General features: G+C 44.6%; 12 protein-coding genes and 1 pseudogene across 33 annotated transcripts in view; 3 read left to right on the forward strand and 10 right to left on the reverse strand.

Moving 5' to 3' along the window:
* Positions 1–17,011: 17,011 nt before the first annotated feature.
* SMKR1 (small lysine rich protein 1) lies at positions 17,012–20,767 on the reverse strand. Its single transcript, XM_089917074.1, has 2 exons — positions 20,684–20,767; positions 17,012–18,063 (listed from the first exon to the last, which is right to left on the reverse strand). Exons 1-2 carry the CDS (start codon positions 20,765–20,767, stop codon positions 17,869–17,871), a joined length of 279 nt encoding a protein of 92 aa, XP_089773200.1. The 3' UTR covers positions 17,012–17,868.
* A 3,410-nt stretch (positions 20,768–24,177) lies between these two features.
* STRIP2 (striatin interacting protein 2) lies at positions 24,178–78,559 on the reverse strand. Its single transcript, XM_022581268.2, has 21 exons — positions 74,107–78,559; positions 68,638–68,707; positions 65,532–65,606; positions 64,378–64,512; positions 62,906–63,026; positions 62,062–62,130; positions 61,758–61,864; positions 60,905–61,032; positions 59,822–60,025; positions 58,357–58,592; positions 58,040–58,105; positions 57,292–57,355; positions 56,302–56,373; positions 52,312–52,386; positions 51,540–51,637; positions 50,956–51,082; positions 48,073–48,173; positions 44,674–44,740; positions 36,539–36,643; positions 35,443–35,647; positions 24,178–32,945 (listed from the first exon to the last, which is right to left on the reverse strand). The coding sequence occupies exons 1-21, from the start codon at positions 74,257–74,259 to the stop codon at positions 32,695–32,697; spliced, it is 2,529 nt and encodes an 842-aa protein (XP_022436976.2). The 5' UTR covers positions 74,260–78,559; the 3' UTR covers positions 24,178–32,694.
* A 102-nt stretch (positions 78,560–78,661) lies between these two features.
* Positions 78,662–249,594, reverse strand: AHCYL2 (adenosylhomocysteinase like 2). Of its 4 annotated transcripts, none has more exons than XM_022581313.2 (17): positions 249,112–249,594; positions 130,334–130,442; positions 122,279–122,422; positions 121,739–121,839; positions 115,476–115,578; positions 113,451–113,545; positions 110,049–110,155; positions 108,266–108,382; positions 104,382–104,445; positions 103,812–103,900; positions 101,100–101,170; positions 92,879–92,973; positions 85,371–85,469; positions 83,661–83,729; positions 83,460–83,538; positions 82,076–82,196; positions 78,662–81,675 (listed from the first exon to the last, which is right to left on the reverse strand). In XM_022581313.2, the coding sequence occupies exons 1-17, from the start codon at positions 249,577–249,579 to the stop codon at positions 81,669–81,671; spliced, it is 1,938 nt and encodes a 645-aa protein (XP_022437021.2). In that variant the 5' UTR covers positions 249,580–249,594; the 3' UTR covers positions 78,662–81,668. The 4 variants fall into 4 exon arrangements, with proteins under 4 accessions (XP_022437021.2, XP_022437011.2, XP_022437067.1 ...); XM_022581303.2 differs by having other exon boundaries at positions 130,334–130,445; XM_022581359.3 differs by lacking the exon at positions 249,112–249,594 and adding an exon at positions 141,298–141,732.
* A 9,123-nt stretch (positions 249,595–258,717) lies between these two features.
* Positions 258,718–280,510, reverse strand: SMO (smoothened, frizzled class receptor). Its single transcript, XM_022581381.2, has 12 exons — positions 279,643–280,510; positions 268,190–268,395; positions 267,264–267,473; positions 266,847–267,019; positions 266,288–266,507; positions 266,069–266,192; positions 264,694–264,786; positions 263,493–263,601; positions 262,470–262,655; positions 261,884–262,032; positions 261,274–261,408; positions 258,718–261,057 (listed from the first exon to the last, which is right to left on the reverse strand). The coding sequence occupies exons 1-12, from the start codon at positions 279,971–279,973 to the stop codon at positions 260,645–260,647; spliced, it is 2,349 nt and encodes a 782-aa protein (XP_022437089.1). The 5' UTR covers positions 279,974–280,510; the 3' UTR covers positions 258,718–260,644.
* Positions 280,511–296,855: 16,345 nt separating this feature from the next.
* On the reverse strand, positions 296,856–314,565 carry TSPAN33 (tetraspanin 33). Of its 2 annotated transcripts, XM_089917410.1 has the most exons (9): positions 313,891–314,565; positions 303,216–303,273; positions 302,429–302,556; positions 302,034–302,108; positions 300,798–300,893; positions 299,242–299,362; positions 298,894–299,018; positions 298,332–298,493; positions 296,856–298,122 (listed from the first exon to the last, which is right to left on the reverse strand). In XM_089917410.1, exons 1-9 carry the CDS (start codon positions 313,990–313,992, stop codon positions 298,021–298,023), a joined length of 969 nt encoding a protein of 322 aa, XP_089773536.1. In that variant the 5' UTR covers positions 313,993–314,565; the 3' UTR covers positions 296,856–298,020. The 2 variants fall into 2 exon arrangements, with proteins under 2 accessions (XP_089773536.1, XP_022437102.2); XM_022581394.2 differs by lacking the exon at positions 299,242–299,362 and having other exon boundaries at positions 296,863–298,122; positions 298,894–299,022; positions 313,891–314,549.
* A 57,470-nt stretch (positions 314,566–372,035) lies between these two features.
* TNPO3 (transportin 3) lies at positions 372,036–454,762 on the forward strand. The gene is given in 24 exon segments (XM_022581415.3): positions 372,036–373,313; positions 400,401–400,601; positions 401,599–401,672; positions 403,292–403,448; positions 413,062–413,205; positions 415,671–415,846; positions 416,376–416,514; positions 417,959–418,105; positions 420,180–420,287; positions 421,990–422,081; positions 424,237–424,376; positions 426,671–426,862; positions 428,536–428,627; positions 429,515–429,591; positions 431,078–431,138; positions 432,010–432,150; positions 435,059–435,175; positions 436,039–436,133; positions 437,367–437,523; positions 439,057–439,224; positions 444,855–444,967; positions 453,047–453,087; positions 453,090–453,138; positions 454,437–454,762. Coding segments are annotated over 24 exon segments (2,820 nt in total). The 5' UTR covers positions 372,036–373,193; the 3' UTR covers positions 454,456–454,762.
* On the reverse strand, positions 452,300–471,277 carry IRF5 (interferon regulatory factor 5). Of its 8 annotated transcripts, none has more exons than XM_089917420.1 (10): positions 470,443–470,510; positions 468,609–468,712; positions 465,582–465,787; positions 463,409–463,598; positions 462,920–462,984; positions 462,397–462,430; positions 461,949–462,218; positions 461,330–461,722; positions 461,122–461,240; positions 459,955–460,825 (listed from the first exon to the last, which is right to left on the reverse strand). In XM_089917420.1, the coding sequence occupies exons 2-10, from the start codon at positions 468,637–468,639 to the stop codon at positions 460,580–460,582; spliced, it is 1,554 nt and encodes a 517-aa protein (XP_089773546.1). In that variant the 5' UTR covers positions 468,640–468,712; positions 470,443–470,510; the 3' UTR covers positions 459,955–460,579. The 8 variants fall into 8 exon arrangements, with proteins under 8 accessions (XP_089773547.1, XP_089773546.1, XP_089773548.1 ...); XM_089917422.1 differs by lacking the exon at positions 470,443–470,510 and adding an exon at positions 467,545–467,786 and having other exon boundaries at positions 468,609–469,390; XM_089917421.1 differs by lacking the exons at positions 459,955–460,825; positions 470,443–470,510 and adding an exon at positions 452,300–454,693 and having other exon boundaries at positions 468,609–469,406.
* KCP (kielin cysteine rich BMP regulator) lies at positions 467,082–515,374 on the forward strand. The gene is made up of 45 exons (XM_089917414.1): positions 467,082–469,192; positions 473,092–473,222; positions 475,620–475,757; positions 484,769–489,522; positions 491,829–491,995; positions 492,865–493,054; positions 493,143–493,219; positions 493,827–493,998; positions 496,280–496,347; positions 496,563–496,659; positions 496,801–496,883; positions 497,089–497,182; positions 497,990–498,078; positions 500,229–500,322; positions 500,454–500,533; positions 500,610–500,703; positions 501,053–501,138; positions 501,213–501,294; positions 501,542–501,694; positions 501,784–501,890; positions 501,968–502,061; positions 502,739–502,912; positions 503,045–503,127; positions 503,273–503,366; positions 503,873–504,061; positions 504,326–504,496; positions 505,105–505,281; positions 505,995–506,080; positions 506,336–506,426; positions 506,532–506,614; positions 506,697–506,790; positions 507,776–507,949; positions 508,167–508,249; positions 508,820–508,940; positions 509,875–509,954; positions 510,154–510,253; positions 510,759–510,847; positions 511,168–511,270; positions 511,377–511,519; positions 511,778–511,950; positions 512,032–512,143; positions 512,238–512,339; positions 513,127–513,291; positions 513,735–514,041; positions 514,181–515,374. The coding sequence occupies exons 4-45, from the start codon at positions 489,444–489,446 to the stop codon at positions 514,450–514,452; spliced, it is 5,172 nt and encodes a 1,723-aa protein (XP_089773540.1). The 5' UTR covers positions 467,082–469,192; positions 473,092–473,222; positions 475,620–475,757; positions 484,769–489,443; the 3' UTR covers positions 514,453–515,374.
* Positions 515,375–516,182: 808 nt separating this feature from the next.
* On the forward strand, positions 516,183–522,699 carry LOC111178618 (uncharacterized; annotated as a pseudogene). The gene is made up of 7 exons (XR_016394286.1): positions 516,183–516,792; positions 516,873–517,034; positions 517,872–517,939; positions 518,299–518,405; positions 520,022–520,089; positions 520,390–522,059; positions 522,145–522,699. The product of XR_016394286.1 is annotated as an uncharacterized LOC111178618 (transcript).
* SPMIP1 (sperm microtubule inner protein 1) lies at positions 522,077–525,003 on the reverse strand. The gene is made up of 2 exons (XM_022581527.3): positions 524,124–525,003; positions 522,077–522,556 (listed from the first exon to the last, which is right to left on the reverse strand). Exons 1-2 carry the CDS (start codon positions 524,542–524,544, stop codon positions 522,447–522,449), a joined length of 531 nt encoding a protein of 176 aa, XP_022437235.1. The 5' UTR covers positions 524,545–525,003; the 3' UTR covers positions 522,077–522,446.
* Positions 525,004–525,086: 83 nt separating this feature from the next.
* Positions 525,087–527,701, reverse strand: ATP6V1F (ATPase H+ transporting V1 subunit F). The gene is made up of 2 exons (XM_022581511.2): positions 527,468–527,701; positions 525,087–525,572 (listed from the first exon to the last, which is right to left on the reverse strand). The coding sequence occupies exons 1-2, from the start codon at positions 527,623–527,625 to the stop codon at positions 525,371–525,373; spliced, it is 360 nt and encodes a 119-aa protein (XP_022437219.1). The 5' UTR covers positions 527,626–527,701; the 3' UTR covers positions 525,087–525,370.
* A 3,347-nt stretch (positions 527,702–531,048) lies between these two features.
* FLNC (filamin C) lies at positions 531,049–559,287 on the reverse strand. Of its 4 annotated transcripts, XM_022581573.3 has the most exons (48): positions 558,610–559,287; positions 554,010–554,258; positions 552,332–552,429; positions 552,030–552,180; positions 551,817–551,935; positions 551,563–551,640; positions 551,178–551,340; positions 550,828–551,028; positions 549,279–549,416; positions 548,792–548,918; positions 548,502–548,638; positions 548,077–548,270; positions 547,873–547,986; positions 547,085–547,228; positions 546,733–546,856; positions 546,410–546,570; positions 546,099–546,189; positions 545,841–546,010; positions 545,496–545,613; positions 545,136–545,398; positions 543,794–544,391; positions 542,955–543,128; positions 542,681–542,843; positions 542,288–542,448; positions 541,341–541,508; positions 541,138–541,261; positions 540,432–540,588; positions 540,167–540,356; positions 540,046–540,069; positions 539,683–539,930; positions 539,156–539,236; positions 538,740–538,839; positions 538,278–538,418; positions 537,877–538,005; positions 537,625–537,798; positions 536,875–537,036; positions 536,548–536,751; positions 535,955–536,107; positions 535,746–535,868; positions 535,348–535,590; positions 534,906–535,175; positions 534,670–534,807; positions 534,279–534,394; positions 533,491–533,623; positions 533,227–533,403; positions 532,873–533,091; positions 532,044–532,253; positions 531,049–531,937 (listed from the first exon to the last, which is right to left on the reverse strand). In XM_022581573.3, exons 1-48 carry the CDS (start codon positions 558,962–558,964, stop codon positions 531,750–531,752), a joined length of 8,163 nt encoding a protein of 2,720 aa, XP_022437281.1. In that variant the 5' UTR covers positions 558,965–559,287; the 3' UTR covers positions 531,049–531,749. The 4 variants fall into 4 exon arrangements, with proteins under 4 accessions (XP_022437281.1, XP_022437273.1, XP_089773537.1 ...); XM_022581565.3 differs by lacking the exon at positions 539,156–539,236 and having other exon boundaries at positions 558,610–559,286; XM_089917411.1 differs by lacking the exon at positions 539,156–539,236 and having other exon boundaries at positions 537,625–538,005.
* Positions 559,288–564,716: 5,429 nt separating this feature from the next.
* Positions 564,717–576,716, reverse strand: part of CCDC136 (coiled-coil domain containing 136) — a 26,875-nt gene continuing 14,875 nt past the window's right edge. For 3 of the 7 annotated variants that reach the window (XM_022581585.2, XM_022581645.2, XM_089917415.1), the window contains 7 exons: positions 575,686–575,880; positions 574,997–575,221; positions 573,001–573,501; positions 572,404–572,625; positions 571,043–571,324; positions 570,087–570,377; positions 565,071–565,292 (listed from right to left, as the gene is read on the reverse strand). In XM_022581585.2, the coding sequence (XP_022437293.2) occupies positions 565,182–565,292; positions 570,087–570,377; positions 571,043–571,324; positions 572,404–572,625; positions 573,001–573,501; positions 574,997–575,221; positions 575,686–575,880 (1,827 nt within the window). In that variant the 3' untranslated portion in view covers positions 565,071–565,181. Of the gene's footprint in view, positions 568,276–570,086; positions 570,378–571,042; positions 571,325–572,403; positions 572,626–573,000; positions 573,502–574,996; positions 575,222–575,685; positions 575,881–576,716 lie in introns of all 7 variants that reach the window. The other 4 variants (XM_089917418.1, XM_089917416.1, XM_089917417.1 and 1 more) reach the window with 4 other exon arrangements.

Raw genomic sequence — 576,716 nt, forward strand, 5'->3', positions numbered from 1 at the left:
AGGCTCTAGAGCACAGGCTCAGTAGTTGTGGCACATGGGCTTAGTTGCTCCGTGGCATGTGGGGTCTTCCTGGACTAGGGCTCGAACACATGTCCCCTGCATTGGCAGGCGGATTCTTAACCCCTGGGCCACCAGGGAAGTCCCAAGAGTACATCTCTTTCTACAAGTAATCATTCTCATTTTGGTAAAGAGCTCATGGCTTATGTGCCCATTCTAGGCCTGTTTATCATTGGATGTCTTTCTTGCTCTTCTGCTCTGCCCCATAAATCAGAAGGGCTGCTCCCTGAAGGCTGTGTTTCCAGGACTCCTGTGTCAGCTGAATTCTGGCTTTTAGCGGATGGGAGACGCTGTTGCTATCGGGAGATGGGAAGACAGGAAGTAGGGAGGAGTCAACGTATTTCTCCTCCTCCCTCTGTCTCAGGTGATGTCTCGGCAGCAGATGAGTTTCTTCCATGACACCAGCTGGGTAATCTTGGGCTCCAGTTACCCCACTTCCTCTCTGTTCCCCCTCAGCGTAGGGGCAGAGGCGACTTCTGTTGTTACCTCTGGCTTGTTTGAATTCACACCCCTTGTTTGGCTTCGCAATGCTTCTATCACACATGTAGTCAATTCCCTGCCGTTAACTTCTCCCTCCTGAAAGTACTTTAAAGTGGTTTCTGTGGTCCTGCTTAGATCCTGAACTAATACCTTCTTGGTCTAGGTTTGTCCCCATAAAGAGAATCCCAAGACGGGAATATTGAACAAGACGTATTATGTGCCAATGGCTTACCCTCCCTCTTACGGTGTCCCCTGGGGAGTGCCCAGTGCTTCTTAGCTTTTACTTTACATACCTATAACCTGGGGATCTTATTCAAATGTAGATTTGAATTCAGTAGGTGTGAGGTAGGACCCGAGAGTCTGTATTTCTAACAAGCTCCCAAGTGATGCCAATACTGCTGGTGCAGACCTGCCTGAGTAGCAAGGCACAGAGGCATCGAGATCTATATTAGGGAGGGAAACGCCAGTGTCCTTTCGTAGCTCAGTGTCTGGCATCCTCTGTGGCACTACTACCAAGAGGCCTAACACTTACTGAACCTCTGTGTCTCTAAGAGGCAGCACAATTCCACATACGAATGTGCTGTTCTGACCTATTTATTGAGTAGGGGACAGAAGGTGGAAGCCAGCTACCCGGTGGCAGGTTGACTGTGTTCAGGTAGCTGCTAGCATCCGACTCCTTCACTGAAACCTTGCCCTCCCCGCCACGGCCTCTCCGGCTCCAGCTAAATCATCTGTGTGGTGACTCCACGACTGAAAAAACAGCCCATGTCCCGCACTCTATCAGCCTGCTCGGCGTTGCCATTATCCTATGTCACGATGCTGTTACTCTTACTAACATTCCAAACTATAAGGAAAATAAGACCAAAAAATGCTGAAAACTGAGCTGACAATTCAAGTTGCATAAATTAATTATACAGGGGAGACAAAGAGGGGGACCTGCTGGTGCCTGAGTGTCCCCGGGTGGAAAGCTGCCTGCTCATTCCACCAGGGCCTGGAGAAGGTGGCGGGTAATGGGGCAGGAGAGACCCCCACGTTTCTGGCCTCTTCGCAGCCCAGGCAGCACCCACCCGCTACCCCGGCCCCAGCGAGCCTGCCACATGCACAGTGTCAGGAGAGCCAACTGCACACGAAGCCCAGACATGCTGGAGGCAAATGTGTTCTTCCCAGAGCCTCAGGAGAGTCGAGCAGGAGCTGAGGAGAGAAAAGGAAAATAGAGGAAGTGAGGTCAAGGTCATGTCCCAATCAAGGCCTGGGCCTGGCCTCTCCCTGAACCCAGACCTGGCCTTTGGACCTTAGGGGAGGGGTGGGGGGAGGCAGGAACCAGAGGGAGGTGGGAGAGCAGAGGCTGAGAGGCCGAGTGCAGGAGGATGAATTCTTGTGAGTGGAAGAGAGCGGGCTGCCCTCCCGGCCTTTTCTCTTCCCTCTTTGCTGTGTTTTAAAATGAGCGCAGGATCTTGTTTTTATTCAGGTATGGTGAAGCCAACAGACCAGGAGACGACTGCCACTGACAAAAGTTTGTTACCCACAGTTCCCAAGAGGAGGGGTTGCCATGCCACGCAGGGGCTCACAGCGGGGCCCAGGGCTGTCAGGAGTGAGGGGAAAGCCTGGGCCAGAGCCTTCACGGTGGTTTCTGTGGGTGAGGCAGGGCAGGTGAGCTGGGCAGGCTTAGGATGGGATGGCTGGGATAATTTGGGTGGGCTCTGGCTATAGGGATATGATAAAGGAAGAAGCATGGCGGGGATATCAAAGATGTGCTCACAGGCAAGCTGTTCGCTATTTCTAGAAAATAGCTAACCTTGGGAGGGGCAGTTCCCACCCCCAAGGTGTCAAAACATCATAAAATACAGAACATAAAAAGCAGAATGAAAGAACATGCCAGAGCATCTGTGAGTCTTTGCGGGGGCTGTAACCTCTCCGAGTTCCCCACCCAGTGGGGTAGGGCACGAGAGCCAAAGTGGGGACGTGAAAGTCGGATGTGTCCAGGTTCCATCAACCACCCCATTCAGCCTGCAGTGGGGGAAAATTGTGCTTTTCCCCTTTTCTACCGGATACAGTAGGGGGTGGACTAGAGCTCTGGCATCAGACAGACCTGACCTGAATTTCACCTGGTCCTCAGGTACTGCTGTGTGACCGTGGGGAAATTACTTCACCCCTCTGTGCCCGAGAGAATCGTCTTACAGAAGCTTCTCTACTTTGGCTTCTGGCTCTGTGTGTTCCACCACTCCTGCCTCAGAGAGCCCTCTGGCAACAAAATGCAGATATCCTGGCTCCTCCCAGACCTTCTTGCGGCCAGTGCCTGGGCGACACTCAGTACAAGGTAAAGAGATAGCCAGACCAGAAGTGACTGTGTCAGGGAGAGGTTCCAGGGAGCCGGGGGGAGACGCCCGGGCAATGCTGGCTCACTCCAGGCGGGCGGGGGCCCGGCCAGGCTGGGTGAGCCTCATCGCTTAGGCCGGAAGTGGGCTCCGAGGCCCCGGGACACAGAGCATGAGAAGCCCTCCCTGGTGCCACTCGCAGGAGGCCAGCACCCCTCGGCTGGGTCCACAGACTCACTGGAGCCTCAGTACTGAAGTCAGGTGTTCAGTGAACACAGGACAAAGACCCATTTGCAGCTCTGTTAGGCCCAGGATGAGAAATAAATCCACATCCTCAGAGGAAAATGGAAATATCACATCCTTTTCAAGTTCCTGGTAGCACCTGTATAAACTGTGGAGAATGGACCATTTACTTATTTATTTCTTTAAGAATGGACATTTTTAAAAGTAAGCTGATTTTTCCTGGTCATCTTTTCTCAACAAATTCCACGAAGGCTGAAAATCTAGAGTTCATCTCCTCTAATACTCCTTAATCCTGCCTACTCCCAACACAAAGATATCTTTGTATAATTTCTGATGAGAGAGAGTTTCACTGAGGTGATTTCACAGAATTCTGGAGCCGACGTGCTCTCGGCCCCTGTCTCCCAGCTGTGATGGAGCAAGCTCAGACTTGGGGCCCCAGGGCACCCCTGCTTTCTGAAATGCCTGACTCATCCTACCCCACTTCACTTGAAGAAAGTGAAGTGAAATTATACCCTCCCACACTCCTTTAAAAATGTATACTCTAAATTCCAGTTGTCGTAGTAACATCTTCACGCTGCCCTAGTGCCTTTTATATATTTCAGCACCGATGGACCATCAGTTACCATGAGAACAGGAGTGGTTTCCAACACAGCGAATCTTGTGGTGCTTATCTTTGTGTCTTATAAAAAACAAAATCCTCGTCCACAGGGACAGCCTCAGCAGAGCTCAGGTAGTTTACCGATGGAAGGACGCCATCCTCAGTCAGTGGATCCTAGAAACCATTAGAGGTTCACTTTATTTGTTGTCTGAATTGTATTTTGAAGAAAAGGTGTGTATGGGTTTTTTTAAAAGAGTCAGCTACTCTATTAATTATCATTCTTAAGTGAGTAGATTGGTTTTAAATGTATATTCCTACCCTCAGCCTTGAAGACAAATTTATCACTCCCACCCCATAATTGTAATCATTCCCTGAGCCATGCTTCGCTCTACTCCCCCAAGCCCAACCCGGCGACCCACCGGTGACCAGGCAGTGCCAACTGATCAAGTGTTCCCTGCTATTTCAGACCCAAGGTCTGTGCATTTATCTTTTCTTTCATAGCTGAATGTTTGGAAAATGTAAGCCCTTTGAGTTCAAGGACATAACACATGATTCTTCAGAACTCTCTGCACAGTCCTATCTGTTAATTGATTTGACTTTAAGCTTTCTATTCTGATGTACAGAATTAAGTTTCAGCTGAGAATTTTAAGTCATTTCAGAGGATTTGTGTGTGGGTACAAACTTGAAGGGAGGAAGAAACCAACCCCACAGTCTGAATAGCAGGCTGTGTCAATGATACATTCTTTAATTAGTCCTATCGATATAACTAACTTGTATCCTGTGCTTACCACATGCTAGGCACATGGTAAAACACGTGACATGTATTATCTCATTTAATCCTCATAATACCCTATGATGTAAATTCTGTTTTTAATCTTTCATTTAACGAATGAGAAAACAGAGCCACAGATATTAGACAAGTTGACCCAAGTCACACACTAACTACCCAGTGGAGCTGGGATTTGATTACAAGCATCTTGCTCCACAACCCATGCACTCGATCACCAAGCCAAGTAAATCTACGTTCTACAAAGACATCCTCAATCCAAGGCCAGCTGTACATCTGTGCAAACTCAGCAGCACAGAGACCCTATTGTAACTGGTCATTCCCTGCGTTCCGTCTTTCTGTGTTACCACTTTGCCACTCCTGCCTGGGCAGAAGCAAACCAGGCTCCACTACAAGTGTGAGAATCATTGCCCTGTGAATCAATTCCTGGTCTTCTGGGAAACAAGGTGGCCCCTAAAAAACCAAGTCTCCATAAAAGGGTTTCAATTTTTGACCCAATACTCCCACTCATGGGAATCTATTCTAAGAAAATTATTCAAAACAAACCTATAGGGACTTCCCCGCTGGTCCAGTGATTAAGACTCCACGCTCCCAATGCAGGGACATGCGTTCGATCCTTGGTTGGGGAACTAAGATCCTGCATGCTGTATGGTACATCCAAAAAGAAAAAAAAAAGAAGAAGAAGAAGAAAAAAAAATAAGCCATTCATTTTGACCAGAGGCTGAAACCAGAAGGAGAACTTAAGCTGATCCATCAAACAAAGCAAAGCTGGGCAAAGACTTTCTTCTTCCCACCACTGCTCCCATAGTAACTCCTTCCCCTCTTTTCATTGTCTCTCAAGGTCAACAAGTAGCTACAACTTCACCTTCCATATCTTCCTTCCATGATTGGACAGTGGTTTCCATCTGTGCCCATGTGGTGGTAGTGTATACACACACACACACACACACACACACACACGGCCCGGCTGTACTGTAGCAACATAGCAACAGGCTGCTGTCATCGCCTTGGTGGGTTCTTGGAGGTTGACTTCAGCGGTGTGGATGGAGCTCAGAAGAACAGAAGCCTACAGACTGCTGGAGAGTTCAACGTGAAGGGCACAGGGAGACTGAGAAGAGACCAAATGGCTCTGGGCAGCTCAACTCCCACAGCCAAAGGGTGGACCCAGATGGATAGATGGTGCTGTTTATAGCTCTCCTGCTGACCTATCTGTGGCAAGTACAATGGTGACTGTTGCCCCAGAAGCCAGCGACCAGGAGGCCCAAGAAGACAAGGTCTGAGGGGCCCCCGTGGGGGCAGCGGCCCTCAGTCTGCACTCTCCTTGTGCTGAGACTGTCTCGAGCCTGACCTCTCATTCACAGTGTCTCTGCCTCACTTCCCACTAATGCACTTTACATCCTAAGCGGGGAGAGAAAACACAAGGTTGAAATATCTGGGGAAGGCTGTTCACGGAGCAACAGATGCAGGTGCAGATGAGCAGGCAGGAAGTGCAGACTCCAAACTAGGGAAGGCAAGAGCGGAGAGTTTTCTGAGGGAGGTGGTGGAGGTAGATGCGGGGTAAAGGGGAGGGTGGTCCCGTGGCAGGTAATGTGGTTCAGGGCCTGGAGAGCGAGCTGTGCAGGAGGACGCAGAGAGCACTGTTCTCTCCATATCACAAGGAAAAGATGAGAAGTAAGGCTGCTCACAGAGTGAGTGAGCTGGGCGAGGGGCGGTCCTGGAGGGGGGTCATACCTGCTCCCACCATGCCCAGCTGGAAAGAGAAAGTCTTTTGTGGGGGGTCTGCCCTGCATACGCCCTCCCCTCCCACCTCTACCACAGAGCTACAACAAAAAGGGAAAATCCTTGATTTTTGTGGGTTTTATTGGGGTAAAAATATGTAACAGTTATCATTTTAACCATTTCCAAGTCTACATTTTAGTGGCATTAAATACATTCATGGAACTTCCCTGGTGGTCCAGTGGTTAGGACTCCAAGCTTCCACTTCACGGGACACCGGTTCGATCCCTGGTCAGGGAAATAAGATCCCGCAAGCCAGAGCGGATAAATAGATTAATTAATTAATTAATTAATTAATTCACAATGTTGAACAACCACCACCACTATCCATTAGAACTTCTTCATCAACTCAAACAGAAACTCCACACCCCTTAAACAACAGCTTCCCATTCTGCCCTCCCCTCAGCCCCTGGTAACCCCTATTCTACATTCTATCTCTATAAATTTACCCATTCTAGATAACTCATGTAAGTGAATTATACAATATTTGTCCTTTTGTGCCCGGCTTCTTTCACTTAGCAGAATGTCTTCAACATTCATCCACATTGCGGCATGTGTCAGAATCTCATTCCTTTTCCAGGCTAATAATCTGTTGTATGTATAGACCACATTTTGTTGATCTATTCATCTGTTGATGGACATTTGGGTTGTTTCCATCTTCTGGCTATTGTGAATAATGCTGCTATGAACACGGGTGTACAAGTATCTGTCTGGCTCCCTGCTTTCAATTCTTTAGGGTGTATACCTAGAAATGGAATTGCTGGATCATATGGTAATTCTATGTTTAACTTTTTGAGGAACTGCCAAATTTTTCCACAGTGACTACACCATGCCTTGAGCTATTTAAATGAAAAATGAATCTATTCCAAAAGCCTCATGTCCACTTGGCCTGGAAGCATGGTCTAACGTCCAGGTTCCGGAAGGCCACAGCCTCACTGGGCTGTGAAATGTGGGTGCCCCATCTTAACGACAGGGTCAATGGAGAACTGGTGGCATCCAGGAGAGGGTGACCAAGAGGGGTCATGTCAAGTAAAAGTGGTTGATGGGAATTCCCTGGCGGTCCGGTGGCTAGGACTCCTCGCTTTCACTGCTGAGGGCTCGGGTTCAGTCCCTGGTCGGGGAACTAAGATCCCCCAAGCCGCACAGCTCGGCCAAAAAAAAAAAAAAAGTAAAAGTGATTGAAGGGACTGGGCGTTTGGCCTGGAGAAGAACAGGTGCTCCTCTCCACAAGGAGCTGTCTCCAGGCATGTGAAAGGCTGTGACATGGCAGAGTGGAAAGGTCTTTCTGTAGCCATGGAGGGAGAAGTGGGCTGGGAGAAACCCACCAGGAGACCAACTTTGGCTGAACACTGCTCTGAGGGCCGGAGTCCACCGTGGCAGCAGTGCCCACACCCTGGGCAGTGGCGGCAGGTGGGAGAGGGGATTCCTGGGATGGGTCATCACTAAGGCTCCATGAACTTGGGAGGCCAGGGAAGAAGACAGCACAGAGCAGTAGCTCACACTTCCTGGGCTTCTTTCACTGTGGTTGTTCTGCCTTTGAACAAATGGGAAGGTTGAGCTGGGAGGATTTTTTGCAGTTGAAAAAATCTCACACTCTCCTTTTTACACAGGAAATCAGGAAGCACACAGTCTCGATACAAATGTAATTGCTGGATTATGGATTTTGCTTTGATAAATTTAAACACTCAAAATAAACTACTGGGGCTTCCCTGGTGGCGCAGTGGTTGAGAGTCTGCCTGCCAATGCAGGAGACACGGGTTCGAGCCCTGGTCTGGGAAAATCCCACATGCCGCGGAGCAACTAAGCCCGCGCACCACAGCTACTGAGCCTGCGCGTCTGGAGCTTGTGCTCCGCAACAAGAGAAGGCCGCGACAGTGAGAGGCCCGCGCACCGCGATGAAGAGTGGCCCCCGCTCACTGCAACTAGAGAAAGCCCTCGTACAGAAACGAAGACCCAACACAGCCAAAAATAAATAAATTCATTAATATATATATATCTTTAAAAAAAATAAACTACTGAAGAAGAGTCATCTTATTTGAATGGTTTCTCTAGGAGCTGGAGGTGCAGAAGAAAATGGTATCAGAGATAAGAGTTTTGAGACTGAAAGCTGCTTACTCGGGTATCCTTATGGCTTTGGACACCTCTACGGGTGGCTCAATAAATAAAACCTGAGCACACAGATGCAGCATCTTGAGGATGCATTTCTTCTTTTTTTTTTTTTTTGCGGTACGCGGGCCTCTCACTGTTGTGGCCTCTCCCGTTGCGGAGTACAGGCTCCGGACGCGCAGGCTCAGCGGCCTATGGCTCACGGGACCAGCCGCTCCGCGGCATGTGGGATCTTCCCAGACCGGGGCGCGAACCCGTGTTCCTTGCATCGGCAGGCTGACTCTCAACCACTGCGCCACCAGAGAAGCCCTTAACTGTATTTTTAAAGAGCAGTGGCTAACACGGGATTTGTGTGTGGTAAGAAATGTCAGATGGGGAGAAAATCAATCTCTAGTTGGCCCTGACCCGCAAGACAAAACACGGACGCAGCCCCCAAACCCAGCAGCGGTGGCTCTACCTGCAAGTGGACCCAGCCGCCAGGAGCCTCGGGCCACTGCAGTGACCCTGCTGCAAGCAGGCGGCGTCTCGGGCTGTCGCGGCTCAGGGACACACGCTGCATCCTCCCACCACCAGGGGGCGATGAGGAGACGAGGGCTACAGCCTGTCGGGCGGGGCGCAGACCGGGATTCTGACACCAGCAGGCTTTTGTTTGTGCGCCACGGAAGCCCCCGTCCCTCCCTTCTACATTTACTCTCATCTCCTATTTGGTATACCTCCTGAGACCAAGAGGACCCCTTGTCCAACAGATCATGGTCCGTGTTCCCATTCCCCATCCTCTCTGACATCTCTGCAGCGTGCAGCCCCACAGACTCCCTTTCTTCCAGGTTTCCTCTCCCTTCTCGTTCTCCGACTCCATCTGTAACAGTTCCTCTTCTTCCTTCTGCTGCTAAATCAAAGGAGGCGGTCCGCAAGGTTCCCAACTCGCTGCTCCTTTCTTACCTCCGCACTATCCTGACAAGCTCTCGGTCCCAACCACGTGCTTGCACTGAAGTTGCAAACGTCTAAAGCTACACCTCTGGCCAGCCGCTCTCTTCTGAGCCCTGGTCCCCAAATCCCGAGTGCCTGCAGGGCATCTCCCTGAGTTTTCCACGCCACCTCACGTCCCCAGGGAGAAGGTCTGATTCACCTAGCTCATGCTTTACAGCCAGGTGACCAACCCTGGTGCAATCACGGAGGGTGGGAGGTAGTGGGTGGGAAGGGGGCGAAAGAGGTAGAGCGCGCAGCCAACGTGGGGAGGCAAGGGGAGAACCAACATACAGAGACCACAGGAAAAGGAGAAGTAAAACAGATATAGAAGTACAGGCAGAGCTAGAAGGAGAGCCAGGAGCGACAGTGTCAAAGAAGCCCAGACACAAGAGTCTTGAGAAGAAGGGAATGGACGCAAACAGGCTTTGGCAATTACCAAATTCCATCCACTCAAAGGCACTTCCCCACCCCCACCCCCACATTTGAACACAATGTGTCATACAACTGGCGGCATTTCATTGTTAATTGGTGGTGAGTCTCCCACCTCACTCCACCCCGCCCCCGCCTCGTTCTTAGTTGTACAGAAAATGATAGTATGGTTTGCAATCCTTTAATGGAACAATGACATTTATCAAGCAATTTAGCTGGAGCAGTGGAGGCAGAAGTCTGAATGTAATGGATTGAAAAGAGGACATTCCACAAAACAACTGGGTCTAGGGAATTCCCTGGTGGTGCAGTGGTTGAGAGTCCATCTGCCAAGGCAGGGGACACTGGTTCGAGCCCTGGTCCGGGAAGATCCCACATGCCGCAGATCAACTAAGCCTGTGCGCCACAACTACTGAGCCTGTGTGCCACAACTACTGAGCCTATGCTCTAGAGCCCACAAGCCACAACTACTGAAGCCCACATGCCTAGAGCCCGTGCTCCACATCAAGAGAAGCCACCACAATGAGAAGCCCACACACCGCAACCATGAGTAGCCCCTGCTCGCCGCAACTAGAGAAAGCCCACGCGCAGCAACGAAGACCCAACGCAGCCAAAGAAAAAAAAAGGGAACATCGAGGAGTTCCGTGGCCTAGTGGTTAGGATTCCGGGCTTTCACTGTCATGGCCTGGGTTCAGTCCCTGGTTGAGGAACTGAGATTCTGCAAGCGGAGCGGAGCGGCCAAAAAAAAAAAAAAAAGTCAACGTCATAAAAGACCCCCTCCCACCCCCGCGAAAGGGAGGAAACTGTTTTAGATTAACAGAGACTACAGAGACACGATAGCTAAACACAATATGTGATCCTTGATTAGATCACCGATCAAAAACTCATCCAGCTAACTGGGATAATTAGGAAAAAACGAAGATGGACTGTATTGATGTCAATTTCTTGACCATGAAAATCCCATTGTTGTTATAAATGAGAATATCCTTGTTCTCAGGAGCTAAACTATTTAGTAATGAAGGATAATGATGTATGCAACTTACTTTAAAATAGTTCAGGAAAGAAAAGTGTATGTATATATATATACACTTTTACATATTTTAACATTTTGCCACATTTGCTAGGCATGTAAAATACACATAGATGCATATAAACTACATATACATTATATGTATATGCTGCTTTATGTAGAGATCCACAACTTAACAGTTTGCCACATTTACTTACTCTGATTATCTGTATATAAGAAATATATATGTAGATATACATATGTTTACATGTATGTATATATTTGTATTATATATATAATATATACACTTATTATATGTGTATACACACACACACAACAAAATGTTAGTTCCTAAATCTAGGTCAATCGTTCTCAACTGGGGATGACTTTGCCTCCCAGATTTGACGATGTCTGGAGACGTTTGTGTCTGTCTCAGTTGCAGGGGTGCTACCAGCATCTGGTAGGTAGAGACCAGGGATGCTGCTAAACATCCCACAATGCACAGGACAGGCTCCCACACAACGAATTATCCAGCAGCCCAAAATGTGAATAGTGCCATGGTTGAGAACCCTGGTCTAGGTAAAGGGCCTGGGTGTCATTGCACTTTCTTTCAACCTTTTGGTAAGCTTGCAATTTAAAAAAATACAAAGTTGATGTAAAAAAAAAAAAAGCGAGAGAGGAAGAATATGTGACAGAAAGGTAAGGAAGTGAAGAAAAAAGTGTAAGCAGATTCTTTCCAGGATCTTGTCTATAAAGGGATGGATTACAGCTGGAGGGAAAGAAAGAAGGCACTCCTGTCCACCACACTGCCAGTCCCGCCATGAAGAGTCACCCTACATGCCCTGCTTATAGCACCTGACCAGCAGACCTGCACCATCCTCAGGCACAGAGGTCAGACCAGTGGGAGACCCCAACCCCTGATAGCTCATCCACTGGCTACTACCACAGAGCCTGGTCTATGGTAAGACAAGGTGGGTCTCTGATTCTCTCACCTGTAAAGACCCCGAAAATGAGGCCCTTAGGAAGCTAACACTTAGAGGAAGCACAGAAAGAGACCACGGGGTAGAGCTGGAGTCACAGGGCTCACGACAAGCTGAGGTTGCAGAAAAACAGAAACCTAGGGTAAGCAGAACTTAAGAAGTTGAGAAAAGACGTGTGCAGCACGTGGTGGGGGGCGTGGGGACAGAGGTCAGCAGCTGGTAGAATCACTACAGCGGCACAGGAGTGAGGATCACCGCCAGCTGCTGAGCTCCCTGACTCTGACCTGAATCCTGGCCCCTGAGGGTCCCACTGGACCCGCAGGTTCTCATCTCCCATCTCCCTGGTCTCTGTGCTCTTGTTCAGTTCCTGTGACCTGTCATGCTACCCCCCTGCCTTTGCAGAGGCTCTGCCCCCTGCCTAATTTAGTCCTAGTTAACGCCTTCCTAGGACAGATCCAGGTTTTGTGGCACCCTCTTTAAGAAAAACCAACAGCCAGAATACAAGATCAATAGGGCTTCACCAGCTCTCCCTGACACCACCTCTTCCAGTCTCAACTCTAGCATCACTTCCTTGGTTACATCTACTTGCCCTCTCTCCCTCCTCCACTAGGTCAAATCCCTCCATATGTAATTCTGTGCTGTCCAACCCAATGGCCACTGATTACATGAGGCTATTTAAATTTAAATGAATTACAAGTAAATCAAATAAAATATCCAGCTCTTTAGTCTGCACTGGCCATATTTCCCATGCTCAAGAGCCACAGGTGTGGGTGGCCATAGTGTTGGACAGAACGAATATAGAACATTCCCATCGTTGCAGAGAATTCTGTCAAACAGTGTTGGTCCACGTTGTCATAGCACTAACCAGTGACCATTCACCCCCGTCCACCGCAAGGCTGAGCCCCATCACACGTCTGTTGGCCTGACTGCTGTCACTCCAGGGCCTGGCACATAGCAGGTCCTCCATAAACATTCATTAAATGATTTGATGACTGTGCCATTCTTACTGTTACAGGGATCTCCTTTCAAACCCCGTTTCCAGACTATGGTGAGCCCCCATCTCTGCTTTTTAAGGTGGGGGAGCCCTTCCTTTTCTAGGCTGAGGGAAAGGAACTGGCAGAGAGGGAGAGCAGGAAAGTACAGGAGAAAGACCTGTCCTAAAACAAAAATACCCACTCTTGGGCTTCCCTGGTGGCGCAGTGGTTGAGAGTCCGCCTGCCGATGCAGGGGACGCGGGTTCGTGCCCCAGTGCGGGAAGATCCCACATGCCGCGGAGCGGCTGGTCCCGTGAGCCATGGCCGCTGGGCCTGCGCGTCCGGAGCCTGTGCTCCGCAATGGGAGAGGCCACAACAGTGAGAGGCCCGCATACCACAAAAAAAACCCAAAAAAAACCCAGAAAAAAACATATTCTCCCACATGTGGAGATATATTCATATCACCACGTTAAGAAAAAGCCCAAGAATATACCAAATATGCCAAAATGTTGGTAGAGCTTATCTCCAGATGGGTTAATTGGGGTGAATCTAATTACCTTCTTTGTGATGTTTGTTTTTCCAGAGTGTTCCCTGGGTATGTTATTAAAGGGATAATTAAGTAAACTCTACACCCAAAAATGGAAGGGAAGGGATTCAGAAGCCTAGTGGAAGTAAGTCCAAACATGCAGTCTTCCCCGAGGACTATGTGAGGGTGGACAGAAGGTTGAAGGGAACTATTCAGCCCTGAGAGCCTCTGATTCCCCATGAAGGGGAAGAGGAGGTGAAGGATGAGGCTGGATAAGTGGCTGGGACTAGAGCTGTGGTCTCCCTTCTAGCCCCGAGTCTAGTGCCTGCCAGATGGGGCTGCTGAAAATATGTTGTTGAAGGATGAAATGAAGAATAAAAAGAGGATGCAGAAAAGGCCACTGTCCTGGGCACCTGTTCTGGCAACTGGTACCCACCCTCACCTCCTTATCTCCCAGGCTTTTTGGACCTTTGCTAGCTAGCTGTCATCAACTTGTTAAAATGACATATAATTCACATACCGTAGAAATCACTATTTTAAAGTGTACAGTTCAGTGGTTTTTAGTATATTCACAATGTTGCACAACTGTCACCACTGTCAATTCCAGAACACTTTCACCACCCCAGAGAGGAACCCCTACCCATTAGCAGTCACTTCCTATTTCCCTCTCCCCCTAGCAATCATTCATCTACTTTCTGACTCTATGGATTTGCCTATTTAGGACAGTTCACATGGAAAGAATTACACAAGATGTGGCCTTTTGTGTCTGGCATATCTCACTTAACACAAGGATTTCAAGGTTCATCCATGTTGAAGCAGGTATCAGAATGTCATTCCTTTTATTTTTTAAAATATATATTTGGTTGCACTGGGTCTTAGTTGCGGCTCCCTGGCTCCTTAGTTGTACCATGCGAACTCTTAGCTGTGGCATGCGTGTGGGATCTAGTTCCCTGACTGGGGATCAAACCCGGGCGCCCTGCTTTGGGAGCGTGGAGTCTTAACCACTGTGCCACCACGGAAGTCCGTCATTCCTTTTAATGGCCAAGTAACATTCCACTGTATGGACGGACCACATTTTGTCTAGCCATTGTTAATGGACATTTGGGTTGTTTTTACTTTGGGGCTATGTTTATATACGAGTTTTTGTGTGAATGTATATTTTCAATTCTCTTAGGCATATACCTAGGAGTGGAATTGCTGGGTATATGGTTTATAGTAACTCTACTTATAACATTTTAAGGAACTGCCTGTTTTCTACAGCAGCTGCACCATTTTACATTTCCATCAGAAACGGACAAGGGTCACATTTTCTCCACATCCTCGCCTACACTTGTTATTGTCCTTCTTTTTAATTGTCATCAATTTTGCAAGGGGCACTGCCATTCTAAAAAATGCCCTCTCTCGGGAATTCCCTGGCGGTCCAGAGATTAGGATTCTGGGCTTTGACTGCACAGAGGGCCCAGGTTCAATCCCTGGCTGGGGAGCTAAGATTCCTGCAAGCTGCGTGGCTCTTGGTCCTCTCTCCACAGGCATTGCCAAATCCTCCTTCCTGCTCTGGGGACATTGTGCTTGTCCCTGTATTCACTGTTCATGGGGCGCTGCCTCCTCCCCCCACACTTGAGCAGAGCCTTCCTCACAGCAAGGATGCTTCCGCCACAGACCACGTGTGGCCTGTGTGTGGGCTTTCCCATCACAGCTCCTTTCACACGCTCTCCTTTGAATCCTCATCCACAGGAAGGATCAGGATCCTGGCCGATTTGAGTTTGGCGAAATAAAAATAGCAGCGTTCAAGGACCTATTTTATCATCAGAGGCGCTCCAGGTGTCCTAGAAGGGCCGTCCCACCCTCCTCTTAATCACCTTCATCAACTGTATGATGCTTTATTGAAGCTGAAATAGAAATGTAGCTGCTGTCACAATGGAACCTGGGCATCAGCCCCCTTCACCAGGCTGGGAGCACCTGAAGGGCAGGAACCCTGCCTTATCCTCCTAATGCCAAGCATAGGAGATACTCAATAAATTGTTAAAATGAGATAATTTTGTTGAAGAAAGTTTTAAATGGAATATTTCACCAAAAAAATTGAATTTCTCTCGAAGTAAAATGTGCCACAACTTTTATATGGCTTGCGTGTGATAGTTCATGTCATACACACTCACTATACCACCACCATAGCTATTTAATTCAAACTTCCTAACAGCTTCTCAGAACCCCAGCGCTGCAATGAGGACAATACTAAATAGCCTTTAGCCACTCTGCTAAAACCTGGGTGGAGACCCCGAGTGCGCAGCGCCCCATCCAATCAGGTCAGTACTTCTTCTATTCCAATGCTTACAGTCCTTTCTGCTCATCATTTAACCATCTCAAAAGAAGAAGGCATTGCCACCTCCAGATGATCTCCTAAGCCTGTAGAAGTCTGCTGACTGGCATGTCTGTCCTCCCCTCAGCGATGTTATCCTGCTGTGGACAAGATCAGAAGGCAGCAATGCACATGCCACTTCCCCAACGTTCCCATAAACATAACTGCTCAGACACGAGCTCCTGAAACCCAGCCAGGTGAGGCAGAGGAGGGCCTTAGACATCCTACACGTTCCGAGATTCATCAAGTCTTTCAGCATCTGGTGTGGCAGCATGAACTAGAGCAGTATCTCCAAGGGTCTGGTCCAGCAGCAGCGCAACGTGGGAGTTTACCGGAAACACAAATTCTTGAACCCTGCTCTTCCTACTGGGTAGGGCCCAGCAATCTGTGCTTTCAGGAGTCCTCATGTGACCACGGTGCACACCCAGGTTTGAGAAGGACTGGACTAGAGTTGGTGTGTCGACAAACAGAAACTGCTCGGAACCAGCCCAGCAATCTCAGCAGAGTGGGAAGGTGGCCCTGTTTCCCAGGTCTGTAGACAGAACAGAAAAGATCCCTTCAGGTTAAGAGGAGGACCAAGTTTCACCTGAGCTGAGCCAGGGCTCCTCTGGCAACCAGCCAAGGGCTCACATTGACTCCGCACAGACGGTACAGCTAGACAAGTGTCATCCCCAGCAAACTCATGTGGGTTCTGAGCACCTCACTTCTCTGGTACAAAGATTCACGGGATTGCCTTTTTTCTCTGATATTTATAAAATCCTGAGTCCTGGGTTATAGACTTCCTTAGCAAGCTTCATGAACGTTTGAGATCCTCACAAGGCAGCCTGTGACATCGTTATAAGTAATTCAAACAAACTAGATCGTCTCTGGACTGGTGCTGCCTAGAGGAATCAGCTTCAAGCTCAGAATTGTGAATGGAGACAACAGTGCAGGTGTCAGCGCCAGGGGAGGTGGCAAGACGTGCCAGGAAGACAGAGCAGGAGGCAGGGATGGGAGGCTATGTGATTTAGAGATGGTGCTTACACTTAAAAATGCCTTTCCTTCCAAGTTTCACATTTGGGGCTGAGCAGAACCAACTGCAGTTTTCTCTTTTAAGTGTCTCCACACAGGCTGGGGAGATCCCAGAATATCATCAGCAGAATGCCCAAGGCAGGCTTCCCTGGTGGCGCAGTGGTTAAGAACCTCCCTGCCAATGCAGGGGACACAGGTTCAAGCCCTGGTCTGGGAGGATCCCACAGGCCGTGGAGCAACTAAGCCTGTGTGCCACAACTACTGAGGCCGCGTGCCACAACTACTGAAGCCTGTGCGCCTGGAGCCCGTGCTCCACAACAAGAGAAGCCACCACAATGAGAAGCCCGCGCACCGCAATGAAGAGTAGCCCCCGCTCGCCGCAACTAGAGAAAGCCCGCACGTAGCAACGAAGACCCAATGCAGCCAAAAATAAATAAAATAAAATAAATAAATTTATTAAAAAAATAAAAAGAATGCCCAAGGCACATTTCTAGCACCAAATCCAAAACTCAGACTCAGCCAAGTTTAAAAGAAAGTCTGCAGAAGGTGGGAAGATGTAAGTGTGTAGAAAAAGACGAAGAAGAGTCAGGTGAAAGAGAAAGGAGAGAGGGACCAGTGCTGACTGGTCCCCTTCTCCCTGTGCTCCAACCACTGACGCTATCAGCTCATTTGAGCCGCTATTCCTGCACACTAGCAGGTTCAGAGCAGGACTGACAACCCTGCTCTCTACCACTGTCTGTGGCTAATTCGAATCAGACAAGAGTCAGACCTCTGAGAAGAAAATTATAGAAACAAAATATTTATTATTTTTCCAGAAAAAGATGACGAAAGGAAGCTGTGCCCAAAAGAGGGACACATAAGCAAATTCTGTGCTTTTTGCCATGTCTTCTCTAAATAACAGACCCCCTTTGGTAAAAGAAAACAACTCATGCAAGTTAGAACTGCCTTTGGAGAGCGAGGTTTAATTCTGACCCAGACTTATAATAATTTTTTAAAGTCCTATCAATTCCATCACCGTGTGGGAATTACTCGGATTTTTTTTTCCCCTCTTCTAAAAAACCAAAGTGGCTCACCATACCCGGGTTTAGCTGAGGAAGTAAAATGCATTTAGCATTAACTACCACTGAAAAGCACACTTAGCTTGCATCTCAAATTGTCTTCAGTAAAGTCTATTTTGCTTGCAACAGTGGTATTATCCTGATTTCTCTTCCCCAAGTTCTGTCCTCTGTAGTAGAGAGAAGCTGGGAAACGGTCTGGCTTAAGTCTTGTTTTTCCCCTTCTTTGACTTGGTAGCGCCTGGCCAGCGGAAGCCGCGCAGGTGCAGGCAGCCAGCGACGTTGTGGACAATGTAGTAGAGGTTCAGCATCGCGGCGGGGCTGAGGATGTCCACTTCCGGTTTCTTCTGCTTTTTCCCACGGGACTGGCTTTGGCCTTTTCTTTTCCCTTTACCTGGCTTTCAAAGACAGGTATATATACGGGGCGAAAATTAGCTTTTATAACATTGACATTATATAATTTTCAACATTTCCTACCGAACTTAAGAAAAAAAATTCCTAAAAGGAAAAAAACTGTGACAACAAAAACTTGAAGTGGGAAGAGAAGTCATATGCAGTCTGATTCAACAAATGCCTTTTAAGACCCCCAGTTTAAAAGAGATCCAACCTGATTCAAGCGCCCAGAGACTGGGAGAGCAAGGCGGAGAAACTGAGGTACGACTCAACACCTAGATATTGTGGGCTGTGTCATTCAACGAGAGGGTGAACTATAACGAGGTGACCCAGGGCGAGGAGAGAAGGCGAAGGGACAGAGTGCTCCGAGGGGAATGAGTGTACGGGGAAGGGAAGGCTGGTGCCAAGGGTAATTCTCATGGATCATGGCTCCCCAACTCTCACACACCTCCCCAGAGAAGACACTCTTTTAGCAGAGAAGCAGCGTTCTCCTGTTTCCTTTCTTTCAAAAACAAAACAAAACAAAACAAAACTAACCACCCCCTGCCGCCAAGAACACTAAAAAAAAAAAAAGACCCAACCTAATGCAACTAATGTGTGGACCCTGCATTTTGATTAGAACAAACAAGCCATGAAAAGACAATTTTTTAGGCAATTGAGGACATTTGACAATATCGAGTAATTGTTAATTCTATTAGGTCTGACAATGGCATTGGGTCATGGAAGGAAATGTTCCCACATTTCAGAGGTGCACACTAAAATCTGTAGGCATGAAATGAAAGAAGGTCTGAGATTTGCTTTAAAATACTGCACCTTCCTCATCCCCCTCCCCCCCAAATAAAGTATAGATGAAGCCAATGTGGCAAAATGCTTATAATTTCTGAATCTGAGATATGGCTATATAGGGATTCATTTTAGTATTCTATTTTTGTGCATGTATGGAAATTTTCCTAATAAAAATTAAATTAAAACAGATAATTAGGATCAAATACATATTTTGGCATTTGTTATGCGATAGTCTCTACCTCATTAAACAGTCACGAGGATTGAGGCACGAACATAAGGCACTTAGCCCGTGTCTGACACGAAGAAAGCACTCAGTGAAGGATGTTGCCATCACCTTTATCACTGCTAATCCTCAGAGCTGTGTTTCAAGGGAGGGAGGTATCATTTCCGTCTTAAAAATGGAAATGCAGAGGCTCTGCAAGGTCCCAGTGCAAACCAGCATCCACCAGGCTCAGGGGTTGTGCTCTGGCCACAAGCACACTGCCAGGTTAATGCCCTCCCGGCAAAGGAATGGCTACCATCCTAACCTGGGAATAAACTATCTCCAAAGTTTTGCTAGAGCTGCACAAAGCTGAATGGAATTCTCTATATCCTATGACCCACCCATACAGAAAATAAATGATGGGAATGCATTATTGAAAAAGTATCTCTTCTAGGCAAGGGAAAGGAGGAGTGTATAAGTTATCAAGAATGCCTGCAAGGGCTAAATGTTTGTGTAAAATAGATGTCCTGTTCATAGCATCTCACTTAAAAAATGTCCCAAGTTAAACAAAGAGAAACATAGTCAATGTGTTAAAAACACTAAAATACATTTTGTGAAATGAAATGGAGGACACTCCTAGATTCAAAACCCAGAAATGAAGATGAGCTATATCTTGCAACACAGTGGCCCAGCTTCTGTGAGGAAATCCAAATGAAGAGAAACAATATGGAGTCCCATATGATAACTGCATCTCCTGATAAAGCATCACCTTGGGGTGTGGGATGTGCACTGCCATAAGCTCTTAAAGATTTTGAGTCTTGGCTTCCTTTCTGATTTTATACTTTTGCATGTCAAACACGCTTGACCTGGAATAACTGCCCCCAATAATGTGTGTGTTTTAATCTCTAAAACGGTTTGAGAACTAAGATCCACACCAAAGTTTGACATTTTTATTCAAAGTTCTCTTCTTTTTGTAGATGATTCTAAAATTCATATGGAAATGCAAAGAACTCTGAAAAAGAACAAATTTGAAGGACTAATACTACCTTATTTCTAGAGTTATTATAAAGCTTCAGGATGCAGACAGTATGGTATTGGTATTAAGATTAATAGAATAGAGTCCAGAAATAGATCAACACATACACAAACAATTGATTCAACTGATTTTCAACAGAAGCGCCAAAGCAATTCAGCAGAACAAGGATAATCTTTTCAATAAATGGTGCTGGAACAATGAATGCCCATTTGCAAAAAAATGAACTTCGATCCATATTTGCACCATATGCAAAAATTAACTCAAATGGCTCATAGACCTAAATATAAAACCCAAAACTATAAAACTTATAGAAGAAAATGTAGAAAAAAACCTTTGTGACCTTGGGTTAGGCAAAGATTTCCTGGGTATGATATCCAAATTGATGTCTGTGAAAGAACAAATTGATAAATTCAACATCAAAATTAAAACTCGTGCCCTTCAAAAGATATAGTTAGAAGAATGGTAGACAAAGCCACAGATTGGGAGAAAATATCTGCAAATCATACGTCTTGAATGTGGTGATGGCTTAATGAGTGTATGCCTATGCCAAGCTGAAACTGTACATTTTAAATATGCACAATCTACTGTACATCAATTATACCTCAATAAGTCTGTTAGGAAATTTTTGTAAGGGAGTGAAAGTTTTCAGTTTCTGAGCTGGTTGGTTGGTTGAATGCAACTCCATGGCTCTTGACTATTCCTGGGCGCAGAACACGGAGCTCCTGACTTAAAACTCTCCAAACTCCTTAATGAAGACCATTCCTTCTTTCTAGTTCCCAAACTCGCCAAGCTCTTCCCTGATCCCTCCTCTTCCTGCAGATCTTCACAGAGAGCATAATTTGTTTCTTACCTTTGTGCTAGCCTCTGCTCAAAAACCACCTCTTCAGAAAAACCTTCCAGACATCATGCCTCTATTCTATCTATAATTAGGGTGACCATAGAATTTATTGCCCAAAACAAGGCACTTCAACAAACATTAACTGGCACTGTCCCAGGCAAAGGGGGAGGAGGTACAGATGGCCTCTTAAAAACCCTCCCAGGGCTTCCCTGGTGGCGCAGTGGTTAAGAATCCGCCTGCCAATGCAGGGACACGGGTTCAAGCCCTGGTCTGGGAAGATCCCACATGCCACAGAGCAACCAAGCCCGTGTGCCACAACTACTGAAGCCTGTGCGCCTAGAGCCCGTGCTCCGCAACAAGAGAAGCCACCGCAATAAGAAGCCCGCACACTGCAACGAAGAGTAGCCCCCGCTCACCGCAACGAAGAGTAGCCCCCGCTCACCGCAACTAGAGAAAGCCCACGCGCAGCAACAAAGACCCAATGCAGCCAAAAATAAATAAATAAAATAAATTTAAAACAAAACAAAAAAACCCTTCCCAGCAGTGTCACTTTCTATCTCCTTACCCTAAGCATTCACTATTTAATAATATTTTTTGTTTGTGTAGTTATTGTATGTTTCCCTAACCAGAGGTTTTGTCTATGAGTTCATTGAACTTTCAGGACCTAGAACAATGTCTGGCATATTGTAGGGATGAATAAAATATGCTGAGTGAATAAAATGCAACTCAGGGAAAGCAAATGTAGATTTCTCCTTCTCTGGATTTTAAGATGCCTCCTACATTCATTTAACAAATTTTTAACAAATACTTCCTGTGCATGAGGTCTCATGTTAGATGGAGAGAAAAGCAGATCTGGGCTCCCGCCCTCAAGAAACTTACAGTCCAGTGAGGGGGAAAATCACAAACACATTTAGTCACTATCTATGCTGTGAAGGAAGCCCAGGGTACATGGCATTATGATGACATGGGATGGGCAGGGAGTGACCCTCGTCTGGGACATGAAGGAAGAAGGATTCCTGAAGAATGGCCTGTGGGCTGAGGGGTAGGGAATTCCCAGGCAGAGCAAACAACCTTTCAAGTCAAAAGGACCAAAAAAAAAAAAAAAGGTCAATGTGACTGGCCTGTAAGCAACAACCATGGGGGCAGTGAGAGGAGTTGAGGCTGGAAAAGTAGGCAGCGTACAGCTGTGGCCTGTAGGCCTTGCAAGCTAAGGTTTGACCTTTATCCAAGGAGCAGTGAGAAGCCATCAGCTTAAATAGCTTTACTTATTAAACCATTCTGCTTCAGTTTCCTGGCCTCTGAAAGAAAATGGCAGTGTCAACCACGTGAAGTAACCAGGGAATAGCTCTCAATTTAAATCAAGAGCTATTTATTTAGTGCTTTTACACGCAACACACTGGAAGAAACACAGGTTTACCAAACACATTTCTATACTACAGTCTAATGGGGGTGAGGATTAAGACTTTCCAAGAAACAGGCAAAGCACAGTAAGTGAGGTGCAGGAGGCTACGGATGCTTAGGAAGCAACAGGGGAGCAGGAGGTACTTCAGAGGTGGGTCCGTCTTTAAGTAGATTGATCATTCGAGGTGGGGAAGGTGCAGAAGACTTCCAGAAGAATGTAGGTCTATGTGGGATGTGGTTTTGTTTTTGTTTTTTAAAGCAGAGAAGATAATATGGTAGATAAAGCTCAAGAGGTTGAGGCCCCCTTACCAAGGGCTCCCAGCGCCAAGCTCAAGCAGAGCAGTGCCTAGTTCAGCAGACAGTGGAAGTCCCTGAGGACCTGGTCACAGCCATTATGGGTTGATCAAACTGGCAGGGAAGGACAGAGGAGATGGACAGCCCCTGAACAGTGATAGGGGGCTACTGCCAGAACCAGGCAGGTGGTAGTAAGGAGCAACAGTGGCAGGCAGGTCACAAGAGACTGGATGAGGACTCGGGAACAGGAATGCTTTCGAGTTTGCGGCCAGGAGAATGAACGTGCCATTGGGAAGTGCAGAGATGGTAGTGGTTAAAAGAGCTGGATTTTGAACACAGTTTGAAAAGGTTCTCTGATGGAGAGCTCCAGCAGGAAGTTGGAAATGAAGGTTTGGCGTCAGTGAGGTTTGGTTTAAGATGTAGCTCTGTCAGCCAACGACTTGGGGTTCAGATGGAAGTAAGGCAGAAACCCAAGAGCTCCCTGCACAAAAGGTCTCCTTCCAAAGCCTTTCCTCAAACTGAGGTTGGAAGGAAGAATCCACTGTCTACAGCGGGCACTCTGAGTCCCACCAAGGCTTATTTTCTAATTCCGTAATCCACCGAGAGGAATCCCACCTGGGACGCTAGCGGGGGCAGCAGAAGCTAGATGCCTGGCAAGTCGCCGTTGGCACATACTGGCGCCCTGGGCATTTATTTTCTGGGTGTGAAAATTGCTCAACAGAACCAAGGGACTGCAACCAACCAACCTTCTCTTTCTCTCTCTCTCTCTCACACACACACACACACACACACACACAGACACACACACACAAAGGGCTCAGCCTGATTCTGCGGTTGCCATCCCTTTGGGTGGGCGCAGACCACCTAGCAAACCCCTCTCCCACCTCATCTTGACCCAAAGCGTTCAGATCACTGGACTGGACACCACCACCAACGCGAGGAGATAAAGGCACCAATCTCGTGGCGCGGGCAAATCTTAGTAAAGCGTGCCTCTACGACGCAAACGGTATTAAACTAATTTAACAAGAGCCTGGGAACCTCTTACACTTAAATAAGACGTGTATTACCATGGTAATGCTTTCTCAGTTGAGCAGGTGAGTGTGGCATAGATTCCTAATCCTGAAAGAGACCCCAGTTCTCCGCGTCGCTTGGGGTCGGCGCCCCCTCGCCCATTCCTGCGGCTCACGGGACTGCCACCTCCGCTCTCGCCCCCGAACGGCCGCAGACCCGGGACCTCGCCACGCTTCTCAGGAGCCCGCTCCCGCGGCGCGGCGCGAGGAGGCCGAGGCGCTCAGGGGAGCCCGGCGGGGTGAGGGGGCAGTCAGCCACTGGGCCGCCGTCACTACACGCCGGGACACCCACCGCAACGAGTTGCGGGCTGCGCGTCTCTGACGAGCGCGCCTCGCGGGCTGAGGCGCCGGGCTCGTGGGTGCCGGCGGGCGGTGAGCAACACGCCGCGCGGCGCGCGCCGCGGGGGGCGGGGCCGCTCAGTGTTTACCTGTTGCCAGGACACCGGGGCCTGGCGCCCAGCCGTTGGACTGAGCCCGGCCCGCCCAGCCCGCCCGCAATCGCCTTTGTGAGAGCGGCCGCCGTCCCCTGCTGGCCGCGCCGCCCTGGCTGGGCCATTTCACCTCGCGCGACTGCGGCTAAGGTTGCGAACGCCCGGAACCCGGGCTCCGCGCGGGGGAGGCTGGCTCTGGGCGACCGAGGAGGGCGCAGGCGAGCTCCCAGCCAAAGCCGGCCGGGCGGGCGATGCTCCGCGTGTACCGTACTGACCTTGGAGTGGGCGGACTCGGCTGTGCGTGAGAGCTAGGTCACTCACTGGCTGACGTTGGAGAAGTTATCGAAGACTCCATGACCGTTTTTGGAAAATGAGATAAAGCCTTTGAGGATTGAAATGAAAATAACATGGGGAAATGTTTGTAAAAGAGCCTGTAATAATACAAACATTACAAAATGTTTTGGTTTTTTTGCGGTACGCGGGCCTCTTACTGTTGTGGCGTCTCCCGTTGCGGAGCACAGGCTCCAAACGCGCAGGCTCAGCGGCCATGGCTCACGGGCCCAGCCGCTCCGCCGCATAGTGGGATCTTCCCGGCCCGGGGCACGAACCCGTATTCCCTGCATCGGCAGGCGGACTCTCAACCACTGCGCCACCAGGGAAACCCTACAAAATATTTTTTAAAGGCGCCTGAAAAAAGTTCTCATACCCGTCGTGGGATTATGCAAGGATACAGTAGATTCAGTTATGCTTCCAACCTTGAGTTCATCCTGACATCCTCCTCCCCGCAGTTGAATATACTGTTTAGGAGCTGGACCCTCATTCATTTTAATGACTCATTTCTTTTTATTCAAGTTATTAGGCATCTATCATGTGCCTGACACTCAGTTTTGGGCCCTGGGAATTCAGCCCTGAACGCAGAAAAGTTTTTTTGGGGGGGAATGTCAAATGGGGGACGTGGCAGACATTAAAAATGATAGGTGCAACAGGATGTATTACATTGGGTGTATTAAATTGATACGATGATAGCTGACTACTCTTTTAAACTGGTGAATGGGGAAGGTCTCTCTGAGGTTTAACTGAGATTTGGGTGATAAGGAGGAGTCAGCTATGCCAAGGTCAGGGGACAGGACATTGCAGGCCCAGGGCAGGAGGAGGAGACTGGACCCAGAAGCAGGGGTGGGGTCCTGAAAGGCTCTGCAACCAAGGGTAAGGTGTTTTTTTGTTTTCCTTCTTTTGATTGATGACCTCACTTCCAAAGGGGAGTATTTGTGTACCAGGTTCTCATGCATTTGCTTTCTCTAATCATCAACAAAGCAAACCCAAGTTCCAATGACTTTTAATTTGTCTGGTAGTTTTTTTGAGTACATAGGCCCTTGATATGGCAAATTCTCCTGCCTTCTGCCTGTGCTTTCTCCTCTGCTGGCGCCTTACTCCCTGGGTAGGGGTGGTGGCTCACACTCCCTGTGTACACTTCTTTGGGTCATCACAACTCTCTCAGGTTAACCCCTATCGGGCTCACTCCCAAATCTGTCCTAGTCCTGCTTTTCCTGAGTTCCAGATTGGAGGTCTGAAAAAAAAGACAGAAAGCACAAGAAAGCACGATTTGTCAGTGGACAGGTGAAACATAAAATGAACGGTCTAGTGACAATTGGTACAACTTCAATGGCAGCACCATCTTCCATTGACCAAATGGGTCTTCAGCCTTTGCACTGGAGAAAGCCCTAGCATTGACCTGAAGGGAGGTGAGGAGGGCTGCTGGGGGGTGGGGCTGAAAGGCTGACTTCCTTATAACAAAGAACGCAGGTTACTGTTAGAATCAAAGGAAAATGTCATTGACAACATAAGCATTTTTCTTAAACACCAGTCCACTTAAGAATCTCTTAATGTTTAGCACTTAAGATCCGTTTATTCTACAAGAACCGAACAAATCTTCCTGTATAAATTGGAAGATGATGTTAAATTTAGATAACTATTCAAACTCACATTGGAAAAGTACTAGTTAATTTTATGTTTATGAGTACACATCCTTATGTCTTCTTTATAAATAGTAACATTAACTGTGCTGTTCTTTAAAAAAAAAATTACCAGAATTAAAGTGCACATTCTTAGAATATTCAAACTTAGAATATTCTATCACTATCTTTCTTAGAAGTTACATTTAAAAATTCCTATTTATTCCTCTCTACTCCGGTGGTCGCTCTTCCTCCCTCCCTTCCTCCTTCCCTTCCTTCTCTTTTTCTTTTTATCTCATTAAGTTCAACAGTATAGCACTGTTCACTTCACCCAGTATAGCCCTCATTTTGAAGAGGAGGTTACAGAAAAAATAAAATGTTCTTTGTAGATAATCTCTGGTCAGTTACTAGGGTCCCAGCAGTGAGAACCTTGGGGTACAGTAAGACCAGGCGGGGCAGACTCAGGAAACTATCTAGAGCAGGGGTTGGCAAACTCAGTAAATATTTTAGGCTTTTCAGTTCTCATGTCCTCTTTTTTCCAACTACTCAACTCTGCTGATGTAGAATGAAAGCATTTATAGACAACATGTAAACAAATGAGTGTGGCTGTATTGCAATAAAACTATTATGGAAACTAAAATTTGAATTTCATAGAATTTTCATGTGTCATAAAGTATTTTTTGTCTATGGATTTTTCCCCTCAACCATTTAAGAATGTGATAAAAAACCATTCTTAGCTCACAGGCTGTATAAAAATGTTGGTGGGCCAGTTTTGGCCCATGCGCTATAGTTTGCTGATCCCTGAGCTAGAGAATTTAAATGCTATTTATTATTCTTGCTGGGGGATTCTTTAATAGGGAGGGGAATGAGGTGGAAATAACCAGCAATTTTTGAACACTCATGTTTAACAAGCATTATTCTAAGCACTATTATATTGACACATTTAGTCCTTACAACTCTAGAAAGTAGGTAGTGTTATTACCCCCATTTATGGATGGGGAATCTGAGACATAGAGAGATGAAATAACTAGTCAGTTATCACACAGCTAATGGAGGCAGAGCCTGGGTATAACAACTCACCAAGTTGGGTCCAGCACTGTCAATCTGAGCCCTTATGCTGCACGGCCTTTCTGGGTAAAACATCTCACATCTTCCAGCAAAGACATATTTTCACAGGCATCCACATGGAGAATCTTTGTCCTGACAGCTCCATTAAGCATTTGAACAAAAAGTTACAGAATGTTCAAAGTAATGTTTCCATTTGGAGGCAAGGGGACAGATGGCGCTATCTTATTTAGTAAGAAAGTCACAGTCACCAAAGGTGTTTGAGCAGAGGTGGGATGACTTTTGTACTCTTGCAGTTCCTTTGAAAGACTTTATTTTCTTTTCTATAAAAGTAAAAATTTAAAATTCTTCCTTTTTGAAATTTAAATCTGGTTAATTACTGAAGGAGCAAATAGGCTGAACATCTCCCCATAGCCCACTCAGGCCAAATCTCATTCCATTTACAGGATCTGGGGGTGTCTGAATGGCCAGAAAAACTGCTTGTAGGAAATTACATTTCAGATTGCTTTGGCCTATTGCTATGAGAACTGAGTGAATCTCCCTTCACCTCATCCACCACCACAACATACACACATGCAGACGCACACACACACACACCCTATTCTTCCCATCTATACCCTTTCGTATAACATTTCTTCCTAGCTAGAAAATGTCTGAAAGCAGTGTTAGGGAAGAATTATCTGATTTAATTATTTGATATATTAAATTTATAGTCATAGAAGAGAACATTGATATAGAAAAATAGATCTCCAGGATAAATGATAAGAGCAAGAATAGAACAGTACATTGTGCTTCTAATTGTAAAAAAAAAAAAGTCGATGAGGAGGAGATGGGTATTATCATGGGGATTTTCTGAAAGAATAAAAAATAGAAAAAAATATTGGCAGTGATTACTTCTGGGGAATGAGACAAGAGATCTGGGTTGGGAGATTAATTTTTCTTTGTGTACTTTGAAAATCATTTGAATTTTTTGCATGTATCTTAACAAAAACACCAATACATAAATGTATTCTTCAGTTTTACACATGTTCCCACATGTCATATCCTCTACCCAAGCCTAAAACTCTTTCTTTACTTGAATCTCCTTTGACTACATCAATAGCTGCAAGTATTTTCTAGATAAAAATAACTTCCCTGGGTCTTGCCTTAAACCTCTAATACTGATAAGAGTAAATGAATCAATATTGCTATTTGTTAGTGTCTGATGAGTTTTAGTGGGTTGAATGGTGGCCCTCCAAAAGGTATGTCCATGTCCTCATCCCTGAAACCTGTGAATATGGCAAAAGATAAAGATATTTAGATTGCTTCCCTGTTGGCGCAGTGGTTGGGAATCTGCCTGCCAATGCAGGGGACACAGGTTCGAGCCCTGGTCCGGGAAGATCCCACATGCCGTGGAGCAACTGAGCTCACGTGCCACAGCCGCTGAGCCTGCACTCTGGAGCCCACGAGCCACAACTACTGAGCCCACGCACCACAACTACTGAAGCCCACGGTCCTAGAGCCCGTGCTCTGCAACGGGAGAGGCCACAGCAGTGAGAAGCCCTTGCATCGCCATGAAGAGTAGCCCCCGCTCACCGCAACTAGAGAAAGCCCGCATGCAGCAAAGACCCTATGCAGCCAAAAAAAAAAATTAATTAGAAAAAAAAGTTAAGGATATTTAGGTGGTTACAGAGCTCATCAATTATAGCATCCAATGAGATCAAAGTCGTGAGTTTGATTGTTGTATGAACAAGTGTCATTTTTGTTCCAAAAGCACAGGTGAACTTTTTTTTGGGGGGGGGCGGTGCTGCACAGCTTGTGGTGTCTTAGTTCCCCAACCAGGGATTGAACCCAGGCCCTGGCAGTGAAAGCACCGAGTCCTAACCACTGGATAGCCAGGGAATTTCCCCACAGGTGCATTCTTAATCTCAGCTAGTTTTATTGTAAATATGGGTCATCTCAAGAAGGACTAGAGGAATGAATTCTAACTTACCACTACTTGGGGGAAAAACAGAAACCATCAAAACACTTGTCTTTATATAACAATGATTAATAACTGTTAGGCGGAAGAGCCGGGGATCTATGGGCAAGAAAGGTCAAGAAAGCCACACTGCAAGTATCAGCATAAAGCACTGAAATGAGTGTTTTCAAATATTCACTGGAAAGCTGTTGATATTCTCAAGAAGAATCTCTAGGGAGTTCCCTGGCGGCATAATGGTTAGGGTTCCGGGCTTTCACTGCCTTGGCCTGGTTCAGTCCCTGATGGGGGAACTGAGATCCTGCAAGCTGTGCAGTGTGGCCAAAAAAAAAAAAAAAAAAAAAAAAAATGGAATCTCTCAGATAGTCCCACCGCCAATCTCAAGAGCTCCCTGGGAAGCTGCTCTGACTCACTGTCTACCCATATGCAACTTGCCTCCCTATAGGTAGTATGCTTCTCTGGACCAATGTTAGGCTCACCTACGTGAACTGCTTTTTGCCAGTGGACTATGAGCAATTTAACTTGTGCCACATCCAAGCAGGAGCTTTATTTATTTATTTATTATTCTGTGAGTAGTGTTTGTTCAGTTGGAATTTCTTCTTTTTAAAAAAAATATTTATTTATTGGCTGCGTCAGATCTTAGTTGCAGTGCACGGGCTCCAGAGTGTGTGGGCTCTGTAGTTGCAGCACGCCGGCTTAGTTGCCCCACAGATTGTGGGATCTTAGTTCCCCAATCAGGGATCGAACCCAAGTCCCCTGCATTACAAGATGGATTCTTAACCACTGGACCACCAGGGAAGTCCCCAAGCAGGAGCTTTAAATGTGTTTTCGTGGTACGGTTTGGTCTTTTGCTCCTGCCCTTCACTATGAGAACAGTATGTCCCAGGTAAGGGCTATTCCATCAGCCTAGTGCCAGAATGAGACAACATACGGAGCAGAGCTAATCTAGCAAGTCAATTGAGTTGAGTAGAGCTGCAGCTGCTTGCCAGAACCAAGAACAAGAGAAAAATGTTTGTCATAAGCCACTGAGATTTTGCAGTTGTTTATATCAGCCTAGCCCCAGGGAATACTAATGCAAGATTTTATATATTCATCTCTCTAATTATACCCTTCCTTTCTAGATCTAATGTCTTGATTTTCTTGTGTTGAAGAAGTTAAAGACCAAATTTCTAACTCCAGTACAATTCTTTTTATTAAAGTACTTCAGTAGAGAAACAGTGTTATCAACAATCAACACAAACTTTACTGAAATATTCACAAATAAAAATCTTCTACTTTATAAATCACTCAAATAATGTTCTTCTGTGTTGTAACATTAATCACCATTGGAGGTTGGTTACTCTGATTTATTCCTAACCACACACATGTATTCTCAAATTGGGAGATTCAGATCAGTTACTGTAACATATGGGGCTGGCTATCAGTACCTGAATGCTAGTCCCAGAAAGTCAGGAGAAAAATGATGTAATTTGAAACTAATCATTTATCTTTGGTGCCTCAGTTTTTCCATCTGCACTGAGAATTTCCCTTAGAGAAGATTTATTAAAAAATATGAAATGTTAAAGTTTAGCATACATCTATGCCTTGGAAAGAATTCACATGCATTTTTTTTTTTTTTTTTTTTGTGGTACGTGGGCCTCTCACTGTTGTGGCCTCTTCTGTTGCGGAGCACAGGCTCCAGACGCGCAGGCTCAGCGGCCATGGCTCACGGGCCCAGCCGCTCCGCAGCATGTGGGATCTTCCCGGACCGGGGCACGAACCTGTGTCCCCTGCATCAGCAGGCGGACTCTCAACCACTGCGCCACCAGGGAAGCCCACGTGCATATTTTTAAGAGGATAACTTATCTGCTCTTGATTAAATTAAATACTATATACTATTTATTCAAAATAAATAGACTGATATTGTTCTTTCCTTGAAAGTTGTCTTTTCACTTAAATCACATTAAAATCATAGGTTAATAGGGTTCAATAGTGTTCAATAATGATATACTCAGTAAATTACTTTAATTGCAATGAGGACTGCTGTCCTACTCAGACAAAATTTACAGACTATTTTAAGTTTTATCCATTACATACTTACATTCTTCATGACCTCACCATAAAAACAGAAATCCTGCTACCCGTAAAGCACAAAGGGGTGAAATTCAAGCTATAATCAGAATTTTGGTATAGTTCCTTTGAAAATCATTAGCAATCTATCCTGACTTCAAAAGAGACTGTGGTTTACAAAGGATGGAGTAAATAAGCTGATTTTGACTAGACGTCCTGGCACAATTAAAGTGGCCTGGTGCTATCATAAAAAACATTCAGTAGTGTCCATGTTGCAGGGTGGGGGCATTTAAAGTAAAAAAGCTTGAAAGTATGGATGCCATAATTCTGAGGACGGAAGAGAAATAAGATGATCCTGATTGAATCAGAAACTTTTCTAAAAACCATGTTTCGGTTGGGAAGACTGTGATTCTGCTGTAAAAGGGAGAAGTTTAAAGAGGTTGGTACATCAACCCTTACATTTTCAAAGAAATGCGTAATACTTCTAGGTAGAAACAGTATTGCTAAATACCCACATGACACTTTGAAACTGCTAGCAGTAAAAAGGGAAAAAAAATCATTAATCAACATAGGAGACAAAGAAAAATGGTAACCTGTGATGCTCTCGCTGTTCTATTCAATTAAAAAAATAAATCGATCACAAGCACAAATGGACATGCCATCTCAATAAATAAAACCTCCTGTAGATAACTTGTCATTTAAAAATGAATTGGATGAAAAGAATAATTTTCTGCAATGTACTCAAGTCATTTTAAGACTGAAATAGTTTCAGAAAAACATGAAACATCCTTAGAGGAGGCCTGACTGTTTTGTACTGGTTGTGGCAGAGCACTCCATGCCCTATACAGAGTACACAAGGAAATACTTTTCACACTGAACATAGATCTCTTAATAAAGAAAAAACACTACACAATATACCTTTCTATAACATGCAGTATTTAGGTAATAGTAAATCATCATCCTTCACAAAGAAGATGCAGTTGCTCTAAAAATCATCTCAGAGCTAATGATTTTAGAAAGAGGTGAGTGTCAGAATTTTAAATTTAAAATACAGACTTAATTTCAAAGTTGGGTTTGCCAAACCTCTGGTAATCCACGGTGAGCAAGAAGGAAATGTTCTCCCTACTTTATGACCTGCACTTCCCATTACCTATGATGAATGCCATGAGTCAAATGCCATAGTAAACTTATTCTCACTTTTGGGGCCAGCAAAGGCTAGCCTGGTTCTAGGCAAGACGAAAGCAGGGAGCAGTCCCACAAAAGAGCCTGTCCAGGACTGATCCAGCAGGAGATTTCAAGGGCAACTGGGCACCCAAATGACCCCAGGGCAATTAGATCAATTTTTTATCAGTCAGGCTCCCAGCCTTGTATTATCTCCAGGCCTAACTGCTCCCATAATAGTCCTGAACTACACTGGATGTCCTAAGCCTGGGTCACTGCTACCCTGGACAAGCACTCCTAGAGCTGGAAACAAAGGCTGAGTGGGCAGGGTAGGCAGAGCACCATTTATTGGAGCCAACCCCCATCTATCAGATGCCTGTTGACAAGAGCTCAGTCAGTGATTCTGGAGCAGCTCCTCCCAACAGATGGGCTGTGAAAAAACCTCTCTCTCCAGCCAGAGCTCATATGAGTAGTGGAAATCCTCAGGCAGATCCAACCTCTGCCCCAGCACACTCTGCAGGCAGTTATCCACAGGTGAAAACTCAGAGTCCTGGGGTCTGTCATACCGGCGGCTGTTAAAAGCCTCAATGTTGGCCCTCAAGGTGCATTCTTCTGCTTGGAAGTCCCACGGCCTGGCATCGATGTCTGTGTTGGGAAGATTAGAAAGAAAAAGATGTATACACCTCAGGACACTGCTCCTCTTCCCACAGAGCATGGTCTATGGGATACCAACAATGCAACTGCTCAGAATTTCCTTTTTTGTAAAAAGCAGTGTACAAAGTTAAGTATATAACACGCTGCTAGTCAGGTTTAAAAAATATACACATGCCCACATACATATGCTTATATATGCAGAGACTATCTTTGGAAGAGTCTAGAAACTGGTTAACAGTGATTACCGCTGAGAAGGAAATGAGGGCCCTGAGGGAGGTAGACTTCTTTTTATTGTATTTCCTTTCCATTATTTCACTTTCTTGCTAGTTATATGTATTATATTTTCCAAAACAGCATCTCAGTTCCCTTTATTGAACTTTCCTTAGGAATAGGAGTTTCCCACTTGAACAAAATCACAGTTTTCAAGGAATGGTAAGAGGCAGGAAGGGGCACAACAAGGAGAACCAGAATGAACCAGTTACTGAAGACTTTCCTGATTCCATGGAACCTCCTCCAGCACACGAAAAATCTATATGCAGCTTATGTTAAGATTATGAGGTGGGGCTTCCCTGGTGGTGCAGTGGTTAAGAATCCGCCTGCCAGTTCAGGGGACATGGGGTCGAGCCCTGGCCTGGGAAGATCCCACATGCAGAGCAACTAAGCTCGTGCACCACAACTACTGAGCCCACGTGCCACAACTACTGAGCCCACGCGCCTAGAGCCCATGCTCTGCAACAAGAGAAGCCACCGCAATGAGAAGCCCACACACCGCGACGAAGAGGAGCCCCCGCTAGCCGCAACTAGAGCAAGCCCGCGCACAGCAACAAAGACCCAACGCAGTCAAAAAAAAAAAAAAAGCAAGCAGACAAATCCAGAAGGTGGATATTCTGCAGAGCAACTGGCCTAGTTCTTCAATTATGTCAGTGTTATGGGCGGGGGAAAAGAACCCTGCTAGATTCAAAACAAATAAAAGGATATAACAATCAGATGAAATTTGCGGTCCTGGGTTGGATTATGACTTGGAAAAGAATAGCTTTAAAGAATATTTTGGGGCAACTGGGAAATTCTGAACATGGACTTGATTATTAGATAAAATGAAAATGTACTGATATAGAAAGGTAGAAATAATGTTAACTAAAAAGAGAAGATTATACACAACACTGTAAAGCAACTATACTCCAATTAAAATTAATAAAAAAAAGAGAAGATTACAAAATAGCATACACAATTTGCTTTCACTTAAAATGTAGGGCTTCCCTGGTGGCGCAGTGGTTAAGAATCTGCCTGCCAATGCAGGGGACACAGGTTCGAGCCCTGGTCTGGGAAGATCCAACATGCCGTGGAGCAACTAAGCCCGTGTGCCACAACTACTGAGCCTGTGCTCTAGAGCCTGTGAACCACAACTACTGAGCCCACATGCCACAACTACTGAAGCCCACACGCCTATAGCCCGTGCTCCACAACAAGAGAAGCCACCACAATGAGAAGCCCACACACCACAACGAAGAGTAGCCCCCGCTTGCCACAACTAGAGAAAGCCCATGTGCAGCATTAAGACCCAATGCAACCAAAAATAATAATAATAATAAATAAATAAAATGTATGTGTATATGTAGAGGAAAAAATCTGTAGGAACATACAATAAGATTTTGGTGGCAATCTTTGGACGGTTCAAATATGGCATAAATATGGTAATATTGTAAAGTGTTTGCTTCCTTGTATTTTCTAACTGCTTTGTAATAATAAAAGGTTATTTTACTTTTAAAAATCTCTCAGAGAGACTGTCATACACAGTGAAATAAGTCAGAAAGAGAAAAACAAATACCGTATGCTAACACATATATATGGAATCTAAAAAAAGAAAATAAATGGTTCTGAAGAACCTAGGGGCAGGACAGGAATAAATACACAGATGTAGAGAATGGACATGGGGAGGGGAAAGGGTAAGCTGGGACGAAGTGAGAGAGTGGCATGGACACATATACACTACCAAATGTAAAATAGTTAGCAGTAAGCAACCGCATAGCACAGGGAGATCAGCTCTGTGCTTTGTGTCCACCTAGAGGGGTGGGATAGGGAGGGTGGGAGGGAGACGCAAGAGGGAGGGGATATGGGGATGTATACATATAGCTGATTCACTTTGTTATACAGCAGAAACAAACACACCATTGTAAAGCAATTATACTCCAATAAATATGTTAAAAAAAAATCTCTCAGAGAAACCTGCCACTTAAAGGAATGTTTTGAAAAGGGGTAATTATCCCTCAATTGACTTGTTCTATAAAATGGATTTTCTTAGTTTACATGGGACAGGGTACGTGCTGGAATTTGAGGCAGTGCCTTAACGTTTGTTACAGCACCTGACTATAATCATATATTTTCTCATCTAAAATATGTAACAATTCATACCAAAAGAGTAGAGATGCTTGTTTAGTTTTGTTTCAATCCTGGGCAACTCCCAGAGGTCAAAAGCTCTGAGAATACTCACCATTCCCATAAGCCCAGTCATCATTCATGCGGTGGCGTACTTTCTGATAAATGGCTGACATGGTTTTCATGTTGCTTTTCCTCCACTGGCGCCCGAGGTACTTGGTCTGTATTTTTAGCAGCTTCAGCACATAAAGTTGCAGCATGGCCTGTTTGACCTTGAGGGCCCGCTTTAAGATTGGAGCAGATTTAAACACTACCAGCATCTGCCCATTTAAAGAGGGATAAGAATGAAGAAAGATAAGGATCTAAAGTTTCTTTGGAATTTCCAACTCACAGAAAAATTAAGCCAAACCTGGCTAACCTCAGACTACCCTGGGGAGCTTTGGAAAATCTATGGTCCAAGCTCCACTTAGACTTAGTCTTTAAGAACAGAGGAAGCACTCCATTTATATTTCACAATTCAAAATTTCTAATATTCAAAGTGCAAAAAAATTTTGTCAGCCACACATCCCCTTTCCACTGTTACCAGTTTTCTGTGTATCCTCTGGAGATAATTCTATGTATGTGTATGTTACTTTTATTAACAAAAATGATAGCAACTACATACCCTTTCACCTTGTTCCATACCTTGATTTTTTTTGAATTTTATTTATTTATTTTTATTTTTTATATTTTTTTATACAGCAGGTCCTTGATTTTTATTTAACAATATATTTGAAAATTATTCCACAGCAGTACAGAACCATCGCATTCTTTTTAATGATTGTATTAATATTCTATTATAAGGATGTACATAAATAATTTAACCAGTTGGTATTAATGAGCATTTATGTTTTTTCCAATCTTTCATGATTACAAAAACTGCTGCAGTGAATAATCTTAGACTTGTATCATTTGAGATGCATGACTATAATCCAAAATACAATGCTAACTTCCCTACCACAGCTGCCCTGAGGGAGGGTCCATATTCAGCTCCCTGAAAAGAAATGGACCGGTAAATAATTATCATAGAATAAGTAACCAGAATTAGGAGATGCTAAGCCTTATGGAGCATTCAGTGTCTATTAATAAAGCTCGCAAAGCGAGAAGTCCATATTTACTAAAGATAAAAAAAAACCAATCAGGCGGACACCATGATCTGAAGCTCCACTCACCATGGTTCTGGAATGCTTCCATTTGGTCAGTTTATTGAGCAGCCTCAGAAGGTTGATGCAGGAAAAGAGGTTCCTCCAGCAGAACTGGTTGTTGTCTCCAGCTTCCTGCAATAAGGCATGCTCATCATTATCTCAACACCTATAAGGCATTCCTTCCCACAGAAGTATGGAAGTCACTGTTGGTCAGTTTAGGTGAGGCCTTCCATATGAAATGCTACCTCCTTTCCATCCTGCTCTTCACATAGTGAGGCATCAAGGCATGCAATATTCTTCAACTGAAAACACACAGCTGCCAATCCTGGAAGACTCTGTACCTAGAGCAAGTACTGGCTAGAAAGATGGTACATGAACACAGAAACTTCATTTAAGCAAGCTTTCTTGTGTAGCTTTCTGCTTTAACATCAGAAAAGAGATGATAGAATTTTGCCCCCATATACTCTGCACTTAAGTAAGCTATGTTTATAATTGCTAAGAGTTATTCTGGTAGATTTCAAACTATTGGGTTGGCCAAAAAGTTCGTCCGGGTTTTGTAAGTTACAGAAAAACCCGAACGAACTTTTTGGCCAATCCTATATATTGTATGGATCTGATATTCATTACAATTAATTCTTGAAAAAATCAACCTCCACCCTCCTTTATCAAACCATATTGCAGTAAACTGCTTCATTCTCTAGCATGGAAGGAAAAACGGCAGATGGCTTATTGGAACCAGGTGTTTCTCTTGAATGTTTCTTGATAGCTTGTGAGCACCCAACCAGAGATAACAGATGGATGTCAGATCAGAAACAGGTAACTACTCATAGAAACATCTTTCAGGGACAAAAATAAGAGTCTGGGCTTTGGGGCTTGCACCTATATACTGGTGTCAGAAGCTATATAAATCAATTAACACACTTGGTGGTCAAACTAACATCTTGGAAATTTCTCACGTCTACAATGTGAGAGAATGTAGGAGTGGGAGATGTGTAGAAGTGAACTGCTTTCTGGTGAGTGGAAGATTACCCCCTCCTTTCCCAAATTAATTTGAAGCAAGCAAGGCAGACATACATCAACTGTGGAATGAACAGCCAAGACTTTTGAGAATATTAGGCTCTCCTAAGAAAGAAATAAGACTGAGGATCAAAAAGGTGCAGGGAAACTTTTCAGAAGTATTGTTTAGAAATAATGTTCTCCTGTGAATTCCCTGGTGGCCCAGCACTTAGGACTCAGCACTTTCACTGCAGGGGCCCAGGTTCGATCCCTGGTCAGGGAACTAAGATTTCACAAGTCGCACGGCACAGCCAAAAATAATAATAATAATGTTCTTCTTCCTCTAGTAAATGTTCAATATTGTGTTTAGAACTAGTCCCAGGAAAGCTGTTTTTTCTTTTTTTTTTTTTTGCGGTACGCGGGCCTCTCACTGCTGCGGCCTCTCCCGTTGCAGAGCACAGGCTCCAGATGCGCAGGCCCAGCAGCCAAGGCCCACGGGCCCAGCCGCTCCGCGGCATGCGGCACCCTCCCGGACAGGGGCACAAACGCGCGTCCCCTGCATCGGCAGGCAGACCCCCAACCACTGCGCCACCAGGGAAGCCCGCTGTTTTGTTCTCAGAGAGACTTCCATGGGAGCCTCCACTCTAGTGCAAAACAGATCAGGTTTTATAGATGTTACATTTTGTGTGGTTAACAGAGGAGGCAGACTCCTAAATGCTTATGTTTTAAAAAGAAGCAGGGGAAACAAAAACGTGAGAGAAGTAAGTATATTTCAGCTGTGAGCTTTCTTCATCCTGACTTCTAATACGGTAGCTGCATAAAAAGACTTGCATCCCTTGTGGGATATGGGAGTAGTGGCATGGTCTTGGAGAAGCGGCACTGGAGTAGGCACCAGGATACACGGGTTATGGCTTCAGCCCTGGCTGTATCACCTTAGGCAAGTAATTTCCCTGTTTCCTGTAAGAGGCTGAACTAAGATAACCTTTAAGATCCTTTTATCTCTGACCATTCAATAATTCTGTGGCTTACTTTCTCCAGTTGGCTTAAAAGTTAAAGTTTTGAGGGAGAGAATGCTGATTGTGGCTGCCTTTTTCTCAGAGCTGAGTCTCAAGAGTCCCAAGAGCTGCCCCAGTCCCCTCCTGAAGGTAGTCTCACCTGCCCAGGGCCCTTCCCTCTGATAATGCTTCCCTGATGTCTATAACTCCACTTCTTGCATCACCAGGTGCTGCATGGAGTGGGCACTGAAAGCACACATGCTGGTCAGTGGCTCTCCCTGGAGAGCTGAGTCCAGGCTTGTTGTCTTCTTTGCTGGAGCCCTGCTCAAACCTTCTCCCTTCTTCCAGCCCAACAAATAATCTTTTTCCCAGAAAAAGGTCCATGGGTGCCCTTTCAGAATTGCCTGTATTGAGAGTTTTTTCTTTTTATGTTCATTTAAAGCAGGTTTGGGCTTCCCCGGTGGCGCAGTGGTTAAGAATCTGCCTGCCAGTGCAGGGAATATGGGTTCGAGCCCTGGTCCGGGAAGATCCCACATGCCGCGGAGCAGCTAAGCCCGTGTGCCACAGATACTGAGCCTGTGCTCTAGAGCCTGCGTTCCAAAACTACTGAAGCCCGTGCACCTAGAGCCCGTGCTCCACAATAAAAGAAGCCACCACAATGAGAAGCCCGCACATCACAATGAAGAGTAGCGCCTGCTCAGAGCAACTAAAGAAAGCCCGTGTGCAGCAACGAAGACCCAAAGCAACCAAAACCAAATAAATAAATTTATAAAACTAACTAACTAAATAAAGCAGGTTACCTTCTTCCTTCCTCTTTTTTTTTCAGGACTCAGCATATTAAACAAGATGCAAACTTCTTCATGAGGATATATTTTGTGAACAGCAGCACTTGGCTGTATTCTCTTGTTCCTGGTACTTAGCAGTATCCAAAGCAAGACCTTTACTCACTTTCAACCAGCTAAAATTAAAAAAGAATTGCCCATGTTCCACTCTCACAAATAAATATTTGTTTGCATATACATTTGGTCTGAAGATTCAGTTTAGCAACCACATCCTACCCTTTCAGAGCATTTCTAAGGCCCTTCAAGGGTTCTACTCTCAAAGATCCATCCATAGCTCAGCTGAGTGAGCCAAGCCAAATAAAAGCCCACGCTCTGGACTTCCCTGGTGGTCCAGTGGTAAAGAATCCGCCTTCCAATGCAGGGGACGCGGGTTCGATCTCTGGTCGGGGAACTAAGACCCCAGATGCTGCAGGGCAACTAAGCCCGCGCACCACAACTACTGAGCTCTGGCGCCTCAATTAGAGAGCCTGCGTGCCGCAAACTACAGAGCCCATGTGCTCTGGAGCCTGCGTGCCACAACTAGAGAACAGAAAACCCACACGCCACAACTAGAGAGAAGCCCGTGCTCCGCAACGAAGAACCCAAGTGCCACAACGAAGGATTCCGCATGCCTCAACGAAGATCCCGCGTGCCGCAGCTAATACCCGACACAGCCAGATAAATAAATAAAGTTAAAATGTTAAAGAAAAAGAAAATATATTTAAAAAAACAGGCTTAAGACAATTAAGTGGATAATTAACTCAGATGACTGTGGAAAGGAAGAACAGAGTGTTGCTTCCTTTTGTACTGAGGAAATCAGATTGGTTAGAATCTGAGCACTGGAAGAGACTTAGCTGTTCTAGTCCAAGGCTGTTATCCATAGAAGCAAAACCTGAGGTCCAGAAAGAGGAAGGTGGTCTGGCCAAGGTCACATGGTAAGTGCCCCAACCAGGGCTTGAACATAGATTTCCAGTATTTACTGAATTCTAACACTTTGTCTTTATTTACTGTTCATCTTCTGATTAAGTTACTGCTAGGTTAAGGACCCAGATCTAGGTATCATAAGAGTTATGATTCTCAAAAGTGATGTGAGGAGGTATGGAGGAAGGACAAAAGAAAATTTCAGAGTCATTTGGGGAGCTTTAGCAAACTACTTGTGCCCTGGGAGGGACCTGGGCATGTGAGTTTAAAAAATCACCCCATTACAGAAAGGGTGACAACCAGGAAAATCGATAAAATGCAAAAAAACCATTTATCCATGGTTTTTCCTCTGTATAAATGCCTCATGGAAAATGGATATATACCTTATGATATGTTCACATTTTGTCTAGGATAGAGAAACAATAATGCTAACGGTGATATTGGTTTTAAATAGTGATGGTGAATGTCAAAACAAAGACTTTTATTTAAGGAGGTCACAAATCACTGGTTAAATAATGCCTAAAAGGAATGCTAGAGACCTTAATACCTGAACATAAAGAAAACAAAAATAAAAACAATAACAAAAATCTTCTGGAACATCTGTAAATATCTGGATTAGGAAGTCTAATAAAGATAGATGAAAGGATCAGGTATATAAATTCAAGTGATATGAACATATTTTTATAGGTATTTCTGAATATAAATCATACCCAAATTTGAAGAATTTTGCAATGAACTACCTTTTAAGAATTAACTTAATAATTTCACTTGCCTAGATGTGAAAGGAAATGACAAATATTTCTTTGCAAATGGCTAGGTCATGCAAATTCTTACCCTCTGCTTTGGACAACACTTCACCACTCCCCCTGCTTCCATATCAGTAGAGGGTAAGACTGGGCAAGATACTAAGAAACTTCTAGGTCTGATACTCAATGACTCCAAAATACAATGTATATTTAGTTAGAAATTATAAATGCATTGTTGTAATAACATGATATATGTTATAAATTACATATAAAGTAAAAAAGGATATTAATACATACAAAAAATCTAACATATCCCACCCCTAAAGCATCATGTTGCACACCCTATTTTTCATACCATTGCTCTAAACAACCACCCAGATGCTGAGCATCCTACAGTACTTGAGGCCATACCCACTGCCTTCTCTAGCAACCTCCTTCTAAAGACCATACCTAACTTCCACACAATCATACATTCACCATCCTTCTCTTATGTTTGGAATTTAATTTTAATTTTTTCCTAGTTTAGTGGATTGAATTTGAATACAGACTTTTGGAGATCTAGAAATTGTAAGGCTTCCTGCACCAGGTAGGTGAGGAAACTCTTCAGTACATGAGTAAAGATGGCCTATTGTAGAGCTAGATATTTTGACAAGATGAGAAGACGGTAGAAATTAATGTGCCATTAACTTTGCCTTTATTTCATGTCCATTGTATGTGTAGTTGGAATTCCAAATGAAGTTGAACTCAGTTCAAATACAGGAAACTGAGAAAATATGAATCAAGACTACCTTAGCCAAGTAATTCCACTTCTAGGAATCTATCTTAAGGAAATAATCAGAGATGAGGTCAAAGATTCATGCGTAAGGATGTTCATTTTGGATTTATACAAAGAACACTGAAATAAATGCCCAACAATAGTAGAAAACAATCATTTTTTAAAAATTAAGTAGTGTAATATTATATATAGCTATTAAAAATCATGTTCTAAGAATGTTTAATAAAATCATATTGTGAACATTTAAATTTTACTATGTGAATTGAAACATATGTAAAGTCCTTATTTTATTAAATAATTTGTGTGTGTATATATGAGTGAATATATAAATATATATAGTTAACTGTAGCAAAATATTAACAGTGGTTTATTTTCTTTCCCGTATGTTTCTGTATTTCCCCAATTTTCTGCAATAGTATATATCAATTTTAAAGTCAGAAAAAAAAATTGAAATGTTACTTAAAGAAAATCCTATACATTTAAAATGCCAGTACATTTTCTGTGCTTACAATTAATTCACTGAGCCTGAAAAAGACATAAATCTTACTCATATAAACACTACTCCTTTCTGAGTGCAGAAGCCATCAGTTTAGATAAACAAACCACTATACTGAGGATCTATGTGGAGTAAACTTGCTAGTTAAGTCCATGACTGAGCTCAGGGAAATACTTCTAAGTTCAAGTAAAAAATAAAAAAATCTGTGGTTACCAAATGAAACCACCAGGCGCCACTGTTGCTTCACAGAAAGGACAGGAATCCCTAGCATGAATCTGTTTTTCATTAAGAATAGATACATGCTTTTTTTAAAAAAAAAAAAAAAATTTCATTTATTTATTTATTTATGGCTGTGCTGGGTCTTCTTTTCTGTGCGTGGGCTTTCTCTAGTTGTGGCGAGCAGGGGCCACTCTTCATCGCGGTGCGCGGGCCTCTCACTGTCGCGGCCTCTCTTGTTGCGGAGCACAAGCTCCAGACGCGCAGGATCAGTAGTTATAGCTCACGGGCCCAGCCGCTCCACAGCATGTGGGATCTTCCCGGACCGGGGCACGAACCCGTGTCCCCTGCATTGGCAGGCAGACTCTCAACCACTGCGCCACCAGGGAAGCCCAAGAATAGCCCCATGCTTTTACCTACTTTTAGATAACAATAAAGTCTTCTCAGAGGCATAACAAGTATTTCAATAATTTTCTGTTCATATCCCAAAAAGTTAATCAGAAGAGATAAGAAAGTTTAGTTCCCACCAATTCCTACTTATGGGATTGAGAAAAGAGAACACATTGTATCAAGAAATTGATTCAGGTCATAAAAGCTGACTTTATGTTTGTTTGTTTTTGCGGTATGCAGGCCTCTCACTGTTGTGGCTTCTCCCGTTGCGGAGCACAGGCTCCGGACGTGCAGGCTCAGTGGCCATGGCTCACAGGCCCAGCCGCTCCGCGGCATGTGGGATCTTCCCCGACCAGGGCACTAACCCGTGTCCCCTGCATCGGCAGGCGGACGCTCAACCATTGCGCCACCAGGGAAGCCCGACTTTATGTTTTGAAGTACCCTACTAACAGTAGAGCTTTAATGCTATCCCTGTGCCACTGTTTCTGTGAGAAAGTGCATTCTTCATTCCAACTCTGAATGACAGGGCTGCATGTCTCCACCCTGGCTCTGCTACTTTCAACTATAAAGTTTTGGCAGCTATTTAACTTCTCCATCTATAAAACACGAATACCAACCTCATACAGTTGTTTTAAAGATTGAGAAACATCATAAACAGGGTTAGACAACTTATTACCTCTCTCTGCAGAGGTAAGAAGCTCCCAGCTTCCTTGGCTGCTGAGACCACATCTAAGTGAGAGAGGGAATCTCTGCCCCGGTGCTTAAAAAGGTGCTAGACTTAGTGCCTCAGGACATGGGTCCTTCTCTAATTCAGGGTCTGTCATGAGGAGTGGACCTGACGAGTCACTTCATCCACTGGGCCCTCAGGTTTCTCATCTTTGAGATAGGGGGTTTGGCCAAACGGCTCTCAGGTCCCCTCCAGCCAAGAATCCTATGGTTCTGTAAAACTTGTGCCACAGAAGGTACCATTCTACTTTTGCACAGTAAACTTCTCTGATGTGACATCCTGCAGGTATTAAAGTTGGGGGACAAGGGGTTGGGGCACACACAGGTGCCATCATCTGATCATTTATTAAGGTCCTTCCATGTACTGAACATGGTGCTCGACTCTGAGGATATAAAATGAAGATGATACTACCTCTTCCTTTAGGGAGTTTTCAGTCAAATGGAGAAACAGATACACATAAACAATTACAGTGCAACAGGGTGAAGGTATGGGCTGAGGTATATCTAAAGAGCTGTAGAGATGAGATAGACACTTGATTTCAACATGCTGTTCATCAGTCAGTTTCATGGGATTCAGAATAACTGAGGGACTTCTATGATTTGCCTAGAACTGTTTCCAGCATGAGGAACTTTCTGGGTCATCCTTCTGTGGCCATATTGAATTTTGCCTCAGAGAGACCTAGGTAAGGTATTTTCTGAAGTACACACCCCTGGGTATTTTCTGTAGCACAGCAGAAAGAAGACAGATAATTGATTTAGGCTAGACCAGAAGAGATTCTCCTGCCATTTATCACAGATGTTCACACTCAATTTCAGTCCCATTATCTTTCTAAATTTCCTCTCCTCAGTGTTTTTCACTGACCCTTTTCTCTACAAAATGCTATGCTTAGCTTTTCCAAATCTTTCTCAACTGGGTCAGCAGCTCTAAACCCCTACTACCACTGTGCTCTTGCCAATATGCCTCTACTGATCTGAGACTCCCAAACCAGGGCATTAGGGGGCTAGAGAAGAAAAGGAAGAGCAAATGCCAACCTCTGCCACCTGGCAATTTCAAAGGGTATCAAATCCCCACTTGCTTACCAGACTCTCCGTAGTAAGCTCTGGCAAATCCTGGATGGTACAGCATGGGTAATCCAGGACTGAGATACTGCAAGATGCAGAGATAAGGACAGGCTTTAAGTAAATGGCAATGGCAGCAAATGGCTATATCTGAAAGGGCAGGAGGTATTTCTCTTCAGCAGGCTGCATCTATTTCCAAAACTGCTTAGTGATTTCAGCTGAAACTGAGGGTTCTGGTGCCAGGCAACTCCAGATCCAGTCTCCTCTCCTCATAGCCATGAGAGGAACCAACAGAATTCTTTCAGGCTGGCCCCTATCTGGCAGAGGCAAGAGAAAGCAGAAGGAGAGCCTCTGTATAGCCACCTTTCTCCTCCCTTCTTTAAAGGAATACATAAGCTTGTGTGCATTTGTGTTTCTGGATTTAAGTGTATGCTTGTGTGTATGCGTGTACATAAAATTGTGCTCCCAGAGATGCTGCCCAAACTCATCCCAATAATAACAACCTGTGGAAGTGAGAATGAAATGAAGACCTCTCCTCTGTCTCTTACCAGATGTTCCTGAAACTCAGGAGCTCTGGGGAATGATCACAGAAGCCACTCCTACAGGAAGCTTGAGACAGAGGCAGCTTCCTGCAGCAGGGCCAATCTAGTAGCTCAAGAATGGTAATAGCATCTGCCCCCAAAACAGACAGTGGGGAACTGCAAGGGAGCTAGAGACTCTGCGGTGAGCCCAGGGAAGCAGGCATGAGTCAGCAGGGGAAATAAGGCACCACATGATGACAAGGACACGGTCACTCGAAATGACGGCTCTCTTTCTTTCCTTTTCTCCCTTCTTCACTGGTACAATGCAGAATTTAGACTAGCTTATCTCTAATGCTCCTTCTGGTTCCAACATTCCATAGGTTTTAAACACCAATCCATCCGAACCAGAGTAGTTGGAAATGGGTAAAGGATGTTGGCAAAGCATAGGCTATAAAGAGGAATATGGGGTTCTTTCAACCTGTCTCTACATTTCAAAGTCAAAACTTCTATCCAAGCAAAACACAACAATTTATTTGACTAGAAATGTTGACCTTTGTCCAAGAAACCCACAAAGGTAACCTAAGGGAACCAAGGTAGGAGAGGGGAGGGCAGTGGACCTACCTACTGGATTCTCCCAGGGCTCTGCACTACTCCATTAGGATAAACATTCTTGGCTGGCTCATCTACTTATCTACCCACCTCCCACTGACAAAGCCCCATGGCAAAGTAGGTACTGGCAACCAGGAAATGAGGGTGGGAAATCAAGGATGGATTTGTTCCAATCTCATTGTACTGAATTCTAGCCTAAGGGGGCATAAAATAAAGTTACAAGTTTCTAGGATATCTAGATTGTAAGAGCCATGAGGAAACTGCAATAATGAGCTGTAGGTGCTCAAGTTCTCAAGATCATGCAACAGTAAAGCTTACAGGTAACGTATGAGAGGACCACTGTATCCAGGCCAAGCTTAGCAAACGGTGTAGTCTGGCACGACCACTCTTCCAACTCCAAATTGAACCTGATGGACACCTATTGGATTGTCTGCCCCTGCTTCTAGGCCCATGGTACAGGGGGCATTTAGTTCGTGAACCCCACTCCCCAGTCACAGTTGATTGATCCAAGGGTGGGCCTCTAACCCTGGGAATGTGGAACAGGGCTTGAGAGCCAATTCAACCTCTGAAGTGGCACAGGAATATGTTTAGTTCATGTGGGCATATTTCACTAAGTGGCCTAGGAAGCAGACAAAACTATTTGTCAATGAGAGAGGAAAAACTGGAGTGGAGGTACAGAGGCTTGGTGGCCATAGATGGAGGTGGAGAGCTTCCTGGGCTCCTTATGCTACAGACCAACCCTGAGGTCCAGAGCTGCATCTCCGTCCTAGGTTCCTCGAGATGATATACTGCCCATTTTCTCCTAACAAATTCCCATTCTGTGTGAGCCAGGTCCAGCTCTTTTTGGTTCCTTATCACTAAGAGGGTTGACTGATACACACAGGTACCTTCATGAAGCTGTGACCCTTACCCAGCCCGACCTACACTTTCATTTTCCCCGGTAACCCAACTAGTATGTCTTAAGTGTCTTTTTTTTCTGGCCGTGCCACGCGGCTTGTGGGATCTTAGTTCCCTGACCAGGGATCAAACCCGGGCCCTCGGAGTGAAAGTGCAGAGTCCTAACCACTGGCCAGGGAATTCCCATAAGTGCCATTTTTAAGGGGGGTGGTGCCCAAGTCTCTCTGCAGTTAGGAAAAACCCATTCTCCAAGGCTTCCTCCAAACAGGAAAAGTAAAGCACTCTCATCTATGTTTATCTTAACTAATGCTTATAAAAGCTCTATGATATAGTCAGACTAGGTATTATTCTCATTTTAAAGATGAAAATACTGTGTCTCAGAGAAACAAAGTGTCTTACACTTGAGATGACACAGCTAGCAAGTGGCAGATCCAGGTCAGGAATCCAGGTCCCGTGACTTCAGGTTCTGTTTGGGTGTTTTAAACTACATATAAGTAGGCTGCCTCTCCAGGGTGGAGTTTCTGGCCGTGCTGACAGACTGGTGGGGCAATATCTCCTAGCCCCTCTCCAGTCATCTCAAGTGTCAGGTCAGCCTTCTTCTACTTTACGAACTTTGCCTCTGGTAAAGCACTTCTGGTCAACTCTACTGATTATCATGCTTCTAGTTTTTGTGTAAGTAGCAAACTGAGGAACAAGGATCTACTCTGTTAACCTCCCAAGTCCCCACTTGGCTGGAGCAATCCATAGCAACTGTGATCAGAAAGCAATTTATGCTTTAACCCTGCCTCTGCTGCTTACTTAAGGGGTCTCACTAGCATGTTATCCTTAAGTAAGTCAATTAACCTCTCTGAATTCGTTTCCTAATTGGTGAAATGGGAATAAAACTTATTGTGGTATGTCTCAGCACTACTGAGGAGATTAAATGAAATAATGGATGTGAATATCCTGTATTTTTTTAAACTACAAATTGATCTAAGTAAGGTTCTATTATTTATCTTTAGTTACAAATTCTGTATAACACTTTACAAAGTAGTGTGATTGATCCAACTTATGATTTATACTAAAATTAGGGCTGACCAGACAAGTAGGATGCTTCACAAAAAAATATTTTCTGGATCCTTCTGCCACAGGGCTGAAATTTCATCGTTGCAGTTTCATTTCTTTGAGTCATGGCATTTTCAGTTTTCAAAACTATTAAAATACAAATATCTTTGTGAAGAGGCCAAACCATACACCCCACCAGTAGCACTTCAAGGAAATTAAATTTGACAGTGACAGCTCTAAGATAGAAAGGACCAGGGACACCAGGAGAACAGAAAGTCGGCTCTGAGACGATGTAACTTCTCAACCATCCCAAATATCCCTTTGAAATAAACCTGTCCAGAGTTCTTACCTGTTTTTGGCGGTGATGTAGGACAAGATATTTTGATTGAAGAACTTCAGGATCAATGGAATGCAGTTGGCAAATACCAAATGTTGTGATACATATTCAAACTGAATTAAAAGATCAAAGCAGAAAGGATGCTTATTTGGGGGAGAATAGAAGGTCTGTATGAAAAAAAAAAGAGGCAAGTACAATTCTAATATCCATTCCTAAGAATATCCACTGTCCACTTGTGTTATCAGTCTTCCTGTCTGGGAAGTGGGAAGAACCACCTTCAGCCAGCCCATCCTACAGAGGAGGGGACAATCTGCAGTGTGTGTATGTTGCAAGCACCTGACCAAAAGCACAAAACATAAACAAGCCAGAGAGAAAATCCCACTCCAGATAAATAGAAAGAATTGCTGTGAGATTTGTTCCTAAGCTCTACAGGAAAGGAAGGCTCCCTGAGGGAGTTGTCTTCCATACCAAAGCTCTGGCTCATAGGGTTTCAACTGTGATTGATATAGCAGGAACAGGTGCAGCCCAGCAACTGCTGGCATCACTCAGTCAGGATGGATACGGCACACAGTAACCAAATGAACCACTGGAATGTGGGCTCCAGCGTGAGTCTGGTTCACTATATTAGCCCCCATACTTAGAATATCAGTATTTTAATGAATGAATCAACAAGAGTCCTTCAGTCCACAGATACTACACTGAGAATAAGTCCAAGATCTTTTTGATGGGCTGAACACCAGAACATAGGGCTACATTTTGCTCTCTTGAATCTGGATGGGGTTTGCATCCAGGAAGACCTATTGGGGCAGTGTCATGGAGTTGTGTCGCCTGGATTTTGCCCATGATACACAGAGGAACATCAGACACAGTTTGTCTCCAGATCCAGAACCTAGACTGCTGGGAAGTGTAGAAACTGGGTTGAAAAAGCAGAAAACTGTAGTGTTTTAAATCCCTTAGCTCTTCCTGATCACCTAGAAATAGCCATGGCAGCAAGCTAAGCTGCCCTTTGCTCAGGTGTGTGGTTAGCAGTGGGGAGTCAGGTTGTGTTGCCCATTTCTCTCTTCTGCCTTAATACTTTCTCCCTGGCAGCTGACCCAGGGTATTTTCCAAAGCCTCAGATGGAGAAGCCAATGCATACCTACTATCAAGTGATGGAAAACATTTTTCAGTTTGAGACATGTCTGTAGCCTTGTCAGGATGCACTGACCAGGGCAAGACCCATCATGCCACCCACCTGTCTGGCTGCTGATCCACATATTGCCCACCAAAAGAAGCAGACAGAAGCACACATACACAGTTCTCTTTCTACTAGGAGCACTGTTTCTCATCCATCCCTACTTCTTCCAGCGCTGCTGCTGCTCAGCAAACACTGGCAGAATAAGTGTGAGTACTCAGGGCACCTAACACACCCAAAGATGTCTCTGAATGTACGAAAGTGGAGAAATATCCTGGTTGTACAGTCAAACCTGCCACGGACACATACCCTGGAGGGGCTTCCCTGCACTCTGAGGTCCTGCTCTTCTACCAGCAAGCTTGGTTCTGACTCCTTAGGAGGAAAATGAGGCAGAGGCCCTGTGCAGGAATGAGAAGGCTCCCTCTCCTCTCCATGTCTCACCACAGAGAACATCCATTCACTGCCCTCATGTTCTCCTATATCCTGGCAACACCCATAGCACCAAGTCCAAACTTTTTAGCATGGGAAACAGTGCTTTCATAGGGAAGCAGGTTCTTAACCTTTTTTAGCCTCAGTGGAATAAAATAAGACCCAACTCGTAGGGTTGAGAGAATTAAAAGAGATCTTACATGAACCTAACAGAGTGCTGGCCACATTGTAAGTACTCAAAACTGTGTGCTAGCATATGTATTATGATCTGCTCCCTGCCATCCCCTCCAGCTTCATGTATCACCAGACATCCCCACTCCCTCCACTCCAGGCAGAACTCCAGCAACATTTAATTAGTTTCCAAGGTACTCTGCTCTCTCCCTTCTGGACTTTCACAAATTAGCTTTTCTGCTTGAAATGCTTCCTGCTACCTTTCCCTGACAACTCCCATATCCTGGCTAACATCTGTTTCTTTAGGACTCAGGTTAGAAGTCACATCTTCTCCACCTCAGGTTGGATTAGGTGTTTCCATAGCAGCCAATGCTTACCTGTATAACTGCACTTATCACGCCATAATTGGCTATTTATACATCTGTATCCTTTACAAAACTTCAAAGCCCTTAACAGCCAGAAGTGTGTCTTATATAGAATTACATCTCAAATGTTAGAGAAGTGCTTCACGGGACTTCCCTGGTGGCGCAGTGGTTAAAAATCTGCCTGCCATTGCAGGGGACAAGGGTTTAAGTTCTGGTCCAGGAAGATCCCACATGCCGCAGAGCAACTAAGCCCGCGCGCCTAGAGCCCATGCTCTGCAACAGGAGAAGCCCACGCGCAGCAACGAAGAGTAGCCCCCGCTCACCACAACTAGAGAAAGCCTGCGAGCAGCAACGAATACCCAACGCAGCCAAAAATAAAAAAAGTAAATAAATTAAAAAAAAAAAAGTGCTTCACATATAGAAAAGTATGCTCAGCACTCCCCCACTTCCCCTTTTTGTGGCATGCTTGAATCCTGTCGTCCATTGCTTCAAAGCTGGCAGGGCATATTCCCAAGAAGCTAGGGATTCCTATGCACAACCGCTGGATAATGTTCAAAGGACACAGACATTTGCAACTTTCTAGGACAATTCCCCACTTCCCACCCCAAGCTTGTGCAACAGGTATCTGGATTCCGTGAGACAAAGGAAAGGCTGAAAGATGCTTAGCTGGACCTCAAAGGCCCTTTCGTTCCTCCTTTGGGAGACAGGACATGGAGGACACCTGAGACATGTGGAGAAGCGCTCTAAGCTGCTCACCTGGTAGATATGATTCAGTTTGAAGTGTTTGAGGAGTAGCAGGAGCAGGGCAGAGATACTCTTTACAATGATCTCCTTGTGCCTGTTCACATCAATGCCCAACTTCATGCTCTGGAGAACAGTGATGCTACAACGGGGAAAGGAAGAGTCAGTGCAGAGGGTGACCTTAGAGCAAGGCCTACGAGGACCCAGGTATTTGGGTCAGATACAATAAACACAAGAGAGCCAGAACTTCAGAAACCTGAACTGTCCTAGGGAAACCTCCAGAGTTCCCACTTATGAGTCAGGAGAAAAGCTCCTCTCATCTCTTTGTTTCTCTCTCCTTTGGCAAGCTCATCCCTTGGCAATGTCCACCCACATACATGTGCAGCCAGTAACTGGCACTGATGTTACCCTCCAGACTCTCAATTCTGAGCTGAAAAGAGCAGAGCAGAGAGCACTGCAGTGGAAAGGGCTACTGGTGGCAGAGAGGAGATCTCTTTGGAGACAATCCCTGTAAGTGTTAACAAGGTGAGGTGGGGACTAAAGAGACCCTGCAGACAAGGTAGCTAATATTTAGCAGCTGCCCCAGTTGAAGCACTCACGGCATCTCCTCAGGCAGGACATCTGCCAGGATGTTGATAGAGTCTGTCTTAGCCTTGGATGTAGGGGCTGCAGCCAGTAGAATCTTAAGTAGAGCAATCTGGGAGGTAGAAAATGAGGAAATCCCCCCCCCATTCAACAAGGTTATTCTTCCACAATTCAACAGCCCTAAGAGAAATGTTTTAAAGCCTTTCTCTAAGTTCTTCCCTCAATAACCAAATCTGCCCAGCCTCCAGAAGGGCAAACAGGTGCCCTGTCCTGACAGGCTTGCCTGTGAGGCTAAGGAGCCAGAAGGGAGCTTATGGGCTGTCCTGCTTCAAGACTGCTCTTTCCAAAGAGGACTGAAGGAACAGAGTGAGAGGGGCAATGCCTAGAAATTAGGTGGGAAGTATAAGCAAGATCTCCCTCCCCAACCGTTTTCCTTCCTCTACCTCAGACCATCAGCGTCCTCACCATCATAGCCTGAGGCCAACTAGGACACCAGAGGCCACGGCAGACCTCAGGGGGACTAAGGCACTTACTTAGGAGGAGGGCCCCCTATGCATCCTGCAGGGACCCACCTCATTCTCCACCCCTCGCAAAGAAGGACTTGGGAATATAGCCAAGTCCTTCTTCCTCTGGGAGGAGCCCTGAGGAAAGCTCAGGGAATGCCTTGCCTGAAGGGTGAAGGCTCAGGAAGCAAGCTCAAATGACAGATGGTTCAGCTTAAGAGGGCTCTCAGCTCTCTATTCCTCACAGCTGAGAAGGGAAACTCTGGCCCAGCCATCTCCTTACCATGTACTGGGGGAGGCTATACAGCATGCCCTGGTAGAGGATTTCACATGGCGTCTCTGGTACTACCTCTTCCCCCTATGGCAAGAAACATACAGTTTGCCCAGGCCATTTTCCAGTTGACCAAAACCTATGTTTCCTTGGTGGTGGAGGGTGGCAGGAAAAGATCTGAGAGTCAGATCAGGATTCCTACCCTAGCTGTGTTAATGATTCATTGTAGGACCTTGGGTAAGTTACTTTCCCTCTCTGAGACCTAATTTCCTCTTTCTAGGATCAGCGGGCTGGTCTGGATGACCTCTGAGGGCTCTTCCAGCCCTGAGAATCTATGATTTTGGTTGTCCTGTCATCTGGAATCAATCCAGAATTCTTTCTATGTCACTCTTGCTAGGTCAGGAGTCAGAACTCCCAGCAACGCAGTGGTTAAGAATCCACCTGCCAATGCAGGGGACACGGGTTCGAGCCCTGGACTGGGAAGATCCCACATGCCGCGGAGCAGCTATGCCCGTGCACCACAACTACTGAGCCTGTGCTCTAGAGCCTGTGTGCCACAACTACTGAGCCTGTATGCCTAGAGCCCGTGCTCTGCAACGAGAAGCCACCACAATGAGAAGCCTGTGCACCGCAACGAAGAGTAGCTCCTGCTCACCACAACGAAGAGTAGCCCCCGCTCACCGCAACTAGAGAAAGCCCACGGGCAGCAACGAAAAATGCAGCCAAAAATAAATAAATAAATAAATTTATTAAAAGAAAAAAAAAAAGAACTCCCACCAAGGAGTTGGCTCAGACTACTGCTTTGCTGGACATACTTGGGCTTAGCTCAGGCCACAGGTACGCCTGGGACACTGGAACTGATACCCCACACAGAGGCACTTCCTATGGTGTCAATCTGAGGCCATCTGAGAGCTCTGGGCTGCTCTAAAGTCAGAAAGGAGAGGTAGGTGACTCAACAGAGAGGGTTAATAAAGGCCTGGAGAGGCAGGAAGGGGTATTAGCAGGGAAAATTTTAGGTGGAAACTATTTTCTTCCCTTCTCCACTACCCTCTACAACATCCCTTCCTCCTTTCTGACCAGGCTCCTCATGCACAGCTCTGTCCTTGTGATGACCCCACTTAAGCCCTTTATCAGAGTAGCCCTTTATCAAGAGGCTACTCAGGCCACTGTCATCTTTGGCCAGTGCAGTCCTTCCTCCACCCCCAGGTCGCTCTATTACAGGATAAGGGTCACTGCCATGAGACCCTGAGGCAAGGAGGAGTAACCAGGCCCCTTCTATTCTGCTGCTTAAATGGATAATAACCCTGGCAATCCTGCATGTTTGCCTTGCTGTTCTCTAAAAGGCCTATTTCATACGTTCTCCCCTCTCTTCAAACTAATCCCCTCATCCCACAGCCCCTCAACAGTTGCTGACCCTACCTCTCACTTCACGGACAAAACAGAAGCAATCAGACAGGCACAGCCTCATTTTCTCAACACCAGATCTATCAGAGAGTCTCTACCTTCCTTCTTGACATGAAGGATGAACCACCCGTGCTCCTATCAAAGGCTACCCTCCGCTGGTGCTCACACCCTTTTGCTTTATCGAATGCATCAGTTCTATAATTCTCCTTTCTCCTGGATCAACCCTTTTAGGACATAAACACACTCCAGTATCTCCTAGCTATAAAACATTCCCTTGACCCACATCCTCCTTGTGCTACCACCCCATTTCTACCTTCCTTTTCACAACAGAACTTCTACGTGGTTTGTCTATGTTGACTAAGTCTACCTCCTTTCTTTACATTCCCTTTTCAATACACTCCAACTAGGCTTCCGGTCCCACCACTTCACTTGAGGTTGCTCTTATCAAGGTCACCAGTTATCTCTATGTTGCCAAAGTCAATGGGCACCTCAGGTCTTATCAAGCACCATTTATTAGCAACGTTTAACATAGCTGATCACCCCCTTCTTCTTGAAAGACTTTCTTTTTTTAAAAAATAAATTTATTTATTTTTTTTGGCTGTGTTGGGTCTTCGTTGCTGCGCGCAGGCTTTCTCTAGTTGCGGTGAGCGGGGGCTACTCTTCATTGCGGTGCACAGGCTTCTCATTGTGGTGGCTTCTCTTGTTGCAGAGTACGGGCTCTAAGCACGCGGGCTTCAGTAGTTGTGGCTCACGGGCTCTAGAGAGCAGGCTCAGTAGTTGCGGCGCACGGGCTTAGTTGCTCCACAGCATGTGGGATCTTCCTGGACCAGGGATCTAACGTGACCCCTGCATTGGCAGGCGGATTCTCAACCACTGCGCCACCAGGGAAGCCTTGAAAGACTTTCTTTGCTTAGCTTTTATGGCATCACAATCTCCTGGATTTCCTCCCACCTCAGTGAGGGTTTTTCTTTTTTTTGGCTCCTTTCCTGAATCATCCCATCCTTGACATATTGGTGTGCCCCAGGGCTTTGTCCTGGGTTCCATTCTCTCTCTATCTTTACTCCCTCCTCAGGTTATCTCAGCCAGTTCGATGGCTTTTAACACTGCCCATGAGTCAGCAGTTCCCAAATTTATTTCCCTAAGTCAGTCCTCTCTCTAGAACTCTAGACCCATATACCTAATTGCTTGGCTGCTCTGCATGGGTGTCTAATGGACATCTAAATCTTAGTACAACCAAAATAGAACCCTTGATAAGACAGAACTCCTAGGAATTCCCTGGCAGTCCAGTGGTTAGGACTCCATACTATCACTGCTGTGGGACCAGGGTTCAGTCCCTGGTTGGGGAACTAAGATACTGCAAGCCGCACAGCACGGTGCCCTCAACCACAAAAAAGAAAAGAAATGAAAGAAAAAGAAAAACAGGGGGGCAAAAACACATTAAAAAAACCCAAAAAACAGGGCTTCCCTGGTGGCACAGTGGTTAAGAATCTGCCTGCCAATGCAGGGGACACGGGTTCGAGCCCTGGTATGGGAAGATCCCACATGCCGCGGAGCAGCTAAGCCCGTGCGCCACAACTACTGAGCCCGCACTCTGCAACAAGAGAAGCTGCCACAATGAGAAGCCCGCGCACCGCAATGAAGAGCAGCCCCCGCTTGCCGCAGCTAGAGAAAGCCTGCGCGCAGCAATGAAGACCCAACGCAGCCAGAAATAAAAATAAATTAATTAAAAACACAAAAACAAAAAAACAGAACTCCTCATCTTGACAAATGGTACTTATTCTTGATTGCCCTTTATGTCTCTCTATCCACAGCCAATTGAACTGCAACTCCTGTCAGCTGTACCTCCAAAATATAAACCAAATTCATCCACTTCTCCCTATCTCCACACTTCCTACCGCCATCTAAAACACCATCATCTCTCACCTTGACTATTTTAAGAGCTTCCCAACCTCCCTGCTTCCACTCTTTCCTCATCCAGCCTTTACAAAGTAGCCAATGGTTTTTATTATAAAAAGATAGATCATGTCACTCCCCGGTTTAAAATCTCCAAAGGCTTCCCTTTGTCACTTGAATCAACTTCAAGCTCCCTATCTTCGCTTAAATGTCCTGTGTAAAGTGGCCCCAGGCCACCTCTCTGACCCCATCTCAGACAACCTTCCCCCTCCCCACTGTGCTCCAGCCACACTAGCCTTCATCCACTACCTCTAACATTCTGAGCTTGCTCTCACCTTTTTAATAAGTCTGTTCGCTCTGCTTCGAATGCTCTTTCCCCTGATGTTCTTACGGCCAGCTCCTTCTTATACCTCAGATCTTAGGTAATTATCACCTTCTCAGAGGTCTACATACCCTGATTGCCCAATCTAAAATAGTCTACTACATGATATGTCACCCTATTTAAATTTTCTTAACCATATCTACCATTCTCTGAAAGTCTTCTCGTTTCCTTAATTACTTATCGTTTTTCTCCAACTTTAATGTATCGTGAAAGTAGAGACTTTGCTTTGCCTAGCATACAGTAAGAGTCCAACAGCATGCACGCGAGTTATGCGACAGCACTGCAGACAGATGTCCTCCTGTGCAGGATTCCCCTTGACTCACCAAAGACATGGGGCACTTCTCTAGCTCCTCCTCATTCTTGATCTGAACATCTGCGATGGAGATGTACTTGTGCTGGGAAACATAAGACGTCAATAAGGGGCTGAGGGCCTCGATCACATGTGTACCAGTGATCATTTCCCCAATGACAAGGAAATGTCCTGTTTATGGGTCTGTCAGCCCAAATACACTACGCACCCTTTGAAGGCAGGAGCCTTATTTACCTTTGCATCATGAACAGCAGCAAAGTGCTTCAATACAGTGTTTATTCCATATTTCCATGTTTGAAGGGCGCAAACACCTTAGCATTTACCTTCAACCAAAGTGCAAGGGGAGGGACTTCCCTGGCGGTCCAGTGGTTAAGTCTCCGTGCTCCCAACGCAGGGGGCACGGGTTCGATCCCTGGTTGGGGAACTAAGATCCTGCATGTCGCATGGCGCAGCCTTTCAAAAAAAACCAAAAAATTGTGCGAGGGGAAGCCAAGAATAGGCCCTTGCCCCTGGACCACTGCCCTGAGAGTTTTGCTGCATGTGCCTGTATGTGTATCCGTGTGTGTACAGAGTGATGATGATGGGGTGGGGTGGGGATCAAGGTCTGTGCAAGGAATGACTACTCTTACTCCTGCACACACACACTTTGGATACAGAGCAGACTGCTACTCAATCCCGGGCCTGTGGAAGTTAGTGATCCTCTAAGGAAAGAGAAGGAAAGGAAAGGAAGCAATAAGTGGGAAGAGAGAGAAGGGTGGGAGGAGGGAAAAGGAATGAGAGGAAGAAAGGAGAACTTGTTCATCTATCTAAACGTAGGACACTGAGTAGGTACGGAGAGACCTGATTTTTTACCTCTTTGGCCAAAATGCCTGCAGAGGAAGTACAGAATAACAGGTTCAGAACGTGTCTGGTGGAAGAGCACCACCCAGGACCCAGGACCCTAGTCATCCAACTTCCCTTGATGGCTCCCTATCCCTGAAGACTGAGAGCCCACCCTGGTCACCTGCTTGAGGGTCTTCACACTCTCATGGATGGGCCTGGGTAATCCAACCAAGGTATCTGTGTCCCTGTGAAATGCAAGACACACCAGATCATAAGGGTCAAAAGCAGAGAGAGTTACCAATACCCCCTGGAGTCACGTGGACCATGCCACTTTCACCATCTGGTACCCTGGATCTTTCTCTGCAAGTTACCAGGTCCCCCATCATTGCTTCAGGACACAAAAAGAATAATGGTACAGGGAAGTGTCCCTGAAAATTAGGATTTCTGTATAGACTTTTGGGGACTCACTTTGTCTGGGAGCAGGTTCCTACTTAAAAGGGCATGTTGCCCAACACTTTTGACAGTGAAACGGTAGTAACAATGGTTTCTCAGGTTTTGTAGTGACGAGTGAGGATTCAAGAGGGTGGGGGAATGGGGAAAGATCTGTTCCAACCATGTCACTTCTTCACAGAATTCTGGCCCATTACAGAAGGGCTTGCAGGGACCATCTAATAACACTGACAAGGAAATTGATGTTCAAGAGGAAAATGACTTGTTGCTCAAGGTCCTACACCTGGATGAGAACATAAAAGTTCTAGGAAACTGGAAGGAAAAAACTCCATGGCAAGAACCCAAAGCAGTCACTGGGAGCTGCCCATGGCTCTGGGTTGTATAATCACGACCAGGCAACATCTCTCACTCTAGGCCACCCACTCCCGTGGCCCTCTAAAAACCACTCTATAGCCAGTTCTGACCATCCAGTCACTTACTGCCCCAGAGTGAATCCGATGAACTTGTTCCTGCTCATCTCCAAGAAGTGTTCAATGTCCTTCTGTCTGAGAGGACAGTGGAGAGACAAATCCCAGAGAAGGGAAGAAAAGCAAACCTTGAGAGAAGGACCCTTACTGGGCTCCTACTCCTCCAGTTGGAGAACTGGAACAGTAAGGGAAGACAGCAGGGAACTTCAAACCCAGGAGTTCCGACTCCCAGACCAGCTTATTGAGCCTTGAATACATAGACCACTCCACCCTGGGCCTCCAGTGACTGAAACCCCGAAGCTCAGGGTGCTTGGTGTTATCAAACCTACCTGACCTTTGGGGTCCATGGTAGGCCCTTGGGAAAGGCCACCCGCTCAGCAGAGAGGGGTGCCTGTGAGGGTGGAGGTGGTACTAGAGGGTCCTGCTCTAGCAAGTCTAACTCTCCATCCAAGGTACGCTCTCCATCGCCAGCAGACTCCTCTTCCTCCTCTGTGGCTGGTTCCTCAGTCTTAAAGAGATCTCTTTCGTTGTAGATGTCCAAGCTGTCCTGCTTAGTAAGGAGTTGCTGGGGGGTTGGAGGGGAGTAGGTGGAAGGAGAGAGGGAAGGTGTGCAGAGATCTCACCCTGGGCATCCTTGTCTAAGACCACCCCAACCCACAGGCTGCTAGACTTCAGGGAACATGGAAGTAAGAACCCATCTCTAGTGAGACCTTTTCCTTCCCATCTCAACCCTACTGTGCCCACCAGGCCCAATTCCAGGACAAGCAGCTCTCACACAACCACGCCAATGGCTGGGAAACAGAGCATTGATAATCCCAAAGTCACAGTTACTTAGCTTTCAGAAAGCACTGGTGCCTTTTTTTTTTGCCAGCACTTTCCTTCCTAATTATGCTCTACTTAGGTGAACATTCAATTAGTTTGCCTTCTGTGAGCATACACCAGCTGGCTGGCTGAGGAAGAGGAGGACAGAAGCTTGCTGCTAGGCAGAGGGAAGCAAGTCTGGAATTTTAAATCTTGTCACAGAAAGAAAAAAAGATTGGACAGAAATAGGCCAAAAAGTTAACAGTGATTGTCTCTGGTTGTTAAGATTGTGGGTGACTTTTTTTTCTCCCTTCTTCACATTTTTATATTTGCTCTAAATTTTCTATAATGAGTAAGCATTACTTTATAAAACAAAAAAATAAAGGTTAAAAAAATTCACATTGCAGATAATGTAGACTAGATTACTGAGTGTGACTGTCTGAGCCTGTCACCTGTAGCCGGTGAACTCAAGTAGATCAGGCAGGTAAGTTCATGGGAGCATGGTCAGCTCTCAGTGCAACTTGTCACTGTGACCTTTCTAGGGATGCAGACTATAGAACCCTAACCAGTCATCTTGTAAGTGTAAGCCTCTGGTTCCAAGGCCAGATAAGAGCATGGCTGGCTCAGAGTAAATCTTACTGCGAAGACAATGATAAAGTGCCTCAACCAGGTACCTATGCCCAGGATTATACCCCAACTGTTGTTCAGGGTGCTAGGGAACTCCAGGCACTGAGGTCTAGGCCAATGATCCTTAGCAAGACATGGGTCTATGATGTGATATCACAATGTTACATCTTGACAGCCCAGGACCCTGTCAGGGCTCGGGAATAGAGGCTGAAGTATAGACTCCAAGATTTCAGGTTGGTCTCAGGGCCAGTCAGGGGCAGGAGAGCTGGGTCATTTACTGCTCTTTCCTACCATATCCAGAGCTGCTTAGAATCTTGAGTTTTGGCCAGCTAGTGTCACAACACTACTGTCTGCTTTAGTCCATACCCTTCGAGAACCACGGCGGCCTCGCAGTTTGGAGGGTGGTGGTGCCAGCTGAGACTCCCCCAGGTCGAGAGTGTAAGAGGGCGGGGAGGCAGCACGCATGCTCTTCACCACCTGGATACTGTCCTCAGCCAGTGGAGGCAGGCCCAATTCTTCCCGCTTCTGTACTTTGAGAGCCTGCAGCTGCTCAAATCCACCGAGGGTAAACTAAGGGTTAAACGAGAAAGGGGCACAGAAGAGAGGAAGGGAGGGAAGTCAGAGGGAGCAAGGTCAGGGAAGCATGCATGGAGAGGAAGAGCCACAACCTCCAGTCCCCTCAGACCCCCTCCGTAATTAGGAAGTAATAAAACAGGAGGAGGCAAAAAATGTGGTCACCATCCCCAGTCTCAGAGGTGGTTACTAACCCTCAGAGCTCAGGGGTCAGGATAAAGCATTATTTACTAACCCAGGGCTGGAAACATCACCAGAAATAAGGAAAAGGACCACTGGGGGCCTCCACTGAAAAAAACAGGAAAATGTACCCCCTTTTAAGGAGCAGATCTAGATACTATAACCCCCAGAATCACTCAAGGCCTGCCCTGGAGGGTATGTTGTTCAGCCAGTCAGAGGAAGGATAGGGTTGAATAATTAGTAACAAAACTGCAACCATACACTTATGAGGACTTCATTTTTTAAAAGCAAATCCTCTCTTTATCTGGATGGAGAGCAGGCACTAAGCCTCACATTTTACAGCTAGAGAAACTGAGACACAGAGAATTGCCCGAGGTTTCTCAGTATCAGCAGAGGCCAGATCTCCCAACTCTCAGCCAGGGTTCTTTCCATGAAACATTAGCTCTATCAGGGGAAGGTGCAATGACACCCCAACTCAAAAAGTGGCATCTCCCATCAGTCCAACAGAAATAGGTAACCTACTCTGAAACAGAACATCTGATTTCTCTAGGACAGCCTTATTGTCCCTCCACTGGCTAACAGCTGCCCTATTCTTCTGCCTAGCTCCAGCCTCCTGGAATCAGACTAGAAGAAACTGAGGTGGCAGAGGGCACTGCTGATCTGATGAGATGGGAGAGGGGTGAATCAGCCACTCACCATGACTACTTTCCAGAGCAGAAGCAGGACCTTCTTTATGGGGAAGTGGGGAGCCAGGCCGCTGCAGAACTTGGTGACCATAGAGAAAAGCAGAAGGGCAAAAGGCTCCTCATTATGCATGGAGAAGCCTGGGGGTTGTGGAGAGAGGCAAGTGAGAAAGTGAGGATGAAGCAGCTGAGACCCAGTCCCTGTAACCCTGTTTCTGGACGCTGAGGAAGGCACTCACCTTCCCGCAAAGAATCTGAGTACTTGGTCCTTAGAAGGAGGCTTAGAGAGCTCCCAGAGTGAACCCCCCGAGGGCAGGATAAGGGAGGTCATGGAGTTAAAATGGCATAGTTCCCAAAGCTTGGGGGTGGATATCAAACTAGAAGTAACAGTAATAAAGATAATCAACGGTAATAAAGATGCTCCCTGGTTGAGGAACTCAATGCATTTTGTAGATCACAACTCACTTTCCCACATCAACAAATATAGTATATATTTTAAAATCCCAAAGGCCTTCATATCTTATCCCTGACTGATGACAATACCAACTCATATTTTCAAGGTAAGTCAACTCATTTTTTTCATGTGGGATTTGTGATCGAATGGGAGAGGGATAACTATTCCCATTTATAACCAAGGAAACCAAAACCAAGATATAGAGAAGACATATGACTGGGCCTAGCTCATAGACACAGGGGCAATCAAGCCAGACCCTCAAGCCCACCACAAAGTATCTCTGTCCTAAAAGAAGGGATGTTAGTTCTAAAAAACAAAAAAAGAAGACGAAGAAGAAGAAGAACTGTCTGTCTCTCCTAGGCAGATGCTATGCCTCCCCTCTGCCACAGGCACCTCGAGTGCCACTTCTTACTCAGTTCAGTGCGGAAGGTCTCCCGGGCTGTCCTCCACCCGTAGGAGTCTGTCTCTCGCTCCAGGCGGATATTTTCCACCATTAGGTACATGACACTCAGCAGCACCCTGAGGTTATAGAAGGGTCACAAGAGGTTCCCAAGGCAGTTTCCAACCTATAGTCTGAGACCTCAGGGATGGTCTCTGTGGTGGCCCAACCCAGTGGAATTAGCAACTTCTAGTGGCCTGGGTGCGTCTGAAATTTGGGCAAAGGTAACCCATTGCTAACGATCCCCTGTTCCAATCCCATGGGCAGGCCCACTCACCGGAGCTCTGTGCTATCAGCAATGGAGATGGCTGGTTTCCGAAGAGCACTGCTACAGGCCTGGCTGTTGCTGCCACAGGGATGAGGGAGAAAACAGGAACCCGTAAGGCCTCTTTACTCCGTGTTGCACACTTATCATATGCACAAACATGAGTACCTGCCATTCCCTGGCTATGTAGCTAAAGAAACTGGTCTAAGGTAGAGAAGCCCATAGAATTCTCCTGCCACCTAGACAAACCCTTATCTGTGGTGAAGACAGGCAAGGGCAGGGTCTATGATATTTGCTCCTCTTAAAATCTCCGCTGTTTCTAGTACTGTGCTGGACACAAAACAGATGCTAAGCAACACTTGGTGAATAATAAACAGAATTTGCCCCACTAAAACTCCTGGGTGATAGGCATGAGACAATATGAGGGGTCACTATAGTGGTAGCAGCATATAAGGCCACCTCTAGAGCTGTAACCATGAGGAAAAGAACTGGGCACAGCAACAGGAATTGGTCCCATCCATCTTGGGTCATGTTCTCAGGTAGAACAGCTTCCTTCATGGAGTCCACAGTTAGGCTGAGCTAAGAAGGTATTTGGATACAAAAGCCATACAGGATCGGCCCCTGAGGCCCAGGATTGAAGCTGTAAGTGGGGCAGAGCCTGCTGATGAGCCCAACCTTAGGGAGCAGGACAGACTATCAGAGACCATGGCTGGATGGAGGGGGACTGTCAGCGAGCTTTGGAGGAGGTGTGAATAGACCCAGCTTTCACAGAGGGCTCTACAGTGAGGGAACCAGCATAGGAGATGAGGCACCCTTCAAGGAAGGGGGTCGCCAGCCCTCCCCTAAGGCTTCTCACTCGATTTCCATGTGGAGTAGCTCCAGGAAGGCCGAGAAGGTCCCCATCTGATAGAGCAGGAAGCAGTTGTACCTGGACCAGTGGAGTACATCGACTTCTGAATCACATTCCCCAAAAGTGCCTAAAGGACCAGACAGTGCCGCAGGGGTTGAGGAGGAGGGGGTTATCCCAGTTCTTTCCACCCTGCCCCATGATCTGAAGACTATCTCCCAACACTCTGTCCAACAATTAGGTTAACAAAGGACAAGTGCCCCCCAGAACTTCCTGGAATGAGGCAGGGGAGAGGAGAAGCAGTCTCCAGGGTTAGGTCCAATGTGCTCATCACTGGTTTGTCTTAAGTTTGAGTTCCCTGAGAAGAAGATCCAGAGATAAGGATTCAAGTGCAAGTAGTTTATTTGGGAGTTGACCCCAGGAACCATCGGTAGAGAAGTGGGGAAGTGAGATAGGGAAGAGAAGGCAGCCAAGAGCTCAATCCCAAGTGGGGAGAAGCTCTGGAAAACATAAAACAAACAACTCAGAATCATCCCACCCAAGAGGGGTGAGGTGGTCAAGCTGCTCATCCACTAACCCCTGGCAGTCACTGAGGAATGCTGCTGGACTAGGGGAGAACATTAATTCCCTAGCACTTCCTGGCTGCCCCATGTGGGCTGCACAGAAAGCCCTCAGGCAAAAAGATGAAGGTACTGGCAGCTGGAACTTGGCCAGAGTGCCAGACCCAAGAGATAGGCTTGGGCACTGCCTTGTTTACTGCAGTCGTCCCTTCACCAGATGTCCACTCTCTTTCCTCTCCATTTATGATTTTTCTTTTACAGTTTTTTTAGCTCCCAACTAGTTGGTTCTGCCAACAGTCCTCTTATTTCTGACCTCAGGGCTTTCTTTTACTACTCCAGCTAGGCTCATTTTTCTTTCCAACACCTGGCTAATAGGTCTCTTCTGGGAAGCTTTCCTCAGTTAATCTCATTGAGCTCTGATTCTCCAAATTACTCACAGCATCCACTCCTCCTGCTATGTTGGCTTGGACCTTCTAAATGCCAATGAGAAACAATGCAGTGGGTCCACGTGTAAATTGGTGGCACCCTCCCTGCCTCCTCTCAGTGTCAGAACCAGGCCACAGCTGGTAAAAGAAACCTCCATGCTCAGCTGGTGGTACACTGTCAGCTCTGGCCACAGTGACCCTCTTGCTAGTCTCCACATAGGATTACAGCCCAGGCTAAGGAAAAAAAGAACCCTATAAGAAATCCTGGCATGTCTGGAAAGAGAAAGGCCGATTCCAAGGGATCCAGAACAGTACCTACCATCATCTCCTCATCTTTCGCATAAGCACAAGGTTACTTCTAGCACATGACAAGATCTGTCCTCAAGAGGCAGGAACCTTGCTTTCCCAGTGTGGCTTGCCTCATCCTAGTCCTGCTAACACCGTCTCTCTCTCTCTAGTGTCCACCCCTCTCAAGTTGGCAAAGCTGGCCACTCACCTTGGGCCAGGTAGAGAACAGCTCGGGCCACCTTCAGTCGCCGTTCCCTACTGACCACCTCTAGCCGGTCCAGGAGTCCCATCACATAGGCCTTCTGGGCATCCTCCTCCAACTCCAGCCACTCCTTACCCTGCACTGGGAACAGAAGGCCATACAGATCTAGTGTCAGCTGTTGCCTCCCCTTCCTGGAAAGGCTCCTGATGATAGCATATGTACTTCTGATCTCAGCCCCCCAATAAATTCTTCTCTTCGAAAGCTTTCCTTGTTTAGCTGAGAAAGAATAAGGGATGGGAAAAGTAAAAAACCCAAATGTTCTGGCCCACTCCAGAGCCTCATCTTCCTCCACATCCCCTCCATTTCCGCTTCCTCCTCCCCAGCCTATACAGTTCTATCTCTCTGCCTTTCCTCAAGGAGTTCCCTCTATCTCCCTATGTATCCAATTGCTATTCATCCTTACAGGTTCAATACAAAATCACCTCTTTCCCACTAAGGCTCCAGCCAGAAGCTCTGTCCCCCATGATACGTTTTACTTCTCTAATGACACTTCCCATTTTCCTCTTGGCCTCAGCTAGTTTTGTGACGTACACATCTCCCCTCTGCTATCTGACTATAATTTCTTTAAAGATACTGTAAATTCACCTTCACCCCTGCCTCCTGCATCTCTGGCACAAAATGGGTACTCACCACACATTTGCTGAGTTGGACACTGAATTGCCACTGAATTGCCACTGACCAAGTACGGAAATGGAGGTCTGAGTGGATCACAGGGTGGGCACATGAAATTATTACCAGATGCTATGAGGAGTGAGGCAGAATTGGAGACAGGGATTGAAAACTAAGGTCGAAGACTAGGCTGGGCACAGGGTTACCAGGCAGCAGGGAACCAGTCCAGCCCCACCTCCCCATTCCTCTGTTCTCTGGGCCCTTGACATCAGGGAAAGGGACCCAGTTCAGGCTTCTCTTGCTTCCACTCCGTGACCTCTCCACTTGAGATATAGGAAACTCTGTGTCCCATATGCAAAAAGGAATAGAGAAGTTATATGGCTATGGAGAGGATGAAGAAGGATCATACTTTATTTTAGGCTTTTTCTAGATCAGCCTTGAATATCATGGAGAGAAAAAGCAGATCTCTATGACTAAGGGTCTGGGATCACCTTGGGTCTTGAAGTCTTCTTCAAAGCACCTCCTGTTAGTGGTGAATTCCGGGTGTTCAGTGTAGCTGTACAATTCTGTGGCAGGAAAGATAGGACAGAGTCACAAACATTCAGCAGATCCTTATAGAAGGGGCCTGGGGTGGAGAAGGTGGCATGAAAGAGCTAAAGCTTCCAACACATTCCTGTGTCCAATTCAATCCAGAGTCAGCTTCCTCCTTTTCAGAGCAGTTAAAAATAGCCACTTGTGTCCCTGGGTGATTAAACCATCAAACCTGTCCTCCTCCTGCCAGCTGGCTGCTACAGCAGAGAAGATAGGCTCCAACATTTGGTGAGGGCCAGGAGGAGGGCTGGAACAAAGAGGGCTGAATGTCATCACTGCTGGTTCTTAGGGCTGCAACCCCTTCTGCTTGTCAACCCAGACTGGGACTAATCCTGTCTCTAGGGAAAAAGGGGGCAACACAACTCCTGAAGTTTAGAGGCAAGATCCTTGTGCTATTCAAGGAGCCAGTTCATTCTCTCCCTGCTGAGTTTCCTCGAAGGGTACAGAAGTTTATGTTCCTGCCCACGGCCACCCGGGCAGAGGCAGAATCAAACCATACAGAAGCAGCTTTGATTGCCAAAGGGCGGCCTGTGCCCAGGAAAATCTAACTTTGCTGACAGCAGCCTCTCAATACAAAATGCAGACAGCTTATGAGAAATAAAAATGCCCTTTCCTACACACACACACACACACACACACACACCCCAGAACATTACACAAGTACGCTCACCTTACAGAGGACGAAGAAGTGAAGTCATTAAGCCAATAGGTGCTTCCTCAAAACTCTGTTCCCTAACTAAGACCCTTGCTGGAAATTTAACTAGGTCACAGATAATTCACAAAGCAACAGAAATTCACTTATATTCCAGCCAGCTGTCTAATGGTCAAGAAATACCTTGTCTGGGAGCCAGGGCTTTTGAGTCCTGAGTTCCAGAATCCTGGAGTGACCAGAAACAAATCCCAGCTCTGTTTGTTAAATTCTTCAGTCATTAGTGAGTAGTGTAGATATATATATTTTAAGAGTAGAGCACAAACCCAGTTAAAACAGGGAGCAAGGCTCTTAGGTACTGAACTTTGCTTTTGTCTTATTTTTAAAGTTTAGATCATGAACTTTCATATACTACAGGTAAATACAGAGTACATAAAAGACACTGCGTTTATCTTCTACTCAGATTAAACAAATGTTAACACTTGCCATATTTGCTTCAGACAGCTAAAGTCCCCTCTTCCTTCCCAGTCTTATTTTCCTCTCTAGAGATAATCACTATGATGAAACTGGTATGTATGCTTCACATGCCTAGTTTTATACTTTTAGTACATATCTATGTGCCTGTAAACAACACATGATATTGTTCTGTTTTTCAAGTTTTTATCCAAGCAGTATCATACTGTATAAATTATTTTTTCTTAGAAGCATTTTTTATTATGTCTTTCAATAGCTTACATGAAAAGCAGTGTGATGAACACATCCATTCACTTAACTGACACGGTTCTCAATCAAGTGTGCAACTAGACTTCCTAGAAACATCTTTTAGACTTGTGTGTTTAAGCAGTTTTTTTGATGCCTGTATAAATTATTTTGTCACCGTTTCTTCTTCCCTTTAATATATTTTTAATATTTATTGACACTGAAGCATATTGATATAGATCAATTATTTTAATGACTATACAGTAGCCTAATATATTGATATACTGCAGTTTCTCCATTCCCCTACTAAGTTGTTTTCAATTTTTCACAGTGGCGACAATAAACATCTTTGTAAGTGTTTTCTTGGGCCCAAGAATTTCTTTAAAGTGTATATCTAGAATCACTGGGTCATAATACGTGTGAATTCGACTTTGCTAGATATAACCAAACTGCTTTCCAATTCTATACTGTTCCCTCATGCCAAGCCATGTATAAAAAGTACTCATCCATCTGTACCCTCACCAACCCCAGGCTTTTAAATTTTGCATCTGATGATTGTTGAATAATATCTCACCATTTTAATTTGTGTTTCCCCATTTCCTAACATAATTGAATATCTTTTCATATATTTACTGACCACATGGTTTTCTGTTCTGTGAATTCCTATTCATATTCTTTGACCATTTATCTATAGTCTCTATTGGGATGTTCATTTCTTTCTCTCTCTATGTGTGTGTGTATGTGTGTATTCATATTTTGGATTCTAACCCTTGGTTAGTTATTAAACTTAGCTCTCTATTTCTGTCACTCATCACAAAATTTATTCCCTATGTTTATTCACAAGAACTTCTTTAAAAGCGTTTGTCTCTTTTCTCTGAAAAAGCCTGTCTTAAAGTGTCACTTTCATGTGACAGAATATTTAACTTTCACATAATTTCCACCCAAAGCTCATTTATTAATAATTGGCATTTGTAGCACATGTAACGTGGAGGCCCTTAATGCAAGGAGATCACATTTAGCCAAGCTAAAAATCCAGAGAGAAGCAGTCCAGCACTGAAAGAAGAATGGGATCACTCAACCCCAGCTCAGAAACATCCAAGCAGAGCTCCACTGTGATGGATATAGATGACATGTTCAGCTTTGCTCAGCTGGCCAGTTGTCTACACAGTTTTTCTTCAGACATTGCTGAGACTTTAATAAGGGGCAAGTATTAGGGGAAGGGGGTGAGATGGACGTAGAAAAGAAAAGGAGAGAGAGATGGAATGGGAAAGCAATGGAGTGGGTGGCAGAAAGGGGCACCCAAAAGATATGGGTGACTATGGGAAGAGAAAGAAAGGAGAAATGGGGAGAAGGTGGAGAGAAAACAGATTTGAGAGTGCACCAAAAGAGAATTAAAGAAGGGTGAGCAGAAAACAGGGATAGAATGAAAGAATGGAGAATGCCATACATAGCCAGGGAAGCATTCACAGAAAGAAATGTGAAAGCAAACAAAGAGATACTGACCACTGGAAGGTGTAGAGAAGTGGGAATGTGGAGAACAGCCTGTGCTCTATAGCCACTTGCTGAGAACAGACAAGCTGCCAGGGGAGAGCACAGGCATCTTCCCTCTCCTCCTGGCCAACCTTCCACTCTTTACAGACCCATCTATCTCATCATACCTGACAACTCTGCTGCGTGCCCATCTGTGTCTCCATACTCAAATTCCAGGGTAGGGCAGTCCACAGAGCCCTGTAATGGAGAAATCTTTGTGGTAACTTGGGAAAAAGGCTGACAAAAGGAGATCACACCCTCATTTCATTTTCCACCTCTCTTGGAGGCCAAAGTTAGAGGAAGAAGGCAACTAGGAGAGTTCCATCTGGGCCTTTCATCCAAGAAGTACCCTCCTCCAAGCCAAAATTAGAGGCTCAGTGTGGGGCTGGGCTGAAGATTCCTATATAGAATCAGAAACTCTGGGCAAAGGACCAGGATCATGAACAGATATGAAAGCTACAATCTGTGCCCATATCTGATCTACATAAACACAGACCTGAAGAAGATCTAGCTGATCTCTAGAAAAACAAGACGGATGAAAACAAAAGAAGTAAACTGGATTCTGACTTCAGCTCTGTCATTAACCCATTGTATGATTTTGTATGATTTCATTCTGTGGATCATAGTTCCTCATATATAAAAAGATGTCCTTAGTTCCAATATTCCACAATTTTAGGACTGTCAAATAAGGTAGCATTTCCACTTCAAATTGTACTAAAGGCTAGATTTCCTATGATGTTGTATGTAAAAATTTATAATACCCTTTTAAAAGTATTTTTAATATAATCCTACACCCGAACCTCTTTAAGCATTTTGGGATAGATTTTTCCTACCAATATATTAATAAATATGAATTAAAAAAAATTTGAATCCCAGGTCTTGTCACATACTATGTGATCTTGAACAAGTTACTTAACCTCTTTGTGCCTCAGTGTAGCATAAAAAATGTATTTGGTCTTTGCCCCATCACCCACCTTCCTGGCACAGAGCTCTTAAAACCTTTGGAATTTCCTGAGTAGTAGGAGTGCCTGTTATTCATAAGGAGCTCCTGTCAACCATACTTGAGGTTATGCTAATGAGGTGACTTAGAGTGAGAATTTCAAAAAAGGAGCTCCAGGGAGGGGAGGAGGCTGAAGACTGAGTTCAATCAAGTGGCCAGTGGTTTGACCAACCATGACTAGGTAACGAAACTCCATATAAAAACTCTGGGGCTTCCCTGGTGGTGCAGTGGTTGAGAGTTTGCCTGCCGATGCAGGGGATACGGGTTCGTGCCCCAGTCCGGGAAGATCCCACATGCCGCGGAGCGGCTGGGCCCGTGAGCCATGGCCGCTGAGTCTGCATGTCAACAGCCTGTGCTCCGCAACAGGAGAGGCCACAGCAGTGAGAGGCCCGCGTACCGCAAAAAAACACAAACAAAAGAACTCTGAAACAATGTGATTTGGGCACACCAATGTGCTAGGAGGGTAATGCCACAGAGAGGGCATGGAAATTCTGCACCACTCCACCTCCATACCTTGTCCTATGCCTCTCTTCATTTTGTTCCTGAGTTGTATTCTTTATAATAAAATTGTAGTCATAAATATAGCACTTTTCTTAGTTCTGCGAGTTGTTCTAGCAATCTATCGAACCTGAGGGGGACAGTCATGGTAACCCCTGAATCTGTAGTTGGCCAGGCAGAAGTGCAGGTAGTCTGGGGATTCCACTGTGGCTGACATCTGAAGTGGGGGCAGTCTTGTAGGACTGAGCCCTTAACTTGTGGGGTCTGTGCTAACTACGGGTAGTGTCAGAACTGAATTGGTATCAGGGGATTGTTGGAAAATGACGTACTCAGTTTTCTCATCTGTAAAATGAGGATAATTCATAGGGTCATTTTAAGGACTAAATGAGATAATAGAGGAAAAGCACTTAGCACACAATCCAGCACCTGGTAGCACTATGTGGACGGTTACTCCAAGAATTTTACTTACTCTACTTATGATTTTAATATTATATTATAAAGGCATTTTTCTCATACTATTATTATTTTTTTAAAGATAAAGGTTTACTTTTTAAAAAATGAATATTTATTTATTTAGGCTGCGCTGGGTCTTAGCTGTGGCATGCAGGATCTTCGTTGCCACATGCAGGGTCTTTGTTGCAGTTTCCTGGATCATTAGTTGCGACATGCAGAATCTTTAGTTGTGGCATGCATGTGGGATCTAGTTCCCTGACCAGGGACCCCTGCACTGGGAGTGTGGAGTCTTAGCCACTGGACCACCAGGGAAGTCCCTGTCTCATATTATTATAACTGTCACTTTAAACAGCTAAGAGAAGAGTTCCCTGATGGCCTAGTGGTTAGGATTCTGGGCTTTCACTGCCATGGCCTGGGTTCAGTCCCTGGTGGGGGAACTACAAACTGCACAGCACAACAAAAAATTTTATTAAAAATAAATAAACAGCTAAGTGGACAGATGTCTATTGGCTTACTTAACCAATTCTCTATTGTTGAACATTTGTTTTTAATTTTTCTTTACTATATACATGAAGCGGTAATACTCTTATAAATTTTTTTCATATTTAGGATCTTCTCTGACAGATTTTTATAACGGGAATGAATGCATCAAACCTTATGACAATTTGTATGGCTCTTTGTACATGACAAGTTGTTTTCCAAAACCACTTTATGAATTTACACTGCCAAAAAGGTGATTCATGTTTAAATCCACTATAGCAAAGATTTCTAAACTTCTGGATTACAGGGACCAGTAAGAAAAAAAAAGGTGGATGGTGGAGAATGACATAAGGTTGTTGATGTTTTATTTTCTAAGTAGAAACTTTAAAAATCTCTTAAATATATATATAATTTTAAAAAATCGTTTAATGCCCCCAAAATGCAAAAGACAAAATATCAGAATAAGAGCCATTAAAAGCAGTGAAGCTTTTTCTGACTGTAAGTCAAAGTATAAGTAAACTTTACGTCATGTCCCAACACACACAAAACTGGAACAGAAGTTTAACAAAATAATATTTACCACTACCATATGTGATAAACCAGTACTTCCAATTAGTCTATTTCTTTAAAAAAATGTTGGTCTCAACTCACAGGTTACTCCCTACAGTTTGAAAAACATTGTTTTAAATTACATACATCCTTTAAATTTAACGTATTGAACTACATTTTATGAAAAACTCACTTCAATGCCTTGAATTTTCCTCATTTTGCTACAAACCAGTTAAACTTTGTCAAGGACTTTGGGAACGACCTGAAGCAAGAAATCTGGCTGTAAGAGGTCTGAGGTGAATCTTTTGGTTAGGTTAAGAATCTTTTTATTAAGCAAACTCATTCTCTAGCTTCCTTTTAAGGTTAGGATATCCATACACTAAGCCATTGGGAGAGGGTAGGTCAATGGTACCCCTATAAACACAGTGATGTACGAGGCTCTGTTGACTTGTGCCAACAGTAATTCTCTTCCAGAAATTCCTGAAGCCCTAGAGAGGAAAGAAAATCATCCTCCCCAGGACTGTTTTCCACAGGAATGCAAAAGGAGGGAGGGAAGGAAAAGCAGACAGTCATCTATCTGAGAGTCAGCAGAGAGTCTGGCACCTGGGTGTTGTGATAGGGGACGTATTGACAGGTAAGAGCAGCTCTCCTGCTGCAGTGGAAGGTGAAGGAAAGCTAATGTTTCCCGCCAACCTTTCGGCAGGCAATAAGCTCAGATGGTGAGGATCACTGCAGTTGTTCATTTCCACATGAAAAGTGCAGCTGCAGACAATCAGGCGGTAAACTGTGGTGCAGGTGGAAAGCTCTGAGTCTCTGGATACTGAACTCACTGGCAAGAGTAAAACTATCAGCCTTTTCCTGAAGGAAGACTTGATAGGTAGGGAAAAGGCCTCCTGGTTCAAGAGGAGTTTTAATTCACCCATAGAACATATCATTCCGAAATTATTTTATTCACTCCCACACTGTCTCTGCACCCCGACTGTGGAGAGACCGCTGTATCCCTAGCACCTAAAACAGTGCTGGGCATATAGAAAGAACTCAACAACTGCTGAATTAATAAAAGACTCATCCCCCTGCCCCACCCCCCAAAAACCATCTGAACAAGAACGATGTCTCTATGGGGTAAGGAGAAACAGGGTGCCCTAAAAGGCCAGATTCGTACTGAGGCAGGGAGGGAGATGATATGGTGCATAAAACCCTGATCCAGTATGGCAGGAGGGCTGAGCTCTGCCTCTGAAAGGTGGTGTGATTTTGGGCCAGTCTTTTCACCTCCTCCACTTCTCTCTTTTATAAAATGGGATGGATTCCTGCTTGTCTGTATCAAAATGGAAAGCATACATGAAATCCCTTTGAAACTGAAATACAATTCAAATGGTAAACCGTGGACTGGGATGCCTAAGATCTGGCTTCTACTACCAGTTCTGTCCCTTGATGATGATGATAATATAGTACTAAGAGCTACTGTGCGCTAACCAACTACATGCACCGTGCCTGCACTGAATTAAACATTTCATATTCAATTATCTCATTTTGACTTTATCGCAACCTTCTGAGGCAGGTAGTATTAACCGCATTTTACAGAGGAAGAAACTGGAGCTCAGAGGCTGGCAATCTGCCAAAAGTCACACCAAGAGTAAATGGTAGGGCTGGGATTCAAAACCTGCTCTGACTGAACCCAAAGCCTGGTACCCCTGGCTACTGTGCCAGATGTATGACCTTCGGCAAGCTACTTTTGTCTCCCACTTCCTTCAAAGCAAGGGCTAAAACCCGGTGACCTCTACAGACCCTTCCACACCTGACATTTTGTGGTCTGATTCCCCGCTCAGATCCGGTTCTGCTCTTGGCTAGCTGATGGAAGCTGGCTGGATGAGGGGGTTGGAGTGAATGTTAATTCACTCCTTTCATCCTCCTAGTTAGGGTTTCTTTTAAGAAGAGGGAACATTCATACTCCTCTCTGCGGGTCTGTATCGTGGGGAGGGGGGGGTCCATCCACTCGCTCCGGTACTGCCCCGCCTGACTCCTGTATCATTAACCCTTACGGGGAGGGGGCCTGATGTCCGTGGAAAGTGCTCCCTCAAGGGCTCGCCAGCACACGGGGGGAAAGGGAAGGGCCCAAGTCACGCGGCTGCTCTGCTCGGCTCGGGGTGCCTCGGGGTGGGAGGGCGGCTTCCCCCACGCCGGCCCCTTTTCACTGCGGCCGGGCTCCGGCCTCCGGCCTCCCACCCCTCAGGCCACTCACTTCACCTCTCCGCGCCTGTTCCTCCTCCGTAAATCGGCCTTACGAATTACCACTCCGGAGGGCTACAGCGATTAAGTGAGATAAATATGTGAAAGTATCCGGGACGCTGGATATCACGCTCTATCTTCGCGCCCCCCGAGGGAGGCCAGAGGGCTAGAAAGCCCCAGACCCGCGGCAGGAGACAGGCGGAGAGGGTCAGGGGCTGCAGAGCCCGGAGTTCAGGCTGCGGCGTGGCCAGCAGGCGCCCGCTCCGAGAGGCGGCACGGGGCGCGCAGGGGTCTCCCGGCGGCGGAGGGGCACGCGACCGAAACACCTAAGCCAACGCTTCTCGCCCCGGGCGTCTCCCGGCCCCAACTGAAAGCTCTCCGGGCTCCTCACCTCCGACTCCCGCCGCTGGCTTCTGAACGTTTCCCGGCCTTTAGGCGCCGCCGGCTTCCCTTTGCCGCCGCCGTTGCCGTTGCCGTTGCCGTTGCCGTTGCCATAGCCATTGGCAGGCGGGTTCCCGGACCCGGGTGCCGCGGGGTCCTCCATGCGGCTCTCCTCAGCAGCTCCCCTCTGCCGCTCTGCGCTCTCTGCCAGGGGTTACCCCACAGCCGCCGCGCGCCGGGAGCCAGGCCCCGCCCCCTCCACAGCTATTGGTTGAGACCTTTCTCCGCAGCCCCACCCTGCATCGCGATTGGCTGTTCAACCTCTCTGAGCGGGACTTGGAGGGGGCTCATTCAAGGGATTTTTTTTCCCACTCCCGCGGCGTCGCTGGTAGCCTGACACTCCGCGGTCGGCTCTTAGCTCCACCTCCCACGTCCTGGGCCTTGAGCTCTAGGTGGTCAGCTCTGCTTCTCACTAGGTGTCCCTCAGCCCTCACCCCCTCCCAAATAGCGATCGTTTTGGGGAGCTCTAGTCTCCGCCTGCTGCTCCACTGCACTCTTCGTTTCCCCAGTATCACAGACCTCTGCCCCCAAGTCCTGGCTCCTGAATACTTTCCAAATCCCGCTTCAGTCGAAGGGGAGGGATGGCACCGCCGGGTGGCCAGGGACACCGCAGGAAACGAGCGACTCTCCCTCTCTGGAAGCTGAGATTTCAGAGGCGAACTCATTCCACTCGGAGTGAAGGCTTGACTGGGAGACTGGATGTTGAGGGGTGGAGTGGGGCGTTTTTACTTCACTGAAATTGCTGGTGCCTTTCCGGGCTGTTCCTGGCCATCTGCCTTTCTCTGCTGAAGGGGTGCATCTTCCTCATGGTGTGAGCTAGGGAGTAAAAGTTGATTGGAGTACAAATCCCCAGCGCCACCTGTTCCCCAGTCCTTTCCTTCATTCTAAGATCCTTCCTAAGGGCTCAGTGTTACCTGGGGCAAATGAGGCTGTGTGGTTTGCCCACTTTGGAACTTACGTAAAAAGCGTCTTACAGTAAATATGTGTGCAGTCTGGGATAGTAATAGAAGCCCCAAACAAGTTGGGGGGGGATTGTTGAACTGCCACTTTGTTCCAGGCATTGCACTAGACTCTTTCCAGATATATCTCTCCTACAGGTTGTTTTCACTAATCCAATATTACTGACAAGGAAACCGGGACTCTCAGAGACTAATTACTCCTTGCTTGCAGTTCCCAAGGTATCATATTCTAATATCTTGTTTCAGTGTCTCTCACTGGAGGAAACTCTGCTCTTCTCTTGGCTAACTTCTATTCTTCCTTAAAAATTCTATTTAGTCATCACCTCCTTCTCCAGAAAGCCTTTCTTTTGACCCTCATCAACTTACTCAGGCTGTGCTGGTGTCAGCCAAGTCTGCCTGGATCCACAATCCTTATATTTTCTACTACATCCTCAAAGTAAGGGGCTCAAAGGAATTATCCCCCCTTCTTGTATCATACCTCTCCCTCACACTTTCCTCTGCTAATTAGTAGGTGACAGATCAAGGCAGAGTTGAGAGTGAGCACTCCTTCGAGATTTCTGAGTTCCTTTCTCTCCCTGGTCTCCAACATCTCCTTACTGTACCCACCCACAATTTTCCCTTTCCTCTCCCATTCCCACCACCCACCCACCTCAACCTGGATATAAGCTCTCTGAGAGTAGCTTTTGTTCATCTGTGTATTGCTCATTTCTGTGTGTTTAACACAGGGTTTCTTCTGTACTATCGACTGAAAAATGTCGTGGGGAGCTGTTTTGTGCACTGTAGAATGTTTAGCAGAATCCCTGGCCTCTCTTCACGAGATGCCAGCAGTACCCTCCCCCTAACTGTGACAACCAAAAATGTTTCCAGATATTGCAAAATATCCCTGGGTGGGGTTGCGGGGGGCAAAATCTTCTGTGGTTGAGACCTACTGGTTTAAACAGAATTGAATCGATATGAATTTCTAAGAAAGTCTCTGGCTCAAGGCCTAAACTATTTGATTTTGGAATTTTTTTCAGGGTATAATTTTGTTAAACTCTTAAAGATTCATACTCTGCTTTAAAATTCACAACCCACACCTAGCTCATCACTGCTTCAGTGTGGTAAACCTGCCACAGCACAACCCATTGGGGCTTCTGAATAAAATTATTTTCTACCTTCCCTCTTCCCAGTATATCTCCTCCTAAGCAGTCAGAGCTCTAGGATTGACAAGCCCAGAACTTCATATTCTTTTGTGAGCCTAGTCAATCATCAGGATCCCCAACAATGGTGACATACAGGGTGGCTACTTTTGAGGTTTTGTTCTTTTTCCAACCTATCCCTAGGGCCAAGGGAGCAGAGTAATCTTCAGTTGGGAGTAGAATTGAGGACAACAGCTCTCAAGTCCCCTCTGGCCTTTATGTAAAGCCATTTGCTGAGCCTAGAGCTCCATCTGGCTTCACTTTGGGAGATGGGGTTTAAAAAAGCAGTGCTATGGAGATTGCAAAGAATCAACATGGGGAGAGACCTCAATCCAGTATCTTTTCCACACTGCAGTAGAATGGGAGCCAGTAAAGATCAGACATCTATCTAATCATTAGAGGCCCAGACTTTCAGAGCTTATCATAAGGAGCAAGATATCTGGAAACAACTACTGGAAGAAGTAACAAGAAACAACAGATTAACTGAAAACTTTGAAACTCTGGGCCATGTTATTGGCACACACTCAATTTCTTTTAGCTTATTTGTCAACAAAGAAGTGACAGCCAACAACAACCACTGACCACAGAGGTACCCATAAATATACCTTGGAGCTAATTAGGGACTGGTCCACATCTTGCAGCGATGGCTCCAGTGTGGAATTATTTTTAAACCCACACTACCACTTTCCCTTGTCCCCAAACTCAGGTATTCTGAAGCTGCTGGCAGAGGGCTAGAGGTATAAATAGGTATAGTTACAAGGACCAAACATACCCCTTTCCCCATATAAGCACTCCACTTTAATCCAGAGGTTGGTTGGATATGTGATTATAACACCTGGCATTGAAAAAGCTTTAAAATAAGATTGCAGGAAGTCTTAAAATACCTAGTTTTTGAGGGTATCGGGCAGCCAGGATAAAATAGTACAATAGAAAAAGGATAAGAATACCCTCTTTGCCCTATAAAGAGCACATGTGGGTGTAATGAGGCAATTCAGGCTGTAGGGCCCTAGGCTGAGACAAGGAATCGATATTTATGTAGTACCTAGTGTTTGCTGGGTCTGTAAGCAGTATTTTAAAAATTAAATCAGGTCATTAAACCTTTAGGAGATAAGCATTATCCATTTCACAGGCAAGAAAACTGAGGCTCTGAATGGTTATATAATTTGGCCGAGTCACACAACTTGTAAATGGTAGAGCTGGTCAAGTCAGCCTGACTCCAAGCTCTTTCCACAACATCACGAGATTGAGAAACTGCACAGCAGTGGGCAGCCTGGGATTACCCTGTGAATCTGAAATTAAGACCGAGGCACTCAAGTTTCCATCCTTCACAAAAGAGGAGTCAAACCTTGCTGTAGGGCTTCCCTGGTGGCTCAGTGGTTGGGAGTCCGCCTGCCGATGCAGGGGACACGGATTCGTGCCCCCGTCTGGGAGGATCCCACATGCTGCAGAGCGGCTGGGCCCGTGAGCCATGGCCACTGAGCCTGTGCGTCCGGAGCCTGTGCTCTGCAATGGGAGAGGCCACAGCGTTGAGAGGCCCGCGTACCGCAAAAAAACCCAACAAAACAACCTTGCTGTAGTGGAGCAAATCCTGCCAGCTGGTTTACAGGCTCCATGCTAGCTGCTGCATTCTCCTTTGAGAATGGGCCACCTTTGAACCATTACCAATTGCCCAGGCTATTCCAGCCCTGTGGCCCTTAGTTTAGACAAACAGAAGTCAAAGTGGCATGAGATTCTGATAGGGAAGAAAACATCTTGCATACAGGATACAGAACTTGTTTAGGTTGTCAACTAAAGAAAGTAGCTATCTTTAGTAGCTATTTCTCAAAAATGGCTACTCTACTGGTAGAGAAAGAACAGGCAGTTGGACTCATCCTCTGGTTATGATTTACTCAGGCAAAACCTGACTTGGAGACAATTCTCTGCTAGATTCATTTCTTTCTTCTCTTTGGCTGGATGTCATAGTCAGGTCCTGTAGTCAGGGTCTTTTGGTCCCAAACCACAGGAGGCTCCTTTTTGTGCTCTCCAGCTTATGGCAGCACACAGAGGGCTTGGGGGACGAAGAACCAAGCTTTAGTTTCTCTGCCTTAAGCCTATACTTCTCAACTCACCCAGAGTAGTCGCTTTACGAAAGCAGGTTCTTTATACACATAATGGGGTGGGCAGTGGGGGAAGGGTGATATTTATGAGTGGAATGACCCACCATGGAACAAGGGACTCAAGGCTAAGGACACTTAAACATGCCTATTGGTAAGTGCTTCAGCTTTTCACATCCTTGTGCTACAGCAGGCTCTCTAGCCTGTTGCCCAGAAGCCTCTCTCATCTCTAAATTCCTAGTTCACTGAAGCAAGGAATACTCTCAGTACAAGAATCCATTTTAAGAATATTTTATTTATCTTTTGAGATTACATATTCATTATTGCTGATCTAATACAATCACTTAGACATAAAGATTTCCAAGAGCCTCTCAGATATGGCAATCTTTAGAGGTTTTATTTCCTTTCAGTAAGATGACAATGAGAACTAGATGATTTTACATATATATGTATGTATATATAGTTTAGAACTTGTCCACATATAATTTGCTGGTGTTGCCTATTTTTTCCTGTAATTTTCCTTTATTAAAAAAGCTTAATGCAACAATGCATTTTGATTTCTTTTTTAAAACCATGACAAAGTTAATTTTGAGAAAACCACAGGAGCAGCAATTTCAGATCTGTTCAGAGAAAAGCCAAGCAGCAAAAAAGCTTTGCAGGAGTATGTGGCCATGGGGAGCCGTGCTCATATGGGAGGGGAGGACGAGGAGGTCGGAGGGCAGAGGAAAGGTAGACCAGATACTTTTTTTTTAAATGAGAAAAAGAAAACAGTATTTCCATTAAGAAGGCAAAAAACCTTGAAAACTAGCACAAATTCACTGCAGAGAAAATGGTAAGATTCCCCACAGGCCAGGGTCACATATAAAGAGCTAATTAGTCTTCTTTCCCATGCTTCCAGATACCTAGGATGCATCTGAGGTGAGAGCTCGAGGGAAGAAGATGCATTTGTTCTGATTACACGGGCAGAAAGAATAACAACCAAATTCCAACACCAAGGTAGAACCCAAATACTCAGGAGGCCTGGACCTCCTTTTCCTTAATGGTTATGACACAGAGTCCCCAGAAAGAGACGAAGAGTGGTCGCCTGAAACTCAGAGGCAAATACCTCACCATGGGTAGCAACATGGGCAACCTAACCTAGAAGCCCAGTGTGGCTCTTTTTCATTTGGAATGGGTCTCTTCACATTTTCAAGGCAGAGTATGTCCTGTCAGGATCAGCACATAGTAAGCTCCACAGGCAGCCAGGCTTTGCTGAGAAACAGCAGGTTATGACTTTGGCTTAAGAACATAATAAGCTAGAGTCCAGATATCTGCCTAATGGAATCTTCTCTGGATATAAGATGAGACACAAATTTCATCTTCTGAATCTTCTGTTAAAGGGATTCAATTAATTAAAACAAAAGCCAGAACAGGGTGGGCAAAAGGAAGAATTGAATGGCCTAGTGGGATTTTCAGCATTTATGATCTTCTCCATGAAAGAATATAGCCACGCATGTGGCATTTTTCCAGTACTTGCTAAGACATACGGCCTCTGAGGAACTAGATTCTATGGGCTGAGACTGTGTACTATTTAGTGAGGCAAACAACCATTTACCTAAGATCCACCGCCCTACCTCCAAAGGGAAGGTCACTTCCAGACTAGCTCTGTGGGTATATGTGAAGACCAGGAGAAGATGGAGAAGGTAGAAATCGGAGAGCAGAATTAGGGTGGGAAGGTTATGGTGATCGTGGGTGGTCTGGTGTTTCCTTGGGTCACCTTGGTCTTGAGACTTTGAGGCAGACCAGGATAGGGGAAAAATGGAAAAACAAAACTGAGAGTGTTAAACAGGGTTAGCAGGGGGAAAAAGGACTCATTTCATTTAAGATTCCTAGGACCACTCCAGACTTTAACTCTTAGAACAAATCTGGTCCCAATGGAACCCTTAATACCAACAGGTCAGTCTCTAAAAGGAATCCAACTCTTAGGTGGGACACAAAATTTCAGGCTGCTCACATTACAAATTTTTTGTAATGTTGGAGTTACTCAAGAAACTACCTCTGGAATACAGAAACCCAAGATGGCCAGAACATAAAAAGATATCCCAGCAGAGAAGAAAGACCACAGACCAAATTGCAGAGGCATTAGATCTCAGTTTCATATTCAATGGCAATGGCCAAAGGGATGAATGTCTGACGACGTTCAAACTAGCTTTGATCATCTGGATTCAGTTTACGGTGTCATCTCTGTATAGCTTAGCCAGTTAAGCTGCAAAGCCCTTCCCAGGAGACAAATAAATATATTCTGCTTCTTTAGGGTGTTGAGCTGTGGGTCTGAAAGATCTGTCGCATTTCTGAAGCCCTGCTCTCCCAAATCCCTTGGAAAGTAAGCCTTTCCCTGCTCAGTTTCAGAAGGAGTTTTAGGCAATAGGAGGAAGTTTCAGGAAGCAGTGTTTCACAACAAGCCTCCTTTTCTGAGACAGTGCCAATCTGTAGGGAGCTTCCTGGGAAATTATCCAGTTAAATGACAAGGAAGTAAAATTATGGGCCCCAGTGGGGCTGGCCCTCACTTCCTGAGCAGAGGCTAGTTGGGTTAGAAAGAGGGCAAAACAAACGTCTGATAAACATCAGAGCTGTTGAGGAAATAATAGAGGCACATTCCTCTTGGAACCTGAAATTGTTAAAAGGGACATAAATATTCAAGGAGAAGAAAGGAGTCCTGGGTAAGGAAGGAGACTCCCAGGAAACAGAGGCACAGCTGAGTTCTTTGTGTAGCTTGCCAAAGCCACAACACTCCTTCCTTCCTTCCATTTTATAAAGAAGGCAGTGATAGTGATGGTCAAGGCTGGGAACCCAGGCCATGTTAATTCAGTGGCTTCCAAAAGGCTCACCGGGGGAAGGGCCAAAGCTGAGAAAGGCAGCTGCTAAAAATTTATTCCAGAAAACCTCAGAGAAGGAGGAGTCTGGAATCCATGGACTAACTCCTGAGCCTGGACAAGAGAACAATGCCCAGTGCTGAGGATTCCGAGTCAGTGGGGAATGACTCAAAAGATCCACTGGGAACCCCATTTCTTTCCTTCCTCAGCCTGTCCTCTGCGGCTCTCACAGCCCTCAGGACAGCAACCACACTCTGGGCCAAGGCGACATTTATTATTTAGGTTAATAAATAAATAACCTAACATATAGGGTGAGCACGGCAGGCAGCTGACTGGAGAAGCAGCTTGCTGGGTTCTTTCCTGTATAGGAGTGGAGAAAAGACTTGGAGTTCTATTCCTTAAAACTTCTTCTGGCTTGAGTTACAGGAACTTAATACCTGCAGGAAAAAAGAAAGATGAGACTGTGATGTTATCAGCTTGTGGGGATGCTGGGACATGAAGAGCCGGCCTAAAGGTATAACGGGGAGGCAGGGACTTTTCTGCAGTGTATGGTGAGGGTAGATAAATGTGGTGCTTTTTCACATCAATGAAGAAGGCCAGTTTTTCTCCATACAGGGGTAAACATCAAATCAAGAAGATGAAGTGGCAAATTCAGGAAAGGGAACACTGTTTAATGTCTGGAGAAGGCCTCAAAGAATCATTTGGGGGTGGTAGTGAGGGGGAGTGGGTTTATTTTCCTGAGTTCATGTAAATATGGTGATGGATGAAAAGACCAATCCCAGTGCAGGAAGCTCATCACTACTCAGGCTTCCCTATTTTATGGGGAGTCCAAGGCACCTGTAGTAATTGGGCTTGAAGGGCCCATTCTTGTTGAGCCCCAGATACTTGGCCTGTTCATCTGTCAGCTCGGTCAGGTGGGCATCAAAGGTGGGCAGGTGTAGGCTGGCCACATACTCATCTGGAACAAAAGATCACAAAAGACCTGGTATAAGCATTCTTGCCTCTTGTCTGGCTGTTCTCTCCAGCCTTAAAAAGTTGGAAGATACCTTCTAATTCTCGGAGCTGAATGAAAAATGCTTAACTTTTGCTCACTGGACCTCAATTCTAAGGAATGGTTGCTTGAGCTTAAGCCCAGTGCTTTCCAAAGTCATAACATTTCTTCCTCACAAGCTGTTTCAGCCTTGAACCTTTCCTTCTCCCCAGAAAAGTGAGAAATGAAAGAAGCAATAGGCCTTAGAGCCTAAAAGAAAGGATGGGACAGTGGGTGGACTCAAAAACAGGAAACTCCAACTTTAGTTCTGCCTTGTACTTTATACTTTAGGTCACTCAGAAAAACTAACACTTGGGGAGCTCCGAAAGGAGTGACTGAGAAGGACACTACACCCTTAGTTCTTATGGGTTTCTATGTACATTCTCTTACCTGAATACATATTGCTTATTCAGAATTTTGAGTCATTTCCTATGTATTTGTTTGCTCTCCCTAACTTCATTATACATTCAGTTATGGACTGTTCTACTTTTTTATATTCTTCCAAGGTGTCTATTAAAGGGATAATATGTCAACTTCTCACAGTTGCTGTGCATCTAATGCTGAAGCAAAACAAAACCAGAAGCTGATTTATTCCCTGATCTTTGGCTTGGGAGTTTATAAACATACGGTATCAGTTCAGGTGTTTGAAGCAGGTTCGTTAAAAATTTAAGACAGTTTAATGTTTCTCCTATACGAAATGGCCACATAACTAAACTCTTAACTGAAGCTATTCAGAGTCTTTCCTTTGGCCTGAAGCAACAGGGTCAGAGTTAGAAGGTGTAGTATGAAAGTCTTCTTGGTCTGAGAAAAGTTTGGTAGGAGCTACTTAGCAGCCTAGGACTGGAGTAAGTCAGATGTCACAAGGTAGGAGATGATTCCTCTTTCTTGTGGGGGGAAGAGTTTTTTTTTTCCTTTGGGATTTTTTTCTTGTGTAATAGATACTTTGGGAAAATCCTTAAAATTCACATGCAGGTAAACTAAATCACAGCAAAATGTCCTTACTTCATTAGGACAACCTATTTGGAAAACGTGATAAATCAACTGTGGATGAAATCTAAGAATCCTAGCTCCTACTTTACAAGATGAAGATATCTTTTTTCTATCCCTAAGAAATATAATGCCCCCAAACTTCCCTTAGCCTCTGACTCTGAACTACTTGGTAAGGACTGGGATAGAAGAACTCATGCTTACCCATTTTCTTGGGCAACAGGTAGACATCCTGCTTATAGCGACCCTCAGGAGCATTGTAGAGTTCTATCAAGGCAAGAGCCTAGAAAAGCAGAGAAATGGATGCTGACGTGCCATTCACAGCAATCTACCCCATATCAAGTGAAACCCTGATGGGCTAATGACTCTTTCCAGCCCACTGCTTCCCCACTCTGGAGGCCTTACCTGAGTAGTTGCGGTGATCGAGAGCACAAATGTAGGCACTGTGGAGCAGCTTAGGTTTAGCAGACGGCCCTAGAAAGCAAAGGTTAACACACAAATGGGTTGGTTAGATGAAGTCTCTGGCTTTGAGGAGTGAGGGAAGAACACGACAGCCATTTTCCAAACACTTCCCAACTAACATGCTGGACAAAAGGCAGGTGTTCAGTCAGTGGAAATGAACTGATTGACATTTGAGTGAAATGTTAAGAAATTCTGGAAAATCTGATGAAGATAATAAGATAAAAGATCTCTGCGTTTATGTAAAAAGGAATAGAGATAGTCACATGATACTGAGGCTTATGCCAAGGGAGGGTGTATTTCCCTTGAATTTTCTACTTTCTACAACAGAATATCTTCCTTCTGAGGCATCGATATTCCTTCGAAAAACTGTCCTAAACAACGATCTGGTCAAATCCAAGGGCAACCTCTCCAGGTCGTGGTGGGAGACATTTTTTGACTTAGGAAGCGGTGATGGTTTCTGTGCTTTTTCCTCAACCTGGTTCTCCTGAATTCAAGGGCACTTATGTATTTCCAGTGGGTGATTCAGAGAGTTAGAATGACTAGAACCTTCCCCCCAATGCCATTCTTTCCTACTTTATTTCCTAGGAAGCTTGACCACGTTTTCTGCTCAACCATTGTAGCCAAAAACAACTATGGTGCTAGCTTTTGTCACCAAAATTACTAGATGGGACCTGGAAATAAGTTACCAGACAGTGGGCTGACTTTAAAGCAATTAGTGAATATTTAACAACCTGCCAGTCCCCTCCCTGTACACACTCCTGTACATACTTTATAGATGCCCTAAAGTATTTGAGAAGGTGAGATAAGGTGAGAAAAAGTGAAGAGAATAGGAAGAAGACTCAAAAATAAATTTAAAGGCCTCTAGATGAAGACAGTATATGTTTTCATTTTCAGTTTCTTTAATTAAAAAAAAGGCTGAAAATCAAAACTCAAGGAAAGTATTATTGTCCCCCTTGTAATCTTGGTATCTTTCCCTGAAGAAGAGAAAGTGTTAAGGTAAAAACAGGGGGCATTGTTACAGCTGTCAGAAATCTAGGATAGGAAAGAGAAGCTGTCAAGAAAGGAAAAGTGGCCAAACATTGACATGGGAGTCTAAGTGGCCTGAAAGTCAAGAGTAAGGCTGAGCTAGAAGAAGCCAGGAAAGGGAAATATCAATCACACAACCAATACATAGCTGGGTATCTACTACACGTCTGGCTCAGTTTAGGGGAATGGACACTCAGAAACAGGGAATCTATTAGCAAAGACATGACCTTCTCAGAGTTTGCCTAAGATTATCTTAGTTACAGTCAGAAATATCTACTTTGTGCTTCCTGATTAAACCATCCCACAAATGACATTATCTCTTTATAAGCATCACTCAAAGTGGCAATGGTTCTATCCATTAATTCCTTCCACAGTAATAAGCCATTGTCTGACTCAACCTGTAGAGTGACATAGAGAGACAGGATAATTGGTGAAAAGTGGGGAACCAAAATAGTTTCTTAATTGCTGAATGAAAAGACCTTTCACAATTAGATGTAAAATCCATTGGTAAAGTAGTTAAGCTTATTCTTAAGAGGAGTTGAAAGTATGAGAGAACATGAGGGGGAGGAGGCATGGGTACTGCTGTCTCTCCTGTCAGGGGTGAACTTCTCCAGCCTCAGGTCTTACCTCTGCCAGCAACACTATCCTCTTGCCATCAGGCCATATTACATGGTCAACTTGGGATCTCACTCGCTCCCAGGTCAGTTCTGGTGTCCGAAGACTCGCCTGGAACACAATACAGCAAGCACACCATCAGCCATGCCAAGTCCCACTTTCTGGATGGAAAGATGTCGAAGGGAGCCATTTCAGATAGCAAGTTGAAAGAAGCAACCAACATGCCAGATGGAGAATACCTGTCCTGGGCTGGTTAGGACTGTTCCATTTCAGGGAATTTAATCTTAGGCCCAGCCAGGGAGAGATCACTCAGGATGTCATTCCACAACATACACTGTGCGCCCACTCTCTGCTGAGCACAGTAAAAGGTGCTACGGGAAATACAAAAGAAACCAAAGACATGGTTTCCGCCTTCAAAAAGCTCATACTTTAGTTCGGGACACGAAACAATACATATGCGAGGGGATAAAAGCCTTTAATACTTATGAAGCAACATGCAAACAAGTGCAAATTAATACAGTGCAAACTGGATACATAAGTGCTGAAGAGACACAGAAAACAGGAGGGTCAGAGCTGAGTGAGATTAGTTAGAGAAGAATGAATGTCCTACACATAGCATGCCGGGGCCCAAGGTTCTGCTCTCATGTCCCAACATCCCAGGTTCCACCTTCTCAATGATGGTGGTTCACCCTAAAGTTACAGAAGCTTTGTGACCTAAGTGCAAATGTGAGGTAGCCTTTAGAGCAATGCTTAATGGTAGAGTAAAGCTCCCAATGGCTCACCCTCCTTCCATTTCTGTATATTGTATATTCCGAGAAGAGAAGAAATGTTAAGTTTATTAACAGCAGTAATCAAATAACAGTCACAGGGTTTAGACTTAAGGCAACAACTTCCTTCTTCCAAGAGGCAATGCCTAAAATAGAAAGGGAGTCTGTACTCTGAGACTACCCATTGGCTCAAGTTGGTAAAATTGAGAAGTTCTGCCAAATAGTAGTTATCAGACAAATAAAGAGAAACACTTCCGTTATATGACAATCATTTACTGGAGTACATACTGTATGCTAGGCATTATAGCAAAGAACACTATTATAGATAAGACTGTGGACTCCTCTACTAGACTGTGAGCTGTTTATTGACAGGGACTGTATCTTCTTTTCTTTACTAATCTAGTGGGAAAGAAAGACATATAATTATAATTAGATTCAGTATATTCAGGACTTTATTAATGGTCTGGACCATTTCTTTATTAGGTAGATGGGAAATATAAAATCTCTTCCGATGTCAAGTTTCATAAATTAGTTCAACCTTTCTAGAGGGCAATTTGGCAGTAGCTAACAAAATTTCATATGTACCTAATCTTTGACCAATCAAATTCACTTTTAGGGCTCTATCCTATAGAAATACTTGTTCAAGTTCAGAAATATAAGTGCCCACGAATGTTTAACCCAACATTATTTATAATAGCAAAAAATGTAAATCAACATGGGAATGGCTAAGTAAATCAGGATAATTCCATACAATGGAATATAATGTAATTCTCAAAAAAAAATAGAAATTAGTAGATCTGTATTTGTTAACATGAAAACCATACATTATTAAGTGAAAAAATCAAGTTGCAGAAATAATATGCTGTAACCTCAATTTTTTGCTTCTTACTTTATACGTATTTATGTTGCTTGAATTTTAAATTGAGGAAGTACTACTTTAAAATTAAGATTTTAAAAAGAAATTTTATAAATAAATACTATAAATAGAGTTAAAAAGAATTTAAGCAAATAGGCCATTTGGGGACGTTAAGGATATACAGAGTAAATCCCTCAGCCTTTAGAAATATCACCATGGAGGACAATAACCATGTAGAGCCAAGATATACTCTTTGGTAACACTAGCAATTTTTTTATTGAGATAATGGGACTTTAAGTATTTCAAGTTCTTAATGTTTCATACTCCCAATCTTCCATTGGACAAGCAATCTTGATGACTGCAACCAAAGAGCTGACACAATGATAACAAGAGTCTCTTGTCTTAGGAAATATTCCCTGGGAAAAAAGATGTGGTGGAATCAAGGAAAGGGAACTTCTTAGGAACATCATAAAAATGATCAGTGCTTAGTAGAGGCAATTTACTAGAGCACTGGGATGGCTATGATGCAAGCAAAAGACCTGAGGGTTTAAAATGGGGTTTGAAGAGCAACTTGGTTAAGTTATCCCCAGCACTGCCCATGCAGTTCCAATAAACTATTAAAGTCTATTTGGCATTTACACTCCTTGAGAGAAGTGTTTCCTATGGCTAGCACAGTTTTACAAGAATTTCTCTTAAAGACATCCAATGTCTTTTCTGTGGATTTATAATCACTAAGCAATCTACCAGGAAAAAGGTCCCCTATGCCCACTCCCTTCCCAAACTAGGTGTACGTCCCACTGTAAAGCCGAGAACAGCTGTGGTTCTAGTCCTGCGAAGCATGGAGTCAGTAGCAAGTCTCAGGCTGTAATTCTCTGGCTGGCAAAACCTTTTTTTTTTTAATTTATTTACTTTATTTATTTATTACTTTTGGCTGCATTGGGTCTTTGTTGCTGCACTCAGGCTTCCTCTAGCTGTGGCGAGCGGGGTCTACTCTTCGTTGCGGTGCGCGGACTTCTCACTGCAGTGGCTTCTCTTGTTGCGGAACACGGGCTCTAGGCGTGCAGGCTCAGTAGTTGTGGCGCACAGGCTTAGCCACTCCGCGGCATGTGGGATCTTCCCGGACCCGGGCTCGAACCCATGTCCCCTGCATTGGCAGGTGGATTCTTAACCACTGCGCCACCAGTGTAGCCCAGGCTGGCAAAAACTTTTAAAGTATGTGCACATAATGGTTTAACCACCTGAACTGTGAAGCTTACAGTCACACAGGCTGTCTATGTGATATATACGGGTAAGCAGGTTTCTTTTCAAGAGAAAGGAAGTATGTGACAGAGAGACTTGGACAAAAGGCAGCTAAGAGCACATCCCTATCACAGGTCCCCTAAGTATTCATGGTATTATTTTTCAGAAAAAAATACAGTTTTCTAAATGACCAACTCTTTCCATGAGCAATTGCTTCCTTAAAATGCAGCAGTCAACATCTCAAGGTTAGGTAAACTGTAAATTCCTCCACAAAAAAAGATCCTTACATTTTTGATCACTAAAAACTCTGGATAAAAATTTACCAAGTCATTTTCCTTCCCAGTTTTACTGAGTTAACTTACAGTGATTCATCTCTTTTTATCACACTCTGCATCCAATCCATGTAGCAAAGCCCACTGGTCCTACCTTCACAATACATCACTTCTTAATCACCTCCATTGTTTATCCATCTAATCCAAGCTACCTCCTTCTATTGCTGGAAATACTGAAAGAGTTTGCTATCGTCCCTATCACCACTCAAGCTCCAGAAGTGTTTTCTTCATACAACAGCCAAGGTTATTTTTTAAAACATATGTCAGATTTCATCAGTCACCCACTCAAAACCTTCCAATGGCTTCACTTGTATGCAGAATAAAATCTAAAGTCCGTACCATGGCCTACGAAACTCTACATAACCTTGCTGCCTCTTATCCTCATCCCCTTGCCCATTCTGTTCCTGCCACAATGGCACCTTTTCTGTTCCTCAAACACATCAAGCATGTTTCTACCTCATGGTCTTGACTCACCATTCTCTCTGAATAGAATGGTCATTCAAGTTTTTGTTCAAATGTTATCTCCTCAAAGACACCTTCTTTGATCACCCTAATTAAATAGCAACCTCAATGTCCTCATCTTTCTGTTTTACTTTAGTATTAGGCACTAACTGAAAATAACTGCCTATTTTTTTTTGGCTGTGTTGGGTCTTCGTTGCTGCGTGCGGGCTTTCTCTAGTTGCAGCGAGTGGGGGCTACTCTTCATTGTGGTGTGCGGGCTTCTCATTGTGGTGGCTTCTCTTGTTGCAGGGCACGGGCTCTAGGTGCATGGGCTTCAGCAGTTGTGGCGCATGGGCTCAGTAGTTGTGGCTCGCGGGCTCTAGAGTGCAGGCTCAGTAGTTGTGGCACACGGGCTTAGTTGCTCTGCGGCATGTGGGATCCTCCCAGACCAGGGCTTGAACCCATGTCCCCTGCATTGGCAGGCAGATTCTTTTTTTTTTTTTTTTTTTGCGGTACATGGGCCTCTCACTGCTGTGGCTCTCCCATTGCAGAGCACAGGCTCCGGACGCGCAGGCTCAGCGGCCATGGCTCACAGGCCCAGCCGCTCCGCAGGCATGTGGGATCTTCCCGGACCGGGGCCGAACCCGCGTCCCCTGAATCAGCAGGCAGACTCTCAACCACTGCACCACGAGGGAAGCCCTGGCAGGCAGATTCTTAACAACTGTGTCACCAGGGAAGTCCATAACTGTCTATTTAGTAATTGTTTCCCACAGTAGAATATAAGCTCCAGGAAAGCAGGCATATTGTTCACTGTTATTTCTTCAGCCAATTAGTACTTAGCACAGAGCAGAGCGAGTACTCAACACAAATTTGCTAAGTAGTGAATGAACATTCTGGAATCAATGTTTAGTTGAGTTTGCTATTTCCTTAAATTTCACTTTGCATGCCCGACACTACATTGAAAGTTGCATAATTAAACTTTTCCAAAGTCATTCTGAACATCTTCCTTTCTGGACCACTTAGTTTAGTCATATACTTTCTGCTAAGAAGACCACGAAGAGAGTTGAAAGATGGCTCTTGGCTAGTGGCAGTGGCAGATACTGGGGCTACCTAGCAATACCTGCAAAAGTAGGTCTAGTCTCAATGCAGCAGCCAGGGTGACACTTTTAAAATAAAAAATCATCCTTTTAAAACAGAAGGCATAAATCCTACAGTGGCTCCATATTCCTCTCAGAACACAATCAGGAGTTCTTACAATGGCCTCTGAGGTCTTATAAGATGTGGCTAATTACCTCTCTGACCTCATTTTCCACTCTTCCCTGCCCCATGCTCTTTTTTTTTTTTTTTTTTTCAGTACGTGGGCCTCTCTCTGTTGTGGCCTCTCCCATTGCAGAGCACAGGCTACAGACGCACAGGCTCAGCGGCCATGGCTCACGGGCCTAGCCGCCCCGTGGCATGTGGGATCTTCCCAGACCGGGGCACGAACCTGTGTCCCCTGCATTGGCAGGCGGACTCTCAACCACTGTGCCACCAAGGAAGCCCGCCCCATGCTCTTCTGCTCTAGTCATACTGGCCTCATTGTTGATCCTCAAACAGACTAGGCAACTCGCGCATTGGGGCATTAGGGCATTGGGGCTGTTCCCTCATCGTGAAATGTCCTTCACCTAAAAGTCAACATGGTTAATTCCTTCAGATATGCTCAACCATCACCTTATTAATGAGGCTTATACCTTGATCCCTCTATCTAAAATTACAACCCAGCACTCTTGATTTCCCCTTACCATGCTCTGCTTTTTCTTTTTTCTACGGTGCTTTCACCTTCTAACATACCATAGGTTTTACTTATTATGTCTATTGTCCTTTTTCTCACTAAAATATAAGTTCCAAGAGGGTAGGAATCTTTGCCTGTTTTGTGCACTGATCCCAAGCATATAGAGCAAGGCCTGGCATATAGCAATCACACAATAAATATTTATGATTGAAGGTAAAGAGTCTCCTGGCCTTTATCCTGAGAGATTACTTATATCTGGGCTGCCTTTGGAGAAGAGATTACCACCACAATTTGAAGGTAATCTAAAAAGCATGAGGAGATCATAGTATAACATACAGAAAAACAGGGAATTCCCTGGTAGTCCAGTGTTAGGACTCGGCGATTTCACTGCCTGAGCCTGAGCCCAGGTTCAATCCCTGGTCAGGTCAGGGAACTAAGATCCTGCAAACTGTGAAGCACGGCCAAAAAACAAAACAAAAAACCAAACTAAAAAACTAAAAAAACAAACAAAAACATACAGAAAAACAAAAAAACTGGACTTGAAGTCAAAAAACCTGAATTTTGTGCTTCAATTTCATTTTTGAACCAACGGCTATGACTGAACAATGTACTTAAGCTTTTATTTTCCCAAATGAAAATCAGGAATAAGAATACTGCCTCGTGGGGTGGTCAAGAGGATGAAATGAGATAAAGTAAAAATATAAAAATTACATGACTGCATTGAAATTATCTTTATTTTAGAGCTTCTTGAGGGTTTAGAACGGAAATTCCTTCCCTGTTCGCTTACTCAGAAGATTTCACTTCAGCGCTCAGAGCATGACCACTTCCCTTTAAGCTTTTTCCATCTGGGGGCTCTACAAGCAGGTCAATCCAGAAAAGGACAATCATAGGCTAGATAGTTTTAGAAATATTGATACCTTTGACCATTTAGTAAACGGGCAGTATGGCACAAAAGTGAAACTTTACCAAAAAACCAAACCAAACAAAAAAAACACAAAAAATCCCTCAAAACAACAACAGCAAAAAATCCCTCAAAAACACAAACTAAATAAATTACTCATTATAAGCAAAATATCATGGTAAGACAGAGTAATGGAGCCATGCCACTCCAAAACCTCAAGGGTAGAAACAGGCTTTGGTAGGTTGTTTTCCCAGCTATTTTTAATAACAGAAGAATAGAGCACAGAGTTAAAAAGAGAAACCATTTAAAATAGATATCCCACAGGCTCTCAGTATATCAACTGATCCTTACCTGGCAATGCTGAAGCTCAATCAGAGCAGCCCTCAGTGGAGATGAAAGCATGCTTTGCTTGAGCCATTTACTCAGAGAGAAATACAGTTGTGTCAGAAAAATGCCATAAAAACTTAAAACCAGAGTGAAAGTCACACTGAGAGATACTTTGGTAAGTCTGAAAAGAAATAAATAACACTTCTATTAACTATTACTTGAGCACCTTAGTAGGATCAAATGTTCTGTTGGATCAGAAAATTTTAGGTGACTATAATAAAACTAGAGAACCATAGCTATAGGTTTTCCAGGTTTGAGGAACACATGCTACTGAATTGATTGAGTTTGGAAAATATGTTAAGGGGAGACCTAGCCCCATAAAAGAGGGAGAGAAAAGGGAAACCACCATATTTGACAGACACAGTCAATCTTAAGCAGTGCTCTCACCCCAGCCCATAGATTTCCCTCCCTTGACTTGTTTCCTTGGACCAACCTACTAATCTCACCTTTATGGCAAAATCAAATCTCTCCAAAATACTGACTAGCATACTGACTCACATTTATTGTATCCTTTTTGTAGTTTTGAGTTTACCCAGCTCTTAATCCTAATCATAAAGATAAAATGGCTTACAGTACAAGTAGGTATCAAGCTTAGGTGGAAAAAAACCAATCATTTGAAATGATTAAGTTGAGATAAAGAAGCTTTGTAGAATCCATACGCACAAGCCATAAGGCTAGTGAGTGAACAGACTGTGAACAGCTCTACCAGCACAGTCATGTTTACGATGGCTGGTGACCCTGCTCTTTCTTCTTCTAGTTTATGTTTCTTGGGAAGGAGAGAGAAAAAAAAAAACAAAAAAACCAATGATGAGTCACTTGAACTTACCACGTCAATCTCCGTGTTGGAATGTCCCATGTTACAAACGATGCAGCTATTCTTCATACGGTCTAAGTGCTCTCTGGTTACCACATTCTTGTTACCTTAAAAACAGAAGAGATAGCCACATGAAAAGGAATGAAGTTGGACCTCTTCCTCACACCATATGTAAACTTAACTTAAAATGGATCAGAGACCTAAATATGAGAGCTAAAACTATAAAACTCTTAGCAAAGCATAGGAATAAATCTTTGTGACCTGTGTTAGGCAATGGTTTCTTAGATAACACCTAAAGCACAAGCAACCAAAGAAAAAATAAACTGGACTACACTGAAATTAAAAACTTTTGTGCTTCAAATGATACCACTAAGAAAGTGAACAGACAACCTACACAATGGGACAAAATAACTGTAAATCATAAATCTGATAAAAATTCTTACAACTCAATAATAAAATTTATGAAGAACTCTTACAAATCAATAATAAAAAGACAGCTCATTTTAAAAATGAGTAAAGGATCTGAATAGAAATTCTTAAAAGAAGATGTACAAAAGATGTGCCAACACACATGAAAAGATGCTCAACATCATTAGGGAAAGGCAAATCAAAACCACAGTGACACACTATTTCACACATACTAGGATAGCTATAATCCAAAAATCAGACAATAACAAGTGTTGACAAGGATGTGGAGAAACTGCAACTCTCATACATTGTTGGCAGGATTGTAAAATAATGTAGTTACTTTGGAAAAGTTTGGCATTTTCTCAAAATGTTAAAAGTAGTTATCATATGATCCAGCAATTCCACTTGTAGGTATATACCCAAGAGAACTGAAGACATGTCCACAGAAAAACTTGTACACAATGTTCATAGCAGCATTATTCATAATAGCCAAAAAGTAAAAACAACCCAAGTGTCTATCAACTGATGAATGGATATCACTGAAATGTGATATAACCTTAAAATGGAATATTATTCAGCAATCAAAAGGAATGAAATACTGATACACACTACAACATACATGAACCCTGAAAATATTATGCTAGGTAAAAAAAGTCACAAAAGACCACATATTGTATGATTCTGTTTATATGAAATATCTGAAATAGGCAAATCTATAGAGACAGAGAATTTAATGGTAGCCTAGGGCTGCAGAAAACTGAAGAGTAGAAAAAAGAGTGAGTGCTAATGGTATAAGATTTATTTTGGGGATGATGAAAATGTTCTGGAATTCGATAATGGGGTTGTACAACTTTAGTAAAAATCACTGAACTGTATGCTTTATTTTTTAAAGATTTTTTTTGATGTGGACCATTTTTAAAGTCTTTATTGAATTTGTTACAATATTGCTTCTGTTTCATGCTTTTTTTTTTTGGCCCCAAGGCATGTGGGATCTTAGCTTCCCCAACCAGGGATCGAACCTGTCCCTCCTGCATTGGAAGGTGAAGTGTTAACCACTGGACCACCAGGGAAGTCCCTGAACTGTATACTTTTTTATTTTTATTTTTTTGAATTTTATTTTATTTTTTTATACAGCAGGTTCTTATTAGTTATCTATATATATTAGTGTATATATGTCAATCCCAATCTCCTAATTCATTACACCACCACCATCCCCCCACCCCCCACCACTTTCCTCCCTTGGTGTCCATACGTTTGTTCTCTACATCTGTGTCTCTGTTTCTGCCTTGCAAACCAGTTCATCTGTACCATTTTTCTAGGTTCCACATACATGCATTAATATACGATATTTGTTTTTCTCTTTCTGACTTACTTCACTCTGTATGACAGTCTCTAGATCCATCCACGCCTCAACAAATGACTCAATTTCGTTCCTTATTATGGCTGAGTAATATTCCATTGTATATATGTACCACAACTTTTTTATCCATTCGTCTGTCGATAGCTGTTTACGTTGCTTCCATGACCTGGCTATTGTAAATAGTGCTGCAATGAACATTGGGGTGCATGTGCCTTTTTAAATTATAGTTTTCTCTGGGTATATGCCCAGGAGTGGGATTGCTGGGTCATATGGTAATTCTATTTTTAGTTTTTTAAGGAACCTCCATACTGTTCTCCATAATGGTTGTATCAATTTACATTCCCACCAACAGTGCAAGAGGGTTCCCTTTTCTCCACACGCTCTCCAGCATTTGTTGTTTGTAGATTTTCTGATGATGCCCATTCTAACTGGTGTGAGGTGATACCTCACTGTAGTTTTGATTTGCATTTCTCTAATAATTAGTGATGTTGAGCAGCTTTTCATGTGCTTCTTGGCTATCTGTATGTCTTCTTTGGAGAAATGTCTATTTAGGTCTTCTGCCCATTTTTTGATTGGGTTTTTTTTGTGTGTGTGTTATGTGGGCCTCTCATTGTTGTGGCCTTTCCTGTTGCGGAGCACAGGCTCCGGACGCGCAGGCTCAGCGGCCATAGCTCACGGGCCTAGCCACTCAGCGGCCTGTGGGATCTTCCCGGACTGGGGCACGAACCCATGTCCCCTGCATCGGCAGGCGGACTCTCAACCACTGCGCCACTAGGGAAGCCCAGGGTTGTTTGTTTTTTTAATATTGAGCTGCATGAGCTGTTTATATATTTTGAAGATTAATCCTTTGTCTGTTGAATCGTTTGCAAATATCTTCTCCCATTCTGAGGGTTGTCTTTTCGTCTTGTTTGTAGTTTCCTTTGCTTTGCAAAAGATTTTAAGTTTCATTAGGTCCCATTTGTTTATTTTTGATTTTATTTCCATTACTCTAGGAGTTGGATCAAAAAAGATCTTGCTGTGACTTATGTCAAAGGGTGTTCTTCCTATGTTTTCCTCTAAGAGTTTTATAGTGTCCAGTCTTACACTTAGGTCTCTGATCCATTTTGAGTTTATTTTTGTGTATGGTGTTGGGAGTGTTCTAATTTCATTCTTTTACATGTAGCTGTCCAGTTTTCCCAACACCACTTATTGAAGAGACTGTCTTTTCTTCCATTGTATATCCTTGCCTCCTTTGTCAAAGATTAGTTGACCATAGGTGCATGGGTTTATCTCTGGGCTTTCTATCCTGTTCCATTGATCTATATTTCTGTTTTTCTATTTTCTGTTTTTGTACCATATTGTCTTGATTACTGTAGCTTTGTAGTATAGTCTGAAGTCAGGGAGTCTGATTCCTCCAGCTCCGTTTTTTTTCCCTCAAGACTGCTTTGGCTATTCGGGGTCTTTTGTGTCTCGATAACAAATTTTAAGACTTTTTGTTCTGGTTCTGTAAAAAATGCCACTGGTAATTTGATAGGGATTGCATTGAATCTGTAGATTGCTTTGGGTAGTGTGGTCATTTACACAATTTTGATTCTACCAATCCAAGAACATGGTATATCTCTCCATCTGTTTGTGTCATCTTTGATTTCTTTCATGAGTGTCTTATAGTTTTCTGAGTGCAGGTCTTTTACCTCCTTAGGTAGGTTTATTCCTAGGTATTTTATTCTTTTTGTTGCAGTGGTGAATGGGATTGTTTCCTTAATTTCTCTTTCTGATCTTTCGTCGTTAGTGTATAGGAATGCAAGAGATTTCTGTGCATTAATTTTGTATCCTGCAACTTTACCAAATTCATTGATTAGCTCTAGTAGTTTTCTGGTGGCATCTTTAGGATTCTCTATGTATAGTATCATGCCATCTGCAAACAGTGACAGTTTTACTTCTTCTTTTCCAATTTGTATTCCTTTCATTTCTTTTTCTTCTCTGATTGCCGTGGCTAGGACTTCCAAAACTATGTTGAATAATAGTGGTGAGAGTGGACATCCTTGTCTTGTTCCTGATCTTAGAAAAATGCTTTCAGTTTTTCACCATTGAGAATGTTGTTTGCTGTGGGTTTGTCATATATGGCCTTTATTATGTTGAGGTAGGTTCCCTCTGTGCCCACTTTCTGGAGAATTTTTATCATAAATGGGTGTTGAATTTTGTCAAAAGCTTTTTCTGCATCTATTGAAATGATCATATGGTTTTTATTCTTCAGTTTGTTAATATGGTGTATCACACTGATTGATTTGCATATATTGAAGAACCCTTGCATCCCTGGGATAAATCGCACTTGATCATGGTGTATGTCCTTTTAATGTGTTGTTGGATTCTGTTTGCTAGTATTTTGTTGAGGATTTTTGCATGTATATTCATCAGTGATATTGGTCTGTAATTTTCTTTTTTTGTGGTATCTTTGTCTGGTTTTGGTATCAGGGTGACGGTGGCCTCATAGAATGAGTTTGGGAGTGTTCCTTCCTCCGCAATTTTTTGGAAGAGTTTGAGAAGGATGGTTGTTAGCTCTTCTCTAAATGTTTGATAGAATTCACCTGTGAAGCCATCTGGTCCTGGACTTTTGTTTGTTGGAAGATTTTTAATCACAGTTTCAATTTCATTACTTGTGATTGGTCTGTTCATATTTTCTATTTCTTCCTGGTTCAGTCTTGGAAGGTTATACCTTTCTAAGAATTTGTCCATTTCTTCCAATTTGTCCATTTTATTGGCATAGAGTTGCTTATAGTAGTCTTTTAGGATGCTTTGTATTTCTGAGGTGTCTGTTGTAACTTCTTTTTCATTTCTAATTTTATTGATTTGAGTCCTCTCCCTCTTTTTCTTGATGAGTCTGGCTAATGGTTTATCAATTTTGTTTATCTTCTCAAAGAACCAGCTTTTAGTTTTATTGATCTTTGCTATTGTTTTCTTTGATTCTATTTCATTTATTTCTGCTCTATCTTTATGATTTCTTCTACTAACTTTGGGTTTTGTTTCTTCTTCTTTCCCTAGTTTCTTTAGGTGTAAGCTTATATTGTTTATTTGAGATTTTTCTTGTTTCTTGAGGTAGGCTTGTATTGTTATAAATTTCCCTCTTAGAACTGCTTTTGCTGCATCCCATAGGTTTTGGATTGTTGTGTTTTCATTGTCATTTGTCTCTAGGTATTTTTTGATTTCCTCTTTGATTTCTTAAGTGATCTCTTGGTTATTTAGTAACATATTGTTTAGCCTCCATGTGTTTGTGTTTTTTACGTTTTTTTCCCTGTAACTGATTTCTAATCTCATAGTGTTGTGGTCAGAAAAGATGCTTGAAATGATTTCAATTTTCTTAAGTTTACTGAGGCTTGATTTGTGACCCAGGATGTGATCTATTCTGGAGAATGTTCCATGCACACTTGAGAAGAAAGTGTAATCTGCTGTTTTCGGATGGAATGTCCTACAAATATCAATTAAATCTAGCTGGTCTATTGTGTAATTTAAAGCTTGTGTTTCCTTATTAATTTTCTGTTTGGATGATCTGTCCATTGGTGTAAGTGAGGTGTTAAAGTCCCCCATTATTATTGTGTTACTGTCGATTTCCTCTTTTAAAGCTGTTAGCAGTTGCCTTATGTACTCCTATGTGCTCCTATGTTGGGTGCATATATAATTGTTATATCTTCTTCTTGGATTGATCCCTTGATCATTATGTAATGTCCTTCCCTGTCTCTTGTAACAGTCTTTATTTTAAAAGTCTATTTTATCTGATAAGAGCATTGCTACTCCAGCTTTCTTTTTTTTTTTTTTTTGGTACGTGGGCCTCTGACTGTTGTGTCCTCTCCCATTGTGGAGCACAGGCTCCAGACGTGCAGGCTCAGCGGCCATGGCTCATGGGCCCAGCTGCTCTGAGGCCTGTGGGATCCTCCCGCACTGGGGCACGAACCTGTGTCCCCTGCATTGGCAGGCAGACTCTCAACCACTGCGCCATCAGGGAAGCCCCCAGCTTTCTTTTGATTTCCATTTGCATGGAATATCTTTTTCCAATCCCTCACTTTCAGTCTGTATGTGTCCCTAGGTCTGAAGTAGGTCTCTTGTAGACAGCATATATATGGGTCTTGTTTTTGTATCCATTCAGCAAGCCTGTGTCTTTTGGTTGAAGCATTTAATCCATTCACGTTTAAGGTAATTATTGATTTGCATGTTCCTATTACTGTTTTCTAAACTGTTATGGATTTGTTTTTGTAGGCCCTTTTCTTCTCTTGTGTTTCCCACTTAGAGAAGTTCCTTCAGCATTTGTTGTAGAGCTGGTTTGGTGGTGCTGAATTCTCTTAGCTTTTGCCTGTCTGTAAAGCTTTTGATTTCTCTGTTGAATCTGAATGAGATCCTTGCTGGGTAGAGTAATCTTGGTTGTAGGTTCTTCCCTTTCATCACTTTAAATATATCATGCCACTCCCTTCTGGCTTGTAGAGTTTCTGCTGAGAAATCAGCCGTTAACCTTATGGAAGTTCCCTTGTATGTTATTTTTCGTTTTTCCCTTGTTGCTTTCAATAATTTTTCTTTGTCTTTAATTTTTGTCAATTTGAGTACTACGTGTCTCGGCATGTTTCTCCTTGGGTTTATCCTGCCTGGGACTCTCTGTGCTTCCTGGACTTGGGTGGCTATTTCCTTTCCCATGTTAGGGAAGTTTTCGACTACAATCTCTTCAAATATTTTCTTGGGTTCTTTCTCTCTCTCTTCTCCTTCTGGAACCCCTATAATGCGAATGTTGTTGTGTTTAATGTTGTCCCAGAGGTCTCTTAGGCTGTCTTCATTTCTTTTCATTCTTTTTTCTTTATTCTCTTCCATGGCAGTGAATTCCACCATTCTGGCTTCCAGGTCACTTATCTGTTCTTCTGCCTCAGTTATTCTGCTATTGATTCCTTCTAGTGTATTTTTCATTTCAGTTATTGTATTGTTCATCTCTGTTTGTTTGTTCTTTAATTCTGCTAGGTGTTTGTTCTTTAATTCTTCTAGGCCTTTGTTAAACATCTCTTGCATCTTCTCGATCTTTGCCTCCATTCTTTTTCTGAGGTCCTGGATCATCTTCACTGTCATTATTCTGAATTCTTTTTCCGGAAGGTTGCCTATCTCCACTTCATTTAGTTGTTTTTCTGGGGTTTTATCTTGTTCCTTCATCTGGTAGAAAGTCCTCTGCCTTTTCATTTTGTCTGTCTTTCTGTGAATGTGGTTTTCCTTCCACAGGCTGCAGAACTGTATGAACTGTATACTTTAAAAGAGTGACTTTTACAGTATGTAAATTACATCTCAATAAAAAAATTAGATTGTCTTGGTTGTATGACCTTGTGAATTTGCTAGAAAACATTGAATTATACACTTAAAATGGGTAAAATGTATATGGTAAGTGAATTATATCTCAATAAAGCTACTTACAAAAAAAGAGATCGAAGGATTGATGTGAAAAAGAACAGTTTCTTTTTTCTTTTTTTAAAAATAAATTTATTTATTTATTTTTGGCTGTGTTGGGTCTTCGTTGCTGTGGGCAGGCTTTCTCTAGCTGCGGCAAGCAGGGGCTACTCTTCGTTGTGGCGTGCGGGCTTCTCATTGCGGTGGCGTCTTTTGTTGCAGAGCACAGGCTCTAGGGCACACAGCTTCAGTAGCTGTGGCACACGGGCTCAACAGTTGTGGCTCGTGGGCCCTAGAGTGCAGGCTCAGTAGTTGTGGCGCACGGGGTTAGCTGCTCCATGGCATGTGGGATCTTCCCGGACCAGGGATCGAACCCACGTCCCTTGCATTGGCAGGCAGATTCTTAACCACTGTGCCACCAGGAAAGCCCTAAGAACAATTTCTTATGGTTCTTCTTTGCCCCCAGCTCTCCCTGAGACTACAAATAATAGTTTTATTCTTAAATATTCTGATTTTCCTCCTTTAAAATAGAATTATAAAGTAAACCCAATATTCCAATGGCTTATGGTTCTAACATAAAGATAAAATATCTCAGTCCAAGGAAAGTAGACATATCTGCATATTCCTCTCTAAAACTCAAAATCTACATCTTTGGGAATTAACACAACTACCTTTTCCACTTTCTCTAACTAGGAAGAATTTTGCTCTAGCCTTGCTTTAATTACAGGGACTAGAGAGAAATACACATCACTTTTGGAAGTAAAATTTTCAAAACTGTACAAATTTAAGATCTAGCTTCCCAAATAAAACTCACTGGTAGCCATCTCCTAGGTAGCTGAGGATGAATGGAGATATGGAACAGTTAAAAAGACTAGAGAGAAACTTTCCTCTAGGGATGACCTAATGGTATACTTTTGGTCAGAGTTCTAAAGAGGTAGGAAGAATGTGAAAGATTGGTTTTGTGGACTACTATCTCTGGCTTTTAGAGTTTGGTTTTGTTCAGAACATTTCCAGTCGTTTTCCACTTGTTCCATGAAAGTGTTCCCAAGTGCCACCCCATTTTATATGTCATAATCATACCTGTACAGGTAATAACAATATCCACTTGTCGGATGACCTCATTTAATTTCACCAGTCGAAATCCATCCATACTGTAGAAATAAAGCATGATCAATTAACCTAAAAAAGCAGCTGGGGAGCCTTCCGCTACACAACCTCAAAAGCTATTACCCAAGTTGCTTTGGTACCTACATCACTTTTGGTACCTACATCACTTTTTAGTACAGCTGGACTATTCTTAGTGAAAAATTCAAACTCTTTCCTTAGTTCATACAGGAGAGAAATAAAAGGTTCTTTCTATCACTGGGACCTAATTCTTCCTGATAATAGGGAGGCAGTGTTAACCATGAAACCCCAATCAAGTTTCTAGAAAGTGCCATTTTACCTGAACCTACTACCCCATTGAAATTGCTCTCCCCAAGATAATCAGTGATCTCCTGAATGCGAAAAACAATTTTTTTCTTAGACTCTAATATTACTTGATATCCTCTGCTACATTAAACATTATTTGCATTCTTAAGGCTCTATACTCTTAGAGTCCATGATACCGTTTTCTCACTTTTTGATCGCTCCTTCTTGATCTCACTCAACCTTTAAATGTTGGTACTCTGTAGGGTATTCTTTTCTCTATTCTTTCGGCACTTATCCATTCCTTTCCCTTGGCTACAAATGATGCCTCACAGGTGGCTGATTTGCACATTAACATCCAAAGCTTCAGAGCCATAGATCAAATTATCTACTGGATAGCTCCTCCTCATGTCCCACAGGACCTCAAACTTATTGTGCTTGAAAATAGACTCATTACCTTACCCACACCACCAATTCTGTTTCTCTTCTTCTATATTTTCTATCTTAATCAACAGCATTACTGTTCACCCAGCTCTACGAGTCAAATAAACTAGAATGTCCTAGCCTACTGCCTCTCCCTAATTAAAATTGTCACCACATCTGGTTGAGTCTTTTTCCTTAATTCCTTAAAATCTTAATTCTTAATCTATCCCCTCTTTTCTATACGTGCAGGTCTGATGTTCAGGTCTTATTATTTCTTGCTGTAGTAGCCCCTGGCCCCATCTCATCGCCTCTAGGTTTATGTCTCTCTAATTCATTTTGCAGAGTGATTTCCTGAAATGCCATCTGGCTCATGTCACTTCCTTGCTTAAAATACTTTGGTGACATTGTCTGGTATCAGGATAAGACCGAAATACTTATGTTGATATATGATTATACTGACATATGATTCCTACTCAGGTATTACCACTCCCCCAAATTTATCCTATCGGGCAGCTCCATTAAAACACTTCCAGCTTCTTTAATATAAACATGCTGTGCTCTCTCCTTCCTAGGTGACCTTGCATATGTCGCCTGTACCTGGAACATACTTCCAAACTAAGAAGTCACTTAAATAAGTTTTAAGACTCAGCTCCATTGACACCTCTTTCTACCCTCACCGCCCTGCTCTTTAGTTAGATATTCCTCCTTTGTGCTCCTACAGAAGCATGTGCTGTTTATCTCTATCACAGCACTTACTACACTGCACAGAGGTTATTTGTCTGTGTGCTTCTAAAAGCAGGGACCTTGTCTCATCTTTCATCCTCAGCACAGAGCACAGTACCTAACACAGAATAAGTGATCAGTTCACGTCTATAAGATAGTTTCAATCAGTACCTCAGTCAATATTAAAACACCTTCAGGTTTCTCTAATGAACCCTGAAAAAGTGCTAGAATGGTGATAGTTCCCTTCGTGTGCTGGAGCCCTGACTCAGGCAAAGCCAACAACTCTGTTGGGGAAAACTGTGTGTTGATGGCTACGGTGTGTGGGGAGTGGTAGGACAGGGGAAAATGGTTATGGAAACATCTTTATGCCATGCCTCATCTATGCTGGGTGCCTTCCTCTGGAGGGTTAATGGTAAAGATTGGATGGGTTATTCAAGGCTACAGGCATGGGGACTTTGCAGTAGTTTTCAGGGACAGTGGTATTTTATCCTGCTGAGGGTGGCAAGAGACAATTTTAATAATAGCTACCACTTAGTGAGGTATTTATTATGTGACAGCACCTCTATACTTTACATAATTATATATTTATTATATAATGTATAATAATTATATCATTATTTTCTGAACTTTCATAATTGAAGTAGATAAGATTATCCACATTTTTAGATGGGAAAGGAAATATTTTTTTTTTAAACTTTTAATTTTGGAATCATTTCATACTTAGGAATAGTACAAACAACTCCTATATACCTTTCAGTAAGAGTTAGTAGAGTTTATCCTTCATTTAGGTTTGTCTGATATTTCCTCCTGATTACATTAGGTTATGCATTTTGGGGAGGAATGTGACAGAAGTGCTCTTTTCATTGCATCACTTCAGAAAGGATCTGATGCCAGCCTATTTCTTTTTTGATCATTGTTTTCAAAGGGAGAAGGATGGCATGTGGAGCTGATAAGGGGCTACTTGCTCTCTGGTTCAAGGTGTCCCCTGTTACTATTTCCACAGGAGTTCTAAATTGTAGCTTCTGCCAGCCTCCGCTCTCTCAGAGCAGAGCTCCTAGATCTTTGAAAGACAGGTGCTTACAGTTAATAGCAGCCTCTCAGGATCTGGGCAGCTTCTCAGGATCTAGGCCCCTCTAAGATGAAATGCGGCATTAACTAGGCCATTCTTCGGAGGCAGTTAGAAGATAATATGTTAGACAGTGGTGAGAGGAAAAAGCAAATCTCCTTTTGCATGCTTACCAGGCTTGAAGAGCACAGATGGGGTCAATCTCAGTTACATACACAATGGAGCCCATAGCTTTTAAGGCAGCACAGCACCCCTTCCCCACCTGATGAGAGCAGAAAGTACACATAATAAGGAAAGTCACAAAGAAAACAGTTTCTCAAAGCTTCTGGTAAAGTGTACCCCCCTTTCCGCCACCAAAAGGAATTTCACTGAATAGATTCACGCTTAGGGAAAAATCAGAAAAAAAATAAAATGAATGCAGTTCATAAACAAACTCCTAAACCCTGCTTAGCACATGCATGTGCATAAGAACACCCACACTCACGATTTATAATCAAAACACAAGCTAAAAGAACATCACAAACAGTGCACTGGAACAGTCAGAAAATCAACTTAAAGAAAAAATAGCAAAAATGCAATGGGAAAAAGAAAGATTGTACTTTAACCAGAGGGCCTCTGAAGTTACTTTTGTCCCACTTAAAGTGGTAAATGAATGTACTTTTATGTCCATACAAGTGAAAAATTCTAGTATATTTCAGCAAAATACATTTTAAACACCTAATAATTGAAAGGTTAAACCTTACCTCTCCATAGCCACAGACTACCACCTGCTTCCCACCAAACATCATGTCTGTTGTTCTTTTAAGTCTATGGGGGAAAAAAAATTAAATCAGAAAAATCTCTTGTTTCTCGCTTGAGATTAGATTGAGCCCCTTTGTTTTCATGTTTGGGTTTTGTTTTTTTTTGGTTTTGGGTTTTTTTTTTTAAATGTTGAAAGCAAGCCTGGTTTCTATCCTAGAGAAACTATTTAATGACAAGAAAGAAAAGTTCAATAAAATATGTATTTTCTTTTTCTTTTTTTTTTTTTTTTTTTGCGGTACGCAGGCCTCTCACTGTTGTGGCCTCTCCTGTTGCGGAGCACAGGCTCCAGACGCGCGGGCTCAGCGGCCATGGCTCACGGGCCCAGCTGCTCCGCGGCATGTGGGATCTTTCCGGACCGGGGCACAAACCCGTGTCCCCTGCGCCACCAGGGAAGCCCAAAATATGTATTTTCTTATCCATGCTATCCAATCAATTCCATCTCTATGTGAGGCCTTTTTTCTTTTTGTTCCCCTTGTTTTGAGAGTGGTACAGAAGGGAAGAAGCTATAGACCACAAAGTAACTTTTAAATATAAATGTAATTTTTATTTAGGAGGTGACAAAGCTCTGGTTTAATGTGAACGTTGTAGCTTATTGAATTAGACACATAAAATATAATGCTGATAAATGAGTCCTACATTTAGTAGTATCAAAATCGCCAACAGGTGGGCTTCCCTGGTGGCGCTAGTGGTTGAGAGTCCGCCTGCCGATGCAGGGGACTCGGGTTCATGCTCTGGTCCGGGAAGATCCCACATGCCGTGGCGCGGCTGGGCCCATGAGCCATGGCCACTGAGCCTGCGCGTCCGGAGCCTGTGCTCTGCAACGGGAGAGGCCACAACAGTGAGAGGCCCGCGTACCACAAAAAAAAAAAATCGCCAATAGGTCCCACATTAATTCACCAGGGAGGGTAATGGGCAACAAGGTGGAGAAGAGCCTTGAAACACACCAACACTGACTACATGAGGTAGTGAGTTTTCTGGGCTGAGTCCTGCTCAGACATGTTCTACCTCTTTGTCTCTGATTCTCTATGAAGCTAGAATAAAGGTCCTTACTGTTTTCAGGGTCTCTTGGAAGAAGTTGTAGGAGCAGTTTCTGGTTTCTCTGTAGGGTCAGTTGGTCTCCCTTCTCTAGGAAGCCCTGGCTAGGCAGAAGAAACTTCAACTAAAACCTGCCATTCTGAGACAGATGGTTCCGACAAATATTTGTAGGTCTTTCTACTCATCTGTTAACCTCTCCTGTTGAAAAGTCTATAAATGCCCCAAAGGCAAAGTAGAAATCCTATCTTTTTAATGATTTGACAACTCCACTCACTAGGAACTGGTATAACTCCATGAACTCCAATGAAACTCAATAAATATCAATTAAGTGCAGAGGCAGTTTCTGTTGAGTGAAGAGGGTAAGTCTGGCTGGGCTACCACCATACTCAAAAGCCATGGCTTAGAATGGTCCTTGACTGGCTCAGCACAGCAAGGAAATCAATAATCATATTTCTGAGCCTCCTTTGCTTTGACTACCCACAAGCCTTTCTGACTCTCTTCCCAAAGGAAGATGACTCTCTCTTTGTGACTACAAATGACTGTGTGGTGGAAGGGAAACTTCATCAACACCACTACTCTGCAAATGATAGGCTGACAGGGTGGATTCCAGTTAGGCAGTGATTTCCTTGTGATCTGAGGGACCCAGATCTGCCTCAAGGTTCAAGGATAAAGGATAGAAAAGACCTCCGTCAAGAAAGGACTTTTGGGGATGTGAGGGTAAGCTGTCTGGCGGTGTATAAGAGTCATGCCAAGTCTCTGACTTCTCTCTAATTCTTCTAGCCCCAGAACTCTCCAGAAGAGTTCCTGAAATATGGTCTGTTTTATGATCTAAAAATCCTATCTGGGATATCCTTTTTCTTCCTACCAAGTCTTCCTTCCTCAGTCTCCATAAGGCTGCACCTGCCTTGCTTTTTGGCATTGCAGACCAATTACAGAAGTGTCCTCTAGGACTGAGTGGGGCCATTCCCTCATAGCTTATGGTGCAGTGTGCAACCAGCTCAGAGCTACAGAAGCTCAATCCCTAATCCTTTCCTCATATGGACTCTCTATTTTGCAGCCTTCCCTGGAGCATACTTTGCTGCTTCTTTAACTTCTCCTACTCTCAACTCCTCTGAGTCTACGGCTATACCACCCTGAATGCACCCAGTCACATCTCAACTCCTCTGAGAGGAGCAACTGCCCATGACCCAATTGGAAAGTTTTTCACCATCTGAAGATGCCAACAAGCTCTTACTACTACTCAGGTTTCCAGTAGATGGGTGATGTTTTTCCTATTTCTTTATTAACTTTAACTCCAGCTCCACTGCTTCCATCTTACTTTCACTTGCATACATTTCTGATGTTAAAGTATCTTTCTTATCCACAGGGTAAACACTGCTTAGGAGGGACTCTGTCCATGTTTATGAGCTAGTAGAGGTACCTTCATGCATCTTTTACTAAATATAGGCAGATTTTAGGCTCATAGATTTGGGAGTTGAAAAATCTATAAGAAACAGTTGTGGATGAGTAAATATTTTTATGAGTATATTGAGTAAATATTTTTATGAGTATATATCCAAATCATTATTATCAGGTGCAAAGCTGTGCATCACAATAACAGTTATATGTGGACAGAACTAGGGACAGTCTGTAAACAGACTGATAGAGTAAGGATTCACTCAAATGTCCAATCTATCTGATAATACTACTGAATCTATAGGAGTAATAATTAAAAATACTTTGAATTTGCATTGAACACCCCCCTCCGGCCCACAAAAAAAAAAAGATTTCAAAGTAAAAGTCTTCTTATAAGATCTAACTCAATCCTAAACTTACTATATAGGGTTCTAGAAAGAAGGGCAAGGGAACTAACATTGATCCCCAGGTTTCATACCTTATCTCATTTAATCCTCACAATAACTCTATGAGATAGGTCTTACTGTCACCATTTTACAGATGAGGAAATAGGCACAGAGAGGTTAAATAACTAGTCTGAGGTCTTAGAGTTAATAAATGATAGAGCCAATTGTTAAACCAAAGTCCTTCTTGCTCCAGTGCCTGTGGTGTTGCAAATTGCCTGGGGTTCAGACTAGTAATGTGGCCCACAGGCCCTTTCTTCACTTTTCCATTAACTAATACATGATGGAAGCCATTTGGCTTGGCAATATTCTAAACCAACTTAATGGTTTCACATAGGGAATTACTGAGTCTTCCCAGCAAGAATGAAGGAATTTCAGGACACAAGTGTAGAAACAGAAGCTGGGCACTGGAAGAACACAATTTTTGGTATATTATATCTAAGTAGATTTTGTCAGACTTGCAGTCCTTACAGATTTGAAAAACTACAAATGCCACTGGGAAATAACCCTGTGCTCACCACAACTTTCCAGATGGCCAGAGAATTGTATGATAGTTGGTGCTTAAGAACTGACAACATAACCTGGAAGAGAAATACCAGGAACCTTTTCCTAAACCATCAAAGATATTTACCTATTTATAATGACTTTAGTTACTGACTCCCAGGCCTGATAGGGTGACTGTAAAAACTGCCACCAATAGATAAGGGCTGGTCTGACGTTTTAAGTAAAATAGATTTGCTTGAAATAGTGATAGCAATGGTAGCTCTGGGTCATAAAATATTGAGTGTGATGTAAGTGACAGCAATGGTAGCTTTGGGTTACAAAATATTGAGTATGATGTAGCAATAGATCCAGAGGTACTACACAAATCATTTCTAGAAATAACCAAAACCAAAAAATTTAGAACCTCAATTCAACAACTCAAGTTCATCCCAAAGATAACAAAACATTACCCATCAAGAATTGATTCACGGCAACAGTAGAGGTTGTCAAATTTCTGTTTGGTGACTGAGTCATTGACATTCATGGCTGGAACACATAGCTTCCCAGCTTTGGATAGCTGGTACAGCCTGAGGATGAAGGAGATCAAGAAGAACATAAAACAATGAGATATTGCAATCGACCATCAGTTTCATATCAAATTTCACAAATAAGTTAATTGAGTAGGCATGAGAGCCTGAGACACAACTAATTTCATCCTATAAGGTGTATACAGAGAAATAAAGAATACCTTTCCAGAATCTGTATACAGCTTAGAAATAAAGATATTAATCAAAAGGCACGTGGGGAAAATCTTTGACCCACCACTAAATTTTAAGCATTAAAATGTAAAATTTTTAATTGCTTATTAGTTTTGTTTCCCTTTTTAATTATAAAAAGAGAAACTTTAAGTACTATTTTAATCCCACTACTCTAATGCAACAATTTTAACTTTCAAATAGTTTAACTTTCCAATAGTCTCAATTTTATAACTTCAGTACATATACCTATAAATATGTATATCTGTATATAGGGGTTTTATTTAAACTGAGTCAACTAAAAATTAGAACCAGGTGTTTTATTCAAAATTCATCCCTTTCTAAAAGTTCGAAAATATGGGAAAATCCATAGTTTTATACATTCAAAAAGATCACAGTATATTGAAGCAGTGATGGTGGCTTATTCAAAATTTACTTCCCTAAAACTTTCATACTTTCAGTTCTTTCTGGGTAAATAACAGGAAACAGAAATGGTTACAATTTTACTCAGGGAATTAATGCTCATTTGAGAAACAGAACCCTAAATCCTTGTTCTCTGTGTAAGAACATAAGCTCTATGAGGGCCCAGGCTTTTGTCTGTTTTCCCCACTGCTAGATCCCTAGCATGGTTCTTAGAGTAGTTCCTGGTCCACTGAAGAAGTTCAATAAATAGATGTTGAATAAATGAATTCGTCCAAAGAGGACAAGCGGTCATTGTATTACAATGACTAGAAAACATGAGGACCACACTTATTCCCTTAGCTACTCCCCCCTCACTATTTTAAGTTTCCTATTTGTGTTGTTAATTTAAAAAACAAGTGTGCAGGGCTTCCCTGGTGGCGCAGTGGTTGAGAGTCCGCCTGCTGGCGCAGGGGACACGGGTTCATGCCCCGGTCCAGGAAGATCCCACATGCCACAGAGTGGCTGGGGCCGTGAGCCATAGCCGCTGAGCCTGCGCGTCCAGGGCCTGTGCTCCGCAACGGGAGAGGCCACAACAGTGAGAGGCCCACATACCGCAAAAAAAAAAGACAAAAAAACAAATGTGCAGACTCAGATCTCATCATTTCAGATCAGGTTTCAATTTTTAACATAATGTATTCTATAAGTATGTGATTATAAGAATATATATCCAGGGGCTTCCCTGGTGGTGCAGGGGTTAAGAATCTGCCTGCCAATGCAGGGGACACAGGTTCGAGCCCTGGTCTGAGAAGATCCCACATGCTGCAGAGCAACTAAGCCTGTGCGCCACAACTACTGAGCCTGCGTGCCACAACTACTGAAGCCCAAGCGCCTAGAGCCCGTGTTCCGCAACAAGAGAAGCCACCACAATGAGAAGCCCGTGCACTGCAATGAAAGAGTAGCCCCCGCTCGCCGCAACTAAAGAAAGCCTGCGTACAGCAACAGAGATCCAACGCAGCCAAAAGTAAATAAATAAAAATTTGTAAAAGAATATATGTCCAGGCTGCATAAAACTAGGCGTACCCATGTCAAATCTTACCTGTGGACTCCAGTAACACTCTCTTCCACTATGCCCTTGATTTTCTTAAACATGTTGGGATACTTCTTATAAATCCAGTGAGTAAGATCCCCTCCATCATCCAAGATCTGCAATAATAAGCATCAATAATGTCATATTTCAAACTTCCCAAATGGTTATGCAAAATAACTTAAGAGTCAGTATAATGACCAACAGTCATTACACTGAAGAAAAAAAAACAAGTGAGGGACTTCCCTGGTGGCGCGCTGGTTAAGAATCCGCCTGCCAATGCAGGGGACATGGGTCCGAGGCCTGGTCCGGGAAGATCCCACATGCTAGAGAAGAGCTAAGCCCGTGCGCCACAACTACTGAGCCTGCGCTCCAGAGCCCATGAGCCACAACTACTGAGCCCACATGCCACAACTACTGAAGCCTGCATGCCTAGAGCCTGTGCTCCGCAACAAGAGAAGCCACCGCAATGAGAAGCCCGCGCACCGCAATGAAGAGTAGCCTCCACTCGCCGCAACTAGAGAAAGCCCGCGCACAGCAACGAAGATCCAACGCAGTCAAAAACAAACAAACAAACAAAAAAACAGTGAAATGAAAGGCCAACTGTAATTCTCACAGCCAAGTGACCTTCCCAAATGACATACCCGCTAGGATCAAAATATACAGCAGCGCAATGAGGATTTTCTTATGGACTAATAGCTTAAGTGATTACCTAGACCATTAGCTCTTGGCTGTACTGTTGGTAGTCAGAAAGCCTAAACTTGATATTAGCATATTTATATTGGTTGAATTCAGGACTTTAAATATCATCAGTAAAAGCTTAGTTTAAATAAAGCCAGATAATTAGTCTCCCTCCCAGAACAATGGCTTACAAATGTGTATTCGTTAATCCTTTACTTCTCCCAAAGTACAGGCACTCTCCTATCCAAAATGATCAGGCAGCACTGTAGGGTTTTGCCTAGCACAACCTCACACTCTCTATCAACCAAATTAAAAATAACTAGGGAACTGTGCAGCATGTAGGTGTGCAAGCATGCCTCTGAACAGCTCATCACTGTTTCAGGTTGGGATTAAAGATAAACACAATGCTGTGCCCACTGGAGCTTTCATCAGCAGAGGAAAGTTTCTGAATTATAAATAAGCTAAAGAAAGACCAGCTTAGAATACTATTAGGCAGTAGGCTGTGGCATTTCAGCCCTTCACCTAACTGTTAGAAACGCTTGGCAGGACTTTCCAAGTTGTTACACCCACCCTCCTGGAAAGACCCACAGGACTAAGCTGCCCTCCACTGGCAAGCACCCATTTTGCAGTCCCATCAATTATCAACTCTACTACAAGTGCCAAAGATGCCATCCTGGACACCTGGGTACAGAAAATCTCCAACCTCATGTCTACCACCTGATCTTTTTTGCTTCTGCTCTTGTTTTCGTTTTTGTTTTGGCCATACCGCTCGGCTTGTGGGATCTTAGTTCCCTGACCAGGGATTGAACCCGGGCCCTTGGCAGTGAGAGCACCGAGTCCTAACTGCTGGACCGCCAGGGAATTCCCACTTCTGCTCTTGTTGTTGATCTATTTTCTCTGATTCCACTAAACCTTATTTGAGAGCAGGGATCCAAGGCAGGACTCTTATTAAAACTCTTACACTTGCTCCATACCATAAGATAGTGCTCCATTTTCTCCCAGTAGAAACCTTCAGAACAGATTCCCTAAGAAACGGAAAGGCTCCTCTGAGTTTCTCTCCCTTTTTTTTTTTTTTTGCTGTATGCAGGCCTCTCACTGTTGTGGCCTCTCCTGTTGCGGAGCACAGGCTCCGGATGTGCAGGCTCAGCGGCCATGGCTCACGGGCCCAGCCGCTCCACCACATGTGGGATCTTCCCGGACTGGGGCACGAACCCGTGTCCCCCGCATCGGCAGGTGGACTCTCAACCACTGCACCAGCAGGGAAGCCCTCTCTCTCCCTTTTTACATGTATGAAATCCCTCATGGAGTTTTTCCTTGCAGCCTCTGATCCCTAGCCACACAAAAGATCAGAGACAAAAAAGATTGTGTCTTAGTCTCAGTATTCTCGTCCACCTTTCCCTTTTAACACAGGTATCGAATACAGGCAGGTAGTTGCTATCCCTAATATTTATTTAATGAATGTAGTCCATAATTCTCACCCTGTTGTCCTACTGCAGAAAATTATTGTCACCTGGGAATCTTCCTGAAGTTGGCAAGCAAGTAAGAGCACTTGACAAGATCTTGACAGGATCCAAAAAGATATGGATCCTGTTTTCTGGGGTCACAGTTGTTCTTAACCTTGTCTTACTCTCTTCGTCAACCCTTCCAGCAGTGTGTGCTGGCTCTACAGTCTATAAAAGCTCGCCATGTACAATCCCCTGTCCTCCCTATGTTCATGACTATAAAATTAATGTTTTAGTTCCAGTAGAGCACCCCTGGCATATCTTCTTTAGCACCTGTCAGTCACACTCCCTTCTGCCACCGTTAAACTCCGCTGGAATGCGCTGACTCATCTTATAGCCGACTCCTCCCTCCCTTTCAGGATATGAAGGTTTTAACCCAGCTTCCTCAAACCAACACTTGGTGCAACATGGCCTGGATCAGAATCCAGAAAGACAGGCTGCTTCTCTCTGCTGTGTCCCAGATGAAGCCTGCTCTGCAGTCTTTAGCAGTAAGCAATAGTTGGACTAGAGCTTCAAGGATTCTTGTTTCAGTTGATTCCCTAATTTCTCCTCTCACCCATATGCAGAAAGGTTTGCAAAGCAGGAGTGCATCGTACTTTGTGAAGCTTTTTGCTTCCCCTTGTGAATCTAATATGCTCTCAGCCTTCAAGCACTTGATCTTTTAAAAAATGAAACAAAAATAAAAACTAAGCAAAAATTAAAAACCCCAAACTTTGCCTATTCGTCTTTCTTCAGGTGAGAAATGAATAAAGAGAAGAAATTTGAACTTGGAATCCCTTCAGGTTTACTATAAATTTAGCACGTGATTCTAGAAAGAAAGCTAAGTACCATAGGAGCTGTGTGTGCGTGTGTGTGCTTTAATCATTGATGTTGTCGGGCGGGGTGGGTGGGGGTGGGGGGGTGGTAAGCAGTGGTAGGGGATGGTAACTCATTAATCTTACTTTTTAACCAGTCATGTGTGAACCCTGAGCGGTATTTTAATGTTGCTGATGAATATGAGTGCTTCTGAGATCAGCACTGACAATGAAAAGCACTTTGAGGCTATAAAGAGGTTGAATATTCTTGGGATGCCCTAAGCATAAGCATCTAGTTCTGCCGGAAGCCCAGGTACATCAGACGGAAAAGGAAGCATTTGCCTTCCTTCCTGCTGGGAAACCCTCTCCCAGACCACACTCTCCCTCTCTATACCTCCAGGCCCCAACAGAATTGTGTTGGCAGAGATCTAACCCACCATGTTTGGCTGCCAGCCCTCCACATTCACACATCTATCAATGCACCACCAGAAGTCATCTTCTGACTCTCCTTTCCAGGCAAACACAGGAAATCCTGAGAAAAAAGAACAAAGAGAAACCATTAAAGCCTGAAAAAAGGGCTGACCCTAAATTTTGGCAAGAAGATGCTGGTTTTCCCCAATTTCAAGCTCTCTCATTCTGCTATACTTCTTGGGTTGACTTTCTTCAGTCCTTTTATACTCGTCTTTGTCTTTGGTGGTCATTTCACTCTTGTTAGACCAAAGAGGACAAACAAAAGGGCCAAGAGTATGACGGATGCTAAAAGTATGACTAAAGGCAAAAAAGAAGAAACCAGAAATATGTACTTCTTCATCCAGTCCAACTGGAATTCTCATCATTTCCCAACTACATTTTGATCTTTCTTGTTTCTATACTTTAGTCATCCCATCCTCTGCATCAGGAAAACTCTTACACTCTTCTCCCTCTGTTCAAATGTTGTTACACTTCATTACCCAGTTAAGTATCATGCTCCTTAAGGAAGCCTTATAACTCAGCTGAAAGTGATCTCACATGGAATCTGAACTTTTATAAGTCCCTTGTTGGTATACTAAATGTGGGTTTATGATCTGTTGTGGCATTATCATATATGCCCTTGTATTATCATTATTTATATATGTGTCTTTTCTCCTTAACCACAATATAAGATTCTGAGGGCAAAGACACTCTCATTTGTCCTTAAAGTAGGTCAATAAGCATTTGTTGAAAAAAAAAAGCGAAATGAATGTATATGTACAATCAATTGGACTATATGTTTATATATGTGTACTTTCTATACATATTTTATACATTAATAAAAATTTTACAAATGAATGACTGTAAATGAAAGAACAAATAAAATGCTCAAAGTGCTTGCAAAAAGAGAGGTATGCATGCACTATAGAGCTTTCCCAGAATTTCTCAATAGTTCTGAAGCAAGTGTTTGGTATCCTGATCTGTGTTGGGCTATCAGAGAGTGAAGGCAAGAAACTGGCAAAGTCCAAACTTCTCTATTTCTTTTGTCCTTCAAGTGTCAGTGGCTGTTGTTATCAAATATTAATCTGCCAGGTCAAGTCCTGTTTACCGCTGAAGCAGAGCACCAAACATTAACTGCTGAAAACCAGTTGGACCACAAAATTATGCCTGAAGCATTTTCTTTTCTAATCCATATGACCTTAGACAGTGAATAAGGTTCACTGGTGCTCTGACAAGGCAAAGCATTAACTAATAATGGAATATTAGACATAAGAAGATATTTGTGACTGTAAAGCAACACAGTTACCTCGATCATATTTAACAAGAGAAGCCCAGAAAGAGGGCAAACTCATCAAGAATAGGGACCCACCAAGACATGTAAGCAACCTAAGTGTCCATCAACAGATGAATGGATAAAGAAGATGTGGTGTATACATACAATGGAATATTACTCAGCCACAAAAAAGAATGAAATAATGCCATTTGCAGCAACATGGATGGACCTAGAGATTATCATACTAAGTGAATTAAGTCAGAGAAAGCCAAATATTACATGATATCACTTATATGCGGAATCTAAAAGAATAGTATAAATGAACTTATTTACGAAACAGAAAGACTCACAGACACAGAAGACAAACTTATGGTTACCAAAGGGGAAGGGGGAGATTAACAGATACACACTACCATATATAAAATAGGTAAACAACAAGGATTTACTGTATAGCATAGGGAACTACATTCAATACCTTATGATAATCTACAGTGGAAAAGAATTGAAAAAAAGATAGATAGATAGATAGATATAGATACACATATACAGTGAATCGCTTTATTGTATACCTGAAACAAACACAACATTGTACATCAACTATACTTCAACTAAAAAAAAAAAAAGAATATTTCTTTCAAGACAACTTTAAATGTCAACTTTCCTTACAGATATTTATTGAAACAATGGAACTTTTTGGAAACTTTAGTCAAAGACAAAGAGAACACACAAAAGGTCTTACCATTTTCTGCTAGAGCAGCAGCCACTTCATTGAGAGTGGAATAGATATTGCAGGCAGCCCATCGGCACTGTGCCCCCAGAGCGCCCAGAGTTTCCATAAGCACCTATATTAAAGAGAAAGCAGGAGATGAGCAAGCATGGGCCAAACAATTGGTCAAGGAGATTAAGTTTACATATTTGACAATGAGAAAGTACATTAGGAATAACTAACGCCCATGATTTTCAAACTGTGCTTTACAGAAACTTCAATACTTTGAGAAGAGGGCAAGGGTTGGGGGTAGGCATGGGGAAGGCTCCAGCTGAGCTGTATGCTTTTACTCATTTAACATATTGGGCCTCCCTGTAAGATTTAATTAAACCAAGGCTTTCAGTGCCAAACATCTTTTTAAAAACCACAAATTTATAGCTCTGCTTCTCCTTAGGATGTAGAAAGCTGCAAGAGAAGCTTCCACCTCAACAAGAAAAAGCTGGATAATCTACAAAACCGTAACTTTTCTTGAGTACATCAAAGAGCTGAGGTCATAATGCAACCAAGGAACTCCAAAGAGCAACAAATCCCTTTAAGGAGAGAGGGAACACTGTTTCACCCTTGTCAGAGCACAGAAGGAAGAGGTGGCTGCCATACATCACGGTAAGAAAAAATTAGCTAAAATTTTAATGAATTAGTAAAGGCTGAGTGTGGGAAAGTATGTCAGTTTGGAACTTCTTGTAGCCCCAGGCATAAGGAGAGTTCATACTCACATGCAAGCTCTTTTCTAGGGGCTTCCAACCAGGGTTCACAAGAAAGATTGGGGGCAGGGAGCTGATTGGCTGTGCTCAAAGATAAGCATGAAACCTCGGCACATCTCCACAGTCTTCTCTCATAGGAAGCAAAAGCCTTAAACTGTAGCAAGAGGAGCAGGAATTATGCCTGCCACCAGGGACCAGGCAAAGAGCCATTGCTTCTGGGGAAGGGTGGAAGCAAAAACTCTCTGCTCCTGGCGGAGTAGCAGAAAATCCTCTTGGGCCCAGGACCCTACACTGATACAAAGTAAAAATCTGCTACCTCTCCAGGAGGGACAGGAAAATATCTCTGCTCAAGACCTACCACCAATACAAGGCAAAATTTGGCTGCTACAGACAGGAGTGGCAGGAACACTGAAAAAGTCCTACCCTCACAGAGGCCTGCCTAACACCGAGGCTGGACCAGAAAATCTAAGAACCCCACTTGCCCTCACCTTGAGCCTAGCTCCAGGAAACAAGGAGTAGCAGTCGTGTGCTGCAGGGAGGACATGCACTTGAAGACAGAGCCCCCCTGTGGCAAGCACGTGCAGAAGCGGCTGAAAGCCCGAAGGTGAAGTGCAAACACTGAGGAGTACGAGAGCCCTCCAGCCTGGGGGAATTTGTAGCCTTTGGTATGGAACAATAGAATTGAAATCCAGCCCAATTCATGACAATAATGGAAAATAATATACTACCATTCAATGTAAAATTGCAAGGCACGCCAAAAAAAGTGAAAAAAAACCCCAACCCATTGTCAGGAAAGTATTCAAGGGAACCAGACTCTGAGATGAGATAGATGTTTGATCAGACAGGAACTTTCAATTAACTATGATTAATATATTTATGCTAAGGGATGTAGTGAAAAAGATGGACAACATCCATGAACAGGTAGGGAATTTCAGCATAGAGATGGAAACTATAAAAACAAGTCAAATAGAAATGTCAGAATTTTTTTTTTTTTTAAGGATCAGATTTAAGAATTCTTTCATTAGGCTTATCACCAGACTGGGCATATCTAGGGATAGAGTCAGTGAACTTGAAGATAGATCAATAGAAATCACCAAACTGAAATACAGAAAGAAAAAAGAGTGGGGGAAAAAAGCAGAAGAGAGCATCTAAGATCTATGGGATACTATCAATGGCCTAATTTACAGAAGGAGAGAACAGGGCAAAAGATATATATGAAGAGTTAATGGGCAATTATTTTTGAAAATTAATGAAAGAGGATCCAGGAACAATGATATCCCAATAGCAAAGAGTACACTAGCGTACAGATCCACTAAAAGGAAAAGGAACCAGGGCTCCTTGGAGAAATGGCTGATTCCAGGGATAGGACAGGGAAGGTACAAAATGAGCTTAGATCATCTTGTACCAGAAGCAAGGAAGTGCTCAAAGAATGAAAGGGATATGTCAAGAGACAAGGCACAGAAGCAAGACTTCAGGGGTTCCTCTTGGCCAAAATTGGAACAATTTTTATCATAATAAATAATGATAGTAATGGATTATAACCCATTAAATAAAATAGGAAACAATGACTCCACACAAATAAAAATACATAAATGAATGAATAATTGGAAGGTTTGATGAAGAATGGGATATTTACACAGTTTCGTATTACTACCTCACAAAATGCTTATTAATTACAAAAGGGGAAAGATAACTTTTACCCTAGAAAAGTCTGGCAGACACCACCTCCATCAAGGGATCAAAATGAACATCAGTTATGGGACAAATCGAAAACAAGTGCCATCTGATAGGATTAAATGAAAAAAGCACAGCATCTTTTTCTACGTACTAAGGACATACTACAGAATAATTTGTCTATAATCTTCAAAGTGTCAAGGTCATGAAAGTCAAGGAAAGACTGATGAACTATCCAGCACTGCAGGAGACTAAAGAGATAACAATTAAATGAGACCCATAACTATGGACAGGATCCTTTGGTTATAAAAAAGTATTATTGGGACAATTAGTGAAGCTCCAATGGGACCTGAGGATTAGATGGCAATAATGAATCAATGTTAATTTCCTAATTTTGAATGGTTGTACTGGTTGGACAGGAGAATGTTCTTGTTTGTAGAAAATATACACTAAGGTATTTGTGGGAGCATCATAAGGCTGGCAACTTACTCTTCAATGGTTCAGAAAAAAAAGTTATCTGTACTGTATTTGCAACTTTTCTATAAATCTGTGTATATTTCAAATTTTTTAAAATTATTAAAATAAATTTAATCCACTGATTTGATCCTGACTTGCTTTCACTTCAGTTTGTAAGATGGAGATAGGCTTCTTTATAAGAAGGTAGTATAGGGACTTCCCTGGTGGTCCAATGGTTAAGACTGCATTCCCAATGGAGGGGGCCCAGGTTCAATCTCCGGTCAGGGAACTAGATCCCACATGCCACCACTAAAAAGATCCCACATGCCGCAACTAAAGATCCCGCGCACTGCAACGAAGATCCCGCATACCGCAACTAAGACCCAATGCAGCCAAATAAATAAATGAATAAATATTTAAAAAAAAAAAGAAGGTAATGTACCACCCTACTGCTTCGATTAAGAGCTCTTTTAACATGGATAAATCTTTGGTGACAAAGTTTGTTTTAAAATTTCCTGACAGTGCTTAACTTTGGGTACTGATAATTTTCATTTTAAAAAATTTGTATTTTCTAATATTTATATACAAAATAAAAATTCTAATTAAAAATATGCTCTAATTAAAAAAAAATACGTGCAAACAACTCCACTAGGCTAACTCTCTCACATAATTCGTCAAAGGCCACAGCAGAACTACTCTTATATCTTAATTTCTTTACCTTTCAATATCCAATCCAATTTTTTTCTATCCTATTTTAATTTTCACCTTAAAGAATTTCTGAATTTCTATAACTAGGATTCCTCAACGTGCCAAACAAGAGAATGATACTGAGACTTACCTACAAAGCAATATAAATTAACTAGAAAAGTGACTGGGACCAAGAATATAAGAACTATTTAAAGAACTATGAGTCAAGACTGCTGGCTATTAGGGCTCAAGCAGAAGTGAAGGCAGGTAGAAGTGGGAGAAGGACAGAGCTCAGAAGCTGGTTTAACTTGACTTTAAATCATTACTGTTTAGAGAGAGTAGCTAAGGAATCTGGTTGGAAGGAACTATGGAAACACACCTAAAAAATATAAATATTTAGATCCAAGTCTATTAGAAACATGGACAGGAAACTGTTAACTATGATAGCTATTTCTGGAGCATGGGATTATAGCAGACTTTGTCTTTCTACATTATAGATTGTGGTAATGCTTGAATATTGTAAAATGAACATGAATTACTTTTGTAATCAGAAAAATAAAATAGAGATTAAAAAAACAAAGCAAAATTCCTTTGTAATTATTTTTTTAAAGGAAACAGAAAAATGTGGGGAGGGAACAATAAAATAATATTAAAATTGGTAAACTAATTTCGATTACTCCATTCAGGAAAAAAAAGAAAGTAACCTTGAAGAGTGGTAATGTTTATGAGCCAGGGGGTAAAAAAGAAACTAGATGTAATTTAGCAACATGAGACAGTACAGAAGCACTAACTATTTTAAGCCACCACACTGAAGTCTCATGTCCCTGACTGGGGAAGCCCAAAAAAGGTTCCAAGAGTGTTTCTGCCTTGATTCATTAGTCTATAGCTCCAAAAAGTGATAGCTTTTCAATTTATTATACTAATTTTGGGGTACCAAGGTATCCTTTTCCTCAGAGAACACATAACCCAGAAAAGTCTCACAGGGAAGACGCTAACAGTAGCTGTGTCTTGAGGAATCTCTGCTATTCTGAATAAGGAATGTGGCCACATAGTGTCGTGTTTACAAGACAATCTTTTGGAAGAGATCTAGTCATACAAATGACCTGGATCTTATAAATCCCATAAAAGAGTCCAGACAATTTCTTAATACACTGATTTTCTGTAGTGGTCTCATTACGGTTGGCAACTTAATATGTATCGCATCTTTGATGATGACAACTCTAAGTCAGTGGTTCTCAGCAGAGGAACTTTGGAAAACCGTGGGGGCATTTTTGGTTGTCATGGTAATTGGTAGGGGAGTGTTACTAGCATTTAGTGGGTAGGGCCAGGGATCTTGACATTTCAGAAGTGTAGGACAGTCTCCTAGAACAAAAAAAACCATGCCATATCTGGTATAATTTTCAAGTGTTCCAATGAAAAGTTCACATGAGTGAGAAATCTATTTATAATTACCTGAGTTTAGAACTTTATTCCACTTTACATATCAACAAAGGTATTGTTGTAGTTTTAATACAAAACAATAATAGTTTTTCCAAGAATGCAACAAGTGTATAAACCAAGAGAAAACTCATATTTTTGATATTGTTGTTATTCAGAAATTTACAAAAAGTTGTTTATAATTTCAGAAAATTATATAATTTGGCAATATTTCTCTGATGCTATGGAACCAGTAACACATTTCTATGTATATACATTTGTAGCATTCACATTCAAATAATGCTATAAGTAAGTACAAATATCTGACTATTCAACTCTACTTGTACCCAAGCACTTGCATATTGAAATACACATTATTTTATTATAAATTGCTTTCCTTTTATTCTTCCTTCATATTTCAGTAAGATTTTACATTTATTTTTTAAAAATTATATGTACCTAGCTATGCTATATCTGAATTTCATTTCAAGAAAATACTGGGCCGTTGCAAAACATATTTTTTAATCAAAAGGGGTCAGTGAATCTGACAAGGGTGAAAATTACGGATCTAAACCAATCATGGTAACCCCAGTTCCTTTGCCAGGACGGGTGGGGCATGAGCATGTGATCCAGTTCTGCTCAGTGTCATGACAGAGTACCCTGGAGGACTTCTGGGAAAGGTTTCCTTGCTCTTGGGAGAGAGGAAGAAATGGTCCTTCTTCCTCTTCATGTCAGTCTGGGATGGCTTAAACAGCTGTAACCATCTTGCTATCAGCCCGAGGATGAAGTAAGCACAGAGAGGAGGCAACTCCAAGAAAATCACAGATAGATGAAACTGAGCCCTGAGAGCCTTCATCTGAAGTCCACCTTACCTCTGGACTTCTAGCTATGTAATGTCATGAATTCCCTTATGTACAATCCAGGTTGAATCAGGTTTTCTCTTATTTGCAGCTGAAAGCAGCCTAACACAGAGGTGCTGTGTAGAAATGACACTGGAAGGGAAGATAAGGGGAAGCAGTGGAGAAGACTGGAGAAAGAATAAGCTTGGGAATCAGATATATTGAAGTTTAAATCTCGATTCTGTGGTTTACTAGCTGTATAACCTTGGACAAATTACTTAAACTCCCTGAGCTTCAGCTTCCTCATTTATAAAATGGAAACAGGAATATGTGCTTTTACATGGCCATTATGAGGGTTAATGAGTGCTTGTTAAGCTCTGAACTAGTGCTTGGCATGTGCCAGCCCTCAATAGCTGGTGGCTGTTATTAACTATTGTTATGTAGAGAAAGGAAAAGGACTCACAGCAGTCTGAGCAGTGATGTGTGTGCAGCCCACAATTTTGGCTCCGGCCAAAGGTTTCTCTCCTTGAGCTCTCTTCCTCAAAGCCATCAGTGCCGGCATTTCTGAAAAGGCCCAATACACATGCAGCAATTTTAGAGAGGAGGGATGAGAGGTAAAGAATAACAGAAAAAGGTACTCTCTTAAGATAAGATCCTTCCCCAAACAGGTTCTCTGTTAGATTAAGTTTCTCAAGGGATCAAAACATTAAACTTGATTTTTCTGTTATAAGAGACTTCCAGAGGTAAATGGTCCAATGTTTAATTCCCTATATCCCAGTCCCCCTTATCTAGTCTCTCTCTCCCTCTTCCTTGTTCCTTCTAGACCCTCTAGAGTTTACTCCCTCCCCACAGTGTTTCCTGAGCCCATATTTCTTTTGTTATAAGTATTCTTCAAAATCACACTGAAATTTCACAAACTACTAGAGCCCAGGATGTAAAAATGAATTAACATGGACAAAAAGACACAGGCAGCTTGAGAGGAAAAGGTGTTTATTTTCCTTACCTTGTTCAGCAATTTCAATTTCTCTTCGTCCAAACTCCGCCTGTTTGATGTTCTTGACACAGAAGTCACTGCTTCCCTTAGAGTTCTTTTGCTGCTTGTCCCTGGGAGATGTCTCATCATCAGAGCTATCTGTATATGAAGCAGCTGGAATGACAAAATAAAATACCTTTAGGGGAAAAAATGGATTCCTCTAAAACTCCAAACCGTGGAGTGAACTGAGGCTTTTCTAGTAATCCAGCACCTTGTAAATTTACACATTTGGTAAGCAAGCACCTAAGTGGCACCAAGGAGCTGTCTCAATCACCACCCATGGGAAGTGCTATCCGCAGGCCAGAAAGAGGAAGCTGAGAGACGTTGCCAAAGACATCCCCCCTGGGTAGCATTAACTTGGAATCTAAGGCTAACTTTATCTTCAGAACATGCAGAAGTCCTTGAAAATGAAAAAAGAGAGAGGTTATACCACTGTAGCAATAGGTTCAAGTTCTTAATGCATGATCATGGTGATTAACCTATGGGTTTCTGGGATCCTAGCTACCCTTCTCTGCTTGCTGCTCAAACACCTGATGTAATTTGTGTTTCAGTACAGTAACTGAACAGATAAGACCTAGAAAACAAGGAACCCATGGGAAAGTAATTAAGAACCACACAAAAAGTGTTTGTCTGACAAAACAGAGCTTTCTTTTTTAAGACTGGCTCTGATGAGGCTGAACTATGCCTGCAGACCCAATTAGACATTGACAATGAAGTATTCAGTGTGCTCTCCCTTCTTGCTGGCCTCAGTGGGTCCTGCATTAGGCATTTTAGATTCCCAGAGAAGCAGATAAACCCTCTTTCAGTATAATTAAATGCTCTGATGACTAATCCATTTAGCAACATACACTAGAGGGTGGAAGGTCTACGACTTTTGATTGTGGCTAATAGGCAGCTACGGCTGCTGCCATTCCCATGTTTGACTGAGGTCTTTTTAGTCTTCATATAATTCTGTAGTTGCTAATCATTTGCTGGATGATTTGAAGTAATCTCTTTCTTTGATTTATGTTTAAGTTCCTGAGGATAGTTTCTTCCTAAGCAGTCCTCAAGGTTTTGAGGGGAGGAAGGTTGGGGACATAAAGCACTGTCTATAAAGCATTATATATTTCTCAATGAGATAAGAAGTACTTCCATCATTTTTAAGGGGAGAAAGCTACAAAAGCTCAGAGCTCCTAGGGTCTCCTGATCTACTTATATCCAGAGAATTAAGGCATTTCTGGGATTTCTTAGCAAAGGGTCTATCTCTGGGAGGGCTGTAAAAGGCAAGTCTGACCTTGCCCAGTTAATCAAGCATGGTGCTACAAAATGTTTGGGCAGCAGGGGCCCGAGTGTCTCTCTTGGAGCTGGAAAACTGCCCTAGAGCAAAGTCCTAACACGAGGCAACAAGAAAGAACATGAGCACCCGGGGAGGTGGGGGAATTAATAAATCCCCAAAGGGACTTTTGTTCTTGAAAGGAGATAATCTGTACAAAAAGTCTATGGTTCTCCCTCCTAGGGTGAGTGAGAGCTCAAAGTACCTTTGGCAACAGAGCCCAGAAACAGTTGCCTGGGCAGTCACCTGTTTCACCAATCAATACTCAGAAATGGCTTATGAGTCGGAGGCTTAGGGGAACCATGCTTCTATCACCTGGGAGAAGAAAGATAACAGCCATCCTAATCCTGATCCAAATTTATAGAAAAGTTGCTTTTGAAGAAAGTCTTCACGTTCAGAGTATCCTGAAATTTAAAATCCTTTTCCAGAGCCATGATGATTTTTATGCTCCCTAATGGCCATTTAAATACAGTGGTTAAGTGTTCTGGAGTCAGAGAGATTTTGGTTGAAGTCTCAGTCTCTGCTTCTGGGTATAAAGTAGAGGTGACACCAGAACCTTTTTCATAGGGTTGTTAATTCATTCATGTATTCAGTCATTCACACATTCAGTTGTTCAGTCAATGAATTTTATTGTGCATCTACTATGTACCAGGCACAGTCTAAGTGCTGGGGATACAGGACGGATATCGATTGTCTTTGCCTTCATGGGATTTTCAGTCTAGTAGGTGAGTCAGACATGAAATAACTAATTACAGAATTAATTATTTAGAGTTTTTCTTTCTATATGGCTGTAATATGTGCTATGAAGCAGACTATATAATATGCAGACATGATTTGTCAGAATCAAGTTGTTGAGAAGATTAAATAAAATAATGTACATAAAGTGCTTAGTGCAATGCTGGCATAAAGTAATTAAGCACTCAGTAAATGATACCTGGTATTATTACTGTTTTTTGTACATATTTTTAATTCAATACCAAATATAACATCTTTAAGGGTTCTTACTTAGCTCTAGGATTTTGAATGGGAAAGGAATGACATACATACAATATTATTTAGCAGTTTCTTTTTTTCTCTACCTCCGTCATCTATTAATCTACCCAAGCAGCAGGTGGTTGGCTGGCAGTGATGAAAAAGGTTGAGACTGGAGTCCTAACTCTACCCAGAATAGCTCTCCTCTCCCTATGCCTCTTCAGCTTTTAAGGACGAGTCAGGGGAAAAAAGCCAACCAAACAACAAAACCCCCTAAAATTCTCCTTAAGAGAAGTACTCAAATTTTTGGTTTTCTTCCAACTCAAAGAAAAAAATTATTTATACTACTTCCCCTTTCTAAAGGGAAAGAACTGTATTTTCTTTTCTTAACAGTAGTCAACTGGTTATAGTTAGTTCAACCAATCTTTTTCTTTGAGTCAAAATGGATTTGTTTTCAAAGAGCCCTTTATACAGACCTGTTATCAAGGGAGATCCAAAAGTATCAGTTGTCTAGACTGTACTAATATGTGAATGCAAAATGGCTGACACACTTAGACCAAGAGAATGCTATTGTTGCAAACACAGTGGAAAGATTATTCCTGAACTAACATAACATTTTTTTAAAATCCATAACTCATTTCTGCCACTATATTTAAAGTAGCATATTCATGAAAATAGTTGAGATTGAATTAAAAATTCTTCCTAGGAAAATTTAGAGAAACCCAACATATATATATATATACATGCTTGAACAGTTTCTAAAGTGTTTGTAATTGTCAGCACATTATGAAGCCCAGAGTCATGATTTAGTTAAAAATGAACAACCGATAATCAAGACAATCACCTACTGAAGTACAGGTCTGAGACCTTAGCTCTAGCTTCACCTCTAATTGGTTAAGTGACCAATTTTCAATTTATCCAACCATAAAATAGGGAGTATAATAGATCCTCTCTCTCCCCATGCTCTCCCTTTCCCCTAACTCCCACCAGAAAAATCTTATGAATAAATGAGATAATCACAAAAAAAGGGTTCAATTTCTAGGTAGAAAAGTAATACAAAGTACAAAATAACTCTTTCATGGGATGTTCTCTTGTTTCATGGTATCTCAGAATCAAAACATAATTTGGTGAATCACTAATCCACAATCTATCCCATGGAACTGTCATACATACGTTCTATGGCTCAAGCCTGATTAAGCCTTACCTCCTAGAAGCTGTGATATTGTGGGTTATTGCTAGGAGAAGAAGCAGTCAGACTTCTGGCTGAATTAGTCCTATCAGGCTATTCTGAGTCAGGCAATTCCTCTTGGACCCAATCTATTCATTTGGTAATAGAGTAACAGTAATGACCTGTGTGTCAATGTGCAGCAGATTTCATTGATAACACTCTAGAAATATGTGAAAAGCTATGTTAGCAACCAAAATATAGACAAACAAAACTTTGTTATTTGGAAAAATCTGAAAATACTTCAAGCTTTAGAAGAACCAATTATGAACTAAGGAACTTTGGTCCTCTTTCCTTATCCTTAACCAATTAACTCACTGCAAAGACAGCTTTTTCAGAAATATATCACTGAGAATGATCTGACTTTGAAGAAAAGTCTCTTCTATTCATTTGTTTTTAAGGGTTTTGTGCTTAGAGAAAGAGTTTTTGGAAGTTTGTTTTTTATAAAATAATTTCAAGGATTGATGTAGCCTCTTTCAGTCTGGGTTCCATTAGAATTAAGCCCTAATGTCTTGGAGCATCCACTGAATATATGAATTAACGCCTCTCCTCTGCATCTAGCAGGGTACTAGTTATGATCCATCCTTTGAAGAACCATCCTTTTCTGTGTTCTGTGATTCCCAGGAGGAGCCTGGTTGAAAAGGCCAGAAGAGGTTCCTAAATAAAAGCACGGCAAAACTTAGTATTAGGATCATTAGGAAGGGAGAGTACGCCACAGCCTAAGTAAGACTCTAAGTATCTTCAGAAAAACAAGCACTTTGGACAGGAAGGTATCTTTTTTTGAAATGTCATAAACCTTCTAACTCTTCACATACAGAAAGTGTATCAGAGGTATATACTCCTTTACAGGGGTGTAAAGTCGTATAAGAATGTCTCTGGACACCTTTCCCCAATATGTATTTATTGAGCACCTCTTACGTGTCAAACACAGTTCTAAGTGGTGGGAAGAGAGCAATACCAAAGAGATAAAAATCTCTGCTCTCATGGATCTCATATTCAAGTAAGGGAAGAAAGACAACAATAAATTATATGTTATATGATAATAAGTGCTATGGAGAAAAATAAAGGAGGAAAATTTGATAGGTGTGGGGTGTCTGTACAATTTTAAAAGAGGATAGGTCTCAGTGAGAAGGTGATCTTTGGTTAAGAACCTAAGGAGGCAAGATACCCAGTGAGTGTATCCTAGAGCATTCCAGGCAGAGGAAACAGCAAGTGCAAAGGCCTTAAGGCAGGAGAATGCGTGGCATGTTTCAAAATAACAGTTAGTAGGATAGCACGACTGGAGTGAACAAAATTGCCAGGGGAGGAGGAAAGTTTGGGAAATTAGAGATGTGATTAGAAATATAATGTGAGGGTGGATGGTATAGGGTCTTGTAGGCCATTGTGAGAACTTTAGCTCCTACTCAGAGCGAGACTGGGAAGCCACTGGAGGGTTTGGGGCTAAGAAGTGATACGATCTGACTTATTTTAAAAAATGAATCTGGCTGCAGCATTGAGAATAGACTGAAGAGGGACAAGGTTGGAACTCAGCAATTCAGTTTTTAAGACATGGGAGAGCTGAGATGCCTATAAAACATCCAAGTGAAAGGACTGAGCAGGTAGTTGAATATCTGGGGCTAGGGTGCAGAGGAAAGATTTGGGCTAGAGATAAAATCTGAGAATCAAACACCAATATATGGTATTTAAAACTATGAGACTGAATGAGTTCCCTTGGGAAGAGATAAACACAGAAGGGAAGAAGTCCAAGGATCAGTCTTTGGGGCTCTAACAATATTAATTTCTATAGTCAATTAAAATATAACATATGCTGCAAATGGGTTCCAAGTTCTTACTGACATGCATTTGCATATCTTCTCATATTTAGAAAGCTGTAATTTTGTTATTCCTGGCTTTTCATTTGATGAGTATGGAGCTTTTTCTGTGTTACCTCATATAACTTTCCCATTGCCTCTGTTATGAGCATTTCAGACTGTCAGAGTTTTCCAGGATCCCACAACAAATCACACACTGATCAAAGCCTAGAAACTAGGTCTCTCCTAACTCCCAGTCCAAGAATATAGGCAGTAGGCATCTCCATTCACAGTCTGTTTTGTTTTTTGGTTTTTTTTGCGGTACGCGGGCCTCTCACTGTTGTGGCCTCTCCCGTTGCAGAGCACAGGCTCCGGACGCGCAGGCTCAGCAGCCATGGCTCATGGGCCTAGCTGCTCCGCGGCACGTGGGATCTTCCCGGACCGGGGCACGAACCCGTGTCCCCTGCATCGGCAGGCAGACTCCCAACCACTGCGCCACCAGGGAAGCCCCCACAGTCTGTTTAAAAGGGTTTGACAATTGCTCATGTGGAAACAAGAGAAGGTAACAGCGTGTGTGACACAGCTGCAAACATAATCTTAGGTTTCATTGGAAAAGCATTGAGTTTATGGAAATAACACCTACTACAGATTATTTTGGACCATACCAAGAATATTATATTCACAGGCATAATATTTTTAAAAGGACACAATCTGGAATATATCCAGATGAGGTTAACCAGGACAGTAGGATGCCCTCCAAATCAGGCAGCCAAATATGGTGATTTTTATTTCTAAATAAAATCTTTAAATTTTAGGGATTGTATAAGAGCTTATTGGGAGCTAAATTACTAGATCAAGCAAGGATCACCCTATGATCTAAAATGCTCCCAAAGAGGCCAGATGGCCATTTGTCAGGAATGCTATCAAGGCAATTCCAGCATCCAATGGGAAGCTGAATAAATTGATCTTTAAGTTATTTTCCAAGTCCAGGATATTTCGACTCCACACTCCCAAACTCAGTACCCTTAAATGGATATATAAGGTTGATAATTTTTTTTACTATAGAAATGGCAATTTCACATAGTTCAACCTAAAAGGTCCAATCTATGCAGGGTGGTGACATCAGTCAATATCACTCACCAATGAGCTATACCAGGCAACTACGTGTTCAAAGGCGACAAACGCACTCTTCTGGGTAAGTAGAGATTTTGTAAGTACCCTCCCTGCGTAGGGGACTTCTGTGGGAAGGCAGGCATTGGTTTTCTCCACAGGAACATAGTTGGAAATGTGGGTCCAATGTGTAGGGAAGAGATTGAGCTGAAGTTAAATTTTAGTACTATTATCATTTAGTTATCAATCTTTAGATAACATGCACAAACTCAAGAGTCTAAAATGTACACACTCTTTTACAATTCACATTTGCACAACTATTATACTTTCCAGAGTTACAGTAACTGGTTCATCAATTTTCAACCGTTATTGAAAATTATTTATTTAATTTAATTATTTATTATTCTGCTGGTTATTTTAGCAGAATAAGTACAAAATTCGGTATCTTTAGACAAAAATCCCTAGGGATTTACATTATGTGATTGTGAGGGAAATGTAAAACAAGAAATGTAAAAAGTGTAAATAACAATCTACCCAATCTAAAAGTGTCTCAAACAAGCTTTCTTCAACTTTACATAACAAACACTACTTTCCTATTTGTGTGAAAAACAAAATTTCAGGTCAAGATGAAAATTTTCTAATGAATGTTCTATTTATAATGTGAAGAGGTAACTAGGATAAACACTCAGCTTCCTACCACATTCCTACATAAGAGCAAAATAAAATAGCTCCATATTAGATCAGACGTATACTGGGCACTGTTGAACAAATGGTCAATAGCTAGTGGGAAGCAGCTGCATAGCACAGGGAGATCAGCTCAGTGCTTTGTGGCCACCTAGAGGGGTGGAATAGGGAGGGTGGGAGGGAGACGCAAGAGGGAGAGGATATGGGGATACGGATATGGGGATATACGTATGCATATAGCTGATTCACTTTGTTATACAGCAGAAACTAACACAACATTGTAAAGCAATTATACTCCAATAAAGATGTTAAAAAAACAAAACAAAACAAACAAACAAAAAACAAATGGTCAATGCTGACAGAAGGTCTCACATGTTAATATTCATCTGGCATTAAATGATAACTCAAGCCCAGGGCCCATATATTGGAATTAATGCCACTGCCAGGAAGGAAGGAGTAACAGACAATACAATGTCACAGCTTAGAAGAGAAGGCAAAGGGCTTACTTGAACTAGCTACAATGATTTCACTGTCTCTCGGGGCAATTAAAGTTTCCCAGATGGATGTAGGGGGGCCCCCCTCTTCTATTTTCAAAGAATGGAAAAAACACAAGTCTTCATACTTGCTGCTCAGTGAAGGTCATCAGTGAGCAACATACTCTCACCCTCTGAATAAGTCAGAACTCAATTTCCTTAATCACCCTCTTCTGCCTTTATTGGAAGAGGAAGCCTCTGTTAAGCTCCACTCTGAATCCCCAACAGGAATCCAAAGATTCCATCCAGAATTTTGGTCCAAATTTCCACTGAGAATCAAAGTGTTTATACCAAAACATAGGTTTGATCACGCTTAATTAGCCTGGGATAGACAGGAGGGGTCCGTTGATCATACTTAAGTAGCCTCCACAAGTGGGTCCATAGCCGTTCAGTCCTCACCTGAGCTATAGCTGTCAGTAGATGACTGAGAAATGGAGCGAGACAGAGAGCGACGTCCAATTTTGGTGGGACGTTTGTTGAATTCTTGCTTCTGGTCAGCAAACTGGATCTGCTAAGAAAAAGAACTCTAGTTACACAAAGGAAAATAACCTCCATTTTGAGACAGCAATTCAAGGCTTGCATTATAGGATCTTACCTTCCCTCATAGCTGATCTGATTGCACTAACCCACATTTGGAATGTTAAGACTCTTTGGAGAGAATGATTTTTCATTCTTTACCTACTCTGTTTCTATGAAATTTCTATGAAATTTAAATCCTGGAACCACTCTCTGACTATATACCTCTTGCAATCAAAGGGAGAAGGGGATGTACCGGTTAAAATAGAAAGTCGAGTCATATTCAGAAATCCTTCCTATAGTTTAGCTGAAAATTAAAGCTGGAAAGAATCTTTGAGACTATCTATTCCAATCTTCATATATCTAAGATGAGAAACTGCAAGATACAGAAAGGTAAAGTGACCTGCCTTCAGGTTTTAAGATTCTCAGGAAATAGTATGGTACAATAGAAAAAAAAAAAAGCTTTCTATTCATACAGAGCTTTCAGGAACTGCATTTAAACCCTGGTTATGCCACTCATTAGCTATATGCTGTTCATCAAGGTGTTTTTGTGACCCTCCTCTTCTGGTAAATACAACAAAAATGAAAGAACTTACTTCAAAAGTTTTAGAGGGTTATATGAAACAATGTATGCAAACCGTGAAACACAGCAGGTGATTCAATTAATACCTGGCTCCCCAACTCCCACCCCCTACAAATTCACTGTTCTTGTAACTCTTGCAGGTAGTCACTCTAGCTTTTTAAAGGCTTTCTAAAATGCATTAATTAGCTTTTCAGTACTAATAAGTATAGTAAAAATTAATCTATTATTAAAAAATTTTTTTTTAAATTTTGGCCACGCCCTGCAGCTTGCAGGATCTTAGTTGCCCAACCAGAGAATGAACCCGGGCCACAGGAGTGAAAGCACAGATTCCTAACCACTGGACCACGAGGGAATTCCCTAATTTATAATTTTTAATGTTTGGTACCACAAAATACTAAAAGCCACAAGGTTGATAATTTGTTAACTATAACAGATGTAGGAGTGGATAACTGGACTGAATATGTATAAACCTCAATATTCTTGGAGGTTGCATCTTGGACAATATCTGATCATGATCTTTTTGCAATTTTATCTCTTTTTCCTACTGTTCCAAGTTCAGCTGATACTTTATAACACTTCACATCAAAGCTCATATCATTATTAAACAAATATCTTTCTTTATTTTTCCCTAATTGAATGTTTGCATAATTGCTTAGATGTGGATCCATTTGGCATGGAGGCAGGAAAAATCAAAGATCTGACAACTGATTCTGCCTTTCATGATAAAAAGATGGTTCCTTGATGGGCAGAACACAGATACGGCATACCAGAATGAAAGCAGCAACTGTCGGCCACATTTCCTGCAGTTAGAGGTAACTACTGAGTCATTTGAGTATTCAGACAAGGGGGCCAAGGCCAAATCAAATTAGCTTAGCATGCCTTTTAGGGGAATTTATAGCATTTTCATAGCTATAACAACAAATATAGCCTGTGTAGTACTTTAGAGTTTGCAAATTGTTTTCAGCAATAAGAAAATTCTTTGGATTAGAAGCATTTCCCAAAATGAAAAATGGCAAAATTAATTATTTTACTGAAGTAGCAATTTATTCCAAAAAGATAAAGTGCCCTTTTATGCACTTCCATGGGATGAACTTCCATGTACTTCTCTTATCACAGTGAATACAACTATCTACCTGTATCCTGTACAAACTAGGCTCCATAAAGGCAGGAGCCATGTATCTTATTCACCTTTATATCCTCAGGCGAAAACGCCTGACACATAATAGGCAGCCATGTGCCAAAACGATGAGTCTTACTCTATCTTCAGAGTCTGTACTTGATTGAATATTAAGTAAATATGGTAACCATAAGCCAAGTCTACAGTTAAAAGAATTTTTAAGGGCAAAAAAAAAAAAAAAAAAGTGGGGAAGGGGAAGGAGGTGGGTGAGAAGATGGGGAGGGGAGTAGCAGTCAAGCTCAAAACACTGGCTTCCATTTCACCAACCTTGTTCAAGACAATAATATGTCTTTATTATATTTTAGAGGCCCATCTGGGAAAAGGAGTAGTCATTGACTTTCCAAAGGCCACAATGAGTCACTAATGTCAGTAGTGCCTACTTTTAAAAAAGAGTAACAGACAAACCCTGCCTTCGATTATGTACCACCCCCTCGCACTCACACACCACTAGAGGGGACCAGTCACTCTACTTCTCTAGATTTGTAGGATGGGGTGGGTGGGCACACAACCGTTTACCCCAACAATACCAAACCATGTAGCCATCTAGCTGTGCCATCATTTCAAACCAGTTACCTTAAACTGAGCTCTCTTCTCTATAAAGTCCCCTCCATTTACAGTACTTCCTCCTACCCAAGTCAAGTTTAGGATATCTTTTTTTTTTTCTGGCTGCGCTGTGCAGTTTGTGGGATCTCAGTTCCTAGACCAGGGATCAAACCCATACCCCCTGCAGTGGAAGCGCAGAGCCCTAACCACTGTCCCGTCAGGGAATTCCCGAGTTTAGGCTATCTTTTGGCACTAAAGACTAGGCTATGTAGGCTTTCTGCACTCAGAGACATAGGGTTCTAAATCTTGTTTACTTGTCAGACACTGAACTCAAGTTTCTTTAAGACAGAAGAATATTAAAAAGAGACTAATCACTTATATAGAGTAAGTTATACAATTGCCCCAAGAAATAAATGTTTATCTTTTACTGACAACCCATCCCTGGTGCCCACCTCCCCTTAATAGTTACGTGCCATTACATTTTTCACTCCTACTTGTAAAACAGTAATCTTCCCACCCCAGTTGGGATACTCTGGTAGATTCTACCTCTAACTTTCCTACCTTATCTGAAATCAGAGAGTCCTTTAAGGGAACCCTCCTTATCCATTTGAGAGAAAATTGCCTAATTCCAACAGGCATCAAGGCGAGGAAGGGAAAGAAACTTAGGAGAGGAGCAGCTCACGTTACGCCAGAAGAAGGGACGAAAGCAGGAAAGAGGGCAAAAGCAGCTGGCCTTTTACAACAGTGGCTATAGCGGCAGCAAGACTGGTAAATAAGAGCTTAGCCTCACCTGGGCTTTAATCCCAGAGTTGCCATTGACAATGTATTTCTTCTTGTTGCTCAGCATAGTGACATCACCAGCCCTGCTGCCACCTCTCCAGTCCAGGGGCCCTTGTGTCTAGGCCTTTAAACTTTCCTCATCAGCAATTCTGTTGGCTCTGGTTCCAGCTAGCTTTTCTTTTCGTTGTTTTGGTGGTGGTGCCTTCCCTGGAAACCCTGAAGCACTCCAACGACCCCTCCAGCAGTAGAGCCCAATTTAATAAGGCATTTCTGTTAGTGGCTCATCAGCCATTCCTAATTCTGGTGGCTGTTTTGCTTTTATTATTATTATTTTTCCCCTAAACACCTAATTACACGGATCCTCTGACCTCTAAACCTTAACAAGTCCCTTGACAAGGCCCAACTTGCATGTGCATAACAATAGCTTATTTATATAACCGGTGCGCTTTTTTACCTGCTATAATTAACTTGCTAATTAGCTTCCTTTTTAACCATACCTCCTCCTTTTCCATGTCAGATGACTTTAGTTAACCTAGTCTCATTAGAAAAAAATTAACTACAGAGCCACTAAAACAATGAGGGAATTTATAAAGATGGTAAGAAAAAAAAAAAGGAGCCAAGTGCTCAGGCAGCCCCTAACCTACACTCTGTGTCCTTGGGTTAGTCAAACTGGGAACACAGGTTTCAGCTCTGTCACCAAGAAAATCGACTTTCTCAGACCACTGCTTTACTCTTAATTGTTCATCTTTTTACGCAGGTTTTGACATTCGGTTTCTAGCTCCATCTCAAGATTGTCGCTGATTAGGTGTCGAGTGATCTGCTTGCTTTTTTCAAAAACTGTATTTTGTGGAAAGTGTGACTGGCATAGGGAGTCTTCTATTTCCTCAGGGCCCCCAGAATCATAATGACCTTGTTGCATACCAAGTAGAGTCAAATGAAAGGGCAAAGAATCACATTATTTATTTGTTGGTTTCTGAAAGGGACCCAGTGAATAGGAAAGCTACATTCAACTATATGTTACAGAGACTGGGTGGGGATGTGATTTGAATTCTTCCTTTAGAATGAGTGCTTGTCCATAACATAATGGCACATGTGATGATCAGTAATGTCTTAGCATCACTAAAATGAGGGATCACATGTCTGCTACTCCATGAGAAAGTGAGCTCCTCCAGGTCAAGCATCACGTTTACTCATCCTTTTATTCTTCCTGCCAAGTACAACATTTGGCACAGGGAGAAAGGTACTAAATATATATATGAATAAATAAATGAAAGATTTGTTTTTATGTGTACAGCTTTTCTCCCTTAATGGAGGCATAGACTCTGATTGATTCTTTGATTTATGTATCAGAAACTTATTGGGTTCCTAGAGTGTCAGGAGTTAAAAATGTAGAAAAAACCATATAGTTCCTCTTCTCAAATAGTTCATGGAATAGTCAGTCACAGGTACAGAAAGATATACAAGCCTGTACTTATAATAGAAATGTGTTCAAGATTCAGTGGCAGCATATAACATGGTGACATAAAGTCAGCAGGGTATGTTAGGCAAGTTTTCCTAGAAGAGGAGTTTAATCTGATACTTGACTCAGGAGAATGAATTTTCAAGATGAGTGAAGTAGGGTGGCCCTTCTAGGTACATAGAGCAATATTCACAGAGCAAAAGGAACACGGAACTGCCAGGAGCCCAGTATGACAAAGAACCAAGTACATGTATACAGGAAGTTAGAAGTAGCAGGGCATGTAGCTGAAGAAAAAACAGGAGCTAGTTTGTAGAGACTTTTATGCCACGATAAATCTGATAACTTTACAATTCATAAAAATATTCCACAGAAGATATAAAACAAAATCTTGCACAGAGGTGACTGCCTATTAATCATGGAAAGATGCTATGGGCTAATGCATGATAAGAGTGACCAGTGTAGAGAAAGGAGCTGGAGAGACATATTCTCCTGAGAAGGCTGATGGAACAGATGAGAAGGGTAGGAGAACAAACTACTGGCTGTATATCTAATAGACAATTATGCGTCGTGCATTTCCCCAGAGACCATTTCAATTTATTTGTTTATCCGCTTGTTATTTTCAGTAATTTACTATCATTGCTCATCTCCAGGATGTGGGAGTTTGACCCTAGAGAGAACAGGTAATTTATTTTTGAATTTGAATAGAAGATGAAAGGGGGTTAGTGATGTTAACATTTGCATGCCGACAGATGTGTCAGCAAATGGAAAAGAGGTTCATTATTGGAATGTGACCCTTGAAAGTGTCATATTGACAATGCCACAGAAAACCACCGCTGCATGGACCAGGAATCAGGCAATCAACTTAGGTTAGTTAGGGGCTTCCCTGGTGGCGCAGTGGTTGAGAGTCCGCCTGCCGATGCAGGGGACACGGGTTCGTGCCCCGGTCCGGGAAGATCCCACATGCCGCGGAGCGGTTAGGCCCGTGAGCCATGGCTGCTGAGCCTGCACGTCCGGAGCCTGTGCTCCGCAACGGGAGAGGCCAAAACAGTGAGAGGCCCGCGTACCGCCAAAAAAAAAAAAAAAAAAATTAGGTTAGTTAGATCCCAGCAGAAGTCAAAGATCCTTCCACATCTATTTTAATTCATTCTCTCTACCTTATTTCCTCTGGTCTTCATAATAGATTGTTACATATTGATCTCCCCATTAGAAAACAAGCCCTCTGAACCAGCCCTCAGTTGTGAATCATTTCTGTATTTCCCCCCAATGTCATCCATATAGATGGTGTTAAGATAATAGCTTTGGAAATTATTTGGATTTGTTCATGTTCTTTGTAGCTATACCATTTTAAATTCCCTAACTATAAAATCCCAGATATGATTTTTCTTTTAAAAAATGAGTACTTGTTGAGCACAAGAAAGAACATAAAATGGTAGATTCTTTTTTTTAGGATAATCTTCATTTTGAGAGAAAAGGTCCCTGGAAGAACAGAATAAGGGGAGGAGAACTAATATTTATTAAGAGCCTACTATGCACAGGCCTGTGTTTATGTTACTTCTGTTAATCAGTATAAGAATCTTAAAAATTTGGCATAATTATCCCCATTTGACAAATTAGGAAAGTACAAATGACTGTATTGAGAGAACAAATGATTTGCCTGAGGTCTCACAGCAAGTAAGTGGGACTAGAATGTGAGCCTGTGTTTACGCCAGAGTCGAAGCTCTTTCCACTACACCAAACCTTATGATATTGATCAGAAGACCAAAAACTCCCCTGGGTGTACCAGCCCCATCTGATTCCTCTTTTTTTTTATTAGTCATCAATTTTATACACATCAGTGTATACATGTCATTCCTCTTAATTTATCGTAAATTTATTTAATTTAAAATTGATCTTTAAATTTACTTTCTTATTGGATTGGGTTTCAGAAAGGACATCATCGCAGATAATTTTGGGGCTCTGATCAAACCACAAGTCTGTAATGGCTAAATCATATACGAATTTGAAATCTAACAGCACTTTAATTGGCAACTTTGCTCAATGCCACTACCAAAAGTTGAAACGGAAATTAATTGAACTCAAATATCGATGTTCACCATCATCCATGACAATCTTGATCTCTTATTCACAATTTCATGAAATGAGACAGACCAATATCTTTTTGCTTGCTTTATGAGTCTCTAAACTTCTGCTCTTCCTAACCAAGGATATTCACCCTAGAACACTCTCAGCTGGTTCCTCATTTTCTTCACTCAGGTGAAAAGGAACTCCTTGGTCTAATGGCTTAAGTCACTAGGCCTGAGCAGAGGGAGCTGCAGCCCTATACCAAATACAGCCAGAAGGCAATTTAGGATACTATGACTGACAGGAAAAGCCTTACCACTTAACAAGTTTATCTATCAAAGTAGTTCTCAAATTTTAGGTTCATCAAAATCACCCAGTGAGCTTATAAAAATGCATTGCAAGGCCCCACCCCAGGGTTTCTGATTTAGTAAATCTGGGTGGGGACCAAAATTTTGCATTTCTAACAAGTTTCCAGGTGCTGCTGCTGCTGCTGCTGCTGCTGCTGGTCTGGGGACCACAGTTTGAGAACCACTGCTCTAACACTCTCTGCAAGCATGAATCAATTCGCCCTAACTCTCTTAACTCTCTCCTTAACCAACCATTTTATCCTATCTATGGCTATGACCATGGAGGCATATTCATAGGCAGAAAAGAAAAGGTTATTTCAAAGGTCAGAGAATGGAATGAGGTGATCCTTTCTTTATACACAACACAGGATATAAAGAGAACTGGGTCTAATTCTGATTTCTACAATTTAAGGCTAAGAATAGATGGTTAACACATTAAGAAAAATAGGACTCATGGGGAGGATAGAAGATCTATTTACCCTACAGAAGAGCACGCCAAGAAATAACAAATTAATTCCTTTTCAAGTACAGAAAGTAGTACTACAAAGGATGGTGATCAGAGGTTCTTTTTTGTATCTCCATTTCTTAACATTTCTAGTACTTAACATCTGTAATCCTCATTTGTAAAATAGGAACAATAATACCTACTTTGTCTATCTCAAATGTGTGCTGAGAAAATACAATAATGTACGTGAGAAGGTTTTAGAGGCAACATAATGATACACAAATATAAAATATTAACATTTCTATTTTTTTAGGTCAAAAGTTCTTCACCTAGAGTCCATGGATGTCTAGATGCTCTGAAACAGAATGCAAAATGTTGTGTATGTGTATATTTTCCTAGGGAGAGGGTCCATAGTTTTCATCAGTTGCTCAAATGGGTCTTTGCTTTAAGTGTCAATCCTGACCCAGAGTTATAGTGAAGCTACCTCTACGGCCATTTACCAGATACCTTAAATGTTTTTGTCTCACTTCCAACTAGATATGGTTCAAGCATTCTTAGAGACATCTCTCCCTTCCAAGCCAAATCAGCTGCTGGAACAAATTCTTCATCTATAAAAGGGATTACTTCTAGCCGAAAGAAAATCGGGTAACCAGCTGGCTGGGTACTCAAGAAAGTGAATTAGATTTCCTATGGAAAAGTACCCAGTACTACAAAGAGCTTGAGTGGGAGGAGGAAATATTAAGATGTAGAAACTTAAGAAAAGGTTACTGCTGATCTCCATGCACATAAGAGGAGGTATTTTCACCTACCACTAGGGACTAAAGATTTCTCAGGGGAAGTGAGAATATATTAATAAAGACAGTCTTTAAAAGGATGAGTTCCCCAACCTTTTAGCAGTAAAACTGCCTGAACAAAGCTAAGAAAATCTTTCACATGAAAATAGCTGGGGAGCAGAGGCTCTAGCAGAAGTTTTCCAGTGAATGATGGAATGTTAACTTGAAGCTCTACCTTGTCAATTCTCAAGACGGGTTCTTCAAACTTCGTCCTGGCTTATTTCCCTGCTGGGAGTCAGTGATGTGAGTACTGTCAACTGCTGTCTGTGGTCTTGAGTCCTATTCTCTGAGGGGTATGCCAGTCCCTTTTTGCTACTGATCATTAACAAGAAGGGAGGTACTATAATGCACCTTCTCTGCTAAATTTTCCCCCTGAAAGAAGGTTTGAGAGCCTTGTCATACTTCCTTTGGGGGCAAGGATAGTCTCAGTGGAAAATTCATTACATTAATATGTAAACTGGAACATGAGTTATTTGTTAAAGCTGTCTTAAATGGAAATTTTGACCCACTATTGGGAACTGGCTCCAGGGTTTCCTCTTGGGGATTAAAAGGCACTCTAACACTTTACAGGTAAAGTCTGGAAATCTATAGGCAACACACTAGAGGGTGCTCAGTGGCTCACTGCGGTGGCTAAGTGGATACTGGTGGCAGCCTAACGAAGCACTTTCAGACCAGGTCAGAACTTAACAACTATGTGGTATCTGAAAGAAAGCCTCAAGAGGTTAATCTTTGGCAAGGGAAAGATAACAGATGAAAAAACTGAGTAATTGAGGCCAGCCCCTCCCTACTTTTTCTCATTGTTCTTAAAAAAAATCTACTGATCAAAGGTATTTTGCTGGTTTTTGAGAGAGAAGGGCCAGGAAATCGCTAAGTAAAAGAGGTGCCATATTGAAAACAAAGCAGAGCTGTGCTTTATTAAAGAACGTTTTTTAAAAGCTGGGAAGTCTTAGGTGGTATCGCTTGAGCAATGGTCACACTAACTCCTTTAGGACAGTTATCTTGTTCACTTAAATAAAAAGAAGGTGAGTAGGTAAAAGTCCAGTAGGAGCTCCTCTTGAGAGGATGTGCTCAGCAGATAAGACAGCGTCGAGATGTATTACTTACGAGAATAAGAGTTACTATCACACTTCCGTTGACTGAATTGACACACCAGTGTTCTGCGGAATTCTTCTGTAATATTCCTTTATAGAAGTACCAAAAGTTAATATCTTAATGTGAGCCCTCACCTAAGAAAACCAGAATTCCTGCTTCCCCTTCTTGTTATTAGTGAGTGCTGGAGATTCAAAAACAAACTTAGAAATCCAACTAGAATTGTTATTTCCATTAGTTCTAAAACACTGCATTATTTGAAATAAGCTTGTGGATGGGTAGGATTTCTTTTGATCAAATGTCTTAAAACTGAGCACAAGGTTCTGGAACAACATTAAGAACAAGAGGAATAACCGCAACAAAAATAATAATTGTTATGGGAGTTGAAACATGGGCTAGTCAGTTGGGCCTTTGTTAGGTCTACTGTATATCAGTCTCATTACTGATGGTTATTTCTCTAAGCCCATAATTCCATAAACACTGAAAAGAATTTGGAATATGTTGTATACAGTCTAACCAGTTTTCAACGGGGAAAAATATATACATTTAATATATATATTATATATGTGTGTGTGTGTATATATATATATATATTAAAAAACATAAGCAGTATATAGACTATAAGAAATCAGGCTAAACCTGGAAGAAAGCAGACAGGAACATAAGGATGGTTGCTGTTTTTAAATCAAAAGTTAAAACTGGATCTAAAATATTAGGTTTTATGTGCTAGTTCTTATCAACAAATTAAGTCCTTATTATAATTATATTAAAAATATCAGGCAATAAAGATATTTTGAAAAATAGTACCAAGGGAGCTATATAGGGACTTCCCTGGTGGTCCAGTGGATAAGACTCCACTCTTCCACTGTAGGGGGCACGGGTTCGATCCCTGGTTGGGGAACTAAGATCCCATGTGCCTTGCGGCATGGCCAAAAAATTTTTTTAATTAATTAATTAAAAAAGAGAGCTATATTTCCTGCCTTTTAGAAACACACATATAAAGAATATTTGGGGAACTGTTTTGGCTGGTGGGAGAAAAATGGGCAGATAGGGGATAAATGTCTTAAGTCTTCTCAGGCTTGAGAGAGAGCACCATTTCTACAAGTTGTTTTTGTTTTTTTTCCCCTCACTATTCTTTTTCTTTACCCTCATGAGAAGTAAACTAAGCATTAGTTTGCAAATAGAATGCAAAGCAATCACAGTATAACACAATCCACGCAGTACACCGGCAGCAGTGGGGAAGCTCACCCCAGCCCAGACAACAGGCAATAAGCTGACTCTGGCCACGCAGCTCTCAGACCTTCCCAGCTCACTCATAGTTTTAAAAAATATTTTTTTTTTTAAGAAAAAAGAAAGGAAAGCTGCAAGGGTGACCCAGGACATAGGAATTAATCAGAAATTAGAGTAATAACTGTTTTCCCAATCACAGGTCTTGGTAGGGACTTTTCACAGCGATCCCTATCACCTGTCAGAAATGGCTGCCTCATTATCAAGAAACAGAAGGAAAAGCAAAGTGACCAAAGAACTCACCATCCACTCAGGCACGTGAAAAGCTGAGGTGCCCTCATTACCGTCCCCATTCTCCATAGTGCAGGCTTGAGTAATCTATGTCCTGAAGCAAAAGGGAAAGTGGTTTGGAAATGCCAGGGTTTTCTGAGTGCCCAAAAGCAGAGCCAAACCTAGTGATTCAGAAGTTCACAATATCTAGCAGAAGCTGCATCCCCTTTCACAGAGGCTTCCTATTAAAATCAAGATCATTAGTCAACTGTCTGATAAATCCCCTACTGGCCAGCTGCAGATCTTCTGATTCAAAATCAGAGCCGATGCAAGGCTCTACACCCAGGCACTACACCCAGGCACCCAAGGTTCCTACAGGACACTCACTGTTCAATGCTACCCAGACAGTGTCCCCACCTCCCCCGTGGGGACTTTCTGCAGCAACAGTCAGGCTTCCTCTTTTTCCAACCCCCCCCATAAGGCACTTGTTAACTTTCTCCCGCCCCTGAGCACGCATCACTGGACGTACTGATACCAAGATCAATAAGGATTGAGGTCAAGGAGGCACACCCATTTCTTGAGAGTTGCTTGATTTGGATCTGCACAGTAAACAGGCGTTTCCCTGCGATCAAGAGTTCCTTATGGCTTTCAAGTTTAAACAGTTATGCGGAAGCTCCCCATCTGCTCACACCAGGGATCTGGCACCAAACTCAGGCATATCTCAAGTTAAATTCTTATTGCACAGGAGATTTGGATGGAGCCAGGGAAGATCTCTTGCAAAATCAGAACTTAGAAGCTCTGAAGAAAGTTCTAGGACCACAACTCCCTCTGCTGGCTCCCTGTGCTATGTACATGAAAGTCTAAGGGTCTTCAGCTACCAAAAGATAGGCGCCCACTGTAAATTACCTGCTTCCCTGAGGCTAGTCAGGAGCTACCACAACGTAGGTAGGTTTGGGGGAGCCAGGGTTTCCAATCAAGACTAGTGCTGTCTATTTTATACATAGTAGTTTGTGATTCTTAATCCCCTACCCCACTTTCCCTTTCCCCACTGGTAACCACTAGTTTGTTCTCTACGTCTGTGAGTCTACAAGGATATACTGTACAGCACAGGGAATATAGCCAATATTTTAAAATAACTTGCAATTGAGTATAATCTATAAAAATATTGAATCACTATGTTGTACACCTGAGACTAATATAATATTGCAAATCAACTAACTTCAATTATTTATTTTTCGTCGTGCTGCATGGCTTGTGGGGTCTTAGCTCCCCGACCAGGGCCCCCAGCTGTGAGAACCAGAGTCCTAACCACTGGACCACAAGAGAGTTCCCTATACTTCAATTTTTTTAAAAAAGACTAATGCTGCCTCGAAGTCCCTATCCAATGCTGTTTTTTACTCACAGGTCCGGTTTCAGAAAGAAACAGGATGCCAACACAGTAGTCTTATACACTATCACCTTAAGGGACCTCAGAAGCTGCTTCCTCCTTATGTCCCCATACCAGCTCCCTTCTCCTTATACACTTCAGAAGTTTGGAAATAAGACAAAACTAGAAAAAAGGTGACCCAATCTATTTACCTTCTTAATTAATTCCTAGAGTATATTATCCAATAAGAGTACCATAGATTTCAGGCACAAACGAAGCCCAACAAGATATGCCTGCTCTGGTCCCCTTCAAAACCAGGGCCTCCTTACAGTGTTAATTCCCATTGCAGAGGATAATTTCTCTGGAGCTGATAGTCATAATATTGTGATTGTGATTATAGGTTCATTGCCCTTTTGGGCTTTCGTCGGTTAAAGGAACGGTCCTTTGGATATGGAATGGAAGAGAGGAAGGTAACTTCTAGGGAAAGAGGTGTTATTGCAAGATGCCAGAAAGGGCAGAATTCAAATGACTGACCTGGAGGTCCGGACTGGAGAGAAAGGCAATTGAAAACAGAAGGGGACTGTTGGACCAGATGAATGCAGAGGTGTCAAAGGATTAGAGATCACAGGGCAGGTAGAGATCAGATGCAATAAGAAAAGAGAACAGCACGGGTGGAAGTAAAGGAAGCTGTGGTCATAGAGGAGCTATGGAGTGAAGCAATTTGAGTGACAGCAAGGTACAGAAGGTCGATGAAATGCAGGAGAGATTTGCGGTCAGGGTTTCAATTTTGATAAAGCCCTCTGTAATCAGATTGTCAATTTCGATAAAGCTTCAGGTCTCAGCAGCCTCCAGTTATTGTCCTCTGTCTGGTCTTCCTTTTAATCCAAACTTCTTTTTTTTTTTGCGATACGCGGGTCTCTCACTGTTGTGGCCTCTCCCGTTGCAGAGCACAGGCTCCGGACGCGCAGGCTCAGCGGCCATGGCTCACGGGCACAGCCGCTCCGCGGCATGTGGGATCTTCCCGGATCGGGGCACGAACCCGTGTCCCCTGCATCGGCAGGCGGACTCTCAACCATTGCGCCACCAGGGAAGCCCAATCCAAACTTCTTAATAAAATGAGAAGTTAACATTTGTTGCCTAAATTTCCAATGATGTATTTCATTTGACATTTTTTTTCTTTTGGCCACGCTGCGGCTTGCAGGATCTTAGTTCCCCAACTAGGCACTGAACCCTGGCTGCGGCAGTGAAAGTGGTGAGTCCTAACCACTGGACCGCCAGGGAATTTCATCTGGGCTTTAAATGCAACATATCTAAAATCAAAACGATTGCTCCATCTTTCCTTTCCCCCCACTCTTCAAACAATAGTTTCTTCTCCTTACTTTTGTACCACTGTTCCCTCGGTCATCCAAATATAAAAACCTCAGTCATCTTTGATTTCTCCCTTTTCCCTAGTTTCTAGAACAATCAGTTGCCAATTATTTTTGAGTCCTACGACACCAAGCATCTCATCTCTCCCTCCCTGTCCATTTTCATTGCCTCCTAAAAACCCTCTATAAATCCTTTCCAATAGGATCTTCCACTACTCATCCCTAAATATTCTGTATCCCCAGGTAAGCTGTATTACCTGTTATTTCCTGAATGTGAAGACTGTACAGCAGAGCATCTAAGAGCTCTGGTTTTGGAGTTAAACAGACCTGGGTTCGTATCCTGGCTGTCATGTAATTAACCTTTCCAACCATCCAGTTTTATAATCTGTACAGTGGAAATAATAATAGCCATCTCACAGGATTGATGCAAGGATTTTAAAAGTTTGCATACACTGAGTACTTAATAAATGGTAGCTCTTACTTGTGTCACTGTTATGCCGTCTCCTTTCCCACCTCAATGCCTTTGCTCATGCCATTTTCTCAGATTGAAATGCATTCATTCTGCCTTCACTTCCATCATCTTCACATATTCAGATACTTCAAGGAATTCCCTGAAGGTCCAATGGTTAGGACTCTGTGCTTCCACTGCAGGGGGCACAGGTTCAATCCCTGGTTGAGGAACTAAGATCCCACATGCCACACACCATGGCCAAAAAAACACCCCAAAGACGAAAAACAAATTCTTCGAGGTTCGGCTCAAATGATTGTTCTGCCATGGAATCTAACCTAAAAAACAAAGGAATCTCCCTTTTCTCTAATACTGTTCCTTGGTCACATCACTATTTTCACCTTTCCTCATATTACAGTTACTGGTGTATGTGCTGTCCCTCATTAGTTCAGGCTCTTCGGGGGCTTTTGATTTGCCTATAGTGTCCGGCATATGGTAAGGGCTTAAGAAATTGTCAAATTTTGTATGCTGTACATATACCTTATAGTACTCTGGGGCAACTTGCATAACCAATGTGTTAAATACATTTATGTCCACTTTGTAGGATTTGGAACACTATTTTATACCTTTAGGGGCTTAGTTATACACTACTGACCAAAGCTATGACTTATTTGTGGTGAGTCCTTAGTAAGGTTTTAATCCTTAATTATAACATTATCTCTGAAAGAATATACAATCTGCTTTCCATTGCTTGATCTGCATCAACTGTAATCTATTATGATCTGCATCATAATGAAGCTTTTAGAAACAAATCAAGGCCAAAGGACTATTTCACTGCTAGAGTAGAGCCCAACCCTTAAAATATGTCAGTGATCAGCAAAGTACTAGGTTCTTGGTACTCCTGTTGATGTTTTCTGCACAATCTGTTATTAAATATATGGGGAGAGGAAGGGATAAATTAGGGGTTTGGGATTAGCAGATACAAACTACTATATATAAAATAGATAAAAACAAGGTCCTGCTGTATAGCACAGGGAACTATATTCGATATCCTGTAATAAACCATAATGTAAAAGAATATGAAAAAGAATATGTATATATGTGTGTAACTGAATCACTTTTCTGTACACCAGAAACTAACACAACATTGTAAATCAACTATACTTCAGTAAATAAATAAATAAATGGAAGGTGACTGCCCTCATGGTATTGCTAAAATGTGGAAGAAGATAACTTTTAAAGAAGACAGGGTTGGGAATAAAAGAATAAGCACAAGTAAAATATATCACTTTAGCTAAACTAAATGTCATTTTAGTTGTGACTTTTTTTAGAACAGGTTTTACCTAAAATATCCTTCATTTGAAAACTGAAGCCTTATTATACCTTTCTGTAATGACTCTGAAACAAAAATAAAACAGTAGCTATTACAATTGAGAACTGAAGGTCTATTAACTGAGTGGGACTGCACAAGGCACAGGGTATAGGTGTAGGTACTAGTTATAAAGTTGTTTTCATTCTAATTTAATTTTACCATAATGTGCCTTAGAAGATACACCTATAGCAGGAGCAGGAGTGAGACCCCTGCGTATGATTATCTATAATAATCACCCTGAACATTTAGGAGTTTGCAACTTCAAAAGGATACACAAACGGCACCTGCTCCTGCAGCCCTCAAGCTTTACAAAAATTGATCAAGTATGTGAATAGCTCAAAAGAATCTCATTTTCACTCCAAGAAGAAGATGGACTTGAAGTTCTATGTGCCAGTGGTGTTCCTACCAGTGGTGATTTGATACTAGTATCATCATTAAATTAATGAGGGCAAGCCAGATGACTTGCCAGAGTGAATATATGCTTGGGGCTGGAGGGGAAAGGGCAAGAAGTTAATATTTCCAGGGGCCAAAGTCAAAAAGAACAAGAAGTAATTACAATGTGATGAAGAAGTAACTACAATGGCAGAAAAGTTTTAAACAGGAGGCAATAAATCTGGAGCCTAGAGAGTCATAAGGCACAGGGCAAAGAATACAAGAATGTGACCCTGTCCTCTATTCCTGGCTTGGCCCTAATGGTTTTATTAGACTTTAGCAAGTCACCTAAGTACTCCCTTCTTCAGTTTCCTTATTATAAAATAAGGGGGAGGTGAGTAAGAGGGCACTGTGGAAGGTTAGAACTGGTTCCTTCCAGTTCTGACATTCGGTATTTCTAATCCATCTGGTTTCTCTGAGGCCATAAGAGAAAGCAATAACTACTCCTTAGTCACCTAAGTTACAGCTTATTGTAGAGGCTAAGGTTTCTAACCAGCAGAGTTCAGAGTTCCATCTGGTCAATTATGAGGTTGGCTGAAATTGCTAAACTTTAAATCTCCTTTGCCCCTTCAAACCTGAAATGCCCACGCTACCTGAGCAACCGGAGTTAAGTCCTACTACCGCCCCCCGCCCACCAACTTTAATGTTAGGCATCCTATCTCTCAGTTCCTCAGTGATCTTAAGACTCACATCCCACAGGTATTTTATATTCCACATGGAGGCATCATCATTACTGGTAAAGACTACAGGCTTTAAGAGTTAGATAGGCTTGGGTTTAAGGCTAGCTCCATTACTTACTAGCTGTGTATCTTTTGGTAACCTATATAACTTTTTTGAGCCTTTGCTTCCTCATCTGTAAAACAGGATAATAAAACCCTCCTCAGATTAAGGTTATAAAGATTAAAAAATACATATAATACACAGAAAGCACTCAGCACAGTGCCAGGGAACTATTTTGTCCAAAACTAGACATAGCAGAGTAGTGCCAGATGGGTTTGAATCTTGATTCATCACTTACCAACTGTGTAACCTTAGACAAATTATTTATCCTCCTTGTGCCTCAGTTTTCTCATCTTTAAAATGGGGACATTAAGAATATCTACCTTATGGGATTGCTGAGAAGATAAAATAAATTAACATATATAAAGCACTTAGAACAGTGCCTGCAACTTATCAGTGCTATGTACCATTTACTATTATTATTAATAAATATAACATGTACATCCCCCAACACACCCAAATTCATCTTTTCTTCTTATACATGGTGAATTCATTCAATTGAACCACAAATATTTATTGGGTGCCTATCATGTGCCAGGCAGCATAGAAAGAGTCCCTGCATTCATTGTGCAGGAGAGAGAGAGGCAATTCAATAATTACTAAAAATAAAGTGTGAAAAATGATAAGGTAAGTACAGACTGCTATGGGAGTATATGGCAAGGGTACCAATCATGTGTACTGGGAGTGTCACATCAGAGAAGCCCCATTTAAGCTGAAAGGTAATGGATAAGTAGGGGGTACCTGGTGTGCATTTGGTGGGGAGGGGGAATGAGAAGAGTATTCCAAATAGGAGGAAGAATATGTTCTCCGCATTATCTCTTGCAATCTGTCCTATCGTCTTCACACCAGCTGTCTAAAGCCTGACCATCATCCTATCCATCTAAATCAGTGCTTCTTAAACTTGAATGTGTCTACAAATTATTTGGAGATCTTGTTAACATTCTGATTCTGATTTAGTAAGTCTGGAATAGGTCCCAAGATTCTACATTTTTAACAGCTCTCAGATGATGGCAATACTGCTGAGACTACACTTTGACAGGGCCTAGACTCCATCCCTGTAATAACCTACTTCAGTTCATTAAATTAACTTATTTATATGTGATTATCATCTGCACAATTATTTTACACACCACTTCCTTGTTCATAATGCCTCAACAGCTCCCCATTGTCTTCGAAATAAAATCCGAACTCCTCGGCATGACACACAAGACCCTTCATGATAGCCTCCGTGTCTCTCCTGAGCCTCACTCAGCTCTCTGAGTTCCCCCAGATCCCCACTCTGAACACATATACTCTAACTTCCTTCAGTACATATTTCCAGCTCCAGGTCTAGGTTAAGAATCAATTCTAGGGAATTCCCTGGCAGTCCAGGGGTTAGGGCTCTGCGCTCTCACTGCTGAGGGCCGGCGACCTAAGATTCCACAAGCCGCATGGGGAGGTGAAAAAAAACATCAATTCTATGATTTACTGAATAATAACCCAGACTGATCTCTATTATAGCACATATCAGTGCCGATTGTATAACTGAACATTTATCTGTTTACACAGCAGAACTGTAAGAAATTTGAGGGCAGATATTATGTCTCATTCCTGTATTCCAAGCACATAGCAAACAACCAATGATTATGCACTGAATTTTTAAAAAATGACTTAATCAAAGAACAGCTACCTCAGAGTAAAGCCCCAAATGAATAAAATATACCACAGGCACCTGAAGGGTAAAAGGAAAGAAAAGGGACTCAGGTATGAGTAAGTATTGACAAAACCATAAAAAGAAACTGCATCATAACAAAATCATGCCTAGTATCCCTAAATGTACCTCCTTGCCACTGACGAATCCAGTCACTGTTACAATTAAGCAATACAGAGACTATAGTACACTAAAGCAGGCACCAAGCCACCTTTCCCACTCCCTGTTAAGTCCTCTAGAATCTGGGAGCGGAATGTGGACTTGAATCCTCAATCTCCCTGACACAGCTAATAGCGCTCCACTTAGGTCAGAGTTCAATTTGCTGCATAGTTAGCACCCCTAGCTAAAACTGGCCTCAAAAAGCAATCAAGCTTAAACTTGAAAGCTTCTTCTTAAACATGAAAACAACTAGAGTAAGAGCAGACAAGGATTTGCATTCAGGGCCCTCAATTTTATCACAGAGTGGGAAGTAGGGGAAGGGTAGGAAGGATGCAGGATGAAATAATGAAGCATAATGCCATTAAATAAATGTGGAATGTAGACTTCTCACTACATTATTTTTTATAATAAACTTTAAATTCAGGCATAATGTATCTACAGAAAAAGTACGTAAGTCAGAAAGTTACAGTTCGATAAAATTTCAAAAGTCAACATACCTATGTAACCACTACCCAGATAAGGAAATAGAACTTTATCAGCACCCTAGAGTCTTCCCTCATGACCCCTCTCAGTCATTACCTTCACTCCTCCTTAAAGGTAATCTCTGATTCCTATCACTATTTATCAATTTTGCCTATATTTAAACCTGATGTAAATACCATAAAAGATGCATTCTTAAGAGCGTGATTTTTTCCTGCTCAATGTTTCTAAGAGTTATCCAAGTTCATTGATTTAGCAGTAGTTCATTTATTTGTATTGCCTGAAAGTACCCCATTGCATGACTATTCATAATTTATTGAATCCATTCTCCTGTTGAAAGTTGGTTTCAGTTTGGGGGCCTTAAATAATAATATTGCTGTGTATGTTCTTGTCTATGTCATGTGGTACCCATATGAAAATATTTCTGTAGGATATAGGTACGTAAGAGTAGAATTGCTGGGTTATAGGGTATGCATATGTTTGGCTAGGTAGATAATGTCAAGCAATTTTCCAAAGTGTTGGTACCATTTTATACTCCTACCAGCAGGATATCAATGTTCCAGTTGCTTCATATCCTTGTTAGTGCTTAGTATTGTCGGTCTTTTTACATTTTAGGCATTCCAGGTAATGGTGTCACATTGTGATTTTAATCTGCATCTCACCACCACAACTACCATCATGACCACAACCTGAGCACATTTTTTTATGGCCTTTATTTTGTAGAGGTACATTTCCTCTATAGCCACTTCGTTGAGAGTTTTTTTTTACCACGAATGGATGTTGAATCTTGCCAAATGCTTTTTCTGCATCTACTTAGATGATCGCATGATATTTAGCCTTCATTTTGTTAATCACATTGATTGATTTGCAGATACTGAACCATCCTTGCCTCTCTGCAATAAATCCCACCTGATCATGGTATATGATCCTTTTTATGTATTGTTAAATTTGGCTTGCTAATATTTTGTTGAGGTTGTTGAGGATTTTTGCACCTATGTTGATCAGGAATATTGGCCTGTAACATTTTGTGTGTGTGTGTGAAAAAATATAAGATTTGCCATTTTAAAGTGTACAATTCAGTGGCAATAATTGCATTGTTGTGCAACCATCACCACCATCCATCCCTGGGACTCTTTCATTATCCCAAACTGAAACTCTATACCCATTAAACAATAACTCCTCATTCCCTTTCTCCCCCAGCCCCTGATAACCACTATTCTACTTTCTTTCTCTTTGAATTTGACTAGGTACCTCATATAAGTGGAATCATACAATATTTGTCCTTTTGTCTGATTTCACTTAGTATGTTTTTAAGGTCTATCCATATTATAGCATGTATCAGAATTTCATTCCTTTTTAGGGCTCAATAATATTCCATTGTATGTATACAGTACATTTTGTTTATCTATTATTCTTCCATCGATGGACATTTGGGTTGTTTCCACCTTTCGGTTATTGTGAATAGTGCTGCTACAAACATAGGTGTACAAATATCTGTTCGAGGCCCTACTTTCAATTCTTTTGGGTATATACCCAGAAGTGGAATTGATGGATCATATGGTAATTTCTGTTTAATTTTTAATTTATATTTATTTATTTATTTGGCTGCGTCTGGTCTTCATTGTGGCACACAGGATCTTCGATGCGGCATGCAGGATCCTCCTTTGCTCTTTGTTGTGGCACTTGGGCTTCTCTCTAGTTGTGGCGCGTGGGCTCCAGGGCGCTTGAGCTCAGTAGTTGTGCGTGGGCTTAGTTGCCCTGCGGTATATGGGACCTTAGTTCCCCAACCAGGGATCGAACCTACATCCCCTGCATTGGAAGGCAGATTCTTAACCACTACAAGTGGTTAAGTCCCCTGTTTAATTTTTTGAGTATCAACCATACTATTTTCTACAGAAGCCACACCATTTTACATTCCATCAGCAATGCACAAGGGTTCCAACTTGGAGAAGTTGGAACTCTTGTGCACTGCCAAGAATATTTTTATGCTTATTGGCCATTTGTATATCCTCTTATGTGAAGTGGCCTTTCAAGTATTCTGCCTATTTTTCTTTCAGGTTTTCAGTCTTTCCCTCATGAGTCTGTTTAAGTCATTTACAGATTCTGATTATGAGTCTTTTGCAAACATCTTCCACTCTGTGGCTTCCACTCTTACTGTTTTCTTTTTTTTCAATCTTTGTTTTGAAATAATTATAGACTTAGAAAGAAATTTGTAAAAATAGTGCAGAGAGCTCCCATATACACTCCACTCAAGATCCTCTAATGTTAACAACTTGTAAAATGAGGGTAATTATCAAAACTAATAAATTAACGTTGGTAACAATCCTATTAACTAAATTATAGACTTTATTTGGATTTCAAAAGTTTCTCCAAATGTCCTTTTTTAGTTCTAGGACCCAACCCAGGATCCCACATTACATTCAGTTGTCATGTCTCCTTAGTCTCCTCCAATCTGTGATAATTCCTCAGTCTTTCATGACCTTGACAATAGTAGTTGACTGAATCCTGAAATAAAGCTATGCATTAATTGGACTTAAAACAAAACAAAACATATGCTCATCTTTTCTGATTAAATTTTTAGTCTCCACCCCAGTTTTACTGCGATATAATTGACATACAATATTGTATTAGTATAAGGTATACAACATAATGTTTTATTTTGTTTTTTGGGGTTTTTAAAAACTTTTTAAAATATTTATTTATTTAATTTACTTATTTTTGTCTATGTTGGGTCTTCGTTGCTGCGCGGGGGCTTTCTCTAGTTGTGGTGAGCAGGGGCTACCCTTCCTTGCGGTGCTCGGGCTTCTCATTGCGGTGGCTTCTCTTGTTGCAGAGCATGGGCTCTAGGCACACAGGCTTCAGTAGTTGTGGCACGTGGGCTCAGTAGTTGAGGTTTGCAGGTTCTAGAGCACAGGCTCAGTAGTTGTGGCGCCCAGGCTTAGCTGCTCCGCGGCATGTGAGATCTTCCCAGACAAGGGCTCGAACCCATGTCCCCTGCACTGGCAGGCAGATTCTTAACCACTGCGCCACCAGGGAAGTCCCAAAATAATGTTTTTATATATGTATATACTGCAAAATGATTGCTATTGTAAGTTTAGTTTACACCTGTCACCCCACATAGTTACAGATAGCTTTTCTTGTGATGTTATCTGCTCATCTCTTTTGGTTACTTTTTAATAGAATGGAGATACCAATTTTATATAGTAATAAAGTTTAAACAATTTTAAAGATCAGCTAATTCAAGTTCCTTATTTTAAGGATAAAGAAGTAAAGAACTAGAAATATTACTTATCCAAAGTCTTACAGTACTCCTTTTCCCCAGTGATTTTATTTGGAAGGTGATATATTTTTGTTTGTGACTTTTAATAGATTTTTGGGGTGCTTTAAGTGCCTTAAGTGTTTGGAGACCCTCTCTTCTTAACATGAACCAAGTGGCTCTATTTCCATTAAGAGATCAACAGGGCCTAAATGGCTCCTGAATTGTTGCTCATTTTCTAATTTTTCTGGAATGAAGATGTATTGCTCTTATAAAAATAGAAATAAAGAAGAGAAATGTGTGGTAGACAGAATAATGCCCTCCCCCAAGATGTCCACATCCTAATCTCCAAAGCCTGTGAATACATAGCATGGGTGAGGCTGCAGATGGAAGTAAGGTTGCTAATTGGTTGACCTTGAGATAGGGAGATTATCCTGAATTATCCAAGTGGGCCCAATATAATCAAAAGGTTCCTTATACTTGGAAGAGGGAGGCAGAAGAATGAGAGCCAGAGAGATATTTAAAGATGCTATAATGCTGGCTTTGAGAATGGAGGAAGGGGCCACAAGCCAAGGAATCCTGGCTGCTTCTAGAAGCTGGAAAACGCAAGGAAGTAGATTCTCCTCTAGAGCCTCTAGATGGAATATAGCCCTGCTGACATTTTGATTTTAGTCCACTGAGACCCATTTTGGACTTCTGACTTCTAGAATTATAATTAAATATATTTATATTATATTTAAGCCATAGAAAATTAATACTGGAAGGCTCTGAAATTTTAAGGGGGAGAGGGAGAGATTAGCTGTTTGGTCTTAAATATCTCATTTTCAACTAACTACCCATGAATGCTCAGTTTGGCTAGCAATATTTTCATAACTTTTTAAATTCTGCACATTAAAATGACTAACATTTTAAAAAGTGCTTGGGAATAAGATTCCATTTTTACCAAATCCTTATTTTGTATAAGAACACTGTCAATGAGAGACACTGTTAAGATGTGACTGGAGAGGTAGGCAGGGACTGACTGATGACGTAGGGTTTACAGGTCACAGAAAAGTTTTAATTTTATTCTAAGAATGATAGGAGGCTACTAGGGATTTATGTTTTTAAAAGATCACCATGGCTGTGTAAAAAGAGAAAAACTGAATGAACATGAATGGAAATGAGAAGAATAGTTAGAAGGTCATTAAAACATATGAAAGATGATGGTAGCCTGGACGATGATGACAGTAGTGAATGGATTTAAGACATAGGTTGGTGGTTGACTCAACTGGACTTGGTAACAGACAATGTGAAAGGTAAGGAAGATGTCAAGAATAGCCAACAGGTTTCTGGCTCAAGCAACTGGTTAAGTAGGGATGCCATTGTTAAAATGTGGAAGAATAGGGGAAAAACAGATGTGGCAAGAATATCAAGACTTCAACTTTGGCCATGTTAAGTTTGAATACAGAGTCTAGAGCTCAGAGGAAAGCCTAGGCTGGAAATATAAAATTGGGAGTTATGATTTCATCCGTTTCCATAATTTAAATCCCATGTATAGACAGATATATAAAACCATGGGAATGGATAAAAATTGCCTAGAGAGGAGAAAAAAGCAAACAAACAAACAGAATTCAAGTCTGAGCCCTGATCCATGATGTACCATACAGGATAGAAGAAGAAAAGCCAGCAACTGAAATTTAAGAAGCAGCTGCCAGAAAAGTAAGGGGAAAAATCCAAAGCGAATGGTGTCACTGAAATCAAGAAAGGAGATTCTTTGAAGAAGGAAAGTATGGTCAGGTATTTCAAATACCTGCTGAGAAGTTTAATAAGATGACAGCTGAAAATGGTTTGTAGGACTTGGCAACATGGAGGTTTTGATGACTTGAGGGAGTAATGGAGGTGAAAGCAGGATTAGGGAAAACTGAAGAATGACTGGGAAGTTAAGGAGAGATGGTTTGAATAGACAAGTCTTTTGGAAAATTGGGCTGTGAAGCAGAACAGAGATATGTTAATAACTAAAGAGGGATTACAAGTCAAAGGAAGTTTTGTGTGTGTGTGTGTCTGTGTGTGATTTTGTTCACAAGATGTTTACTAAAGCTTGACTGAACTCTGAAAGGAATGACCCAACACAGGGGGAGGATAAAAATGCGTGTGTCTGTGTGTGTGCGTTTAGAAGTGTAAATAAAGTAAAGAGAGGGGTAAATAGGGTTGCCAGATAAAATTCAGGACATCCAGTTATATTTGAATTTCAGATAAACAACAAATAATTTTTCAGCATAAATGTGTCCCAAATATTGCATGGGACATGCTTATACTGAAAACTATTTGTGGTTATCTGAATTTCAAATTTAACTGTGCAATGTGTTGTTGTTTTTGCCAAGTTTAACAACCTTAGGGATAAATCAAGAAGAAAAGTCTCAGAAGAAAAGAGGGAATGGGATCCAGGGCACAAGTACTTCTTCCTCTGTTATAGAAAGAAAAAAGAAAAATAGATGTAGCAAATTTACAGATGATGGTAATAAGATGAGGGAATTCACATCTAAGAGGTTCCTGCCCTCCAACAATGAGTCATGACATAACATCAATTAAGGGAGGTGTTTGGGGGGCTAGTTCCCTGGTGGTCTAGTGGTTTGGATTCCGTGCTTTCACTGCCATGGCCCGGGTTTGGGAAACTAAGATCCCGCAAGCTGTGCAGCACGGCCAAAATTAAAAAAAAAAAAAAAGGTAGATGGGGAGGAACAGCTGTAGGAGAACTGAAAAGCATTAAGAGACAATTGTTTTATAGTAATTTAAAAACAGACAACTTGGGACTTCCCTGGTGGTCCAGTGGTAAAGAATCCACCTTCAACGCAGGGGATGTGGGTTCGATCCCTGGTCAGGGAACTAAGATCCCACACGCCGCGGGGCAACTGAGCTCGTGCGCCTCAACGAGAGAGCCCAGGTGCCACAAACTACAGAGCCCATGTACCCTGGAGCCTGTGCGCCACAACTAGAGAGAGAAAACCCACATGCCACAACTAGAGATAAGCCTACGCGCCACACCGCAACTACAGAGAAACCCGAGCAGACTGCACGCTGTAAGAAAAAAGATCCCGCTTGCCTCAACAAAGATCCCGTGTGCTGCAGCCAAAACAAAATAAATAAGAAAGACAAATAAATAAAATAAATAAATATTTTAAAATAAATAAACAGGGCTTCCCTGGTGGCGCAGTGGTTGAGTCCGCCTGCCAATGCAGGGGACACAGGTTTGAGCCCTGGTCCGGGAAGATCCCACATGCCGCGAAGCAACTGGGCGCGTCACCACAACTACTGAGCCTGCGCTCTACAGCCCGTGAGCCACAACTACTTCAGCCCGTGCACCTAGAGCCCATGCTCCGTAATGAGAAGCCAACGCAATGAGAAGCGCCACAAGTAGAGAAAGCCCGTGTACAGCCACAAAGACCCAACACAGCGAAAAATAAAGTAAATAAATTTATCAAAATAAATAAAAAAATCCACTGAAAATCTACATTTGGAAAATTAAAAAAAAAAACAGACAACTAGCAGCCACTGAAAGTTTCTAAGTAGGGCAGTAATATCTCTGCAGAATGATATGATAAAAATATGCTAAAGTAAGATGCATTCAAGGGAGAATGTGGCTGAAAGAAATGAGAGCAACTTTAAGGTCAACTTGAAGATGGTTAAAGTCTGTATTTCCAGATTACTATTACATGAATGAAAAAGAAAGGAAACATTTGAGAAATTACATAAAGGAAGAACTAGCAAGATCTAGACAAAGATCTGAATCCAGAGTTGAAGGAGAGAGATGTTCTTATAATATATATGTATATGAGAAGCCATGTTCAACATAGTACATTCAAATTCTACGCACTCAGCAACTTACATCATTACGGCTTTTATGTTTGTGATAATAACCATTATGATTATTTTTCCCTACCTGACAATTTACTGCCAAAAAGTTCTAATTGCTTTCCAAAATTCTTTCATCTTTTCACTTTTTCCTATGAAAGCCAAACAGGGAATATTCTGATGAGTTTCAAAGCAAAATCAATCAAGCATAATTATGATTAGGAAACAGATCTTTTTACATCCAAGGTCAGGATATAATATATTTAAGAGATTCCTTATAAGAAGCAAGAATTGTCCTAGAATCTGAACATTAAAGAAAACCTACTATGTGGATTGCCCCCCACCATCCTCCATATAACAAATAAATTACTGTCTAGCAGCCAGTTTTTGAAAGTTGTGTTGATGACTGAGCTAATGTCTGTAAGATACTTTAATGTCATTGAAGTAAAGAATATAAAAAATACAGTAGATTCTCACTATTCACGGTAGTTATATTCGAATAAAGTCACGACAAACACTGAATTAGCCAACACTGAAGCATTGGTCCTATGGGAAATACAGGGTTAGGCTCCTATGAGTCTCTGATCACATTTTTGTCAAATGATCAACAGATAACCTTGTTTTATATGTTTCTGTTTAAAGACACCTTACTTAACATATGTTGTTGATTCATTAACACTGAACTCACAGCCAACAGCACTATAACTCATGGCTGCATGAAGCTTATCTAATGCACATTTTTCTCTATAAAACATATCACAGCCTTTTTTGTGCTTAGGAACACTAGACAGCACTTTAGCACTACATTTGGGGGACATTTTAAACAGTGAAATCACCAAGAAAAAGCACAAAAATAAGTGGCACTAAGTAGATCATGTAAAGCAGGGGTCCCCAGCCCCTGGGCCACAGACAGGTACTGGTCCGTGGCCTGTTAGGAATCGGGCTGCACAGCAGGAGGTGAGCGGCGGGCAAGCGAGCGAAGCTCCATCTGTATTTACAGCCTCTCCCCATCGCTCGCCTTACCACCTGAGCTCCGCCTGTCAGCATTATGGTGAGTTGTGTAATTATTTCATTATATATTGTAATAATAATAGAAATAAAGTGCACAATAAATGTAATGCATGCACCTGAGTTATCCTGAAACCCTCCCCCTGCCTCCCTGGTCCACAGAAGAATTGTCTTCCACGAAACCAGTCCCTGGTGCCAAAAAGGCCGGGGACCACTGATGTAAATCAGGCCAAGTGTTTGAGACCAGGCTTATTTTGCAAACAAATTAGTCTTAATTTGGTTATATTTGGTAGAAATGAGGGTAATTTTAGAGAGAAAAAAATGTTTCAATGAATGTTAAATCCCAGTTTTGATAATGGAGGTCTGTATTTACTAAGACTCAGGTCGTTCCTTGCTGTTATATTAATGTAAACTTTAATTGAATTATTAAAGGACACTTTCTAAGTTTGTTACTGCAGCTTATCTCAGTAATCTATCTTTGGATGAAGATCAGATGCCCCAAGACCTGCAATCAGGGGATTATGCGTACTGGAAAAGACATAATTTAAAGGACTATCTCCAACCTGGACGAAAGGACCCTTATCAGGTACTCTTAACTAGCTCATGCACAGTGAAACTGAAAGGAATTGACTCTTGGATTAATTTCCACTCACAAAGGGCCCTGCTCGGTCTCTGCACTGGACTGGCCTATAGAGAGGACAGCTGACCTCAAAATCACCTTAAAACAATGCTCAAACAGAGGAGAAACTACACTCATATCAGGGCTAGAAGACGACATCAGGAGTAGACAGCTTGCCCAAGATTCTCGACCTGACTCGTATGATCATTTATAATGTCTTCTTGACTTCTTGGATCTCTGCATATGAATCAAATGTTTTTCTATCATAGGCATGATCCTATACTAGTTTTAAAAATCAATCCAGGGGCTTCCCTGGTGGCGCAGTAGTTGGGAGTCCGCCTGCCGATGCAGGGGTCACAGGTTCGTGCCCCGGTCCGCGAGGATCCCACGTGCTGAGGAGCGGCTGGGCCCGTGAGCCATGGCCGCTGAGCCTGTGCGTCCGGAGCCTGTGCTCCGCAACGGGAGAGGCCACAGCAGTGAGAGGCCCGCATGCCGCAAAAAAAAAATTGAAAAAGAAAAAAAAATCAATCCAACTGTTGATTTTGTGGCCAATTACCTGTGTCTAGTACTTCTGGGTTACTGGATGGATTTCTCCACTCCAAGGCTCTAATTGGTTGGCTCTTAGGAAATTTGTTTATTTATTTTTGTTCCTTTTTAAAAATTAATTAATTTTTATTTTTGGCTGTGTTGGGTCTTTGCTGCGCGCAGGCTTTCTCTAGTTGTGGCGAGCGGGGGCTACTCTTCGTTGTAGCGCACGGGCTTCTCATTGCAGGGGCTTCTCTTGTTGCAGAGCACAGGCTCTAGGTACGCAGGCTTCAGTAGATGTGGCATGCCGGCTCAGTAGTTGTGGCTCATGGGCTCTAGACTGCAGGCTCAATAGTTGTGGCACACAGGCTTAGTTGCTCCGCTGCATGTGGGATCTTCCCGAACCAGGGATCTTCCTGGACCAGGGATCGAACCCGTGTCCCTTGTATTGGCAGGCGGATTCTTAACCACTGTGCCACCAGGGAAGTCCCAGGAAATTTATTTTAAAAGAAAAATTATTGTCATGTTCAGGCCACTATTGATATTACTAGATGGAATCCCCTCACCCGGCCAATTAGTAATGGCTGCTCTGACCCTGGCCATAAATATGAATTTTCCTCTATTACTCAAGTTCAGAGCAACAAGCAAAATTTCAGCCAAGGAATAAAACCTCCCACAATTATGGGATGGATTTATGTAGTTAACACCAAACTATGGTAATTTAAATTTAAATGCCCCTCTATGTTGAGAACAATTAAATCATATTAAGGATAATCAGTCTAGCAACATTAGGAAATTAAGCTGGGTGCCTTATGGACAGTGCCAACATATAATTTCCCTTAAAGATAAGGATTGGTACAGAACACACTAAGTCAGACAACCTGGACATACTGGGCCACACCTAATGGAAGTTCTTGGCTTCTTACTTATGACTTTACTAATACTCCTAGCTACTTTAGTTGTATTTTGCCTGTTTTACAAAATTATTGTTTCTTACATTACCAGTGTGTGACTGAGCCTCTGAGAAAATGATGATATATAGTTCCATATAAGATCAATGATTGTAATAGTGTAACTCTAGATATGGGAAGAAGCAACAAGAGGGAATATTTTTCTGGACCACAAGAGACTAGTAAGACAGGTGGTCCACAGACTTTTTGCTACTCACAAGGCCTAGTCCAGTAATAGCACATTGAGTGGTCTATCAGCAAAATCTTCGCCCGACCTGGGAATGAGCATTCCTAGTACTGTGGGACAAAATGGTCATGAAGTGCCCCAAAACCATGGTCGAATTTATGACCATGAAGGGGCCCTGCAGACTGGAAACTGGCACTTGCCATCTACCTCTACAAAGATTAAATCATGTGCTGCTACAGCTGCTGAACTTACAGCACCCTCTGAAAGGAGCTCAGGGTGGAGATAAGGAATGAGGCACTCTGTGCTCTGGGAAAAACTGACAGAGCAGGCCTTCAGATAGATTCTTTCAGGAGAAGATTTTATGAGCTCAAGTTCTTGCATTTTCCCATATCTAGAAAAGCAGTGAAATCATTAACAGTGACATCTGCTTTAACATTGAGGAGGGAAATGCATTTGAAAGTCAAAATGGAGTAATGATGGTAAAACTAGGTGACCATTGTGGATGTGATTTCAGATGCATTCATTCCTGTATTGCTGCAAACTTGAATTTTCTGAGCTATGTCAGACTCCATGAGGATTTTTAAATTTCCCTATATTCTTCAATGAGATTTTGACTAAAGACTTGAGAGGATTACACCTGGATCAAGGTTGAACAGAGGCCTTTCCAGCCAAAATGGAAAAAGCATCAGAAGTGAAAAAAACCCTTCTTAAGGACATTATTAAGAAAACTCTCACCGAGCTACGAAAAAACTCATCTAAAATGGGACAAGGTCTTTCCAGTTGCTCTCCTCTGTATACTGGTGGCCCCTACGGGCTAGGATTGAGCCCTTATGAAATCATACAGAGGAGACCACTCTTAGCTCCTAAGAGTAAAAAGAGGAACATTTCTAACACAGGAGGTAAAATTTAAACGGTATGTTCAACAGACTGGACAATTCTGAACCGCTACATGTGAGTTTGTGTTCCACAGGTCTGCCCCTCACCTGACATCCATTCAAAGCAGGAGACCAGGTGCTGCTGAAAGTGTGAAAAAGAGCAATGACCTGAGCAACAGCTTGAAGAAAAATGGAAAGGATCCTATGAGGTTCTTCTTACTACTCACGCCTCTCTAAAACTGGATGGAGTATAACCGTGGGTACATCATACCAGAGTAAGAAGATTACCAGAGACTGACCAACCAAGCCTGCCTACAGCCAGCAAGTGTACTCCCGAGAAGCAGACATCTCACCCTTTGGGAAACTTTAAGTATTTGTTCCAACAAGTGGAATGAAAGTTCTGTTTTCTTCTTTCTCATACCTTCTACCTATAGATTCATATGCTGATTCTTTCGATATTCTAACTGCTAGATATGTGGTCGGCTTCCTATTTCTGGGTCTTCAGGATTGCCTTGATGGTTTTTCCCCATACAGGGAATGGTTTGAAAACAATTGGCTAAAACAAGTCTCTCTGAAGTGCTGGTTCTAGACTGGGCTTCAGACTTATGCTCCTGAATTCCTAAAGAAATGAGATCTATTCCTTCTACTAAAGTTCTAGTTATCACTCCTCTTATCTCTAACTGGTTTTGCTGCACCAAAATGGTAGAACAAGGGATTGAGATCTTAATCATGTAAGACTCGAATCCAGGACTTGGAACTCAAATATTTCTAATTCGTTATCTATTCCCCCAAATTTAGGCAGGACTACGCCCTATCTCAGCAGGAAGTAGTTAGCATGTTTATCGCCCCATTCCCTAAAAGATTTTGGGAAAGATAAAACCGAAGTGGGGATTAAGACTGAGTCCCCTTAAAACCGAGCTCCTCTGCTGAGTTTATGATTAACATCCCTATCCAAAATGATTATTCCTTCCTTGTCCAACACCTGTTCTCCTCAAGATTGGGGAGTTTCAAAGAAAAGGGGAGATTGATACAGAGCAGGGCTCTGTGGGGCTCCAGGGCACAAAGCCTTTCTGTGTCCCCCATTTCTTTGATCACAGGAAATAGCCTTCATTTAGCCTCCATGACCTTCCCCAACTTCCAACTGGCAGATTCAAGCAGTTGTTAATTAGGGAAGGGAGGGGGATGCAAGACAATGGAGAAACAAACAGTCAAGAGAAACAATAGTGCAGCCTTGGGGCAAGGTCCTGGTTCCCCTCAATGGATACACACAAAGATATTTTTGAGCTGTTTTGCAGATACTGAAACCCCCTCCAGGTGGGAGAAGTTGATGATCAACGATTAATGATGGTATATGCTGCCCACAAACACCTAGACCCCAGACCAGTTGGAACCTGAAGGTTGATGATGCTGACTCTTACTTACCTCACCACCAATCCATCAGAAGAATGCAAGCCCATTACTGCCTTGATCCTTATCACCTACCCATGACCACTAGTCCTGTCTATAAGACCTCTCCCTATTTCCCAGGGAGAGGGGCACCGTTCTTAGGGCATTAGCCTGCGCTGTTTCTTCTTTGTCTGGCAAAGAATAAAGCTACTCTTTCTTTCTCTTCCAAAACTCTGTCTCTGTATCTCATTTTGGCATCGGTGTACAGAGACCCAATATTTTGGCATCAAACTCTTCCAGAAAAACCACAACTTAAAAACTGAATAAAACAGAAGGACAAACATTTAGGATTAGAGGTAGAGTCTACTCAGGAGTTATAAATTTTGTTGAAATAATTAGTAGACAGTAATGGGGCCTGCTGTTCTAAAAATAATAAGACTCTCCTTTAATTCTAATTCAGATAGGTAACTGACAAGGAGAGAAAGAAAAAAATCTACATGACCTTCATGGTGGAAATCCCAAACCTATCAGGAAACAGGGCAGCCAGTGCAATCTGAAAGCCCAGAGATTCAGTGATTGAGACCTGATTCTGAGCCGTTCTGCTTTTTTTTTTTCCTCTCTTTTTTTGTCAAGAAAATAGAGGCATGGGCATTCATAAAGAGATCCTTGCTAAGGGATTTATGCAACAAAGTAATCTTAGGAGAAAACTGGTTCTAAATTCTGATAGTCAACAACTCTACTCAACTACTTATCTACTTGTCCCACAGTTCAGTGTAGAATCCGGGGAACTTAGTCTCTTTATAGGAAAATGTACACTGACCCACCCATTCAATGAGGCCCTTTAATTCAAGAAACTGAAACCTACCTCTCTGACTAACCAGTGCAACAGAGGGCCATTTTCTTAAGGTAGTCATCAAAATTATCAAGGATATTCCGATTGTGGGATAACAAGACCATGTTAGCTCTCAAAAGAGTGATTTGAAGGTCATCATTGTGCTACCCAACACAGGGCAAAAAGAGAGCATGACATTTTTCCAGGTGCAACCTAACTTTGGGAGGACTAGATTCTCTATGGTAAAAATTTTTACTTTTGTCAAAATATTTGGGAAATCTCTAAACTGACTACTGTTTAGAACTCCCAGATCATCTATTATGGTGACTAACATATCCCTAGTACTTACAATGAGACTTGCTTCAAACGTATTACTTACTGAGAGAGTGAAATGAAGTAATACACAGCACATACACCCAAGGAGGAATGTCTAGGGATGGTGGTACTCTGTTTATAAAATCCTGGGTATCAAGTTAAAACACAGACAGACAAAGAATAAAGTTCTTCCTAGATTCAAAAAAAAAGTCAGCTCAAGAGCTCACTCTTAAGGAAAGAAAGGGAAAGCAGAAGAACTATAGCTGAACACAAATAAATACAGAATGTGTGTGCAAACTAAATTAGCAATTACCATTCTAAGGTAACCTGAAGAAAATGACAAAGAACACAATCAAGATTGTAAGTGCGGGGCTTCCCTGGTGGCGCAGTGGTTGAGAGGCTGCCTGCCGATGCAGGGGACACGGGTTCGTGCCCCGGTCCGGGAAGATCCCACATGCCGCGGAGCAGCTAGGTCCGTGAGCCATGGCCGCTGAGCCTGCGCGTCCGGAGCCTGTGCTCCGCGATGGGAGAGGCCACAACAGTGAGAGGCCCGTGTACCGCAAAAAAAAAAAAAAAAAACACAACATTGTAAGTGTGTAAGTGTGTGGAGTTGTATAAAACATTTTATACACAACCCAAGTTCATCCTTTAGGTCTCAGCTCAAATGTCACCTCTTCAAGGCCTTCCCTGATCATCCTATCTGGCCCTGCCCCTATCACTCTGAACAACTACCTTATTTTATTTTCTTCAGTTATCACTATCTGAAATTACTTTTTTCTTTTCCCCTCCCCATTCTGGAATTTAAGCTTTAAGAGGGCAGGGACCTTATCTGTATTGTTCACCTAGCATAATATCTGATACATACAGGTATTCAATATATATTTATTGAAAATATACGGCCTCTACCTTGGAAGGCCTAAAGTTCAGTAGCAAGAGAGATTATACAATAACAGCCAAAGAGCTGCAGGAACACAGCTCAACGCCTATGAGTTCTGCGAAGGCTTCACTGAGGAAATAATATTAGATTTGGGACTTGAAGAAATAATAAGTTATACCTAACTCTGTAAGTCTCCAAACTGTCATGGTGCTTTATGGCTTCATGCTTTTAATAGCAACAACAAGAAAAAAGATACTAGTTATAAAGAGAAAACTGACAGCAGAGTATTTTCTGGTGGAAAGAAACAGAAAATAGCAAAATGGCTTAGATCACGTGTCTTAATTTTTTTAGGGCCATGCGACCCTCCTTAGAAAATATGATGAAAGTCACATACCCTCTCTCTAGAATCTACAGTGTTTGGTGTCTGCTTACACAAAATTTGGTATACAATTTCAAAGAGTTCACAGATCTATTCAGATTGACAATCTGAATTCACTTAGGCCTAAGTGAAGACAATAAATCCTCCAAACAGTAATTATGGAATTGGAGGGAAAAAAAGAAGAACAAAGGCCATCATTTATTGTATATACATTTACTATATGCCAAGCAGCACTGCACGAGATTATATACATGACTCATTTAATCCTCAGGACAGTTCTAAAGACAGGTTTTTTAAATCTAGATTTTATTTTTTGATTTGTTCATTTGTTTTTCACTAGGTAACAAAGGTTCATGGCACAAACTTCAAGAGACATAAAGATTATATTGTGAAGAGTAAGTCTCTCTTTCTGTCCCTTTCCTTCAGCACTAGATCATCCACGCTAGAAGGAAATTCTCCTACTTGCGCATTCTTCTAGAGCCATCTTTTGCATATAAGCAAATAGGTTAAGTAACTGACTCAAGATTACACTTATTACACTTATAAGAGGCAGAGCTAAGACGTAAATCTAGGTACATATATGTTTGTGTATTTTTTATTTATTAATTAATTTATTTATTTTGGCTGCATTGGGTCTCCATTGCTGCACGCGGGCTCATCTCTAGCTGCGGCGAGTGGGGTTTACTCTTCTTGCGCTGCACAGGCTTCTCATTGCAGTGGCTTCTCTTGTTGCGGAGCACTGGCTCTAGGCACGTGGGCTTCAGTAGTTGTGGCATGCAGGCTCAGTAGTGTGGCTCGCGGGCTCTAGAGCGCAGGCTCAGCAGTTCTGGCACACGGGCTTAGTTGCTCCGCGGCATGTGGGATCTTCCCAGGCCAGGGCTTGAACCTATGTCCCCTGCATTGGCAGGTGGATTCTTAACCACTGCGTCACCAGGGAAGTCCCTGTGTGTGAGTATTTTTGTTTCTTTTTCTACACAAATAGTAACATGTCAGGAATTCCTTGGCAGTGCAGCAGTTAGGAAGCCCTGCTTCCATTGCAGGGGGTGTGGGTTCAATCCCTGGTCAAGGAACTAAGATCCCGCATGCTGCGCAGTGCGGCCAAAAACAACAACAAAAAAAGTAGCATGTCATACATAAACCTTCCCCTGCCAACATTACCTTGAAGATTGTTCCATATCAGTATTTATAGAGCTGCCTCACTCTTTTAAACTCCTGAACATTATTCTATTCTATAGGTGTACCAATATTTATTTACCAGTCCCCTACCAATGGACATTTAGATCATTTCCTACCTTTTGCTATTTGCATATCACCATGATAATACTATAATGAATATTCATCTTTATATGATATTTCATACATGTGTGAGAACATCTATAGGATAAATGTCTGGAAGTATTAGTTATTATTCTCTTTTTTGGAAAAAAAATGACTTTTGCCACTCACCCCACCCCAAAATCTGGATGCAATAAGAAAGGAGGGGAGTGTATCTACCAGTCAGAAACTAGCCAACTACTTCACCTTAGTTTTTCAGGCTTACTTGTATACATGGGTATAACTCAATACCCCTTTTCCATCTTTTCAGAAATTGTTTTGGAATCCATAGGGGAGGGAGGCCCTGGTACTCAAAGTAGATTAGTGTATAGTATTTATTTGAAAAGCTCTGAAGTATAAAATGGTACTTGGATGTAAAAGTAAACAGGGTAAAAAATACAACTGAGGGACTTCCCTGGTGGTGCAGTGGTTAAGAATCTGCCTGCCAATGCAGGGGACACGGGTTTGAGCCCTGGTCCAGGAAGATCCCACATGTCGCAGAGCCACAGCTACTGAGCCTGCGCGCCGCAACTACTGAAGCTCACACGCCTAGAGCCCAGGCTCTGCAACAGGAGAAGCCACGGCAATGAGAAGCCCGTGCACCGCAACGAAGAGTAGCCCCAGCTTGCCGCAATTAGAGAAAGCCCACGCGCAGCAAAAGACCCAACACAGCCAAAATAAATAAATAAATTAAAAAAAAAACAACTGAAAGAAGATTCAAATATTCCTTATTTAGTGAAATAAATTTCTTTTAATTATTGGTGTTGGATGTTTTCCATCATCATTTCTCCCCCGGCAATATAAAAATCCAGACATTTATATCTATACATTCATTAGGCTATAACTAAATCTTTCCAAGGAGTGTAATTGTTCGCTATCATTGTAAAAAAACTTGACGGAGTGGTGAAAGTTGAGGAAGGCAAGCAAAACCTTCCCATTAAGCAGCAGCAAATAACTGAAAATAAAGACCAATGAATCCTACAGTATTTACTAAGTGATTTCAAGTTTAGACCAGTAGTCCTGAGTTATTTACCATGTCTCCATGCAATTTCTTATTACAGCTAGTTTTTTAAAAAATAGACTTTATTTTCTAGAGCAATTTAAGTTCACAGCAAAATTGAATATATAGATAGTTCTTATGTATCCCCTCCCCTCTAACACACACGGCCTCCTCCACTATCAACATCTAGTCCCAGAGTGGTACGTTTGTTATGATGAACCTATGTTGACACATCATTATCATCTGAAGTCCAAACTTTACATTAGGGTTCATTCTTGGGGTTGTGTATTCTATAGATTTGGTAGATGTATAATGACATGTATCTACCACCATTATACTATCATACAGAATACTTTCACTGGTCTAAAAATCTTCTATGCTCTGCCTATTCATCTCCTCAACCCTCCACTCCTGGCAACCACTGATCTTTTTACTGTCTCCATAGTTTTTCCTTTTACCGAATGTCATATAGTTAGAATCATACAGTATGTAGCCTTTTCAGATTGGTTTCTTTCACTTGGTAATATTCATTTAAGGTTCTTCTGTGTCTTTTCATGGCTTGGTGACTCATTTCTTCTTAGTGCTGAATAATATTCCACTGTCTAGACGTACCATAATTTATCCATTCACTTACTGAAGGACATCCTGGTTGCTTCCAAGTTTTGGCAATTATGAGTAAAGCTGCTATAAACATCAGTGTGTGGACATAAGTTTTCAGCTCATTTGGATAAATAACAAGGAGGACAACTGCTGGATTGTATGGTAAGAGTATGTTTAGTTTTGTAATAAGTTGCCAAATTATCTTCCAAACTGGCTGTTCCATTTTGTATTTCCACCAGCAATGAATGAGAGTTCCTGTTGCTCTATATCCTGACATCCGGTGTTGTCAGTGTTCTTGATTTTGGCCATTCTAATTGGTGTAGGGTGGGATCTCATTGTTTTAATTTGCATTTCCCTGATGCCAATGATATGGGACATCTTTTTATATGCTTATTTGCTATCTGTATATCTTCTTTGGTGAGGTTTTGTTAAGGTTTTTTGCCCATTTTTTAATTGGGTTGTTTGTTTTCTTATCGTTGAGTCTAAGAGGTCTTTGTGTATTTTGAGTAACAGTCCTTTATCAGATAGGTCTTTTGCAAATAGTTTCTCCCAGTCTGTGGCTTGTCTTCTTATTTTCTTGATGCAGTTATTTTTAATAGACCAGAAAATTATAACTCAGAAACTTGATCAACGCATACAGTAGGAAGTGGCAAAGCCAGGACCTAAACTCTGCTATTACCACCATTCCATGTTGTATTTGCTAGGACTCACTTGGAAAAGGAGACAGAATACTGAAGGAAAAAACAAAGCAAAACACCAACCACCACCACAACCATTCTGGTTCTGAAAAAAGGAAACCACACACCCTCCCCTTCTCTTACCTCACAAATTCCCCCTGATAATCTCTCCCATCACCACGTTTCAGTTATCCTCTGTGTGCTAATAACTCCTAAATCTCTACTGAAAGCCCAAATCTCTCAGATCTGTATATCCAAATGCCTTTTGGACATCTCCACTTATACACCCTATGGGTTCCTCAAACATAGCCTGTCCAAAACTGAATTCATCATTTAACCGAAACTGTTCCTCTTCCTCCCAAATTCTCTATCCCAATAAACGGACCTCCATTTCAGAAACCCCAAAGTCACCCTAAGACCACTTCCTCTTAACCTGCCATTTCATTTGCAGAAGTAGCCCCAATTCATAAAATTCTGTCCTTTGTCCAATGACATCATTTTCTCACAATTCATCAACCCTTTTTTTAGTTTCACTTCCCTCCTTGTCTAGCCTAGATTCCCTAGCCCATCTTGAAAGTGACTCATAAATAACTTCATTCCCTCTCTCCCTTCATTATTTTTGCCAGGCAAAAACCTCAGTCCTGATGACCCCTACTAATCTATCTACTTCATGTTTGGCCCCAAGCTGCTAAATTTTGCAAGAGAAAAACCACGTGACCAAGCTGACTGGTTTCACTTTAAATTCACCTTCCCCAAACTCAAATGAGCATCAATAGCACCTCAGTCATCTTACGAAGTTTCTTTAGTGGTAAGTACTCCCTCTGTCCCCTCCCAGGAAGAATAGTTCATGTTAGTCCCCTCAAACTTCTACCCTCACTTTCAAGTGACAGCCTTACCTTATATAGATAAAGAGAATAAAAAGAAGAGGAGGGGGCTTCCCTGGTGGCACAGTGGTTGAGAGTCCGCCTGCCGATGCAGGGGACACGGGTTCGTGCCCCGGTCCGGGAAGATCCCACATGCCGCGGAGCGGCTGGGCCCGTGAGCCATGGCCGCTGAGCCTGTGCGTCCGGAGCCTGTGCTCCACAACGGGAGAGGCCACTACAGTGAGAGGCCTGCGTACCGCAAAAAAAAAAAAAAAAAAAAAAAAAAGAAGAGGAGGAAAATATCTGATACAAACTTACATTCCCATCACCAGGCCTAGCTCATTTGCCCCAGCTTCACCTTCTTCCCCACTTTTACTGAAATAAGGGTCTCACCTTGTGCACTACAGTCCATTCCATCTCAAGTTCTTGAGGACTTGACTCTTTCCACATGATCTGGCCCTTACTTATCTTTCCAACCCCATCTCTCATCATTTAGCCTCTGCCTAAAAATACTCCACTAAAAACCAACCTTCTTTTCCAAATTAGGGCCTTTGTACATGCTCCCTATGCCTTCTTTCCTTCATAATTTGCAATTTTTTGGTTAACTCAGTTGTTTGTCTATTTCTCCTGTGCAGTTGACTCACCACAACCACCACGATGGCCCTAGACAACCACTGATCTGTTTCCTGTCACTATAGAGAGATTTGCCTTTTATAGAATGTTATATAAATGAAATCATAAATATATATACTCTTGTGTCTAGGTTATTTCACTTAGCATAATATTTTTGAGATTCATCCACATTGTTCCATGTGTAGTTCATTCTCTTTTATTGCTAAGTAGTACTCCTTTACATGGATGTACTTTAGTTTATCCATTTACTTGTTGATGGATATTTGGTGTTTTTCCAGTTTGGGGCCATTATGAATTAAACCGCTATCAACATCAGTGTACTAGTCTTTGTGTGAACATAGGATTTCATTTTCTTGGGTAAAGACAAAGGTAGGGGTAGAACTGCTGAGTCATTTGGTAAGTATATATTAAATTCATGACAAACTGGAAAACTGTTATTCACCAGTAATGTATGAGCATCACAACAGATCCATATCCACATCAATACTAGGTATTGTCAGTCTTTTGAATTTTAGCCATTCTAGTAGTGTATATAGTATCTCACTATGGTTTTAATTTGCATTTCTCTAATGACTCATCATGTTGAGCAACTTACGTGCTTACTGGCATTTGTTTAGCATCTATTGAGGCATGTCTGTTCAAATCATTTGTCCATTTAAAAGACTAAATTGTGTATCTTATTATTGAGTTTTAAGAGTTCTTTATGTATTCTAGATACCAGTCCTTTGTCTGGTATATGTATTGTGAATATTTTCTCCCATTCTGTGGCTACCCTTTTTATTTACTTAACTATGTACTTTAAAAGAAATAGAAAGAAATAAGAAATTTTTGCTTGCCCCAAGGTCATGAAGATTTTTTCCTTTGTTTTCTTCTACAGTCTATGATCCATTTTGAGTTAAATGTTACATATGGAATGAAATAAAGGTAAAAGGTCACTTTTCTCCCAAATGGGTATCTAATTGTTCAAGTACCATTTGATTAAAAAAAGATCCTTTCCCCACTGATTTCCTCTGGCTTCTTTGTCAAAACTCAATTCATTGTCTACATGTGTATCTATTTCTGGACTCTCTATTCTGTTGCACTGACCTACATGTACCTATCCTTTTTCCTTTAGTGTCAGTACCTTCTGTGGAGTGAGAAAAGGTAACAACTGGAGTCCAAAAAATTCCAATTCTTTCCCATCTCTCCAAGTCCTCCTTCTCTTTTTCTTCTTTAAGCACTTAGCACAAAATAGTCTTCAAAGTCAAAATTGCTAGCACAGAAGGTACTATAATCGTCCATGTATGTCAAATATAGACTGACCTCAGGATAACGATTTTATTCATACAAAATGTAGAACAAATAAGAAAAATATGGAAGTTTTAATTCCAAATTCACTATGAGCAGTCCACTAAAAACAAACAATATCCTAGTGCCCTCTAGTGGGGAAAAACTGCAGGGATATAACAAACAGAGAAATGGGCTAATAAAACACCATTCAGAGGAATACTGAATACCGACAAATGTGATTAATATTTTCATTTATTCTCCTCACTCTATTTATAACAAAATTATATTTTTGGTAAAAAGGAAAATGTTTTGCTACCTTAAGCTATTTTAATCCAATGTGCATGCAGTGAAATAGAAAATTGGTTAGAAAAAATAAAACAGGTGTTTGAAATTTGTATTCCCACAGTGTACTTCCCTATACAAAGGAAATGGGGACCAGAGGTCAGAGAAAAAGAAAAAGGATTTTACATAACTGATTGAGCAAGGATGTAAATTAAGTGGTTTCAATACATGTAGTTTAAATACACTGTCAAGGGCTTCTCTGGTGGCTTAGTGGTTGAGAGTCCGCCTGCCGATGCAGGAGACGCGGGTTCGTGCCCCGGTCCGGGAAAATGCCACATGCCGCAGAGCGGCTAGGCCCGTATGCCATGGCCGCTGAGCCTGCGCGTCCGGAGCCTGTGCTCCGCAACGGGAGAGACCACAACAGTGAGACACCCGCGTACCGCAAAAAAAAAACCCCAAAAAACCACTGTCAAGATATATATGTTAATATATACTTGTATACAATGCAAGACATAATAATGTATAGTATTAGGCACACACACAACATATTTTCTGGAATGGAGCACAAGAAGTTTATACATTTATATATTTTAAATATATATAAAAAACGCTTTTTAAAATGTAGGTCAATCGTTTTGAAACAGTGAAATGGAATTCTACATACTTACTCATGAGCCCCCCAAATAGGTGGCAAGAGATACTTTCTTGAAAATAGTTCCAACAGTTGGTTATAATTAATTAACTTTTAAGTCCCACAGGGTACATAGCTACATTAACCTCCAACATTCTCAAACATGCAAAAGTAGAGAAATAATAAATTAAAAGTACTTTTCGGACTTCCCTGGTGGTGCGGTGGTTAAGAATCTGCCTGCCAATGCAGGGGACATGGGTTCAATCCCTGGTCCAGGAAGATCTCACATGCCGCGGAGCAACTAAGCCCATGCGCCACAACTACTGAGCCCGTGCTCTAGAGCCCGTGAGCCATAACTACTAAGCCCGCATGCCACAACTACTGAAGCCCGCACACCTAGAACCCGTGCTCCGCAACAAGAGAAGCCACCACAGTGTGAAGCCCGCACACCTCAACAAAGAGTAGCCCCTGCTCGCCACGCAATTAGAGAAAGCCCGCGTGCAGCAATGAAGACCCAACGCAGCCAAAAATAAAATAAATAAAATTTAAACCTCTAAATTCTGGCAGTAATTTATTATGCAACAATACTAACTATAATAGATGTTACACAGTAGTAGACAAGCTCTCCCCTTTATATTATTTGAAGTCAATATAGAATCTTGAAGATATTCTGCTTCACTTCTTTTTTTCCTTTATTTTCCTTGCCTTAGAATTTCAGAGATATTTTTGTTAAAATTCCAAACCACTCATTTCATAGGTGTAGAAACTTATGTCCAGAGAAGTGAAATAAACAGCACAAATTACAGATCAAACTAGTAGTAGTATATAGATCAAAATCCATGCTTCTTGATTCTCAATGTAGTGTTTTTTGTCCGTAACCAAAACCTCTTTGTATCTTCTCCTTCCTTTCTTTATTCCACTCTTTCTTTGTGGCAGAAGGGTAGCCAAAATAATATCAATCAACCAGCTTTATCTGCTTCCCTCCAAAGAGCCCAGACCTATTTCCAATTCAAGGATTTAAAGCGCATTTCCCAGACCTGCTTGTCTCTACTCCCGCTGAGCCTCCAGCAATGCATGGTGCCAGCCTCCTAGGCCAGTTGGTAAGTGTGTATAGATTATCACCAACAGAATGCAAATTTGCTACTAAGTGTACCTGGGTAACAGGGGAACAATGACAGGAGGGCATTATCTGAGTAATAAGACTTACAGAACTTCCAGTAAGACAGCAAGAATCCCAACCTCACCTGGACTGAAAACTGCTATCTTTTGGCAACTGTAAAATGTAAAAGTTACCTGCAAGTCTAACAACTTCCTAACAAAGGTTTAACTAGCAGTTAGACAGGCTGGTTTATCAGATAGGGTCAAGAAGGAACCAAGAAACGAAAATTAAAAAACAGAAAATAAACCAAATGGCACCAGAAAAAGAGATGGTAATAAAGAAAGAAAAACAAAGTAGGGTGAGGGTGCATAAAGGGAACAAAACTATGAAGTTATACAGATATCTTTCCCTAGCCCAGATTAGAACTACAGCAAGATTTGTAGTTTTTCATTTATATTCAACTGATTTCTATGTATTAATTTCTGTAGCCTGGTCCCAAAGTAGGATTGCTAATAAAAGGGACTTAAAGTTACTAAAATTTCAGCTTAAAACTATATGAAACCACTCAAATGTCCATCAACAGAGTTTTGATATATCTGTTAAAAAAAAAAAAAAAAAGAGGAAGCTTTTTTGTGAACCTTGGTGTAAGAAAGGGGGATAAGGATAAATATATGTATTACTTATATTTGCATAAGGAAACAATAAGAAATGATGACTAGGCCATGAAAAAAAAGTTTTTGGCTATCAATACATGTAAGTTCATTATCAACCTTACTGCCCAGTTAGAGACTTAAGGTCATTATAATGACACTTCTTATGTAACTTTTGCTCTCTTCTAGCTTAAGAATGAACTGGACCACCTGGATGAGAATGTTTAATTTTAGTGCTGGTTGGCACAATAGGGTCTGATGCTGATCGGTTTCCAAAGTCTCCTCAGATCAGATAAAACATGATTTTTTCTCCATATCTGGATTAAATGAGTAACTGCAATGTGCTTTCTTTCTCTTCCCCCAATAATGTATCACCCTATGTTTTCCTCCATTAACCCCTAATCAATATTTACAATTTAAATTAATATCTTACTATCTGATTCTAAGTACTTACCTAGTTTCTGTGCCAAATGTTTTAGGCTTCAGCTGTTCTTGTCCCTCCAGTTGTAATTGTAAATGCTTGTAAGTTATTGATTGACCAGCTAGCTACATGTATCTTTGCATAGTGCCTCCAGTGCACATTTAATTAGACACTCCGGAACTACTTTTTTATGCCAATCCCCAAAGTGTAACCCTATATAACCAAAAATCCTTAACTTTATGTCATGCCATAAACCTTTTCCTAGGTTTTCCAGTCCTGAAAGACAGCTTAGAGTCTATGAACTCCAATAGTGACAGTTTCCAACATGCAAACAGAGAAAAAGTTATTAGCAACATCTCTCAGCTGCTGGGAAAAAAGGGCCAACACAAATAGCTATAGGTAACATATTCTAATCTCAAAGAGACAAGAATCAAGACCAAGAATGTAAACACAATATTCTCCTCCCTCAATTTCTACCCTTTCTTCTAGTCCTTCCCTATTACCTTCACCACCCTTTCCTTCCCTTCCTCTAGGGAGTGAGGCTCAGGCAGCAGCTGGTTTACTCATAGCTAGCTTTATTTGATTTACATGGCAACAGAAACACACAAAAAGTCAGGCCCAAAAGACAGCTATTTGTTTTTGATTGGTTCAAATTCTTTTCACCCAGGTAAAAAGACCCTCAAACTAACAAAAAAGAATTGGGAGAAAAGATAGGTGAAGGAGGACTTTCTAGTGAAAAGCTAAGAGATGGGCCTGGGGAATTGCTAACTGTGTAAATTTCTAAGTACTGTGCTTCTGGTTTCTGAATCCTGTTACTAGTGGCCATGGTCCCAGATCTAGAGAACAAACTGAGCTATGGTTACAATGTTATTATTTAAAGACCTTTCATCTGTTCACATCTTTGGATCTCAGAATAACACTGCCATTTCAACCTTCCAGCTTGTATAAACTAGTGCCAAGAGGAAATTACAGGCAACATCAAGAGTGGATACACCCAAACTCAGAAACATATCTCTCTTCACAAACGGAAGGAAAAGGGAATGATTATTTTTTTTAATCCACCCCACCTCTATGCTATGAAATGAATATCTTTTTAAAAACTTCAATTATAAAAATCACTCATGTTCACTGTGGAAAACAACAGAAGAAGAGGCAAAAATCAATCATAGTCCGAACACTCAATTATTATCACTGCTGACATTTTAGAATGTATCCTTCTGGTAAATTTTTATAGGCAAAAAATGAGATCATGTTATAACCTTTTTTCATGTAATATATTATTACATATTTCATGTCTATAAAATGATTAAATACTGTAACTGAGAGCATGGGTTTTGAAGTCAGACAAACATAACTGGGTCCCAGCTCTCCTACTTATTGTGCGATTTTAGATAAGTTATTTAACCTCTCTCAATGCCTGAGTTTCCTAATATATAAAATGGAAACAAACTGCTTACCTCACAGGCTTATTCTAAGTATTAAATAATAATAGATAAGAGATAGATAGAATAAATCTAGTACATAGTAAGCACTCAACAACATAATATACGTTGCATATATTTTGTATTTCTACAACATTTTATTAAAGTAGCTAGTCTTCCATGGAATAAATGTGTCCTAGTTTATTAAAAAACCCGTATTGTCAAAATAAAGTTGTTTCTAAATTTATAATATTATAAATAACAATGCAACAAACACTAAATCTAAATTTCTACATGTCTGTGATTTTTTTCTTTAAATTCCTAGAAGTAAAATTATAAGTCAAAGGGAATAACATGTTCTCTATTGCCAAAGTGCCCTCCAGAGAAATTGTACCAGTTTATAATCCCATCTGCATATATAAAAATGTCATCTCACTCCTCCATCCACATAGAGATTTTAAAATATTTTTAAAGTATCACACATATCTTTTTATAATCTATGTTTTAGAATTAAAAATACAGGATTCTGCCAGAAAATTCCATCATTTCAGAACCATTGGAGATGAAAGTTTCCCTTCCTCCAGTTCTTTCCCTATTTGGAGGTCAATTTTTATGTAGTCAAATGTATTGCTCTTGTGAATTCTGGGTTTTATGTCAGTTAGAAAATAATCACTGATGGCTTCCTTCAGTACTTTTATAATCTCACTTTTATTTATGTATGCTTAAAATGTAGAAGTTACTCATGAATATGTTTATTAAAAATTCAAATAATACATAAAGAATGAAAAGTGAAATTCACCCTTCATTCTTTCCCAGCAGTGACTGTGATTATTAAAGTTCATCCTTCCAGACCTTTACCTATGAATTTACAAACAGATAAATTCACAGTTTATTTTTGTTTGATATAAATATGGTCATATATCATCATACTACAAAAAGCAGCTTGCTGACTTTTTTTTAAAGTTACCAGAGTATCCTGGATGTCTTTCCATGACTGAATATGTAGATCTACTGATACATCGTTCTTTTTATAAATAATTTATTTATTTGTTTTTAGTTTTAGCTGCGTTGGGTCTTCGTTGCTGTGCACGGGCTTTCTCTAGTTGCATCGAGCAGGGGCTACTCTTTGTTGTAGTGTGCGGGCTTCTCACTGCGGTGGCTTCTCTTGCAGAACACGGGCTCTAGGCGCACGGGCTCAGTAGTCATGGCTTGCTCTAGAGCGCAGGCTCACTAGCTGTGGCGCACGGCCTTAGTTGCTCCATGGCACGTGGGATCCTCCCCGGCCAGGGCTCGAACCCGTGTCCCCTGCATTGGCAGGCGGATTCTTAACCACTGCGCCACCAGGGAAGCCCCGGTACATCATTCCTTTTAAACACTGGGTAATATTCCATTGAATGAGTGTACTATCATCAATGATTGTATCATTGATGATATAATGATTAAGTATCACTTAATCATTCCTGTTACTCTGCTGTTTCCAACTTTTCACTATTACAAACAATGCTGCAGTAAAAAAATTCTTGTACCTGTGCCCTTGTGGATTATGTGGGTACTTCTCTAGGATAAATACTAAAAAATGGAATTAGTGAGTCAGAGTATTTCTAATTTTAATAGCTCCTACCAAAGTGTCTTCCAAAGAGGGTGCAGAAAATTTTCTTCTATCATCTGTGTATGAATGTACCCATTTCTAAATACCCTTGCCAAGACTGAATATTACTAATCTTTTAAAATTTTCCAATATCATGGTCTGAGAGACAGAAATGGTCTCTCAGTTTAATTTGTATTTCTCTAATTACTCGTGAAGATGGGCATCTTTTCATATTTTTAATAGCCATTTGTAATTTCTCATCTGTGTAATTCTATTTTATATCTTTTGCCCATCTTTCTATTGGATGGTGTGTCTATTTCTTATTGATCTGTAGAAATATTGTATATAACAGGGATATTCATTTTTATCATATATATTATAAACATCCCCTCCCAGTTTATAGCTTAATTTTCAGCATTGTTTATAGCATCCTTTTTTGTATAAACGTTTTTTACCTGGATATTGAGTCTTATTTAAGAACTGCTTTCCTATCCCCAAGAGACTGAACATCCAAGGGAAAAAATGTTTATAACTCATTGATCCTACATAATATATCTGTATGTACTCAGAACTATCCTCATTGAATTTCCCTGTTTGCTTTGCCCCTTCCCCAATTTACTAACATTATAACAAATTCTGTTCCTTTTTGTCTAAAATGATACAGAACAACAATAAAAGTGGGTAAAGACGTGTAAGATACCTTACACATCTTAATTAGATCTTCACAAAAAAAACCATACAAGTGGGGGTCATCCCACCCATTTTACAAATGAAGAAACTGATGACAAATAGATTAAGGGCTCTCCAAAGGCTACTCAGCCTAACAAAGGCTAAATTTAGGATTTTAACCCAGATCTATAGATTCTAAAGCCCCATTCTCTTTTCAACAAACCAAAATTGCCTTCATTCCTGCCATACTTCAATACATGTCCACATACATGATTATCATAATCTCTATGCTATTATCTAAGAAATCAATAGAAAAACATTAATAGTAGATCCAGGACTAATTCCTGCAAGGTATTCTCACTGGGTTGACAATGAGCCTTTGGTCATCACTGAAACCCAATCCTCTGGCCTAGGTTTTCCAAAGGGTATTCCAGGCAGATATCTTATTTTTTAAAAAGTCCATATTCAAATCAGTTTGAGAGACACTATAAGAAGCACAACAAAAGACCATCTCCATGTATTAAAAAAAAAGGATAAGTTAAAGGAGAAAAATGAACTAAGCAAAATATCAGGATAAACATTCAAGATGAACTATTAACTAGGGATGTCACAAAACAGAAGAAAAATAGGTATACAGCAGTACAAGAAACGTTAAAGAAGTCCTTCAGGCACAAAGAAAATGAAAAGATGGATCTACACAAAAAAATGAAGAACACCAAAAATGGTAACTATGTGGATAAATGCAAGATTTTTTTTCTTATTATTTAGATCTCTAAACGTTTATAGTCTGCACACCCTTGCCAATACTTTTTCTCTCCTGTTTTCTTGATGACAGCCATTCTAACAGATATGAGGTGATATATCATTGTGGTTTTGATTTGCAGTTCCCTGATGTTAGTGATGTTGAACATCTTTTCATACCTGTTGGCCATTTGGATGTTTTCCTTGGAAAAATGTCTATTTAGTTCCTCTGCTTATTTTAAAATGAATTATTTGGTTTTCCTTGCTGTTACTGAGCTGTATGAGTTCTTTATATATATTGCCTATTAACCCCTTATCCAATATATGGTTTGCAAATATTTTCTCCCATTCTGTAAGGTACTTTTTCATCTTGTTGATTGTTTCTTTTGCTGTTAGAAGCTTTTAAGTTTGATGCAGTCCCACTCCAGTTTTGCTTTCACTGTTTGTGCTTTGATGTCATATTCAAAAAATCATTGCCAAGATCAATGTTGAGGAGTTCCTTCCCTATGTTTTCTTCTAGGAGTTTTATGATATCAGGTCTTATGTTTAAGTCTTTGATCCATTTTGAGTTAATTTCTGTGAGTGGTGTAAGATAAGAGTATAATTTCTTTTTTCTTTATGTCTTTATACAGTTTTCCCAGTACCATCTGTTGAAGAGACTATCCTTTCCCCATTGGTGTTCTTGGCTCCCTTATTGAGTATTTTTTGACTGTATATGAGGGGGTTTATTCTGGGCTCTCTATTAGGCCTCGTTGGTCTATGTGTCTATGTTTATAGCAGTATCATTCAGTTTTAATTACTATAGCTTTATACTATAGTTTGGAATAAGGAAGAGTAATGCCTCTGGCTCTGTTCTTCTTTCTCATGACTGCTTTGGCTATTCAGGGTCTTTTGTGGTTCTATACAAATTTTAGGATTTTTTTTTTTTCTGTGAAAAATGCCATTGGAATTTTGATACAGATTGTGTTAAATCTATAGATGGCTTAGAGTAGTATGGACATTTTAACAATATTAATTATTTCTGACCCAAGAATATTGGATGTCTTTCCATTTGTTTGTGTCTTCCTCAATTTCTTTCAACAAAGTCTTGTACACTATTGGTAGGAATATAAATTGGTTTAGCCACTATGGAAAACAAGATGGAGGTTCCTCAAAAAATTAAAAATAGAGCTATATATGATACAGTAATTCCACTTCTGAGTATATACCAAAGGAAATGAAAACAGGATATCAGAGAGATATATGCAATCCCACATTTACTGCAGCATTATTCACAACAGCCAAGATACGGAAACAACTTAAGTGCCCATCAACAGATGAATGGATAACAAAGATGTGATATATATGTATATACAATAGAATATTTTTCAGCCATGAAGAAGGAAATCCTGCCATTTGTGACAACATGAATGGACCTTAAGGACATTATGCTAAGTGAGACAAAGACAAATACTGTGCAATATAACTTATACGTGGAATCTAAAAAAGCTAAACTCATTAAATCAGAGAGTAAATGGTGGTTACTAGAGGCTGGGAGGTGGGGGAATATGAGAGAGGCTGTTTAAGGGTCTAAGCTTGCAACTAGTAGATAAATAAGACCTGGAGACCTCACGTACAGCACAGTGATTATAAACAATAATATTGTATTATAAACATCACACTTGCTAAGAGCCTAGATCTTAATTATTTCCACCACAAAAAATAAAAGATAATTATGTGACATGATAGAGGAGCTAATATGAGAATGGTAATCATACTGCAATATATAAATGTATCAAATCAACATGTTGTATATCTTAAACCTATATAATGTCATATGTCAAATACATTTCAATTAAAAAAAGAATGTAAGATGCTTCTATAAAAATAGTTTACAACAAACAAATAAATAAAGTAAAATCAAAAGGTACTGTTGAGTTATATGCAAAAATAAAGTGGATGACAGCAATAATACAAAGGATGGGTGGGGAGATATAGAAGTATACTATTATAAGATTAATACTACATATGAAGTACCATAATATCACATAAATGTAGTCTCTGGTAAGTTAAAGATGTGCCTAAAACAACCACTGAAGAAAAGAAAAGAAAGAATTATAGCTAATAAGCCAATTGGGGGATAAAACTAAATGATTAAAATATATTTAATTAGTACAAAAGAAATAGGAGAAGGGGAGCAAAGGGTAGATGGGAAAAATAGAAAACATATAGCAACATGGCAGATTTACACTCAACCATATTAACAGTCACATCAGGGACTTCCCTGGTGGCACAGTGGTTAAGAATCCTCCTGCTAATGCGGGGGACACGGGTTTGATCCCTAGTCCAGGAAGACCCCACATGCCGCGGAGCAACTGAGCCTGCATGCCACAACTACTGAGCCTGCGCTCTAGAGCCCACGAGCCACAACTACTGAGCCCACGCGCCACAACTACTGAAGTCTATGTGCCTAGAGCCTGTGCTCCACAACAAGAGAAGCCACTGCCATAAGAAGCCTGTGCACCACAACAAAGAGTAGTCCCCGCTTGCTGCAACTAGAGAAAGCCCACGTGCAGCAACGAAGATCCAATGCAGCCAAAAAAATAAATAAAAATAAAAAAACAACAAAAAAAATCACATCAAATGTCAATGGTCTAAACACCCTAATTAAAAGGCAGAGATTGTCAGATTGGATAAAAGCAAGACCCACCTATGTGCTGCCTACAAGAAATACACTTAAATAAACATAAAGATACAAACACAGTAAAAGAAAAAGAGTGGAAAATATATATGCTAATACTAACTAAAAGAAAGCTGAAATGACTACCTTTATACACATTCTCAGGTTATTTCAAATCTGATTGTCTGACGATGAGACACTCAATATTCACCAGCTTCCATCTCATTAATCATACCTAGTTCATTTCTGAATTTTAAAGGCCTGAGTCATTAAAAATTATATGCCCCATTTAAGCAGATTTTCTGCACACTTTACTCAGGCAAAAATGTTGAATGCATTTTCCCCTACATAAATTATGTCTTTTGTTTATGATTTACCAACATTTAAAGCTAGTATATAAATGGATGCCTCTCAGTCTCGCACGCTAGTGGTGCATAATTCCTGAAAACAGCAAACTTAAGCAATAAAGATATCCATGCACTGTGTCCCCCACCCTTCTTCAGGCAATTATTCTTGGGGGAAAAAATCCCAGAGTTGCAAATTCCTTTTATAAGCCTATGTATTTTAACCTGTTTTCATTAAATACAGAAACTAGAACACCCCTCCCTCAGTAAATGTAACCAAATGATTGTTTCAAAATACTCTCTGTTTTGTGACTTTTTTAAAAAAGTGTGCATATTTTAAAAATTGAAATATGGTTTCTTTTTTTAAAAGGTTGAAATGGCTGGGAATTCCCTGGTGGTTGAGTGGTTAGGGCTCCGCACTTCCACTGCAGGGGGCACGGGTTCGATCCTTGGTCAGGGAACCAAGATCCCACAAGGTGTGTGGCTTGGCAAAACAAACAAACAATCAAAAACTTAAAAAAAAAAAAAGGGTTGAAATGGCTATGTTAATATCAAGTAAAGTATATTTCAGAGCAAAGAATATTACCAGGAACAAAGGATATCATTTCTTAATCAGAAAGGGGTCAGTTCATCAAGAGGACATAATCCTAAGTGATTCTATATCTGATAACTAAGCTTCAAAATAAATGAGACAAACGCTGATAGAACTGCCAAGAGAAATAGATAAATCCACAATTCTAGCCAGAGATTTCAATACCCCTCTCTTAATTGATAGAACAGCCGACCAGAAAGGATTATAAAAGACTTAAACAACACTGTCAACCAACTTGACCTAACTGACATTTATCAAACACTCAACCCAAGAAGAGCAGAAAATACATTCTTTTCAAGTGCGCATAGAACATTTAACAAGATAAAACATATTCTGGGCCAAAAGACAAGTCTAAATAAATTTAAAAGAATTCAAGTCAACAATGTACATTCTCTGACCACAATGAAATTGAACTAGAAAACAGTAACAGAAAGATATCTGGAAAATCCCCCAAACATTTGGAAATTAAAAGAAAAAAAAAACAAAAAGGAAATTAGAACATATTTTAAGCTGACTAAAAACGTAGCATATCAAAATTTGTAGGATACAGCTAAAGAGCACTTAGAAATATATAACACTAAACACTTCTACTACAAAAAAAGAAAGGTCTTAAGTGAAAAACCTCAGCTTCCACCTTAAGAAACTGGAAAAAGAAAAGCTAATAAAACCCAAAGTAAACAGAAGAAAGGAATAATAAAGATCAGAACAGAAATCAATAAAATACAAACTAGAAACTAAGTAACAGAGAAAATCTTTGAAACCAAAAGCTAGTACTTTGAGATGAATGAAGCAGATAAACCTTTAGTCAGATTGATGAGAGAAAAAAAAGAGAGAAGATCCAAATTAACAATATTGGGAATGAGAGAGGTGACATCATTATAATTCTACAGATACAAAAAGGAATACAAGAAAATATTATGAGTAACTTTTTCTAACGGAGTCAACAAATTTATTGAAAGACACAAAGCTCACTCAAGAAGAAATGAATAAATCTGAATAGCCCTGTATCTATTAGACAAATTGAATTTGTGGTTAAAAACCTTCCCCCTCAAACACAAAAAACAGGCTCAGATGGCTTAACTGGTAAATTCCACCAAATATTTAAAGAAGAAATGATACAATTTCTACACAAACTCTACAAAGACATAGTAAGAGAAGATACCTAGAGACTAATTTTTCTCACTAACACAGATCCAAATGTTCTTAACAAATTTTTAGAAAATTGATTCCAACAATATATAAATAGAATAATACATCACAACAAAGTGGAGTTTATCCCATAATGGAAGGTTGGTTTGCAATATGAAAATCAATTGATGTAATTTACCATATTAATAAACTAAAAAAGAAAAACTATAGGATCATCTCAATAGGTGCAGAAAAGCATTACATACAAGTCTTTATATGTACATATGCTTCCATTTTTCTTGGGTGGGTTTCTAAGAGTATAATAAGCTGGAATGTCATTCTGCCCCATATAGAATTACCCTAGCAGGCAACTTTTGCTTGGGGACTCCACATCTGCTGAGATTTCCTCAATTGTGCTGTGGTCTGAAGTTTTTCCCACCCAATCCTTCCTTCACAGCTGTTCGACCTGTATCACATTCTGAGGGCTCTCCCTGCCTCTCCTGGCTCCCTTCCCTCTATAGTTCACAGGTGCTTCCCCCAATAAATCTTGCACCTCTAAGGCTGTCTTGACATCTGCATCTTGGAAGATCCACACTGACATAGGCAATATAAGATAATTTAATTGAGGAAAGAATCAGCTACCTGTTTAAATTGGTCCTGACTCCACATTCTTCATACCCAACATTATGTTTAAAGCTGCAACATGGATGGTTTCTCTTGATAAGCAGTTAGAAGCCATGGAGCCCAGACACGAGGGAAGAGAAACAAGTTTTTTTAATCTCAGCGTACTGCAGGCTCTTTTAGCTATTTCACTTGAACACTCAAATGCATTTGCCTCAGGAAACAAAGATGTCTCTAAGTGAATCACCATACTTGTCCTGTCTTGAACTGAGAAATAACTCAGAGATCTGGTCAGCACTGAAGGTAATTGCACCACCCTCTCGCATTTAAAATGTCCTGAACAACAAATATGTTATCAGCCCAAGGCTTCTTTGTCCCCATCCCTAAGGAAAATCTCAAATCTCACCCCAAGAATAGATGTTATGCCATCTTGTAACAGGCAACACTCATTTAGATAGGATTTCATCTGCATTTTTTCTAAAGTTTACCTTTGGCTTACTTCTACCATCATTCTGTTCCAAAGGGATAGTCTTATGAAATTTGCCAAAGTTTCTAAATTATTGAAACAAACTGAGAATGCATAAAGCCTATAATAATCAGTGGTTTTACTTTAGAACCTCAAGAATCATGTGGCCTTATTGTGTATAGTGCTCGACGTACAGGGCATGGCTAGTAAATGCTAAACCAATCCTCCATAACCTGCCTTCTAGGACAAAAACTCTCTTTAATCATAAGACCAAAATATTCCACAGCAGTGTTTCAAGGGAAAGAGCTTAAATCTTACATTTTGGCCTTACCGCTTCATACTATAAAAAGTTCTGAGGGATGAAGGTGACACCATTACCCCAAAACTACATCAGGACATTACTTTTAGAAAGGTATAAATTCTCCTGCCCTTAGTTTCACCGTCTTACTAAGTTTCCTAGTCTAGGCTAAATAATTCCTCTCTTGCTCTAGTGTTAATAATCTTCAGATATTTGGGAGTGTCTCTCTCCTGGATCTCGTAGTTGCCAGATTTCAGTCAACCCTGCATGCATAAAATCTTTAAATGATCTTCATAAATTCATTTGTTTATCCCTTTCAGCACTACAGTTGCTCTCAGAACTTACCACCTTCTGTTTCTATTATGCTGACACTGTGCTAAATGTAATACTCCCAGTGGGCTCTTGCCAACTCCCTACGCTGTGGCACAATTCTTCTTTGTTCACTGCCTAGAATAGCACTAGCTTTCCTTTGACTGCCAGATCACATTTCAAGCCCAAACCAAGTTTGTTATCTGCCATTACTGTCAAGTCTCTCTTGCCCTCTGGGGTTTCTTTCTTTTTTTTCCCTGTCAGATCACTTGTATCTCCTCTTCAGCCTCTGAAACAAGAGCAGAATTGTGCCCTAATGCTAATTTCCCAGACAAATGAATATTGTTCATATTTTGGCCTATTAGTACTAGAAATTGCTTATCGATAATGTTCATAACTGAGATTTTCCCCCTGTTGGATTCCTACTTAAGATTTTTCTTTGTTAAATCTTCACTCAAACCTATATCCTCCTTCTAGTAACTATTTTAGTTAAAACAAAATAGGTTGTATACTCTCCATAGTTCATTTAATTCAATAAACTTTTACTAAGCACCTACTAGATGCAGGTGTTGTGGATAAAGATGAATATACCACTTTTGCCCTCAAACAGTTCACAATCTTGTTTTAAAGAAAGACACATATGTATATATTTATAATACAGTGTAATAACACAAATAATGGAAGATTATACAAACTACAAAGATCAGGAAAGGTGATAACTTTAAGAAAGAATAGGAATCCATCAGCCCTGGAGGAAGGAGAGGACATTCCAGTCAGACAGAAATTCCAAAACAAAGGCAAAGAATGTTGAATAGTGTGGAAAGCTGGGGAAACAAGTAGCATGGTGTTATACTGGAGCATAAAGGGCAGGCAAGGGGAAAATGGCAGGAGATAAAAGTTGGGAATTAGAAAAGAACCAAGGTAGTAGACCCTGAAGTGCCTTGAAGCTCAAGCTAAGGAGTTTGGACTTAATCATGTAAGCAATGAGCAGAGGTTAAAGAAATATAAAAAAGGAAGATACGTGACCAATGTTCTAGAAGAATCACTGAACACAAGTGCAGAGAAGAAAATGGAAGGAGGGGGCACAGAGGCAAGAAAATCTGTCAGGTGTCAGCTACAATAGTCCAGGTGAGATGTAAGCGCTTTAAACTGGAAAATTTCCAGAAGGAAAAAAATCAAGATGGTTTTCAGCTTAACGTTTACTGAGCATCAACTATGTGGAAGGTGCTATATTATAAGATTCCTGTATTTTATCCCATTTAATGGTTACCATAACCCTGTCAGGTAGATACTAGCGTCTTTTTTTTTTTTTTAATTTATTTATTTTTGGCTGCGTTGGGTCTTCGTTGCTGCGCGCGGGCTTTCTTTAGTTGCGGCAAGCGGGGGCTACTCTTCGTTGCGGTGCGAGGGCTTCTCATTGTGGTGGCTTCTCTTGTTGCGAAGCATGGGCTCTAGGCACGCAGGCTTCAGTAGTTGCGGCACGCAGGCTCAGTAGTTGCGGCTCACCGGCTCTAGAGAGCAGGCTTAGTAGTCGTGGCGCACGGGCTTAGTTGCTCCCCGGCATGTGGGATCTTCCCAGACTGGGGCTCGAACCTATGTCCCCTGCATTGGCAGGCAGATTCTTAACCACTGCGCCACCAGGGAAGTCCCGATTTTAGCATCTTAATCTAACTCATCAAGGACCTGAGACTCAGAGAAAACAAAGTTCAAAAATGCAACAAATAAACCTACCACCAAAAAGAGTCAAATTTAGTAAAATGTCTGCTCCCTTCGGCTGGTAAACCTTTCAGTACATATAACTTCTACACTTTTGGAATCTAAAATTTAAATACCACATTTCATCAAATCTAAGATGCTATCAATTGGAAGATTCACCATAATTTCACATACCAATAAGAAAAAAGTATTACCAATTAAACTGACATCTCAACTTCAGAGATATTAAGGTGAAAAAAAAATACTCCTAAAATCAATAACTATGGTATCTTAATTCTGATGGCAACTGCTAGTCCTTTTATCAGTCTCTCACTCTGTGTTTTCCATTATATCTCTTTGACCTCAACTACACCTCTGGAAACTTGACCCTTTTATACTATCCCAATCTGTTAGCGCTTGCCTTTTAGCAAAAACTGAGATTAGAATTTAGAGACACGAATTTAGAGAGGCAGCAATTCTATAACGTCATAGCACAGACAGGAACAGAGAAGGCAAACTACAGGAGTAATTCAGGAATTAGGGGACTGATAGAGGATAAGAGTCAAGGGGGCTGAAGGTATTTACAGGTGACTAACTGAAACGATAAACCATTTGTAACTATCAGTATTTATAATTCAGTGCTTTAAAATACTTATATCCCCAAATGTAGCAGACTGAGAACCACTACATGACCATAGAACATCACTGAAATTGTCTGTAATGATCCACACTAGCCTGCCCATATCATGTGGCCCATGTGCCCCAGCACCAATACCACATGCCCCTTATCACAGCAAATTATTATTCATTAAAATGATGGTTTATTTTTTTGAAATCACTTTAGAATAATTTCATTATCTGAATGCTTCTGGCTTTTAAACTCACATGAAGAATCTTCTCCTAGGGACTTCCCTGGCGGTCCAGCGGTTAAAACTGCGCTTCCACTGCAGGGGGCACAGGTTCCATCCCTAGTTGGGGAACTAAGATCCCGCATGCCACTCAGCCAAAAAAAAGAAATCTTCTCCTATATATTCAATTATGTGCTAAAACATCCTTTAGAAAAGTCATTCTGGTATTTCGGATTTAAATTATCTAAACTATAGAAATACAATAAAGCCAGAACAGATCAGATCCCAAACATGTGGATAAAGAATCATCTTCTATATATACCAAGTTGTGTACTTCTACACTATATGGTTGGTGATAATGGTGAACAGGTACAACACCCTCTTGACAAGTCATAACAGCATGAAAATATTCCTAAAAGTTGGGAAATTCTCATCTAGACTATCACCTCCATGGGATATGAAAACTTATTAGTGGATTTTTTTAATGTGTCTGAATATAAAGCAGCAGTCAGCAAACTATGGCCCACAGAAAAAATTTGGCACACTGCCTATCTTTGTATAGGTCTTTTTTTTGTTTGTTTGTTTGTTTTCTGTACGCGGGCCTCTTGCTGTTGCGGCCTCTCCCGTTGAGGAGCACAGGCTCCGGACACACAGGTTCAGCGGCCATGGCTCACAGGCCCAGCCGCTGGGCGGCATGTGGGATCTTCCCAGACCGGGGCACAAACCCGTGTCCCCTGCATCAGCAGGAGGACTCTCAACCACTGCGCCACCAGGGAAGCCCTAAATTTTAAAATTTTAATTAATTAATTAATTTGTGGCTGTGTTGGGTCTTCGTTGCTGCGCATGGGCTTTCTCTAGTTGCGGCAAGCAGGGGCTACGTTTTGTTGCAGTGCACGGGCTTCTAATTGCGGTGGCCTTTCCTGCTGCGGAGCACGGGCTCCAGGCACGCAGCCTTCAGCAGTTGTGGCATGCGGGTTTCAGTAGTTGTGGCTCGCGGGCTCTAGAGCGCAGGCTCAGCAGTTGTGGCGCACGGGCTCAGCTGCTCCGCGGCATGTGGGATCCTCCTGGACGAGGGATCAAACCCGTCTCCCCTGCATTGGCAGGCAGATTCCTATCCACTGCGCTTACCTTTGTATAGGTCTTTAAGAATGATTTCTACATTTTAAAATATTTTTTTAATCTTAAATTAATATATCATGGCACATGGAAATTACATGACATTGAAACTTTAGATTTCAGAAATAAGGTTTTATTGGAACATAGCCACATTTGTTTACACGTTGTATATGGCTACTTTTGTGCTACAACAGCAGAGCTGAGTAGTTGCAACAAGAATGTGTGGCCTGAGAAGCCTAAAATACTTACTGTCTGACACCTTACAAAGTTTGCTGACCCATAACCCCCTCAAAAGTCTTATTTTATTGTATAATTCGGTGATGACAGTGAGTTATTTCCAAATGGGCATAAGAGCCTGAACCAACAGCAATTTGGAAAATGATGACCTTAGTCGATTAGAGTTAACAAAGCTTAACTAGTTTAATAGGTAAATGAGTCCTAATTAAATCGGTAGAATGGCAGGTATCAAACATACTATTGCATATGTGCCACTTAAAAGAATTTATCTCTTTGGTTTAGTTCTTATAAGCCCTTACCCTGCTTTTCTTCAATTATCCCCTAAGCAGCCTTTTGTAAGAACTCTCCGAATCTCCCCTAGGAGTTTTAGGGAAAGCCACATAAAGGTATAGTATTTTGTCACTGCAACCCTACCTAGCTGTTATATTTCCATGTTTCAGGAAAACAAAACAAAACAAAAAAGCGTATCCTCATGAAATGTCAGCTGAATTATGACCAGTAGATGGAGACAGTTTCTCACCAAACTAGAGAAGCAAATTTTTTTTTCAAGTTGTAGTGGAAATTTAAACTACCTTTAGATCCTTACCTTGAAATATTTAGTTAACTAGATGGGACAAAGTGATTTTTTCCTAGTTCAGCACTAAAACCAGACTAACTCATATTTCTTAAATCAGATTTCATTAAGGGATCAGAAATAGAAAGGCTGGTTGTTGAACACTCCATTCCCTATAGAATATGAACCTACTTTATCGACCAGAATCCAAAATCTTTTTCTCTAGCTAATAAAAAAGGAATATTTTCCAATCATTTACTCTCAGCAAGGTTAGCATCTTTCCTCTCAAATCAAACCTCAGGCACTCTTTTGTACTACTCTCAAGCTGCTTCTTTACATAAATTGGGAATAACTTGCTATTCAGCAGGTAGTAATTTGATAAACAGCTCCAAATCAGCTTATCAAATACTATTTACCTTCACTAACAAAAAATACCCTTCTCAAAGATTTTTCTCATTTTATAGACAAGAAAAAAAAAGTTTATTTTATATACTGCAAATTCTGTATAAACACCTGTGTAAAACCACAGGAACAGAATTGTGGTTCTAATTATTGGGTCACTAGTCCAGAGTTACAAGGCAATTTTTCTAGCAGTAGACAGGAGTAAGGAAGCTGGTTCTATTAGGCATCAAGCAAAAGCATTGTAATCTCAGGCACTCAGTACCTAGTATCAGCTCTAAACCACCTAGTATCAGAAGGTTCTGAAATTTTCATTTTACCTTTCAGGTTATGTGGAATATAGGTATAAGCACCTTAACCTTTCTATTTTAACAAATCCCAGGCATTTACTCTCTATCAATTTCATGGATCACCCTAGGAAGCCAAAATATTTAAATCTAATAAAAGTCAACATGGCACCAGAAAATTTTATCTTTCTTCCCTGGATGTTTCTGATCTTTTGATCAAGTACCTAAACTGGAAGGAAGGTCTGTGGTTGATGGTATATTAAGGGGTCCAATGGTTCTTCACTGGCTCCTTTATGTAGCCTCTCCTCTACTCCTCCTATTAGTTCCTTGATTACCTTCAACCAAATATCTGTTTTGAGAAATCTTAAGATTCCCCCAAAATAAGAATCTTGTACTAACCACATTTCCAAGTCTCCAATCAGTTTCTTTAAGTAACTGGAGGTAAAGGTGGGAGCAACAGAGCCAAGAGGCTGGCATAAGGTACTAAGATTCCAGGGTCTAAAATTACCTATATATTTATCCAATATATATAGCAAATAAAGACAACAGTTCAAATGCAGAGAACCTTTAGAAAAACTGACTAATCTATTTTCATCCTGACTTTGGCCAAATTACCTAAATCGATGCCTTTAACTTCATGTATGTTCATATAAACCCCCAGCAATACCAGCAACTGCTGGGAGAATAAAGGATTGAACAGCCTTCCAGGGATGCCTGTCGTTTCTCTGGCCATTCACTGCCTTCACCTTAAGACAATAAATAAGCATAATTCTATAATTGTTTTTACTAAACATTCATACATTTACTTACTGTGTGCCTACTATTTGTTGATTGTTGTGTTTTAATTTTCTTCTCTATATAATGGAAAAGTTCATGAGTCAGCTCACTAACAAAGGTCTGGAGAAATACCAAATAATGCCTAGATGGGGACTCAATTCTATAGTCCATACAATTGGTCCCCCTACTGCCTATTTTTCTGCTTTCAGAATCTAGGCTTCTTTTCAATATGCTATTGAGGACCATTCCCTGAGCTTAAACTAGTTGCAGTTTACTGTTCTCAACCGAGGGACATAGACCAACTCATATGTAACATTTTTAAAGCTGCTGCTCTGTGGTGGACATCCCTCATAAAACCTTTATCACAATAAATTTAGTTAAATCCTTTAAAACCAGATTGTTCTAGCTTCACAGAAAAAGTCTGGCTGCTCAGCTTCAATTCCCTAGAGAGAAGGGAGAGGCTCTACTCTATTATGAAACCAGCTTGCCTAATAAAATTCCCTTTCGGAGAAAGAGGTCAAGGAGAATAACTGCTGTGCTATTTTTCAATTCTTCCTTCCAAGAAATTACTGTGATTGACAGATGCTATTTCTTTGAGTTCCAGTGGCCTACTGCCAAGATTAACTAATTGTTCCTTAGTTAAAAGAATGATACCAATCCACCAAGCTACACAACTCTCCATAACCATAATACATAATACTTTACATTTGTAAAAGTTTTATAATTTTCAAAGCTTACACATACATACTCTCTCTCTCTCTCTCTCTCATTCTCTCTCAACACCCCACTGGGGATGTAGAACAGATATTATCCTCATTTTAAACACTGGGAAAATGTAACAAAGGCAATATATCACTTGTCCAGTGTTAGGTGCTGGATCTAAATGTTGGATCTAATATGTTGTTTTCCTATAGTCCTGCAATTCCTACACATTACATATCTCTGCTATCTCTTTAGTATGTCTACTAATCTTATTATCTGCCCCAACTTATTGAAGCATTTACTAACAGAAGACAGCATGTTCAGTCATGTTAGCGTAGTACAGATTCGTGTGGTGTAGTAGAAAAAGTGGTCTTTGGAGACTAAGATGGGTTCAAAGTATTGCCACTTAAGATATATGACTTAGGGTAAATTGATAACTAGCCTTAATTTCTTTATCTGTAAAATTGGCATACCATCTACCTCACAAAACTCTAAGTGAAATTAAATGAGTTAACACATGTTAAGCACCTGATACATAAAAGGAACTCAAATGTTAACTCCCTTCACTGGAACAGTCCTAAACAGATCACCAGCCCTTGAGAGAGTCTAACTTATCTGATTTCAGCAACATCTAAAAATTAAGGGATGAGGATTAGGGAGATTGGAACATTAACACTTTCTTGGCACTTCCCTCAGACATGGGGTTTTTTGGCTGTCAGTCTAATGAGCAGCTTTTAGAGATGCAGTTAAACCAATTAAGAAAAACAGAAAAAGGCAAATGTGTCCAAATAAATAACATTTATCATGGGTACACAAAGTAATTGTTCTACCAAGTAAACATATATTTGGATGGCAGCTAGAAAACACCATTCAGCCTCCCAATAAAGAGCTGAATTAATGTTACGTTTCCTACAAAATAACTGGTTGATCCATACACAAAGAAATAATATGAACATTAATCTAAATAATCCTTCTCCACTACGACCAAATAAGCCAAATGGGATGAAGCACTTTTCACAACCAATAAATGAATAATCACATTGACTATGAAATAAGTTCCTAAAAGTGAATTGACAGTTTCTCAAATGAATTTCTTAGTTTAGAACAAATCACATCTGAGTCTTATTCGCAATACAACACATAAATTCATAATAAACCATCTCTTTCCCTGAATTTACTATATTTTGATAGTTAAAAAATAACTCCAATAAATATTTCAAAGACTTCAACATGTTAAGCCCCTCACATATAAGAACCCATATTTGTTGTTGCTGTTTTTATTGTTTTTGTTTGAAAAAAGTTGGATGTGTGTTGGGTTCCCGCAGATAAATTTTATTCTGTGGTCATAATCACTTCGTGGTTTCTACTAGAACTTATTCAAGGCCATACTCAGACACTGATATTAGTTGAAGGGGTATAAATATATTTGAAAATAACTTTTATGTGCTTCAAAAATATTTCTTTTCTCTCAGATATAGGAAATCAGTAACATATTACTTATTAAAATAAGTTTAGCATTGTTATTCTTGGTTTCCTTTTCTAAAACTTCCTTTTCCTCAACCATTAAAACTGAGCTTCTGGGCTTCCCTGGTGGCGCAGTGGTTGAGAGTCCAGCTGCTGATGCAGGGGACGTGGGTTCATGCCCCAGTCCGGGAGGATCCCACATGCCGCAGAGCGGCTGGGCCTGTGAGCCATGGTCACTGAGCCTGCGCGTCCGGAGCCTGTGCTCCGCAATGGGAGAGGCCACAATAGTGAGAGGCCCGCGTACCGCAAAAACAAAAAAACAAAAAAACAAAAAAAACAACTGAGCTTCCCAAACAAAAGTTTCAAAGATAGAAAGAAAAGAACGCTACTAGATGTCTCTGCTGTATCAATTTGAAGAAAGGTGGTTAAGCAATATGCTTCAAAGGTAATGTTTCTCCAACATGTTAGATCAGATGAACTCAATAAAAATACACAGAACATTCCATCCAAAAGCAGCAGAATACACAATCTTTTCTCAAGTACACAAGGAACATTCTATAGGACAGATCACATGCTAAGCCACAAAGCAAGTCTCAGCAAATTTAAGACTGAAATCACATCAAGATCTTTCTGACACACTATGAGACTAGGAATCAACTGCAAGAAAACAAACTGCAAAAGACACAGATACTTGGAGACTAAACAATATGCTACTAAACAACCAATGGGGGACTTCCCTGGTGGCACAGTGGATAAGAATCTGCCTGCCAATGCAGGGGACATGAGTTCGATCCCTGGTCCGGGAAGATCCCACATGCCATGGAACAACTAAGCCCGTGTGCCACAACTACTAAGCCTGTGCTCTAGAGCCCACGAGCCACAACTACTGAGCCCGTGTGCCACGACAACTGAAGCCCATGTGTCTACAGCCCATGCTATGCAACACGAGAAGCCACCGCAATGAGAAGCCTGCACACTGCAACGAAGGGTAGCCCCTGCTCGCCGCAACTAGAGAAAGCCCATGCACAGCAACAAAGAACTGATGCAGCCAAAAGTGAAAAACAAACAAAGAAACAAAAACAACCAATGGGTCATTGGAGAAATCAAAGAAGAAATCAAAAAAACAAAACAAAACTGGAGGCAAATGAAAACAATTGAAAATCTATAAGATACAGAAAAATAAGTTCTAAGAGGGAAGTATATAGCAAGAGAAGCCTACCTTAGGAAACAAGAAAAATCTCAAATAAACAACTTCAACCTTTCACCTAAAACAACTAGAAAAAGAAAAATAGGGAGTTCCCTGGTGGCCTAGTGGTTAGGATTCCAGGCTTTCACTGACATGGCCCCGGGTTCAATCCCTAATCAGAGAAACAGATCCTGCAAGTCGCACAGCCAAAAAAAGAAAAAAGAAAGAAGGAACAAGGAACAAAAACCACAGTTAGTAGAAGGAAAGAAATCAAAAAGCTCAGACCAGAAATAAATGAAATAGAGGCTAAAAAAAAACCAATAGATAAGACAGGAATAAAGACACAGACCTACTAGAGAATGGACTTGAGGATATAGGGAGGGGCAAGGGTAAGCTGTGACAAAGCGAGAGAGTGGCATGAACATATATATACTACCAAACGTAAAATAGATAGCTAGTGGGAAGCAGCCGCATAGCACAGGGAGATCAGCTAGGTACTTTGTGACCACCTAGAGGGGTGGGATAGGGAGGGTGGGAGGGAGGGAGATGCAAGAGGGAAGAGATATGGGAACATGTGTATATGTACAACTGATTCACTTTGTTATAAAGCAGAAACTAACACACCATTGTAAAGCAATTATACTCCAATAAAGATGTAAAAAAAAAAAAAGCCAATAGAAAAGATCAGTGAAACTAAGAGCTGGTTCTTTGAAAAGATAAACAAATTGATAAAACTTTAGTCAGACTCACCAGGAAAAAAAAGAAAGCCCAAATGAATCAGAAATGAAAAAGAAGTTACAACCAACACTACAGAAATACAAAAGGGATTACTATGAACAATTATACACCAATAAAATGAACAACCTAGAGGAAATGGACAAATTTCTAGAAATGTACACTCTCCCAAGACTGAATCAAGGAAGAAACAGAAAACATGAACAGACTAATTACCACTAATGACACTGAATCAGTAATTTAAAAAAACCTCACAAAAAACAAGTCCAGGACCAGACAGTTTCACAGGTAAATTCTACCAAACATTTAGAGAAGAGTTAACACTATCCTTCTCAAATTATTCCCAAAAATTGTAGAGGAAGGAATGCTTCTGAACTCATTCTACAAGACCAGCATACCCTGATACCAAAACCAGACAAAGATATCACAAATAAAGAAAATTACAGGCCAATATGATGAGCATAGATGCGAAAATCCTCAACAAAATATTAGCAAAACAAATTCAACAATACTTTAAAAGGATCATACACCATGAAAAAAAAAAAAGGTAATGTTTCTCAATCTAGAAGTCAAGCTGTAAAGCTGTGGGGACTTCCCTGGTGTTCCAGTGGTTAAGAATCTGCTTTCCAATGCAGGGGACGCACGTTCAATCCCTGGTCGGGGAACTAGGATCCCACATGCCTTGGGGAATCTAAGCCCACGTGCTGCAACTACGGAGCACACACGCCACAACTAGAAAGCCCGTGCACCGCAACTACTGAGCCTGCATGCCACAACTAGAGAGAGAAGCCCATGTGCTGCAACAAAGAGCCCACACGCCACAACGAAAGATCCTGCATGCCGCAACAAAGACCCCATGTGCCACAACTAAGACCTGATGCAGCCAAAAAATAAAATAAAATAAATAAATAAATAAGTATTTTAAAAAGTTGTAAAGCTGTGATCCAGATAACTTATTTGTAATAATACTTAATACTTTTATAAATAAATTAAGTTCAAAGTTTTCTCGATTAATGCCACTTTCATTCTCATATTACATTCAATTTTATTGAGTGGGAGAGAAAGAAGTGACATACAGCCAGTCAGCCAGGAATTTTGCACAACCAGTGGACTCAATTATACATGTTACAGCCTTAGTTGTGACAATTACAGATTATTATAGTGCCTGTGAGTTATTTTCTTTTTCTCATGCATAAATGCATAGTAATGATGGAAGCAAGGAGAGATGAAGAAACTAGGACAACTGCCTCTTCAGGGCTCAAGTAGCATGCTATGAACACGTTAGTAACCACACAAAACAAAATCACTTGCCCTAATCAAAGGGAAAGTGATGGCAAACAAATGTTACAAGTACTGTTCCCCCTAAAAATGTTTAAGATTTCCAAATTCTATGAATCTAATTGTTTTATAATAAAATAGAGGATAATAAGAATGTGTTCATACTTATTTGCTTTAATACCATCTATGAAATGATGACCTAGGGAAAAAAATTAAGATTGACTTTTCTAGGAATAAAGTTTCATTTAAAAAAAAAACTGGCTTAGCCATAATTATTTATCATTAAAACATGACAGATTTTGTGACACTAAATGAATAATTTTACCATGAGCACCCTCCCATCCTGCAAAAGTCTGTGGTTAGGTCACTAAAGGTAATTTAACAACACAGGCTCTGGAGAAAGAGTACATGATTTGAATCCTGGCTCTAACATTCACTAGTTGTGTAACCTTGGGCAAGTTACTTAATCTCTGTGCTTCTATTACTTCATCTATAAAATAGGAGGATGATAATAATCCTACCTACTTAATAAGGTTGTGGTAATAAATTATACATATTCCACTTAAAAGCGCTCAGAATAGTGCCTACCATATGGTGGGTACTTAAAGTTAGTTTTGCATTACTGTCCTGCAAATTTTTTTTTAGGGTTTTGTAAAATAAATGGATAAACTCTGGGGAATGTATGCTTGATGATGATGTAAATGTTCTTTGGCATTTATATTAAGGGAGAAAAAAATGGGTTGCGGGTGGGAGAAGATGCTTTTAGATGTTATTTATCTTATAGCAAAGAAGTAAAAACAAAGATTCTGATTTATTCCTTTGAACAAAAATACAATGAAAAGACTCACTGGAAATAATGGGGTAAACAACTTCATGCCTTCTAACAAATAGCAATTAAATAACACTTACTTTTTAAAAACTTTTTCTTTCACATTCATTAGAATATTTTTCACTGTTGTATTATCTTTTCTCAGATCAAGCAGGGAAGCCATACTTGACACTGTTCCTCTGTCATGTCTCTACGATGAACTCATATTTTAAAATGCTGCTCAGAACATTCATTCATTCATTCATTTAACAAACATTTATTGAAAGGCATGTGCTAGGCACCAGGGACACAAAGATGAATAAGACATGTCCTCATCTTCAAGCTTAGTCTAGTAGAAGAACAAACATGTAAAATTACTAGGTAAGGAATAATGTACAATGATAACAGCAATGGATTGAAGCATATTAAAAAATGTTTAAATCTAAGCAATCATAATGATACCAAAAACAAAGCAAAACAAAAAGCCCTAACCAGTCACCATTGGCGAATGCTAGCGAACCAATTCATTATTCTGAAAATTGATGAATCGAAAGAAAGAATCAAGCATTCATCCTGATTTTCTTATATGAACTATACCACTGGGTAATCACATAGTAGATAAGGGAGAGTTTCTCTTTATAGAAGTATTCCATCTAATAAATGAAGAATAACAGATTAGAATATCACTATTTTGCAGCTCTTAATGATTTAATGGATCTAAGCAAAGATCATTAATAGCTACTGACATCACAAAAAGAGAGTCAGTACCTCCGGATAGAAGTACTTACCACTCTTGAAGAAGTCTGAGCAAACTTCTAAATTTAAGTACCAATTTAAAGGAAATTCAGAAGGGAAAGGAACATGCTAAAAGGCACCACAGAGATATTATCAGCAAAATTCAGACTCAAGGAAACTCTACAAGACAAATGACTCAGTTTCTACATGAAAAATTACGATAGAATAAAAGAGAAAGAAAGAGATGGACAGTCTTAAAAGATAAATCAACCAACTGTACTGTACAAATTTATTTGCATCCCAATTCAAACACACTAGAAAAAATATATATGCATGTATGACACAATTGGGGAAACGCACTCACCGGGTTTTGATGCTATTAAATCATTATTGTTAAATTTTTAAGTGTAAGAATGGAATTATGGTTATTTATTCAAAGCCCTTATCTTTTAGAGATGTATATGGGTATGTTTGTAGATGATATTATAAAATGTCTAGAATTTGCATCCAATAATCTAAGGAGGAGGCTGGAGTGAGTAGGGGTAGTACTAGGTGGGTGATGGCGTACATATTTGACATTGTCTACTATGAAAAACATTAAAAAGAAACAGTAAAGATCAAAATAACACGAGAAAGAGAGGCTGACTGTATGTAAAGCACTTAGGCTATACATCACAAGTACTACTTATAATTATTATAAAGCTTAAGGATTGGATTAGATGACCTCTCAGGTACTTTTCAATTCTGAAAAGTCTAAAATGTTATGACTAGATTATTTTTAAAGGTCTTTTTTTTTTTTTTCTTTTTTGCAGTACTCGGGCCTCTCACTGTTGTGGCCTCTCCCGTTGCGGAGCACAGGCTCCGGACGCGCAGGCCCAGCGGCCACGGCTCACGGGCCCAGCCGCTCCATGGCATGTGGGATCTTCCCGGACCAGGGCACGAACCCGCAATCGGCAGGCGGACTCTCAACCACTGCGCCACCAGGGAAGCCTCTTTTAAAGGTCATTTTTCTCTCTCAAATTCTTTGGTTCTTCCCCAGGGATACGGCTCAATTTTCTTCTCCCACTGGTTAACAATATCACACAAAAACACTGAACAACAATACTTTTAAAAAGCACATGAACTGGAACTGACTCCCAGTTCAATGCTTGGAGGTTTTGGCTATGCCACCCACCTCAGCTCTGGAGTCTGGCTGTTATACTGCTTAAATGCTAGGTTAAACAGCCAGTACTGGTTAAACACATGGAAAATTTTGCTTTATCCAATGGTGATAACTCCTATGCTTCTTTTATCTTACACATAAACAGTTTGGGAAGAGTGGTCCAGAACCCCATGGAGATAGTGAGGCACTTTCAGGAGGTGCCTGAGATCAAGAGTATTTTTGTGGTAATACTAAGATGATATTTTCCTTTTTTACTCTCATCTTGTAAGTGTACAGCGGCGGGGTCTTCCAGAGGATACATGATGTGTGGAAATACACCAGACCAAATGCAAAAGCAGATATAAAATTCAAGCTGTTTTTTAATGAACTCAGATATCAAAGAGATTTGCAAAAATATAAAACAATGCCTTTTTTCCCACTAAATGTTTTCTTGTTTTGGAAAATATATTCTTTTTTTTTTTTTTTCAGCCGTGCCACATGGCACCAGGGATTAACCCCCTGCAGTAGAAGCGTGGAGTCTTAACCACTGGACTACCAGGGAAGTCTTCTTCATGAAAATGTTATTTATGTTAACATGTAATGGGCTGATTATTTTTCAAATAAAATATATAAATATGTTTTAATTTCTCAGTTTTAAATAAATAGTAACATGATGTATTTATTATTGTTATATTAAATAAATAAATAAATTTAAATTCTCAGCTTCAATTCCTAATATAGTAAATCGTGATGGATATAACCCTTTTACACAAAAGCTCTTTGGGATCCTCACATTTTAAGAGTACCATATGACCCAGCAATACCACTACTGGGCATATACCCTGAGAAAACCATAATTCAAAAAGAGACATGTACCACAATGTTCATTGCAGCACTATTTACAATAGCCAGGACATGGAAGCACCCTAAGTGCCCATCGACAGATGAATGGATAAAGAAGATGTGGCACATATACACAATGGAATATTACTCAGCCATAAGAAGCAAAATTGAGTTATTTGTAGTGAGGGGAATGGACCTAGAGTCTGTCATACAGAATGAAGTAAGTCAGAAAGAGAAAAACAAATACTGTATGCTAACACATATATATGGAATCTAAAAAAAAAAAAAAAAAAGGTTCTGAAGAACCTAGGGTCAGGACAGGAATAAAGACGAAGATGTAGAGAATGGACTTGAGGACACGGGGAGGAGGAAGGGTAAGCTGGGACAAAGTGAGAGAGTAGCACTGACACATATACACTACCAAATGTAAAATAGCTAGCTAGTGGGAAGCAGCTGCATGGCACAGGGAGATCAGCTCCATGCTTTGTGACCACCTAGAGGGGTGGGATAAGGAGGGTGGGAGGGAGACGCAAGAGGGAAGGGATATGGGGATATATGTATACATATAACTGATTCACTTTGTTATACAGCAGAAACTAATACAACATTGTAAAGCAATTATACTCCAATAAAGATGTTTTTTAAAAAAAAGAGTATAAAGCACTCCTGAGACCAAAAAGTTTGAGAACTACTGCACTAGAATACATAGAACTCTAATTATGTCTGTCACTACATCACCTTACATTCCATTTTATGCTGCATAGCCTCAGTTCTCCCATTTCCACCCTACAAAGGACACTGCTCTGAAACTAGTTGGTTTGATATACCTAAAATTTAAGATTTATGGGGGGGAGGTGTCCTGGTTTAAAGAGAGAGAGGATTACTGCTCACAATTATAAAAAGATATGAAGAATCCTAAGAATCACTTGGATTCTACAAGGTCAGGAAGAACATTTCCCTTTGGAGGGAGATTAGCACTTAGTCCAAGAACCTAAACTCTTTTTTTTGTAGTCTTTTTTCCTTTTCATTAAGACTTGCCAAAGTTAGAGTCCTCAATCCCAGTTCCCTGACACCATGGGAAGACTTTGGCAAAACAATGCTTACTGCTCAGGTTAGGAAAGCTGGTCATCTCAGGACACAGAGAGCTGTTCATTTCCTTGCCTTGTGGATTCTCCATTAGGAACTCTATGCGCTGATCTCTGCCCAATTCTTCTAACAAAAACCTGAAGTTTAATTCAGTTTAACAAAGCTGGGTGAGCTCTTGAAGAAATGGCTCAAGGAAACCACGGATGGGAAAGAAAGAAAAGAATGCAGCCTTAAACATAGCTGATGTTAGCTGTAAATACATACAGACATACAATACATGCATGAGGAAGGCTATATACATAAATATATCAGGGAGGACACAGATAGGAGAGAAAGAAAAGACGGTAGCCCTAAACAGCTGATGCTGGCTATAAATACATACTTACAAACATACGTATAAATGCAAATACCTAGAGTTGGCTGTCCCATCCTCTCACTAACCCTTGAGCAGCACTGGACTCCTCGAAATCATGTCTTCTAATCTTTTATACTCCAAGGCATTTTAACTGGATTTCACCTTTATAAAAATATTGTGGAAGAAATCTGAAATTTGTCCACTTTCCTTGAGCTATAATTCTCTGAATTGATACAATAAAAACTGCACTACTCCAATTTGAAGAAGAAAAAAAATACCAAAACACTCCAGAAACTAATGATTTGAATTTTCTTTTCTTTTTTTTTTGGTCGTGCTGCACAGCTTGTGGGATCTTAGTTCCCCAACCAGGGAATGAACTCAGGCCCTCGGCAGTGAAAGCATGGAGTCCTAACCATTGGATCACCAGGGAACTCCCTGAAATTTCTATTTCATGATATACTTTCCTGCTATGAAAAAAATTTTCTTTAAAAAATTTTTTTCATTCCCACTCCTTTTCAATTAATCAACAATTGCATATTGAACACAGAGGGGGAAAAAAAAAAGCAAGAGTTAAAGTGATAACCTAGAATCCTATCCTCATCCTCAGAGAGGTGAGAATCACACTGCTACAGAACATGTCTCCATACAGATATTCCAAGCTTTTTCTATCCCAACTAGAGGTTGAATTTTCCTATTCCTCACTTTTGTCAGATGACCCTACTTCCTCTTTGAGAAGACTGGTAAGCTCTCTCATCTTAACTTCAGATTCACTCTCTACTCAAAATCAACCCCAACCCCTTATTTTTCTTTCCTTTATTACGTCCACATACAGAATTCATGTCCTTATCAATTTCCTTAAACTATTCAACTAGAACACAGTCTTCCTACCGCAGGAAATCTTGAAAATAAATTAGTTATAATAAAATAGTATTCAAATTAAATAATTCATTAACTAGGCTAGAGGACAGTGCTTCTTTTTTTTTTTTAATGACTCCACTGTGGAAAGGTTTAAAGATATTTAAATGGTTTTAATATTTGGATCTCTGTTTTGTTTTTTAAAGCCTCAGGATGTCTCTTTATTCTATTTGTGGGAGGTTTCTTCCCTGAGGTCACAAGATCAAATTAGACCAGATTAGTAGACTGGTTTTAAAGTAAAAAATGACCACCTGATGCTATTTGGAAGCTAATATGAAACAAGATAGTGATATGAATTCAGGTCTCAGGGCCTGTAGTACAAGAAGTATTGCTCTATTCATAAAATCACAGAACATAATAAATATTTTTGTTTTAAAGATAACCAGTGAATGCTACTAGAATCAAAGCAAAAGGAATTACCTAAAAAACGCCTGAAATATAAAACTTTAGTCTCCCGAAATGTTTGAGAAGAAGGTGAAGTTTAACCCAAGTCTGGAAAATTCTAATCGCTACCTTATCTTTGACAAATATACCTGCTTGGTTTATGTATTTATCACAGAACATTTTAAGTACACTAAAAAGTATAGAAAATAGGGGACTTCTATTTCCAGCCAATATGGGGTAACATGTAAAGGATTTACGTACCTGCCTCAAAAAACAAAAGAACAGACAAAATATATGAAACAACGGTTTGGAAGACACTGCTCATCAGGCTATGAATGAAGGACAGTGATGCCCAAGAGACAGGAAACAAGCGAGGTGAGTTCTATGAATACCTCAACTTACTGCCTTGAGACTGTTTTCAGGGCATAGGTCAGGGAGCAGGAACCCAGATAGAGCCCAGCAGACTTAGTTGAGGAGATGGAGCTGAGACTTGGCAGGACAGAGTGCTGGAGAAGAGAGGGCTGTACAGAGAGAACACTCTGGAGACAGGTGTTCAGTATACCCTCAAGAATTCAGCAGAGGGGCTTCCCTGGTAGCGCAGTGGTTGAGAGTCCGCCTGCCGATGCAGGGGACACGGGTTTGTGCCCCGGTCCGGGAACATCCCACATGCCACGGAGCGGCTAGGCCCGTGAGCCATGGCCGCTGAGCCTGCGTGTCCGGAGCCTGTGCTCCACAACGGGAGAGGCCACAACAGTGAGAGGCCTGCGTACCGCAAAAAAAAAAGAATTCAGCAGAGTACTGATCAGTGAATGCATGTAAGGAACCATTCAAAGGAGTTAGAGGGAACACTAACTGGCACTCAAACAGAATAGGAATAATGCCTGTTCCCACGAACCAGAATGGAAAACCCCATAATTTACAGAGCACTGGGTAGAGTATTCAGAAGGGTCTTGGAGAAATAATTACCCTAGATGGAAAACTGCTCTGGCTCCACCTAACAAATCTTAAATGCAAGACCAGGAAGGGTCAAACTGTATCAATAACTTAACTGTGATACAAAACAAAGAAAAAGAAAAAGACTCAGTATCCAACAAGGTAAAACTCTGGAAAAATGTCTGGAATCTAAGCAAGTTTACCAGACATGTAAAGAATCAGGAAGATATGACCCATAAAAGGAGAAAAATCAGTCAGCTGAAACCAACACAGAATTGACACAAATGTTAGAATTAGCAGACAAGGGGATTAAAATAGCTATTATACGTGTATTCTATATTCAAAAAACTACGTAGAAATATGTAGAATATTTCTTTAAGGAGAAAGACTATACCAGATGAAAATCTCAATCTGCACAAAGGAATGAAGGGTACCAAAAAGAATAACTACATGAGTATTTATATAAGGTTTTTTCTTATTATTTAAACTCTTTCTGAGATAGCTTACTGTTGATATGAAATGGCATGGGGTTCATAATAAAAGGAGAAAATGTATGACAAAAATAGCACAAAGGCTGAAAGGAAAGAAAGGGGAGTATTTCTTCTATTGTCTAAGAACTATTGTAAACTTTTTTTTTTTAGTTTATTGTAAACTTTTTATACTGTAGGTGAGGTGGTATAACATCATTTAAAGGCAAACTGTGATAAGTTGAAGATGTATACTACAAGTCAGATTTAAAGCAGCCATTAAAACAAAACAAAACAAAAAGTAGCCAACAAAGGAATAAAAGAGAATGATAAAAAATAATTAATCCAAGATAAGACAGAAAGAAAGAAAAAACTGGAACTACAACAGATGGGACAAATAGAAAACAAATAGCAAGATGGTAGGTTTAAATCTAACCATATCAAAAATCACTTTAAATATAAATGGTTCAAAAAAGTCAACTGAAAAACAGATTGTCAAATGAATTAGCAAAGCAAATCTCAGCTATATGCTATATACACTTATTAGAATGGCTAAAAATAAAGACTTGTGATACCAAATGTTGACAAGGATGTGGAGGAATTCAAAATCTCCTATACTGCCAGTAAGACTGAAGAATGGCAAAACCACTTTGCAAAACAGTTTGGCAGTTTCTTAAACATACACTTATATGATCCAACTATTAACACTCCTAGATATTTAACAAAGAGGAATGAAAGCATATGTCTACAAACACTTCTACAGAAATGTTCATAGAAGCATTATTTATAATAGCCCCAAGCTGGAAATAACCTAAATGTCTGTCAATAGGTGAAAAACAAAGTGTGGTGTAGCCATAAAATGGAATACTACTAAGCAATGAAAAGGAACGAGCCTTTGACCACTAACAATATGAATGAATCTCAACATAATGATGCTTAGTAAATGAAGCATAATGTCCCCCACCCTCAAAAAAGAGCATATACTGAATGATTGCATTTATATAAACTTCTAGAAAATGCAAACTCATCTATTGTAACATAAAACAGATCAGTGATTGCCTAGGGATGAGGTTAGGTGGTGGGAAGGGGCAGAAGACTTTAGGGGTGATGGATATATTCTTTATCTTAATTGTGATGACAGTTTCATGGTTGATTACCTACGTCAAAATTTTTCAAATTGTACACTTTAAGTATATGCAGTTTATTGTATGTCAATTATACTCCTATCAAACTTAAAAAAATTTCGTCTGTGCCTCTTTTCTATTGGGCAGATTTTTATTTATAATTTAATATGTTTGATGATTATAGGTTTATTCAGGTTTTCATTCCTTCCTGAGTCTGTTTTGGTAAGTTAGTTTTATTTCTAATTTCTATTATTATTTCTTCTTTGACCTATGAGTTACTTAGAGCATGCTTTTAAATTTCCAAATAAAATTATTTTGATCATCGTTTGGTTTAATTTCAATCTTAACTGAAATGAATAAGAGAACATAGTCTGCATAACACCATTCAGTGGTTTTGTTGAAACTTGCTTTATGAATTCAGTATGCATTCAATTTTTAAAAAACTACTTAAAAAGAAAGTATATTCTCATGTATTAGGTGTGGGGCTCTGTACAGCCCCACCAAATCAAACTTGTTAGTTGTCTGTTCAACTCTTCTCAAATTTTTTGTCTGTTTGATCATCAATTATTGAAAAAGATATTAAAATTTCCTGCTTTGTAGATTTATCTTTTTCTTATAATTGTATCTATATATTTTCTTCCTGTATTCTCTCTATATACTTTGTAGTCTATCTGTATTCTGTCTATATATATTTTGAGGCCATAGCATACTGATTTTGAATTATTATAGCTTCCTGGTTAATTATTCCATTTATATATTTTGTCATGATTTTTAACTATAATAATAATTTTTACCTTCAAGTTAATTTTGCCTACTATTACCCTGCTATACCAGCTTTCTTTTAGAATATGTTTTTCCATACCTTTACTTTCAATCTCTCTGATTCCTTATGTTTTATTAGGTATGCCTTTTATAAACTGCATAGAGCTAGATTATTTTCTATTCAATCTGACAATGTTCCAATTATCTATTACTGCATAAAAAAAAAACTACCCCCAAACAGTGGTAAACAATGATCATTTATTATTCTCATGATTCTGTGGGCCAGAAATTCTAGTAGGGCACAGCTGAGACAGCGCGTCTCTGATCCGCAACGTCTGGGACCTCAGATGGGATGGATGACTTGAATGGATGAAGATGGTTGGGATGTCTCAAGAGGAGCTATTTGTCTGGGACCTCAGTTCTTCTCTCCAGATGATGTTAGCTAGGGACGGACTGTCCAACATGGTTCCTTCACACTCACATAGCTGACAGTTAGTTGATACTGGCTGTTTGCTGGTAGCTCACTGGGGCTATCAACCAGGGCCTACATGTGTCCTCTCCACTTGGCTTGGGCTTCTCACAGCATGATGGCTGGGTTCTGAGAGCAAGTATTCCAAGAGGCATACATAGGCAGAAGCTTCAGGACTTCTTATGACCTAGCCTCAGAAGTCCCATTCAATTGGCCAAGCAAGCCACTAAAGACAGCCCAGATTCAAGGGGAGGAGAGAAATAGACTTCACCTCTGAACGGCAAGAAGGGAAGAAATCGACAATGGCCACTTTGGAGACAAAGCTACCATAAACCACCCCCTGGCCCCAAAAAGTCCCTCCCACATGCAAAATACACTCACCCTCTCCTAAGACCTCCAAAAGTCTCATCTGATTATGGCATCAGCTTGATGTCCAGAATCTTGATATCTAATTCAGGTCCAGGTGTGATTGAGGTTCCTCAGATGCAGTTCCTCAGGTACAGCTACTGGAGTATAATTCCTCTTGATCTGAATAAAGAGACAAATTATCTGCTCCCACACACTCAACATACAAATGTACAATAGTGAGACTGACTCAGGATAACCACAATAGACACTCTCATTCAAAATATGAAAAAAAGGGGGAAGCAACAGGAGACACATAGCAGGTTTTTTCCACAGCAATTCTGTAATTTAATCAGACAAGTATCACCAGTGTCTTGGTTACAGCTCAGCCCTACTCCCTGAGAGTGATTCTTCAAAACTCTTGGCTCCACCCTGAGTTATCCTTCCTTTTACATAAGAGTTGGTTAATAGTTGCAGGGGAGTAGCCTTCTCAGCCTGCTTCCTGCCTGTATATGGTTGGGAAGTCCAAAGGCCTATTTTTACTTTTAATTGTCTCTGTTCCTTTTGCTCCATGCTGAAGCTGCTGCAATTAGTACACACAATTTATTAAAAATCTTGCAGATTTCCTATGAATCTTATAGGAAGTTCATTCCAGTAGACAGAGCCATACCCACTTCCTCTCTTTCAATTTCTGTGTAAGCTACTGTAAGAAAACACCCTTAAAATCCTTAGAAGCCCTATTGTTTAACTAAGAGGGTCTAGGAGGTATTCCCTTAAGATCTTTAGACATCTTTTTATCTAGCTGAAAGGTTCTATGAGGCACTGCCTTAAATCTTTCCAAAGTCTTAACAAAGGGATTTACAGTTGCATTCTTGAGATCTTTACTTTGAGGTCATGTTTCATTGGCAGCATGTTGAATTTTATCTTTGCTCTGAAGCCATTTCTTTAGAAGTCATTGGCTACCTGGAGCAACTAGGGATGAGAAAAAGTTTTATTTCCTAACATAACAGATCCTGGGTTAGAAATATTTCCCCTCTAAGTTCTGCTTAAAAACTGACTAGTTCGGGGCTTCCCTGGTGGCGCAGTGGTTGAGAGTCCGCCTGCCGATGCAGGGGACACGGGTTCGTGCCCGGGTCCGGGAGGATCCCACATGCCGCGGAGCGGCTGGGCCCGTGAGCCATGGCCGCTGAGCCTGCGTGTCCGGAGCCTGTGCTCCGCAACGGGAGAGGCCACAACAGTGAGAGGCCCGCGTACCGCAAAAAAAAAAAAAAAAAAAAAACAAAAAAAACTGACTAGTTCATTTCTTAGCTCATTCATCTCTGTATGTTTACCTTATCATAGGCAGATAGAAGTAGCTAAGTAACGCTTTTCAGCATTCTGCCTAGAAAACTCTTTAGATAAAGCGAATTCATTAGATACATTTTCTATCTTCCATGTTGCCACATGTGACAGTGTTAACAAACGTTGTACCACCATCACCACATAACAAAGGTTCCCTTTTATCCAGCCTCCTGTAATACTTTTCTGTGTTTCAAGCCTTCACTAACAGTCTCCTCAAGGTCCCTCCAGCTTCTACCCACTGCCAAGTCCCAAAGCCAAGCCATATTTTAGGTTACAACAGCACCTCACATCCAGGTACCAAATTCTATTTCAATTATCTATTGCTATAAACAAACTACCCCAAAGCTTACTGGCATAAAACTACAACTATTTTATTATGCTCATAATTCTGGAGGTCAGGAATTCAGACAAGGTACAGTAGGGATGGTTTGTATCTGCTCCACATCTGGGGCCTCAGGTAGGGTGGCTCTAATGGCTGATGATGGCTAGATTGGGTCCGTATGGCTGGCGTCTGGGTTTTTCTCCATATGATGTCTACTGGGACTGGAATGTCCAAGATGATTCCTTCACTCACTCACATGGATGGCAGCTGATGCTGGCTGTTGGCTGGGAGCTCAGCTGGGCCTTTCCATCTGGCTTGGACTTTTCACACAGGACAGCTAGGTCCCCAGATTGAGTGTTCCATGGGAGAACATTCCAGAAAAGAATGTTCAAAAAGGCTAGATGGAAGCTGCAAAACTTCTCATGACCTAGCCTTGAAAGTCCCAGAATGTCACTTCTGGTACATTCTATTGGTCATACAAGTCACTAAAGCCAGCCCAGATTCAAGATGAATGGAAGAATAAACTCCACCGGTATGTGGGAGGATGGCACACATGTCAGCCATCTTGGAAACATGATATAACAGTCTTAACTGGTAAGTGTAATTCATTTACTTTAGTATGATTACTGATGCATTTGGATTTATTTCTACCATCTTTTACTGTGTTTTTTATTTATCCTATCTTTTCTACTATATTTATCACATTTTTGATCCCTGCTTTCTTTTACATTTACATTCTTCACTCTCTTATATCAATAAAAAGCAGCTCCTTTAAGGTCATGCCATTCAACTGTATCATCTCTTCCCTTCCTAGTTACTGCCATCTACTAAATTCCTCTCTTTCATTCTAGTCATCCTAAATTCCACCACTCACCTGGGTTTATTAGATAACAGGTAAGTGGAAGTTGTTGGGTGGGAATTCTGGAAAAGAGGCTTTTTTTTTTGCTTTTGCCCTACCTCCTTCTTTCTGGTTATAATTTAGAAGACATGCCTTGAGCTCCAACAGTCATCTTGAACCATAAAAGTGTCCCTAAGGATGGAAGCAGCATACTAAGAATGATGGAACAAAATGAGTTGGGGCCCTAAGAGTCTGGGTCCCTAATCTTTGGGGAGCTACCACACCAAACTTATAATGCTTATCTGTATTTCTTTATAAATTAAATATAGTACATACATTCTGAGGGTTACAGTTGAGTAGAATTAATAAATCATGTATATAACTTACTCAGAATGTATAAATGCTGCAAAAGATTTGAAACAATGATGATTTTATATGAACAAAGATAGCATGTTTTATGAGAAAACAAACCCATGTGCATATAAGCCATTGTTATTGGGGGTTAGTGTCATACGAAGCTGAATCTAATTCTAAGTAGCATAGTTTTTCCAGTGCACATTGCCCAGGGTTCTGTTAATAAAGAAATAGAAACTGGACATTGAGTAGACAACTTAGAAGTTCTGCAACACTGGGTGATTTCAATAATGCATGGGTGGCCCATTAAGACCTTGGCCTTCAAGTTCCTTTATGTTATCTCTAATGATGTTCTCTTCCATTTTACCTCAGTTAACCGCTGCCAAGGTCACACCCCAAATCTTACCAACACTATAAATTGTTCCACCTCCAAAACAGCTAATTTGTATATCCTGCTCTCAGACTTCTCCTTTTAGCTCACTTGTTAATTACTCTTACTATGACCTCACATTGACTTTAGCTCACTGATCCTTCCTGATCCTTCTACTTTCAATCTTTTGGCCACCTCCTTTATGCCCTTTCCTTCTTATTCATAATTCTTTATCCTTACATTCCATGAATCATCATTTTAATAATACTCCTTACATCCTCTGGGCTCCATACCAGTATACCCAATTTGTCTACTAGTAATCTCCATTTAGATGTCCCACAGACACCTCAAAGTCAACATGTCTAAAATTAAGATATCTTCTCCCACCACCTGTTTTACCTCCTAGGTTGGTGAATAGCACCACCATCTACCCAAATGTCCTAACTGGCCATAACTCTCTTCCCTCTCTTTCACTCCTCCCCACAATAATCAGGGCCTGATCCTACCTCTGGAGTAACTCTGAAAAAATCCATCTTTCCAATCCCAATTCCAGGCCTCTAGTTTGTGCTTCCATATCTGAAACGGATTACTTACCATTCTTTTTTGCATAAGGTACTGTTCTTCCTGCTTCTACTCTGATGCATTCTCCCCATTCTCCATACTGCATACAAAGTAATCTAAAATGCAAAGCCAATCATGGCACTCTCCTATTAGCTCAGAGATACGAAGGGAAGTTTCAGGAGCCATGGCAGCACAAGGCAGTGCAGAGACTAAAGTTGCCAGGACATTTTCTGGTCTCTTATCTCTCTGCACTCTACTAGCTTCATTCCCTCAGGTTACTTTAAGTCATTGGGAACGTGGCCACCAGCAGCTCCAGGGTAATCCCAGAAAGTAAAGAAATACAATTTGATATATGCAAATAGATTCCATTTTTATTCAAAATATTCACTGCCCCTCCCTGGTGGAGGATTAGACATTCCTGTCCAGTTGATGTCAGGCTTGGGCATGTGACTTGCTTTAGCCAATGAAATGTGAGGAAATGATACATTCCACTTCTGAACAGAAGCTTTCAGAGCAATGGTATGGTTCTACCAAGTCTCATTTTCCTCTACCACAAGGGCAGCGTCTCAGATAAGAGCTACATCTCTAGCCTTGGTCCTGGAACAGAGCCACATGACAGATATGCAGCACGAGCAAAAAATAATCTCTTGTTATTATAAGCCACTGAAATTGGGGATTTATTTGTTACCACAACATAATCTAGCCTAAACTGATTTATACAGTATATCATAGGAAGGACTCTGGCCTGGTTTTGATGACATGCTCTGCTTAAAACCCTTCAAGGACACTCATGTGCCTACTGGAGTCCAAATTCCAGCATACAGTAGTTATAAAGGCCCTTGCTGATATGGTCCTACTTGTCTCTCCAGCCTCATTTCCTGGGACTCCCCTTTATATTCCATATTCTAACTATACTGGCCTATTTTAAGATTTCTCAACACATAATGTTGGCCTTTAACTTCATGTATTTGTACATGCTGGTCTTCATAAAAAGAATGTTGGGGCTTCCCTGGTGGCGCAGTGGTTGAGAGTCCGCCTGCTGATGCAGGGGACGTGGGTTCGTGTCCCAGTCCGGGAGGATCCCACATGCCGCAGAGCGGCTGGGCCCGTGAGCCATGGCCGCTGAGCCTGCGCGTCCGGAGCCTGTGCTCCGCAACGGGAGAGGCCACAACAGTGAGAGGCCCGCGTACCACAAAAAAAAAAAAAAAAAAAAAAAATGTTATTCTTCCTATCCCACCCCAATCAACCCAAAATGTCTATACTTCCTTCAAGAATCCACTTAAACAGAATTTCCTCTGTGGAGGCTCATATAAACCTGCCTCCATTAAACACAATTGGTTGATCTTTCCTGCACCACAGGATTTTGAACATCCTCTAGCAGCCCTTACCTTGCTATTCTGTAAAAAGTTACATTTATCTTCCCAACTTTTCTTTAAAGAAAAGACCTTGTCTTATTCATCTTTGGAGTCTAAGAATCTAATGCAGTGCTTGGCACATAATAGAGGATCAATATAAGTTTATGAAAAGTGCTAACATACAGTCCTTTTCCAGCAAAGTTGGATACAAAAAGATGAGACAGGCCCTTCTACCATGTTAAAAGATAATACAAAAAATCTAAACTATTCCACTCTTATTTTGCTTCCATTTTCTTTATCAAGAATAATCCTCCATATTGGAAAGAGCAGAACACATATGGTTAAGAGGAAACTGAAGCCTGAGATAGAAGAAAAGATAATAAAAGAGCATCTAGGGCTTCCCTGGTGGCACAGTGGTTCAGAGTCCGCATGCCGATGCAGGGGACACGGGTTCGTGCCCCGGTCCGGGAGGATCCCACATGCCACGGAGCGGCTGGGCCCGTGAGCCATGGCTGCTGAGCCTGCGCTTCCGGAGCCTGTGCTCCGCAACGGGAGAGGCCACAACAGTGAGAGGCGCGCGTACCGCAAAAAGAAAAAAAAAAGAGCATCTAGTAGCTTCTTAGTGTTCAAATCTCTATGACCAGATAAATTATAGCCTAAGACATTGAGATCTCCAGGATATCTCACGTAAAATACAAGAGACACTAAAAGACTAGAAACAAGAAAATTCTATTGCAATTTTCTCAATTTCAAATGATAAACAAAAGACCAGATTCTAAAAACTACAGATTAAGAATTTAACAAGGTTTCTCACACCATATACAAAAATAAACTCAAAATGGATTAATGATTTAAATATAAGACTTGAGGGACTTCCCTGGCGGTCCAGTGGTTAAGACTCCGCACTTCCAATGCAGGGGGTGCGGGTTCGATCCCTGGTCAGGGAACTAAGATCCCACATGCCATGCAGTGCAGCCAAAAAAATAAAATAAATATGACTTGAAACCATAAAACTTCTAGAAGAATACATAGGCAGTACACTCTTTGACATTGGTCTTAGCAATATTTTTTCGGATGTCTCTTCAGGCCAGGGAAACAAAAGTAAAAATAAACAAACGGTACTATATCAAACTAAAAAATTTTTGCACAGCAAAGGAAACTATCAACAAAACAAAAAGACCGCTTACTGAATGGGAGAAGATATTTGCAAGCAAAATATCTGATAAGGGGTTAATATCCGAAAAACATAAAGAACTCATGCAAGTCAATATCAAAAAACAAACAAACAACCCAATTAAAAAATGGGCAGAGGGACTTCCCTGGTGGCGCAGTGGTTAAGAATCCACCTGCCAATGCAGGGGGACACAGGTTTGAGCCCTGGTCCGGGAAGATCCCACATGCCTTGGAGCAACTAAGCCTGTGCACCACAACTACTGAGCCTGCGATCTAGAGCCCACAAGCCACAACTACTGAGCCCACATACCACAGCTACTGAAGCCCATGTGCCTAGAGTCCGTGCTCCGCAACAAGAGAAGCCACGACAAAGAGAAGCCCGTGCACTGCAACGAAGAGTAGACCAAGCTCACCACAACTAGAGAAAGCCGGCGCCCACCAACGAAAACCCAACGTAGCCAAAAAATAGAGAAAGAAAGAAATTTTTAAAAAAGGTCAGAGGACCTGAATGACTTTTTTTTTTTTTTTTTTTTTTTTTTTTGCAGTACGCAGGCCTTTCACTGTTGTGGCCTCTCCCGTTGCAGAGCACAGGCTCCGGACGCACAGGCTCCAGACGCGCAGGCTCAGCGGCCATGGCTCACGGGCCTAGCCGCTCCGTGGCATGTGGGATCCTCCCAGACCGGGGCACGAACCCGTGTCCCCTGCATGGGCAGGTGGACTCTCAACCACTGCGCCACCAGGGAAGCCCCCTGAATGACATTTTTACAAAGAAGACATACAGACAGCTAACAGGCACATGAAAAGATGCTCAACATCACTAATCAGCAGGAAAATGCAAATCTAAACCACAATGAGATACCATCTTACACCTGTCAGAAGGCCAATATCAAAGACAATAAATAAAAAGTGTTGGTGAGGATATAGAGAAAACAGAACCCTCATGCACTGTTGGTGGGAATGTAAATTGGTGCAACCACTATGGAAAACAGTATGGAGGCTCCTCAAACATTTACAAATAAAACTACCATATGATCCAGCAATTCCATTGCTGAGTATTTATCCAAGGAAAGCAAAACACTATTTCAAAAACATATATGCACCCCTATGTTCACTGCAACATTATTTACAATAGCCAAGATATGGGAGCAACCTAAGTGTCCAACAGATGAATGGATAAAGAAGATGTGGTATATACATACAATGGACTATTTCTTATCCATAAAAAAGAATGAAATCTTCCCATTTGGGACAACATAGATGGACCTAGAAAGTATTATGCTAAGTGAAATAAGTCAGAGAAAGACAAATATTGTATAATTTCACTTATATGTGAAGTCTAAAAACACAAAACAAACACACATAACTAAACGGGAACAGTCATACATACATAAAACAGATGGTTGCCAGAGGGCAGGAGGGGTGGGGAAAGGAGAGAAATAGGTGAGGCAGATTAAGAGACAGAAACTTTCAGTAACAAAATAAATGAGTCACGGGTATGAAATGTACAGTGTGGGGAATATAGTCATAATTATGTTATATCTTTGTATGATGATGACAGAGCAGACGGTAACTAAACTTGGCATGGCGATCATTTTGAAATGTATAAAAATATGAAGTCACCATGTTGTGTACCAAAAAATAACATAGTGTTGTGGGTCAATTATACTTCAAATACATACAAACAAACAAACTCATAGAAGAAGAGATCAGATTTGTACTTACCAGAGGAAAGGAGTGGAGAGAGGGGGAACTGGAAGAAGGCAGGAAAAAGGTACAAACTTCCAGTTACAAGATAAACAAGTACTAGGGATGTACAACTTGATAAAAATAATTAACATTGCCAAACATTATATATGAAAGTTGTCAAAAGATAAATCCTAAGAGTTCTCATCACAAGGGAAAAAAATTTTTTTCTATTTCTTTAATTTTGTATCCATATGAGTGCTGGATGTCCACTAAACTTATTGTGATAATCATTTCATGATGTATGTAAGGCAAATCATTATGCTGTACACCTTAAACTTATACAGTGCTGTATGTCAATTATATCCAAATAAAACTGGAAGAAAAAAAAAAAGAAGAGTTTAACAAGGATTCCCAGCAATATTATGTCAGCCTATGGCAAAATAGGGAAGGGGTAAGGACAGCACCAGAAGCCAGAATGGGTTCAATAAGAAAAAAATCATGCTAACCTAATTTAAAAACTACTAGACCAAGAGATCAGAGAAATAACATAGAGTATAGGTCAAATACATCTCGTTGAAATCAAAACAAAGTTACTTATGTTCATCAGGTGACAGATTGAGAATAGGTTGATTATAAATCAATGGCTTGATATCAATCTGAATGGAAGGCTCTCATGTTGTCTCAGGGCTCTGTATTTGGCCTTACTTTAGTCAGTGTTTATAGACACCTGGGAGATTTAAACAGTAGCTTATAAATTTTCCTAGTGATATAAACCTGGGAAGATTAGATGATACCACGAAAGTCATAATCAAAAATCAAAAATAACAGATAGAAACAATGGGGTGAAAATGCAAAATGAAATTTATCAAGGATAAATGTAAATGCATTTATCTAAACAAAAGTATGCTACTAGTAAGAAATCAATTTTAACATTAGTTGATAATTAGTTGAGAGTTTATTTGACGGTAAGCTCAAGACGAATCTTCAGTGTGAAAGTGTCAGCTTATAAACCTTACACAAATTCAGTTAATAAAATAACAGTATAGTGACCTGAACAGAGAAGAAAATCACTACAGGTCAGGCAACTTCCTGAGAATTATAATTTAGAATATGACCTCTTACAAGTGATAACTGACCACATATAATAGATTCAGAAGAGGATAACCAGGATGGGGGTAATGGGGCTAGCAAACTAAATCATATGAAGAAAAGAACTAAGAGAATCAGGAATGATTTTCACAGAGATGAGATCTGAGGTAGGAAAAGTAAACCAGAACTGTTTCTGGGGGACTTCCCTGGTGGTCGAGTGGTTAAGAATCGGCCTTCCAATGCAGGGGATGCAGGTTCGATCCCTGGTTGGGGAACTAAGATCCCACATGCCATGGAGCAACTAAGCCTGCGTGCTACAACTCCTGAGTGCATGCATTGCAACTACTGAGCCCGCACGCCACAACTACTGAGCCCATGCACCACAACTAGAAAGAAGCCCATGTGCAGCAACAAAAGATTCCGCATGCCGCAACGAAGATCCCGCGTGTTGCAACTAAGACCCAACGCAGCCAAATTAATTAATTATTTATTTTTTTAAAAAAAAGAACTGTTTCTAAGTTCTTTGAAAGACTGCTATTTTGAATAGCAGGAATTATGTTTTATACATTTTGTACTTATTCCCCACGCACACAGTTCCAAACTTTGCATATAATAAATGCTCAGATATTTGAAGTTCAAAAATCAACTCACCTGTTGATGGCTAAACCAACAAAGACAGTTGTTACACTGGAGTATCTGATGTGATCTCAACGACAGCTCAACAAAAGGATAAGGCTAGAGGAAAAAAACTTAAAAACCAAAGTAAAAAGCCTTAACTGAAGCAAGCTGCATAGGATATCTGAGGCACATTACCCTGAAAGTTAGAACTTCTGTCTTCTATTAGATGATATTCTTGACCATACCACTAGTTATATTTCAGTTCCTCTTGTAAATATTTCCCTACAATAGTCATTTTTTCACTCTTCCTTTACAGGGAGAAAATTGAGGCTGACAGAAGCTATTTGCTTGGCACCAAACCACATGACAAGGGTTAAACTTGAATCAGAACTCTAAGCTTTTTACCCACAACCTCCTTGTTAAAACCACTGGACTCATTAGGTATGGAGTAAACAAGTACAGTACTTAACTTAGCAACTCAACCCCGATTTGGTAATACTTTGGTTTCACTTTTATTACTCCCTCCAGTCATCTAATCTCTAAATCCACAGAGTAAGCCTGCATTAAAACTATAAAAGGTATAGAAATTTTTATTTCTTAAAGCTTAAATGCTAAAACAAAAAACTGAGATTTGAAACCAAAGATTTGTCTCTTTCATGCTGCTTAAGGAGTAGCCATGGCACCATCGGTTCTACCATAAGCAAATCTTGGCCAACAGGGTATGCTAGGCACACACCACACTGTTTTTCTAGAAACCTAAGTGGCTTCCTTTGTGCACCGAAGAGCTGTAGCAATGTTAGTGCCAGAAGACAGTGTGAAAACCTTTAACTTTAGTAGAGGAAAAAGGTGTTCATGTATATGAAGAAGATAAGCACATGAGAGATCCATTTTGTTTTATATACATATTAAAACATGGTGTTAACTTCTCAAAAAACTAAAAGAAGGCTGGAGTGGCACAAGACTTGGCCGTGTCCAAGGAGGAGTTATACCAGGTTATTAAAATAGCAAACTGCTAGTCATTTCTAGTAGTAAAATCTCTAAAGGAGTGCCCTTACAAGTGCCCAGGCTTTCTACTTCCTTCCCAAGGAGACTCATTTACATTATAATGGTTGCCAGGGTTACCTTAATTCCATCACAGCTCCTTTCTCCAATTGCTAATCTGGAGCTCCGGCCTGGGTGGTACACTGGGTGGTACACATTAACCAAAAAACCTCAATTGAGGCCAACTCAAAACTCAGGCTACTCAAAAGTTCATAACCCACAAAAGGAGAGTTCTAATGACAAAAACTGCCGAAAGGTAGGGCTCTTTGTTTCCTGTACTTATTCTACCCAAGATCTTACTGCTACCTCAGGGAACTCTCTAGGAGTCAATATTTTTACCTGCCCTAACCAGAGATTCTTGTAGGAAAAGCAAGACAAATAACATAAATTTAATAAAGAGTAATGGATCAATAAAGTGATTACTTTATTACCAGTATTTTTCCCCTTACTTTAATCAAATAAAGGCCATTATCTAAAAAGACATTTGAAAAGTCTCTCATATGACTCATCACTAACTATTATCTTCTAATATAGTGCTGGCTATACAAGTAGTACCTAAACCAGACATAAATAATGAGGCTAGTATATTCTGTATTAAAGCAACAACCAAATAGAACATATAGCAACAGAAAAAGCGAAGAAAGAGGTGAAGACCAAAAAAAAGAGCAAGATTTCAGAACCACGAACTCAAAATATTCACTTTAAGTACAGTTAAATTAACAAAAAAAATATGGTCCAATGATAATTTGTTATGAGAAATATTACTCCCACAGAGAGCAACAATGAAAGACACAGGGATAGTGGTCTGTAGATATCCTCCTAGTCAGCCATCAGATGCTTCAAAGATCACCCACAAGAGAAATGAAGTTCCACATTTACATATTTTTATTGTTTATTCTTTTATCCCCATTCTCATCATTCCCTCGACTTAGGCAATCATTGCAATGTACTTAATATGTTCAGATGTTTTCTTACAAACTGCATAATGTGTTTTACTTACGTACCTTTTTAAAATTTATATAAATGCTATTGTTACATATCTCAGTCTGTTTCTTTCTGTTTTTAATCAGCACTATGTTTTTAAGGTCCATCATGTTGGGCTTCCCTGGTGGCGCAGTGGTTAAGAATCCCCCTGGCAGTGCAGGGGATGCGGGTTCGAGCCCTGGTCTGGGAAGATCCCACATGCCATGGAGCAACTGGGCCCTTGTGCCACAACTACTGAGCCTGCGCTCAAGAGCCCGCAAGCCACAACTACTAAGCACGCGTGCCACAACTACTGAAGCCCGCACGCCACAACTACTGAAGCCTGCATACCTACAGCCCGTGCTCCACAACAAGAGAAGCCACTGCAATGAGAAGCCCATGCACCACAACAAAGAGTAACCCCCGCTCGCCGCAACTAGAGAAAGCCCACATGCAGCAACGAAGGCCCAATGCAGCCAAAAATAAATAAATTAAATAAATAAATTTATTAAAAAAAAAAGATCCATCATGTTGTCACGTGCACATCTAGTTCACTGCTTCAGACTGCTAGATAGTACCCTGTGGTATAAATCTATCACAATTTACTCAACATTGGGAAAAGAGTATGGACAACAAGATTGTTTTCCATGGGCACAAATAACAATGTAATGAACAACCAACCACTCATGGACCTGTGTGAGAATTTCTTTCAGCTATATACCTAGGAAAAGAACTGCTGGATCACAGGGTATGCAAAATGCATAATCTGATTAAGTACTACCTTCCAAAATGGTTAGACCAGTCTAACCATTCCACCAACAAGGAACTAGGGTAACTGAGCAGCCACTAACCAGGCACTGGACTAGGCACTCCAGATCCTTTTTCTCCTATAAACCTCATCCTCTTCAGCTAGTCTTTGCTCCTTTGCTTTTCCTATCAGCTGTCACCACATCAAAACTATGAAGGTAAGGATTTCCTCCCTTACTCCTCCCTGACCATCAAGTTCTCTATTCTATTCCAACGATGCCTTGGGCTCCCAAGGCCTCCACTAACCATGAAACTTATGAAAACAAAATCAAACAGCAAATGTTATTTTAACAAGGTTTAATTCTCAAAAAGTCATTAATTGAGGTTTACCCATTACACAGAACACTAAGAAATTCCTTTTGTATACATTTCAGAGCCATTCCTATTTTTCTCTGGGGATTCTTTCTATAGTCCATCTTCTTTCTCCTTTTTGGGAAGCCTTGGAGGAATAGCTCCATTTATTTGGAATTCTTCATCCATAGAATAAGGGGAGCTGGATTGCAATCAGTGTTTTCAATCTATTCTCTGGAACTCTGAGGACTCAAGAGGATCATGTCAAGACAAAAGCGGGTTACCTACGCCTCTTCAATTAGAACAGCAATATAAAAATTTTTTTAGTTTATAAATTTTGCTTTCTATAATTTTTGTTTTCTGTAAAACAAAATTTATAGATTAAAAAATGTATAGATTAGGGTTTCCCTGGTGGCGCAGTGGTTGAGAGTCCGCCTGCCGATGCAGGGGACACGGGTTCGTGCCCCAGTCCAGGAAGATTCCACATGCCGCGGAGCGGCTGGGTCCGTGAGCCATGGCCGCTGAGCCTGCACGTCCGGAGCCTGTGCTCCACAACAGGACAGGCCACAACAGTGAGAGGCCCGCGTACCGCAAAAAAAAAAAAAAAATGTATAGATTAAAAGGTTCAGTCTGGAAAATTGGTTCAATAAGAAAAGATTTATTCACACATAACTAGTTGGGAGTATTAACTTGTATAGCCTCTATTGCATTTGGCAATACTCACAAAATAAAAAACATATACATACCTTTTGAATCAGAAATTTCACTTGTAAGAATTTATTCTATAGACATTCACATATGTGTTCAACACTTATATACAAATATATTCATTATAGCTTTGTTTGTAAAGGCAAAATATATTGAAAACAACTCTTGAAGGACACATAAAAAACTAAACATTCTGGTTGCCTCTAAAAAGGCCAATCAAGTGGCTAGAGGACAAGAGCTTTATTTGTGCAATATAATCTTTTTATATCTTTTGAATTTTATACCATTACATATATAATCTATTAAAATTTTTAACTTATCACTTTAAAAACCTACGTTATCTTCTAAAGTTTCTTCTAGCCCTCACATTCTGATTTTAACATACTGACTTCCAATCAAATAGTAGTTCTTTCAAGTGTTCAGAAAAAGAAAGCAGCTGAAGGGTAACAAGAAGCCAGCTTTCATTCGGCCGTGTGGTGTGTCTATACAGGGTGATAGTATTAAAGTTAGTCTTGGCACTGCCACCTCCTTTAGGATGAACTGTCTTCTAACTGGATCTCACCTTAGTTTTTATCCATATCAACTTCCCTTGTGTTCATCAAGCGAGGTCTATCAAATGAATTGCCTTGTCACTAAGAACTGCTAGAAAGAAAGAATATATCCTCCAGACAAATAACAGATAACAGTGTCAATGAAGCTCAAAATGTATTTACTTTTTTTTTTTGGCCTAGAGGCTTACAGGATCTTAGTTCCCTGACCAGGGATTGAACCCAAGCCCTTGGGCAGTGAAGGCACTGTCCTAACCACTGGAGCACCAGGAAATCCACCCGAAGTGTATTTACTTTTAATTACTTTTGAACCTCCCCGTTCAATAGATAGTCATTAGCCATATGGGGCTAGTGAACACTTGAAATGTGGCTAGTCCAAATTCAAATGTGCTGTCAATACATAATACACACCAGATTTCAGACTTAGTACTAAAAAAAAATAAAATACCTCAATTTTTATACGGATTACATGTTGAAATTGTAACATTTTGTATTTATAGGATTAAATACAATATATTATTGAAAATTACTTGTTTCTTTTTACTTTTTTTAATGTGGCTAGCAGAAAATTTAATTCTACTCTACTTTCTGATTAATTCAGAAACCCTACAACACTTCGGATTAATTCACTTGCTCACACTCCACAAAAAAAAGTATTCCAGGGCTTCCCTAGTGGCGCGGTGGTTGGGAGTCCGCCTGCCGATGCGGGGGACACGGGTTCGTGTCCCGGTCCGGGAGGATCCTGCATGCCGTGGAGTGGCTGGACCCGTGAGCCATGGCCGCTGAGCCTGCGCGTCCGGAGCCTGTGCTCCACAACGGGAGAGGCCACAGCAGTGAGAGGCCCGCGTACCGCAAAAAAAAAAAAAAAAAAAAAAAAAAAAGTATTCCAAAATGTCACCATTTTAGTTAAACTTCTGAGCCCTTTTCCTTTTCCACTCCTCAGCCTGTCACCTAGCCTCAGAGAAAATAGAAGGGTAGTTATAATGTTGCCTTTAGGTTTATTTATAAAATTTTTGCAGATAACATTGTTTTGGCAGGTTAAATAAAAAGTGACCCACAATTTAATGAAAACTGACGGTTTTACAGCAGTATGTATGGTACAACAAAGAGACCCAGATGGAAAATTAAGATACCTGGGCTCTAGTTTCAATAAAATTGCTCTTTCTTTTAAAAATATTAACAATGTACCAATCCAGTACAAAATAATCCAATGTAAAATATCTAATTTTTAATCATAGCGTTTAGAAAAAATAGTAATAGTTTCCCTAAAATTAACATGTTATATTAAGAAGTCATAGTTTATTTTAAACTCTCAGTATCAAGTAAAATTATGGATTTAACTGGATTAAAAGGTATAAAGAGCTATATAAAGGTAAAATTATTACTGTAGGATAATAATGTAATTTTGCCAATACTTATTCTTCTTCCTGTCCATTTAATAGTGCTTTGTACCCAAGGTTCTCTCATTAGCCATCTTTGTCCTCCCTACAATCCTTCTAAATATAGCTACCATTATGATAAGGACCTTTATAACAACTTCCAAAGCCATATCTTGACTCCCACCCATTTCCACTCTGAACTCAGTTCTTGCTATCTACAAGACATTTTCATTTAGATGTTACAAACACAAGGTAAATATTTCAAACAAAAGGCAAAAAGCTGAACTTAAGTTCTTATTCTGTATTGCTTTAACCAAGCACTCACATGTTAGTCAAATAAGCAATTGGTTAAAGTATTATAGAATAAAAACTCAAGTTCACTTTTTTACATTGTGTTTGAATTGACTAAATCATAATATTAAGCAGAAAAGATACGACTATAAACTAAGTTTGTTTCCTGTTTTTCTAATTTTGATTTTTTAACCCTTTGAAAATTCATGAAACATAAAGACCTAAACAAGCATGTTTTGAAACACATTCTAATCTCTGCTCAAGAATATTTCTTTATTATCTTATAACTCTGGAATTATATTTTCAGATATAGAAACTGAGATTCTGCCCTGGCAAAATGCAGTGTTTGTTTTTTGCATTTATAGCTGTCTGCTCTGGAGCCTTGAACAAGCACTAAGTAGAGTGCTTAATGGCATTTAACAAACATTTATTTTATTTTATTTTATTCGGGCTTCCCATTAGTAAACTATAATTGCTTACCACAGTGCTATTATAAGAACTAATTCATATTTATAAGTGCTCTAAAGAGAGTATTCTTTGATACTCTGCTACATCTTGGCAAGGACCCAAACTTCCTAGGGTGCCCTTCCTTTTCTTCCCAAGACTGGGACAGAGGCTTCAGGAGTCTAACTGTGAGTCCCAAAATATCCATCACATTTGCTTCCTTTAAGCCAACAGCCCTCCTGCTAAGTCTCTCAGTCTTCAAGTGGAAATACATATCTACCATGATCTCTGTTAAGGAACAGTTTTGGAGAAAGAGAGTAGATAAAACTAAGATCTACAAAGTAGGTTTTAATTCAAAGGAGTCTTAACTGGTTTAACATGATGCTCTTGAATAAAGCCAGTGTTGCTTTAGAATTGTCAAGTATCATCATGTCAATATATACTACACACTGTTTTGTTCTCTCTCTAGCCAGAGAGCCTGAAAATCCTTGGGCTCTTCCCAAAGGCTTAATTGTCACTGCCATCTGACAGAGAATCTAACCAAGAATATTACATACAAAAGCTGAAAAGTTAATACTGAAGCTTTCATGTGTGTGACTGCATCAGGGGTTAAATTCGTTCAAGGGACACAGGTAATAAACTGGTAAGTATGTTATAAATCAGTAGTCCATGACTGGGGCTCAGCTCTATAATCACAAACATTTATTAAGCACCTATTATATGTTAACATTAAATTGTGAAAAATCCACCAATAGCAAGACAAATACAAATGAACAAAAAGTGGATCAGCTAACCAAACAGAAGAGATTAAAAGATACTACTACTCCACAGTAAGGAAAAAAAATCTCAATTTCTTTTTTTTTTTTTTAATAAATTTATTTATTTTTGGCTGCATTAGGTCTTTGTTGCTGCGTGCAGGCTTCCTCTAGTTGTGGCGAGCGGGGGTTACTCTTCGTTGTGGTATGAGGGCTTCTCACTGCGGTGGCTTCTCTTGTTGCAGAGTCTGGACTCCAGGATCCAGGGAACATGGGCTTTAGTAGCTGTGGCATGCAGGCTCAGTAGTGTGGCTCGTGGGCTCTAGAGCGCAGGCTCAGTAGTTGTAGTGCACGGGCTTAGCTGCTCCCCGGCATGTGGGAACTTCCCAGATCAGGGCTCGAACCCATGCCCCCTGCATTGGCAGGCAGATTCTTAACACTGTGCCACCAGGGAAGCCCTCAGTGATTTCTGAGATAGGCAAAAGATCCTAAAGACCATAAAATGTATAAGCCACTATGATAACTCAGAAGACAGTGGCAGAAAAAGAATTTAGGATTAGCTGGGTTAATTAATGGGTATATTCAAACTGGAAATAATTATTTTTGGGTATTATCATTATCAAGCTATGTGAGTTATCATCATTATTGATGGGATTCAGAACATGTTACCTCAAAATATGGCACCTTGGCATATTGAATATTTAAGGCCTTGCTAACTTTCCCCTAGTTTACTGCTCTTAGCTCATACCCTTTTGTCTTATCACGTTTTGCTACGACTTTCCATTCTTCATCAAAACTAGTATTAAAACATTCAAGTTTAACCGTGTCAACTACAAATCGGCACTTGCCACTGGCACTTGCCATCTGCCTCTACAAGGATTTAAACCATGTGCTGCTGCAGCTGCTGACTTGAGCTCAGGGTGGAGAGCAGAAATGAGGTGCGCTGCGCTCTGGGAAAAACCGGCAGAACAGGTCTTCAGATAGTTAGGTATTTTCGGGAGCCGATTTTATGAGCCCAATTCTTGTATCTCCTCGTATCTAGAAACACACGAAAATCCTTCATGGTGACATCTACTCCTCGTGACTAGCAGTAACCTTCACAAGACTAGCAGAAACCTTCTGCAAAAAATGTGTGCTTGATTGCATGTACTCCCCCTGCACCAAAATCACATATATACTGACATTCCGCCCTACCTCTTTGGAGCAGTTTCTCAGAGTTGAGAGGCTGTCTCCTGGGCTATAGTCCTCATTTTACCCCATATAAAACTTAACTCACAACTCTCAAGTTATGTATTTGTTTTTAAGTCAGCAACCATTTCTTTGGGTTTTCATTTCCTAATGAAGGCTCTCATCTCATGTAAAACATATTAGGGACTTCCCTGGTGGTCCAGTGGTTAAGACTCCATGCTTCCTCTGCACTGGGCACAGGTTTGATCCCTGGGTTTGATCCCTGGTCAGGGAACTAAGATCCTGCATGCCACAGGGCATGGCCAAAAAAACAAAACAAAAAACATATTAAGTAACTTCATATGCTTTTCTCTTGTTAATCTGTCTTTAATCAGTGCAATTTATGCAGCCACAGCCAAAGAGCCAAGGAGGGTAGTAGAAATAAAAACTTTTCCTCCCCTACAGTTTTGGTGATCATGAAGGGATGGCCAGGACACTCCACTCACCACAGAGGATATAGCTAAAAACCTGGGACAACTGACAAAAGCCAGTGAAAGGTAAGAATTCTTGCAGTTGAGAGAACGTAAACTCTTCCTTGTCAGATTAGCAGGAGGAAAACATTTCTACGAATTAATTCTTCAGACTGTGGCTCTTGTGAATTGGGTTTTGCATACCCATCGGTTACTGATCCCAGAAACAGTCATTGTTTTCCTGTATCTCTGTCTTTTGTGTCCTTTGTCATAGGGAGGTTCTTTATACCACCTGCAAATATAACAGGTCTTTACTTTCTTAGGCTATCTTTGGCAGTAACTCTGGATCTTGGGGGGCTTGGGGAGAAGGGGTCTGCATCTTTTGCACCCTCTTTGGGGATGCCTCTTAAATCCATAGTTAAGATATAAAAAGGCTTATTGGCTTTAAATCACATTGAAATAGGTATACTATTAACAATTTGGATTTTTATATCTAAAAGGATTTTTTAAAGAGCATTCATCCTAAACAAATGCCCGTTTGGTACCTATGGAAAGATCAGATTTAAAAAAAGAAGGAAAAAAAAAAAGAAAATACACAAGAGAATGCCTTGGCTTGTCTGAAGGGAGATAAAAAAATTCCCTTAACAAGATTAGGAGGGAGCTTCCCTGGTGGCGCAGTGGTTGAGAGTCCGCCTGCCGATTCAGGGGACACGGGTTCGTGGCCCGGTCCGGGAGGATCCCACATGCCGCAGAGCATCTGGGCCCGTGAGCCACGGCCGCTGGGCCTGCGCGTCCGGAGCCTGTGCTCCTCAACGGGAGAGGCCACAGCAGAGAGGCCCGCGTACCGCAAAAAAAAAAAAATTAGGAGGAAAGGTTAACATAAATCTTAACATAATCCTGGTCTTAACATAAATCTCAAGACCAGGCTTGAGATTTATGTTAACACTGATAGCCAGGAAACAGTTTTGGCAAAGGCCTAGAAAATGTATAGGCCTTGCCATGCTAAGCTCCCTGCAAATATATTTTGGACTCCCACTGCAAAGAATTCATTGAACTTTTTTTAAAAAGAGAGAAACAAATAATGATTACCCCAGAATTCTGACAATAAGCAAATATGCCCCTGAAATCCTTCTTAGAGAAAATTTACTTGTTTTCACAGAATCCCTTACCCAAAATTTAGTCCACAGCCTCCACAAGATTATTTATCATGGACGAAGGAAAATCCTAAAAGTCTTCTCCACGAATATTTATTTAAAAAAAAAAAGCTTTAGCAATCATTAAGCAGGTAACCTAACTTGTTCCATCTTCCAGAAACATACTTGGATTAGAAAAAATAATAAAGTAAAGATAAAAATCAACTCTTAAATAAGTGAGTGAATTGTGTGTTTATGTATTTATATACTTAACTCATGGCTAAGCTTTAGAATGAAAGTTATAAGGTCTCTGTTTACATCTGTCTGTAAGTTTTTATATGTTTACATGTGTGTAATGTATACATATTTTTCTACCTCCAGATGGTATTACCAATTTATAAAATCCAAAGGAGTTCTATTCAAACTGGCCTAGAGATTCCAAAACTCTCAAAAATATAGAAAGTAATCCAAATGCTCTTTTCAAATTAATGTGATCTGAGATAATCTTTGGTTTAAAAAAAATGCTAATTTAAAATTTGGGGTTTAATAAAAACATGTATATTTTCAGAGTTGTCAGTATTAAAATACAGATAGATACACAGTTTTTCCTACCTAGGAAATAGCTTACTAGTCAAGAAGCTAATCCTATCCCTACTAGATGTTTAGGGTTATAAAACTATAAATCCAACCTAAAAGCAAAATGTACAATAAAAGTGAATTTTTAAAAATTAATTAATTTATTTATTTTGGCTGTGCCGGGTCTCAGTTGAGGCATGCGGGATATTTGTTGAGGCAGGCATGCAGGATCTAGTTCCCTGACTAGGGATTGGACCCAGGTGCCCTGCATTGGGAGTGTGGAGTCTTACCCACTGGACCACCAGGGAAGTCCCAAAGTGAATTTCTTGATGTATGTCAAGCATGGCAGAAATAAAAAAAGCTATGTTTTACTTTTCAGATTCCTTGCTTTTGGTTTTTTTTGTTTTGTTTTGTTTTGTTTTATGGCCACGTCATGAGGCTTGTGGGGTTTTAGTTCCCTGACTAGGGATTGAACCCAGGTCCTCAGCAGTGAGAGCGTGTAGTCCTAACCGCTGGACCGCCAGGGAATTCCCCTTGCTTCTGTGATTTTCTTTTGATATTTGCCTGATTCAAGAAGAAAAAAATAACTTACAATGATGGCTAGCTTTCTTTAACATCTCATGAAATTATGCTTAAAAAATTCATAATTTTTAAATTACTGTTAAAATAAGTAAGGATAATTGTTAAAAACAAGTACATAGGACTTCCCTGGTGGCACAGTGGTTAAGAATCCACCTGCCAATGCAGGGGACATGGGTTCAATCCCTGGTCCGGGAAGATCCCATATGCCACGGAGCAACTAAGCCCTTGCACCACAACCACTGAGCCTGTGCTCTAGAACTTGCGAGCCACAACTACTGAGCCCAAGTGCCACAACTACTGAAGCCCGTGCTCCTACAGCCTGTTCTCCGAAGCAAGAGAAGCCACTGCAATGAGAAGCCCGCGCACCACAACGAAGAGTAGCCCCAGCTCGTCGCAAACTAGAGAAAGCCCGTGCGCAGCAATGAAGACCCAAGGCAGCCATAAATAAATAAATAAATTTATTTATTTTAAAAAATAAAATAAAAATGAGTAAATTAAATAAATCTAAGTGGGATAAAAATTTATAAAGGAACCTTTTAACACTAAATATGTTTTATAACATGTTTACTTAAAAACAGTTTCCAAAATCTTTTTGGTAACTTGAAGCCTTAAATCTATATATACTAAGTTAAATGACAGATATTCATTGAATATTTAAGACTAGCTCCAAATAAGGTAAAATGCTGAAATATTAATTGCTAAATACAAGTTAATCTACTTCTGGCTTAATTTTTACAGAAAGATAAAAAAATATTTGGTTCTGTTAGTAAACGTGTCCTTTATCACACTGAAAAACTATATTATGAGGAAACAGAATACACCTATAAAAAATGTGAGATATGGTATATTAATAAAATTTGCTAATCTGCTACAGAATGCTGGTATGTGACAGTCAATTCATTATCTACTTCCTAGTTTTCTCAGTAAAAGAAAGGTTACTAATGCTTAAAAATTATAATGAATATACGTAAATGAAACTACTAGGAATAATGAGTTTAAAAAAACTCTATGCAAGAAAAGTAAGATGTGTTTTTAATTTTTTTTAAATTTTATTTATTTTGGGCTGCGTGCGGGCCTTCCCTAGCTACAGTGCGCAGGCTTCTCATTGCGGTGGCTTCTCCCGCTGTGGAACACAGGCTCCAGGGCACGCGGGCTTCAGTAGTTATGACTCACGGGCTCTAGAGTATAGGCTCAGTAGTTGTGGTGCACAGGCTCAGTTACTCCATGGCATGTGGGATCTTCCCCAACCAGGGATCGAACCCGGGTCCTCTGCATTGGCAGGCGGATTCTTAACCACTGCACCACCAGGTAAGTCCAAGATGTGTTTTTGATAAGGAAAAGTATGAAGTATGAAGGATGTGTTTTTGCTAGGGGAAAAGAGAGTTTTGTCTTAAACTAGAATGACTGGTTGTTCCAGAATAAGAAAAATGAACTAAAAAACTAAATGAACATTTTAAAATGTGTAGAAAGTTTGTGGAAAAGGAATTTTATGTGTGCTCAAACTGCTAAGATTGAAAGGACTTATTTACAAGTTAAAAATAAAAGATGAGCCTTAATATCAAAAGTATACTAATGCAAAACTAGAATGACAAAGTTTTAGTGGATTACTGTCTGCTCTTATTAAGAAACTGTAAGGTTTTTCTTTACCTTTAAGTAATCTGCCTAAGAAACAAAGATTTTATATCTTATCAAGATAATGTCCTGTATTTCATGTTATCTTTATCAGGTCTTTGATTACTCAAAAAAAAGTCTTCACAGTACTGAATGAGCTAAAATTTTTTCTTTTTTTTTTTTCTTTTACAGCTATATTACTTCCTATATTTGCCTTTAAAATCCTTTATTATCACTTTGGTTAAATGGATAACTAAGTATTGTATCATACTGACCTCGGACCCTATATAATCAAATATTCAAACCTTTTGAGATTTTTGACAAACTTCCTAAAATCAAATTCTAAATGAAGTCTTTTTAATCTCAAACTAGAGTCCCGAAGGAGCCTGGAAAATCAAAGGATTTGTTCTTTTACCTTGTAAAAAGAAATGTTAAAAACTAAAAATAATTTCATTTATTTGATACATTATGTTGCATGGAAAATGCTGTCAAATAAAAACGGATGCTTAAGCTTACCTAGGTTATATTTTTAATGGGTAAATGTTAATAATATAGGTATTCCAGAAATTGAATGAAGTTCATAGAAATCTGTCAATATCTTCATTGTCTTATTATTATGCCAAAATGTTGTATGCCATAGAAATATCCAGATTTCCTTATCAAATGAACTTTCATCAAATCTTTAACCTCAATGATTTTAAATTTTTTGTTATGCACAGAGAGTTTTACTCAGATTCTTCTCTGAAAATGTTTGAAACTGCTAATCCAAGATCAAGCAAAACACAAATTAATCACATGGGACTGAACGAACTGATAAAGAAGGATTTTGACTTTTTATGGCCTTCTTGTTTGAAATTTTGCTGGCTCTTTAATGTTCTACTTTCCAGATATAGGGAACTCCTTTCCCTTTTCTCTTAAACTATCTATAACTTACAGCAATCTAATAGATTATACCTTGGTAAACTAAAATGTAACATTTATATTTTCTCCTACCTGATTCCTCCAAATTTGGAACACTTTTAAGTGTTCTTATTTTCATGGCAATATAGTTATTTTAATAAGTTAAATAAGAATCTGTTCTCCTTGTAACAGGACACAAGATGCATAATATCAGATACGATTAGACAGCTTCATGAAACTAAGGCTGACTATATGGTGCCAATGCTTACAAAGCCCTCTTGGAAAACCCAGGCTGGAACCTGGCACACAGATTTCTCAGGCTCACAGGTAAGTAAGGAAGGTCACTTCCTGCCAGGCCCATGTGAATGACAAATGTTGCCTGCCAAATCAGTAAACAAAGGATGTTGCAGCCATCAAGCCACGACAGCCACCCCCCCCACACCCAACAGTGAGCCCTGAGGGAACTCAGGATGGAGACAATACCCCCTCACCAAGCCCTCAGCCATTATCGCCACCCCCAATGGTGCACCCAGAAAGGACTCAGGAGGGAAAGAACAAGATACTGGCCCTAGATAGCTAAGGTACATATCAAAGGAATGATTTCAATGAGCTCAAACTCTTGCATCTTCCCATACACAGAAGAATGCTAAATTCATTAACTGGAGATAACTGGTTTCCTTTAATTAATGGTAATCTTTTGATGTTCCGCTACCTGGTCTTTGTTGCAAAAACCCCTCCGTATCCTGGCTCCTCCCTTACCTCTTCTTCAGAGCAGTCCCTCAGAGCTGAGAGACTGTCTTCTGGGCTTGAAGTCCTCATAAAGTCTCCTGAATAAAACATAATTCTCAACTTTTAGGTCATACATTTTTTTTCCAGTCAACATCCAAGAACCTACCAACCACCAGCTAACATCATACTTAATAGTAAAAGACTAAATACTTTTCCTTTAAGATTGGGAACAAGGCAAAGATGTCAGCTCTCACCATTTCTACTAGAGGCTCTAGGAAGTGCAATTGGCAAGAATAAGAAATTAAAGGCATACACACTGGAAAAGAAGTAAAGAGGTCATTTGTAGATGACATGATCCTGTATGTAGAAAATTTAAAGAATCTCCAAAAACCGACTAGAGTAATAAGCAAGTTTAGCAAGGCTGCAGGATACAAGATTGACATACGAATATCAATTCCACTAGTAGGTATATATCCAAATTTCAGTTGGATATATACCAAATTGAAAACAGGGATTCAAATAGATCTTTATATACCCATGTTCATAGCAGTATTAATCATAATAGCCAAAAAGGAGAAACAGCACAAACGTCCATCAACGGAGGAAAGATAAACAAAATATGGTATATAGATAAAATGGAATATTGTTCAGCATTAAAAAGGAATGAAGGTAATTCCATGACAGTCCAATGGTTAGGACTCCGCGCTTTCACTGCCGAGGGCATGGGTTCAATCCCTGGTTGGGGAACTAAGATCCTGCAAGCCGCGTGGTGCAGCCAAATAAATAAATAAAATTAAAAATTAAAAAAAGAATGACAATGCTAAAAATAAAAAAAGGAATGGGGGCTTCCCTGGTGGCGCAGTGGTTGAGAGTCCACCTGCCGATGCAGGGAACACGGGTTTGTGCCCTGGTCTGGGAGGATCCCACATGCCGCGGAGCGGCTGGGCCTGTGAGCCATGGCCGTTGAGCCTGCGCGCCCGAGCCTGTGCTCTGCAATGGGAGAGGCCACAACAGTGAGAAGCCCGCGTAAAGCAAAAAAAAAAAAAAACAAAAGGAATGAAATTCTGATATATTATACAACATGGATGGATCTGAAAAACATTATACCAAGTGAAATAAGCTAGATACTAAAGGATAAATACTGTATTACTCCACTTATGTGAAGTACCCAAAGGAAAATTCATAGAGACAGGGGCTAGGAAGAGGAGGGAAAGGGGAGTTATTTAAGGGTACAGAGTTTTTCTTGGGGATGATAAAGTTTGGGGTATAGATAGTAGGGACAGTTATAGAACATTGTGAATGTACTTAATGCCAATGAATTGGACACTTTAAAATGGTTAAAATGAGGGAATTCCCTGGTGGTTCACTGGTTAGGACTTGGCACTTTCACTGCCGTGGCCCCGGGTTCAATCCCTGCTCAGGGAACTACAATTGCGAGAGCTGAGCGTTGTGTGTCCATAAATAAATAAATAAATAAATATTTTAAAATAAATTGGTTAAAATGATAAATGTGTATATTTTACCACAGTAAAAAAAAAGTCAATTGTATTTCTATATACTAGTAATAAACAATCTGAAATAAAATAAAATGATTTCACTCATAATAGCATCTAAAAAAAATACTTATAAATAAATTTAACAAAAGGAGTGCTAAGCCTGTACACTGTAAAGTACAAAACGTTCCTAAGAGCAATTAGTGAATAGCTAAAAAAAATGGAGAGATGTTTCACATTTATGGGTTGGAAGGCTCAATATCACTACGATGAGAATTCTCCCAAAAATGACTTATAGATTCAACACAATCCCTATTGAAATCCTGGCAAGCTTTTTCATAGAAAATGACAAGCTTATCCTAAAACTTATATGAAAATTTAAAGGACCTACAAAAGCCAAAATAATTTTGAAAAAGAAGAACAAAATAGGAGCATTTATACTACCCAATTCCAGTACTTACTATAAAGCTACAGTAATCAAGAAAGTATAGCATTGGCATCAAGATAAATAAGCAAATCATTGGAACAGAATATAGAGTCTAGAAATAGACCCACATATCTACAAACAACTAATTTTCAACAATGGTGTCAAGACAGTTCAACAGGGAAAGCACAGTCTTTTCAACCAATGGAACTGGGACAACTGTATATCCATATGAAGGAAAAAAGATTAGGCCCATATCTCACCCCATACGATAAAATCAACCCAGAACAGATCACAGACCTAAATATAAAATCTAAAACTATAAAACCATTAGAAGAAAACAAAATATTTTTGTGACCTTGAGTTACTGATTTCTTAGACATAACACCAAAAGCACATTTCTTAAAAAAGGATTAAATTGGACTCCATCAAAATTAAAAACATTAGCTCTTCAAAATAAATCATTAGGAAAATGAAAAGACAAGCCACAGACTAGGAGAAAATATTTACAAATCTTGTACCTGATAAAGGACTTGTATTCAGAATATAGAAAGAATTCTTGCAACTTAATAATAAGAAAACAACCCAATTTAAAAATGGGCAAACGATCTGAATAGATTTCATCAAAGTAGATATACAAATGGTTAAGAAGGACATGAAAGATGCTCAATGTCACTAGCCATGGAGAAATGCAAACTCAAACCATAATGAGATAGCACTACATAACCACTAAAATGGCTATAATCAAAAAGACTGATAATGCCAAGTGTTAGAAAGGATGTAGAACAACAAGGTCATACTGTATAGCACAGGGAACTATATTCAACATTCTGTGACAAATCATAATGGAAAGGAATATGAAAAAGAATATACATATATATGTATAACTGAGTCACTTTGCTGTACAGAAGAAATTAACCCAACATTGTAAATCAACTATACTTCAATAAAATTTAAAAAAAAAAAAAGGATGTAGAGAAACCAAAACACATACATTGCTGGTAGGAACGTAACATCATACAAACACTTCGGAAAAGTTACCATTTTCTTAAAAAGTTAAACTTAACACATAACCCATCAACTCTACTCTTAGATAGCCGCCTAAGAGAAATTAAAATATATGTCCACACAGACTTCTCCATGATTGTTCACAGCAGCGTTATTCAAAACAGCCAAAACTTGGAAACAATCCAAACGCCCGTCAATGAGTAAAATGATAAATAAAATGTGCTATAGCTATACAATGGAATGCCATTCAGTAATAAAAAGGTAAACTATTGATATATAATTGAACCTCAAAAACTTTATGCTAAGTGAAAAAGCTAGATACAAAAGACCATATACTGTATGATTCATTTACATGAAATTTCCAGTAGAGGCAAATCTATGGACAGAGAAAGAAAATGAATGATTACCTGGGGTGGAGAGTGGGAGCAAGGATTGACTGCAAATGAGTAAAAGGGATTTTGGGGGGAAAGAAAACTGCTCTTAAACTAGACTGTGATGGCAACTTTTCAAGACATTTCATACCCATTAGGGTAGCTATTATAATAACTAAATAAGTAAATAAATGATATTGAGGATGTTAAAAAATTAGAACCTTTGTACATTGCTGGTAGGAGTGTAAAATGGTGTAGCTGCTATGGAAAACAGTATGGCAGTTCCTCAAAAAATTAGAAATAGAATTAAGACATGATCCAGCAGTTCTACTTCTAGGTATATACCCAAAGAATTGAATACAAGGACTCATAAAGGTATTTGTACACCAATGTTTATAACAGCATTATTCACAACAGCCAAAAGGTAGAAGCAACCCAGCGTTCATCAATGAATGAATGGTTAAACAAAATGTGGTATATACATACACTGGAATATTATTCAACCTTAAAAAAGAATAAAATTATGACACAAGCTTCAACGTGGATGAACCTTGAAGACATTACGCTAAGTGAATTAGCCAGACACAAAAGGGCAAATACTATATGATTCCACTTATATAAGGTACCTAGAATAGTCAAATTCATAAAGACAAAGTGGAATGGTGGTTGCTACAGACTGGCAGGAGAGGGGAACGGGGAGTTATTCTTTAATGGGCATAATGAAGTTTCAGTTTGGGAAGATGAAAAAAGTCCTGGAAGTGAGCGGTGGTGATAGTTTCACAACAATGTGAATACACTTAATGCTGCCGAAGTATATAACTTTAAAATGATTAAAGTGGTAAATTTTATGTTTTACATATCTTTTGCCATAGTGAAAATAAAACCTCTACAGATATACTTATTAATAGTCATTGAACTGAATATACAATGGGTGAATTTTACCCTATGTAAATTTTGCCTCAATAAAGCTGTTAAAAATATTAAAGAATACATTAGGAGGAACTTATCCAAGCAAACATCAAGAGTTATTATAAAGTTATAGTAATTTAAAAAAAGTGTGGTACTGGTAAAGAGATCAACAAAGAGACCACCCAGAACAGAATGGATACAGAGCATATGACAGAAAGTGGCAACATATATCAATGGGGAAAGGATAGACTTAGTCAACAAACAGGGCTGAGACAATTGGTTATCCATATGGAAAAATAAAATAAAATAGATCACTATCTCACACCATAAACAAAAATAAATTCCACACAGATTAAAGACTAAATTGTGAAAAAACAAAATTAAACATGTTAGAAGGCTATATAGAAGAGTATATGACCACAAGATAGGGAAAAGTTTCTAAAACAAGACTCAAAAAGGACAAACTACACCGAGGGGAAAAAAAACTGATTGACTTTACATTAAAAAATATAACTTCTATATGAAAGTCGTAAGTTAAAAAAAAAGCAAGACAGACTGGAAGATACTTGCAACACATATATCTGATAAAGGATTAGAATGAATATATTTAAAGAACTTTTACAGGGACTTCCCTGGTGGTCCAATGGCTGAGACTCCGCGCTCCCAATGCAGGGGGCCTGGGTTCGATCCCTGGTCAGGGAACTACATCCCACGTGCCGCAACAAAGAGTTTGCATGCCACAACAAAGATCCCGCATGTGGCAACTAAGACTCGGTGCAGCCAAATAAATAAATAAATATTTTTAAAATAAATAAATAATTTTTACAATCAATAATAAAAGCCAATGAGATCCCAAAAGAAAAATGGGAAAGGATATGAATACAGACCACAATTTACAAAGAAGGAAATCCAAATGGACTACAAACATATTAAAAGATGCTCAGTCTCACTTTATCCAAGGAAATACAAATTAAAACAGCAGAGATACCATTTCACAACTACCAGACCTTGGTAGTTCAATTGAACAAAAGTTCAATGCCTGACAATTGCACATATTAGTAAGAATTCAGAAAACAGGAATTAATAAAACCAATTTAGAAAGCAATTTGGGAGTATCTGGTAAAGTTGACATACCTTAAGCAATTTTGCTTATAGGGATATATCCTAGAGAAACGCTCAAAAGGAACTGTGCATAAGGAAACACGATTAAGGATGTTCACTCCAGAAAAAAAAAAAGAGGAAACATTAAAGGGGAATGGGTAAAAAGTGGTATATTCATACAATGAAGTACTACACAGTAGTTAAAATTAATCAACAGAAAATCTACACGTTTCAGACTGGTTAAAACTCAAAGTTGAGTGAAAAATGTAGGTTGCAGAATAATATCTGCTCTATAAAACCACTTATATTAAGTTTATAAACAAGCAAAATAATGCTATATATCATTTACTGATATACAATTGATACTGGTAAACAATATGTAGCGAAAGTATTAAAACATGAAGGGGAATTATAAACAGTAAAGTTTGAAGAGCAGTTACCTCTGTGTTGGGAGAAAGAGAAGGAAAGAAAGGAAGGAAATAAACAGAGAAGGGGTACAAAGAGTTTTCCATTTTATCTACAATATTTTATATCTTAAAAAACATCTACAGGGCTTCCCTGATGGCACAGTAAAGAATCCACCTGCCAATGCAGGGGACACGGGTTCAAGCCCTGGTCCGGGAAGATCCCACATGCCGTGGAGCAACTAAGCCTGTGTGCCACACTACTGAGCCTGCACTCTAGAACCTGCAAGCCACAACTACTGAAGCCTGTGCTCCTAGAGCCCGTGCTCCTCAACAAGAGAAGCCACCGCAATGAGAAGCCCGTGCACCGCAACGAAGAGTAGCCCCCGCTCACCGCAACTAGAGAAAGCCCGCGCGAAGTAACGAAGACCCAACGCAGCCAAAAATAAAATAAATAATTTTTTTTAAAAAAAAACCATCTACAGAAAATTTTGCAAAATGCTAACATATGTTAAATTGGGCAGTGACTACAATTTTCTCTGTACTCTTCCATATGCTTGGGAGAAACAATTTTTTTAACAGGCTTTTGGTCAAATGAATACATATACACGTTACCAGGGAGCAAGAGAAAAATATTTATCTCCTTTTAGAACCTACATTTATAAAACTATTCCACTAATGTCTCTCTGGTGCCTTACTCCCTCAGTGTGATAGAAACTTTTAAGTATTTAGGCACAAGCATGCTGTACAGTCGAGTCTCTTTTTCCCTAACAAGATACTTCTCTCCAAGATGCTACCCAAGCCAAATCCCTGGGTATGTGGATACCAATGATCTATCAACCAACACAGTGTGCAACCCCCAGCCCACATCCATATAGTTTTTAAATCCTTTAACTTACAACTAAATTATTCCCCTGAGTCACTCTTAAGCTTCATCACAGATCTTTATGCAAACCTATACCATGAATGATCCAACAGGTTAAACACCCCCAAATTACATCTCTTTCTAGTTTTAACATAATTTTCCCTCTCCACTCTACATTCTTCAATCCCACAGAGGACTTAGTGTGAGTCTTGTACATAGGTACAGTGTTTCTAGATCTTCCAATTCTGGGCAGAATTATGTGACTCAGATAGCATCCAGGCGCACTGAGCATGGAACTCCGCTTAACCAGCAATCTAGCATACAAGCTCCTGAGAGAAAAAGAATAACTTTCCATCCAAGCATGATGAGTACATTAAGCTGAAAATGATGCCCAGGAACAAGCAGTTCCAGAAATAGGAATTCAAATAAAACTTTATAGCATTCACTGTTCTGCAGACCTGGTGGCAGCCCATCTATTTTTGCTTCATTTTCTGGCTCAGATAAAAGTACCTTAGCGAGTATACTCATCCCTTCTCCTCAAAATAACTATGGAGAACACTACTCAAGTCCTATGAAAATCTGAGTTTTACACATTACCTGTTGTGTGTGTGTGTCTGTGTGTCTGTGTGTGTGTATGTGTGTGTGTGTATCTCTGTATAGGACCGGGCCTCAGGGTGATGTGAGTCTGGGTGGGGTGTCTCTGTGGGTATAAGTCCAGGACTCTGTGGAGACGCTCTCTGTGGGTGTGTGTGTGTCTGTGTCTGGCAGGACGAGGAGGGGGGCAGTGTCTGGGTGGAGGGGTCTTGAGGGGTTCTGTGTAAGTGGGGGAATCTCTGTTTATGTTTGTCTTTGTATATCTGTGCCCGTCTATGCTTCTGTCTCTGTGTCTATTAAATATTTCATTACAAGCCTTAAAATGATTTATTATAAATTTCTACCCTTCCACAAAACCCTAAAATGATTTTCTTGCCTCTCTACTCTGAGATTTCATAAAAGAGAAACATTAAATAAGCCAACTGCTAAGCCAACATTATTCAACAATGAGTAAAAATTTAAGGTTCTGGTGGGTATGCACTAGTACAGAACCAATTGCCTGAGACTGTGCATTTCTAACAAGATCAAAGGTGATGCCAACGCTTCTGATCATAGACTGGTTTGTGTAGCAAGGACCCAGAAGATTCCAAACTTAAGAAACTGTCTTTATGAATAGACTTCCCATGTAGACTTTCTGAAGTCTCCTGACAGACATGTATTTCAGATTAGCTTGAAAGTTCTGTTCTGACCATAAATTAGAAGATATCATTTTGTTTTAAATGAGTCTCGTGTGAGTCTGGTTTGAATGAACCAGTCCTAAGAGGTGAATGAACTCTAAATGTACTAAAAATGTGAATTTCTGGATTTGTAAAGCTGGAACATGGAAACCTCACAAAGGTTCTGCTACACTGTGAAGCTTCCTGGGTGGACAACCAACCCATTTTCCTAAGGTGATATACCTCCATTTCAATGCTGACCTCCACAAACTGCAACAATTCCTGCTTCCAGCAGTGCTCATACTAGACTAGATTGTACTTGTTTATTTTCCTATCCACATTCCCTACCCTCTTCTTGAGGGCAAGAATGTTATTTTGATTTAGTAACCCTACCACTTAGCAGTGTTCAGCACACAACACATAAGTGGTTTTTGCACAAAAGAAGTTCAGAATGTACTGGGGGAGATTATTTAACAAGCATCCGGAAGGATAATCTTTTCTCTCTCACAGAAACAACAGACATGAATGTAGTAAAAATTCCTTAAAAAAACTGTTAAGAAGCACAAGTTAAAGAGGAAAAAAGAAGAGAACAAACCCAAGCAAGTATAATATTAAATTTTATTTGGGGCCAAATAGAGCTATCTAACATTCCAAATAGTCCCTATCTTATATTACAAACAAAAATAAATTCCAGATGGACTGAAGACCAAAAGATAATAAACACAACCATGAAAACAGCTGAAGAAAATATAAAAGAACTTGTTTATAAACCTGGGGTAGGAAAGGCCATTCTGAGACACAAAATGTTTAAGTCATAAAAGAAAAAAATGGCCAATCTGACTACATAAAAACTTTTAATATAAACAAACTTACAAGTCAACAAGAAATAGAGTAGAAAAAATATTTGTAACATATACACAAAGAATTAATACCCAGGGACTTCCCTGGGGTCCAGTGGTTAAGACTCCGTGCTTCCACTGTAGGGGGCGTGGGTTCGATCCCTGGCTGGGGACTAAGATCCCGCGTGCTGTGTGGCACGGCCAACAACAACAACAAAAGAATTAATATCCAGAAAGTATAAAGAATTCCTACAAGCCAACATGAAAAAGGCAAGTCAATAGGAGGGCAGAGATCTTCATCTATTTTGCTGAACGCCCAGCACTTGGCACATAGTAATCCCTCAATAAATATTTGTTAATGAATAAATATGAACAGATAATTACAAGAAAAGGAATATAAATTACCAATCTATTCATGAAAATATTCTCAGCCTCACTATAAGCAGAAAAAATACTACTAAAAACAATAGTAAATGCCTTAAAAAAAAGGCATCTTTACACCTTTATGTCTTTTTTTCTTATAAAAGATGTAAAAATATCCAGTATTGGTGAAGGTGTAATAAAAGGGTTATCTTGTATATAGTTAGTGGATGTATAAAATGGTACTACATTTTTGAAGGCAACATGATATTATGTATTAAGCTTAAAATGTGGATATCTTTCAACTCCAAAATTCTACTTTTAGGTATCTATCCTAGAGAAACACTTATACATGTACACGAAAAGAATGCATACAGATAGCTACTATAGCATATAAAAATTAAGTTAAATGTGCATGAACAGAATAGTTTAATAAACAACAATGGTATAGACTTTGGAAATCAACTCAGCAGTCAAAAAGTATGAGATACATATATATGTAATGATATATAAAAAGCTCCAAGACATTCTGTTAAGTGGAAAAAGCAACCTGCAAAACAATGTGTATATATATATATATATATATATATATATATATATACATAAAATGTGCTTTTATTTATGTACAAGTTATTATAAAACTACCAGTTTCTCTATGTAAAATATGAATGTAAAGTTGAAAAAGATAAGTTGATAGCAGAGGTCTCTGGGGAGGGGAACAAGACTGGCTGAGGGCCAAGGAAAGAGTTTCCTTCATTAGACTGAATTATTTCACAAGAATACATTCAAGCACTACTTGTGTAATTAAAAACAACTTTTTTTTAAAAAAGGGAAAAAATAATGTGAATACCATTTTACTGATATGAAGAAAACAAGAAGAACATATTTTGAGGATTAGACAGGAGACAAAAATTCCATTTTTGACATTAGTTCTGAAGTCCAACTGCAAGTAGGGAGTTGTACACACAAGACTGGCATTCAGAAGAGGGGTCCTGGCTAAAGAAATAATCTGGGGAGTTGTTGGTATGTAGATGATACTTAAAGGCACAGGAATGCTGTGGATGACTTAGGGAGAAAACACAATGGAAAGAGCAGAGCGCCCAGGATCAAGGAGAAAGAACCCATAAAGAAGACTGAGAAGGAGCAGCTGGGGAAATAAGAGGAAAAAAGTAAAGAGGAGGGTAATGGAAGCCAAGAGAGGAGAGTGTTTTGGTAAGAAATTGGTGTCAAATGCTGCCAAGAGGTCTGATATGATGAGGGATGAAAAAACAGATAGCCATGTGAGAATCTGATGGACATTATTAGCTTCAGCAAGAGGGCGTCGTGTGGGTCAGAGTATTAGAGTAGGAGTGGGTTAAAGAGTGTGGGAAGACAAAAGGTGTATATAGCATACACTGAAAACTCCTTTAAGAAACTTAGCTACACTAGGGAGTAGAAAGAAAGGACAGTAGCAGAAAGGAGATATGGAGGTTAGAGGACAGGGTTTTCAAAACGGGAGAGATTAGAGCAAAGAAATCTATAGAAAAGGCTCTAATATAAAGAGGAAATAACCAAAGGAAGAAGTTATTTAAGAAGACTGGAGGGACTTCCCTGGTGGCACAGTGGATAAGAATTCACCTGGCAATGCAGGGGACATGGGTTCTATCCCTGGTCTGGGAAGATCCCACATGCCGCGGAGCAACTAAGCCCTCGTGCCACAACTACTTAGCCCGCACGCCTAGAGCCCGTGCTGCACAAGAGAAGCCACCGCAAGGAGAAGCCCTCGCACCACAACGAAGAGTAGCCCCTGCTCACCACAACTAGAGAAAGCCCACAAGCAGCCACGAAGACCCAACGCAGCCAAAAATAAATAACATTAAATCTTAAAAAAAAAAAGAAGACTGGAGAACGTGATTAGAACACTCGTGGAGGGACTGGCCTTTGACAGAATGAAGGACACATCTTCCCCTATCATAACATGAGGGAAAGAGAAAAAGATGAACCCCAGATGGAGGTAGGTTTGTAGATTTGGGAGGTACAAAGATGAAGGAATTCCCTTTCGGTGGTTTCTGTTTTTATAACAAGTATAAGGCATATCACTAGTTTAAAAAGAACACGTGTGAAATTAGAAGTAAAAGGATACAGTATGAAATAATCATTTGCAGTGAGTGTGAAAGTAACCTTACTAGAAAATGTAGAACATTATGAGGCAGCGATGATCAAGCATATGAGGTTGACGACTATGAATTTATAGTGACATCGATCTACCTGGTTTTCTGATTTTCTCTAGCAACTCTCAGCTCCGTAGATGCAGGCAACTAAAAACACAAATGGTTAGGTTCAACCAGTGCGTCACTCAGAGTTCCATGAACAGCAGAAGTCAACTCTGGCTGAGTTGGACAGAAAAAGAATTTGCAGAAAGGACATGAGGTAGCTTTCAGGGCTACACAGTTAAAAACACCACCACAGAATGGGCTTGGAAAAGATGTCATGTTTGCTTATGCCAAGCAGGAGATGCTGCAGCTTGGGCTGCACCATTGTAGTTCAGGACAACGGGTGCCAGGTGCCACTGTTGCCGCTGTAACTTGATCTTGCTGCTAGAGGCTGATGCTACAAGAAGATTTACTGATAATGAAGGGGCAAGCTGCAGAGAACACAGTGGAAAGGTTTGGGATGATTGGACTGGCTGAGAGGATGAGGAGAGTGTTAAGGGAATGAGTATTAGGAAGACAATGGTTGACTAGGCGTCAGGTAGTGACTGAGGTAAACAGGGATGTGAGGCCTCCCCTTGGAAGAGGGTAGATCCTGGAATCCAACAGGTTGCAGAATAGTCTCAGCAGCCTAGGTGCAACAACTTAAGCAAATTTCACATGGGCGTTTAATCAGAAAAGTAAGGGGTTGGCAGTGCGGCAAAGCCTCTCACTGTTGCTGTGGGCAGTGTTTCATCTCACTGATCCCAAAGGCATCAAAGATTGGCAAAGCCTTGGGCAAGTTAATTACTCTCTTTGGGCCTATATTTTCTAATCTATAAAATAAAGATAATAGTATTCATCTGATAAAGTTGCTATGAGGATTAAATGAGATGAGATATATAGAGGCCTAGAAGAGAGTAAGTATTCAGTAAACGGTAGCCATAAATGAAGTTATAACTGAAGCTGAGAAAAGAGTTTCCAAGAAAAGGTAGTCAACAATATCAAATCAAATCTTTTAGAATGATCAGAAGGGTTCACACTGGAGCACTGCAGGAGATAAATCTGTAGGGAAGATGAAGCCAGTTTAAGTCTCAGCTTGCTTAACTTTCAATGACAGCTTTGCAGTATTCAGAAAGGCTTTAAGGAAAAGCCTGATTTAGAGAAACTCAACTAGCAGCTCTAGAACCTCTATACCCTTCCTTAATATAAGTTCTGAGATAAAGAAGACTGGAGGGACTTCCCTGGTGGCACAGTGGATAAGAATCAGGTGCCCCAAACCAATCCATTTCTATTGAAAGACCCTTAAAAAAAAAAAAAATAGGAAATCACCAGCTATTAATGCAGTGTCCAAGAGGGAAAATGGCTAACTGAATTGCTGCACAATATAGATGGGGAAGAGGGAACTGAAAATCATACACATCATATGGCTTAAGTTATTTAATTTAATCAAAGTAGTTTTACTTGGAACCATTACAGAAGAAATTTCACTCCACTGCTTTCTCCTCTGCTCAGCTCTCACCAAATCTCGGGCCATAGGTCATTCAGACTATAAAAGCTTCTCCAAATTCCATAGAAACCTGATCAATCTAACTAAACCTCTTATTGGAGGAGTGGAATTTCAGCTCCTCTAATTGTGCATACCACCTGAACACGATGGCAGGCGGGTGGATCGGGGCAGCTGCCAAGATTTACTCTTCTCCCATCCACCTCAGTTGTACCTCTCTGAATTACTTAAACAAGGACTACCAAGAAAGAATGAAGTCTGAATGAAGATCCCAACAAATCTCTTCCTTTTTTTTTTCTTTTACTGTGGGGGAGGAGAACACTTTCAAGGAAATGATATAATAAAGAAACTCACTCTCCCTTTTCATGAACTATCCATTTCTTCTATTAACTGGACACTAAGGACCAAAGTCATCTTCCTCAGGACATTAAATACACAACTGCAACTTCAGCTGTGAGCAACCTCCTAAAACAGCTCTTAATGTTCAATCTTTCCCAGGAAGAAGAGAATTCAGAAATTATACAAAATAAGGGCTGCCTTCTCAGAAAATTCATAAATGTTCACATAAATAAATGGTAAGACCATTAAATAAGTTCAATAAATTAAAAACCGCCTGTTAGTGAAATAACAGAAACATCCACAAAAATATACAGATTAAGATTTGAAAGGTTTAAGCTAAACTTTGAACAGAGAAATACTTCAATTGAAAAGCAATGGAGGGACTTCCCTGGTGGTCCAGTGGGTAAGACTCTGCATTCTCAATTCAGGGAGCCCAGGTTTGATCCCTGGTCAGGGAACTAGATCCCGCATGACACAACTAAAGATCCCACATGCCACAGTGAAGATCCCGCGTGCTGTAACTAAGACCCAGCACAGCCAAATAAATAAATAAATATTTAAATTTTTTTAAAAAAGAAAGAAAAGCAATGGAGGGACTTCCCTGGCGGTCCAGTGGTTAAGACTCCACACTTCCAATGTAAGGGGTGCAGGTTCGATCCCTGGTCAGGGAAATAAGATCCCACATGCCGCTGGGCCAAAAAAAAGGAGAAAGAAAAGCAATGGAGTTTGTGCATGAGAGTCAAACAGATTAGAGTTCTGTTAGCTCACATCACAGTTACTAAACATGTAACCTTGAGACAAATTCCTTAATCTCTCCAACCCTCGGTTTCCTCAATAAAACAAGGATAACACTACCTATTTCTGAGAGCTCTTAAAAGGCTTAAATAAAATAGTATATGTAAAGCTCTAATACAATGCCTGGGACACAGCAGGAATACATAACAATATGCTTCCCCTTCTAATTTTCAAAATGTTTAACTAGAGATTGATTCATAAGAGAAGGTGGGTCTTTCCTTTTTTTTTTTTTATCTTTCTTAGCAGTACGCGGGCCTCTCACTGTTGTGGCCTCTCCCGTTGTGGAGCACAGGCTCCGGATGCGCAGGCTCAGTGGCTATGGCTCACGGGCCTAGCCGCTCCGCGGCATGTGGGATCTTCCCAGACCGGGGCACGAACCCATGTCCCCTGCATCGGCAGGCAGACTCTCAACCACTGCACCACCAGGGAAGCCCGAGAAGGTGGGTCTTAAAGAACAAGGAAAACTGTTAGCTGGACAGGTACTCCTGATTTATTTATAACTTTAAAAATAAGAATATATCTCTCAAATTATCACTAAATTACTAATGTGAAAATGCATCATTGATCTTGAAATGCTTTTTTATATACATATAAGATCCTCTTCTCCCTCTCTCATAATTCTACAATTCTCTGAGATTCTACATTTGTACAATTTTTTCCCATCCTCTTCCTAAAGCCCTGACTCAGACCCTCCTTACTTTGGATTTAGGATGACCTAAGTCTTAAACCAGAAAGACGTAAGTTAGAGTTCACTGAGTATTCTGACAGACTTCTGGGAGAAAGCCAGAACCCAGCAACTAAGAAGTTAGAATCAGTGTGGCATAATAAAAAGGACATGGGCTTCGGAAACAGGCCAAGATTTAAAACAGGGGTTTTAAGTCCTACCTTTGCCACTTTCTAGATGTATAACCTTGGTCAAGGCACTTTACCGTCTCTGGACCTCATTTCCTTATCTGTGAAATGGAGATAATGCCACTTATATATCTCATTGTGTAGCTGTCAGGATTAGAAAAACGCCAATAACATATAAAGGGCCAATTAATGGTAATTGTTATTACGGTCAATCTGCCAAGTGCCTTGCTGAACATTTTGCAAGGCTATACTTTCCTAACTGGCAAAAGGAGTAATACTGCTTCCCCATTCCCATGACTATATCCAAAAGGTTCCATTTTAGTAGTCCATAATTAACCAAATAAAGAACTTAAAGAATTCAGGGCAAGAAAGCACTAGCATGGCTCAACTCATTCTCTGCTGACAGCAACAAAGCCAGCGCAAGGTGGATTCATATGCCAAAAAAAAAAGGAACCTGCTTGAGCATGGTCATTACTGATATTGACGTAAGCACAAACTAGTTGTGGTTCTTAGGCTCACAGCCTTATTGTCAGAAAGTTTTAACTTTTCTGAAATAAATCCTCTCCTGCCTTGTTTTCCCTGCTGTGCTGTGACATTCCTATTACCCCGTTTGCAAGAACACAGGGAAGAAATCCTCTCAACTATTGCAACTGCATTCACTGTGGACTTTATCTTCCTATTTCACAAATCACTTCTTACAGAGATTTTTGGTTTGTTGAGTTCATTTATGAAGAAAAACATTATATACAAATATATGATAGCCACGGTGACAAGATCTGGTCCCCAGGGCACCACAAATTACAGGATGGAGGTAGATGCCAAGGATAAGATGGGACTGAGTAACCTGCACACCATATGTTCATTCTTATTAAATGCTGCACTTGGAAAGTCTGGCTCTTATGAAAAGCTTATTTCCCTTGTGTGACTGAACAGAATAACAGTACTAAGAAAACTGATGACAGATACACCAATGGAGTAAGGGAAACCATCAATGGAAATATGCTTAAGATAAACAAGCTTGTATGTGACAGTTACAAAATAAAAGCAACGATCACCAATTACATAGCCAAAGGTAGCTATTTCAATCCTAAGTACCTCCAGTCCCTCCCTACACTAAAATAAAAGCAGAAGGGAGTCAAGGTCAGAATGATTATTTAAATAAATTAAAAATCAAGAAAGGCTTAACAAATCAAAATATCACACTGCAGTCCCTTGGGGAGGTGACTTTCAACTTGAAGAAAGAAGGTAAGTCTCATACACTTGTTTTAATTTAGCTAATTCGATGTCAAGAAAGTTAAAGATTCTGCCCCCCAAAAGTAGCTCAGCAATGCCTGTAGTTGTGTCATACAGCTGCATCCTCGCTCGGAGCTTCGCTTGCTTAATTTCCAGTACAGAAGTTGTTTTTTGGTTGCAATTAACATTGTAAGGCAAGCTCAGCCCTGTCTTCCATAGCCTTGAGGCTGCTGAGTAAATCTAGAATCATGGGACCTACATTTTGATGCTGGAAAAACAGGAAGAATGTGGTTCAGCAACAAGGAAAATGGTCAAGAAACACATCTAGAATTAGGAAAAACAGACTGATGCTAGCCTGTGATTTTTTCACTGCTTTATATAGAATATATTGAATAGTATGCACCATTTTAAAGGAAGCCATAGTGGTGCACTTAAGCCACGATGGGAGGAAGAAAAAAATAAAATCAATTCTTAATGATTGCTGTAACTTCTTAAGCCCTCACTATCTGTGCCAAGTTCAATGCTAAGCCCTCTACAAATATTTCTAATCCTCAATCGTATTAGTAACCTCACTTTATAAAGGAGAAAACTAAGATTTAGAGAATTTGGAAATTACCCAAAAGCTAGTTAGTGGGGGTACTAGGATTCAAACCCAGGTCTGCTTGACTGTAAATCTCATGTTCTAAAGGCAATTTGAGCCCGCGGGCCACACAAAAAGACAGCACATGCTGCAACGAAGATCCCACGTGCCGCAACTAAGACCCGATGCAGCCAAATAAATAAAAATAAATATTAAGAAAAAAAAAAAAGGCAATTTGTTGGGGAGTTCCCTGGCAGTCCAGTGGTTAGGACTCCACGCTTTCACTGCTGTGGCCCCAGGTTCAATTCCTGGTCAGGGAACTAAGATCCCGCAAGCTTCATGACAAGGCCAAAAAAATAAACCAAGGCAATTTGTTAAACACTCTTACCCTCAAGAGACCTAATCAAAATACAGATTTTACACAAAAAGACCCTTAATCACTGGATTTGGCCAAAGTTATAAAGCACCTCAACTAGTTACAAATACATTTCAGATTTCCAGACTCAAATCTAGGTAGTACCAGCACTGGTGCCTGTGCTGCCTCTCTTTCCTCCTATAATTCCCCCCAGAGAAGTTTCATAATGCAAATGAGAAAGACACTGTCCTAAAGCATCACTAAACAAATTCCTTCAGTCTCGCCTCTGATGTTATCACCTATATTTGGGTAATTAAAACGGAAGGGTTCTCTGCTTCATACCTTAATAATGAGGTTATTACAACCAAAGTTAGGCTGGATACAAGGTTCCAACTCAGCTGAATCCTGCACAGTGAAACCAATGCAGACTTCACATCACTTCCTTGCTGTTCTGATAAAGCAATTAAAAATAATTCACAAGGGGACTTCCCTGGTGGCCAGTGGTTAAGAATCTGCCTGCCAATACAGGGGACACGGGTTCGAGTCCTGGTCCGGGAAGATCCCATATGCCCAGGAGCAACTAAGCCCGTGCACCACAACTACTGAGCCTGCGCTCTAGAGCCCACGAGCCACAACTACTGAAGCCCGTGCTCCGCAACAAAAGAAGCCACCGCAATGAGAAGCCCGTGCACCGCAATGAAGAGTAGCCCCCGCTCGCCGCAACTAGAGAAAGCCCGCGTACAGCGACAAAGACCCAACACAGACAAAAATAAATAAATTAAATAAACAGATTTTTAAAAATCATTCACAAAGTAAAAAAACCTATAAATTACTGTGTTCACATTATACCTCGGAAATTAAAATGATAATCCCTTTTCATACGATCCACATCTCTGTTTTTGCAATATTTGCCCTTTTTCTTCCGTACTGATTTGCTTTATGAGAGGACAGACACACCACAGATAGCCATTGTAAGGGTAATACTGGGAATATCAAACATCTAGGCACACCTACTCCTTGGTGTTCTGAGGCTACGGCCTCTTCAAAACTATATCTGAAAGAAGCTGACAGCTGAGACAGAAAACCCCACAGTGATCGCCTTTCCCAAAAGTAGAAGCATTTCTTCCTAACACTTTCAGATCATAATAAAAGAACCAATAAAACAATCATTATCTTCATACACAGTCTAATAATCTTGGTGACCAACTACTGAGCAGAGAGGACAAACCTCTGAAGAGAAAACAGTGAAGAGAATCTCTCCATTACCCTTCTACACTCAGAGAAGATGTAAGGATATTGCAGTATCTGGAATGAAGGGCACGGCATCAATACTGCTCGATGGAAGCGCTTAGCCACAGAAAGGCAGAAAATCATCATCTGTACAGAAACCAGACAACTGAGGATCTCAGTGCGAGGTAACTACTCCTTATAGAAAAGATCTCCAAATAGAAAAGCTCTTTCCACCCTTATTGCTGTATGAACTCTCACAAGCAGTAAGCTTTTACTACACCATCGGGGTCTTCTTCCCGATAGTCTGGAAAATACACACGGGAGTATGCTGGGAGTACAGAGAGGGGTAATACTATTCCAAGGAGCAGGGGACAGCGCTACCTCCATGTTATTCCCAGCTACTAAGTACAGCCGTACCAACGGGAGTCTTCGCTCCCCAGCACTGGGGCCCGGGTGGGAACATCTCTGAGAGAGCGGGTTTACGGGGAAAAGGGATCTCTCTGCTCCTACGATCAGAAGGGAGGGCCTTGAGGGTGGTGCCGCAGCGTCGAGAGGATCTGCGGTTCCCCCTCCCACCCTCGCTCTCCGAAAGAAGCAGCCCGGCCCCAATACCTTCTTGACCGTGCGCGGCGCCTCGGTGACGGTGCCGTCGGGGCTGACCAGGGCCTCGCCGCCGTCGCGGTGCCTCTGATGCTGGTGATGAGGGTCGCTCCGCTTCATGGCCGACGCCTGAGGCACTTTCCCAGCGGCTGGGCTGAGAGCCGCAGCGGGCCCCGATCCCGGGCCAGGGGCCGGGGGCCGCTCCGCCACGGGAGCTGGAGCTTCAGGGTCCCCGCCGCCCGCTGGGGGGGCCATGGCGCTCACGGCCGCCGTGCTCAGTCCCAGCTGCGGCTCCGCCTCGGAGGGGCTCAGGTCCTTCAGCTCCACCTCACGCACCTTCGCGGCAGCCGCTGCTGACACGACCTGCACCGACATCACCGCCTCCACTGCAACCGCCGGCTCAGACTCCAGCCCCTGCTCGGCCCCGCCTCCCGCCTCCCTTCCCCATCCCTCCCCCATTCCCCCAATCCTCCCCTCCATCGCCTCCGCTCCCACCCCCTTCCTCTGCCCGCCCGCCAGCCAGCCCCCGCCTCTCCCCCACCGCCCCGCCCCGCCCCGCCCCGACCTGGTTCGCTCGCGCGCGTGGAGCCACGGAACCTGTAGTGCGCTTACTCTGGGCCGCACGAGGCGAAAAGATAGTGGGACCTCAGCCCCCGACCACCACTGCGCGCCGCCAAGGGCTGGGCGCACGATGCCCCCTGGGAGTTGTAGTCCCAATCCCTCTTCCTCCAGCAAGCGGGATTCTGTAGTAGAGATGGAGTGCTAGTGCCGGTGACTAACGGAAAGGAGTGACAACGGGTGACACGACATGAGGAAGAGAAAGTCTCCAGAGGAGTTGCGGCTTCCGGGGAACGAACGCTAGAAACCCTAGGGTTGGGAAGGTGGGGGAGGAATGACTTTCTACCCTAACATTGTAAATTGCCTCCGAGTGTGCAAGTCTAAGATCACGTGAGCAGGCATTTAAAGGAAAAGAGGTGTCACGTGGGGAGAGCGCCGACTTACGGCTTAAAGTGACTTGATTTTTCTGCCTCAATGAAATCGGGACCCTAACAGCTTTCCGAACTTTAATGGCTCTGTTTTTAGAAGGAATAAATTAGGACCTTGCCTACTGTGGTGATTTCTAGAACATTCTGATCTTGGAATTTAACAGTCCAAAAAAAGAAGTTAGGTATCACTAGGTCAAAATTTCAAGGCTAAAGAATTACACGTTGGGGACTTCCCTCGTGGCACAGTGGTTAAGAATCCGCCTGCCAGTGTAAGGGACGTGGGTTCGACCCCTGGTCCGGGAAGATACCACATGCTGTGGAGCGACTAAGCCCGTGGGCCACAACTACTGAGCCTGTGCTCTAGAGCCGGAGAGCCACAACTACTGAAGCCTGAGCACCTAGAGCCCCTGCTCGCCCTAACTAGAGAAAGCCCGTGCGCAGCAACGAAGACCCAATGCAGCCTAAATAAATTGAATTAAATTTTTTAAAAATTACATGTTGCCTTAAACAAGGCCAGTTCTTTTGCCCTGTTAATTAATTCCCTCTTTATTATTATTATTATTATTTTGCCCCTCCACACAGCTTGCGGCGTCTTAGTTCCCCGATCAGGGAGTGAACCCTTGGCAGTGAAAGCACGGAGTCCTAACCACCGGACGTCAAGGGAATTCCTGCCCTGTTAATTCTAATAGATGTCCAACCCAAGTTCGTGTGCCAGTGGCACAATGAAGTCAAGTAAACCAAAATGTCAAAGTTTGGAGCAGAGAAAAGTTTACTGCAGGGTGCCAAGCGGAACAAGCAACTAGTGCTCAAAAAGCCCGACCTCCCCGATAGACAAAATTTAGGGCTGCAGGATGTGTGACTTAATTCTGATTGGTCGGTGGTGAAGTAACAGGGTGATGTCTCCGGAATCTCAACCTTCTGGTTCCAACCAGTCTAGGGTACCCATGCTTGTGGTCACATGCATGTAGTCACTATCCTCCATATGGGTAGGGGTCTTAGTTTCTGTAGAACTCAAAGATACCTATCAGGTTGTTATCTATATCCCTTCAGGAGGAATTGGAACTATGTCCTGTGACTCTGTTGTCCTATTAATGCTTGAGCCTGCTCTTTGGAATTTGGGGAGGACCTAGGAGATTAAAGCCTTTTTTTTTTTTCTTTACTACAAACAAGAAACAGGCGACACGGAGGAGCACCCGAGAGGGCACTCAGACTCTTGCTCGGTTTCAGGGAGATAATATGAAATTCAGGTAAGTGTATCAGCAGAGAAGAATATTAACTAAAATATGAATAGTGATTTCTTTAAGTGATGGGATTTGGGGTGAGGTTTTTTTTTTTACTTTGTACTTTTCTGTATTATTTTAAAATTTTAAATTTATTTTAAAAGGTGTAAACCTGAAGACTTGTATGGCAGTTTTATTTTTAATTATGAAAAGTTATCTGATACTAATGTCCAACAACAGAGGAATGGTTACAACCTTTAAAATTAAGTTGGCCAAGAACTTTTTTTAATGATGAAGGGAAATAAATGCTTACGATAAAATAATAAGCTAAAAAGCAGGAAACAGAATTGCACATTCTATTAGATTTTAACTATGTAAATAATACTTGAAAAAAGCAATATATTAAAATACAATTGACTCTGGGTGACAGATTATGGGGTAGGTCATTTCTTCTCCATTCTCAGAGAAACTGAGGCAAAGGGGATCTTACAGTTTATGGTTGTTCAGAGAGTAAGTGATTGCCCTGACAACCCCAGAAGGCCATTGGACATCTAGTCTTTGGATCAACTATTTTTCCCCTGGCAAGAAGGAGAGGGAGAAATCACCTGCCTTGATCTCCTTCCCTGTGCTACTGCTATCTTGGAAATCTGTTCCTTTGTGGAGTTGTCCTACACTGAATGGAATCTTTTGTATCCTGGCCTTCAAAAACTTGTGCCTAACACTGTGAGTTGGAAGGCATCTGAGCACTTCCAGTTCCACAAAGCCCACAAGTCCACCAGACGCAAGGGCTTCTTAAGCTTTCTCTTCACACTCTGCCTTTCAGAATTTCCTTCCTATTATAAAGAACCAGCTTAGAGCTTCATCCTCCAGCTGTCAGAGAAGAGATTAGCAGCTCTATAACTGATTTCTTTCTTCCCCCTAATGCACAAGGGAGCTGTGGTACAGCCACCTGGCCTGTGTTGAAGCTCATAGGCAGCAGCTGCCTACCTGGACGGCCACTAGACTTGATTACTGAGGGGATGAACTAATTCTTCAATGGGATGTGGTTACAAAACATAAGGAGTTGGAGCACTGGAAAGAAACTGATATTCATCGTTTATTTATCCAGGCACCATCCACAGTTTGAGGCCAAACATCAGGGCACATTCCTCACCCATTCTCAACTCTATCCTACACACCTGCTGCTTCCGCCGTCTTTGTTACTGAGGGACACAAGGCACAGTTGAAGATGGAAATACCGTAATGGAAACAGGATAATTAAGCACAAGTTTATGAGCTATTTAGTTTATGAAATATTTAGACTACAGGTCCTCTTCCCTCACCTGGCTCATTCAGCTTCCAGACCCTGGCAGGCAAAAATGTATCTTCCATGCAGGAGACTGGAAGAACTTCTCTAAGATAATCTGACCAGTCCAAGAGAGAAAACTTGAAGATATAACATTGAGAGTTCCCAAAGGAAATAGGCCAGCCAGATCACCCTCGGTGAAGACCACACCCATGTTCGCAGAGTTTCCAGAGAACTACTTAGTGCTACACTCTTAAGTATGAGTAGATAAAGTCACAAGTTATACAAGAAAACCTTTAATATGGAAGACAGAGATCAACATAAGCAAGCAGAAAAAAACAACTGGGAGGAAACAGAGGCTATGCATCAAGAAGAAATCAAGAGCCCCCCCCCCCCAAAAAATCATCAATATCCTGAGACTTAAAGATATTTTATTTGTGAAAGAACATACTGTTTCAAGAAGTGAATATTCAGGGCTTCCCTGGTGGCGCAGTGGTTGAGAGTCCGCCTGCCGATGCAGGGGACATGGGTTCGTGCCCCGGGCCGGGAAGATCCCACATGCCGCGGAGCGGCTGGGCCCGTGAGCCATGGCCACTGAGCTTGCGCGTCTGGAGCCTGTGCTCCGCAACGGGAGAGGCCACAACAGTGAGAGGCTCGCCTACCGCAAAAAAAAAGAAGTGAACATTCAGAAAACAAACATGAGACCTTTAAAATGAAAGCATACTAGCAGAAATTTTTAAAAACTCAATAAATAAAAAGAAGAAGAAATTGGGAATTCCCTGGTTGTCCAGTGGTTAGGGCTCTGCGCTCTCACTGCCAAGGGCCTGGGTTCAATCCCTGGTCAGGGAACTAAGATCCCACAAGCCACACGGCACTGCCAAAAAAGAAAAAAGGAGGAAGAAATTAAAAATAGGAAAGATGCAGTTTATCTTTGCTCAGATTGTTGAGTAATGGTGGCTTATTTCATGGTTTTTTTTTAATTGAAGTATAGTGGATTTACAATTTTGTGTTAGTCGTGGTTTTTATATTTGTGTCCAGTGCATGTCTTAACATGATAGGTACAATGCATTGGGTAGCCGCAGTTTTCTGGAAAAGCTGATCTCTTAGGAATTGTTTTTCAGATATTCAATATACGTTTTTTCTCTAATTAAAAAAAAAAAAAAAGGGCTTCCCTGGTGGCGCAGTGGTTAAGAATCCGCCTGCCAATGCAGGGAACACGGGTTCGATCCCTGGTCTGGGAAGATCCCATATGCCGTGGAGCAACTAAGCCCGTGTGCCACAACTACTGAGCCTGCACTCTACAGCCTGCGAGCCACAACTACTGAAGCCCATGCACCACAACTACTGAAGCCTGCATGCCTAGAGCCCGTGGCTCCGCAACAAGAGAAGCCACCACAATGAGAAGCCCACGCACAACAACGAAGAGTAGCCCCCGCTCACCGCAACTAGAGAAAACCCCGCGCAGCAACAAAGACCCAATGCAGCCAAAACTAAAATAAATTTTTAAAAATATATACCATTCACAAAAAAAAAAAAAGAAAAAAGAAAATGACTTAGAGGGTCAGTCCAAGAAGACCGACACCCAAATAATAGGAGTGCCAGAAAAGTGACAAGGAAAATTGGGGGTGTGGGAGGGGGGAATTCAAATAAATAACTCAAAAATTTTCCCAAAACTGAAAAAGGAGAATTTCCATAATGAAAGGGGCCACTAGGTGCCAGCCCAATAGATGAAAATAAACCTACATTAATACACATCACTATTACATTTCCAAACTCTGGGGACAAAGAGATAATCCTTCAAATGTGGAGTGGATCAAGGAACATTTTTACAACAGTTCAAGAGTCAGAAAGATACTGAACTTCTTAAAATGAACTTCTGGAAGCCAGAAGATAATGCCTTCAAATACTACAGACCCTCTGTTTGCCTTCTCCAGAGAATGAACTGAGAAGCAGCCAAAGTTGGGAAGGGCAGTCATCTCACCGTTCAGAGTTAGGTAGGGGGTCAGAAACCAATCCTCCTGCTTTCATTTCTACTTTCTAAAGTACCTGCTGCCTCCAATTCAGAGTCTTTTAGGGGTGCTGCAATATAAGTTTTCCCTAGTGCTGGCTAAAACTTTATTTTAGCTTTTTCAAGACTGCCAAATTGCCACTCATTTGCTTTCCAGCTTTCAAAACTGTCACTATTGACTCCTCCCCCCTCCATCTCTTTTTCCCTCCTTGTAGGCAGAGTGAAAAAGGGCTAAATCCATATTCTCTATATTCTCTATATTGGGAGGTCAAATGATAACACCTGAAATGAACATTCAAGAGATGGCATTATCATGTTATTCAGACATATGGAAGTAAATATCACAAGGATCATCTAAAATAAAGTGGTTGGCTCCCAGGAACAGGAAATTATGGGGTACTGAGATAGCTGCTTTAATCAACAAGACCTGTAGAACTATTTGACTTTTCAAACTATATCATGCATAATTGAGATGAAAATTAAAACTTTAAGAGCAGGGACTTCCCGGGTGGCACAGTGGTTAAGGATCCGCCTGTCAATGCTGGGGACACAGGTTCAATCCCTGGTCCAGGAAGATCCCACATGCCGCGGAGCAACTAAGCCCGTGCGCCACAACTACTGAAGCCCGTGCGCCTAGAGCCCATGCTCCACAACAAAAGAAGCCACCACAATGAGAAGCCTGCGCACCGCAATGAAGAGTAGCCCCCGCTCGCCGCAACTAGAGAAAGCCCACATGCAACAACGAAGACCCAATGCAGCAAAAATAAATAAAATAAATTAACTTAAAAAAAAAACTTTAAGTGCAGGCAAAACTATATTGTACAGAGCAGGGAATTATATACATTATTTTGTAATAACTTTTAATGGGGTATAATCTATAAAAATACTGAATCACTGTGCTGTACACCTGAAACTAATATATTGTAAATCAACTATTCTTCAGTAAAAAATATAATTAAAAAAATAAAAGCAGACAAAAGCAATACATAGTTTATGGATGCATAGCTTCATTTGCACATATGAAAATATAAAAATGGACTGGAAGGAAACCCACTAAATTCAGACAGTTGTTTTTCTGTGGAGGAAGGGGAAAGTGGGAGGAAAAATGGGACAGGAGGGTTGGTCAAAGGGGACTTTATAGCTAAATCTGTTACACTATATTTCTTTTTTAAAAGTAGGCTGGAAGCAAATATGATAAAATGGTTTTTTAAAAGTTATTTCTGAGTAGTGGGAATGTGGGGGTTTATTATTAGGTTGTTCTTTATGCTTCTCTATCTTTTCAATTTCTTAGATTAAAAAATGACTCATACAAGCAGAGGAAGGGTTGGGGCAGTGGACATACTGCTTAAAAGAATGCACCACCTAGAGGGGTGGGATAGGGAGGGTGGGACGGAGGGAGACGCAAGGGGGAAGAGATATGGGAACATATGTATATGTATAACTGATTCACTTTGTTATAAAGCAGAAACTAACACACCATTGTAAAGCAATTATACTCCAATAAATATGTAAAAAAAAAAAAGCTATGCTTCATTTTCCTTTACTAAAGATACTGCTCAAAAGCAGTGTTTATGCAGACCTCTCAGACAAGAGAACATGTTAAAAAAAAAAGAATCTGGTACCAAAAGAGGCAGGCCTCACAAGCTGGGAAGATGGATGACTGAGTTTGAGTGTAAGGGGGGCCCAATGGAGCAGCTGAGGGCAGAGCCTCCTGGAGGGCTTAAAGCACAGAGACCTCAGGGCAGCAGCACAGCCACAGGGAGTCCCCCAAACCAAACTCCTCTTGGACCCTGAGGAGTTTCTTCCAGGGGTCTAATTCAGGAGTTTTGGTAGGAAAGTGGCCACTATTGCTCAGTCCCAAGATCTGGCGCTCCTATAAAAATACTGCAATGCACAACTGGTTTGTGGGAGTGTCCACAGTCACGGATTTCCAACAGCTGCCTGTCTGCATTCACAAAAGGTGGGCTCACAGTGCCCTCTAGTGGTCACAGAATCTATCAGCCTCCACAGTCAAACTGAAGGGTAACATTTCTCAGCTTTTCAAAGCCCAGAATAAACTCCCCCAATACCCCATTCCCCATCCTTTATATAAGTAATACTACTAAAGAAAGAAGAGATGGAGGGAATGTACATGGAGATAAAAAGAAGAAAGAAAATGAACATTTCCCCTTGTTTCAGAAAAGATTAGACAACACTGATCATTTTTATTGTTTTGCATACTGCTGTTGATAAAGGTTTAAAAATAGCTCTACTACTGAAGACATACAGATGGCCAACAGGCAAAAGAAAAGATGCTCAACATCGCTAAGTATTAGAGAAATGAAAATAAAAACTACTATAAAGTATCACCTCACCCCAGTCAGAATGGCCATCATCAAAAAGTCCACAAATAGGGAATTCCTTGGCGGTCCAGTGGTTAGGACTCCACGCTTTCACTGCCAGAACCTGGGTTGGATCCCTGTTTGGGGAACTAAGATCATGCAAGCTGCGTGGCACTGCCCCTCCCCAAATGTTTATAAACAATAAATGCTGGAGAGGGTGTGGAGAAAAGGGAACCCTCCTACACTGTTGGGGGGGAATGTAAATTGGTGCAGCCACTATGGAGAAGAGTATGGAGGTTCCTTAAAAAACAAAAAATAGAATTACCATATGATCCAGCGATCCCACTCCTGGGCATATATCTGTAAGAGATGAAAATTCTAATTCAAAAAGATACATGCACCCCAATGTTCATAGCAGTACTATTTACAGTAGCCAGACATGGAAGCAACCTAAATGTCCATCGACAGACGAATGGATAAAGAGGCCGTGGTACATATATATACACACACACTATGGACTATTACTCAGCCATCAAAAAAGAATGAAATAATGCCATTTGCAGCTACATGGAAGGACCTAGAGATTATCATACTAAGTGAAGTAAGACAGAAAGACAAATATCAAAAGATATCACTTATATGTGGAATCTAAAAAAATGATACAAATGAACTTATTTACAAAACAGAAATAGACTCACAGACAAACAAACTTATGATTACCAAAGGGGAAAGGCGGGGGAGGGATATATTAGGAGTTTGGGATTAACAGATACACACTACCATATACAGAATAAAAACAAGGACCTACTGTATAGCACAGGGAACTATATTCAATATCTTGTAATAACCTATAATGGACAAGAATCTGAAAAAGAAATATATATATACAACTGAATCACTTTGCTGTACACCTGAAACTAACACAACATTGTAAATCAACTATACTTCAATTTTAAAAGAAAAAAATTAGCTGTACTACTGTTGAGAGGAGCAGTGATGTCAAGAACGAACAAGATGAGCAAGCACAAGGGGATACATGGTGGCCAGAGGGAACACAGCAGGGGAAACCTGGACAGGAGGAAAAACCAGAGGTCAGAGCTGAGAGTAGAAAGAGTCTGGATTGCAGAGTCAGGAAGACCCTGGACCCAGAGTCTGTCACTTACTAGCTGTGAGGTTGTGGGCAAGTCATTTTGCTTCACTGAGCTTGTTGCTACAGAAAACTAGTTCCTCTCATCCTTCTAAATTAAACAAGAGGCAGTAGACTGCAGTGGCCAAGAGCCAGGTCACTCTGGAGCCAGATGGCTCTGATGGAATCCCAGCATTATCACTTACTCTGTAGCCTCAGGCAAACTATTTTTTTTGGTAGGTTTTTAAAAAATATATTTATTTTATTTATTTTTGGCTGCATTGGGTCTTCGTTGCTGCATGCGGGCTTTCTCTAGTTGCGGCGAGTGGGGGCTACTCTGCACTGCGGTGCGCAGGCTTCTCATTGCAGTGGCTTCTCTTGCTGCGGAGCAGAGGCTCTAGGCGCACGGGCTTCAGTAGCTGTGGCACATGGGCTCAGTAGTTGTGGCTCATGGGCTCTAGAGCACAGGCTCAGTAGTTGTGGTGCACAGGCTTAGTTGCTCCATGGCATGTGGGATCTTCCCGGACGAGGGCTCGAACCTGTGTCCCCTGCATTGGCAGGCGGATTCTTAACCGCTGTGCCACCAGGGAAGTCCCTTGGGCAAACTGTTGAACCATTCTGTGCCTCAGTATCTTGGGGGTGTTAACAGTGCCTCTTAGGTCTGTTGCACTAAGGTATATACTTAGGTATATGTATACACCTTATGCACTTCATACACTTAGGTATATGAAGGGCTTAGAAGAGAGCTAGCAAGCATTGAGTAAGAATTAGCCGTTATTAGCAGTATTATTTTTACCATTACACACATGTAAAGTACCTAGAAGATGATCAGTGTTAGTTCCCTTTCCTCTTCCCCTGGAATTTGGCTCTGGGCAAATTGCTTGTGTCCCCATCACTTGAGCTACGCCCCCAAGCAAGCATGGTTAATACTCCACAATACCCTCTGAGTTGTCTGTGGGTACCATCCCTTTCCTACGCAGATCTCCTTTCCACAGGATCCTGAGCCTAGTTTCCAGTTTTCTACTGACATCTTTTTGGAGGAAGTGAGGCTAGCAGCCTTCTCTCAGGGAAGCCGGATTCCTTTGACTGCCCGAAGGAGGAATCTGTGGATCCAAACGCACCTGGTCCCACAGACATCCCTTGTTGAGGCAAGAGGTCCCCAGAGGGGGGCCCAGGATTGCTATGAGGAGCCATGCCCATCGACACTGCCCAGCAGGGGGACACTTGCTTCCATTCACCACTCCAGGGACAAGTTGCATGTTCTTTGCTCATTCGTCTTATGATCAATGCCCAGTGAGGCAGCTGTGGCCAGAGCTTTTGTCCTTATATAGAACCAACTGGCCAGGAAGGACAGCCAGTACATTAAGCTGACATCAGCCTGACATCTGTCAGCTGTGACCTCATTAGCCCAAGCTCTTGGCCTTTCAGAATAGATTTCAGAGGAAGTGGAAGACAAATTAGATCAGCACCAGGTAAACAGGTCAAGACGGGGCCTATGGAAAGAAGCACATCAAGAGTTTATACAAAAACCTTTTATTTACTGTTTATATTTTGTCTCCCTATCCCTACCCCCTGATCTGGAACCCAGCCAGCTGCTAAGGCTTCCTGCTGTCTGGTTCTTGAAACTGGGGCCTCGGATGGGGGTTATGGGAGGTGGGAACTTCTTCACCCACTGGTTGTGGAAGTTGAAGGAAGCTTTTCTGCCTGGCTGAAGTGTCAGCAGCTTCCCAGGGGGGCCCCTCAAGTCAGAGGATCCATCCCCCACTGGACAGATACAGGAAAAGATAACATGCATCTCTTGGAGGCCCAGAGGCTCCCCGTCACTCACTGCTTCTATGCCACGCCAGGCTCCATAGCTGAACCAATCTCTCACCTGGAGATGGAGCCCAGCAGCAAAGGGGTGGGGTTTGGGGGCAGGACAGACAATGCTGCGATGCTGGGTCCTAATCAACAAACGGGAAACGGGAAGAGGTTGGCCTGGTTGAACTGAAATGGGAAAGGGGAAGAAGGGTGCAGGAAAACCCAGGGTGGCTTAGTGGCCTGGAGTGGAGCCAGCTGGACACTTTTATAAAGAAAGGTTACAGGCCCTTTGGGAGTAAGCACTCCCAGCCCCGCAACCACCCTGAAGAGGGGGAAAGGAGCTCTGTCCTCCCATGGACAAAGGGCTAATGACACAAGCAACACTTTTGGTCTGAGGGTGCCAGGGAAGGGCACCCAGTGGCACCGAAAAGGGCAGCCTGCCTTGCTGGTCACCACAGCCCACTCTGAGTACCGTCACCCCTGCCTGCACCTTTACTGCCCACCACGAGCTCTGCATACCCCATGACCCCCGCTGGAGACTGACGCTGCCAGCCAGGTGGGGCAGAAACAAGGACCCTGAGCTCCAGGGCCCCGCCCCGGGTAAGGCCTGTCCGTGGAGATGTCAGGGCTCTTTCCCACAGTCCTGCTGCCGTGAGCCAGACATACTGAACTCTCCTGGGAGGGCACTGGGCCCTCAGGTTCTCGGGAAGGAGACCCTGGAGAAGCACTCTCAGGCAGGAAGAAGAGCCTCCGAACGGTATTTGTTCCTCCTTCTTGTCCCAGGTCCTGCTCTCCAGGCTCAGAAGTCCGAGTCTGCGTCCATGAGTTCTGCCTCCATCAGGTTGGTGCGGGAGTGAATGGGCCCCAGCCCCTGCCGTCGGCCCTGCGCCCAGGCCATGGGGGCTGCGGCGCTGGGCTCTGGGCAGAAGGGGTTGGAGACCAGGGTCCAGGCTCCCTGTCGGTAGGTTTCCCCAGCTCCCCAGGCACCCGCAGCCACCAGGCACTTCTGCCGGGGCAGCTGGGGCAGTCGAGGGACAGCACTGGAGGCAGGGGCAGGGCCCGGGGCGGGGTGGTGGAGCTCAGGGGGCGACACCAGCGGGCACACCTCCTTCTTCCTCTTCCTCCGCTTCTTCCTCCGGCCCAGGCGCTTCTCCAGCTCTGGGGAGATCTCTGCCTCAACCAGCCACAGGTTGGCTTTTTCCTCTGGGGGTACTGACAGTGGGAGAGAGAACGTGAGCCTGGGACCCTAACTCTGTCCACATCATGCCTTTTCTCCTCGGGGCCCTACTCTTTTAGCTCAGGAACCCACACTTTAGATACTCCAAGGCTTTTCCCTCCCCTCCCCTGCTGGCAGCCCCTGGTACTCCAGTCCCAGGAACCTCCAGCCTCTACGTCCCCCACCTTCCTACAGAAGCCGGAACCCCATACCTGGAGTTGCCACAGGGGTGACAGACACATCCTGGGGCAGTATGGCTCCTCTCCGGGCCACCATCTTGGTGACATGCTGGGCCCAGGCAGAGGACACATCGGCCGAGGGCTCATTGATGTCAAAGGCCAAACCCGCTGTGGGGATGGAAGGAAAGGATAAGGTACCATGACCGCCCAGGCCCCCACAATGACCGCTCCTCCCTTATTTAGCATCATTCACCATCCCCCAACCCATGGCTCCCACTCGACTTAGCACAGAAAACCCGCCCTAGTGAACACAGCAATCTCTACCCATTCCCAGTCTGAAGAGAGGGGCCTCACGAGAGGCCAGAAATCCAGTCCCTGGAACCTGACTTCCCGTAGCCCAAGGAGAACAGCTGGAGAAGATGGCTGAAGGCGAGGGAGATGAGTCCTTTGGAACCAAAGCATCAGCAAGCAAGATCCAGGGGCAGGAACAGAGAGGGGAGAGTGGCCTGGGATGGGGGCAGGGTGGGGACTGGAGGAGAACCAGTGTGTGAGAGAGAGGAGGGAGCCATTCCTCACAGCCTTCCAAACAGTCCATGAGGCCACACCAGCCTAGAAGGAAAGTGGAAATGGGGTGGAAGCTCACCCACAGGCCCGTCGTGGGAGACAGTGTGCATGCTGAAGGAGAGCTCCTGGCCTGGGTTCTGCAGCAGCTCGCGCCGCTTGGAGAAGGCCTTGGCGATCATCTTGCTCTTCTTGATCCGTTTGGGCTCATCATCACTCTGCCCCGTCAACCTGAGGGCAGAAAGGGTGGGGGAAGCGGCATGGAGGGGCAGCTGCTTCCCCTCAAATCTTGCAAAAGACGAGCGGATCCGTTCCATCCAGGAAAGGAGCCTCCAGACGGCCTCAAGGACCCTGAGGGGTAGAGGCCTTCTGTGCCAAAAAGGGGGCCTAGAACGCAGGGCTCCTGCGCTCCGTTCTCAAATCACTCCGCTCTTAGAAGACACCGGCAGCTGGCTCAGCCCTTGGCCCATCCTCCCAAGGACAGGAGGTGTCACCAGGGGGCAGTGGTGAGCCGCAGAAAAGGCCGCTTCCGGCTGCTCAGGGCAGGCCCTTAGAAATCACACCTGCTCAAGGCTGTGCTGGGACACCTGAGACCAGACAAAGCCTAACAAGCGCCGAGGCTGAGAGAACAAGGCAGCAGGGTCAGGAGAGGCTGCTGCTGACCCCACCTGCACCAGGTGCGCCTCCAGATGAGCAGCGTGGCCTTGGTCCAGACCCAGGTGCTCATGGCAATGCCGGTTCCAAACATGGCAAATAAGTTGATCTTCTCCACCAGGAGGCTAGGGCGATTCTTGATCTCACAGTCGGGGATGGGTTTCTTGGTGGGCAGCCCGATGGTCACATTGGCCTGGCACCTGTGGTGAGGGGTAGTACACAGTTGAGGCCTTCTAAGTCTCCTGGGTGGGTGCCCAGACGATCAATCCAAACACTTTAGAAAGAGGGAAGCCCACAGCCCTGATTTGCAATCCTGGGTGATCATTAGAGTCACCTGGGAGCTTTTTTTTTTTTTTTTTTTTTACCTGGGAGCTTTTAATGACTCCTGATGTCTGGACCACACCCCAGACAATAAAATCAAATCTCTGGGGGAGGGACGTAGGCATCGGTGTGGTATAAAGCTTCCCACGCTGGAAGCTGGAGCCTTTAAGGAAGAGTCTGAAGCAGTCAGATTTTAATAAGCATTTTAACTGCTATTCTTGGTATCGGTAGGTACTGCACTTCTTTAAGCAGCTGAGATGTGTTACCCTCACAGATTCATCCTCATTGTAACACAAAAAAGCACAGGCAAAACCAGAAAACATTAATGGGTTGTTAACCTACGGTAGAGAGGTAACTACTTCTGTGCAGGGATTTGCAAGAAGCTCTGTAAAGAGTCTATGAGAAACAGCAAGCAACTTCTGTGGCCAATGCAAGAGTCAGTTGGAGAAGCCAAAACACACGATGGCTTAACAGTTACAAACATACCAGCCAGAGAGCCTTGGGGGTGAAAGGGAAGGGTGGAGCTGGGCAGGGACCCAGAGGGCTGTCTGCCATGTTTGCAAATTACAGAACAGCTATCAGCTTAAGCGCCCAGAGCAAGATGGGCAGTTTCTCTTGTCATCTGAGGCAGGGACCTGGCAGACCCCTGCTGGACAGCAGAGGAGGGTCTCCAGCTCCCACCACTGCTGCCCCCAAGCCTCCAGCCCCCCACTCACAGCACGTAGTCCCGGAAGCTGCGCTCCCACTCAGCCTGGTTGAAGAAGTCGTAGAAGTGGCAGCTGAAGGTGATGAGCACAAAGCCAAAGGCCAGGAAGCCAAAAATGCCTGCGGAGGGACAGGGGTGGGACAGGGCGTCACCAATCCCAGGTATGGAAGCAGCAGTGGGGAAGAGGGTGTTCGCCCACTCGGGCCTGAGAGACAGCTGAGTCTGGGGTGAATTTGTGCTGGGCTCAGTTTAAGAGCTGTTTTCTCTACAAACTTATGGTTACCAAAGGGGAAAGCGGGGGAGGGATAAATTAGGAGTTTGGGATTAGCAGATAGAAATTACTATATATAAAATACATTAAACAACGTGGTCCTACTATAGCACAGGGAACTATAATCAATATCCTGTGATAGGGGCTTCCCTCGTGGCACAGTGGTTGAGAATCCGCCTGCCAATGCAGGGGACACGGGTTCGATCCCTGGTCCGGGAAGATCCCACACGCTGCAGAGCAACTAAGCCCATGCACCACAAGTAGTGAGCCTGCGCTCTAGAGCCTGCAAGCCACAACTACTTAGCCCAAGTGCCACAACTACTGAAGCCTAGAGTCTGTGCTCCGCAATAAGAGAAGCCACCGCGATGAGAAGCCCGCGCACTGCAACGAAGACCCAACGCAGCCAAAAATAAAAAAATTAATTAAATAAATAAGAAATTTTAAAAAAAGATTACATGAAAACTTAAAAAAAAAATCCTGTGATAAACCATAATGGAAAAGAATATATCTATATCTATATCTGAATCACTTTGCTGTACACCAGAAATTAATACAACATTGTAATTCAAGTATACTCCAATAAAAAATTTTTAAAAAGAACTGTTTTCTCCAAAATAAGACAAGATTTTGGAGGTGCTTAAGGCCACTCTGGGTGGGTCCCAGCAGGAGGGAAGTAGACATGAGGAAGCAGTCTAGACATGAACTTGAATTCTTCCAACTGAGAAGGAAGCTACCTTCTCCTTATTTATTTATATTTTGCTACCTTCTCTTTTCAGCTGCTACCACCACTACCATCAGCACCAACACACACACACACACACACACACACACACACACACACACGGCCTTATCTTGCCTCCCTGGCTGCTAACTTGCCCCACAATGTACTTCAGCCTCCAAGACTCTTCCCCAGAGGGTGTAGTGTTGGGATGGCACACACCCAGGCGCAGCATGGTCTCGTTGATCTTGCTGGCTGCCTTCTCGCTCAGCAGCCCAGGGTGGTTGCTCTTGATGGAGAATAGGGTCATGACTCCTGAACAGAAGGGAGATGGCAGACGTTAGTGGAGGCCAGGCCACTCTCCTGGGAGGAATAGGTGCATGGCAGGGGAGGGCCCCATGGTCCTAGAGTCCCACGTCTGATGACTTCTGGGCTGATTTAAAGCTTGGGGAACTGGAGACACGGGAGCACAGCTGGTGGCAGATGTGCCATGGGCTGGAAAGACTTGGGCAGGGCACAGACGGTCAGTGGAGACGAAAGATGCCTCAGTCCTGGTCCGGCCTCCCCAAGTAAGGCAGCAGGTCAAAGCTATTATGATGGAAAAGGCCTAAGAAGAGACTCCAGGACAGTGCTGTCCAAGAGAAATATAATGTGAGCCACATTCACAATCTCAAATGTCCTAGAAGCCACCTTCAAAAAGTAAAGGGACACAAATGAAGCTAACTTCAATATATTTTATAAACAATAAATCATTGTTTATGACATTATCATTTCAACATGTAATCCCTATAACAAATTGTTCATGAGATAGTTTACTTCTGTATGTGCTGAGTCTTTGCAGTGCAGTGTGTATTTTATACTTATGACACATCTCAGCCTGGATTAGTTTCAACGCACGTGGCTAGTGGCTCACACTAGCCACACAGGATCACACAGATACAAAATATAAATCAGAGGCTCAGCCACTGCCAAAGAGAGGGAAACGAGGTGGGCTGAACAGAAGACTGATAGCGCTGGGGGAGGAAACTGAAGTTTACAAAGAACACTCAACGAAAATGAGCTAAGATACGGAGGCTCAGTGTGGAGGTGGCAGACTGAGACAGGGAAATGAGGAAACAGAGAATCTGTGCATGTTGTGAAAACTGTGTGTGTGTGTGCGTGCACACTCGCACTACGAGCAGAAAGGAGAAATGAAGCTCCAAAGACCAAGCATGTATATAAATTCAGGGCGCACGCACATGACTGAAGGCTCCCAGTTGGCCCATGCGGACAGGGTGGTTACTCAGGGTGTTCACCACACAAGGGCATCTGGCCAGGGCTGACCAGGGGCTGGAATCCAGCCCAAGCTCCACTCAACAAGCCATGAGCCCTGGCACAAAGCTGGAGTAAGGGGAGCATTTTTATGACCCGCACAAAGGTGCTGCCTGCACCACGGCCTGCCCATGGGCACCTTCCCCTTTGCACCAAGGTCCTGCATGAGGCGGCTGAGGTCCCACCTCGAAGGCAGCAGAGCTGGCAGCTCCTGGCTCCTACTTACACAGAGCAGATGCTCGGCACATCTTGCTGCCCGACCAGTCCTGACCCGGTCCTCACTCACCTCGGATGAGGAAGTAACCTCCCACAATGAGCACCAGGCCGATTGGGGCCAGCACGAAGCCAGCACGGTATCGGTAGTTCTTATAGCCCACAAAACAAATGCCGCTCACAGAGTCCCCATCCACCTAGAGCAGGAAGGGGTGGGGGGACAGAGTCAGTCACTGTCTCCCTCACCCAAGTCCGCCCCACTCAGATCCCCACCCCCTACCAGTCACTATACCTGGGCCACGGCGAGGATTGCCACAGTGAGGACAAAGGGGAGCGACCAGGTGAGGAGGTGGAAGTAGGAGGTCTTGCCCGAGAGAGGCTGGTAGGTGGTCCCCAGGGCTTTGAAGGAGGTGTGCCAGGCATAGGTGAGGACCACAAACCAGACAACGCCGGCCATCAGGGCATAGTACACGATGACGAAGATGATGACGCAGGACAGGGTCTCGTTGGAGCTGCACAGACATGTGGAGCGTCATTTGGGGCAGTCGTTCTGTACTCCCTCTACGAAGTCTCTCCACCCTGTCCCCAGTCCCCTGGCTTCTAAGGTCTGGAGGTTCCCTAGCAGTCAGGGCTTGGAGACCAGGCTCAGGTCAGAAGTGAAGAGGATACAGAAGATGCCCCTTTGAACAGATGCAAACAGTCCAGGCTCTAATGCTGGAGACCTTGGGTGCAGCAAGGCAAAGCGGATCCCACGCTGAACTCTCCGTTTCAAGGCCTACCTGCCCCTTTTGTGGAAAACGCACATCAGCCTCTTCCCCTCACCCTCGCCTCTGGGTCCGCAAGACACCTACGTGGGCTCCCCAAGCCTCATGGTGCCATCAGCACGGCAGACGATCTCCCGGCGGGCACCGTCCATGAACTGGGCCAGCCAGCCAATGCTGCCCACGAAGAAACACGCGTTGACGTAGAAGAGAATGACAGCAGGGTAACGATTGGAATTCCGCCAGTCAGCCACAAATGTGGCCTAGAAGAGAGAAGTGGGGCCCATTCTGTGAGGTCAGGGTTATTCTGCTGCCCTTATCTGAACCTCCGGACCCCTCTTATCGCCACCCTTCCCCAAGGACCCCTGCCAAGTCCTCCTCCCCGCTCTCCCAGAGCCCAGCCTCTCTCAATGACAATCGGCTCCCTTCCTACTTTACAGGCTGCCGGAGGGTCCTGGGCCCTGCCGCCCCCCTGACCCTCCACCCACAGGCCTGCCTCCCGCTGACCAGGGTGAAGAGAGTGCAGAGGCCCGTGACGGCCCCGAAGGCCGCGATGTAGCTGTGCATGTCCTGGTGCTCGGCCTCGGTGAAGAGTGGGTTCTGGCACTGGATCCCACAGCCCTCCACGTCCTCATACCAACTCTTGGGGTTGTCAGTCCGAACCAAGGGAGCCTCACATTGGCCCGAACTGTTGAACTTGATGTTCTGCACCTCATTCTGGCAATGAGAGAAGAGGAGAAAGCGCACAGGGGAGCGGTAGGCTCGGGTGACCTTTGGTTTAATAAGAGGCGTGAAGGTAGCGTGGCAGAGAGGCCAAGAGCACAGGCTCCGCAGACAACCTTCCAGCATTTGAGTCCTAGCCTTGCCCCTCATGACTGCACAGCCTGGGGCAAATTATTTGACCTCTCTGTTAGCTCAGTTTCCTGATCTATAGGACAGCAATACTTACTTCATGGTGTGGTCTAAGGGTTAAGTGAATAAATAAATGTAAGATGTTTATAATAGTATTTGGAAGGTAATAAATAATAATAATTAGTATTACTACCATCATCATCATTATTATTAATGTGCTGTCCTTCATCACCCAGAACTAGATCACACCCCCGTCTTGGTGTCTCTTAGCTGTTTTACACGTGCAAGCCTTGACTCCCTAAATACACAATAAACTTCCTGAGCACAGGTTTGTCATTCACAACTCCTGTAACTCCCCATCACCTAACAGAGTGGGTGCTCAAAAATCTTTTTATAAATAGATAATCCCTAATAGACTGGTTCAGCTTGGCGAGCTTCAGTTTGGGCCTGTGGCTCACTGACGCCACGGCTGTAGACTTGGGATCTCCCAGAAGAGAAGGCGCTGAGCTCCTCTGCCCCTGCTGGGCCCTGTCCCGTGCCTGGTCCTGCCCAGCCCAGACCCTGCCCCACAAAGCACTTACCGGGCAGCCCTCGGGGAAGTGGTCAGGGGTGCAGCGCAGAAAGTCGGGCCAGCCCCGCTCCCTCTCCACGATGGCACAGGGGCCACGGGTGGCCTGGCAGAGGGTGCGGCTGGGCAGTTCCACCCGGTTGTTCTCACACTTTGGCATGTACACAGCACACAGCAGGGGCTGGATCACTGCCCAGCAGCGGGGGGCGTTCCGGAGGCCTGGGGGTAGCGACAGTGTGGACACATTGCAGTGAAGACCCCTCAGCACTCTGACCCACAGACAGACATAGCTGCACCGCTGTCCCCCCGGTCTAAGGCATCTATCTCTCTTTGCCACGCTGCAGGCCATGACTGCTCAGGATGGTGAGGCACGACGTTTCTCAGCAGGGCATTTAGGCCTGACCGTTCTTTGCGCTGCAGGAGTGTCCCAGGTACCGCAGGACATTTGGCATCCCTAGACCCTGCCCACTAAATGCCAAGAGACCCCCTAAGTCCTGGTGACAGCCAAAAATGCTCCTCACCCCTCCCACTCCAGGGTGGGGATTGGAAGAGGCCTGAAAAGGAACATCTGGGACACTGGTGATGTTCTATTTCTTGATCTGGTTCTGGTTTCATGGGTGATTTACTTTGTGAAAATCAAACTGTGCACTTTTCTCTGTGTATATTACAATTCAATTAAAGTTCTTAAGAAACAGCCCCCATTTCCAAATGCCCCGCTAACGGAGTGTTAGCACCTCTGGCTAAGAACCCCAGGTCAATTTACCTTTTACTTTTTCAGGGACATTGTTAAAACCTTCTACAGTCCACAGGGAAGGAGTGTTGTGGGACCCACCCTCACAGGGCCCGTTCACCAGAACCAGAAGGTGCTTCCCCTTGCCCAGACCCCAGGACCCTTGTTCCTCTTACCAAGCTGAGGTGAGACAGAGAACAGGTTGGAGCTTAAGAAGAGGTAGTCAGGGGAGCCAGGTACTCCGAAGCCAGAGGAGGAAACAGGAAATCAGATGGAGAGAAACAGAGGAGGCTGTGTCCAGTGCACGGGGAGGAAAGGTGTTGTCAGCCAGATAGAAACAGATGGAGGTCTCCCAGCACCCCTACCCCAGTCCAGGCCTCTACCCTGCTCTCCCTGTGGCTGGGCTCACTCAGAATTCTACCCCCTTCGCCCCTCCTGAATCACCCCTGCTTCAGGAACACCTATTTCCCAAACAAGAAGTTGTATTAGGAGAAGCTTCTGAGGATGTGAGAGCCAACGTGGGTGACTGCCCAGGCTGGGGGTGGTGTGAGCAGGTAACTACTCTTTTTGGGAGGAAGGTAATATAGCAGAGGGATAAGGAGCATGGACACTGCAATTAGCCTGCCTGGGTCCAATTCGTGGCTCTATCATTTCCTGGCTGTGTGATCTTAGACAAATTACTTTATCTCTAGCCTCAGTTTCCTCATCTGTAAAATGGAGATAATATTGAATAGACTTACCTTGTGGGACTGTGGTGTCGAGTGAGGTAATGCATCAAATGTGCTTAGCCCAGTTCCTGTCATGTACTAAGCACTCAAGAGGTATTAGCTGTTACTATTCGTAATCTGAGGCCTCTGACCATTCACAGCTCTCACCAGACAAAGCCTATTCCAAGGGTGCAGAGCAAGTTCCTGTCACTTAAGAAGCAATGTCCTTGGGCAACAGTTCTCAGACCTGACTCAAATCCGAATCACCTGGGGGACCTTTGTCACTCTAGATGGAGAACCCAGTCTCAAAGATTTTGGCTGAGAGGGTGTGGGTGGAGGACACAGCAGTGGTTGCCAGGACCTAGGGTAGGAGAGGGCTCTGCCTACTAAGGGGCAACACGAGGGAACATTTGGGGGTGATGGGACTGTTCTCTATCTTGTATGTAGTGGCTGCATCCAGAACTCTATGCGTTTGTCTAAACTCATAGAACTGTGACAACAAAGAAAAAGTGAATTTTACTGGATGTTTATTAAGCAATATATTTTAAATGCGGACGGGCTCCCTACAGTAATAGGTATTTTAGAGGAGCAACAGGTAGATGCTTAATAAAAATACTGTGGGGGCTTCCCTGACGGTCCAGTGGTTAAGAATCCGCCTGCCAATGCAGGGGACACGGGTTCCACCCCTGGTCCTGGAAGATCCCACATGCCATGGGGCCACTAAGCCTGTGCGCCACAACTACTCAGCCTGTGCTCTAGAGCCTGTGAGCCACAACTACTGAGGCCACGTACAACTGCTGAAGCCCACATGCCTAGAGCCCATCCTCCACAACAAGAGAAGCCACTGCAATGAGAAGCCCGCGCACCGCAACAAAGAGTAGGCCCCGCTCGCTGCAACTAGAGAAAGTCCACATGCAGCAGTGAAGACCCAGCACAGCCAAAAATAAATAAACAAATAAATAAATACATTTATTTTTTTTTAAAAAAGAATCCACCTTCCAATGCAGAGGACACAGGTTTGATCCCTGATCGGGGAACTAAGATCCCACATGCCGCGGGGCAACTAAGCCCGAGCGCCTCAACTAGAGATCCCGCATGCTGCAAACTACAGAGCCCACGTGCTCTGGAGCCCGTGAGCCACAACTAAAGAGAAGCCTCCGCGCCACAACGAAGATCCTGAGTGCTGCAACTAAGACCCAACACGGCCAAAAATAAAATAAAATAAATTAATTTAAAAATAAATATTTTTTTTAAATATTGTGGAATATGGGCTGGCCTTAGTGACTTGCTCGACCAATAAAATGTGGTGGAAGTGATGTTCTCAGACTCTCAAGCCTGAGGATAATAATAAGAAGCCATTTGGCTTTTGCCTGGGTCTCTCTTGGAACACTTGTTCTTGGATCCCAGTTGCCATGAAATAAGATCAACTATCCCGAGGCTGTCCTGCTGGAGAGGCCTGGTGGAGAGACCACATAGAGAGGCCCTGGGACCAAAAGAAGAAAGAGAAAGAAATGTTGGGTTTTTCAAGTTCCCAGCTTTTCCAGTTATCCCAGTGAAAGCCAAGCCATCCCTGCTGAGTGCTGTCCAGACTGCAGATTCATGAGGAAAAGGAATGGTTCTTGTTTTAAGCCACCAAGATTTGAAGTGGTCTGTAATATAGCAATAAATAACCAGAACACACACACACACTCACAATATAAATAAATAAATATAAATATAAATATATATATAAATATAAATATAAACAATATTGTGTTATTTTTCTGGAATTTGTGATAATTATCAGCTTTTTAAACGTGTAATTTGTTTTTCTTTTTATCTCATTTTAAATATTGTTTTGTAGTTTAAAAATAAATTACCCAAGGAAAAAATAGATTATTAAATAAATATTAAAAGACAATTGAGGAGGCATCGAGGGAAAAAATAAGTTGAATCCTTACCCCATTTCTTTTTTTTTTTTTTTTTTTGCGGTACGCGGGCCTCTCACCAATGTGGCCTCTCCCGCCGCAGAGCACAGGCTCCGGACGCGCAGGCTCAGCAGCCATGGCTCACGGGCCCAGCCGCTCCGCGGCATGTGGGATCTTCCCAGACCGGGGCACGAACCCGTGTCCCCTGCATCAGCAGGCGGACTCTCAACCACTGTGCCACCAGGGAAGCCCATTACCCCATTTCTTACGTAAAAATACATTCCAGATGAATCAAAAATAACTACATTATTTTTAGAAATCAGAGTACTAGAAGAAAAAGTGGAAAATGTTGTTTTAAATCTCTGAACGGAGAATGCATTTTGAAGTATGACACAAAACTCAGAAGTTTTGAAATAAAAGATTTAAAGAAAAGACTTCAGAAAAATAGAAAAATTCAGTAGGGTAAGAAACAAACAAGATCATAAGAAAAGCAACACACTGAGAAAATATATTTCCAATACGTATCACAGGTAAAGAATTACTTTCCTTGCATGCATAAAGCTCTTCCAAATCAATAAGAAATTCATAATCCTATAGAAAAATGGGCAAAAGACAAACAAGAGAAAATACAAATGGCCTTTAAAAACATAAAGAGATGTTCAGTCTCACTCATTAACTGTGAAATAAAACTACGATGACATATAACTTTTTAACCTTTAGAAGGATAAAGATCAAAACATTTGAAAATGCTGTACTGGCAAGAGTCGGGGGGAAACTGGCACTTTTGTATATTTTTAGTAGGACTAAAAATTAGTTAACATTTGTGGAGACTATTTGACATTAGCTGTAAAATGTTACACTAGCAATTCCACTTCACACGTTCACAAAAATCGTATATAAGATTATTCACTGCAGTACTGTTTGTAATAACAAAAGTAGAAACGTCCTTAATATTTATCCATCAATAGTAGACCCACTAAATAAAATATCACACATCAATATAATAGCACACTATCCAGGGTTGAACTATTTGCAATGAAATGGAACAATCTCCAATATGTCTTGTTTAATGGGTGCAGCTGAGTGGAGAACAGCCTGGAGAGCTGCTACTGGTTATGGGAGGAAAAAAGAATAAGGACACATCTACATTTGTATGTTAGATATCAATAAAAGAATATACACAGGGGCTTCCCTGGTGGCACAGTGGTTGAGAGTCCGCCTGCCGATGCAGGGGACACGGGTTCCTGCCCCGGTCCGGGAAGATCCCATATGCTGCGGAGCGGCTGGGCCCGTGAGCCATGGCCGCTGAGCCTATGTATCCGGAGGCTGTGCTCCGCAACGGGAGAGGCCACAACAGTGAGAGGCCCGCGTACCACACACAAAAAAAGAATACACACAAACCAGTGTTGTGGTTGCCTGTGGGAAGGGAAATGGGTAGCTAGAAACAGAAGTGGAAGGATTTAACTTTTGCTACTTTCGAATTTTGTACTATGTTCGTATACTACCTATTTTATTAAAGTAATTAAGCTTAAAAAATAAATATGCAAGTTACTGGGATGCAGGAAGCTCCCCAGCGAAGAAAAGGGAATGAAACTGGAAACAAGAAGAAAGGGGACATCAGCTTTATCTGTTTTGTTTTCTTTCTTTTTCTTTTTCTGTCTTTTTTTTTTTGTTTTGGCTCAAGTCTTAACCACTGGACCGCCAGGGATTTCCCTTGTTTTATTTCTTTAATAAAATATGAAACAAAAAATACAGACACAGGTGTTATATTAGTCTCTGTATTTTTCTACATTTATACACTTTAAAAATAACATTTGCCACAATTTAAACTTTAAAAACGAATTTTTTTATGTGTGATTCCGATGATCAGTCAAGTTGAAAACCGTTGTTCCAAGAATGGTTTAGCATTAGAAAATTTCATCAGGACCTCCCTGGTGGCGCAGTGGTTAAGAATCCACCTGCCAATGCAGGGGACATGGGTTCGAGCCCTGTTCCAGGAAGATCCCACATGCCACGGAGGAACTAGGCCCGTGCGCCACAACTACTGAGCCGGCGCTCTAGAGCCCGTGAGCCACAACTACTGAACCCACGTGCCACAACTACTGAAGCCCATGCGCCTAGAGCCCGTGCTCCACAAGTGAAGCCACCACAGTAAGAAGCCCCACACACCCCAACGAAGAGTAGCCTCCGCTCACTGCAACTAGAGAGAGCCCGCGCGTAGCAACAAAGACCCAACACAGCCAAAAATAAATAAATAAATTTTTAAAAAAGAGAAAATTTCATCAATGCAATTTACCATGTTAACAGATTAATGAAGAAAAAAATCATATGATCATCTCAATAGATACAAAAAAAAGTAGTTGATAAAATTCAGTGTCCATCCATGATAAAAATAATAATTGGCAAATAAGGAATAGAAGAAAATTTCCTTAATCTGATAAAAATATTTATAACTACAAGAGACCTACACCAAACATCATATTTAATGGTGAAAGGTAGAAAAGCTTTCTCTTTAGAATGAAGAAAAATTCAAGGATGAAAGATGCTACTATTTTAAAAAATATATTTTTTTTATGTGGACCATTTTTTTTAAGTCTTTATTGAATTTGTTACAATATTGCTTCTGTTCTATGTTTTTGGTTTTTTGGCCATGAGGCATGTGGGATCTTAGCTCTCCAACCAGGGATCAAACTCGCATCCCCTGAACTGGAAGGTAAAGTCTTAACCACTGGACCTCCAAGGAGGTCCCAGTGCTGCTACTATTACCACTTCTTTTTTTTTTTTTTTAAATGGCCATATTGTTTTATTTTTGGCTGCGTTGGGTCTTCATTGCTGCACGCGGGGTTTCTCTAGTTGCAGCGAGCAGGGGCTACTCTTCATTGTGGTGCACAGGCTTCTCACTGCGGTGGCTTCTCTTGTTGTGGAGCATGGGCTCTAGGTGCACGGGCTCAGTAGACACCTCCAGGACATTGTTAACTACAAGTGGTAGGGCTTCCCTGATGGTCCAGTGGGAAGAATCCACACTCCCAATGCAGGGGGCCTGGGTTCGAGCCCTGGTCAGGGAACTAGATCCCACATGCATGCCACAATTAAGAGATCCTGTGTGCCGCAATTAAGAGGTCCCGCGTGACGCAACTAAGACCTGGCGCAGCCTAAATAAATGAACAAATATTTTAAAAAAATGTTTAAGAACAGCAAAATAGATAAATAAATTGTGATGTACTCTACAATGGAATACTATTCAGCAATGAAAAATAAGCTGCAACAACATGGATGAATTTTACAGAATAATGTAGAGCAAAAGAAATGACATAAAAGAATACACACAGCATGATTCCACTTGTATAAAGTTCAAAAACATGCAAAACTGAAATACACTGTTTAGGGATTCCAAAACTAGACGGTAAAACTATGGAGGAAAGAGGAAACAATTATCAAAAACATCAGGGCATTGGTTACTTCTAGAAGAGGAGGGAGGGGGATGTGATTGGAAAAAACAAAGAGGGAGCTCCTGGGGGGGCCTCACCATCACTTGACTCAGGTGTCACTTTATAATTATTTGTTATTTAGTACCTCTGTGACTTATTCACCTTCTGTATACATGCTACATTTCACAATTAAAAACTTAACAATCTGATGCAAAAATGAAAACTTGGGCCCATGGGTATTTCTCTGTATTTTTATACTTTCTAAAAATGTATATTTTTAGAATGATTCTGATCATCAGCCAGGTTTGAGGACAGCTCTAAGGAAATTCTTCCTGATCTGCCCCTGCAAACAACCTACCATCACCAACAACAGACCTCCTCTCAGTCTCTCATCTAAGTGTCTGGGAGGCAAATGAGAAACTCCTCCCAGCTTCTCCAGCTCTTTCCCACTGGCTGCCCCCGGCTGGGTGACAGGGCCGCACACCCCTGTACGCACACACAGCACAGCAGTGGTCAAAGAGGCTACGTGCTGGCTCTCAGGGACCTGTTTCTCTTGCCAGCCGCAGGTCTCTCTGCTTTCTTGCCCCATTTACCAAACCAACCAGGTTTGGCTGAAGGTGGACCATGGCCTGGATAGTATGTTTGTCTGGGCAGCTTGGAATGCCTGAGAGGAGACATTTCAAGCTATCCTGGGGAAAGATGCTGAGTGCCTGAAGAAGCCCAAGTCGAGAGAGTGGAAAGATATAGGAGAGACAGACCTGAGTTCTATATAAACCTAGACATTGGCCCGACCTTAGCTGCAGACTTCCTCACTTGACGGCATCCTTCCAAAGGCTCAGCAATCTAGGCTGAGGAAGCTCATAGTGGGTACCTCTCTTCAGCAACTCTTATTCCAGATCTGCTGGGAATCTCCACATAGACCTTCCAATGAAGGCCTCTAATTCACATGGCCCATACTCTCTTCCTAAACCTCCTCCTTCTCTAGCATTCTCCAGCTTAGCGAAAGGGAATGATACCACCTTCCATCCAAGCCTAAAACCTGGGTCCTCCAGCTGTCTCATCAGCAAGTCCCATTGGTTCTACCTCTGAAGCTCCGGGATCTGATCACTTCCTCCAAGCTGTTACTCCAGTCCTGACCGCCATCATCTCTCAGCTGGACTACTTCAACCATCTGCTAAACAAGCAAACAGGCTCCAGGATTTCCCTTCTCCTGTGGCTTCTTCACACAGTACTCAAAGAGATTGGTCTAAAATGCAAACATGATTACATCTCTCTCTTGCTTAAAAGCCTTCAGTGGCTCCATACTATCTTCTGGAAAACAACCAAATTTCCTAATATGGGGTATGAATCCCTTTATTTTCTAATTCTCTAGGTCTTATCTCTTATAATCCTATCCCTCAAATGCTTTGATCCAGCTCTGCTGAAATTTTTATACTTCCTTAAAAGTACCAAGCCCTCTCACCTCTACACCTTTGTGCATGCTATACCCTCCTCCTATCCTTTCCACCCAAATCTTCCTTGGCCCCAGTAACTCCTACTTATTTCTCAGGTTGTGGGTTAAATGTCAGTTCCTCTGGGGGTCTTCCCTTGCGCCCCAGAGTCCTTTGTGTTCATTCAGCATCCCACCTGGTCACAATACCTCTCAGAGGAGTTGCTAAAGCCTGTTTAATTATCTGTCTTCGGATCCTGTCTGAATTCTTTGTCTATTTTTTTTTTTTGGTATTCTTTGCCTTTATCTGCCCCAGAACCTGATCCAGAATGACATATAGCAAGCACCTGACACCTAACTGAATGTGGACAGCTGTGTACTCAGAAGTCTGAGACGTTTAAAAAAGTAGTCTCTACGGGCTTCCCTGGTGGCGCGGTGGTTGGGAGTCTGCCTGCCGATGCAGGGGACGCGGGTTCGTGCCCCGGTCCGGGAGGATCCCACATGCCGCGGAGCGGCTGGGCCCGTGAGCCATGGCCGCTGAGCCTGCGCGTCCGGAGCCTGTGCTCCGCAACGGGAGAGGCCACGACAGTGAGAGGCCCGCGTACCGCAAAAAAAAAAAAAAAAAGTAGTCTCTATTTTCAAAAGTTTACAGATGAAGACAACCTAAATCATCTTCACCCACAAAAACACCTCCAAGGGCCAGATGACACTGACCACGTCCAAAGCCAAATCAAGACCACCAGCTCAGGACAGGACAAATCACTAGTCAGAACCCCCAGCAGAAGGCTTGTCTGTGATTCTCACACTCGGCTCCAGTTCACTACCCACCCACTGACCCAGCTGGCACCAACTCCTGCTTCTGGCCCTACTTCATATAAAACATCCAGCAGAAAGACCAGACGCAGAAAAAGAACACCGAGAACACATATGGGAATGGGACTGAGCTGAGGGATGAAGGGTGGCAGCAGAGAAGAGCTCAGAATGAACTAAGGACCAGGGTTCAGGGCCGGCACCCCTTCAGGACCCTGCCCCACCAGAGCCACAGCTAGTGAGGTTCGAACCTACACAGCCAGCGGATGGTTCTGACTCCTCAACTTTCCTGCCAAAACCACTTCTGCCTGCTCAGCAGCTGCTCTCAGGAGTATGGGCTGGAGAGAGGTTCATACCCTTTCTGCCTGATTTGATGGAAACTACAGAAGGGCAGCATCACACATGCACTTAATTTAGGAGAATTCGACCATGGGCCCCTGCAAAATAAATAAATAAAAAGAGAGAGAGGGAATGAACACATATTCTCTCATAGTGAACAACTCAGAACTGGGTGAGATTCTAGTGCCGAGACTTTTTTTTTACAGGAACATTTATTTATTTATTTGTTTATTGGCTGCATTGGGTCTTCGTTGCTGCACGCAGGGTTTCTCTAGTTGCAGCGAGCAGGGGCTACCCTTCGCTGCAGTGCGCAGGCTTCCCATTTGAGGTGTCTTCTCTTGTGGCGGAGTACGGGCTCTAGGTGTGCGGGCTTCAGTAGTGGTGGCACGCGGGCTCAGTAGTTGTGGCTCACGGGCTTAGCTGCTCTGCGGCATGTGGGATCTTCCCAGACCAGGGCTCGAACCCGTGTCCCGTGCATTGGCAGGAGGATTTCTTAACCACTGCGCCACCAGGGAAGTCCTAGTGCTGAGACATTTAGATTTTCCATACAGCTGGCTCCTAAACTCAAAGAAACCTTGTTTATACCTTTCTTTTGTGTATTTTTAAAAATCCTTTCCCTCTTCTGCTCTTTTGCATTTATGTAATTTTAAAAACTAAAATTATATTTTCTATGTATGCCCCTTCTTATATACTGTACATTACTATATGTTGCACATTCATACAAACATATTACCATAAAAGAGTATGTATGCAAAATCACATAGACCTTATGTTGTGGCCATTTATGGATTTTTCAAAGCTACTGTTGATTACACATGGTTTCTGCCTACATGTTGACTTTAGAACCTGATACCCACAAAGGATGTGGCTCCACCATGGGTACCATCCTCCAGGTTCTTCCTCTGGCATCTGTACCAAGCCAGGAATGACATGACTTTGTCCAACATCTGAGAACTCTAGTGGCCAACCTGACAATGACAGGCGGCCTACAAACACTCCCCTATCAGGATCCTTACCCGTCCCTGGGGCAGAACTGAGATGTGGGGCATCCAAGGCCTCTCAAAAGACTGAGGGTTGCCAGGTCTGCTCCTGCCTTTTGATTTTATTTCCTGTTTCTTCAAGGACAATTTTGGAGTCACCCTAGCTACAAGCAAGGGGTGGCAAGGCCAGTTCCCTCCCCTTCTCTTTAGGTCCCCAGCCCAGAAGAGTGACAGGTGGGGAGCTAATCCATTCCACACTGCTAAAGAAGGACCTGCTTGGGTTCAGTCTGCAGTTTTTCAGGCTGGGTCATAATCCCACCATGAGGTGAGGGTTCTGGGACCTCAGACCACCATGAAAGTATCCAGGGGGCTCTAGACATCCCACACTTAAGTGTCCTTCCTCAGCCCAGACCAGCCTGAGGGTCCAAACTTCCAAGGAACCCACAAATGATCGTTAGAATAGTCTCATTCCTTCACAACCTCAGACAAGGAACCGAGTCCCCATTTTTCAGATGAGGAAACTGAAATCTCCTGTCAAAGCAAGACACGATCACTGGACTTCTGTCTCCCAAAACAAGATTTCTGGAACTTTCTGGTTACCTTTTAATTACTCATCACCAGGGGTTTCTTACCCTTCACAAATTTCACTCAGTTCTTTTCCCCCACCCTCTCCCTCAACGCCTAAATCTTCTACCCCCATCTTCCCTTTTTCCTGCCAATTCGATTTCCCAGTTTCTTCCCCAAGGTCTAAACACCTCCTTGAATTCCCGAGGACCCCGCTTCCATAGTGGCACCTACGTGGAGCATCTCCTTTTCTTAAAAAAAAAAAAAAAGTCCTTTCCTGTGGCTCAGAGCCACCAACCCCCTCGCTCTTGGGCCCCTCATTCCCCCTTTTCCTTTGCTAACCCACCCTGCTCAGGCCTTTGTGATCCGCTTCCTCAACTTCCTCGCCCTCCCGCCTCATCACCGACGGTCCCATCCTGCATACAGCCTGCCCCCAAAGTTTCAGAATCCGTTCTTGCAACTCTCCCGGGCGCTGCTCCCGCCCTCTCAAAAGCTCAGTCTTGAGCCTATTCTTTCCGAGAATCCCCGCATCCCATCACCACAGCCCCCGGCTCCGGCTCCCGCGCGCTTACCCGACCAGAGCACCAGCTTGTCGTGCGCTTCCTCCTGGGAGTCCGAGTCCCCGGCCAGCAGAGTGGAGGTGGCCCCGTAGGGCAGCGCCGAGCCCAGGCACACGTTATAGCGCAGCGGCTCGCAGGGGGCGGCCCGGCCGCAGTGGCTCAGCAGCGGCGGAGGGCCGGTCACGGCCGCGCTCCTTCTCGCGCTCCCGCCCGCGCTCCGCGGCCCAGGCCGGGTCGCGTTCCCGCTCAAGGCCGCCCCCCGGCCCGTGCCCCCCAGCAGCAGCAGCAGCAACAGCCCCAGGAGCAGGAGCGCCGGCCCCCGTGCGAGGCGGGCAGCGGCCATGGCCAAACCCGCCAACTCAGCAGAAGCCCTGGAGCCCCCGCCCGCTCTCCGGAGCCCCCAGGCCACACGCGCAACCCTTGGGGCCTCGGGGGCAGCTCAGGCGACCAGTGCGCCCCGCGAGTCCGGTGCCGGGCCCCCCCGGACGCTCTGCGCGCCGCGGGCCCTAGGCGCCCAACTTCGCAAACTTTGGAACCCGGGGCCCATGTTGGGCGGTGGAGGCTCGGGCCGGGATGCACAGCTCTCTACCCCTTCCCCTGGCAATCCTAGTTATCTTCAGCTGCGGGAGCCCCCTGGGCCCCCAATCTCTAGCCCCATCCCTTCTCCCACCATTAAAACCACCTCCCGGCCCCGCGATGGAGGCCAGGCGCGGGCCGGGAGTGCTGGACTAGGTTCCCGGCTCCACCCTCGCGCCAGCCTGCGGCCCTGACGCCCACTTGGCTGCACTGTGCCGCAGCCCCGGGACTCTCCCCGCCAACTACCCGGCTCCTTTGTTGCTCTAGCTCGCTCGGCTCTCTGGAATGCACGGGCCTCGCCGGGCCAAGCCCGGCCCCCCCTCTTCTACGGCTGGGGGAGGGACTGGCCGAGGGAGGGAAGAGGAGGAGCTCGAGCTTCAGCGTCCCGGGCGCCCGGAGAGGCCCGGACCAGGGGCTCTGGTGACCCCGCCACTGCCTCGGGTCAAGAGATGGGCGGAAATCGTGGCCAGTAGTTGCCACAAGACTCAGCAGGCACCTTGATTGGCCTGAGGATCGTTCAGCCCGGTCTCCTCCGGTTTACGGTGGGAGAGACAGGGGGTGCCTGAAGCCTCTGTTACATCCCGCCCTGCTCCCCAACCCGCCAGGCTTTTCTGCTTTGCGTTAGATCTTTCAACTTGCCCTAGGGCCCCATGGAGAAGACCGGGGTTTGGGGTTCCCACTCGTCCGAGTCCTTCCAGCTCAGGACCTGTGTGAGAGTCTACCTCAGAGTCACTCAGGGCAGCTGCCCCCCACTGCTGTCACCTCGGGGAGCAGGTGTCTGGAAACCAAAAGTGCCAACATCAAGCCTTTATTGCTACAAATGTGTGAAGCTCTGGACTGCGGTTGCCAACAGCTGGCCTGGTGTGTCTTTAGTTATGTCCAAAGGAGGCCAGTCCCTCTTTGATGGCCCTTTGCTGCTCAGTCTGGCCAAGGAAGTTTATGCTGCTCTCCTTCCCTACTCTGCTGATTTTGCCTTTTCTCACTCCTTTGCTTGTCATGCTTTCAGTCACGGAATTTGATTTCACCCTGCAGCGGTTTCCACCTCTTAGTAACCAGGGGTCCAGCCGGAGAGTGGACTTGCGTTGAGCAGCTTTTCCATGTTGTTGATGGGGCAGCACACTAGGGTGGATTTTCCTTTCTTACCACTGCCCCTACCCCTTTAGCCTAGCCCAAGTGAACTAGTTCTGTTAGGTTCGGCCATTTTAGAGCAAATTAGCTATTGCACCTCAGCTACCATCCTCAAGTGTTACATAAGCCCTAGAGACGGGGGGGGGGGGGGCGGTGAGAGAGAGAGAGAGAGAGACAGAGAGAGATGATTTAATTCAATTTAGCAAGTCTTTTTCTGAAATCCTGGGATGTATGTAGCACTGTGATAGGCATGACATACTTGTAGAACTTGAGAACTTGGATTTTTACTGTGGAGTCAAGGCTTGCCCTCAAGAAACAGTAATATACTACGACAAAGCAGCAAAGTCTCCTCCTCTAGGGCAAGGACCTTATTCTATTCTCCGTATCCACAAAGCATCCAGTGCAGTCAGGCGTGCAGTATTAACCACTCGATAAATAAGCTGCCGAAATGAGGTGTACAGTGAGCGTACTGTAGGAACTTATAGCAGGAAAAGGTCAGTGTGGGTAGCAGTGGAGGAGGTGGGATTTGAATCCAGCCCTGAAAAGTGAGTAGGAAGAGTTAGAAAAGTAGAGAGAAGCCCAGCTGGCATTACAAGTGGAGGAAACTATGACTACAGCTCAGAGCATGACCAGCCTGGCAATCAGGACATAGTAGGGGGTAAGCAGGGAAACTGACTGGTAAGAAACCGTAAATGACATACAGAGGAATTAAGGTTTCTTCTACTGGCAATAGGAAACAGTGAAAAATTTTGATCAGAGGAGTGATATGTTTAAGAACATTAATCAGTCAATGTGAGGATGGTACGAAGGGCAAGAGTCTGGAGACAAGGGACCATTTTGAGGGAAGTCGCTGGTGATTTGTGGAAGAAGTGGGAACAGTCTATGTCATCAGGGTGTAATATTCCTACTGGAAAAATAATTTAAAACATTATGACCTACCTCAGTTATTTTTTTTTTCTATGATATAAATTTAGGCTGTTATGTCTAAAGTTTGAGCCACAGAGAAGGTTACCTGATACCACACTGTTGCTTTGCTTTAGGAACTTTCTCCACTTGTTTTCTATCCGGTTGTTACTGTGGCAGCTTTGAAGCCTTGGGATTTTCTCCGTAGTCCATGCATTAGGGAGAAACCTATGCATATGCTCAGGCAGCCCCTTACCTTTCTGCCTAAAAATGTTAGCAATTCTTCAAGTATGAAGGCTGTACCATCCCTTTGGGATTTCTTGGGAAGCAGAAGAATCTTTTGTGGAAGAATCACATCACTGTAATGTAGAACCTTTATTCTAGAGATTGAGAAGACCCTGCAGTGTTGTCTTCCATCCAGAATGTTCTTCCCTTCGGGAGGAGGGAGAAGATGTGCTAATTTCTCAACTCCTTGAGACTCACTCTCCAGGAAGTGGAGTTTCAGGATCCTGTCAGACAGCAGGTTCAGGAGAGGATGGAAAATGTTCAGTGGAGACTGGGGAAGAGAGGATTCCTTGGTGGTTCCTGAATGGCATTCAAGGTCCTGGAGAAAGCCCATCCATCCCCTCCTTCAGGCATACCAAGACCGCCAGTGTCTTTTAGAGACTCCTCTGAGTGATCTGACACACTCCTGTTCTCCAACCTCATGGTAGCAGGGTGAGAACTGCTGCTCTCCTGAGCCTGAGCCACCCCTGCCCAGTTCCTCCAGAGTCTTAACCCTGTATACATGTCATAACACAGTCCTTTTGTCAGGTTCAAGAGAAGCTATCCTGTGTGACAGTGTATTACAGTACTTGATTTGCTACAAGTAGCTTCTTGATTTCTGAGTCATTCTCACCAAATATTTTGGCATTTTGAGGTCACACATTCGATGCTGACTATCTGTTATCTGCCTCTGGGCCCTCCACTTGAAAAGAATGAACATGAAAGTATCTATGGGCTATCCCTGGGTATCCTTGAGACCTTAGTTGCTTCCTTATGGTTCAGTTGTCACACTGGCCAGAATTTGGAGCATAATTATTGCAGTGCTCCAGTTCTTTCTTTTTTCCCATGTTTCTTATTTTACAATGAAGAGCATCAGTCAGAAGTAAAGGACAAACTGAGAAAGGAGCTAGATAAGCTACATCCTCAGAGAACGAGTACAATCGATTTGGAGTTAGAGACCTGACTAGCCAAGGACCTCTGAACAACTTAGTCTAAGTCCCTATTTCTTTCTTTATAAAAATGAGATATTATCAGTTGTATTTCAATACATCAGAAATGAATGTTCTGAAAAGGAAATTAAAATAGCAATTCCATTTACAAAGTATCTAAAAGAATTAAGTATTTAAGAATAAATCTAACCTAGGAGGTGAAAGACTTGTACACTGAAAACTACAAAAGGTTGCTGAAAGAAATTAAAGAAGACCTAAATAAATGGAAAGACATTCTGTGTTCATGGATACGAAGACTTAGCAATGTTAAGATGTTAATACTACCCAAAACAATCTATAGATTTAACACAATCCCTATGAAAATTCCAACAGCCTTTTTTCACAGAAATGGAAAAGTGGACTGATCCTGAAATACATATAGAATTACAAGGGGCCCTGAATGGCCAAAACAATCTTGAAAAAAAGATTAATAAAATTAGAGGACTTAAACTTCACAATTTTAAAACTTACTACAAAGCTGCAGCAATTAAAACGTTATGATAGGGCCTCCCTGGTGGTGCAGTGGCTAAGAATCCGCCTGCCAACGCAGGTGACATAGGTTCAAGCCCTGGTCCGGGAAGATCCCACACGCCGCGAAGCAACTAAGCCCGTGCGCCACACTACTGAGACTGCACTCTAGAGCCCACGCACCGCAACTACTGAAGCCCGTGAGCCACAACCACTGAAGCCCGTGAGCCACAACTACTGAGCCCACGAGCTACAACTACTGAAGCCCACGCGCCTAGAGCCCATGCTCCACAACAAGAGAAGCCACCGCAATGAGAAGCCTGCGCACAACAACAAAGAGTAGCCCCCGCTCACTGCAACTAGAGAAAGCCCGCGTGCAGCAACGAAGACCCAACGCAGCCAAAAATAAACAAATAAATAAAAATGTATTAAAAACAACAAAAGAAACCACTATGATACTGGCAGAAGGAGAGACATATAGGCCAATAGAATAGAATAGAGAGCTTAAAAATAAACCCTTACATATATGGCCAATTGATTTTCTAGAAGGGTACCAAAACTATTCAGTGGGAAAACGACAGTCTTTTCAAAAGAAATGTTGGGAAAACTAGATATTTACATGCAAAAGAAGGAAGTTGTACCCTTACCTTACACAATAAACAAAGATTAATTAAAAATAGATTAAAGACCTAAATTTAAGAGCTAAAAACTATAAAAATCTTAGAAGAAAACTGGGGGAAATCTGCATGACACTGTATTTGGCAATGATTTTAAGGATAGGACACCCAAATTATAGGCAATAAAAGAAAACACAGATAAATGGCACTTCACCAAAATTAAGGACTTTGGTGCATTAAAGGATACTATTATTAAAGCAAAAAGACAACAAACAGAATGGGAGAAAATGCTTGCAAATCATATATCTGATAAGGGATTAATATCCAGAATATATAAAGAACTCCTAAAACTCAACAACAGCAACAACAAAACAACCCAATTAAAAAGGGCCAGGGCTTCCCTGGTGGCGCAGTGGTTGGGAGCCCGCCTGCCAATGCAGGGGACACGGGTTTCGTGCCCCGGTCCGGGAAGATCCCACATGCCGCAGAGCGGCTGGGCCCGTGAGCCATGGCCGCTGGGCCTGCGCATCCGGAGCCTGTGCTCCGCAACGGGAGAGGCCACAACAGTGAGAGGCCTGCGTACCGCAAAAAAAAAAAAAAAAGGGCCAAAGACTTGAACAGACATTTCTCCAAAGAAGACATACAAATGGCCAATAAGCACATGAAAAGATGCTCAACACCATTAGTCATTAGGGAAAGGCAAATCAAAACAACAATGAGATACCACTCCACAACTATTAGGATGGCTATTAAAAACACACACACACACAGAAAAGATAACAAGTGTTGGCAAGGACATAGAAAAATTAAAATCCTTGTGCACTGATGGTGGGAATGTAAAATGATGCAACTGCTGTGGTAAAATTTTGTAGTTTCCAAAGGTTAAACATAGAACTGCCATATACCCCAGCAATTCCACTCCTAGGTATATGTCCAAGAGAACGGACAGCAGGAAGTCAAACATATACTTGTATACCAATGGTCATAGCAGCACTATTCACGATAGCCAAAAGGCAGAAACAACCTAAGCGTCCATCGATAGATGAATGGATAAATAAAATGTGGTATATGCAGTTGACCCTTGAACAACACAGGACTGAACTGCGGGGGTCCACTTATGAGCGGATTCTTTTCAATAAATGCTACAGTATTACATGATCCAAGGTTGGTTGTATCTGCAGGTGCAGAACCATGGATATGGAGGGCCAACCAGGGACTCTAAGGATTTTGGTATCTGAGGCCGGTCCTGGAACCAATTCCCTGTGGATACTAAGGGATGACCGTACATACAGTGGAATATTAATTAGCCATAAAAATGAATGAAATTTTGGTACATGTTATAACATGTATGGACCTTGAAAACATTATTTTCAATGAAATAAGCCAGACAGGGGGCTTCCCTGGTGGTGCAGTGGTTAAGAATCCGCCTGCCAATGCAGGGGACATGGGTTCGAGTCCTGGTCTGGGAAGATCCCACATGGCACCGAGCAACTAAGTCCATGTGCCACAACTACTGAGCCTGCACTCTAGAGCCTGCGAGCCACAACTACTGAGACCACGTACCACAGTTATTGAAGCCCGCGCGCCTAGGGTCCATGCTCCACAACAAGAGAAGCCCACGAACTGCAACGAAGAGTAGCCCCCGTTCGCTGCAACTAGAGAAAGCCCATGCGCAGCAACAAAGACCCAACGCAGCCAAAAATAAATAAATAAATAAAATTTTAAAAAAAGAAAGAAGCCAGACATAAAAGGACAAAGATTGAATGATTCCACTTATATGAGCTACCTAGAGCAGGCAAATTCATAGAGACAGAAAATAGAATATTGTTTACTAGGGGTTAGAGGGGAGGGAGGAAAGGGGAGTTATTGTTTAATGGGTACAGTTTTTGTTGGGGATGATGAAAAAGTCTTGGGTTGAGATAGTGGTGATGATTATACAACATTGTAAGTATATTTAATGCCACTGAATTGTAAACTTACAAATGGTTAAAATGATAACTCTTAGGTTATATATACTTTACCATAACTTTTTTAAAAGGAAAAAGTAAGCATATTACTACTTAGCTATAAGGAATCTAATGAAGATTAATATGATGTAATAGTGAAAAGCTTGGTCCTTAAGTACTTAATAACTTTTGGTTTCACTTTCCTTTTTTCATCTCCAACATCCAACCTATGGTGCCATTTCAGTGGTTCCTGTAAGTCCAACTGGTAGCCAACAGTGTAGAAATGGGGCTGGTTTGGGAAAGGGTAATCTTGCCCCATTTCAGTCTGTGACTGTACACTGTGATTTCAGGTTTTAGGTCTTTTCTGGGTGGTGACAGTTCTGCTTTTATACTAAAGAATATAGTTTTTCAGAATCACAGACATAGAGAACAGACTGGTAGTTGCAAGGGGGAGGGGGTGGGATGGAGTGGGAGGTTGGGGTTAGCAGATGTAAGTTTTTGTATATAGAATGGATAAACAAGGTCCTACTGTATAGCACAGAGAACTATATTCAATATCCTATGATAAACCATAAGGGACAAGAATATTAAAAAAGAATGTATATATAACTGAATCACTTTGCTGTACAGCAGAAATTAACACAACGTTGTAAATCACTATACTTCAATTTTTAAAAAAAGAAAGAAAAACAAACCAAAAAAGAATGTAATTTTCCTCTTCTCAATAAATGGCACCACCATTTACCCAGCTGCACCCAGGCCAAGAACCTTTGACTCATCCTTGACTCTTCTCTTTTTCTAACATCCCACACCCAATCCATTAGCATATCCTGTCAGCTACACCTTCAAAATATGTCTAGACTCCAACTACTCTTCATCACCTCCACAGCTGCCAGCCAGGTTGGAGCTCCCATCATCTATCTCCTGGGCCACTCCAAGAGCTTCCTAACAGAGCCCTCTCTTTCCCCGTACCCTTCTACAGCCGATTCTCCAGTCAGGTGCCAGGGTGACCCTTCTAAAACGTTAAGTCAGATCGTATCATTCCTGTGCTCAGAACGCTCTAATGGCATCTCATCACACTCAGGGTAAATTCCAAGATCTCATCGTGTCTTTACCGAGGCCCTGTCCACCCCTGGCAACCTCCTGGATCTCATTTGCTGCTACTCTTTTTCTAGTTCACTCCATCTCAAACATGCTGTTCTTTTTGCTGGTCCTTACACACACCAAGCAAACGCCTGCCTTAGGACCTTTGCACTCTTGTTTGCTCTCATGTTCTCACTTCATTCGAGTCTCTGTTCAACTAACTCTCCTCAAGAAGGCATTCCTGGGGCTTCCCTCGTGGCGCAGTGGTTATGAATCTGCCTGCCAATGCAGGGGACACGGGTTCGAGCTGTGGTCTGGGAAGATCCCACATGCCGCGGAGCAACTAGGCCCGTGAGCCACAGCTACTGAGCCTGTGCGTCTGGAGTCTGTGCTCCGCAACGAGAGGCCGCGACAGTGAGAGGCCCACGCATCGCGATGAAGAGTGGCCCCCGCTCTCCACAACTAGAGAAAGCCTTCACACAGAAACGAAGACCCAACACAGCCAAAAATAAATAAATAATTTTTTTTTTAAAAGAAGGCATTCCTTATAATTGCTCTAAAGGAGATGAAATACATAAGTATAAACCTACCAAAAATATGTACAAGACCTGTATGGTGAAAATTATGCAATGCTGATTAAAGGAATGAAAAGACAACCTAAATCCTTGGAGAGACACACTGTGTTCATAGATTAGAAGATTCAACGTAGTAAAGATGCCAATTTTCCCTAAATTGATTCCCCTAAACCTCAATCCTATCTAAATCTCAGCAAGTTTCTCTGTAGACATAGACAAGCTTATTCTAAAAGTTATATAGAAAGTGAAAGGCCCTAGTATAGCCAAAATAGTTTTTGGAAAAGAAGAATAAAGTGGGAGGAATAATTTGATATTAAAGCTTACTATAAAGCTATAGTAATCAAGACAGTGTGGTACTGACAGATAGATACACTGATCAATGGAACCGAATACAGAATTCATAAATATGCCCCCAAATATGCCCAGTTAATTTTTTTTTAAGTAGCAAAAGAAATTCCATGGAAGAGGGATAACCTTTTCAATAAATGGTGCTGGAGAAATTAGACATCCATAAGCAAAAATATGAAACTCAACCTAAACTTTACAGCTTATACAAAAATTAATTCAAAATGAATCATGTAAATGTAAAGCTATAAAACTTCTAGGAAAGAACATAGGAGAAAATTTTCAGGACTTAATGACTAGGCAAAGAGTTCTTAGATTTGATACCAAAAGAATGACCCATAAGAAAAAAAATAGATAAATTAGACCTTATCAGAATTTTTAAAAGTTTAGCTCTGCAAAAGACACTGTTAAGAGAATGAAAAGAAAAATTATAGACTGGGAGAAAATATTTGCAAATCACATATCTGATAAAGATCTAGAATCTGGAATATATAAAGAACTCTCAAGACTCAGCATTAAAAAAACAAACAATCTCATTAGAAAACGGGCAAAATATATTCTCACTGAAGAGAATATAGAGGTGGCAAATAGTATAAAAAGATATTCAACATCATTAGTCATTAGAGAAATGCAAATTAAACCACAATGAGATAATCACGACACACTTATTAAAATGGCTAAAATGAAAAACATGATTAACACCAAGTGTTAGCAAGGCTGGGGAGAAACTGGATCACTCATACATTGCTGGGGAACATAAAATGATACAGCCCCTCTGGAAAATGGTTTGTCAGTTTCTGAAGAAAACATACATACACTTATCACACAACCCAAACAATCACACATCTGGGCATTTAGCCAAAAGAAATGGAGACTTGTTTCCACACAGGAACTTGTACATCAATGTTCATAGAAGTTTTATCTGTAATAGCTCAAAACTGGAAAACTAACCAAATGGCTTTTAATGGGTGAATGGTTAAACAAACTGTGGTACATCCATACCATGGAACACTAGTCAGCAATAAAGAGGAATGAACTACTGATACACATAACAACTTGGACAGATCTCAAGGGAATTATGCTGAGTGAAAAAAGCCAATCTCAAAGGATATCTACTGCATGATTTCACTTATGTAACATTCATGAAATAACATAATTATAGAGATGGAGAATGAATTAGTGGTTGCCGGGGGTTAGTGATGGTGGGGAGGGATGGGTGTGGTTATGAAGAGGTAACACCAACAACGTGTCTTGTGATGATGGCACAATTGAGTATTTTTTGGTAACAGCTTTATTGAGATATAATTCATATATGCAGTTCAGTACCTTGATTGTAGTGATGATTACTCAAGGCTACACATATGATAAAATTACATAGAACTATGCACACATACTCAAATGAGTGCATGTATAACTGGTGAAATCTGAATAAGCTCTGTGGATTGCACTAATGTCAATTCCTTGGTTTTGATATCATACTATAATTGCATGAGATGTCAACATTGGATGAGGTTAGGGGAAATGCATGTGGCTTCCCTGTACATTTCCTTGCAACCTCTTGTGAGTCTATAATTATTTCAGAATAAAATCATTTTTTAAAATTGAAGGCATTTTTTGCAATTCCATGGCGGTCCAGGGGTAGCACTCTAAGCTTTTTTTTTTAAAGTAGCTTTATTATTTTTTTTTTTTATTTTTCATTTTTGGCTGTGTTGGGTATTCGTTGCTGCTGTGGTGAGCGGACTTCTCATTGTGGTGGCTTCTCTTGTTGCAGAGCACAGGCCCTAGAGCGCGTGGGCTGCAGTAGTTGCAGCGTGCAGGCTCAGTAGTTGTGGTGCACAGGCTTAGTTGCTCCACAGAATGTGGGATCTTCCCCAGACCAGGGATGGAACTCATGTCACCTGCATTGGCAGGAGGATTCTTTCTTTATTACACAGCAGGTTCTTATTAGTTATCTATTTTATACATATTAGTGTATACATGTCAATCCCAATCTCCCAATTCATCCCACCACCCTGCCCCCCACTTTCCCCCCTTGGTGTCCATATGTTTGTTCTCTACATCTGTCTCTATTTCTGCCTTGCAAACCGGTTCATCTGTAGCATTTTTCTAGATTCCACATATATGCATTAATATACGATATTTGTTTTTCTCTTTCTGACTTACTTCACTCTGTATGACAGTCTCTAGGTCCATCCACGTCTCTACAAATGACCCAATTTCGTTCCTTTTTATGGCTGAGTAATATTCCATTGTACATATGTACCAAATCTTCATCCATTCATCTGTCCATGGGCATTTAGGGTGTTTCCATGACCTGGCTATTGTAAATAGTGCTGCAATGAACAGTGGTGTGCATGTGTCTATTTGAATTATGGTTTTCTCTGGGTATATGCCCAGTAGTGGGATTACTGGGTCAGCAGGCAGATTCTTAACCACTGAGCCACCAGGGAAGTCCCAGGACTCTTGCGCTTTCACTGCCAAGGGCCCAGGTTCAATCCTTGGTTGGGGAACTAAGATCCTGCAAGCCACTTGGCTCGGCCAAAAAAATTGAAAGCATTTTTAACTGTCTCATCCAAAAGAGCACCTCTTCCATCAGTCTCTACCCTCAGAGCCTGCTTTTTCTTCCTAGCCTATATCGCTACCTGACATCATAGTATATGTAATGTATAAGATATAACATATTTTGTATAAATCTGTCTTCTCCAGTAGACTTAAGAAGGCAGGAACTTGTTGTGTTCTCCATTGTGTGCCCGCTGCTAAAATGGCACCTGGCACATTATCTTTGTTGAATGAATGCGTGCGTTTACCTGCCTTCCTGTAGGTATACATTTTGTTTATTGTGTCTAAACACTAATTGGCCCTTACAGCCTCCTGCCAGAAAACACCTTTATCAAGGTATCCACCCCAGACTCTCTATTTAGAGGAATTTCAATTGCCTTTTTCAGTAATAATATTTTAATACATGCAATTCTCTAGCGGGGAATAAGCATTTGATCCCATTCTGTTCATTCCTTCCCGGCTCCAATCCGGACTTCTGGGAATATATCTTCATTTAGTGTCTTTCTGGGATAGTTAAAGCTTCAGCTATGAGAAGGCAGCTAAATAAAGGTCCTTGAATCTGGACAGAATTGACCCTGTGTTCCTCATAAAAAGCTTCAGGAGGTCAAGGCTTCAGACCGAGTTGTTCAAATATGTAAAATGAAGAAATTTTATAGGAAAAAGAAACCATACAAAGAAAGATCATTAAGCTCTCAGCCATCTATCTTGTTACAACTGGTCATAATATATTTTATTGTGCATCTGTGGTAGGCAAAATAATGTGTCCTAAAGATGTCCACATCCTGGGGCTTCCCTGGTGGCGCAGTGGTTAAGAATCCGCCTGCCAATGCAGGGGACACGGGTTCGAGCCCTGGTCTGGGAAGATCCCACATGCCGCGGAGCAACCAATCCGGTGTGCCACAACTACTGAGCCTGCGCTCTGGAGCCCGCGAGCCACAACTACTGAAGCCCGCGTGCCACAGCTACTGAAGCCCACGTGCCTAGAGCCCATGCTCTGCAACAAGAGAAGCCACTGCAATGAGAAGCCCTCGCACCGCAACGAAGAGTAGCCCCCGCTAGCCGCAACTAGAGAAAGCCCGCACACAGCAACGAAGACCCAACACAGAACAAAACAAACAAAAAAAAGTCCACATCCTAATCCTCAGAACCTGTGAATATGATGCCTCACATGGTAAAAGGGACTTTGCAGATGGATGTGATTGAGGTTAAGGATTTGAGGTGGGGAGATTAGCCTGGATCATGCAGGTGGACCCAATCTATTCACATGGGTTCTTAAAAGCCGAGAACCTTCCCCAGCTGCAGAAAACAAGAGAGAGAGTGTGGTGAGAAGGACTTGATCTGCTGTTTCTGGCTTTGAAGATGGGAGAAGGGAACTTCAAGAAGCTGGAAAAGGCAAGGAAAGAGATCCTCCCTTGGAAATTCCTGAAGAAATGCAGCCCTGCCAGCATCTTGATTTTAGCCTGATGAGACCCATATCAGACTCTGACCTACAGAACTGCATGATAATGAGTGTGTGCTGTTTTATGCACTAAGTTTGTGGTGAGGTGTTATAGTGGCAATAGAAAACTAATATAGCATCTTACTGTGATTATAGCTTTGCTATTAGCTTTGCTTGTAAGCAACAGAAACCAAGTTGAGCTTCCTTAAGCAAACAAAGCAGGCTTTTCTGTAAGCACACAGTGTCTCAGGGAATCCAAGGGAGGACAGCCGTGGAGCTGCAGAAACATTGTAGGACCCCAGTGAAAGCTGCTTCCAGGAGTATCCTTCCTCGGCTCCCTTTTCTCTGCCTCTCTGCCCCACCCCCAATGTGTTTCATTCTGCTCTTTCTGTAAATAGACTTTCTGCTACTTAGTTCATAAGGTGTAAGAAGCTGAGCCTCAGATTCCTTTTTTCTTCTTTCTCCACCAGACCAGTCAGGCCAGGCTGTGACTAGGATCTCATTTTCAATTCCGAAGCCCCACAGAGGGAACTCCGTTTGGGTTTATGTTAGGGTTACAGTTTAGGTTAGATGCCTGTTATGGGTTGAATTGTGTTCGCCCAAAAAAGATATGTTGAATCCTTAACCCTCCAGTACTTCAGAATGTGGCCTTATTTGGAAATAGGGTGGTTGCAGATGTAATTAGTTAAGATGAGGTCATACAGCAGTAGGGTGGGCCCTTATTCCTATATGACTGGTGTCTTCATAAGAAGAAGAAATTGGGACACGGACACAGAGGGAAGATCACCGTGAAGATGGAGGCAAAAGTTGCGGTTACGCTGCCACAAGCCAAGGAATGCCTGGGGCTACCAGCAGTTGCAAGAGGCAAGGAAGAATCCTGTCCTAGAGGCCAGAGGGAGCACAGCCCTGCCAACACTTTGATTTCAAACTTCTGGCTTCCAAAACTGTGAGACAATAAGTTCTGTTTTAAGCTACCCAGTTTGTGGTACAGTTGACTCTTGAACAACATGGGTTTGAACTGCACTGGTCCACTTATACATGGATTTTTTTCAATAAATATGTACTACAGTACTGCATGATCAGGGTTGGTTGGATCCACAGACGCAGAACTGTGAATACAGAAGGCCAACTGTAAAGTTCTCAGGATTTTCGACTACATGGGGTGTTGGTGCCCCTAACCCCTGCGTTGTTCAAGGGTCAACTATACTTTGTTATAGCAGCCCTAGGATACTAATACAGTGCCCAAGCCTGATCCAGTAAGTGCTGTCCCGGAGACCAGGTCTTATAGTACAAATATGGCTTCTCAAGACTCACTCTTATGGCTTGGCAGTAGGGGGCCAGTTTCCAAAGAAAGAAGAATCCCTGTGAGCTGGGCAGATGCACTGAAAAGCTGTCCACTCTAGTTCTCGACAGCTAGGACACAGATAATATTCTGATTTTCATTTTTGTTGTTCATTTTGCTTTATAATATCCTTTTACCCTCTGGAATGAACTGCAGTATATGATGTGAGATATGAATCTGAGTTACTTCTCTTCCGTAATGTAATCCATTTGTTCTAACAACTTTTATTAGTGATTCCTCTCATCATTGTGTTGCTTCTTGTTTACTAGTCAGTGAGTACTGATGATTAAAAACTTTTCTGGAATCTCTATGCTATTCCATTCATCTGATTGCTTGACCAGGTCCCTGGCATGGTAGTGAGGACTCTAGAGCTTAACTTCCAACCTCAGTTCTACAGTGTGGTTACCCATCTCTGAGTGTTCTACCTATGGCAATTTGGAATATCTAGTTACTCTTAACTTTTTTGGGGGCGGGGAGTGGGTTTACAAAATGTTCTTGACCTTTTTAGAGTAATGGACCAGAAGAACTCTTCTGGTGGAAGAAGCTGCGCTGTTCCCCTTTTTTGAAATTGGTCCCTGGCCCTGTTAACATATCTGGTCTTTGGGATGAGAACAAGTTAGGAAACAGTAAAGGACCCACATATCAAACTTCGTAATAAATATGTACCTGGCACACAGCAAGCACACAATGAATGTTAGGTAATTACTAGAATGAAGGCCAGACAACACCTACGTCAAACTCTTGCCAGTATCCAACAACAGTCCATTTCTACATCTCCCCCACCTTTAAGTCATGCATGTAGTGGGAAGGGGATGTGATAGGCTGAATAAGAGCCACCCTAAAATGTCTATGTCCTAATCCCAGAAATTCGGTGTATATACCTTACATTGTAAAAGGAACTTTATAGATATGGTTAAATTAAAAAGAATTTGAAAAAGAACAGATTCATGTACATGTATAACTGAATAATTTTGTTGTACACCTGAAACACAATATTGTTAATCAACAATACTCCAATATAAAAAAGTTAAAAATTAAAAAAAAGAATCTTAAAATGGCAGATAATCTGGATAACCTAGGCGGGCCCAAATTAATCACAAGAGTCCTATAAGAGGGACATAGGAGAGTCAAAGTCAGAGAAGAAGGAGATGTGACCACAGAAGCAGAGGTTGGAGTGATGTGCTTTAAAGATGGAAAAAGGGGCCAGGCACCAAGGAACACAAGTGGCCTCTAGAAGCTGGAAAGTGGATTCTCTAGATCCCCCAGAAGGAACTTAGCCCTGCTCACACCTTGGTTTTAGCTCAGTGAGACCCATTTCAGATTTCTGACCTCCAAAATTGTAAAATAACAAATTTGTGTTGAATTAAGCCACCCAGTTTATGGTAATTTGTTACATCAGCAATAGAAAACAAATACAGAGGAAATTAGAATTTCATTGAACATTCTGCAAAATTTGCACTCCTGGACTCAAGTCCTTGTTTAAATTGTAGGGTTTGAGGCCCACAGACCGTAGGGGTACCTTTCTTGCCAGACAAATTTTCACCCTCCTTCAGGCCCTTTCTGTCCACTTCTGCTCATCCAGCCTGATCTCCACTGCCGCAAGAATCTTCTTCCATTCACCCACCTTTGAGGCCTAGATTTGATAGCTGTTCTAAGATACCACATGCTTGAGACTAGGGTTTTTAAACTGATAGAAATTCAGGGAGCAAATTAAATTGAAACGTGAAATAATGATGAGAAACCTTTAAAAAACTGGGCATTTTCTCTCCCAGCATCAGGCCAAAGAGAAAGAAAGCTAAAAAGACACTGAGAAACGAATCTAGGTAAAAACATCGAACTGCACTATAAGCTCCTGAACATTTAAAGCTCAGGGCCTTTTAAAGCCTGGGACTTGGTGGGAAATTCCCGACTCCTTTTCTATCAATACAAGCCCAGAAGGCTAGATATAGTGAGAGACAGTAGAGACTTAAGTAAAAGTGTAGTTTGGAGTTCAAAAAATCTGGATTTGAATCCTGGTTCTGCAGACTTGCATTCCTGGTCTTTTCCTCCAAAAGGCCTTAAGCAGCCCCCTACCAGGTAAGCTCCTCAAAATCGGTGAACCGGGAAGGTGCATCACCGCGGCTCCCTAACACCGAGTTCCTGGCCCGCATCACCAAATGAAGGAGCATAAAATGCCACTCCCTGGCGCTAAGAAAGCGCGCTTTTTTACTCTTCTCTCCCAGAATAAAAGGCCCTTACTTTAAAAAAAAAAAAAAAGATTTTATTTTTTCTTTCCGTTCTGTTACTAGCTGGAGCTAAACATTGGCTGGGGCCCCAGGTGGCTGCTGGAAAGGCGCCCTCCCAGGAGCAGAAGGCTTGTTTAGGGGAAACTGGGGGCGGGGAGAGAACTCGAGGCTCTGCCCAGCGCGGTAGGGCTTCTCCCATCTTTCCCCGGCCAGGCCAAGGCCCTAGTCTGAGCTTCCCGACTGCAGAGGTAAACTAGATTAGGAGACTTGGGGGACACTCACCGGGGAGTGGGGTCACGCAGCCCTCCCCCTCCTCGCGGGCGGGGTGGGGAGGCGCGTCCCAGCCGCCGCGGGGGTGGGGACCACACACGGCGCCACGGGGCCCCGCCCCGGCCACGCCCCCCGACGCGCCAGCCGGGCCTCTCTGCTCTCCGCGCTCGCCCGCTCTTATACGCGCGAGGAAGCCCTGCGCACGGCTGGAAATTTTTTTCTGGGTCTTCACTAAAGCAAGATGGGCCGCGGTACCCAGCTCTTTCAGATAAAGATGGAGGAGAGGGCTAGAGGGTCTAGACTGTGAGTGAAGAGATGGCCTTCCTCCTCCTCACTCCTCCCCACTCCCTTCCCGGCGAGAGGGCTACACAGTGATTTACAGACGTATCCTTCCCTAACCCATCCGGAAAGTTTTGGGTAGCAAAGTATTTTAGTTCGGAAAAGAAAAATTAACGTCAGGTTTAGGGATAAAATTATGCCGTTCCCAAATGCGAATGGGGAATCTCTTTATCTAATTTAGACTGGAGGGGGCGGGGTTGTGGGAGGGGAATGGTGCATCTGCTAGAGGGAGCGGGGGTGAGTGGTGGGGCCGGGGAAGTACGGTAGCGTTTAGGAGAGTGTCCAGTCCCCTGTTGGAGGGAGGGCCCACCGGCCGGGCCCTTCTACCCCTCCCTTCCCAGTTGCCAGAATGGAAAATTCATGGAGTCCAGGTTAGCCCAGGTCAACAAACTTTTATTGCCATTTCTGGCTCCCCCACCCCAGCAAGATCCCTGCTTACACTGTAGAAATACTGAGCTAGCTCTGGTGCGGAGGAATGGGGGGCGGGGGGGTGTTACCTCTCTTTCTCTGCACACTGCCAAGGTTAAAAAAAAGAAACCCACTTACTGGAGAGCGAGGGCCATACAGGGGTGCAGTTCAAGGGGACGTATGGCTCAGTCCCACCTCTGCTGGCTGCAGAAGATAGAGACCATGGTTCCAGACATTTTTTAAAGGAGGGGAGACGGGGTGAATTTGGCTGCTTGTTGTACCCCTTGCAGTTGCTGCCGCGTTTCCATGGAAATGAGGGAGGGGCAGGATATAGCTCGCTCTGACTACCTGGGAGGATGGCAGCACAGGCAGTTAATAAACACAGGGTCTTCCCCTCCTCCCCAGCACCTACGACTGTCCCCAGCCGACCCCCACACTCATTGCCTGCTCCACTCCCTCCCCTTCTGGAGCTGGTATCATGCCAACCGGACTCCAGGCAGGGCGCACTGGCAACAGCCAGAATGCGAGTATGTGCGGCAAGCTCAGTGGCAGCCCCAGCAGGTCTGTCAGTTGCAGTGCTTCGGTGGAAAGCCTGTTGCCCCCACAACTCTGTGTGACTGCTCTGCTCAAGCATCTCTGCTCAGACAAAACAAGAACAGAAACCCAAATGGTGGAGGGTAGAAAGAATACAAAATAACAATGCTGAGAGCTAGGCTGGGGAGAGGAGGCACATCCTTCCCAGACTTGAGCCACCTGTGTACCCTGCCTTCTGGCGTCTGGAGTTTGCTTCTTGCCACTGGGCCGTCGCTTGTGGGGCTGGAACCCAAATCTCCATTTGGTGCTGACAGCTGTAACCACTGCCGTTGGTTGATGAGGCTCGCCTGTTGCCCTAACGAGGAGGTGCAGGATGGATTCTCAGTACCATGGGTCAGCCCGGTGCTGCTGGTTGTAGAGCTGTAGTTTGATCTGATCTTTGATCTGACTCACGAGGATCATGGACAGCAGGATTCCCACCAGCTGGGAAAGGTGAGAAGGAATTGGGTCCTCAGCAATGAGTGATGCCTTTGTTTTCTCTGACTCAATCTTCCCAGGGCAGTCGGCACCATCACATCTCCTACCCTTCAGTAACGTTAGTGCCTGACACCCTAGCTGAGCCCCAGGTGCCCTCCCCAAAACAAAGGAGTCTTTACAGAATTGTGGGACCACAGTTTTACAGCGTAAGTTACCTGGGGGATGGCCAGGCCCAGTGCCACACCACCAAGTACGAAGAGGTTGCTGTGTATCCAGTTGACCAATCTGTCAATACAGCCATTGGTGTAGATTACTTTACTAGCTTCCAAGTAGTCAAGGGCCTGCATACCTTGGCCGCACATGGTGTTGATCACTGCCTGGGAAGAGAGTTGAAAAGCCACGTGGGACTCCCATTCCAATAACTTTTTCTTAGGGGCCCTAGCTGATGGGCTTCCCACCCTTCCTAAACTCCTAAATTGTTAGAGAATATATGTGGAGGATGCTACGTTGGAAGTTGCTAAATGCAGACTTCCCTTCCTCTGAGACGTCTGAGTCCAGTTCTCCTTGCCTTAGAGACCTGTGCCTTCTGAAACCCCAAGTGGGCTACAGGAGTGCAAGATAACAGAGCCATCAGATTGGAGTGAAGAAAAACATCTGACAGCTGTCCTACAAAATTGACTGGCTAAACCAGGGGATGGAGATTCCCAATAGCAGCTGCCCTAATCAGAAAGTAACTCAGATCACTGCAGGAGGAAATGAGGTGGGATGTGTGCTCACCTGGTTGGGGGTAGGCAAGCAACAGGAGTAAGGCACAGAGCAGCGCTCACGGCTGGGGTTGTCTTCCGAACAGTTGAAGTACATGTTCAGGGACCAGTCCTTGTAGGAAATCCCTCCACAGCAGCCGAACTGCAACAAAGCCCACCACAGGGGTTAAAATTACCACCCCCATCCCCACACTGAGGTGACAAGGGGAACTCTCAGAGCAACCAAAAGTCTATGGCAAGCTTGCACTTGTAAGTTCACGTTGTGTTGAAACACAACCTGGAACCTGGAGCTCAAGTTTCTTAGTGACCTTCCCCTGAAGAAGTTTTCTCTTCTTAATTTCTATCATTTTATATGTCTTGTTATAACTTGTATATATATTTTGTTTTACACACTCAACTACGAGCTCCTTGAGGGCAGTTTCTGGTTTTGCAGTCCTGTATAGCATAGAGCTTCGCAGAAGTATATGTTCCAAAAATACTGGCTGAAATAAAGCATCAGTGCTACAAACATTTGCCTTAATATAGAGGAAGCACAGGAGGAGACTCTTCAATATTGTGGGCCCATAATTACACCATGAAAGCAAACGGGATCCAAGTCAAGAGTGTTGCACCGGGCTTCCCTGGTGGCGCAGTGGTTGAAAGTCCGCCTGCCGATGCAGGGGACACGGGTTCATGCCCCGGTCTGGGAAGATCCCACATGCCACGGAGCAGCTGGGCCCGTGAGCCATGACCGCTGAGCCTGCGCGTCCGGAGCCTGTGCTCCGCAACGGGAGAGGCCACAACAGTAAGAGGCCCACATACCGCAAAAAACAAAAAAAAAACAAAAAAAAAGAGTGTTGCACCAAGCGAAGGGGAACTCAGCTCTGGTCTCAAAAGCACTTTTGTTTCAAATTTAAGTTCTGACTCATAGCAGCATTATTCACAATAGGCAAAAGGTAGAAGTGACCCAAGTGTGCATCAAAAGATAAATGAATCAGCAAAGTGCGGTATATACATATGATGGAATATCATTCAGCCTTATAGAGGAAGGAGTTTGGGCACATCCCACAACATGGATGAATCCTGAAGACACGCTAAGTGAAACAAGCCAGTCGCAAAAGGACAAATACAGTATTCATAGAGACAGAAATTCATAGAGATAGAACATAGAATGGTGGTTGCCAGGAGCTGGGGGGGGGGGAAATGGAGAGTTAGTGTTTAATGGGGTACAGAGTTTCAGTGTGGGAAGAAAGTTTTGGAGATGGACGGTGATGAGGGTTGTACAACAATGTGAATGTACTTAGTGCTACAGATCTGTACACTTTAAGTACACTTAAAAATGGTAAATTTGAAATTATGTACATTTTGCCATAATTTAAAAAATCTGACTTTTGAATTGGTAATATTAAAAAATCTGCCCAGTTCCCCCTCCCACTATAAGTAACCACTTATAATGGTTTCCTTCATATCCTTCCAGATTCCTTTTGCAAACATGAATACACATTCTTTCCTCTCTTTTTTTATACAATTGGTAGATTACTATATGTACTGTTTTTTGCCCTTAAAAGTACTTTTGTTTGTTTGTTTTTGCGGTACGCGGGCCTCTCACTGCCGTGGTCTCTCCCGTTGCAGAGCACAGGCTCTGGACGCGCAGGCTCAGCGGCCATGGCTCACGGGCCTAGCCGCTCCGCGGCATGTGGGATCTTCCCGGACCGGGGCACGAACCCGCGTCCCCTGCATCGGCAGGCGGACTCCCAACCACCGCGCCACCAGGGAAGCCCTTAAAAGTACTTTTAAAGCTATGTGTTTTTTTTTTGCCAGACCCCTTCCCAGAATCCATTACCCAGCAGGTGATGAGGGTGAGGTGTCTCTTGGGATGGCATTAACTTTTGCCCACAGCTTCCTGGACCACTAGATGACCCCCCTCTTAGCCCATACCTTCTTCTGGCCAAAATCAATGAGGTTCTGCAGGTCCAAGTCATCTCGGTAGTGCACAATGGCGTTATTGATGATCTCACTCACTTTTCCCCGCGCCTGCCAGAAACACAAGGAGGGAATCAGAACACAGGACTAACCCCTAACCAGCTCCTCCCTGCAGAAATAGCAATAGGCAGTGGTCATCCTTCTTTATTTAAGTCAGCCTTGAAATCAGAACCAAGTCCTAGTGATGGAAGATGGCCAATTCCGAAGCCTGTGCATCTCTGGGCCCTCAGGAACCTGTGGGCAAGAAAAATGCTGGTCCTGCTATTGCCTGTTCTCAGAGCCACATCTCAAGATAATCCAATATTTATCTATCTCTGAATATTATTACACAAAATACTTGTTGACTGATGCAAAGCAGCGAAACTAGTGTGTGTGTGTGTGTGTGTGTGTGTGTGTGTGTGTGTGTGTGTGTGTGTGTGTGTGTGTGTCCAGGGGCAGTGGGGCGGGGGAGTATTTAGTAGAAAAGGACTTACTGAGCTGAGGCACTGACCTCTAGTGGACATAAGAGAATTGCATCTCTTTAGACTCAAAACAGATCTGTATCGTATTAGGATTTTACTAAGCCCGAAGGACTAGGACATTCTGAATTAACTCAGTGGCTCTCAAATTCATAGTTCTACCATGGTCTCTTCCTTCCTGCTTCATTACTTTTCTCAAAGTTTCCTATCCATAGTCCTATACTCTACCCCTGGTAATCATTTGCCCTTTGGGAAAGAAATTCTGGTTCTTAATTAAAAGGGCTGTCACTGAATGGCAGACCACTCCCAGATATGGTAAGAGCTGTTCAAAGTGTTGTTTACTTCCCCCTTTTCTTACTTTCGTTTATCCCAATAAATAATTTTTAAAAGAAACAAAAGGCTCTTCACGTTGTCTGTGGTTCACTTGATAAGTGAATTTTACTCAATCATTTGCCGTTAAAGTTTACAGACTATTTTAACTTTTGGTTCATAGAATTTACCTCCCTGTTGGCCTCTCAGACTGTCAGAGGAAAACACCTTACAATCTTGAAATCCTCTTTAAATATGGCAACTTTAAAGGCCATTCATTCATCCCTAAGGATAATCTTTCAGAGGCCGATCCTTCTCAGGGGAAGGACCACTGTGGTTAATTAGTCAGGCTAAGCACGGGCAGGAACCTTCCCTTCCTCCCTCTGGTTCACAGCTGAGGAGGCCCCGTGACTCCCAGTGTTACCTTGTCTGAGAAGACGAAGCCCAGGATCCCGGCTGCCAGCTGTAGCAGGAACACGATGGTGAGACAGAGGGAGAACTGTGGGGAGCAGGTGGAAAAAGGAGGCAGTCTGTTACCATGCTGGGCAGTAGTTCTTCCCAGGACCACGGCGAGTACTGGGGGTCCACGGGGCACTTTCTCCTAGGTGCCCCACACACAGGAAAGGCAGCTGCCTCTGGGACGCTGTCCTGGGGGTGGTCACCCTGTGCTGGGTCACCTGGGCTGAGCTCTACAGTGAGGAGTGGACAGCACAGACCTTGGGGGCATTGAGGGACAAAGGAAACTGAAAGGTTTCAGGAATGAGAGGCACGTGGAGGAGAGAGGCCAGGGCATTTCTGGGGGCGCCCCTGACCACTCACCGTCTGCAGGAGGCAGATGTTCTCCCGGAGAGAGCCAATGCAGCCGCAGAAGGTGAGCAGGAACATGAGGATGCCCACCACGATCAGCAGGATGGCTGGGTCCACGGCCAGGCAGGCCAGCGCTGCTTCTGGGGGAAGGGGCTGTCTCTCAGTCTGAGTCTGGTGCCGGTGGAGGGGGGTACCAGGGAGGGGTGGGGTGCCCCCAAAACTGTCCTCCTCCCCTGGTGGGGGATTCTCCAGTGTGGCTGGGGGAAGGTTACAGGAAGCAGTACTGCCCTCCCATGGGGAGAAAACAAAGGGCCCAGAAGGGCTTGTGGCGTTTAATTTGAGAAACTAACAAAAAGTAAGAGCCTTTATTCCCAGGCTTAAGAGAGGAGGGACCACTTTCGCTCCAGAAAAGAATTAGAATGGCATTAGGCTCATTGGCTTTGCAGATTCCGTTTCCTGGAGACTTTGTGCAGAGGAATAGGAATGGAGGTTGAGTTACTCCAGAACAGAGCGAAGGAAGGGCTACAGCCCCCGGTCACTCTTTGCACCCAGAAGCCTACCTTCTTCCTTAGACACTTCCTAAGCCTAAAATGCAGGCAGATCTCAGAAGACTCGTGGGAGCTCAGGGAAATCCAGGTGAACTGGCTTGGATGGCCTGATGGAGTAAGCCTCTAGGATTTGGCTAGAGGGTGGCTGCCCCCTATAGCTCCATAGCTTATGTGGGAAGGAGGGCTGAAAGACCAGGGCTGAAAGAGGCAGCGAAGAGTCGTGGGGAGATGCACGGGGACCTACAGCTCACCTGCGTGCTTCATCAGCCGAGCGTAGACTCCCACGGCAACCATCACCATGGAAATCACCTGTGGAGACAGGGAAAGAGCCACACTCTGAGGTTTTGGAAACCAGGGAGCCCTGATAGCCGTCAGTAACCTTAAGGCAGAGTAGGAGGAGGACGACTCTTCCTGGACCCAGAAATGAGCATCTTTTTCCTCCCTGGTGATACTATTGATAGAATCTGTCAGTGCTTTACCTCCATGAAAAGCTTATACCAAGATTATCTCATTTAATCCTCACAACACAGTTATCTTGTGAGGCAGCTATTATACCCATTTTACAGGTGAGGAAATTAAGGCAATGCAAGGTTAAAACAGAATAGCAGTGAAAAACATGAGCTTCGGAGTGAGCTGAACCTGGGTCTGTGCTGGACAACTCTCCGAGCCTCAGTTTCTGTATCTGAAGATGGTAATTTAAAACAACTACATTTAATAAGATTACTGTGAAAATGAAATAAAAGAATGCATGGAAAGCATTTAACACGATGCCTGATAATAAATATTATCTATCATTACTAAGGATTAACTTGCCCAGGGTCACACAGAAACTATGAAGTTCTGAATTTGAATCCAGCTACATCAAAGGGGAGGTCTTAAAGCTGAAGCAGGCCTGGGTAGATGCTAGATGCTGCCAGGTCTCTAACCCTCTTGGAGGTCAATATGGTGTCAAACGCAAGAATGAAAGTACAAACCAGTGTGAAAGAATGCGTGGGTGTAAAACAGCAGAACTACCTTGCAAAGGAAACTTTTTAAACCCTGATTCCAGTGTGGAACAGAGAAGTTTAGACCTTTCAAACTTCCTGGCTTCTGCCTCAGAGAACAAACCCATCCGAGACCACCAGCGCTCCCTAAAGGGGCCTTCTCTATGCCCCGCTCTATGCCTCCAGGAGTGCAGGGTGGCCCAGTGTGCACATCCTTCGGTCACCCTTCCTTTGTGCCCAGTTCCCAGGCTGGTGCTAAGAAGCAGCTGGCTATCACCATGGCAATAGCGGGGGCCAAGCTCTGGCTGGAGGGAGTTCTCAGCAGCAGGGACTTGACCAACTCAGTGGTGAAGGAGAGGGCTGGCTGCACTCCACTGTCCGGCAAGACAGAGACCATCTTGGGGCTTTGGTGGGAGAAGGGAATTGAGCGCCCATAGCAGGTAACAGGGTCAGACTAGCCCCTCAGCAGAGAGACATTTTCCTTGGGAAACTCTACCAGCTGGTGCATTCAGCAGGAAATGGGAAACCCTTGTCTAAAACCGCACCTTTCAGGACTCTTCTCGGCTTGTACACACAGCCCCTTCTCCTCGGTCCCCAATCATTTGACGCCGCCTCTGACTCGAGGCCAGACGTGTGACGTGCTGGCCCTCACACTCTTTGTCCAGGAGAGAGGGAGCTGCTTGCAGAAAGAGCTGTGTGAGGGGCTGCAGGTGCCAGCTGGCTTCTTGTCCCACAGCACAGCCAGGCTCAGGGAGCAAGGGGGAGTTGGCGGGAGGCAAGGAAACCACACAACGGAGACCCCGGTTACCCCACGGGCCTGGAAGCACAAGCCCTTTGCCAGAGTGATCGGGCATCTCTGTCTGCCCTTTAAAACTCACCACAGCCAATTACGGTTCTGAATATCACTTTACTGAATCATTAAAAAGTATGTATCTGCTCTATATTTCTGTTGCTCCCAGGCTCCTCACTGTTTTGTCACATGTTAAATTTTCACTAAGGTGTATAACTTTCCACAAAGACGGTCTCTGATTAAATCCTAACACAGCTAAAACAAGAAAGGAAAAGTAAACAGATGCCATGTGTCACAGGGTAACTTCATTCCATGGGTGGGCTTGTAATTATAGCAGTTGCTCTGTCTCTATCTGTGGTAGGTAGAACAGCGTCCTCCCAAAGATGTCCATTCCTAATTCCCAGAACCTGTGAATATGTAATCTTACACGGCCAGAGGGGCTTTGCCAATGTGATTAAGTTAAGGACCTTGCAACTGGGGAGATTATCCCAGTTGGCCCAATATAATCACAAGGGACCTTATAAGGGGGAGGCAGGAGGGTCTGAGTCAGAGGAGGAGATATGTATGACAACAGCTTGAAGAGGTTGGAGTATGTGCCGTAAGCTGAAGAACGTGAACAGCCTCTTGGAGAAGGCAAGCAAATAGATTCTTACCTAGCGCCTCCAGAAGGAACCATTCCTGCTGACATCTTGGTTTTTGCTCAGTGAGACCTGTTTTGGACTTCTGACCTCCAGAACTATGAGAAAACTAATCTGTGTTATGTTAAACCATTCAGTTTGTGGCAATTTGTTACAGCAGTAATAGGAAACTAATATGCTGTCCAAATCCAATTCATCAGCTGTTATGTAGGAGATACTCTGAGGACTGCAAAGATGAGCAAGATGTGGTCCCTGCCCTTAAGGAGGTGTATCTGTTACATGGGAGGGGGCAAGGGCATCTAGGACCTAATGCAGTGCTTCTTAACCTTGGCTGCCATTAGAATGGGGGGCACGGAGTAGAACCTAAAAACTCCTGATGCCTAGGCTGCACCCCAAACCCAGTATATCAGAATTTCTGGCGTTAGAACCCAGGCAACAGTGTTTCTGAATGCATACCAGGCGATTCCAACATGCAGTCAAGTTCGAGAACCACAAGCCTAAAGCACACTCAGCCGGGGATCTAGAGCGGGTAGGTGCTGGCTATGTGAGAAACAAGACTAAGACATTAATATTCTCATTAATATTTAATATGATCATTAATGATACTGCTCACCCGGAACTCACTAGCTAACTCTAAAATTCTGCATTTCTGTCATGGATCTGCCTCTTTACCCTGCAGTCAGGCTTGCCCTTTCACACTTCTATTCCTGCCCACATCTCCCACCCTGAATTCCTCAAAGCTGCTGCCATTCCAAAGTTAGTGCCGCTGCTGTTAATAGCATAACATTTTAGAGCGAGTAGAAGCTTAGAAACGAACTCAGCCACTCACCATTTTTTTACAGTTGAGGCCAAAAGAGGGAAGTGATATTTGACCAAGTGCACATGGGTGCAGTGGCAATATCTGGACTAAACCCCATTTCCAGTCTCAAGTCGGGTACTGTCTACAATATATCAGTCTTTGCTACAAAATCTTATGACACCCTACAATATCACCAATGATCTCCTTTCATGATGGGAATGGAGATAAAGACACTTCTCTTCCTAGAATAGCTTTTCATATTCTGGCTAGAATGAAGCCTTGCTGGAAACTCTCAAAAGCTAGACAGTTTTTAAAATAGCTGAGTCCAGCCAAAGGCATGTTCTTGAAGAGTTGTCAATCAAATTATATAAAATAATTTGCACGCACCAGTACCTTTATCCTTATGAAAGGTGAGTAATCACCTTATAAAGAAAATAGCCATCCCCTGGGCTCCTTGGAGAAATGGCTGATCCCAGGACTGGGGTGGGAAATAGGTAAGTCTGGAGCATCTTGTGATGTCAGAAGGTAAGGAAATGCTCAAAAACAAACAAAAACAAAACCCCACATTTGTGTGGCTATGCCAAAGAGACATCAAAATAAAAGAGTATGGAGTTGCTACCCCAAATATAAAATAAATACCCATGAGTCCATACTGATATAAATGACTTAATAAATAAATAAATGGGGGAGAAAAGACAAAACCCCCACGCAGAAGAATCCCAAATATTTTATGGAGGTACTGCACTGTCAAGAAGGTGGCGCATAACTCCCCATTTCCAAGTGTGGGCGGCACATAGTAACTTCCTTCCAAAGAGAACAGTATGGAAAAGGGGGGAAAAGATTAACTTTACAGTGGAGAAGCCTGACTACCTCAGCCAGGTGATCAAGGTCAACATCAACAGAGGTCACTGATATATGAGATTACGTGATGAAAATGTCACTTCCCTTCTGTGCTCTTCCTTCCCCAAACCCATAACCCCAGTATAACCATGAGAAAACATCAGGCGAGTTCCAATAGAGGGACATTTTACAAAATGTCTGACCAGTACTCCTGAAAACTATCAAAGTCATCAAAAACAAGGAAATTCTGAGAAACTGCCACAGCCAACAAAAACCTAAGGAGACATGACAACTAAATGAAATTCAATATCCTGGATGGGATCCTGGAACACAAAAAGGGCATTAAGTAAAAATAAGGAAATCTGAATAAAGTACGGACCTTAATGATAATGCCATTAATTGTAACAAATGTATCATACTCATGTAAGATGTTAATAATAAGAGACACTGGATGTGGGATATATGGGAAGTCGCTGTACCATCTTCTCAAAAGTTTATGCAAAACTAACACTGTCCTAAAAAATGAAATCTATTTAAAAAATAGTCACCCTCAATTTGTTAGTCTTGTAAATCCACACTTTTTAATATCATATATTCTTAAACTGGGATTCACTTGCATGCAATTTTACAACCTTTAATCAGGGTGATTTCTGCTTACACCAAAACATATGGCAGTGGATCTTAAAACTGTTCAGATGACAAGGCACTAACAGTGCTCTGCTGGTGTGCTCTATACGATCTTGACATATCAGGTTCTTTTTGAAGCTTTAATATGCTACTACTGCTATCTAATTTACAGTCATATTTAACTTTCCCCAATTATCCCAATAATGTCCTTTATAACTGGTTTTATTTCCCCTTTTTTCTGGTTCAGGATCCAGTCAAGGATCATGCATTTAGTGATCAAGTCTCCCTTAGCCTGGAACAGTTTCACAGCTTTTTTTCTTTTCTTTGTTTTTGGTTTTTCAAGACACCGACTTTTAAAAAATCGTGGTAAAATACACATACCACAAAATTACCCATTTTAAAGTGTACAGTTCAGTGGCCTTAAGTATATGCATACTGCTATGCAACCACCACCACTACCAGGTTCCAGGACATTTTCATCACCCCAAATATAAACACTGTACCCACTAAATGGTCACTCCCATTCCCTCCACTCCTCCAACCCCTGGCAACCACTTTGTCTCTATGGTTTTGCCTATTCTGCACATTTTCTATAAATGGAATACATAATATGTGGCTCTTTGTGTCTGCCTTCTTTCACTTAGCATAATGTTTTCAAGATTCATCCATGTTGTAGCATGTAAGAGTACTTCAATACCTTTTATGGCCTAATAATATCCCATGGTATGGATAGACCCCAATTTGTTTACCCATTCATCCACTGATGGACATTTGGGTTGTTTCCACCTTTTGGCTGTTGTGAATAGTGTTGCTATGAATATCCATGTACAAGTTTTTGTTTGAATACCTGTTTTCAGTTCTCTTGGGTATAGACCCAGGAGTGGAACTGCCAGGTCATATGGCAATTCTATGTTTAATTTTTTAAGGAGCTGCCAAACATTTTTCACAGAAGCTGCACCATTCCACATTCCCACCAGCAATGTACAGGGTTCCAATTTCTCCATATCCTTGCCAACACACGTTCTGATATTTTTTCTTTTGACACTGAAATTTTTTTTGGTAAGTCCAGGCCAGTTGTTTGGCTTAATGTCCCTCAATTTGGATGTCAGATTGTTTCTTCCCAATTAGATTCAGACGACATTTTTTTTTTTTTTTTTTTGCGGTACGCGGGCCTCTCACTGTTGTGGCCTCTCCCGTTGCGGAGCACAGGCTCTGGACGCGCAGGCTCAGCGGCCATGGCTCACGGGCCCAGCCGCTCTGTGGCATGTGGGATCTTCCCGGACCGGGGCACGAACCCGTGTCCCCTGCATCGGCAAGCGAACTCTCAACCACTGCGCCACCAGGGAAGCCCCAGACGACATATTTTTGACAGGAATATTACACAGATAACCTGTCCTTCTCAATGTGTCATGTGAGGAAGCATGACATACTAATTTCTATCATAGAAATAAGGAACAATTTTACTAACAGGTGATTCAGCTGTTAGACGTATGTCTCTGCATCTCATAAAATAATATGGCGATATTCTAAATAGTTTCCTAGTTTTCCATAATGTTTGTTGCTACTTGTCCTTGCACTTGGTGGCATATAAGCAGCTGTTGTCTTGGAGAGAAGATGGGAGAAAACAGAAAATGGAGAAAAGTCTTTCCATTATCTTGACTTTTTTTTCTGTAAATCAGGAAAAGACAGTTATGATTTGATGTGAGGAAAACCCTTATTCTAGCCCCTAGGACACTACTTCACAGCCATCAATACTAAGAGATAAGTGGTTACAGGGCCCCAAGTTGAGGTCCTGAACAAGAGCTCTTCTCCTGGCTCTAATGCTCAAATGCCGATAATTACAGGCAAATTAGCTCTTGGAATCCATTTCCACTGGATTGTACCTTAAGACCAATGCGGTGTGAAAAGCTCTGAGGAGTGGACCTAGGGAAGGTCCTTAAAGACAACAGTGGAGTCTCTGTTCCTATGATATATAGGAAACTTCTTTTTAAACTATAAAATATAAAGATGCCACTAATTGTCATCTCCCTCTGGCTAACAGTAGGAATGTGAGCAAGGGTGTTCAAGGCTGAAGGAAGTCAGGCTCAGGGTTGGCCCTTACCTAGACTCAATCCCCACCTAGTTGCCACTCATCAGGAGGAGCACTCATCCTAGCTCTCCAAGTCCATCCCCAAAAGGTGAATTGGCTCTAGGAGCCAATTCTAACAACGATGTAACAGCTACCTTTTGTTGAGTGCTAAGGGCCAGGCACTGGACTAACCGCTGTATGTATACTGTGACCACAACCCCAAGAGGGGGTTAGGATCTCCACTTTATAGAACTGATGTTGGGCGAATGCACTCAGTGAATGAGTGGCTAAAGAGGGACTGGAATGTAGGTCCACATGGCTCCAGAGCCTTATGACCTCGGTCACATGGCTGCCTCCCTCTCTGTCTCCTATCAGGACATGTGTATTCACTTCCAGGCATCATGTGAGGTGGGGAGGAGCTGCCTGCAGTTATCTTGGGTGAGCAGTGGGTAATCTCCAGACTGGGTGGGGCTGAGGCAGGGGTAAGTAAAACAGCATCACGAAGGCCCTGCAGGACCCAGAGGGAAGTCCCTGGAACGGCTACTGAAAGAGGCAGACGGGGCATCACCACCCAGGGCCCGCCAGCCACCGAGAGAAAGCCCGGCCTGTCCGCCTTCCACATTCTAAAGTCCAGTCTGCATGAACTGGGTGGATCTGTCTCAGAGTCCTCACCTCTTCTTTGGAATAAATCTTTTTCCTGTTCTTTTGAAGGTGGCGGTGGGGGACAGCTGAGAGTAGAGTGATTCCCTGTATGGGAATCAAAACACTGTCCCTTCCCAGAGGGACACTGGGAGGGAGGGGTCTGTACCTCCAGCTTCTCAGTCCTTCCTATCCTTATTTCTGGATGAAGTCAAAGAAATCCCATCCTGCTAGCCCTAAAGTAGGGCCTCCTCTGTCACTGCCCAGGATCTGCACACACTGGTCCTACAGTGGTCATCCTGGCACCACCATTGTTCCTGGGTTTCTGAAGTGGCAACTATCTGTCTGAAACTGGTTCTTGGCCTTCTCCCTCTGGATAGGTTGGAATTGTCCTACTGGAGTAGAGGAGTCCACAGGGCTCTTTCCTCTCCAATGTCTGGGCCAACCCTTTAGCTCCTTCCTTAGGCCATGGCTGGTTTTGGTTTTCCAAGGGTATAAATGAGGAAGGAAAGTTCACAAGTGCTCAAAATAGTATAAACAAGCAAACTCACAGCCTGGAGTTACCAGCCTGACACACAGCCTGCTATCGAGACTCTAAGAGATGCTTTTCTTTTATTCTTTTTAAAGGCTGCTTGAAGTTTATGATTTTCTACTTGGTACAAGGCAAACAGAGCTATCTGGGGAGTTAAGAAGGCATGCATGTGACTTGGCAGCAAAGTGTGTGGTTCTTGTCTTCATTCTTGGTATCGTTGTTGTTGTTGTTTTTATAAAAATAATGTGATAGGGACTTCCCTGGTGGCGCAGTGGTTAAGAATCCGGCTGCCAATGAAGGGTACACAGGTTCAAGCCCTGGTCTGGGAAGATCCCACATGCCGCGGACCAACTAAGCCCGTGCACCACAGCTACTGAGCCTGCGCTCCAGAGCCCGCAAGCCACAACTACTGAGCCCGCGAGCCACAACTACTGAAGTCCGCACGCCTAGAGCCCATGCTCCACAACAAGAGAAGCTACCGCAATGAGAAGCCTACGCACTGCAACGAAGAGTAGCCCCCACTCGCTGCAACTAGAGAAAGCCCGCATGCAGCAACAAAGACCCAATGCAGCCAAAAATAAATTTATATATTAAAAAAATAATACTGTTATAATTCATTTATTGCAGCCAGGTTAGTCTATAGGGAAAGGAGGGGAAAAATGGGGGAGGAAATGGGCTCTGCCTCCTAGCATATTTAAGTAGTTGTGTGTGTGTGTGTGTGTGTGTGTTTGTGGTGGGGGGATGGGGGCATAAGGGACCCTGTCACTCAGGAGGGGCTTTTGCCAGGCTTGATGCCTGATCATTTCCTCATGGCTTCTGAGCCAGGTTACAACAGATACTGCTGCAGGTGGTTTGGGGCATCCTGAGTGCCCTGGGGACTCCAATACAGCGGTCCTAGGCAGCAAAGTGACTTTGTTGACGAAGATACCTCACCAGAGGCCTGGATCCGCCTAGGGAAGACCTGGAAGGGGGTCCACGTGTGCTGTGTGTGGTAATTAGGCCCTGAGGAAGATGCTGGAGGGGATGGCTGCCACGTTTTCTGACCTGGCTTGAGGGAGGGGTGCCAGGCCCACTGAAGAAAAAAACACAGGACAATACTCCAAGCAAGAATGCTGGAGGACTTAACGCTGTGCTGCATCCTGAAAGGCTAGTGTCCGTGAGAGAGGGAGGAAGGGCATCATGCCTCCACCCTGTAGGCTCTGCTCTCATTCCCCACTCAATAAATGTTCAATAAGTACCCACTCTCTGCCAAACACAGCTGGGCACTGAGAATCCAGAAGTGAATAAGGCAGTCTCTACCCTCGGAAGCCTGAAGTCTAGAGGGGGAGAAAAACAGAAACACATAATTGCAGCACAGGTAAAGAAAGATCTGACAAACAAAATATGTACGAGGTGCCATGGGAGCCCTGAGGCATCGCCACTAAGGAAGCCTCAGCTGAGACACAGGGGCAGGAGATCTGAGCTTCTGGGCTTTGCCTGACTCAAAAGCCACTCCAACTGCTGCCCTGGGTGGGAAAAGGATCAGCAAGGAAGGAGATGATTGCTGTAGGCAGCACTGATAATGTTCCTGCCAACGTATGCCCAGAATTATAAAGCATGTACCAGCCCACTCTCTTCCCTCTGCACAGAGCTGTCCAATACAGGGAGGTAAAGAAAGTCAGCGACTTCTTAACTGAAAGACTAAAATACAACTTTTGTGATCTTGTGAATTTGTTAGGAGTTCAAACTTCATTTCTGCCAGTACAATGGCTGAGAATGAGCTGTCATCACCACCCTCTGGGATTTCTCTCATTTTTCCCAATGGGCTAGCACTTATGTACTTTGTGTCTGTTCACACCATGGCCCCTGTGAAACCTTTCCAGCAACTGGCTTAGCTGCCTAGTCTGCTCCCTCTCCTAGGAAACATATTTTAGACTCCTCCCTCCTGCAAGTCTGAACTTTAGGTCTCAGGCAGAGGTGGGCAAGCATAACGGGCTCTTAGAGCAGCAGCTCTAGTGTAGTTGGTGCTGGAAGAGAAATTGGGGAAAGGGGGTGGATCTCCCAATGTTCGCAAACCCAGAGAGGCTCAGGGACTCTCTAGACCTGAAACAGGATTGAGCTAGCATTTCATGATCTGGTCCAGCTGCATTCTCAGCTCCAGCAGAGTATTTCTGGCATCCTTGATCATGCTGGATTTTTATGGAGGAGGAGACTAAGGTCTACAGAGGTGAACATATTGCCCAGGTTAGTCAAGTCAACAATTAATGGCAGAGTGGGGATGAGAATCTAGGCAGCCCCGGTCCAATATTTTTTCTACTTTTCCAGCCCCAAACAGAAGATTCTGAAAGGACCCCTGGACTTCCAGCCCAACATAGGGTCTATTTGAAGAAGCTGAAAACTGTCAAACTCCTGGGGATGGAGCCTGGTCCTGAGAAAGGTGGGGCAAAGTTTGGGACAGTTCTGGGAAAGACATCCACACCTGGAGGCTCTTCCTGTCCTTTCTCAGCCTTTGGAGGGAGGAAGGGCAGCAGAGGCCCGCAAAAGGAAGAGATGAAAGCCCCTTAACTCATTCTCTCTGAGGTAAGGGAGAGGGAAGGTTTGGGTTTCCCTCCTTCCTCTTTCTTCTTTGCCAGCAGGGCCACAGCCCCCAGGCCTGAAAAATCCCCTAATTATGAGTGTGTCAGTGGGTCTGCCTTGGGCCGACAGGAAAACCCGCTCCTGACGCTCAAAACCACCTTTTTGGCCTGACACAGACCCTCATCCGATGCCGAGAGAATACCCAGAAGTCTGCACTGAATCCCCTGCATATCCCCCACCCCAACACGCTCTGCAGACAAGGAGCCACTGTGGTGTCTCTGCCTAGGATAAATTACCCCAAAGTACGGTCTTCTCAGAAAACTCGGCAGTGCTGCTCACCACGTTCGCCTTGAACCGGGCATCCGGGGACGACCTCTGCTCAGCGCGGGCAGCCCACTCAACCCTCCAGGGGGTGCCCTGCAGCCCAGGTGCCCCCACGACCCCCAAGCCTCACCCAGAAGAGCATGTTGAAGAAGAAGAGCAGGTATTTCACCAGCGGACTGACGAAGGAGAAGTCCTCTCCGTAGGCGGCCGGCGCCCCGGGTCTCCGGGCCATGGTCCAGCCGCCGCCGCCCCCGGGGGCCTATCTCCCCGCCACGGCCGGCCCACCTGAGCGCTCCGCGCCCGGAGGCATGAGCCGTGCTACGGCCGGAGCCCGAGCGGCGGGGGAACCGCGCTGCGGCGGGAGGTGCCCGCGCCGTGCCTCCGGGAGAAGCGCGGGCAGGGGAACGGCGCCGCTACTGGAGCCGCCGGGAGTCGCTGGAGCTGCTGCCGCGCGCAGCGTGAACGGCAGAGACTCCGCTGTGGCTGGAGGACTAGCCCGGCCCGCCGGGCTCCCAGGAAACCGGGCCCGCCCTCGACCTCCCATTGGCTCGTCTGCCGAAGCCTGATTTCTCATTAGTCGGTCTCTGATGTCACTAAGTATGCAACCATCCCTCTTTTCCAAGAGGCGGGGGAGACACCTGTTCTGTGAGGCACAACTTGTTAAAGGGTCAGCGGTTCTACCTCTTCCCCCGAGAAGGAAAGCATCCAGGCTGCAGCTACTCAACGGAAAAAGGATGAGGAGGAATGCACACTGCATCACGCACCCACGTCCTCTACCCAGTTGCTGTGCACGTATGCAAACACACATACATTAAAATCAACAAGTACGTACCCTGTATGTTGAGCAATGCGCTGAAAGCTGTGGGAATGCAAGAGAATAGACATATCCCTGGGTGTGTGGGGGGGGGGGATGACAATAAAATCAGAGAGATAAAACTAACCTACACATAACAATTGAGAATATTTGAGTAGCTGCAATCCTGTTTAGCAACTATATATTTTAAATGCTTATTTCAAAAACACTATAACCGAATAGTGGAAATTTGGAAACATCACCAAGAATCCTGCCATCCTAATTCATTACTGTTTCAGTCCCCACCTCCCTATTTAAGTCTTGATCTACATAAAGACAGAGTTTTTAACACGCTTATCCGACCCACACAGGTTGAGAGCAGTGCAGGTGATGGACACTGTGCTTCCTACGTAACACAAACATGAATGCTGTAGACAATGTTTGAATCGGTTCTCTCCCCAAATTCATATTTTGAAATCCTAAACCCCAAGGTGATGGTGTTAGGAGATGGAGGCTTTGGGAGATGCCTAAGTCATAAGAATGGAGCCTTTATGAATGGCATTAGTACCCCTATAAAAGAGACCCCAGAGAGCTCACTCACCCTGTCTGCCCTGTGAAGACACAGTGAAAAGACAGCTGCCTATGAACCAGGAAGTGGGTTCTCACCAGACACTAAATCTGGGTGCCTTGATCTTCAAATTCCCAGCCTTCAGAAGTGTCGAGAAATACATTTCTGTTGTTAGCTACTCGGTTTATGGCATTTTTGTTGTAGCCTGAACGGACTAAAACAATGATTTCAGCCTCATCAGCTGCTTGACTTGGTCAAACTACCTAATCTCCTTGAGCCTCATTTTCTTTCATGTTAAATGCGGAGGGTGCTAGCCTAACAACACTGATGTGAGGATTAAATGAGATAATGCATGCAAGTCACTTCGCACAGGTTGGAGCCTAGAAGGGCTCACTCAAAGCAGTATTTCGCTTGAACAGTATTTACAATCCAGTCAGGAAGTATGATAACTGCACAAATAACTATAACACATTTGGTGGAGAGTTAGTAAAGATATCATGGTAAGTGAAATTAGGGGAGGATAAGATTTAGAATAGCAGAGATGGAGGGGAAGGGTAGTCCAGGTGGACAATAGGTGAACCGGAGCCTGGAGATGCAAAAGCACACTGTATGTTTAGTGAAAAATAAGCAGATTGGTTTGGCTGGAGCATAGGGTAGGCTGAGTATAGCAGTGGAAGTTTACGTTGACTGATGCCCTTTCATGCTGAACTGAGTTAAAATCTTGGAAATACTTGAACATCAGATTGGGGAGTTAGTGTTTAATTGATTTGGGAATAAGTGTTTGGAAGAGGGAATAATGTAAGATCTGCTTCTTTTTTTTTTTTTTTTTTCAGTTAGAGTGAGAAAGAGACTGCACAGAGGAAAGTTTGTTAGAAGATCACTGTTAATAGTCTAGATAATCAGAAATTAGGATCTGATTTAGGGGTAATGGACAGAACTGATGGGAAAGGATAGAAGTGAAGCCACAGGGAAGATAGAATCTCTAAGCCTAGGCTATGGTGGGATAGGGGTGATAGGAGCACCAGGGGTAGGGGTCAAAAAAGTGAGTCAAGACCAGGTTACTGGAAGATTGGCCATTAACAGGTCAAGGTGACCACTTGGAAATTAGTTTTAGTAAGAAGGGGGTGTTGTGGGCAGAAGCCATTTTACATGAGGTTAAAGAGTGAATGGGTGAGTGAAGGATGGATACCCATTTTCCAATGTTAGAGAGGTGAGGACTGAGAAAAAGACCAAGCTGCTGATTGTTTCTATTAGATGATCGCCCAGAGATCAGTTTTAGTACAGACTGGGCAAGTAGCCCAGTTTATTTTAACCAAAAGAAAAAGAATAATGGGGGATAGAATTAGCAAAATAAATTGGACACAGATCATGGGGGGCCTCGAAATTGTTTACAGTTTACTCTGTAGACCACTTGAGAATTCTAGTGAGCCCCCGGTGTGAATAAGCCATTAGTCCACAATGCCTGTAGGACAGTGGCTGTGTCTCCCTGGCATACAGCAGAGCGTTCCTTGTGGGATGCTCAGAATGTACTCACTGTTGAAAACGTGGCTTTATTGAAGGAGTTTTGGTTGGATACTAACATGCTAAAATCTCCTTTGGGAAGGTTGAGAAAATTTGTTGGTAATGATGGTGAGTGGAACAAGAATTGAAAGAGGGCTAGCTGAATGAGTTGGAGGAATTGAAGTAGGCTTTATAAAGGAGGTAGGGCTTGGCTAAATTAAAGGGGGAAACAGCGTAAGCAAAGATGAGGAGTCAGGAATGAGTTGAGGATGGCATGATGACTTCTAAGGAGATTGTACTTTGGGGTGCTTTAAGAAATGAGATTCCAAAAAAGAAATGAGATTCCAAAAGATAGGGTCCAGAATGGTTTAAGGGGTCTAAAATTGGTCAGATATCTCTTGTTACATAGTAAATGACCTCTGATCATACATGAACTCAAGATTTGCGGTTTTAAAAATTGTCTACCTATGTTTTTCATGTAAGAACTTTTAGTACAATAAGAAGGACAAAATTGGATAAGATTATTCTGAGCCTAAGAAGAATTAGTAACTCAAGAATGCCTAAACAAAGGGAATATTAAATCGGATTTATTTTGGATTGTGTTCCTTTCAAATTTATTAGACAATTGAAATATGACTGAGTACAACTGCATATATGAAATGGGAATATGATTGGCAGTGTTAGCAATTTTAGTTAAAACAAATTTAATGAAGAAAGCAGAACATTTTCTGAAGACCACATAGGAATTGTATATTCTTATTGAAGCTTGACAGTTTATCCCCCTTTCAGGAGGTTGGGCCCTCCTTGATTACATATTTAGGTTAAGGTGCAACCCAGACACACCTGTCCCCTTCACAAAGTGTTCACAGATGGTCTACCAGCAATTTCTACTAGTATCTATTGGCCAGAACTGGGTGACATTGCCACCTTCACTGCAAAGGGTCTGAGAATACAGTATTATTAAATAATTTACTACTTCCCCAAGGTGGGGGGAAAACAAAGCTCTATTTTTAAGAAAGAAAGGGAGGGAGTTCCCTGGTGGTCCAGTGGTTAGGACTCAGCACTTTCACTGCTGTGGCCCAGATTCAATCCCAGGTCAGGGAATTAAGATCCTGCAAGCCATCATGCGGTACAGCCAAAAAAAAAAAAAAAAGAAAAGAAAAAGAAGGAAAGAAGGGGAGAAAGAATATGGGGAGAAAACTAGAAAAATATCTGTCAAAAGTGTTTATTGTGTGTTCGAATGTCTATTAGAATATGTCTGTATGTATTAATTTGGATGTTTGTGTGAGCCTAATGTTAAGGTCAACAGAATCGGTTATAAATTCACCCAGTAAATATTTGTTTCTTGGCAAAAAAATGCATGTGAAGATGAATGAGCCACTATTACTGCCCTTGAGGAGCTGATAATCTAGCTGGGGAATCAGGCATGTATGTAACTCTAAATGGAACCTTTGGATCATCTACCCTGCCTCCAGTTACCCTCAAGTGCTCCATCTCATCTGTAGAGGTGACAGTCATTTTGTACCATGTGATCTTGTCCACCCACCATCCACTCTACCTAGACACTCCTGACATCTAAACTGGGTCAACCAATTCCTTCCCACTCAAAACAGAGGGATAGTCACTCTCTCCTTTTGTGGCTAAAACTCTAACAGGTAAACTCAGTAGCTGAGGGACAGCCATGTTTTTCCATAAGGACCAGAGAGCAAAAGAGAATTGATCTTCAGCAGGTGAATGAATCACCTTTGGACAAGAGCAGAGAGATGGTTGTATGAGTCCCTTCCTCAGGCCCAGTTGCCAGCTTGCCCTTGGGTCCTAGGAGTTACTTTGTTATTTTTAAAATCGATTTTCTATTAAGCTAGTCTTTTTTTTTTATTTTTAAATTTTTTAGCGGCACAGCGCAGCTTGTGGGGTCTTAGTTCCCCCACCAAGGATTGAACCTGGGCCCCGGCAGTGAAAGCACCGAGTCCTAACCACTGGACTGCCAGGGAATTCCCTTTATTAAGCTAGTTTAAGTTACCCTTTCTTTCAACCAAATAATCCTTATTAACACACCAGAAAACTATAGGATGCACTGAATGGACAGCTCAGGACGGATCAGATGGATCATGACCAAGCATTCAATCTTTACTAAGGCCCAGTAGCAAGTCAGAGCTGTTTCTTAAAAGGAGAGTTGTTATCTGCAGAGGATAGCACAGCTTTGCTCCAAAATCCTAAAGGTCTATGCTGTGTTTTGCCTATAGGGATCTGCCAAAGGCTTCATGCAGTATTTCTATCTGCCCACAGACACTTCCAACACCATCATAGTTGCTAGATCTTATGACAAGTAGCAGAGCAGCTTGCATGGCAGCCTGGACCTACTGCAGAGCCTTCTCTTGTTCTGAGCGCCACTCAACACTAACAGTTTTTTTAGGTCACTCAATAAATGGGCCAGAGTAGCACTCTCGAATGAGGTATATGTTGCCTCCAAAATCTAAAGAGGTACACTAGGCATTGTGTCATTCTTGGAGATAAGAGGGACCAGGTGAGACAACCTGTTCATTATCTTGAAAGTGTTATCTCAAATGCTCCAAGCCACTAGACCCCCACAAATTTTACTTTGGAGGGCTCCAGAATTTTTGTTGGATTTATTTCCAACACTTTGGCACACATGTATATTACCAGTGTGTCTACGTAGTTGCTACTTCCTGTTCATTGGGTCCAATTAACATGATATCATTAATGTAATGGGCCTGCATGATGTTCTGTGGAATGAAAAGGTGATCAAGGTCCCTGCAGTCTAGATCATGATGTAGTGCTGGACAACTGATACAGCCCTGAGGTAGGACAGTGAAGGTGTATACTGGTCCTGTTGCCTGACAACACACTGCTTCTGATGGCTTTTACTAACAGGCATAGAGGAAAAAGCATTTGCCAGGTCAGTATCTGCCTAGCAGGTGCAGGGGATCAGTTGATTTGCTTCAGCAAAGAAACCGCAGCTGGAACAGCAGCCACAATTAAAGTCACCACATGATTAAGTTTACATGAACCTACTTCCATTCTCGAAGATTCACTTGTCTTCATAGGCTAAATAAGCAAGTTGAATGGGGATATGTCAGGACAGTAATACATACATAAGACATTGCACTGCTCAAGTCTTTGATAGTGGCACTAATCTTAGGGATGTGGTATTGCTTTTGTTTACTATATTGGTAGGTAGAAGTAGTTCTAAAAGCTTCCACTTGGCCTTTCCTACCATAATTAGCCCTTACTCCATGAATTAAGAAACCAATGTGGGGATTCTGCCAGTTGCTGAGGGTGCCTCTGACAACTTTACGTTAGAGAACTGGGAAAATAACTAGAGGGTAGTTGTGGGAACTCACCGGGCCCACTGAGAGATAAACCAGAGGCAGAACTCTACTGACTGCTTGAAAACCATAAGCCCATATTCTGACTATGGAACCACAGGGACACTTTGGGTCTTCAGGAATTAGTATCAGTCAGAGCCAGTGTCCAGTTTTCCCTAAGACATGTATTTCCCCTTTCCCAATATACAGTTATCCAGGAAAATGGCTGCAGTTCCTATTAGAGAAGGCTAGGAAGAAAATTTACAGTAAAAAAATTTTGATTGTGTAACAGGTTCCTTTTTCAAAGGGACCTGGATTCCCCTTCATGCAAGGGGTTTTGGGTTTATGAACTTGTTTCAGTCTGGGAATTGGTTGAAGGGCTAAGATTCTCTATTGTGGTCATTCATGTCAGAATTCTGTTCACCAGATCCAAAGCTTTCCCACTTGCTCAAATAAAGTAGACTAGTAGGCTGCCCACCAATTTCAGTTCTAGGAACACTATGCCAAGGATCTCTGAGGGTCAGATGGTTCTGATTATTACTTTGGTTCTGCTGTCCATTACATCAACCACATTATCTTTGACAGTTAGGTGCTACCAAATGGCCCTTGCCACCCTGGGGATCCCATCATGCCCACCGAATTCAGGGAACCCACTTTAGTGACAACCTGGCCTACAGAGAAGAGCCACCACAGAGTTCTTTTTAATTTATTTTATTTTTGGCTGCATTGGGTCTATAGTATGCTAAGAAGAATTCGTTCAGTCTAGGCCATGTTTAGGTCCAGATCTCAGTTAAGTAACCAAACAAACTGTAAGAGCAATTTGCAGCATCTTGAGCTAACATATTAAATCAGAATCTCTACTTAGGGAGCCCGTATCAATAAGTTTGGCCCGGTTCAAATTTATATTTCTTTCACCCTGATCCCATACTCTTGGGATTTATTCCTACACGTATTTCCTGGGTTGACATAAATTGGTAAATCCACCCAAGAGGCTCTGGGTCTGTGAACTTTCTCCAGTTTGGGAATTGGTTGATATAAATTGGTAAAATAATGTAATTCTTTAGTATGTATCTCACTTCTTCAGGTTATTCTCTCTACCTCATCCTCTGGGACATAATGTAACTTTTAAAAAAAATTTATTTAATTGTATATATTTTTTTGGCTGCGTTGGGTCTTCGTTGCTGCACACAGGCTTTTCTCTAGTTGTGGCGAGCAGGGGATATTCTTCACTGTGGTGCACGGGCTTCTCTTTGCTGTGGCTTCTCTTGTTGCGGAGCACCAGCTCTAGGCGCGCAGGCTTCAGTAGTTGTGGCACACAGGCTCAGTAGTTGTGGCTCAGGGGCTCTAGAGCTCAGGCTCAGTAGTTGTGCGCACGGGCTTAGTTGCTCCACGGCATGTGAGATCTTCCCGGGCCAAGGATCGAACCCGTGACCCTGCACTGGCAGGTGGATTCTTAACCCCTGCGCCACTGGGGAAGCCCAACATGCCGTAACTTAAATCTTATAGGTCTACAAGCAGTGAGAATTAATGGGGATGGGTCTTAGGTGGACCTGCAGTCCTTGCAAGGAGAAGGCCATCATGAGTTCCTCAAGCAAGGGGAGTCTGTCACAAATTCTTAATGGAACGATATCGAAAAAATAAATTAAAATATTGAAGTATAATTGAACTTTGCATTTCAGGTGTTATCAGTTCTTTCCAGGTTTGATTTCGTTACATTAAAACAGATGGCATTTCTCTCTTTTTGAAAGAGAGGTTGGATATAAATTGGGTTTCATAGACTCCATTCATCATTCACTCTATTTTGAAATCCACGTATTTGCGACAGCAGTTGCTCAGGTAGAGATCACTGCTGGTAGTTTTGACTACTATTAGTCTTAAATTTTCTGTCACCTTGATTAAAGGAGAGCTGTGACTCACCTTTTCAAGGAGATGTACGTGTAATAGGATACTGTACTTTCTGTGGGTACTCACCATAGATAAAAATCTGTGATAATAGGTTTAAACTATTTGACCTGTGAAAAGAATTTGCATCCTTGTATCCAGAATGAAGTTATGCTTATAGGAGTGCTCAGACACAGTATAGCAAACATGCTGTGGGCACTCATTATACATCAAACATTGTGCTGAGTGCCGGGGTACAAATATGAAAAAAATACAGCCTTAGGCAAAATTTTAGGAGCACACAATCTAGTTGCAAACTCAGCTAGCTTGTTCAGATTTGAAACAGAATTTAGCTCTGCTTTACTAATGATTACAGAAAATAAATTTGAAAAGAATCAAGATAATTCTGGAAACAACATACTAGCACCTCTTTCAAAGGAAAAAAAATACTTCAAACTGCTACACAATTAAGACACATTCATTATAAAAAATACAAACAATAAAAAAGAAGAAAATAAAAATCATCTGTAAGCCCGCTGTCTTCCAGAATTTTCTCTGGGCACATGCATGCACATAGCACAAACAGACATTTTTCACAAAAGTAAGTCTGATATTTAATGTTTTCCAGAGACCTAGACAACATCAGGAGAATATCTAGAATTTTTTAAGAACAGGGGAAAGAATTCTGTAATTGCCTTTTGAACTGTCCCCTGGTAATCCTGCTAATTTTACTTATATAGCTATTTTGAGGTTAATTCTTAGTGAGTGCTAAAATTGTTTATGTGGAATTTGGTATGTTTGTCACAGCATTTTGCCTGGTGGTTTGAAAGAGAGGTGGAATCTGAAAACCAAGGGAAAAGGAAAAGTAAAGTGACCTTAAAACAATCTTGAATTTATGCTAAGAAGCAGCAGAGGCAAAAAAGCCATTCATAAAAACTTGGTTAAAAATTAAAAAGTGGTCAGGTTTGCCTGAGGCTGAGGGGATTCCCTGGGTATCGGACTTAGTGCTAAAATCAGGACGGTCCAGGGCAAATTGGGATGACTGGTCATCCTAGACAGAGCCTGGAGTGTAACAGAGTCTGTGCTGTACACACTTATTACAGTCTAAAATCTGAAAAGTTCTGGCTTCTGAAACCCATTTGTCCCTAAGGATTTGGGATGAGGGACTGTGGATCTAGGTGTGTATAGACTATCTCCAGAAGAAGACACAAGCAGTGAGTCAAAACCACGCTCCCCCTGCACACACACACAAGGAAGTAAACAAGCTAGAGGGCAGGGGTAGAAGGGAGAGTTCTCACTGCACATCCTTTTGCATCTTTTGGCTATGAATCATGAGTCTGAATTTCCTATGTACAAAATAAATATAGTAAATTATTGAAAAAAAAAGTGGTCAGTATCTGCTATAATTAAGCTTTCTGGTTATTTATCAAATCAGTGGTTTCTAGTATGGCTTGCTCATTTACTCTCTTTGGCTGTGTCTATAATATTCTTTCTATACATATCACTTCACCCTCTAGGAACAGCAAGGAATAGTGTAGGCAGACCAAGCTCTTTGGAAACATGCTACGTTAAGAGTTTCTAGAGTGGGGATGTAGGACCAGAATGGTTCAGCCTGAGGAGGGGACCCTCCCTGTGAAGGTAATGGGACTTAACCAGAGGAAAATGACATTTATAACTTACTATGTGCCAGTCACCGTTCTAAGTGCAGCGTGTCTGACAAGTTAGGAAACATAGGATAAGTTGATTTTTAAATTGTACGCTATTTAGCTTTTCAAATAATATGTTCAATTTTTTTAAATTCCAAGACATCTTTTCAGTGAAATATCTCTAACTTTGAAGCAATGGATACATTTGCTAATATAAAAAAAAGTTTATTTCATATGTATATGTTACCGAGCCCAAGCTTGCTCTGCTCGCCACATGACAGACCAATAAATCAGGAGACGAGTTGCTGGGGCAAGGAATAACGACTTTAATTGGAAAGCCAGCAGACCAAGAAGATGGCAGACTAGTGCCTCAAAAATACCATCTTCCCTCAGTCTGAATTCAGGCTCCTTTTATACAGAGGAAGGGGAAGGGGAGGGGCCTTTGGGATGCCAACCAATGGCTGAGAGAGACCGCTAAGGATCACTCGCTAACAGCCACGCCTATTACATATATATACTGTATATATAATTTTCCCTATATTTCTAGAATTTTTAGACACTCTTTAGTGTATTTATTGTACGTTTTATAGATTAAAATTGAACCTGTTGCTTTAAACTGGGGTTGTCCAAAAGTTGAAGAAAAGATATTGATGATGTTATTTGAAAAGCTAATATAATGTTTAAAAACAAATTTATCCTATGTTTCTAGATTTTTCAAATACTTTGAACTTTATAATTGTTAATTCATTTAATCCTTTCAATGATGACATGAAGTAGGTGTTATGATCCTTATTTCACAAATGAAGAAATTGAGGCAAAGAGAAGTTGCCTAACTTGCCCAATGTTATAGACGCAGACACAGCCAAGAAGCTGTAGAGTCTGGGTTTAAACCCGCCTAGACTACCTCTAGATCCGTGCTCATAACCACTGAACCTTACTGCCTCTTACAGAAAAAGTTCTGAAGAAGTAGTGACTTGGCACTGACTGAGTCCATATAGGATTCCTGATTCTGAGGAAGGGAAAGGAGGCTGATATTAAATATGTAATATTTCCAGTTTTTGCTGAAGTCTTCATATAGCTCACTCATAATTACAAATACATTGCTAATGAAAAATGGTAAAGAAATGATATTCTAATATTTGCATCAACCTCCTCCTCAGCCTCCGTTTCGAATTACTGCCATTTCCTGCAAGAGTTTTAAACAATATGTTCTAACTTCACCAGGTAAGAAGGAAATGCACTGCTCAGGAAGAGTCCTGCCAAACAGAAAAACTTCCAGACAAGTCTAAACAGCACATTAGCCTCTCTGGAAAATAGGTGAGTTTTCTTTGTCCCACAGTTTCTTAAATTTTTAAAAAAATTTGAATGCCTTTAGCTTGGGCTTACCCTCTCCAATTAGCCACAGTCTCCACCACTCCTAATTATATATTCAGCCAGCTTCAAAAATTGTATTACCTCTCTAGCCCTAGGAGAGAGAGACAGAGACAGAGAAACAGAGAATCTGTACTGCTAGAGTAACACAGCCAACGAGTAGCCAACAAAGAATGATTCAAAGAATTAGGGGCACGTTGGTAATGGGGATAGAACTAGCTAGAGCTAAGGTTTGCAAGACAGGAACATGTTGTAAGGGAATCTAAAAACTCTAACGTATTGTAGGGATGATAAAAAGATGATCCTAATGAACATGTGAATTGGCAAAAGATCCTGGGAGATTTTGGAGTTCTTTTTGAAGCAGACAGACTGTAAACCAGCAAATGAATGGAGACGTTTCAGGTTCTTTTGTGTTCACTCAAGAAGTCAAAAGCACTGAGGTCTGTTAGAATTCAGTGCAAGCTTCCAGTTGTACTCAACTTCCACTGACAGTGTCATCCTTCTAGATCACAGAGAGTGAAGGAGAGACAACATAGAACTCAGAACTCAGTGAGGCAGCACAGAGGAGCTTCGGGGCAAAGGTGAAGAGGTGAGACTGTGTGTGCCTTTGGAGGAAGGAAGAGCCAGAGAAATAGGGAGACCTTGAAAACCAGAACAGATGGTATTGAGAAGGAGCAATACCCTCAAGGCCTAATGATTTGGGAGTTGGGACTGAGGGGACTGAGGCTGTGGACTGCAGACAAGGCAACAGGGACATTTCCTATCAGGAGCAGCCTTACTCTCATATAGGGGTAGAGCACTGTTCATTTTTGTGTCAGTTGAGAGGTTCTCTTCCCCTACTTCTCACTCTTACCAGCTTGCCTGAAATTCCCACTGCTCTCTAATCCAATCATAATCTCATCTTATTTTAGATTAAGGTGTTGAATCGCTTATTAAATGCAAATATTCCTGGGAAGGACACGCAGTCCGATATCTGCACTTCATACCATAGATGTCATACATTAAACAAACAAAGAAACAAGCAATATATATATATTTGGCTCCACTCTGTGGCTTGTGGGATCTTAGTTCCCCAACCAGGGACAGAACCAGGGCCCTTGGCAGCGAGAGCACGGAGTCCTAACCACTGGACCGCCAGGGGATGCCCTGATGTCATACAGTCTTGAAAACATTTATTCTGTATACCTTCCATTCAACCATCCAGAAATCAGAGAATGACTGCACTCAGATAGAATCTCTGGAGTTTGAAATTTGGTCACGCTGACCTGGGGGAGAAACTGTTTCAGACGCTTATGTGAGTAGAACTAAATCCCTGTCCATTATTTTTCCAAGCCCAGCATCCATTCCCCCTGCTGGTACAGCATTCTAGATTTCCTCTGGGAAATTACCCTCCCCTCCCTCTCAGGCTAAGTGTCTAAGGGGGACATCTACTCTTGGGCCCTGGAGTTGGAGCATATGACCCTGTTCTAGCCAACATGAACACAGGGGTGGGTGTGATTCAAGTTAGTCCAATCAGAATGAATTTGATGGAGGAGAGGAACATTACTGAAAGAGCTTTCCTCTCTCTTTTGGTGGAATCCCTAGCATTCCAGGTGAACTGCTGCCACCAAGGGCCACCACACGGATTATAGGTAACACTGAGGGGAGGCAGAGCTGAGAGATGGGGTGAAACTAAGTCCAGATAACATTGTTTGAGTCCCAAGATCTAATAGTGCCTGAAATTAGCCCTATTCTTAGACTTTTCAATGAGGTGAGTCAATAAATTAGTTTTGCTTAAGTCAGATTGAAATGGATTTCCAATCAGTTTGCAACTGAAAAAGAGTTGCTATAGAATGAATATCTGTGGCCTGCCCCCATTCATATGTTGAAACATAATGCCCATTGTGATGGTATTATGAGGTGGGATCTTTGTGAGGTGATTAGGTCACCGACCTCATCGGGAACCACCCAGAGAGCTAAGCTTCTTGCTTCAGCCCTGTGAGGACACAGGGAGAAAATGGCCATCTAGGAACCAGGAAGCAGATTCTCACCAGACACCAAATCTCCTGGGTGCCTTGATCTTGCTTTCCCCTGTGAGAAAGAAATTTCTGTTGTTTGTAAGCTACCCAGTCTGTGGTATTTTGTTACAGCAGCCAAATGGGCAAAGACGAGTACTGGGTGGCCCAGCATTCCACCCTGTTGTGTGCTGTGGATATTAAAAACGTTCACCTTTTCTTAGGAATCCATCCCATATGCAAGATCCCTCAAGACGGGGACTTCCCTGGTGGGCCAGTGGTTGAGACTCCAGGCTCCCAAGGCAGGGGGGCCGTGTTCAATCCCTGGTCGGGGAACTAGACCCCACATGCCACAACTAAAGATCCTGAGTGCCGCAAGTAAGACCCGGTGCATCCAAATACGTAAATAAATAAATAACTATTTTTTAAAAATCGCCATGATGTAGCCAGATCTAGGATGCCTGACTTTATAGCTTAGCCATTGACTTCTTTAACTCTGGCAATTGCCTGATAACCTTCTTTCAGCAGCTCCAGCAGAGAGAAGCACAGCGGGGCTCCTTAAAAGGTAGATTCCAAAGGCTGATTATGCCAACAGCTAACCACAGTTAACTGCTGTAACCAGAGTTGGCCTGGGCAGTCCAGAGGCAGATGACTCACCCCTGTACTGAGGGCAGCTTTCCTGCAGTGCTAGACCCCAGAAAGAACCCACCACCAGTTCCTTACTGAGGTGGGAAATAACCCCGAGAAGCTTGGCTCTCTAAGTTTGGGACAACCAAGAAATGAGTCAGCTTTCTGTAGAAAACCCTCCTTCCCACAGTCTGTGATTCACAATCTCTACCAGGCCCCCACTCCCACCCCTACACCAGTAAGGGCTATGCATTTCTTTCAAGAGCACGATAATACCTTATATTTGAAAAGCCCTGAAGTGCTGTACCTCTTTCAAAGTACTTGTGCATTCATTATCTCATTAGGATACCAGATTTGCCATTTTTTCCTTTAGATTCATTTTTTTTTTTTAACTCAAATCCAGTGGAGAAATTCTGTATGTGGCTTTCAGTGAGCCTTGAGAGGAGAAAATCAGAATTTAATCCAAGAGCAAAGCTTTCCTAGAGCCGCAAATATAATCCTTTTCTCTCATGCCAAAAATAACAAGAGGGCAGAGGCTAGATTCTAGAGGAAAGAACACCAAGTGGGAGTTGAAACCTGGGTTCTAGTTCCCAATCTGCCACTAAGGAGCTGTGTGACTTAAGCCCCTTAATCTCTCTGGGCTTCAGTTTCTTCCTTTGTAAAATGGTGGCATTGAGCCTTTCTGGGGAGGTTGGCCTTGATATTTCCTGAAGGCTCTGAGCGTATATAGCTCTTGGGGAATAGAAGAGCCTAAAGGGACTAATTTATAAGCAAGTTGGCACATTTTAATAAGGCCAGCTGGTCTTCTGGGATGTGCAGAAGAAAGCCCCTATCCAAGGTGCTAGGACTCATAGCACAGTATGACATGGAGCTGACAGGGCTGAGTCCCCAGAGACCCCCAAGGCCTCCCTCACAGCAGCCTCTGATGGTGGTGGTTGGTTGGTGGTGGTTAGTTGGTTAAATGAAGGGTGAGCACCTGACTACCACTCACAAAGTACTGGCCTCTTGATTGATCAGGAAACCCTGTGGCCTGTGGAGCCACAGATGTCAGTATGATTTCTAGAACAGAAAGGAAGTGGAGCAATGGTATTTTCCTAGAGACATGGCCTGTGTAGGGCTTGGCCGGCCAGGGTGGTAGGCCCTACTTAGCAAACAGAGACCAGCCCAAGAATTTTTCTTGCTGAGTTCAACCTCTTTACAACCCTTTCCTCTAGCAAACACTGCTCCGCCCAGTGGGGAGGTGAATGGATCCCTCACCCCCGTGGGCCCTGCGGTCTGGCTCTGCTCTCTAATATACCCTGGCTCATCCTTCCTTTTCCAATGACGGCTTTGAGAGACTGGGATGTCAGTGATTTATCTCCCCCGTGCCTGAATTATGCGTCCTTTGAGAGCAAGGACTGCAGTACATCAGAGTGCCTCCTCCATTACTCGGCGCGGCTTTGGCTCTAAGCCTGCCTGCAGCCTGTCCCCCACCCCCAGCAAAAAGACAAAATGAGACAAACAGCTACCACCACCACGAACAACAGCGAAACCCCTAACCATCCCACTCTGTATCTCGTCCTCAGGAAAATTTTCTTTGTTCCCAAACTAATTTTCAAGCTAAAGTGCTGATAGATGCTAAGGCTTATTACTTACCCACTCCCTGTCACTGCTCCAAATATGTATTTGCATTTTAACAGGGGCATTGGATCCAATTTGTCAGAAACAATCCCATTAAAGGAACAACGTGTTTCAGGGTCCAGCATCAGACCTACGATGGGAGATATTTTTGTCCTTGAGGAAGGGCGTTTTCAGTCCTTCCAATTACCGAAAGGAGGCTGGGTACTGTGAGGTCAGAGCTGTTGGAGGGCAGCCTAGTCCGTCAGGACTTGCCCTGAGCCAGCAGTGTCATCCCATACATAATCAGACCTGCAATTTTAATACCCAGAACAAAATCTGCCACATTGCATTTGCCAGCCTCCCTGCATTTCATAATGTTATTTTGTTGTTTCTGGGATCTTCCGTCTTTCTCCTTAAATCCTGGCCCAGCCTCAGATGCCCCTGGCTGTGTATGGGCTGTACTTCCTGATGCTGGGATGTGAAGTCTTGGCATCCTCTGAGAACTCCTCAGATTCCTCTGCCCTGTGCCCCTGCACACACCAATCCTATGCTCTTTATAGACTCTCCTGCTCCCCTAATCCCAGGACATCATGGCCTGGGCTTAAAATGGGACCAGAGAAAGGGACCATGATCCCATTAAGTAAAACCAAATTTGTATTAATCCCAGGAGACCAGCTGAGTTGCCAGAGCTTCCAGTTCTGCATTACAAAGGGACAACTTTCTATCCCAGTTGTTTGTGGACTCTGAGTTTTGGTTCCAGGCCAGTACTCTGCCACTCACCTCTGTCCCACCCCACTCCCCATAACAAGGTTGAGAATGTCCCTGTGAACACGAGCTGGTCAGTTCCCTCAACTTGGAAGTCAGCTTGATTCTTTGAGGGGAAGGGTTAGAAGGGTCAGACCCAGCTCGGGGACATCCTTAAGTGATCAGATGCTCTGAGTTTTGCTGGACTGTTTTGGTGTTAATATACAAACATAGGCAAACTATGAAGGAGTTTGCACTGATGTATAAAATATGGTGGCTAAGCTGAAGTAATAATGCAAATAAGCAAATATAAGGAAGGTTAAAATGTCTCTTAGGTTTAGAATTCTAAAATAACACAGAGTCCCATGGGAAAACCAATACCAGCCCATCCACTGTCCTTTCCCACTTCCACAGCCTGGGGGGTGAGTCTTGGAGCCAAGGAGCCAGCTCTCTTCCAGTCCCTGATTCATCCGGCCTGAATCTGCATGGCCCATGCCTAAACTCGCTGGTTAGAAATGTGGTCACTTCAGTTATCTCCTGTCCATTCATCTTGCCCTCTCTTCTTCCTGATGTTGATTTAGTGGACGACACAGTGAAAGCCATGGTGAGCCCTCTGGGAGAAGCACCACAGATCTTTGTTAGGTCACAATGTAGAGATTAGTGATTAGCCTCATTAATGATTAGTGATGAAGAAACTCATGGGGCCCATGTAAAAGGAGATATTACTGAAAAGAAAGGAGAAAGAGGGAAGGCTAGGGCTGAGGCTGAAGGAAATCTACCAACCAGTGAAGTGCAATCATCACCTGAGAAAGGTCATCCCTCAGCTGTGTCTGTGATTGAAGTAGATTCTTGCACCTGGGTGGATCCAGGCAGACCTTGCCCAGCAATAAAACTGGAGCAGCCTGGGCTTCCCTGGTGGTGCAGTGGTTGACAGTCCGCCTGCCGATGCAGGGGACACGGGTTCATGCCCTGGTCCGGGAAGATCCCACATACCGCGGAGTGGCTGGGCCCGTGAGCCATGGCCGCTGAGCCTGCGCGTCCGCAACGGGAGAGACCAAGGCAGTAAGTGGCCCGCGTACCAAAAAAAAAAAAATACAAAAAAAAACCTGAAGCAGCCAAACCGACTTTCTTCCTAACCCCACTTATTTTATAGAAAGGAGCTTTATCATCATCTCTAGGCTTCCAAAACCTCACCACTCTTTCCCAGCTTATTATCCCAGAACCAGCCTTGGGCTAACATGGGCTATGGAAAAGATTCTTCTCTCAGTTCTTTGACTCACACGCTTGCCAGCAACAGTCTATGACTGTCAGCACCAAAAGGGCAGAGTGACTCTGGGTCAGCTTTTCTTCATGCAAAAATAAAATATAGAAATCCAGATTTTTTCCTCAAATGATTAATTTGGGAGGTGATTTTGTATTTATTATTTATTTACAAAAGCAAATAAATGCTTTGAAGTGTTTCTTCAAAGAAACACTCTGAAGTGTTTCTTCAGCTTTTCTATGGTTCTGGGTTTTTTGGTTGTTGTTTTCTTTTATTTTATTGAAGTATAGTTGATTTACAATGTTGTGTTCATTTCTTCTGTACAGCAACGTGACTCAGTTATACATCTGTACATTCTTTTTCATATTCTCTTCCATTATGATTTATCACAGGATACTGAATATAGTTCCCTGTGTGGCTCTGTTGTTTTTTTTTTAAGATTATCATTGGTATAAAATTATATAATCACTTTACAAAAAACTTGGGAAAAAGCTGAAAAAAGGAAACAATCCTACATGACCCTCCATCCTCTTAATGCATCTATCACATGCTAGCATTTAGAGATTTTCTTTCTTATCTTTTCTCCTATACACATTTTCCCTTCTAAACATTAAAAGGATTGTTTTGTTTTAAATTTGAAAAAAAAGTACTTCAGGTTCATGATAAAAAATGTAAAGTGAAAAGTAACAATCTCTCTCCTCCAGCTTTATCCCCAGTGAGCACTGTCAACTCTTATATATCTTTTCAGAAAATAGCTTTTTATATAGGGTGCATGGCTGGGTTGGCATGTGCTGTGCGGGGCTAGGGGTAAGCAGTAGATTTGCTGCTATTTGGAGTATGGACACCTGAACCATGTGAGCAGCCCCTCCTTAGTGTCAGAATTATAATGTGTAAAATTTGGGAGCTGCAAGGGATGGTGTTTCTGGACATGTAACTAAAATAAGAGACAAAAAGAACTGTAGAGAGAGCCCGGGTGCTATTGGGAATTCTGGATGTAGCTCTTTCTGAGGTTGATCCATAACCCCGGCCTTCCTATGATTTAATTGTTTGACCTTTCTCAAAGTTCATGACCAATAAATTTCCTGTCTGCTAAAATTTATTTGAATTGGGTAGATGTCATGTGTCAACAAATTAGCAATTCATCATAAGCATTTTTCTTTCTCTGTACAATCTTCATGTCCATAACTTTTCTTCCAGTTTTATTGAGATATAATTGACATACAGCACTGTATAAGTTTAAGGTGTACAACAGAATGATTTGACTTGCATACATGATGAAATGATTATCACAATAGGTTTAGTGAGCATCCATCATCTCATATAAATACAAATTAAAGAGATTAAGAAAAAAGAATATTTTTCTTGTGATGAGAACTCTTAGGATTTACACTCTTAACAATTTTCATATATAACATTATAATTAACATTAACAGCAGTGTTAATTATTTTATCATATCATGCATTACATCCCTAGTACTTATTTATTTTATAACTGAGAGTTTGTACCTTTTGACTGCCTTCATCCAATTCCCCCCTCCCCTTCCACTCCCCAACTCTGGTAACTACAGATCTGATCTCTTTTCTATGAGTTTGTTTATTTGCTTGTTTGTTTGTCTTTGAAGTATAATTGACCTACGACACAATGTTAGTTACTGTTACAAAACATAGTGGTTCCATATTTCTATACATTTCAAAAAGATCACCATGATAAGTCTAGTTACAATGTCACCATACAAAGATATTACATAGTTATTGACTATATTCTCCACACTGTATATTTCACGCCCATAACTCATTTATTTTGCACCTGAGATTTGTATCTCTTAATCTTCCTCACCTATTTATTTTCTCCCCCCACCTCCCTCCCCTCTGGCAACCACGTTTTGTTCTCTGTATCTATAACCCTGTTTCCCTTTTATTATGTTTGTTCATTCATCTTTCTCTGACTTATTTCACTTAATATAATACCACCTAGGTCCATCCATGTTGTCGCAAATGGCAAGATTTCATTCTTTTTATGGCTGAGTAATATTCCAGTGTGTATATGTACGTACGTATATATATGTGTGTGTATACACACTCACATATACACATCTTCTTTATCCATTCATGTATGGATGGGCACTTAGGTTGCTTTCATATCTTGGCTATTGTAAATAATGCTGCAATGAACACGGGTGCATATGTCTTTCCGAACTAGTGTTTTCATTTTCTTTGGGTAAATACTCAGAAGTGCAATCGGTGGATCATATGGTAGCTCTATTTTTGATTTTTTGAGGAATCTCCATACTGTTTTCTGTAGTGGTTGCACCAATTTACATTCCTACCAACAGTACACAAGTGTTTCTTTGTCTCCACATCCTTGCCTTGTTATTTGTTGTCCTTTTGATAATAGCAGTTCTGACAGGTGTAAGGTGATATCTCGTGGTTTTGATTTGCACTAATCATTCCCTAATTAGTGATGCTGAGTGTCTTTTCACATGCCTGTTGGCCATCTGTAAGTCTTCTTTGGAAAAATGTCCATTCTGATCCTCTGCCGATTTTTTAATCAGGTGGTTTATTTTTTTGATGTGGAGCTGTATGAGTTCTTTGTATATTTTGGATATTAACCCCTTACTGGGTATATTGTTTGCAAATATCTTCTCCCATTCAGTAGGTGGCCTTTTCGTTTTGTTGATAGTTTCCTTCATTGTGCAAAACTTTTTACTTTGATGTATTCTGTTTATTTATTTTTGCTTTTGTTTCCCTTGCCTGAGTAGACATATCCAAAAAAATATTAATTAAGTTCATGTCCATAATTTTTAAGGATAAACGATAGCAACAAGCAACAAAAAGAAAAAATAGATAAATTGTACATTATCAAAATTTAAAACTTTTGTGCTTCAAAGGACATCATCAAGAAAGTGAAAAGATAATGCACAGAATGGGAGAGAAATTTTTTGCAAACCCCAGACGTGATAAGGGACTTGTACCTTAGAATATATTTTAAAATCTCACAATTGAATAATAAAAAGACAGAAAAACCCAAGTTAAAAATGGGCAAAAGATTTGAATAGGCATTTCTCCAAAGGAGGCATACAAATGGCCAATAAGCACACGAAAAGATGCTCAACAGAGAAATGCAAATCAAAACCACAACAAGATACTACTTCACACTCACTAGGATGGCTGTATCAAAAAAACAAATAAGGGCTTCCCTGGTGGCGCAGTGGTTGAGAGTCCGCCTGCCGATGCAGGGGACAAGGGTTCGTGCCCCGGTCCGGGAGGATCCCACGTGCCGCGGAGCGGCTGCGCCCGTGAGCCATGGCCGCTGAGCCTGCGCGTCCAGAGCCTGTGCTCCGCAACGGGAGAGGCCACAACAGTGAGAGGCCCGCGTACCGCAAAAAACAAACAAACAAACAAACAAATAATAACAAGTGTTAGTGAGGATGTCGAGAAATTGGAACCCTCATATACTGCTGGTGGGAATGTAAAATGGTACAGGTTGCTTTGGAAAATAGTGTGGCAGTTCCCCAAAAGGTTGAACATGGAGTTACCACATGACCCCGCAATTCCACTCCTCAGTATATACCCAAGAGAAATGAGAGCATGTCCACACAAACATTTGCACATGAATGTTTAGCAGCACTATTCATAATAGCTAAAAGATAGAAACAACTCAAATGTCCATCAGCTGATGAATGGATAAACACAATGTGATACATCCATACAGCGAAATATTATTCAGCAATAAAAAGAAATGAAGTACTGAAACACTACAAATTGGATGAACCTTGAATACTTTATTCGAGTATTCAAGTGAAAGAAGCAAGACACAAAGGATCACATATTGTGTGATTCCATTTGTATGAAATGCCTAGAATAGGCAAATCAATGGAGACAGTAGATTTGCCTAGGGATGGGAGATTGAAGGGAAATGGGGGGTGATGAAACTGTTCTAAAACTGCACTGATGGTTGTGAAACTCTGTGAATATACTAAAAACCATTGACTTGGACACTTTAAATGGGTGAATTGTATGGTATGAGAATTATGATAAAACTGTTATTTAAAAAAATAGCCTATTGAGTGGATGTGTCAGTGGGATTATTTACATAGTTGTCAGGTACAAACTGTTCCTCTATTATTTATAGTACTCTGTGTTTCATATCATTTAACAAATATTTACTGAGCCTCAGATGTGTTGGGAATATAAAAAAGCAGAAGAGCATCTCATGCCCCAGCCAAGGAGGCAGCACCCCTACACAGAAGGTAAGTAACTGGGCAAAGCAGAACATAATAAATGCTACTGGATTCAGAGGCAGGCTTGCTGTCACAGGCTTTGCACCCTAAGGAAGGCTTCACTGAGAATGGAAAACACTGACTCTTGAAGATAAATGGCAAGAAACAAAATATAACAGTTATCATTTGTCGGGCACTTACCCTGGGGGCACTTCTAAATATAACACATAGAGGGTGGAACTTTCAGAATGGCAGGGCAAGGAGTTAGGTGGATCCTCTCCCCAGCAAAACAACAACTTAACTGGTAAAAACTGTAAGACAAAACACGTGCTATCATTTAAAAATCACTTGAAATTGTTCCAAGAGCATAGAGCAAACAGAAAAATATTATACAAGAAACCCACATTTTAGGAAGAATGATGAGAGTCTATGGCCTTTGAGCCATGACCCCATTATTCCCTTAGCCTGCCTCTCCCAGCCCCTAGTTACAGAAGCTCTCCCAGGGAGCTCTGCTCTTAACAAGAAGATTCATCCCAGCTCCCAGTCTGTGGCTACAGTTTCACCCTGGGAGAAGCAGACTGTCAGAACTTCCATGCCCCTAGTCCTCTGTTGTGGAAACTCTATTATAGGCATGGCAGGCTGAGAATACTGGGGCCCCATCACTCCATCCCTCCCCCAAGCCAGTTTATAGAGTGGGGTTCTAAACTAGGAGGAACAGGCAGAGAAGATCAGTAGCTTCCATCCCCCACCCCACCCCCTCACAGAGCAGGATGTTGCTCCAGGAAAAATGGGGCCCCACCCCCAGCTCTGAGGCAGTGGCACACAGGTTCTGCCAAGGAGGAAAAGCAACTCATGAGGACAAAGAGCTTCAGAACTCCGCTTGAAACTGTATTGGAACAGAGCCTGGAGAAAACTCTGCCTAATGGTGTTGTGGAAAACAACAGAGATCTTGATGTAGAGCAATTAAGAGGAGCTGGTTGCTCCATGATACAAGCAAAATGGCAGAGTGGCTAGAAAGTTAATAGAGAACCAGGGAAAGAGGAAGCCCGTAAGAGCCTTCCTGGAAGCCCATTCGACACTAGGGATCAAGCAGGCTGAGCACACATGCCTGGCTGCTCCCACTTAGGGGCAATCAGGGCACAGGATGGGGCAGACTTGAAAACTTCCCCAAGCCACACACTGGCTGTTAACACAGGGCCTCGTATCGCACAATGGGCTTAAACACAACCTCTGACCAAACACTGACTGAACAATAAGCTACTCTGACCAGGGGAAGCTCCTAGGAAATTAGTCTTAAAAGTAAAATCACACTCATCCCTGGCAGTTGGGATGACTGTGGGCATGCCTGAGGCTGCACCCTATCAGGAGTGATCAGAGAGGGAACATCTAAGCTGCTAGGTGCTGGACAAACATGGGGCAAAAAAGTAAACTCCCTGAATGTGACAGCAGCCTCCAAGCCAAACCCATATCCAATGATAAAGGGTAAAAATATAACTGGCCTTAAGGGGCCTTAAGTATAACCTGTAACCGATAAGTACCTGAGGCCAACCCTGGGCAACCCCAGCTAGCCAGGGTAAAAGATAAAAACAAGGGGAAACTGTCTGAGCAGGGACATCAGAGACTGCACACCACAGGGGAAATAGACTTGGCAAAGTTAGTTCAGCCAAGCCATTAAACAAATAAACAAATGATGAAGCAAACAGTAGCTACAACCCTCTGGGATGGGAAATCAGCATCCATAGTTGCTACAATCTATTATCAAAAATGTCCACTTTTCAATAAAAAAGTATGAGACATACAAAGAAACAGAAAAGTGTGACCCACACACAGGAAAAAAAAAAAAGCAGGAAATAGAAACCACCTTGAGGGGTTCAGATGGCACACTTAGCAGACAAAGACTCCAAAGCATTGATTATAAATATGTTCAAAGAACTAAAGGAAACCATACCTAAAGATTTAAAGGATTTATGATGACAATGTCTCATCAAATAGAGAATATCAGTAAGGAGATAGAAGCTACAAGAATCAAATGAAAATTCTGGAGTCAAAAAGTACAACAACCAAAATGAAAAATTTACTAGAGGGGCTCAACAGTAGATTTGATCTGTCAGGAGTAAGAATCAGTGAACTTGAAGGTAGATCAATAGAGATTATGCAGTCATAAGAACAAGGAGAAACAAGGATGAGTAAAAATGAACAGAGCGTTGGAGAAGTGTGAGACACCATTAAGTGCACCAGCATATGGGTAATGGTAGTACCAGAAGGAGAGGAGAAAGAGATAGAAAAAAATATTCAAAGAAATAATGGTTGAAAACTTCCCAGACTTGATGCAAAGCACTAGCTGACATATCCAAGGCATGGCCTGGTTTCTCTTTGTAGCTCACAGCCAAGCAAGAGGAAAGACATAAATTGAAAAAGAAAACATTTCCTAAATATGACACAAAAAGCACAAGCAACAAGAGAAAAAAAAAGTAGATAAATTGGAATCATCAAAATTTAAAACATTTTTTAATTAAAAACTTTTGTGCTTTAAAGGATACCATCAAGAAAGTGAAAAGACAATCTGCAGAATGGGAGAGAATATTTGTAAATCACGTGTTTGGTAAGGGACTTGTATCTAGAATATCCTACAACTCAACAATAAAAAGAGAAATAACTCAATTAAAAATGGGCAAAGGATCTGAATAGACATTTCTCCCCAGAAGATACACAAATGGCCCGCAAGCACTAGTCATTAATAGTCATCAAAGAGTGAATTTTACGGTATTGAGTTATATATCGTTTAAAAAAGTAATGGAGGGCTTCCCTGGTGGCACAGTGGTTGAGAGTCCGCCTGCCGATGCAGGGGACACTGGTTCGTGCCCCGGTCCGGGAAGATCCCACATTCTGCGGAGTGGCTAGGCCCGTGAGCCATGGCCGCTGAGCCTGCACGTCCGGAGCCTGTGCTCCGCAACAGGAGAGGCCACAACAGTGAGAAGCCCACGTACCGCATAAAAAAGGAAAAGAAAAAAGTAATGGAATAAAATAATATGTATAGAATTGTATTGTTGGGGCCAAAACATGTAAAAATGTAACATGTTTGACAATAACAGCATGAAGGAAGCTGGTGGGAGCAAAGCTGTATTGGAGTGAGGAAATGACACCAGATGGAAACTCAAATCCATAGGAAGAAATAAAGAGAAACAGGAATATCAGTTTGTTCTGATATCCTACTATATCTATATAGTAGATATAGTAGAACAGAAGGTTAGTAGAACAAACTCTGTAATATATACTTGCTCTCCTTCTCTAAGTCTCTTTAAAAGTAATAATTATAACAATGTATTATTGGGTTTATAACATACATAGATGTAACAATAATAAAACAAAAAAGAGAGAGAAGGGGATGTGGTTATTTAGGAATGAAGTCTCCATATTTCACTGGAGCTATTTAAAATATAAATCTCTAGGTCTGCTGAATCAGAATTCAGAGGACGGCCAGAGCTTTCTTGGTCTATACTGTGCCTTTGTGTGAATTCAAAGGCTCCTCTTCCTCTCATCAAATGCAGCTCCATGCCAGGGTCAATGGCTTAGCAAGCAGAACATGAACTGGCTCAGCCACCCACCCACCTTTCTACACCGAATGATCTGCACAACCGTATGAGAGAGGTGACCCCAGGCAGGACCCACATCTGTTATTTTAAGACTGTTCCTCTAATAATTCTAACGCATGAGCAGGGTTGACAACTGCTGGGTTAGGGAAGCATTCGAACGGAATCTGAAATATCAGGTAACAGGTAGAATATGAGATGTGATTGTTAGGGAGGATTTGGAGGGAGGACTCAGGTTTTTAATCCCAAAGACTGAGAGAATGTTAACAGACATAGAGAAGTTGGAAAGAAACACCTGATTTGGAAGGAATATGTTGGTTGTGCTGAGTTCAAAGTCATGACAAGACATTAGGAATGTGCGGCTGATAGAAGAAAGATGGTCCCAGAATTGAAAGACTGTCTATTTAGGGATCATCACATAGCATAACGGTAATGAAAATACATAGTGTTTATATAGAGCCTACACAGTGCTTTCCTTTGTGCTGGACAGTATATACAAATATAAGTAGCAGTGGGCATGAGGGTGCTGACACAGTCAGTGTCCCATGAGGAGTTATTTACTCCTTATGTGTTTGGCCAGCGGTCTGGGATGGGTCAGATGAGAGCAGGGGTCAGGAAGTGAGGTGGGACTGGGAGGGCGGTCGTGCACTCGACTACAAAGCCTGCAAGCGGTGCTGACCAGCAGCAGGTAGCTAAGAGTGGCTGCCACCTGAGGTCTCAGGGCATGACCCTAGGATCTTAAAACAGGTAAGTGCGGATATCATCATGACCAGTGGATGATAAAAATGTCAGCGGCTTCCCAAGTTCCACGGTTAACTGTCTGGGGTTCTCATGTGTGACGAACCCCTTTTGCACCTCTCATCCCTAGTAGAGCACATATGGAATTGACATTCACCAAAATCAGAAGTCTGTGTGTGTTGGTATCTGGACCCAGTGGACTGGCTCTGTGTGATAAGGTGACTCAATACCTAGAAACTTGTGTAGCTTGAACCATGGATAATTTCCTGTAGATAAATAATGAGGCATGAAGAAACGCAGGAGGGTATAAACAGGTTTGGACCTGGCAGGTTATTTGGGGAGAGGCACGCAGCAAGTCCCAATGGCAGTATCAATGACATCTGTCTCTACGGTTATGTGCACACAGTTATAATCATCCCCCTGGAACTCTGTGCTGTGGACAGGCCCCAGCCAGATTCTGGGCTTGGCCAGACTGGTGAGCAGGTGTAGGCAGTTAGCCAGCTTACCTTTCTGGGCCTTACCTTCAGGGCCACCATTTCTGTAAGGCCACCTCCTTCAGCATCCAAGCTGGTTTATAGCATCATTATGTTTAGTCCTTCCTGGAAATTTGCACACAGGTCAAATCCAGAGCTAGGAAGCAGATTCCATGAAAGACAGGCTCACTAACCCCTTTGTTAGCTGCAGTGGTCGTCAGCCAATGCCTGCTAGGATATTTTTTTATTCCAAATCGTCCCATGAGGAATCCAGCAAAGTGGATTCCATACAGGGTCTTTCTGGCTGCACTGTGCCAGAGTTTCCCAGTAAGGCAGGAAAACAGAAATAATTCTGATGATCCTTGCCCAAAAAACATGGGGCCTGGAGGGTCAAAAAAATTAGGCAGCTACAGCAGAATGCCACGAAACTGCAGGGTGTTTGGTGTAGTTGGGAAGGTAAGGGGAAAACACCCTGGACATGGCCAGCACTGGGGAAGACTGGCAATGGCGCTTATGGGCTCAGAACTGTGGGCTCCACTGGCTGCGAAAGCTGGAATTCACTTCTGGAAGGAGAAACCTTCTTTATAATGCCGAGTTAGCCAAGAGGAGCAAATGCAGAGTGCCTGTAAGCTTTTCCTTCTCGCCTGACTGGGAATCTCAGAGTTTGCAAGTTAGTTACTGAGTAACTGATAGAGGCAGTTGATGTGACCCTAAGGCCTTTCATAGAATCAGCAATTTAAAGAGCTGCAGGCAGACAAGTGAGTCCAAGGTCAAAAACTGGAGGAAACCAAATTCTGGGCTAAATTGCAGAGCTACGGGGCAGAGAGAAACCAGTCCAAGGAATGTGATGCAGGAGGCAGGTGAATGATGCAGGAGGCAGGTGAATGGAGCAGGAGAGAAGTGAATTTGTGCAGGATTTAAATCTGGCTTTGACTGTCTTGACGCAATGGGAATGGAGCCATCAAGGACCCGATCTGACTGGACGCGATGAGTTCTGTGCCTTTAGAATGACTATGAGCACGGAGCCTTGGAGCAGACCATGAGCTGTCATTCCATGAGTCTTCATCTTCTGCTTGTTACCCAGGGAGTATATTACTAATTATATAGCCTTTGCAAAATCTTCTGAGTGGCCTTCCTTCCTCTTCCCAATCCTCTGGGCAGAGTTTGGGGGTCTCTTGCTCAGCACTTAAAGCACACCTCTTTTTTGCATGTATCTCACTCTACTGAGAGTATTTATTTGCATAGCTCTTTCCCTTCCTTAGGCTGTGGCTTATTGAAGGTAGAGCCATTAGAAGTGCTTGACTTGGTGTTGGGAGCATAGAAAGTGCTAAATAAATATCTAGTGAATGAAGGACTCAACCCAAGACTGAGGGTGCACAAGCAATAATCTGATCCTCCTGCCTTTCTTCAGTCTCATCTCTCATGGCATTGTTCCGTGCCTCCTGAGCTTGAGCGAATAGGTTGAACTTCTTTCTATCTGAAGTTCCCAGCCAAGAACGCATCCGCTGTGACCACATCTTCGTGCTTTCCCTGCTGCTGTCCCCTCACTCTGGAATCCTTTTCTTCCCTTTTTATGCTTTTGGACATGCGACTTCACCCTTACCTCTCCACCCTCCGGACTGGAAGCTCCTTGAAGGCAGGACTTATTTGTACTCCCAGCAAAGCCTGACCCGGGACCTTGCACCCAGCAAAGGCTCAATCAGATTTTGCTCAGGGAAGGAATGAGTTACTTTGGCTTTGAATGAAGTGACCTTCTGGCCTCCATCAGGCAGCATCTCATTCTGTCTTGGTTGATTGCCATTTATTTAAGAGGATTTTCTTTAGAGAGAGAAGATGAATAACTAACTGAGCAATGTGAAAATTCAGTGTTAAGCAGGAGTTTGATCAAGAGTAGTTTGGGGCTTCCCTGGTGGCGCAGTGGTTGAGAGTCTGCCTGCCGATGCAGGGGACATGGGTTTGTGCCCCGGTCTGGGAAGATCCCACATGCCGCGGAGCGGCTGGGCCCGTGAGCCATGGCCGCTGAGCCTGCGCGTCTGGAGTCCGTGCTCTGCAACGGGAGAGGCCACAACAGTGAGAGGCCCGCGTACCGCAAAAAAAAAAAAAAAAAAAAGAGTAGTTTGAAAATTGTTGGATTGATCAAGAGTGGCCAGCTACTTCCTGTTCACTGTGACCATTTAGTTAATAGCATGAAGACATCTTGGACTTACTACAGGGGAGTTCTTGGCTCGCCCTTATTCCATGAGAGCCAAATGGGTGGGAGGAGGAGGGCAGTGTGGAGAGACATCTCTACCCCACTCTCTATTGCGCCCACTCCCTGTCCCAGCCCTGGGACAATGCAGGTCGACACAAAACCATAAAGTGGTTAAGGTTTGGCTTTGTTTGTGCCCTACCTATATGCCTCGTTTCTCTCTTTGTCACCTTCTAACTTTTTCCCAGTTTATGGACTAAATGTTACTGCTCTGTTCCAGGGCTGAGGAAAGGAAATTTGATCAATCAGTAACCAGGACTGGAAAACTCAAACGCTAGCAGAGGCCAAGGGAAACAAGCCAGATCAGCTGGGCAAGAACCAGTGACCACGGCCTGATTAAAGGGGCAGCTGCTTTCCTGCTCAGGGACATGATTCCAGGGTTGCCTGATTTTGTGTTTTGCATAGTCACCCTTGTTATGAGCCTTGGCATCATCAGGAAAAATTTTCCAAGACTGGGAAAAAGGCAAAAGAGATTATTGGGCATCCTTTCAGTGGACTGTGTCCTTTCAGTGAACTGCGTCCTTCCAGTGGACCACAGGGTGTGGTCTCTCGTGGACTCTTCAGGGATCATCTGATTCTCATAGGAGTTAGCACCGTTGATAGATCTCGGGATGGGAAGACTATCCTGTATTATCCAGGTGGGCCTAGTATAATCCCCAGGGTCCTTAAAAGTGAAAGAGGGAGACAGGAGAGTCAGAGTCAAAGAAGAAGATGTGACAATGTAATCAGAGAACCTGGGGTGCTGCAGAGTGAAAAAGACTCAACCAACCATTACTGCCTTGAAGATGAAGGAAGAGGACCAGAAGCCAAAGAGTTGGGGTAGCCTCCAGAAGGTGGAGAAAGCAGAGAAACGGATTCCCCTCTAGAGCCTCCAGAAAGAACATAGCTTTGCTGACACCTTGATTTTAGCCACGTGAAACCCATTTTGGACTTCTGCCCTCCAACTGTAAGATACTCCAACTAAACTGTAAGATAATTTGTATTGTTTTAAGCTACCAAGTTTTTGGTAATTTGTTACAGCAGCAGCAGAAAATTAACACCAGGGTTGGTTTTGTTTTTTTGTTTCTTTGTTTGGTTGGTTGGTTTTACAACCTGTAGAGGTAGAAGTTAAATTGTAGAAAATTGAGAGAAATACAAATGCTTCCTGTCCATAGCTGTGCAAATGATTTCTGTTCATAGAGCTGTAAAAATATACTGTCTACTGTGTTAAATTCTCATTTGAATTTTAACATCCTAATGGTATTTTTCATTCATCAATAAGTTGAATAAAGTCTTTGACATGTGTTAATTTTATATTTGCATAAGCCCATACTATTACATTTTTTAAAAATCTATACTGCAGTATAATTCATATACATTCATATTATGTTCATATGCTGTACCTTGTGCCTTTGAATTTAAGCTCTAGTAATACTTTTTTTTTTTAGTAATACTTTTGAATCCACTGTGATATCCCTCACTAATCTGATTTCTATTTTTCAATTAGGCCAATAATCACCAATTTCAAAAAGGCATGTGTTAGCAAGGGCTGCGGTTGGGATCTCCACGGGAAGGGGTTACATTTACCAAGATTTTGACCAGGATGAGGTAACTCATTAGACTTGGGAAAGTGTCAAACAGTGTATTTTTTCATAGCTAAAGCCTTAAGGAGTATTTTCTACTGATGCAATAGATATGTGTTTTGATATTTCTTTTTGAGAGACATGCTAATATCTTCCATAGCCTCTACTGCTGAATGTACTTATCAACAGGGACCGGGAAGATCAAAAGCACTATATATAGGAATTCCTTGGTGGTCCAGTGGTTAGGACTCTGCGCTAACGTCCTGCAGGCCGCATGTCATGGCCAAAAAAAAAAGAAGTAACCGGTCAACCTTGCAACGCGGGGTGGTGGGTGGACTGGAGGGCTGAGTGATGGGGTGTGAGGGATGGAAGCCTTCTCCACACAGCCTGCCACAGCTGTGCTCAAGGGAGACATAGCAACTGCCGCTCCTGCTGTGGGGGGCAGAGACCAGCCCCATAGCTGGAGACTTGAGGCTCAGAGATGTTAAGTGGCTTTGCTCAGGGTCTTACAGAGAATGAATGGCTGACCACTGAACTCAGATCTTTCCCAGTCCAAAGCCCAGCTTTTTGGTCACACTCCGAATTTAAGCCCGGGGCTGTGCCATACAGAGCGTGTAGTATAATGCCCTCAGTACGAGCAGTACTGCTCCAAGAAGTTTTGGGTTGTCACAATAGTTGGGGGACACTACTGCCATTTAGAGGGCACGGCCAGGCCCGCTAAGTTATCCTGCAATGAACGTGACAATCCCGCAAAATGAAGACGTGTCCTGCATCCTGTCCAACTTTTGAATGTATCAGTATTCACGCAGCTGAAAAACTGTCCAAAGGTATCTGAGTCTAAAGCCTAACTCCCTTTTGTATATAAACACAAAATATTTTTTACATGGTTTAAAAGTACAGTGAATTTCTCAGGAATACAACAACTATGTAAGTTAAGGGATGACGGTACTTTGTTTTTTTTGGTTTTTTTGTTTGTTTGTTTGTTTTGCGGTACGTGGGCCTCTCCCTGTTGTGGCCTCTCCCGTTGCGGAGCACAGGCTCCGGACGCGCAGGCTCAGCAGCCATGGCTCACGGGCCCAGCCGCTCTGCGGCATGTGGGATCTTCCCGGACCGGGGCACGAACCCGTGTCCCCTGCAACGGCAGGCAGACTCTCAACCACTGCGCCAGCAGGGAAGCCCAGATGGTACTTTGTTTTGTTGAGAATTTTGTCTGAAGTTGTTCACCGATTTGGAAAATCATGTCAGGGACAGCAATGTATGGGATTAGAGCTGTCAGTACAACCAGTTGTGTTTGTCTTTATCTGTGGCTGTTTGAATTTATAGTGAGTCTGCTTTAAGCATCTATTATTTCATTACATGTTCTAGTATAGTTGTACTTGAACATTTGTTTCATTTGTAATTATACTATTATTAGATTCTTATTTTATTTGTAATTATAGTAATTATTTACTATAAGTCATTATTCTTTTATTTCTCCTTTATACCATGGGGGCAACAAACTGATTATCTTTTGAAATTATCTGTAGATTTAATTTCATTGTAGTAAAGGGGGGCGGTGATACAAAAAATTTGTTATAATAGGTGGGGAGATTAAACCACTATAGTGGAGTGAGCACTTGGCCAGGAAACAGCAAAATCTTTATCGAGGATCTTGGTCCTGCCACTTATTTTGAGCATGTCACAATCTCCCAGAGACCGCTTCCTCTTCTGTAAAACAAGCATAACCTCAGCCTTCTACTTTCAGAGTGCTTGTATTAACCAAATGACATCATGTAAGTAGCACACAGGTATAAGGATCATCTCTCAATGTAGCCCATGAATAGAACATGCTTTTTGGAAATTAAACTGAATACTGAACAATGCTCTTATCACTCAGGGTAAGTAAATTTAGGCTTAAATTGTTTGCCTAAAAGCGTTGAATAGGCACTTGACAAAAGAAGATATCCAAACCATATGGCTGATAAGCTCATGAAAAGGTGCTCAACTTCATTAGTCGTCAGGGAAATGTAAATTAAAACTACAAGGCAATACCATTACCCACCCACCAGGATGACTAAAATGAAAAACAATATACCAAGGTTGCCAAGAACATGAAGCAACAGAAGCTCTCATACATTGCTGATGGGAATGTAAATTAGTACCTACAACACTTTGGAAATCTGTTTGCAGTATCAGTGAAAACAACCCTACAAACTGGCAATTCCACTTTTAGTTATAAAGTCAGAAGAAGTGCCCAGAAATGTGTACTTATATTTCCCAAAAGCTATGTAGAAGTTATGTAGAAGAATGTTCATAGAAGCATTCTTTTTTCAAAAATTGAAGTATAGTTGATTTACAATGTTGTGTTAGTTTCTGGTGTACAGCAAAGTGGTTCACTTATACGTGTATATGTTTATATATATAAAAGCAATGAGAGTGAACCTTATGCAACAACATAGATTAATTTCACAACTTTCAGCAAAAGTCATATACACGAGTACATATTGTTTGATTCCTTTTATATGAAACCCAGAAGCAGACAAAATTAATCTATGATGTTAGAAGTCAGAACAGCATGGGACTTCCCCGGTGGTCCAATGGTTTAGACTCCGTGCTTCCATTGCTGGGGGCATGGGTTTGATCCCTGGTTGCGGAACTAAGATCCAGCGTGCTGCCCGGCCAAAAAATAAAGTCAGAATAGTGGTTACCTGGGGGGTGAGATGTGACTGGGTGGGAGCATTAGGGAAATGCTAATAATGTTCTGTTTCTTGATCTGGGTGCTGGTTACAAGGTTGTGCTCACCTTGTGAATATTGATTGAACTGTACATTTATGATTTGTGCATTTTTCTATGTTTATTTTTTTTCCTTTTTTTAAAACATCTTTATTGGAGTATAATTGCTTTACAATGGTGTGTTAGCTTCTGCTGTATAACAGAGTGAATCAGCTATACATATACATATATCCCCATATCCCCTCCCTCTTACGTCTCCCTCCCACCCTCCCTATCCCACCCCCCTAGGTGGTCACAAAGCACTGAGCTGATCTCCCTGTGCTACGCAGCTGCTTCCCACTAGCTATCTATTTTACATTTGGTAGTGTATATACGTCCATGCCACTCTCTCACTTTGTCCCAGCTTACCCTTCCCCCTCCCCGTGTCCTCAAGTCCATTCTCTACGTCTGAGTCTTTATTCCTGTCCTGCCCCTAGGTTCTTCAGAACCATTTTTTTTTTTTTTTTTAGATTCCATATATATGTGTTAGCATACGGTATTTGTTTTTCTCTTTCTGACCTACTTCACTCTGTATGACAGACTCTAGGTCCATCTACCTCACTACAAATAACTCAATTTCGTTTCTTTTTATGGTTGAGTAATATTCCATTATATATATGTGCCACATCTTCTTTATCCATTCATCTGTCGACGGACACTCAGGTTGCTTCCATGTCCTGGGTATTGTAAATAGAGCTGCAATGAACATTGCGGTACATGACTCTTTTTGAATTATGGTTTTCTCAGGGTATATGCCCAGTAGTGGGATTGCTGGGTCATATGGTAGTTCTATTTTTAGTTTTTTAAGAAGCCTCCATACTGTTCTCCACAGTGGCTGTATCAGTTTACATTCCCACCAACAGTGCAAGAGGGTTCTCTTTTCTCCACACCCTCTCCAGGATTTATTGTTTGTAGATTTTTTGATGATGGCCATTCTGACTGGTGTGGGGTGATACCTCCTTGTAGTTTTAATTTGCATTTCTCTAATGATTAGTGATGTTGAGCATCCTTTCATGTGTTTGTTGACAATCTGTATATCTTCTTTGGAGAAATGTCTATTTAGGTCTTCTGCCCATTTTTGAATTGCATTGTTTGTTTTTTTGATATTGAGCTGCATGACCAGCTTGTAAATTTTGGAGATTAATCCTTTGTCAGTTGCTTCATTTGCAAATATTTTCTCCCACTCTGAGAGTTGTCTTTTCGTCTTGTTTATGGTTTCCTTTGCTGTGCAAAAATTTTAAGTTTCATTAGGTCCCATTTGTTTATTTTTGTTTTTATTTCCATTTCTCTAGGAGGTGGGTCAAAAAGGATCTTGCTGTGATTTATGTCATAGAGTGTTCTGTCTATGTTTTCCTCTAAGAGTTTTATAGTGTCTGGCCTTACATTTAGGTCTCTAATCCATTTTGAGTTTATTTTTGTGTATGGTGTTAGGAAGTGTTCTAATTTCATTCTTTTACATGTAGCTGTCCAGTTTTCCCAGCACCACTTATTGAAGAGGCTGTCTTTTCTCCGTTGTATATTCTTGCCTCCTCTATCAAAAATAAGGTGACCACATGTGCGTGGGTTTATCTCTGGGCTTTCTATCCTGTTCCATTGATCTATATTTCCGTTTTTGTGCCAGTACCATATTGTCTTGATTACTGTAGCTTTGTAGTATAGTGTGAAGTCAGGGAGCCTGATTCCTCCAGCTCCGTTTTTCTTTCTTAAGATTGCTTTGGCTGTTTGGGGTCTTTTCTGTTTCTATACAAATTGTGAGATTTTTTTGTTCTAGTTCTGTGAAAAATGCCATTGGTAGTTTGATAGGGATTGCACTGAATCTGTAGATTGCTTTGGGTAGTATAGTCATTTTGACTATACTACCATTGTATCAATCAATGTATACTATACATTGATTCTTCCAATCCAAGAACATGGTATATCTCTCCATCTGTTTGCATCATCTTTAATTTCTTTCATCAGTGTCTTATAGTTTTCTGCATACAGGTCTTTTGTCTCCTTAGGTAGTTTATTCCTAGGTATTTTATTCATTTTGTTGCAGTGGTAAATGGGAGTGTTTCCTTAATTTCTCTTTCAGATTTTTCATCATTAGTGTATAGGAATGCAAGAGATTTCTGTGCATTAATTTTGTATCCTGCTACTTTACCAAATTAATTGATTAGCTCTAGTAGTTTTCTGGCGGCATTTTTAGGATTCTCTATGTATAGTATCATGTCATCTGCAAACAGTGACAGTGTTACTTGTTCTTTTCCAATTTGTATTCCTTTCATTTCTTTTTCTTCTCTGATTGCCATGGCTAGGACTTCCAAAACTGTTGAATAATAGTGGTGAGAGCGGACATCCTTGTCTTGTTCCTGATCTTAGAGGAAATGCTTTCAATTTTTCACCATTGAGAATGATGTTTGCTGTGGGTTTGTGGTATATGGCCTGTATTATGTTGAGGTAGGTTCCCTCTATGCCCACTTTCTGGAGAGTTTTTATCATAAATGGGTGTTGAATTTTATCAAAAGCTTTTTCTGCATCTATTGAGATGATCATATGGTTATTATTCTTCAATTTGTTAATATGGTGTATCCCATTGATTGATTTGCATATATTGAAGAATCCTTGCATCCCTGGGATAAATCCCACTTGATCATGGTGTATGATCCTTTTAATGTGTTGTTGGATTCTGTTTGCTAGTATTCTGTTGAGGATTTTTGCATCTATATTCATCAGTGATATTGGTCTGTAATTTTCTTTTTTTGTAGTATCTTTGTCTGGTTGTGGTATCAGGGTGACGGTGGCCTCATAGAATGAGTTTGGGAGTGTTCCTTCCTCCACAATTTTTTGGAAGAGTTTGAGAAGGATGGATGTTAGCTCTTCTCTAAATGTTTGATAGAATTTACCTGTGAAGCCACCTGGTCCTGGACTTTTGTTTGTTGGAAGATTTTTAATCACAGTATCAATTTCATTACTTGTGATTGGTCTGTTCATATTTTCTATTTCTTCCTGGTTCAGTCTTGGAAAGTTATACCTTTCTAAGAATTTGTCCATTTCTTCCAGGTTGTCCATTTTATTGGCATAGAGTTGCTTGTAGTAGTCTCTTAGGATGCTTTGTATTTCTGAGGTGTCTGTTGTAACTTCTCCTTTTTCATTTCTAATTTTATTGATTTGAGTCCTCTCCCTCTTTTTCTTGATGAGTCTGGCTAATGGTTTATCAATTTTGTTTATCTTCTCAGAGAACTAGCTTTTAGTTTTATTGATCTTTGCTATTGTTTTCTTTGTTTCTATTTCATTTATTTCTGGTCTGATCTTTATGATTTCTTTCCTTCTGCTAACTTTGGGTTTTGTTTGTTCTTCTTTCTCTAGTTCCTTTAGGTGTTAGTTTGTTTATTTGAAATTTTTCTTGTTTCTTGAGGTAGGCTTGTATAGTTATAAACTTCCTTCTTAGAACTTCTTTTGCTGCATCCCATAGGTTTTGGATCGTCGTGTTTTCATTGTCATTTGTCTCTAGGTATTTTTTGATTTCCTCTTTGATTTCTTAAGTGATCTCTTGGTTATTTAGTAGCATATTGTTTAGCCTCCATGTGTGTGTGTTTTTTACGTTTATTTCCCTGTAATTCATTTCTAATCTCATAGCGCTGTGGTCAGAAAAGATGCTTAATATGATTTCAATTTTCTTAAATTTTCTGAGGCTTGATTTGTGACCCAAGATGTGGTCTATCCTGGAGAATGTTCCGTGCACACTTGAGAAGAAAGTGTAATCTGCTGTTTTTGGATGGAATGTCCTATAAATATCAATTAAATCTATCTGGTCTATTGTGTCATTTAAAGCTTCTGTTTCCTTATTTATTTTCATTTTGGATGATCTGTCCATTGGTGTAAGTGAGGTGTTAAAGTTCTACTATTACTGTGTTACTGTCGATTTCCTCTTTTATAGCTGTTAGCAGTTGCCTTACATATTGAGGTGCTTCTATGTTGGGTGCATATATATTTATAATTGTTATATCTTCTTCTTGGATTGATCCCTTGATCATTATGTAGTGTTCTTCCTTGTCTCTTGTAACAGTCTTTATTTTAAAGTCTATTTTATCTGATATGAGTATTGCTACTCCAGCTTTCTTTAGATTTCCATTTGCATGGAATATCTTTTTCCAGTCCCTCACTTTCAGTCTGTATGTGTCCCTAGGTCTGAAGTGGGTCTTTTATAGACAGCATATATACGGGTCTTGTTTTTGTATCCATTCAGCCAGTCTATGTCTTTTGGTTGGAGCATTTAATCCATTTACATTTAAGGTAATTATCAATATGTATGTTCCTATTATCATTTTCTTAATTGTTTTGGGTTTGTTATTGTAGGTCTTTTCCTTCTCTTGTGTTTCTTGCCTAGAGAAGTTTCTTTAACATTTGTTGTAAAGCTGGTTTGGTGGTGCTGAATTCTCTTAGCTTTTGTTTGTCTGTAAAGGTTTTAATTTCTCTGTCGAATGTGAATGAGATCTTTGCTGGGTAGAGTAATCTTGGTTGTAGGTTTTTCCCTTTCATCACTTTAAATATGTCCTGCCACTCCTTTCTGGCTTGCAGAGTTTCTGCTGAAAGATCAACTGTTAACCTTATGGGGATTCCCTTGTGTGCGTTATTTTTTCCCTTGCTGCTTTTAATATTTTTTCTTTGTATTTAATTTTTGATAGTTTGATCAATATGTGTCTTGGCGTATTTCTCCTTGGATTTATCCTCTGTGGGACTCTCTGCACTTCCTGAACTTGATTGACTATTTCCTTTCCCATATTAGGGAAGTTTTCAAGTTTAATCTCTTCAAATATTTTCTCAGTCTCTTTCTTTTTCTCTTTGTCTTCTGGGACCCCTATAATTCGAATGTTGGTGCATTTAATGTTGTCCTAGAGGTCTCTGAGACTGTCCTCAATTCTTTTCATTCTTTTTTCTTTATTCTGCTCTGCAGTAGTTATTTCCACTATTTTATCTTCCAGGTCACTTATCCGTTCTTCTGCCTCAGTTATTCTGCTATTGATTCCATCTAGAAAATTTTTAATTTCTTTTATTGTGTTGTTCATCATTGTTTGTTTGCTCTTTAGTTCTTCTGGGTCCTTGTTAAATGTTTCTTGTATTTTCTCCTTTCTATTTCCAAGATTTTGGATATCTTTACTATCATTATTCTGAATTCTTTTTCAGGTAGACTGCCTATTTCCTCTTCATTTGTTTGGTCTGGTGGGTTTTTACCTTGCTCCTTCATCTCCTGTGTGTTTCTCTGTCTTCTCATTTTTCTTAACTTACTGTGTTTGGGGTCTCCTTTTCACAGGCTGCAGGTTTGTAGTTCCCATTGTTTTCGGTGTCTGCCCTCAGTGGCTAAGGTTGGTTCAGTGGGTTGTGTAGGCTTCCTGGTGGAGGGGACTGGTGTTGTGTTGTGGTGGATGAGGCTGGATCTTGTCTTTCTGGTAGGCAGGACCGCGTCTGGTGGTGTGTTTTGGGATGTCTGTGACCTTATTATGATTTTAGGCAGCCTCTCTGCTAATGGGTGGGATTGTGTTCCAGTCTTGTTAGTTGTTTGGCATAGAGTATCCAGCACTGTAGCATGCTTGTCATTGAGTGGAGCTGGGTCTTAGCGTTGAGATGGAGGTCTCTGGGAGAGCTCTCGCCAATTGACATTATGTGGAGCCGGGAGGTCTCTGGTGGACCAATGTCCTGAACTCGGCTCTCCCACCTCAGAGGCACAAGCCTGACACCCAGCCGGAGCACCGAGACCCTGTCAGCCACACGGCCATGTACTTGGGGAGTTTCTTGCCTTTTAGGAGGTCTGAGGTCTTCTGCCAACATTCAGTAGGTGTTCTGTAGGAGCTGTTGCACATGTAGATGTATTTCTGATGTATTTGTGGGGAGGAAGGTGATCTCCACGTCTTACTCCTCTGCCATTTTGAAGGTCTCCTCTATGGTTTTTTTTTTTGTGGGGGGGGGGCGGGTACGCGGGCTTCTCATTGTTGTGGCCTCTCCCATTGCAGAGCACAGGCTCCGGACATGCAGACTCAGCGGCCATGGCTCACGGGCCCAGCCGCTCCACGGCATGTGGGATCTTCCCAGACCAGGGCACGAACCCGTGTCCCCTGCATCGGCAGGCGGACTCCCAACCACTGCGCCACAAGGGAAGCCCTATGTTTATTTTAATTTGATTAATTTTAAAGAGTTGGTGAAAGAAAAAAATAGTGTGAACCTAGGCTTGTGCTGCTTTGGCCATATGCTTTGCTTTTTCTCCTTGTGACCAAGCCCTGGCATGTTTACGGTTCCATATGTGACCACACAGCAGAACAAATTTAATGGGCTCCTATAGGGGTCAAAGTCAGCTTCAAGGTCCTGCAATCCAAGAATAAGGGGATGTCAGGTCCACCCTTATGCAAAATACAAGAAAGGCATTTACATAGGCTTGTTAGTTTTCAGTTTTTCCTTCTCATTCTGGAAGGCGGGGCGGTTGATGTGAAAAGAAGTGAGAATGTATTACACAAGATGTTTGTGAAAACACCTTGTACACTGCAAAGCATTAGGAAAAAAGTTATTAATAGTGGGCAAGGGTAAGTGGGAGTACTGGCTTTGGGAGGCAGAAAGGAATGGTAAATTAGAAAGAGACAACGAAGAGCTCTGGTGGTATTTTTATTTTCCTCCTTCTCTTCCGCCTCCCTCGGATCCAGGCGAACTTTGAGTCTTTTGGGGCTGTATTCGACCCTGGCGTTTGTTCTCCTCGCCAGGTGGAGTCCCATTATCTGCCGCTAGAGGGCGGTATTGCTACACTGAGCTGGGGTCTCAACTGCAGAATTAAGAGGATTTTACCGTGAGCGCTGAAGGAGTGGCCTGGGTTTAATCCGGTTTAGAGGACAAGACCACAAACTGGGCAAATCCTCCTTTGTCCCGTCCTACCCCAAGCGAGTCGTGGGGAAATTGTGGAGTTGGAGCACAAGGAAGGATTTTGCACGTCGTATTTCATCTCTGGTGTATTCAAATGCAGGGCACGGGACTGGGAAGTTCAGGAGTGCTTTTTTATGCCGACTAGTGGAGAATAGAACAGCCTTTGCAAGAACTCCTCGCAGAACCCAAGTCTCTCTGGACTAGATTCGTGGGGGCTTTCAAAGGCGGAATATTGATACAAAAGACTCCCCATCAACATTTTCCCTGTTGAGCGATTTTACCCTCCCCAACGCTCCAGCCCTGTGACTTCTCCTCTCCAACTCCACCTAAATTACGTACACCAGAGCCAAAAGGAGCCTAAATGATCATTTATTCATGTGATTCTCAAATTATGCACAAGGATTGCCAGCATCAAAATCAGCTAGGTGCTTGTTAAAAATTAGATAGGACCCTACCTGAGATTTACTGAGTTAGAACCACTGGTTGGGCCAGAAACCTGCATTTTTAAAACAGGCACACTCACCAATGCCCCCTCCACTACATGCAGGTGGTGGTGGACACTAAATTTTGAGAAGTTCTTATTTAGTTCCCTCTCCTCAATTTGCAGAGGAAGAAACAAAACTCGGACAAAGGTCAAGTGACTTGCCCAAGGTTACCCAGCTGGTTTGCATCATCCCTACAACTTAAATTAAGACCCTGAACCCTGACCTCACACTAGTAGCCTTTGCTCCATTTTTCTGAGAGCCCTAGAGTTTTGAAGAGGTGCTATGGGGGTTCAACAAATATTTGATTGTAAGGTAACCTGCTTAAAAGAAAAAAACAAAAACAAAAACCTGTTATCATTGGCGACTTCTTATAGTGTGAATCAGGATTTTTTAAAATATCATGTCAAAAAAAAAGTGGTTCTGAAGAACCTAGGGGCAGGACAGGAATAAAGACGCGCACGTGGAGGAAGCCCTGATAGGAGGTTGTTGGCCTGGGAAAGCTGGAGGTGGGCTGACTAGATATGGGGTGTCCTATGTGATTGATTTGGGGAGCAAATTTGGCTTTCTCTGCTTGGTCCTGAGTTGGAAGCCAGGGCAAAAATTAGAGAAGTTGGCAGTCATTGACTTGGTCAAGTCCTGACTGTTGTTCTGGGCCAATTCCTGTAGAGGTTGTGGTTTGGCTTCCTAGACTGGTTGCTGTGGGTCAGGGTTCAGTTATCATATAAAGTCTGGCCATTGTCTGTCTGTATTTTCAGTCTTTCAGCAGTATATGCCGTGTTTCACTTAAATCCCATCACAACCCAGTGAGATTGTTAACATTATTATAGTTGCCAAAATATTGGCTTTCCTGTGCACCGATGCCGAACAGAAATACGGAGACAGAGATTTTGGAGGGAGAGAGAGATGGCTTTATTTTTCTGCCAGGCAGAAGGGAAGACACAGCAGGCTAGTGCCTGAAGAACTGTGCCCGCCTTCTTGGGGAAACGGACAAGATTTTATATGTGGGGCTCGCAGTCCGGGGTATATGATAAGGATCAAAGTAGTGAAGGTCTTGCATTCTTTTTTTCCCTTGCATTATTTCAAAACAGTCATAGCTGGCTTCAGGCAGCCCGGTAATTGGGGTCCGGCAGCCTGGTAATTGGGTCCGTTTGTCTGGTTTATCGGCTGGTGACCTTCTTTCTGAAATGCAAAAGCTACAGGGGATGACCTGTTACAAGGGGGCGTAGGGAATGTATGGTGCTGGGATGCAATAGGTTAAGGAGTGATAGGCACAGGATGTAACTCACACAGAGTCAGGGGTGATAGGTGCAGAAAGTAATTTACATAGTGTCAGGGAGTGAGGTTAGCTTTGTGAAGTACAAACCTAGTTACAGACACTACAGATTAGTGACAGTTAAAATAAAACTAGGAGTGATTAACTCTTTCAGACCAGGTTATGTTTCTTCTCTAACCTGTTCACTGTTCCCTTTATTTTCCTTGTTCTCAGGAGAGGAGGGAAAAAAAACCCTGACTTCTATTTTTATCACAACATTATTTCAGCTTTATGAATGAGAAGTGGAGTTGCAGAGAAGTTAGGAAACTTGCCTAAAGTCAAGCAGCTAAGAAGTGGTAAATCTGGGTCTTGAACCTAGGCAGACTGACCACAGAGCCCTGGGTTTTTCATTAATATGCCATATTTCTGTCTCTGCTCTACAGAAAAATAATTGTAGAAGTTGACAAGCTGTTTAAAATTCATATGAAAATGCAAAAGACCTAGAATAGCCAAAACAACTTTGAAAGAGAATAACAAAGTTGGAAGACTAACATTACTGAATTTTAAGACTTCTTATAAAAGAATGTATAGAGAGTATACATACACACACACACATATATATATATATATATATATATATACACTGTCATATATATATAGAGAGAGAGGGAGAGAGAGAGAGAGAGAGTTTATTTTTGAAACATATCCAAAGACAAGACAATTCAATGGAGAAGGGACAGTTGTTTCAATGAGGCTGGACAATGAACTTCAACCTATACCTCATACCATATACAAAATTAAGTCATAATAGATCATAGACCTAAATGAAAAGTCTAAAACTATAAAGCTACTAGTAGAAAACATAGGAGAAAATCTTTGCGATCTTTGATTAGACAAATATTTCATAGATATGACACTAAAAGCACAATCAATAAAAGAAAATTTTGATAAATTGGATTTCATCAAAATTTAAAACTTCTGTTCTTGAAAAGACACTGTGAGAAGAATGAAAAAGCAAGCCACAGACTGGGAAAAAATATTTGCAAAACACATATCTGATAAAGGACTCGTGTCTCAAATATATAAAGAGTTTTGGAAACTCAATAATAAGAACAGACAACTCAATTTTTTTTAAGTGAGCAACAATTTGAACAAACATTTCCAAGAAGATACATGGATGGCAAATAAGCACATGAAAAGATGCTCAACATCATTAGTCATTAAGGAAATGAAAATTAAAATCACAAAGAGATATTGCTGCATACCCATTATTGTATAGAATGCCTGATTTAAAAGACTGATCATACCAAGAGTTGACAAGGATGTTGAGGAACTGGAACTCTCATAAATTGTTGGTGAGAGTGTGAAATGGTACAAGCACTATAGAAAACAGTTTGGTAGTTTCTTAAAAAGTTAAATACATCTACCACATGATCTAGCCATTTCACTCCTGCATATTAAACTAAAAGAAAAGAGAGCATGTGTCCACACAAAAACTTATGTTTCAATGTTCATAGCAGCTTTATTTTTATTATTATTATTTTTTTGGTCCACGTCACGTGACATGCAGCATCTTAGTTCCCCCACCAGGGATTGTGGCATGTGGGATATTAGTTCCCGCTGCAGTGGAAACTTGTAGTCTTAACCACTGGACCATCAGGGAAGTTCCTTATAGCGGTTTTATTTTCTTAAATATGTATTTATTTTTTTTGGCTGCATCGGGTCTTTGTTGCGGCACTCGGGCTTCTCTCTAGTTGTGGCATGCAGTCTTCAGGGCGAGCGGGCTCAGTAGTTGTGGTGCCTGGGCTTAATTGCCCCACGGCATGTGGGATCTTAGTTCCCTGACCAGGGATCGAATCTGTATCCCCTGCATTGGAAGGTGGATTCTTTTACCACTGGACCACCAGAGAAGTCCCCAGCAGCTTTATTTTATTTTATTTTTCCAGAAACCCTATTCTGCTTTAATGTAAAGCATCATAAGTCAATAACATTAAGAATTATATTCATGTACCTACAGAATAGGGGGACTTGTCAAGTCTGCTCTTTAATATCTAAATAATAGCTTAAATTAGCTCTCTGATGAAAATAAAATGTCACATATGTAATTTGAAATTTTCCAATTTTCCCTTTAACCAGTAAAAAGAAACAGGTGAAATTACTTATAATAATATATTTTAAAATGTAATATATAAAAATATTGTCATTTAAAAATTAATTAATATATTAATAATGAAATATTTTACCTTTTTCATATTAAGTTTGTAAAATCTGTTGTGCATTTTACACTTACTGCACACAGGTTAAATATTGATTGGAAAGACTTTATCTGTATTTAGATTTCATAAAGTTTGTAATCAAATTATTTGACTCATATACTTGATTTTTTCCAAACATACTTAAATATTTTCCAAACATTTAAATGTGTCATATTTTAAAATTAATGTTTAAATAAAATTAAAATATAAATCCCACTGTTGTCCTAGCCACATTTCTTTTTTTTTCTTTTTTTTTTAATACAGCAGGTTCTTATTAGTTATCTATTTTATACATATTAGTGTATACATGTCAATCCCAATCTCCCAGTTCATCCCCACCCCGCCATGGCTTTCCCCCTTTGGTGTCCATATGTTTGTTCTCTACATCTGTGTCTCTATTTCTGCCTTGCAAACCAGTTCATCTGTACCATTTTTCTAGATTCCACATATACATGTTAATATACGATATATTTTTTTCTCTTTCTGACTTACTTCACTCTGTATGACAGTCTCTAGGTCCATCCATGTCTCTGCAAATGACCCAGTTTCATTCCTTTTTATGGCTGAGTAATACTCCATTGTATATATGTACCACATCTTTATCCATTCATCTGTCAATGGACATTTAGGTCACTTCCATGACCCGGCTATTGTAAATAGTGCCGCAATGAACACTGGGGTGCATGTGTCTTTTTGAATTATGGTTTTCTCTGGGTATATGCCCAGTAGTGGGATTGCTGGGTCATATGGTAATTCTATTTTAAGTTTTTTAAGGAACCACCATACTGTTCTCCATAGTGGCTGTATCAATTTACATTCCCACCAACAGTGCAAGAGGTTTCCCTTTTCTCCACACCCTCTCCAGCATTTGTTCTTTGTAGATTTTCTGATGATGCCCATTCTAACTGGTGTGAGGCGATACCTCATTGTAGTTTTGATTTGCATTTCTCTAATAATTAGTGATGTTGAGCAGCTTTTCATGTGCCTCTTGGCCATCTGTATGTCTTCTTTGCAGAAATGTCTATTTAGGTCTTCTGTCCATTTTTTGATTGGGTTGTTTGTTTTCTTAATATTGAGCTCCCAGCAGCCTTATTTTTAATAGCCAAATATTGTAAACAACCCAAATGTCTATCAACAGGTAAACTGATTAGAAAACTGCAGTATAAAAAAAAAAGAAAACTGCAGTATATTCATATAATGTAATGCTGCTCATCAGTAAAAGTAACAAAATATTTTTTGTAACAGCTTTAGAGAGATATAATTTACATACCATAAAATTCACCCATTTAAAGTATACAAGGCAAAGGCTTTTGGTATACTCACAGAGTTGTGCAAACCATCACCACAATCAATTTGAGAACATTTCAACACCCCACAAAGAAAACCTGGGTACCTCCCTGGTGGTCCAGTGGGTAAGACTCCGCTCTCCCAATGCAGCGGGCCCAGGTTTGATCCCTGGTCAGGGAATTAGATCCTGCATGCATGCCGCAACTAAGTCTGCATGCCACAATGAAGCACGCCGCAACTAAGACCCGGTGAGGCCAAAATAAGTAAATAAGTAAATTAAAAAAAAAAAAGAAAACCTGCACACCTTCAATTTTCCCCCCAACTTTTGCCCCCAGCCCTGGGCAACCTCTAATCTACTTTCTGTCTCTATACATTTGCCAATTCAGAACATTTCATTAAAAAATGGAATCATGCAATATGTGTTTGTGTGTGTGTGTGGCTGGCTTCTTTCACTTAACATAATGTTGTCAAGGTTCAGCCATGCTGTAGCACGTATCAGTACCTCATTTCTTTTCTTTTTTTAAAAAGATTTTTATTTATTTGGCTGCGTTGGGTCTTCGTTGCTGCACCTGGGCTTTCTCTAGTTATGGCGAGTGGGGACTACCCTTCGTTGTGGTGCGCGGGCTTCTTATTGCGGTGGCTTCTCTTGTTGAGGATCGTGGGCTCTAGGTGCGCAGGCTTCAGTACTTGTGGCTCATGGGCTTAGTTGCTCCGCGGTATGTGGGATCTTCCTGGAACAGGGCTCAAACCCGTGTCCCCTGCATTGGCAGGCGGGTTCTTAACCACTGCACCACCAGGGAAGTCGCTCATTTCTTTTTATGGCTAAACAATATTCTATTGCATGAATATATCACATTTGATTTATTCATTCATCACATGATGGGCATTTGGGCTGTCTCCACATATTGACTATTATGAATAATGCTGCTATAAACATTTGTGTACGAGTTGTACACACATGTATGTTTCCATTTCTTTTGGGAATAAATGTAGGATTGGAATTGTTGGGTGAAATGGTAACTCTCTGTTTAACTTTTTGAGGACCTGCCAGACTGTTTTCCAATGTGGTTGTACCCTTTTACATTCCTACCAGCAGTGTATACGAGTTATGATTTTTCTACATACTCACCAATACTTGCTATTATCTGACTTTTTAACTATAGCCATCCTAGTGGGTGTGAAGTGGTATCTCATTGTCGTTTTGATTTGCATTTCCCTGATGACTAATGATGTTAAGCATCTTTCCATGTACATTTGTGTATCTTCTTTGGAGAAACGTCTATTCAGATCCTTTGCTCATTTGCAAAATTGGATTGTTTGTCTTTTATTGTTGAGTTGTAAGGGTTCTTTACGTAGTGTAGATATAAGTCCCTTATCAGAGGAATAAATTAATACACCCAACAACACGGATGAATCTCTAAATAATTACACCAAGGGAATTCCCTGGCGGTCCAGTGGTTAGTACTTTTGTGCTTTCACTGTCGAGGCCCTAAAGTCCCACAAGTTGTGCAGCACAGGGAAAAAAAAAAAATTACACCAAGTGAAAGAAACCAGACAAAAAAGTGTAAATACTGTAGACTATGTAAAATTCTAGAAAATGTGAAATAATCTATAGTTACAGAAAACAGATCATGGACAAGCAGAGGGAGAGTTTGGGGGGAAGTGCAGGGAGGGAGGGTCTACAAAAGACCACAAAGAAACTTTTGGGGGTAATGTCTATTTTCATTATCTTGACTGTGGTGATGGTTTCATGGGGGTATACATAAAACTTATCAAATTACACACTTTAAATGTGCAGTTTATTGAATGTCAATTAACCTCAATAAAGCTATTTTAAAACACTCCAAGGGACTTTACAATCCTCTATTACTATTTTTTCACCCCAAAAAACTCCCTCCCAACTGTACTCCCCCCGATTTATTTTGCTCTTCTACCCTCACCAATGTTCTCCAACGTCTCCCATCCCACCTGGCTCTATTACTGGACACACCCTATTTCCTGTCACATTTATTGGTGCTTCTCTCCCTAAGGCTTCCCAGGTCCCAGGACAATGCATACTTAAGGCCCTTGCAGAATTTAGCCCAGTGTCTCAGTTCTGTTTAACGTGGTGGTTAAAAGCACAGACTCGGAGACAGACTGCTTGGGTTCCAATCCTGGTTTTTCTATCCTGACCTTAAGCAAGTTCATTAATTTTTTTATGCCTTAGTTTCCTCCTATATAAAATGGGCATAAATTGAGTGCTCACCTCATAGGGTTGGTGTGATGATTAAATGAATTAATGTATGTAAGATGCTTAGATCAGTCCCTGGCACGTGGTAAGTAGGTAAGGCTTTGCTATTATTTATTCTTGGAATAAGGATGGAGATTTGCCAAAAATTTGGTGGGCAGCTATTTCTGGGTAGAAAGAATTTTCAGGATGTTTGGGAAGTAGCTTCATCATGGTTTTCTCTTTGTGGTAGGGTCTATTGCTGCTGGCCCTTCTCTTGTTAAAAAATTCTGATTGGTGACTTTTCTTTGTTGTATATTTCCCTCCATGGTACCTATAGACATTGAGGGCATGGTGAACCTGTTATTAAGGGGATACACAAAGGTAGCACGGGGCAAGATTATCGCATGGAATTGAAATGAGCTCTAAGCCTTTGAACATCTGTTATGTGAACCTGGGGAAGGGAGTGGTATACTCCAAAAACTGTTTTTTCCAGTCATCTTTTTTGGTCAGAAATTTGGTAACTCACTCCTTGATTCATTAGCACTGTGAGAACAAGGTAGAACAGAGAGCAGAACACAGACTTATTCTGTGGATCCAGCAGAGCACACTGACCCTAGCACACCTCTCCCTGGGGGACCCCTACTTTCTCTTTGCTTGTTGACCCAGCCTTGTAAGGCTTCCCTTTACCTAATAAAGCTTAATCCTTCACCTATGCTGAGTGATATTCTAGAATGCATTCTAAATCCTGGAAGACAATAGGTGATGACCCAGAAAGGCTCCCATGGCATGACAGAAACACACTGAGAGTCATACAGTCTATTCCTTTGTCTCAGTTCCTGTTTATTGTTGACCTGGGCACTAGGATGATTCTCTGAGCAGAGAGGTCCCTACAGGTTAATTAAAAGGTGACCATATAAATATTTCCGTAAATTAAACCAAGGCAGTGTACTTAGTTCTAGCTGAATCTCGATACTAATTGGCTTCCTTTGACCAAATTATAAGGCCTTCTTTTAAAACTTTTAAAAATTTCTTAATTATTTTTTTAATTGTGGTAAAAAATGCATGACATAAAATTTACCATCTTAACCATTTTTTAAGTGTACAGAACAGTACTATTAACTATATTTACATTGCTGTGCAGCCAATCTCTGTGTCTATTAAACAGCTCCCCTTTCTGCCCAGCTCCTGGCAACCACCATTCTACTTTCTGTTTTTATGAATTTGACTACCCTAGATACTCATATAAGTGGAATCATACAGTATTTATCTTTTGTGACTGGCTTAATTCACTTAGCTTAATGTCCTCAAAATTCATCCATGTTGTATCATGTGTCAGAATTTCATTCTTCTTTAAGGCTGAATAATATTCCATTGTATGTGTACACCACATTTTGTTTATCCAGTCATCTGTTAATGGACATTTGGATTGCTTCCATCCCTTGGTTGTTATGAATAGTGCTGCTATGAACGTAGGTGTACAAATAAGTTTTCAGCTTCCTGCTTTCAGGGTTTTTTTAATTATATACCTGGAAATGGAATTGTTGGATCATATGGTAAAGGCTTCCTTTCTTATCTTGGAAAAAAAGCATTATTTTAATGTTAAAATGAACTGACTTTATCTTGGAATAGAAAATAAAAACTGCATGAATTTTTAAGATAAAACATAAAACTTCAAAGTTGTTTCATGTTATCATAAGCTGTATAGGATTACTCCTCATATTTTTCCTCTTCTCTCCCTTTAGGGCATCTTTAGTGGAAAGTTTGAAAAGCACTATTTCAGGACAAGTGGATTTAAAAAGGCTTTCATCAGGATCAGGAATGTAAATTCAGTACTTGCATTAATACTGTGTCCCCAGAAGAACTTTGAATTAAATTGTAACAGAAAGTTTGAAGGAATCACATACTGTTTATGTACCCATCTCTAAACTGTATGGCTGTTAGCATAACTGATGCCATCTTGGGCCCATTCAATTCCTCCTATTCTTCCACTGACTCTACCTAGGGCTGACTTGTATAGTAAACTCTTCTCTGTCATCAAGGGCTTTGTAGTAATAGATATTGTTTAATGATCGTTAGGTCTAGGTGGCCTTTATGCTCTATTCGTCCCCAAACAGTGATGAAAACCTTCACTGTTATATTCCCGACACCGAAGAGACTAGTTACCTATTCATAAATCTTGGCTTAGGAATGCACTTCTTGTTTCCAAGTGTATACCCCCTAACCTAGGTTAATTATGAAATTGTCCCAATGGCATCTTGGCGGTGCGGAGTGCAGCTGTGAATGCTTCTGGATCGTTATCTGGCCAATCCCACCCTGTGAGTAAGTTACCGTATGATAAACTGATTCATTGATTATATGGAGCTACCTGCATCATTTTTCGGTCTCAGGATACCTTCTCAGTTCGGTGGGCACTTTTTGTTCCCTCCATCCTCCAAAACTAAACTCTTTTGGGTTTTCCTAAATAATACATAGATTCAGTGCTGCATCTTTTCCTTCTTTCATCCAGGTGAGAAATGGGCTCTTTTGGATCCTTACCATTTATTCGTTACCTTGGCACAGATGCCAGACAAAGAAATAAAAGCAACCCAATTGGGAAGGAAGAAGTAAAACTACCTCTATCTGCAGACGATATGATCTTGTATATAGAAAGTCCTAAAAAATACACTAAAAAACTTTTAGAACTAATAAATGACTTTAGCAAGTTTGCAGGATACAAGATCGATTGTATTTCTATATACTTACAGTGAACAATCCAAAAATAAAATTAAAAAACAATTTTATTTATAAAAATAGGAATAAACTTAACAAAAGAAGTGCAAAACTTATACTCTGAAAACAACAAACACTGTTGAAAGAAAGTAAAGATCTAACTAATTGGAAGAACATCCCATGTTCATGGATTGGAAGACAACATTGTTAAGATGGCAATACTCCTCAAATTGATCTACTGAATCAGTGTAATCTCTATAGTGTCTCAGCTGAGTTCTTTGTAGAAATTGACAAGCTGATTCTAAAATTTATATTGAATTTTAAGGTACCTAGAATAGCCACAATTATCTTAAAAAAGAAGAAAGTAGGAGAACTCACACTTCCCAATTTCAAAATTTAAAATAAGACAATGGTGGGAATTCCCTGGTGGTCCAGTGACTAGGACTCTGTACTTTCACTGCTGAGGGCGCAAGTGCAATGCCTGGTCAGGGAGCTAAGATCCCACAAGCCATACAGCACGACCAATAAATAAATAAATAAATAAATAAAATGGAATAAGATAAAATAAGGCAACGGTGATCAAGACAGTGTGGTACTGGCACAAGGATAGACATATAGATCCAAGGAATAGAATTGACAGTCCAGAAATAAACCCATACATCTTTGGGCAACGGATTTTCAACAAGAGTGCCAAGACCACTTAATGGAGAAAGAATCGTCTTTTCAACAAATGGTGCTGGAAAAACTATATATTCACATGCAAAAGAATGAAGTTCTCACACCACATACAAAAATTAACTCAAAATGGATGTGTTGGGCTGCACCCCGCAGTGCTGCAAGCCCTGTCTTGCAGCTTCAAGACCGAAGAAGAAAGAGCCAGGAGTCAGTGACACGAGACATCAGGGGTTTAATGGAGCAGGGAGCTAACATGTCTGAAGCAAGGTCCTGGAGTGACACCCCACCGTGCCCAGCAGATGGCACGCGGGACATGGCAGTGATCTTCACTACCAGGGGAAGAGGGAGATTACTAGTTATAGGGGGAATTGATGTCAGGTTGGCTCATCAGTTGCCAGGGCAACCAGCAGAGGGGCGCGCCCCTCACTGCCGCTTTGATAAACTAACATAGTGGCGATAGTTCTGATCTAAAGATTAGAACAATCACTAGCTGGGGCCAGGAGCAAGTACATAGGCATTTACTGATTAGGCTCTATGATTAAGAGGGAGGGTCAGTCATGTAAGCAGGGTGTAGGTGAGGCAGGGACTGGTGGAGCAGGGGATGTACAGAGAGCAAGAGAACAGCCATCTTGGGTGGCCTGATCATACAGGATATAAGATATAAAACTATAAAACTCTTTGAAGAGAACATGGGGTAAATCTTCATGACCTTGGATTTGGCAAAGGATTCCTAGAAATGACACCAAAAGCATGAGGAGCAAAAACAACAAATAGATAATTGGACTTTATCGAAATTTACAAATTTTGTGCTTCAAAGGACACTGTCTTAGTCCATTCGAGCTGCTATAACAAAATACCACAGACTGAGCAGCTATAAACAACAGAAATTTGTTTCTCACTGCTCTTGAGGCTGGCCATCTGAGATCAGCGTGCCAGCATGGCTGGGAGAGGACCCTCCTCTGGGTTGCAGACTTCTCATTGTGTCCTCACATGGCACAAGGGGCTACAGAGCTCTGTGGGGTGTCTTTTATAAGAGCATAATTCCATTCATGAGAGCTCCACTCTCATGACCTAAGCACCTCCCAATGGCCCCATATCCTAATACCATCACATTGGGCATTACAGTTTCAACATATGAATTTCAACGGGAGCACAAACATTCAGCTCCCACCATCGAGAAAGTGAAAAGACAACCTACAGAATGGGAGAAAATATTTACAAATCATATTGGATAAGAGACTTGTATCCAGTACATATAAAGAACTGTTATAACTCAATAATAAAAAAGATAACCCAATTTAAAGTGAGCAAAGCGTCTGAATAGGAATGAAGTATTGACCCATACTACAATGTAGATAAATCTTGAAAACATCATGCCAAGTGAAAGAAGCCAGTCAAAAAAGGCTACATAATATATAATTCCATTCATATGAGATGTGCACAACGGCGAAATCTTTATGTAGAGAACATAGATTAGTGGTTGCTTAGGGCAAGGGTGGGGAGAGAAGGGCATGGGGAGAGGAGTGATAGCTAAAGGAGATGGGGTTTCTTTTGAGGTGATGAAAATTGTTCTAAAATTGGTGATAGCTGTACATATTTGTGAATCTCCTAAAAATCATTGAATTGGACACTTTAAGTGGGTGAATTATACTCTATATGAATTATATCTCCATAAAGCTGTTTAAGAAAAAAAAGAGGGGGAGGAATTTATTAGAAAGACATGCTCATGTAACCCTAGGGTGGGGCTGAACCTGCTGGGCCCTCAGAGGCCCTGGAACTCTGGCCCAGAGGAGGGGTCCTCACATAATCCCTAATTTACAGCATCAACCCCCCCCCCCCCGCCCCCGGGAGTGCCTTAGAACAGCAGATCCTTGGGCCACACGCAGACCTATCGAATCACATGCTCTGGGGGCGGGGCCCAGAAAACAGCGTTTTAAGGACGCCTCTACATGAGGGATGCTGATGCAGGTTCAAGTTTGAGAATCACTTGAGCACTGTGTAGAAGCCAGGAAGCTTCTACCTCACCTCTGTATGTGTTTCTTTCAGGGCACATGTATCCTCTGTTGTCACAGACAGATTTTCTGCACTGCCCATCCTCTCCCACACCTCACAGCAGTCTTCATGATAGGAAATGGCCACCAACCATTCCCGAATTTTAATCTCTTTTGGACCACTAGCCAAATTGTGACTAGCATCCACTTCCAATTGCAAATTCTGGGGGAGGAACTCAGGGGGCCCAGTTTGTGTAAGCAACCTCTTCAAGGTTGTTCCCAGTGTAACCTTTGAATGGAGGAAGGTTGGGGTTGGGAAGGGCCAGTTCCCAGAAAAGAGGTGACGGAAGCAAAAAAAACAATGGGTATCCCTGATGGGAGGCAAGAGAAGAAAATCTAGGATGACTAACCATTGTCGTTTGCCTGGGACTTTCCTAGTTTTAGCACTGAAAGCCTCATGTCCTGGGAAAACCCTGGGTCCTGAGCAAACTAGAACCACCTGAGAATTGAAGGGTGGGGCGGGAAGGGAGGGGCTTTCACTTGGGGGTGGGCACAAAAGGAAGAGAAGGAGCTTGTAAGATTCTCAAGCGAGGGCATTTAGAGATGTTGGTGCATTTTTGGTTGTTGCCATGACTGAGGTATGCTACCGACACTCCACAATTCTGACAATGCTTGAGTCAGACTTGCACAAGGAAGAATCGTCCTGCCCCAAATGCCAGTAGCTCTCCTGTTGAGAAACCCTTCTGTGACAAAATGAAGGCACGACCAGCAACCTAGCTGCACATTAGAATCACCTGGAGCTTTAAGGTACCAAGATTGGAGCCGCAGACCTAGCCCCAGGGTTTCTGATTTAACTGGTCTAGAGAAGTACCCAGGCATCACCACCCCAGGTGATTTTTTTTCGGGGGGGCTGTGTAGGATATTTGTTTCGGCATGTGGGGTATTTTTTGCGGCACGCAGACTTCTCAGGGGATCTAGTTCCCCAAACCAGGGATCAAACCCGGGCCCACTGCATTGGAAGCACTGAGTCTTACCCACTGGACCATCAGGGAAGTTCCCCCTCCCTCCGCCCAGGTGATTTTAATATGCAGCTGTGTTGATAGGCACCATTGAGAATCAAAGTGACATCAGGGAGGGCTGAGCTGTGGAAGTTGAAGTCTTGGGAGGTGAAGTATTGGGGCACAGGGGGAAGAGGGATGTTGGGATGTCTGAGGCTGTAGAGCGATCTAGAAGGCTGGAGAACAATGATGAGGGCGTTGGGTTTGTTCATGGAAAGAGGCCCTGGAGTCTGGATCCAGCAGCATGGAACCAGAGCATGTGCGTGCTCAGTGCCTACTAAGAGTAGAGTGGGAGGGAAGGTGGATCTAAATATCTAATTCTTCCAGAAGCAAGAGCCAGCTGGTAAACACTTTGACCCCAGGAATCAGGGAGATGCAGGCGCTGTGACAGGTGTGACAGTGTTTACTGGTGCTTGGCTGGTGGAGTAGCCAAGCCTTTGGCTTGTTTACAGCCTGGGTAGCTCATTCAGCTACCGTTCCTCCCGTATTTGAAAAGCCTGTTGGTTTGGGGTAAAAACTTGGGATTTCTAAGTATCTCAATAAGACCAGAAGTGACAGTTTGACTCCATATTTTTGTAAAATGGTAATTACTTCACAGTTGTTTACAATGAGCCAATTCCAAAGCACTTTCACATGATCTTACTTGGTGCTCCTTGTGTGTTGGATGGGCAGGTATCATGCCCCTTTTTCCAGCTTATGAAGGTAGTTACTTGGCTAGAGTCATATGGCCATAAAGTGGTGGTGCTGGGACTGGCACCAGGGGGTCTAATTTTCAGGATAGCCCTCTTTCCACCATGCTGTACAATAGAGAGTTATCTTTTTTCTCCCTACAGCCAAATGGAGTCTTCTGCATTTGTAAGGGAAGTGTAATCTGTCAGCCTGGGTGGGTTACAGTTTGACCCATATCATACCAGCCCCAATGTATTGCTTAATACCCTGAGGTAAAACTGGACTAAAAGTCAAAAACCTATGGATATAATATGACTTATAGAAATTAATCTTGTTGGGAGAAAGCTGCTTTTCCCCTCCTCTATGTCTGGCTTCCAAAGAGAAGAGTTCAACGGGTGAAGGAAGACTTTGTGAGGGATTAAGGAGAAGGAATCGGGGCAGCTTGGACCTTTACTGAACTGTGTATCTTTTTTCTCTACCATTGCCCCTGGGTTCTCTGTACAGTATTTTTTTTATTTTTCTGAAATGAATTTCATTTTGTTAATGTTCAGAAAAATTCGAACCTATTCTGTTTTCCCATCCCCGTTTATCAGAACTGTCCCTCAGGACATCCGTCTTTAAACTTTAAAGGCTCCTTTTGACTGTGGACAGTTAATTTGTGCTCTCCGTATTCCATAGAAATTCATGATCTCTATTCACCATCCTACTCTCCCAGCCCCTCTCACCAGTTTGAATTTGCTTTGCAAGTGAAACTGGGGGAAAAGCTGGCCACGACCGAGGGCAGTTCTGAGCTGAAGAACCAGACAAAGGCAGGTGATATCCTCAGCATGTGAGCCCTGAATGTGGGTTTAATTGAAGGAAAGAGGTTTGTCCAATGCTGGGTTTATGGCCGTCTCAGGTTGTGCATCTGGAGGAATATGGTATAGAATATGTGCCCTATGGGTTGAAGTTGGGCCAGGAGAGGTCTGTGCTGTGCAGCCTTTTGGCAAACAGCCACTAAGATTCAGTCACACTGGCTCCTGACAATTATGACTTCAAGTTTATAGTGTCACTGTTTGGAAAGAAACACCTGTGTTGTTTTAAAAGTGAAAATAATCATTATAAAGAAAAATTCAAATCATAGAAGCTTTATTAATGCATTTAACAAATATTTATTGTGTCCCTGCCATATGTCAGGCACCATTCAAAGCACTGGGGATATGAGAGTGACCTAGAGTCTACACGTTAATGGAGGGAGTAGCCAAAAAATAATAAAAATATGGAATATGTCAAGGGGTGATGTTATGAAGAAACACAGACAAAAAAGAAAGTAGAAACCACTCAAAACCCCATCCCCCAGGGCTTTCCTGGTGGTGCAGTGGTTGAGAGTCCACCTGCCGATGAGGGGGACACGGGTTCGTGCCCCGGTCCGGGAGGATCCCCCATGCCACGGAGGGGCTCACGGGCCCGTGAGCCATGGCCTCTGAGCCTGCGCGTCCGGAGCCTGTGCTCCGCAACGGGAGAGGCCACAACAGTGAGAGGCCCGCGTACTGCAAGAAAAAAAAAAAAAAATCCCATCCCTGGAGATAACCTTTGTTAACATTTTGTTGAAAATCCTTCCAGACCCCTCTCTACCTATATAGAAACATAGATATAATTTCATGTCAATGAGTATTTTCACATGCTGAGTCATAACCTGTTTCTTTTTCCAATAATATTTTCTGACATCTTTTCATGTCATAAATAAAAATTTACATAATTTTTTTCCAGTTTGAATTTTTTTTAATTTGGAAATGTTCAAACATAGTAGAGAGAATGGTATAGTGACCACAATTACCTGTCTCCTACATTTAATAATTGTTAACATATTTGTTTCATCTATTTTTGGGGGGACAGGGCTTATGTCTGTTAAACTAAATTACAGACTTCGTGAACATCTTACCTGTTCTGTTTCTACACCAGTGGGGTGAAGGACAAGTCAATTCTGACACTACCTGGAGTTAGTATCAGACTCCACAGGCTTAAGAGCTCAGTCCCCCTCAAAACTGCCTTCACATCAAATGTCAGCCTTACTTCAGGGGTCCCCAGGCCACCTGCACTACTGACCAACTGGCTACAAATTCAGGGGTTCCCACTACCCGCACAGGTTTGATAATCTGCTAGAACAACTCACAGAACTCAGTTAAGTGCTACACGTATAATTAAAGATTTATTTAAAAGGCTATACATAGCAGGAGGTCTGGGAAGAAGACAGAACTCCCATGCCCTCTCTTGGTGGAGTCAGGGTATATCACCCATCTGGCATATTAACCTGTTCATCAACCAGAAAGCTCTACTGAGCTTCAATGTCCAGAGTTTTGATCAGGGTTTCATTACTAGGCACAGGTGATTATATCAGTGTTAAGTGATTTCACTTAATCTGGTCCAAATTTGCAACTCTCTAATCACACGCTTAGTCTTTCAAGTGACCAACCCCTATCTTGTCTTTTCATTGTTGAATTCTGAGTTCTTTATATGTTCTGGATACTGATCCCTTATCAGATATTTGATTTGCAAACATTTTCTCTCATTTTGTGGGTTGTCATTTCACTTTCTTAATAGTGTTCTTTGACACACACAAGTTTTTAGTTTTGACTAACTAAACAAATGAACTAAAATAGATAAATTGGACTATCTATTTTCCCTTTTGTTAATTGTGCTTTTGGTGCCATATCTAAGAAACCATTGTCTAATCCAAGGTCATGAAGATACACTCCTGTTCTCTTGTAAGAGTTTCATACTTTTAGCCTTACATTTAGGTTCTTTTTTATTTTTGGTATATGGTGCAAGGTAGGTCCAACATCATTCTTTTGCTTGTGGATATTCATAGACCTTTTAAACTGAGTTACTTGTCTTTCTTTGCATTTGGTCTGTAAACTCCATGAGGGCAGAGACCAAGGTGGTCTTACTAAATTTTTAATGAATGGATGAATTAGGCAACCAAAATATCAAGGTTTTTTCCTTTTGTCAGAAATTATATCAATTGTGTACAGTAACACTGTTTTCATTGTGATATTGGTAGTTAAAATCTTTTGACAATAACAATTCAGAAACAAATTAATATACAGGATGATAGGGATTGTACAACTTAACAGGCTTTGGAGCAAAACATTTGGATTCAAATCCTGATTTTCATTTAAGAAATGTGTAACCTTGGGCAGATTACCTATTTCTTATTCCTTAAAATGGGGATTTACTTTGTATAATTGTTAAAAGGATTAAATAAGACCTCATAACTACAGTACTTTACACATTGTAAGCATTCATCAAACGGTGGCAGTTAATTAATTAATTAATTTTTGGCTGCATTGGGTCTTTCTTGCTGCACGTGGGCTTTCTCTAGTTGCAGTGAGCGGGAGCTACTCTTCGTTGCATTGCACGGGCTTCTCATTGTGGTGGCTTCTCTTGTTGCGGAGCACGGGCTCTAGGCGCGTGGGCTTCAGTGGTTGTGGCTCACGGCTCTAGAGCGCAGGCTCAGTAGCTGTGGCACATGGGCTTAGTTGCTCGGCAGCACATGGGATCTTCCCGGACCAGGGATGGAACCCGTGTCTCCTGCATTGGCAGGCAGATTCTTAACCACTGTGCCACCAGGAAAGTCCCAGTAGTAGTTGTAAGGACAACTGGCCCGAGGCAGGGGAACACAATCAGATTCACAGGTTGCATCAGACCGAAACTCTCCGGATCACCCAGTTCCAGGAAATAACCTGGGGACTTTGAACCCAGCCCAGCCTTCCCGCCTTTCAAGGGGCGGGACTAACTGTCCCCCAGGATACCAGAAAAGACCATCAAATAAGGAATACCCTGCGCCCTCCCAGATTCACCACACCCCTTTCCCTTCTTCCCCTATAAAATCTTGCCCAACCCTCGCCCGGGTGCGACTTCTCTGGCCCCTTTCTCTCGGATCAGTGAACCTCGCCCGGGAGCGCTCCCTAATAAAGCTCACTTGAAGCTTTCCTGTTTTCGCGGTGCCGTTTGTTAAGATCCGACCTTACAGTAGTTACTTATTATTGCAAAGGAGAAGCAGCAATGTTTGGAAATTTTCTCCATAGTACAGATTCCAAGATTTATATTTTCTTTTGTGAATTGAGAATTGTTATACCATCGATGTTTGATTCGGAAAGAAAAGCACACACAAAAACACAATTCAGTGTGTTTGTGCAAATACTCTGGAGTCAGAGCGTCCTGGGCAATAGAATGAAATACCTTTTTGGGTGTCAGAATTTAGCGGAAAGGGGATTCTAGGCATTTTGTATTTATTTCAGTGGCACATTTTTCAGGTTTGTACAACAGTTATTTGATTACGTGTCTGTCTCCTCCATTAGGGTCTGCGTACAAATCTTGTCTTAAATCATCTTTGAATTTGCAATACAGTGGACACTCCACAGATGGTTGAACTGATGCACCTTGTCCACGGGGGTCCAAAAGGACTCTATGTAGAGGAACGGATAAGTCGGAAGGAGGAGGAAAGACCTCGGATCCATTGCCAAGGAGAGGAGAGCTGCACAGGTGTGGGAGCCACGAGGGTCCTAAGGCTTCAGTCCGACGCAAGGTGGTAGAGAACCACTTCTTTCCTTCTCCCGGCCCGGTAGGGTCACTTCCGGGAGGGGGAGGCGAGACAAGAGGAGGCGTGCAGGGAAGGAAGCAGTTTACGCCGCACCAGGCGGAAGTGTGCCAAAGGTTTTGGTGCTGCCGCTTCCGGTCCGGGTAAAGGCTGCTGAGGTATGCTGCATGGTCTGTGTCGGGCTGGGACAGCTTTCTGAGGGCAAGTCAACGGGTCAAGAGGCGAGCACCGGCGTGTAGACTCAGAAGTCTAGAGTCTAGTGGTAAGATCGGAAAAACAACCAGGAACTTGAATACGATCTAACCTCTGTTTCCGAGGGGGTAACTTCAACAGGGAACCCCTCTGCCCTGGTAACGGCCAAAGAGGAGATGGCGCCAGTCAGGGAGCGGCCGTGGCCGACAAAGTGAGGAAGCGCGAAGGCGGAGCAGCCAGAGAATCCTCGGGAGAAAACACCAGAGCCATCGCTGCCGCCACCACCGCTACCACCATGGAAGGAGCAAAGCCGACATTGCAGCTCGTGTACCAGGCAGTGCAGGCGCTCTACCACGACCCAGATCCCAGCGGAAAGGAGCGCGCCTCGTTTTGGCTTGGGGAGTTGCAGCGTTCGGTGAGGGGCCGAGAGAGGCCATTCTGCGCCGCGGGGCAAGGGCGGGGTGGGACCTCGGCTGGAGCCGGCGCCCGGCCGTTGGCCTCCTTAGGTCCTCCTTGGGGAGGAGCTGCTGCCGCGGGGTGGGGCTGCGAAGCTACATCTACGCGGCTTTTCGGAAACTAGTTGCAGCTGGCCGGTCGCGAAGTGGCCCTTTCCCCACCCCGTAGAATCTGGTTTGTAGGTCCTGTACTTCTCGCTCGTAGCTTCGATCTGGTCCTCTAAGTTTCACCCTTGCTACTACTTGTTTCTTAGGCCTTGCTTTTCCGTTTTGTCTTTCTTCAACCAAATCCAATCCCAGTCTTTCTCTGTCTTCCACTTAAGGATGTTTTATCCGTCTCTCTTCGGTGTCCAGGTGTTACTCCGGCAATTCCTTCCCACTCATAGCCTTACATCTCACTGTTTCTTGCTGCTTTTCACTCTAGTTTGAGTACATTATTCTCGAAACTTCTCAGGTTTCTAGATCCTTGTACACGTGAGTTTTCCCCGTGTTTTGGAGTGCAACATAACGTAAAGAAAAAAAAATCAATTCTCGTTTCAGAAAATCTTTGCAGTTCTCATTTTGCAGCATATTGGTTTTCTAACCTTCTCTTTCCCCTGATTTTTAGCTTCTTTATAAGATACGGGTATCGTAGCTGCCTTGATTATTACAGATAATTGTGTCAGCATCCAATGAGGGGGTTAATTGCAACCTATTATACTTATTGTATTTCTGCGTTCTTTGAATCTCGTGTATTATATTTCCTCCTCTAATTTTCCTACTTACCCTTGCAGTGCTTTAATTCAGTGTGATAATGTGTACTTGGTCATATTGCTGACTTTACCTTTTTTATTTTTGCATTTTATATGCCTAAGTATGTTTTAAATTTTGCTCCCTCCCCTTCCATTTCTTTTTTTAAACTCATAACTAGTTCTTAAAGATGCTCTGCCCTTTTGAATCAGCTCCTAGGCTGTGAGTGCATAATAAGTATTTTAAAATTTGCAACTTTGAATATTACACTTAAAAAAAAAATCGGGAACCCAAGTCCTGGGTGACCTCATGGGAAGAGAAAGGAATAAGACTCACTGTAGGCTACACAGGAAAATCATTCATATGTGGTCTGTCTTAGTGTTTAGTTAGTTTTTGTGATCTGGGGAGCCACACGTCCCTTATCTTAAAGTTTTCAAAGTAAAAATAGGAGAAATGCTACACCATACCAAAAGTCAGCCTTCCCTACTAAACCTGCTTATTGCTGTATGTATTTTAAATCAGTATTTTAGTGCTTACCATGTACCAGCAACTGCTAGGTGTTGGTATATGGAAATGAACCAGACCAAAAAAATATTTGCTTGGCACAAAAACATCTTTGCTTGTGATGTTTAAACGAGTTAATACCTACAAAGAGCTTAACAAAGTTCTTGGAACCTAGAACTCAAAATATGTTAGTAATTGTTATTTAAATATTAGTCACTTAGTTTCCACTAGTCTCTGTTACAGCCTTACATCATCACCATCATCACTATTATCACTATTTACAGTCAGGTCCCAACAGGAACAGATGGCACACTTGAAATAGGCTAATTTGAGGAGCGTTTGTTTTATAAAGGTACTGTTTATAAAGATGTGGATATAATGGGGTACCACAAAAGATAGTGTAGTACCCTGTAGCCAAACTGTTAACAGCCCTAAGCTGTTAACAGCCAGAAGAGGTAAGAGAGAGAGTGGTTACTTCTTGGACTCTCAGGAGAAGTATGGAGTTGGCTGCCTTGAGAGGAATTATAGTTTTCAGTTGAAGGGACATAGCCAGCATGAGGTGATTCTGCAGGGAGGAAGCTGGAGGAATAAATATCTACACCTTATTCTCCTAACTTCCTCCTGGAATTCCCCATTGGGCAAACCTAACCCTAAGCTAGGGGACTCAGGAACCTGTTGATCTGTTCCATAGAGGTCAGCATACTGGGGCAGAAAACATGGTAGAGAAGAGTGGAAAAGTGGACCTGGAAAATAGTACAGTCACACATCATAATTTTTAGGCAACTTCAGCATCTGGATTGACAATTCAGCTAACACTTTGGCTTCTTAATTCCTTTACTTTTTTCTAAGCCACCTGGTCACACAGTCACATCTTGGATCTTGTCATTGCTAAAAAGTCACCAACCTCCCCTAAATCACTAACGCACGCATTGAGCTCCGATCACACAACCAACTGAAATTCTTCTAGTTTGCTGGCTCAGGAATCTCAAGTAACGTCATGTAATAGTTTTTACTTTTTTGAAATCTTACATAATTTTAATTTTATCAAAATAAAAAACTTATTAATTTATTGTTAATTTAGTAATAAAAGTTACTGTTAAAATTTTAAAGATTTAAGCCAAACTTTAAAAACTTTCTAAAGTTATAAAATGGGAATAGTTTTACAAGATTTAGGAAGAAAAAAGAGCAGTTTCATAGTTTCTCCTATGAAAGATGAGGATTTAGGCTTCCTCTGCTTCCTAACACCCCATCACTCATAGGTATACCTGTGGTATACCACATTTTTGGTTAACATAGGTATACCACATTTCTGGTTAAATCATTACACATTGTGAATCATGAAGTGTGTATACCATGATAATTTCTTTTTTGTGCAACTTTTTTTTTTTGGTGGTGATCATTACCTTTTTCTTTTTTTCACGTTTGCCTTATTTTCTATATATCTACAGTAATTCATCCCAAACTCTCTGTTAGTAAGTGTAAATATCCTCTTAGTGTGTTCACACTGGTAATCTGTTTCCTTTTTTGGTGGAAGGAAACCTCTCCCGAGAGCCCTCTATCTCCCTGCTTCAATCTGGCCTGGTTGTTCTCCAGGTCTCTTGCATAATTATTCTGGCATCTCACTGTCCTAGGGAATTCCTTTTTCTTTCTTGTATTGGATGTGCTGAATCCTGGATCCCATGATCTTTTCTTGAATTACTCCCTCATTTGACAGATAATTGAGAGGGGAAACTTCATCTCTTCTCTCTCATTGTTGGTCTTTTTTCTTGGACCACTTTTACCCTGAGAGTTCTCTAGTCTTCTGCCTGGAGGTTATGAACTAGGCTGCCAGTGGCAGGTAGGAGAATGAACTGGAGGATGAATCTAAACGCTAAGTATGTAGACTTTAGTTTATTTAATCTGTTTTCAGTATGATACTCCTGTCCTTAGGTGAGTCTGTTGTCCAAGAGTCCAGAGTCCCTCTACTTCAGTCTCTGCAAAGTAAACCTTGAGTTTTCTGTGATGGTGGGAGGATAGTATAGTAGCCTGGCCCCTCAGAGTCAGGGAGAAAATCTAGGAAACTAAACCGCTTACACAGATTTTGAAGCCATTCCTTTGTTATTTGTCCTATCTGTGCATCTGTCTTCAGGTGTATCTCAGTACTTCTAATTCTTGAGCCTTACTGGGATTTTGGAATTAGTTTGCCTCTTGGCTGGAATTAGTTTGCCTCTTGGCTTCCCCCATTCTTATCCCTTCCCCCTCCCTGCTACCAGGCAATTTCAGCTTTCTCAGACCTTCTCTGAGAGTTAACACTCACCCAGCAGCTTTCTCCTTTTCACAGTTTTGTTAATATCATTCGTGTTTCCATTTTCTGTCCTTGTGGGTTCCCTCATCCTTGGGGAAAAAAAATCTTTTTACTCTGATTTTGGAGGGAATTTGAGGGCAAACAGATGTTTCAATCAGTTAAATTGTGTTAAACAGAAGTCTTAGTTCTTGAATTTCATCAAAACCTTATCTCATTAACTGGCCCTTTTTCTTTGTTAGGTCTTGTCTTTTTCCAGGGACTGTCGTTCTCATCCCTTTCTTCAATATACCACCAACCCTTCACCTCTGATTTGGTAGAACTTGAGCATGTGTATCCAATTGCTTCTTCTGTCTGATTTTAGTGCTCTGCATCTTATTATGTCAATTCTCAGGAACCTTGATCTTTTGGTTATCCTGTGTCTCACTTGTATCCTAAAACTCCCTCTTTACTGGATCCTTCCCATCAGCATTCATACAGCTGTAGTATCTCCCAGAATAAGCAAATGGTTTTTTGTGGGGAGGGGATGCAGCCTTTGTCTGGTTATATGATTTTTAAATTTTTTTCTTACCTTTGGACTTTTACTATTACTTTTCCCCAATCCTGTCTTCAAATGAAGAAACTAGCCCATCTTTTCAAAGCCTAGCTAGCTTAAATTCTTTCTCCTTAAAGTCTTAACAGATTCTCTTCCGCTGAAAGTCATTTCTGCCCCTGCCCCAACACCGAAAGCACTTTAATTGTATTTATCATTTTTTTAACGTTTTTGAAAATTTGTTTTGTCTCCCCCAATAGAGAGTAGGATCTTTTCAGATGTTTATATAATCTGATACCCATAGTTGAAGGAATAAACCATGATTATTAAGAAATGATCAGGCTTCCCTGGTGGTGCAGTGGTTGAGAGTCCGCCTGCAGATAAAGGGGACACGGGTTCGTGCCCCGGCCCGGGAATATCCCACATGCCGCGGAGCCAAGGACGCTAAGCCTGCGCGTCCGGAGCCTGTGCTCCGCAACGGGAGAGGCCACAACAGTGAGAGGCCCGCGTACCGCAAAAAAAAAAAAAAAATCAAGATCTCTGACAGTTTCTTTTTGAACATCTTTATTGGAGTATAATTGCTTTACAAGGGTGTGTTAGTTTCTGCTTTGTAACAAAGTGAATCAGCTATACATATACATATATCCCCATATCTCCTCCCTCTTGCGTCTCCCTCCCACTCTCCCTATCCCACCCCTCTAGGTGGACACAAAGCACGGAGCTGATCTCCCTGTGCTATGCAGCTGCTTCCCACTAGCTATCTATTTCACACTTGGTAGTATATATGAGTCCATGCCACTCTTTCACTTCGTCCCAGCTTACCCTTCCCCCTCCGTGTCCTCAAGTCCATTCTCTATGTCTGCGTCTTTATTCCTGTCCTGCCCCTAGGTTCTTTAGAACCTTTTTTTTTTTTTTTTTTAGATTCCATATATATGTGTTAGCATATGATATTTGTTTTTCTTTTTCTGACCTACTTCACTCTGTATGACAGACTCTAGGTCCATCCACCTCACTACAAATAACTCAATTTCGTTTCTTTTTATGGCTGAGTAATATTCCATTGAGTAATATATATGTGCCACATCTTCTTTATCCATTCATCTGTCGACGGACACTTAGGTTGCTTCCATGTCCTGGGTATTGTAAATAGAGCTGCAATGAACATTGTGGTACATGACTCATTTTGAATTATGGTTTTCTCAGGGTATATGCCCAGTATTGGGATTGCTGGATCGTATGGTAGTTCTATTTTTAGTTTTTTAAGGAACCTCCGTACTGTTCTCCATTGTGGCTGTATCAGTTTACATTCCCACCAACAGTGCAAGAGGGTTCCCTTTTCTCCACACCCTCTCCAGCATTTATTGTTTGTAGATTTTTTGATGATGGCCATTCTGACTAGTGTGAGGTGATACCTCATTGTAGTTTTGATTTGCATTTCTCTAATGATTAGTGATGTTGAGCATTCTTTCATGTGTTTGTTGGCAGTCTGTAGACACACAGTTTCTTAAAAATGTTCCTGAATGCATAGCTGCTTGTAGCACCTCCAAAGGGGCAGTTGGATGACTCAGATTTGTCTTTTTCTATAAATTTCATTTATTTTTGCTGCTTCTCTCTAACATATCTATGGATGATTGAAAATAAACAATATTATTCAGTCTCCTATGATGCTCTGTTTTCAGTCTTTCCAATCTTTTTTTAAAAAGCAGTCTTTATGAGGTAAGTTTTTATTACCCTCATTTTATGCTTTGAACAACTTGAGTACAGAAAAGGAGAGGAACTTTTTGACACAAAAAGCCTTTCTTGAAGTGGTCACTAAATGACATTTTAAACCAAAAATCTGTTTTAGAGTAGTCACAAAACATGCAGTGTAGTAGCACAGTGTTTTAATTTTCAATTTGAAATTGATAAAGAATTCCCTGGTGGTCCAGTGGTTAGGACTCTGTACTTTCACTCAGAGGGCCCCGGGTTCAGTCCCTGGTTGGGAAATTAAGATCCCACAAGCCGCGCACCGTGGCTGGGGAAAAAAAAAATCTACTTTAGTTGAAAACAGAAAATGTAGTAACTAAAATTATGCCATATAAAGTAGCATCCAAAACTGTACAGTCCCTAAGAAAATTAACAAAAAAATGGAATTGGTAAGGAACAGAATTTGCCTGGTTTGTTTCAAAACCACTTTGAATAATATATGTTTTGAAAAACTATTATCCTTACTTCCCTCTTCCCCATACTTACTAATCTTAGGGTCATTTAGTATAGTTACAATGATCCTGGTGACAATAGATTTGCTATAACGGTATAATTTGGACATGGTTCAGCCCATGCTATGAGTTAGCATCTTTTCTCTTTCTCTGGTATTTGTATAAAACAGCCATTTTCTGAAGAATCTACATTCATTAAGCTTTTTTTCCACCAAAATTCTTGGAAACAGCCTACAGCCATGTTTTTGTTTTATGGGATAGGCAGATATCACTGATGTCTTCCAAGTGTTTTAAAAGAAAAAATTATTTTGAGACAGATCTTAAAGGAAGCCTATTTTAACAGTGGACTGCTCTGAATACTTAGTAGTTTCCTTTGTCTACCTCTAGTAACCAAAATTAGTAGACAATGCAGAAACCAATGGAAGCAAAGACCATCTCTTTATAGGGCTAATTAATTGTGCTACTCATTTTTTTTTTTTTTTTTTTTTTTGCGGTACGCGGGCCTCTCACCGCTGTGGCCTCTCCCGTTGCGGAGCACAGGCTCCGGATGCGCAGGCTCAGCGGCCATGGCTCACGGGCCCAGCCGCTCCGCAGCATGTGGGATCCTCCCGGACCGGGGCACAAACCCGCGTCCCCTGCATCGGCAGGCGGACGCTCAACCACTGCGCCACCAGGGAAGCCCAGTCAAGTGACTCTTAAAACATAAACATGTTTTTGAAAGGCAAGCCTTCTAGAAAATAGAAAATGTTCGTGTACAACTTCTTTGGCGTCAGTTAGTTCAGTGAACATAGGAATACTGTATACTTTGCATTGCTGGAAAATGGGAGTGTGTAAGCAAATGATAAAAACCAAAGGCCTTTCAACTGAATAGTATACCACTCCGGCTATATTGTCTAATATGATTGCCATTACCCACATGGCTATTGTGGCTGTTTCAATTTAAGTTAATTAAAATGAAGTTAAAATCAATTCCTTAGTTGCACTGCCACATTCCAAGTCTTGGACAGTGCAGGTATAGTCATTTCATGTCCTTGTTGTATTGGAGCTTATGAATGAGAATTTGTCATGGTATTTCTGTTGGCATGATAGTCTGTTATCTGGTGGCATTCATCTGTATTTGGATTAGTTTATTTCTCATCTTCCCAGGCCTTGGACCAGAGTCAATGGTTTGAAACAGGATATAAAATCTGGATACTGCTACATTTTCTAAGTTGCCATTTTAACCATTTTTAGGCGTACAGTTCAGTGGCATTAAGTACATTCATGTTGTGCAGTCATCACCACCACCCATCTCTGGAACTTTTTCGTCTTCCCAAACTAAAACTCTACCTATTAAAGGATAATTCTCCATCCCCTCCTCTCTTCAGCCCCTGGTAACCACCATTCTACTTTTTTTTTCCTCTCGGAATTTGACTACTCCAATTACCTTATGAGTAGAATGATACAATATTTTCCTTTCGGTGTTTGGCTTATTTCACTTAGAATAATATCTTCAAGGTTCATCATGTTGTAGACTATGTCAGAATTTCATTCCTTTTTAAAAATTATGGTGAAATACACATAGCATAAAATTTACCACTTTAACCATTTTTAAGTGTGTAGTTCAGTGGCTTTAAGTACATTCACATTGTTGTGCAACCATCATCACCGTGCATCTCCAGAACGTTTTTCATCTTGTAAAAATGAAAATCTGTACCCATTAAAACACAGTTAACTAACCCCCCATTTCTCTCTCCCTACAGCCCCTGGCAACCACCATTCTGCTTTTTGTCTCCATGAACTTGACTACTCTAGGTACCTCATATAAGTAGAATCATACAGTATTTGTCCTTTTGTGACTGGCTTTTTTCACTTAACATAATGTTCTCAGGGTTCATCCATGTTGTAGAATGTGTCAGAATTTCATCCCTTTTTAAGGCTGAATAATATTGTATGTACCACATTTTGTTTACCTATTCATCTGTTGATACACACTTGGGTAGCTTCCACATTTTGGCTATTGTGAATACTGTTATGAGCACAGGTGTACAAATATATGTTGGAGTCCCTGCTTTCAATTCTTCTGAGTATATCACCAGAAGGGGAATTGCTGGATCATATGGTAATTCTATGTTTTTTTTGAGGAACTGACATACTATTTTCTAGATTTCACAGAATTTTAAGCTCTTGTTTTTTTTTTTTTGTTTTGTTTTGTTTTGGCCGAGCTATGTGGCACGCGGGATCTTAGTCCCCAACCTGGATCAAATCTGTGCCTCCTACAGTGGAAGTGTGGAGTCTTAACCAGTGGACCGCCAGAGAAGTCCCATAAGCTCTGTTGAACTTAAAAACATTTAATTCTTAGAAAGTTGCGCTTGCTCAGATTACCTCTCCTGTGTTTCCCTAGCTTGTACCCTGGTACTGAAATATTACCAAAGAGTGTTGTATTGTTATATAGGTGAAGTTCCAGAGAGAACCTTTATTTCTCTTTACTGGAAGCTCACAGTACTGCTAATGGGCATAATTTTGTAGTGTTTGGCATGCAGAACCCCTTGAAAGTACCAATTTAATTTTCCTCTTTCTGGTTAGACTTCCCAAAATGAAAACATTATGAAATTTGTATTTTTTTTTCTTTTGGTAAGAAATTTTCTGTTAACAGAGTTTACATTATATTTTTTACTTTTTTTTCCAAGCCCACTGCACTCTTCAGTTTTTCTCCATATTAACTGTTTACTTGTATTTTCTGTCTCAGCCATAGTTAACACCATTTATACAGATGGCCCTAAAGCAGAATACACTTAGAACTAGTCTTAAAAAGGTACATGTTTTTACATAAGCACTCAGAGTTTTCTAACACTATAATGCATTTTTTATTAAACCTTAAGCTAGACATCTCATATTTCTATACAGTTAAGAAACTTGAATCTTCAGCATTGTGTTAGTGTATGCTTAGTATGTCTGATAGTACTCTCATTCTTCAGGTTTATACGAATTGTTATAAAACTTGCTCAGATAGGCAGGAATAGAGACCGGTGACTAAAGGAAATCCATTTTCTATATTTTGGCTTTCAGAAAGCCTTCACATGGGCTACCCATTTGCTTCAAAAGCTTGAAATGGTTTCAAGCTTGGCATTTTCTACTTTTTTTTTTTTTGCGGTACGCGGGACTCTTACTGTTGTGGTTTCTCCCCGTTGCGGAGCACAGGCTCCAGACGCGCAGGCTCAGCGCGGTTCAGCCATGGCTCACGGGCCTAACCGCTCTGCGGCATGTGGGATCTTCCCGGACTGGGGCACGAACCCGTGTCCCCTGCATCGGCAGGCGGACTCTCAACCATTGCGCCACCAGGGAAGGCCCAACATTTTCTACTTCTTTTTGCGTTACGTTGGCCTTTCACTGTTGTGGCCTCTCCCGCTGCGGAGCACAGGCTCCGGACGCGCAGGCTCAGCCGCCATGGCTCACGGGCGCGGCATGTGGGATCTTCCCGGACCAGGGCACGAACCCGTGTCCCCTGCATCGGCAGGCAGACTCTCAACCACTGCGCCACCAGGGAAGCCCAACATTTTCTACTTTTAAAGCAGGGCTGCCTAATATAATTAGTAAGGCCCACAGTGAATTGATTATCAAGGAATGCATGCTTCAGTCACTCCAAACCCAAGCTGACCTTATGGATCCAGATTTATTTATCTTTTTTCAGGGCCCTTCTTGAGGTTAATATTCACATGCCTAGGTGGCTGAGGGTTTTTAATTTGGATAGGGATTCTTTACAGTTGTTGAGGAAAAATTTTGGCAAAATTTCTCAGTATCATATTATGTGTGAGCCACAGCTACAGATTTGAGCCAAAGTTTATTTGATAGAGGCCATTATGACACAGGATTGTTTGAAAATGCTTGTCCCAGAAATACTGGGATTTCATCAGAAACTCAGGAGACCACAGCATGCAGTGCTGTAGTCATTTGGTCTTACTGATTCCTTTCATTGAGATCAAGATAGAGTAATGCATATGGGCACTACCATCTGCCAACATTGTCATGAAGATAAGAGTGTTTGAGTATTTATCCTGGAATTTGAATAGCTTATGATGTTTTAAAGAATTATTTTTAGCCAGGAATCTCTTTCCTCCTATAAGGGAAATAATATCTCCCTCTTAATTATCTATTCAGTTATTATGGGGATGGCTGTGAAAATGTAAATTGGCTGAACTTATCTCTATAAATGAGCTTTTTTGCTTCTAGAAAACTTGTTTATGCATACATGGGTAGTCTATGGTTCTGGGAGCTTGCTTGGGGCTTTATGATTATTTTTCACTTACACTCTGCTTTTGGAGTTGGGAGTTGTTTACTTATCACTGCTGTGGTGAAGGTATTAGCTAAGTTTCATTTCACCATAGTTTCTGTATTTCAGACCATCTTGCAAAACAAATTTTTTGAAAGATAACAATTTTAGGTAGTGATGGTTTTCTTTTGAGATCTATAGCTTATATTTTTCCTAGTATCCACTCATATCATTTTCTCTTCTGAAAACCATCAGAAAGTACTTGTGACAGACCTAGCAATTTATCTTAAATTTGTAAAATTTTCATAAAGGATTAGATACAAAAACTTAAGACAGTTGACTGACAAAAAATTCCTTTCTCTTTTTCAGGTTAATAAGACTAGTTTGTTCTTTACCTGTCTCATGAAAATGACTTTTTCTTGATTTGGGAAATTCTGATTTTCTAGCTCTATACCATATTGGTACAAGGCATGTGTCTATAACGTTGGCAGTGTCTGATTGACTGTTATTTAGGGGTTCTTTTTACTGTGCTCTTGACTGGTCTGCTCCTCATTCCAGTATACTATAAATATTTATTTAATAGATGTATTATTCACTAATTGAAATGTTTTTAAAAAGTACAGCAGTCTTACACATTTATTCTTACTTATCAAATTTCATTGAAATATTTGTATTTCCAGAACGTAATTTTCTGTTTGCCAGAGCTCTTCTGTTTTCAGTGAAGTATTTTGAAGTAATGCTGCTTAATTTGAGGAGCTCTTGTATAGGATTAACTAGCAGCTCTGATCTGCTTCTGATTCTTGGCAGCTGATGAATCCTTAGCCCCCCGCCCCCCCATCAGGGTGTGTACGTGCAATGTTAAGGGTCTGCTCAGTGATTTCCGTTGATTAGGCAGTTTTCGAACTGTTAGTGTAGAAGTGAGTCTTGGAGCAGTCGTGACCGTTAAAGAAAAAAGGGCAAGTACTTTTAGGATCTGCTGTGAAGTATAATGAAAGACTTAGAGCATGTTAGTGAAAGGATTGCTGGGCCATAGCCTGCTTCATATTCATCACATAGTCATGGAAATATCTTTTGAAAAGACTGATAATAAAGGCCTGTTCTGCTACTGCTTTGTGAAATGGAAGATTGGAATTAGTTGCTTAAATGGAAAATGTTCTCTTGTTGCAGCCTCTTTGAAATGTGCTGCTAGTGGGAGCTGCAGCTTCCTCCTGCTGACTCTGAGCCCCAGGCTTCGGTTGAGATGGTCCTTTCAGAAATGTGGAGCTTAGTCCAAGCCTGGATTTCAGTGGGTAGCACCTGGCATCTGTGGCTAGAAAGTCCTATGAAGTGTAAGTGCTTTATTCTCTCCTTGTAAAGAATCCCTTTTCCTTTCTTCTTTCTGCAGCTTAGCAGAGGGGAAGAACAGTGAGCAATGTACTACAGTATCTGAGGTATCAGGATTTGGTTGCATTTTCTTAATGATTCAGTGATCAAAACAGGATTACTTGTTTTTTGGATGCCAACAATTCTTAAACCCTCCTGGAATTCAAAATAAAGGGACAAATTATGACCCCTTAATATATAGTACTGGCAGTATCATGCTGGGTAATTTTTCACTAACAGTTTACTTAGTAGACTGTGATATTCAAGTTTCCCAGGTTTCTTTAGAGGTCAGTTTTGTATTTCGTTCTTGTTCCAAAAGACAAATATTTGAAAAGAGAGGCACACTTGACCAGTGGGTGAGGCAGCATCAAGATAAATAAGGATGCTTGAAATGAGAAGACAGTTCTTTTTCACTTCGGTTCTACTTGACACATTTACACAAGGAGCAGTATGGGAATTTTCCTAAGACCGATTCCTCATAGAATTGTCCTAGGAAATACATATAGCTGCCATCTATATTTTAGTTTAGTTAAAAAACAGAAAACTATGATAACATAATGAGCGTTAGAAGATGCAAAGTTTATATTTGGTTTAGTTGCCTGGGGTTACCTGCTATTCTCCTTTTTTTTTTTCTATTTCAGAAATACTGGTAATATTTTAAAGTAAGGTCATTCCAGAAAAGACTCCGATTTTGGGGAGACTTTAAGTTTCCCTTCACTGAAATTTTTCTGAGATTCTTAAATCTTCCGATTTTGGCTAGGAAAATATTGAGCTTCTTCTCATTGCTAAAGCAAAATATATATTTAAAACAAAACAGAACCAAGGCTCCAACTGGGTAAGGCAAGTAAAGTTCTACAAATGAGGACTCTGAATGAAAAAGGTCCTTTCAGGGCCTTTGTTTTCTTTATCTGTAAACTGGTTTGCTTGTTTTTTCTTGCCCTTTCTCCCTCTAAACATTGTGGATTCTGTCCTTATAGCTTACTCCCAATCCAGTAAGTATCTCAGCTACCTAGTAAAAGAATGGGCTTCATGTTTGGGAAAACAAAGAGGTGTTACAGATTTATGAGATGATAGTATCTTGTCATTTTGCTTCATATTTAATAATTTAAAATATATTTGTTTAAATGGCTCTATGGCCAGGAGATTTTGAGAGAGGCAGAAATAATTAAGGTTGTTCTTTACTTTGTTTTTGTTTTTTTTTTTTTGCGGTACGCGGGCCTCTCACTGTTGTGGCCTCTCCCGTTGCGGAGCACAGGCTCCGGACGCGCAGGCTCAGCGTCCTTGGCTCACGGGCCCAGCCGCTCCTCAGCACGTGGGATCCTCCCGGACTGGGGCACGAACCTGTGACCCCTGCATCGGCAGGCGGACTCTCAACCACTGCGCCACCAGGAAAGCCCTGTTCTTTACTTTTGAAGAGCTTACAGTCTATTAAAAAAGGTGAACAAAGGCCCAAATAATTACAATATAAAGTTCTACAATTGAGCTGTTACAGTCAAGGGTACCTTGGTAGTAAGGAAAAAGGATTACTCCTCCAATATTTTCTCTTTATTTCTGGCTTTCAGGAGTTTGAATATGATGTGTTTAGCATTTGTTTGTTTGTTTGGGGGAGTGGGGGACAGTAACATTCTCTGTTGCCCTTGTCTACTGTAGTCTTTAGCAGTTCCAGTGTCCAGTGTTCTCATTGGTGGGGCTTTCTCAGTGATTCTGTCCTCCCCTGTGGCATTCATGCTCTGCCTTGCATCTGGCAGATCTTGTGCAGGATAAATTTTTTTTGCCCTTCCTTCAGTGGTAGGAGACCTCTGTGGTGTTATTGTTATAGTATCATGGGCTCAAGACGGTTTTATGCCCTGTCCTTTAGGGGTAGAGGTGTTTTTCTTTTACCCTTACTGCAACAGCAATGGGTCTTACTTAACCTATAAGCCTTGAGGGTAACATCATTTGCTGCCCTTCCCATACCAGTTAAGGCTTTTGTTCAGTAGGGGAGAAGGGTCTAGTCAGAGCTTTTTGTGTCCTTTCTGCTATTGTGGCTACTCCTGTCCTCCAAGACTGTACCACCAAAGAGGTTTTCTCTGGTCTCCTGCCCTACCCCCATTCTTTCTCCTGAGTATTTGGTGGAGGTGTGTGGATAAGAGCCTGTAGGTGGTTGTGAATTCCCCTTGTGTCCAAGAGTCCCATGGGTTTTATATGTACATACTAGCCCATACATATACAATTTTTAAAATCAATTTGTTAATAATTTTAATTGAATTTTTATTACCTGGTCATCTGGTGCCCCATATCTCTTTTCTTTGTTCTGCCACAGATGAGCCAACACTTGGTGAGGTGTCTTTAGATTTCAGTCTACTTGGTTGTCCTGGGACCTCAGCTTTCTGATGCATTTAAGAAAAGTTACTTTGTAGTTTATTTGCATTTATTTATTAACTCCAAAGCAATGTTCTTTTCCACTTTCTGCATCTTAGGAGAATGTGAAATTCCTCTCAGGTATATAGATTCATTTATTTTAAGCCCTACAAGATACTGTTGCTTTATATAGTCAGTGTTCACAGAGATTTACTTACATACTTAGCCTTTCCGTTACTCTTCATTCCTTCCTGATTTCCGTTTCTATCCAGAATTATTTTCATTCTGCTTGAAGAACACCCTTTAGTATTTTCTTTGTTCTATTGGTAATGAACTCTCTCCTTTTATTTTTTTTCTTTTGGTCCCAAAGTGTGTTAATTTTGTTGCATTTTGGAAGGATTTTTTGCTGGGTATAAGTAACCAATTGGCAATTATTTTCTTCCAGTACTTTGAAGATATTTGGTTCCCATTTTTTATTTTGGCAAGTCAGCTATCAGTCTAATTGTTCCTTTAAAGGTAATACATGTTTTTTCCTCTTGCCTTTAAGATTTTCCTTTTTGTCTTTAGCAGTTTTTTAGCAGTGTTATTTGATGTGCTTAGGTCTGGTTTTCCTATTCTTAGGGTTTACAGAGTTTCTTAAACTGTGGCTTATTGTCTTATTAGTTTGGAAATTCCTCAGCCATTATGTTTAAATAGTGTCCCATTTTTTTCTTTTCCTTCTGAGATTTCAGTCATGTTTGTTAGACTTTTTCACTATGTCCCATATGTCACTTGCATTCTTCCTATTCTTTACCTTTATTCTTTTTTGAGTTTGTGCTTCAGGTCTTATTTTATATTGACCTATTCTCTAGCACAGTAATCTTTTCTTCAGTCGTCTGATTTGCTATTCAGCCCTTCCATTTGGGTCTTAATTTCAGTTACTGTATTTTTCAGTTCTAGAATTTCCCTTTGATTCTTTCTTTAGATTCCATTTCTTAATGCAAATTCCAATCCGTCTTCTAATTTCTTGAATACGTTAATCAGCTATTTAATTTTTCCCAATTGTTTATTTTGAAAAATTCATAACTTGAAAGAATTGTATAGTGAACACTGATTCATGATAAGCCCTTCTCAAATTGCCTGTTCCCATTTGCTTTCTCTCTTTTTTCTTTCTTTCTCTCCCTTTTGGAAGTAAATTGCAGATTTTATAATGCTGTACCCCTAAACATTTTGACATATAGCTCGTAAGAACAAAGACATTCTACTAAACTAAAACCATTGTCACATTAAAGAAATTTAACATTGATATACAATAATATTATCTAATATACATTTCATATTCAAATTTGCCAGTGTTTCAGTTACAGATGTCTAGCTTTTTTTTTTTTTTTTTTTGTGGTACGCGGGCCTTTCACTGTTGTGGCCTCTCCCGTTGCGGAGTATAGGCTCCGGACGTGCAGGCTCAGCGGCCATGGCTCACGGGCCTAGCCGCTCCGCGGCATGTGGGATCTTCCCGGACCGGGGCATGAACCTGTGTCCCCTGCATCGGCAGGCGGACTCTCAACCACTGCGCCACCAGGGAAGCCCCAGATTTCTAGCTTTTTAAAAATTTTACTTTCCCTAATCCAGGATCCAATCAAGGATAATGCATTGCTTTTAGGTGTTATGTCACTTTAGTTTCCTGGGGTATTTTTTTTTTCCTTTTATGATAATGACATTCAAAAACAAATCCAGGCCCATTTTGTCTTTAATATGACCAACTCGCTATTTTGCTTTGTCTGGTTGTTTCCTCATGATTATATTCAACTTAAACAGTTTTTGGAAAAATACTACATGAACGAAAAATTGTTGTTTTCAGTGAATCACATCAAGAGTCACTTAAAATCTCTTTGTCCCATTATTGGTGATGTTAAGTTTTATCATTTTGGTTGAGACATCACAGTTATTTTAGTCCTCATCTGATAATTCCGTTATCTAGACAGGTTATTTTCTATTGTCTGTTTCCATCCCCAACCCTCCCTTTTTTGCTTTCATTTGATAAATACTGGATATATTGTTTATGAAAAGTTGAAGAGATAATAAATGATGTTTTTCCCCTGAGGTAATTTCTTTTGCTTCTGGCAGGTCTATATGATAGGACCAGATCCCTTTAGTTTGTGAAGGGATTGAGCAGATTCTAAACTGTGTGTTTCTTTTTTGTAAAATATACATGACATCAAATTTACCATTCTAACTATTTTAAAGTGTACAACTCAGTGAGAGTAAGTATATTCATGTTGTTTTATGACCACCAACACAAGCAATCTCCAGAATTTTTTTATCTTCTACAAGTAAAACTTTGTACCCATTAAATGATAACGCTGCCCATTCCCCCTCCCATCAACCCTTGGCAACCAAAATTCTAACTTTGTCTCTATGAATTTGACTACTTCAGGTACCTCATGTAAGTGGAATCATACAATATTTGTCCTTTTGTGTCAAGCTTATTTTACTAAGCATAATGTCCTCAAAGTTCATCCATGTTATGGCATGTAATGGTACTTCCTTCCTTTTTAAAGCTGAATAATAGTCCACTGTATGTATCTGCCACATTTTGTTTATCCATTCTTCTGTCAATGAACATTTGAGTTGTTTTCAACTTTTGGTTATTGTGAAATATGCTGCTATGAACATTGGTGTATAAATATCTGTTTGAGTCCCTGCTTTTGATTGTTTTGGCTATATACCCAAAAGTGGAATTGCTGCATTATGTGGTAATTTTTTTTTTTATAATGAATCATTTATTTACCTTTATTGACATCTTTATTTCTTCTTATAGCTAAGTTACTAGCTGGTGTTCTTTCATTTCAATCTTCAGGACTACTCAGTAACGTTTTTTCGCAGTGCAGGTCTAGTGGTAACAAATTCCCTTATCTTTTGTTTATCTGGAAATGTCTTAATCTGCCTCACTTTAGAAGGACAGTTTTGCCAGGTATAGGATTCTTGGCTGACAGCTTTTTTTTTCTCTTAACACTTTGAATATATTAGCCCACCGCCTTCTGAACTTCAAAGTTTCTGATAACAAATCTGTCCAAAATCTTCTCAAGGATCACTTGAATGTGATGAATTGATTCTCTCTTGCTGCTTATTATGTGGTAATTTTATTTTTAATTTTTTGAGGAACTGCCATACTATTTTCCATATTGGCTGCACTATTTTACATTCCCACTAGCAATGTGCATTGTTACAATTTCTCTACTCATCAACACTTGGGTTTTTTGTTTGTTTGTTTGTTTGTTTGTTTGTTTTGACCATGTTGCAGCCTGTGGGATCTTAGTTCCCTGACCAGGAATCAAACCCATGCCCCCTGCAGTGGAAGTGCGGAGTCTCAACTGCTGGACTGCCAGGGAAGTCCCTGCCTATTTTTTTAAAAATTATTTTATTTATTTTATTTTATGCTGCATTGGGTCTTCATTGCTACACACAGGCTTTCTCTAGCTGCAGTGAGCGGGGGCTACTCTTCTTTGTGGTGCGCGGGCTTCTCATTGCAGTGGTATCTCTTGTTGTGGAGCACGGGTTCTAGGTGCGAGGGCTTCAGTAGTTGTGACACGCCGGCTCAGTAGTCGTGGCTTGCGGGCTCTAGAGCGCAGGTTGAGTAGTTGTGGTGCACGGGCTTAGTTGTTCGTGGCACGTGGGATCTTCCCAGACCAGGGCTTGGACCCATGTCCCCGGTGTCAGCGGGTGGGTTCTTAACCACTGCACCACCAGGGAAGTCCCTGTGCCTAGTTTTAAATTGGGTTGTTTGGTTTTGTTGTTGTTGTTGTGTTGTAGTAGTTCTTTATATATTCTGAATATTAACCCCTTATCAGATACGTCAGTTGCAAATATTTTCTCCCACTCTGTGGGTTGCCTTCTCATACTGATTATATCTTTTAATGATGAATAGAAGTTTAAAATTTTGATGTAGTCCAATTTAGGTGTTTTTACTTTTGTTGCTTGTGGGTTTTTTTTTTTTTTTTGGCTTTGCTCCGTGGCATGCAGGATCTTAGTTCCCTGACTAGGGATCGAACCCCATGCCCTATGCATTGGAAGCACAGAGTCCTAACTACTGGACCACCAGGGAATTCCCTGTTGCTTGTGCTTTTGATCCAAGAAATCATTGCCAAATTTAATGCACATATAGCTTTCCCCCCCATGAGTTTTATAGTTTTAGGTCTTACATTTAAGTTTTGATCCATTTTGAGTTAATTTTTGTATATGATGTTCTGTTCTTGTTGAAAATCACTTGACCATATATGCACGGATTCATTTCTGGGCTCTCTATTCTGTTCCAGTGGTCTTGTGTCTGTCTTTATGCCAGTACTAAACTTTTTTTTTTTTTTGGTGGCAAAAACACAAAATATGAAATTCAACCTCCCAACAGTTTGCAAGTGTACAGAGCAATATTTTGCAAGCATACAGTGCAATATTGTTGACCACATGCGTGCTGTGTAGCGGATCCCCCTGAGCCCCCCACATCCTACATGACTGAAACTCTGCATCCACTGAACAACTCTCCACCTCCTCCTCCTAGCCCCTGAGTTTGACTACTTTAGATAGCTCATGTAAATGGAATCATGCAGCATTTGCCATTTTATGAGTGACGTATTCTACTTGGCACAATACCCTCAAGGTTCATCTATGCCTTTGCAGCACATGACAGGATTTTTAAGGCTAAGTGATAATCCATTAAGACTGAATGGATACTCCATTCCATGTATGTATCACATTTTCTTTATCCATTCATCCATTGATGGACATTTAGTTTGCTTCCACCTCTTTGCTTTTGTGAATAATGCTGCAGTGAACGTGGGTGTGCAAATATCTTTTTGAGATGTTATTTTCAATTCTTTTGGGTATATATCCAGAAGTGGAGTTGCTGGATCACATGTTAGTTACATTTTAAATTTTTTGAAGAATCTCCGTACTGTTTTCCATAGTGTCTGCACTATTTTATATTACCATCAACAGTGCATAAGAGTTCCAATATCTCCACATCCTCACCAACATTTATTTTCTGGTTTCTTTTTCTTTTTTTTTTTCTTTTTTTTTTTTTTGCGGTACGCGGGCCTCACACTGCTGTGGCCTCTCCCGTTGCGGAGCACAGGCTCCAGACGTGCAGGCTCAGCGGCCATGGCTCATGGGCCCAGCTGCTCCGCGGCATGTGGGATCTTCCCGGACCGGGGCACAAACCCGCGTCCCCTGCACCGGCAGGCGGACTCTCAACCACTGCGCCACCAGGGAAGCCCTCTGGTTTCTTTTGATAGTGGCCATCTTAACAGGTATGAAGTGATATCTGATTGTGCTTTTGATTTACATTTCCCTGATGACTAGTCATGTTAGCATCTTTTTGTGCTTGTTGGCCATGTTTATACATGTCTTTAGAGAAATTTTTTTTTCAAGCCCTTTGCCCAATTTAAAATTGGGTTATTGGTTTTTATGTTGTTGAGTTGTAGAAATTCTTTGTATATTCTGGATATTAACTCCTTGTCAGATGTATGGTTTGCAAATATTTTCTCCCATTCCATAGATTGCTTTCTCACTCTGGATTTTGTGTTACGCAGAAGTTTTTAGAGTTTGATGTAGTCCTATTTGTTTTATTTTTGCTTTTGTTTCTTGTGGTTTTGTTGTCATATCCATGAAGTCATCATCAAATCCAGTGTCATGAAATTTCTTGTCCCCCATGCTTTCTTCTTGGAGTTATAGTTTCAGGTGTTACATTTAGGTCTTTAATCCATTGTGAGCTAATTTTTGTATATGATGTATACATATACATAGGTATGTATGTATACATACATACATACATACATATATATATGTATGTATATATACATACATATACATGATGTATACATATACATCTTTCTTTTGTCTATGGATATCCCTTTTCCCAACAGTATTCATTGAAGAGACTCTCCCTTCCCCATCTTATAGTTTTCTCATCCTTGTTGAAGATGATTTGTCTATATTTTCGAGGGTTTATTTATTGGTGCTCTGTTTTTTCCCATTGGTCTATATATCTGTCTTTATGCCAGTACCATACTCTTTTGATTGCTGTGGTTTCATAATAAATTTTGAAATCAAGGAAATATGAGACCTCCAATTTTGTTCTTAGCTGTTTGGGACCCCTTGAGATTCCATATGAATTTTTCGATGAATTTTTCTCTTTCTGCAAAATAAGTCCTTAGGATTTTGATAGGGATTGCATTGAATCTGTAGAGCACTTTTGATAGTATTAACAACTGTAGTAAGTCTTCTAATCCTTGAACCCAGGATGTCTTTTCATTTATTAGTGTCTTCCTTAATTTCTTTCACAAGTATTTTATAGTTTTCAGTGTACAGCTTGCTTTATTCCTGAGTATTTTGTTCTTTTTGGAAGCTGTTGTATATGCAGTTTTCTTAACTTCGTTTTCAGATCGTTCGTTGTCAGTATATAAAAACAACTGATTTGGGGGTGTTGACTTTGTATTTTGCAACTTTGATGAATTCATTTATTAGTTCTAACAGGTTTTGGGGAATCTTGGGGGGTATCTACATATAAGATCATGTCGTATATCAACAGTCATCATTTGACCTTTTCCTGTCCAATCGGGATGCCTTTTATTTGTTTTTCTTACCGAATTGCTCTGGCTAGAACTTCTAGTACTATGCTGAATAGGAGTGGCAAAAGTGGGCATCTTTGTCTTGTTCCTGATCTTATAGAGTTTTGAAAAGTTTTCAGTCTTTGAACATTGAATATGATGTTCATTGTGGAGTTTTCATATGTAGTCTTTACTACGTTGAGACAGTTTCCTTCTTTACCTAGTTTGTTGAGTGTCTTTATCATGAAAGGGTGACAGCTTTTGTCAAATGCTTTTCTGCATCAGTTGAGATAGTTATGTGGTTTTCCCCCCTTTATTCTGTTAATATGGTGCATTACATTGTTTGATTTTTGTATGTTGAGCCACCCTTGCATTTCAGGAATCAATCCCACTTGGTCATGGTGTATAATTCTTTAATACACTGTTGAATTCAGTTTGATACTATTTTTTTGAAGTTTTTTTTCCATTAGTATTCATAAGGGATATTGGTCTGTAGGTGTTACTTTGTTTTTTGGGGTTTTTTTTGCGGTACGCGGGCCTCTCACTGTTGTGGCCTCTCTGGTTGCGGAGCATAGGCTCCGGATGCACAGGCTCAGCGGCCAGGCTCACGGGCCTAGCCGCTCCGCGGCATGTGGGATCTTCCCGGACTGGGGCACGAACCCGTGTCCCCTGGATCGGCAGGTGGACTCTCAACAACTGTGCCACCAGGGAAGCCCCTGTAGGGTTTTTTTTTCCTTGTAGTATCTTTGTCTGCCTTTGGTATCAGGGTAATCCTGGCCTCATAGAATGAATTCGGAAATGTTTACTCCTCCTTTTCAATTTTTGGGTTGAATTTGAGAAGGACTGGTGTTAATTCTTCTTTAAATGTTTGGTAGAATTCACCAGTAAAGCCGTCTGATCCTGGGCGTTTCTTTGTTGGGAAGTTTTTGATTACTGATTCAGTCTGTTCACTAAGTATAGTAATATAGTCTATTCAGATTTTCTGTTTCTTCTGGATTCAGTCTTGGTACATTGTATGTTTCTAGGAATTTGTCCATTTCATCTGGATTATCCAGTTTGTTGGTGTACAGTTCATAGTATTTCCTGTAATCTTTTTTATTTCTGTAAAGTTAGTAGTAATGTCCCCACCTTCGTTTCATTTCTTTTTGCTTGGTTAAAATCTAGATAAAGGTTTGTCAATTTTGTTGATCTTTTTGAAGAATCAAATCATGGTTTTTCTGTGTTCTATTTTATTTATCTTTGCTCTAATGTTTATTATTTGCTTTCCTACGCTAGCTTTGGGCTTAGTTTTTTTCTTTTTTTCTAGTTCCATAAGGTATAAAGTTAGGTTGTTGATTTGAGATAATTTTTCTTTTTTTAATTTAAGTGTATATGTATAGCTATAAATTTCCCTCTTAACACTGTTTCACTGCATCTTACAAGTTTTGGTATGTTGTATTTCCATTTTCATTTGTCTTAAAATATTTTCTAATTTCCCTTCTTTGACCCATTGGTTGTTTAAGAATTGATATTTAATTTTTACATATTTGTGAAATTTCCAGTTTTCCATCTGTTAATTTCTAGTTGCATTTCATTTTTGATTGGAAAACATACTTTCTGTGATTTCAGTCTTTCTGCATTTATTAAGACTTATTTTGTGGCCTAACATCTAGTGTATCCTGGAGAAGTTTCAGCCTTTTTGAGGTACATTTCCTGTTTCCTGCACTGGGTCCCAGCTGAAAATCTGGACTATTTTCCAGGCCCCCTCTTCCTTGGCAGGCTCTGAATTCTACTTTTCATCTCCCCAGTCTCGTGTGACTGCCCAAATCTCTTCAGCTCTTTAGCCTCTTGTCTTCTACTTTCAAACAGGCAAATTCCTTGTGGAGAAAGGTGGAGCCACATATTAGGCTGAACTCTCTGGAATCTGTGGCCTCATGTTCTGGATGTCTTGGTAGTTCTGATGTCTTCAAACAAGTTCTTTTTGATATTTAATCAATTTTTTTCTACTTTTTTTTGGCTGGAAAATTGGTGTACAGACAGCTAGTGTGGTAAAAACAAAGTTGAAACACTTGATGAATGCTATGAACGCTAAGGCTTCAGGTATAAAACTAATTCCTGTATGTTAAAAGCTTCACTATGCTTTCCAAAAAAAAAGAGTGTAATTTAAAGTTTTACAAAAAGGATTTTATGATATCATCTGCATCTTTGTTTTTTAAAAGTATCTTGGAGTTACTTCTATATTAGGGCTACAAATCTATATTTATTTTTAAAGACAGTTCCAAAGGACACGTTAAAAAATATTCAAACATCATCAAAGGTGCTTGAAAAAGAAATCTTCTTTGCATCCCTACACCCAAGTTAACAGTTCCGCAGAAGGAAATATTTTTTTTGTTTTGTTTTGACTTTTAGTTCTGCCCTTCATTTTTGAGATCTTTACTTTTAAGGAGATAGAAATGTTTGTCAGAAATACAGATAATAAGAATGATATAATTGGTATTTTTTGCTGGTTTCTGCCATTCAAATTAAAGCACAACATGACACTGTACCATCAATGAACTTTTTCACAAGGGTTCTGACCTGGTGGGTTGACAGTTAGATTTCACTAGGGAGAAAGACTTCATACTAGTTTAATTTAATAGGCAATATTGAGTTTTGTTTGTTTTGTTCTATTTTGTTTTTTAAACACAGATACAGGAAAACCACACAAAACAAACGTATAACTTGGTGAATTAAGGTAGGTCTTTGAGTGTCTTTTAATCTGCAGGTTCTTTCTCTCCCTGTTGTGTTGAGGAATCTGGGCCTTTTGACCTGTTGAGTTTCCTACAGTCTTGATTTTGTTGATTACATAGTTAGGATGCAGTTCTGCTTTCCTCTTTATTTCCTGCAAATTGCCTCCTAGATCCAGAGGCTTAATGAGATGCAGATTTGATCCTCTTGTCCTTGTGGTGATGAATTTGAGGAAATTTTTGAGCAAGGTTCTGTGAATGATTCTGCTCCAAGAGGCATCCATTTGGTGGATGGGTGGTCTGGAGGTTCTAAGATGGCTTCACTTACATGCCTGACACTCTGGTAGGAATGGCTGGAAGGCTTGACTTAACTGGGCTCCACTTGCTTTCCATGTAGTGTTAGGTCTCTTTACATTGTCTCTCCAGCGAAGTCTCCATGTTGTCTCTCTACTAGAGTAGTCAGAGTTCTTAATGGTAAGCGTTAAAGAATATGTGGACATATATTAAAACCACCACAGTAACCAATGAATATTTTGGGGAGATAGTTTGTTGTATTTTATCATTTATCCATGAATCTTGCTTGTAGCAGTTATTTCTGGTGTGTTCTAATGGTGGTGATTTTCTATTTCCCTCATTCCTTCCACATTTATTAACTAGCATTCTTCTGTTAAAAAAGATGTCTTATATCCTGCAAATAACCTCTCCCCAGTTATTTATTCAGTTGTTATTCACATCAGTATGGACTCATGGATATTGTTTTATTTTTGAATTATAATCCAATACTGTCATAATTTGTTACGCCCAGGTTTTCTAGTTTAGGCCATTGGGAGCTTTTTCAGTTGGCTTCTATGTCCTTTGGACTTTAGGCTAGTTTTTATTTATTTATAATTTTTATTAATTTATTATTTTTGGCTGTGTTGGGTCTTCATTGCTGCGCACGGGCTTTCTCTAGTTGCCATGAGCGGGGGCTACTCATGGTTGCGGTGCACAGGCTTCTCATTGCGGTGACTTCTCTTGTTGCGGAGCATGGGCTCCAGGTGCGTGGGCTTCAGTAGTTGTGGCTCGTGGGCTCTAGAGTGCAGGCTCAGTAGCTGTGGCGCACAGGCTTTGTTGCTCCGCGGCATCTTTCTGGACCAGGGCTCGAACCCATGTCCCCTGCATTGGCAGGCGGATTCTTAACCACTGTGCCACCAGAGAAGCTCCTAGGCTAGTTTTTAAAATGGTTTTCTGGCCTGCTTTCTTTGTAAGCATGCTATTCTTCTCATTATCCGCACCGGCCCCCAGTTGCTGTATATATATGGCATTTGAGCTTATTTATTTGAGCTTGTTTATTTGAACTTATTTATTTGAGCTTATTTCTTGTGAAATTAGTTTTTTGAACTTTTGGAAGGAGGCATAGTTAAGGATAGTATTCCCAACTTCATAGAGCTTCCTTTTCTCTTGTTTTCAGATAGTATTTACAGATACGGTAGTTTGATTTCTAAGATTTCCGAGCTTTGTTATTACCTTCTCCTTTTTTTCCTTTGTCTCTGTTGTACTTGTCCTGTATAGTATTGACTTTTCACAGCAGTTTCTCCTCAGTTTGGGGCTCTGCCCTGGCTTTTCAGTTTTTTGTTTTGTATTTTGGTTTTTTTTGTGGTACGCGGGCCTCTCACTGCTGTGGCCTCTCCCGTTGCGGAGCAATAGGCTCTGGATGCACAGGCCCAGCGGCCACGGCCCATGGGCGCAGCCGCTGCGCGGCATGTGGGATCTTCCGGGCTGGGGCACGAACCCGTGTCCCCTGCATCGGCAGGCGGACCCTCAACCACTGCGCCACCAGGGAAGCCCACTTTTCAGTTTTAAGAGTGTATAGAGGCTAGATTGTTCCATCTCCTTAGACCTTGCATAGGCCTCTTTAACTCATTTGCTTTTGGATTGGGCGAAACCTTTTCTGTTTTCATCTACAGATTTGTTCCCTGTGCTTTCTAGTGAATCCCCGTTGACTCTTGGTATTCTCTGCTCTTAGATCCATTAGATACCCTATTGTTTCCCTCTGTTTCTGCCTTTTACTGAAGTTGAAACAGGTCTTACAGATGTCACTGGCTTGTCCCCATCCACTTATATTTTGGGGTTCCTGGAGATAATTAGATAATACCTAGTTTTGTTGTAAATGTCTGTAGTGCTTTGGTTTTGCTCTTTAATTGCTCTGTTTTTATGAGGACATTTATGGTGATTCCAAGGCTGCTTATTTGCTATTATATTTTAAAGTATCAATTTGAGGGAGGTATATTTTGATGGCATATTAAATCGTAGATGTGCTTGGGTTACTGGTTAGATAATGAATGGCTAAAAACTGTGGCTTGGAAGATTTTTTGTGACAGTATGCTAGGGGTAAAAAGGACAAAAAATTAATAAATACATTTTATCTAGAAGGAAGTTAATGTTTCATGCTTGTTTTTTCACCAACTTATTACTTGATTAAAGCTAAGTTTTATGTCAATAGATATATCATTGTGAGTTTTAGAGTCTTTTCAGTTTACTTTGGGAACTGTGTCTTTTCAGTTTACTTTGGGAACTCATACAGGCCATTTCCTTGACTTGTCATTTATCTTTGGAAAGATCTTGAAGAATCATTGTGTATTACGCGAAGTGCTCTATCTTCATAAGAAATTGAGTAGGTAAATCTCTGATCTTTCTTTACAGTTGGCTCTGTTCCTGAATTGGGATTGAAAAAGATTTTCAGTCCATTATTAACAGCCCATTTTAGCCTGCTCCCACTCCCATGAAGAGGCAGTTTGGTATAGAATTGGATTAGAATTTATCGCTTGTTAATTAGTTGCCTACTTTATACTGCATGAGTTTGTTCCGAAAGTTATCTTTCAAAATAAGGTTTTGTTTTATAACTGTTACTAGCTGTTAGAGACCAAATTCTATGCTTTTGCTCTCTTTATTATTTCCATAGATGCTCCTGTGGAAATGATTTTAGTAGCATATACAGCACTGTGCCAAATATAAAAACATTAGAAAATAATTTGAAGCATGTGAAATAGTTTTTGTAGTTTTAGTCAGGTACTAAAGATTGAAATGTAGGTCTATTGAGACCAATATGAAATATATTCTCCTATTTATAGATATATTAAAATACCTTCCAGACTCAATTCTTAGAGTGAACAAAAGCTTACTTATTTTAAGTGGAAAAGAGAAGAAACATCCAACCTATAGATTAGGGTTGGAAGCTATACAGTGACATTTTAGTTTTAGTAGAAACTTTTGGGACATTTTTCTTTATACTCTCCCCCCTACACAATTAATAATTCTAGTCAGCAGGATTAGATCTGTTTATTCAGTTGATAACTGTCATGCCTTCCTACAATTAGAAGATTTTAGGTAATACTTTTGTTGAGCACGGCCTATAAATATATACCGTAGTTTGAAGTTTTGGCTGAATTAGTGGGCAATTTAGCTTGTCAGATGTTTCTTTCATTATACTTTGGTCTAAATAAGTTTGTATATGTATTGAGGTTGTATGGCATAAACGTTGTTTAGAAAAGTAGTTTTTAAGACTCTTTTTTTGTCTGATCTACTTTCAGGTTCATGCATGGGAGATTTCAGACCAGTTGTTACAGATCCGGCAAGATGTGGAATCATGCTATTTTGCTGCACAGACCATGAAAATGAAGATTCAGACCTCATTTTATGAGCTCCCCACAGACTCTCATGCCTCTTTACGGGACTCATTACTAACCCATATCCAGAACTTGAAAGACTTGTCACCTGTCATTGTAACTCAGGTAAATCCTATGCTTCTCATTAGGAAAATTTGTAAGACCATTTGGATTTATCAAGTCAATTTTGATTGACATTGCTTGCTAGCCCATGTGAAGTGATGTTAACTTTTTTACAGACTCATTGCTATATTCTTATAGGTGAATAGAAAGTGAATATTTAAATCTTTGTATTCATCTTAGAATTCATTTGATACCAAACTAACTTGAATACCAAAAAGTGGGGGAGGTGACACACACACACACACACACACACACACACACACACACACACACACACACACACACACACACACCACCCCGCTGTTAAAATTGTAGATGCTAAAGTACTGTCCTGGGTCAGAAGTCTACATACCTGTCTTTTAAAAAAATCCTTTCTAGACTGATTGGCTAGTAAAAGTCTCATGAATGAAGTGGTGAACTAGAGCATCTGGCCTTTCCACCTTAGGTAGGGAAATACATTAGAAACGAAAACTAGAAGCTTCAGTGAGTACGTACTCACATGTGTTCTCTGCCTGGCATAGAAGTGTCTTTGCAGGGGAAGTAGGCTTTTGCATAAGCCTTCAAGATAAGACGTGAAGAGAAGGGAAATGGCAGTCCATTACTTGAGGAGTGAGTCAAAGGGCTGACTTTGTCAGTAGCTTTGGCTTTTTGGCAGAGTATAATTTATATGTCCATGAAGTTCTATGGTATTGCCAAATAAAAGTAAGTATTGATATATTCTGAGGAAAATCTATAGTCTGTTCTTTCTGACTTTTTTTTGTTATTTTTTTGGTTTGGTTTTTCATTTTTAAAGGTTAACTTTTAAATGCCAGCAATTTGTAGTTAACCCAGAAGAATTTACATGATATGTAGCTGTGGGAGTGAGAAGGAGGGTGGTGTCACAGTTTTAGTTGTCATATTGTTTGGAAGAAATTTAGTTTCTTTGCTTTCCAGTTAATATTGATGCTAACTCTATTTCTGTTCATCTGTCTATTCATTTATTTAATCTCTTTTTACTCAGCTGGCTTTAGCAATAGCAGACCTTGCTCTACAGATGCCTTCCTGGAAGGGATGTGTACAAACATTGGTAGAAAAGTAAGTAACTTGTATTGACTATATGCTAGCGTTTACCATTAACCTACACAGAGAAATCTGTTAGCAATAGCTAGACATTTGGCCTATTCCCCCCGAACTGTTAACGTAGAATTATTTATTAACCTTTGTTAGATTAAAAGAAAATCATTTAAAATTTAAATACTACAGAAATATGTCGTGTGGGACTTAAAAGAATTTCATAGTTTACACACACACACACACACACACACACACACACGCTTCTTGAATTAACTACAACGACTTAAAAGAACTTCATAGTTTACACGCACACACACACGCTTCTTGAATTAACTACAACAACGTATTTCATTGCCTTGTGGATCACTCCCACTGTCATATCAGTGGTTTTTATAAAAACATTGTCAGAATGTTTAAGATTATATTAAGTTGAAAGTTGTTATGAGTATACATTCTTACCAATTGGGGTTTATTTCATGCCTATAAAAGGGACAGTATTATTTTTAGATATATGGAGCTTGCTGCTTTGAGTAAAGTATTTCCTCATGGTCTTGGCAAGATAATCTTGATATTTGCTTGCATTTTGGCATTTGGTTAGGAAATTATTTTTGAGCAAAGTGGATGTCCTTTTTACCACCAACTATAGTGTGTCATTAAAACCTTTACGTGGATAATTTATTTTTTGTTTTAAGAAACTTTTTATTAATAATATTAATATATACTCTGAAAAAATTCTAGCAGTATGGAAACTTTCAAAGTAAAAAGTAAATACCTTCCCCTCTTCCTATTCCTGTATTTTATAAGTAACCACTATTGGTGATTGACTATATAGCCCTCTAGACTTCCCTTTAAGCATTTTATTTTATTTTATTTTATTTATTTATTTTTTTTAAATTTTTTTATTTTTTTGCGGTACGCGGGCCTCTCACTGTTGTGGCCTCTCCCGTTGTGGAGCACAGGCTCCGGACGTGCAGGCTCAGTGGCCGTGGCTCACGGGCCCAGCCGCTCCGCGGCATGTGAGATCTTCCCGGACCGGGGCACAAACCCGTGTCCCCTGCATCGGCAGGCGGACTCTCAACCACTGCGCCACCAGGGAAGCCCCCTTTAAGCCTTTTAAAATAAATAAGTGCATATATATTAATATGCATACACATGTATTTTTTTCAATTGTGTGTAAAAATACGTTTCATATCCTTTTTTTTGCTTAATATGTTGTGGACATCTCACGTTATGACACAGGTACTTGTTATAATGGTTGTATATGTTCCATTGTATGATATCTGTAACCTTTTTTATCCTAATTATGGAGGACCTTTATATTTTTCCAGTATTTTTGCTATTATAAAAAAATACTTGTGCATATACATCTGCATGTGTATGTGAGATTTTTCTGACATATAAATTTCTGGAAGTGGAATTGCTGGGTCAAAGATTTATTATGTAAGTTGAAATTTTGATTTCTAGATATCTTTCCAAAAAAGTATATCTATTTTTCTCCCCTTTAACAGTAGTGAGAATTCTACTTTTGTTGTTGTGGTTGTTCGGATGGCTGTTGTTATCTTATGTGATTGTGTGGGGCTGTGATTGTGAGTGTGGTGCACATTCTGAATAACTTATATCTCTTCTCTTTTCTTTCCTAGATATAGCAATGATGTAACTTCTCTGCCTTTTCTGCTGGAGATCCTTACAGTGTTACCTGAAGAAGTACATAGTCGTTCCTTACGAATTGGAGCTAACCGGCGCACAGAAATTATAGAAGATTTGGCCTTCTATTCTAGTACAGTGGTATCTCTATTGGTGAGTATGTTTGAAATACTGAGTTGCTGCCTAGGGGCAAAAAGCCTTGGTGGTTATTTAGTAATTCAATTGCACTATTGTGAAATAGCTTTCTTAGCAAAATTTGACAATGATAATACGGTGACATTTATATAATACTTTACAGTTAAAAAGTACTTTCAGAAGCTGTACTTTTTGAGCTTCTAAGTAATGCTTTGAGGGTGGCGTTCTCTGCATTTTATGAATGAGAAACAGGCTTTGAGTGACACTACTGCTAATTCAGAGTTTGAACTCAGGTCTTCTGATTACATGTCCCTTGCTCTTCTGCTTCTTCATGCCACTGACTGTAGGCTCTTGATCAAGGACTGTGCTAAGGGAAGTGTGTATAAATTTACTTAAGGAAAGGATCCTCTCTAAGGGATGAATTGAGATTTTTTGATAGGGTGGTGGTACAGGACTTTACTTGACCTTTGAGCCATATCACCATTATAGATTAGCTAATACTACACCATCCTTTAAAAAAGAGTTACTTTCTGATTAGGTGGAAATTTTAATGCCCTAGACCAGGGTGGGTAAATTTATGGTCCATGGGCTGGTCACCTATTTTTGTAAATAAAGTTTTATTAGAACACAGTCATGCCCATTCAGTTACATGTTGTCTGTGTCCATAATTTTGGGCTAAAACGGCAGAATTGAGTACTTTTCACAGAGGCCATATGGTCTGCAAAGCCTAAAATATTTACTGTCTGGTCCTTTATAGAAAAATTTTGCTGATTTCTGAACTACTAGATGGTATTAAATTGATTATCTAGCTCACATCTCATTTTTAGGTCTTTATTGTCCAGCTCAGTTTTCTCAACAGTGTGGTTTATAATAGATTATTTTTCAGGAATGTGTTTCAGTACTTCAGCATCATAGAACTTTTTATTTGAAAAAACAAAATTTTGTTTAAAATTGTGTTCAGTTTGGTGTTAGAAATTCATTGGAAACTTTTTTAAGTTAAATGTATTTTTCAATTAACCATTTATTTTAAAGAAATATTATAATAGAAAATTAGAAAATGTAGATAAGCAAATTACATTCAAACCACGTGGGATCACACTATTTATTAATCCTTTAGCACATATCCTCTGTGAACATATATACAGATTTTGAAAATCCAAATGAAAATATGCTCTACCTACCCTTCTGCAGCCTGCTTTTCCAGTCATCCAGCTTCATCTTTCTATTTCAGTAAGTTTTTATATCATTTAATAAATACCTAAACCATATTCACATTTCCTGAGTTGGTCCTAAAATAGCATTTACAGCATTTTTCCAAATCAGTATCCAGTCTAGAACCATACCTTGTATCAAATTATTATGACTTAATCACAGTCCCTCTTCTCCTTCTTTTTCAAAATGACACTGATTTGTTGAAGAGATTGGACTAGTTTTATAAAGCATCTTCTTACCTCCTGGATTTTCTGTTGCCTTGTCTTTGTTTCATTTAGTTTGTTTTTCTATTCTCTGTAATTCCTCTAATTGGAAGTTATATCTAAAGCAGCCCTACTCGGTAGGAATTCCTCAAGAGAATTAAGCCTCAAATGCCCTAAGGCACCCATTGTTTGTAATGAATTTTCTCCTGTATACCATCCATAGGATGACTGAGAAAATAGACACTCAGATCATTTTCTGCAGGACTTAATTCTTTCCCAGAACCCTGGTAAGAAAGACGGAAAGGCTTGATGGATTAATTTTAAAAGGTTAAACATTTTTGGCCAGAAAACATGTTAGATACTTCATGCTGCAGTTTATCACAAGTTATACTTTTTGGTTGACCTTCTGTTAGTGATGCTAGGATTGACTGGATTAGGATGATGGTAGTCTGATACTTTCATTTATAAAGTTTGTTTCCCCCCTTGTAATATAATGCAGTTTGTACAAATGTTAAATTCTAGTTTATAATCCTTGCCTTAATAATTTCATTGTGGTTTGCAAAATAATGTTTTGCTAACTCTGTCTTTCCTTCTACATATACATTGGCATTCTTCTGAGTACCCACTAGAAAGGCAGGATGAATCTTAACTTTTAAATTTCCTGTTTTCAGTATAAGGATTTTGTTTTAAAGATGCCTTAAATGTTACTTTTTCCCCTGGCTTTCTCTTTATGCTGTATTATGGACCCATGGATTTTCATTGATTCAGGGTGTCCACTTAAGTTATTCTTCTGATGCTTTAAATGTTGTAACTTTGGCTACTGGAGCACTTCTTTACTTCCTAACAGAAAAAGATAACTAGTATTCATCTAGTTACTTTCATGCCCCAGATCTAGAATCCTTAGTTCCTTTTAGTATCAGTTTGGGTCCAGTCAGGAGAGAGAAACCACTTAGTAATTTGTTGGGGCTTTTTTTTTTTTTTTTGCGGTATGCGGGCCTCTCACTGTTGTGGCCTCTCCCGTTATGGAGCACAGGCTCCGGACGCGCAGGCTCAGCGGCTATGGCTCACAGGCCCAGCCGCTCCGCAGCATGTGGGATCTTCCCAGACCAGGGCACGAACCCGTGTCCCCTGCATTGGCAGGCGGACTCTCAACCACTGCACCACCAGGGAAGCCCTGTTGGGGCTTTTTAATATAAAGAATGTTTAACTATAACAGGCATCTATAGTAATGAGGGCTTGTCTAGTAAGAGGTAAAGAGAGCTCTAAAGAATATAGAAATAAAACAGATACAAGGTGCAGTCATTAACGCCAAGGCTGAGATAGAGTTTCCAAGGAAGGAAGAGTTCACCCCACTCCCAGGACTGAGATTCAGACCCTGTTGGTGATGGTATAGCTATGGTAAAGAAGTCATCGTGGTGCTGCATGCCGCTGAAAATCTGTCCTTTCAAGCTTGCTGGAAATCTGCTTTCCAGGAAGCCCAAGAAAGTTGTTAGGGAAGGTGTCTCACCAGAGGCATTCTGCCACAAAATCACCTGGGCGTGGGAGTGCCAGGGGGAAGCTGCTGGCTACTGTGTGCTGTAGGCACTGGAGAATTTAAGTGCACTGAATCTGGTGCTGGAGAAGAAGTTGCACATTTCTTAGGAGCCAGAAGCACTTTGCTATAAAACTGTTGGGGGTGAGGGAGGGCGCTGCTGGAGAAACTGCTGGCCAGTGCACTGCAAGAGCTGGCACCAGAGGAGCTAGGAGTCTGGGGCTGAAGAAGCTGCACATTCTTTTTTTCTTTTTTTAATTTATTTATTATTAATTTATTTGCTTTTGGCTGCGTTGGGTCTTCGTTGCTGCACGCGGGCTTTCTTTAGTTGCAGCGAGTGGGGGCTACTCTTCGTTGTGGTGTGTGGGCCTCTCATTGCAGTGGCTTCTCTTGTTGTGGAGCACGGGCTCTAGGAGCACGGGCTTCAGTAGTTGTGGCACGCGGGCTCAGTAGTTGTGGTGCACAGGCTTAGTTGCTCCACGGCACGTGGGATCTTCCCAGACCAGAGCTCAAACCCGTGTCCCCCTGCACTGGGAGGCGGATTCTTAACCACTGCGCCACCAGGGAAGCCCTCCATATGTACTCTTTTACATACATTTAAACTCCAGTACAGTGGTGTAACAAGCAAATAGGAAATATGCAGAGCTAATACGGCCCTCACGTATATATTGATTAACAAGGCTATAATTGGTATCGATGGCTTTCTTCTTCCACAACTCATTTTATTTTTTCTCTGCTGCTATAGGCTGAATATTTGTGTGTCCAACCCCCTGCCCCAGGAAATTCATATGTTGAAAACAAGTCCCCAAGGTGATGGTATTGGAGATGTGGCCTTTGGGAGGTGATTAGGTCATGACAGTGGAGCTGTCATGAATGGGATTAGTGCCCATATAAAAGAGGCCCCAGAGAACTCCCTTCTCCTTTATGCCATGTGAAGACACAGTAAAAAGACAGTTGTTTGTGAACCAAGAAGCAGGTCCTCACCACACACTGGTACCTTGATCTTGGTCTTCCAGTCTTCAGAACTGTGAGAAAGATTTCTATTGTTTATAGGCCACCTATTCTGTGTTATTCTGTTAATAGCAGCCTGAATGGACTAAGACACCTGCCCTAGCCAGAAGCTCAGCTGCTTGGGGTTCTTTACTCTGTGAAGTGACCCAAGCCTTCATTCCCCAAGAGTCTGAGCATCATCCTGCCTTTGTGGATTGTTGCTTCTGTAGTTTTCCATTAACTTTTTGGGCATGGAAGTACTAAGAGTCTCCCTAGAAAATCCTCTGGGTTACAGACCTAGAGCTCCTTGCTTTGATTATATAGAAGCAACACAGTTTTTCCTTGGTAATTGGGATCTGTCACTCCAGCCTGTAAAGTTCCTGTTGGTTCAGTGGCATAAGAAGCCCAAATTGTCCAGGTGGTAGTCTTATGTTCCAATTCACTGGAATTATTTTTGTGTTTCTTGATAGAAGTATTCCTTCTTTGGGACCAAGATCTCCAAACCAGTAGAGCTCAAAGTTGCTGTACTTCCTTTACTCTGATATGAGTTTCTTGATTAGCTATGATACCATGATGGTTGCATGTGGTATTCTGTGAGTCCATGAATGATAGTGCTGACAGAAACATTACAAGCAGAGAAGACAACTCTATATCCAGAATATGGGTCTAATCCTCTAGACAAATCTCTGCTTCCTCCATGATGGGAGTCCAGTATAATCAATGAACGTGGTCCCCATGGGGAGTGGTGCCACTGGGGACTCAGTGTTGGTCTCTGCTGTTGATAGGTTTGACACTCATCAGTAGTGTTTACCAGTTAAGCCTTGGTAGGTGGAAATCCATGTTAACTCCATGTTTAGCCTCTATCCCTGCTACTATGGCTCCTTTGTTTATGAGCCCATCGAGCAAGCACTGGGTGGCTAGGGAAGAAGGCTGACATCATAGTTTGTCATTTGGTCCATCTATCATTGGGAGATTCCTTTATAGTGGATGCCCTTTGGTGGGTATTCACATAGGACAGATATATTGTCACAGGCTGTGCCCATTTAAATATCATTCATAACGCATATATGTGGAACCTAGAAGAATGGTACAGATGAACCGGTTTGCAGGGCAGAAATAGAGACACGGATGTAGAGAACAAACGTATGGACACCAAGCGGGGAAAGTGGCGGGTGGGGGTGGGGGTGGTGGGATGAATTGGGAGATTGGGATTGACATGTATACAATAGTATGTATAAAATGGATAACTAATAAAAACCTGCTGTATAAAAAAATAAATTCAAAAAATATATCATTCATATACGTCTTCCTCAGACTTCCTTGTCCCCAATCTTCCAATCCTGTTTCTACCAAATCCCTGATTATCCATCCAAATGATTGACAAATGTCCATGAATAAGTGGAGATCCATATTTCTGGTCATCTCTCACTCCAGACGTGGTGGACAGCCATGTGTATTGCTTGAAGATATGCTCACTAGGAGGGTTTTCCTTCAGCACTGGCCTTCACTAAAGCCCCTGAGTGGGCCTGTAATGCTGCAGCTGTCTACCTTCAGGTGGTACCAGCATATTATGCAGAGCCATCTGTAATCCAGGCTTGAATTTTTTCTTCTTCAGTTATCTGGTTCGTAAGGAACACCCCAGGAGGCCACAGGCATGGATTGAAGGGGATGAATCAACGCAAGAAGAGATGGTGTCAAAGCAATCTGAGCCACCTACTCATGCAACGTTTTTGTAGCTTCCAAACCTTCCCGTACTCAGTCTCCTTATATCATTTCCATTTGATGACAGATTGCTGCTATGCATGCCCAACCTTATGGCTAGGTAGTTCAGACAATACTTAGTTCATGATGGGAATCTCAGGTGTTGATGAGATTGGTGTCCTATGGATAGGCCTACCAAGGCCCAGTAGCAAATCAGAAGCTGCTTCTCAAAAGGAAAATAGTTACCTGCAGAAGAGAGCATAGATTTGTTCCAAAATCCTAGGTATTTGCACTACGATATAACTATTGGTACTTCGCAGAGGCTCCATATACTCATTAAATCCAGAATCTCAAGGAAATACACTTGTATCAATGAGTTTGGCTCAATCTAGTGTTATATTTCAGCCTTCCTTGGTCTAACACCTTTAGAATACATTACTGCATGTTTCCCAGCTTTCTTCAGACACATATAAGCAAAGTTTTACAGTTCTCTTGCTGTATAAGTTATTTCCTCCTGCATGTACCTGTTCCCCTAGAACCTTGTGAGATTTGACCCTAGTTATGATTGGTACAAGGGTTGGTTGTGGTAGGTATTGAAGAGATTGGGCATCCTCTTTCAAAGCATCTGTCTCAGATGGGGTTATTACAGGGCTTTCAAGCTGAGGAAGGCTAGTCTCAGACACTGGAAGGCAGGCCACTTTTATTGGTAAGGTAGACTCAGAGTGACTTGGAGTTTCAGGATTATCAGTTTCATTAGGATCCAACCAGATGTCTCCATTCCATGCATCAGAAGTCCATTCTTTACCAGTCAATTTCAGAACTTTCACATGAGAAACTTGGTGAGACTTATAAATTCAACTGCTGTTTGTAATTCAGCAAGCCACACAATTAAATTTTGTATATGAGTTCCAGCAGTATTAGCCCTGCAGCTACAAAAAATAAGAGCTTTATTTGGAGCTGCTGTGGAAGCTGTCTAGTTCTCAGACTGTGACTTGAGTTGGGTTAACCGACCCGAGCTTGTCATTTTTTGTAAGCACTCAAATGAACTAAAAAAAATTCAGTGGCCACTGTAGTCCTTACAGTCATCATTACTGCCACGATGGGCAAGTGCGGTTAGCCACTTGGACTTGACTTAGCACTTTATCACAGCTGGCAACAGGTGTTAGCTTGATTTATCGTCATGAAATCTAAAAAATGTATCCTTGTGGTACTTAATAAGGTCTATAATTCTGTCATGTAGCTTGTCATGTTATAGAACCTAGAGCATGAAATTAGTCCACAGTTACCAAGAAAAATAGGTATTTGGCTGTAATAGATACCAAAAGCTTCTTAGAACGTTTTCATTCAGTTCCCCCACATTCTCTTTAATGGTTTTATTCTATCTTATTTTCTTGTTAGTATTATACTTTTGTGGTCTATTCGAATGGACTTATTCCTAAACATGGTATTGAACTTTATAATTTTTTAAAATATTATTCTTCTTGCTCTTAAACTGAGCCTGGCCTCTAATATTTTTCTCCATTTATTCTCCATTTCGTTAATTCAAGATCTATTATGTTTTACCTCTGCTCTGTTTTTACTGGTGAGCTCTTCTGGTATTATATCTTTTAGCTTTTGAGGTCTTAACTTTAGTAAGAGACAAGAGTCTTTAATAATACAGTTCTCAAAGAGAAACTGAAGGCATCTCTTAGTTCTGAAGCTTTGTGGTGAGTGTTTGATTTAATTAATAGAATTTCTTCTCTTCAGAGCAGCTAGTTTTAGATGTAGGGTTTTTCCAAAATTCTGTCTCAAATTTGAGTCAGTAGTTAGAATGTACAATCAAGTCCTTCCATTTATAAACGTCACACCTTATTAAAATTGAAATGTCATTCAGGAAGCATAAAGGCCAAGGGATTGTGTCATGAGTTTATAGCAAGAGCTTCAAATATTTAGGTGTGTGTGTTTGTTGGTGTGGATGTGGGTATGTGGTTGCCATGCACTTACTTGAATCTTTTCTTTTTTCTTCATTTCAGTTCAGTGTAATTCACACTAATTAATAAGTATGTAATTATTATTGCCTGATACTGCAAACATAGGGGGAACATGGCTACTTGGAAGTATAATTGTCAGCATTTAGATCATTATGGGATTACATACCGCTACCACCCCCCCATGCATTCTAAATGCCATGGCAGTTATGATATTTCTAATCCATTGCCTGCAAAAGTTATTTTTAAACATTCTTTTTTTAAAAAAAATTTATTTATTTATTTATTTATGGCTGTGTTGGGTCTTCATTGCTGTGCACAGGCTTTCTCTAGTTGCAGCGAGCGGGGGCTACTCTTTGTTGAGGTGCGTGGGTTTCTCATTGCGGTGGCTTCCCTTGTTGCAGAGCACGGGCTCTAGGCACACGGGCTTCAGTAGTTGTGGCACACGGGCTCAGCAGTTGTGGCTCGCAGGCTCTAGAGTGCAGGCTCAGTAGTTGTGGTGGATGGGCTTAGTTGCTCTGCAACATGTGGGATCTTCCTGGACCAGGGATCAAACCCATATCCCCTGCATTGGCAGGCAGATTCTCAACCACTGCACCACCAGAGAAGTCCCTATCTTACTTTGGAAAAAGTATACATCACAAAAACAGTTTACAAAGAGAAACAATGGTGAGTTTTAGTCTGACTTTTCATTTTATCTTTTATAAACTATCATATTTATAGTAATATCACTTTCTGTGGATGGTATATTTGCTAGAGTATTCCAGTGCTGAAGCTGAAATACCAGCTTTTCATGAAGCAATATACAATAGTACAACTAGCTTATTTCTACTCTATAAAATCGAGTGTATAGATGTGTTATTTATTTTATTAATTTTTATTGAGATATAATTGATTTACAATATTAGTTTCAAGTGTACAACATAGTGATTCAGAATTTTTATAGATTATACTCCATTTAAAGTTATTGTAAAATATTGGCTATATTCCCTGTGCTGTATGATATATGCTTATTGCATATTTGTTTTATACATAGTAGTTTGTACCTCTTAATCCCCTACCCCTATCTTCCCCCTTCTCCTCTTCCCCTCTCCCCACTGGTAACCACTACTTTGTTCTCTGTATCTATGAGTCTGTTTGTTTTGTTATATTCATTTGTTTGTTTCATTTTTTAGACTCCACATATAAGTGATAACATACAATATTTTTCTTTCCTATTTCACTAAGCATAATACCCTCTCCAGGTCCATCCGTGGTTGTTTCACATGACAAATTTCATTCTTTTTCATGGCTGAGATGATGAGTATTACTTTAAAGACAATTCTGTTGATAAGATTACATTAATGCAGAAGTTGGATCTAAGAAATATACTGATAATTGTTTCTGAAACATATCTATCTTTGAAACAGTCTATAACCTCTCTGTACCTCAGCTTCCCAGTTGAGAAAGTGGAGATAATAATAGTACATACCTATACAGTTTTAGTGGGGATTAAGTGAATTAAGAGTGATGAGACAGGGCTTCCCTGGTGGCGCAGTGGTTAAGGATCCGCCTGCCAGTGCAGGGGACACGGATTTGAGCCCTGGTCTGGGAAGATCCCATATGCCATGGAGCAACTAAGCCCGTGTGCCACAACTGATGAGCCTGCGCTCTAGAGCCGTGAGCCACAACTGCTGAGCCCGCGTGCCACAACTAGTGAAGCCCGCACGCCTAGAGCCTGTGCTCCGCAACAAGAAAAGCCACTGCAATGAGAAGCCTGTGCACCGCAATGAAGAGTAGATCCCGCTCGCCACAACTAGAGAAAGCCAGCACACAGCAACGAAGACCCAACGCAGCCAAAAATAAATAAATAAAATTAATTTATTAAAAAAAAAAAAAGAGTGATGAGACAGTGTCTGGCAATTAAAAAGCACTTTGAACTGTTAGCTGTTATTGTTATCCTCATCATTACACCTATAAGGTGATTGTAATAATATTTAAATATAAAGATTGACATTTGTTGTAACTTTTTTTTTTCTTCTTTTCAGATGACTTGTGTAGAAAAAGCAGGAACAGATGAGAAAATGCTTATGAAGGTCTTTCGCTGTTTGGGAAGTTGGTTTAACTTAGGAGTTTTGGACAGTAACTTCATGGCTAACAATAAGTTACTAGCACTCCTTTTTGAGGTTTTGGTAAGTAATGGCTTTGTTTATGAAATGGTTTTTGTTTGTTTCTGGCACATAGTCACTTAGGGTAACTGCCCTTCTGGGATATAAGAGTGTTTTCAGAGTTTTGTGGAGTGAGTGGAAAGTGTATGGTAAGAAAGCAACACTGTCCCTTCCTTGTTGCCAAGTACCAAATTAAGATATTAGTTTTAGTGCTCAGAATAAAATGTAGTTAGGTTTAAGAGGAAAGCAGTCTTATATGTAGATTATGTATAGAACAATGATTTACATATTAAAATTCAAGTAACAAAAAAACCATTGGTCTCTTTTTCTTATTTTAAAAGTATTAAGTTATGTGTTTCTAATAATGGCCATTGGGTGTTTGAGACAATTACAAATCAAAATATTATCTTTGTAATTGAGGTAGTTTACTTAAACATCAGGGTATGTATAGGATGAATTTTCGGTTTTTGAGATCTGAAGTAATGTATTTCTATATACTTGTGCATTTGTTCCTTAAACTTTAAAAGTAACATTGCCTAGTAATACATTCCTCTGTCTTGGTAGACAAAGAGTAAATGAGTGCTTAGAATAAGACTAGTTTTTAGAACAAGAAACAGCAATACCTCAAGCACAAATGTTAAACAGGTCTTTGGAGGTGGTGTGACTTTGTCTCTTTCTCCCTGATGGTTTTCCTTCCATGAACACATATTAGTATGGAAACTCTGTGTTTCCATACTGGTTGTGTGCTGGTGCACTATAATTTAGAAGATTTAGCATGATACTAGATTGATATCACTGTGAATTAAAGAAAGAAAAGGAAAACACATTCTTCAAGGAGACATTTTTGGTATTGTAATGTTGTTCGTGTATTTCTGCTGTCATTCTTGGATCAGAAGCTAAAATTCAGGAAGCTTAGGATGCTAATAATTGTTTTGCTAATCATTGTCTTTGTCTCCATGTCTATTGATGCCATACCTCAATAATGGTAATTTTGATTCTCATCTCACCAAGTTGTGTGAAGAGTAGTCAGTATTAAAAAATTCAGGTCCCACTTTTGTTTAAAAAGTGTGTAAATAAGTTTACGTATGAATGGAGGACAGTGTAGAACACACTTCAAACTTAAAACAGTGGTGACTCTTGGGAACTGAGATTGGGGTAAGGAACAAGCTAAGTAGTGTGCTAGGGTTATATTGTCTTCTCTACTGATCCAGTGTTAGGTCCTCTGTTACTTAAGAGTGTTTCTAGAGTCAGGGTCAAATGTATTCTCGTTCTTACATTTTTTTCAGTGGTTCGAAGTCATGCCACATAAAACTAAATATTTTAGTTTGCTTTATGCTTGGACCACGACCTTATTATATAACTTTTCCCCTATAGTTCTTTTTTAAAAAATATTTTTAAAATAATACTTGATATATACAAAAGAATAAATTTGAACATTTAACTTTTGAAACATAGTTAATACAGTGAATATTTTTTAATTCACTGCCACTCAATCTAAGAATAACCTAATGAATAATTTGTGTCTTTGTGCTTTCCCAGCCCTGCTTTTATAGCTCCCCCTGCCCACCCCCCTCCCCCGCTCCCCCCCCCCCGCAGAGATTCTAAATGTACTTGTTTTTTTTATTATTCACAGAAGACCAATATGCCTTCGCTAAATTTATCCAACCTCTCAACTGTACTGTCCTGAATAGAAACCCTGGAGGCCTCCCTCCTTGAACCTTCTAATATTCTCTAATTTGTATCAGTTGCTCTTTTGATCTGCTCCCCAGCTGTCATCCTGGGACTTCTCTTTACTCTGCTTCTGGATTGGTTTAACCATTTTTTTTGACCTACCTCAAATACCTTCCTCAGAAGGATATGTGAGAAATAAATATTGAGTTTTTGCATGCATTCCTGAGAAATGTTTTTATTTCATTCTTAATCAATGATTTAGCTAGGTATAGAGTTCTAGGTTCACTATTCTTTTTCTTCAAAATTTCTAAGACCTTGCTTTCTTATATACTGGCAGGCATCATTGCTAATGAGAAGGTGGATAAACTGATTTTTGCTCCTTTCTAAGTTACCTTCTCCTCTCCTCCCCAGAAGCTTTAAAAATCTGTTTAACCTTAGTATTCTGAAATAGCACAATGATGTGTTGATACTTGTTGGACCCTTTCATTTTAGATAGTACCTGAATATCAGAAAAAAAGATGGAGAAAATTTCCATAGACTAAAATAGGGCAGGGAACACATGGAATTCCATTTGGAGGGACTGGTATGGAAGAAAATATGAATTTTAGAAGTCATATGACCATGATTGAGGTACAAAAAGGCTGATTTGCTTGGCATATAAGGAAGATTGTTGGATGTTGTCTCATTGAAGGCCATGACTATTAGGCTGTTATGTATTTAAAGTACATGTTCAGAAACAGGCTATAATTGGTTTCCTGTTACTTGGATTACAGCTTAATGATCAAACTTCTTACTTCCCTACTCCTGCTACCTCCTAGCAACAGGATAAGACCTCATCGAACCTACATGAAGCTGCTTCAGACTGCGTATGCTCAGCTCTGTACGCCATTGAGAATGTGGAAACCAACTTGCCATTAGCCATGCAACTTTTTCAAGGAGTCCTGACATTGGAGACTGCCTATCATATGGCTGTGGCACGTGAAGATTTAGACAAGTGAGTAATTATTAAAGGCAGTACTGGATTCATATACAGTCTGGTGTTCTTTTAAGTCACCTTTTATTATTTATCTATCCTTTGTGATTCTTCGTGACTCTGTGTAAATATATACATTGCATCCTCAAGATGCTCTGCTATTCTCATCTGAACCAAGAGTGGCAAATCAAATGCAGAGGGAGAGGTTGTGATCATGGAGAGTAGTAAGTTTTTGCACTTAAAAGGGTAAGGCTCTAAGAATTAGGGATGACCTTTGAAGTATCAAGTGTGATTTGATGGGAATTTTATTCAGATGTTTTAATAATTGAGAATTTTAACTGACTTATGAGTCACTTGCTTGTATGTATAAAAGTATGTGATTTAAGGAAAGATGTTTGTTATGGAAATTATGATACAACATATCAAATAATCACTACATGTCCCTTAGGCTGAGGATTGCTTTTATTTATTTGATTAACTGTGTCTGTGAGTATGTACGCATAATATCCAGGTTTCTGACTTGATGTTCTCATTCCTCTTTCATTTACAGAGTTCTGAATTACTGCCGTATTTTCACTGAACTGTGTGAAACTTTTCTTGAAAAAATTGTTTGTACTCCAGGCCAAGGCCTTGGGGACCTACGAACTCTAGAACTGCTTCTTATCTGTGCAGGACATCCTCAATATGAGGTAGTGTTTATTCTATGCTAATGCCATTATTTTCCAAGTTGTATGTCACATATTATCTGCATTCCATTTTCTCCTGTCCAGCTTTTTATTTGTGGGAAATTATAGTTTTTTGTTTTTGTTTTTGTTTTTTTTGCGGTACGCGGGCCTCTCACTGCCGCGGCCTCTCCCGTTGCAGAGCACAGGCTCCGGACGTGCAGGCTCAGCGGCCATGGCTCACGGGCCCAGCCACTCCGCGGCATGTGGGATCTTCCCGGACCGGGGCACGAACCCACGTCCCCTGCATTGGCAGGCGGACTCGCAACCACCGCGCCACCAGGGAAGCCCGAAATTATAGTTTTATTTTTAATTAATGTGATGGGGAGTTTCCTCTGTTTTGAATTTTTTAAAAAATATATATTTGGGCTTCAGCTTTGATTCCTTTCTATTTTCCTACTTGGTTAGCTGGGCCGACTGGTATAGGAACCTGTTAGAAAAAAAGCCTATTACTTTTCCACTGAGGCCCCCTCTCTAGCGTCAGTTACTCTTTAGAGCTTTAGAGCTAAAGAAAACATACCAAATCTTAACTGTACCTCCACAAGTTTTAACATACAAAAGTTTTCTCCAAATTATGGATGAAAATGAGAATGGCGTTGAAAGGATTTAAAGAGTCTTCTTCATCCCAAAATTTCTAAGACATGCTGCCTCTTTTAAGTTTGCTAGATTAAAAACAAACAAACAAAAAAAACTCCTCTTATTCAAGAAGCTTTATCTCCTCTTAATAGTAAGAAGTGAGAGAAAACTCCCAAGCTGGATTAGCTCTATTTAAATGGCTCCATTTTGGATCATTGATGGGAAAGGATGGTAGGGCCCCTCTTAGGGAGGGGCTCAGTAGTCCTGTGAGTCTCAATCCTTTTTCTTTGATCATATAAAAGATAATGCGTATTTGTTTGACATAATCTCATGAGGATATCTAGATTTTGTTGAAACTTAAAACATTTTTGGGCAGAAGTATTGTACTACCTAATAATTATCATTCCTCTGAACAGTGCCATATGTAAGATGAGCTGTGGTTTGTACAGGTATTTGTAGATGGTTTATCTGGTGAGAAGTGTTTTAATCTCAAAAATAAAATGAAATAATTTCAGAATTTAGGAAAAAATACTTTTAAAGAGACTTCCATTTCTGTATCTGTTTCTCTAAATTCAGAATCCAATATACTGTTGGAGAAGTTATCCCAGGGCTAGACAGAGAATGTAAAGCCAGTCATCCTAAATGGAGTTTTGGGCCTAACATGGAAAGATAATTTGGGAGGATAATAATAAATCTGCTAGAAAAAAGGTGGCTTCTTAACTGGTTCCACTCATATTGTTTTAAAGTGTTTCTTTCCTATTGGCCCTAGTAATAATAAAACTGCCTTCTTTTCTTATTCAAATAAACCATCTTTTCTCTTTCTTTAATTTGATAGGTAGTAGAAATTTCCTTTAACTTTTGGTACCGACTAGGGGAGCATTTATACAAAACTAATGATGAAGTTATTCATGGCATCTTCAAAGCTTACATTCAAAGGCTGCTTCATGCCTTGGCTCGCCACTGCCAGCTGGAACCAGACCATGTAAGTTTTCTTCTCTACTTAATCAAGTCTTGATTTCCTCTTGTTTTCAATGCTAGCTTGAAAAGGAACTGAAAAGATAGAGAATAAAGCTAATGGAATCTGTGGGTTTTCTGTCACTCTAGCTTACACTGAAGAAGTCAGTACCAGTATAATGAAGAGTGCTAGGTCTATGTAAAAAGAACTCAATCCTGCTGAGCCAGTAATTCTTCTGGGAATTCACCTTAAATAATTCTGCAGAAGAAAAAAATTGCTATTTTATGTACAAAGCATTATCTATAAAAGTAAAAAAATGGTAAACCCACGTACAAGAGTATTAGAAGAAGAAATTCCCTGGTGGTGCAGTGGTTAGGACTTGGTGTTTTCACTGCTGGCGGCCCAGGTTCAGTCCCTGATCGGGAAACTAAGATCCCGCAAGCTGTGTGGCATGGTCCCCCTCACCCCCCCCCAAAAAAAAGAATATTAAAGAGTTACGTATATTATTATGTAGCATTCTGATGGATCATAATGCAGCAGTTAAAAATAATAACTTGAGATAGCAATAGTTGGTATGCTAAATGAAAAAATGTCAGATTTTATAATATGTATTTTTAATAGCATAAAATATGTGGTTGGATTAAAACTAACACAAAGGTGAAATATTTGTGTGAGGATGTGGAAAATAACTTATGATTCCCCCCCCAACACATATGTGCACATTTTTCTTTATATTACTTATACTAATTTTATAAGTTAAAATAAAATATAATCTATTTGCTTAGAATAAAATACACTAGAAATATTATAAAACAGTCCATTGGAAAACTCTTCAATCTCATTCTTTGCTTAGTCACTTCAAATTTTGTAGCATTTATTTCATTCTTTTGGTTGGTTGGTTTAATATCCCTGTCCTTCAACCTATAACTTGAAGTGGGTTTTTTTTCCTATTGCTTACTATTAAATCTGACATGAAAACTGTCTATTCATTTTAATGTTAATGTTGTTATTTGAGTTATGGTATTTTGTATTTCCACAGAACCTTAGTGATGATTTAGTTTAGTGGTTTTCACTACTTGTTTTTTAAAACTGAGGAATCTTATCTTCAACTACATATTGCTTGGAAGCCTGATAAGTAAATAAAAGCCGGGCTGCTCTGGTTTAAATGGCTCTGCTTGCTTGATCCGTTTCTTCCCTTTGCTAGTTCTGTGACACCATTTCCCTGGCAGGTAATTCCTTACACTTGTAGGTGTATAGTGCTTTATAATTCATTATCTCATCTGAGACAGCCATTGTTTCCTCCTCATTCCTTGACTTTAATTTTTTCATCTTAAAGCAAGGAGGTTGAACTAAATCAGCAATTGTCAGTAATACTAAGGGCTTTTCCCAAATACCCATGGTCCAAGATTCTTATAGGTGCCCATAACCATCTCACAATTGGTAAGCCTTAGTTTACTCACAGGAGGGTGTTGGAATAAGAAAAACTTAAGCATGAAATGTAAATGATCTCTGTATTTTTTAATGAAAAATTTCAAATATACAGCAAAGGGAAAATGATGTTATAGTGAATATCTGTATACCTACTACCTAAATTCTACCATTAATATTTTATTATACCTGTCTTATTATGTATCTGTCCACCTATATAAAATTCTTTTTGAAGTCTAATATTCTATTCTGTGTCTAGTTCTTGTGATAATGGTTGATTTTTGGTAGATCTTGAATCGTAAAGCTTCAGAGGCTTATTCAGTAATAAAAAGCTAGGCCTTATCTAGATAGGCTAATAAACTCTTAAGTTACCACCTCTTCTAGGTCACTTCCCACCCCCACCACTCCAGATTTTTCCAACAGCAGGCAAGATGTAGCTGGGACACACAAAAAAAGAGAAGCGTTTCTAATAGTCAAGGCAGAGGATAGGTTGTATTGACTTGACACACCTAAAAGTTTGGGATACCCTCTATAGTAAAATGTCTTTGTGATTTAGGCGATTCATCTTTTTGTTCATTGGGACTGGACTGCTTAATGGCTTTTTTATTCTTGATTTTGTAAAGTAAATGAAAGCCTTAGTTTAAAACAAATGTTATCTGATTTGAAATTTCAGGAGGGGGTTCCTGAGGAGACTGATGACTTTGGGGAGTTTCGGATGAGGGTGTCAGACCTGGTGAAGGACTTGATTTTCTTGATTGGGTCTATGGAGTGTTTTGCTCAGGTAAGCCCATTTGGAGATTCTTAGCAGTTTTACCAATCACTTTAATTGTGTTAACTTCTATGTCTTCTCTAAGTGTTCCATCTTTTTCTTCAATCTTGATGGCTAAATGGGACAGTAGATATGCAGGTGCCTAGCACACTGCCTGGCATATAGTAGCTATGTTTGTTTAGTATCTTACAAGCCAATTGCAGTGAACAGTTCAGTTATCGTTTATACTATAATCTTGCTAGTGAGAGTTGTTCCACTTGTTCAGTTGAAATGGAAGATCATGGATAAACCTTAAAGCCCCCAAGATACTTATAGGGAATTTGAACCTAGCCAGGAAAATAGACAAGTTTTTCTGCTTTAATAATTATGTATCAACTCCTGGCAACTCTTAGTTATTTGGCATTTCCTTTGTTCACATTTATGGTTAGATTCCTTTGCAGTTTCATCCCAGAGGTGACTATACTAGAGTAGAAGAATCATAGTCCTGTGGTTTTCCTGACAATCAGTGAGTAACATTTTACATCATAAGGTTGCAGTCACCACCATTCCACATCACTTAACATTAGCATAATGTCAGGTGGTTTTCATGTTGCTGGATCATGCTCTGAATCCTGAAATACTAGTTTTAATGCTTTGTCAGCAATACTGAACTAACCTAATTTGGGGGGATGGGTAATCCAGGCATTTTGTGTATTTTGGGGCATCATCTGATCTAGAAAGTGTTAATAAAATTATAACTATATTTCTTTATATTAAACAAGGTATGTTTCTTGATCTAACTAGAAAGGGTTGGGGATTCTTAGCAGATTTAGTGAGATCCCCAGATCATAGGCAGATGACCTGTGCTCAGATTTCAACTCTTCTCTCACTGGCTCTGCGGCTTTGAACAAGTTACTTGTTCTTCTCCAGACCTCAGTTTACAAATTTACATAAATTATTAGTCTTGTCCAAGATGTGTACTGTGGGACACCAGTCTCATGAGATGTTCTTTGCCAGAAAAAACAGTTCTGTCAATTAAAACTGGAAAATGACTTAAATAGTATATTTAAAGGTTCTGTGAAGTCGTACAAGAGAATTGTTTAATTTTATCTTAACTAGCAGTGTGTTATATGACTACAGAAATCTTATTTAGACTAACACCCAGTCACATCCCACTGATGGATATACCCTGGGAAGTTTCTGGACATCTCTGAGTATTCTGCTTGGTCTCTCCCTATCTCCCCTTGCTTGGACATGGTATTGTGATGGGTGCTTCAGAACAGCTACTTTTTAGGAATTTAATCTATGCTACTAGTGTTGATGCAGACAAGTAGTTAAAATAATAGAAATGTAAAGCCAATGCATATGCCGAGGTTTTACATTATATCTCATTTTTAAGTGTGTTTATGTATTTATGAGTTATCATCAGGACCAGGAAAAGACACTTGTGTAATATGTTTTGTTTTCTCCATAATACTCGTTTTGTGGGAGCAGACGATAACCTTGATATACTCTTGGGGCCCTAAATGGGTTTGTTTCAGATATTAAACTAGTATTACTTAGAGTTAGTGAAGATTTGAAAAGTGAAGATACTATTTTTCCCTGGCTCTGAGAGATAAATTTAGAAGCAAGGGGCTAGATTTATTTTAACTAACAGAGTTTTTTGTTTTGTTTGTTTTGGAATTCTATTCTGTTTTCCTTTTAATGGATCCATAATCCACCTCTTCTTCTCTAGTTATATTCTACTCTGAAAGAAGGCAACCCACCCTGGGAGGTGACAGAAGCGGTTCTCTTTATCATGGCTGCTATAGCAAAGAGTGTTGATCCGTGAGTGTCTAATAAGTCTTTTGCTGGGAACTCTTAATATCAGAGGAAGGAAAATTACAACATTTTTTTCGTATGGGATATGTTTGGAAATTCTTAGAGCTTCTTACTTCTATAATGCTGTCTAGTCTTCTGACTTCTAGAGTCTAGTCCAGAGTAGCATGCATTGTTGATATCCATGTTTTAAACACATTTCCTAGAGTTAAAATTATTTTGTTCTTGATGCTAGGAAAAGAATGCTGATTTATCTTCCCAACCTAGGCTCCTTTGTGCAAGTTGGTATAATCAAAACTTTGCTAGACTGTTAAATTGTTGGCACTTCCTTAAAAGCATTTGAATAGGCACTAATTTGGCTCTCACCTGCTTTTGTGACCTTGGGTGAGTTATCCTTACAAATATTTAATTATATTGTTCTCCTTTTTTCCTGTCTTGGAGAGTCATTTGTAAGTTTCAGAGAGGCCAGGCATGGGTACCATTTCACCTCAAAGAATAGCAAACTCTAAAGGGCAATTATTATTTTTGTTTTCGTCATTGGAAAATTTTAAATTATTAGAGTTTGATTTCTAATTGCTTAGCATAGAAGTTCTATTTATTATTTCAACATGAATCCTTAAAAACAGAATTTACTTTGTTCTGTGAGTTTATAAATCAATGCTAGTATCTGTCAAGTTTTCCTGTATTGTAATCAGATGTCTGCAGTTGAGCTCTCTGTCCATGGCCTTGGTTGGAGAGATGGTTAAGGCATGTATTCATAAAATGTACAGTGCTTCTTTCTTAGCTGTCTTACAGGGTCTAGTCAATGAAATCTTATGTTGTTTCTAATCCAGTAAACATTTAAGGAGATAGAGTAGGTTTGTTTTTCTCTATTGAGGAGTTCTGGTCCTGAATCACATATCATACTATTTGCTTTTAAACCCATTTGGTATCTTTTGGAAACTTCAGTAACAGTCTGAAGATTATTTACACTGATAATCTAACTGATTTGTGTTGGTATGAGAAAGGATGGGAAGAGAGTCTCAATAATTAGCTTAGTGCCCGTAGGAAGCATAAAGTATAAATGAGAGAAGATTTTATTTTGCTTTTTGTTTATCCACATTTCAAGCCAACTGCATGATTACAATTTTTTTTAGTGTATGAAGGACTTAATAGACTTAGTGTATCAGCAAGGAGTGCTCTTGCACTAATCCAGGATTTATTTGCATTTTAAACATCTTTCATTTCTGGATTACGTTCTACCACTTTGGGGGCATCCTCCACTCTGCTTAAAGAACTTCAGCCAGGGCTTCCCTGGTGGCGCAGTGGTTGAGAGTCTGCCTGCCGATGCAGGGCACACGGGTTCGTGCCCCGGTCCGGGAAGATCCCACATGCCGCGGAGCGGCTAGGCCCGTGAGCCATGGCCGCTGAGCCTGCGCGTCCGGAGCCTGTGCTCCGCAACGGGAGAGGCCACAGCAGTGAGAGGCCCGCGTACCGCAAATAAAAGAGTGAAAAAAAGAGAAGGAAAGGGAAAAAGTTAATTCATGGAGCTGTGGAAAGTATTTGGATAACTTTAATTTTCCCTCATGTTGTAAGTCAGGGCACCTTTATTCCTACAGCTTGTGTTCTTGTTTCTTTAATTAGTGAGCTGGCCCACCCATGCTTACCTGTTCTTAAAGTATCCATTATCCAGCTATAAGAAATCTTTTGGAGAATAACAACTAATAGCGAGTGGTCTAGAATTATTTATTCATTCATTTAGCCATTCAGCAGTATTTATTGAGTGCCCACTGTGTGCCAGGCACTGTTCTAGGTGCTGCAGATACAGGAATAAATAAAATGGATTCATTAAAAGAAGACATTGATCCACAATAATTGCCTGCCTCTCCAATTTGAAGAGCCTTATTTGATAGCAGGATGTGTCTTTAGACACTTCACTGACATTGAGAAGATTAAGGAGCAGTAGTATGCTTCTCAACTGAAACAATGATATCTTCCATTTCTGCCTTTTCCTCCTTTTTGAGGGTTAAAAAACTTTCATACCACATGTTAAGCACTTTTATCCAAATGGTTATTTATTTAGAAAGAAACCCTTTAGCAATGATTTGTGTCATTGCAGCCTGTTTTTTAGCCAGAACCTAACCTCTGAAATTGGTAACTCTGAGTACTTGCCTTCTAAACTCAGGGAGAACAATCCAACACTTGTGGAGGTCCTAGAAGGAGTTGTCCGTCTCCCAGAGACCGTACATACAGCTGTGCGATACACCAGCATTGAATTGGTTGGAGAGATGAGCGAAGTGGTTGATCGAAATCCTCAGTTCCTTGGTATGTGTGAACACTCCTCTGCAGCTGCTGCTTTTGATTTTTCTGCTTTCTTTCTTTCTCTCTCTTACTTTTGCTTTTGTTTTCCTACTTTCTCTTTTATTGATAGGTTGAATGTTTCTAGACACTGAGACTAAATATATGCGTTATTGCTTAGTTGATACAACATTTTATAATCTGATCAGACTTTGGAGAAAGGACCTTTGAAAGATTAGATCTCTAGATAGGGAAACAGTTTGCTACTAGTACTGTGCTTCAGCATAACTATTTCTGTCTTTGTTAGGCTTTGGCATAGGCTTGAGCTAATCAGACTGTCCTGTAGTTCTAAACTAGAAGCTGCTAATAGGCTAAAACAAAGGCAGTGGCGGGGGGGTGTTATTTCAGTGTTAAATACATGCTCCATTTAAAAACTAAGAATTATTATTGAAACTAAGTAAGTACAAACTACAATGAAGAGTGTTGAGTTATATAACCTCTGGCTGCTTTTACTGACTTGAAAAAATAACTAAAGATCATATAAAATAACTTTAGAATTGAAAGTAAATTTAGAAATAATTTCTTCTAATCCCCTCATTTTGCAGATGAGGAAACTGAAATACAGAGAGACTAAATAATTTATGTAGGTTAATATATATTAAGCCCACCTGATGTTCAAGACTGATATATTCTGAGAATTTTAAGAATTCTCAAATTCGTGAATATCATTAAGTTGTGCTGTACTTATCTTTATTACCACCTTTCGACTTGATTTTATTTTACACATGATCTTTTTTTATTGACTGAAACTCTTACTTAAAAAGAGATGTGTGTTCCTATTTTCTTATTTCTGTATATAGAGCATATAAGATAGATAGGCTTATTACATCATAGCTGAGCCACTTTCAAGTTCAACATACCATTTAAAAATTTTTTCAAAATACCTATTTTCTAATTCTTAAATCTCTTCACTTCCATTATCTGTCTCAAAATTTGGCTTTCTTTTCTGAACACTTTTTCCACAAAGAAACTAAGTGGGTTTATCTGTTTGTTGACATATTCAGTACCACCTGTAGTATCTTATTCAAATTTGTGCCTCAATTAGAAGACAAATTGCTGAGTGTTCATACTTACTCTAGAATAGTCAAAAACACAAATATTTAATTTGAGAATCATTGAAGCCTATAGTATTAGAGTTGCGTGGGCTAGGTTTTAGATTCTAGTTCTGATTCCCATGCTAAACAGGCCTTTTTTTGTGTGTGTGTGGAAGGGAGCAGGTTCATGCTGGGTTGGTGCATTGTTTTTGTCATTAGACTAGAAATGGAGATAACTTTTAAATGGGCTTTCAGAGATTACTTCTTTTATAAAGTTTGGTATGCGGTTACTCTGTAGTACACATAAAGTGCTCTTTAACCATGTATGATTTTTCTTAGGGTTTCTTCATAGAAAAACATTCTGATTTTTATGAAGCAAGGTAAAGGATAACTAGGATTTGCTTTATAGGAATTCGCCTTTGTAATCCCTTTTCTTAGAACACTTACATTTGGCAGAAAGTAAAACATAATGAATTAATTCTTTTAGAAGTGCTAAAGATCCATCTGTGTGGTTTGGGGGCCTTTTATAATTATAAAGAAGCAAGTATAAAAGTGTCAGCTTTAGATAACTGTCATTGTCCTGATTAATGTAGACTGCTTTTTTTTAAACAAAGTGACTAATCTCTGAGTATAATGGTACTCTCTGAGCTTTATCGTCTTTCTTACATTACCCTATTAATACTTGATGGTTATATCCACCAGTGGTTTCAGACTGAATCAGTGGTTTTCAAACCGTGCTCTGCGAAGCCCTAGCAACAAGCAACAGTTGATTTCCACAAGGAAAGAAATGGAAGATAAATAGATAGGACTCTCTCTGACACCATTTGTCAGTGAGATCAGCCCCATTTTTATATGTAAAAACATTGGAGTTTAAACACATTTCTTTTTTGTTTGTTTGTTTGTTTTTTGTGCGGTACGTGGGCCTCTCACTGTTGTGGCCTCTCCCGTTGCGGAGCACAGGCTCCGGACGCACAGGCTCAGCGGCCATGGCTCACGGGCCCAGCCACTCCGCGGCATGTGGGATCTTCCCAGACCGGGGCACGAACCTGTGTCCCCTGCATCGGCAGGCGGACTCTCAACCACTGCGCCACCAGGGAAGCCCCACATTTCATTTTTTAAAAATGTTTCTTTTGCTTAAAAAGGGAATGTAAAACCTTTGTTCTAACAAATAGAAATTTTCCTTGAGTTTCAAATAATGTAATCTTTACGTATGGATTTTCTCCTTAGACCCTGTGTTGGGCTATTTGATGAAAGGACTGTGTGAAAAACCTCTGGCTTCTGCTGCAGCCAAAGCCATTCATAACATTTGCTCTGTCTGCCGAGACCACATGGCTCAGCACTTTCATGGACTCCTAGAGATTGCCCGTTCCCTTGATTCATTCATGTTGTCTCCAGAGGCTGCTGTGGGCTTGCTAAAAGGTACTTACTTAAGATATTAAGAAGGAACAGTCTCTAAGCCACTTCTAGGGGTTATATCAGTTGTATCCCACTTTTCAGTTGCAGTTTACTCAGTTATGGGGAAGGTCACTCAGAGGGGAGGGTGTTGATTATGTGTACATGCATTCTTAGAATATTTTAAGGCTATATAACTAATACAAAGTGCTTACAGTATTTATAGCACGAACCTAGATTTTGGGTGGAGACAACACATTGGAACTAAACATAGTTCCTTTTTGAGTTGGGGGAAAGAATAAAAATGGAGACCAAATAAGCATTGCTATACCACAGAAGTAAGTGGAAATTTAAAGGTAGTGTGCCTGGCTCAGTCCTATAACTAGAAGTCAAGGGCTCTGGTCGCTTAATGGTCTTTAACCATTACTGATCAGTTTACACTGATCAAAAGGCAAACAGCCAGGGTGGTGATGAAACTCAGAGTAATGGAAGAACTAGAGATATTATGCTAGGGGAAAAGACTTAGAGGAGACTTTAACACAGTGGCTATTTTTAAATATTTGAAAGATTATCTTAGAAAAGAGGGAACAGATTTATTTTATGAGGAATTGATTGTTGACAGTTTACTGGTTCCTAGAAAGAAAATGCTTTGTAACCATACTTTCTGAAAACAAATTGGGGTGTCCTGTGAGGTAGTGAAATCCTTAAAGCTAGTTTATCAAATAAAAGATTGAGCAATCTCTTATTGGGGTATATCAAATAAAAGATTGGGTAATACAGCCTATGCAGCATCTTTTAAGTCTCTGTGAGTGGCAGACAGCTTTGTCCAGATTGGATGCCTGTTAAATGTCAACTAACTGTTCTTTCTCACTTCTATGATCAGGTTCCCTACCAGCCAATGTAACTGTGCATTTTCAGGACAGGTTTTCTTTTCGTTTCAATCTTCTTTTGCCACATTTTCTGGCATTAAATCAGGTCAGATTTTTCTTAACTACTGCCAGTGGGTATTGCTGCCATCTTGTCATTTTCTAGTGAAATTTAACCTTGATGCTAATGTGACGTCTAACTTAGAATGTGGCATCCCAGTTATATCAGTGGTATCTTCTAGATATAGAAAACTTTTTAGTAACATTCTTTTCTATAGGGATGAATTAAAAGGAGAAAATTGTATTTGTCAGATTTTTTCCCCCTAGTTTTAAATAAAAAATCTAATTCGTCCATGGTTTATAGACTGTCAAGAAAAATCATTCAGTTTTTTATTCAAATGTGAAGATTTATGGATTTATTACTGTTTATTTCGGGGAAAAGGGCAGAGGGGAGATTTTTGGAACTATTTAAAAATGAAAGAAAGGCAAACTTAACTATTACTTTTCTGTTCAAAGCACTCATTTAAATCTTTGAAGAATTGGAAGTGGGGCTATCTATGTATTTAAACATCTTTAAACCAATAGGCTGCTGAGGAGAAATAGTTTAATATTAACTTCAGTTGTAAATGTCAATGTGAAAGTCAGTATGGTCTTCTAAGCCAAATAAAGAAAAACCCAACCATAAATAACAAACTATTATAATTTAAAAACAGTGCTGATCTTTTTGAAAGAATGGAACCAGTCAGCCTTTTCTGTTAGCCATATGATGTAGACCAATGAATTACCTCAGTTCAGCTTTTATTTTCTTCATTTGTATCATCTTTTGTCTTTCAGGGACAGCGCTTGTCCTAGCCAGATTACCTTTGGATAAGATTACTGAATGTCTTAGTGAACTATGTTCTGTTCAGGTTATGGCATTGAAAAAGGTGAGTCCAGTTAAGTCAGGGGTGAAACAAATATAATATGTTTACATGTTAGAAAGGAAAAGACAAAATTTTTTATTTGCAGGTGGTCTTTTATCTAACCAGAAAAGCCAAGAGAATGAACTGAGAAGTTATTAAAATTTATAAGTTTATCAAAGTAGCTATATATATGAAATAAGTATTCCAAAATCAGTAGATTTTCACTGTATCAGAAATACCATTTACAAGATGACAGTGGGAAAAACACCATTCAAGTTAACAACCAAAACCATAACCTACCATGTTTCCTTGAAGAGTGTTGTAAAAACGTCAGCTCTTCTCAAATTACTTTTATGGTACCATAGCAATGAACATACCAGTGGGATTTTTAGGAGAACTTGACGAAGTGACTCTAAAGTTTATCTCTAATAATATGCTGGTAGAAGTATCTAAGAAATTTTAGGAAAGAAGAGTAAGAGGTAGCAACTTGCCTTACCTCTTAAAATATATTATAAAGCTATAATAATTTTGAAGCTTTATATTATAAAAGTATAATATAAATATATATTATATAGTATAATACATATAATCTATATTATAATGTATAATGTCTATAATATCCTAATCATTGTAAAAGTAAATGGGAAAAAATTAAATGATACTGTTTTCTACTCCACAATGATCATATAGTAAAAGTTAATATGCATTCCTGGCCAGGATGCAGTAAGATGGAGGAAAATAATTTGCTAATATGAATTTAAAAGTTTTTACCATTTTGAGTAACTTTCAGGAATCTGTTATAAGGAAATAATCAGAGATTGAGACAGAGGTTGATGTACAAGGGTATATATTGCAGTGTTTGCTGTACGTTTGTATGTGTAATGACTGGGTGTTAATATCTGTCTCTTCAGCTGTTGTCTCAGGAGCCCAGCAACGGCATATCCTCAGATCCCACTGTGTTCTTAGATCGCCTTGCAGTGATATTTAGGTAAGAAGAGAGATGCCAGGTTCCTGCCCTGGGTTAAAAGCTCAAGTGAGACCATTATGTATTGAAGTAAGGAAGTGTTTTTTCCTCCAACTTCTGAGTACCTCCTATAAACTCCCTCTATCAGGAGACTAATTTAGTCCTATTACAATTGCAAAGGCAAATTCTAAGAATTTATTTTTGGTAGACCTTTGTCAAAAGACCCTTTAAAATGTAATTAATTCTCTAGGTCTCTAGATCAGTGATTCTCAAACTTTAACATGCATCAAAGTTGCCTGTAGTACTTAAATTACCAAGGCAACAGATTGCTGGGTCCCATTCCCAGAGTGTCTGATGGATTGGATCTTGGATAGGACCCAAGAATTTACATTTCTAATAAGTTCCCAGATGCTATTGCTTTTTATTCCAAGGACTACACTGTCAGAGTCATTGCTATATAGTGTATGGGTGCAAAAAAATAATGAAGCCTCTTCAATAACCAGGTGAAATTAAACTTTCTTTGAAGCCAAGAGGAGCGTAATGATTAAAACTGTATTAGAGTGACAGTGTTCAAAGAGTGATCCTTTCTTAGTTACATAATATAATTTGCGAGTCCTGTAGGTATAACTGGAATATCAATTAATAGTTGCATAAAAACCTATGTGGAAGAAATTAAAACTGAGGTGTTGTTTTAGCTTGTTCTTATCTACACGTATCTTTTCCTGAGTTGGTATAATGCTTTCCTTATATAATTAGGGGAGCCCTGTTGCATACCATTCTGAGAGCCTATTAACAATAACTCCTATTTCACAATAAATGAAAGAAAATCTGCAAAAGGTGGACATGCCCTGATTTTTTAAAAATTAGATTTTTATTTAGTTGCTATTGAGCTTTTTAAAATTAAAGAATTTTGTTCCTTTAAAGAGGTAGGTAGCTAATCGTAGTGGGGTTTTTTTTTTCCCCCTGCTTTCCTTCAAATTAGTGGATTCTAGAACTAGACAAATAGTTGGATTGGATGTACTGTGGGTGGGCCCATGTTGTGTATCATTGGATTTAGACTAGAACCATGAGAAACGTCTTTGGTAGACCAGGGTTCCTAATGCTTTTGCCTTTTAATGCTGGGAATGAAGCAGTACTTGGTTTCTCATAGTGGCTTTAGACAGTCTGAATATATTTATTAGTTTGGAAGAAACTACATATTCAGGTTTATAAAGGGAAAAAAGATGGAAAGGATAGTTGTAGTGCCCCACACCCACAGCCCATGTAGCAGAGTTGGATTGAATTTACATGTTACAGTAGAAGAGGCTTAAAGGTGAGAAAAAATTGATGGGATGATTTAAACTGTGCTTGTGTTTGAACAGAATGGGAGGAAAAGGTATTGATTCTTAAAAATACTCTGGTTTTCTTTAATTGGTGAGAATGATACTAAGTAAACTAGCAGGGATTAGGGCCCTGGGTCCTTGATGAAATTGCTCTTCTTTCGCTAATTTGGGCCATTGTCTTTCCCCAGACACACCAATCCCATTGTGGAAAATGGACAGACTCATCCGTGCCAAAAAGTCATACAGGAAGTAAGTGCTAATGTATGCCTGTGGATCTTCCTTTTTCCTTATAAGGCTCTGGGTAACTAAAGTGAGAAGGTACTGTCTTCTAGGTTCACAGGAAGATTCAATTTGTTGATATGCTTTAAATATCAGTGAAAAGAGGAACAGAACCATCCAAATAAATATTTTTGATTTTAGATGTGGTAAGAAAACAGGCTGTGGGGAAATGCACTGAAAGGCCAAAGTAGGGAGAGATTAACTGTGTGAATCTTATTGTTGCTGGGAGGCATGATCATTACCGGCAAAATGTTTTTGACAAAGCCAGTTAACCATCATAGTTAGTTTCCTCTTTGATAATGTATTTCCTTTGTACTTTTTTAAAAAATGAGAGTAATGTGAGGATCAGAGGGCATGTTTTGAGAAGTGCTTTTCAGACTTCAGGGGGGAAACACCAAATATCCTTAAGTGCTCAGTGGTATCAAATCTTGCCATTTCCTTAGCTCTAGTCCTTTTGTTCAAGGTCTTCCAACCTCTTGGAACTGTCTTTAAATATCTCTTCCTCTATAATTCATTCTGCTTCTTCCCATCCTAAATCAGGAAGTCTAGAATTTAGGAAAATATGTATCTTTGTCTTTTCGTAAAGTTAGACATGCTCCTCTTGTGTTGTAAAGAGTCATTGTGCTTCCGTTAAGAAGTGGTTGTTTCAGTGATGGGTAGTGTATTGAACCTCAGCACATATACACACACCCACTGACCAGAATCAGGCCATGTGTGTTCCTATAAAGAAAGATTTTTCCAAATTATTTAAAAGCCAAATAAGTTGTTACCAACTTGGGAGCATTGTTTTCAGCACTTAGTTGTTCATTTTCTTTCTGTGCTCTTTTCACTTTTGACTCAGATATGGCCAGTTTTATCTGAGACTCTAAATAAGCACCGGGCTGATAATCGGATTGTAGAACGTTGTTGCAGATGCCTCCGTTTTGCTGTTCGCTGTGTAGGCAAAGGGTCTGCAGCCCTGCTGCAGCCACTAGTCACACAGGTGAGTTCTCTACAAGAGGGAAAATGTACAGTATACAGAATTTTGAAATAGGAGCCTCTTAGAACAAAAACTCTGCTGATGAGATGAAACATTTTTGTATTTCTTAAATACAAACTAAAATATATTTGAAAGAGATAAGTAGTGCCTGTGGTATGTTATTTATTAGGCAAATAGCCTGTAATCTGTTCTGTATAGTGATAGTCTAAATAGCAGCACGTTTCAGTGTGGAATTCAGAAATGGGAATGACTTTAATGCTCAGCTCTTATATACCCATGTTAAGCATTTTATATTAATTTCCTTTTTAAAAATGTGGCAAGTCAAACTTTGCTATTTCTGACCCAAAGAGATGTTCTTCTTTCTTCACCGTAGTTAGTTATTTACATAAGTCTCTTATTTGTCAAGAAATAAATTTGACTCTTTCAATCACCAAGATTGGTATGTAATTATGATGGTGTGCCTCACTGTACATGGCTCTCTGAGATCATATTCATGTCTAGAATATTCTGTATGAGACACTTATGACTAGTGACTTAATTCACTAAGTAATTTATGTTGGTGTTAACCTTACAGTAGGGCCGGAGCTAGATTTAGGCAAGTGAGGTGCCATGGGCACAAAATTGACGGAGGTGAGGCAAAGTGTGACTCTGAGCAAGTACCTTCTCAGATTTTGCACTCATGCTGTGAGGAGAACTACCACAGGGCTTCAGGCTAGACCGCACCCAGCCAACCTGAAGTGACCCTTCTCCACCTGGGCAGAGTATCTATCAGGCTGACTCTGACAGTGAGTGCCCCCTCAAGTTCTGCCTCACTCTTAAGGAAGCTCTTACCCAGAGCCAGGATCATGCTGTTGCAATGTCAGTTGGCACTTACATGACCATGCCTCCTTAAATTGTAGATTTGATTAAAGTTTGTACAGGTAAATATTTTAACAGAATTTTAATTTTTAGTGATTTTCTGCATTTACTGTACCCTGAGTACAACAGTATATGTTTGCATTTAGGCTGTGTCCACCTCTGGTCAAGTGTCCCCTTCAGTGCAATACATTCTGGGTCCAATACAATGTGATTTAACTCCCCTTTGCTATTGGAGGATACCTTCATGACTTTTATGTTATTCATTTATTCCAGTAGCATAGGGTAGCATCTTATGTGACAAAAATCCCATAAATTCGAGGTCAGTAAACTACAGCCAGTGGGCCTGCCACGTGTTTTTGTAAATAAAGTTTTACTGAGAGATAGTCATGCTTATTCATCTAATTATTGCTTATTGGCCATTTTTGTGCTACAGGGAAAAGTTAAGTAGTCAAAAGATTGTAAGGCCGGCAGAGCCTAAAACTTTTACCATCTGGCCCTTTAAGAAAAAGTTTGCCAACCCGTAACTTATATCGTTCGTTAAGTACAGCATATAGTTTTGAGTATACAACACTGAACAGATTCATAGCTCCCATCTCGTGTTCTTCTCATGGTATATGCTGATAAGTGCCAGTTACTCTGCCCTTCCGCTCCCACCAAGCTCAAAGAATTGAATTTATGTAATAAGATGTATACATACATGTTGCATGGGCTTTTTTTCCCTCTTTTGCTGTACCATGCAGCTTGTGGGATCTTAGTTTCCCGACCGGGGATTGAACCCTGGACGCATGGCAGTGAAAGTCCTAACCACTGGACTGCCAGGGAATTCTCATGTGATGGCATTTTAAATAGATGAATGTACGGTGGCCTCTTAATTTTTGGAGGATAGTAGGGTAAAAATCCTAAACAAATAATTTAATTTAAATATTTATATTGTATTAAAATTTTTATTCTGTAGAGATTCAGATATCTTGATTGGAAACGCTGCTTTTACTCAAATGATTAGATAGAGGGGTTTAGAAGCCAATTTAAACAATGCTTTCAGGGCTTCCCTGGTGGCGCAGTGGTTGAAAGTCTGCCTACCGATGCAGGGGACACGAGTTCGTGCCCCAGTCCGGGAAGATCCCACATGCTGCGGAGTGGCTGGGCCCGTGAGCCACGGCCGCTGAGCCTGCGCGTCCCGGAGCCTGTGCTCCACAGCGGGAGAGGCCACAACAGTGAGAGGCCCGCGTACCACCAAAAAAAACAACAACAACAATGCTTTCAGATTCTCCTCTAATATGAGGGGCATTGGATATTTTGTTCCTGCTGTGATTGTTTTTTAAAAAAAGAATTATCTTTGATGCAAATAAGAGCAACTTGTAGGTTGGAAAATTAAGGTATATTGTTAGGGTTTTGTAAATATTACACAAGCCTTGGATAGTAACTCCTTAATGGTTCCAGCTTGAAGTAAATATTATACAACTCTCCTACAACATTGTTTTGGAAAGATAAAAAAAGGTCAAAGTCTTGAAAGAATTCTAAATAGAGTACTTGAAAATAATTGAGGAATTGAGCCCTATGTTTTAGAAAATGTTGCCAACAAGCTTTACTACGTTGTCTTAAAGAGAAGAGACCAGTCTATCTCAGAATTTCTTCCTCCAGACAGCTACCTAAGCTGATACTTTTTTAAAATAATTAATTAATTAATATTTATTTTTGGCTACGTTGGGCCTTCATTGCCGCACGTGGGCTTTCTCTACTTGTGGCGAGCGGGGGCCACTCTTCGTTGCAGTGTGCAGGCTTCTCATTGCAGTGGCTTCTCTTGTTGTGGAGCACAGGCTCTAGGCACGCGGGCTTCAGTAGTTGTAGCTCGCGGGCTCCAGAGCACAGGTTCAGTAGTTGTGGCGCACGGGCTTAGTTGCTCCGCAGTATGTGGGATCTTCCCAGACCAGGGCTCGAACCCGTGCCCCCTGCACTGGCACGTGGATTCTTAACCACTGCGCCTCCAGGGAAGTCCTAAGCTGATACTTTTTGAGGGGTAAAGAATTGAACTAATTGGATTTTCCCTTGGCAGATGGTGAATGTTTACCATGTACATCAGCATTCCTGTTTCCTGTACCTTGGTAGTATCCTTGTGGATGAGTATGGCATGGAAGAGGGCTGTCGGCAGGGACTACTAGACATGCTCCAGGTATGTTTTCTTGGAGGGTCTAAAGGCCTAGCAGTGTGCTCTTCACCATGTCTTTAATTCTGTTGCTTCTTCATATTTCCTTCCCAGGCATGATGTTGTCCTAATAATAGGGAGGTAGAACTTCCTAGTTGTTCTCTGGACAGGCCTGCTTGGGAGAAGGAGAGAGAGACTGACCACACAAATGTACTGGTCATTACAGTTATTACTGTCTGATTTATGCTATCCAGAGGTAGGATTTTTTTGGAGGGTGGGAAGGTGGGCAAGTAGATTTAAAATAAAGGATCTCTAAGCTCAAGCATGTTTCTGTTTTTAATTTCTTGCCTGGAACAGCCAATGAACTAGTTTACTTAGGAGGGATGGTCTTAGGGTAAATAGCAGGCATTGGAAAAGTCTCCTGATATACTGCTTTTACCCTCTCCTATTCACAGGGCGGGGAAATATATTAGGGAGTTAAATCATAATGCTCCTTTTCCCAAGATGTCTTTCCCTTTAAAATTGACATTTCATAGCTATTATTATTAAAACATCAACTACTCCCTTAGTGGACCAGATCATATCTAGTACATAAGCACAGTCTTCAGTTTCAGAAACTTCTAAAAATTTGAGGTGACATCTACCCAGTTTCATCAACAGAAATCTGTACCCTCAACCCTTTCTGAAATGTGGACTTCATATGTGAAGACTGTTTTTGTCAACTGAGAAAGATTTATATCTTCCCTTTGTTGATCTCTCATCAAAGTCTTTTTCTTTTCTTATCTGTACTTCCCCTCTTTGTTCTCTTTGTATATGTTATGATATTTAGCAAGTCTGAATCCCATGGCATTAATTTACAAGCATTTGTTTTAAAATCACTTCTTTTCTAGGCACTGTGCATGCCCACCTTTCAGCTCTTAGAACAGCAGAATGGGCTCCAGAATCACCCTGACACTGTGGACGACCTATTCAGGCTAGCCACCAGGTCAGTCCTTCTGAAGAGCAACCCTTTTTTTTTATTGCTCATCCTCATCACTGCTTGATCTTGTCACCTAACAGTTAACTGTTTCCTTCTCTGTAAAATGAGGTAAGAGGAGTAGGTAGATTAATGGTTCATAACCCAAAGTTAAATCGTGAACCAGAATATTCCCATAAATGAAGAAGAGTTGGATGAGAACAGGGGAAAATAACTGATTTCCTTGCATGAAGGAGGGAACATGCCCAAGGCAATAAAAATGAGCTTTGCAAGAATATTTGACTAGACAGTCTGTAGAATCCCATGTAGTTTTAACATTTTATGGTACTATGATGTCATGCTTTACTTAAACTTTTTCCTTGAGAAGTTTAGCATCCTTTAGATATAATCATATCTCAGAATAAAAAATCCTTAGGCTTTTAAGGTGCCTTAGAAGTTATCTGGTATGTACTTCCCACCTCTACCCCTAGCCAGCCACCCCACTTGTTGCTTAAATTCCTTTTACTAGTGACACTGACATTTGTATTCATTCTTAGTCCTTAGCTCAGGAATTTGAACCAGATCAGTTAGTAATGAACACTGGTTTTTTTGTTAATTTTTGGACAAGTCAGAAAACCCTTCTTTTTTGTGTGTGTGTGTATGTGTGTTGGCATGAGAGAATTGTTTGGTGGGTTGTCAACCTGTTTTCCCAGTGTGTTCCTTGAAAAATCAATCTCTAGAGATGCTCTTTGCACAAATGGTTGCCTGGTAAAATAAATTTGGAACAATGTTTTATCTTTTTCTTGGAGATTCTCTGTAAACATTAGAGGATCTGAGAAAACTGAGTGGGAAGTATAGAGTTCCCATATACCCCTAGCTTCCCCCCTCCTTCCCCACAGCCTCCCTTACTATCAACATCCCCCACCAGAGTGATCCATTTGTTAGAATTGATGAACCTCCATTGACATGTCATTGTTAAAGTCCATAGTTTACATTAGGGTTCTGTCTTGGTGGTGTTCTTTCTATGGATTTGGACAAATGTGTAATGACATAATGACATATATCCACCATTATAGTATCATACAGAATAGTTTTACGACCCTAAAACTCCTGTGTGCTTCACCTATTCATCCTCTTACCCTCCACTCCCTCAATCCCTAACAATCACTGATCTTTTTCCTGTCTCCATAGTTTTGCCTTTCACACTGGCTGCTTTTATAGCCTAATCCTGTCATTTATATCTAGCTTGTCTTTCCACACCAGGTTTATTCAGCGTAGCCCTGTTACCTTGCTGAGGAGCCAGGTTGTCATCCCTATCTTACAATGGGCCATTGCCTCTACTACCCTGGACCACCGGGATGCCAACTGTAGTGTCATGAGGTTCCTACGAGACCTCATCCACACAGGGGTAGCCAATGATGTAAGTATGAACTATGTAGTCTTTCTACTTTGTAGCTCAATTGTTTTCTCATATCTCTTTCTCATTCCTTAGGGGAAAACCAGCATCTCCTTATTTGATCTGTGTTGGTAGGCATATTCCATAGTGGATCATTCAGTAACCAAAATATCAACTAATAGATTTAAGACAGCCTGTACTAAGTGTTGTAAGCTGTATCAAGTAGTCTGAAATTATCTCTGCTTCCAAGCCATTTGGTGTCTAATTGAAGAGAGAAGCAGATACAGTTATAAAGAATTAAACAACAGCAACAAGGCAGTATTTGATTGTCAGATAAGTGATAAAAGTCATGATTGCTATGAGATCAGAGGAGGGAAAACTCTTTGGAAAGAAGTAGGTTGGGATAACTTTCTGGAAGAGGAAGGACCTCAGTGGAGCCATTTGGATGGATTGGAGAGGGGAGGAAAACCTAACTGGGGTATAAATCATAATCAGAGAAAGTCAGGATAGTACTAAGTATACTAGTAGACACTTAAGAGACCTTTTTGGCTGGAGTAGTAAAGTGGTTCACAAAATGTTCAAAGGTAGGTTTGACTAGATGTGGAGTAGAATTGAAGGTAAGGGAGATCAGTGAAGAATTAAGTATGTGACTAGGCTAATTACTGAAGAATTTTGACAGTAAAAAGAGAGAGGGAAAAGAAGAAAATAACTAGAAGTGAAAGGCACTGTAAAAGTTTTTTTTTTTTTTCAACATATTAGAAATATGTGTATTCAAAGACTAAGAAGGAAGAAAATAAGTAAGATTTTTTTTGATAGAGATTAGATATCTGATAGAAGTCTTCTTTTTTTCAGTCGCTTTTTAAAAAAGGAAATACAGATACTTTAAATTATTTTTTAACAGAAAAAAAAAGGTTAAGAAAATTGCTACCCTTAATCTCTAACCATTGTTTCTCTTCTGTGTTCTATTCATGAAAAACCTAAGGGTTGGGCTTTCCTGGTGGCGCAGTGGTTAAGAATCCGCCTGCCAATGCAGGGGACACGGGTTCGAGCCCTGGTCCGGGAAGATCCCACATGCCGCGGAGCAAGTAAGCTCGTGCGCCACAACTACTGAGGCTTCGCTCTAGAGCCCAAGTGCCACAACTACTGAGGCTTGCGCGCCTAGAGCCCATGCTCCACAACAAGAGAAGCCACCGCAATGAGAAGCCCGCACACCACAACAAAGAGAAGCCCCCGGTCGCTGTGCAACTAGAGAAAGCCTGCATGCAGCAATGAAGACCCAATGCAGCCAAAAATAAAATAAATAAATTTATTTTAAAAAAAAAAACTTAAAAAAACCTAAGGGTTAAGGTTAATCTCAGCTGAAGCCCATGCCCATTTCCTTGAAACTAAACTCTTAATATTTTCTTCCTGGTGACAGAACATTTAGTGGACCTTGTGAATCCAGCTGTTATATATACTTTCTTCCCTGGGAAAGAGAGATTACTAGACTAAAGGGGAAAGAGTACTTGCTCTTTGGAAAGTTGAAATTAGAATTTTCCTGTTCCTGTTTTCTTACAGCATGAAGAAGACTTTGAATTACGGAAAGAACTGATTGGACAGGTGATGAACCAGCTTGGACAGCAACTTGTAAGCCAGTTGCTTCACACGTGCTGCTTCTGTCTCCCCCCATACACCCTACCAGATGTGGCCGAAGTGCTCTGGGAGATCATGCAGGTTGACAGACCGGTAAGATTGTTTTCATAATCTTTTTAAAGGGTTAGGGTTAGGGTTAGTCCCTAACCCTAACAAGTCCTAAACAGTTCCTTGAGAGGCTGACTATGACTTTGAAACCAGTCCTGTTGTATGTTCGTGGAACCTGATTTAGGTATATTGCTAAGTTTAATTGTTAAATGAAGGGGTCTATAGAAGGGTTCTTGAAAATATGTTTGTGTCACTGTCATAGGGTTTATTTATTACCAAAAGTGAATACTAAGCATTGAATTCAGCTATGTGGCTGGCCAGTGGGAAATTTGTTCACTTGTGAGAGATGCCCATATTACAGGTTATTCAAGAAGTGTTAATTCGGACTTCCCTGGTGGCGCAGTGGTTGAGAGTCCGCCTGCCAATGCAGGGGACACGCGTTCGTGCCCTGGTCTGGGAAGATCCCACATGCCACGGAGCGGCTGGGCCCGTGAGCCATGGCCGCTGAGCCTGCACGTCCGGAGCCTGTGCTCCGCAATGGGAGAGGCCACAACAGTGAGAGGCCCACGTACCGAAAAAAAAAAAAAAAAAGAAGTGTTAATTCATTTCAGGTTCCTTAAATAGCACTATATGGTTCCTTGGTAATAAATCTAGCCAGAGCATTTGGAGGCATATGCATATAAAACTAGCCTACAATCTATAGCTGCATTTGTTTCCCCTTTGGATTTATTTATATCCTGTTTCAGTTCTTGAACCAGGTTCTTTATCACCTGAGCATGCAAGTTTTTTTTAGGCTATCCAGTAATGTCCAACTAATTTTAGTACTGGGCCACATGATTATAAATCAGGTTGTGTGTACTGCATGAAAGTTTTGAGCATAATGGTAACATACAGTGTATAGCCTGTAAATTATTTTTTTTAATGAGGTTTATAATTTGTAATATTAATATAAAAGCAGTTCAGGAAAGTACACAGTTGGACCTAACGTGAGCTGACTTGATTGAACCACAGAAATCCAGATACATAAGTATCTTATAACTTTTAAGTCCATGTACATCTTAATGTTATCTCCTATTTTATATCACTGATTGCAGTTCTTAGCTTCAATTTCAGCAGTTTCACAAAAAAAGAGTACACTTTCACTCTCAGACCCTAATGTTACTGAGCCAAAAGTTCTGCCTAGTCTTGGATTTGTGTGTTCATCTCCAAAATTCAATGATTAGTGTAAATTGTCTTAGGCATATGCATTACTTTATCGTTAGCTCACTCAAATGAAACACAATCACATGTAGGGTAGATGGTAGATGTGTAATGGATTTCTAACATTTTCTCTAGGTTTCTACTTCAGAAACAGCCCCTTAACTTTTTTTTTTTTTAATTATTTATTTGGTTTCTCCGGGTCTTAGTTGTGGCAGACGGGCTCCTTAGTTGCAGCATGCAAACTCTTGGTTGTGGTATGCATGTGGGATCTAGTTCCCTGACCAGGGATGGAACCTGGGCCCCCTGCATTGGGAGTGCGGAGTCTTAACCATAGCACCACCAGGGAAGTCCCCTCCATGAACCTTAATTCTTACTCATCAAACTCTGTGAAGCTCCTGTGTGGCTTTGGTTTCATCAAATAGCTCTGCAGTTCTTCCATTAGCTCAAGTGCTTCAGGAATGAATAGTACCTGTAGTTCCCTTGCTGGCTGTTCACGACACCTGTTCCATTTCAATCTAATACAGTAGTAGTTTTTGTTTTTCTAAAAAGTATTCTGTGAACCCCTGGGGACCAACAAGTTTATTCCAAACATTATTGATAAGAGAAATAAAATTTCCATACTCTTACTTTTAAATAAATATACTTGGTTTCCAGGTAACAAAAAACTTATTATGTACATTTAACCTTACAAAAAAGTTTGGATTTGTAAGCATACAGGTAAGGACTAAAGAAGAAAATGAGAGCAGCAATTTGGGGCAGGAACAGAAACCAAGTAGCCCTGTGCTCTTAAATTTACTGTGTACCCACTGAATTGCTAAATTATTTTAAAGTGATTGTTAAAATAGATAACCAACAAGGACCTACTGTGTAGCACAGGGAACTCTACTCAGTATCCTGTAATAACCTAAATTGGAAAAGAATTTGAAAAAGAATAGATACATGTATATGTATAACTGAATCACTTTGCTGTACACCTGAAACTAACACAACATTGTTAATCAACTATACTCTGATGTAAAATAAAAAATTTTTTTAAAAAGTGGTTTTCTATAAACACCAACTTAAAACTGAGTTTTTGTAAAGGAACTCTTACATAAATTTAGGTTGTCTGTATGCTGTAAACTGATTGAAATCGTAACTAAGGATATAAGTCTGAAGAAAATTAACATTCTTGAGCACATTCTCAATCATACATTTTCAAAGTTCAACACAGATTCTTCAGTAGAAGATGGCGTACCAGCTTTGTCTCTTGATTTGAATATTTTGAGAAATAATTGATCTATATCAGTGTGTAAGTTTAAGGCATATAGCATAATGGTTTGATTTACATATATTGTGAAATGGTTACCACCGTAGGTTCAGCTAACATTCATCTTCTCCTATGGACACAATAAGAAGAAAAGAAGGAAAAAAGGAAAAAAAAATTCTCCTGTTGAAAACTCATAGGATTTACTTACTTAACTAGTTCTTATTTATCTTATAACTGGAAGTTTGACCTTTTGACCACTGCCTCCAGTTTCTCTCCCCCCACTTTTTGCCTATGGTAACCACAAGTCTGATTTCTTTTTCTATGAGTTTTGTTTTGTTTTTCTAGATTCCACATATAAGTGAGATCATACAGTGTTTGTCTTTCTCTAACTTATTTTGCTTACCATAATGCCTTTAAGGTCATCCATTTTGTCAGAAATGGTAGGATTTCCTCGCTTTTGTTTTTTTTTTTTAATTTATTATTTATTTATTTATTTGGCTGCGTTGGCTCTTCGTTGCTGCATGCGGGCTTTCTCTAGCTGCGGTGAGTGGGGGCTACTCTTTGTTGTGGTGCGCAGGCTTCTCATTGCAGTGGCTTCTCTTGTTGTGGAGCAGTCTCTAGGCTCACGGGCTTCAGTAGTTGTGGCACGTGGGCTCAGTAGTTGTGGCCTGCAGGCTCTAAAGCACAGGCTCAGTAGTTGTGGTGCATGGGCTTAGTTGCTCTGTGGCATGTGGGATCTTCCCACATCAGGGCTCAAACCGGTGTCCCCTGTATTGGCAGGAGGATTCTTAACCACTGCGCCACCAGGGAAGCCCAGGATTTTTTCGTTTTTTATGGTTGAATAATAATATCCATTGTGTGTACCACATACTGCAACTTCTTTATCCATTCATCCATCCATGGACAGTTAGGTTGTTTCCATGTCTTGGCTACTGTAAATAATGCTCCTGTGAACATGGGGTGTAGATATCTTTTCGAGTTAGTGTTTTTGTTTCCCTTGGATATATCCCAGAAGTAGAATTGCTGGATCATATGGTATATATATTTAATTTTTTGAGGATCCTCCAAACTGTTTTCCATAGTGGTTGTATCAATTTACAATCCCACCAACAGTGTACAAGGGTTCCCTTTTCTCCATACCCATGCCAGCACTTGTTATCTCTTTATCTTTTTGATCATGACCATGCTAAACAGGTGTTAAGATGGTATCTCTTTATAGTTTTAATTTGCGTTTTTTTCAGGTACCTGTTGGCCTTTCGTATTTCTTCTTTAGAGAAATGTTTATTGAGGTCCTTTGCCCATTTTTTTTTTTTTTTGGTACGTGGGCCTCTCACTGTTGTGGCCTCTCCCGTTGCGGAGCACAGGCTCCGGACGCGCAGGCTCAGTGGCCATGGCTCACGGGCCCAGCCGCTCTGCGGCATGTGGGATCTTCCCGGACCGGGGCACGAACCTGTGACCCCTGCATCAGCAGGCGGACTCTCAACCACTGCGCCACCAGGGAAGCCCCCATTTTTTAATTGAGTTATTTGGCTTTTTGCTAGACTGGTATGGGTTCTTTATGTATTTTAGATACTAACCTCTTATCAGGTATATGGTTTGCAAATATTTTTTCCCATTCCTTAGGTTGTCTTTTTACTTTGTTGATGGTTTCTTCTGCTGTGCAGAAGCTTTTAGATTGATGTAGTTTCACTTGTTTATTTTTATTTTGCTGGTTGTGCTTTAGGTGTCACGGCCAAAAAATCATTATCAAGACCCATGTCAGAATGCTTTAGGCCTTTGTATTCTTCTGGGAGTTTCATGGTTTCAGGTCTTACATTTAGTCTTTAATCCATTTTGAGTTACTTTTTGTGAGTGGTGAAAGGCATGAGTCCAGTTTCTTTCTTCTACATTTGAGTATGCAATTATCCCAGCACTATTTATTGAAAAGGCTGTCATTTCTACATTGGGTATTCTCATCTCCTTTGTCAAATATTAGTTGACAGTATATAGTTTAGTTTCTTACTGTTTTTGTTTTGGGGGATACTTATAGTTAACTCATGGGTCGTTTTGGATGCCAAAGCTTTGTCAGTTAAGGGTTCATTCATGCTGTTTGCCTCTGCTTGTTTTTGTCGGAGTAGAATGTTGTCTTCTACTCAGAAGGGGCAACACTTGGAGAATTATGCAGTACTTTTTAAGCATTTATAGTGGAATATTTACTTTTGCTCTGGTCTATTGTGTTCATAAATTAACAATGGGAAAACACATAATGTAAAAAATTTAGGTATAAAAAAGTTATTTTACAACTGAAAACTGTGACCAAGGCATACATCCTACTTAAGAAAGGCATGAAGAAAAATTAGAGCTTTTTCAAAGAATAACAATTCAAATGAAAATAAGAACCCAGAGGAAGTCTCTAGAATTTTGATTTTTAAGTTTGCTCCCACTCCCCTTCCTCTTCAGTTTTTGTACACATGAAAGATATAGAGACTATGCTCAGATGTAAGTAAATTGTTTTAAAGAGCAACAAGAGGGACTTCCCTGGTGGTCCAGTGGTTAAGACTCCATCCACACTTCCATTGCAAGGGGCATGGGTTCCATCCCTAGTCAGGGAACTAAGATCCTGCATGCCGTGTGGCCAAAAAAAAAGAAAAAGAAGAAAAGAGCAATAAGAGTGAGCAAAAAAAAAAAGAATTTTCTAACCCACAGAACAGGCAGGTATCACAAAGGAACTGACTGGCTATGACCCCTGCTGAGAGAAGTGACCTTAAAATCCTTAAGATTCTGGATTCATATTACGTGTATGCACTTTTTAAAATGTTTACTTACTATACTTTTTGTCCCTGCTCTTTCTGGTACCTGAACTTTTGCTTTGGATTGCCTTTGATCTCTAAGCTCAACAGTTTTCTGGCGGCTGTTTAATTTTTAAAATACTACATAAGTTTAATGACAGAAACAGAACAATAGCTTTATCCAGAAGCGACTTCATTTCCAAGGTTGAAAGGCTCTGTCTGAAATGATGCCTGCTGCCCCCTTGAAGGGAGTCTAGGCATGCCTTTGTAGGCTGTTCCAATCCCCAGTGGGTTGGAAGGCCAGAAATAGTACTTCTGTTAAGTCCTTTACTTGCTTCCAAGTTTGGGGAGCTAATGCTACTAAGGAAAAAACCTGTGGGTTTTGGTTATCACCTGTAGGATCTCAGTTGAGTAAGCCCTGCCTTCTTTTAAAACGCTTTTTCCTATTCTTTGTACAGACTTTTTGTCGATGGTTAGAGAATTCCTTGAAAGGTTTGCCAAAGGAGACAACCGTGGGAGCTGTCACAGTGACACACAAACAACTTACAGATTTCCACAAACAAGTCACTAGGTGAGTGATGATCAGCAGCGGGGGTATGCAGAAAAAATATCTTTGTTTTTTATACCAACTTAGTTATAGATATACCCAGGAGTATTTTTTGGTGTGTCTTTGTAAATTCAAAGTTTTGTGTCTGTTTAGCCTTGAATTGCACAAATTGGCATTGGAAACCAATCTGGGGGAAAGTATCACCATGCTGTACATGTGTGCCTCAGTTTTATTGTATTATACATATCCTGATGTTCTTCCAAAAGAACAGTGTGTTGAACAGCCCACTACCCTTCAGGAAATCTGCCTGTATCTTTTTAAAGTCCTTCCCAGTTCTTATCCGTATTCAGGGGTCAAGAATACAGGTGTCTGAATAGGTGAAGCATTGGTTGTAAAATATTATAGAGTGATGTGGACTGCAGTGAATTAGGAAATTTTTGCTGTGCCTAAAGATATTCAAATTCTAATTTAATTCAGGCCAACCAAAACATCTCTCTGGGATGCATTAGGCCCATGAGCCACTTGCTTACAGCTTAGTTAAAATGTTAAGTTGTACATGTGTGGGTTGTTTTTTTTTTTTTTTTTTTTACTATAAACATAATAAACATTTTAAATATACCTACATAGTCTTCCTAATTACAGTTTTTTAGCTATAAGGTGTTGATTGATTTCCTTATAGTGCCTCTATTAATTTTCATTTTTTCAGTATTATGGATAATATTGAATGTCTAGCCTTTTCCTTCTTTTGATTATTTTCCTTAAAATGCAATCACTGAATCAGAAGTTATGAGACTTTTATGGTCCTTGATAGTATTAATGACAACAACTTAAATTGGATTTTGTAACTGTGTGTTACCTTCCTCTGATATTCCTTTTTCTATGTACAGTCTTTAGAATCTTGACTAAATTTTAGGCAATGGCTTATATTCATACAATTGTGGAACGATTTATAGGTCCAAGAATGAGTTGTTGCAGTGAGCTTGGTAATGGTGAAAAAGAAGAAGAAGGAAAAAAATGCATTTGATGATACAGAAAAATATATGATATAAAGGGAAAAAAATAACAATTTTGTATAACCCAACTTGCACTTAAAATGTTTTTTAATTTTGATAAAATACATGCAAAATTTACTGTCTTAACCTTTTTTTTAAAACCACTTTTAAGTGAACTGCTCAGTAGTGTTAAGTACATTCACATTGCTGTGGGATTAATCACCAGAGCCTTTTCGTCTTGCAAAACTGAAAGTATACTTATCAAACAGCAACTCCCCGTATCTCCCTCCCTCCAGCCCCTAGCAACCATCGTTCTACTTTCTAAGTTTGACTATTCTAGATACCTCATATAAGTGAAATCATACAGTTTTGTCCTTTTGTGACTGATTTAGCATAATGTCCTTAAGGTTCACTCATGTTGTAGCAGGTATCAGAATTTCCTTCCTTTCAAAGGCTGAATAACACTCCATTGTATGTATATATCCTATCTTATTTATCCATTCATCCTTTGATGGACATTTGGTTGATTCTGCCTCTTGGCTATTGTGAATAATGCTGCCATGAACATGAGCGTACAGATGTCACTTCAGGACCCCACTTTCAGTTCTTTAGGATATATACCCAGAAGTGGAATTGCTGGATTACATGGCAGTTCTATGTTTAATTTTTTTTGCGGAACCACCATACTGTTTTCCATAGCAGCTATACCATTTTGCATTCCCACCAACGGTGCACAAGGTTCTAATTTCTCCATATCTATTTTATTTTTGTTGCCTGTGCTTTTGGTGTTACATTCAAGGAATCATTACAAAATATAATATCATGAAGCTTTTCCCCTATGTTTTCTTCTGAAAGTTTTATACTTTTGGTCTTACATTTATGTCTTTGATCCATTTTGAGATAATTTTTGTATGTGATGTATGTTAAGGGTCTGACTTCATCCTTTTGCAGTTTTCCCTGCACTGTCCTTTTTTCATTGAATGGTCTTGGTACCCTTATTGAAAAATCATTTGACCATATACGTAAGGGATTTATTTCTGGGCTGTCTATTCTATCCCAGTGGTCTGTGTATCTGTCTTTATATCAGTCCCGTACTGTTTTGATTATTATGGCTTTGAATAAGTTTTGAAATTGGTAAATTGAGACCTCCAGCTTTGTTCTTTTTCAAGAGTATTTTAGCTATTCGCAGTCCCTCGAGATTTCATACGAATTTTTTTTTCACTCTAATCCTAGGTTTATTCAACACAATCCTTTTACTCTACACAACAAAGTACAAACACGACATTATCTAAAATGCTACAAAGTTACAAAACTCAAAACAGAAAATTTATAGTACTGACTATACATTAAAAGCCAAAAAAGCAATGTACACGTTGCCAAGGTAACTGCATGACCACAGTGAATACCAGCACAACTGGGAGAACTGTGTTCATATGAATTTTAGGATAGACTTTTCTATTTCCACAAAAAAACGTCGTTGGGATTTTTTTTTTTTTTTTTTTTTTGCGGTACGCGTGCCTCTCAGTGCTGTGGCCTCTCCCACTGCGGAGAACAAGCTCCGGGCCCAGCCGCTCCGCAGCATGTGGGATCCTCCCGGACCAGGGCACGAACCCGTGTCCCCTGCATCGGCAGGCGGGCTCCCAACCACTGCGCCACCAGGGAAGCCCGTCGTTGAGATTTTTGATTGGGATTACATTGAATCTGATCACTTTGTATAGTATTGACACCTTTAATAATATTAGGCTTTCCAGTGCATGAACATGAGATGTTTTTCCGTTTATTGGTATCTTTAATTTCTTTCAGCAACATTTTATAGCTTAAGTATTTTATTCTTTTTGATGCTGTTGTAAATGAACCAACTTGTACTTTTAAAAGCTATTCTATTATGTATGATATATATATATGCAAGCTACTTTATTATGAATAGTAAATTTCTGAAAAGATATATAACTAGAACTTTTCATTTCATAACCTGTGCTATTTGCATTTTTTTCATGAGCATGGTATGCTTTTACAATTAAAACCAGACCTAGTTTTCTGTTTTTTTGTTTGTTTGTTTGTTTGTTTTTGCTGTACGCGGGCCTCATACTGCTGTGGCCTCTCCCGTTGCGGAGCACAGGCTCCGGACGCGCAGGCTCAGAGACCATGGCTCACAGGCCCAGCCGCTCCGCGGCACATGGGATCCTCCTGGACTGGGACACGAACCCGTGTCCCCTGCATCAGCAGGCGGACTCTCAAACACCGTGCCACCAGGGAAGCCCCCAGACCTAGTTTTTAAAAGGGAGAGAAAATTAAATGCTAATCTTTTTTTCTGAGAATTGATTTCTTGTCACTCTCCAAAATGGTTTACTTTCTTATTCCCAAGAGTTTCCAATAATTCTGTTAATGGTAAAATCCCAAATCTTTGAGTGCTGTTTTTTTGTAGTTTACTAAGTGGCCTAACTTCATGTCCCGGAAGTAACTGACTTTGGGCTATAGATCAAGTGACATGCATGACTTTAAAATAGCATGTGACTGCCTTCATGACACATTTTGCCAAAAGAGTGGATTTCCCCTCTACTAGGTAGGCATATATTTATTGGGATGACCTTAAAAAACTATTTTGTCTTTTTTTACTATGAATCTTCCCAGTAGAAGTAATATTGTACCTACAAACTGTCTCAGGGGAAAGAAGTATAACAGTTGCTTCTCCCTGCTTCTGTTCTGCTCTGTTTTATCTAGTGTTGTTCATTAGAAGGGCAGGATCATATTGACTCTAGATTAGAGCGAATGAGAGCCTGAGGAGAACCCTCAAAGGAGGACTGGGCTTAGAGTCAAGGCTGTAGGTTTGAATCTTGCCACTTACTGTTACTTTGCAGCTTATTTATCTGTAAAATAGGGTTAGTAATACCTCTCTCATAGGGTTATTGTGAAATACCAAGTGGAAATTTAAAGACGATCTGGTACATAGTAGGTGATCAGTTAACTTTTTCCTTGGAGAAGAACCTGCCAGAATGTCATTACATACTTGCAAAACTAGCTAGAGCATGTCTCCTTCAGCTGTAAGGCAACCTCCCACACATTCTGGAATAAGTTTCCACCAAGCTCATATTTCCTTATCCAGGCTAATATATGACAGGTAGAAACAAAGTGTAAGTCTGAAATAAAAGTCATGGACATTCCATAGTGTAAGGAAAATCTTGAGGCTAGGAAAATGAACCCAAATAATGTATTGCTTTGAACAAAAATATCTGTGATCTTTGTCCTGTGATATGGGACAATAAGGTATTTACCATCCTGGACTACTTGATCTTTTACTGCTAAACAAGTTTTGCAGCTCCTCCTATAGTAGGCTGTGACATAATGGTGGGAAATGAACAGAAGTAAGAGGTAATGTTGAGGTGCTAGAGAAAGGATTTGAGATTGCTCAGCTCCTCTTAGTAATTCTCTTTCTCTGGTATGTGTATTGCCCTTGAACCTTCTGTTCCATGCATGACTCAGTCTCCCTTTCGGTTTTAAGGTCCTGTTACTCCTGCCTCAACATGCTACTTTGTTTGCCATCCTAGCAGGGAGGGTAAACTGGTTCAGTGTCATTTCAGCAAGTCCAAGCCTGTTTCTCAAATGGTACTGGTAATTAATTAATTTCCTGGCATTTTTAGTTGGCTAACTTGAAGAAAGCTGGAATTTTTCATTCTGAAATATCATTCTTGCTTTCCAAATACCACTAATCATGTCTAGAAGAAATTTTGCCATCATTTCCCATTTTCCTGTCTTGGTATTTATTCTGTGACTATCACTTGCATGAGGATCTCAAGATAAAAAGACATGCATGGGGAGCATTGACACTAGAATGGGCCAGTATGGGGGTGTCTTCTTGCTGAAGTCATTAGTTAGAGCTTGGTTACTCTCCATTATGCACATCAGATGAAAAGGGTTGCACTTCTCAGCGCACCACTAGGATTACGGGGCTTGAGGAATAGTGACCATAAAATTACTCAAAAGTATAGTGGAAGGCTCTTGGGCATATATCTGGAGAAAACTATAATTCGAAAAGATACATGCACCCCAATACATGCAATAGTGCAGTAGTTCATAGGAGCGCTATTTACAATAGCCAAGACACAGAAGCCACCTAAATGTCCATGTAAAGATGAACGGATAAAGATGTGATATATACATAATAGGATACTACTCAGCCATAAAAAAGAATGAAATAATGCCATTTGCAGCAACATGGATGGACCTAGAGATTATCATACTAAGTAAATCAGAAAGAGAAAGACAAATACCATATGATATCACTTATGTGTGGAGTCTAATGACACAAATGAACTTAATTACAAAACAGAAACAGACTCACAGACATAGAGAACAAACATGATTACCAAAGGGGAAAGGGATCAGGGAGGGATAAATTACTAACATAGCATTGTAAATCAACTATACTTGGATTATTTAAAATTTTAAAAAAAGGGCTTCCCCGGTGGCTCAGTGGTTGAGAGTCCGCCTGCCGATGCAGGAGACACAGGTTCGTGCCCCAGTCTGGGAGGATCCCACATGCCGCGGAGCGGCTGGGCCCGTGAGCCATGGCTGCTGAGCCTGCACGTCCGGAGCCTGTGCTCCGCAACGGGAGAGGCCACAACAGTGAGAGGCCCGCGTACTGAAAAAAATAAATTAATTTTTTAAAAAAAGTATAGGAAGGATTGGGATGGCGGGACTAGAAGCCAGAAAATAGAACCTACAAAAATAGTGGCAGTTTTGAATGAATGAATGAATATAAATAAATAAGTGTAAATGAATATAAAAACAACGCAGAAATATTAAGTGCCAGGAGGACTGAGGCAGAAACAGAAAATAGTTCTAGTTTTTAAGGAGGTTTGTTTGTTTGTTTGTTTAAAAATCTATTTCTTTGGGCTTAATCACCAGGGACACTTAAGTTAAACATTTGGCTGAAGTGCTTGACACCAGAGCAGTTGCTGACAGGATTGGGAGCAGAAGCTGAGTTGATTCGAGAGATTGTGGCCTATCGCTCATTTCACCATGTCTCACCACAGTTCTCCTGTACTTGAATTTTGGTTTCAATACTTTTTCTCATGTTACGAAAGATGCTAAGAGTGGAGTTATCATTTCTCTTCCAGATTTAACCACGATTTCTGGTTGAAGAAGGGTAGTATTGAACAACATGTAAGGCATTAAGATAGCAAAAGAATCTTGAGTCTCCAGCATTATCCTAAGTTTATCTCTTTCCTGTCGTCTTAGTCCCTTATAATAATACACCACACAGTGACTTCTCTGGGGTTACGTATCTTCCACCTTCGTGACATTGGGAAGCAGGAGTGATCGGGCTCACTCACCAAGGCTGCCTCCTTATAGTCAGTATTGATTCGGAAATAGAGAAATGTAATGCTTTTATTGAGGCATGTTAAATTCACAGAGCAAATGGCAGAATTACAATAAAACTAGAAGACCTTCTTTACTTTCCTTACATTTTTAGGATGGAGGGAGACTAGAAGAAAGCCTCTGTTGAATCAAGTCCTAGAGTCTAAATCAAGGTTCTTAGTGATGTTTCAGACCTTATAATAGCTGGGGAAATCCAGATGTAGGCTCTTAAGGAGATAGCTCTTATTACCTTCTTTTATGTTGAATCACTGTTAGTGGTTCCCTCCCTGACTTTTAACCATTACAAGAAGGAGAGAGAGCTTTCTTCTGACATTGAATGCTAGGCTATAGGCTGTGCTCCCTTAATTTTTCTGAGCCAAAGAGAGGGCCACAGAAGGGTGAGCATATTAGGATGTGCTTTCTTTTCCACTGTTTTTAGCTTAGCCTCATGTTCAGTTACCAAAAACTATTATGAAGACTGACAAAAAAGAATGAAGCTGGCATCAGCTGGTTTCTTGATGACAATCTTAGATAAAGGAAGCCTTTTGAAAAAACAGGGTCAAATGAATATTGGGCTATTCGTGCCACCTAGGCATCTCATTGCTTGCCTGAGGACCAAGACCTGCTTCCTCCTCCTCCCTTTCTTCATGCCTTAACCCTTTCCTCTCTCCTCTCCCTCCTCCTCCCACAGGAGGAAACCTTGAGCAGCCTGTTCAACTAGAAAATCGCTTATTGAGACTCACTTTCTGGACTGGGCTTTATAAACAAAATCTGCTCTTGGGAAAGAATGAGGAAACCAGGGTACCTAAGTTAGCTCAGCTCATAGAGTTAAAATGATCAACCTTAGGTGAATATGCTTGCTTTTTTACTTTGAGGGTTCAGGCTTTCTTTTATTTATGTCAAGGACTTTAACCAGGTTTTGTTGTTTTTTGATTTTTTGGCCACGGGATTTTAGTTCCCCGACCAGGGATTGAACCCGTGCCCCTTACAGTGGAAGCACAGAGTCTTTTTTTTTTTTTTTTTTTTATTTATTTATTTATGGCTGCATTGGGTCTTTGTTGCTGTGTGCGGGCTTTCTCTAGTTGTGGCGAGCAGAAGCTACTCTTTGTTGCAGTGTGCGGGCTTCTCATTGTGGTGGCTTCTCTTGTTGTGGCGCGCAGGCTCAGTAGTTGTGGTGCACGGGCTTAGTTGCTCCGCAGCATGTGGAATCTTCCCGGACCAGGGCTCGAACCCACATCCCCTGCATTGGCAGGCGGATTCTTAACCACTGCGCCACCAGAGAAGTCCGAAGCGCAGAGTCTTAACCACTGGACCGCCAGGGAATAGCCAAGTTTTCTTGTTGTAGCAGCCTACATTTGTCAAATACTATTTTATTCACTGTTCTATTATCCTAAGCACTTTACATATTGATTTAATTAAGATTGATTTAATCTTCAGAACATCATGGGGTAGATAATGGATGAGGAAACTGAGGCAGATTGGTAACTTGCTCAAGGACACAGTGTAACCAAGATTCAGACCTAAGCAGTTTTTCTCCAACACCCACTCTTTAACAACCACACAGCTTATAATTATTCTCATGTACAATAGTTAATATTTACTCTTGAGTTACAGAAAGATTGAAAGCGGGGTCAAGAGATGATGGAGAGAGCAGAGCTGGGACAGTTCTCGGTATACCTCAAGGTTGTGGTTGCTTTTCAACATATTATATCTTTCTCATGAGTCAGGGACCAACCTACCTTTTCTTTTCTAGTGCTGAGGAATGTAAACAAGTTTGCTGGGCCTTGCGAGACTTCACCAGGTTGTTTCGATAGCTCATACTCCTGCACTGTGCCTGTCACCCAGGTGAGTGGTATATAGTTCCCAGCTTTTCCCCTGGCTGTTGGAAGTACTTGGGGATAGGCGTAGGTTTTTAATGCCCATCATGGGACTAGTACTATAGCTAGAGTCAGGGAAGGACGTAACAGTTTAACGCTGCTGCACAGCTGAGAAATGCACAGGCCTGATTTTCTTGGGTCAAGGCAGCCAAATAATTGTCAGCTTCTTTTGGATGCCAGTTTTACCCCCATAAGAAAGTTATTGTTGCAGAATATCTCAAGATAATTCCTCCCCTCTTCTCTTTACAGATATTTCTAGCATGGTAAGTATGTGTGGTAACAAATGAATATTTTTCAACCTGGCAACTGTTGGTGAAAACAGTGCTGACCTAAAGTAGACCGTGATACATGGCACTGCCTTCCTAAAACTGATCTTTCAGATTTGATAAATAAAGATGCTTGTTCTTATCATTTTTTACAATTTTAACGCTGAAATGCTAGGTTTTTGACCACGGCAGGAGGTAAAGGAAAAGAGCTAGCCTCTGTGCCTAGCCCCTGATCATCAGTTTTCTCCGTTTGCTTCTGATTCTGAAGTAAAGCAAGAAGCTTAGCTGAGGAAGGAAAGGACTGGGTGGTGGGGTCTGGGTGCCAGTTTCTTGACTGAAAGAAGAAAGGCATCTCTCCTGTAAGCCCACCCTTTGATGTCTTAAGCAGAATTTATTCTCCCTGGAGGCAATTCTCGATGAATGTGCAGCCCTCTCACTGGTGGTTTTGTGATTAAATGAATTTGCGGGTGAAGATGCTGTTGAGCAATGCCTCACCATACCAGAAATTATTTCTGAACTTTGGTTCTTTGATGAGTAGTGATATCATTTGGGATCCTCAGGTTTTGCAGTGTCTGTAATAGTAGAGTCTAAATCAGTGGCTCTTAAACCTTTTCTTAGTAGGCAAAGCCTTCTTTCAAAATAAAATCTTGCATGAAACCCCAATACCTTAAAAGACTTAAATGGAGGTTTTCTGGTTGGCTTTGGAGTGGGCAGCCTGGACCTGCTGGCTTACTCTTTACCCCCACATATTATCACTGAGGACACTCAGAATTGGAAAAGCACCACAGATGGTATTTCATTAAAACAGTAGCTCCTTTAAAATCACAAGTGAAAAAATCCAACTTCTTTTTTTTCTTTTTTTTTTTAAACTGAGTTCTTACAGCAGAGGCCAGAATGAGGTGCCTAAGCAAGTATAGAAACTTCTGTCTTGAGGTTGACTTTCTGAAGTATTTGCTGTCTCCTGGACCACAGTTATTGACTATCTTCTCTCTTTTGTCAGGAATGTCTTTTTTAATTAGAAGACAGGAAGAAAACAAAAACCAGACTGTGTCCCACAATCAGAAACCTCCATTGTGGCAGAGGGGCCTTCACCGCCACCAGGGCCTCCCGCCAGACAGGGAGAGACTCCAGCCTTCCAAGGCCATCCTGAGGAGTTCCTGTTTGGGGGTGTGAGGGAAAATCAGCGCGGTTTAAAAAAGATGGCTGCGGCCTGTGCAGCGTGGTGGGAGGTGAGCTGGTTTCCTGGTGAACTTGTTTCTAAAAGGAAAAATAATTTTAAAGAAATAAAAAAGAAAAAAAAAAAGGAAAACTAAACTGAAATCAGAACTGAAACATTCTCCTGGTAGCATATGACATGCACACATACGTACACGTACCTACACGCACACGCACACACACACATGCTAACATGCATGTGTGCACACAGAAAAATAAAAGTACAAAACTTTCTGTGAAACAAAAACGTTTACTTAGGGAAGTGGGAATTCAAATGAATTAAATAACTAATTGGAAGGAAAGGGTCAGGATCATCTCTTAAGGTTTTCTGCTGTTTTGTCCTTTCCTTCTCTCCCACCCTCTCTTCTTTCCCTTTCCCCCTCCCCCTCCTCTTTTAATGAAAGTTAGTAGAAATTTTTCCTACTGTCCCAACTGTTTTCTTCTCACCTTTAGAATTCTTCAGACAAGGAGAAATAAGCAAGGAGCCTGTTCTGTTTTATATCATGGTCATATCAATGATACTAGGACCTGCCAGGGCCAAAATTCATGTATATCCCCATCCTGACCCTATTCAGTCTCTTAAGTCCACTTCCCACCTACATTGGGTTGTTGTCATCTTTGGAGAGAAGAGCCAAAATTAGGGTGAGTGGGATATAAATATATATTCTAAGTTGTAGTTTTTTTAAGATTTTTTTTCTTAATTAATTTTTCACCCGTAGACATGAGAGAGGAAAACAGAGGGTGGGAGAATGGAAAAAAGTGTTTACAGGGCTAACTGTAGTTTACTAAAAGATGCAGAAATTATTTGACTTCATGGGGAGTGAGGCAGAATAGGGAGGCCCAAAGCAAGTCCTAATATTTTATAGGAGTTGCAGCCCTGCACAGGCATTAGATATTAGGGCACTGTTCTGTCTGGTGTTGTAGCCATCACAAGAACAAATCAACAGCAACCAAAAAAAAAAACCAATAAATTTTAAAAATTTAATCAGTGTTTGTTTTTACTTCATTTCACTGCCTCATAGATCTGAAATGGTATGGCTAAACCTCCTGAGTGAATAGTCTTAGTTGTTCTCTAATAGGCATCTGGGTACAGAGTTTGAAATTCAGGCCCCTGCCATTACTGCCCCAGACCCTTCATATTTCAGGGGAGTGGCTCTTTCTGCATCTTTTATTCTTCTGGTTTACCCTAAAACTCCTCCTGCTACATTCTGTCCTTTCATATGGCCTCAGTGGGAAGGAGGTTGGGTGACTTGGCATATTAAACAAAATGTAGCATATTCTTTTTACAGTGGGCACCCAAGTAGATTGTTTCCTAACCTACTGAGTACTTATTTGATCTTAAAAAAAACAACCCCGTAATGAAGTGTCATTGACATGCAATAAGCTGTACATGTTTAAGGTTTACATGTTTAAGGTATACAGTTGATAAGCTTTGACATAGGATACACCTGTGTATGTATGTATGTAAAAAATTATTTTTTTAATTAATTAATTTTATTTATTTATTTTTGGCTGTGTTGGGTAATAGCCTTCCCTGGTGGTGCAGTGGTTAAGAATCCGCCTGCCAATACAGGGGACACGGGTTCGAGCCCTGGTCCGGGAAGATCCCACATGCCGCGGAGCAAGTAAGCCCGTGTGCCACAACTACTGAGCCTGCGCTATAGAGCCCGCGAGCCACAACTACTGAGCCCGTGTGCCACAAGTACTGAAGCCCACGCGCCTAGAGCCCATGCTCCACAACAAGAGAAAAGATAGTGAACATACCCTTTACTCCCAAAAGTTTCTTCGTGCCTCTTCCCACCCTTTCCCATGCCCAAGTAGCCACTGATCTGCTTTCCATCACTGTGAATTAGTTTGCGTTTTCTTGAGTTTTATATAAATGAGATCACACAGTATATTATAGTAATTGGGCTTTGAGCTAATAACCTTGACCACAGAGTTGCATCTAGTATTTGGAATCCATGAAACAAACCTCCCTGCATAACATCAATGGTACTCAGAGTTTGATTCTCTAAAAAGGCAATATTGGAAGGGGAGAAAAAAACTTGAATATGGAACGGTGTTTGGAGTAAGATTATCAAATTCTGGGGATCAGCACGTTGCCCTCACCATCCTGCTCATTTTCTGGTTAGACAGTAAAACTTTGAAGCCTAGTCCAACCCTAGGTCCTTGCAATGACCAGTTGACTTTTCTCTGTTTAAGGATTTTGGCTTTTATCACCAAAAGCTGTGTCTAGGACTGGAAAACATGTGGAAGGGTTAATATAACTCTCCCCAGCCACTAAAAAGTAGCCTTTGGAATACATATCCTAGTGTATGTCAAGAACATCCTCTCCACAGCTATAGCTTTGAAATCCAGAACTCTTATTAATGGTTCTCACTGCTTACTCTTCAGTGTTAACAGATTGGTTCAGACTAATTCTTACAGATAGTCTTGTTACTTTTGGGCATAGCAAGGATACCCACCTAAATTTCAATTTAACAGGGAACTGTTTGGGATCAGGTACCCTAATGTAGATATTGTGTTCCTGCTTGACATTGTCTAGTGGGAGTAGAATGAGAGTCTTACCTAAGTAAGCACCTGAACTTACCTAAGTCAGAAAGTTCCCATGGATCTGTTCCCTTATTTCCGTGATTGACTTAGCCAAGAAATTTTAGTCATGATTATGTGAAACACAAATCACCCGTTGGGGCTATTCCCAGCAAGATTGTACTAAACTAAAGTAACTTGTAATTTTTATGTACCTGTTCTATAAAGATCAATAACTGAGAATGTAAGATAAATAAGACAGGAACTTTTGAATGGCATCAAGACCTCATGAATGCGAAGTATGTGTCCATCTTGTGTAGCCTGGGTGCTAAATCGTTTTACAGGGATGAAAGCCAAAATCCAGAAAAGTTAAACATTCAAGATTATGCAACAAGGTATGCCTGATTTTTGTGAGATGTATTACTAGCAAATGAGAAAGTTGCCTGTGAGAACATTCCTCTGACAAAAATGGGGAAAAGCTGTCAATATTTCTCTCCTACTCGACAAAGACTGAAAAGTTCTTTAGGTCAGTGAAAAGCTGAATAAGGGGAAGGAGTCTTGAATTAAAAGGGAATATTTTGTTGGGTACAAGGATGAACTTGGTGGGGATGAGGGGCCTGCAGGAAGGATGTAAGGTAAACTGCAGGGTGCTAGAGGGGTGTATTCATCCCCAGGGCCATAAGCATCAGTACTCCGTGGATTCCAACTTAAACACTAGCAGAGGCCACTACCAACCGGAACTTTAGCGTAGCTAGGGAGCAGCGCATAGCAACGCGTTGTCCTGCCTTTAAGCTCTGGAACTTAACAGTATCTGTTATTTTGGGCGGGGAGGGGTAGTGTTCATCCACCACTGGCTACAACACACAGATCTACAAGAAATGATGGCAGGTATGCTGTTTTTTTGTTTCTGCTTTCATTGTTGTTTTATTTTTAAGAAATCAAAATATAAGTAGAAGCCCAAGGAAGATTTTCAGCAGCCACTGAGCTTCCTGCAGTGTTGCAGAAGTCAGTCAGATGTTCCTGCCAAGCTTTGTAATTCATCAACTCGATATGACTGGTGAGAATGACACTTAACCTCAGTGTCTTCCTTACAAAAACCGTGAGAAACACATCAGATAAATCCCAAATGAGGGACATTCTAAAATGTACCCTCAAAGCCATCTAAGTCATCAAAAACAAGGGAAGTCTGAGAAACTGTGAGACCAGTGGTGGCTAGCGAGACATAATGACTAAATGTAATGTGATCATTTGGATGGGATGCTAGAGCAGAAAAAGAGTATGCGATAAAAACTAATGAAATCTGAATAAAGAATGGAATTTAGTTAATAATGATGTATTCATTTTGTTTCATTAGTTGTGACAAATGTTCCATAGTAATGTAAGGTATAATGTAAGATGTTAACAACTGGGGAAACTGGCTGTGGGTTATATAGGCACTCTATTAGCAACTTTCCTGTAAATCTGAGACTATTCTAAATTTGTTTATTTAAAAAAAAAAATCACTAAAATCTGCCCAGGGCACTTAACCATATAAAGATGCTAAGCCTTGTTCATAATGAGAAATGGTAGAGATAGTATTTCTCACCTATCAGGTTGGCAAAAATCCAAAAAGTTGACACTATAACCTGTTGAGACAGTGGGGAAACAGCCACGCTCAGAGATTTATCAGAATTTTGCCAATATCTAGCAAAGTTAGACACATATTTATCCTTTGGCCCAGAAATCCCATTTCTGTGGAGCCATCCTAAAGATATACAGGCAAAAATATGAAAATACATAAATATGCACAAGACTATCCACTACAGCGTTATGTATAATAACTAAAGATCGGAAACAATTCCAGTACCCACAAGTCAAAAGTAGTCGAAACAAAAACCTGTATCCAATTAAGCCTCTAGAATCCAGGGTCCAGATCAAAGTACCAATTTACAGAAAACACAGGAGACAAAATATGTTAACAGATGCAGTCACGAGCATCTAGGCAAAAACAAAATGCAGAACAAAAAATGCAATTTCTTCCACAATTAAATGGCAAGGGAATAAAATTTCTCTAGTTGTCTTAAATTTTTAAATGCTAGATATTTGATAAAAATTAATTAGGTGCGATATTGTCCTTCTTTTAGGACGTGCTTGTCTTTTAGAGATATATACTGTTTATACCTGAAATATGTCTAGGATTTGCTTCAAAATAATCTCAGGGTGGGGGTGTGGTTGGGAGTTTAGATGAGAAAGACTATGAATTGATTATTGTTGGAGCTACTACATGGGAATTTCATACCATTCTCCCTACTTTCACAAACGTTTAAAACATTCCCTAATAAAAAGATAAGAGCAGAATTGTTCAGGTCAGAAAATTAACGTCTATGAGCCAGATTCAAACAGTGAGCTACCAATTTGTATGCATTGTCCTAATATGTTTAATAGCATATGAGTATACATGAGGGTGACAGATTGTAATGGTCCCTAGTTGAAATCCAGCCCTTCCTTTTTCACCACTTCTTACGGGAATTGATTTGGACAGGATTTTAGATTCTGCACACATTTAAAAGTCCACGCCCTTGCTTCAGCCGGCTTCCTCCTGGAAAGCAAAGCCAGCCAGCTGAGTGCTCATGAAGGCCCCACTGACTCATCAGCCTGGAAGGCGAGCCCTCCCTGTGTCGGAGGCCCCAGAGCAGGAGGGCAGGTGCTGGGGGAAAGAGGGCCAGCTGGTATGAGACATACGGTCTAGTAGAATAGCATGGGAACAACCGGTACTAGAAAATAATAGCTGAGTCTGTTTTTTAATATTTATTAATCCAAAAATACGTAAAATTCCACTTTCTACCCCAGGTTCTTAGACTCTGAAGGGAGGTAGCTGCCAGCCTTAAGTATCTGGTGTAATACCTAAGTGCTCATCTCTGTCTCTGGAGGAAGAAAGATGAGGAAGTGGGGCTCAAGCTAGGGAGCCCCAATATCCGGTCCATGCCCTGCAGCGGACCTGCCAGGGAGACCTGACCCACAGCACTTGGCTCTTTTTGCCAGAAGAAATGGGGGCAACCACAAGTATGGGTCACTCTGGGGCAACTCCCTCTGTACAACTAGGCCCCCTGGAGCCAGGGGGAGTTCTTTCCCTCCTCACTGGTGCCGATGGCTCAGTTCCCCCAGTTCCCCCACCCAGCCCAGGAGAGGCATATCCAGGAAGACAGAGTCCTCAAAGCAAAATTGGCTTCCAGTTTCCATCAGCTTCTAAGGAGAACCTGGAACTCGGGCCTCTTTTCCCTCTTCTTTGTGACCCAGATCCACTTCCAGAGAACCCAGAGATAGAACCCTGCCGCCCACCAGGTGCCCACTGAGGCCATCGCACCTCCACATCAGTCTGCACAGCCACCCTGGAAGCCTGGGCCAGTCACTGCAGCCGCATTACTGCATGCCGACCGGGTGCATGGGCCAGGGCCCCTGGCCAGCACTGAGGCCTGCCACAGGAGGGGCTTGGGCCACAGGCTGCAGCTGCTGCTGGGACTGCCAGATGTGATGGAGCTCCTTGAACTGTTCTACCATGCGGTCTTTGAGGTCTGGGTTTGAGATCTGTAGCCGGATGCTATCAGCCGACCAAGAAAGCTCCCCTGAGAACATCTCCAGCAGCAGCCGAGCTGCTACAGGCACCACCTGGGGGGCAAAGAGGAGAAAGGACAGGGAGAACCTTGGCAGGGCTGTCCAACCCAGCTGTGCATGCAGGGGTCAGGTGGTGGGCTGCATCCACCAGGAAGATGGGGCACCAACTTCTACTTCATAAAAAGGCTGCTTATGTGTGGGCAGCACTGATCCTTGATTAACTCTGACCACGGAGTTTACACCACCCAGAGGGCCCTGCGCCTCTACCCTGGGTGGGGCAAGGGCCTAGCCCCAGGATTCCCCAATATTCAAACCAAAGCAGAGTTGGGGGGTGGGAGGTGGGAGTATACCTGTACAGTGATGAGCAGCTTCTCTCGGGGTTTGCGATCAGGCCACTCCTCCCCAAAGCAGAAGAAGATCTCAAACGGTGGTGGGGTGTTGGTCTGGCCCTTCTGGAACAGGATGAGCTCTGCATTGAGATTGAGACCCTTAATCAGAGGCTGGCACCATGCCCCTGGATGAAAGGAGACCAAGAGGAACACGACATGGGGCCCTCACCATTGAGAAAATGCTCCAGGCTGAAGAGCTTGGTCTTGACCTCCCGCTGGATGGGGTTGGGGTGTGAGCCATGGGCTGAGGCGCAGGGCCCGCTCCAGAACACCTTGCACTGGCACAGGCGGATGGCATACAGATCCTGGCCTTGTAGCTGGAGGATGAGCCCGCGGTCCAGGACATCCAGCAGCTGGTTGGTATAAAAGCGCTGCTTGTCGCTGGGGATGTCCTCGGGGCTGGGGAAGCGCACTTGTTCTAGGCTCACAGGGCCAAAGAGCTCCACCTGCTCCTGGGTGGCCTCCAGCTGGCTGTAGAAGAGCCGGCAGCCATGGGGGTTGCTGATGGTGAGGGCCCGGGGTGGCCTCCCCCGGTACTGGAACTTGATCTCCAGGTCGGTCACTGTAGGGCAGAGGGGCAGCCCCACCCCACCCGTGAGCCCCACGCCTCCCCATTCTGCAGCCCACTGACTTTCTCTGCCCTCTCTGCCCCATGGCCAGGCCATCTTCAGCTCTCCCACTTCCTTCCTCCACCCAAGCAGGGACTGGCGTGGGCTTTTTTGTTCTCCTCGTCATCCTCCACGTTCCCAGCGCTGCTTTTCCCAGCCCAGCCCCCCCGGGGTCCTTACGAGGCAGCATGTGAGGGCTGATCAGCAGGTCGGGCAGGAGTTGTTCGCCTGTGGGGGGCAGGCTGGCAGCCAGGGTCCCAGGCTGTGGGCTTGGCAGGACCTCAGAAAGCAGCTCCCCATAGTCAGCAGGGTTGCCAGGGGCAGGGCCCAGGAGGCTGGGGTCTGGAGCAGGGGGACCCAGCACCACAGGCGGCTGGAGAGTGGGTGGCCACTTGACATCCTCTTTGGATAAAGAATAGGGTGCCATGGGGGGACCGGGCTGCACTGCTTCTACGGAAGGTGGCGGCGGACAAAGCTTCAATGCCACTTCCAGGAGCTGCCTCCCAGGCCCATCTACTCCCAGCCCTGGGCCGCCCCCCAGCCTCCCTTCAGCCCCCTCCCAGGTACCCGTGGTACCTGCAGCTCCTCCTTATACTAAACCCCCAACCACACCGCCTCCCAGCCCCACCTGTGAGGCTCAGGCTTGGTAACATCCTCTGGAGCTGAAAGGAAGACACAGGCAAAGGAGGAGGGAGGAGGTCAGAGAGAGAGAAGGGAGGACAGGTTATTAAATTGATCTGATGCTAAAGAATGAGACCCACAAGGCAATTCCCTGGTCTTCCGCTTAGGCGAGGCCAGAACCTGCCTCCAGGCCCAGCTCGGCCATCCCAGGCACGTCAGTAGGCTCTCAGCGCCCCAGTTTCCACCTTCTGCAGGTGGTAATACCTACTAAGCCCCAACTGCTGAGGGCAAGACCATGTGTGAGTATACTTTATACCAACAAAGTCCCAGAGAGGTTCAAGGTGGTGACTTTGTTCCTGTCTCCAGAATCCCGAGAGAAGAAACTCAGAGAAGAGCTGCAGAAACAGCAGCAGGGCTCCAGAGGAATGGAACTGCTCCATCCTACAGCAGAGTAGGACAGCAGAAATGCCCTAGCAAGGCCCACTGCATCAGCGCAGGCAGACGCTGCAAAGAGCGGCCCCGGAGCTCACCTCTTCCTCTTCCTCCTCCTCCTCCTCTCCTGTACCGGGAGTGTAATCCTCACTGGGCTGTGACTCTGCAGAGTGAGGGAGAGAAAAGAAGGAGTTCAGTGGGGGAGGAGGAGGAAGGCCACCAGGGGTCCATGTGGCAGCTCCTGCTGTGGCTTCTCCTCCTGCCCAGAGCTGCCCGAACAGAGTGAGTGAAGGGCCGCACAGCCACCAGCAATCACTAGGGATGCCCCTGACCCCACGGCACTCTGCTCCCTGGGCCACCCGACCTACATTCACTGGAGCCAAGAACCAAGAACAAGGATGGGTTGAGGAAGACAAACCTGGGGGCCTGGTCCATGCCAAGCCATTCCTGGCCTCACAAATGATCCACTCCTGGGAGCCCTGGATGTTATGACCTAGCAGCATGCCCCCGACCACTGCTCGTTGGAGGACCCCCTGGCCCTTCCTGCATAGCCTCCCCGGTGTCCCACACAGGGCCAGACAGGATACCTGCAGGAGTGGGGCCATTGGAGCAGACCTCATAGATCTTGTAGGGCTGAGGCGGCATGTCCCGGGGCCCATCATAGATGAGGCGAAAGTCACGGCTCTTGTTAAGGGCACAGCGCAGGTTGGCCTTCCACTTGGCCGGATCGGCCTCGTCCACCCCCTCGGTGTACTTTCCTGTCTCCTTGGCCCAGGCCTAGGTCAGGAAGACAAGACAGGCGACCACAGAGAACCTCACCCCTCACAAAAGCCCCTCCTGGCCAGTGGGAGTCGCTGCTGTGCGGTGAAACCTTCAGCGACACACTGGTGGAGCCCAAGTGTCCGTTTGCAAGGTGGGAGACAGGAGGCCAGTCCCTTGGGGCTCCAACAAGCGAAAGGAAATCTAGGTGCTTTGAAGGGCATTGTACTCACTGGTCCTACGCTGGCAAATAGGTACAGTCTCTGAGGAGGATGGGGTAACATGGTGGATAAGAGCATGGGATCTGGAGCAGAACTGAATCCGGAATCTGCCACCGCCCGCTGTGTGCCAGGGCGGGTTACTTTGCCTCTCTTTGCTTTGATCTCCCCAACACAGTGCCTACCTCGCAGTGTGGCGGTGAAGACTCAGGACTAATGCACATAAACTCTCTGAACTGTGTCTGCACTTGGGATGGACTCCGTACACTTCAGCTGTTGGTGTTATTATAATTATCATAATTATGATTATTTTTTGGCCTCGCTGCACAGCTTGCGGGATCTCAGTTCCCTGACCAGGGATTGAACCCGGGCGGTGGCAGTGAAAGTACCAAATCCTAACCACTATAGACCACCAGGGAACTCCTGGTGTTATTATTTTGGAGGGCAGTTTGGTTGATATCAAGATTACAAATGTTTCTGCCCTTGAACCCAGCAATTTGGCTTCTGGGAATTTATCCTACGGATGCAGAAGCATCCGCACAGAAGTCTGCACGTACGAGGTTATTCACTGCAGCTGTTTACAAAAGAAAAAGACCCCAAATAATCTAAATGTCCATTAATGGGAGCTGGTTAAATTATGGCCAACCCATAGAATGGAATACTGGGCAGCAAGAAAAAAAAAAACAAAAACAGGGAAGTTTTGATACACTAACATGTTGTAATCTTCAAGAAATGAGGTACAGAAGAGTATGTAAACATCTACCATTTTTGTCAAAAGTTGGGGAAAGCATAGGTATACATTTGCTTGTATATGCACAAAAATCTCTCAGGAAGGATAAACAAGAAACTGATAATACTAATTGCCCCAAAGGAGGGGGTTGGGTGCCTGGGGGACAGTCTCCCGTAAGGGAGACTTTTTGCTGTTAACCATTTTGCACTTCTTAAATGTTGACTTGTATGACCATGTTACCTATTCAAAAATAAGAAATGGATTTGAAAGGAACCTTGAAAAGGTAAATACCAAATGCAAAGACTAAGAAATACATAGCCAAAGCTTTAAAACAAAGCATTCCCTTTGACCCAGAAATGTTTAATGAGGAACTAACCCCAAAGAAAATCATTTAAGATGTGCCATGGGTAAGAGTTTAGAGGGCGTCCATGGCAATGTGGTCTTCAACACAAGAGACCCTGAAAGCCACCTGAGGTGTCCAAAAACTGGGACTGGGTGACTAAAGTGTGCTAACCCCTCCAATGGAACATTCAGTGGTCACTAAAGGTGCTGTGGCATTTGTTGGAGAGGAAAGCTAGTCCTGATGTTGGGTGAAAAATACAGGTTATAAAATAGAATCTATGGTTTGATTCCACGTTTGCACTTCATATACACACACATGCAGAAAACTGGAAATGTAAGCAAAAAATATTCACAGTAGTTACCTCCTAGTATTAAGATTAAGGGGGAATTCTGTGGTGTTCTTTTAGCGTCTGTGTACACCAAACGTGCACCCTGGACAGGCACTCACGTGTGATGAAAATGACACAAGAACAAGGAGGAAGAGAAAGAGTTACAGGAAGGTCTCCTGGGGGGGTCCCTCAGTCCTCACCTTGCTCTGGGGATCAGGTTAGAAAGATGTGCACTGTGATGATGCCTGCGGCCCCTTAGCCCAGGACTGGGGTCACCTGCAGCAAGGCAGCTAGGAGAGTGGCCAGTCTGAGATGTAGAGGGAGTTCTCTTCTAGGGAGGGGGGCCTCAGAGGTCCAGGCGGTACGCCTGTCCAGGGCTTACCTTGAAGATGGTGTTATCTCCATCCTGGCTGGGGCCGTGCCGCGTGGCATGGCGCCAGGGGATATAGAAGCATTTCTTTTCCCCATTGACCCACTGAAGCCCCGGGTACTGGCAGCTGTTCACCTGGGCCACCAGCCAGGGCTTCAGCCTTACGCGGCGGGGCGGAGGAAGGGCAGCGGGGGCAGGCTGGTTCATGGCAAAGGCGTCTGCCAGAGAGAGCAGAGGGGGAGCACATCAGCGCGTCAGCTGGCCGTTCCCTGCAGCAGGGGACGTGTGGGCGCTCGGGGGGGCCGAGGCACGGGCCGGGCCGTTAGGGCTTTCCCTTCCTCCAGCACGGGCGGCCGGAGTCACTGCCGTCCATCCAGGTGCTCAAGTCAGTTCTCCTCTCCAGCCACCAGCTTTCCTGTCAGGGTCCCTGCATGTGGGCTTTGTGTTTGGGGGGAATGAAGGAGGGGGTGTACAGCTCTAGTGGATGCTGTGGGTGCCCCACCGGGACGCCCCGTGCCAGGCAGGGCATCAATTCCCCCGCTGCTGTGAGGCCGGCACAGCACAGAGCCACCCTCGCTGCCTCACTCCCAGGCTGGGCCCACCCTCCACTCTGGGGGGACAGCCCACAGCCAGTGGGTGACTGACACACGGGGACGGAAGGCTGGTTCCCTGGCTTCAGGTGGAGCAAATGTGTGCTCCAGGCTCCTCAAGGGCTCGGGCTGAAGCCAGTCTCCAGCTGAGGCCACATCCTTGCTTAGATTTCTTCCTGCCCCACCCCTGCTCCCTCCCTCTCCTCCAGAGAACCCCTCACCAAACCACCTTCTAGGAAACCCGGCTAAGACAAAGGTAGAACCTGTGAGCCAGGGTCAGAGACAGAAAGGACCAAGCCATCATAGACCCCCATTCTGAGACTCAGAGGGGACTCTGTCTCTGGTCAAGGAAGGAACAAAGAGCTGAGCCGCGATGAGAAATCAGGCTGCCTCCCGCCCAGGGCTCTAGTTTCTGAGCACATGTGAGTTAGATGGGTGTGCAAGCGTGTGTGTAAGAGGGCACACACTGCCCCGGCACCATGCTCCTCTCCCACTTCCTTGGTACCACTGTCCCTCGCAGAAGATGCTCCACAAGTAATGGAGAGGGAGTGGTAGCGATGAGGATGGCGTGGGCCAGGGTCTTTTCCAGAGGTCGTGCTTCCTGGAACAAAGGTGCCCACACTTGGCCTCTGGGGTGGGCACCCCAGCACTCACATGCCCCTCTCCAGAGTGCCATGGGCGGTCCTGAACTCTTCACCATTGAGATGAGTGGTTTGGGGCTCTTACTCAGCCTCGCACTGCCTCATCCCCATCTCGTTCACCTTCCAGGTGGGGGGGGGCAAAACCTCTTCGAGGCCAGGAGTGCCTCCTGCTCTTCTTCCTCACCACTCGCCCCCCTCCCAGACACCCGGCCATTCAGTGGACCAAAATAGGACTTAAGAAATACCAACCAGATGTTGGAAGCATCTGTCCTCCAGCTGTTTATTCCCCCCACCCCCGCCCCACAACCAGCCCTGCTCTCCCCAGGATCCTCCTCTGACTCAAGGGTGAGACCAGACCCAAGAGGAAGGCTGCAGGGGCTGTGATGCAGGTGAGGGTCTCAGGGAGGCAGGCCTGTCAGGGAAGAAATGACTGAAGGAAATGGGATATCTGGGTAGGTGAAGTGAACACTCAGTGGGGTGGGAATGAGAGGTACCACCATGTGACAAAGAGACTAGGGTTGAAGTCAACACCCGGACAGCCTCTACTGAGACAGACTAGACCCAGGTTGAAGAACTTCCTAACAGCTAAAGCCACCCAACCACAGGCCAGACTGCTGCTGGGAGCAATGGCTTCTGGGAGTACACAAGCCCTGGCGGGTTTCTTGGCCTGCACTGGGACACACACACACACACACACACACACACACACACACACACACCATCCTCCCAGGCCTGCCCCAGTACCTTGTTGGGTTGTGGCAGGTAAGTGCCACCTCGACGTCGCTAAGGTGTCTCATCTGCAGGCCTCTCCTCAGAGCAGTGCCCAGTGCTGGGCCGGGACAGGGAAGGCAGGAGAGCGTCCAGCCCTGCCCCCAGGCTTCAGAAGATGGGTGGCTCGGTTCCCTTTTCTGCACTAGCCTCCACCCAGCCCCAAGGGAAATGAAAGTGGCCAGACCGGACAACTCGGAAACCTGACTCACTGTGAGCTGGGGGAGGGAAGGGATGTGGAGAGAATCACATTTGGGTCCCCCAGACCAAATTCTCAATCTCTCACCTTGTAGCCCATCCCCCAACCCCCAAGCCCACTGGCAGTCATTGTACATTGTGTGGTTCACAGCACTGGAGAGCCTCACCCAATATGTATTTGTAGCATCCCCACCCTCCCAAAGGCCTGGGTCCTAGAATAGAAGGGTGGCAGTCACCAGTAGCAGCCCATTCTGGCTAAGAGAAGGTGGACAGAGGAAAGCTCTGTTGACCAGAGGACAAGGCAAGCTTTCCTGATGACCCACACACATGGTCAGCCCGCAGCTGTGCCATAGGTGGTGGTGCAGCTGGGAGGCCAGAAAGGTCGAGTCCTCTGCCCAGGGCAAGGAGGAAATCAGGGAGAGGAACACTGCCACTGCTTTTCAACACAAAGATGTTGAAATTATAACACTGACCTCTTGACAGTAAGGTGCAACCCCTTCAAGCAGTACAGGGAGGGGCTGTGGAGAGAGCCTCCCATGACAAGCCTGACCAGGGCCAAGAGAGGGTCTGCCCAGCATGCCACAGAAGGGTCTTCAGCCACAGGGGGTTTGCCTGCCTCCAGGTGCACCAGGACCAGGCTCAGCATCAGCTCCCCAAGGTGGCTTCCTCCCACAGGACAGGCTTAGATCTGATTCACACTATCCCAATGCCTGGAGTTCCGAATTTCGGTGCCTTTGTGCTCCATCCCTACTTTCCCTCCACGTAGAAGCAGCCGCCCAGATTCCCAGGGTGTCCCAGAAGCTATAGCACAGCCCTGAGAAATTCCATCCTACACCCCCTACCTGCTGCTGGGAAGAGGACTTGATTTTCCATCAGAGGGCAGGCTAGTCAGGGGGTCTGCCCTGATCCTTGACAGCTGAGCCGGTCTGCAGCCCTCAGACCTAGCCTTGTGGAGTTGAGCACCGGAAGAGGGGAAAGGCGGAAGTGCATGCATCAGCTTCCATGGGAACATCAAAGGAGGTGTGGCCTGCTGAGGACCCGAGGAAGCCCCCAGAGGTGAAGGGGCAGCCCAGGAGCTCCTCCTGAGGGGGCGAGGCCCCACACCTCCTGAAGTCCCAGGAGCCAGCCACCAGAGGAGCCTGAAACATTGTGAGCACCAGGGACCCCCTAGGGGAGGAAGCTCTGCGGCCCTCAGTAGTGGGCAGATCAGAAAGCCCTTGCACCTCCTGAGTTTATCTGATTCAGACGTCTCCCCACAAACTCCACACCAAGCTCCTGGAGAAGGCAAGGGGTTCCCTGCCGCGGCAAGACCTTAAGCCCCGCCCTCTCATGGTGAGTTGACCACACCCTGAGAATAGCTGAGGCTCTGGGACAGCTGATGCGGCGAAAGAAGCTTCTCTCGGCTTCATTTGGGGCGCACGTTGGGGTAAGGCCAAGGCGCAGGGGGAAAACCCCAAGATGGGGCCTTTAGGTAGAAAAGGGTGGTTTCCCATGGCTTCTCTTGACTTGCTGGAAGCCCCAGCGCCCTAGCCCGATAGCTCTGCTCTGGCCCAGCTGCCCCTCCCGTGGGGCTCTAGCTTCCTGCATCGGCCCCGCCCTCGTCCTTACTGGTCCAGGTCACTCGTCCCAGCTCTGGGCGCTCGTGGAACTCAGGCCCGGCCCTGCCCTCTGGACCGCCCCCGCAGGTGCTCCCCGGGTGGCTTGCCCGCGCCTCCTGGGCCAGCCCACAGAACCACCACCCCCCTACCCCGCCCGGGGCGCTGGCTTAGGGTCTGCCTCTCTCGGACCGCTTCTCTGGCTGGTGGCGCCCCCGCCCTCGTCCCCGCTCTGATGTGCCCAGGGTGGCGGCGTGGGCGGGAAAGTCCCTCTCGCCCCTGATCCCGAGTGCCGGATCCGGCGGCTCTGGCGTCGCGGAGACAACCCCGGCGCAGGTGTTCACCATCTCCTATCCCGCATCATGGTCACGCTGGTCTCACTTTCCTTCCACTTTTAGACTCTTAACTGTTTCGTTTCTAAGTTCGGGGGAACTAGTCTAAGAAGTATCACGCCCGTGGTTCCTCTCTGTTAGAGGAGGGTCAGCGCCTTCTTTTCTCGGCCACGAGTCGAAGGACGGCCGGCGCCTCTGCCTGACACCATCTTACTACACACCCTCTGCCCGAATTCTTGCCATTGGCCTTAAGATCCAGGGAGGATGAACCTTTTTAAACCTCATTCTCTTACTCGAAAGGATGAGAGGTGCCAGGGGAAGAGGGATTGGAGTGCACAGAAAGGGGGAATCGGGGCTTGCCCCTCCCATGGCCCAAGCCGGGAGCCCGGGCGCTGCCCATCCTTGGCGGTGGCGAGACGAAGGGAGAGAAGCAGCAGAGCTGGCGCCCCTGGCAGCAGTGCCTACTCCGCCGCCCGCGCCTCCGGGCTCCCCGGGCGCCTTCGGGACGAAGGCTGCTGGTGCAGGGCACCCCACGCTAATCAGGACGTAGGAGGCATCTTGGAGGCCGCCAGAACGGCGGGGCGCGCCCTGCCTTACGCGACCCCCCCGCGTCCCCCCGTCACCGAGCTCCGGCGCCAGGAGAAGCCGGCGCTGACCCCTCCCGCGCGCCCGCCCCGCTCCGGTCCCCCTCCCGCCGCCAGCGGGTGCTCCGCGGGCGCGGAGAGGAGCGCGCGGCAGCCGGGACCTACCTGTCTGCGGTGCGCCCGCTTGGCTGCGCCCGGGAGCACGGGCCAGGCGGTGGGGCCGAGCTGCGCCCTCCCGGAGCCGCGCTTGTCTGTCCGCCCGCCCTCCCGGCACTTCCGCATCACCGCCCCCGCCCCTGGGCCGAGGCCGCCGAGCCTGGGTGCGCGGGCAGCGCCCCGCCCTGCCCCGCGAAGCCACCGTGGGGTCCCCGCGCAGACCCAGCGACCGAGGGGCCGGGCTGAGCCTCGGGCCAGGCTGGTCCCCCTGCAGCCCAGGGCCTGGGGGAGACGCCAGGCGGCGAGGTAGCCTTGACTGAGTACTGGGCTCCTTCAGCAATCGGGAAGCGCGAAAAAGTCGTTCGACACCCCTAGCCCCCCACCCCACCCTGCCGCGGTGCTCGGCTGGGCCCGGGAGCTTCCCAGCCTGTCCCTCCGGGAGCTCAAGATCGGTGCGGACATTGGCGATCAACCGAGCCACGTACCAGCGCGGTGGGGCGGACTGATAGACAGCCCCCGGCCCTCGCCCGCCAGCCTGCGAACTCTACCGAGGGTCACTGGCACCCAGCCGAGGGTCGCTGGCACCCAGACTCAGACAACCCCTCCACGACGTGCCTGCAGACAGGGATCCTCAGGCTACTCTGTTCCTTTCTAATTCTCAACCTTCGCACCTGCCTGCCCCAGGTCCCCTCCCTGATCACCTTCCGGGTCTCTCAGGGTCAGCTCCTTGGTCGCTTGTCCCACCCCTTCACTCACCGCTATGTTGACTACCCGTCTGCCGTTCTGAACGCTTTTCGGTTCCACACGTGGGCCTCCTCGCTGGCCTCAACCTTCACACAACCTGTTCCCTCTTCAGGAGCATTCTTCGTTTGGGAACACCTGCTCGTCGTCAAATGTTGCCTCAGCATCACCTCCTTTGGAAAGCTTACCTTGACTTCCGTTCCTAGGTCGGGTTCCCAGCCTCTGAGGCTCGTCCTCGCTGGTTTTCACTTAGGATTTTAATGTCTGATTCCCACTGGAATCAGCTTACTCAGGGACCACTCCTGTCTTTTTGTCTTCTATTTTCTATAGTAATTTTTAATTAAAATATTTTTAAACGAAGGAAATTTACATCAGTTGATTAAATTTTAGGTAGAAACTAAAATACATAAGTTCTAAAAAAAACACTATTTGCACTTTAAAGTTTAGAGCCTGTATTTTTTAACAAATACAGCCGTATTAGTTAGTTGATGAATCAGAACTTTGACCTTCCCCTCCCCTCTCCATCTCTGCAGGAATACCGAGGTTGGTCTTTACCCCTGATCTGTAATCATGACTCTTCATGTGTTGTCTGTTTTTCTTCTCTCCTGCATCTCTCTCCCTCTCCCCCACTCTTGCATAGCCCTAATATAAGAGGGAATATAATTATATGTATTTTATTATTTGTATCTGCTGAATCTTTCACTATTTTATATTTTTAAAATTTAAAGTGTGGATGCAGAAAATGAGGATAGGGAGATTGTTTTTTCTTTCTTTCTTTAAATGTGAAACTGCTATTTACTTGAAAATGGTTGCCCCCAAAATGCGAACCTTTTTCATTGGAGGTCAGTTGTGCTTAATAGAAAGTATTCTGCGTTGGACTAGAAAATATATCTGGAGCAATAGTCAAGAGGAGCCGCCTTTTATTGTTAGATGCACCACACACAGCTTCAGGGAGCGTGAGACTAGGATTCTGCACTCTGCCTCCCCACGATCCCGTGTCCTCAGGTGAGGCCTCCCCCACTTAGGGTCTCTGAACTTTGTCAAGAACCATTCAGGGGCTGTGTGTAGAAGAAGGGGCACTGCCCTTGAGCTTGCATCCAACTCTGTTGCATTCAAGCTCAGTGACCTTAGGCAGGTCCTGTGACTCTCATTCCCTGTGGTAAAAGGGAGGTGATGTTATCGAGATCGCAACATTGGCGTGATGCTCCAAGGATAGGGGCTGTGCAGGGGCTCCGCTCGGCTTGGGTCCTGCCTTCCCCAGACCAGGGGAACCTGAACCGAGAACCACTCTGGGCCATAGACATGGCATAAGGAGGAAGGGGTGAGGACAGAGAGCACCACTCAGGCTCTTCCAAAATCGAAGGGTCCCCTTGCTTCTGGATGCTGTCTTATGGTGAAGTACAAGCAGAGGGGAAGTGAGACTACGCTGGTGACCCCCATGGGGTCACTCCCGGTTCCCCGCAGTGGGGCCGGGGTACACGGGGAACGAGGAGACTCGGCCTCCACAGCCCCAGGAGCCTCAGCAGAGACGTGTATCCAGGCCTCTTATTCCCAGTGGTGAGACGGCCCCTGCCCTGACTTCCCCTGGCCGGGGCATCAGACTGAGGGTGCGGTGAGAGGCCTGATTCCTGTAGAAGCCACCACGCGTGTGCATCTGTGTATGGGGATGGGGGAGCCACATCACCAAAGGGAACCGAAAGAAGCTCAGGGTGAGTGGTGGGGAGAGAAGGTGGAGATCCAGCAGGCAGCTGGACAAGACCCCCTCCCAACTCTGGACCTGCCCCCCTCAACACAGGCCTGGGCAGATGACAGCTGGTTTTGCCCCCAGTACCTCCCATCCAGGAGACCCATCCCCTCAGTCTGGGCTGTCGGGCTTCCCCAGGCTGGCCTGGTCCTCAGATGTCCTTCTGTTTCTAGGAACTTGCTGGCGAGACACTGGGCTCTGGACTCGAACAGGGCTGAGTCACACCCTGGCTCTACCACTCGGGGATTGTGTGACTTTGAGCAAATCTCGGACTCTCTTGGAAGCCCCATTTCCTGCCTGTAAGGTGAGAATGATAACATCACGGTCACAGTTGGACTGTGAGGCCTAAATTTAACAAATGCTCAGTGAGCACCTCCTACGTACCAGGAGAAAGCGGCAAACCAAAGTCTACTTTGTCTAAACACCCTGCCTTCCTGGAGCTCCCATTCTATGGAGCGAGCTAGACAATAAATGCTTCAGTGACAAAACTGGGGGGGCGGGGCGCTTCGTGGGTTGTTGCACAGTCAGAGCAGAGGCGCCACATGATCTGACTTAGGGTTTTACACGGCCACTCTGGCTCCTGCCTGTAAAGCACATAATATGACACGCGAAAGTGGCAGCTTCACGGCTACCGATGCCCAGGACGCCACAGCTGGGGCTTCCTTCCCCTTTCTTACTAAATGCTGCGTCCTCAGAGCATTCTGAGGTGTGAGCTGGAAGTCCCCCGCTTGGCCAGCACTGTCACGCAGACGCCTCTAGACCTCATATCCACCCCACCCCCTTCCCAATCTGCACTCTATCTCTTCAAATGGCCTGTGTCCCAGGAAGCTACACAGCCACCCTTGTCCATCCCAGGTCCTGGCTCTGTGCTCCCTTAACCCTGTTGAGAACAAATGCTACTTCCCTTTTCCTTCGTGGTCAGCCCCTCTCCCCTCCCTAATCCTCTGAAATCTGGCTCCCACCCCCTTTCCCACGGATTCTGCTCTGGACCTTGGACCCAGAGCTCCAGCCGTCCCTGAGACCCTCAGGTACGCCTCAGAAACTCCAGTCTCTGCATGTCTTCTTTACTTAAACTCTCAGATCCTGAGGTTTCACTGTTGCCTGGGTTTCTCACCATCCACTGTAAATAAATGCCCTGGGATTTCGCTCCTAGCTCAGCTCGGTGCCTTAGCATCCTCCTGCACCCCGCGCTGCCTCGCCCCTGCCCTGCCTCTCAGTGCAGTCGTCATTGGTCCTTCTGCTGATTCTTCCCCCACTTGTATCTTCCACCACAACACCAGGATGCCTCTTGCCCAGATCGTCATCTCCCCACTCTGCCCCCGCAACTACCCTTGGTCTGATTCAGACACTTCTAAAATCTACTTAGCTCAGTGTTTTGCTCAAACCACTTCCCTCCCCAGTACTGGGCTTTATCAAGGAAGGGGCTGGGGCCAGAGCCTCCATCCTTCCTGCCTGTCTAGAGGACTCACTTGAGAGCATGCAGCACTTGGACAAGGAGGAAAAGGAAGAGAAGGAAGTCCAACCTGGAAACCACAGTCTTCCAGGGCTCCTGCAATGGGAATGACTGAGCCCCTGCTTTGTGGGGACAGAGGCCACCCCAGTCCTGCAAGAACCAGCTGTGGACTTCAGTGTCCTCTCTTGTCCCAAACAGACTTGGTTGAAGCCCAGAGTCCATAGGTGCCCCCACCGGGGAGAGGGATCCCACCCAGATGCACGAGGACCACCCGTCATTGATGTGGGATGCAGGGGATCCCGTGGCTTATCAGCCCAATTCATCTCAAGCTCCTGCAACTTAGAACCAGGGCTCGGGATCCCCGCTGGGGCAGGACTGTTGTGCCTCTAAGGTGGGAAAGGAGGAGAGACTCAGTTGTGTCCAGGATGGCAGGGTCAGCCCAATGGCATGGGGGGGGCTCTTCTCAGCTCACATCTGGACCTCAGGATGGTGGAAAGACGACAGAACCACCCTGGATGGAAGGGGACTCTGGGGATGGCTCTGCGAGTCCAGAGGAGGCACTCTCTGGCCTGGAGTGAGGTGTGAGGTTATGGGAGGGGGCAGGGGGCATGATATTCGTCCCACATGGCCTCTCAACACTTCACCATGGGAGGGGGATGTCCCAGCTGCCCCTCTCTGGCTTCCTAAGGGGTGGGCTGGCTGGGGGTTGTGGTCTGAGGACCTCATGTATGTGGTAGAGGCAGGAGAAGGAGCTCTTGGGGGCCAGGAGCCAACAGAGCTGTGGAAACAGGTGTTTGGTTCTTGCCAGCCAGGTACCCCTGGGCCAGGGCTACCACCCTGTAACAGTCAGACCTGGGGGCCCGAGATGGGGCTCCCCCAGGCTGCTCTGCTGCTTCTGTGGCCTCTGATGCTGGGGGCAGAAAGTCAAGAAAGCAGAGAGCCCTGAGGGCTGAAGGACCCCGGGGGGCTCCTAGAGTAGGACCACTCTGCTCTCTTGGGTCCTCCTAGAGAAGGAGGGTGTCAGGACTTGCTAGAGGGGAGTCTAGTGGGAGTTCTGACCAGGCCAGTGTCCTGGAATCTCTGTGTTTCACAGTTTTTCAAGTCAGGAGCCAGCTGGAGCTCTGATGCCCACCCAGGCCCCCTGTGCCAGGCCAACTGGGGCCATAAGGGTGCTGGTGGGCATGCAGGACCCAAGAGTCTCCACCGATCTGTGCCAGTCTGAAGACCAGTCTCCCCGATTTCTTTCAGCCTATTCTCCTCCCTTTCTCCTGGAGCAGCACTTCCAAAGCTGCAGGGAGGCTGACGTGACCTGACAGCTTGTCCAGGAGCCATCACCGGTGGTGGAGGTTGGGGTGAGATGGGAAGAAGAAAGGGACACCTGCTCAGGTAGGAAAGAACTTATGGGGGCTTCCTCGTCACCCCCCGACTCACTTCAAAAGCTGTGCTTTGCAGTAGCAGGTCACGGGAGTGCCTGAGGGGACTGGGCAAGAGGGTGGTGAGCGCAGGGATCCTGGGTCCACCTGGAACTCGGCCGTCTAGAGAGCAAGTGTGCTCAATCCTGCGTCCTCCTGCAGTTCAGGGACCATGGGGGTCAGGAAAGAGAGTAGGCCATGGGCCTCTTGCAGAGGGACAGCCCATCCCAAGCTATGGAGAAGAGCCAGGAGAAGCACCACCAGGCTGGTGAAGGCCCTGTTGGAACGGGGCGTGGTGTTCTGGAGAGGGCAGGCCACATGCTGGGCTGGCTGGAGGAGCAAATACAACCAGGTGATATTGATGAGCCCCTAAGACATGCAGGATACCACTGAGCACTTTTCATACATTATTGCATTTAACTGTCACAACCAGCCACCGTGACGTGGGCATCATTCGTACATATCCCCATTTACAAAGAAGCGAGTTGAGTTACTTCCTAACCTTGCAAACTTGAGTGAGTTACTCATCTTACTTCTTTGTATTCTTAGCATTATCTCTGGTGCTCCTTGGCTTGAAGAAGCATCACCCTGATCTCTGTCTTCGTCTTCACACGTTGCTCTCCTTGTGTGCACGTCACTGTGTCCAAATTCCCTTTTTTCATAAGGACAACAGTCATACTGGATTAGGGCCCACCTAATGACCTCATCTTAACTAATTACATCTGCAAAGACCCTATTTCTAAATAAGGTCACATTCAGAGGTACTGGGGTTAGTACTTTAACACATGAATCTGGGGGGGGGGACACAATTCAACCCATGACAGAATTTATCATGTAACCAACTCTCCACCAAACACCGGAGTCACATTTGATTCTCCCATCAACTGTACAAGGTAGGGATATGTATTATCTTCATTTTATAGGTGAAGACACTGAAGTTCAGAAAGGTTGGGCAATTTACCCAAAGGCACACAGCAATTAGTAAAATGAGGCACTGGGATTTGAACCTGACCACGAGTGATATTTGATCACTTTAGAGTCAGACAGACCTGGGTTCAGGTCCCAGCTGTGTGACCTTGGGTAAGGCATTCGGCCTCTCTGAGTCTCAGTATCCTTGTTTACACAAGGGGTTAATACTGTACTGTCAGCAGCGAAGAACTGCTGCTCAGCAGTTGGTGGGGGGGGAGCGGTGAGGTCTAGCCCAGTGCCTGGTAGAAGAAGTGATGTTAATTTAAACATAGCAGTAGCCACTCCCCAGAGCACATCCTGTGTTCTGGTGGTTCTGGGTCGCAGCCTCACTATGGCCAGCTGTCCTCACTGAGTCCCTGGGGCAGGTAGAGCCAGGGAAGCATGCAGATCCCACACTCTCCAGCCCAGAGCTCCCTGGGGCTATCCCCCCGCCTCCAGCTTCCCACCTGACATGCTCTCCACTGGGAGAGGAGAGGGAGCTGGCTGCTAGGGGCCTTATTCCTCATGCTCAGGCCCCGGGATATTGTCTGTATAGAAAATGTGGCCCGTGTACAAGTCAGGGAATGATCGTGGCCCCTGAGAGAGGCTGCCCACTCCCCAGCTGTCTCCCCCTCAGGAACAGGCCCAGGAGAAAGCACAGGGTCAGAGAACAGAGCTGGGTGGGTGGATGTGGGACCGCGGGGAGGGGCTGACAACAAAGCGGCCAGCATGAAGTGATGGCAAGTGTTCTGCATCTTGATTTGATTGTGGTGGTAGTCACACATCTCTCTGCATTTGCCAGAATTCACAGCTGTTCACTAAAAAGAGCGGGTTCCGTTGTATGTGAACTGCAAATAGATAAAACTTGTAAACAATAAATGCTGGAGAGGGTGTGGAGAAAAGGGAGCCCTCTTGCACTGCTGGCGGGAATGTAAACTGATACAGCCACTGTGGAGAACAGTATGGAGGGTCCTTAAAAAACTACAAATAGAACTACCATATGACCCAGCAATCCCACTACTGGCATATCCCCTGAGAAAACCATAATTCAAAGAGTCAGGTACCACAATGTTCACTGCAGCTCCATTTACAATAGCCAGGACATGGAAGCAACCTAAGTGTCCGTCAACAGATGAATGGATAAAGAAGATGTGGCACATGTATACAATGGAATATTACTCAGCCATAAAAAGAAACGAAATTGAGTTATTTGTAGTGAGGTGGATGGACCTAGAGTACAGACTGTCATACAGAGTGAAGTAAGTCAGAAAGAGAAAAACAAATACCGTATGCTAACACATATGTACGGAATCTAAAAAAAAAGGTTCTGAAGAACCTAGGGTCAGGACAGGAATAAAGACACAGGTGTAGAGAATGGACTTGAGGACACAGGGAGGGGGAAGGGTAAGCTGGGACAAAGTGAGATAGTCACGTGGACATGTATACATTACCAAATGTAAAATAGATAGCTAGTGGGAAGCAGCCACATAGCACAGGGAGATCAGTTGGTGCTTTGTGACCACCTAGGGGGGTGGGACAGGGAGTGTGGGAGGGAAACGCAAGAGGGAGGAGATATGGGGATATATGTATAGGTATAGCTGATTCACTCTGTTATAAAGCGGAAACTAACACACCATTGTAAAGCAATTGTACCCCAATAAAGATGTTTAAAAAAATAAATTAAATAAATAAATAAAAATTTAAAAAGCCATTCAGAAGATCCAAATTCTAAATGTCAAGACATTTTAGGAATGACTTAACAAATTTATATAGCTTGTAGTTTCCTTTTAATGCAAGCAAAAGACCGATATAATATAAATATGCCTTAAAGATCTCTAAGTAAGTTTTAAATAAAAATTCTAAATAATTTAAAAAAGAAAAGCAAAAGAGCGGGTTCATCACAGAGAGACAGGGTTGGCACCTGGCCCCTACCCTCTCCATTTCTCCCTCCCTCCAGCCTGGATCTTCTGGGCTCTTCCCCTGGTCGTCCTGCTATACCTCTGCTGACCTCCTCCCACTCGCAGGAGGCTGAGTATTGTCTCTGGGGTTTGATGACTTCTATCAGGCTCCCTGACTGCCCCAGGGACACAGAAAAAGGAGCTACCCTCAGTGTGGGTGGCTCTAGGTACGAGGCGTGTGAGGCAAGGTTGTGGCAGGACACAGGCGGAGCTAAACGGAGGCAAGTTTAGAACATTTGCAGAGATGTGAACAGGATTACGAAAGCCACTGTGAAACTTCCAGGCACCCAAGGCCTAGCATCAGCAGGGAACTGTCACCACCCACAGAGTGGCTGTCCTCCAGGACCTGCGGCTGTGCAAGATTGGGGGCTCTATGGCTTCCACTCTCCCACCCTCCTATTTCTTGCCAGTGCCTCCCCTTAGCCAAATCCGCCCAGAATCCAGAGATCAAGGGAGCCTGTGTCATGCAGGTCCAGGTCAGCCGCTTTGAGGCATGAAGTAGTGCAGAAAAAAGCAGAGGGTGGTGGGGATGGGGGGCAAGAGAAGAGAAACCAGAGCCACTGGGAAGGGAGGACTCTCATGGGGAAATTGGGAGCATACCCTGGGCCCATGGTTACCTCAGGCTTCTACCCAGGGACAGCCAGGCGTCCCAGCTATTCCAGGGTGGGAGTTCCTAGATGAATGAATGAATGAATGATAAATTTGAAAATGGATGAGTGACAGAAGGAATGGGGATGGGCCTGTTCCTATTGGCACTAAGAAGGAGGTGGATCCTTTTTCCCAGGATCCCCACCCTTGCAGGCCTTTAAGGACTATTTCCAGAATACCCACTTTGGGGCCCTACACAGGACCCTGAGCAAGAGAAGCAGAGGGCATGGGCTGGGCAGGACAGGGCAAGGTGGGCCATCAGGTACTGGGGAGCTTGTAGGTCCTGTAGGATGAAAGGCTTTGCTCCTCCTCCCTCACACTGGAAACCTACTCCCGGGCTGCCTCCTGTCCTGCCCCACCCTGCTCCCCAGGCCCCGCCTTCTCCAGCTGGGCCACTCAGGGACATAGGCTGGGTTCACAGGGCTCAGTCAGGCGTTGGTGCTGCAGGGGAGGGGAGGCACAGCAGGGTGGAAACCAAGGGACCTGTCACCCTGATTCGTACAGTGTGCACGTCTGCAGAGCAGCAGCCAGGATCCCCAGAGCGGGCCTCCTGGTGGGAGGAGCAGAGCCTGGCCTCGGACCCGTGCGTGCTTTCAGAGTACCCTGGGAGGTAAGGCAGGTGGTAGCTGATGTGGAAAAGGAGGGTAGCCACCATTCCCACTGAGACCTGCCCCGACAACTTGTTGGTCCCTGGGGGCTGAGGGGAATTTTGGACCAGCTCCGGGGTCTACACCGAGAGGTATTCCAGGTGCAGGATGGAGCAGCAGGGGCAATTACCAGGGGAGCCTGACCACAGGGCCACCAATAAGCCACGCCAAGACCTTAGAACACGCGTTTTCCTGGATCTGGACATCCATCCTGACTCATAAAATCTGAGGTGACCCTGAGGACTGTGCAGCCCCACAAAGCTCCATCAAAGCTGCAGCCTCAGGGCTTCGCTGCTGGCGCAGTGGTTGAGAGTCCGCCTGCCGATGCAGGGGACGCGGGTTTGTGTCCCGGTCCGGGAAGATCCCACATGCCGCGGAGCGGCTGGGCCCGTGAGCCATGACCGCTGAGCCTGCGCGTCTGGAGGCTGTGCTCTGCAACGGGAGAGGCCACAACAGTGAGAGGCCCGCATACCACAAAAAAAAAAAAAAAGCTGCAGCCTCTCTATCACTGGGGCTCCCACCCTGTGGCCATCTCAGTGCCTCAGTCCTCCCTCCTGTGCCCCATCATCCAAGGCCATCCTTCTTCAGGCAACTTTCCTGCCCACACGCTCTGCCCAGGACCTTTCCTGGGAACAACTTACCCGGATGGGACAGGAAGACAGTATAGTAAACTGTCCAGAGGTAATCCCTAGAGTAACCACTAAGAAAATAGAAAAAAAATACAGTAAAAAAAAAACTCATTAAAGGAATAATTAAAATGTTATACTAGAAAATATTCACTTAATGCAAAATAAAGCAGTCTAGGCGAAATAGAGGAACAAAAAGGAAATGATATATTTAGAAAGCAAGTAAAATGGCAAATGCAAATACAACTATATTAGTAACGTGAATGGATTAAAACAAGATCCAACAAAATACTGTCTATAGGAGACATACTTTTGATTTTTAAAAAAATATTTATTTATGTATTTTTATTCTGTGGCTGCATCACGTCTTAGTTGCGGTGCGTGGGCTTCGCTCTAGTTTTGCAGCGCAGGCTTAGTTGCCCCGCGGCATGTGGGATCTCAGTTCCCTGACCAGGGATCAAACTGGCATCCCCTGCATTGCAAGACGAATGCTTAACCACTGGACCACCAGGGAAGTCCCACAGACATACTTTAGATTTACAGATACAAAAAGATTTAAACTAAAAGAATAGAAAATAGTTTCATCATGCAAACAGCAACCATAAGGAAACTGGAGGGCTATACTGTCATCAGACAAAATAGGTTTTAAAACAAAAAAAGTAACTCAAGATAAAGAGGGACATTTTATAATGATAAAAGTGTAATGCATCAGAAAGGTAACAATTGTAAACCTAAGTGCACCTAACAACAGATCCATACCTCATTCCGTATACAAAAGTTAACTCAAAATGGATCAAAGATCTTATATGTAAGGGCTAACAGTGTAAAACTCTTATAAGAAAACACAGGGATGAATTTTTCTAAACATAGACTAGGCAATGATTCCTTAAATATGTTACCAAAAGTACAAGCAACAACAGCAATGAAAAAAAACAGATTGGACTTTATCAAAACTAAAAACTTTTGTGCTGCAAAAAAAAAAAACACCATAAAAAATGAAAATAACCCACAGTATGGGAAAAAATATTGACTAGCCATATACCTGATAAGTGACTTGACTCTAGAATATATAAAGAACTCTTACAACAAAATAATAGAAAGACAAATAACTCAATATTTTAAATGGGCAAAGGACTTGAATAGACATTTCTCCAGAGAAAGCACATAAATGACTAATAAGCTTGTGTAAAGATTTTCAACATCATGAGTCATTAGGGAAATGCAAATCAAACCCCAATGAAATACCACTAGGATGGCTGTAATCAAAAAAATCAGATAATAATAAGTGTTATCAAGGAAGTAGAGAAATTGGAACCCTCGTATGTTGCTGGTGGGAATGTGAAGTGGTACAGCCACTTTGGAAAACAATTTGGCAGTTCTTCAAAAGGTCAAAGGTAGAATTACCATATGATGCGGCAATTCCACTTCTAGTAATATACCCAAGAGAAATTACAGCATATGTCCTCACAAAAACTTGCCCATGAATCTTCACAGCAGCATTATTCATAATAGCCAAAAAGTGGAAACAACCCAAATTCTGTCAGCTGATGAATGGATAAAGTATGGTACATACTTTGGTACATACACATTACTTGGCAACAACAAGGGATGGAGTATGGATACATGGTAAAACATGGATAAACCTTGAAAACGTTATGCCAAGTGAAAAGCCAGACACAAAGGATTACTTATATGAAATGTCCAGAATAGGCAAATCCATAGAGAAGAAATGTGGATGAGTGGTTGCCTAGGGCTGAGGTATGGATGGTGGTGGGAAATAGGGGGTGAATGCTGAAGGGTATGGGGTTTATTTTTGGATGATAAAATGTGTTAAAATTGATTGCAGCGATGATTGCACAACTCTATGAATATACTAAAGTATTAAATTATACTCTTTAAACAGGTGAATTTATGGTATGTGAATTATATCTCAGTAAAGCTGTTACCAAAAAAATAAGCCAAACATATAGGGATTTGAGGTCACTACTCTGTTCCAGGACATCTGGTGCCTCACTATGGCCCCAGCTGTGGTTTTGACCCACTGGCCTCTACTCCCTTGCCATCTTGACCCCCTCTCTTCATACTACCTGGAAGGAACAGCTGCCACTTCCCCTCCCTCAGCCGCTGTCTAAGATCTTGCTTGTCTCAAAACTGTGGAGTGGGGCTATGGTGCTGAGTGAGATCAGGTCCTTGACCAGAGGCCCCATGGCAGGTCTTGGCCCAAACTCCTGCAAGACTGTCTCTTCTCTCTCTAGGGGGCCTCATTCACATCATAGCCAATGTGGATCTATTACGCAACTTTCCCAGCCAACGGAAGGGAGTATTCTGTCTTCAGAAGCTGCACTTTTCACTAATTGGCACAAAGTTGCCTTACAGTCTGAATATGCGCTGCTCTATACAGTAGCTACTAGCTACATAGGGCTATTTCTATTAAAGTGAATTAGAATTAAATAAAAAGTAAAAATTCAGGGGAGTTCCCTGGCAGTCCAGTGGTTAGGACTCCACGCTTTCACTGCCAAGGGCGCGGGTTCAATCCCTGGTCGGGGAACTAAGATCCTGCAAACCGCGTGGCACGGCCAAAAAATTAAAAAAAATAAAAATTCAGATCCTCAAGTGCACTAGCCATATTACAGGGGCTCAGTAGCCTCATGGGGCCATCGTATTGGACAGTGCAGATATAGACATTTCCATCGTCGCAGACAGTTCTGTTGGGCTGTGCTGCTCAGAACCACTGGAAGAGGCTTTGTGGGATCTTGAGAGCAGGACCGTGAGGGATGGGAAGAAGCGAAATGGGTGGGAAGAAGAGGAAATTGCAGGCAGGAAGCCACACATATCTCCTCCCCTCTTTGCCCCACCCTCTTAGCTTCTCCAAGCCCTAATGGGATCCCCAGGGAGCCGTCTTTGAGAAAAAAGATAGTCAGAAAAGAGATTGGGGAAGCCCCAGGTTCTCCAGTGGGCCCAAGGTTGATTGGCAAGCTTCCCTCCAGGCTGGAGAGCCTCGTGGCTTGGAGGTCCCTGTGTGGCGCCTGGAAACATTCTGCCAATACCCCCCTCCAGGTCCTGGCTCTGCTGCGAGGTTCAGATATGCACTCTGATTGCCCTGGTCTTTTTTTTGCCAAAAACGAAAACAGAAAAATACACAAACCCTCCTAAGATCCCAGCAGGTTCCATCTGACAAGGAAGTACTGCGTTCCGACTGTGATATTAACCTGTGAGTGGTGTTGGTCTAGTGTGTGAGCTGACACTGGTACTTGAGTAGGCATGCTGCAGCTTGGCACAGTCCCTGGAACACAGTGAGGTGGACCCCTGAAGGCCTTTTAAGGGACAAAGGAAGTCCTTCCTGGAAGGGGGCTAGTGGCCTAGTTATTCTGAATTATGGGGAGAGGTGGCCAGCTGTGGGGTACAGCTGTGGAATTAGAATCTCAGATCAGGGCTTCCCTGGTGGCGCAGTGGCTGAGAGTCCGCCTGCCGATGCAGGGGACACGGGTTCGTGCCCCGGTCCAGGAGGATCCCACATGCTGCGGAGCGGCTGGGCTCGTGAGCCATGGCCGCTGAGCCTGCGCGTCCGGAGCCTGTGCTCCACAGCGGGAGGGGCCACAACAGTGAGAGGCCCGCGTACCGCAAAAAAAAAAAAGAATATCTGATCTGTGATAAACAGCACATCCCCGCCCCCTGTCCCCCTGCTGCAGCTGCTCAGCTGGTCAGGTCAGCCGGGGTAACCTTCTCCTGGGGTGGACATGATGTTGTGAGCAGGGAGAGAGGGTCCTAGGGGAGTAGGGAGCTGGAGACAGGAGCCACTGAGGGAGGTGACTTGGGGACAAGTTGGTGACTTGCAGGGGCAGATGGGGATGGGGGTTGGGATGCTGCACAGCCTGTTCCCAAATACCACGTCCAAACGACATCGTGTGGTGCACACATGCTTGCACGCGGTTGTGTGGGCCACGTGAAGGGTGTGGAAGAACAGACCTTGTTACCATTGGTTACACCGGATGCGAGTGATGGGCAAGGAAGGGCTGGAGCAGGTGTAATGATGGGCTTTGCCTTTATTCCTTTGTGGTAGCTTATTTCATTTGTTACAACTGGTGTGACTTGAAAGGTCAAAATTTAAGTACAAAATTTAATCATTTACTAACCCCTTCTCTCCCTCCCTCTTTACAGCAAACTTTTGCTTCCAGCCACCAAAGGCACAGGGAAAACCAAGCTGCTCCTATTGACAGTACAACCTGAAGGAGGTAAGGAACAGAAAGTAACTATGTTGGGATCTTCTGTGTACCAGGTGCTGCACATGCATCAAGCACACATCACATGTTTGTTGCCTTATTAGACTCTCCCAGCCTACCGTAGTGGTTATTACTTCCTTTTCCAGATGAAAGATTTTGGCTTAGGGAGGTAGAGTAACTTAGTAGAATATGTGGTAAGGTTAGCATATCAGCTAAGGGCCCAGGAGAAAAGAGAATTCCCCTCAAAAGGGTTTAGCTAAAGAGAACTTAAAGGAGGGACCATTTACCGATCTGTAGACATGGTATTAGAGAATCACCAGGGGGCTTCCCTGGTGGTGCAGTGGTTAAGAATCCGCCTGCCAGTGCAGGGGACACGGGTTCGAGCCCTGGTCCGGGAAGATCCCACATGCCGCGGAGCAACTAAGCCCATGTGCCACAAATACTGAGCCTGCGCTCTAGAGCCCGCGAGCCACACCTACTGAGCCCGCGTACCACAACTACTGAAGCCCGCGTGCCACAACTACTGAAGCCCTCGTGCCACAAGTACTGAAGCCCACGAGCCTAGAGCCCGTGCTCCACAAGAGAAGCCACCGCAATGAGAAGCCCGCGCACCGCAACGAAGAGTAGCCCCCGCTCGCCGCAACTAGAGAAAAGCCCGTGTGCAGCAACAAAGACCCAACGCAGCCAAAAAAAACAAAGAGCAGCAGCCAACCCACAGCTGCAGCCAGTTTAAAAAAAAAAAAAGAGAGAATCACCAGGGAACTAACAATAGTAGGGAGCCATTGCCACTCCCTGGGCTGAGCGGATAAGGGGAAGGACTAGTGGTACCATGGGAGCTGTGCTGAGCAGGAGGAGGCCAAGAAGAAATACCCCAACTGCTCTCCTCCCCTGCCCTTCAGGCCCCGCCTGCACCTCTCACTGGCTGACCCAACAGGAAGCCAGAGGGCACGAAAGCCAGAGCGATGCCGTCTGTAGGGGGTGGAGAGGGAGAATGAATGGAAGAGGTAGAAAGAGAGATCAACCAGCACAGACAGTCAGTGGTGGAGCAGGATTTGAACTCAGGACTCACTGACTCTAAACCCTGGAGCCCTTGTGCTGCCCTACGGAGCCACGCATGCTATTGTGCCCACCCACCCGGCTGGGTCCCAAACGCCACTCCATTCATGCGGACATCCTGTCAAATAAGGACTCAAGCCTGGGCCTGAGATATTCCTTCTTTCTCTAGCCAGAATGTTCCTGTTCTAAAGAAAGTACTGGACTTTGGTGAGGACGGTGGCATCTGGTTCCACTAGCCCAGCAGAGAAATGTGAGCCCTTTATTCCAAGCCTGACGTTTGAGTGCACCTGCGGTCGTGTGCTCACGCCCCTGCCTCTGCCAGGATCCACATTCCCCTTCCCTTGGTCTGGCCCGGGCATTCTGGCCATCGCTATTCCTGATTCATTCATCCCTATATTCCTGTATCTGGCTCAATACCTGGCACCGAAGAGGCTCACACTGATCAGTCACAGTGGACACTCAGCTGCTCTCCAAATAACACCCTTTCCTCTGGGCTCTGGGATTTTATTTCGCAGAGCGAGTTTTCCAGCCGCTTCTGCACCTTCTGTTGCAGGTAGAGAATGTTAATATTCTGCCTTTTCAGGTTGGGCCTCAGCGGGAGATGATGATGCTGTCAATAAAAATAATAATATATTTTGGGTGTTTAAAATGTGCCAGGCACTGTAAAAAGATTTTTGTACTCATTGTCTCATTCGTCAGACACCGCTTATGCAAATTCTCTCAGCTGCACCTTATTCCAGTTCTCCACAGTCTGCAAACGGCTCTGCACAGGTGCATCCCAGTGGCGTCTTGCCTCAGGCCCTGGCTATAAATCTCTCCTGTTTGGCTTTGGAATTTCCCTGTTGCACCCTCGGTAGCCCACTTGAGCACTCATTCACACCTAACTGGGAGCACCTAATGCCCTCCGGTGCTACCCTAGACCAGTGGGGCACTGATGTCAATGGATAAGTGCTTCCACTTTCTGGCTGAGCTGCTTTCATACAGATGGTCCTGTGGAATTGGACACACACATGCCCACATCAGTGACCAGCTACTCCATAAGGCAGTCTTGTATTGGCTTTTCATCCTTCCCCGTTTTGCTCTCCCCACCCCTCATTTCTGCTCCCTGGGATCATATTCCAAAACTTGCATGTAAGCCTTTGTCTCGACAATCCTTATAACAATCAGGACGGAAGTACTATTATTATCCCCACTTCACAGGGGAGGAACCTGAGGCTTAGCAAAGTTTAGTAACCTGCCAAAATCATACAGGGGGTAAGGGCAGAGCCACTGAAACGTTTAGGAAGGAAGGAAAGGGTGTGAAACGCTCCTCTCAGGAGAGGGAGATTGGATTTACCAGGGAATTGTAATAGAATTTCTGGCAGTCTTGTGTGTCTGTTGAGGCTTGTGACCATGAATTTGAAGCAAATCCAGTCACCCAAGGACTGGGATGTTCTCCAGCGATACTCAGGTGCTCCGACGGAGGCACTGTGGGAGGGCAAGGGTGAGGGGTTGGGCAGAGCAGTAAGCAGCTGGGAGCCAGGGTGACCAGGGGTGTCGGGGGGCTTGGGCTCCTGGTGATGATAAGGCGTGTGGGCCCTGGGACCCCAAGGACCTGGCATTGAACCCAGGCTCTGTGGTTTACTCCCAGCGTGACTCTAAACAGCTCACCTGACTCCTCAGATTCCTCATCTGTGAAATGGGAATAAAGGCATCCTCGCCCGCATGGCTGGGGGGACAGTTAGAGATCCCGTAAGAGAAGTAATAGGAGCTAATGCCTACGTGCCCAGCCCCGTGCTGAGTGCACTTTCCAGCATTAAAGCGGGTGCTGTTAGAGCCACAGGTCACAGAGAAGAAAAATTAGCCACTGTTAAGTTGAATGACTTGCCTGAGGCCACACAGCAGAAAGCATCAGACTCAGGATTTGACCTGGTAGCCCTCACCAGAGTCTGCTCTTAGCCTCTCCTCCACCCAGCCTCCCAGGAGACCTGCCTTCTAACAGGCACCATTTTCCTTAACCCTGGTGGGAACAGAGCTGCCACTTCCCAGCTCCTTTTCCAGCAGCCGGCTGGCCCTGGCTTTCCTCTGCTCCTGTGAGCCTAGCTCCAGGCCAGCTGAGGCCAGGTCTCAGCACTGGCTCACATTCTCCCCGTCCCCTGCCGCCAACTGCTCAGGGCCTATTAGGGGTCCACACTTCTGAGGAGAGACACTGCTTTCCCTTAAGGTGCTTGGAGAGTGGGCTCGAGGGACCTTTAGCCCTGACGTGGGCTGGGGGGTGGGAGCAGGGTGGCTCTGATTTGCTGGCCTTTATGGGGAGGGAGACTGCTCTGGCGGGCTTCACGGCTCCACCCTCCATATCCCTTTGCCTGTGAGCTTGGGGCCCATCCCCACCTCCCCTGCTTCCAGCTGCACTGAGGAGTTTCCCAGCCTGGTGGCCCATGTGACCAGCTTCTCTCACTTCTTCCCTTTGGCCCCCTCTGCCTGCTGAGCCCAAGGCCCAGCCCTGCCCCCAGCCCGGACTCACCCCCCTACACAAACACACAGGCCAAGCCTGAGCCCAAGAGCTGGAAAATGGGCTGGAGAAGAAAGGCCTTGGCATTTGGGGCCAAGCCTGGGGCTGCCAGGGTGCATAGGGATGGTGAGTAGAGTCCAGGAAAGAAATGTAGAGGTGGAGAGAGGAGGCCGGGAGCGCCCTTGACTTCGGAGACCTGGAGCAGCACCTCTTTTTTTTTTTTTTAAACCCATTTATTTATTTATTCATTTATTTTTTGCTGTACGCGGGCCTCTCACTGTTGTGGCCTCTCCCGTTGCAGAGCACAGGCTCTGGACGCGCAGGCTCAGCGGCCATGGCTCACGGGCCCAGCCGCTCTGCGGCATGTGGGATCTTCCCAGACCAGGGCATGAACCCGCGTCCCCCGCGTCAGCAGGCAGACTCTCAACCACTGCGCCACTAGGGAAGCCCCGCACCTCTTGTTTTTATTTATTTACTGAGCACTTAGTCTGTGCCGACCACTACCCTACCCTAAATTCTTTATCTATCTAGTCTCTCTTAATCCTCACTGTTAGTTTATAAAGTAGCTGTTATGATCCCCAGTTTACAAACAGGGAAACTGAGGCAACTAGAAGTTAGAGGCCTAGTGGAATTGGCCGAGCAGGGATTTGAACCCAGCTCAGTTTGCTTCTCCTGTAAACACGTGAGGAAGGGAACCCCAGGGTGGCGAAGTAACCCAAGGGGCTAGGAGACCAGCTGTCCCAGACCCCAAGAGTGATGAGTTTGTGGGGTTTTTAGAGCCTGCTCTTGGATCATGTGCAGGAGAAGTCACCCCCAACCCCTCCCCGCTTCCTGCTCTCCCAGGGGCTCCCCTGCACCTCTGAGCCAGGTCTGGGGTCAGGATGGGGCTGGGCCCCAGGGTCGGGTCGAGGTGCCCATCAGGAAGGCAGGCGCCACGGGGCGGGGTGACAGACACCAGAAGCCCTCCCTGAACAAAGGCTGGGTGGGAGGCGGCCTGGTGTTTCCACACCCCGCCTCTCCCAGCGCCTGCTGAGCCACGACCGGTAGTCAGCAAGGCGGGGCGAACATGGCCAGGGCCGAGGCCGCTCTGCTGCCCCTCGTCCTGCAGCTCACGGGCCTGGCACTGGCCCCGGGGACCAGCAGAGGTAGGTCGGGGAGCCGAGGGCTTGGGGGCAGCCAGGCAGGACCTCACCTCTTGCTCAGCCCAGTCTGAGGGAACGGCTGGGGCTGGTGGCCGCCTCCCTGGGCCCTGCCTCGGGGTGCGTGAGCCTCCCAGGCCAGCCTGAGTCCTCCCCGTCGGTGGAGGAGCCAGCATGGTCGGGGCAGCACGGAGACTGTGGCATGGGGTCCCGGAGCAGGACGGGGCTTCCTGCTCTGGCCTCGGGAGGAATTCCTGCAGGCAGCGGTGGGGGAGAGTCCGCCCTGGAATCTGGGAGTCTGAAGTTAATTATTTGTCTTGAGAAAGGGGAAAAAAAAGAAGGCCCGCCATGGGAGCTGACTTTGAGTCTCTGTGTCTGGCTTTCATCCAGAAGGACAGGCAGGAACAGAGAGGTCAGGACTGGGACTGTGCAGGGGGGAAGGGAGGGGAGCAGAGGACAGGTCCACGGGGAGCAATCAGGCTTTGTGCAACAGGAGCTCTTTCTGCAGGTCTCTCCAGGCAAAGGGCCGGCCCGATCTTCCCTGAGGGTCCCAGAGGACCCTCAGCTTCTCCCCGACCCCTTTCTTGTGCCTGCTTAAGCAGGCCTGGAGGGAGTGGCCTGAAAGGAGGAATCATGGTGGGGGGTGGGTGTCGTGCTGGGGTGGAGGGTTTAAGATACTGGGACCCCATCCTTGGCCGCCCTTCATGGGGCTGGGAAGGAAGCGAGGTACAGGGGCCATACCAAGACAGAGAGCCATTCCAAGTGACGACACCCTGCCCAAGGTAGGGGTGTGGGCGGGGGGCGGGGGGGGCGTTGCAGGGTGGGCTGAAAAGATGAATGGCACTTGGGAAAGCTTACATTTGGACTTGCTGCTGGGAACCTGCAGGTGTGTGATTTAGAAAGGCTGTGAAAGGAAAAGAGGAGCACGTGGAGGCAGGGAGTCTTCAGCCTCCTGAGTGGCCACAGAGGGGAGAGGAGAGGAGCTGGGCGGGGGGGTTGGGGGATGACCAGCTGAGACCAGAGACTGATGGACTTTGGGAGGGGTACAAAAGAAAGAAGCTGAGCCCCAGATTTCTGGGTAGGTGGGGATGGCACTAACCAAGCCGAGGAACTCAGGACAAAGCAGGTTTGGACAAAAGAAGACAATTTAGGTCTTGGACGAGAATCTTCAACCCCCTTTGGTGGAGGCGGGCGGGGGAGTGAGCAGTATTGTTCCCCTGTTTCACGGGGCTAGTGTGCACGAGAAACCCTTTTAGCCACCCCCAGGCCCAGCCTCACTAATGAGCTGCCTCGGTGGAAAGACCCTTCCCTCTCCCTCCACCTCTTCCTTGTGCTCACTCACTTCCTGCTCCAGACCCTCTGCTGGGAGGAGGGATGATGTTTGTGGGAAGGACACCTGGAGTCAGACAATGACCCCCCCACTGCCTTTGCTTTCCCCACGGCAGGAGGGGGATCAGAGTCAGGTGAAAGTGGCCATCCCCAACCCCAGGCCTGAACGCAGAGGTGCCCCCTCCTAGGACCCAGTGCCCTCTAGAACCCGGGACAACCTGTCTTCATTCTCACGGTGCCTTGAAACCTAGTTGGGGGCCCTACCAGCACCCTCCCCGAACTCTTCAAGAAATGCAGCCAAGTCCCACTTTCTGGAGCCCACTCTGCCCTGGGTGGAGTTCCCAGCCCCTCTGCCACAGGCCCAGAAAACAGTGGCAAGGCTTGGGAGTGGCCGCAGAGGGAAGAGTTGCCCCTCCCTGTGCACGGAAGTGCTGCCCTTTCTGAAGGTGAAGACAAGCAGTGGGGTTTGTACACAGACCCTGGGTACCTGAAAGCAGCCCCGCCTTTCACTCCTCTGTTTCCCTCTCCTGCACTTCAGCCTGTGCTGGCTCGTGGGCCCTCCCAGCATGACACATCAGCTCCCCAGGCTGCCCCTGGCCAAGTCCGTGGTCTGAGTGAGGCTGGATGACCCTGGCACAGCCCCCGTGGCTGAGGACCCCTGCAGAGTCAGGGCAGCCTACAGAGAGGCCCTGATCTAGATCCTCCCCCCAGGCTCCCAGTGAGGCGGGGTCCCTGCGGCTTATACCTGCCTGAGGCTCTTACTACTTGGGAAAGCTGGTCTAGGTCACTTCTGTGCACCCAGGGCTCTCTCCTCCTCCTCCCATGCTTTCACTCCAGCCCCTCACAGACCACCTCTCCTTCCCTGGATGGTGGGTGACAGGTGGACAAGGGTGGGCACAGGATAGACATCATTGGGAAGACAAACCCAGGAAGCCTTTTTAGCCCCTCACCGATAGGCCCTCCCTGGATCCTTGTGCTTTCAGGTGGAGCCGTCCCCAGGGAGCCTCTGGGGCTTGCTGACATCCACGACTACCAGCTGCAGGCGCCGGCCCACTCCTCAGCCCCTGCTGGGGCCCCCCAGGAGCGGTGGCGCCCCCTGGAGGAGCGACTGGGAAGGCTGGAGGCTGAGGTCACGGAGCTCAGAGAACAGGTACCACTGGAGGCAGTGGGTGTGCGTGGGGTAGGGCAGGCCTCATGTAGTGGGAGGGAAGGAGAGAAGGGGGGCCCGTGGGACCCTGAAATAGAGTTTTGTTTTAAATGCACATAGATTCTTATCTGAACGGTTCTTTTTCTTTTTTTAATAAATTTTATTTATTTATTTATTTATTTATTTTTGGCTGCGTTGGGTCTTCGTTGCTGCGGGCGGGCTTTCCCTAGTTGCAGCGAGCGGGAGTTACTCTTCCTTGCGATGCGAGGGCTTCTCATTGCAGTGGCTTCTCTTGTTGTGGAGCACGGGCTTTAGGCACACAGGCTTCAGTAGTTGTGGCGCACGGGCTCAGTAGTTGTGGCTCACGGGCTCTAGAGCACAGGCTCAGTAGTTGTGGCGTACAGGCTTAGTTGCTCTGCAGCATGTGGGATCTTCCCAGACCAGGGCTCGGACCCGTGTCCCCTGCATTGGCAGGAGGATTCTTAACCACTGTGCCACCAGGGAAGCCCTGAGCAGTTCTTAACATCGGTTCTTTCATACCAGGTTCTTTCATGTATTTGGCAAACATTATGGAGCATCATCAGGAAAGATTTTGGATAGATAAAGGTCTTTAACTGTTGGGTCACAGGGACTGAGTCCCCTTTTGTCTAAAGGAGAGGACTGGGGGCCCGTGTTCCCCTGGGAGCCTATCCAGACCCCAGACTATGAGAACTGGGACTGTTTGAGCTGGATGCTGCCTGGAGGGGGACCCACCTTGCTCTGGAACTGTCACGTTTCCTTCTCATCCTGCCTTGGCTTTCACACCCCACAAATCTGTGGGAGTTGGTGGGGGAAGCTGAGCCAGTGCCTCTTACCCCTACCTCTCTCCCCAGAACAAAGACCTGCAGGGGAGGGTGAGGCAGCTGGAGTCCTGTGAATGCCACGCGGCTTCGCCCCAGTGCTGGGGGCTGGGTCGGGCCTGGCCCGAGGGGGCTCGCTGGGAGCCTGATGCCTGCACAGCCTGTGTCTGCCAGGACGGGGCTACACACTGTGTCCCCCAGCCTGGGCTGCCCCATTGCCATGGTGAGTGCCATCCGCCTGCCCACTGGCACCACCTCAGGGCCCGGAAATGGCCCTGAGTGCCGGAGCGACAGCACCATCTCCTCCTCAGGCTGCAGCCACAATGGTCAGGCCTATGGCAATGGGGAGACCTTCGCCACAGATGCCTGTACCACCTGCCGCTGCCTGGTGAGCTCCTGTGACCCACCCTGGATATCCCATACCTGTTCCCCTCACCTGTCTGCCTCACCTCAGCTACCTGTCACTGCAGCCTGGTGTGCTGAATGTTTAGAAGTGGGGTCTCCCTGCCCATCCCCCCAAGCCTTGCCACTGGCTGCCTTCAGCTGATTCCGAAGAGTTCTGCTTTCTGGAGCTCAATCCCCATGCACACAGTGGGGTTCTTGTCTTCCTATACCTGCCCCCTCGCCTGCGGACCCTCAGTGTCCCCAGTCATCCATCTGTCCCTGGCATCCACCTGCCTCTGCTCCCTCACTTGGCTCCACACCCACCTATTTCTTTCCTCACCCTTCCACTGAGGAAGCCCTTGGTTCCCTTCCTAGGATCTCTCCACGCTGGGGGATTTGCTGGCACCTGGAAGAGATGGTTTCCGAGGGTCAAGAGTGGCAGGAGATGATGGGGGAGGGGGAAGGATGTCTCTTTTCTGCCCTTGGGCCAAGGGTAGCCCACGTAGTCTGAGCCAACTCAGCCTCTTGCGCCTCTGGTGGGTCCCAGCCTGGGGAGAGGTCTCGGTTCTGGAGGCCCTATCCTCCAGGGTTCTGATGCCTGCTTTCCACAGGAAGGAGCCATAACCTGCACCCAGAAGCCATGCCCAAGAGGACCCTGCCCGGAGCCGGGAGCATGCTGCCCGCACTGCGAGCCCGGTCAGCCTTCTGCCGGCCCCAGACCCACCTCCTGCACTCGTTCTGGGGCCCCAGAGCCTGGCCTGCCACCTGCCATGTGTCCAGAGGGCGTCTGCCCACTCGCTCCGGCAGTGGCTAGGGGTGTTCAGAAGCGAAGCCCAAGTCAGCAAATGCCGCCTCTGACCTGGGACTGAGCCAAAGGCTGTACGTCAGCGGCCCCCAACCTTTCTGACACCAGGGACCAGTTTCATGGAAGACAGTATTTCCATGGACCGGGGTGGTGGTGGGGAAAGTTTTGGGATGATTCAAGCTCATTACATTTATTGTACATTCTATTTCTATTACATTGTAATATATAATGTAATAGTTATACAACTCACCCTAATGCAGAATCAGTGGGGGCCCTGAGCTTGTTTTCCTGCAACTTGATGTTCCCTTCTGGGCGCGATGGGAGACAGTGACACCAAAAGTGTGTTGCTTATGTCCAGTCTATTCCATAAGATGCAGCTTAATTGTCACTTGCCACCCACCGATAGGGTTTTGATATGAGTCTGCAAGCAATTGATTTATGATGGTCTCTGTGCAGTCAAACCTCTCTGCTGATGATAACCTGTATTTGCAGCCGCTCCCCAGTGCTGGCATCACCGCCTCAGCTCCACCTCAGATCATCAGGCATTAGACTCTCATAAGCAGTACGCAACCTAGATCCCTCGCATGTGCAGTTCACAGTAGGGTTCGCGCTCCTATGAGAATCTAATACCACCGCTGATCTGACAGGAGGCGGAGCTCAGGAGGTAATGCGAGCGATGGGGAGCAGCTGTAAATACAGATGAAGCTTTGTTCACTCACCGCTGCTCACCTCCTGATGTGCGGCCCGGTTCCTAACAGGCCACGGACCATTCCCTGTCCGTGGCCTGGGGGTTGGGGACCCCTGCTCTACCTGATCTTTTTCCTTTCCTCAGGCAGCTTCTAATCTAGTGAGAAGATAAACGTATATAGCTAGTATAATACAAGATTTAAGAGCCAATGAACAGATTAAGAGGAGGTGGAGAAGGGTCTTAAGTGGTCAGTCGCCAGAGGAGAGGGCAGGAAGGCAGGGGAAGCCCACCCAGACTAGGTGATCAGGGAGGGCCCTACATACAACAGGTCATCCGAGCTGGATCTTCAAGGGAAAATGGGGTTTCACCAGAAGGAAAGGGTGTACTTGAAGGCCCTCTAGGCACACAGAGTGGGGAAAGGTGTGTTGCAGGAAATCAGACTGCGAAAGCCAGTGGGAACACATTGCTGTAAGCCTTACAGTTTGGACTTTCTTCTGTGGACAATGGGGAACCACTGAAGGCTGAAAAGCCAGAGTGTGGCATGTTCAAAGAGGCATTTTTGGAATTTTCACGTGGTATATGGGCTAGATGCAGAGAGACCAGTTAGGGGGCTATTACTGTAGTTGCCTAGGCATGGAGCCAGGGATGGCAGTGGGCTGCAGAAGGAGGGGTGTCTCCAAAGAACACAGTTGGATCCCATGGAACAGTGGACTCTGAGCTTGGGAAGCTAGTGGTGCCAGTGACATGAAGACAGCTGGAAAGGAGTGGAGGCAGTGGCTGTTACTGGTTCATAGTCAGGAAGATAAGGTTGCCGGGTTTAGCAACTAAACATATAGGATACCTGGGACTTCCCTGGTGGACCGGTGGTTAGGACTCCATGCTTTCACTGCTGAGGGCTCGGGTTCAGTCCCCGGTTGGGGAACTAAGATCCTGCAAGCGGCACTGCCAAAAAAAAAAAAAAAAAAAAAAAAGGATGCCCTGTTAAATTTGAATTTTGTATAAATAACATATTTTTAAATACAAGTATGTCCTGTGCAGTATTTGGGACATACTTATACTACAATATTATGCGCTGTTCATCTGAAATTTAACTGGGCATCCTGTATTGTCTTTGGCAGCCCTACCCCGGGAAGAATGGTAGCTGCTAGTTTGAAACGTGGGACAGAGGCTTAGGGACTGGTGGGTTCTGGAAATGTAGCCTGAGAGTCTTGGCCAGAGATGAGGAGTAAAGTCTTGGGAGTTGTTGGATCTCCCAACAAAGAAAAGGGACACACACACACACATCGCTTGTAGGACACGTGGTGTCTCAGGGCCACTGCTAGCACATATAATGTCTTTGGTGAAAGTTTTAAAAAGGCACGCTTTCCTCAAGGCTTCCATGTGCTGTAAAATAATGGGAATCTGGTGATTATTCGAGGCAGACACTATACTGCCATCTGCTGGAAAGTTGCAGTAAGTATACAATCTCTGAGAATCACCTGAATGGTGCCCCTTTGATGTGGCGCCCTTGGCCGTGCTTTCGCCCCAGTTCTCTGGGTCTCTTACTTGCGGGCCTGGCCCTGGTTTTGCAGGCTGTACTGGAGGCCACAGGAGTGGGGAAATGTGGCAACTGGAGCCCTGTGTCATCTGTACCTGTCAGGTAAGGGAATCAGAGCCTTGTCCCATCTGCCACCCACGTCCCCACCGCCCGGCTTAACCCCAGGCCTGGCAGCACCAAGCCCAATCTGGGGTCCTGGCAGGACTGCTGCCGCCACCCCGGCATTGAGGCCTGGAGCCTGCTAGGCCTGCTAGGCCAGCAGAGTAACTCGGCTTGGGCAGTAGAGGAGGAAGGAGGGCTCAGTGTCTACCCTGCAGGCAGGGACGGTGCAGTGCCAGGGGCCCTCATGCTCAGAGCTCAACTGCCTGGAGAGCTACACCCCACCTGGGGAGTGCTGCCCCATCTGCTGGCCAGGTGACCTCCCCCCCACCCTGCCCCGCCGTCCCCTCGGCCCCAGAGGGTTCCGTACCTACTTGGGGTCATGCCTTCCCTCGGGTAATGTCCACCCACCCCGCTCTCTGCTGACCAGTCCGTCACGCTGGCAACCCTCCCCAGGCTGTGAGTATGAGGGGCAGCTTTATGAGGAGGGGGCCAACTTCCTGTCCAGCTCCAACCCTTGTCTCCAATGCTCCTGCCTGGTGAGTCCCCCGCACCTTTGCCCAGACCCTGATCTTCCTGGGACACCCCCGCCTACCCTGGGTCACACCTGCCACTCTTTCAGCCCCTCACATACTTTCCGAGGCCTGGTGCCAGAGAGATTTTCCCTCCATCCCCACTCTGTGGCCCATCCTGCTGTCTCTGGGAGCCAGACCCAGGGGCAGTTCAGCTATGGGTGCATTACAGAGGAGCCTGGTTCGCTGTGTGCCCGTGAAGTGCCCGCCCATCCCCTGCCCTGAACCAGTCCTGAGGCCCGGGCACTGCTGCCCGACCTGCCAAGGTGAGAGCCCTGCCCCTTCCCTGGTAGAGCTCCAGGGAGGGCTGTTATTGCCACTTCTTCAACCCAAAGCCCACTCTGCTGGCCTCTGACCTGCGGCTTCCGTCAGTGGGGGCACCCATGCCTGGCCAGCCCTGCTCCGGAGCTGGAAGGCCTGGGCTCAGATTCTGCCCTTGTTAGTGGTTATGTACCTCTGAGGGAGTTACTCCGTGCTTCAGTTCCGCATTTGTAAGATGTGTAATGATATGTACGTCAATAAACATTGACTATTACCTGCTTTGCGCACAGAAGACACAGGGTGGGCCCTCGAGGCAGACCACTAGAGGGTGACACTAAATCCATGAGGAAGGAGACCTAATCCAGCCTGGGCACAGAAAGGAAAGCATCCTGGAGGTGGCGTGTCTGGAGCCAACCTCAAGGTTAAAGAGCAGTTAGCAAGGCGAAGGGCGGAACACAGTGGGGGGCATTCCAGGAAGAGAGGGCAGCCTGGGACTGACACTCAGTGTGAGGTGGGTGTGTGTTAGTCGGGAAGGTGCAGGCAGGCAGGAATGGCCAAAGCTTAAACTGAGACGTGGGGAGGGGCCAGAGACACGTGGGTGTGGCCATGCTGGCCCTGGAAGGCCTGAAAGGGCAGGCTAAGGAACTTGGGCCTTACCCTGCCTGGGGTGCTGGGAGGCTGAGGCGAGGAGTCCAGGCAGAGGCAGGATCTGGTCTGGTTTAGGATCAGAGGAGAGCCCTCAGAGGGCACGTGAAGGAGGGGGTTCTGGCTGAAACTCCCACCAGGCCTCCTCTCTGCCCATCGCCTCCCAGCCCAAGGCTGCACAGAAGGTGGTTCTCACTGGGAGCATGGCCAAGAGTGGACCACACCTGGGGACCCCTGCCGGATCTGCCAGTGCCTGGTGAGTCCCTGTGCTGCTCCTGGGCTGCCCCCACCCCTCCCCGACCCCAGGCACACCAGATTCATTCCTTCATTCCACTGAACACATCCCAAAAGGCACTGTGAGGGGACAGAGATGGAGGAGACCTAACCCTGAACACCATGAGGGTGGGGAAGGGGTTGCGCCCTCAGTATGTCCAGTTCTGAGCACAGTAGGTGAGCAGGATGTCTGTGAACCAAACTCGAGGAGTTTCAGGTTACAGGAGGAGTGAGGCCGGGCAGGATATGACAGGCAGCACAAGCTCCAGGGAGGGAGAAGCACAACTGACCTGAGGCATCTAGGACTCTGCTGTCTGATCAGGAGCCACTACATGTGGACACTGAGCCCTTGAAATGTGGCTGTCCGGTTTGAGATGAGCTCTAAATGTAGAATATACATTGGCTTTCAAAGACTTAGTATGAAAGAAAGGAATGTAAAATATCTCATTAACACTTCATGTTGATTACATGTTGAAATAACTTTTTGGATATTTTGGTTTGAGTGGAACATAATATTAAAATTTAGGTCCATCTGTTTCTTTTTACTTTTTGAAATTTGACAACTAGAGAATTTAAAATGACATATGTGGTTTGTGTTATATTTCTATTGGGCAGAACAAATCTAGAATATCTTCATGGGGGGGTGTTTACTTTGGTCTTAACGGGTGAGTAGGATTTGAGCAGGGAGAAATGGTGCTATAGACTGAATGTTTGTGTCCCGCCCCAAATTCATATGTTGAAATTCTTACCCCCAAAGTGATGGTATTAGGAGGTGGGGCCTTTGGGAGGTGATTAGGTCATGAGGGTGGAACCCTTATGAATGGGATTAGTGCCTGTATAAAAAAGACCTCAGAGAGCTCTCTCATCCCTTCCACCATGTGGAGACACAAGCAATTAGACAGCCATCTATGAACCAGGAAGGAGACTCTCACCAGACACTGAAACTCCTAGCACCTTGATTTTGGACTCCCCAGCCTCCAAAACTGTGAGAACTAAATTTTTGTTGTTTATAAGCCACCCAGACTATGGGATTTTTTATTACAGTGGCCTGAATGGGCTAAGACACCAGGCATAAAGGAAGAGTCAGGGCAAAGTCTGGGGGAGGAAGCGGGGCACACCGAGGCCTAATGTCCAGGCAGGGTGCACGCCAAGGAGGGCTGTGGTTCATGCGGGCTGAAGCCAGAGTCACAAATCTTCCTGACAGCTTGCCAAGGACTAAGGACTCCATTGTGAAGGCCGTGGGGCACCCAACCCCTTGGCAACCATGTGCTTCCCCTCCCTGTTCACACTGACACCCCACCGCCCCACCCCCACCTGTGAGGAGAGTCACTGGCAGCCCAGACACTTATGGGGCTAAGGTAGTGAGCCCAGGTATAGGTGTGAACTCCAGGGATGGGGTGTGTCTGGAAAGACCATGGGGAGTAGCAGCAGCTACCATCTGTTAACTGTCAGCTTCCAGAGGTGGACGCCATTCCACACACTTATCTTATCCCCATAACAAGGCTATGAAGGCAGGTCTATTATTGTCTTTTTTTGTTTTTTTAGATGAGTAAACTGAGGCACAGAGAACTTAAGTGGCATGCTAGGTTACACATCTATATTAGTTTCTTGGGCTGCTGTAACAAAGTACCACAAACGGAGTGCCTTAAAACAACAGAAATCTATTATCTCATGGTTCTGGAGGCAGAAGTCCAAGACCGAGGTGTCTGCAGGGCCGGTTCCCTCTGAGGGCTGTCAGGGAGAATCTGTTCCAGGCCCCTCCACCTCTGGCAGTTGGCTGGAGATCCTTGGCATCCCGTGGCTTCAGTCCTCATCTTCACATGCTTCTCTCCCTGTGTGAGTGTGTGTCTGTGTCCAAATTTCCCCTGTATATAAGGACACCAGTCAATGGATCAGGGGCCACCCCACTCCAGTCTGACCTCATCCCAACTTAAGTGATTACATCTGCTATGACTCTATTTCCAAATAAGTTCACATTCTGAGGGGGTTAGGACTGCAACATAAGAGTTTGAAGGGGGACACAATTTACTCATAGCAATATCTAATAAGTGGATAGCTGCGATTCAAATGCTGTTTCTGCCACTTGGATGAGCTCTGACGGCCCATTCCTCTGCCTGCTCTGCCCCCTACCAGGAGGGCCACATCCGGTGCCACCAGCGAGAATGTGCCAGCCTGTGCCCATACCCTGCCCGGCCCCTCCCAGGCACCTGCTGCCCTGTGTGCGATGGTGAGTCAGCAGGTGGATCCTGGAGGGGCTCGGAAAGCTGATGGACGGCCCAGCTCGAGCCTCCCATGAAAGCCAGGACACTGAATGGCATGGGGCCCTGAGGAGGGTCTAAGGCACCCTCTTCCCAACAGGCTGTTTCCTAAATGGGCGAGAGTACCACAGCGGGGAGCCCGTGGGCTCTGGGGACCCCTGCTCCCACTGCCGTTGTGCCGTGAGTGTGTCTGCCCGGCAGGGAGGGGCTGGCATCTGGGCCTGCCTCTCACCTGCTGACCAGGTCCTTTTGGCAGAATGGGAGTGTCCACTGTGAGCCTCTGCCCTGCCCACCGACGCCCTGCAGACACCCAGGCAGGATCCCTGGGAAGTGCTGCCCAGTCTGTGACAGTGAGTGGGGGGCTTGAGTCACCAGGGGGAGGGCTGGGCGCTGCCCCGAGAGAGGCCCTGGGTCTCGGCGTGGGGTGGTTGCTTCCGGAGGACTAACAGGAAGCCCCCTTGAGCTGAAGTACAGGGGAGGTCCCTTCTAAAGCTAAGCTCTGTCACCACGGGTGAGGGATGAGTTCTCACCTCGCCTCATGACACCCTGGGCCCGTGTGGGTTGGGGGAGGCTGGCAGGGCCTCCTGGAGGACAGGGGTGGCTGTCCTTGTCAGGGTGAGGGGTGGATGCCTCAGGTGCTCTGAGGCTTCCCCATCAGCCCCCAGCCCTGTGCCCCAGTCCCTCTGTCATCCTAGCCAGGCTGTGAGTACCAGGGACACCAGTATCAGAGCCAGGAGACCTTCAGACTCCAAGATAGTGGCCGCTGTGTCCGCTGCTCCTGCCAGGTAGGCGGTGCCGCTGTCTCACGCCCCGGATCTGTCTTGTCCCTTGAGGGCCACTCACCCAGCCTCCCTCCTAGGCCGGCGAGGTCTCCTGTGAGGAGCAGGAGTGCCCGGGCGCCCCCTGCACCCTGTCTGACTCTGGCCCCCAGCTCTGCCCAGGTGTGTGTGTTGGGGGGCAACCACGAAAGGGTGCTTCTCCCAACAGCTAGAGATGGAGGAGTGTTCCTTCACCGTAAGGGGAGGCATTCCTAAGTCCACCAGCCATTCCAGAGTGTGTTCAGAGGCTGCTGTGGGGAGGGCTAAGCCAGGGTCTTGGGAAGGGTCCTATGGTCTGGGAAGGGCAGGGATGGGTGGATGTGTCCAGGTTGCCATGGTGACAGCCCCCCTCCCCCGCCCCTTGCTGTAGCCTGTGTGCTTGGTGGAGAGGAGTTTGCTGAGGGGGTCCAGTGGGAGCCTGATGGTCAGCCCTGCACAACCTGTTCCTGTCAAGCTGGGGTGCCCGTGTGCAGGGCTTTGCTCTGCTCCCCAGCCCCCTGCCAGCACCCCACCAAGCCCCCCGGTGAGTGCCCCGCCCCAATCTAGCTTTCTTCCCCTGCCTTGCCTGGCCCACCCTGATCGGCTGGGCTGTGATCACCCTGCTCTACCCAGGTGCCTGCTGCCCCAGCTGTGAGAGCTGCACCTACCACGGCCAAGTGTACGCCAACGGGCAGAACTTCACAGATGCAGACAGCCCTTGCCACACCTGCTACTGCGAGGTACCTCCCCAGGCTTGCTGCTGCCCTGCTGAGCCCCTCCCGGGGCCCACCCCCATTGCCTTCTCACCTGCTCCCAGGATGGGACCGTGACATGCTCCTTGGTCAACTGCCCTCCCACAACCTGTGCCAGGCCCCAGAGTGGACCCGGCCAGTGCTGCCCCAGGTGCCCAGGTACGTGCTTACTGTACCTGTCTGGCTTGGTGAACCCTTGACCCTGCCACTCCATGGCCCCGTGGGCCCAACGGATACCTTAGAAAGCAATGGCCTTCCGAATTTTTCAGTCTGACACAGCTTGGGACTCTCTGGAACTCACAAGGTACGGGTGGGAGAGAAGAGTAGACATTCGTTTGTCCCTTCATGTTACGACACCACCCTTCCCTCCTTTCCTACACTTCCTCTTCCAATACCCCCACCACGCACATCTATTCGTATATCTACCTGTATAAGCCTGGTTCATGCAACAAATGTTCAGGTTTCCTACGCAAGAGACTGGGAGCTGGGATGCTGTGTGCCCTGATCCCCGCCCACACGGAGAGTGTGCAGGGCGCGTATCACAAACACAGGCATGCACATGCGTGAGCCCTTCGGCTCTTCACCCTCAGAGGCACACACATCTGCCTGCAGGTAAAGGAACTAAACACACACACACACACACACACAAGTGTGTGCTCGGGGAGATATGCTTGTCCGTATACACAGCCCCTCCTCCTCCTCCTCTCCCTCCATGGGGACAGCTTCCAAGTGGCACTTCTGCAGTGGCTCTGGACTCAAGGGTAGAGGGACTGTCAGCCTGCTCCTTGCACTGTCAGTCTTTGTCTTCACTCCTGCCCACCCGCCCCACTGCCCAGACTGCATCCTGGAGAAGCAAGTGTTTATGGATGGCGAGAGCTTCTCCCACCCTCGAGACCCCTGTCAGGAATGCCAGTGCCGGGAAGGCCATGCCCACTGCCAACCTCGGGCCTGCCCCAGGGCCTCCTGTGCCCACCCGTTGCCTGGTCCCTGTTGCCAGAACAACTGCAATGGTGAGGTGGGCGGGATGGGGGGTGGTCCCTCGGGATGGCTTGGCCCCATCTGTAGGCCTTTAGGGCTGGGAGGGCAGCATGCCCTGGGGGAAGGGAGGCCTCTCCCAGGCCCATAGCTCCCCCCTCCCCCAGGCTGTGCCTTTGCTGGGAAAGAGTACCCCAACGGAGCAGACTTCCCCCACCCCTCCGACCCCTGCCGCCTGTGTCGGTGTCTGGTGAGTCTGCCACCCGGATGGGAAGGAAGAGTGGGGGGGGGGGCACTTGGGGAGACCAGGAGAAGTCCGCCAAGGTGAGGGTAAGAAGGGGAGGGGTCTCCTCCACCTTCTACCACTGACTTGGCCTGGCCTCGTCCATCTGCAGAGCGGCCACGTGCAGTGCCCGGCCCGCCGCTGCCCGCCCTTGCCCTGTCCAGAGCCGCTCCTGTTGCCAGGAGAGTGCTGCCCGCAGTGCCCGGGTAGGATCCGCACCCCTCGCCACTTCTCCGGAGGGACTCCCTCAGCAGCCTCCCTCCCCACCCCCCACCCCCCCACCCCACCCCCCCACCCCCCCACCCCACCCCCCCACCCCACCCCCCCACCCCCCCACCCCACCCCCCCACCCCCCCACCCCACCCCCCCACCCCCCACCCCCCCACCCCACCCCCCCACCCCCCCACCCCCCCCCCCCACCCCCCCACCCCCCCACCCCACCCCCCCACCCCCCCACCCCCCCACCCCCCCACCCCCCCCACCCCCCCCCCCCCCCCACCCCCCCACCCCCCCCACCCCCCCCACCCCCCCCACCCCCCCCACCCCCCCCACCCCCCCCACCCCCCCCACCCCCCCAACCCCCCCCACCCCCCCAACCCCCCCCACCCCCCCACCCCCCCCACCCCCCCAACCCCCCCCACCCCCCCACCCCCCCCACCCCCCCACCCCCCCCACCCCCCCCCCCCCGCTGACGCTTGCTCTCTGGCTGCAGCCACCCCCTCTGGCTGCCCTCGGCCCGGGGGCGGGGTCCCCGTCCGCCACCAGGAACACTTCTCCCAGCCCGACGACCCCTGCCGCCGCTGCCTCTGCCTCGACGGCTCCGTGTCCTGCCAGCTGCTGCCCTGCCCACCGGCGCCCTGCACCCACCCGCGCCAGGGGCCCTGCTGCCCCTCCTGTGACGGTAACGCCCCGGCTGCACCTGCCCGCACTCCTTCCAGCTCCACCCCGGAACCTCACCTGCTCCGTCCCCCTCTTACTCTGCGTCCCTCTTTACCTCCAGGCCGGGCGCCACCCCTTCTCCCCCTTCCTCCTGGCCCACTCCTCCGGGGGCGGGGTTCTCACTAAGAAAGTGCGGGAACGGTGCCCACCCAGCCCGCAGGGCCCGGGAGGTAGTGCGCCTGGTGCGCCACCTCCAAGGCCCCCCAGCCCCTCGCCTGCCCCCCAGGCTGCCTGTACCAGGGGAAGGAGTTCGCCAGTGGCGAGCGCTTCCCTTCGCCCACTGCCCGGTGCCACGTCTGCCTCTGCTGGGAGGGCAGCGTCAGCTGCGAGCCTAGGGCCTGTGCCCCAGCACAGTGCCCCTTCCCTGCCAGGGGTGACTGCTGCCCTACCTGTGATGGTGAGGGGACGGGAACTGTACGGGTGGGGGGACAGGAGGGCGGGGTCAAAGTCATCTTTACTGCCCTAGAGTGGGTCAAAAATATTTATTACCGTAAGACAAAAGCCCTGGACCAAATTCTGTGTGGGTTTTCCCTACGGATTGGACAGGGAGCTTTTTTCTTTTTTGTAATATTTATTTATTTATTGGCTGTGTTGGGTCTTAGTTGCAGCACATGGGATCTTTCGTTGCGGCGCATTGTGGCTCACCGGCTCAGTAGTTGCAGGCGCGAGGGCTTAGTTGCCCCGCGGCATGTGGGATCTTAGTTCCCTGAGCAGGGATCCAACTGGCGTCCCCTGCATTGCAAGATCGATTCTTAACCACTGGACCACAGGGAAGGCCCTGGACAGGGAGCTTCTTTGCAGGCTGAAGGGGAGAAAGTTTGCCCTTTGGCCAATCCAACTGCCACCCCCCAGACCCCTTTACCCACCGGCCAAGAATGAGCCCTTCCCTCCCCACCAGGTCTTTGAGGCCTTGGCCTCAGGCCAGGCCCAGGCTCAGAGCTGGATGACTGGTCTCCTCTCCCTGATTTCTGCCGCTCCCCCCACCCTCCCTGTCCTCTCTCCAAGGCTGCGAGCACCTATGGGAGTCCTACCTGAGCAGCCAGGACTTTCCGGATCCCCGAGAGCCCTGCAATCTGTGTATCTGTCTCGGAGGCTTCCTGAACTGTAGCCGCAGGCCCTGTGAGCCTCTGGGCTGCAGCCACCCGCTCACCCCGTCTGGGCACTGCTGCCCGACCTACCAGGGTAGACCTGCCTTCCCACTGCCCTTCTCAACTCCCGGCCTCCCTTTGGCTGCGAGTCCCCTGGTCTGGTCACTGTCACCCCTCCCCCGAGACAGCCACGCAGCAAGCCCACAGACTGGGTTTTCCTGGGGTTCCTCACCCCATACTCGCGCCCTCCTCTCCGTCCCTGCTGTCACCTCGCGCCAACTGTGAGGGGCACCACACAACCACCCCTGTGCTGTCAGACCTTCCCGCTCTTCAGCTGTCTCCCTGCCTTCCCAAAATAGCACGTCACCAGACTCCAAGCCATTCAGTGGCTTCCACTGCCCTTGAGTCACCCAAGCACATTTGGGCAACTTCCTTCCCCCGTGGCTTCTAAAGAAGCCACCCTCCCGAGCCCAGCCCACCTCTCGCCTTCATTTCCACTGTGCCCGTTCCTCTCATCTTCCTCCCACGAGGGCCCTTGCTCTGTGATCCCACCCTCAGTCCCCCCCGCCGTGCTTCACGCATGCAAGTCTCACCACCGTGGTGGTCTGGCTGAAGTCTTTCCTCCCGCCCCTCACCTTCCCAGCCACTCATCTCTCTTTCTGACTCTTAGCTAAGCTTTGGTAGAGGACCCCAGGCCCGGCTGTGTGTGTGTGTGTGTCTGTGTGTGTGTCTGTGTTGGTGTGTGTGCCTGTGTCAGCAGAGGGATCCACTGATTGCGGCTCTGCCTTGTATTCCCCCCTCTGCCAGGATGCCTCTATCATGGGGTCACCGCTGCCCCCGGAGAGACCCTTCCTGACCCGCTCGACCCCACCTGCTCCATCTGCACCTGCCAGGTGAGGCGGCCCTTTGGGGGCTTGGAGCCCTTCATCCCTTGATCCTCCTCTCTGGCCAGAAAGAGGTCGTCTCCTCCTCCCAGGGTACACGCTGCCTGTGACATCCATCAGGACAGATTGGGCTCAGGCCTCCTGGGCTGAGGGAGGGGGTCTGGGCCGGGCAGGTCAGTAGGGGCACACCCCCATGAGGCCACATGTGGCCTGGTTTGAGGGTGTGATGACATGGGAAGTGGCAGCGTGACCTCTCTCCCCCAGGAAGGCTCCATGCGCTGCCGGAAGAAGCCGTGTGCTCCAGCTCTGTGCCCCCATCCCTCCCCAGGGCCTTGCTTCTGCCCTGTTTGCCACAGTGAGCACACACACCCCGCCCCCCCCACGCCTCCCCCTCCCGCTCTGCCAGACCTGACGCTGGACTGGTAGCACAGCCCCCGCCCAGGACACATGTCACCCACAGGCTGCCTCTCTCAGGGCCGGGAGCACCAGGATGGGGAGGAGTTTGAGGGGCCCGCAGGCAGCTGTGAGCGCTGTCGCTGTCAGGTGTGGTAGGGAGGTGGCAGAGGGGGCAGGGGCGGGGTCAGCTGGCCTGGAGAGCAAGTCACTGACCAGGCATCTCCTGCAGGCTGGCCAGGTCAGCTGTGAGCGGCTGCAGTGCCCACCTCTGCCCTGCCCACTCCAGGTCACAGAGCCGGGGAGCTGCTGCCCTCGCTGCAGAGGTACGTCTGGCCAGTGGGGCTGCTCCCTTGTTTCCGTCCCTCCATCGGCCCCACCTCCCTCCCCTCAGCTCTCCTCCAGACTTCCCACCTCCCTGTCCACCCGTCTGTCCCTCCCACACCTCAGCCCTTGAGCTCTCACCACATTCACCTTCAGCTCTTCCTACCTATCCCTGCCCCTGGCCTATCCAGACCGTCTCCCCTTCTAGGTGCTTATTAGAATCTCCTCGAAGCTGCCCATTCCTAACCACGCCCCATTCATAATGATAATAATGATAATTAACATTTATTGAGCATATACCATGTGCTAAGCACTTTACACATACCTCATTTGATGCACACAACGATCTCAACAAGTAGGCATTATTATTAACTTTTCCCATTTTATAGATGAGAAAACTGAGGTAACATAACTTACCTGTGGTCACTTAGCCAGTAGATGGCAGAGTCAAGATTTGCATCTAGGCCGTCTGGTTCTAGAGTAGGGGACTTTTTTAGCCTGTGTGAGCCCTCGCCCCGTACACTGCCCAGCATGGTATAGGAACTGTCAGCGTCTCCTTGCCCTGAGATGAAATCCCCATTTAACAGATGGGGAGACTGAGACTTGTAGAGATTGAGTTACCTTGGGCACACGGTTACTGATGGAGCCTCTCATTCATCCCACGTGCATTTATTACACACTTGCTGCAGGCCAGGTACTGTTGCTGGCACTGGGCTATAAGAGACAGTGCCTGCTGCCTGGCACTGGGTCTAGCAAGCAAGCAGACGAGGAATGGGATTAGAGTCCAGGTGTTCTGACCCCGACCCAGTGTCTTTCCCCTCCATCACAGGCAGGAGTTCTGTCCCAGGACACCTTTCCACTATATCCCTGCAGAAACCCCTCCTGGCACCCACATACCCTACTGAGCACCCAGGGTGAGGGGGCTGGGTCAGGGGCAGACATGCAGAACCCATACTCAGAGCTCATCCCTGCCCACCTCGGACACAGGCTGCCTGGTTCATGGGGAGGAGCACCCTGAAGGCAGTAGCTGGGAGCCCCCCAACAGCCCCTGTTCCTCCTGCATGTGTCATGAGGGTGTCATCACCTGTGCCCGCGTCCAGTGTGTCACCTTCTGTGCCCAGCCTCACCTGGGGCCCCGTGACTGCTGCCCTCGATGCTCTGGTACTGGGAGCCTGGGGTGGGGGGATGTGGGCAGGGAGGCAGTGCCCCGTCAGCATCTCCCTGCCATTGCCCTGGGCTGGGCGGCAGAGGTAGGGAGAAGTGGCCCCCATTCTTATGCACACCCCATTCTCTGAGGCTGGGGGGCCTGGCATTGCTGCCAGCCTGAAAGCTCCCTGATTCTGTTCTGCTCTTAACCCCCCACCCAACCCCTGCCAAGCCTGTGAGCATGAGGGTCGGAAGTATAAGTCCGGGGAGAGCTTCCAGCCTGGCGCAGACCCCTGTGAAGTGTGCACCTGTGAGGTAGGGGAGCGCAACGTTGAGGGGCAGCCTGGACCCTGCGGGGAGCAGGCATTGTGGGGAGTCAGGAGTGTGTCCCTGTGGCCAGGGAGTGAGGCAGGGGCTTGGGGTGAAGAGCCGGCAGGGCCAGCAAGTCTGGGGGGGCAGGCAATGGGCGGGCCCTCCTGGCTGGAGTGTGGGGTGGTGTGGGTAGAAGGTTGCGGGGAGATGCCTGGGAATTGGTTGGGGGCCATACTGGGGAACTTCTATTTGAAAGGTAAGGGTGAGCCAATGAAAGGGTTTTGAGCAGGCGACAGACATCGTAGATCAGGAGATTAGGCAATGGGATTGGGGAGGGGGATGGCATGGGAGTGCAGAAGGGTCAAAGGCCACATGAAGGTTCAGGCCCCAGTGACTGCAGGCAGCAGGCACTGTCCTCTCTGGGGACTGGGGCATGGGGTGAGGAGATGCTCAGTCTCTCTGCACACTGTCGTCTGATCTGCCCAAGGCAGATGGAGGAGCCTGGCATCCAGAGGAAAGAGGGTGGCTCTCAGCTTCCATGGCCTGGGACCCACCCCCTGCTCGCTCATTCAGCTGCAGCCTGAGGGAACTCCCAGCCTTCGCTGTCACCGGCGGCAGTGTCCCAGCCTGGTGGGCTGTCCCGCCAGCCAGCTCCTGCCCCCTGGGCCCCAGCATTGCTGCCCCACCTGTGCCCGTGAGTCCCCGGACTTGGGGGGAAAGAGGGCAGGGCTGCCACCCCCAGAGTGACACTGGAAGGGCCAGCCAGCCCTCCTCCACAATCCCAGCCCCAGCCCTTTCCTGAGTCCAGTGGATTGTTCTGGAAACCTGTACCCTGGAGGGTGAGACCTGTAATACCCTAAGGGGAAACGGGAAGCTAGCAGGACCCCTTGACTCTGAAGCCTGGTGCATCTTGTCCAGCAGGTGGCGCTGCAGGGTTGCAGCTGTGCTGGCTGCTGGCTTCTTGAGGGCAGGGATATTAGGACCAGAGGGGCAGTGAGTCGCCCAGCTACAGAGGTGGGGAGAGGTGTTCTTGTCAACACTTGTTCGGATGTGCTGCTGCAGGGAAAGAGGAAAGGCACAGTATTTACTAAGCACCTACTGCATGCCACGCACTGTACTTGGTGCTTTTAATAAACAGCATCACGTTTAATTCTCAGTTACCCAGTGAGGAGGTGTTATTACTCCTTTTGTTAACAGATGAAGAAATTGAGGTTCAGAGAAGTTGATTAATTTGCCCAAAATGGCACAGGCACTGAGTGCTGGAGCCAGGATTGGAACCTGGGGTACCTGGCTCATTGTGCTTCCTTTCAGACGATGAGTGGGAGGGCGAGCAGGGCGGGCAGCCCAGTGGTCCTTAGTGACCTCAGGCTGAGGAAGCCACACTTTGTCCGTTTTCAGGCCCTCCATGCTAGCAGCCTAGCAAAGTTCCTTTTCAAAAGTCCAAACTTTTCTTTGCTGGAACAAAAGGAAAAGGGATCTGTCATTTCTGGAATCAAGGTGTTAGTGCCATAAGTATGCCCTGGTCCCAAAAAGCCTGGGGACGCAGTAGGGGGATAAGGGGTCAGTTAGGCTTTGTCCCCCACCCCCATCCCGGCAGCATCTCCCATACTGCGTTCTTGTCTTCACAGAGCCGCTGAGTCCCTGCACGGAGCACCTGCGGGGGTCTAAGCTGGCCCTGCCAGACCCCTGCTACACCTGCCAGTGCCAGGTGAGCCCTCCTGCCTTGGGGATTCCTCAAGCCCCCTCTTCTCCTCTGTGGGCTGTGGCTGCGACTCCTCTCCTGCAGCAGCTCTGGGCTTCCTACTCACCCCCGACATTTGCCCACTTGTCCTGAATGTCGCATCCTGCCTAGGCCCTGCTCCCTCCCTGCTGTTCTCTACCTGTCGTGTTCCTGTGCCCTTCCACAGGACCTGACTTGGCTCTGCATTCACCGGGCCTGTCCTGAGCCCAGCTGTCCCCTGTTGGAGCGCCATACCCCCCCTGGGAGCTGCTGTCCCGTGTGCCAGGGTTCATGCCCAATTTTGTTCTGCATCCTCAGAGCCGGAGCCAGGAGGGAGACAGGAGGGGTGGCATCCATGGGCCAAGTGGGCAACCTGGGGTGTGCACTCAGAATGCAGGCTTTGTTCTTTTGTAGAAAGGGAGGGCTGTTCGTTGGGGTGGAGGAGGGACCCATGAGGTAGAGGGAGGCAGGGAATGAAGCCTGGATTCTCAAGGCCTGGCCTGAGGCTTGGCTCAAGGACCCGAGGCCCACTAGCAGGGCATCGAACAGCTGAGCTGGCAGCCGGCCCAGAGGAAAGTTCCAGCTTCTGGCTTTTGTGGCTTCCGGGACACTCTGGACATCCCGAGCACTGGTGCCAGGTCTGCCGTCTAGTAGGCCATGGTGCTGGTTGAAGAAATCAACACCATCAGGGTGCTAATTGGATGGGGTGGGCACTGCCCTGCCCTGGCCTTCAGGGTGAGCTCATGCAGGCGGAATGACAGTGCTCTCCCATCCCCATTTCTTCCTCCTCAGAATGTGTGGTGGAAGCTGAGGGCCAGAGAGTGGCAGATGGAGACAGCTGGTGGGACCCCAGCGACGACTGTATCACTTGCACCTGCCGTGTGAGCTGGGGGTGGGAGGGTGAGGGTAGAGGACCTGAGAGATGGATAAAGGGAGGAGCTTCTGGTCACTGGACCAGAGAATATGGGGTCTTCGAGGTAATCAGAAAAAGCCGCCCCCTCTGGGCATCCCTGTGTGAGGGCAGGTAGCTGAAGGTGCATTTCATCCCCTACTTGAACATGAAGTGGCTGTTCTTGTGGGGCAAGGGCAGAGAGAGAGGGGGCTCCCGCCCCAGTCCCTGATCCAGAAGGGCTCCAAGAGTGTGAGGCCAGGGACTCCAGACCCTGCCGGAAGTCCCTAGAGCCATGGCATCTGTCCTCAGCGGGGCCGCGTGGAGTGCCACCTGGAAGAGTGCCAGGCCCTCTCCTGCCCCCACGGCTGGGCGAAGGTGCGGGAGGCTGGCAGGTGCTGTGAGAGATGCCAAGGTGCGGGCTAAGGAGATGAGGGGGGGGGATCGGGGAGGGGGGAGGCGGGAGCGAGACCCAGTGTGAGGGGTGGGCAGCGGACCCTCGCCCCTTACTGTCCCCTCAGCCCCCGCCCAGTCGTGCGCGCACCAGGGCCGGCAGGTGGCCTCCGGGGAGCGTTGGGCCGTGGACGCCTGTACCAGCTGCTCCTGCGTAGCCGGCGCCGTGAGCTGCCAGAGCCAGCGCTGCCCGCCGCTCTCCTGCGGGCCCGTGAGTGCTGCTGTCTGAGGCGGTGGGATGGGTGGCCACTTGGCACCGCCCCACTGGGTGCCCCGGGGAAGGAGGAGGCTGGACTTGCCCGGGTCATGCAGTTCCCGAAGTAGCCACGAGGTGGCGCTCTGACCCCCCCGCCAGCAGTAAGCCCAGGAGCCCTGGAGCCTCCCCAGCGATCCTCCGTGCCCCGGGAGGCTCTGCGTGGCGCACGGCAGGGAGCGCAGCGTGTCTGACGGTGTCTGGGGCGGAGGCCAGGACGAGGCCCCCGCCCTGCGTCCCGGCAGCTGCTGCCCCCGCTGCCTCACCCGGCCCGGTTCCTGCATGGCCTTCGGAGACCCTCATTACCGCACCTTCGACGGCCGCCTGTTGCACTTCCAGGGCAGCTGCAGCTACGTGCTGGCCAAGGACTGCCGTGGAGGCGACTTTAGGTGCGCAACCCCCTCTGCCTTCTCCCTGCCCCCTTACACCCGTCCCTGCTGACCACTGCATCTGGGCCTCCCACGCCACAGCGTGCACGTGACCAACGATGACCGGGGCCGGAGCGGCGTGTCCTGGACCCACGAGGTGGCCGTGCTGCTGGGAGACGTGGCCGTGCGGCTGCTGCAGGGCGGGGCGGTCACGGTGAGTAAAGCCAAGGACCCGGGGAAAGTCGGTCCTGCGCTTTCCTCCCCGCTGTCCCGACGTCGCTCCTCCTCCCGCCTCCCTTCTCCTCCAGGTGGACGGGCGCCCCGTCGCCTTGCCCTTCTTGCGGGAGCCTCTGCTGTATGTGGAGCTGCGGGGACGCACGGTGATGCTACACGGCCAGCCGGGGCTCCAGGTGCGGCCGGGGCGAGTGGGGTGCAGGGGAGCCTCGGGCCTGTTCAGGTGTCTGTATCTGTAGAGGGAGTGGGGATACCAGCTACCTCCCAGGCCAAATGAGGCCACAGAGGTGAGAGAGTTCTGCTGGATTCTGAAGGGAGAAGAGGAATCAGGGTTAGAGACCTCCACGTGTGATGAAAGGAGTTCTGAGCCTGGTTTGCGATCTTGGCTCAACCACCCACACACTGGGGCTCTTAGGCCATTACCTTAAGCCCATCCTCTCTGGGCCTCAGCTTTCCCATCAGTCAAATGGGGGAAGGGTTGGGAGGGTGGGCAATGTCAACTGCCGTCTCCTGGGTGGCTTCAGAGATTTTCTCCAATTCCCATGTCAAAGAGTAGTTCACTCCCTGGCCTCCAGCAACAAGCACATTTGTAAATTCATAAAATAAGTCTTGTCTACTCTTATGATACAGACTCTAATTATGCTTTGTTCTCGGTAAGGCCTGAATACCCATGAGAGAGTGACTCTCTGGAAGAGGGTTGCATTTCATGGGGGCGCCGAGTTCATGGAGGATGAGGGGAGAAGGTGCCCTTTTGAGGGAGCTGCGGGTGGCTCTTCAAGTCTTCTGTGTTTGCCCAGGGCTGACAGGGCAGGTACCTACTTGTATCCTCCCTTCCAGGAGACATCTCCACCTGTCCATTCTCCTCCCCTACAGCAGGGGGCGTGCTGACGCCGCCAGGATCGGCACTGGGCTTCCTGGGGCCCCTGCCTTTCCCCACTCTCCAGTCCCAGCCTCTCTGCACAGGTGCTGTGGGATGGGCAGTCCCAGGTGGAGGTGAGAGTGCCTGGCTCCTACCGGGGCCAGATTTGTGGGCTCTGTGGCAACTTCAATGGCTTTGCCCAGGATGATCTGCAGGGCCCTGAGGGGCTGCTCCTGTCCACTGAGGCTGAGTTTGGGAATAGCTGGCAGGTGAGTCACACAGGAGCTGGGGGGCAGGGGGGAGGCACAGTTGAGCATGAATCTCAGAGCAGCCTTCTGGTATGGAAAGGGAAGTTTGCACACAAGGTGGGCTTTGGGGCTTTCAAGGAGGTTTGGGGACTTCTTGCCTGCTGTGGTGCTGGGGGAGGCAGGATGGCCTGTTGAAAGCGGTCTCATCACCTGAATCCCCAAGCCCTGCTTTGCCGCTCACGAACTGTGTGACCTTGGACAAGTCACTTACCTGCTCTGGGCCTTGGTTTGTCCATCTGTAAAATGGGAACAAAGGAAAAGTAGCTGATGCTTCCTTTGCTGTTCTTATAGGGAGGTTTATGAGGCTAAAACAAAATATTTGGTGCAAAGTGCTTTGAAGAACATAGCACACAAAGGTCGGCTGCCAGTGGATGCTGCCATATAGAGCCGCTTTCCCCACCTAGGTCCCAGAGGGGCCAGGACCTGGTCGGCCCTGTTCCAAGGGCCGTGAGGTGGATCCATGCCGGGCAGCAGGGTACCGTGCCAGGCGTGAGGCCAACGCCCGGTGCAGGGTGCTGAAGTCCTCCCCGTTCAGTCGCTGCCATGCCGTGGTGCCACCAGAGCCCTTCTTTGCCGCCTGCGTGTATGACCTCTGTGCTTGTGGTCCTGGCTTCTTGGCTGACACCTGCCTCTGTGACGCCCTGGAAGCCTATGCCAGCCACTGTCGCCAAGCAGGGGTGACTCCTGCCTGGCGGGGCCCCACACTCTGCGGTGAGGGGGCAATGCCCAGTGCGAGTTGGGGGAGGGGTGACACGGAGGGCTCAGGTCTGGACAGCGTAGGTACAGGGAGGGTCACGGGGGGGGGGGCCTGGTGACTGGAAAGTGACTCTGCTTTCCACTCCACCTGCAGTGGTGGGCTGCCTCCTGGACCGTGGCTTCGTGTTTGATGAGTGTGGCCCACCCTGTCCCCGCACCTGCTTCAACCAGCATGTCCCCCTGGGGGAGCTGGCGGCCCACTGTGTAAGGCCCTGTGTTCCTGCCTGCCGGTGCCCCGCAGGCCTGGTGGAGCACGAGGCCCACTGTATCTCACCCGAGGCCTGCCCCCCAGTCCTACTCACTGGGGACCAGCCACCCAGCACTCTGCCCAACCCCAGCCAGAAGCCCCAGGTCCAGGAACCCTGAGCCAGGACGACACCGACAAGGATTTATCAGGCTAGAAGTCTCCCCTCGGAGAGAAGCTCCCACACTGCCCGGGCATCGGGAGCCTGGGTCTGGGCCCCACAAAGACCCCAGCCGTGTGGAGTCAGAAGCAGTAAACTCGGGAACTGCCCTAAGGTTTCTCTGTGTGTATGTGTGCTGCCTCTGGGTGCTGCGCTGGTGGTGTGGGTTCTTTGGAACATGGGGTCCAGAGGTCAGTGTCCCCAGACTCAGGGTGGTAGCAGCTGTGGGGTGGACCTTGCCCACTCTCTGTGCCTGCATCTCTGGGCTGCCCCTACCTGCCACACCCTGGTGCTGCCTGGGAAACCCTGCGATGGGCAGAAGGAGGACCCAGGTGCCCTGGTGCCAGCCCTGTGTTTACATGTAGCAGGCACGGCCTGTGGCCCCCATGTGCGGCCCTCTGTGGGGCCCTCTGTGGATCCAGGTGGAATCCTGCAGGGGCTGAGGAACACTGGGAAGGGGCTCAGTGCCCACATGGCATCCCCCTTTCCTTGGGGATATTGAGTGCTCAGGCACCTCCTGGGCCACCCTAAGAGCTGGTGACAAAAGGACCCCACGCCTGGGTGGGGAACAGGAGAGACAATGTTTCTGTGATGACATACAGACACATGTGATGAAATACACACACACACACACACACCCCTCAAAAACCCAGATAAACACATGCATGTATCCCTCGTGTGTTCGCAGCTACACCCACCCCTGACGGACATGTGGGCAGGGGACACACATGTGACTTTCAAAGACATCCTTATAGGGGAAAGAACATGGGTTTTGAAATAGGAAAAAAAAAAAAATCTCTTTCTTTGACCAATAAAGTCTCTTTTCAAAGAGAACTGTATTTTGAGTTCTCTCTGCTACCTAACAGCTATGTGACCTTGGTTTTCTTAGGGACCTTAGCTAAAGATCGGGGTTGGGGGGACCCTAGTATTCCAACAGAGAGTGAAGGGAGGGCGTTGGGCTGAACCAACCCCCACCCCACCCCCGCCTGCTTCCTCAGCCTGCTTCTGCTGGGGCCCCTTTCATGGAGCGGTTACAAAGCGGCAGGCAGGCCAGGCTGCTCGTGACGGCAGGGTATGCGAAGACTACAGACCATCACGTATGCCTGTTCCCTCCCCTTGTCGTTACTTCTACGAACTGTGTCCTCATCTGCTGTATCCCGTGTGTTGCGGAGAATAAACAGAGCGTGGACAGCTTGGAGCAAGCACTAGGGAAGCGCGTTACTACTCACACTCGGGACCACATTTTCCCAGAGGCTGTTTCTCGTGCTGTCTGTCCCCAGATGAGGGAGACAGTGCCATGTGTTAGGTAGGACAGCTTACTCTCTGGGGCCCGGTTTTCTTTTCTGTGAAATGGGGATGAAATCGATACCACCTACTTCATAGAGTTGCTTCAAGGAAGGAGTACGTGTACGTAGCATTTTGTGTCCTGGTATACAGTTAGCTGTTGGGAGCTGCTGCCTGTATTGGGCATATATCTCATACCATATAATGCAGTTGCAAGCTTCAGATATACATTTGACATTTGAACAACACGGGTTTGAACTGCACGGGCCCACTTATGCTCAGATTTTTTTCAATGGTAAATACTACAGCACTACACCATCCCAGGTAGGTTGAATCCTCGGATATGGAGGGCAGACTATAAGTTATATGTGGATCTTTGACTGCAAGGAGAGTTGGGCCCCTAACCCCCGTGTTGCTTAAGGGCTAACCGTATGTATAAAATAGATGCTCATTTGGGACTGCAAACACATGCACACACGTCGCTCTCTATCAGGGCCACAGTCCTCAACCCCACACTGCCACCCACGTGGCCAAGAAACCTGCATCAGAGTCAGGTTTCTCTGAGACTTGGCTGAGGCCCAGGCTCTGGCTCAGATGTCAGGGCCCCACGTTACTGAGCCCAGGAGCCTTTGTCTCCTCCTTGCGCCTGTCCCCAGCTCCTCATCTTCCTCCTCTCTCCAGGAGCAGCTGGTGGAGGGGAGGGGTGTGGACGTCCTCCCTGGCCCCCTGCCCCATGGAGCAGGCAGCCACACCTGGGGGCCTAGGGCTCCCCTGTAGCCCCAAGCAGGCCTTGGCCCTGTACCAGCACCTCTTCCGGTGCCCTGCAGGCCTGGGCCAGCTCTGGGCTGCCCTGCAGCAGGTGAGGGTGACAGGGCACCGTCTACGAGGGGGCAGGCTCTCCGTGGGGTCTGACTCCACCTTGCCTCCCCAGGTGGGAGACGGCCGGACCTGTCCCTCAGGCCTCGAACTGCCCACCGTGCTGCTGCAGATGGAGCGGGGCCGGCGGGCCCAGGAGCAGGTAGGCGGCCGTCGGCCAGGGAGGGTGGCAGAGCGCAGGGTGCGTGCCCGCTCACATCCTGGCACCCCACCTTCCTGCAGCTCCTGTGGGATTTGGAGCTGCTGACCGGGGCGGGGCTGGGCCTCTCCTGGCCCCCCTGGGCCCAGTTTTGCGGTCTGAGGGACCGGGCCCAGTGTGCGTGGAGCCAGTGCAGCAAGCCCCGTGGTAGGACGGATGGGGGCTCTGAGCGGCGGACGAGTGGGGTGAGCTGGGGTGTGGCTGAGGGCGGGGGCGTCAGTGAAACACTGGGGCACTTGTAGTGGTTGAGAAGTGGAAGGAATGTGGGCTCTGGAGACAGGTGGATCTGGGTTCAAATCTCTGCTCTGACGCTCCCTGTGGACCGTAAGCCTGTTTCCTCAGCTACAAGATGGGGAAGATAATAGCTCTTTTTCAGAGCGCTGCTGGGAGGATTGTGAACTCATCTGTGTAAAGGATTTAGCACCATGCCTGGCATACAGGACCATTCTGGCTTGCTACCATTCCACAGTGAACTACCTTGGTCAAATCAACAGCGTGGTGACACCTAGAAGCCTTTAGACATGGCTGCAGCAAGGGAGGAAAGCAGGCCTGGCGGTGCCCAGAGGGCAGAGGCACTGATGCCCAGGGTGCCCCAGAGATGAGACCCTGAGCAGCCCCAGCCCCAGGCCCCTCCTTCCGGGGCTGGTGGCTGGTCCCACCCTTCTAGGAGGGAGGGTGCTGTGGTGACTGGGAACTAGGATGTGCCTCAAGTCCTGGCTCAGCCACCAACTGCCTGAGGCCCTTTGGGCAGGTTAGTAGCTTGTAGCAGAAGGGGGTGTTAGTCATGACCACTAAGGAAGTATCCAGCCAACACTTTTAGCCAAGACTGCAGTCTCAGCTGAAGGGTTCAGTGGGCAGGAGGGATCCATTTCCAAGCTCCTTCACTTGGAGGGGAAGTGTGGGGAGGTCACACAAGGGCACAGATGCCAGGAGGAGGGAACACTGGGGGCTGTTTTAGAGGCTGCCTGCCACATTGGGGGATGGTGCCCTGTAGACTAGGGTACCCCCCCCAATCCATCCAGAATTCCAGGCTGTGCCCATCGCCCCAGGCTGAGGACCCCCTGAGCCAGGACCGTCAGCTTCTGGAGGGGTGAGTCTCCCAGGGAATTCCGTCCACTCCGTGTTGCCACACAAAGTGACAAAACACTGAACCCTTTGCCCCGTCTCCCTCCACAGCCCTGCCCAGCGACCCCTCCTTGGGCCCCCAGATCCTCCTGGGGTTCTCACTCAGTTGTACCCATGTGGTTGCCCCACAGCCTCTGGACAGGGTAACCCTGAGTTCCAGCTCCTGGAACCCAGTGGTGGGTGCAGGCGTGGGGAAGGCCTCCATGGACTGAGTTTCGGTCTTGGGGTGGGAAGACTCCGCAGCCTGCTGTGGGTGAGGAGTCTGCAGCCGATCGGAGCCCAGATGCAAGAGGTGCACCTGAGGCAGCCTTTGCACTCCTGCAGGGGGCTGGAAAAGGACCCGTCATCAGCCCTGGATCTGACTGAAGCCAGGTTTGATGCAGACCCAAGGTGGGAGAGCCCTGGCATGCCTGCAGAAGGGCCCACATCTGGTACGTTGACAGCAGGGGTTTACAGCCAGGAGAACAGGAGCCCCTGGGCTGGAGTGGCCAGCCTAGGTTGGGAGGAGCGGGGAAGCCCTCACCCCAAGTCCCAGGATTCCAGTCCATCCTCACCTATTCTTTGCCTCATACCTTTTTGTGGGCTGCCAGGGGCACCCAGGGACAGCAAGTAGGTTTTCTTTTATACGCCAATTCCACATGATTGGTGCCAGCTGTCTCAGGCACTGTGTCCAGGAGGATTCTGAAGCTAAGCTGGGGCTCAGAGGAGAAAGTGCTGGGAATGACTGTCTGTCCTCCCTGTCCTCCAGCGAGGAGGGAATGGAATGGCAGCTCCAAGCTGCCTTGCTGCCACCCTCATGCCAGGCACTGGGGAGATACAGGGCACAAAAGAGACTTGGCCAGTCAGTTATCCTCATCCCTGAGGAGATCACAGCCTAGTGAGAGGGTGTGACAATAAACAGGCAATTAGAATTCAGTGGGATGGATGCTGTGAGCCCTGGGCCTGTTAATTTAATTTAAATGAAACAGGCTGTCAAATGATTTGTTAAATAATAAGCCTAGCAAAGTCATAAGCTTTTAGTTGTGACATCGTGCATGGGAGAGAGGAGGAAAGTGCCCAGATTATTTTCTGATTGACAGAAAAATTTTGACAAGTATATTTTCTCTTGGGAATACATTGATGGGAGACATCTATCACAACATTATAACCAGTGAAATAAATGATCTAGTAAGACAACAGATCAGAATTACAGAGGGACAGGGTTGGAGGTTATTTTCACAGTTCATGGCAATAATTTCTGAAGGCTTGGGAGTCTTATCAGACCTCTTTGTTCAGAACTCTTCAAAAGACAGATTTGTTTTCACAGAGAACATTCCCATTTGGTTACTGTTATGAATATTCACATGTCCATATTGCATAAAGATGGCATTTCTTGTGAGAGTTCTCAATTTAAGACCTGACGAGATCAGGTTCTTCTAAGTAGTTTTATGGATGCAAAACGATGCTCCTTCCTCCACAGCTGCAAAGGAGCAGCGACATTTCATCTTTTTTTAGATTCCTTTCGTTAATTATGAAGACTTGCAGTTTTTAGGCCAGTCTCTGGCCTAAAATTCCACTTCTTGAATTTCATTTGGTTTTGCTGTCGGAAACCAAGAAAGAGCTAAAGAGGATTATCCTTAATAATAGGAAAGTCGGGTGCATATTGTGCGGCTGGACAGGCACACAAGGACAAAGTGCGGGTGTCCTTATGAGGGACTGAGGAGCCTGGAAACCAGTCCCTTCCTGCTCCTGGGCCTCCCCTGGCGGTTTTGAGGAAGAGGGTGTGCAGGTTCCTCGGAGGTGGTCCTTGGCTGGGAGGATGAGGAAGATGGGGTCTGCTGCTGGCAGGCAAGCCTGAGAAGCAGGCACATAGCAGGCTGTGTAAATAAAGGTGGAATGATGAACTGCGACGGCCTTGAAGTTCCAACGCCAACCCTCAGGGTACCCCACCACCACATCCCCTCACGTGCTGGGGACTCCCTAGGCTTCTTGGTTCCAGTTCTGTGGGTTGTGTGTGAGGGCCTGGGACATGAGCAGAGGGCTCTCAACATCTGTCTTTCTCCCTCAGGTTGCTCACAAGAGCTGAACCTCACCACCAGCAGTAGCTTTGGAGAACCAGGAAGCTCAGAGTTCAAGGTGAAAGGGTCGAAGCGTCCTGGGCAAGACCCCTCTCAGATTGGGGATAGCAGAGGTGGGGTCTGCCTGGGAGGAGACTGCAGGGGTGAGAAGCCCACAGCCAGGTGGAAGAAGGGGCCATCACTGAAGCACCTTTTACACTACATAACATGGGTTTTACAAATTTAGGAATCGGGCAAGGGCCCTAATGGAAGTGAGGCCCACTGGGGTAGCCACTGGGGTCTCCAGGCTCCCCTGGGGGAAGTGGCCCTGGCACGAGGATTCCCTCACAAACCCGGGAAAGGTGCTCTTCCTTCCTAGGAGCTGGCCCAGAGGGAAGACGGGGAGCTAGCAGGGCCCATGCCCCAGGGGCCCCATCAACCACCATCCAGAAGCCTACAGGAGAAGAAGCTGGCTCAGGGAGCCCCAGGGCCCTCAGGCCTCCCCTCCCAGGGCCTGCCAGAACCCCCGGATCCCCTGGAGGGGCTGGGCTGCAGCCTGGGCCAGGAGAGAGCAGAACTAAAGAAACTGCTAAGAAGTGAGATTCCTCAGAGTCAGAGAGAGGGGGCCCCTCAGGATCAGAGAGGGAAGGCCCTCCAGGGGGAGGACAAAGAAGTTCCCCCAAGTAAGAGAGAGAAGACAAACGAGGGTCAGAGTGGGGAGGCCCCTCAGGCTCTGAGGGAAGAGGTCTCGGAAGGTCAAAGGTGGGAGGCCTCCCAGGGTGAGAACAAAGAGGCACCTCGAAGTCAAAGCGGAAGTCGCCTTAAGTGCCGGAGAAAGGAGGTCCTCCCGGAGCAGAGCGAGGATTCTCCTCAGGGCCCGGAAGTGAAGACGCTTCAGCCTTCCGAGGGCAGAGGCCGTATCTCACAAGCCTGGGAGGTGGCTCGGGGAGAGGCACCTACACCGCCCCGGGAGGAAGGCGGCTCCCTGGGGATTCCGGGGGGCTTCTGCAGGCCCCTGGGAGAACGGATGCCGCAGCCTGGGGGAAGGGAGGGCCCGGACCCGCGGGGAAGGACCACGCAGCTGAGGCAGGTTAAGACCGGTGGCCCGAGAGGAGAGAGCGCAGCGGCCGTGAGAGAGCAGCGGCCCGCCCGGGAAGGGGCGCCGGCTCCCCTTACGCCCCCGGGGCCTCCGGCCCGGCCGCCGCTCCCACGCCCAGGAGCGGTGTTGCTGGCGGCCCTACGCACTGGTGGTTCCGAGCAGCGGGAGCGCCCCGCAGCTCTCCCAGGGCACCCGGGCCTGCTGAGCGATCCGCACTCGCTTCGGGGCCCGGGAGGAAGCCCTGGCCCCGCGGAGCAGGAGCTGGGCGGCTCCATGGGGCTCCCGGGCGCCCTCGGGGGGCGGAGGGAAGGTGCCGAGGCCCCCAGAGCCTCGAAGACCGCGTGGCCCGAGTCCCCGAGCAGGGACAGGCGGTCTGCGAGCGTGAGCGCGGCGCAGCAGGAGACGGCTCTGCAGCGGCTGCTGGAGCTGCACAGTGAGGCCAGGCGTCGGCGGCAAGAGGACCGCGAGCAGCAGCGGCTCCGGGTGCGCGGCCGGGCCGGGAGGGCGGGGCACCAGGGGGCGGCCGATCGGCTGCTGACAGAAGCCTCCTCCAGGTCTTGGAACGCCTCCGCATCGCCAGGAACCGCCACTGCCGCGTGCACCCCTTGAGACCCCCACCAAGCCCGGCTCAGCTCCCACGACAGGCAAGACCCCTAGGAGAAGGCGGTGGGGCCGCCAAAACCCTGCCTGGGTGGGGGACGGGGCGCGACCTGGGTCCCTTTGACTTGCGCGCACCGCGCACTTGCGATGACACCTGCGGAGCGGGAGGGGCCGGTCTGCCCGGGTGCTGCCCTCTGCTGGCCGCATCGAGCCCCGGGGCTGGGAGGCGCGGGCGCTCAGCGCTCGGCGCCGCCCCAGGAGGACGCGGCCGGGCAACGGAGCGCCCTGCGGGAGCAGCTGAAGCAAATGCAACGGGAGAGGACCGGGCGGCTGCGAGCCCTCGGGGCCAGGTGAGGGGTTCGGGCGGGGAGGCTTGTGGGGTGGTGACGGTCCCTTTTCCCTGGCATCTGGGATGAAAGGCCACTCTTTACACAGGAACACCCAGAACTTCCAGCAACTTCTGTGGCCCCCTGGCTCTGAGGAGCCTGCGCCTGGAGAGCATCGCGCACTCTTCCCAGCCCGCTCTGGTCACTGCTGAATCCTCAAAGGAACGATTAAAGAGACGGGGATTTAAGGAAAAAGCAAGAGGGCAACCTGTAGGTCAGAGGTAGTTTCAGAAAGGCCCGGAACGCAGCCTCAGGGCCTGGGAGAGCCAGACACAGACACGCATGGCACTTTCGGCCCGCCACGTGTATTATTTCTTCTTCCCTCCCCTAAGCCCACTGCCTGGCCCAAGGTCAGAGGGCCAGGTCCTGGGGGTCAAGCAGTGCGAAGGCCCCATTCTTGCGGAAGAAAGATTCAATGCGGCACGTCTTGCAGGAGACCAGTTCTTGCTTCACTGGGGGGCCTGGGAAAAGATGTCAGAGGCCAGGAATGGATTCCTGGGAAAGGAACTCGCAGAGCCCGGGAGCCCTGCCTGCATAACCCTAGGAATCTGCCTGTGTTGTATCCACTTTGTAAGTGTGAAAAAATAAAAAGAAGTGCTTCTGAGGAGTGGGGGCTATGGGGAAACAGGGAGCTGGCTGGCTGCCTGGATCAGCAGTGATGGCCAAATGCCAGTCAGCTGTGTGCCAGCATTTCCCCCAGCCTCAGAATCCTCCATGGAGGCGGGTGGTGGGACTCCCAGCCGTGCTTGTTACAGACAGAGCTAGACTTCTCTGGGGCAGACAGGGCTTCTTTCTACCTCCTGCTCCCCTTTCGGGGTTCACCTCCTGCTTTCATTTGGAAATTGCTCCCTTTCCTACCCATTTAGGGCCCTGGGGAAAGTAGGGGGATTTTTTTTTAGGCAAAATTTCAACTGTGTTTATCACCAACCATCCACGTTTTCTGTGCAGGAGCTGGAGAAAACATGTGACTGAGTAGTCTCACTTCAAATTCATGACCACAGACAGCAAAGGGACATGTCTCATCACCCAGAAAACCCACAACACTCCCTGGCATATTCTTTTCCCCACACCTTGACTCTTCATCTCCAACTGCACCATTGCCTTCGCTCCTCTCCTGCCCAGCCGATGACCATGACTCAATCCAGATGGACAGCCTTCTGGCCAATACCATCTCCCTACCCCTCGCTGTGTCCTCTGCCTTCTCCAATTTGATCCAGCCTCTAGAGCTCCCTGGGTAAGCCCACCCAGTCTCGGGGCTTTAAAGAGCACCTATATTCTGATGACCCCCAAAACTGCATCTTCAGCTCTGATCTCCCTCCATAGGGCGACTCCCATACACAGCCGACTCACCGACACCTCCAGCGCAAAACACCCAACACTGACCTGTCTTCACACACCCCCAGCCCTGTCCCCGCCCCAGTCTCCCCTGCTGTAGCTGCTTCAGCTGAACACCTGGGCATGGCCATTGCATTCTCTTTCCTTGTCTCTTTCAAACCATCAGTAAGTTCTCTTGATTCTTCCTCCAAAACATATCTGGAATCTTTCAGCTCTACCGTCAATCACCCTAGCCCAAGCCATCGTCATCTCTTGCCAGGATAGCTTAGCCACCTGCCAGAGCCTACTCGTGTCCCTAAAAAGGCCATTACCTACAGAATAGTCAGGGTGATTTTTTTTAAAAAAAGTGTATCAGTATCATTTACCTGTTTAAAACTCTCCATGGCTTCCCCTCGAATTTAGAGTAAAACCCAAACTCCTCCTCCTTGTTATTTAGCTCACTCAGCCTTTAGGTCCCCAGAGAGGCCTTTCCTGACAGTCCAGTCTAAAGCCGCACACGCCCCCTGTCCCCCTCCTCCACCATGCCTGGCCCTCTCTTGCTCTTGTGTTTATGGCCTGGACCCTCCACTAGAATGGACGTCCCCAAAAGGAGTGTCCACGTGCCTTGTGTGTCTAGCGCTGAGAGCGCTGCCTAGCTCGTGGCAGGTGCTCTGTGTTTGTGAGGGGAATAATTTCCGGGAGGTTAGGGCTCACCCAGCTGCCAGCCATATGTGAAGTTGGTGGTGATGGGGAAGAGGTAGCGCCTCTCTGGCATGTCCAGTTTTCGGGTGTTGAGGTAGCGGTAGCGGCCCTGAAAGTCGTGGGAGATGCCTTCATACAGCAGGGCCCGGGTGGCAGGCAGGACTGGGTACATTTCTGGCTGAATAGGAGCCTCCAGGGCAGGGCTGGGGGCCTTGGAAGGAACTGCTTTGGGGGCGGGCAGGGGTGAGAGTGGGGCTTTGGGGGGCAGGGTGGGCAGCTTGAGGGGTACGTGGGCTGCAGTCTTAGCCTTCTGCTTGGCCTTCGCCATCGACCCATACTTGTGGTGCCATTCATAGCGCAACACCTTCTCCCTCAGATACTGCTCCTTCCAGAAGTTCTGCCGCACTGTGTCCATGTTAAGTTGCCGAGACATGGTGGCAAAGGAAGGGGCAGGACCGGGGTGACTGCAGCTGAGGGGTGAGCGCAGCAAGCAGAGCCTTTCTGACAGCAGGTGGCTGCCCAGGGACAGTCGCTCGGCAACCGAGCCTCACCTCACACAGGGCCATACCCTCAGAGCGCCTCACACGCCTTGCTTGCTGAGGCAGCCTCAGGCCGGGGCCCACTGGCTAAGAGCCTTGATCCCCAAACCTCTTGCTTGACCCAGGCTAGTATCACAGGCTTCCAGGTTTCCTGTGATTTCTGCTTCCTTCCCTTGAGGTCTGGTCCCCTCCCAGCCAATACAGACTCAAGCTGGGGTGCCAGGGGACTGGACGCAAGCCTCCTTCCCTTCCTCCCTGCCAGAGCTGGCTACCTTTAATTCAGAGGGCCAATCTGGTACGATCTTCCTGGTCCAACTCCTCTATGCCTGGATCTTTGGCAAAACCTTTTCCAGCCCTGCCAGTCGAATCCACTCCCCCACCGCCTCCCCGCAACAGCCTCATCCCACACGTGTCCTTTCTAGCACCCAGCCTCAGATCGGAGAGAAGCAAGAACTACTTTAATTTAACATCAACAAGGACACTGTAATTTAATTTAACATCAACAAGGACACAGGGAAGAGGTAATGGAGAGAAGACACTCAGGCTTCCTATACCCTAACCACCCTTGATTTGAATGGCAGAGCCCCAGCAAACTGGAAGCACCTCACCTAGCCTCTCAGTGGAGTGGGAAGGGGCAGGGAATTGGAACTCAGAGGCTCGAATCTTAGAGGAGGGCTGATGGCAAGCCTGGGGAGAGGCCACATGGCTGAGGGGAGTCCCCTAGCGCAGGTCTTCGGCCGTGAACATGCCCCTGGCCCTGCGCAGGATGGAGTCCTTGGCAGCATCATAGGGGTGCTCCTTGGATGGGATCTCCAGCACGGCCGGAATGGAGCGCTGGTGGGCATCGAGCGCGTGCCGCACCATCTCTGCGATGTACTGGTTGATGAGGATGATGCCGATGTCGTCCCGGTTTAGAAACTGCCTGTAGGGAGAGATGAGAAGGGAGTCCACCACTCTGAGTTGGTGGGCTGGGCTGCAGAGGGGAACGAGCTCGATCCAGAGAGTGCAATGGACAAGGATGCTACACTAAACTCTCTTCATTCTATTTAGAATCAATTTCAGTCCAAAGCTAAGGGCCATGGCTTCTACCTCCCCTGCTTGGAAGGCTCCCAACTGAACTGCTAATGAAGGTGAGGGTGCATGCTGGTGTATTCCTTACACTGCCTTCGGGTAAGAAAGGGAGAGGATAAGAATATATACATCTGTCCCTTTGTATCTGCATAAAGAAAAAGAAAGATAAGGAAAAAACTAAGTGGTTACGGGGTGGAGGAAGGAGGTAATGAAGTAGAAGAGGTCGGGGTGGGAGTGTGACTTCTCAATGTATATACCTTTTAAATATTAATTTGTAAGCCACATGAACACATTAACCTTTCAAAAGAAAACAGATTAAATTTTTTAAGGTTGGGGGGCGCTGGACAGACCACTCAAGGTCTATGGTGATGAGGGCAGGGGGTGAGTCAGAGGGGAAGCTTGGCCTGAGCCAAGAACACAACACAGGAAGAGGAAAATCGGTAACGAAGGAATCACACTTTCCACACGGAGAGAACCCGACACTGGGCTCTTACTTTCTTGTGATCAACCACCCATTCATTTATTTACTCGTTAAAAACTGTTTACTGAGCAGCTTACTCTGTGCCAGACACTAGGGCAGGTTAGACTTGATGATTTCTGAGATCCCTTTTGGTTAGAAACTTGGAAAATTCTTGAAGTAAAATTTGTCCTTCTCTCATGACAACTTGGGTCACTTTACCGGACTGCTTAGAGAGTGGCAGAGATCAGCCTCCCGGGTCAGGGCCTATCACACCCCAGGCAGCAGGAACCAGTCTCAGCCAGTAGCTCAGGGCTGGGCTGTTTAGGGGGAAACAAAGGAGAGTGGTTTGTTCCTGGGACTTGGCACAGGGGCCCTAGAGAAGGGGTGTGGGAGAGAATAGGGGGCTGGCACCCTCAACTCTAGTCACCAGGACGCCTCCTGGACTAAGGGACATGCCTGCACCCACATTTTGAAGCTATTGCTCTTAACCCAGAACAGGAAGTGAAGATTTGAAGTGCATGGTCTCAGCAGAAGGTAGGACAGTCCTGATATTGTCCGCTGTGCTCAGGACAACGGGAAATTCCGTAGCCGACTGAGGAGAGCTACACAGGCAGAGTGTAGCCCTGGCTTAAGAAAGGCAGAAAGGGTGGGACTGGGCTCAAATCCCTGCTCGCTCTCGTCTGAATCACAGAGTGTGCCTTAACCTCTCTGAACTTAATTTTCTCACCAGTAAGTGGGAATAACCCCTACCTCACAAGACGATTGTGAGCCTCTGAGGGAGACGAAAATACAGGAAAGCCCGAGCCCACTGCCCGTGTGTTCACTGAGTGTGTGGTTCCTTTAGGTGTCAACTCGCAAGAGAGTCGAGTGCTTGCAATGCCCGGAGCCTGCTCTACGGGTGAAATGGGGGAGCCCCTGCAGGGGAGCTGAGACTAGCCCCCTCCGGGCCTGGACCCTCCGGACGCTCAGCTCTGGCGGGCCAGGTTGGGCCAAGGGGCGGCGCCCGCCCGTCACGAGCTCTGTTCCCCTTCTTTCCTGACACACGGTCATGTGACAGGGGGTAGTTTGTGGACCCGACATAGGCCCGGTCCCACCGAGACCCAAAAGGGAACTTGGGACGCGGAGGCCCCCTCTCCGGAAGGGGAGGTGGACCGACTTCCTCGACCCTCGAGGACGGGGTCTGACACTTCGGCCAAGGTCTGGAAGCCCAGGGCCGCCCCCGCCTTCGCCCCGCGCTCCCACCAGGCAGCTGAAGGTCCCCGTTCAGGCCTTGCGGGCTACCGTACCGGAAAGTGTCTTCGATCTCATTGATGGTAGTATCTTTCTCCACCACCAGGAAATTAGGGTGGCGGTTCTTGTTAAGCTCCCCTATGCCGCCCAGCAGGAAGCCAGTCACCGTGTCCTCGTCTCCGATCACCGCAATTAGCTTCCCCCTCCCCGCCATCCTCACAGTCCGGCAACGATCAGCCGCAGCCTCCGGGTGTCACCAAAGCCCCACCGCGGCAGTGCACCTCCTTTTCGGCCGCACCTCCCCCCCGCCCCGCTCTTTAGGCATGCGCAGTTCCACCACTCCGCCTCCCGGGACATGCGCATTAAGAGCAAAAGCGCCTGAATCCGAATACGGCTGCGCCATAAAGGGAGGTCCGAACCAGGGAGCTACGGTTCCCAGAAGTCCACGCGGCACAGCAGTCTCTCGGAGGCGCGTTCGATCGGTAAGTTCGACAAACTTGTTGAGGCTACTGCTGTTAGGCGCCGAGACGCCAAAGAAAAGACGGTACCTGTTCTCGAGAGTAAGGTCCGAGTCTGTATCGTGTATGTATGTAACTATGACACAGCTAGTGTTATTTATTCAGTTAATAAAAGGATGGGCAAGTTAATGATGATACTCTGTAGTGAGGTAGAGCGTTGACAAAGCACTGTGTCAATTGCTAAAACGTGAGAAGTACGTGGAAGCACACATCAGGTGTAACTAACCCATGGGAGAGGGGGCGCGCAGAGAAGGTCTCCAGCAGGATGAAGGGCTAGAGGTGAGGACGAGAGGGTGTTCTCAGGAAGAGGAGCAGCACGTGCGAACACTTAGCGGGGACTAGAGAGAATAAGTGCCTTTAAGAAAAGATAAAGAATCTGGAAGTTATCCTGAGGACGGAGTTGTTCTGAAGCCACTGAAGGATTTTAAGCAAGAGAATGATACGGCCAGGTTTATGTTTTAGCAATAGCATTGAGATCGTGCTGTGTGTGGAGGTAAGACTAAGGTGGAGAAACCATTGTGGTAAGAGATGGTGGTGGCCAGAAAGAAGCCAGGGAGTGGGGATGGGGAATGTGAGAGTCAGGTGGAGTCAAGAGATATTTAGAGACAAAAATGGACAGAACTGGGTTTGGGGTTGGTTATGTTTGGGGAGTTAGACCAGGTGACTTCCAAGTTTCTGGCCTGTGCAGCTAGGTGGACAGGAGTAACATTCCTCAGAGAGTGAACTCTATGTATGAGATGAACATGTCGAAGGAGAGAGGTCCGCTCGCTCCTCCACCCTTTTAACAAAAAGGCGTCCTGCATCTGGCATGTGATTTGCAAGTTTAGAGCACTTGAGACATCCAGATGGTCTGGTCTGGTGGTTATCTCTGTGATGGGCCTGGGATTTGGACATACCTGGTTTGAATCTCGACCCTGCTACTTAGAGGTATGATTTGGGACTCATCACCAAAGTTCTCAGGACCGTGATCTCTTCAGATAATACTATGCCCACCTCATAGGCCGTTAGGATTGAGGTAGAGGCACTAAATGCTCAGCACCTGTGGCCATACTGCAGCTGGGGGAGGGCAGCTGAGCTGGATATCCATAAACACATCCGCTCACAGGTGGAGGGCAGCTGAAGCTGAGGAGGCCAGCAAAGCTTGCAGGAAAACGCTCCCATTTGGGGGCGAGGTGGGAGGGAAGGCAGAGAGCGAGGAAGGGTGTGTGTAGAAGCACCTGGCTCAGTGCCTGGCACAGAGCTGACCCTTAACGGCCACGAATGGTTGGGTACTTGAGAAGGGATCCTGCCTTTAAAGGGTCTGTCAGGTAAAGTAGGGAGCTGAGACAGTGCCATGTTTATCACACACAGCTTCATTCAACCAGCATTTAGCAAATGTGGTCATGGAGAGGCTGAGGACACAAGATTGATAAAATACACTTTCTGTCCTCAACTCCCTCGGGACTGAGGGGAGAGTAAAAAATATCACAGGGAGGGAGGTAGACCTACAGAAGAAAGTGAGGCCCTAGAAGGGTCTTGCAGGGGAAAGGAAGGAAGAAACTTAAAGAGGAGCCGGGAGGCAGACAGCGTATTGAGTGAAGAGGCGGGGGGAGGGGGTGTTTGGAGCCAGGCCACGTGTGTTGGGTTTTCTTTGGCCTGCCCACCACCATGTGCCGAAATGTCTGGGATGAGTTTAGAATTGGGGGATCGGTTGAGTGAAATGCTGCTTTGCCCTGCTCTGGCTACTCAGTTGCTCATCTACTCATTGGTCACACTTGTCTGTATCGGACCTCCCAGGGTCAGGGAGCACAGTCTGGTGAGGGAGACCGACCCTCAGATACAAGGTCACAGATGAGGGTAGTAAATGCAGCCAGAGATGTGCCCCAGGGCAGTATGAGAGCTGGGGGGCAGGTCTGGGAGGACAGGAAGGGGTTCGGGAAAGCTTCGTGTTGGCCAGGAAGATGAGGAGGGTGGAGAGGCAAGGGTGTTCCTGGGCAGAGTCCCAAACTGCAGCACGGCTCCCTGGGAAACTAGAGGTTGTGGAGAGGGTTAGAGGTGGAGGGTGCAGTGAGGAATGGGCACAGTGCCCGACTGGGGGCCTTTTTTTTTTTTTTTTACATGTTGGGGGTAGGAGTTTATTAATTAATTAATTTTTGCTGTGTTGGGTCTTTGTTTCTGCGCGAGGGCTTTCTCTAGTTGTGGCAAGCGGCGGCCACTCTTCATCATGGTGTGCGGGCCTCTCACTCTCGCGGCCTCTCTTGTTGTGGAGCACAGGCTCCAGACGCGCAGGCTCAGTAGTTGTGGTTCACGGGCCTAGTTGCTCCGCGGCGTGTGGGATCCTCCCAGACCAGGGCTCGAACCCGTGTCCCCTGCATTAGCAGGCAAATTCTCAACCACTGCGCCACCAGGGAAGCCCCTGGTGAGCTTTTTGAATGAATGGGTAGGAAAGCTGGTGTCTGAACCTATAGGCCTTGGAGGCCTTGTTAGGACACTTAGACTAGCCTGGAGAGAAGGGAGCCACAGAAGGGCCCTGGACCAGAGAGGGCCATAGTCCCTGTGATGTGACCCCGCCCTCTGGCTGCAGTGTGGAGGGCTAGTTGGAGGGAGCTGGCTGGTGGGCCAGGAAGGCTAGTGGAGGGGCCAGTTCAGGAGGGAGGCCCTAAGCCAGGTCAGGGCTGGAGGTGGGGAGGGAGCAGGCCCAGCTTTGACCCAGGACCTGGCTGGAGTGAAAGGTTCCTGGGTTTGTGCCTGCCTGCTGGGTGAGGAGCATTCCTGCTTGAGCCAGTGCTGTTTTAAGGTCCTAAAAATTTTGAGAACATCCTTGAGATCAGGCTGAGCGGAAACTGGCCTTCTGGTGGTCCTAGGGCAGTCTTCTAGAACATAGTGTCCACCTCCCTCTCCCACCCACCAGCTCTCCAGGAATCTGAGGACCAAGCCCACATCCCTGGCATGCTCCCCCAGCCCCTTCTTTCAAGCATTCTGTCAACACTCCAGACCTCCCCAAACAGATGGCCCAGAGGGGGCCGCTCTCTGCCCCGGGCCCCCCCACCTTGACCTGACTCAGTCCTCCAGGGGAGAGGCAGCCAGCCTCTGCCTCCCAGGGCCTGGTGGCCAGCCGTGGGGAGCACACACACAAGGAACAGCCAGGCCTCTGCGACAGGCCGCACTTTATTTGTTTTCCACCTAAACGGCTCCCAGCTGAGCCGCATGACATGTGCAAAAGCCCCCCAGAAAGCTGGGCCTCGCAGTGTGTAAAAAAAAAGCCCCCCATGGGGCAGAGCTGTGCAATCTTAAAAAAAAAAAAAAAAAAGAGAAATCAGTCCCCCAGGAAGCCTGGCTGGGATCTCAATTGCCTGGGGCCAGGACACGCACCAAGCCTGCTGCTGCTGGGTCCATTTTCTCCTGCGATTGTGCTTTCTCTTCCAAGTCCTTAACGCTCTGGGGTTGTGGCCACCAGAGGGGCCGGATGCAGTCCTCAGTGGCAGAGGCCCCGCTGGCAGTGCAGTTTGAGGGTGACCTCTCTCACACATGCAGACACCCCCAGACACGTGCTCCCCCACTGGCCTCAGCCCCGCCAGAAAACTCAGGGCTTCCCTGGCCCCCCAACCTCCAGTTCGCCCTCATGTCACGTCTGAGGCAGGGACACTGCCCTGAGACGGACGAGGCCTTCCAACCCGGGGGGGCAGGGAGGGGGGCAGTGCCACTCCTTCCACCCCCAGGGCAGGTGTTTGCGGTGTCTGATTCTGCGTGCGTGCATCTGGGTGTGGCCTGTGTGTGTGTGTGTCTGTGAGTGTGTTTGGCCAGAGGTGGGGGCCGAGGCTGGGGGAGGCACTTCTGGGATTCAGGGCACATTGACTTTGAAGGGGCTTCCAGGGACACTTTCGTCGCCCCACTTGACGATGAGGATATAGTCGCCTTTCTCCTTGACGGTGTAGGTGACGTTGTACACCCGGTTCCCCATGTGCTTCACATACACCTCCTCACAGGGGGTCTTGGGCCCGTGCACACCCACCATCATCATGTTGGTGCCTGGAGAGAGAGGGAGCGAGGGACAGGCTCACCCCAGGCCCTTGGGCCCACGTTCCCGCGCACCTGCCCACCCTGGGGGTCTGCCCCCTTTCCCCCCACTGCCTGCCTGCTTTGCTGCAGTCCACGGTGAAGGAGTTCTTCTGGCCCACAAAGGCCTGGGACAGCCCAGGGCCCCGTGTCACCACCTTGCTGGCATCTGAGGAGAACTTGGGGATGGAGCTATAGCTGGAACCCCGACTTGAGGACGACTTGGTCACAGTCTCCACCAGGACCGTGGATGTTTCGTGAAGGCTGTGGCCTCCAGACAGCCGGGGACCTGAGAGGCAGAGTGGGTGGCCACGAGCCTAGTCAGAGGCCTGCTCTTCCCCAGGCGGTAGGCCGTGTGCCAGCACCGACAGCCCCGCGTTCCCTTCCTCAGATGCAGCATGCTAGGAGTGGCAGCCCGTTCCAAACACGGCTCCGGGGCAGGCTTATCTCGAGGTCTGGAGCCTCGATGGCTCCCCCCCCCCACCCGACTTCTGGGCTTTGCCTGGGACCCCAAGTCACAGGGTAGAGTCCTGCTTTAAAAAGGAACATGTATCAACGAATCCTTCACACAGCTTCCAAAAGGAAAGCTGGCTGAACCTTTACTGAGCTCTGTCTTCTTGGAAGCCAGAAATGTGGGAAGAGAAGGGCAGAACGCTAAGCGAAAGCTTGGGGAGCCACCGCAGGGAAAAGGTTAGTCAAGTGATGGACAATAAAGAGGAAGGATTTGATTTTTTCAACTGATGTGCATGAGTCCACGTGGAGAATGGGGTGACGTGTAAAGCCAGGCCCACTTTATTCCTGGTAACCTGACCCCGATGTTTGGGGCATATGACCCGGATGTGAATGGCCACTGGAGCCAGCCAGTATGGAATGGGCTGGAGGGACCTTCCCCCACCCAGGACACTCACCTGTGACTTTGGCCTTGAAGGGGCTGCCCACAATGTGCTGGGGGCCACCATACTTGATGGCAATGAGGTAGTTGCCAGGGGCCATGGGAGTGTAAGTGACCACGTGGCCCTCAGGACATTCCCGACAGTCCAGCTGCACCTTGGAGGGGCCGTCGATGGTGACAGACAAGGCCCCCGAGCCCGCATTCAGGGTGTTGACAATGAACTCCGATGACACTCCTGGGGACCAGAGGTAGCAAGGGTGTAGACAGGAAGCCTCCCCGGAGCAGGTCTGTGCTGGGCTCGGGCTCATCAACGCTGCCCCGCCTCTGGGGCACCAGTGTCCACCCCTCCTCCCCAGCCCCAGGCACTCACCTGTAGTGCCTCCCTCGAGCCCAGGACCATAGGCTGACACCAAGCCTGGGTCCCCAGCCTGGCTCTGCTCCCCAACTCGGATCTTGAAGGGACTGCCAGGGATGTGGGCACCGTTGAACTTGACGTCAATGGAGTGGACGCCATTCTCATGGGGGATGAAACGGATGGTGTGCTTGTCTGTGGGTCAGACGTTGGTGGGTGAGCCTTTGTCCTTCCCTCCCCTTCCCAGAAAGTCCCAGCCTGGCAGGGAGAGGGCCAGCTCACCACTGTCCAGCTCGGAGACGTAGCACTCCTCCACCGCACCCGAGGGTGTGTGCACCCTAGCATCGATCACGCCCCGTGCACCGTTCAGCTGCACCGCAAAGGACGCTGGCTGGTTCACCTTGAGCCCCGTCTCCTGCAGAGGCCACAGAGGGCGCTCAGACTCCTGGGAGGGTCTGGAGGGCTCGTCTCTGCAGCCCAGCACTGATCTCACTGCACACCCAGCCCAGCTCAGGGAGGCTCTGAACAGGGCTGTGATGGGAGGTGGAGGCAGGGTCTGTGGCCTTGGCATCCACCTGCTATGAGGTGGGGCCACCTGGCTGTGGCTGGGCGTGGTGGGGATGACACATGATGTGCCCTGTCCTGGTTGAGGAGGTAAGACCCAGAAACCATAAAGCAGGCCTGTCAGCAGAGAAGCCAGTGCTAGGACGGTGCTGTGTGTGGACTGCAAACAGTAGCTGGGATGAGGAAGGAGGGGTGTGGCCTAGACTGCCCTGGGGGCACTCGATGGGGGAGGTGGGCCGATGGGGAGGCTCCCAGGGGAGGTGAAGATTGGGGCACAGAGCCCAGTTCTAGAGTAGGGGTAGGGGATGGGGGAGGAGAGGCACAAGGGCTCCTGAGGGGCAGCTAGAAGGGGGAATGGAGCCCCCTGCTGTACAGACACTGGGAGAGAGGGGACATCTGTCTGTCTGGACCTTCCAAGGTCACCACTAAGTCCCTGACCACATGGGCCTGCCATCCTCTACTTCTGCCCATCTCTCAGGGTGGCAAAGGGGCCCCCAGGCACATACCTGGAGGCTAGTGACAGTGAGACGGCGAGCATCGTCTGAGAGGGAGGCCACGGGTACCACAAAAGGGCTGTCTGGGATGTGCTCATCGTTGAACTTGATGGAGACCTCATAGTCACCTGGGGAGGGAAGGCCAGTCAGCACAGGCCCCAGGACTGGGGACAGCAGGGTGGAACCCCCTCCACCCTGGCCTTATCCCAGAACAAGCTCCTGGGTCGGGGCTCAGCTCTGGAGACAGATGTGCATTCCCAGGAGTGTGGGGTGGAGGGAGACAGGGCAGAGAAAGAGCGGCAGCCCAGGTGAAGAGTTGGTTCAGTAGCCCCGTCTCCTGCCTGGGCGAGCAGAAACCCAGTCTGGAAGGTCAGGCAGGCCCAGCCCCGTGGTGGACACCCACCTGGTTCCTGCACAACATAGGAGACCCCACAGGAGCCATCCTTGCGGTCCTCAAATGCAATCTCCGCCTTGCTGGGACCCTCCACAGCAATAGACAGGCCCCCGGCACCCGCTTCTCGGGTCCAGATGCTGAACTCGGCTGGAGATGGAAACGGGACAGGGGTGGCTCCTCAGCACCATGGTCCACCCTGGTGGCTGCCCTGCCCCCGCCCCCCGCCCTGGCCCCCTGCCCCTTACCTGGCACGCCGGCCACCCCTCGCTCCAGCCCTGTGCCTCCAGCTCGCACCTTATGGGCACCGCCTTCACCCAGTGGCCCCACGGTGAACTGAAAGGGGCTGCCTGGCACATGCTGGCCGCGGTACTTGACGGTGACCGTGTGGGGCCCCATCTCCTGGGGCACAAAGCGCACACTGTACGCGCTGTCCTCTCCCTCCACGATCTCTGCGGCTTCCGTCTTGCCTGACGGGCTGGTCACCTGTGCGGTCATGTCCTGAGAGCTGGCCTCACCTGCAGCAGGTGGGGAGTGTCAGGGCGACACGGGGGCTGCTCCTGGCCCTGGCCCTTCCCTCCCTCCCTCAGTAAAACCCCCTCCTCCACTCAGACCAACAGCCTCCCCCTCTTGTCCCGAGGGACGCAGAGCCCAGCGTCCCTGTGAAGACCCCAGCCCCGCCCTGCTCACCCTCCTGCTGCCGGGTGATGCTGCCAAAAGAGCCCAGGCGTTCCCGGCCCAGGAAGTCCCCGAAGACGGCGGGGAAGGGGTCTCCGCCAACCTGGGTGGACTCCTCCACCCGCACCTCGCGCTTGGTCTCCCCGCCCCGAGTCTTGCTGATCTCTGTGCGCTCCGTGCGGGTGTACGTGTGGCTGCTCCGCGTGAAGGTGCGCGTCAGGCGCTCCTGGGCCGACACCATCTGGAACCAGTTCCCTGTGCGCGCATGGAGCCCAAGGCGGGGAGGGAGGTGAGAAACGAGCCAGCAGGACAGAGACCGTGGGGGCAGGCCCTGGGCCTTCCCCATCGCTCTGCTCCCGCACCCCACCCCCCACCCACCCCCACCCCACCCCCCGGCTCCTGCCTCCTACCTGGGATCTTGAGGTTGAGGTCACAGGTGCTGCCGATGGTGGCAATGGACGGCGCCTGCCTGCGCCGGGTGATGCTTTCCTTCATGCGGCCCTCGCCGGTAACCTTCACCGTGAAGGGGCTTCCTGTAGGGGAGAAAGGGAGGGTCGGGCGTCTCAGATCACTCGTCGCTGGCCTCCTGGCCTGTCCCAGCAGCAGCCCAGCGCCTTACCAGGCACGTGCTTGTCAGCAAACTTGATGTTGATGATGTAGGTGCCGGGTTCCGTGGGGCAGTAGGTAACTTTGCATGTGCCGTCCTCCATATCCTCACAGTTGATGTCCACCTTGCTAGGGCCTTCAATACTCAGCCCCAGGCCCCCATAACCTAGTGGGGAACAAGGGACACGTCTCCCTCAGTCCCCACTGCTGTTCTGCTCTCCCCTCCCCAAACTACAGGCTCCGTCCAGAACAGGCACCCAAGGTGTATCAACCACTGACAAAAGGCGCCTCAGCAGGAGGAGGGGTGAGCCAGGCACTGACCCAGAGGTCGGGGATAGGTAGTCTGGAAAGTTCCTAAGGCAGGCCTCTTGGGTTCCAGTGAGCAAGGGGGAGACAAACTCAGTAAAGCTGAGCTTTCTCTGAAACATGGGAGAAGTGACATGGGGACATTCACTCTCCCCAAAGGGGCCCCAGAATGTGAATCTCAGCAGAGACTGCGCCAGGAGGTTCAGGGAGGAGTGTATGGCCAAGGGGCACTGGGCAGGAAAGGACTAGTCGTCACTGGCGGCACCAGCTGAAATGAGGGGTCTCTGGGGCAAGAAGCACCTGCATTACGAGTGTCCACGATGAACTCCGCCACCTGGAACGTATGTCCCTCGGACAGGCCCTTGCCCCAGACCCGCACCTTGCTGGCATCCCCGATTTCAGACGGTCCCACCAGGATCTTGAAGGGGCTGTTGGTGACGTGCTTGCCACTCTTGCGCACGCTCACCACGTGCTCCCCAACCTCCTTGGGGGTGAAGGAGATGCCTGTTGGGAGGGAGGTCAGGCATGAATGGAGCCCTGGGCCTGGCAGTGTTCCTTTGCGGCTGCCCCTGCCTTCCTCACCCCCCCCCCACCCTGCCGGGCCCCTCCCATGGCCCCCGTGCTCACCAATGTGCCGGTTGGGCAGGCGCTTCAGTAGGCAGGGCTCCTCATTGCCCGAGGGGGCACGGATGCTGGCGGTCAGCAGGCTCAGGTCACTCTCGGTGATCTTCAGTGACACATCCGTGGAGGTGCCCACGTTCAGCTGTGACGTCCTCATCGAGTCATCACCTGGGGGAGAGTTGGCATGTCAGGCAGTGTGACTCCAGGCAGGCCCTGCCCTCATGGACATCAGGAGACTTCTGGCAACCCCTGCTGGACTCAACAGAGACTGGGGACCACTCCGAGGCACAGAGAGACCAGGGAGAGCGCAGTCTCCATTCACACCCAGCTCCCCTGGGGATGCCCCAGTCCTGAATGGGTTAAATCCCTAATTTACACGAATGTAAATCCTGAGTCACGTGATTGCATGGAACCAGAAAACTAGACTGGGCCAGACAGCCCATACCCCTTTCCCGCTGTGTGGCTCTGATCAAGTTGCTTAGCCCCTCTGGGCCTGCTGGCTTCCTCATCTATCAAAAGGGATTATCAGTACCCTGACTTAAAAAACTCAACAGGATATGTTTTCAAAGGGTGGCTGGATGTTTCTCACCTGCTCTAGAGGATAGAGTGTTCCTTACATTTATCCAAAAACGACCTCTTCCACCTCGAGGGGGCCCTACCCTAACGCCCCGGTGACTTACTTGAACATGCTGGGCTTGCACATCCGCTGTGTGCTGGGGTGTGTACGGCAGGCTGTGTGCCCACACGTCCACCCACCTGTGATCTTGGCTGTGAAGGGGCTCCCCGGAATGTGCTTGTCGTCAAAGCGCACGATGATGCTGTAGTCTCCAGGCGCCGTGGGGAGGTAGGACACGGTGCAGGTGCCATCCTTGTTGTCCTTGCAGGTGATCTCTGCCTTGGACGGGCCCTCCACGGCCAGGGACAGACCCCCTGTGGGTGGAGGAAGGGCTGAGATCAGAGGTCCTGCCCTCACCCCTGCACTGGCTGCCCCCACCCGGCTCCCCTCACCTTCCCCAGCATCCTTGGTGACGATGGTGAAGGTGGCCGGCTTGTTGACCATGCCATGGCTCAGGCCTGGCCCATAGGCACTGACGTGCCGGCTGTTGATGGCATCCACGTAGAACTGCAGGGGGCTCCCTGGGGGTGGTCGGAGAAAGGGGGCTGGGTCAATAGTGAGGACAGGAGCTGCCTGAGCCCACCTCGGCCCCCGCACCTCCCCACAGGCTCCCTGCTGAGCCCTGCATCTCTGCCACAGGGGCCTCCCACCAGGGCACCAGACTTCCCAGGCCTCACATGGTGTCTGCACACAGCAGGTGCTCAATAAAGATTTGTTGAAAGAAGGCAGATGAGGGTGAAGTCACCATGGGCTCCTCTCAGCCCAGCCAAGCCCAGCCTGGCCCCCGACTCACCAGGGATGTGGTTGCCGTCATACTTGATCCCCATCTGGTGCAGGCCTTTCTCGGTGGGTGCGTACCTCACCGTGATGGTGCCATCCTTGTTGTCAGTGATGCTGGGCCGGGCGGTCTTCCCAGAGGGCATCCGTACCTCCCCTGCCAGGCAGAGGGTTAAGTGGGGGACCCCAGTTTCTCCTACCTCAACCCCCTTTGCTGTCCCAGGCTCCCACTCCTGTGTGGTTCTGCTTCTACCCCAGAGGTCAGGCACCAGGAGACAGCCTGGAGCATCAGGATGAACCCTGACCTGGGAGACAGAAAGCTGGAGTCTGAGTTCCAGCTCTGCTCAACTTGCTGTGTGACCCTGGGTAGCTTGCTTCCCTGCTCTGGGCCCCAGCGTTCATCTCTAAAGAAGGAGCTGGGCCTGGATGCAGGTGTCCTCCCTTTGAGCCCTCATGCCTCAGGGCCCCGGGGCAGTACCTGTGAGCTCCCCTTTCTGCACAGTGAAGGGGATGACCAGGTTGAAGGGTCTCAGCATGGACTCCATTGGCTCCACGGGCACCACTGGCTCCTCTGTGGCCTGTGGCAGGTGAGAGGGAACAGTCATTGGCTGGGGAAGGCCTGGGGAGCTTGGCCTGAGCCATGACTGAAGTCAGACCAAATGAGCAAAGAAAAAGATGGTTAATGGTGAAGCCAGAGGGCAGGAGAGGCGTGTCAGCTGCAAGAGAAGAGGTGCTGCGCCCAGCCTGGGGATCCGTCTGCCCAGCCTGACTCCCGCCTGCTCCCCCCGCAAGATGACCCCAAACCATGCCCCAGTCCTGGCCCCTGAAGAAGAGAAGAAATAAAGGAAGAGGAGGAGGGGGGCGAGGTGTGGCCCAGGTGGGAGGTGGCAGTACCCAGTGTGCGGGGTAGGTACTGGGCCTGTGCAGCTGCTCAGAGTCAGAGGGCTCCTCCATGCGGGGCATGGAGTCACACGCCTGGAAAGCCAGGCGCAGGAGGGCACAGGACGTAGCAAGCTGGTACACGCCAGCTCGAGTGACCACGAGCTGACGCAGAGAATGGCCCAGGGACCTGAAGTCCCGGGCTGCCCACAGGGCAGGATGGATATCTTGGGTGCTCTACCCTTTGGAGGGCTTCATCGTCCTGCAGGGCCACCCTGGGGAGATGCACAGGGACAGTGGGCCCGAGGGTCAGAAGGAACACGGCAAGTTCCACCAGAGAGAGCTGACCAACCACCAGAGGGGCCAGAAGCAGGGCTGTGCTCACCTCCTGGGTTGGGAGGCTGCAGAGAAAGCAAAGACTCGACTCTGGGGCACTCTGGGTCCCGGATCCATCAGACGTGGGGACAGGTTCCCTGCTACCACTAAGAGGGCCCGGCCCACCTCCCCAGCCGCCCTGGTCCCACTGTGGCCGCGGAGCTTACCAGCACGTGGAAGGGACTGTTGGGGACGTGCTCGCCTCCAAAGCGGATGGTGATGACGTACTTGCCCGGCTTGGGCGCTGTGTAGTAGATGTCGAAGGTGCCGTCGTGGTTCTCAACCACATCCACGTCAAGCTCTGCCCCATCCGGCGTGGACACTGTGCACGTCACCTTCCCCTTGCCTGCCGCCTTGGCGTCCACCGTGATCACCGTCTCCTCCCCAATCTGGATGCGGGGGCCCAGGCAGGCACCTGCCACACAGGAATGTCCGGTCAGGGGTCCGCAGGCCTGTGCCCAGCCCCCCGCAGTTCCCAGCTCCCCCACCACCTCAGCCCACAGCAGAAAGAGAGGAGAAGGGGCACTCACCCAGGCCGTGGCCTCCGATGGACACTGAAAATGGAGAAGAGTGTAAGCCACGCAGTGCTCAGGATGGGGGCGGGGGTGGGGGGGGAGGGGGAGGGGCAGGGGAGGCGGGGTGAGTGCCCACCTGTGACCAGGCACTTGCTGGCGTCCCCAGTGGGCAGGGCGTGGATGCGGAAGGGCGAGTAGGGGATCTCATCGCCGCCATACTTGATGGTGATGGTGTACCGGCCACTCATGTCCGGGAGGTAGGACACGGTGTACGTGCCATCCCCATTGTCTCGGATGTTGGCCTTCTTGGGCTTACCCTCAGGGTCCTGGGGGAGGAACAGAGGTCAAGGCCAGCCTGTGCCCAGAGCCTCAGCTGAGAGGGGGGCGGCACATGGACTCACCAGGATCTGGACAGTGAGCAAGCCCTCCCCAGCATCCCGGGCATCGATGGTGAACTCCACAGGCAGGCTGGCAGGGATGCCAGAGGCATTGAGCCCGGGGCCGCTGGCCCGCACCTTGCTGGCATCGTGGGCTGGAAGCACCTTGATCTTGAAGGGGCTTGAGGGGCAGAAGGGATGGACAGTTTGGCTCAAGCTCTGGGGCAAAGGGAATCCCGTCTCGTTTGGGGCCTGGAGTCCTCCCCACATTCATGAGCAGGGGAGATGACTCCTGGCAGGGAGGAGGGACCAGGTCACAGCCTGAGTCTGGGGGAGGGTCACACAGGTGTGCCCGTGACAAAGCCTGAGCATTTCTTCTCCATTCTCCAGGAAGATGCCGTGAATTGTTTAAAGAGGAGGATGCAGGAGGCTGCCCTCTCCCACCTTTTTGTAGCTACATGGTGCCTTTTCCCAAGGCACTAATTTTGTAAATTTTGTATCTACATGGGGGGACAGCCCAGCCAGAGGAGAGCCCCTGGGGCTGTGCCACCTCCAGGGTGGAGACAGGCAGGGGGCCCTGAGGAAGAGCGGGATGGGGCAGCAGAGATGGGATGAGGCGAAGACAAGTAGGAGGGGTGTTTCCAGGGCCCTGCAGTGGCCCTGCAGGTGCGGCCCTGGTGGGAGCTCCCCAGAGCTCAGCACAGCACAGGAACCCAGAGCTGGGCCTCACCTGCGTGGCACCTCCTGGTCGGCGTACTTGACAGCTACTGTGTAGGGCCCATCAGTGGCTGGGGTGTAGTGGACGGTATGGGTGCCATCTCCATTGTCACGCACCTCCACAGGCTCAGCCACACCTGGGCAAGGGGAGCAGGGTCAGCAAAGCCTCTTGGCATCATTTCTGCCTCCCTCCACCCTGCCCCAGACATTCCATACCTGTGGGGCTCAGCACGGCCACCTGCAAGGCAGCCCGGCCAGCTTGGCTGCAGTCCACCTTGAAGGTCTGGGGTACCCGGGCCCTGACACCGGCTCCCAGCCCTGGGCCGGAGCACTTCACCTTCCCAGGGTCCACCACATCCTTCACTGGCACCCGGAACGGACTCCCTGCAAGGAGAGGGACATCAGCCCCTACCCACCTGCCCAGGAGGGTCTACCTGACACCGAGGAACGAGGAGGAGGAGGACGCCTTCCCTGCCTTTGAAATGCCCCAGGGAGACCAGACCAAATGTGCAAACACTTAGGGACTTGCTAAGAAAATGTAAACAAGGAAAATAAACTTGGCTACTTGGCTACAGACTGCGGCTGGGCAAATCCACTTATTTAGACCACAAGCCTGGAAAAAGGCCTTCCTAAATTAATAAAATGTTAAAAGTGGAGTATCTGTAACAGAAAATGCATTTTTGCCAGCGTGAAATTAGATAAGGAAGAGAAATGTCCAAATTCAGCAGGCCCGAGTTATGTGATAATTGAAGACATAACCCCGCCCTCCCCACCCCTACCCCTGCCCTGAGCAACTCGGCCATGCAGGAGGGCAGGGGGGTTCCTTGCTTTGCAGACAGTGAGAGGGAGAGGGTGTGAGAGGCTGTCCTTGCTGAGCCCGCGACAGAGGCTTGCACTGTGTCTGAGTGACCGAACCCACGAGGTCTGGCGCTCCAGACAAAGGGCCAAGACACCAGTGCTGGACCTCTGGGAACGAACTGCACGCACCGCCCTGCCTCTTGGCCGCGACCGAAGCACCTACCTGCTCCACGTCCTCCCTGCCGGCTGGGCTCGGGGCTTTCCTGCTCTAGGGATGAGTCCCCACACCTGACTTCCTTCCAGTTTCTCTCTCGCTGAGCAGGCCTCCTGCTGCCCTCCCTGAGTCCCACCCACCCCGTGCACACCTGGGATGGGCCGGCCCCCGAAGGTGATGTTGACGTCATAGTCTCCAGGGGTGAAAGGGATGTACTCCACGGTGCAGCTACCATCCTTGTTGTCCTTGCAGGACATCTTGGCTTCCGACGGGCCCTCGATGGCTAGGCCTAGGCCCCCAGTGCCAGCTCCCCTACAAGATGACACCCCTATATCAGCTCCGCTAGGACCAGTGAGTGGGGATGGAAAAGCTGAATGGGGGCTGGGGGCCCAGCTGAGAAGGGACCAGCTACAGGGGTTGGGACACGGGGAGGTTTGCACCCTTGACGGGATAGGCTGGGGATGAGGCACACACAGAAGGATGAAGGGGAAGACCAGGTGGCTGGGATCAGGGTCAAGGTTAGGAAAGGCGGAGGGAGGAATACCTCGTTTCCACAGTGAAGCGGTTAGCCTTGTTGACCAAGCCACCCTCCAGGCCTGGCCCAAAGGCCCGGACGCGAGTGGGGTCACAGCCCTCAGTCACGCCCACTCGGAAGGGGCTCTTGGGCACAGCTACGTCATCATACAGCACCTCCACCAAATGTACTCCTGGAAGCCAGCCACATGGTGCAAGTCAGGGTGGGCGAGGCGCCTACCTCCCCAACCCCCGAAAAAGCCGGCATCAGATCCCCACCGTCCCCGCTCAGCCCAGCCCCTCACCCTCTTCGTAGGCCGTGTACTGCACTCGGTAGGTGCCATCCCCGTTGTCTGTCAGGTAGGTGTCCGTCTTAGCACCCGAGGGGTTGAGCACGCGAGCCGTCACGTGGTTCCCACCTGTGGCTGTCAGGGATCTTGCGTCCACAGTGAACTCAGTGGTCACCTCACGCAGGACACCTGGCTCCCAGGAGACGAGAGCTCAGCATAGGTTGGGGGCAGCCTTCACACAGCTGCTCACCCCAGCGCGCCCTCCCTCCCCAACTCCGAGGCCTCTCCTCCTCCCCACCTGCTGCTCCCCAGCCTGAGCCCTGCCCCCCTCGGCCCTGCGAGCTCCGGGCCCCGCCTCCCACTGCCCCTGCCTTCGCTCCCCTCACCACATACTGACACTCTGTTCACCTGAGTCTCCCCACCAGGCTGTGCGCCCCTTGAGGGCGGGTCTGGGTCTTAGGTTCCTCTGCACACCCCGCCATGCCTAGCCCAGGGTCTGGCCCCCAGCAGATGGTAACTCACAGTCACCGAGCTGAGCTGAACTGTCTCCTGACTCTTGTCACCCTCAACCCCAAAGCTTTCCCTCTGTACCATGGAGAGCAAGGTTCTTAGCTTTCTCAGATCAGCTGATGAAAGTTGCGAATCTCCCCAGGAAAATGCAATTTTGCCACAAGACCAGAGGTGAAGCTCCGCGTCCTGCCTTTGGCTTAGGCGCCTTCTTCTGGGGTATCTGAGCCCTAAAGACTCAGCGCTGCCCCAAAGCCCTCCCTTCCCCCCCCACAAGCCCTCAGCCCCGCTTCCGTCCCTCCCTGACTGGCGATGCGACCAGCTCCAGGCTCCTCTCTCTCACTCACCGTGGGGCTCCACACCGGGTCCCGAGACCTTGACTCCACTAGTGTCGACAGCGGGCTGCACATGGACGCGGGTGGGGAATTTGGGTACGGGGTGCCCGCCATACTTGATGGTAATGGTGTAGGTGCCGGGGAAGGCGGGGCTGTAGGTGATGTGGTAGGTGCCGTCGGCATTGTTGTGGATCAGCACCTCGGCCTTGACGCCGGCGTCCGACAGGATCTCGATGGTCAGCTCAGCCTCGCCCGCCTCCGAGCAGTCCACAGTGAAGGTGGCTGCCTCGCCAGCCTTGCCGCGCTCCAGGCCTGGACCACTGGCCCGCACCTTGCTCGGGTCGAACACGGGCCGGATGGTAGCCTTGAAGGGCGAGCCGGGGATGTGGGCTTCGGCAAACAGGATGTTGATGGTGTACTCGCCCGGCTCCGTGGGCAGGTAGCTGACAGCACACGAGCCATCGCCATTGTCCTGGCACTCGATCTTGGCCTCGCAGGGGCCCTCCACGGTCAGCCCCAGGCCACCCGTGCCCGCCCCCTTGGTGTCGATGGAGAAGGGCGCTGGCGTGCCTACCAGCCCGCCCTTGAGACCAGGGCCGTAAGCACAGACCTAAAAGAAGGAACAGGTGTGTGGATTACCTACACCTGACCTCGCCCACGAGGACTTCATGGCTCTCAAATCAGCTAAGCGCTTTCAACTGTAGCAGCTACCACAGGCTGAGTCCTTATAACAATTCCAGGCGAGGAAACGCAGGTAGAGAGATTAAATAATTTGTCGCAGCTGGTGGACCTGGGATTGAAGCCCAGGTCGGGTCCAAGGCCAGGCTTTTAATAGCTGAGCTGTCTCGATATAAGCTTTTATATGTAGGATGGCTAAACAGCAAGGTCCTACTGTATAGCACGGGGCACTATATTCAATAACCTGTCCATCCAGTGGTTAGGACACTGCGCTTCCACTGCAGGGGGCACAGGTTTGATCCCTGGTCGGGGACGTAAGATCCCACATGCTGCTCAGTGCGGCCAAAAAAAAAAAGAAAATCCTACAACCAACCATAATGGAAAAGAATATTAAAAAAAAGAATGTACATATATGTATAACTGAACCACTTTGTTGTACAGCAGTAATGAACACAACATTATAAATCAACTATACTTCAATAAAAATACAAAAATCAAAACCAAAAAACACTAAGCAGTCTCAAAGGCAGGCCCTGAGGTGGGGGACTGCCTCGGCCCTGGGTCCTCGGCTCTGCTCACTCCAGGACGTAAGGCCCTCTGGCCTCTGCCCCTGTGACTTACCCATCTTCGCTAGAAGCCCCCAACTCCCAGATCCCACCAGCCCCTATTTCCTCACCTTGGAGGGGTCAGGGGGCAGGACACCCTCCACAGCGAAGGGGCTGCCAGGCACCGGGTGACCATCGTAGGTGATGTCCACCTTGTAGGGTCCCTCCTCAGGGGGCATGTAGCGCACAGCCTGGGCTTCAGCTCCACCCCCGGGCTCCAGCTTGCAGGGGATGGGTCGTCGGGAGGGTGAGATCACCCGCACGTCCAGCTGGCCCTGACCGCCAGCCCCTCGCGTGTTCACAGAAAATGCCTGTTCCTGTCCCACAGCCACCTCTGTGTAGACGGCAAGGGACACCGTGAGCAGAGACAGCAACCCACTGCCCCCCCCGCCAGCTCTCCTCACTCCCAGGGCAGCTCTTGCCCCACTTACTGCTGTTGAGGCCTTGAACTTTGACTTTGCTGAGGTCCAGCGGGGGTGCCACATTCACCACAAAGGGGCTCTTGGGGACAGGGTCTCCACCATAGGTCACTGTCACTGCCATGTTGCCCTATTGGGTACAACAGGAGGTCAGAACTGGGTGGCTTAGGCACAGCCTGGCGACATGCCTTTGGCCGATGTGGACCACAGGCTCAGAGATCCACAGCGAGAGAGGATGGAAGGCAGCAAAGGGCAAGATCTGGGAGGCTACATGCAGAGCGGGCCCTGTGAGACTGAAGGAAGGAGACCCACGACCCCATAGCCGGGACGGGTGGAGCATGGAGGGGGCGGACACACCTGCTGCACGGCCGTGTACTTGACAGTGTAGGAGTAGTCGTGGTTGTCGATGATTTCAAAGTCTCGCACAGCTTCTCCCTTGGCAGCCCCGGCAAAGTGCACGTCCAGCTTGGCCTTGCCGGCTCCCTTGGTCAGCACCGTGAAGTGAGTGGGCTTCCCAACTTCCACACCTGGGGAGTCACCCCGAGATGGTGGTGAGGGGCTGGCGGCCACCCAGCCCCACCCCCAGCCCAGCCCAGCCCTGACTCAGACACCTACCTGTGCGGTTCAGCCCAGGGCCCTCAGCCTTGACCTTGCTGGCATCATGGGATGGGTCCACCTTGATATGGAAGGGGCTGGCAGGGATCTCCTGGAGAGAGAAAAAGCTTGGTCAGGGTGGACACGAGCAGTCTCTGAAAAAGTGCCCTTTGTTTCCTCTGAGGCACGCTGCCTACACATAGGAAGTGCGCAATCAACGGCTATAGAATTGTCCCCAAACGACTGCCTCTTAAGCTGCTGACTGAGATGTGGGCCGGGGCAGGGTGGGGTGTGCAGCCACCCGTGACAACCAAAACCCAAGCGTAGGGTACCTGGTTGGCAAACAACACCATGATGGTGTAGCGGCCGGCCCCTGGAGGTGTGTACTTGACTGTGAAGGTGTCATTGTCATTCTTGATGATGTCAAAGTCGATGTCAGCCTCTGCAGGGCCCACCACGCCGGGGGCACACTTGATGCCAATGCTTACATCGCCTGAGGGGAGGCAGGCACGAGGCCATGAGCGGGGGGCTCAACAACCTCCTGCACTTGACCAGTCCCCCTACAGCTGGGACCAGGTGGAGGGTACCAGCGCCTCCCACCCAGACCCTGCCCGGCCCCGCCCGGCCCCGCCCCACTCCCTGGTCCTCAGGGCACCTTGCCCCGCCTCGCTGCAGTCCACCGTGAAGTAGGTGGGCTCGTTAGCCTTGAGGCCTGTCTTCTCCACGCCAGGGCCGTACACCTTCACCCGCTCAGGGTGACTGCCCTCTCCCACGTTTACCTGTGGGGAAGAGTCGATGGTCAGCACGGTGCCCCTTCCTCAAGGTCTATCCCTTTCCCCAGCACTTCTGAGCCCAGCCTTAGCAGGACCAGTCTTAGCATCTTCGCAGGGGCCTTGAGGTGGGGAGCGATGACAGGGCCCAGGGACGGCCAACATCTCCTGCGTGAGGCTCCGCCCTCCCTCTGGGGCCCCTGGCAGTGGGCATGGGGCAGGGAGCAAAGGACATACCCGGAAGGGGCTCTTGGGGACGTTGACGCCTCCCCAGGAGATGATGATGGTGTGTTTAATGGGCTTGGTGGGCACGTAGGAGCAGCGGAAGGTACCATCGCCGTTGGGGATGACCTTGATGTCAATGGGGCAGCCGTCTGCGTCCTGTGGGCGTCACCCAAAGCAAGGTTCTTGGAGTGCCCCGGACTCCTAGAGCACCAGCGCCCTCTGCTGGCCGTGGGCCATCCTCCTTACCCGCCGCCAACCCACTCACAGGCCCCGCCCAGCCACAGACCTCAGACCGGGAGAGCCTAGTGCCACAAGCTCTGGTGGCCAGGGCGCACCCTGGGAACAGGGAGGCCAGGCTCTAGACCATCTGTGTGGCCTGTTCTCCCAGCCTAGGTCTCTGAAATGTGTTGTCAGGGGAAACGCTCAGCTAAATCAATGTTCCTAAAATTGAATAAATAACCTTTTAAAGAAGAAATCATCCTCTTGGACCCAAGAACATATTCATTAACCTCTAGGGGTCAGTGGACACCACTGTGAGAAACTCAGCTGGGAAACCAATGTCTTACTCAGTCAAATCATCTTTCAATTGCAAATTATTAGTACAAAAATAATATTTGGTAAAATATGTTTTTAAGATTATCATCAATAAGAAAACACAAAACTTAAAATTTTTCATAGTTCTAATGGATCCATGAGAATCAGTCCTGTGAGGCCTGGAGGCCCCTTTCTCTAACTTGCCTCCACCCCCCCAGGGTCCCTGCTACAGTGGCGAGGGGCACAGAGATGGGGCAACACCCCACCTGGGCATAGAGCTTCAGGTCTCCCTTGCCAGCAGCACGGGCATCAATGGTGAACTCTGCTGGCTTGTCCACGATGCAGCCAGTGGGCTCCAGGCCGGGCCCAAAGGCCTTCACCTGCGCAGGGGCAAGACCGGAGGGCTGTGTTGGGGACTGGAGGAGGGCCTGTTCACCTCGTCCCAGGCCCGCGGGAGCTGGGACCCCCACCTTGTCCGGGAAGCAGTCTGGTGGAGCTGGCTGGATGTGGGCAATGAAGGGCGAGTCTCGAATGTCCTCATCGTCGCAGATGACGTGCACGGCGTACTCCCCTGGTTCTGTGGGCCAGTACCGCACGTCGCAGGAGCCATCTCCCTTGTCATCACACTCGATCTTGGCCTGTGAAGGGCCCTCAATGGAGAAGCCTAGGTGAAAGATGGGGAGGGTCAGAGGGCACAAGAAGCAACTTGGATACTCAGGCAGGTCCCCGGGGCATCGCTCTCCCGGCGTCACCACCCTGATCACCCCACATCCCATCTCCCAGTCTCATCTCGACACTCGCTAGCACTCCCACCTCCTGACCCCAGTCACCCCCCAGTGTCCTTCCATCACACCACTCCCCCCACTTCCCACCTGTCACCACCCCAGCCACTTACCCAGCGTCCCCACCTCCGTGCCAATGGCCTCCACCACAAAGTCGGCTGACTTGCCCACCTGGCCAGTTTCCAAGCCGGGACCCCAGGCCCGCACCTTCTGCACTCCTGCCTCTGGGCTCACCTGCACCTCAAAGGGGCTGGGCAAAGAGGGAGCTGGTGTCCATGCCGGGAGCTGCCCCCACCAGAGGTACTCGTCCCCCTCCCTTCCCTCAGAGTCCCAGGCAGCCCGCCTCCCTCTCCCACCCTCTGAGGGCCCAGACCTGGAGGCACGGGGGCCGCATGGTGCTTACCTGCGGGGAATGGCATAGCCGCCCCATGTGATGGTCACCACGTACTTGCCAGGCACCACGGGGTAGTACTCGCACTCGAACACACCGTCCCCAGCCTCCCGCACCTTCACCGGCTCCTCTGTGCCTTCTGAGGAGGTGTGGGAAGTGGGGGGTCAATGCTCTGCGAGTCCCAGCTGCTCAGTCCCCTCCGGGACCCTTGGGACCCAGGCCCAGCCTGAGGATACTGCTGCCGGTAGGCACTGTAGTAGGCACTGTGTAACAGCCCAGGGCAGCACACCGGCGAGCGCAGCATTCCCAGCTTGCACACTGGGAGACTGAGGCAGAGGTCAGACAATGTGCCTAAGGTCCCAGGGAGCCTCCGGTCAGTGTCTCTTTGGAGCCCCCCAGAGGGGCGTGGTGCTGACCATCACTGCTCTCAGGGGCTCAGAACCACTGGCTGTATTTCCCCCCTGTGCCCCGACTCCCACCACGGCCCCCTGGCACTCACTTGGTCCCTTGACTGTGACCTTGAGCTCCCCGCTGCCAGCACCCTTGGTGAACACCTTGAAGTCAGCCACCTCTTTGACACGCACGCCCTTGGGCTGCAGGCCCCGCCCAGAGGCGCGGCAGGCGTTAGGGTTACAGGCTGGGAGAGAGAAGAGAGGTGAGGCTGGGGGCGCCGAGAGGCCCTAGACAGAGCCTCAGCCCTCACCTCTCATCCCCCACCTCGCTGTGCACAGTCCTCCTGACACCCCCCAGGCACAGGCCATGGCCTCATGCAACCCTCCCCCGTGCTCCCTGGTGCCCCCGGCACAACTAGGGCTGCCGAGACCATGCTGGGCAGGGAGCTGGCCACGGTGCCCCCAGCCCCCCTCATCAGGCTGCTCACAAGAAACCCTCCCCACCAGGCTCCTTGGAGTCAGTGTCGCTTGGGACACAGGCAGGGCAGAGCCTGAGCAGAGACTGGAGCAAAGAGAGACAGGGAAGGACCTTTCACCTACCCCAAGGCCACCCACCTAGAGCCATCTGAGCCTTCTCAGAGCCACCATAGCAGCTTTAGGAACTAAGTCATGCCACAAAACACTCAGCAACACCATGGAACAAGAGATATGCATATAACCGGAAGCCTGCCACAGATCCCAGGCAATGCATGAAAGTCAGCCTGCCACAGAACACTGCTAGTGGCAATGAACCCAGACTTTGCTACTGAACACAGGCCAAAGAACAGTGATCTCAGCCTGCCACGGAACCCATAAAATGGCATGGAACCCATGGGCTGCCACCAAACAAGCAATGACATATAATCCAGGCCTGCCACGGAACACAGACAATGGCAGAGAATCCGGGTACTGCCACAGAACAGGCAACGGCACGGAACCCGGAGCCTGCCATGGAACACAGGCAATGGCACGAAACGGAGGTCTTATATCACGGAAATCATCAGGCAAGTGGCAAAGAAACTAGATCTACCACAGAACATAGGCAAAGGCGCAGAACTTGGGGCCTGTCACAGAATGCCACGGGGGGGGGGCGATTCCACACCGCTTGGGCCATGCCACACAGCACAGGTGAGGCCAGTCAGCTATGGCCATGCCCGGCCCCGCCTCCACTGGAGTGTACTAACGTGGCACCACTCTCTTGGCCTGGTGGACGATGGGCACGGAGGGGGCGAGAGGCGGCAGGGGCTCTGAATGGCAAAGAGAGAACCAAGTGGGGGGTCACTGCTTGAGGGCCTGGCGTACAGGTGCTCACGTAACTGCCCCCCACCCATGTGGCCCTGTCGCTTCCCCCTCAACCTTTCCACAGTGGTCCCTGTCTGGTATCCTTCACTGTGGCCTCCTGAGCCTCCTTGGGGGCAGGGGATGGACAGACGAGCTCTCGAGAGCCCCACCCCTTGGCTCGCTCTTCTGCCCATTTTAAGCCTTCAGATGGCTCCCCCCCACCGCCCCTGGAGGTAGTGCATTTCCCGTAAATCCTCAGACGCGGAATTCGGTGGCAACGCTCTCTGTGTCCTGGCGTCGGGGAGGGGATCATGCGGATGGGTGGAGGGCCTTTACCTTCTGCCACGTGGACAGGGAAAGGGCTGCGGGTGATGGGGGCACCGGCGAAGGCCACGTGCACTGTGTGGGGTCCCTCCAGCACAGGCCTGTACGTGCAGCGGAACGCGCTGTCGCCCTTGTCCTCCAGGGCCACCTCCACTGTGTCTCGCCGGCCCTGCGGGTCCACGATCACCACGGCAACATCACCAGTGCCGGCCCCTGTTGCGACAACGGCCATCAACCCTCATTCTGCTTGGGGCTCCCTCACCCTGAGACCACTGCCCTCTGGCTGGGACTCTGCCCCAGGCCCCCAGGCATACGCCCCACGCCCAGTCAGGGGGTGTCAGGTGTAAGGGGGCCGTCCTCACCCGCGGTGTAGATGTCAAAGTAGGTGGGTTTGTTGGCCACGTTGCCCACGGGCTCCAGGCCAGGACCACGGGCTGATACCTTGTTGGCATCCCCCAGGGCCATGCCCACGTTCACCTCAAAGGGGCTGCGTTCGATGTTCTGGCCAGCAAAGAGCACGGTCACCTGGGGGTCAGAGGCCAAAGGTAAGCTTTTAGAGGAGAGCAGCTCTGAGAGGGGGTGGAGGAGCAGAGCAGAGCAGAGCCAAGGAGGGTGGGAGGCGGGTGGCTGGTGCACGGGGGTGGGGCGGGGTGCGAGCTGAGACAGGAGTCCATTCAGCAGAGCCAAGGATGTGAATGGAATGGGGAAGACGGGGGCGGGGGGGGGGGAGGGCCTATAGGGAGATACCTTGTGCAAGCCGGCGACCTTGGGCACGTAGGAGACAGCGTAGGTGCGGTCCTTGTCGTTGTTGGGAACCACCTTTGCCTATTGGGAAGGGAAAAGATTGGCAGTTAGAGCCCCTCCTAAGCCCACAGCTCCTGCAGCCCCCATGGTGAGGCGTCTCCCATCTCCAGCATAGAGGGTAGCTCTGGCAGCCATCTCCAGGCTACTTCAGTTGTTGGCCTGTGGTCTCTGTCCAACCCCCAATGGCCTCTCCATACCTCCTCGGTGTGGCCCTCGGGGTCCTCAATGTAGACCAGCACCTCGCCCACGCCAGCATCCGCTGTCTGCACGGTGAAGTGCGCGGGCTGCAGCACGGTGCTGCCCTGGGGCTCAATGCCTGCAGGGCAGAAGGCAGAGCCAGAGAGTTTAGGGAGATCCACCCTAGCCTGTGCCCAGCTGCCCGGGGAGGGCTGTTAGGGCTCAGTACATACCAGGTCCGTAGGCAATGGCCTTCTTGGGGTTCAGCTGCTTGGAGCGAACAGGGGCACCAGGTTTGAGTTTGGCCTTGGGGAACTGGGACAGGTAGGTCATGACAGAATGCTCATCCACGTTGGGGTCCACAATCTCCTCGGGAGCAATCACCTGCCATGAGGAGGAAGGGAGTTAGAGGATGCCCTCCTTAGCCAGGAACCCCAGTTCTCACCCACATCCTGACCAGGTACCCTTATAGACCCAACTCCACCCTTGGCCCTCTGGCCCCCTTACTCTCCCACCGCCCCGTCCGCCAGTGTACCTGGGGCACCCCGAGCCAGTCGTCCGCCTGCTGCATGGCCTCCCGGGCGTTCTCCACAGGCTGGTTGGGGTCCCAGGCCTCCCAGTCAGGGCAGAGGCCTGGAGAGATGGCAGAGGGAGGCGATGACTAGGGGAAGCAGTCAGCCAGCATACAGAGCATTTGCTCATCCAACACCCTCATGGGCTGTGGGTTCACACTCCCTCCCACGCAGCCCTAGGCCCCTGACCAGCCAGGTTCCTGCTGACCCCCGATGTTATAGCCCATCAGCTGGGATGCCCATCGCTGTTTAGAGGCACGGCAGCCCTCCCTAGCACCAACAATGAGGGCTTTCTGCCCCGGCTGACGCAGCCTGGCACCAGCCCTGCCAGCCGGCCTCCTGCTTACCAGGCCCCAGCACCGACCCTGAACACCAAACCCCTGTGAGGGCATCCCTCGCAGACCTCTCCTGCCTCATCCCAGCTGCCTCCGGGTGGGCAGTCCCCGTCCCACACATGCTTCTGACCCGTCGCCTCAAAGGTCTCCTCACAACCGCCCTGAAGTCCTAGGTCTCCAAGCCCTTCCCACAACAGCCTCAGAGCATAAGACTCTCTCTCCTTCCTGACTTCCCACTTGGGGAAATGGAGGCACTGAAGGGCCTGTTTGGAGAGGATGAGTTCTTCTCTCCAGCCACCCAGAACCCAGCCCTTCTAATGGGAGGAATGCTGAGGCGGCCACAGGTCACTCCTGGGAAGGGGTGCAGGGGTTAGGGTGTGCTTGGTCCAAGCCAGAGCTGAAGAAGGAGGGCGCTGCTCACTGGCGGGGAGGGGGCCAGCTCAAAGGCTGGAATCCATGACTGGCCAGAACAGCTGAGCTCACTGCTGGCAGCCGCACCAGCCATGGGCAATGGCTCAGCAGCTGGGAATGCTTCCCAGGCGGCCAGTGCCCCCGCCTCCCACCCCCTGCTCCCCAGCTGACCCCAGGCTGAGGGAGGATTCGCCCAAGGGGACATGGCTCCCCAGAGGCAGAGCTGACCGATAGGGGTGGAGAAGACCTATCTTCTCAGGAGATGAGGGTCAGAAAGGGAGCCGCACGAGGGGTACGGCTCTCGCCTGTGATCCCTCAGTCTTCTCATGGGCCCTCAGCTGCCCCCACCTGAGCAGACCAGGGCCTACATCGACAGAGGGCAGGGCTGGGTCACCTGCCACTGGGCAGTGTCACATCAGCCTCAGCCCACGTCATCCTGGGCTTCAACCCCTTCTCAACGCTGTCCCAGGGGCTCACAAAGAACAGCCTTCTTTGGGTCTGAGTCCTGGCCTTCTTTGGAAAGCCAGAGTCCCACCACATTTGCTTTCTGCTGGCTGAGCAGAAATGACACCCATGTGGCAAAGTAGGAAGCAGGGAGTTGAGGCCCTGGGCTCTGGTTCAGTTCTGCCACAGATAAGCTGTGTGATCTTGGACAAGTCACTGGCCTTTTCTGAACCCCAGTGTCCTGGCCTGTAAACCCTTTTCCTGCCACTGCAGGATCTGGCAACTCATCAGGAAGGGTCTAACTCCAGCAGTGATTCTCAGCTGGGGCAGGTGTTCCTGATCCCCCAACCCTGGGACATGTGTTCTGACAAACACAAGCCTCGGCATCACCAGCTCATCCCAGCCCCGCTTCCGGGCTCAAGGGTCCATGGTGTGCCGCCGGCCCACTTACCAGGGGCACAGTTGTCCACCAGGGCGCCCAGAGCTTTGCCATCCTGCCAGTCACGGTTGAAGTTGGTGATGGGCAGCTGGGGCACCTTGTTCTGGATCCAGCCGAGTAGACGCTGCTTGGGTGTCTGCTTTCGGGCATCCTCGTCCTCCTCATCCTCCCACATGGGCATGGAGATGGAGTAATGCAGGATCAGTGTCCAGATCAGGCCCAGGATCAGCTTCAGGTTCCCATCTACGATAGCCTTGCTGTCTGCGGAACGGAGAGGCGATCTGGGCTCAGGAGGGCTCCACTTCTAGCACAGTGCCCTCCCCTCCCCCGCCCAGCTCCTGAGGCTGCTGCTTGAGCGCTGGGTCAGGACCTACTCCTTCTCTGACTACCAAATTCTCCATCCTGTGAGGCCCGGCCCTTGATGGACCCCTCCTCTCCCTTCAGAATGAGGCTGCCTCCCAATGTATTCCTTCAGCGTGTAGTTTCACCTCTTGCACGGCACTTGTGCGAGCCTCCTAGCAGGCTACAGGCACCCATGCAGTTATGCAAGATTGTAAGCCTCTCGGGGGCAGACACTGTTTTGTTTCGTTTCCTTTCTTTTTCTTTTTTAAACAGTTTTAATGAGGTATGCTTGATGTACAATAAACTACTTATTAGAAAGTACAACTGGATAAGTTTTGACATGTATATACCCACAAAGCCATCACCACAAATCAAGATAATAAACATATCCACCCCTCCTCAAAGTTTCCTCTCCTTTGTGATCCATCACTCCCCTCCTGGTGCCCCTCCTGGTGTCTCCTTCCCAGGCAACGACTGACCTGCTCTTGGTCGCTATAGATTAGTTTGCATTTTCTAGAGTTTTCTATGAATAGAATCATACAGTATATACTTCTTTTGTCTGCCTTCTTTTCCTCTAGATACTGTATCTTATGTCTACTCGGAGCCTAGAACTTAGTAGAATCTCAATAAATACTGGTTGAATGAATGAATATTTTAAAAACTGAAGTTGGAGAGGAATGGGACCAACGTGGTTCCAGCCAAATTCTACTCTGAACGCTATAAAAGATTTTAGGAACAAAGTTCTTGGAGGAGGGGGTGGGTACAGTGCACATTCTGTTAAGGCTTGAAAATCATGTTTTCAAATGATAGGGACCAGTAAGATTTCACAAGAGCCGGGGGGAGTGTTACCCATGTGGACTCAAGTCCACATGGGGGCAGCCGAGGCTCTCGACCCATCCCCTCCTTTGAGGAATACTACGGACCAGAACTGGTACCCCACGATTTGGGGGGCCTAGTTCCCTTTTAACAGCCAGAGAGAAATATCCAGGAGCCAGGAGTGGCCTGGAGTATAGATCATTGGAAACCAGCTTACTTGTAAAGGACAATGCAGGCCTGAAATCCATCAGCTTCCCTGAGCACTGCTTTTAGGAGGTTGGGAGAGGGTGGGAGAATCAGCCTTGTTTACTGGTGTTGCCCAAGAGATGGGAAAGGGTGGGGCTGAAGGTGCCCCCTTACATATCTTTTCCTGCCCCCCACCAGATCTTGGGAGATGGCCTTTGGAGGGTAAGGCCTGGGGAACCCCAGTACCCCCCCTCAACCTGCTCCCAGGAGGGGAGTCTCAGTCTCTCTGTCCCTCTGGCCTCGGGCTCTGGTCCCCTTGGCTCCACCACCCTTTCACTGATTCATCCTTCCTTCCCCAGCAGCTCCCCAGGCCCGCCCCCTCTACCCCTGGCTCCACTGCAGCACAATGGTTTGGCAGCTTGCAGATTCCATGACACACTCACTCCCAGCCTCCTGGTGCTTTGGTGCGGTCTCTCTCAAACACACACAGGCCCACAACACTTTCGCACAGTCTTGACACCCAGGGCCTCACAGCCTCTCACAACCCTGACAGCCTCCAAAGCTGGTGCTCGCATGCCCAGAGTGCTACTTGCAAACTGCAGCCAGATCCCTGGGAGGGAGGCCTTGAGGCTGCTGGGGCGGGGGGCGGGGGGCGGGGGTACGGGGAGCGGGGGCGTCAATCCCATCTGCCGCAGGGAAAGGTTTCTCCCCAGCAACTGGCCCTGGGCCAGACAGCAAGTGGTCCCGGTCAGCAGGAGAGGGGTGGGCCCAGAGTCCCACTCTAGGAGCAGTGACCTTCTTCTCCCTCCTCCCCCTCAGAGGCCAGGCAGAGGAGGGGAGCTCTGCTCAGGCCGGGTTCCCTCCTTCCCACCCCAATGGGGATGCCACCAAAGGGGTGGGAGGAGCCCCAGAGCCAGTCCCTGAGGCCACCCCAGGCCTCAAGTGGAGGGGGAGAAGAGAGGGCCCAGCGAGGGAGGTGCCGGGACAGCTGCTGCCCCCTCCAGCCCCTCCCTCGGTGGTTGGCTCCAGGAGAAGGAATAGCAACTGGGGAACAGCTGCGGGACAGAGCTGCCGCATAGGCCTCTTTGTTCGGAGGGGCTGAGGGGCTGGTGGGGTAAGGAGGGCACACAGCTCCTTCCACCCCGGCTGAGTACCCCTACCTCCTTCAGGGGGACGGCTCAACCCCCAGCTCCCGCCCCACTCCTAGAAAAGGGCGTGGGGAGCCGTTCTGACCTCCTCCCAGGCGCCCAGATGCTCAGTTTCAGTCCTGAGACGATGCCCAGAGACGGCCCCTGCCCCAACCCCTTCCTACCACTTAGCGGGACAGAGGAAACTAGAGGAAGCACGATGCCCGCCTGGCGGGGAACCGCCCGTTACAACTTCTCCAGGTTGGGCAGCCCCTGCCGCCTGTGCCCCCTCCCATCCAGCCTCAGCCTCAGCCTCAGGCCCCAGCAGCTGAATTGCTGACAGCTTATCTCATCCGGCGGCGGCGGGAGCGAGCCACTTGGCCCAAATGGGGAACAATTCCCTGCAGGAACGGGAAAGGAGGGTTCCCTCCCGCCCCCAAACCAGCTTTTGCTTCTTCCCCCTCTGTTCTGAGACGGCCTCTCCACACACAGTTGAGCCAAAGGGGCCGGAGCCAGGCACCACCATGGGGGAGGGGAGAGGTGTGCTCTCAGGAAGGACGAGGCCTGGAGAGGGGCCGAGCGCCCTGCAGCGGGGAGGGGAGGGGAAGGCTGAGCCATTTCCTACCAAGCCTTGTTGAGGCCCCAGGCTCTCCCCTCGAGACCCCACCTGGGACCGTCAGTCCAGTCGGTGAAATCCCAGCTGCCGGGGGCTGACGGGGCCAGGGCTGACTCCTCTCTGACCCTGGCCCCCGGCAACCCCACGCGCTCTCAAGCAGCCCTCACTCCCACTACACACACCGGGGGCCCCTCCCCACGCCCTGTCCTCAGGCTTGTCCTTCTGGAAAGCTCAGAGACATCTGCTGTGTCACAGCAGCAGGGCTATTTCCAGGCCAGAGCGGGTGGGGTGGGGGTCAGTATTGGGGCAGGAGGGGGTAAGGCCTAGAGAGGGGACTGGCCGGGGCAAAGGGCCCCGGACTGAGCTCAGCTGCTAATTCCGGAGGCCTAGAGATGCCCCGAGGGAGAGTGGAGGTGGACAGACCTTCCATCATCTGAAGAAGTCTCTGGGGCAGCCTGGGGGGCACCGGACGCCCTGTGAAACTCCCCTCCTGCAGCCCTGGGGTGCACCCCGCCGAGGGGCCCTTTCCTGCAAATCCCATCAGGGCTCTTAGGAGCTCGCCACAGGGGTAGGGCTCTGCCCCAGGCCCCCGGCCTGCAGGGATGACGGCAGGGCGGTGAGGGGAGGGCCAGCTCCTACCCTCTCAGAGCCCATCCCGGGTTCCCCAGCTCCCAAGCCTGGGGTGCCTCCCCACCCCCACCCAGCGCTGACACACCTTCCAAATCTGGTTACACTCAATGACTTCCTCCCTTTTTCAGGCCTTCCCTCCCTCCCCTCAGCCCAGGCCGTTTGAGCTGCAGCCAATCGGGGCTTAGGGGGTGGGCGGGGGCCGGGCGTGGACGGAGGGAGCCCCCTCCCCGGCCGGCTGAAGCTGGTAGAGGACAGGCAGGGGTTAAGGCTCTCGGATCTCGCTCAGAGCCTTTTTAGGTTTCCGAGGCTGGGCCCTGCCGGCCCTGGCCCCTGGGCCTGAACCCAGCCGCCGAGAACATATGCCCGCGGGGGGACCCGGGCCCCGCGCCCGCCCGTCCACCAGCTCTCCCCCTGCTCCCTGGGATCGGGCAGCGATTGGGACCCGCCTTCAGCCGCTCCTCCCCGGTGGAGGTGCTGGGAGGCTGGGAAGCCATTTGCTTTGTTTGGGGGGAGGTGCCCCCGGGAATCAGTAATGGGCATTGGCCCAGTCCTCTCAAGCCTGGGCTGGGGGTGCGGGTGGCAGGAAAGGGGACGAAGGGGAGAGGTGGGTTGGTGAGAGTGTGCGAGGGAGGCTGAAGCTGGAGGGCTCAGAAACTGTCGGGTCTGGACTCCCCCGGGGCCGCCTCGGGATGCCGGCCGACCTGAGAGGGGTGCGAAGGCAGGACCCGAGGGGGCCTGCATCGGCGGGCGGGAGAGCGGGGACAGGGTCCTCTCCCGGCGCCGGGGCTCTCTCGGCCCTCTCTCGGCTCCCCGCGCGCCCACCCAACACCTGAGTCCTCTGTCCCCGTGGGCCAGCCCCTCCTCGGGACACTTCCCGCTCCCCGCCCGCACTGACCGATGGACACGAGCTTGATGTGCTCGCGCTCGAGGAACTCGAGGGCCACGGACACGTTCTCCAGCTTCATCTGGCGGAAGTTGGGGCGCGGGTGGAACTTGCGGTACATGCGTTTCTGGCTGAGCACCTCGAGCAACGCGATGAGGCGCAGCCCGTCGCTGAGGTCGCGCTGCAGGTCGGTCAGGCGCTTGCCCACGCACTTGAGGTGCTCGTTGCACCAGCGCGTGAAAGTGTTCTGCTGGATCTTCTTCCACGGCGCGTCCTCCGCCAGGTCCTTCTCCGTGGACGGCATGTCGTCCGCCTCGTCGCCCAGGCCGAGGCCGGGGGCCTCGGAGTAGCCGCTGTTGTTCATCATGCTGGCGCGGGCTGGGGCGGGGCTGCGCTGCCGGCTGGACTCCGGCTTGGCTGGGCTCGGGCTCGAGGCGCTGTCGGGGCGCGATCGCGGGACTCGCGGCTCTGCGCTGCGCGGCTCTCAACTTCTCTCGCGCCCCTGGCTGGCGGGACTCGGCGGGCCTCCTCGGCTCCTCCGCCGCGCTCTCTCTCTCTCTCTCTCTCTCTCTCTCTCTCTGTCTTCCTCCCTCCGGGGGCGGAGCGGTGCTCTGGAAGTGCGGGCCGGGCTGGGGCGGGGGGTTTAAGAAGTCCCCGGGCCGCGTTCCCCCCGCCGCGCCTGCGGCCCCCGGCTCCACGTCAGAGCGCCGGCCTCCCAGGAATGCCGCTCGGCCCGCGGGTGGGGGCCGAGCCGAGCCCGCCGGCCCCGCCTCCCTCCCTCCCCTCCCCCACGCGGCCCGCCGGCGGGAGGGCACCCTCGCCCCCGGCCCGGGTCTACTACCCCGGGGAGGCCCGGGCCCCGGCGCCGCCGCGCTGGAGAGATGACTAGCGGAGCTGGAAAATGGGGGGAGGGAGGGCTCCCAACACCCCAGAACTAAGCTTCGCCGGTCAGAGATGAAATATACCCCCGCCCCCCAGGACTAAAGAGACACAAGGGGAAACTGAGGCCAGTGGTTAGGGCAAAACACACTGATCTGGTGTTGAAAGAATCTTCTGGGTTGTTTGGTGGCAGGGCTGTTCACAGGGCCTGGGAGTCCTGGCTCCTAGCCCAGGGTATTGTCCACCTGCGGACAGGGAAGGGAAGTGTGTGTGCTTGTGCGCAGACGGGCTAAGAGGAAGTAACGACACTGCCCACGCCAATTAGGGAGAAGGCTTGGGGTGAAGGTGCCCCACTTTACAGGTAGAAAAGTCTCATTTGAAGGCCAAACCCAGGGTCCCAGGGGAAGGACTGCGTCTACCCCTGACTCAGTGTCCCTGTCACCAGCCCTTTTGTCCTCATCCTCTCAGAATGAAGCTGAGCTCAGGAAAAGAGTGCCCAGTGAGTCACACTGTGCTCCCCCCCCCACCAAAGTCTGATTCAACCAAGGTGATGAGAGGGGAGGGAGAGCCTCTGCCCTGTAGTACCAGGGAGCCCCCTGGGCGATGTGCCCATTTGGGTCACAGGGCAGATCCTTCCAGTCAAAGGCAGGTTAGCCAGACAGAGACAGAGAGAGTCCTGCCCAGAGTAGTCAAGGGGAAACGTGACGGGGGCTGGTGGGCAGGGAGAGCCCCAAGGAGCCAGCCAGGATGCCTGGGCAGGACTGGGCTGGGCTCAGGGTAAGCCAAGGGCAGCTGACAGCAAGGAAACTGAGGCACTCAAACAGAGGAGCTGGCCTGGGATGAGGTGAAAGAGCTGTAGAACATACTTTATATAAAAGGAATATATATTCAGCAATTCTGTAGGATACATGTATTCCACACCTCCTGGCACCCCCTTTAGGCCAAACTTCCTCAGCTTTCCCATCCCTCTGGACCCATAAGTTTGGGCCCCAACTCAAGTTGTGTGATGACCGAAATTTGGCAAGTTTCTGGTGAATCATTTGACCTTATTCCTCTTCCCCCACCAGGCCCGGTGAAAAGGACAGGGGGAGTGGGCATCTTTGGGGGAAGAATGAGGGCAGTCCTTGTTATAGAGCTTGGGAAGAAGTTCAGGAGCTTTGTGGGGGGCAGTGCTTATGGTGAGAGGGGTCCATGAACGATTTCTTTCCCTTCTCATTACTGAGGGAGGGGGAGGAGTAGAGAAGGGACCAGAAACAGAAAAGGGACCTGCTGTGCGTGACTTAGGAGGGGGGAGCTCTGGGGGCCCTGATAGTGACAGGCGAGATATAAATAGCTTGGGCCCTGCGGCTCATGTTCTCTCGGCTGCCTGTGATGAGGTGCTTAGGAATTCCACCCTCCTGCTGGCACCCCCTTCCCTATCTCCAGAACTCTCGTTCCCCCATGCCACCTTTATACCATGGCCAAAACCAACCATCAGGCATCAGTGCCGTCTGTCTACTTGAGAGGCTGAGCTCTCCTGTGCAGAGATGCCCACCTCCTGGGGACACATGACATGTAGCTGGGTTTCATAAGGGAAGTGTGTGTGTGTGTGTGTGTGTGTGTGTGTGTGTATACAAAAAGGCAGACTTCTGACACCCAACCTGAGGTGCCAGCTCAGGGTTCAGTGATGAAGAAACTGAGGTATAGATCCAAGAAAGGATGGATTCCTCTCCCTGAGCCTCTGGGGAGAAGAGAAAGGGGTAAAGCAGGTTTGCCTGGAGCTGACAGCCCTTCACAAACCCTAATGGCTCACACTCGTGTTTTGTGGGCATTACCTTAGGTCCCCCAGTAACTTGAGGGCCTCGCTTAAGGTGGGGGGAGTTCAGAGGGAAGCCAGCAAGTGGACAAAGAACTCCCTTCTCCCCCTTCTCATTTCTTCTCTCCGAGAGGTGTGTGTGTAGCCCCAGGGGAGTGAGTGAATGGGCGGCAGAGGGTGCCCAGTGCCAAGGATGGTTCCTGGCACCCTTCTCACCCTGCCTGCCTCAGAAACCAGAGCCCGTTACTCTCCAGGATAAATCAGGGCCTGACTCAGGCCCCAGCCAGCCCGTCACAGTCAGCCTGCCCAGGCACAGGCTGGTGACTCAGCCCTCAATATAGCCCATGAGCCCAGGCCCCAGGCCTCGCCATGAGCGCTGGAACAGACCGTGCCCAATGCTGGTCCAGGGACCTGCCAAGTGAGGGCCCCTCCCTGAGGAGGGCTGATGTGCTCCTCTCAGAGCCCGGCAGGGGCTTACAGGGGGTTTCATCAGCTGAGTTTTTGCGGCACTGCTGGCGGTGGTGGCCACAGGCTGTATATAGCCCCCTGACTCACCACCCGCTGACCTGTCTCAGGAGTCCAGGTTGCCTGGCCTTTCCCCTGGCCCTGCCTCTCCCATCAAGGGGCACTGCTGGTCATCCAACATTGGCCATATTTAACTTGAGCGGAGCAGAATCTGAGTGAGCGTGTCCAATGGGCCATGTTTGAAAATCCTGCTTTTCTGGAACCAGGGACATTTCCATAGCCCCCTGTGATGGCACCAGGCTGGCCAGGCTCACAGCAGGCACTTTGTTTCAATCCGTGATACTGACTGTGGCCCTGGCCCAGGTGTGGCAGGGACAGTGTGGTAGGGTGGAAAGGTACATAGGCTGAATTCCAGCCTCTTCACCTCTGGTTCTGTAGCCTTGGTCAGGTAATGGAACTCTTTGGGGCCTCAGTTTTTTTGTCTGCAAAATGGAGTTAATAGTACTCTCATAGGGATTTTTTTATGCATGAAGATGAAAGGAGATAACATGTAAAGTGATTAGCATGGTGCTGGGCAGCTAATAGGTGATCAGAAAAAGCCAGTTTGCTTCCTCTGCTGGTATCCTGGGGACCACATGGGTTCTGGTGAGCTAGGCCTTCCTCACAGCTGCCTCTGTCCCCTGTAGAATCCACTGCTGGCATCTCCCACTGCTCCCCTCTTCCCTTCCTTGCATCCTAACACTCCACCTGCCAGAATCAGAACCAGAGTACTTCTGATCTTTAGAGCTACCCACCATGCCCCCCAAGAGCAGCTGGTCCTTGACAGGGGTGGCAGGTGGCGTGCTCTACCGCGTAGCCTGGGAAGGGAAAGCAGAGGGGTCTGTGGTGCAGGGAGAGAGCAGAAAGGAAGCAGTTATGCAGAGGGCAGGAGAGGGGGGAGATGGAGGCCACTGGAGGTGTTCTGAGTCCCTGGTTCTATCTGTACCTGGGCCTGGGTGCATGCCTACCTGTGGCTTCTAAGAGACACCCCTGTGGACTCAAAGCTAACTCCAGGGACTGTTTCACATTCAACACAGGCACTCTGAACAGCGTATCTACAAGACCAGAAAGCACAGAGCCCAGATCCGTGAAGAGGATGGCCTTCCAAGATGAGCCGACACGGGCAAGTGACCTAAAGGGAAGAGCTCTGTATTCTAAACAAAACGGCTGAAGAAAAGGACCACTTCCCTGTCATTGCCAGCTCTGGGTTTGGGCCTGAGAAGGACCAGATGAAGTCCTGACTGGGGGCCGACTGCCTACCAGACCATGACCTCCACCTTGGCTTCAAATACGAAGTTAAAACAGTGATGCTCAGTGGTGGGTAATCTTCCAGACCTCTCCACCACACGTGTTCTCCAGCCAACTGGTGGCCGGAGTAAAGCTGGTAAAAAGCAGGGTCTCACTACACTCAACAGCAAGGGGACAGTGGTAGCAGGTGGATCGTGAAGGGATTTCAATTAGGTTACAACTGAGAATACACAATCTAATAGAGTGAAGGGCAGTGCTTCTCAAATTTTATCGGGCATACTCATCAACTGGGGATCTCGTTAAAATGTAGATTCTGTGTCAGTGGGCCTGAGCTGGGGCCCGAGATTCTGCCTTCCTAACAAGTTAACAATGCTCATGCTGCAGGCCCGTGGGCCACAACTTGAGCAGCAAGGAGCTAGGCCACCCTAAATGAGCCCTATCTTTAAAGAGGAGTCATTTAGAGGGAGCAAAGGGGACCCACGGCACTGCCCTCAATCTGCCTAGGTACAGCCCTGTGATAAGGGCAGGTCATGATTTCAGCCCTGGCCCCAGGTCTGCTAGGAGGACTCCCAGTCAGCCTTGTCACTCCTCTGGGCTGCACACAATTTAAAAACCTCCTAATTCTAAATGTCCTTGCTCCCACTAGGAAAACACTGTGGAAGAAATGAATTCATTTTAGCGCTAAGCAGTGCCCACCTCAGTACACACTCTATAGGTATGTGCTGCTTTGTATATTGGGGTGAATGAAACAAACTCCTCTGGTATCAGGTAGAAAGGAGGCAGAGAGAGGGTCCCAGGAAACCGGCAGTCACGGGGGCCGTTCTGCCCACTGTGGCTTACGAATACACATGGGGGCTTTCATATGGGAACGTCCATGATGAGAGCAACCAATCACAAAAGCTTCCGCAGGAATGAAGGTCAACAGGAACACTCATAAATTATCCTCATCATTCTGCTCATTCCCACTTAGATCCATTCTCGATCCTCTGCCCAGCTGGCTCTGAACTCCAGGAGGCTGACCCTGAAAGACTGTCACCTGGGCATCTCTGCTCTCTGGCTCCCAGTTGGGATCAGCCAATGAGACACACCAACAGGGAACTGGAGAGTGGGAAGAGAGGGTGGGGGGAGCACATCAACTTCCCACTTCCTCATGGCTCTGATAAGGGCCACACCCCCCCTGTGGCCACCATGTGTGTCTGGGGCCCCGTGCCAGGCCTCCAGCTCCTGCTTCCTCCCTTTTCCCCTTCAGGCCTGCGACGGTAGCCAGTTCCCCCTGTTGCTGGTGCCTGGGGACTTCACTATTCCTCAGTGGTTCTAACTGCCTTCTATACATAATCTGTTCATTAACAACTCATACATGAAAGCCTTTTTTTTTGGCTGCGCTGCGCAGCTTGTGGGACCTCAGCTCCCCAACCAGGGATTGAACCCGGGCCATGGCAGTGAAAGCCCGGAATGCCAACCACCTGGCCACCAGGGAACTCCCTTCAGTTTACTGCTGGGACCCTGAGTGATTATTAAGTCATCTCCGAGAGCAAATCCCTCGACAACTCATAAGGAAGGTCCACACGCAGATCTTCTCAGGGCACCCTTCCCACAGTAGACAGATGTGGGCACGAGACCCAAGGGCAGGTCATTTGCCCCCACCCCGTCACACAAGTACCCAGATCATTCCATTTCTCTGTGCCTAGATAAGTTCCTTGAGATTAGGGTTAGTAGGTACAGACCAATCCAGCTGCGATTCGGCTGGCAGCACAAGGAGCCAGCATCATTTCTTTTTTTTTTCCTCAGCCTCATTTCTGAGGTCATTTGTAGGGTGAGAAATAGTACGTAGGAGCCAGAGCCTTAAGTGAGCACCTGGTTAAAGGGGAACTGCTCTGTTCTGGTTGTGCTGTGAGGTAGTTAACAAATAAAAAGCCACAAAGTCTCATGTGATTCAGCTGATGTTTAATTACAAGGAACCCAGGTTCTTACACGAGGCAGGAGATGGGAGCCAGCAGCTCCCCACAACGAGCCTTTCCGGCCTGAGTGGCTGAGGCTAAGGAGATGGGGACACATGGAACACGCGGGTGGGGTGGGGGCTCTGGCACAGTGTGTCCTGCCCAAAGCTGAGGGTAGTGGCCACTGCGGGTCTGCCTCCTCGGCTGGCCCAGGCCTGCCATCACTCCACGAGGCAGGACTCTGTCTCCTGCGGTCGCATGTTGGGTAACACATACAGAGCCACAGCTGCAAGGGCCAAGAACACCATAGGCTTCCACATCCCAAACATGTTCTGTGGGGACCAAAGACAAATGGTGAGTGCCCAGCCTTCTGAACTCCTCCCTAAGCTAGAGATCCCCTGCCTACTGGTGCTGGAGAGATACCTCAGAAACATCATAATGGTCCAGTCTCTCTTATCTCCTGGGTAACCGCTGCAGACAAATGTGGGCTTAGTCCTGGCACCACTAGGTATCTGGAACAACACTACGTGGATGACCTGAGCTGGCTGCCTGTATTCATGCCCCGGGGGGTGAGAAGAACCAGCTCCTGCGTGTAGGAGCAAACTCAGAAGCAGATTTCAGAGAATCCAAACGGTTGCAGCAAAGGATCAGATGCCACGGCAAGGAAAAGAGGGTAAATTTGGGCCCCTGGGAAATGCAGCAGCATCATTAAATGCCTGACGGAGGAAAAGTGAACTCAGGAGGATGATAAGACTGGGGGGGGGGGGAGCGAAGAAAGTGCACCTGAGTACAGCAAACATGAGGTTCTTAGGCAGCCCAGACCGTTTGTGGAGAATGATGTCCTTGAAGGAGACTGAAGGAAGTTGGTCACTGGCCCAGGGAGGCGAACACCAGGGTCATTAAAACACCTCCTTGGAGAAAACAGGAGAAGTAAAGAGCAGGCTGATGGCAGCCTGCTGTACAACCACTTGTACGTGACTGATAAGCTGGATGAGGGCCTGGAGAGGAACACTCCAGAGGCTCGCCCTCACCTGTAACTTGCGTGAAGATAAGAAGGTGGCTGGTCACCCCTGAGGATGAGGTGAAGCTGGTTGCAAAAGTGAGTACTTTGAAACCACAGGGTCAAGATTAAAAATAAACACAAAGCTTCATAGGTGAGAACAGTGGACAATGGACTAGATCTAATAGAGATGAATGGAACATTCTGCCTTGGATCCAAAAAATCAACTGCAGGCAGAGAAAGGGGAGAGAACGCTTAGCATATGTGCAAAAGGCTTTTATAAACAATACATGAAATAAGTTAGCAATGTGATATTAGTTATCAGAGAGCTAACGTGATCTGAGGCTGCACGAAGAAGCTGCTGTATGGTGTCTTCCTACTTACTTGGGAGCAACCAATGAAGAGAGACGATAAGGGGAAACAGGATTGGAATTTTATCTGATGCTAATATTAAGTCCTTAGAATCTGATTCACAAGTTACTGGCTGTATTACATAACCCCTCTATGCCTTAGTTTTATCACACGTAAAATGATAGCTACCTCAGTGGGTTATTGTGAGAATTGAATGAGTTAATACTTACCAGATGATTAAACAGTGCCTGGCATATAGCATGCATTATGTAAGAGTATGCTCTTTTTATTATTTATGTGGTGTTTTATCATTTATAAAGTACCTTCATATAAATGAACTCATCTGTTCCTCACATGAGGAAGCCAGAGGATTTATCATCCTTTCCTTACATTTGAAGAAACTGATGTTCAGGTTATGCATTTTGCCCACTGGGACTAAGCTCTAAGAAACAGAGACAGACTCACCCAAGATGTCTGCCCGCCTGTCAGCCACACTTTCTACCCTACTCTGCTGCCTCAGTTTCTGGATGGGAGCTGCATGCTGGGCCGTAGCCAGGCTCTGGGTATAACAGGCTCCTCCAAGAGGACGCTTACCCAGGAGTTCCTTCCTCTCACTCTGGTCAGGCCCGGCTGGGTTTGAGTTGGTGAAAGGTTATGGCTGAATGCTTTGGGTCTCATCCCACACGGACCCAGAAATCTGGGAGTGTACAGGGAGCGACCCCTCTCACCAAAGGAGTTAAAGACTGACCGTGGTGAGTAACTGGAATGTCTAAAAGAAGAAAGGAGAAGGGTTGAAGAGAAAAAAAAAAAAAAAAAGTGAGGAGGAAAAAAGGCAGGACAGAAAAGGAAATAGTGATAAATGCTACCCACAAATGCTCCAGCGGTCACTCTGAACCTATGCAGTGAGCCAACTACACTCCATTTACAGGGATGTGAGAAGAGAGGGTGGGGGAGTGGGAGTGGCAGGGGGAACGTGGGAAAGGAGCCAAAACAGGCCAAGAGAGAATAGTTTATGGGTCTGGAAGGGTTCTACCTTGGGCCATGAGACTACATTCTGCCTCCTGAATTTGGTGCCCTGTTGACAGATCAGATTACGTGGACTGGTGCCCAGAATATATCAGTTTGGTTCCCTGAAAACACTGCATTTCTGGTTAGTGGAAACTTCTCACCAATACCACATTCTCTCCAGAAAGCCTAGCTTGGGAAGCCGATTACGATAGAATCTGACCCCCAAAAGGGATGTGGCATTCTTGTTCTGATTTTTTGGAGACTAGAATCCCCAAACCAGAGAACTTCTCAGTAGAAAGTATATAATAGGATAAGAGTTTGATGCCAAGGCTGAAGGACGAATCGAGGTTCTCCTCATACAAATGACCTTTGGGGATCACAACTCTCCAGACCTCCTCTCTCACCCAAGTGGGGAGGCAGTGATTCCTTATTTTGCCATCCTGGGTAGTGACCGTAGTGAGAGCTTGGCTCTGGGGCTAAACAAAGACAAAGAGCAGCCAGGCCAGCCTTGCAGTCAGACATCAGCTCATCAGAAGTAGTCGAGGGAGCTTTGAAAGTAGCCACAGTGCTGGGATCATTCAAATTTTTCCCAGCCAGAGTACAGAAACTCAAACTATGTCAATGGCGAGCATTCCAATTCCGTACAAGTTAGGGAGACATTCTCTGAGATGTTATGGGCTTTGCAGTAGCCCAAGGAAAAGCCAGGGCTAAAACTCAGACCTGACTATCACCTGTTGTAAAATGGCAGAAGCAAGAAGCAAGCGGCTCAGAGAAAAGGGAAAGAGAAGAGGCCAGGGCAACCTGCACCCTCCCTCTATCCCTCAGAAGGAGGGGACGCAATACCAGTACCTGCGTTAGGACGATGTCTCAGCCCACCAGCACCAGAGCAAAGCCGATATGACCACCAGGCCTACGAGAGGCAAGGAGAAGATGGGGGGATTGGGGGCAGGGGATGGCTGCAACATATCAAATGAGAAAGAGGCACGAGGAGAGACCAGAGATGAGAGATGGTATAAAAAGACATAAACACATGAATCCAACAGATAATGAAGATGATAAAACAAAGGGAAAAGGGAAAGAGATCAAGAGGTTAAACAATAGGTAAGCGAGAGCAGCGGTATTTCTTCTCCGCTACTCGGGCCTGGTTCTTCCCGTGGGTCGCCTTCGGGAGATGCAAAACTGCAAGGGTTAAGCAGCGGCGTAGGTCCAATTCGGGGCCACATTTTTGGCTTGTCATATCCCTCTTATACCTTGTCAAGCAAGGGTTATCTGCACCTAGACCTTTCTTGTAGGTCAGTAACTGGAAAAGTGAAGCTCCAGAGAGTAACGCTGGGCTTTCCGGATGAGCAGGATGTCTACTTTGCCTGGGTCACTCTAGGAAGGGCAGCCTCCTGCCAGGCCACCTGTCCCTTTGTTAGCCGCGTGTTCTGGCTGTGTTCCACCAAGTCTCAGTGTTCTGGGACATCCCCTAGGAGTCTGATGCTGTCGTTGTGAGACAAAACGCACTAAAACAAGCTAACGATGGAGAAGGGCGAGCTCTTGACTGCAACCATCTTCCAGGGAGAAAATGAATTTGCAGGCGGTAATACATATGCCAGCAGAGCTGCCTGTAAAAGATGCAGGACCCACTGAGGCAAAGGGACGCCTCCATATGCAGACACAAGGAATGTACTTGATTGTGATGTAGAAAAATCCAGTTTGGTGTTTAGAAAGCTGGCACATGAGGCAAGGTAATCTATGAGGCTCTGAACCAGCATGTGGCAGGGTATGAAGAATTCAAAGAAATAGAACACTGGGGAAGGGGCTGTGGTTACTCCTACTTTTCACGTCCTAAACAATGGTTCTCTGCCATGAGGTTGACAGAGAACTGTAACTGGGTCCTTAGCCAGTGCTGCAGACTGAACTGACTGAACTGCTGAAAATTCCAGATAACTTCGAGATGACTGGGGCATCCCACCACAAGAGACTTATTTTCTTCCCCTGTGTTTAGAAGGACAGAAAGAACCTGTACTGCAAACTGGGGACTTATTCAGGTACTACTCAAACCCTTCGGAACTCAGAGCCCCCGGTTAACTTCAACCAGGGCAGAGATTCAGCTAGTATGTTCCTGTATGGATGCGCCAGTTGTTAAAATACTGAAATATTTTTGTGCAGTTGGTACATTACCCAGGATACTCCCACCCGACCTCTCCAGATCCGGTAACTAAGGGGTCAGACCTCTGGCTGGTCTCCCAAGACCGGCCAACGGCTCTGCTCTAGAGACGGAAACATGCTATCACTTCCGATCGGCCCTGGCCCCCACTCTCATGCCCTGTAATATTACATAGAGCCCAGCAGGCGACAGCAGCCTCTCCACACCCCTCACGGCAACAGAGGTCAGCCCTAATAGGGCACCTCGGGAAAGCAGGACTGGGTGACTTGCCCAGGCTGACAGAAATGCGTGGTGCGGTGCTGGCGAAGGGTGAAGAACCCTCCCGAAGTGAGTAACGAGGGTTATTACCACATAAATGAAAGGAGGCAGGACTCCGACCGGCACGCCCCGGTTCCCAGAGAAGGTGCTTTCTGTGAGACAGTTCCACAGCCTTTCCCGCAGAGACTGCTCTCTCCAATCCCACCTCCACCTCCATTTTTCCCCAGTGCGATGCCTCAGAGCTTGCTGGCCTCTACTCCTGTAGAATTCCATCCAAGGGCTGGGTCACACCTGAATGCTGGGCACCTGCGCCCAAGAGCCCATTCCCCACATGATCCTGCCTTTGGCTGTGGTTACCTTTTTGCTCTCAGAAGGCTTGAGGGGGATGCTTCCCTCTGAAGCTTCATCGTCCTCCTCTTGGTCGTCACCTTCTTCCTTACCCTCCTGGCTGTGGAACTCTTCATATCTCTCCTCCTGGTCTGCTTTGAATTTAACCTCTCTAGGACCTGATGGCTCAGAAACTAGTGCATCCCAGGACTCCTTTGTTTTGTCCTCAATTGTCTCCTTCGTTTCCTCTTCTAGTTCCTCTTTCGTTTGATCGTCCAAGGCCACATGGTTGGCCTTGTAGTACAGCACCACCTCCAGACTCTGCGAGGCGGAGGCAGTACAGGATGGGGGATGCTGTTACCTGGGAAGATGCCTACCCTCATGACGATGCTTAACTACCTCAAGAACACGCTGCTTCCCACAGTGCACAGACAGCACTGTGTCCTGGGACTGAACTGATGTCCCGCGCACAGTGGGGAGGGTGGCCACACCCAGCCTCTCTGGACCCGTACCACATCTATCTGGCCATTAGCCATTTCCAACCGTTCCCAGAGCTAAAGATTCTGCACCTCAACTGCTGCTTCCTACCCTTGCCTGGTGACCCCCCATTTTATCCAGTCCTCTTCCACCTATATGTACACAACTGCTTTGAGTAAATCCCCCTCTTTCCATCCATTTGGTCCTTCTCTTGGGCATGTGACCCAAGAAGAAGAACAGGGGCCCCAGAAAATTGCACTGGTCTAACTGAAACAGTCATCCAGCCTAGGGGCTCCAGGTCTGAGTGGTCTGTATTCCACTCTCCCCTTGACCTCACAGGAAAAGGGAGTACCAAACTGCTATTAAGATAGAACTACTCTAGACACATTAGAGATCCCAGAAGCTTCTCTACAAGTACCTCATCTGGTCGGAATGGTGGTGAAGGTGATTTTCCTTCCTAGGATCCCCTTTAACTTTCTGCTTATCTGGCTACCAAGGTTACTACTCACCTTTCTGCTCTCACAGCTGACCTCAGAACTCTCCAGGCTTGGCTTGGCCACCTTTTTACGTTTAACCCCATTGGCATTCTTATTCACGTTCTCATTGCCATTCGTTCCCTTGGTTTCTTTGGTAACAGAGGACGTTTTCTCTTTGAGCTGGTGAAGCTCTTCCTGGCAGCACTGCAGCTGCCCCTCCAACTGCTCCTGCACGGCCAGGAGCCGCCCCTGCTCATCCACGCTAGCCTGGTACTGTAGCTGCAGCTCCCGCAGCTTGGCCTGCAGTTCTTTGATCTGTTGGTAGTGGAGGCCCAGTTATCCATAGCTGGGCCTACGTGATCAGCCTGGCCCCTGCTTCAGAAATCTCCCTGCTAAAGCCCAGGGGGACGTAGATAATACAGAAAACATTAAACTGTTAAAAATGAGCCTCTAAAGCAGTTTTAGAGGTTCTCCCTAACTTGAGGCACTTGATGACTTACATCTAACATGATCAAAAAAGGATGACTAAAATTATGTTTTTACTGTGAACTGTCAGGGGAATGACAAAAGGGCTAACCCCTTCTGAACCGTGGGGCTTTATTACGTAGTAGTTTTTGATGGGAACTCCTACTTTGCCCAAGCTATTTCTCTAATAGGTACCATCATTACCATAGGAACTGTGTTGTACTCCTGAGACTGGACCTGGGCTCCTGCACCTCACCCTGGAAACGGAGGCAAGTGCCAACCCTGCTCCCTACTCCCTGGTTTCGTCTTTCCTGGCTTCTGGCAGCACATCTTGGCCTCCTGGGGCAGGTACCAACACTAAGCAACCTAGGCCCACGTGTTTCTCGCTCTCTGAGCCTCCCCCATGCGTACAGTGGCCCCCACTGGACAGAGGACTACTCTTCGTCAGGGACAATGCCCTCTGTCCCACTCCTAGTGGACGCACAGCACTCTGCTTGGCATTATGAGAGATCCAAAAGAAGACACAGCCCTGTCCTTGAGGTGCTTACAATCTAGCTGAAGAGAAGAGACAAGGTGGAATACACACCAACTAAAGAAAATTGGAGGTAAAAAAAATACAACTCTATAGAAGTGCTCTAGGACAAAGGAGAACAGATGTGGCAAAGGGGAAAAAAAAAATCATTCAAGGAGTCTTGATGATCAGTAAATCCCAGCACAGTGGGCGCCTGAGAAACGTCCGTCAGTGGCACCACAGACTGCCCAGCCTCTTGGGGTTCAGCCCCTGCTCTGTCCCTCTGACCAGGAGGAGGGCAACTGTACAGAGCTGGCAATGGGCTCCTCTCTCTCTCCTCAGCCTCTCTGAAAGGGCTCCGACCTCCTCTGGCTCTAGGGACTCCTACCTGAAACCCTGCCTCCCTGAAAGCAGTTACCTCGTGCTCCTCATTTTGGGAGGCAACGGTCTTCTCCAGGCATTCCACGCACTCCCTGAGTTCCTTCTCGCAGGCATCCAGCTCTTCCCTCAGCCCCTTCTGCTTGTCTAGCAGGTTTCTCATCTGCTGCCGCAGCAGGTCGTGCTCCTCCTGGCTGAGCCGGTACATGGCCTGCACCCCCTGCAGCTTCATCAACACCGTGGCAACCGTGTCCTCAAAGCGCTGTGGAGGGCAGGGGAGCGATGACGGCACCCTGAGGAGCCCCTGCACTCCGCCCACTCTCTTCGCTAGGCCCTTTCTTGGGTACAAAACAATGGCCACAAGGATCTGAAGCTGCCCAGGGGGAATCCTGTATTTCTTCCCAGAAAGAGCACCATGACTGTGTTGATGAAAAGTCCTGAATCTTAGACTTCCATCCAGATGGAGCATCTCCGTATGAGGCAGGCAGAGTACCTCATTTATTTCCTGTAAGTTAGTTACCCTGCTCAGCTCTGAGCCCACTGCCCACTTCACCTCTTGTGCCCTTCCCCGTGACTTCTCTCTTAATAAGACAAGAACCTTCTTCCCCTATCTGACCTGACATCTGGTTACTTTTACCTCCGTATCTTCAGGATCAGCAAGTTCGTCGTCCATGCTGCTGCTGACGTAACTCTTGTGACAGGCGTCAGAGCTCCTGCTGGTGCCGTAACTCCTCTTATAGGCAATGCTGCTGCTGCTGCTGCGGTAACTCCTCCCACAGGACTCCCCGGTACTGGTGCTACTGTCATAGCTCTTGAGGAGGCTCTCTTCGCTGGCCTGGCTGCTGTTGTAACTCTCGTGACAGCTCTCGTTGTCATCAATGTTACCACCTCTGCGACAGTTCTCGTTGCTGGTGGCCGTGGTCCCGTAACTCTTCTTGTAGGACTCAAGGCTCATTTTCACAGAAGGGGACTGGACTTGGAGCATGTGAATTTCTTCCAGGCAGAGCTGCAGGTCGGCCTGCAGCCTCTTCCGCTCCTCTAGAAGCCGCTCCTGCTCCTGCTGCAGCAGCTCCTGCTCAGCCTCACTGGCCTCGTACAGCTCCTGCAGAGCCTGCATCTGGGCGATGATCACCTTGGACTGCCAGGAGTGGGCGGGGAAACAGCATCGTTACCCTAGACACTGCGGTCCTTCTAGCTGCACCCCTCCTGGTGCGGATGTCTGAGAGCACAGGTCAGAGCACTGCACACCTTACCCTCCCGTCTCACCACAGCCTAGATCTTTGACTTTGCCTACAGGTAACTGGCATGTGTCAATTTTTTGCTCACTGGAGAAAATCTCCCTGGGACGGATAGTCCACGATTTCTGGCCTCCCATTTCTGCTGGTTTCCATATGCTCTGGTAACTTCCCATCTCACTGGAAGCAGCACTGAGTGGATCTCAAGGTCACTCGGGCTCCCTCCCCTCCCCTCTTCTCAGTCAGGTGTATCCATTATCCTGACCTCTGGGGCTCAGTCCCCTCCGCCACCCCCAATTCTAAAATCAGCCCTGGCCTTGAATATGAGCATATGAAGAACTTCTTCCTCAGAAGATGCAGACTTGGAATCAAGGTCTCACTACAAGTCCCTGTCGTAGTGAGGGACTCCTCCTGCCTCAATTCTGAATCTGGCCCCTGGGCATGTTTCCCAGGCCCTCGGGGCCTGGCTTCTTGGGAGCTGATGCCCAGGATGAGATCTGATTGGTTAAGGGAATATTTTATACCTGGTTCCTGGTGTCTGCTATCCAGGCTTAAATCTGACACCCCTGGAATCTGACCAAATCTCAGTTTGGACTTCCACTATTCCCTACATCTATCTGCCTGTCTAGGCTAATACCTGAACAAATCGATTGAAATTGAATAAACTTCAATTTCAATGAATTGAAACTGTCTACCTGCCCTTCCTTGCCCCCACTGAGGCCTCAGACCAAATGCATCTCCCAACCCTGAACAGACTTGTCTAGAAATCTCCTTCAGTGTGACCTCAGAGGCATGACCACTTGCTGGTGCTTGAGGCCCATGGATTCTCTAGTCCAACGCCTCTGACCAGGCTGTTATTGCCACAAAGTTCCAATGAAGACAGTGAGGTCAGTACCAAGAAACCCCACACGCTGGGAATTCTTCCCTTGGAAATAAATGGCCTCAGATGTGCCTCATGTAGAACGCCAAAAGGTTACAGATTTTGGTCCCTGGAAAGCTTCCTTCTCGATTACCACCGAGTTCATGAGGAAAAGATGGCATGTTTAGAGTCAGTCCTAAGGGATCCAAACAAACGCTAAGTTGATCTACTTCCAAATACGTCTGGAAAATGAGATGCTGAAGAGATTGAGTCAAATCATCAGGAGATCACAAGCTTCCAGGTCCTCTGGTTTCTAAGTGTTCACAGTGCTTCAACTGGGCATCCATCTGAGGGAGCAGCTAAGGCCGTACCTAAAGCCACATCTTAATGAGCCCCTGAGTGGCTGCGAGGGTGGAGCTTTAGCTTCATCCTTGCGCCCGGCAAAACAGGGCTTCGGAACTCTGACCCCTCTGTGGCGCCCCCTTTCCCTACAATGCTGTTGCCCCCAGAACTATCTCCCTGCCTCTTGCTATAGTTACCTTGTTATGACCACATTTTGAGGACTCAGGCCATTTGGAGTCCGGATTCTCCAACACTTCCCGGAAATCAGACTCCTTGAAACGTTGCAGCGCTCCGTGCAGTTCTAATTGTTCTTTTAATACACTTTCTTGATTCTGTATCAGTTTTTTCTGCTCCTCCTGCATGCCTTGGTAGACCATCTGTAGTTCACACAGGTCTTGTAACTTTGTAAGGAGCTCCTGACTCTGTGAGGCAGAGTGGAAGGAAGAGGGCTAGAACTGTGGTGGTTACACAGCAAGACCTCTGCCTCCTTCCTGCTTGGGACCCTTCCCTTAGGGGGGCTGGCTCTGCACAGCCCATCTGGGACAGGAGGGGAGTCTCTCTTTGGAGACCTGCTAGTTGAGTAGTAACGACCTCATATGTTTGGATGCATTTTGCAGTTTGCAAAGTGCTTTCAAGTACATTTTCTCCAGACGGACTGAATATCTAAATATAAAATGCTGGACAGATTCCAGAGTATAGGATGTATTTTAAGATTTAGAGCCCTAATCAGCTATATTGAACAGTTTTGTTTGAGGAGGTTGGTGAGAAAGTAAGGAGTGGTTGGTTAAGAAGAGAAAAAGTTCCATCCCCACCCTTTTACTTCTCCCAAGTACAGTCACGTCTGGGCAGCTCCTCACAGCTAGCAGCAGCCGCTGGCTGTGATTACCTTGTGGAAGAGACCAGATCTGGGGAGCGGGAACGTGAGCCTGTGCAGCTCTTCGTGCAGCTGGCCCTGCGCCTCCTGCACCCTCCTCTGCCTCTCCAGGAGCTCGCACTGCTCCATCTGCAGCCGCGCCACCTCCTTCTGGCTGGCCTTGTACCTCTCCTGCAATTCTGTCAGTCTGAAGAGCAGTGCGTCACACTGTGGACGGGGCAGGGCGCGCAGGGGTGCTTACTCTGGGAGGCAGGCTCCCTGGCGTTTCTCTGCCCCGTGCGGTCAGCAGAGCACTCCGTGTTCTCTTACCTCTTGTGATTCACCAGGGTCTCCCACCCTGTAGTCACCTTAGACTGATCACCCCAAGCCGCACTGCGCCCATACAGGCCTAGATGCTGAATGCGAACCCCAGCAGGCTGCTCAGGACTGAAGTTTGGCTCTGCTCTAAATTTTGCCTACTAGTTCTTTCTGAGGGCAGTTTTCGAGGGAGGTTATCAGCGCCCCTCCCTTCTCATTTCCCCACCTCCACTTCCTCTGGTAGATACTATTTTCCCACCCTGCAGGGAATTCTAGTTCCTGTTACTCTCCAGTTGTTTCTGTAACTATGCTCCTTACCAATAAGGACTTACTTTCACCCTAATTTTCCCCATTTTTGTTTTCATAATCAGCTTTAAGAATCTTTAGAGAAGTATGAGCTGTTGCTGAATTTGGGTTGAGAGGACTAAATCATCCCATGATTCCAAAAACCCAAATCTTTTAGTATCAAACTAATCTCAATGTTCTTTTAGGAGAGGAGAAGAGGCTGGCTCTGTATGCCAGCAAGCTTCTCCCTTCCCATAGTTTCTTCCACTAGGAGAGAAAGTGGACCCCCTGGATCTCTAAATGGACAAGTTATGGACCCCCTGGATCTCTAAATGGAATGGGAGTGGCGGGGCGGGGGGGGGGGGGAAGTGAGCCTGGCTGTAGAAAGGCAGGTGGACTATTGGGGCAGCCCATGTAACGTCCCCAGTTCTGTGTCTTCTGAAGGCCTTTCCCTGGGGATA

This window comes from Delphinapterus leucas, chromosome 9 (assembly GCF_059928025.1).
Source record: "Delphinapterus leucas isolate spDelLeu-1000000601 "Yukka" chromosome 9, BTC_Dleu_Yukka2, whole genome shotgun sequence".
NCBI classification, from domain to species: domain Eukaryota; kingdom Metazoa; phylum Chordata; class Mammalia; order Artiodactyla; family Monodontidae; genus Delphinapterus; species Delphinapterus leucas.

Coding starts and splice junctions, on each gene's coding strand:
- SMKR1 (XM_089917074.1), bottom strand. CDS start 20,767: ATGGAGTTGCATTCAACCAACCAACCAGCTCAGAAACTGAAAACTTTC. Junction 18,064..20,683: donor TTCCTAACAGACTTATTGAG/GTATAATTGATG, acceptor TGTCTTTGAAAG/CCAGGTAAAGGGAAAAGAAA.
- STRIP2 (XM_022581268.2), bottom strand. CDS start 74,259: ATGGAGGACCCCGCGGCACCCGGGTCCGGGAACCCGCCTGCCAATGGC. Junction 52,387..56,301: donor AGAAGTGCCCCATGTCTTTG/GTGAGTCAAGGG, acceptor TTCTTGCCATAG/GGGGAAGAGGTAGTACCAGA. Junction 36,644..44,673: donor AGCTTACTACGGAGAGTCTG/GTAAGCAAGTGG, acceptor GCCTTATTGCAG/GAAGCTGGAGACAACAACCA.
- AHCYL2 (XM_022581303.2), bottom strand. CDS start 249,579: ATGGAGGGGAGGATTGGGGGAATGGGGGAGGGATGGGGAAGGGAGGCG. Junction 115,579..121,738: donor ACATCACTGCTCAGACTGCT/GTGAGTCCTTTT, acceptor TCTTTAATATAG/GTGCTTATGGAAACTCTGGG. Junction 113,546..115,475: donor TGCTGCTCTAGCAGAAAATG/GTAAGACCTTTT, acceptor CTTTTTTCTCAG/GATTTCCTGTGTTTGCCTGG.
- SMO (XM_022581381.2), bottom strand. CDS start 279,973: ATGGCCGCTGCCCGCCTCGCACGGGGGCCGGCGCTCCTGCTCCTGGGG. Junction 268,396..279,642: donor CAAGCTGGTGCTCTGGTCGG/GTAAGCGCGCGG, acceptor CGCTACCCCCAG/GCCTCCGGAACGCCCCCCGC. Junction 267,474..268,189: donor ACTTCCCCGAGGGCTGCCCG/GTAAGTGCTTTG, acceptor TCTCATTGCCAG/AATGAGGTGCAGAACATCAA.
- TSPAN33 (XM_089917410.1), bottom strand. CDS start 313,992: ATGGCCCGGAGACCCGGGGCGCCGGCCGCCTACGGAGAGGACTTCTCC. Junction 300,894..302,033: donor GCTTCGTCTTCTCAGACAAG/GTAACACTGGGA, acceptor TGTTTCTGGCAG/GCGCGGGGAAAAGTGAGTGA. Junction 298,123..298,331: donor TGGGCCTGGCCATCCCCCAG/GTAACTTACGCT, acceptor CACCTTTCCCAG/CTGGTGGGAATCCTGCTGTC.
- IRF5 (XM_089917421.1), bottom strand. CDS start 468,639: ATGGAAAATCAAGTCCTCTTCCCAGCAGCAG. Junction 462,431..462,919: donor AGGAGGAGGAAGAGGAAGAG/GTGAGCTCCGGG, acceptor TCTTCCTTTCAG/CTCCAGAGGATGTTACCAAG. Junction 462,219..462,396: donor ACCAAGCCTGAGCCTCACAG/GTGGGGCTGGGA, acceptor CACCTTCCGTAG/AAGCAGTGCAGCCCGGTCCC.
- KCP (XM_089917414.1), top strand. CDS start 489,444: ATGGCCAGGGCCGAGGCCGCTCTGCTGCCCCTCGTCCTGCAGCTCACG. Junction 501,695..501,783: donor GCACCCCACCAAGCCCCCCG/GTGAGTGCCCCG, acceptor TGCTCTACCCAG/GTGCCTGCTGCCCCAGCTGT. Junction 506,427..506,531: donor CTTCTGCCCTGTTTGCCACA/GTGAGCACACAC, acceptor TGTCACCCACAG/GCTGCCTCTCTCAGGGCCGG.
- SPMIP1 (XM_022581527.3), bottom strand. CDS start 524,544: ATGTCTCGGCAACTTAACATGGACACAGTGCGGCAGAACTTCTGGAAG. Junction 522,557..524,123: donor CACATATGGCTGGCAGCTGG/GTGAGCCCTAAC, acceptor ATCTTTTCCCAG/GCCCCCCAGTGAAGCAAGAA.
- ATP6V1F (XM_022581511.2), bottom strand. CDS start 527,625: ATGGCGGGGAGGGGGAAGCTAATTGCGGTGATCGGAGACGAGGACACG. Junction 525,573..527,467: donor GAGATCGAAGACACTTTCCG/GTACGGTAGCCC, acceptor CTCTCCCTACAG/GCAGTTTCTAAACCGGGACG.
- FLNC (XM_022581573.3), bottom strand. CDS start 558,964: ATGATGAACAACAGCGGCTACTCCGAGGCCCCCGGCCTCGGCCTGGGC. Junction 551,641..551,816: donor CCGAGGGCCACACCGAGGAG/GTATGGAGAGGC, acceptor CCTTCCCAATAG/GCAAAGGTGGTTCCCAACAA. Junction 533,092..533,226: donor GCTCGAGGGAGGCACTACAG/GTGAGTGCCTGG, acceptor TCTGGTCCCCAG/GAGTGTCATCGGAGTTCATT.